The 521,168-nt window shown below is 49.4% G+C and overlaps 6 protein-coding genes and 1 non-coding gene across 23 annotated transcripts; 2 read left to right on the top strand and 5 right to left on the bottom strand.

The window, feature by feature from the left end:
- The first annotated feature begins 9,750 nt into the window (after nucleotides 1–9,750).
- Nucleotides 9,751–10,904, top strand: LOC143372967 (uncharacterized). The gene is made up of 2 exons (XM_076819672.1): nucleotides 9,751–10,012; nucleotides 10,132–10,904. Exons 1-2 carry the CDS (start codon nucleotides 9,751–9,753, stop codon nucleotides 10,902–10,904), a joined length of 1,035 nt encoding a protein of 344 aa, XP_076675787.1.
- A 7,554-nt stretch (nucleotides 10,905–18,458) lies between these two features.
- Nucleotides 18,459–18,530, bottom strand: Trnap-ugg (transfer RNA proline (anticodon UGG)). The gene has a single exon. It is a non-coding gene; the product is annotated as a tRNA-Pro (tRNA).
- Nucleotides 18,531–52,048: 33,518 nt separating this feature from the next.
- Nucleotides 52,049–79,708, bottom strand: LOC143372881 (uncharacterized). 2 transcript variants are annotated; one of them, XR_013086383.1, is made up of 9 exons: nucleotides 79,413–79,708; nucleotides 69,844–70,098; nucleotides 68,143–68,833; nucleotides 66,688–66,839; nucleotides 64,967–65,213; nucleotides 62,819–63,040; nucleotides 60,881–61,079; nucleotides 53,313–59,711; nucleotides 52,049–53,260 (listed from the first exon to the last, which is right to left on the bottom strand). XR_013086383.1 is itself a non-coding variant. In XM_076819496.1 (8 exons), exons 2-8 carry the CDS (start codon nucleotides 70,075–70,077, stop codon nucleotides 59,702–59,704), a joined length of 1,755 nt encoding a protein of 584 aa, XP_076675611.1. In that variant the 5' UTR covers nucleotides 70,078–70,098; nucleotides 79,413–79,708; the 3' UTR covers nucleotides 52,049–59,701. The 2 variants fall into 2 exon arrangements, 1 of the variants encoding a protein (XP_076675611.1); XM_076819496.1 differs by having other exon boundaries at nucleotides 52,049–59,711.
- A 21,053-nt stretch (nucleotides 79,709–100,761) lies between these two features.
- On the bottom strand, nucleotides 100,762–107,647 carry Ctr9 (RNA polymerase-associated protein Ctr9). Its single transcript, XM_076819433.1, has 14 exons — nucleotides 107,492–107,647; nucleotides 106,882–106,980; nucleotides 106,560–106,799; nucleotides 105,190–105,762; nucleotides 105,001–105,120; nucleotides 104,619–104,929; nucleotides 104,018–104,543; nucleotides 103,752–103,946; nucleotides 103,551–103,667; nucleotides 103,158–103,468; nucleotides 102,728–103,065; nucleotides 102,470–102,644; nucleotides 101,741–102,388; nucleotides 100,762–101,516 (listed from the first exon to the last, which is right to left on the bottom strand). The coding sequence occupies exons 1-14, from the start codon at nucleotides 107,531–107,533 to the stop codon at nucleotides 101,420–101,422; spliced, it is 3,792 nt and encodes a 1,263-aa protein (XP_076675548.1). The 5' UTR covers nucleotides 107,534–107,647; the 3' UTR covers nucleotides 100,762–101,419.
- Nucleotides 107,648–107,752: 105 nt separating this feature from the next.
- Nucleotides 107,753–112,011, bottom strand: LOC143372841 (solute carrier family 35 member F2). 3 transcript variants are annotated; one of them, XM_076819435.1, is made up of 8 exons: nucleotides 111,734–112,011; nucleotides 111,091–111,200; nucleotides 110,815–111,008; nucleotides 109,994–110,156; nucleotides 109,746–109,902; nucleotides 109,461–109,671; nucleotides 109,170–109,297; nucleotides 107,753–108,469 (listed from the first exon to the last, which is right to left on the bottom strand). In XM_076819435.1, the coding sequence occupies exons 1-8, from the start codon at nucleotides 111,955–111,957 to the stop codon at nucleotides 108,277–108,279; spliced, it is 1,380 nt and encodes a 459-aa protein (XP_076675550.1). In that variant the 5' UTR covers nucleotides 111,958–112,011; the 3' UTR covers nucleotides 107,753–108,276. The 3 variants fall into 3 exon arrangements, with proteins under 3 accessions (XP_076675550.1, XP_076675549.1, XP_076675551.1); XM_076819434.1 differs by having other exon boundaries at nucleotides 107,755–108,484; XM_076819436.1 differs by lacking the exons at nucleotides 111,091–111,200; nucleotides 111,734–112,011 and having other exon boundaries at nucleotides 107,758–108,484; nucleotides 110,815–111,073.
- Nucleotides 112,012–112,522: 511 nt separating this feature from the next.
- On the bottom strand, nucleotides 112,523–146,733 carry Ryr (Ryanodine receptor). Of its 8 annotated transcripts, XM_076820561.1 has the most exons (60): nucleotides 146,422–146,733; nucleotides 144,116–144,483; nucleotides 138,245–138,349; nucleotides 137,791–137,889; nucleotides 136,877–136,891; nucleotides 136,370–136,447; nucleotides 136,218–136,293; nucleotides 136,034–136,146; nucleotides 135,656–135,855; nucleotides 135,313–135,495; nucleotides 135,053–135,224; nucleotides 134,803–134,972; nucleotides 134,508–134,632; nucleotides 134,052–134,422; nucleotides 133,662–133,993; nucleotides 132,470–133,578; nucleotides 132,196–132,404; nucleotides 131,342–131,441; nucleotides 130,049–130,247; nucleotides 129,584–129,957; nucleotides 129,222–129,453; nucleotides 129,120–129,149; nucleotides 128,848–128,992; nucleotides 128,445–128,740; nucleotides 127,520–128,053; nucleotides 127,187–127,419; nucleotides 127,023–127,125; nucleotides 126,793–126,948; nucleotides 126,498–126,613; nucleotides 125,880–126,425; nucleotides 124,971–125,789; nucleotides 124,733–124,887; nucleotides 124,491–124,659; nucleotides 123,846–124,123; nucleotides 123,544–123,764; nucleotides 123,213–123,303; nucleotides 122,822–123,138; nucleotides 122,440–122,743; nucleotides 122,208–122,361; nucleotides 121,340–122,131; nucleotides 120,245–121,263; nucleotides 119,793–120,164; nucleotides 119,550–119,662; nucleotides 118,948–119,041; nucleotides 118,596–118,841; nucleotides 118,415–118,438; nucleotides 118,071–118,091; nucleotides 117,589–118,000; nucleotides 117,097–117,501; nucleotides 116,801–117,017; nucleotides 115,873–116,731; nucleotides 115,593–115,798; nucleotides 115,278–115,521; nucleotides 114,897–115,184; nucleotides 114,532–114,818; nucleotides 114,403–114,463; nucleotides 114,044–114,322; nucleotides 113,819–113,975; nucleotides 113,571–113,736; nucleotides 112,523–113,499 (listed from the first exon to the last, which is right to left on the bottom strand). In XM_076820561.1, the coding sequence occupies exons 2-60, from the start codon at nucleotides 144,167–144,169 to the stop codon at nucleotides 113,337–113,339; spliced, it is 15,408 nt and encodes a 5,135-aa protein (XP_076676676.1). In that variant the 5' UTR covers nucleotides 144,170–144,483; nucleotides 146,422–146,733; the 3' UTR covers nucleotides 112,523–113,336. The 8 variants fall into 8 exon arrangements, with proteins under 8 accessions (XP_076676676.1, XP_076676682.1, XP_076676677.1 ...); XM_076820567.1 differs by lacking the exons at nucleotides 118,071–118,091; nucleotides 118,415–118,438; nucleotides 131,342–131,441 and adding an exon at nucleotides 131,868–131,967 and having other exon boundaries at nucleotides 146,422–146,732; XM_076820562.1 differs by lacking the exons at nucleotides 118,071–118,091; nucleotides 118,415–118,438 and having other exon boundaries at nucleotides 126,793–126,963; nucleotides 146,422–146,732.
- A 21,270-nt stretch (nucleotides 146,734–168,003) lies between these two features.
- Nucleotides 168,004–520,756, top strand: LOC143373519 (putative receptor-type tyrosine-protein phosphatase mosPTP-1). 7 transcript variants are annotated; one of them, XM_076820871.1, is made up of 21 exons: nucleotides 168,004–168,665; nucleotides 298,458–298,751; nucleotides 442,117–442,240; nucleotides 477,281–477,462; nucleotides 492,433–492,629; nucleotides 492,724–492,838; nucleotides 506,041–506,241; nucleotides 507,164–507,444; nucleotides 507,946–508,202; nucleotides 509,734–510,005; nucleotides 511,569–511,789; nucleotides 511,864–511,989; nucleotides 512,102–512,274; nucleotides 512,346–512,637; nucleotides 512,729–512,900; nucleotides 512,982–513,106; nucleotides 513,217–513,494; nucleotides 513,582–513,717; nucleotides 514,026–514,455; nucleotides 514,514–514,585; nucleotides 515,845–520,756. In XM_076820871.1, exons 1-20 carry the CDS (start codon nucleotides 168,581–168,583, stop codon nucleotides 514,573–514,575), a joined length of 4,023 nt encoding a protein of 1,340 aa, XP_076676986.1. In that variant the 5' UTR covers nucleotides 168,004–168,580; the 3' UTR covers nucleotides 514,576–514,585; nucleotides 515,845–520,756. The 7 variants fall into 7 exon arrangements, 5 of the variants coding, with proteins under 5 accessions (XP_076676986.1, XP_076676983.1, XP_076676985.1 ...); XM_076820868.1 differs by having other exon boundaries at nucleotides 168,005–168,665; nucleotides 509,710–510,005; XM_076820870.1 differs by having other exon boundaries at nucleotides 168,007–168,665; nucleotides 512,099–512,274.
- Nucleotides 520,757–521,168: the final 412 nt, after the last annotated feature.

The following is a 521,168-nucleotide window of genomic DNA, read 5'->3' as shown; positions in this document are numbered from 1 at the left end:
GCCAGTCGCGCGGCGACGGTGGAAGGACGCGGTGTCCTTCCAGCCGATAAACTTCGTCCCGCGTCTCTGGGCTGAGATCGACGATTGTTCTCGGGTGTAGCAATCAATTACGCGGGGTCGGCACCGTAAAGATCGAGCGTGCCCGCCCGATTGGACAGCACCAATTCCTCCCATTGATCGCGTAACCTCGTTTGTTAAGTTCGCCCGGCGGAGTTGTAATTCGCTCGGCGATGTCGCGTTCCGCGGCACGTCCCTGGCGTTTCGAAAAAAGCGCGCCCCGCGCACGGCTTTGTGCGCTCGGCTCCGCGTGCACGAGCCGGCGACCTTGCTGGCAGCCGCGATAATAGGATTAATCATGGGGCCGGCGCGGGGCGACAATACGCCCGTTAGCGCGACGACGTAGCCTTCATCAGGAGGTGTCTTCACCGATGATTATACCGGCACGCGTTTATTATGCGACACGTGATCGGAGCCGGGCACCCGCGGCCACCCGGCCAAACGAAGTTACAGGCGCAATCTATCGTTTATTGTGCCCCGTTCAAAGTCACCGAACGAACTTTCGCGGATCGCTCTTCGGACTTCGATGCTTTCGCTATTCCCATTCGAAGCGCCACGGTTCGTCGACTGCGCGTGGAACACTGCCTGGTCTTGGCTTTCACGATTACGGACCCCGCGGGCCACGGACTATCGTTCGTTATCATTGTTCCGTTCGTTAACCTTGTCATTTCGCTTCTGGTAGATCAAGCTAATTGAACACACGCGCGGTGGCAGTCAGCAGCCCGTTGTCAGTGGAGGTTTTCCGCGTTTAATGAACTTGTACTTTGTTTTTACTAGCCTTCAGTGTCCCGGTGGTACATGTCTGCGAGCCAGAGTGTCCGGAGTAGGCAGCGTCATGTGAAAACTGTCTGCATCGATCAGGCGTAACGAGGGCAGATATTCGATCACCCTTTCCCCGTGGCACCCCTGATGAATTTATAAAATGGTAGACGCCGAGGGGCAGGGGGCGAAGGCTGGAAGAATAGTTCTCGTATCGCCGTGTCATCGAAAATTCATTTTTCGAGTTGTGTTAGTTAAGGGCCGGGGGAAACGGCGAACTTTCAGGGAGCCAGGTCGTGATACATTGAATAAAATAGGAGCCCTTTTCTTCTCGAACCTTCCTTCTCAATCTTGCATTGTCCCGCAAACTTTGCCGCCGCTGTCTACAGTTATCGTATCACTCCCGACAAACTACTTCGGTTCTACTTCCTTAACAGGCTGCTTACGATTCAGAGGAACCAGCTTGCCTTTAACTTAATCGGCAATGGGATTGTCCCGAGGAACGCTGCTGCTCGGCGCAAATGTTTCGCGGGGGAGTAGGGTAGGTGGGGGTATTGCTGCGGATGCCCCGATTACTGCGGATATTCTAAAACAGATCATATTTAATGTTGGAAAGTATATAACCTCTTGAAAATTTTTGATAAAATTATTTTAAACTCTATTACAGATAGTTATTAATAAATATGTACAGCAAAGTTATTATTAATTCTTTTATCGTAGTTTGAAATTCGTCAAGGCGAAACTTCGGTCGATTCCCGATATGGCGGTCATGAACACCTACTTGAAACACATTTATATTTTTGTTATTAAGAGTAATACACGTAATGCAGCGTTATTACTCGATAGAGTAAGAGTTATTTTTTCAGAAAAAAACAGTAAATCAGTCACCTGCATTTTAGTTTTAATTTTTATTTCTCAACGCAGTATTAGGTGCAGTACTTTACACCATGTGCATGTATTACTGCGGACCTACGACAGCGCAATCTAACCTTTCTTCCGAACCGTATTTACTGACGTGATATTTGTACTAAAGTAATGTTTCGCCTGACGACGGACCGCAGTAATACACGCGCAGTAACTGGTATTTCGTTAGTAATTAACACGCAGTAATGCATGCGTGTCCGCAGTAACTCCTGCAGTGACATTGATCGACAAATCTCTGTGTTTTAATTAACTGTGCTCATCACCCTGCCCTCGTATTTTTTTATGGAATTATTAATGCTCCACCTTTCTTTTAAAAAAAGAAGGAGGAACTTTCATTCATTCGAACGCCGTATCGAGGCTTTTAAAGTTAACCTACCTTAAAAGTCCGCAGTAATACCCCCACCTACCCTATGTGCCGAGACTTTGCGACAAAAACAGGGGCTGCGTTTTACCGTTGCCGCGGCAACTTTTGGCAAAAACGAGAGCCTGCACATTTTAATCCGCAATTCGCCCGAGCGTAAACGTAGATTTACAGGGGAATATCAAAGTCCCATATAACGCGTCCGCAGTTCGCAGGAATATCACATTATTCAAAACAAAATCCTCGAGATACATTTTCCCCGTTTGTAATCCGCTGTTTCGCTTCGGTCGTTCAAAAAACGTCCACGAGATATTAAAGCACCACGTCTATCATTCACTTGCGATCCAAGTTGCTCCGTCTTCTTTCCACCCTCCGTCGTCAATTCCAATTCATTACCGATATCCCCCGAGAATCCCATTCTCCGGACAATCCTTTCCCCTCGTCCGCCCATTCGCGTCGCGAAAAACTGAGAGACCGTGGAGTTTTCGGATGAAATTACATTTTAAGAATGCAGCGTCCCTCTGGCGAATACGAATGCAAAGGCACGGGTAGCTCGGCCGTGGCGGTGATTTATATTGACGCGCTGGGTATACACGTCCGCGTAAACGTGATCCTCCGCTGAATTTTTCGCTGCCTGGCTGGAAGGGAAGATGCGCTTAGCGGGTCTTTTATCCGTGGCTAAAAGGAAACAGAGTCTCTTAACCTCTGGTGCACCCAAGCCTCGCGATACTCTCACGGCCGTTGAGAAATTATGAAGCGCACAAGAAGATCGTGCCCGATTCAGGGTGCCCAGCGAACCGCGCGGTATCCATCGGCCGTTCGACAAATCCGAATCTGACTGCTCTCTGCTCGTGAAGGCTCCTTGGCGCGTGTCAAAACACTGGTACCAAGGCGGAAACGGCGAGAGGATCATAGCAGAGCAGGAGGCGAGCCGACAGGCCGACGGAAAGAGGATAGAGGACGCGTAACCTAGCGAAATTATCGAATAACCCACGCTAGAGTGATCATCGCGATTCGGGAACGGTCATTGTTGCCGACAATGGACCACGAAACAATACGCTGCGCCGCCGACAAAAAGGTCATCGATGCACGCTTATGACGGATTCACGTCGGACTCGTCGCTGCCCGGGCTTCGGCTCCCCCCATCCACCGCTAATTTATGGAGCACATTATGGCAGCGAAACCCTTTCAGACCCTCCTACGTAGCTGTTCTTTGCGCAACGTTCCTAACTTCGCGGTAAAACGCGATCTACGATAGCTCCGGTAGAGTTGGAGCATTAACCTTTTTGCCCCCTTCCTTCGAAGGGAGTAATCCCCGCTCGATGCTGCCCCGCGAACTACATTACCGAGTTTCGAGGCTCACGAATTCGACGAAAGTTCGGGATCGTTAAGTAAGTAACACACTCGTGGCTAGGCGGATAACAAACGGGCTCCGCGGTCTATTGGATAAGCTTCTTTCCACGGTGCGCAAAAGGGAAGACAAACCCGTGTCCTCTCTTTACAAGAATTATTAACCACGATCCAGTGGGCGCGTTTCTGGCATTTCACGCGAAACGCAAACGATTGATAAATAATATAATAGAATCGATAAACGCAGCTCGTTGGAGCTCGTCCAGCGTTCAATCTCAGTCGATCGACGGTCTGCGCTCGAACCCTTTGGCGTTTGTCTCGGAGAAGGGTCTCGAACGCGAGGCTGGCTATCGGACGGCGAGGAAAAAAGACAAATTGTTGCGAGCGATGGCTCGTACAGATATCTTTCCGGTGTTTGACGGCGAAGGGGGTGAGGAGGGCGAAAGACGAATAAAAGGATTTCCGCAAAAGTTCGCCCTCTCGACTATGGCCGAATCATTTGGTCCGCGGGGCAGCAAAGGGAGAGATTCGAAATCGTATTTGCCATTCCCATGATTATTTGGTCGAGCCCGGCACCGTTTCTTTCTTCTTTCCCTCCTTTGGTCCTTTTTTTTTTCCTTCTCGTGGCCCTTTTATAGATGACCAATAGCGTGGGTTGTGTCTGGGCTGCTTCTGAATGGGATGCTCCTTTGGGACCGAGCATCCTGGCCTAAGAATGTACTTTTCTGCCGGGTGAAATGAGCCGAGCTAATTCCAGATCCTTGCCTCGAGAATCGGGCGCAGACGGCGGAACGAAACGGCCAGGATAATGGCCGAGGAGAAAGGAGTAAGTTTACCGAAGACGACATCGATCTCGCAATTCTCTTTCATCGCGTAGCAATCGTGCAAGCCGATTGATCCACGGTTCGATCTTCGCGGGGCCAACTCGAACGACGCTCCTCTTCTTCCTCTTCATGTATCCATGTGCGTTGAACGAATGCATCGAAGGCCTCGTCGAGCATGATCGAGGGTTGCTCGCAGTTTTTTCTTATGAAATCCCGAGGGTCATTGTCTCCCTGTGTCGTCGCGTTACGCTTTATCGCGTCCATCTCCAAGGGTTTTCGGGTTCGACGTGCGCTCCCGATCCAGGCACCAACCTTGTTGCTTGGCGGAACCGTGGCTCGCGGCGATTTTGCTCCTCTCGCTGGGCTCGTTTCTCCTCGTTCCGAAGTTCAGGCTAAACTGAATTCTCGAGTCGACGATCCGGCGAAAGGGACGCGGGATGGAGAATGCAAAGTTGTGCGGGAGGAAGACGCATCGATCGGGAGTTCCAATGCACGGCTGCGGGGGCGAAGAAGTTGAAATGAAATCTATCTCCGATGTCCGTGGCGGAGAACCCTGGCATCCATCCAGCCACTATCGTATTTGATTACCGCAGCAAGAAAGGAGAGGGTCGACATTTTATTCGAACCACTTGGCGCGACCAAGGTGCACCCTAAGTTCTGCAGACTGAGGAGCAACTTCCCTTATATCGTATCGTAGTGAAGTGTGCATAACAAGTCCTGCGGAACAGTTGGACCAAGAGTCCTGGTAATTTCATACCGAAACCGCGGTGAAATGGAAAACAATACACGAACTTGTTAAATCGTGGGTGAAGCTTCGTCGCTTCTGGGGTACTGAGAGTTGGCCTCTCTCAATTCATTACACTGCTCCGAATAGTGTTTAACTTTGTCGATGGTGAAAGAGCGTCGTGAAATACGTCAGTGTCCCCTTCGATTCCATCTTTCCCAGTCTGGGTGTTTGCCTTAAACTTTCGTATTTCGGGGCCAAGTATGCGGATCATCAAATATTTGGTTCGTCGCCCGCCCGCTCGAAGCACTTTCGTTTACGCGTCAAGAAACTTGGACCTGGTAGCTCCTGATAACGACGAAGGGCACCCATTAGCTTCTGGCTCGTGCATTTTTTAACCAGCATTTTAACAAGCGCATCGTGAAACTATTCTACGAGTATTTAATCAGTCTTTGGGCGCACGTTCTGCCGACTGCGGGGGTTGAAAACTGTATCTCCAGTGTTTCAGCAGAACACGCTTTGGAAGTGTAGTTGAAGTTCGCGACACACTTTGCCAGCTGCGCGTTTAGTTGCTGGGTATCGATCAACGTGTTGCAAGTAAGGAGCGGAAGGATTATCTATAAGTAACGTGGATGGTTTGTCAGTGTTGCCTCGATAGCGGCGGTGTCGCGTATCAACAGTGTCGCTTTGTACGAAACTTGGAAGCTGCGCGGAACTATGCGGACAGCTTTGAAAGACGACGATGCCGCGCGGCCTGATCGAGCCGAGAAAATTGAAAAGCACGCCACCTATATCGGGCATTTTGAAAATAGACATGCCCGGGAACGTCGATGGGCGAGATCGAACGTGAGAGACGAGAAAATTGAAACAGGGCTCGGCGCGGCATAGAGAATGCTCCTGCAAAGTAGAAACAGCATAAAGCGCCAAGTAGTTCCTTCGCTTTGAAGTAACTTTTCCAATTATATTGGCGCTGAGTTTCTTCGCCGTTCGCGCTTTATCCATTGTGCGTTCTTTTCTTGTTTCCCCGCGACGCCCTCCCCTGCGAATTTTAAGCGCGGCTTCGATATTACTTTCTCCGTTGGAAATTGAAGATTTCGACTCCGGGGGTTGCAAGCTACATACGCGGTATTCACAGTCCTCCCGGCGAGTTCCCTTTGACTGGATAGGAAGCCGAGTCCCGTTGTCCCTGAATTTCTTTCAGCAGGGCCGGGCACGCCCCGTTCGGAAAGGGCAGCCAATGGGGTGGCGCGAGGAGGGGTTGCGCCGCGAAATTAAAATATCCTTCGCTCGTAATCACTCGAGATATACGCTGGTAACGATGCACGTGAACGGTACGGTGCCAGCGTAACTTTGTTTGCGATATTCTGCTCGCGTACGAGGGGTGGCGCGGGGACCAACCCCTCGCGAAGGGGCTCGCCCGGCGACCCTTCGAATCAGCCAGATACACCGGACATATGCTGGAAGAGAGAGAGACGCGCGTTGTATTATTCACGGGGCTAGCTCGTGAGATAACGTTACCCCGATTTTTAATAGGAGAGCCGAGGGGTTGGGCCACGCTCCTCCTTGCCCGCTGCCTTGGTAACATTGTAATGGGATTAGTCGCGTTATTAGGGGTTTAAAATCACGGCCGTGTTTTCTCTGATCTCTCGCGTGCCCCGACAACATTATGAGCCATTTAATGCGCGACTATCGTGTCCAGGCTTGCTTGTTTCCGCGTACAAGTGCCGGCTACCTTTGCGGCAGCGATTAGGCCGCCGTGGATTTACCGAGCGGAGGAACGCGCGCGTGCCGGAACGCAGATAAGCAAATAGCTCCGTGATCCATCATCCACGCGCAGCTTTCAACTTCTTCGCGTTCAAGGATACGAACGCGTCCTCCCGTTAGGTAACACGCTCGCGCGGATACCGTGATATAATCATTTGTCACGCGCAGATGAATAGCGCGATGTTCTTACAGGGCCGAAGAATTCGTAAACGCCCGCGGCTGGCCGCGTCGGATGTGCAGCAGGTGCAAAGGGGCGAGCCCGTTCGCACGAGAATGTGGCACGAATGACGAAGTGGAAACGGCGGAGACGACGGGCAACGACGATACGTCCGACCGAAAGGACGCCTCGCTCTAAATATTAATTTTCCGCTTTGTGAGCAACGTGGGTGCCGTGCAGGACACGCTCGATAAAGCAGCTACAAATGATCGAGAAATTAGTACGCGGCTTTGCTGCAACGTTGCGTCCGAATAGCCGTATTTTCGGCTGCGCACTGGACACCAGGCCGCACCGTTTCATTACCCGAAGCACTGCAGTTCGTCCGCGTAGCGGGCTGCCTTGGGCATTCATTAGCTGCCGATTAAAAGCACCGCGGGCGCGAAGACCCTGAATTACACTCGCAATTCCTGAATCGCCGGTACATAATATATTTTCGCCAACTACGCCGGCTGGGGGTGAAATTCGACAGGGCCAGTTTCAGCAACTACGTAATCGAGGAATTGTTCGAGCTGCGAAGTCCGCGTTTCTCACGGTGACGGTAATAATTGAACGCGGGCTCCTCGTCGAGGCGGGGGCGCGGTCGAGGGAGTCTATAACCATCGACGTGGTTGAAATTTTTTGTCGCGCGAGCATCGATTGCGCGAAAGTGCCGCGGTTCGAGCGGCGGTCTCGTGGCGCTCGGCGAAACACGCTTTGAACTTTGCAGCGCTGGGTTTCGTTAAAATAAGCCTCGCTGATTGTCAGCAAACATTTGCCCGTGATTATGAACGGCGGGGGACTACGAACGGAGGTGTGCGCGTACCGGAATCATGCATCGACGAATCTCGGAGCGTTTAATATTCGATGGAACCAAAGTTCATTCGTCGAACTTCGCTCGCAGGACTTTCGCATATATAACGTATCGTTGCAGAATGATTCGTCGGTTCCTTACGCTCGGGAATTTCATTAGGAGCGTACACAGCCAGTAAACGGAGGGGTATTTCCCCGGGATGCAAATCGTCGGGGGAAAAGGGAAGGAAAGTGGCGCTGCGCCTCAGGTAGACGCGAGATTTGATTTGGATCTCCTTAGCTGCTGAATATCGATGCGCGGGAGGAGGGGACGAAATTACCGTTCAAAAGACTTCAATATGCTTTATAAAAACGACGTCGACGTGCCCCGACAAACGGGCACAAACTTTGAACGCTCCAGGGAGAGATTGATTCTGTTTGATGATAGAATTTCCATAACGAAGTCATTCCCTGGATCTTTCTATCTCCACTTTGGAGGAGTGCATGTTTGAAAACGTTCTTTCCAAGGGAAGCAGGTCCATTATTCGACGCTTCCAGCCACGGGTGCTCACTCGATCATTACAGCAAATAAATGAAAATTCATTTAGCAATGAGATCTATAAATCGTTTACCGAGATTGCGCTGTAAATGCGCAACTTCCCCCCGAATTTACATTCGGTTACACTCTAAGAATATTCGCAGCATCCATCTAACTTCGCGCCTGCAGGGACTAGGTACTAACGACACTTTTCCTAAGCACCAGCTTAACTTGATCTTGGTAGCGTCTCGACGCCAAGTACAGGAAAGAAAGTACAGGAAAGACACCCTGTATATGTCGACTGTCGCTATTGCATAATTAATGCAATTTATACATATTTATTCAGTTTAGCGGCACCAATTCGGGACGCAGCGCCAAGTATTTTGAATAAAATGTTTATTCGTATTAAAATATTTATTTGTATTTATCATTACCTTTATGCACGTGCGGCTTATTTTGATTTCACACCTTTTTTTATTTTATAATTATTATTATCTTCTATTTTTGTGATTTATTTGATTTCATGTACTTGGCGTAATTTTTTTACTTTTCAGAATTTGTCTTTCGTTCCCGATCTTCTCGAAGATCGCGGTTCGAGGATTCAGACTGTTATCCGCGGAATAAAAATCGCTGTCGAGTGTTTCTCGTTAGGACGATAAAAATGTCGGCAGAGTAAGAATGATTGCTGCATGATTCACAAAGGGAAGTTATATCGCGACGAGCAGAAGCGGCACGAGTGACGGTGAGAAGCTACTGTTAAGAGACAACAGGAAAAAGTACTCACGGCTTTTGCGCGACGCCGCACCCCGGATCGAAAGATCACTTCCGTCGATTTAAAGCCGCACTTGAGAATCATCGCGAGGAACGAATGCCCCGGGAAATAATGAGGATACGCAGCCAGGGGTTGCGGGCCAATAATAGTGGAAAGATGGGTAGTATAAAGTTTCCGGACATATTAGCCACCCGTCGAATTAGCGTTGCGAGAAAATGCCCTACTCAGTGTCGATCCCAGGGGAAGCGAGCCGCTTGGTCCCTGGCCGCGTTGGGGTGAACTGAAAGGGGGCACCCTTCGAGAAAGGGCGGGGCCCCGTACAAAAGGGGCCCCAAAGGAAACCAACCCCTGGGTGGAGTTAGCACCCCGTATATATTCTTGTGCGGTGGTCCTGCAGGATGCAGAGCACGGTATAGCATCGTGCCGTGAACATCTCGGGAGCCTGTACACTGCTTTGCGGATCGAAAAAGATCCCTTGCATCACTCGAGAACCTCGCAGAGCTTCAACTATCCGGTGGTAGTCGTCTAAGCAAAACTTTCCAGCAGCAAGGTGACATCGGACCCCAGTGTATCGATGGGAACTCGCGCACCAAGGAGTTACAGTGCCCACAGGATTATTTAGTGTTCCGATGCCAGTGTGAATCTAACGGAGGACAGTATAAATCCATCGTGTCAGAAGATAAACCGCCGACATGTCGCGAAGCTTCCTGGTGGACTCGCTGATTGGCAACAACTCGCCACCTGTGTACCCGTTGCCCTATTACGGGAATCAAATGCCGAACTACATGTTCAACTTCTTCAACTTGGGGCTGGGTTATCAGCCGATCCGACCGGTGCCCAGGCCGCCGACCATGCCTGTTCCCGTTCCAATTAGTCCGCCGGCTTTGGGAGGCTTGCCTGCGCCTGGCCAGAGTCCGCCGTCGCCTTTAAACACCTCCGCGAGCAGACTCTCAGGTAAATATTTCAGTACCGCTTACGTAGACACCATAGGCCAGCACTGAGCGGTGCGGTTGAAGAAACACTTCTCTTCAGCCCCTCAAACGACGCGTACTAATGGTAAAACCGTCCCTTAGATATATCAGCGCCAAGCGAGTCACCGTCGCGGAACAGCACCCCGACACCACCACCGAAGTCCCCGAATTCCATGAGCAACAGCTCCAAGAGGATTCGCACCGCGTTCACTAGCACCCAGCTGTTGGAGTTGGAGCGGGAGTTCTCGTCGAATATGTATCTGTCGCGTCTCAGGCGGATAGAGATCGCTACGAACTTGAGGCTGTCCGAGAAGCAGGTGAAGATCTGGTTCCAGAACCGCAGGGTGAAGTACAAGAAGGAGGACCTGCCCTCCGGGCAGAGCCAGAAGTGCTGCTGCCTGAGAACGTGCGGCAAGAAGAGGGATGGCTGCACCGACGACTCGCCCAGCCGGAAATGTGATCAGGAGGAGGAGGCCGGGAAATCGTTGAAAAACGAGAAGATCGAGGTGTCCGACAAGCACGTCGATACGGCCGGCAACGAGGATCCGTCGAATCTCGGGGCGGATCGCTTCGAGCGATCGATCTCGTTGCCAGCGGCCGACAACTCGCCGTCTCATCAGGCCACGGAGGAGAAATTAAATCTACCGAGGGCGAGCCCGATGCCCGATCGTCCTGGTTACGAGAGGGATGCGCACAATTTGTCCAGGGGCTCGAAGAGGACCGTCGACGGCCCGCGAGAGGAAACGGACGAGAAAAAGAGACGGGTCGACGGGTCTTCCGTTTACCAGAGCACGATCCAGGACAATATCGTTAGTCCCCTGTTCAGGAGCGTAGGGTGCACCAAGCACACCGTGGACAGGATCGTCAACTCTTAGGAAATAAAAATCTGCAGCTAAATCGCTCACCGAACGATCCGAGATCGCTCTTTCTATCCCTCCATTTGGCCAAAAAGCGTGGCGAGCCTCGTTGTAAATACTTGCGTTCACGCGAACTTTGTAAATATTGTGGATATATTTTTGTACGATTCAGGGAGAGTTGGAATGCTGTATATTTTTAATATAACTGTAAAGAGAATAAAATGATTCGTCTATGTATATTTATCACTGTAGTCCTTGTACTTTGAATACATCCTTCTGTGAATTCCATTTACATTTTTTTTTTTGTAAAGTGTCTACTGGTAGGTACATGCTACATATTCATTTATCGGATTGTTAAATAATGGACAAACGACCGTACAGAGTTACACAAAAACTTCGTTCCCCAGAAATAACAATTTTGCGATCCAATGACAGAACGACGGCCACTTTCTGGATGTATTTCTGTGAAGTATGAATTACTGTCGGCGCTGGTGGATGCGCTACGAATATTTCTCTCTCTCCCAAAATACGAGGATCCGAATTTCGACGTGCGTTCGGAAGAGCGTCCGCCGGTATTCGTAGCAGACTGGCACAGCTTACATAATTATTAATTTCCACGGATATTTACGAGGCTTATAAAAATTGTACACATTACGCGATTCGGATTACTCGAAAGCTTGGCAATAAAGCGAGGGCTGTTTTATCTACGTCGACAGGTATCGGTGAAATTTATTGCTCGCAAATCTCCACGGGAAAATACGTTTCCCCGTCGAAACACGACATCCCAGAGATACGGACGAAACGTCACGAAGGGCAGAATTCGTGCAGCTTTTTACACGTCGTTCTCGCAAGCGCAAGCTGGATCTAGTGAACCGTAGCCCGGACCGATCGTTTCAGAAAGATTTTCCACAGATTTTCGAAAATAAGAAGCTCCCTAGCCTCCGCCTACGTATTAGCCAGAAGTTCTTGCAATTTGTTTGCAAACGCAAATCAGGGTTGGTGTGAGAGGGAGGTAAAGGACAAGGCCGACAGGAGGGTAGAGGTGGAAGGAGAGCGAAAGGGAAGCCGAAGGATGTGGAGAACCTGAAGTGGCGGCGGCAGGAGAGAAGTCATTGTGAACGGGAAATCGGCCGTGATGCCGTAAATCCTGGAAATTTGTCAAGAGGCCCCCACTTTGGGTTAAATTTAAGGTAAAACGTAGTTAATGGTGTTAAGGAGCGAGGCGACAATGCCAGGAGGCACTCTCGCATCCTTGCGAATCGACAATGGGACACTTGTGTCGCCTTCGTTCGCGCAGCGGGTGAGCGAACGTGAAAACCGGCTGCCTTTTTTTCGGTCCCCGGAGTTGTCGGGGCCCATTCACGACGCCCCGAAGTCCGTTCCTTCTGGCCTCATTCATCCCACCGAGGAGCTAGAGCGAGAGGTGTATGAATGAGCGGGTCTGGGAAAAGTCCCGGAATCAAAAAATTGTCATCCCCCGCGCGACAGCTCGCTTTCTTTCCTTCCCTCCATCTTTCTTCCGGAGGTTGAACGGCAGGGCGGTCGGTACTTTTCACTATCGCCCCTGTTCACGGGTTTAAAGGACGTTCAGTGGGTGCTGCAGCGGCAAGTTACTGCGAATTTCGCGGTCCTTCAGCCAGCACGGGTACCCCAGCCTGAATTTGTTGGGTTGTTAGCCATCGAGGGGGCCAATCGAATACGCCTCAAAGTATCGTTGCCGTTCGGCGGGAAGCATCCTCAACGACCGAGAAATTTCGTCCACCCAGCCGGAGAATATAGAGGCGCTCCATATTTACAAGTCTCCGTGCACTTCGCCCTACGGCTTTCGTGGTTTTCAGGACACGGAGGATGTTGTCTGACACCGCGCGACACGAGCTAATGAAAGAGCGCGCCGCGACGCCGCTCTAATTCAATTATCAGCCTCGGCGTGCGGCGAATCTTCAGCTGCGACCTTCGCTCGTTTCGCAAATACAATTTTCTCGGGCGGCTAAACAACTTACGTAATGCATCTCTCCCGTCGTTCCCGAATATGGATCGCGGGAATCTGACTTTCAAATGGAATCGTCGCGGCCGGTCGAAAACAACTTCCGCGAGGCTCGCAGAGGGAGGGCGGAAATACCCTGTCAGGGGTTGACCTCGCGGCTCGCCCCGGGCTTCGATCGTGTCTCCCGATCATCGAAAACCGCGGTTCTGGCCTGGCTGTCGCGCCGCCCAATTGCGACCCGTAAATTCTGTATCGACCTAAATGATTCCGCAACTGCATCGTCGCCGCTGGTCGAGCTGCGATTCAATTTTCCGGGCCCTCGCGTGCTCACCCTCGTCACGCCACGGATTCAATCCTGTCCCGGGCAATGCCGGCGACATGCGGATACCGGGAGCTGGCTCCTTTGCGAATCTATTAACATTTGAAGCGTTTGAAGGGCCAGGGAGTAGCGGCGGAGAAAGAGAGCGCTCGGCTAGCAGGGAGGCCGCGCGTCCGTCGAGTATTCCGGCTAACGAGGAGTCAGATAATTAGGCACGTTTCGGCTTTGCGTCGGTGGAACTTTAGTTAAAGCAAATTAAACTGGCCGTCGGGACGGCTGGCCGACTCGCCCGGCGGCATACTAATGTTATTAGACACGCGTGCAGTCTTCGCAGCTTCCTCGCGCGACCTGCAGCGGATTAAATCCAAGGAGCCGGCGTCGCGACGTTTCGCCGGCAACTTTGCGAACGAGCATCCGGCGGCTGATAGTTTAATTGTTTCGCGGTCGATCGAACGGTTATTGTATGGAACCGCATCGGCGATTATGTCCCCGCAATTGCTATTGGAATTCTAATTACGCGGCGATACGGTGATTACCATTAACCCCGCGGCACCGGCCGATTCGCGGAGCGCATTCGGGGATTGATTCGAATAAATCTGCGCGATCGAATGGAGATCCCGCGGCGGCGTTTGATTGTTTCGGTTGCTTTAATTGGATCCATACGAACGGACACATCGAAATCTGATTTTACAAACGGTACGCCGACCAGAACTTGCGAGCCGATCGAGCGCGACGCGATTGTAAATGCACTTTGATCGGAGCAGAATTTCAGCGACAAATGGGAGGTCGACGAGTCGTGTGATTCCTGAAATGGAGTTCGTTTGGCCGTGTCTGGATCGGTCGCACGGCCCAGTGGAACGACGACGAAGCGTCTGGGCAAACTCATCGGCAATTTCACACGAGGTTGTCGGTCGAACTGCTTCCACCCGAGATTCCCTTGGAACGGCGTAGCCGCTCGCCGTCGGGGGGCTGGTGGAGTGGTATTAATGAGTCGGAGCGACTCGCGACACTCGAGAAAAACTGTGGTCACACAAAGCCTTCGGGGAGGGGAAACCGCAACGGTTGTCGCGTCGGGAAACAAACGGGAGGAAAGGGCGAGGAAAGGAATCGGCCGAAGGGTAGACGGGACGGAGGAGCAGCGCGAGGGACAGGGGCGATGTAGAGGGAAGGATAGAGAAGGAGAATCGAGGTTTCCGGTTCCGGGCCGCTAATTCATTTCATCTTATGCGCACTGTAGTGGCGCTCGATCAAAGTTGAAAAGAGTCAGCGCGACAGCACTCGAGCCTCTCGCCGAATGGCGGGGGTTGCTTCGGCCACTCGTGGCTGTCGAAGGGGACACGGTGACGAGGCGACAGAGAACGACACGGCGCGGTGCGGGCACTCGAAAGTTGAAACCGTTTTTCGCCTCGCCGTGGAAGAGGGACAATGGCGAGGCGCGGTTTTGCACGTCAACGCTGAGGATCCCTTTTGCAGCGCAACACGCACGAGTGCCGTAACGAATTTCTCTGCACAATAGGATGCTCCTTTGCCTGATACGGGAGGATTTATTCGAAAAAAAATGGCACCGCGAGTCAGATTTTGTATTCCATCGCGTTGCGATTCGCGGGATGGAAACCGAGTCGCTGTTCAAGCATGTAACCCGGGGCCATCTTTTCGTAGCTCCGAGCTCGTTCCTTATTCCGATTGACGCGCTGATCTGTTGTACCTAGCTGTACACTCGATTCGCGATACGAGATCGTGACTTCGCAGACGGAATAAGAAGCCGGTGCCTTTCATTGGTATTCAGGAAACAGTCTCGACGTACGTATAATGTCGCCCGCCATAAAGAACGAATTATTACGGGTCGGTGGCGATCGTGCCCGCGCTCTTGCTCCATTTTCCCGTCTCCTTTGGCGCCCGAACGCCCGCCGCCTCCCAATGACGGCGCACAAAACCTACCGCTGTACTTTTTGGAAACGTGAAAGTCCACGGCGTAGCAGCTCGTTCATTGTGAGGCGGTCGCATTGTGCAAGGAAGCTCGCATCGCGTGCATTCCCGGTCCCAGTTAGCCACCAGGTCTACGCGCACTGTGCCCGACCAATGACGTGGGAATAATTCCGCTGTGCCGCCCACAAACACGGGTGTCTTTTACCTGAATTCGATTTAAAGGGCAAGCACAGGCACGCACCGCTGACGAGCGAATTCGTGGGCGTCGCGTGGTGACATTTCGATAGTCATTGGCGACTTGTCATCGTCCGGGGCTAATTTATGAATCGCGCGGGCCTTTTATCGTCAACGAAAACACCGATATATGCCAGCACTGTAGTTACACGATTGTTGACCCTCCAGCGCAGCATCAGTTTATGTTTCGAAGCTCCGCATCGAAGTACACCAGGTCCAGTAGCGACTGGCTTTGCAATTTGCATACATCACGGGGCATGTTTGATCATTCCCATGGGAGCGGCGCGGAAAGTGCATAGGGTATCCTTCCTAGGATTTCAAATTTAATACACCCTCGTGTTTCCTTCGAAAACAGCCAGCGGAAGAATGCAAATCCTTGTATTAATTCGGGAATGCGTGTATTTAGACGAGGAGCGCGTCCAATTAAAATTCAAAGGGAAGTTTTCAAACACCGTTTACACAACTGCTCTGCGAGCGGCTCCGATTTATTCGAAAACTTATGAAGTCAATTACCGTGGAATAAAGAGCACCCTGCCGCGAGGAGACTTCCTAAACTCTAAACTCTACACGGATACCACCGGCCTGCAATTAAAAAGAAGCGGCTGCTTCCTCCGCGGAGTGACTGAATTTCCCCGAGCTCCCGCAGGAGACAATAAAGCCCGGGGTTTCGACGAGTCATTAGGCGATCGTTACGCGCGGCAGGTGCATGGCCCGCGTACGCGTGATCCGTTTGATTTTCACGTGTAACCGTGAGGCACGCATGTCCCACGCATCTGCAGCCCGCCCGTCCAATCCTGGCTTTCAACTTTCAGGAAATTGCCGAGGGTCCATCGATTTGGTTTAACCGAAAGCTCGGCCGACCGTGACGATCGGGTGCTTGAACGGGCGCCCCGAAGGGTTAATAATCGAAGGAAGGAGGAAGCCGGTTGTAATAACGCCAGGTTGGATTCCACGTTACAATTTCACCTACTTTTCCGCGCATGAAATCGATACTTCGTCCAATTCCGCTTTATTACACGCTTCTTGTGCGTGAATACGTTCCACTTTAGTGGATGCTTAAACGATTGGAAATACGCCGCTCGGAATAATTAGAGGATCAGCTACTCGAACGACTCTTTGGTACACGCGGTGCACTCCTCGGTACCAGAGCTCAACTACCCTAACCCAGTTAAAGGATCAGTAAAGGCATTATTACGCTAAGTGCGCGATATTTATCCCAACCCTAATCCTCTGTTTCATTGCTCCACATCGTCCAGAAACATCCTGCAGAAATGATTCCGAGCAGCGTGTTTTAATCGCGGTAAGTGGAATTTGTGGGGGTAATAACGAGCGTAAATGCGGCACGGCGCATACGAAAGATGCATTTAGCTTGATACCGCGCGAGTCGTGCTCCCGATAGCGGCAGGATAAACATCTCTGAGCATTGTAAACGTCGTATGAAACAGTGCATTGAATTCTGCTCGCTCGCTGTAACAGTGAAGCGGCGGGATGCAAATGAGCATCTGCCGCATCTGCAGAGGAGATTGATTTACGAGCTTGACACTGGGGCCCAGCAGCCATAGGTGCACGATGATACGCGGAAACTTTGATGCGGGGCATATTTGCAAACGCTACGTGCACCGAATATTTACGTCCATTAAATTCATCGTACCCTGAACCAGATGCTTCTACTGTCATCGTATTTTCGTTCACGACTTCGTTTCTCGCATACGTGGGTATCCACATAAAAGCAAACGAGGGGAATGATTACGATGAAGTTGACACTTCAACTCTGCGCGCGCTGGTTTTACATTTGGAAACTGTATCGTCTCAAAGGTAAGGTGAATGTCCCAATTTCTGCTCATTTAAGGGGTCATGCTCAGTTAAGCGGCGGAAAAAAGGGTGGTGTTTGGAAATTTTTTTCTCAAAAGCTGTACCACATTTCTCAAAAAATCTTTTTTCCTTTTAAGGATTACGTCTAGTACCGTGCATCGTAATTTTTTTATTTAAAAATATTTAGCAATAACTAAGTTATTGTCCATCTCTCGAAGGTTCTCTAAAAATAAAGGCTTCTGCGGTGACCACTGCTGCTCGAAAGTCGATCATCTAAAATAAAAAATTCAAAAGAATTTACTTATTATATTATATTCTCTAGTATTTGAACGATGGATTTTTTTATCCGATGCTTAGTTTTCTTTTAATTGACGAAAATCAGGCACGATTTACGATAAAAATTGAAACTTTCACTTTAAACATCAGCCATTTTTTCCCAAATCAATATTTCGAAAAATCCTTCGTTAAAGTACTAGATAATATAATATACTAAGTAAATTCTTTTGAATTTTTTATTTTATATGATCGACTTTCGAGCAGCAGTGGTCACCGCAGAAGCCTTTTTTTTGAGAGAACCTTCGAGTGATGGACAATAACTTAGTTATTGATAAATATTTTTAAATAAAAAAAATTACGATGCACGGTACTAGATGTAATCCTTAAAAGGAAAAAAGATTTTTTGAGAAATGTGTTATAGGTTTTGAGTAAAAAATTACCAAAGACCACCCTTTTTTCAGCCTCCTGACTGAGCATGACCCCTTAATAGGTAACTCGTCATAAAGAAGGTGTAAAAAATTTGTTTGTGATGAAAATTTGCAGAGTAATTGATTAATTCTTTAATAATAAATCAACCAATTCAAAAACTATTTAGGAAAGATATTTCAAGATGTTTAAATATTAGTAATTTGTAATTAAACATATAATGCTCTAAATGTCCATATTTCTGCTCATGAAAAAGAGCGACGTATGTATTGACCCAAGCTCGTGCAACACTCGCGTAAATGTTTAAATAATTTAGAATTATTTTCTTGCAAGTATAGTACAAACGTAACGTATATAATAATAAGAAAAATACGAACTGACCAGAAATGAGGACCTGAGCAGAAATTGGGACATGCACCTTAGGCACGTGTTAAATCAGAGCACCCATTAGGGGTATAGAAACCCGTATCAAATTGTAAACACGTTTCGCAGTCGTAAAAAATTAAGTTGAAATGAAACATATGCCTGCGTATGGTCAAAGAAAGACTTGGCACGTTCGTTAGCAGAGTTTACTGTTTGTGAGAGTAAAAAAGTCGGGCTCAGCCGGGATTTGAACCCGGGATCTCTCGCACCCAAAGCGAGAATCATACCCCTAGACCACTGAGCCTCTTGTGAAAAGTTTCGCTTATTACGGAACGTCACGGCTTACTGTAACATACTTTTTGTAATTACGTTTAAAGTCCATTCCCTCGCTCCCGCGTCACTTGCTGCCGTAAAGTACATATCCTGCGAGATGTAGGTGGAGAACTTTATAAATGAAACTGTACGCTTGACGTGGAATTCACTTTTTACTAAGCCAAGTGTTAATAATCCTACAATCATCGGTAATCAGTTGCAGTAACAGTTTGTTGAATTCGAAGAGAGAATTATTTCGATCTTCCTTTACTCCCTGGCGAATATTCTAGTGGTTCGAATCCATGATGAGATTTTCCACGAAACCTTTCTATCGCGAGAGAATAATTTCAGCAACAAGTAAATGTGAATAATGGAAATAGCCGCGAAATTTGTGAAAATATATCGCGAAACTTTTCTCACGAGAGTCTAACTTCAGGAAACTAATGAGAAAATAATTAAAAAAAATAATTAAATAATTGTCTCATGCGAGACACGACCATTTTTGTCTCATCGTGGGTTTGCACCTTAACGATCCTGTTCGTGCGAGATGAGTAGACGCGGGAGATGTGGTAGTGAGTGAAAGTAGCCAGGCAGGCATTAAAACACGGACGAGTAACGTTTGAGAACGTTTGCCTTCGCATTGGCTTGGCATTCTTAAGCGCCAGCTAACGAGACGTGTAACGACCTCTCGAGTAAAAGGTAAAAATATTCGCGAGCTCTTACCCCGTGCGTCGAAATTAAGTTCCTGATACAATCCGAGCGTGCATATCAGCCCTCTCCTCAGCGCGATCCTCGAGCGTTAATTAGTCCCAACTTGGGATCCCCAGCGATTCGTTAATACCGCTGATAAAAGCCTGGGTCTTGCGCTCCCTAAATGTACGTATGGAATTTAAATCTCTCGTGGAATGAAATTCTCGTTTCCCTGGAATCCCTGCCAGGCAGTGTGTGCAGCCGCGTAGGCGATGCGAAAGGAAATATTTGTTCTGTACTCGGCAGTGTTTCTAAGTATGCAGCTCCGTTGCGCAGGTTCCGGACCTATGGCCAGCGAGCTCGCACAGGTCTCCGCAAATATATATCTGACGCATTCTCAAGCCCGAATACGTACGCCGCTCTTCAGGGTACGTGAAACGCTGCCCATCGAAACTCTAAACGAAAGCGCGGTGAAACTGCCTGCCACGCGCTAAGGTACGTGCCATGATCCGCAACATGCAGCCGAGTAACTTGATTACAAAGTGCAGGCCGGCTATCTTTGACCTCTGGTTACGCCGCGATCACGGTGTTTCGCGGCTAATTAGATAAGTGAATCGAACGATTCCGTGAGCCGTTTCAATTTCTTAAGGAAGTAGGCCACCGCTTTCGAACCCCGGCGAAAGAAACGCTGGGAAGGTGCACGCGAGATGAGAAACAGAAACGCGTCCGGATTGACGGGGATAGCGCCATTAAGCCGATGATTCGTCGTATTTGTCACAATTAGCACCATGAAATAGCCACTTAATTTCGACCTCCCCTCGTGAAGGAAACTCCTGGTCGCGTCGTTCGCGGTGATGTCGCAAAAAAAAGAAAGAACAGACCCGCTCATTGTGCGTCCTCGCCACGATGAAGAGGCGCGGTGGCACGATGTCACCCTTCCGGAGCAGTCACGAGACCCAATCGCAGGGCAGGCTTCAGCTGGCCACGGAGGGTTGGGAGATTTGTAGCCGTTCCGCGATTACACGCCAGCCTGGCGGAGGCAAAACCTAGCCCACTATCGACGTGCCGGACTTGGTCTCCGGATCCCAGCTACACCGAGGCAATCAAGAGAATTGGACATAACGGGGCACAGCCGATAGCGAAGTTTGAGCGACGTTACCAATGTTCCTCCCTCGCCCAAGGCGATCCGCCGTGGTCCTTCGTGACGTTTCCGTGATCGAGGATCTAGTTACTTCGTTTGCGGCCCGTTGTTCACGGGGCAGCTCCGCAATAATAGATCGTTCCGACCAAGTTCCGCGAGTATCGATCTCTCCTCAGTGCCACGAGCCTCGAAGCACGGGTGAAGTAGAGGACGGCGACGGTGCCCCGACTTTACGCGCGTCGTTTTTAGCCTGACGCTCGGACACGGCAGGCTTAGAACTAGGGGAGAGTCGGGGACGTTCCAGCTCGATCATCTTCCAGCCACTTCGTGACGAAGTTCGCCTTTTAACGTCACTTTAACGGGCGCAGATACCGATCTACCGATGCTCCCTCGGTCAGCGGAGACTTTTTCACGGCGATTTCAGGCTCGCCTAGTGGAAGTCCGATTGGACCGCGATTGGCTGGCTCTCCGGCGAAGGAACAGCGGCTCGATCGGCTCCGTTCTCGGCGATCGACTGGGCCCGTCTTTAAATCTGGCCGAGTCACCGCGCTAATCCTTATTTAACCCGAAGTCTATCGGCAGGATCGAGCGGGCGGGATTAACTTAACCGTTCGGCAACAATGGGGCACAGGAGAAGACACCACTTAGCGGGAGGGTACGGCCACGGTATCTTGATCGGTTTGGCAGCGGGATCGCGTGGAAAGTTGTCAGTCCCCGTTGAGATGCGCGTCAGCGTGGGCCGTTCTGTAATGGAAATTGAGTGTGGAATGCAATTAGCAGGGGCACTGGGTCCACGAAAGCGACAATTAGTGGCGACACGCTTGACAAGCCGCCGGTACTTAGACAATGCGATGGTAATGACCGTTATCATCGGAGATATCCAGCCGGTAGATAGCTTGGGCATGTCGCGGCGTGTTAATTAATTATCGCCCTTTTTACGAGCCGCTGCGAGCAAGTGGAATGGCTGGCGGCGATGAAAGTGGCGGGCTCGCGGAAAGTGAATACCTACGCCAGGCGGGACGACGGAGATGGAGGATTGGCGCAACGGTTTTAAGAATAATCCGTTAAATACGCTGGACGTACTTCTCGGATATTGCCTCCCGCTTAAAACGGACCTGCGCTATCTGCGAGTTAATTAATTCCCATAATTGCAGCGATATTCGCTGAGTGACGCTCGAACGGACACGCGACGGCTAACGAAGGGCGACGGGCGTCACAATTATTCGCGGGCGGCGAAAATTCTTGGTGTTTCCAAGATTAATTGAACGGATCGCGAGACACGCCGAAGAAAATCGACCGACGAGCGAACGGGCTCGGTACACGCGACTACGCGGCCGTTTCAAGTGCAGGGCCGCCGCTAATGAGGAATTTGCATAACACTGGCCGCCCTTCGACGCCGAATTAATGTCCCTCCCCGCGGCCGATATAATAGAGGGACAATGAGCACCGGTCGGGGGACGAGCAGTTAACCGGCTATAAAAAATCGTGCCCACTTATGTCTATGCTAATTTTATCTTCTGGCGAGACCAATCGCGCCGATAAATCGGCCTCACGCGAGCGAGCGCGCGCGATCCGTGCGACGGGAGTTAATTAGCCCCCTCGCGCCGCCAGATTTAACGTACAAGCCTGCAGAAAAGGCTGCGGCTTTCTTCTGTACCCTCGACACGGAGGATACAATGCTGGCATATAAACGAACCTTAATGGAAATGCAATTTACAATGGAGGATCGACTGCGTAGGAACTGTTCAATGTTCTGTTCCTCGATTACAAGGTTTCGTTGAAAGCGACGGTTTTAACTCGGTCTGTATTGGACATTCTCTTACCCCGGTTGACATTTATTCGGAATGGCAGCAAGCACAGCCCTCCTGACGTTTATTTCGTCGCGTTTCTTTCTCTCGGACGGAGGGGCGGGGGGTAATTTAATTAGCTCGGGATTTTCTGCTGAATTCATCTTCTCGAAAATAAAACGGGCTTCCTTTAGCGTAACGACGTCTATGCAATTACGGCCCTCCTTGAATCCCCCTTGCTCCGTCCGTACCGTTGATAAATTCAAGATAACGAACCCCTTTTTTGGTTACCCGCCGCTCGGCCTCCTCCCTTTCTTCTCGGCCGGACGGATCTTCGAATCTCGCCGCTTCGACGGCTGGTAATTTCCACCTGACGAACGCGGCCCGTGGAAAAATATGTTTTCCACCCTGGCGGAATAAAATTACACTGCGAATTCGACGAACCGGACGGGAAACGAATTTTGTCACGAAACCCGTCCTCCGAGTTTAATTAAACTTTAAATTGAAAATTCCGCATTTCGAATGGGTTTCTGCGCCGTTCACGCGCAGTTCATTTCGCTCGGAGTTACGCACGTCCTGTGCCACGTGCAAGGCGTCACTCAGGAGTTTCCCGGGATACGGAGAAACTTGAAAGCGCCCCGGCTTACTTTCGGCAAATACGTGTCACGTGTCAGGGAATCGTTGATCCTTTTTACCTCCATCGGACAAAGTGTTTCGACTTTTAATTCCGACATGTTGCGATCGCGCCAAATGAGCCTCGCCGGGGACGGTAAGCGCGTTTATTAATTACCGTCGACAGTGTTAAACCGCCGGCTATTCATTGATCAGAGGGGTGAGTGTTTCACCGAAACTCGCCATCCCTCGTGATTTATCGCCCGGCGCAGCTTCCGCGCGATTGTTTTGGCCAAAGGGCCGACGATAATGATTAATAGCTCCGCGATCAGTCGATGCTGGACCTCCGGAAGCTGCTACTTATACACGCGTTGCCAGAAACTGTGAAACTCGACGATTCGCCCGACGAAGGGGCGCGTGACTTCTCAATGGAAACCGCCGAGGCTGCGCCAGCGGAGCTCTCTAGAATCTGAAGAGCAACTGAACGAAAGCCACGACTTACTTCGTTAGCGGCACAGGTACGTGCCCTCTGACCGACTTATTAGTTCGTTGTTCCAGAGGATTGACAAATGATGCTCGTAAATTTTCAAACAGAATCGTCCAACTTCGTCACGATTCACAACAAGAGGTTAAAATTTTATCAGCCTCCCCAGCAGGTACAGTGACTCGCATTAATATTCGGACACTTTAAAATCGCATAACTTTTTTAGAATTAGTCCAAACGACTTGAGTTTTTTTGAGAAGCTAGAAGGATTAGTTTGCTAACTGACACTTTTCGCCGCTTTGAAAAAAAATGTATTTGGTTGGAATAGCGAAAAGAATAGTAAAGGTCGATTTTTAAACTTTTTTTTGTGAGCTTGTAATGAAAATTAAAAAAAAAAACCGTTTGTAGATTGCAAAATAAGGTCGAGTATCGCGAAAATTCCTGAAATCAGCGATTTTCGCACGTATACAACTGACTGCAATCTACAAACGTTTTTTTTTTAATTTTCATTACAAGCTCACAAAAGAAAAGTTTAAAAATCGATCTTTACTATTCTTTTCGCTATTCCAACCAAATACATTTGTTTTCAAAACAACGAAACGCGTCAGTTAGCAAACTAATCCTTCTAGCTTCTAAAAAAAACTCAAGTCGTTTGGACCGATTCTAAAAAAGTTATGCGATTTTAAAAAGTGTCCGAATATTAATGCGAGTCACTGTAAGAGCTGGCTGGATCCCCGCGGGAACGGGAGTGCGGCGATTAAAATGACCTCTGTAATTACGGCGGAGCAGCAGTTTGCATCCCCAAGAGTTGCCGGTGGCCTCGGGAACTTCTAAATAGCCGATGGTTTTTAAATGAGAATACTTTCTTGGCGCGCGGCTAATAGCCGCCTCTGATCGACGACCCGACATTCTTCATTTCCCGCGCGGAACTTTTAATTTCGCTTCCTATCTGGCAACCCGATATATCCCTGGGCCGGGAGGCCTGTCACCCTTCTCGCGGAGATTTAACGATTTCCCTTGCGAAATCGCTGCTTTTATTGCTGATAAGGGGACACTTGGCGCGCGTCCGTGTACGCTTCCCCGGCTGGCTGGCTGTCTACGTAGAGATTGCATGGCCTGTGATAGCTTATCACATAGCTAAGGCGGGACCCGCGCGCAGACGACCTATTTCCCTCGGTTAGAGGGTCGAAAGGTTGCCTGGCAAGGACGCGTGGTTCAACGTCAGCTGGCTTTGTTGGCGAAATTATGTATTCAGCTTCCTTGGGAAGGCAAGGTTCGTTGCGCGGATTCGATGCTACGAGTACCGTAGATTTCAGAAACACTAATTGCGATACGAGAGACTGCAGGGTGGGGTACCGCAGAAAATCTCATAAGATAAGACAGAAGCTTCTTGGGGTCGAGGAGGCAAATATGATTTACGAAGCGGTTCTTTCAAAGCGTCCATCATACTTTCCGACTACAAAGGAGAGTCGGGGATGCTTTTGGCGAGAGCTATGTCATAATTTATATAACTAGACGTTGATCGTAAATAGTGGATGGAAAGGAATTAATGTCGCGCGAAGGGATGCTAGAAATCGTACGGTTACCTTCAGCTCCGACTTAAATTTAGGTCATAGGAGAGAGCTTGTATTTCCGTGTGAATTATTTTGAAGAATTCTGCTGCCAATGGCTCGATTAATTCCACTCATATCGAGCTCCGTCCAAGGAATACCTACCCACGGCAGCCCAGGTGGAATTCGTTGCGTCGATACCGAAATCCACGCCGCGAATTCTTCCGCATCGCGTGAGAGAGGCACTCGTAAATCATCGTAAATACCGACGGAATGAATTAGCGCCAGTCGGGCTCCTCTGGGAAAGAGAGTGGCTGGGCTTAGTCGGCCTTCTTTTCACTTCGATGTGCTCGAGCAAAGGAGTGCGCTTAATTAAATGGTCGGCCTGCCTTCGGCTCGATAGCATTGTTACCGTCGCATGTGTTTACGAATTGGGCACACCGTCGATTGTTCCACTGGGCCTGGCAAGTGAACCGTTAAAGCCACGCAAAGTGCTTCCTTTCCTCTCGTTATACGTATCGAGCAAGCCGAATATGCATCCAGGAGCTCTGCACAAAGCGTGCTCGAGTGTCCTCGACAATATCCTACGGAATGTTTCCCAAGAACGTAACATCAACGAATTATTCAGATCGTTTGAATCCACTTAGCCGTGGTCCACCTACTTCCCCGACTCGTTTCCCTTAATTTCATCGAATACACGCGAAGGGGGCGCGTACTTTGTTTTATTGCTCCGCTGTAAAAGTTTCAACGAAGTTTTGACGCTTTAATCCTGGAAAAGGAGCTCGCAGAAGTATAAAAAAAGCTCCGCAAGGACCGAGTGAGAAAGTGTGTAGGTGCGGGAAAGGAAAGGCGGAGAGAACAGAGCAACGAAGGCATCGAACAACAGTACCTGCTAAAGTAACACAAGTAGTCCGAGAAACGGTTAATTCCTTAATTCCCTGCTTGTTGCGTCTTCCAGAGCCTGGCGGCACAAATCGATGCAGCAGAGCCACCGAAACACGCGTCTTAAATGTGTCCAGTAAATCAAGGGGACAGGAAAGTTTGTTCGATAGGGAACGAGAAGTTTCGCTTAAAGGGATGACGGGGATCGAAGGAGGAAATTTATTGGCGAATTAATTTCGCGCTAAGAAGTTTCTCGAAGGTCTTTGGAAGACGGATCCTCTCCTTTCCTTGATGGATCAACGTCATCGCGTTAACAGCGGAGCGTGCGAGCGTCACTGCTGACCCAATAAATTCCTAGACGAGGGTGAACGATTCCTATTCCCTCTGAAAGGGGCACATGCATTCTCCTCAGGCTCGCGCCCCGTAGTTATTTGACATTGGCTCGAGAGATCCTTCTTCTTGCAGCTTGTATTTACCTAGCCATGTGTACCAGGCCGTGTTCGATTGGCCGCGTTAAACGGATTAGGAAGAGGGTGTACAGCCACGAACCTTTTCACGTTTTGACTCGTCGATTACGACGTTACAAACCGCGGTCGGTTGCGTGCAGGAGTTGTGTACCCATCGGTTTCCCTTGTCGCAGCGCTCAGCCGCAGCTCCTCGGGCTGCGATGAATCTTTCAGCGTTCCGTGGCGAAGCCGGCAGCTTCCACCGGCGAAGAAAGCAACTGAATCGAAGGTAGCGTTCCCTGAGTGGCATTAGGAGTGCCTAGGAAGCATTAAAACGTAAGCGAGATTTAAAGCCAGGTCGTCTGGGACTCGGCTCTCTTATAATCTTCCTTCGTGCATCGGTTCTCTAGAGAGACGCGGAAATTGTTTATTAAACGCGCTGTGCATTTGACAAATTGGCCTGCAGTGACCTGCGCGTTACGTAACACCACTTCGACACTCCGCGCGATGCTTTTACCCAGGGTGGATGCGGCGGATTGAAACGACGGGGCGATTTCTATGTGCACGCAGGGCAGGCCACCTTTTCTCGTGGAAAGGGACAGGGGGATTGGCAGTTGGGAAAATTGCACGCCCATGGGCAGATCTCGGAAAGATTTACTCCGCTCGGGGAGGGGGATCGCGTGGCTTTCGTTTCTAAACAGGGACGTCTTCCTCGCAAAGGATCGCCCAGATATATTTAATATCTCAGCTTGGATTACAAATGCCTGCGTCTTCTTCCATCGCGAGGATCAAAGGGAGAGACCCGGGATGAAAGATCGCCCTTTCACGAGAGTTTAAAAGCGGCTAATGCCCTCGCTCGTTACCCCAGAGCTACAAATATCGTGCCAGCGTCAAATTGACATAGTACGCGTCGCGGGGGTGGTACAACTGTCGGCTGGGAAAAATCGCGAAGGAACACGCGAGGATTGTTCCGTAACACGGCACGCAGATACGCGTAACTATGCGTGTCCTCAATCGGATGCAGGAACGAGGGCCCCGTGGGAAGTCCTCCTCGAATTTGCATTTACCCATGTCTCATAAATTCCCGTCGACCGCGCTCGGAATAAATCGGATATAAAAATAGCCGCGGACCAGAGGGAAGCGCGGTGAATTCGAGAGAACCAAGCCCCGCGGACCTTCTGACATTTCGCGACCGTTCTGTGGAAGCCGCTCGCCGAGGAGCGTTGTGTGCCTTCCCAGAAGCCTGAAACGATCCTTTAATGGCTCGTTAAACGTGCGAGCGTTATGCGAACGGCTCATTCGCTGGGCAAACAGGGATCAAAGTTATGACGGCCATCGCTCCAGGCGGTTGGTTATAATTTTTCCTCGGCCATAAGGAGCGGAACGATCCTAAGTGCTCCGAACCGGCCTAAGTAAACGGTTCCACCGACGATACCCTGCAACGTTCCAGCGTGCCGGTCAGGTTTTATTAGAGAAAGAGGCTCCAACTTGTTCAACTTTAATGCCAAATACAGCAACTTTCCCAATCTTCTGTAACGTCCCCGGCGAGTCTTTTGATCGCGGGCAAGTAGCCTCCCGATGCCCCTGTTTAATTCGTCCCAAGGTGGGGCTCGAGGAAATTCAAGCCCGGCGATTACAGAATCAAGGTCTGCGGATTAGAAACGGCGCGACGTGCCACGTTCCATTTCGGGGTAGACTAGGCTCTAGTCACTGGAGAGCGAGAAACTTGCGGCGGTGCACAAAGTTCCGAGCGGCGGCGCTCATTAAAACTGAAACAGGGTGTTCCACTGGGTAGGCCGCGGCACATACGGCATATCAAGAAAGATACATGGCGCTCGTATTAGGAGCGGTACATATTTAAATCTGTCCTGTGCGTGGGCTTTCATCAAAGCATCGCAAACCGACTCTCTGGGGCTTCCAACGTGACCTACAGCTTGGAGACGCAGCGCGACATTGCTCTCCAGGTCTCTCACGTTTCATTCGTTCCGGTGGATCGATTTTTTTCCACAGCAATCGGTGCACCGTGGGCCGAGGATCGTCTAACGGCTTTTACAGTTTCATCTAATATTCGCCCGGGCCCCTTAGGGTAGCAGTTATAATAATTCTCCGTTCTCTGGGCACACAAATAACGCGGATGATCCGCGATACCATAAAGGGACTTGTGCAAACGCGATGCGATCGTGGAGCTGTCGGTCGTGAAAAGTAGCCGAGTGGATTCGGTTACGCGTGTATCGTTGGCGAGAATGCTCGGTGCGCGTTTGATCGAGGCAGGGCCTATTGTACGTCGATAATACGCGGCAGGACGGTCGAACGGGCCGAATCCATGGGGCCCGTGGGTGCCCCCCCCTCATTGTTGCCATCCGACGATGCTACCCTTGGCTGTGTACACAAGTGCTTAATGCAATAATGCACTATAAAGATACCATCGGGAGCTCGATGGCCCGTGTTCTTTGCTCGGCACACAGCCTGACCCCGTCCCGAACGAGATCTCCTTCCGACGGGAACGTAAATTAATAAGCTCCGAGCAACAGCACCCTCCGACTCGCCCCGCGCTACCGATTCCTGATCCCGTAATTGCCTTAATTAAGGCGTGACTCGGCCTGTTGACAGTCGCTTCGTTCGCGATGCTTGCCCGTGGCAAGAAGCTACGTAGTGGCGGAAAGCTCTTCAGTTACACTGGAAGGGAGGCCACTGGTCTCGCTGACCATCGAGATCGCGGTTCGAGAGTCGGTTTCGCGAAGGACGACCTGGTACGCGAGATATTCGCACGCATCTCGTCTGGGATCATGACGCTCCGGGCATGCGAATAATTAACTAGGCCAGGTCAGCTGGCACATCGGCTACGAGGCTCGTAAACCGAAGAAACCAGGGTGAACGTAATTCCCGGTTTATGGGCCTGCACAGGTGCAGCAGCGTCCAGTCGGATTAAATTTAGTCAGGCACAGATTTATCGCGCGGCAGCCAGCTGATGGTGTTTATGGCGAGTTGTTTGCCCGGGATCACGGCATGCTAATGTAATTGCGCAAGGAGGATCGGGATGTAGATCCATCCGGGTCATAAGTCGCTGACCTCGTTTCTGCTAGTTCGACGCAGCTTGTAATTGTTTCTGTACGTACTTACCCAGTGCTCGTTGCAGGTCCTCTGAAAGAGGTGAGGATCAACGGGGTTGGTTGTCCGTAACCGGTGACCAGGTAAATTACGTCACACCCCGCGGTGCCCAGGTATCCACCAGGTGTCAGCAGACCCCGACCTGCGGAACCATTAACCGAGGAATTCGTCTGGTCCTCGAAAGCTTCCTCTCCTCCAGGCGCCCTCTCCTTCTGCGTCGGAGTTCCAGGGCTATGTTATGCCACAGTGTAAGAGCGAAGTTGCTCGTTCCTAACAGCTCAGCATTGTCGGTGACACGGTGTCTCGTTGGTTTCCTGACAAATTGGGGGGAGACGAGGGTAGCCTACACGAGAGTGAAAACAAATTTGTCCGCTGGCCCATTGACGGATCGTGCTCTCTATGGTCATTCCGATTCGCCACTGGAAACGCGTAACAAAGTTCGTCGATTAATCACACCGACAGCCTTCGATACCCACCCAAACGTCCTCTCTAACTTGTTCACCGAGTTGCGTGAATCAACGCGATAGGTACTTGGAAACCTTGTTCTTTCTCGCGACATCCCTCATTGCCTGAGCCCTGAGTAAAAGATCTGTTTAAAAGGCGACGTGCATGTTATCCAAGACGGCGCGGGCGACTGTAAAGATTGATTACCGGCAAACTACACCAGCCACGTCTCCGAGAACCCAGGAATCTTGTATTTACACGGCGACGCTGTCCCAGCGTGAAAGAAGACTCTCGAGGACCGCTCGGTCAAAGAGACTTGCGGCAGCTGCGGGACCTCGAGACTCATTGCACACCGATTTCCCGCGTCAGGGCCGAGCGATTTGTCGAGAGCACAGTGGGTCCCTATTTAGATTTGATACGCCGGATCTCGGAAAGATCCGAAGGATTTCACGCCTCTCGAGGAGCGCGCTGCCGCCTGGATGCCGCCTCTTCTTGGTTAGATCATCTACGCGGCATCAAGGGAGAAGAAAGCGGGAAACACGCGTGCTCACACGCGCACGCCTGTCCGTGTGAAAGGGACAAGTCAGCGAAGGGTCGAAAACCGTGAACGCACTTAAGAATCCCGCGACACTCCATCGATTCTGCGGAGAGCCCGTGAAACCGTGGAAAATTCGCGGCAAACTGCAGATGCAACTCATACGTCCTTTTAGGTCCTCTTCTTCTTCCGTGCTACGGAACTACGTATACCTCCATCCAGCTGCTTCTGTATCGAACTCTAATCTCATTTCTCTGGTACGCTTTTAAATCGCGCATCGATCACAACACTTTCCAGGTACCAGCGGATACTTTGATCCTCGAAATCGTGATAAAGCGTCGATGTCTTCTCACGGGAGCAACGTGGTAACATTCTCTGATACCCTCTTGGAAGAATATACGTAACATCGCCACTCGTTCCGCTGGTCGTCGTTTTATTCCATGAACCGAGGAATCCAACGATCCCGGATTTCCTCTCGAGAGACGTCTACGTCTTCTTTCTTTTTTCTCGTTCACCGCAGATTTCCCAGAATTTCGTGGCATAATCCTATCCGTAACAGAAGTAGCGGTTACTCGAATTTTTCGAACGTCCCGATACCTCCCCGCTGTTTCGGCGCATTACAGCCGGGCTTCCACCATGGAGGGCCATTATCGGCTTAATACAGGCCCTTAATTCGCTGTTGGATCAGCGATCGCATACCAGTGAGAACTCCGCTTCGAGGGCGGACAATTAGCGCGTAGGTAGCCGCGAAACGTTTGCGGGTAACTATGGCCGTTTCGAAATGTTTGCGAATTCGAAGCGAGCTCGGCATAATTGCAGCCCGTGCACCGAAACGCCAGCCAGCTCGGGAAAAGGTTAAAGGCGCGTTAAAGCGGACAGAACGGGTTGGCTGGTTCCATTTCCTCGGCCTCCGTCGACAATTTCCGCTTTATCGCGACGGCCAGGAACTTCTTATCAAAACGCTGCCATTCTGTTTGCCAGCGATGCGGCCGCAGATTCAAAGCATGCCCTACCGAAATGGATCCGTTAAACCCGCTGGAACAGCGCTTCGTCGCGGCTAATTTAGGAAATGGAATTTTGTTTCCTCTCCTGCGAGATATCTGACTCCATAACGATCCGCGGTTCTCGATGGAAATTCGAGGAACCGACGAAATTGCATTCTGCTGTTCAACTGCGCCAGGCTATTAATTACCCCGAATTCTTTAGAATTTCGGCCCCTCTCACTTTTTGTTACCTTCGTAGTGGCGGGCACGATTACCATCTTTTTCGGAGCGCCTCAACTATTTCCCACCTTTTTTTCCGCGCACCGCGAACACGGCGACATGTTACAGCCTCTAATGGAAACTAAGAAAGGTCCCCTTTTAGCGAATACTTCTACCGAACAATGGTAGAGTCCAACTCTGTCGAAGCGATCACGGTTATTCCGCGTAATGCAACCGGGTATACCTCGAAGATAGGTCAGCGTTAAAAGGAGGGCAGGGAATCGTAATTTCACAAGGAATCAGCCGATGCACAAAGGATGGAAATTGCGGAAGCTTCCAGCAGCATTTATTTCCTCTAGCCACGAGAAACCGATACATTTTCCTGGACGGGTTTGCGAGCTGAATGAAATCCGGCTGGTGACAAAGGGATTTCGTTTCTTCTTATTCGATGCTTCAAGATGCCGCCGAAGTAAAGTGATTCGCGAATCCTCATGGGAAACGGCAGCTTGGGACCTTGTCTGGCGGAGCGAGAGAGGGTAGGAGACGAGCGCCCCGTTGCTTGGGTGGTTTACCGTTCAAAGTGCATATGATAGAGTCCGCAACTTAAAATCTATAAGAGGGACTACGATCTGGAATATCTGGATGATCCGCGGGGATCGAAGGGGCTCTGAAACCTACGGCGGAACACTTAGCCGCGTCCTTTACTGTTAAAGGAACGACCCCGGACGTCCCCACTCTCGCGAATCTTTGCGAACTTGATGGAAACTTATCGCCATTAATATTCGTAACGTTTGTCAGTGATTTAAAATCCGATTACGATTTTCCAGGCAGCCGGTTCCTTCGCTCGTGCCACGTCGCGATATAAGTATGAATTATTCCGCGCCTTGGAAGTTTCAATTTCTCCCGCTATCATTTTTCGAAGTTCAAATCGGTCGTAAAGGTTGCCTGGGAGCAACGGCTCGTAAATCATGCCCCCTTCTATCCGGGGGGGGGGTAGCACTCGATATTTCAGACACGATAAATTCAACTTATTCCCGATCCGCCCATTAATTCCGTTTCACGATCCCAATGATCGCGGTCGTGTATCCTCCGGAAATTGTAATCGAGTATCGTTAACGGGAGGATTAACCGTGCCGCCGATCGATCAAAGCGCCTCTATTCGGGAACTGGATCAATGACCGCCCTCGGTGAATTTGTCCTCTTGGAGGCTCCACCGCGAAGGACGTGGCTGTAGGAGCCCGATCGATGATGGAGCTCGGCGAAAAGCAAGCAAATTGAGGGCACGGAGTAGTGGCTGCTCGAGACCGGTGAACGGAATTTTTCAGCGCGCATCAAAATATTCCCCGGATCGATGACCCCCTGCCACTATTTCGCGATGCCACGCACAGAGGGGAACGAGAGCATTGTGAAGGGCCGCGGGGCGAGATAAAGCTTTATCCCAGGTCTGATAAGCCCCTCCATTGACACGCTTTCACGGCAATGATGGAAAGCGGACTGGAAGAGAAAGATATCCGCACGTATAGGTATCTGTATCGCTGAGAAATTCTCACCTGTTCCTGGCCGCTAATACGAAATCGATAGCGCGACGTGTCCAAGTAGGAGAGAGCAGAGGGAAGGTAGAAGGTTAAGAGGAAGGCGTTACAGATCCTCTGGACGTAGTAGACCCGATTTCCCATTGAACGTCGGAACACGTGTCCTTACCATGGTCCTTCGGGCCAGGTCAGTCGATACGGGGATCTTTCGCAGGGTGCCATAAACCACCATAAAGGAGAAGCTAGCGATGCTCGTCCGAGGTCTTCCAGGCTCAATGATCCCCGAGTGGCCATTATTATCCTCTCGTAGTAAGTCGAGCTGACCAGATGTTAAGGCTCCTCCGTTCTCCTCGACTTCTCCGCTAGTATGGATTTCATTCACAAGATCTTCGGTGGCTTCTCCAGCCCATCCATTGTGACTTTCGAGTACCTGTAACCTAGAAGACCCGGAGGACCCTCTGCCGCGTCCCCGCCTGGTTTGTACACCAGGGAAACGTAGAATTCAAATTTCTTGCACGGGAGGAGGCACCTCCAAAGGAGCCAGGACTCTCATTGAGAAGCGCAGAGTGCAGCGTACAATGATAAAACGGCTTGGAGGCGATCCTGCACGTAGCGAAGGGAGACGGAAGGAAGGACTGAATGGAAGGAAGAGGAAGAGCGAGAGAGACGGGGCCAAGGGATATCCTTACACCGGCCATTCAGGAAAAACGCGATGGAAGCCTCTCTCTCTCTCTCTCTCTCTCTCGAGGGTGTTTTCTTCTACGCGATCCTCGCGCAAAAGCCAAGTGCCTCTTCCAGGTTCATTCAGGCCTCGCGACGATGAATGGTGCACCGAACGGTCCACTCGTGGGCGTTAGATGGAGTAATGTCATTCGTGAAGTGCTGCGCACGGCGGGGTGCCGTCGCGGCTGCCAAAAGCCTCGATCCTCCGACGAACGAGTGGAGCCGGCGTGGAAGGATGCCCTCGAGTTCGCAACGATTACCTCCTCGAGGAAATTGGATTGCTCTCGTGGATTTTTATTTATATTAATTACGACGAGCATTCGAGGAAAGACTTCAAACGTTCACTGATGGAGGCAACCCCGAGGCTCGGGGGGTGGCATCAAGCACGGGATACTTTATAAAGTTTGCTGAAAGATAAGCTAATATTCCCTAAATGAAGGACGTCGCAGAGCGCGAAGACAGCGGAAATAAGGGGGGAAAATGGGTTTCACAGTAATTAATAAGCCTCCCTTTGGAAAGGTCGATTCGTAGGTGCGAGAGCGGCTGTGGAAAAAGGTGACGCGGAGGAAATGAATGGAGGAAATGGGCGAGGGAAAGGCGAGCGCGATCGTCGCGGGTTGCAGTGCCTATCCTGATCTGCGGGGAAGTCGATTCGCCTCTGGATGATTTGAAGAAGGAAAGGGGTGGTCGGGAAAGTCGTGCCGCGAAGGACAAGCTGTGTCGCGGGAAAATCAAAGAAAAGGCAAGGCTGCGCGATAACCTACATAGGGGAGCTCGTCCCGTTTCGCATCTGCAAAGTGAACCGCCCGTTTTCTTTCACGTACGGCTTCCTTTTGTGCGCTCGCAAGCGAGTGGCTGCGTCCGGGGCTTCCCTGTGTAGATCGTCTCCGCGATGCGGAAAAGGAGCGCGACGATAACGACGTATAATCACTTAGCGCCGCGGACACATAGGTAGCACCTATTAGGTGCATCGTTATTTTGCACCTGCGACACGCTGTGCGCGCCGTGAAAGCTGAGCGGCAGCGCTTTTTCACTTTCCTCCTCGTGCCTCCAGATCTATAGCCCGCGACGTTCAAAAGGGACGGGATTTATTTTCGTTGCGAAGGGAAAAACGAGCTGCTAGCGAAACACTTTGATGGAAGTATTTCGCTGATGGAAAGTACGCGTCACGTCCAAGCGTCATAGATATTGGCTTCCGTGCCGTTCGCGTCCGGGCGCGAAATTGAGGGTCGTTAACGACTACTTGCGTAACGAGACCCTCCCGTTCACCGAATCGCGTTGCAGCGTTAAGTGGATTAAGTCGAAACACAGCCCCCGAATCCGCGAATTCCATCGACACGCGTTAGGATCACTCTCCCACTTTGCAGGCCAGCCGATCGCAATTGAGATACCTCGGTAGCGTGGTGTTGCGTGCTTCTGACCCCGTTCTCGGTAACGTCGACCCCACGGTTCGTGGTGAAATTCTATCTGCGCTATCTCATTCTGACGCACGTTCGACGCGGAAAGAAATCGCGATATGATTGCGAGGAGAGAAGATAGTGGCCTGCGGGGTCGTTAAATACGAATCTGAGGTGAGCGGTTTACGATTCTTTAATTTTATTAACAATGGAACTCCAGGGATCTCCCGTTCGGCTAGAGAACCGGCACGCTTTCTCAGTCGTAAATTTTTATTTGTCAGGCTTTCTTAAACCCTGCAGGCGGGACCACCCCTTACGCGCAGGGTTTCCTTCCATTCTGCAGGCAAAACGGACTGCTAGTTCCTCGTCGCAGCGGATCTCGAAAACCGCCTTTAAACGCAGGCATTCGCGTAGGAGCCGTTTGTCAATTGCGAAGAAACTCGCGTTTTCTGTAATTTTATAAGTGCTGTGAAAATAGAGGTCGAAGTTGCGGATGGTAGGAGAGATGTAGTTTTAAAGATCAACAGAGTCTTTCACTTCTCGAGGATTTGGCTTCGAAAGCCTATCCTCAGCGTCCATTTTTCAAGGAAGCTGGGGTTTCCAGAGGCTCCGGAGGAGTAAGTGAAAAATCCAGCATCGAATGTCAAGGCGGCCATCACCCGAGCTTTTCGAAATGTGCCACTTAGAACTTTGATTCCTGTGTATGTGTCGCATGGCACCCCATTACACCGCGTCGTTCCCAGTGACGTCATTGCTCTTGCTCTTAAATCTCTCCACCTTTCGCCCCGCGAAGTCGGGTCAGACCTTTCCCTCGCCAGCTGGAATGCTGTGAAATATCCCGGCGGATTTCCTCGGTCATAAATTTTTATTTATCAAAGTTCCGGAAGCCCGCCGGGTGTTCTTAGATCGCAACGATGAAACTTCGCAATGCCTGGCGGAAATTCGAGTCCGAAGGCTCGCGGGGAGCTGTGATCTCGGAGCTCGACTTGCACGATGCTCGATGCTTCATGTTTTATGTAGCGGCGCTTCTGTTGATTTTCTGCCTGACGTTCAGGTAGTTCACAGGCTCCGTTGCTTCCTGACTCCTCTTAATGATCAATCAGCATCCACCGTTAGCTCGTGTTTCGCGTTTCGTTCTGCGAACGCTTTTGAGCGATGCTCCCTAAACGATTTTTCACTCAAATATCTGTCTGCAAATATTCAGGAATGCGGGAAACGAGAATACCTGCTGCGAGCCATTTATTAAATTTCTATTCGACTGCAATAAAGTCGGCGCAATTTATACACGCTCCGTGGGCGGAAGGTCGGGTAAACAAGCCCTGTAACGATCCGACAAAGCTATTTACGAGAAAGTTTTTTTCCACCGTTCATCGAAAGCGAATTAATCGCAGCGAACAGAGCGGCGCGGGGCTGGTCGCGAGAGAATTGATTCGCTTTGACATACGCGTAAGTGGTGAAAATGCTTCCCACCCCGCGGATCCCCGGGCCCTTTCAGGGGCGCACCGCAACCCCAGCCTCGCTTCCTTTCACGGGACGACGTTTTATTAAATTAGAACCGAAGGGAGCAATACGGTGGATGCAACTAGCCCGGGTACAGCTGGGTCCAGAAGCATCTGGAATACGTGGCGTGGAATCTTTGCGCCGTGTTTCGTTAAAGGGAAGCCCTCGCGGGTACGCGCGGAATTCAATGTGTCGCGGAGCTACCACTCTATCGATCGGCACACCAAACGAAGCTTCACGGACACGCTGAAATTATTTTCCATCGCTGGCAAGTAGCCGCATCACGGATACCGCGCTGGTAGCTATGACAGAATCGAATTATTCCGCGATATTCTTGGTCTCCGCCGCGCGATCCTCGGAGCAGGTTTCCAATTGTTGTACCGCGATCTCGATTAAATCCACGGCGACGCTCTACCGAGTTCAGCTGGAGCTGAGTCACTTAAAACGCTATTTAGAGCGGATTCGACGGGTCCGAACGGAACCAGTTGTGCCCGTTGCTGAACCGAGGAATTAATATCGCATCATCGCGGATTCATTACACTAAGAACCGGCGGATTCAACGGGCGACACCGGTCCGCTACATATTCATCGTGCCTCGAAAACTAATAATTTCACGATCGTTAGACAGCGACGTAGCCGGCGGCCCCGGCTGGCGGGCGCATTAATCTTCCAGCAGAAGTTCGTGGCCTTTAATAAACGCGTGATATGACAGTTTCGGCGTTACGGGGCAGATCCATTGTGAGGCTTCCTTCCTTAGTGGAGCACCTCGTTACATTTAGCACGCTGCGCCGCTGTTCGTGCAGCGCTAGCTTCTGACTGCCGCGATCACAGAACCCGCCGGCCAAGCCATGCCATTCCGAACGCTTCGATTCGGTAGGATCGCTTAATTATTCACTCGACCTCGAAACGCCATGATTTCGATTTCTCCGCCGCCGTTGGACTTCCCAAGTTCTCATCGCGGCGGGCTCTTCGATCCGCGGAACGTGCGGAACGTTCCAGCCTCGGATTCCTCGGGTTTCCTCGCCCGGCGTTTAGAAGCTGCCTCGACATCGCAGTCTCGGACGTAATCGTTCACTGTCAACGATCTCGCACGGTCGTGCTTTCATAGGTAAACAGAACAGGGCAGAGGGAGGGGCCGAGATCGTGTAATTTCGTTGTAGCTGCAGCGTGCAGCTGAAGGTGATCGGTCGTCCACGAAATCGCGCGTTTTTAAGTAGCTGCACCCGCGGCCTGTTCCCGTGACGTGCGATATATCATAATTTCGTAACTGGTCCGCAAAAAAGAAGAAGCGGCGAGAGCCGAGAGGGGGAGCGAGCTCGGGGGGAGGCAATATTGAATATGTTTCGTGTATTCATAACCCGACAATGGACACTTGAACCTGCCTCGTTAGATGGGAGCAGTGAAGCGAGAAACTGGGTGGAGTCGGCACCTATAGGTCGTTTCAGGACCCGTTGGATGTTATTGATGGTCCTGCGAGTCTGAACGACGTAGGTCCGCGTTCCACGATGCAATTCGGTGACGGATATGTCTCGATAATAAGGCCCGCCGGAGGGTGGAAAGATTAGACGGCACTTGGACTATCGAGGGATCGATAAGAGCGTGGTCTGCGTTTCTTTGATTCCAAAAGCGCCAGCAATTCCACGACCTTGAACAGACCTGCTGGAAATAACAGTAGCGAATATTGCCATTTTAATCACCCTTGTTATCCTAGAATGGGGGTAAAATGTTCCGGAGGGTCGTTTAATTTAACGATATTCGAAACTGGTTGCCCCATATAATTCGGCGATGTGTTTACTCGTTCCCGTCCGCGGTAATTGAATATTCTCGGCTCGATATGAAACGCAATCGTCACGATAGCCGGTAACGTTCGATGGATGCGCGAGTGATTGAAGCGATCGTGGTCGTAATTGTATGAAATAATAATAATTGGACGCGTAACGTACGCGTATAAATTTAACGCGCCGCTGTTAAACACTGTATAAAACATCGAGTAATGAGCAATATCGTTAGCGGAACATCATCACTTGAGGAGACTCGAGCACGATGTTTATCGCTCGCTTCTCAGCGTCCGCTTTTTGTCCGTGTGAATTCGATACTCCGTCCTGTACAGGGAAAGGCGGAAAATAAAATTAGTCGCTCGCCGGCGAATCTGGGCGGGGCTCGTCGGATAGGATGGCCCGGGCAAATTCGTTCTGTCGTTTGCCAGCAGCATAGAAGAAATTAAACGCGGCGACTGGTGTCAGCTAGCGGGCACGGTGGAAAAGCGGGCCCGCTGCCGAATTTAATTCTTAATTAAACTACGAAACGAAAGTTCGATTCGTTACGCGCCGTCGCCGTCCGGCCACCCTTCACGCTTCCCGGGCGCACCTGCACGTCCGCGCCATTCTACCACGCCACGTGGAATCCGTAGAACATTAAGCGCATAGCGAGCGAAAACAAATACACGTCACCCACCGAACAAGTCCTCGAACCGTAGGCAATATGTGTCCTCGACCCTAAACTGTCGAGCTGAAAAAGATGAGGCGACGCGTCCAATCTATGTATACCTCCTCAATGATGCACTGGCGTAGCACCCGCGATATTTCTTTCAACCCCCACGCTCAACCTCTAAGAAATTCGAGGCGGGACTTTTCGATCGGCTAAACGGATAATTTTATAGAAAATAGAAAGTGCTCAATTGTATATTAGGTGCACCGATTCGATTAAATTTAATTCTTCAGCCGGGAAACCCGCTGTAATTCTCATTGAACTTGTACAAGATCGTCGATGACACCTCGATCCCCGCGCACCGCTGCAAGTTTGCTCGAAACCAACGCACGCTATTTGCGTTAAGATTCAACCTGAACAACTGTTTGGGTAGCGAGCGGCGGTAAATAATTGGCAGCGGGCACAGGCGGATGACAACTGGCAGGATCCTTTCGTAGCCGCGCCATTGGAACTGGAACATCGAAACGCGGGGTTGTCCCGTCGCACCCTCTCAGCGCGACACAGGGCGCACGTGTGCGATCCTAGAAATTCGTCATGGTTCTGGTTTCCAATGCGTGCTGCAATAGCGCGCGTTAATATCTGTTAATGCGCGTTATATGTAGGCGCGGTGTTTATGCCGGGCACCAGTTAGTGGATACTGCCAAACAGGCGCGAACAGCGCGACAATTTATAGCGTCACGTGGGTTTTCGAGCTTGACTTTAAAGTGCAGGTCACGCGCGATCAGTGAATATTCATAGTGCGCGCGAAACCCGATGGATATGGGTCAGGGGACGAAGCGCAAGCAGAAAAAATACGGATCGCCCTCGGAGGGATGAAAAAACTGGAGGAGCGACGCCGGTCGTTTTAAACGATTCCATGTTTGTGTATCGTAGCGAAGCAACATCAAAAAAAAAATATGTGGCTGGATATAGAAGCGAAGGGAATAAAAAATTAATGATCCTTCGTTGTCGGCTGCCGATGACCGCGTGTGCCTCTGTCGCGACGCGCATCGACGGAAATGGAGTCGTCATCGATTCCGCTCGCAATAGCCGGTACGACAAATTCGTATTAATGACCAGGCAGCTTTCCTTTCGACGACTTTTTGCATACTCATCCGTGGCACAATGTGACGTAACAGTTGGGCCCGAGCGCAGTCGGCGAGCGATCCCGAGTTTCTCTCATTGTCGGGCCTCGAATTGGTCGGCGATCATATGTCGGAGGAGCGAAAGAGGAACCGTCTGTCATGCATATTTCGTGCATGTCCCCATTGGCAGACGGCTCGATAGGCGGCATGAGCGGCGGTCGGCCAGGTATAATTAACTTACCTACGAGATTATTGCCCGACGGCTGTGTCATTACCACCGAAATCCCCGCGAATTTCCATAACGTTCCCCAGCGGCGAAGCAAACCGCGCCGCGCTTGGGCAGCATCCGTGCTGAAATAATCGCGGCTCCTTTTCGCCAGGCTGATACTTATAATTGCCTTTAGAAAATCATTACGGAGCTCGTCAAAGTCCGATATACTGTTCAGTGTTTGTCCAATAGATTGGTCGATTCTGAATGTTACCACCGCAATGCAAACACCGCGCGTAGCTATTTGAACAATAGTGGGTAAATACGCTCGTCGGGGGTTGATGCGCCGAATTGTTTTTCTGCTCTTCTGGAAATTCCTGAACTAAGTAGACGCAACGGATCGCACAGCGACCTGTTAACTGTGTAGGAAAAAATTGGCTCTTCCTCACCTAGTTTTAAACACACGTACAGGGGATGTTTCTGGCGGGGAAACGACCTAATTAGCGGGTTAAATGAAACTCCTTTCGCCGTGTTTGAGTTCTGGGTTCACATCGAAAGTGGGCTCCACCACCGGAGGGAACACCCTTTCCCCTCGAAATCGGGTTAGCCAATCATCCCCTGAAAACGGTCCCACCTTTCGCCTCTGTTTGCTACTCGTTATCTCGCTGGCTTATGATATTCAGGGACACGCGGTCCCGCGATCGCGCGCATCGTCAAACAGCCACGATTTTTTTGCCCGCCGTTTCCCGTGGGAGGGTATCCAAACACGCACACGTCTACGGACAATCGAGCGCGACGAGGGAGCGGGCAGGGAGCGCGGCCGGTGCACGCGTCTTCGGCTTTGCTGCACAATCAAGTGTCCCTCATTATTGTCGGCGGTTATTTGCCTGGCGAAGTAGTCAATGAGTAGTGATTTAGTAAACAAGTAGCATATTGTCGATGGCCGCTCGCTCAGCCGTGTGATTTAATGTTTCGTGAAACACGCCGCCGAGCGGGGATCGATCCCGTCGACAGGCGATTATTGGTGGGAAAGGGGAGCCGTGCCCGCGCCACTCGGCATCTCTGATTTAAGTGCGCGAACGGCCGATTCATTAAACTTCCCAACCTCCGACGGGCACGCGTATCGGCGAAGCTTGCCGATTTCGAAACGCGTGATCGTCCTGTTTCCGCGCAGCCGTATAATTAAAACCGGGCGGAGAATTAACTGGCCGATCGATGCGTGCACCGTCGATCGGTGTTTACGTTCCTAGAGACGCGGTAGCGTCTCGACGCCAAGTACAGGGAAGAAAGTACAGGAAAGACACCCTGTATATGTCGACTGTCGCTACCGCTATCAATTACTCGTCGCCGGGCTATTCCAACCTAACCTGAAACTTATTTCATTAATATCTCATCACGCCTGCGATATTTCCTAAATTTAAAGGCATTTTTCTCATGTAAACCGCATATAAGCTTTCGAATAAGACAAATTTCAATAAAATCGGTCCTCGCATAACAGTATACTATACAAATTATTTTTGTAAAAAGAAGTGAGATTTCCATAAAAAAAACTAGCGGCACCAATTCGGGACGCAGCGCCAAGTATTTTGAATAAAATGTTTATTCGTATTAAAATATTTATTTGTATTTATCATTACCTTTATGTACTTACGTGCAGCTCATTTTGATTTCACATCTTTTTTTATTTTATAATTATTATTATCTCCTATTTTTTGTGATTTATTTGATTTCATGTACTTGGCGTAATTTTTTTACTTTTCTCAAGCCTTTTATCTCTATAATTTACGCGGCGCGGTCCGCAGCAGCTACTTGTTGATTAACTCGCCCGGCCCGGGCCAAATTAATAACGCGACAGATTACAATCGGCGACGGACGGCTGGAAACTTTCCTGTATTAGAAACCGACGCTCCCAGTATTCCGTCGCCTAGTGACGTTCCCCGACAATCACGCCGAGCAAGCCACCGGCATCTCGCCTTTAGCGGGGCCTCGCTTTTGTCCCGAACAATACTGTCTCCCGTGTAACTCCGGCCGTAAACGAACAAAAACCCTAGCGCGGTGCATGCACGCTCGTTGCAAAAAGCTGACAACCTGGATCGCGTGTTCGGGAAGTTAATGGGCCGACTTATAGCCGAGACTTTGACCAAGGAGCAAGGGAGAGGCCATTAAGGAGGTCAAAGCAGGACGACGGAGTTTCGAGGAGGAAGGCCGGCTGAAGCATGCACATCCCCCGAGCTCGCTACGTCGCCGGTAATGTAAGTAATCTGGCAATTTTCCGGGACATTGGGCCCCTACAACGCGAGCTTCGCAGAAGTCGTAGGAAGTCGGGTTAGTTTAACACCTATTTGCGAGGCCGGCCAACCCCGAGGCCCTCTATTCTCCAGCGTTACGGAATATTTTCGTTCGGTCCTCGATCGGCGGGCACCCTCTCCAGTAGCACGCTTCAAAAACATATGTCCCTCCTTTGTGCTGGATCCTGGAGATCTCCTTTCCTCTGTCCTCCCCCTCTTCGCCCCACCTTGATGATCCTTTTTTCCGTACCGTTCCTTCTGCACGGACACCCTCGAGGGCCTTTTTGTCGCGATCATCGGCGCGTGGTCGATCCCCTTAATGACCAACGCCGGTGCCAAAGCTCCGCTTTTTTGCCTACTCGCTGCTGGAAAGGTGTTCCCTTCGCGCGTTTCCTTCGGGAAGCGCAGTTGACCTTTTCGGAGGGTGGATTAAATCGAAACGCTGGGTCGATATTAAATAATTCGCGTCTCGCGTTGCAGCGTAACGCTGGTAGGCAGCCGTCGTTGAATTTTCGGAGCATCCCTCCACGAAAATAGAAGGCACACCTGGGACAGTAATGAAGTTGATTACTCGGGGCGCGCGAGTGTCTGGGAATCGCCAGTTCGGTGGATAAGACCGCAAGAAAGGGCCGCGATAGGGTACGTTACGAGGGTAGGAAACTCTTCCAACGGTCGTTCCATCTTCAGTGCGATCTTTACCTTCCACGCGAACCTGAAGAAAAACCACGATATCTTTTCGGCGTTCAAGCTCCAAGATATCAGACCTGAAACTCTTCTCGCCCCGCAGAGTTTTACGCGTCCACTTTTCCGTCGACCAAGCCGAATTCGGTGTTAGTAATCCTGGAGTGGTGGTCTAGCGAATGGCGGAGATGTTATGCACGCGATGCTTCTGCCCTCTTCCGTGTTATCATCCCCACGGTTTCGCAGCTTTCGTGCTTTTTCACGTCACGTCGAATCGATCGTGACCCCGTTCATCGAAACGATATCCGAGGTGAGCGTCGATTGTTTGCACTTTCCTCTTGCCTCTCGAACCGCCGCGCTTCGCTCGCAAACATTTGTTCCTCCTCATCCCCCTCTTCCTTGTCGGCGCCTCGTGACGAGAATTTCCACGCCGACAGCTTCAAATCCGTTTAAATCACTGGCGACATATTGAATATACAGCGGATAGGTGAGGATATTCGCGTCCTTCGGGGACTACGCGTCGTTTCTACGCTTTGTTTGAAGAGCTTCCTGTCGTCGGTCGCGGAAAAAACGGAGGAACCCTACGTTCAAGTTCCATCCAATTCCGAGCGTCCCTCGATCCAGCCTTACGTTCTGTAGAAGGTTACTGCCGTTGTTTATAGCCCGCGCTATCTACTTACACGCCCCGCGTCGATAACTGTAATTCACCCTAAAAACCAGCCCCGAAGCAGAAACGTTGAAGCCAGAAATGAGGTACAGCCGGTTCGTTCCGTTTAATCCAAGTCCTCGTTAATCGAGTCCGCTTCCACCCCATTCACCTCGAATTATCGGCCCTCCGCTGCAACGTATAATCCTCTGGACGCTGGAGCCGCCGTAAAAACTAATTAACCTTTGACTAAACACTACCAGGACCGGCCAATCAGAGCGGAGCAAGCTTTTTGCTCGCTGAAGGTAATTCGGGGGCTAGAAACTTCGCGAGCGAGCCGACCGTTAATGGGCTGACCACGGAAACTGATCCGAATTGTATGATCCCGTAAGCCTCGCACGAGCAATCGCTAAAGTTCTGTCCAAGCGGAATGGCGTCGTACGATTTCCACAATCGGCTCGACCGGCTCCTCGCAAATGGTGGAAGACTGACAAGTGCGGGACTGTACGAGATTCGACGTCCACGCGTGACAAGGCTTCCGCAATCGGTAAACGTTAATTGGGCAAATAACCTCGCCCCTTGTGTTACGCGTCTTCTACCTTTGAAGGATTAATCCGAACATCCCACGAACCGGCTCTCCTTTCTGTCTCGCGAATAATCTGCTTTGCCCGAGACAGAATTGCACCCGCAACGCCCTCGTCGTTCCAAACGCGTTCTTCAGTCTTGCCAAGACGAAACCTCGCGATATTCTCATCCACCACGAGACCCACCTGTAGGAAAGCTCGAACGTGCGCTGCACGGACGAATTACGTTCATCTGGTTCTGGATTCAATGTTTCATCGAAAGTTGGCTGGTCCTGCGAGTGGGCTCGTTGGAAATTCATGCACGAATCGGAGTGAAGGGGAAATTATGTCCCCGCGTAATCAAGCTGGGCATTCGTTTCGGTGGGGGGTTGCGAAACTTCTTTTAATTAGACCCGTTTGAATCTGAAACTCTCAACTCGGTTCGCATATTTGTTGGAAAAAAAAGTATCGGAAATGCTGTGAACGCTGGACGAATCTGTGCGTTGCGTGGGATTTGCGTGGCGTAGTTTCGTTGGAAAAGTTTCACGCGCAAAAGTGGCCCGCTCGTTACATCGGGGGACAGAACTCGCGTATGAATTCGATCATATCGCGCTATGTTCTCGGTAGCGCGCGCTGTGAACATTTTGAACCACGTTGATACCCTTCAACGAAACAATCACTTATTTCTGCTGTCGACTGGAGCGTGGAAATAGATCTAAGGAGCCTTCCGTGCCCCGAAATAGTGGAGCAGCCGCGTGAAAATATATCTGAACCTTGCCGTCGCTCCCAGGAAATTCAGCAGCACCTCTCTTTCCCCACGGAGAAACCTCGCGAATATCGTAAAAATGGAGTACATCGTTTCCCAGGAAGAGGTTGAAAAATATGCAAATACCTGGAGCCGAGGAAAGCTGGTTCAACACCTCCCCCTCCCGCCTACACATCGACAATTTGTAGGAAAGGTAAATTCCCCGGCGCGCGTTCCCTTCATTATGCAGCATCATCGTTCCTCCAGCAAAAAGCTACGCTCGATTCTCTTTTCGGTAGCCAGGAACACTCCGGTCTAATTTATTCCATCTGGAATATTCCATAGTCGATTACCTGTTACCGCGCGGCGCGAAGCCTAAAGCGTAGCAGGCTTCCTCTTCGGAATCGCGATGGGGGTGGTTTCTGTTTGCGCGAGCCCCATCTTCCAGGGGAGCGATTTGCACGGGAGGCTTGCTTTTACGATTTCCCTCCGCGAGGGACGATAATTTCCTGCGCGTTTTAGACGCGATTTAAACGACCGCGACCTCGAGACGATCCGCGCGGTCAAGGGGGTGGGACGGGCACGCAAACAGCCACGTGATACCCTTAGGAAACCTTGCGAGGGTGGATCTGCCCGGGAGGCGATTCAAGTAGCTGGTACGCGTGAGAAATTGCGGCTCTCGCCCGTGGAAGCGAGATATCAGAAGCCTCCTGGTCCTGGCAATCATCTTTGCCTCTGCCCCTCGCTACCCCTTGTCCGGCGATAGTGTGCTGTATATACCGTGGCGTAGAACGCTAGCCAAGAAAGGGAGCGTAATGCCCAATGATAGCCACCCTCCGGCGGGGGAGCGAAATCAATAAACCTGGGGCAAGTTTTCCTCCCTCTTTCCGCTCTTCTTCGGTCGCCTCTCCGTCTATCTATTTCCCTTCTCACCCCTGCCGTCCGCGTTATTTATCATTCATTAATTTGCGTCGAGCATAGAAAGACTTCCTCTTGATTCCACCCGTTTAGAAGCAACGGTGCTTCGTCATAACGTTCTATCGATTGCGCATAGAAACGTCAAAGCTACGCACGGCTGTCCACCGTATAATTCAATTAAACGTTAAACCGAATCTTTGCCGCGGCGACAACAGATCTCTCCGGGATAATTCAGAGGAGCATGAACCGCGTTCCCGAGCGTGCACGGGTGCACGCGAAATTGCATCGTCCCTGATGCGCGTGCAATCGCGAATATTGTGCTGCGTTATTTGTTTGCGACATTTCGAGCCTCGATACGCTGGAATTAATACCTCGATGATCCTGGGAGAGAACCGCGTGCATGAATTTCGAGCATGCACTTTAACGTCATTGAAAATATTTCGAACATCCGATGCGTGACACGTCTACAGTACTTATTCTTTTATACAGTCGTCTACGTGCACATGAATTGCCCGAAGCTACCCCGAAAGATCGCAATCAATGGTATAATTTTATTTCTATTTTAATCAGACAGTATGGCGCGCCCTGTTGAAAGCACTCCAAGGGAATCTCTCACGTGTCCCATGGCTGACCGTCGACGTCAACCGAGATGACGATTCCGCTGGTAAACGGGGTGTGACAATAGAGTAGGGGCTTGTTGCGGTCTGAAGGCAAACCCCACGTGAAAAGTTCCGGTGGTGGCAGCGGGATCCGGTTCTCCGGTTGCGTCGCGAATCGTCCGCATGCGAGGTCTGTTCACGGTAGGCGTGCCACGCTCGGCAAATCGTCTTCCGATGTATGCCTGAGTGAATTCGAATAGAAGAATCTGCGACGGGGATAGAGCGCCGTAGAAACAAGGGGTTGGGACCATAAATATCGTTCTTTCTTCTCCGCCGTACGTTGGGTACACATCGCCCCCATGGATGCTCTCGTCGCCTTCGCACACAACAGGTTTCCTAAGCGCACGATAGACTCCGCTCGAGTAAAACTATGGCCCAAAGAAGCGATCATTAGAGTTCACTCCGCAGCGAGGATGCACCGGAGCAGTCATTCAGGGAAGAGCGGTGAAGCAGTTACGCGTCGCCTCAGACGCGACACTGCGCAGCTTATCCAACCGAACCCGACTGTTTCGCTGTGACCTGCCATCGGGGGTTGGGGGTGAAAAAGTTGGTCAGAGGTATGAAACATCTATCTCGGAATTAATTACCGAGTTTGCAGCCGCTTCAACTCGCAGCCTCCAATATCCGCGAGCAGAGAACTACGGCATTCAGCCAGGCGAGAAACTTTCCACTAGATGATAGCGAATATTCAAGGCGAACGATGCGGCCATCCGTCGCGCGTATGCAGCAGGTTCGCCAGCGACGCGTCCGCCTTGCGAATTCACATACCAATTCCCCTTGAACTCTGAACTATCAACCTGACGACCGTGATAATTGGAAGGCGACGTCTTCGAGAGTTGCGCGTCAACTTCGAGAGCGCGCGAGCTTTCAGGAGGCGACGCACGCCGCCCGTAAATCTCCGTTTCCGTCGGTACCCGAACCGCCGCGGGGGTCGAAATTCTCCCAGGCAGCGCTCCATCGACTCGCTTAATCCAGCGTGGCGTTTCGCGCGAGCGCGTGCCCGATGGGAAAAAACCGAAGGACACCGCCAATCGAATTGCTCGCTAACGAACGTTAACGCGGCTGTTAACGAGCGCCCGGTTCGGCGTAAGCTGCGAACGACACGAGCCGTTTTAGGCAAACAGTGCGTCTACTGCGCTGTCGGGGCCTATCAATCTCAATAGCCTGGCCTGTCACGCACCGAAGACGCGTCAATTCATCCGCGCGAACAATGAGCGATTCGATGGAACTCAGTCATGGCCACAATATCAGAACACTGCGCGGGCATTGTCGATACCTTCGCCCGGGTTTACCTGTTCCACACAATGTGCCCCTTTCAGGGTAGATCCGTCGACGGCTCCTTTGAGGGGCCACGCACACGAGTGGGGGTTTTATCGATGTATCGGGAAGAGGTTGGACGTTGGACCAGCAAAGCAATCGCGGGGCCCCATCTGCAGGAAGGTTTCCTCGGTTTCGGATGAAAGTGTCGGCGCCCGACGTCGGTAGATCCTGCCCCGAGAGGCTTGATTCGTTTCGACAACTACGGAGCCTGCTCGTGTCTCTGCCATTTAGTAACCGAATTAGAGCGCTGCGCACTTCGGCAGATGCCAGATTCAGCGATAAAGCCCCGGGACCGGATCCCCGCCTCGTACTACAAACGGAGAAACAATCCAGCACGCTGACTACGAATTAAACCCGTTTATTCGACGGATGCTCGAGCACTCCTGACTGTTATCTTTCCTCCCTTTCAGCGGCGACGAGCCACGGCGCACAGTGGTTCCAACCTGGGAAAAACCCTACATTATGAAAGTCCGGTTTTTAGGTATCGATTATTATTTTCTGGAAGACAACGAACCAATCTATCTTGCTACGAAAAGGGATATATGTTTTTCTCTTTAATACGGAAGTGAAATGCATCTGAAGTAGACCTTCCATATGCTAGCGAGATTCTAACAGCTTTCTAACCAAAGTTTCGACATTTTCCTTTTACTTTTGGGGACATTTATAATCAAACGAATTATGTATTATAAACGGGTATAGTCTCGGCTTATGTATGACGTAAATAGTTTTCAAAATACATAACCGAAATCATGTTTTCGTGCCTTAACGAATAATAATATGAAAAAAAAATAATTAAAAAATATTGAGAAATGCCGAAGTTATTGAGTTTCTTCCACTTTCTCCTCTATGCATCGGACCACTGTGCGGCGGCTTGCACGTGACTCCTCAATGGGAAAGAGTCGCGGAACCTTTGAATTTCCCCGCGAGGAGTTTGCCCTTGCAATTTGCAAGGCTTTCGAGTCGGACGATAACAGATTCGAGCAGGCTGGAGGCGAGGGTGGCTTGAAACTGTCGTAAATCCAACGTCCCTCGAACAGAATCCTCTACGTAGGGTTCTATTAATCGTTCGGGACGCTTGAAGCTCGAACAGGTGTCCTGCGTGATTTAAGATCTCCAGCCTGCTTCGTAATCGATCGACGCGCCGCCCCGATCTACTCGTACAATTACGGGCTAACGAGAGAAAGCTTTTTCATCCGGGACGAGAAAATGCGCCGTCGCAATCTCTGCCTGCAATAAAGCGCCTGTTATAGCTGGTTAATGGCCCATTAACTGACCTGTAATAGAAAAACTTTCTATACGATACAGCTTTATCTAGCGGCCCGGCACCGAGATCGCGACTGTTCTTGCCGGCCAGGCAATATGGCGGTAACGCGACACCAGGCTGCGTTACCTCTTTAATCATGAACCCTGGCGTATGTAATCCCCGTGCCGAGGAGGATATTAACTTTTCCGCGATAACATCACCACTCCCCCCTTGGCGGGCGTAAATTCTACCCGCTGCGGACGGAAACCATTCGATACTGATTACACCCTTGCGCAACCGACGACCAGCGCTTACGTTCTGAAACTTCACCCCCGATTGGCTCCCCTCTAAACATCAGCGAGAAGAACTGTGACACCGTTGCTCGCCTCCGAGCCTCGTCGATCCAACTCGTCGCGGACGAGGGCCAATCGTTTCATCGCCGTGTTACAACCCGCTTTCAGAGAAATAGAAATGCGGGAGAATTCATAATTTACTCGCAGGCTGGTGAGCGAAGTTACGTGCAGCAGAGGCGAGATTGCACGGTGGGATAGAGGGATCGATGCAATCTCTCGCCTTTCTGGCAACAAAACGCCACAATATCAACAGTGCCTACCGCGCGCAGGTCTGTCGTAAGATTTTCGCGATAATATCCGAGCGACGCGAACATCAATCACGCGTCGGAATTGCCTGGCGCCGATTCGGTTCGTTCCCACAGCTTTAATTGGCCGGCCGCAATGACATTTGGCGCAACGATTAAACGGCTGTCGCGTACCCACGGCGACGACAATTAATACCGCCTCTTTCAGGCGCTCGTCTCCCAGGCTTCCATTGTCAGGCTGTTTTTTTTTTTAGTAGGTCACGCGAGGAGAGTAGAATTGCCGCGGGTCGAGCGAAATCGCCGCGTCGTCGAATGTCAACCCTCAAAACGCAGCCGCTCGGGTTTACTCGCAAGGGGAACGCGAGGCTGCAGGAGCAGTCTGCCCGGACTTCTCTGGCTTTGTCGGTTGCCCGCGACGATGAAAGTTTAAGTAAACTGCGGAGACGCGATTTAAGCTTCCACTTAAATCCCGCGAAAATGTTCGGTAGTCCAGCTTAATGCCACCGCCGTCGCCTGGAGAGATTTCTTAAGAGGAAATTCCCAGGATTTTTCACAGAGATTCCCGCTACTTTGCCGTGAATCGTGTTCGTCACCTCGAGGACCAGGATATGCGCGGCAGTCGTGGTGGCTTCGACCGTGAGCCGATATTCATATGGAACGCTGCGACGGAGGGGCAGAGAAATAGAGTTGAGCTTGAAGAATAAATTCGGAATTGAGACTCGATAACGCAGATCCCGCGGATTAATTTCTAGCAGAGCGATGCGCTTGCGACGCGTCGGGCAAGTCGATTTATTGGAGAGCCAGGAGAATATGTCGCGTATGATCAGCGCTTTCAAGAAGTTCGTCCTTAACCGCGATAATGACGCGTCGTTTGCGACTGGCGAAGTTTCCAGCCTCCGCTCCGGTGAGCGTCCATTAGCATCCATGTTGGTAATCCTCTTACTTGCCATGGTAAAACGCTGCGACGAGCTTTCGTTACGCTGCCTGAGGAATTTAAGCGTCTTACGATAGGTCTACAGGAATTCGCAAACGCCGTTGAAGAAGCTCCTCCTCGGAAGGATGAACATACACAGCGCGGCACCCGAGAGGAATTACTTCTTTTCAGGATTCCGCCTGCACCCACATGTCGCCATCGACTCCTCTTTTATCGATCACCCCTTTCTGGAAATGATAGAACGGTGTCGTGGACATTTAGCGTTTCTCCAGGGCGGTATCGGGGGATCAGCCGCACGGAAAGTTCACGGAAAGTTCACGGAAACTTCCGGAATAGTAGATTCCAGAAAGTTCACCCCCGCCACCCCCCTCCCCCTCCCGCCCCTATTGTTTGTGCTTTTTCCTCCTCCCGTGCGACTACTTTCGGAATATGTCCCGGCGCGTATTTACATTTAGATTGAATTCCGTATTTGCCAGGACAACTACGTACCACTCCGCTAGACTAACCTGATCTCTGGCTCGACGAAAAGCAGCCACTTTCTTCATCCCTGAAATTCGTCCCCTCCCTCCCGTCGTTACGAAATCAACGAATGCACGAGGAAATTCGGGACAGCGGATTGTATCCGGAGTGATCTCGAAACTCCAAACGTTTCCTATGAGAAGGAGAAGGGAAACGAAAGCTGGTTCGCCCGTTTTATTATTCGGTCGAGATTTCCCTAGCTCGAGTCGGACGAATTCCATCAGGGGGTGATTATAGTCATCTGATAGGCGTATCAGATAGCCCGTTCCAATCGACAGGCTTCGCGTGTCTGATTAGCTTCCCCGTGAATGGAACAATGCAGCGTCGTTCATTAACGAAGTGTGACAGCGTTGGGGAATCCGAGCCGGCTTCGGTAACGAACCGAAACGCGGTCGCTCCACTGCAGGACTCTTCCATCCCGCGTGATTGACAAGTGCTTCCTCGGACTATGTTCTATCCGGAGACTCGATAATTTCGAAGTCTCAAGGAGCATCAAAGATGGTAGAAGAGGCGCATAAATGGACAAAGCTTCTGTTGGAGGGTGGTTTTTTTGGAGAGGGTGGTTAGAGTTCCGGGGGGTTGAAATCCAGAAACATTCAGCATGTACCACGTAGACACTTTTATTCTCAGTACTCGGCGGTTACGATATAAATGGGTCACAAAATGAATCCACCATACAGTCCCGTTTTACAATCGTATCTCCTCCTCTCCCTCTCTGTTACAGTGGAGTGTAATACCGTAGGCACGTATGCGCAGAGTTACCCAATCTCTCCCCTGCGGGTCTTCCGCGTAATTCTACGACGGTAGACTGGCTGCACGCGTATTGTTCTGCAGACCTCAGATGCGTGTACTGCTCGATCGTTTAGTTGCACAGAGCGCATCCCGACATTCATCCCTCTCCTCGGTTTTCCTCCACACGCTTTCGTAGACGCGAGATGCACGCTCGACGCGTAAATTAAATGCGCACAAAAGATCCTATCGCGTTGACCTTTGGCGGTGGCTGTTGCGTAGGCCATGTCAGGGGAGACTGGCAGGTTCATCGGTTCGAGGGTAATTTAATTTAACAAAACATGTCGCTCGATAAGCCAGCGCGCGGGGCGTTGCTCAGACCCCGGTCGCCTGCTACGTGCAGATAATTCGTTGCAATTCGCTGGCGAATTTATTTTAAACCACCTGCGACCGCGGCACGTTTGCCGAGGATGCCAGCGAAGCCTGACCTTTCGCCGAATCGTTATTACACCCAATTCTCAACATTCCTCCACAACAATTTAATAATCCTCCGCTCGGCCTTTGGGACACCACTGGAAATCGATAGCCATTCATTCGGGATGGTGTGTCTGCCAATTAATTAAAAAATTTCGAAACATTTGTCGCGATATTAAAGCATCCAGAAATAAACAGTTACCATTAAAATAGGGCATTTTCCAGTGGTACCAGTCTTCGCCGATTTCGTAACCATCAGCGCACTGCTGCTCCCCTTTCAGCGTGCTACGCTGGTAATAACTGCAGCGAAATAAAATCAGAAAAGTTTACACGATCCTCTCATGACAGGCTGCACTTAAAATTGCTGCGAGTTTCGTGACTGGCAACTGGGAAGCCTATTTACGGGCTAAATGGCAAAGCAATCGCGATGCCGGGTCGTGGTATTAAAATTACACAATGAGGGGCGGAGGGCAAGGAATACCCATGGCGATTGATCGGTGAATTTAAAAGCGCGCTGGTCGACGCGAGAGGGAAGAATTGTGCGCATCCACGGAGCGTGTTGCATGGGCAACGTGTAGCTTCCCGACGCACGTTCCAGGGACCGTGTTACACGCTCGTATCGTGGCACGTTGCCGCGATATCACCCCTCGGTGTAAGCGCGTCACAATGGGCTGTAACACGCGCGGAGCTGTTATCGATATACATCTACCATTAAAGCGACATGCTAACATTACACGAGGTGTTGCTGGCCCAGACGGCTGAAAAAGAGTGGCGAGCGTTTCCGTCGTTCGAAGTACGAGTCCCGACACTGACCGCGGATGGTGTCGTCGCTTCGACGGTGTTGCTCGAAGTGCAAGCTTCTGGGAGCGATGCGGGTGTCTTAATCGATCGTGGTGTAGAAAGTTTCCACGCGCGTCTCGTAGCTTCTAGAAAAATAATTTTTGACCAGCTCCCAGCGTTGTGGTCGTCTCACGGAAATCTCACCCCCGAAGCGACGTCTCGTATCGGTCGTTCGCTAATTTCACCATCGAACGCGAAGAGAAGAGCGCCGTGTCGGTGCGTCGATGGTAATTCGAAAGCGGTGATTGGACCCTCGAACAAGCTCTCCCCGTAGATGCAAGGCGAATGCGTTTCGACTCGATCGTCTCGCGAGGTTCCCGGACGAAGTGAAAACTCTTCGCTGCTATTCTTCTCTTCGCAGGTCTCGGTGCCTTCCGCCGGTCGGGGAGACGAGGGGTGCTTACCAGGGAGCACGGGATCGATGCGCGGACATCCTTTTCTCCCGCGGATCGAGCGTACGCGTTAATTTAGCGATTAAACGAGGCCACGTTGAAATGGCGATGTTAACGAGGTGGAGACTGAAGAAATAAACGCGTGCCGAGTTCGAGTGAATGGCCTCGCGAGGAATGCTAGGGCGAAGTTTTCGCGACAAAGCGGCGGGTGCTCGCGTCGCGCGTTCATCGTTTCAAGTCGAGCCTCGAATACAAATTTCGTCCGTATCAGACTTTACCCTCGCCTAACGTTCGCGTCGAAGCCATTCGTCACGCGTAGAGCTGGTCTTACATGACCGATCGCGCTGTTAACGGAAGGGAAAAGGATAGATAGTTCTCCTGTTATCTTCCGCAGATCGAGGAAAATCAATAGCTTTTGTGGTACTGTCTGGTAATCGCAGAGTACTTTCGCGGGCACGATTTGACGCGCACCGCTTCTGGGACACATCTGTCTCGTTTCTTTTCCATTTTTTTTTTATTTTATTTTATTTTTTATTACACGCTCGTATTAATCGGATGGCCCAATTAATGCCTGCGTCCAAACGATGTTGGATGGGAATACGTGCTACGCGAGCGGGTCACGTCGTGGCGACGCTCGTTCTAAAAGGTACCCTTTTCGATATCGATTTCGCGCACGATGTACTACCTCTTCCTTCCCTCTACACACGGACGATCGTGAGGTATACACTGAAACGACCGCGGTTCGCAGTAGTTCGTAGGAATAGTGCAAATGGCGTAGAAAAATGTAATCGATGTCTGCGACAGGTCGATCGGCTCCGCAAATAGCGCTGGGAATCTTTACGTTCCCAACATGTGATTACAGACGTAGCAAAGGCAGGGCAGGGAATTAGAAATTAGTTTGTACTACATCGGGAATGCCTTCGAACTTGGAGATCGGCGTGTCGAGCTTTACGGTATCGAATCTTCTGGCAGAAATTATGATACGAGCTCCGCGATAGCGGCTTTAAGTCGAGAATGATTTTTCATCGGGCAAGTCTGCATGATTTCCACCGCTATTTCTGGGTCGAGGGAAGGAAGCGTTAGAATGTGTTGCGACGATATGAGCTCTACTTTAAAGCCTGGACCACAATTCGCGATTTAGCGCGTGCAAATAATCCTAAATCACTACTAAATAGATACGACACCACTAAACGCACTTCACGCATCTCTAACGTCTGACCGAGAAACGTTACGCCGATACATATGAGACCACACGCGCATAATTATAGATCACTACCTGTACGTACATATACGTGTACTTAATTAGCCACGGTCAGCGAACATCGGTGAAATGAATGGCAACTGATCGAGTGAGTCGCGCATCGAAATATACAAAGGAAACGAAGGAACCACGCAGCGCCAGTAAACAGCCCCTTTTCCACCGTTGTACGTTGTTGAATTAAATATATCGGACGCTATCAAACCACTCAGTATAAAAATAAATAAGCTCTCTATTCTATATAAATCCAACGACACCGTAACATTTGATATATCAACACAATTGTTAATCCTTACGCGCTACGGGTGAGACGAATCGCGGGAGGGAAGCTCTGCCACATCGTAGCTTCGTCGCGCAGAGAATCAAACCGACGAAAGAACGTAGGCGCAGGACTTCCTGCTCGCGACTCGCGTCGATACATACGTGTAAATGTATATTACATTCACTTTCGGCCACCGGTGCTGGTGGAAACGCTAAATCAAATCTGCAATAGAGTTGGTCGGTTAATTTGATATTTGTCGTCGCGCAGCGTTTTAATTAAAATTTCAAACGCCCCCGCATCGCTCCAACCCCCCCGATACCTCGCATCCCGTTTCACGTCTGCGAGAAATATTTGCCCGAATATTGTCACCCTGGGAGGATATCGGGTTGCCGGATTTATCTGCGCCTGTCGATTCCACGTGGGTAGCGAATTGCTGAAGCTTCGGACCAAATAAAGTATCTGCCATGTCTGGTTCGAAGCTTTCGCTCGATTCCACTGTAATCACGGGACATCCCTGCTACTGGGTCCTTTCTTTTCTCATGCTCTCCAAGATTGCTTCGTCAAATCCTCCTCCCTCGCCTCGGCTAAGTATTAGTTCCACATGAACTCGAATAAAGAAAGAAAGCAGCAGAGTAGGAAGAATGAAGAAGAAGGGGGGGGGGGTGCAGACGATAACGGGGGCTGCAATCGATCCGCAATGAATTTTGAGCAAACAACGTTTCCCCGATTTCTCGATGTCGTACCCCGTGAAACTGGCGTGCAGCCCGCGGGAATCTTATCGCGCGTTACAATTACAACACGCTCACGTGCATCGTTCATCCGTCCATGCATCCGTGTGCGTCGCACGCGTTCCACCCAGGTTACACCACTAAACAGCCTACCGCTAAGGACCGATATGCGCGCGGTTCATACCGAATAACTCACCTCGTTGACTCTTCGACACAATTATCGGCTAAAGGTGGATTACACCGTTGCGAGCTGGCGCACGTGAACACCGAATCTCGCCGTTAACACCGTGACACCGTATGCGACCGTGAGAACGAAACGACGGAGAAGATTTCCGCGCCCAGCAAATTGATCGCGAGAAACTTGAGCGTTTGATAGATTTGCAATGATCCTCTACCATGAACAAGCGTGAACTTAGGTTCAATGGAAATACCTTACGTTACTCCCCTCTCAGCAACTCACCGTTTCGGATCACGCGGCGTCCTCTCGACAAGTCGCTGCGCGAGATTTCGATGAGATCTACGGATCGCCGGGAACGTAACTGCATTTTTCAGGTCCCTTTTCTCGCTCGCGACCCCCTAATTTCCGGCGACTCCCAGTTCGCACTCCCTTCTCTCCTAACACGCGCACGATATGTGTGTCTCTTCAATGCTCCACGCGTTTCCTTATTTCCTGCTGCCGTCCTATTATTTGTACTTGGTTGCGTACACGCGTGACGCTCGCGCCCGAATATTCGCCAGCATGCGACTCGTCGAACTTCGCTGTTACGGCGTTGTTCGCTTACCGCTCGATATAATTCACGTTTCGTGGGAACCGCTTCGTTCGTAGGATTCGCCAATTGGCCGCGACTTTTTCAGATCTCTCCCGGAGAGATTTCGCACCGCGAACGAAGGAGAGTACCGGTGACGCGGTGTAAATTGAGAATTTAGAAAGAACTGGTTGGTTCTCTTTTTGGTGGAGACAGTGAACTTCGTTTTATACGCACGATTATCAGGGACAGCGGTCTAACGATAACGGTTCATACACGTTTACATAGACTTTGTGTACACAGTAGAGATTAGTAACATTTATTTGTACGGATGATTAAGTATGGACCCGTGATCGAATCATCGCGCAATCATGGATATCTAACGTACATAAATAATGAGCCTCTCTATACGAACGCGAACCAATTCGATCCGATTTCTAATATACCTACCGATTCCTTCCTCTTTGGTCAATTCTTTGATAACGATTACATATATAACATACAAGTGTACATATATTTATACATTTACATATATAGAATATATATATATGTGTGTTTGTGTGTTCGTGTTTATGTTTGTATGTGTGTACATCAAATTGTCATCGGTCGTTCGCATTCTACTGCATGGAATATAATCTCTGTGCTGATTTAATTGACACTTATTGTTTTGCTTCATCGGTTTTCTTTTCAATAACATCGTTAGTCGTTGGCTTGTCACCCTACGTAAATGGGGGGGCTCGAGTTCTTGACTCTGGAAGAGTACTTTGAACGGACAGGTTACATCCCATGCGGTCACATGGTCTCTTCTCGAGAGGAACGACGAAACGCTACATTGTTCTTAAAGTAGTTTACAGACAACACTTCCCTAGTTAGGCTTTGTAATAGTATCATGTTTGATTACCATCCATGGGATCTCCACGGATAGCATCATGACAAACAAACACCAACGAGATGCATCTTTGTCGACATTGCCACCACGAGGTGACGTCCAGTCACCCCTATTTAAAGATGGTGCACGGATGAAGAAAGCAGTCAAGCACCGTGCTTCGTTTCTCGTTACGAATGATTGTTGATTAACTGTTAACTGAGTGCCCGTGCTCACTGTTGGGACGACTGATGGGTACATTGGACCCCTTCTTTTTTCACGGAAACGCTTTGCACGATCGCTTTAATACGGGAACGCAATTAATCGCGCGAACATCGTCGAGTCTAACACCGCGGTGAATCGAAATAAATTGTATAAAAAACTGGGAAGTATCGCGTCGACGGGGATTGCATGTTGCACTGTTAGTTAACAGTTAAAAGGATTCAGCGTTCCAGCGTTGGCAATGCTATACGCGTGTGTATACCGTTGCTGCGCCCCATTTAACACATAGTATGAATGGAACCCCATAACCGCCGGTAAAAACATTTATAAAAAGTAGTATATAGTACAACAAAATTCCATACTACGGATGTTCTCGTTACAATTAAACATTGGCTGGTCACATGCACGAAAAGCTCGTCAATGCATTTGGACAAAAGTACAGGCAAGAATACACACTCGTTCGAGGATCGAATGCCGATCGTGCCAAGTCGACCCAAGGTTCGTCGAGTGCAAGTTTTCGAAGATTTCGAAAGCAGATAAAGGAACAATGAAAGCGTGCCTCTTACCTCCGGACCTCCCCGACAAATTGCAGCTTCCGCTCAGTGATTAAACCCTTAACTCTTCCTTACTGCGATGTTCATTCCGCTTCGGGGACATTCTTGCTCCACGCTCGCCCGACACGAGGGCGGTGAATTCGCAGTTCCGAGATTCTTAATATCTGCTTTTTCCTCTTAGAAACCCCTTGCACGTTTCTCCTTCTCGCGATGCTTACCTTGAAACTCTTAACACAATAGGAAGCAAAAACAATGGCTGCAGCCTGGTCAAATGTGTCCCAATTCGCTCGGTTCTTCAGCCGCCTGTGTGTCCATTATTTCCACTGCGTTTCGTACGTCAGATCTGATTCGGGCGTTCTATCGAGCGGCGGATTCTTACACACGTATACACATCCCACGACAATAAAGGCCCGGTATGCTTTTTCATCCGTTCGTTCTCTTCGTTCCCCTGAAATCGATCTAACTCTCCCGGCCTCCGTTCGCAATGGTTGCCTTCCTCGCGGAAAGCATCCTCCTTTCCTCCGCTTCTGCACATATGTCTCCAACGTGGCCTAGCAGACATTTCGCGCGGTTCAGGATTCGTTCGTCTTTACGAGGCTCCCACCTGCCGCGGTTTCCCTCGATCGTTTCCAGCAACGCGTGGATCCAGCGCTCACGATCGAGCACTCGATGGCTGTAACGATCTACGCGATTATCTCCATTGGTCTCGTCGACAGAGTTTCTGTCGTTTCCTCAGAAACGGGTCGTCGAAGCTGGCCTGGCTTCTCGCCTCTCCAGCATCAATTCAACCTTCGACAACGCGATTTCTATCAAGAAAGACGGGGCGCTCTCCTCGCCACGCTTTGGTACAATGTAGATCGCAGTGTCGCGCCATGGGAATCTTTAATTTTATTTGTCATCTCGTCAAAGAAGAATCGTCGTCCAGGAGCTTCGATCTGCGCGATCGCGCGTCTTAATTTGTCATGCAAGTGAAACAACAAGTTACTAGATCTTCCCGCAACCCCTCTTCCGATTCAAAGCTGTGGTCCACTTTCAGCGACAACCCTGCCGTTGCTACTCAAAGTCCCAAAATAGAATTTCGTCGGAGTAGCTACAAGAAGCTTGAGAAGACTTCGCCCTTTGTTCTTCGCGTTGATCGTCCACTCGCTTTCGGATGCGTCTACGGGCAGGCGCGTGGATCGCAGCGGTTATTTGTATCTGCAAGAAACGGAAGAAAACGGACCGACGGTGAGCCGCGAGTTTACGCCCTGCTGTCTCTCCGGGAATCGACCGTTTCATCCATTACGCGACAATCCGCACGGCGGAGTTTATTCTCGCAGCGGCGACGCCCTGAACGCGAGCCGCGCAAGTAGTGCAAGTCAACGATAAGAGTCTCGCCGAGGCACTTTCCCCTCGAGCCGCGCTGGAAGCCTGCCCTTTCGCGGGCTAGTTTTCCACAGTTACGGGGAGCTTTGAGATGAAGCGTGTTAAGTGTTGCACGGGACAGCAGCAGGCGCAAGGGAAAATGGCCACAGCGCGATTGATCGCGGTCGATTCCGAAGCGACTCGGTCAGAGCGACGAGCAATGCTCGCGATCAGCCCGGGTGTCGCGTGATTATTCTCTCTCTTAGCTGGATTAACTGGAAGATAGAAGGGGACCAGAGTAGCGTGGAAATCCACTGTGAGCTGCTGACACGCGAAACGGGAAACGGTGTTTCGTTGATCGTCGCGGACGGCGATACGCGCCCGCTTCGCTTCGCGGTATTTATGAGCTGTTCGCGCCGGCACGCGACCAAATTCGTTGACCTACTATTTTGCGCGTGTAGGTACCCGTAGACTCGGTTAACGCTGGCCGAGTATGCGCGTGCACGTTCATATGTCGGCTGATTGCTTTCCGAGCGCGGAATATTCGGCATCGACGTTGCATGCGGAATACTCGCGGCGATGTACGCTGACCTAATGCCCTCGCGAGCTTTGGCACGGTGTTCCCGAAAGCTTCGTTCAAATAGGTGAAAAAATTCGCTGAATTTGTATACCGAAGCTCGATCTGAACTTTCCATCTACGACCGTTTGCCTTGCTTCGGCAAGTGTGAGCCGCGCGGGAAGCTTTCGGCCGTGCCGCTTAAAGGCACCGTGCATCTGCAGCCGCGTGCCCGCGGTCGGCGATCGCGGGGAGCCGTTTATCGCGTCGTTAACCACGAATCCTATCGGCGGGATCCCGCAATTTCGCGATACCGCGATTCCGGCAACGCTATTCGCGAGGCACATCGCGACACACGCTGGTGGGAAGAACGAACGAACGCGATACCTCGTCGAATCCCGCATCGCGTGATACGGCTGACCGGTGACGGTGATTTACTACTCGTGGCGGAGAACGAATCGCTTACCTTTCGGGGAACGGGCAGGCTAAAATCCGGAACGACGCCAGCACCATCACCACAAACACTGTGATGGCGAACATCACGTAAACCACGCCTAGGTGCACCATGGCGAACGTGTAGAGTATCTTGTTGCAATACTTGTTCGGCTCGTAAAAATTCGGGACTTCGAACGGTGGCCACTTGATGTGGAGTATCCAGTAATTCCCTGCGGCAGAAAGTTTACAGTTGGAGATTAGGGAAGAAAGGATTCGCTGTGTGGGCAGACCGTTTGAATATTCAAGGGAGTCTGACTTTGGAATGTCGATGCGACCAGGGGCGAATTTATACTTTTGGAGGCCCTAGGCGCAATATCATTACGAGGCCTCTGAAAATTCTCAGCTGCCTCTGGTATTTATATTATAAATTTTTTGCAACTATAACTAGGCAGTTTTTTATATTGCTGTTTGCGAGGAGCAAGGTTTTAACCCTTTCGACCTGATTTTTTTCTACCTGGATTTTATTATATTTTCTTGCAGAAATCGTCTGTACTAAGTGGCGGATAGGTACAATAGGTTCAAAATTGCCACACATGTGTCCCAGCAGTTTTTTTGACTGGGACATATGTGACCCGGAAAAGTTAAACACGGTTAAACACTCTCGATCTTCTGTAGGTACGTTATATAATATATTTTTATTATATATAAATATATTCTACATACATATTACGAACGTATTTATAACATTATTATATGACACTGCTTGTGATAAAGAAACAAGAAGAAAGTATGAAAATACCTAGTGAGACATACGCGTCCCGCAAACTCATAGCCACTACTTTATGCTCAATAAGATAAGTAAAAATATAATAATGTAAAAGCTTTTAAGCAAAACAGTTATATCTTACTATAAATTGAAATGCTAGGATAAAACATATCAGAAAATTGTTCAATTACGCGTGTAAAACACGAGATTTCTATAATTGCGACTCTGTAGCTAGACACCCTGTCAAAATAAAACTTATCCATCACGTTACTACGTTGCTTATTCTTATGATTGCCAATCAAAGATAGTAGTATGTAGTCAGATTAACTAAAAAACAATAAAACATCGCACATATGTGGCACGTTTTGTTCCACAGCCGATCACAATCATTCACTGGGACATATGTGTCCCGAGAGGGCCGAAAGGGTTAAAATGTGACCCTACAGAGAGTGAGGCACCAGCTTGCGCCTAGCGCGGTTTATGGCAAAGCAGCCCTGGATGCGACTCTTCCACATCAAAGCGAATAGTCTCGCGGTAGTCATCGCCGAAATCTCACGCGTCGATTTCGAATCGAACGATGAAATTAACGGGCCGCTTATGTCGTAACCTAGGTAAGGCTCGCCCTTTACCGGGGGCTAGAAAGAAAGGGTAAAAGTCGAAGTTGGCGGCTGGTTACTCTGAGAACCGCCACAATTACGTCTGCGAATATACACGGCGAGTGGCTCATAACTGGGCGCGATCACGAACGAAAATTAGGTTGCGCCGATACAGCTTGCCACCCACGATGAACGATTGCACTCGCCAGGGAAACGATCGATAGCTTTCGAACATTTAATTCGCGGCAGTCGGCGTTACTCGAATATTTTCGCTCGATGATTTAAGAAGTTTGTTCTCCATCCTCTAATCGCAGGAATTTTACTCTCCTCACCACCGTCCTCGTGCCAGTGGGTGCTCGTAAATGCGCGAGCGTAACAGCTGTTGCGGCGCATAAGTCGGCGCCGGCGATAAAAGCATTAAAGTACGAGGGCGGTCAGAGCGAAGCACTCCTCGCTTCCGCTACGTGTGCTGGTGATCGATCTGCTCCTCGCGAGGAAGCAGCGAGCGCGAGATAAAACCTAGCGGGGCACCGGGGGGAGACATAAAAGGACCTTGGAATTTCACCCCTGTGTCGCATCGTTCCTCGAATTACCGTTTTTTACTTACCTATCGCGAACCAGCCCACTAGGAAGCACGATAAGGCGATTATGATAAGTGTCGTAAGGGAGACGTGAGGTCTTGGCGGTGGTACTGTGAGCACCTCGGGCCTCCTCGAGCGTATCTGCGCGTAAATGCTTACGAGCATGAAGATACTGCCGAACGTCCCGCCTATGATCATGTAGGTCGGTATGCTCGTCTCCAAAGGGCAGTTGTCGTAGAAGTTCCAGCCTGCAACGAAGGTAGGCGATCACGCGAATTCTCGCAGACGGTCTCGATCTCGTTATCGCCGTTGCGTCGGACGGAACGTTTCGGTCGACATGAAACCGTCGTCGCGCCAACTCCGTTGAATAATGTAAACGCTAATGGCGTTGCCTGACTTCCACTCACTGTGTCGCGGCCTATTTCGATACTTAACTAAGGGTAACGCGGCATGCGAACACTCGCGGGAATCGGGAGGGGGCGGTCCTCCTTTCTGCCTCCACGGCGCACGATAATTTGTTAACGACCGCCGGGTCATTTTTCAAAGTAATCGCCGACCGACATTTCACGATTGACCCCTTTCCGAAGCGACTGGATTTCACCAATTAACTACGCCGATTCACTTGCGCGAAACGCTACGGAGGACAAGCGTGGACCGAGTCTCGCGCCGCGGGGGGTTAACGCAAAGTTCCGTCGAGATGAGGAAACATCGCGAGTCCCAGTTGAGCCCCGGCTGCGATCAATTTTACAGCGGGCGTGCGATAGTTCGCTGTATGTAATTCCCGTTTCTACGAACGGACCGGATGCTCTTTATCGATTCGAGGAACCGTTCTGTACGCGGCACGGGCTGGAGGTGAATGCGCCCTCCTGCCGATTCAGCCCGCGAGAAGTCGCGTCCCGCCGGGGCGAGCGGACTGCACCCGGCGAGGAATCAGGCGCGCTTGCATGTCGTAAGTAGCGCAAGTCGACGGCTCGCGTGTAAACCCGACAGGGTCAATTAGCTGGGGAACGATCTAGCGAAACGGGGATACGAAATGCGTCTTCGTGGCGCTGCGACCCTCTCCTGGGTCAAACTCCCCGTTAAAATTTCAACCGACCGCTGGAGCTTGTATTATTTCTGTTCCCGTCGCTCGGCCAAATTCCGGGCTGAGTTGACCCAATATTCCATTACTCTACGCGACATCTGCAGTCGATTAGTTTGGTGACACGATCCTGGAGTTTGTTCGGGAGACAGTGCGATATAGGAACCGGAGATAATTGTTCGCCTGATCGCGTATTCTGATAACGGTGTCGATGCGGCCGAAATTAGAGCCGAGGGTGAGTCGGTTTAAGGGTGGGAATTAAGGGAGATGAATGAAATATTTTTCGCCCAGATAAACGATAAAAGGTAAGCGCATAACCTATGGAGCGGGATTAATGCGAATAAGGTTAATAAGCTGCCTCGATATCGTAGGAACACTTCCGCCGCGTTAACGTGGAAGCGTATGCAAATTACGGCTCTGAGCGTTTCATACGTTACCATATACCTGCCCGCGAGAGCAAATGGGGCAATCGTAAAGCGAAATATGCCTCGCGGTGAGAAAGGGATCGTGGCCATTTATTTCCGTCGCTGTCCTTTTTCATTGGCAAGGAATGATTCAGGGTGCGCTCTCGCGACACTGATAGAGGGGAACGTTCTCCGCCGCTTTAATTTGGGACAGCTCCACCGAGACTCGAGGTACTTGAGCAAAAATTAGCTGTACTTACTAATTGCGAAAGCCCGAGGTAGACGGAGAGTACTCTATGCTCCCGCGAAGAAATCCTCGCAGGATTTGCACGCCATTACGGCCACGCTCGCCCTTTCAGGGCTAACAGACGTAAAAGTCGGAACGATAGCTCACCGCGGCTCGAATGATTATTGACAATTAGTTCTGCGGAAAGTATCGATTCCGCGTATATTTAGAACGCCGCACGAATATTTTCTTCGAACTGGGTGAACGCGTTTTACTAATTACAGAGATATATCTGGCTCTATTTTGCAACGAACTCTCTTCCCAATTAGAGCTTTCCGAAGTTGCGGGTCAAGTTGAATCAATTAAAATAATTGCTCGGCGAGAGTCGTTACGCTTTAAATTTCAACGGCCCAGCCGCTCAAGGGTGTTCTCTAAGGAAGCTTAATAAAGGAACCTTACTCACCGAAGATTAACATCAGGACTGGCACAGATGTTAAGCAGATCAGACACACGCTGACCACTCTGGTCTTGGTGACGACTCGCATTGCGCGAAAGACGAAGTCGCAAGTGTTACTTGCTTCCAGATTGGCGTCCTTCAGTTGGAACACCACGGACCCGTAAGTTATCACGCGTAGATTTCCATTATCTATGGTGCTTTTCGGTGCGTTCGCGCTGCTGGTGAATAGTTGACGCGACTCGTCGCCTGAAACCTGAAAATTCATTAAAACATCGTTCCCTTTCAGCTCGAATTACCAATGATATTCTAGTGTTCTCGAGGATACGAAAGACCGAGCGAGAACAACTTTCGACAGCTGGAGTATCCAAATGGAGAACCGAAATTTATGGTTCCGAGCTAAAAAAAAAAGGGACGCGCTTCTGGTGTTACACGGCAGAAAGTCCGCAAGTTTGCCTGTTGGTTACTAGGAAACCCGCAAGTTCGAGCATTAGACATCGGGAAACTCGTAAACTCGGGTGTTGGGCATTAAGGAACCGAAGTTTGCGGTCGTGGAATGGAAGCCCCGCATTCTCAGGCGTTATAAACTACGAGGGGCAAAAACTGTGGCCCCTGACGCGAGGCTCGCAAACTCAGATTAACGTCTGAAACTATGGGATCCGTAGAGTGATCCTCTATTTCGGTATCACAGGTCGGAATTCGGCAGTAATCGCGCGCATATTCGCGGTCGCGAGGCACCGTCTAGATTCGAACGCGGTTCATCGCACCTTGGAAATTTTCACGAGCTTGCAATTTCTGCGCACCTCCAGGGTGTCTTTCGCTTGTGTTTCATCCACGATGTTCTCGGATAGTTCGTTATATCCTTCGTAAATTTGCCGCGGAACGAGCGAACCTCGTCGTGACACTCCGAGTGAGCTAAGGACTGCGCTGTTTTCGCATGTGATTAGCAAACTTCGGTAACGTACCAGGTGCCGCCTGAGAAAACGACTTTAAACGCTCGTAAATTATCTTCCCGCGGAGAATATGCTAGTGAAATATAGCGGCAGTTGAAATACTGCGGAGTACTAAAAGACTTGTCACTTTCATGGGACGATCATTTCTTGAAGCTGGAAGATCTTACACTAAAGAACGATAAATTTTACGTATTTTATGCTCTTGCTACGGTGCTCGTCAAACGCCGGACAGGTTCGAGCGCGTGGTCTGTGTAACAGACGCTGAATCTACTGTTTCTCTGCGATGAGACGTACGACGGAAGACAGAGAGAAGAAGCAGCTGTATAGGCATCATTTATTTGTAGAGAGCCGCACGAGACGGATGCTCCTCGCGTACTAATCATTCAGGTATGCATTTAACAAATTGCGAGGCCAGCAATTGCAGCTGTACTCTGCCTAACGAAATTGAGGAACTTGCAGCAAGAGAGGTGCAACTCCATCTTTACCAACTTGGAGTAAATTAGAAAGAACTGTTTATAAAATTATTGCTTTGACTTAACATTGAAAAGAGAACACTGTGTGAAGAATATATATATATTTCCACATAATAAGTAGTAATTATTCAGTCGATTAGGTTTATATTACACGTCATAACTCAGACACTGCCAGAAATGGAGTTGCACGCCGCTTGCTGCAAGGTCCTCAATTTCTCGAGGAGAATTTCAATATTTTTGGAACCCTTTTCATTAGAACTGGGTCGACGAAAATTTCGCGCATTACAGCTGGAAAACTTCGTACCTGGGACACGGAACTGCTGGCTCTCCTGCAGTCGTCAAAAGTGTTCGGTCCGTATCCTAGGTTCACCTGGACCACGCTTCCACTTGTCTTAACGCTTCCCACGTTCCCATCTTTCTGACGATACGGAGATGAATTTCGACTGCCAGTGAATCCTGCGCAAACACCAAGGACACTCGGATGATTTAATCGCGACGGTAGTAAGATTTGCACGGGACTGAACAAGATTGAAGCTCTCCGGCACAAAAGTGGTCGCATTGTACAAAGCTCTGTGGGAGTATCGCTCGTGGACTATCGATTTCGACTACTGCTTTCGGTGTTAGACAATGTTTCGTTGAATGGTGCGTGCATGCCTGCCAGATTGGCTTAGTCAGCTTAATGGAGTTGCATCCGAACCAACGCAGCTTTGCGATGCTAGCCTGGCCCTATCCGCGATATATTCGGCGATAATAACTTCGGTGACCGGACAGTATTATTAGCTTTGCAGAAATCCTGCTTCGAGCCATAGATTACGTTCCGTTTACCGTTGCAAACAGTCCGGTTACTCCAGAAAATCGATGCCTGCCAAATTTAGAAATCTAGAGTTGCCGCGTCAAAGACACTTTCTACGAAAATCAGATACGGAGCTGTGGCAATCGACGGGTTATCAGGTTCAATTCCCCGCGCTTGTCGCGCCTGATATGTGGAATTCGTAGGTGAAACGATCGTAATTCACGGCTCCCTCGAGGCGCAGCGTCAAGTTGGACGGTAATGAGCATCGAATTGCCATTAGGCTGCCCGATACGAGGTGACGCGATTAAACCGCGATGGACTCGCTCGCGATCGCGAGCGCGCCGGAAGCAATGCGCCTTATTAGAAAGAGAGCGGTCCCGGGGAATTAGTATAATTAGCAATTTCATCGGACACGGTTCTGAATCGGCGAGGGCCTCGGGAACGCGTTGCGGCGACGGGTGGTTTTAATTTTCACGGGGCGTCGCGCGTTTCAGATGAAACCCAAACCTCGTTCCTCTGTTTGCCTGTGCATGCAAATACGCGCACGCATTCACCGCGATAATTTCGTTCCGGCGATGGCTGGGTGCGGTTTTAATACATCCTAAAACCGTAAACTGCGACGCGAACGTGGTCCAAATCCTGGATGGGCCATTACGAAAATTACATACGAATCCGCGTCGCCCCCCGTTCGTCGTTCCGCAGACTGCTGCCTATTGAATTTTACTTTGCTCGTTACACGGCGTTACACTTGGAAATTTAATCCACCAGCTGTAACTCCTTCCAAATGCCACGATTTTCGGAGAAGGAACTCAGTATGCAAGGGGCAGTAATCCCTGGGATCCCTATCAGGCCCCTGCTATCGTCCCTCGTGATTCGAAATTCACTGGCGACACTCCTTGGAGCACGTTCAGCAGTCGGATTAGAAGGGTCCGACCTTCGCGTTGGCGAAGACAAACGAACTCTTACCTTGATCAGCGGAAGCCCTCCTCGGATCCTGCGCCATGAGGCTCGCCTTTGTGGCTCTTTTCTCTTGCAGGCCAGACAGGCTTCCCCTCGGTGTTCTGTCGATAATATCTGGATCGATGCTCCGCCGTGGACTTCTTATCTCGTCCTCGTTAGCCCCGATGGATCCTCTGGGGCAGTCGCTCATGGTGATGCTTCCGCGGGACGGTCTGCTGGCTTGCTCGTAAGGGGCGATCGAGTTCCTCGGGCTCTGGTTCAGGCATTCTGTGGCGATCGACCCACGCGGGCTCCGCTGAGGGCTGCGATCTACCATCTCCATGTTGGTGATGCTTCCGCGAGGACTCCTCGACGAGTTCGGGACCAACGAGTGCCTGGGGCTGCGACTGGGCGTAGGATTCCCGTTCTCGGACATCAGAGACGTCCTGGAGCCGTTCAGGGGGACCAGGCTGTTCCTCGGGCTTCTACTCATCGTGCAACCGGGCACCAATGAATTCCTCGGACTCAGAGCAGACTCCGGGACCAATGAATGCCGAGAGCCGTGCAGCATATCCATCGGTAAACCACTGTCCAGGATCAAGCTGTTACGAGGGCTGCGCCCCCCATTTCGTGGACTTCCGTAGGGCTCGTTCGGTACCAGGGTGTTCACTGGACTCCGACTCTTCTGGGCGAGCATGTTCCGCGATCCGACGTACCTCTGAAAAGTCAAGGGTGATCGAAGTTAAGCCAGCAAAGGGGGGGCACTTCGAACGCTTCGAGTAGGAAATTTCTGTAGGGAACTTTCAGCAATTAGACGGAGAGAAGTCTCGGGATATTCGGTACGAAGTTGCTTCGCTCGGTACGATGTACTTATCCTCTGCTGTAAGACCTCGGAATTCAACTTTCAGCCAATTGTTTTGGAAACTGCGACTGCTTACGAAACAGTGAAGATCTTGTTTGAGCGTTACTCTGCTATACAGGCCCGCTTTGAATAATTTTTCGTCTCTGCGGGACAACTGTGCTCCGCCCTCGAAAGCTCCCATGCCGAGTTTTGCCCAGGGGTCGAGCCCGAGCAATGCGTTTTACGATACTGCCCGTATACGCCGCGGAAATTGACGTCGGAATGTCGATACATGCTATTCGGCAGGAACCGCTATCAGTACTTGTTTTCTACCTTCCAACATCGCGTCCGTCATAACGGGTTAACGAGACGGGAGCGAAACTTTGGCTGTGACGATTCGAGGGATCGAGGCTATTCAAGTATGCGTTCTTGTACCTTTTATTATCCAATAGTTATTCATCCCCGGATCATATATGCAGAAGCGCTTATCGATTCCCAAGAAATTTCACCGGAGAACCTTCGAGGTGCACGAGAACCAATCACTGTTTCAACTTTTAAGCTGCGCATCCACGATGAGATTTTACACGAGACTTTTCTATCGCGAGACAAAAATCTCAGCAACAACCAAGCGTGAATAACGGAAATAGTCGCGAGAGATGAGATTTTTGACAGTGTATCATGAAACCTGTCTGATGAGGATCTAATTTCACGAAACTATAGAAAAATAATTAAAAAATACTAAATTAATGAAATACTTATCTCGTGGGATTAAAGACACGATATTTTTGTCTCATAATGGATTTGCACCTTTGAGGTATTTGGAAACCACGAATGTTAGTGCAAGAAAGAATGTCGAGGGAAGCAAATATCGTTATATATAATATCACCTCTTCGGGTGAGTCTGTTTCTGTGCCGTATGCGATGTTGGGCACGAAGCTGCCTCGGGGCGATCGCTGCCGGTCCATGGATCCTCTAGGACTCGTCTGAGGCATCTCTATCGGTTTGTCGGTGGCGACGCTGGCGCGTCGTCCCGTAGGCCCTGCGATCGTCGTTGTGTATCCGAGGTTCGTCATATTCCGCGATGGCCTACAGCGTCGCGATGATGTGCTCCGATGCAACATCACAGGGGCATATTCTCATCCCTGAAACACGAAAGTGAGTTGTTCTGAAATTACGCGTGGATCCCTTGGTAAATAATTCCTCCCGTTCCCATCGCTGCACCACCGTTACACAGATGAAGCATCGGCTATCTGCTACCCTTTGCGCGATTCAGTCCGCCGTACATATTAAATCCATCAGCGGACCATCAAAGCTAACCGCCGCTGCTCCGCCCTGTTGCAACGGCAGGCACGAGAAGAAACCAGCAGCGGTTAACGAAACGTTTCGCCGAGGCTGCACACGGAAATCTATTTAATCAACGTGTTCGTTCCTTTTACAGAATACACTCACTGCAGAGGCATGCAAAGTGGCACGAACGCTAGCCCCGAAAGAGGTAATCAACTCTATAGAACGAACTTCCTGCGAGGCACGGGACACGCCAGGTACGTAATCAACTACCTTCTATAAAGATCGCCCAACTAGTTACGCATCAATCAGCGCACGTTACTTGACCCCTGAATTCCGGCGAGAATTACGTAAACCGCTTTCGATGTCGACGGCTGGGAGAATAAGTCGCAGCGCGAGGCGCGTCGCTCGGAAACTGATTAATATTAATCAGCATTACGGCCGGATGGTACGGAACGGATTCATTAATTAATAAAGCTTGTCGTCTAACGAGCAACAGTCTCCTAATTTAATTTTAAAAGCCCGGCATTATCGTGTCTCCATTCTCGGCGAGCATCCATCATGCAGTTTACGGGCGGAGTTACATATTCAGCGTCGCACGCGCCACCGCGAACTCTGAGAAACTGTCAGCGAGAGATGTTATTCTCGGCGGAATGGATTATAAAATTCGCGGAGTTTGCCGCGGAGGGACGCTAGAACGATCTCGAGGGCCCGGCCGGCGCTGGATTGGAGAGCTGTGAAGATTGCCGGAATTCTCTACAAATTTGTCCGCAAACACGCCGGAGTCTCGTGCCGGGGCGAATTTTCCGGGCAAACACGGCAGTGTTTTCAAAACGCGGTGCCGCGCTCTCGTTTCCCGGCTGGCCCGCGGCGAAATAAACCGAGGCGGATTCTGTCGGGGTGGTCGTTCGCGGAGGACACGCGCGGCCACGCCGAGCGCAGCTTTCTTTTTCGCCGGGAAATTGCATTCCGCCGTGGCCATCGGATTTTTAATAACTCAGCGCAGCCGGCATTAAGCTTCATAGAGGAGGAGCGCGGTCGGTCGTAATTAATGTCCGTGTACGAACGCCGAGGGAGGAAGCGACGTTATAAGTAAATCGAACGGAAATTGCGCGGCGCCTGTTGCGTAACCGGTAACTCGCGTGCTTGCCCAGGTTTTCCGGCACCCGGAGGAAACTGCCTCGCCCACGACATCGCCGACTCAGGGCAGCGGGGTTCAGCCGCGATTTATTCGTCAGGAACGATTGACTCGTGACGAGCAGCGAGTGAAACCAGTCGAAATTCATTGAGCTTCGAAAGCTGACGAGTATCCAGGGGCAGACAGGGGAGCTACGATACTAAAGCTTTGGAATATTCACCTGCTTATGCAGGGGTGTTCCCGTTTGATGTGTCAGCAAATATATCTGGGAGGATAAGCGGAGCGACGTAGAACCGCACGCGCGGAGATCGAAGGGCAAGTTCAAGAGGTTATTAAGATCCCATATCGAGAGAGATCGGTAGGACGGGGCGCCGAGGATACTCGAGGATCACCTCGAGTTTTCTTTGCCGATAAAAAGTGTAAATAGGTTTCGCACCGCGAGACCAGTTTCCACGGAGCGAAGGTCGAGCAGATGCATCCGCGAAGGTGCGCGGAGAGTACCTTGAGGGGAAAGTTCACCCAGGCCTTAAATCAAAAGTTTCGCGGGGCAAGCTGTTGCCCGAAGGACGATATATAACGCCACCTTGGGTAAACGTTGTTCGCCGAAGAACTGTATTAATAAGTAAATACCACGGCAAGTGCCAATGGATGTCGTCGATTGTCACCGACATGCCGAGGGGAGGGAGAGAGAAACTGTTCGCGCCGATGAAACTTGCAGTTTTATAAAATTCCTGTCGATAAAGCTGTCCAGCTGAAATTAATAAGGCGGCCCGGAGATAAATAACGTAGACGGAACGATCTCCCGATAGATCAATTTATCTCCGCCTCGTGCACACGCGTACTTATGTACGTTCCCTGTTCTCGCGAGCTCGACGATGCGCGAAGGGCACTTTGCTCTAGCGCCCTGACACAGCTCGCTCGTTTCACGAGCTTGTCTTCCACTCTGAGTATAATACCTTCGCGGAGGCGACGATGATTGCAATCAAGGACAACGCTATACCTCTGTCGTCTGTGCTGCAATATCTATTTACATTAACGCAGCTCTGTAGAAGTGGAAAAAATGGGAAGTCGCCGGTGTTCCGCGTCAGTCATTCGAAGAATTATGGGATTGATAGTTGGAGCGGTAAAGTGTGACCCATTAGCAACTAATTGTAATACACCTACGAACGATAACCTCGGTTTTCGTGGCCGGCGCGATGACGTTTTTCCACGCGACAGGGCTCGCTTGGGAATTAATTGACTGTAACCATTACTGCGCTCGAATTATTAATCCCTGCAATAATTCGTTACGCTGTTTCGATAACTCCGATGCGTGTGCCACGAATGGGTGGTTCGCTCGTTAATTTTTAACACCTCACCGTCGTAGCGCCCACGAATCGATATAGTTATGTAAATACGATCTAAGGAGGTCAACGGCTGTACAGCGATCGATTAGTGAGCAGGTAAGGTTCCTCTAATTTCAAGTGGAATAAAACTAATCCTCCCGAGGGAAATGGGACAAGGATTAATTTCTTCCTCTGCCGAAAATCAAGTTCCCCGTATCCCACGAGTATCTTGGAATCAGAAGGGGATTTAATCCAAGGATGATCGTCTCGTTTCTTCGTTACACTTGACGCAAGGGACCAAGGATTCACTTGATTCCTGCGGAAGTAATTAAGAACTTTGCAGAGCCTTTCACGGGCACGGGAACCGAACAGGGATTCGGGACGTGCTGGTTGTCGATAAGTTCTTTCTTCCTCGTCGTGAATGTAATATGAGAAACTGGCGAGCATTTGCATTAATCCGACACTTCTTCGTTTCAATACACAGCCAAAGTGATGGTGATCCGTTGAGATAGCCTCTGCGTAGCTGTTTCAGGAGAGGGATTTGATTAACCGATAGGGGATCAGCGCCTGTCCCTTTTCCATCTTCTCTATCCCCTGCCAACCCACGCATGATTCCTTTTATTATTTCCCCCGAAATCCATTTATTTCCATCCGCGGTGGCTTGACGAGGGAAGCCGCGCGATGAATTTAACGGGGCGGAATTGGAGGCAATTTTGGGAAATAGAGAGGCCGATGGTACGCCTACGCGCGTCACAATTCCTCTTCGTTTCTGTTACGAAATGATTATTTTCGAAGGCGGATCTTTTGGCCTGCCCGGGGATTCTCTGAACCTGACGCCAGTGTCTCATCCGAGGGGGACCGAACAGCCTTAGTGACGAATGCGTGGATCGTCCTCCGAACACTTCGGACCCTCGTTACGAATGGAATCGAAGGAGCGACGTCCCTCGGAAGATCAACGAGCCTCGTTATCGCGAATCCCGGTAATTTGCCATTCCAACGGAGACAAACGTTCGACGCGTGAAATATGGCGACAATTGATTCTCGCAGACCCCGCGCACAAAACGACGAGCGCGGGAAAGGCGCGGATTAGAGGCGAGATGATCATTAGCGAAAGGATTAGCTACTTCACAGTGCGAAGGATACCCTTCGCCAACCGGCCGAAGGAAATTGCTCGAGAAATGGAACTCGAATGCTAAGGATGCTTTTCTAGGAAGCATCGACGGGCCTGCTACTTCTATCGGATAGGAGATTTATTCTGATTGCCCCGTGGAAATGAGCATCTTCAGCTGGAACGTTTCCGCGATCGTTACGCAGCCGATCGACCAGGGCCTTCAATGTAACGGTTAATTCAATTTGAATGTTGGACAGCGGAGGATAATGGGAAATATCGATGTCCATTCTTCCGGCGGAGCTTCCTGAAGATCGCAGAAAACAGCGGGAACAGCGAACGGAATGCAATTTGTTGGATCGTTAATTGCATTAGCGAGTCGTGATTGATCAGCTGGCCGTCAGTTCGACAACAGCGAACAGATTTCTCGTCGAACGGCGATTCAGCTCCGACGTGGCTCTTGCGTCGAGCAGTTGTCAGTCGACAACGGCTCTGTATTTTTAAAAAATGCCCATGGACACAGCAGCAAGAACAAAGGGAGGCAGGGGGAATGAGAATTCAATGTTTGTATCGCGAAAGCTCTCGTTGTTTGATGCTTAGCTCGGTTTCTCTCCCAGGTGTGACATTATTCCGACGTTTGCGTTCGGAGCGATGCATTTCTCATTCCCGACGTTTTCCACGATTTGCCCCGGCGCCTCTGGCAAAATCTGCAGACTTCGAACCGGGTGCGAAATTTCGGCTCTCGAATATCTATCCGGGAGAGCAGGGGAGGATGTCGGTGAAAATCGTGCGAGCCATATCAAAAGCCATGCAGCTGAAGGCCATAGCCAATCGACCGAGCCTTCAAGCGCTTCATCCGTTAAACGTCCAAATACTATTCTCTCTTTTAAATTGGAGGCCGGCGAGGCCGAGCCTCCCTTCTAAAGTCATTCATTCAATTTTACGCCAGGAGTTTTAATCCCCCTTGAAAGGATGAACGATGCCTATCCCGACGGGAACTCCATCTATTCATTCCCATCGACACTCGAAATCTCTATGCCGTGTTCACTGCTTGCTGATCTTAATAGAATGGCGGGCACTGTTATCTTCGAACGTAAAAAGAGGCACTTTGCACGGGGGGGAAAGCGTTCTGCATGAAGGATAAATATGCGAAGATCTCATGGCCAGCATCTTCCTGCGAGTGGAATTGAATCGATCCAGCAGCTATTCAGCGCAGCGGAAAGGAGCGTTGCTAATGTGTTGACAAACACAATTATGTTGATAACATCCCGAATAAACGGGCAATGTAGGTAATCGGATCAGCGGAGACTCGTCCCGCGCACCTTCTTCCACGAAGTTTGCATAATAATGTTGCCAGGATCAGAGAATTTCGGGCGGAGAGCGCGCTGCCTCGGGTACACGGAGGAACGTGAGTTTCTCAACGTTTGGTCGCAGTAGATAATGCAAAGATGCGGGCCGGCATACGGCATCCCGAACCTCCGCGAGATTAGCCCGAGTTCTAGCGAACGTTCGGCACTTGATAAAAGCCGGCTAATAAACCGACAGGGGATATACGGCGATGCGATCTACGAGGTAAACCGCACGCAAGAGCAAGTATTTATCCTTGGAGAAATCGCATTGCATTAGAGAGAATCCTACGTGTCCTTATTCGAAAACAATTACACGGGGGATCTCGTGGATAAGGTTCAGCTTCGGGCTGAACATCACGTTCCTCGCCCTCGCGGCGAATACCGAGGAACTTTGGAGATCCCTGTCCGATTAAAAGACACGTACTGCCTCTATTTTCAATTAATGCCGTCGCAGCTCGTAACCGTAATTCACGAAGGTGTCCGCGGGTAACGGAGGGCATCTGCCACATTTCCACGTGCGGATAGAAATAGAATCTAAACTGCTGCAATATTCCGGGGTGGTGGAACGACGCGTTCCCCAGGGACCTTAAACCGTCGAGTTCTCGAAAGTGTAGACATCGACGTAGGTAGAACAAAAGCTTTCAACCTGTACGTCTCGGGTTTCCGACGAGTGCTTGTTAAGTATTAATTACGCGGGAAATGTGCCTTACATTCGCAGCACGCATGCAAGATTACACCGCTCGAGGGACGCCCGGCCCTTTGAAGGGGAGGATCCAAGTATTAATGATGGTAATTAATTTGATTATTCGACTACTGCAAATTTACGAATCGGATCGCGTCGGCGGGATTCCCTTTGTGTTGCGCAGCGGGCACGGTTACAGAAATAGAGGATCGTTGCTCGATGCAGTACGAATGATTTATTGTGTCGGAATTGTGAGGTTTGATTAGCAGAACAAAATGGGATTACTACGCAGCGGCCATTCAATGCAGCATACATCCCTGCCGGTTTCAAGGGCCAATCGAACGCTCGAAATTTACCACTGATAACTTTAAAATGAGGTAGTTTCGAAAACACGAGAGCAACCCTGTTTGCAATTGCATTTACTGCCCGCAGACGCGATACGTGACTGACGCTGTACGACTTCCCGCTCTGCGATCGATATGTTTCAAACAAAAATAGAATTTAGTGCACTTATTTCATCCGGCCAGGCGGGCGCAACGAGCAGATCCTATAAAGCGCGCTCCCTAAACGGTGTCGGCAGTAGTTAAAGCGTTAAACGTGTCAGCCGGCGAGTTTAGAGGCGCGAACGAAAGGAAGCCGGTTATCATTTGGATTTAGAAGAGTCTCCGAATGGAACTCCTCGCCTTACCGACCTCTAACTTTCAAAATGTGCACGCTATTTTGAATATTACGGAAACCCGTACTTTACCCCGTAACAAGGGAGGGAAAACGTCGTTTAAATGTAAAGTTTCAGTAGTGCAGGTAGTAATAGCATAGGGAGCACAATAAGCTGCAAGTGTAGTTTAATAAATAATTATGCAGAATATAGAAAAGTCTCTAAAATTACACGAGCAAACGTATGAATATATTATGAATGTATTCAGCACAGAAGCGATTGGCATGTTTTCAGGCGAGTGTAATTTCTATGTTGAATACATAATATGTATGTGCGACACCACCTTACATACGATTGCAGTTAAGTTAAGATAAACAACTGTACGGTCAAACAGTCGAAACTGTCGGGATTAATAGAAACTGCAAGCTCGCGGCAGCTAAAACTTTCAGAATTGGACGCGATGCTGGCCCCGGAATTACTCAAACTTTGATAGAATTCATACGGCTGAATTTCTGCGGCATTTGCCCCCTTGCTATCGTTTGTCTAAAACTTGGGGAGCGAGAGCGGGCATTTGGGAAATGCGCTTTCGAAATCACGCTGCAGAATGCAAAGGTCACATTAGGGAGCTTACAAAGCTGTAGGGCACTTATTTTTTAATATAATTTCTCATGGGTCACGGACACACGACTGACGGTATTACATCTCTGTTGGGGATCCTGGAAGCTGATAGGAGATTCACGGGTTTTTTCATTACATTTCCGTGACGAGATTAAAGAGTTACATTAATCGACTCTCTTAAAAATGTCTCGCGGTACGTGCACTGGAAAAGATTAGTACCCTTTCGAGAGTTTAATTTTTTTCTGCAGTGTACTTTATTTTAAAATCGACGGAGTAATTACAGTTCACCTAGAACTGTTGCTATTAAATGGAATGGGCTGATTTTAACTTTCATTTCGTGAAAAATAGAAACGAAACTTAGTTTATAAATAACAAGTGGTCCGATGGAATATTCAATGCATTATTGCGTGTATTGTTGCGTAGAACGTGCAGGACTGCATACTAGAGCGGAGCGGACAATTTAAATTTGAATTTTCAGTTGGCCTGGGTGCGGGATAGTTGTCTTTTGATTAACTAAACATAACTGTAAAAAAAATTTGGAAAAATATTCATGTCTGCAGGTTCCTTTTTCTCCTAAAAATGATTATATGATCAGCTAGTATAGGGTAAAGGATCCAATTACTGACACCTAACCAATTACTGTCACCTTAAGCTATTTTACTTAAAATAACGAATAAATAATCTATAGTATAGATTATAGGTTGAATTACATAATTATTTTTGTGTATGACTTTACAACGTTTATTTATTCTTTATTTTAAGTAAAATAGCTTAAGGTGACAGTAATTGGGTCCTTTACCCTAGGTATAATCATTTTTAGGAGAAAAAGAAACCTGCAGACATGAATATTTTCCCAAATTTTTTTTACAGTTGTGTTTGGTTAATCAAAAGACAACAATCCCGCACCCAGGCCAACTGAAAATTAAAATTTAAATTTTCGCCTATATAGTATGATTGCATAATCATTTTTAGGAGAAAAAGGAACCTGCAGATATGAATATTTTTCCAAATGTTTTTCACAGTTGTGTTTGGTTAATCAAAAGACAACAATCCCACACCCAAGCCAACTGAAAATTCAAATTTAAATCTTCGCCTATATAGTATCGCTCCGCCCTACTGCATACATGTATGTGTATGATAAACGCGAATGGAGAAGTGGTAACATTAAATTCGATCACCCTTCAGCATGTATTGAAATAGCGTACTTTCAACTTTGCAATATAATAGAGCACTTATTCCTAGTTCACTGTCCAGGCTTTTCAAATTTCTTGCGTACATTACTCAACGACTTATTTCAAAGCGCAAAGTACTGTTCTGTTTCCCACCATATTCATCGCATATTTCAAACACATTGATTCCATCTAAAATTCCATTCATATGTGCCGGCGATTTTTCTCGTCACCGCATCCTATTAAAATTTGACTACACAAGGGACAAATTTTGAGCGGACCGAAGGTTTTACAGAGGACTGCAGGGCGTGGAATATTACACGGTCTATTCTATGCCAGCGCATAGCACCGCTCTAAGACCAGGCGAAATATTTACGTTCTTGACCCACTTGTGTTCCAGAGTCTCTTTCTGCCGTAAAAACGGTCTCAGCTTGATACTAAAATTTCATTCGTGACGAAAGCGCTCTACCGATGAAAATTAACACAATTGGGGCAAGGCTTCCGCTAGCGCACCAGGAACAGGGTCAACGCCCAAACAGTCTCTCTGTTTACAAACGTCTTTAAAAAGAAGCCTCTCGTATTCGGGGCATAATTACACAGCAGGTATTTAGCTTCTTCTAGGCAGCCGCTTTAACGTCTCTCCTGTCCCCGGAGCCCTTTCTTGGCCCGCCAGAAAGGGGAGGCTTAATCGCGTCGGAAAGCTCAAGTAGCCCGGGGCTGGTCGACGAGTTCGCCTCAATTATTCACCCCCTCCGTTTCTATTTCTGTACTCATGTCAATAACATCCTCACGGAAAGTCAACACAAACCGTCGCGATAACTGCTACCATAATCGATCGCACAATCTATGCCATACGCTGCTCTATTCTACCGATGTAGAACACCCGGAGACGTTCCCATTCCTACTTTCAAACAACCCCTCTATTCCTCCTACCATTTCATTTAAAACCGACCCCATCTGCCCCACCATCCAAGCACAGCACATAAGAAACTCCTCGGAGAACGCTGACAAGAAGAGTCCGCGAGAATTCATTGGGAGACGAAAAAACCTACCCTTCCACTGTCCCGCTGACAATGAAAGGCATGCGAAAGTGAAGCGACACCACTAGAATGTTTTGGATCAACTTACCTCGACACGCAAAAGCGGCGGTGTCGCGTTCACGTCCACCAAAGAGTAGGATCGTGAAGTTTCCCGCTTTCCCGTAGGTATCATATGTCAAACTGGCGTCCGCTCGTGGCCCAACAAACGGGTGCGAAGTTGGCGCTGCGCGACTGCCCCTCTGGTCAAAGGACAATCGTTGGAACGCTACCGATGCGGCCGCGATAGGTGCTGCGATTCAACTGGTTTCCCGTTCGAGCCTGATAACAGCTTATACCGTGATGCGTTTGTTATCAAGAGGGAGAGAGCGGTCGCGGCGCGAGTGATCACAGTCGCGGCTCGAAGCAGACTGAACGCGCCCCCACCGTTCTGGCCAGCGAATAGCGTGACGCGCAGAACGGAGACGCTTCCTCTCACTGATACGCCTGTGATTGTGGCCTTGTCCGACCTTAAGCGTGATTTCCCGACGATCACAGGGGAACCATATCCGTCGCCCCTCACCTGGTCTCGGTGTCTCCTCTTTGAGGCCTCCGCGGCTCATCCTAGAGCCACTGCTACCCGATGCTTCTTCCCTCTGGAAAAATATCACCCCCGACACCGTCCATTTTGTAGCCACGTTTATTGGCAGCCCAAGCAGACATCGTCCCTTTTAAAGCGTGCTTCAAATCTCCCTTCACCCTCGCTTAGAACGTAACATTATTACTCGATCCAGGGCTATAGGTACTTGGTCCGGCGCTGGATATTTTTTGCTCGAGCGATTACAGCGGTGCACCTGCACGATCAGCCCGATTAAATCATGCCGGTCGTAAGTTAATTGATTCACCTTTGCTCCCTGTTCCTGTGGTTGACACGCGATCCATCTGCTCGGGAGTTTCTCGCGTCCAGGACTCTGGCGGGAACGGAATTCTTCGAGCTGAGTCCTGCAATGCACATGGACGTTGGTTCTTTCTGGTATCGCGTGGATTTTTTGTTTTTCATTCGCCACGAATTCCCCGCGGGATATGTCACTGCGTTCGAATTTTTCATCTGGAGTGGTCTATCGAATTTTTCCCAGAAAAGTGAATGAAAGCCCGCCACGCGTGGGAACACTGACGACGGCATTGTGTTCGATATGTCTGCTCGTTATCGACTCCGTAACGAAGCTATCGAGATCGGGGTTTTATGGATGAATGATAACCGGTGCGAGTACGATGCGCCACAGTTGTGCTTCGTAAAAAGAATATTATATTAAGCTAAACGGCGATTGCTATTAAAACTTTGCTCTGCAAGGAGGGAGCTATTTTTAAGCGACCCGCCAGGCAGTTTTTGCTGCTTCGAAGGAAGCACAGTTCGACAGGGTGGATCGATGGACTTCGGCAAAATATAAGAGAAAATTACCGCGAAGTTCAGTATGCATGGAAAAGGGAAGTGGCGAACCTCGAGCGATCGTTAAAATCCTACCAGAAGTGATTTAAACCGTCTCCTGAAATCTCAACGTGCGCTCATTTTTAGCTTTATTGGCAGACATCTTCGGGCCTCGATAAAATTAGACGCGACGGTGTTCTTTATCTGAACTGCTATTATATTCTGATGCGGTGAAAACACGACACGTTCATCAGTCGTATGGCTGGGCGCTGCAGCGTAAGGGGTAGTTACTCGTTGCTTTATGGTGACTTTACCAACCGCGTTTTCGTCGCAGCCACCTCGGAACCTTACAAAATTTATCGCCACAACTTGGTCGTAAAAGGGGCACTCAAAATTTCTCATTGCCAGCAGTATTTTTACATCTTTATGCTCTTTGTGCACCGGGACCGCGACCTCAGCAAGCAAAACGGTACGCAATTCTCCGTTTTTGCAAATCTTAGCTGCATTCCTCTCGACTTCTAGCGCAGGGGAATGATTCCACGTTTGCCTCTATGCACAGACGTCTTCATCGTTTAGCTCGTCTCACGGACTATGTTAAATTCGAAGAAAACCGTGCCTAGATTCAGCCGGTCGCGTATTTCAAAGTCCTGTCACGTTGGAACATCCAACTTTTACATTTTTCTTCCAAAGTGAGGTAGTAAATTTTCGACCAAAGTATCTTTACATCCCCGTAATCTCTGCGAGTGCCCCGAACTCCTTGGCAAAACCAGAGAAACATCCCTCGCGAGTAACGTTCCCCGAACCATCCAATTTCACAGTTATCGACACGGGAGGATTAGAATTTCACCGACGTACTTTTAATATTAATTAAAGTTTCTTTAAAACATTCTCCGGCAAGTGTTCATTTTACCGGCAGATTTCTGCGCGCCGGTGCACGAGTTTCGCGAACGTTTAATAATTTCGACGTACCCAGCGGTTGTCTGACGACTTGCTTGACAGAAATTTCGAATGCAAGGGCATGGCCCGTAGCATTTCTCTACGTGTGCACGCAGCCACGCATTACACGCGACGTTCTTGAAATATCCAATAAGACGAAGGGATATTTGTTTCTGTGATATTGCATAAATATCCCATACTTGCCAACAACCGTAGGATTCCTCTGATTGAAGGCTGCAATAAGTTGCGTGGCTGAAGAACGTGGCGAACAAGCTGAATTCGCGGAGGCACTGAATATTCAAATTCTTTTGCTGCATCGCGGCGTATAAATATACATTTTACGAGGCTCGGAATCCACTTTTATTAAATACATTACGCATCGATTCGCTTCTTCTTGTTTTTCGCTGTGCAGATCCTTGAAAGTAGATTCGATCAGTTCTCCGAACGCAACACCTTCCCGATTTGCATCTCTGAAACGAATTTATCGCTTCTCCAACGGCGAGGCGTGTAGAAATAAAGGATTTCAAAAGATGAAACAATTTTTCTGGCGACCTCCGCAGAAAAGCCTCTCCTTTCCACGGTTTTACCTTCGTAACGAGGTAGATGCGCGTGGTATCATTAAAACGCGGCTCAATTCTCGGCGTCGCAGCAAGCCTGAAACGTTCTTTCGCCTTCGTGGACGGTGCCCGATGCGTGTGGTTAACTTACGTACGTTCGAGAGCGTTCTGAAGTTTCTAAATTTCAATGCTAAACGGGGAACGTTTCGTATTCAATGCTTTCAATTATTATTCACGTTGGTGTCAGCTGATTTTAGCATATACAGTGTCTAATAGGTACTTAGGGTAAACTGCACTAATGCTGGCACTGTACTAATCGATCATTGGCGCTGTTGATTGAAAAGCCAAATATTAAGAGGTACAAGCTTAGAAAGTACTTTTTTACAATTTCTTATTCTTCTTTCACTGCAACACAGCAAAGTCCAGTAGTTGAACTATACATTTTACATCTGGCAACCCCACGAAGTGGGACAAAGGGCTGGGTTTTAGACGTTTTCTTAAACTTTGGTAAGGAGCAGGTAAATACATATTTGGTCACTTTATAACTAAATAATCGATTGAAATACAGATTCACTAAGTGTTGTAGGTAGTTAATAGCGAATGAAATAGTCTGTTTAAACACTTTAAACTTCGTTTTTAACTACATACATATGTTTTTCTATATAAACTCGAATTTTAGGGTGCCAATGATTGTACTTTTATGCCTATTTATGTTTTTCATTGAATATTTTTAAAATAAAAGACTTAATATGCACCATTTGTGGCCACTTTAAGGTACTGTACCAGTTTTGGCCACTTCTTAAAAAATATGATATTTTTTCGTGTAAGCAATAAATATAACCCTATATTTCTGGCGGTATACTAAACAAAATATTTATGATGTGAAATTCTCCACATAGTAATGATCTGCAAGCAGTTTAAAATCAAGATAATTATGCACATGGCCGAAAACAGTACACCTAGGTACCCTAGGTACTCAAGATGTTATATTTGAATGAGAAATCCACAATCATTGATAATAACTGAAAATCAAGACCATACAGAAACTGCGCAAAGAAATATAGATATTCCAATTGGGATTTCCGCGTAGGGTGCCAATCACCGTGCAGTTTACCCTACACGGAATTAAACTGATCGCTGAACAAAGATGAAGCTTCCTAGAAAGAGGATCCATTCCGAGTACTACCCTGTGCCATTCTCAATCCGGGCTTAATTCGAAGTTAGCTGGTCGGTAACAATAGTTCATCGTCGATCCAACTGTTGTGATTGAATTCCACGAAACCGCCTTGACCGTGCCGTCGACTATTCGCAGTCCGCGAGGGCTGTGCTCCGAGCAGTTTAACATAGCTCACCTGCTGCGAACAGCGACGCGCAGCTGAACCTTTATGCTCCATTAATAGTTCGGCGATGAGATAACCGAAACAGACGTATGACACGAGCAGGGATTATTATCTCGCGAGCCTACCCGCGTACACCTGACCAGACGCCAGCACGTTGAAACGTTCGATAATTTCTCCAACCAGCAGGGATTCGTTGTGCCTGGACTAAGGCAGCGATTTTCAACGATACGTTAATGGAATAAAACGCGCTCGGCTGCGTGCAATTCACGACGTCGATATCGCGAACCTAAAGGGCAAAGGACTAAATAGGTGATAAAAAGAAATAAAAAAAAAAAAAAACGAGCGCCCTTTGGTAACGTCACAAGTGCGCCACGGTCATTCTCGATAATGAACCCGTTAATAAAGCGCGCTTTTAGCAGGATCAGTTCTGTCTCTGATACGCGGTTGCAATTTAAAGTTGTTAAAAAATCGATGATCTCCGCTGGAAAGCCGCGGCGCGCGATGTCGAGTGAAACGCGGAGCCCTGGTGGAAATATCGAGCACGACACAACGAAATTATTTACAAAGTGCCTTTTAACCGCCGGCAGGTATTCTCGGTAGCAACGCAAAGTGATGGACAGTTAGTTATTCTTTTTCAAACATAGTTGCGGTAATTTCCAGGTTATCCAACTATGCGAGTGTCGGAATTACATGTCCCGCAGCATTTCTTCTTGCGACACATAGAATATTCCATTTCGCAGCCGCGCGGAACGCGCTGCATGCCATTCTGACGGGCAAACGTCCACTGTCCGGGCTGCACAAACGGACCACGCCGCGTCGCCCCCGACCACGTGCAGAATCTAACGATTATTTCGCTTCTCGCTAATTAAAGGCGTCCTTAAGCCGTGGCGACCGAGAAATTCCGGCGCGACACGAAATTCGGCGGTGCCGAACGCGACGTGACGGAGCGACTGCGAATTTCATGGAATAACGAGTACCGGGGGGTTGAAGTTACTTTTCTCCTTGTTATATGCAAATGGTACAGCATACGAGAGCACGCCACCTACGCGAAAATATCAACCGTTCGTCACCAGCGCATCTGCGAACAGCCGATTCCCGATGGAATTTTGTATTCTCGCCCGCTTCGTTTCAATTAAAATGACACTTGCCATTTCGTTGGCGTGGAGCGTGGCACCGAAACGCACCACCGTTCGTCTGATCGATGACGATAAAATTTAAAAGTCGCGTGAAAATGGGACGCTTTGAACTGGCATACGTAGCCACCGTGACGAAACAAAACACGGAGTACACATCGCGAAATTGTTTCGGTATACGCGAACTTTTGCCTGCTGTTGTTTCAACCCTCCCCGTGTTAATTGGATTCCGTTTAATCGTTGCAGTTTCCGGGTGTGAAGCGTGTTTCAAAGGCTCCCCGGGGAATAGACAGGGGAATAGAGGCTTTCCTTTCGACAGGAAGAAACGTGGAAACACCATTCAATTACCCGCTTGCCAATCGATGTGGTCAATTTATAAAGTCGCCCCTTCGCCTTTCTCTGCGGCCGTACGAAAGAGCCTTCGGGCGGTTTGCGGGGGAGTTTCATTTTTCAAAGGCGCTGCTTCGCTTAATTTAATTTGCGAGGCAGTTTCAGGAGGACCCCCTGGATTCCCTATGCCGCCGACGATCCGCAGAAACGGGCGTCGAAGCGTGTGTCCACCCTCCTCGGATTGTTGTGTTAAGAACACGACGAGGGTGAAGGAGCACGCCGGTGAAACTCTTCTACGGCGCTCGGCGTGCCGCCACCGTGCTAGCCGTTGTAATGAAATTAATTAAAACTACCTTCGCGCATAGTTGCTTGCTCCTGACGTTTATTGTCACGGCAAGGAGCCAGCCTTGGTTGCCGCGCAATATTTCAATGTACCTCTTCACCGTCTCCAGGCGACCTGGTTTAAATTTTAAAACAAAGCCAGCGCGTTCAATTGTCTCGAACGCCGAAATTCCTCCTGGCACAGTGCTTCTAGTATCGCGAACTCGCCGGTAATCCCGCGTAATACGCTCTTCCGTTCCACGAACGCATCGCGAGGATTTGCAGGCGAGGGTGCAAAATCCACGGGCATCGTAAAGTTTTTCTTCGTCGAATTCAAGCGGGTCCATCCTCGCGTTATTTTCACATAAGGAGCGCAGGGGACGGGGCGGACAACAGAGATATTGCTTTTTTTTCGCGCTATCGTACATCGGATGGTAGCGAACCCCCGCGTTGAACGAACTCGCGAGATTACTTCAAAGAATCTACCGTCCTCTTTGTCGCCTCTTCCTTTATTCGGGGGACGAGTGCGGAGCTCTAGGACGGATTGAACGGTTTCTCGTGTCGACCGAACCGATCGAAACCCTCCTTGCGATGCCCAATACCGCGGCTTTAATCCGCAGCGTCTCCCCCGGAATCGTCCGAGGTGCAACGGACCTCTCTTTCAGACTCGAATTACCATACACATTTCAGCTAATGGAATCCTAAGCGCGAAGAACGAGAATCTTTTCGTTGCACTTGCTAAACAACTCCCGTTCTTGCCGGAATCGAGTTCCGATTTCAATCAAAACCGAGGCACCGCTTCGAGGAACGATATTCGCCCATGAAAATGAGCACCGAAATTAAATTCCGCCCGATACGAACGCGCAATCAATTTACGTGTACAAACTGTATTAACGAGCTTCTTCGAAGAATCGATTTAATGACGTTCGATGAGTACCGGCATTTCCCCTGATAAATTGCTCGCTACCCCCGACGAATACCTAAATGTCACCTCTCCAGGTGGTGGAGGACGAATCAGTTTCCCCGCCAGCTGTTTTTTTTGCTGTATAATGGTTTTATGTTCACTTTAAAGCTGCCTCGACTCGCCGGACGGATATCACTTGGAATTATATTCTCTCGAAACGCGAGTTTCCCCATTGAAGTTGAATCGGGGACATATCAGCGTCGTCTTTTCCTTGTTACTCTTAAAGTGTCCTTCTTCGATCTCGATCCCTTTGGCGCAGTTCCCGTTGAATTCTGTCGTAAAGTCTTCTTCTGTTCATCGTTGCTCGCTCGGGCTCCTTCTTTCTTTAAAGACACTTGAGTCAGCTTCCGGAGCCTTGGAAAATGAACGACGGCTTTCCTCCAGAAACTCGCGGACCGTGATAAAACGACTGGCTTCGAAAATATCCCCAGGCGGGTTTTTGATTGATTTTAAATAACAATGAATCCTCTGCAGCGCTGCCTCGGCGCGTCGCCATCATGAATGCATGGGGTGTATAAAAATAAATATGCACCTATGTTCTCGAGCTTGACATCAGGATTATTTGTAAATAATGTTTCGTAACGCGGTTGTTATTCTCTTCCTCGCATTCATCCACCGGGGCGGTCGTCTTTTTTTCTGTCGGTGTGAGAAGGGTTCGACCTTCCTTTCGGCGAGGAGAAAATAATAACACCAGCTCGAAATTGGTTTCCTTTATGATAAACGAGCATGAGGCCCCGCACGTTAGGGTAGCCTGAAATGTCAAGGACGAGCCGAGTGATCTCGAAATGTCGCGAACTGTTGGGAAGAAGGTGGCTGACTTGCGAACTCCTGTAACGAGCATCTTATCTCTGGGCCAACACACTCGATATTCCTCAGAGGGCGAGGCATCTCTCCGACCCATTTCTAATGCATCTCTTCGATCAGCTTCGAAACAGATCCTGCTGACCTCGCGCGGAGGATCCCTTTCCTTTTCGATGCAAATATCATTTGGTGCCTTTATTCAACGGTTCCAAGATGCAGCCGAAGTGTCGGGAAATTGGACGCAAAGCAGACGCTTCCCTTCGGCTCGCGGATCAGGGAAATGTTAACTGGCGCTACGCGAGATCGTATCACTAATACGTTACGCTGTCTTCCACAAAGAAAATTTTATACCCCAGCGTTCTCTTCAAATTTAAACGACCGAGCCTTGCCGAAACTGCATAGAACCGTCTACGAATTCCAGGGGGGGATGTTGTGATTTAAAAAGCTTGCTTCGCGGCACAACAGCCAGTCAATATTACGGCTGAATTTTCTCATTCGTCGAACACCGATGTGCTCCACGAAAATTGTGGAAATATTTGTCTCGCGCTACAAAAGCTGGGTCGCAACTGTTCTCTCTGGGATCCCATTCTCGTATGTACAGTCAATAAGACCGGGAACGTGACTGCGGCGGGCATTAAAGAGGAGATGATACGAAGGAAAAGCTGGCCGCTTCGATTCTCCGGCCTGTAATCGTTATCCAGGATTCTGTTTTCGGGCTTGATGACTGCTTTAACCACGAACGCGCGTGTAGCTTACCGATACGCTCGTCGAAGGCAGGCGGACACGAAATACCATTTCCGTAACGTCGTTCATATTTCCCCGCTGCCTCTGATGAAGTATATCATAGAAAATATTCAAAGGCGTCCCACGTAAAAGGTATTCCCGACTTTCATCGGCCAAATAAAACGTAAAACATCAGTGAAACGAAGTTATGGGTTCCTGATTGCGACAGCAATGAGCCTCGATACTCGCGTCCTGCCAAGGACGAATTTAGCCGCGTAAGGATCCTTACTCCGCAACGTTTAAAGTATTCATTAATACTGGGAATACCGAGGACCGAAAGAAAGCCGTGGAAAATGGACTGTTCTTGCGTAAAGATGGATTTCTTCCTTTATTTTTTGCGGCAAGTTTTGCGCGGCAGGCCGTTCGGGGTCAGTGTCTACCACCCTTCGGAACTTGAAGGTCAGAATCCTGATCGATCGTGAGCTAGACGACCTAAGGGCCGAGGTGTCCGTTCCTTTCATTATTCTTGGAGAAGCGAAGGTGACTGCGGGTGGCGCACCCACCCCAATTCGTCCCTTGGAAACGTATTATCCCGGGGTAAATCGAATTCGAGCCTACTAGTGTGTACACGCGCGGAATATTCATCTCCTGGTCGTTTCCCAAATAAAACGATTCCTCGCGCTCGCCTGGGAATGTAATTGCGAAAGAATGTTTCCGCGCGAGAAACATGGTCGCTGGTTCCGCTGGATTGCCTGTAAATTAAGCTGCGCCCCGAACAACGGGCAAGTTACACTGACACTGCGTCGTTGTGGTGTAAGTCCGGATTAATTTAAATTTACGGGCCAGCAATTTCTCCTAGGCCGTACTGAGTGCTAATTAACGTGCTCCACATTACATTCTGTTCTTTTCTACTGCGCGTTCCCCGAGCCATAATTTGCAGGCAATAAAAAGTCCGCGTAGCCCCGAATGGAAATATCAAAGCTAGCGATTCTGAGATTTGTTTGCGATGCGCGCGGAGCTCCCGTTTGTTTGTGTCTGATTGGAAGCGTTGGTACCGAGTGCCGCGAAGGTTGTTTCAGTAATGTTAATCCATCGTTAATGGTTTCCGTGTAAATGGTCATTGGAAGCAGGATTTTCCCAGCAGTTCGTGGAACATTCGGGTTCTGAGCTAGATACAGCTCAAAGGGCGTAGGGGAGACCGGGGCAAAGTGACGCGAAAAAAGTTTGAAGTCGAATAAAATTTTTCCCTTTCAATAAGAACGTGTGGAAATAGATGTGTAATATAATTTGAACATTAATATTTATAAATGACGAATAGCAATACTTAAAATAAACTTAAAGTATATTAAAATTCAACTTGAAAAGAAAATGCCAAAACGACCACTTTACCCCATATGTGGGGTAAAGTGAGCTGCTATCTGAGGTAAAGTGAGCTGAAATAAAATACGAGTTTTAATTAAGGATATAGGTAATTTTTACCCCTTGCGCTGGGATGACGTGTGTAGCACGTCAGTTTCTGGGTTTTTTTTAACCGTGTTTGTCAAAAACTGTAGCAGATTTTTTATTTTTTTGAGATTAGATTCTGTTTCATCACGCCGCGTGGTTTCCCAGCTAGCTGATTGGTTAGGTTATTGCGCACATCACTCGCGCATATTTTTTTGCAGCTCAGTTTACCCCGGGCACTTTGCCCCGAATGTGTACTCAGTGGACAATTAATTATTTAATAATGTTAGGATTAATGTTTTCTCAAACGCGTGTACAAGTATGTTTATAAGCTTGTTATAGGCACGCAGAAAAAAATTGTAGTTAAGGTAACACATTTAAGACTCATTTATCCAAAAGCTAAATTGAAAAGAAAACCAATTGGAAGTCTCTAAAACTTAATTTTTTAAATGAATTTCCATTTTTCGATATATGAATGTGCATAATTATCATTGTGGTATTACACACAGTTTATTACGCCACCAAAGTTTGTAAATATATTCTATTGTTAAAGAATAAATTAAGAAAGCTCGTTTTACCCCGAGTTTCACTTTGCCCCGGTCTCCCCTCCTACCCGTAAGTGGGATCAAAGTCGTCAAAACTTTGACTTTCAGTGAAATCAAGGTACGTACTGCGAAGAGGACTGATGGATTATTCTTCTACATTAATCTCCTGTGTACCGATGAATATAGTCCTAGATAGCTCTCGCCAGAGTTAATCTACAGATTCTTTTGATTATGCAACAGCAGAAGTGTCGACCATGTTATAAATATTAATGAACGTCGTACACACGCATTGCTTTCAAGCGTACAGACCTCCCATTGCTATCGGATATGTTCCCGTATGTAAATCACGGGGTAAACAATTCCGCCGCTTGCATGAATATTCAGGCCGTTTAAGAAATTGATAACAATCCCACCAAGTCTTGCGTATTAAGGGAAGCAAAGTGTTATCTGCTTCTTACGTTGCCGGCAAACTGCTGCGCGTTAAAATCAGAGTGCGAAGTGCAATTCGATTGCCTTGAACAGAGAAACCGTGGACTTCCGACGTGCGCGGGTAGAATGACAAATTTTCCATTCGATAAAACTGTTGGACGATTAAACGCGAAACAGACAAGGGGCTGTATGCGGTGCGTTCGACCATTCGTTAGCACTGTCATTCGTATTTCTGTAATCCGATTTCCCCCCTCGTTCAAGGGACCGCGGTCAAACGCGGAGGATGAAAAATGTCTGTTTAATTCGTCCACGGCAGGTTGGAGGTGCAGCAAACACGAGGGTGTGTATATTCCGGCGAACTTTTTCAGGAAGAGTTTAGCATGTAAATTTCAGCTTTACGTCAGGCGGGCTCGGCTGGCCGTAGGAAAATTTTAATAAAGTGACTTACATGCGAGGGCGATATTAAGATAATCCTTCTTCGCGCGAAAACATTTTTCCACGACAATTTTAATGAAACCCTCCTGACCAAACGACGCCCCTCCTCGCGAGTATAATCGCCGCGGGGTCGCGGTGGCTGACAGCTGGAAATAAACAAACTCGAGGGAAGAGTCATCGTTAACCCGAGTGTTTTATGAAGAGACAGGGATCCTTCAAAGGCGCTACGGTGTTATTTATGCTCGCCGTTAGATTCCCGATCAAGCCACAGTATCGGGCGAAATTGTGACTGGAATAACCGCCTTTTAGCTTTCCGGCTTGGGAGACGATAAGATGAGAATCGAATTGGGTCACGACAGTAGCCGGATACGTTTGCAGACGCGAGGCAGGGAAGAAATGGCAGGTTCCCGTGATCACGCGTTTCAAAATCGAAGACCGGTGTTTGCCGTAACCTTAAACCTTTTGCTGCGCACACAAAACGGTCACTGACCCTCGAAAGCTTTGGATCGACCATACAGCACTCTGGCCATTAGCTTGCACTAGAATTTCCGGCCTGCGACCATTCGTTGTTAATAACGAATTCTTGTCACCGAGCTCGCTACATGCGGGTCTGAGGATTCGACACGGCAATTAATCTCGCAGATAACTGTGTGAAAAAGTTCTAGAAACTGTTACAGCAAACTTCCAAATGGCACGGGGAAGTTTGCTTCCACTGTAAAGTGGCAGTCCTTTAAGGGGGTATTCTCGTGTAGAGGAACGAGATCCTCTATGAACTTTAGGGACGACCCAGAAAAATAAACTACGCAATTTTTACCGATAAGCATTATCTACACGTATTTACTAACAGTTCGGTAAGTTGTAAAAAAAGGTTCAGTTATATACATATAATAATCATTAAGGGAGATATGGGTTTTCCTCAAAACGTTGTTTTTCGTGATAACTTCTAGTGGGCCAATCTCGTCCATCTTTTTCGTACACCTTCAGAAAACATATAATTCTAACTGGTAGCAGAATCAAGATGACATATTTTTTTTTCAAAAGTTTAAGGCCGTTTAAAGACGAAAACAAACACGGAGAAGATGAATTTAAATTCAAAGTCCCGCCATTTTGTGAATTTTTAATTTTTTTCCATAAATCTGCTACCGCCTATAGCCACACTCTTGCTGATTAAGAATCTCTTTGGTTTTTTGGTTTTGGATCAGCGGAACAGCCGGAATCGTGTGTACCGTGAGGCAACTTTTTTGCACACGCTTTACGAGATGACCCATATCTCCATTAATTATTATTATATTATACATTCTTTTACAACTAAGTGAAATGTTAATAAATACGTGTGGATAACGCTTGTCGGTGAAAACTGTGCAATTTTTTTGTGCATCGTCCCTAAGGAAAGGCAAAAAATTGGCCTTCTAGACGAGAATACCCGCTTAACGCAGAGTCACTTAACGAACATTTATTCTATGCAAAACTCGATAACGCTTCAGGATTCGCATCCACTGCGTATTCATGGAGAAACGCAAGATAGATCGTGTACATGTACATAGGAACATCGATTCCAGAGATTGATCCAGCCACCCAATAGTAGGTACATATTTCGTAGGCGGTGTAATAGGACAGGTTGCGTTGTCTGACGAATAATGGCCGCTACTACTGCGACCAATCGCACATGGGACGTTCTGTCGTTCCCGCACTCCAGCACATCTGTGCTGCTGCTAGCTGTGCTCAGCACGATATCAGTATCGATACCTAAGCAAGTCTGCGCGGCTTATAGTTTATGTCCGCGCAATTTTTACCCACGACCGAATGCTCCGCATCTGATATACCGCGGCTGTTTCCACTGCGCTGAAATTGCGTAGCGTGGACAGCTGGGCAGAGTAATTTTGTATGGAATACGAACTTTACTGCTTAGAAATTCGATCTCTTCGGGCGCAAAAGATTACGCCACTGATGGGCGACAGAAATATTTTTTCCTGGAATATTGTAGCTCCCACGATTTTTTATTCCACTCGAGTACAACGTTACTGTCTTCACTCGTCATTATAGCAGAGACTCGATTGATTGAGCCTGTAATACTGTACTTTTACCTGGCTTTGGCGGAATACCAGCGGTGTAAAACATTCAAATCGAATTAAACGATCGCGCAACTACTATTCGCCGCTGGCTGATCAATAACGGGCTGTACTACTGCGAGTAGGGTCTCGATGAAAGCTCGCGCGAGGCTTTCAACGCGCGACTTCACGTATCGTTGCCGCTACAAAACCGTGCTTCCGAATATTGCGGCTGAATTTGGCAAAGCGTGGCCCATCCTTTTCAGCAGAATCCTCTCTCAAAGGGCTGTATATCATCGAGGGTACTCCATCATTTATACGTCGGCCAGAGACGCGCCTCGTAGGTGGCTCCGTCCTTTCTGGCGAAGCGAAACGTTATGAACAAGAGGGGTATCAAGTTTTCAGGCGAATGGACAGCCACGTAACTCGAATTGCTTACGGATAAACGGTATCGGTTTCACGGAGCTCGCATTGCCGCGGCAGTGTCTGGATCCATGAACGTTTCCGTTGGGCATGCACACCGCTACACAGGGTAGCGAGAAAGAGGCTGTTTTGTATACAAACTTGCAATTCCATCAGTGTACACCACGGTGAATGGAAGGCACCGTCTTGCGGCTGCCACGTAACACTAGTTTGCCCTTTCCTCGAGCGGATTACGGTAACCCTTTCGTGGGCGAGCCGTGTACATATGCCACCTACGGGCGGCTGAAGAGAAAAGGATAATCGTGCATGCGTCGGCAGCGCATAAATCCATCCTTTGATACGATACAGTGGTTTCATGGTTTTTCAAGCGCGGCGGATGAAACGCATGAGTTTCGCGTCCGGTCGGATTTATCCTCTACAGAAAGTTCGAGTTACGGCGATAGAATGTATTGCTTTAACTCGTGCGGTTTTCCAGGTAGAAGCATAATCTGGTTAGGCGATTCGTTTAGTGGATTCAGAGACCTGGCTTCGAATGAGACCTTCGCTTAGGCGGCAATTAAATGTTTCGAGGGGCGCAGTTTGTTGAAGGGTGCATAAATAAATTTAATATTATAATAACGATTATACACACAGACACTCGGCAGGCAACTCGTGCCGGGAGGAGGATTAGCCCTGAGGTCGCCGTCGAAGCGGAATAATATAATTAATATTAAGCTGCCGTGGCAGGGCAGCAAGGAGTCCGCTACTCGAAGGAAACGTCGCAATAATGCATAATTCCTGACCTTCGAGACAAACAGAAGGATTGTTCTTGCCGGCGGCCCCTCCCGCAGTTTCAATTTAAGTCTCGTTACTTCCGCGCTCCCATCTCCGGTTTTATGTATGTTTGATTCCCGTATAATTAAAACCATACTCCTCGCTCGGCGCGCTTCCAACTTCTACGAGCAAAGAGAGGATCGCGAGAGGTACTTTTAATCTTCAAGCCCCCGCCAGCCTTTTCGGGATCCAACGAAATCTCTTTCCGTAAGCGACGAAGTGTCTCCTCTCCCTTTCAGGGTAAGATGCCGATATCATTTTGCTCTATGACCCTTGCCCTCCCTTTGTACATTGTTGCTCCGTGACGCGAGAGTTGCTCGCTTCTTCGCGGTCGTATTTTCATATTTTTCGCCCACGCACAGTCTGTTACGTCAATTTCGCTTGAAACCCTTATCCTTTGTCGCAAGGGTGATTGGATATTAGCGCCATGCATTAGGCCGCGCACCAAGGCCATAAAATCGATGGTGAAATCTACGCTATACCCCGTTGTACAGCATCGTTTATTTGTCCTTCAGCTTCCGAAACAGTGAAACACGAACGGGGGTGTTTCTGACGCACCTGTCTACATTCCGTTGCGACGGCGTTAGTTTATGAGGCTCACTAAACTCCGGACTGGAGAAACTTCGGGGGCCCGGCTGTTTCGGCGAACGTTATCGCGAAGTCTCTGGAACACTTGCCGTGTAATCTAGGCGGCGTACTTAAGCGTTATTCCCGAATCGATAACGGCGTGGAAACTCCATGGAATTTCAGCCAGGGCGACGGAAAAAGCTCGCGGGGGTCAGGAAGCGCGCACATACGTGTTCACCTGGGAGACGGTGAGTAATGTCGATTCCAAGGGATCGTTCAGGGAGAAGCGCACCTTTCAAGTCCCTTCGTTTTATAAGTGGGTCACTGGCGTCTGCATAACATAGCTCGATTCCTACCGTGTGCAGAAGAAATATTGCATTCCGCATCTTTTTAAAACGGGGTCGAACGTAAGCTCGGAAGTTGTAGGTGGTGTACGGGACTCCTTGGACTTCACGAGCTCATTGTTATCCTACGGTTATGTATTGGAGCACCTATGCAACGTGAATAATAGACAGTGCTCCTTCATCTTCTTCTTATTCTGATGGGAGCATTCTACCCCTGCACTTGACGCAGTCCCCGGAAATCAGAGAGCCGAACGAAAGAAATTCAATTACATTTTCCAGGAAGACGGGGGTTGCGTGTCACAGTGACGGCTCGTTCAGGATTATCGACAAGCCCCGTGCAAGTATTTGCGAAATTATCACCGTCTGATTGACAGAAAAGATTTCTGTCATCCGGATTAAAGAGGAACTTTAACGCGGGAATACGTTGTTGCTGGCGCGAACGATTATCACCTGTGTCGCTGGCACGGGAAAGAAGAACCGTGGAAGTGAAACTTACTGGTCATCAGTGATTAATTTTCATTTTAAATAAAATTGAACGTCAGTGACCGATATTGGGTTGTTATCTTTGACGTTGGCCAGTTGACATACCTTTAGCATCAACATGTTTTTAGGTCGCTCCGGGAGAAAATAAAAACTGCTTTCGCGTGGCCACGTACACTCGGTTTGTGTAACTTGCGGACACGGTAAATAGCGGTAATTGCCGTTTCCTCTTTCTCCAATAAAAACAAAAGTAGAAAGGGTGGCTGGCGTGTAACAATGAATTCGATTAGCAGTTAGTTTTACAGAGACGGAGATTAAATTGTACGGGCGAAGGTTTTTTACGCTTTCCGCCCTTCATTCGTAGCGGCCTTTTTATGGAAACGTAAATGGAGATTTGAATATGTAAATGTGCATGGAAAATCAACACTTGCAGTCGCCGGAGTATTCTGTTAGCTAGTTTCAAGGTACCCGACATGGTAAATAATTCCCTTCCGAAAGTTCCAGCATCACCGAAGAAGCTAATAACTTTATTCCCGAATGTCCGCTATAAGTTGTCGCGCGAAAATTCACGAAGCCTGATTAAAACTGCTGTTCCTCTCGATATATTCTGAACAGCTCTACCGAACGGAGACTGCGGAGCGTCAAAGTCGTAGCGAATCAAAGTGTAAACTCACGTAAAAGGATTAAAAAAATCATTTACAAAACTGTTCGCCTCATCGGTGTTGTCCTTCGTCGCAATAACTTTGCCGATGCGGAGTTAATTAAAAAAGATGAGAGCTAGTTGACGAATAACGTAAAACACAGTTAGAAAGGAAAGTAAAATAACGAAGGCCCTGATTGAGCTTTGTAAAAATTGTCGTGCAAAGGAGAGACGGGTCGTGGGTGGTGGGAGCAGTGGATTAAGTTAATTGAGTGATGCGATGACGCGAAGGTGCATAAAACTGAGAAACAGTGGGAACCAGAGCCCTGTTTTACGAGAAACGACGGGGATCAAGGTGCAGTAGTCGAGTGGGAAGTACGGGTAAATGAATCCACACTCTTCGCAGTGGAATCGAAAGGGTAAACATTTGAAGCCTGCAGAATCCCCGTAGTTTGTATAAAGCTGGTGTACCTTTCTTCCCTTTACTGTATTTTCCTACTCTTCTCATCGTTGATTTCACTGTCTGCGAGTAGGGGAGGCCGGGGCTAAAAGTTCCGATTTCGATAAACCATAAAAATGACTGGAAAATAATGTAGTTATTCTCTTCACTATGGACTAATTTCTTGTTAAATTTATTATATCTTCTGATTTTAAGCTTGTGTTTAATATATTGTAATAGGTTTCCCATAGAAAGTAATTTATTTGTGGCTGATCGAAGCGGAACTTCTTACCCCTATATGGGGCAAGTTGTTATCGCATTGGGGTAAGTTGTTACTATGATATAAGAATTGCCTTTTAATGAAATATTTCATTTTCTAATGAAATAAAGCAGAATTTTATTAATAATGGTTATTTATGAAGGTTCGGACCAACAAAAATGTAATATCTTTAAAAGAAAACCAAAAGCGACAGTTTTTATTTATCTTTACGCATAACTTCGATCGAAGTCGTGTCCCTTTCCGCCTTTCATTCATATGTTCGCATCTTAAAGCACAGCGGAAACAATTTATACATTTGCGGTAGGTCTGTGACGATAGCACCCCCAAATTCGAATTTTTGGAAAAACTCAACGGCATTCGTTTGTCCATCGTTTGCCCATAAAAAATTTTTTTTTGCCCACCCTCCAAAAAAAAGTTATGAATAAAATAAAAAATTTGTCTTCATCACCCATCATGAATGCATTTCAATTTTTTAATAGAAGGATACGAATGTACCCGACTTGGTCACGTTTGCCCACTCTCAGATTTCATTTGACCACCCTCCAGAATTTAAATAAAAAATAAAAACCGCGAAAACATGGGTATAGATGAAGCGATCGCGTTAAAGTTCGATTATTCTCGAAAATATTATCAAAATCTTTCTTTCAACGGTGCAGTTCGTTAGTTTAGATGTAGAAGAGATTTGCCCATGCATTAATTTCGTATGCCCACCCTCAGAATCGAATTATTAATGAAGATAGCCAAGAAGTGCGGTACCCGTTAAAGCGATCGCGTTAAAGTTCGATTTTCCTGGAAAATATTATCAAAATCGTTCTTTCAACGATGCATATCGTTTGTCCAGATGTAGAAGAGATTTGCCCATCCATTAATTTCGTATGCCCACCCTCCAGAATCGAATTATTAATAAAGATAGCCAAGAAGTGCGGTACCCGTTGAACCGAATACCTTTCCGTTCGTTTTTTCCCGAATGAATTTTCAAAATCAATTGTACTTACCGTAAAGGTTGAAGGTGTTTGGTGACATGTTATCCAAAACATGTTGCACACACTTCTTTCTCACTTTATTGGACACTTAAATTTGTATCGCTCATCGAACACTTCACACTTTTCACACATCTGCAGCATGTGCAGAATAACACCAGAGTGGTTTTCTAGTCATTTTTCACTAATTACCGCAATGATATCGCACAACGGAAAATAATATAATCTCACAGTTACTTCACAAACCGTAAATGAATGCACGGTCTTGCAAGAGTTGCGTCCGAACTCTGTAGACCGACTGACTTTCGTGCGTCGTTGGAAGGAATTCGAGGGTATCGCAGACATCTGTTTACGTTTCGGCACGTTCGATGACGACACGCAGCGTTGATACCCTAAAGGGTAGCAGCGCCGAGTGCCACTGCCGAAACGTAAACAGATGTCTGCGATAGTCTCGAATTCTTTCCAACGACGCACTTCTTGGCTATCTTTATTAATAATTCGATTCTGGAGGGTGGGCATACGAAATTAATGCATGGGCAAATCTCTTTTACATCTAAACTAATGAACTGCATCGTTGAAAGAACGATTTCGATAATATTTTCCAGAAAAATCGAACTTTAACGCGATCGCTTCAACGGGTACCGCACTTCTTGGCTATCTTTATTAATAATTCGATTCTGGAGGGTGGGCATACGAAATTAATGCATGGGCAAATCTCTTCTACATCTAAACTAACGGACTGCATCGTTGAAAGACCGATTTTGATAATATTTTCTAGAAAAATCGAACTTTAACGCGATCGCTTCACCTGTACCCTTCTTTTCGAGGTTTTTATTTTTTATTTAAATTCTGGAGGGTGGGCAAATGAAATCTGAGAGTGGGCAAACGTGGCCAGGTCGGGTATATTCGTATCCTTCTTTTAAAAAATTGAAATGCATTCATGATGGGTGATGAAGACAAATTTTTTATTTTGTTCATAACTTTTTTTGGAGGGTGGGCAAAAAAAAAATTTTTATGGGCAAACGTGGGCAAACGAAGGACAATCATTTCCCACCGACAAATCATTAAAATGTTTTCATGGGGGTGCTGATGCAAATTTTTTTTTGCCATAATTTTTTTTTGAAGGGTGGGCAAACGAATTTTTTTTATGAGCAAACATGGGCATACGATGAACAAACGAATGCCGTTGAGTTTTTTTTAAAAAATCGAATTTGGGGGTGCTATCTTCACAGACCTATTTGCGGCGGGACAAGTTTTTACGGTAACAACGTGCCCCAAGTCACGGTAACAACTAGCCCCTACCGACACATGTAGCAATTTCAAAGACTATTCTGCTTATACATGTATTCAAACGATAAACACTATTACACCATGTTCTTAAATGTCATTTGATCGATAAAAACGATTCAATCTATAATATCGACGTTAAATAATTGAAATAGACCAAAAAGTAATGATAGAAAATTTTTTACTTATCTGGTACGCGACTAATAGGTCCTTGCTTACAACCACACAATTCGCTGTCGCGGACGCTATTAAAGTGGGCGACAGAGTGGCGTGATCAACTCACACGGAAAAAATAATTTAAAGTACAACGCTCTTTTTATTTTGAAGATAGAGCCGTCGGAACAACTTACCCCCGGAACTTTTAGCCCCGGTCTCCCCTACCTCTGCCATATGCATAATGTACACTTAAATGTTTAAACGCTTTGATATAACGATAAGTACTATATAGCGACGTCTCGGGCTGTTATCTGTAGCGAGCCGATTTTTCACAGTTACAGTACACTGTATTTTTTACATACAGATCGATGAACGTGGACTAATTACTTAGATCTACATTAATGCGTCCAAAGGGGTAGTTGCATCGTAAGGCAGCTTTAAATTACTCATGGGAAATCCAGGCCTTGGGAATTGACTCCGTCGTCAGCATCGCCTGACAACGTTGTTACGTATTTATAAAGCATAATCCGGTCTGTTATACATCGTTAGATGCGCCGCGGTTTATGCACCAGCCGGGATTAAAGCAGCCGCGCGATGAACTACACTTGTTTCGGGGCGGCAATTTTGCCGGCGAACGAAACACGCCAAGTTTCTGCTCGCTCCGGATGAAACTGTTCAGCAGGAATTCGAACGAGGGGTGAGAAGATTCGTTCTAGTGGAAATGACAGAGGAGCTTCCGCGAGGCGTGCAACCGCGACTGTTTCACACTTTGATGTCCCTCGGGGTTCTCCGAAACAATTTCGCGTTCAAAAGGATTTTTCAACGGAATATCATGCTCGCTCTCTTCTCCGCGGCACACGTTCTTGCAGCAATCTTTCCCCTCCCATTGCCGTAGCTAGCTACTGCAGATCGATAAGCTAAAATATACATAGAGTGATAATGTGCAGCTGGCAATGATAAACATTTTGAGTGTACGAAGTTTAAAATTGCCTTCGCTTCTATTCTCAATGGAAGAGGAGAGGACTAGAAGGCAAAGAAACTTTCTGGCCTCTGCGAAGTCCGTAGGCAAAATAACAGGGCGCACTAAACTTTGGTGTATAATATGTTGGTACATGAAATTGAGTTCAAGGCGATAGCTGTGTAATTTTATAGACGGCGGTGTCTGAAATGAACCATAGTGCGGAAATACTGGGGTGGTAAGGGCATCCCTTGTGTGCTGTGAATACGTAAATGCACATGTGCAGTTTACTCCGTTGTTAATTGACGATTGCACCCGGCGATTAGAAACGGGGAATATAAACAATCGAATGATTCATGTTTTCGTGTCGAGGGCCATTACAGCAGGTGATAGCACAAATGCGTCGCATTGCCAGGTACAACAGCTATAGAAGACAAGGTGAGAGGCCATTACGTGTATAGACGCTGGGAAACTGTAGCTTAAAACGATAGATACTGTAGGTGTGTCACTCACCTCGAGTAAACGCGAATAATTCACTTTACGCGACTGTCGCGATCGATACGCGGAGGACACATGTCGCGCGGGCATCTTTGCCACGCGAAACTGTGATATTTTAATCAATTTTAAATGCACGCAAGTGGACTCGATAGAAACACAACGGTAGAAGCGATTTCAATATATTTTTATTGATGGTTTTTAATATAAAACGATTCGTTCGTTGTTAACAGAAAATTACATTTCGCTCGCATTACAATGGCTAACGTAATTAAGAGGATAGTTTACTAAGTTCTCTGCTATTCGTTTAATAATCAACATCTCCTGTGAATAATATCGATTAGAGCTATTCGTTTATTGTACAAAGTATCAACAGACTGATAATTAGGAAGAGTAACGTCTGTTTGCAAGTCGAACTAATTTACATATGAAATTGTGGTAATTTTTCATAAAATTACAAGTTACCTTTTACGTCAGGAAGTAATACTTTGCTCGTTTATTGTTATTATAATTAATGGTAGAAACTGAAACTGAACAGTACCGAGAAAAATCGTGCGTAAAGAAGACTCGTCGCTTCGTTACATACTCGCTCCTTGAGTTACGCGCATTCGAGTTTTCGCGTAGTTGGAGCGCGCGCTTCGATGATCGAAAGCGCCGTTTCCGAAACGGTTTCCCTCCGTGGCGCTTGAATGTGTTCTGAGGGATATATTGGGGAATTAGTATATTTCATATGTAAATTTCACTCGTGAGGGAAGTGTACGCGTAATTCTCCGTTAGTGTGAAGTTTTCGCGTGTGCAGTTGGTTGTGTTCACTCGAAAATCGGGTTTAGTCGCTGTCGCTTCCACCGGCCCTGTCCGAGCTTGAATGCCGCGAACCCACATCACTGCCAGATACCGACTTTCTGGATTCCGGAGTAGCAGATCTGCAACAAAAACGTCGCGAGGAGAGAATTAGCCAGTTCGTCGATGCTGCATTCAACGAGATAGTAGATTAACGTATTATAGTATATGGTACAACCGCCGCGAATTCGTTTCCACACACAGATCGGAAATTTTAAGTAAAAAATGTTGTTCTATCGAGCTTCCTTATCAATAAAATCAACTTTCAGGCGATCCTCTATAATTAAATAGACATTTTAGAACAGACCTTGATTTCGATCGGCTTTTGCTTCTTGATTTCCGCTCTTCCCCGCCCGATCGCGAACCACTTCTTGACCTCGATCTTGACCTTGATCTTGACCTGGACCTCGACCGTGACATAGCTTTCCTGGAGCCGCTGGGCGACCTCGATCTCGATCCACTACCTCTGGATCCTGATCTCGATCTTGGCTGCGATCCACTTTTCCTCGAGCCACTGGCCGATCTTGAACGCGACTTACTCTTCCTCGAGCCTGACCTTGATCTAGACCTTGATCTAGATTCTGATCTCGATCGCGATCCGCTCTTCGCCGAGCCAGACCTTGATCGGGATGGTCTACGCGAAGGGCTTCTCGATTTTGAACCAGATCGAGACCTGGATCGCGAGCGGGACTGCGATCGGGACTGCGATCGTGATCGTGATCTTGATCGTGATCTTGATCGTGATCGTGATCTTGATCGTGATCGTGATCTTGATCTTGATCGTGAACCTGATCGTGATCGAGATCCCGATCGTGATCGCGATCGCGAGCTACTTCTAGAACGGCTCCTGGACTTCGATCTGGAAGCGGATCTAGAGCGCGAGGCGCGGGAACCTTCAGAGTCGGAGGCGATTCTTCTGCTTCCTCGTGGGTGCCCATCGTTGCCGCTTTCGCCCCTAAAAATGAAATTATCGACGTGATATTAATCCATTCGGTATATTCTTCAGCATGCATCCGGTCCTTAGAATCATTCTTACCCGCTGGCAATCTTAAGTCCTGAATCACTATCGGATTCACTGGTCGATATAGTTTCCTTCGACAAGGGCATTTTACCCTTTGAAGTTTCAGATGTGCCTTTACGAGATCCCTTATCCTTTCTAGTAACTCCAGTCTTCCTTCCACGTTTTGGCTTGGGTCGGTCGCTGTCTGAACCTGAATATTGAATTGCAAAATAGTATTAATGGTCCTTTCAGCCATTGATGATTGCATGGGGAAAAGTAAAGTGGTAAACTCACCACTATCTCCACTTCCAGCATCTTTCTTACGCCTAGCTTTGCCTTTACTCTTTCTGTCTTTGCGGTCGCCACTCGCTTTCCTCTTGCGTTTTCTTTCTCTCGGAGCTTCCTCCCTTCCTTCATCCCTTCCAGAACCACCACTGTCACTGATGTACTGGTCGGTGCGTATCTTCTTTCCTTTCCTTCCAGGCTTCTCTGAAGGCATGTCCCCGAATACCACGGCATTCTTGGTCTTTTCAACGTACTCTTGTCGTTTCTGTAACATCTCCTCTTCTTTCTGGCGCCGCATTTCCTCGAGCTTGCGTTGTTCCTCAGTTTGGCGCATTTTAAACGCTTGCCTGTAAAATATTTCAAGAGTATAATGTAGGTCAACATTCAGCTTGCTATGAAACACATTTTCCACGCTATTTGGTTACACTCGTCGCGTTACCTTTCTTCTTCTTGCTTCCTCCTCAGCATCTTTTCCTCCTCGTCCAATCTTCTAGCCCGAGCGACATGATACTGCGCTTGCGATAGTAAATCTTGGCACCTTCTGGCCTCTGCCTCCGCAAGCTGCTCCATTCTGTCTCCGTGCGTTGACAAATATTGGAAGTATTTATGCGACAGTCCTAATTCATGGACTGCCTGCAGTACAGTCGTCAGAGTGGATTTTTCGTCTTTTAAAATTTGCGTTGCCAAGCGTTGCAGCACAAGCGCAATGTTGTACAGCAAAACGGTATCTTGCGGGGCTACCCTTCGCGCCTATCAGTAATTCAAATAATTTGTTACTTCACTTCTTTAAGAAATCCAACTGCCAATGGAGTAAATAATTATTCTTCTTTACCTTCAACAACGTCAATTTTGCTTCTTTCAATTTGCCAGCTTTAAAGTAAGCTCTCCCGAGGTATTGGAGGACTTCAACGTGATGATATTTATAGAATTTGCGGAGGCAATTTTCGTACTGCAACATAGCATACATTTACAAAGTAGCATCGGTATCACTGCGTATTCGGGTCGCGATATTGAACATGGGGCGAATAGTTACCATTTGAATAGCGCTAACAAATTGTTTCTGTTCCACATAAATGTGCGCAATGTTTAGCCAGACGTCACAAAATTCTGCTGTCGCTTCTCGAACCTGGGCGAAAATATCTCTGGCTTCATTCACGCAGCCTTTATGCGCTAATACAGCCCCAATTCCGTTCGCTGCCCATATATTTTTAGGATCATTTCGCAAAACCTACAAATTTCATATACACAATAGCATAAGAACATTCGAAGATGAATTTTTTCCATTTCTTCTTGTAATACCTGCTTATACATGGCTAACGCTCTATCTTGATGACGCTTTTCTCGATCCTTGTCTTTTCCACTTTGATGTAATGTCTGCAACCAAATGTTTCCCAAAGCGATCAAAGAATAAGCATCCGTGCTTGATGTTGGATTTTTTAGAATTCTCTCGAATTTCTTCTGCCCAGGCCCCCACTCCATTTTGGCCAAGTGCAAATTGCCCAAAAGGGACCACGCGTCTGGATGTTCATTGTTAATTCTCAGAGCATCTTTAAACCAATCAGAGGCCTCGTAAATTTGCCCTTTGTCACGAGCCATACAGCCGAGTCGTAAATAACAGTCTACGTAATTCGGGTGCTCTTTCAAAATGTCTTTGTACAGCTTTTCCGCTTTATCAAAGATACATAAAGCTTCGTTCAGTCGTGCTAAATTATACGTAGTCGTAACACCGATCGAATTATAGTACACAGAGTCATGTAAGGCATCGGCTTTGGAACGCGCCAGAGATTCCTCCAAGTTTTTTCTAGCTTCTTCTAAATTTCCAAGCCTTCAGCACGACGGTAAATGTTAAATTTAAGTGGAAAATGAGAGACGGATTGAGAAGATACGACAAGATACAAACCTATAATGTAAAGCTCCAACGTTATTTAGAATTTCGGGTGGTATGTCCGCTTCAACTTTCTCTTTTAAGATTCTGGTAGCAGTACCGTACGCATTTAAGGCTGCATTAAGGTCACTTTGTTCCAATATTTGAGCCAACTCGATCCACGCTTCAACATCGTCAGGAAACTGTTCCGTTACTTTCCGAAGATGATTTTTGGCAATGTCGCGCTTCGATTGAGAACTCGAATTCGCGTACAGGGACCCAAGAATTTTCATTGTTTCGTAATTGCCTGGTTGTGCTTTTAATACTTTTTCGAAACATTGTGCTGCCTGTAAGAGAGCAGCAACTTAGTAAAGTTCGTTGCACTGTCTCCACATCGTGCGCACAAAGTTACACTTACGTTTTCTGCGTCACCGCGATAAACGTACATCTGACCTAAACCAAAGTGCGGTAACACGAAAACCGGAGGGGCAAACTGAGTTGCTTGATAATAATATTGAAACGCTTGATCATAGTCGCCCTGAAATAAATCAATTAATTATCAAGGCCTTAGAAAGTATTCAAAATAATCTGTTAGCAGGGGATTCACCTGAACATGGAATGCTCTGGCTAATTGGTAGCAACTTTCCGCTCGCATAGCTTCGTTCTCGGTATTGTGAAAGGCGTGAAGTGCCAAGTGCTGCACCTTGTTATAATCTTTTTTAAAGAAGAAGTGGTTTGCCAAGTGGTTCAACACCATAGGATTCGTCGAATCGATCGTGTAAGCTTTAGACAACATTTGCACTCCGGTTCTAATACTATCGGGCTGTTGCTGGTTGAGTTTCAGTACCGAAAGTCCGACCAACGCTCCAACACATTGGCCATCTAGTTGCAAAGCTCTCTCAAATGCTAGACGCGCTTTTTCTTGGTTATTCAATTTCATAAAACAGTGTCCCATTCCCAGCCTTACAGCAGCTGGGCAGTTTGGATTCGTTCTCAAAGCTTTCTTGTAAAAGGCAAGCGCGCCCCTGTAATCCTTCTTGTTGAATGCTATACACGCTTTACCGAGTAGGGATGGGATGTTATTAGGAGATTGGTTCAACACAAAATTGAACTGGGCATCGGCTTGATCCATCTTATCGCCTTCCAAGAGGCAAAAGTAAGCTCGGCCGAGTAAATGATTCTTGAAAATTAATCATCGTTCATGTAGGAAACATAAATAGCCTTAAGGGGTCATTCTGGTAATCGCGCCGCAAAATTCGTCAACATTCAGGCTTTTTTTTCTTAGTGAATACAATGAATAACAATAACAAACTTTTTTTCATTTATGAAGCTATTTGTAATGTATACAGAACAATTTTTTACATACACTTTTAATTGTGTTTTTTCAACGTTATCTAGATTTAAAAATCGCGCCTTTGAAAAGACGGCGGGAGTGATATCAGCTCACAGACTCATCTGAGACAAAAAAACCAATCTGATTCGTAATCATCACGAGTACCGCTATCGCTGGTGCCAGAATTAGCCACGTAAGTGAAAATTTAATAAAATTGCGCGCATTGAAACTTCAAGAATGGAAGATTTTGAAACTTGAAGTTTGAAGGCGTGCAATTTTGTTAAATTTTGACTTACATAGCTAATTCTGGCACCTGCGATAGCGGTACTCATAATGATTAAGAATCAGCTTGGTTTTTTTGTTTCAGATGAGTCTGTGAGCTGAAATCACTCCCGCCAGGGAGGTATTTCTTTTCAAAGGCGCGATTTTGAACTCCAGATAACATTGAAAAAACACAATTAAAAGTGTATTTAAAAAATTGTTCCGCGTACATTACAAGTAGCTTAATAACTGAAAAAAAAAGTTTGACATTGTTATTCATTGTATTCACTCAGAAGAAAAAGCCTAAATGTTGTTGAATTTTGCGGCGTGATTACCAGAATGATCCCTTAAACATTCATCGAACGAATACGAGCGGAACATACCTGGTCATACATAATGATCTTATCAGCAGTTGTATACAATAGCGTAGCTTTTGTGAACAGGTCTCTCTTCTTGTCCTTATTCTTCTCCCTGTTGGCTTCCTGGACATAGTACGCAGCCAGCATGTCCAACGCACGCATTTGATCTTTCTCATAGTCACGGTAATCAATATTCGCATCGATCCGAGAAGATTCAAGTATTTTAATAAAATCTTCGATCTTATGCTGCTTATAGTATTCCAGCTGCAATGAAAAGCCATATGTTTCACACGTTGCTTCTTCCTAGTCGTACCTATCGGAACTTTTAAAAACTTTAGATACATACGGCCAAATTGACCCAGATATTAAGTTGCGCATGTTCTTGGCGTAAGATCCCAAGAACTTCATCTCCTTCTGGTAACTGGTCGAGGTAGAGTTCTATTACCTGATAGAATGCAACGGGCAAATTAACAAGGGCGTGGAACGAATTAATGCAACGGCATGGTAGGCATTTAATTAGACAAACGGTGGATGAATAATTCGATTTATTGAATCAGTTTAATTGACAAGTAGCCTAGCGAGCGACATTTTAGTGAACGTATTACAAAGTCAGGCATACAGTGGAGAAACATGAAGAAAATAAAGCCAACGGGCAGAGCGAAAACAATTCGATCGAAGCAAGTGAGAAAGTGACAGGCACTCGTGTATTGGTATTGTAGATTAAATTCTAGTGTGCTCGAGTAACATTGTACATAGAACTGCAGCACTCTGTGTACTGTGTACGCTTTATTGCACAAGCATTCCTTGGAGAGGTTAGATTGACGATTAGGTCCTCTTATCAAGACTGTCGGCAAGAATTTCAAGTTGCACTTAACGGACGTACGACAGGGCTCGTCTAGCTTGCTCCCAACGGCTTAGAAATAAGAAACCGAGGGATTAGAAACGATAATATTCACCTCGTCTGTGTCGCGAAGCGGAATCTCTATGGAACTCGCCATTGCGGCATCGTCACTGATTTTCACGTAGCGTGGCCAACAGATGTCCCATTAAATGGATGGTAAACACGAGAAAGGACGCGGCTCTTTGAATAGTACGAAAGTGGCAATTCACCGGACGGTGCGGCGCGTGGTTCCTTGCTGCCATGGAGTAAGTAAACAATCGGGGAAAGAAATACAATAATGGGGTTCGCCTTGATTCATTACTTTATTTGAAAAAAATATACAGAATACATGAAACAACTTTTTGACACGTGTATGGACGATGGAGCATGTTAAGCGTAACTCGCCAACGAAAACAGCATGGAGGATGGTAGAAAATAATTACCATAGATCCGTATTCATCACTTTACAACGGGAAATTAGTTAACGTCTGTTCGTACTCGAACCTAGTAACAATTAGTCGTATTACCTCTATAATTTACAAACTATCTTGAGCAACAAGAATGTATATAATACTTGTGTATCCATAAATATCTAAACGAAGATCGTGTTTATATTATTGATCGATATTAAAATTGGTTAGATTGTTAGAAAAACGTTTTGATTAATCGGAACGTCGTAACGCGTATTACAAACTTAATCGATGAAGATATTCCTAATTATCCGTGTTGTCGGGGTGTCGCGTAAACGGGAGGAGCGATCTCGCGATCGTCGATTTAAAATCTCGCGTGAAACATTAACAGGAGCGAAACCGTGGACGGTTTACGTTTCCTGGATCGCCGTGCGATATTTCTCACGACGCTTTAGTCGTAATAGCTGCCGTAGAAGGAGGTGAAGGCTGTGTCAGAGCTAACGCTCGGTGGCAAGCTCGTCGCTTCCATCGTTTCCCTTTCGCTACCGAGGGTAGACGCCCTCATATCTAACGTGCCACTCACCCCAGACATCCTTGAGCTTGTCGCCATTTCCACCTCCCCGACATCGGGATGAGACATGTGTCTTAAAATGACGTCACTTTAATTCACGTTCGATTCTTTGTTAATTTCTTATCAGTCACAGGGTAACGTTATACATATATATAGTAAGGGTTGGAGCTTGTTAGAGGACAACACAGGGGAGATTACAAGTCTCTGGGGCTATAAGAGGGAATTCTTATTCTGTTCTTATCCTAGTAGCAAAGTTATATAGGTTCATCTGTTTTCTCTCTATAAATGGAAATTTAAATCGAAAACATCGAGAACATTCAAATAACGTCCTCGACTATATCAACGTGCTTTTCTACTCTCTTCAGAAAGCTACCAACCCCTAATGATCTGAAACTGAGTTTCAGTTTAAAGCTTTTAATTGTTAAAAAAAGTAGCTTTATTCCTATAGGGTATATTTTATTTCTTCTTATTATTCCACAATGTTTTTTAATACTTTATTTAATAGCGAGTAGTAATATTATTTTAAATTCTCTGCAATTTTTGTCCTTTGAGCCTAAAAGTGAACTACAGCTTGGAGGTTTTAATGATTTGGTATAATGTCAGGGTTGTTCTATGAATTGGTAATTTTTTGCAGAATAAAGATCACAAGATTTGAAAGATCACAAATTTAATTAATCTTCGTCATTTTGGGGGTTGGTAGCTTCCTGTATAACTAAGCCGAATTATACACGAGTCTAACTGATTCATACTGTAGATGAAATCGTAAACGTTACCTGTAATCTGGAACAGGGGGTTCAATGTGTTGCCTCCGCGAGTTCGACGACATCGGCGTTCTCTTTATCGCGTATATGTATATGCCAGCCATTGTTAGCGTGTACGAGACGAAATACAATGCGTGAAACTGGAACAGGTGGAATGAGTCCGTTAATGCGCGAACACGTGTATTCCGCGTCGTTCGTATCGCCAGTACGGGCGCGCCTTGTCACTTAATTCGAATATATGGGAGAACCTAAGAGTTCGCGTAACAAAACTCCACGGAGGGTGTCTTAAATTAAGAAGAATACCTTATAATGATGGACCAACATCCCGGACAGAACGTTGAACGAGTCCGCAGTGAGCAACGCCAGTTGCAACGCGGTCGCACCCGACTCGAACAATATAACAGGCACCAGAGAGAAAAACACGAACTGCGTGATGCAGTAAACCACCAGGAACGTGATCACTGGTGCGTTGTTCCACTGAAACGATTCTAACTTGAGGCTCTCCAGCACGGCCCTGAAACAACCCCGAGAACAATGATACACGCTCGGTCACGTCGGCGGATGGATCTCATCTCGTGATAGACTTACGTCTGCGCGCAGCACAATAGCGTACCGAAGAAACCGATCATACCGAGATACTCGATAATATCGACCGTCTTAACGGCCAGCTCCTGCAGCACCGTAGTCACCGAGAAGAGTACCGCGCCGCCGAGGCACAGCATGTCCCCGACAAGCTGATTCTTCCCTTCGCAGAGCAAGTACCGATATCGAAAGTTTGAGTGATTGGCGACGGGACGACGGCCTTCGAAGCATGCAAACGTCGATCGTATAATCACCTGTAGAGGCGGGGTCCTTATTGTCGTCGATCCCTGCCCAAACCAGGCATCCCACCCCCATCAAGCAAACGGAAACGCCGACGATGTGTACCATTCGATACCTCACACCGAGAACCAAACACGACAACGCCAGTGCAACTGGTATAGCTACACAGTCGAGCAACTGAAACAGATTTCCCCGGCATTACCCGCGTATCAACAGCCCTCCGCATCATTAATTCTCGAATGCCGTGCGGATGACAATGACGAAGACTACGGATGCTCGCGTCCCGTTCGCTTCAGAGCAGCCGCCGAGGGGGTGAGCGTGTCGGGTCGAAGCCCCGGCGTCCTCCTTTCATCGGCGGTAGTATATTCGATACGGTGGATGTTCCGTGCCATTCACCCGAGCCACGAACGCTACGCTCCTTTAATTGACGGGCAAACCGCGAAAGTTCGCCGCAACGTTCGCGCCTAGATTACCGGGCACAGTGTTTCGCATATTTATTATGCGGAGCCGGGACTCGCGTATTTACTGGCAAAGAATCAGCCGTTTCTCCTTTCAACGGAGTTTGTAAATGAACACCACCCGCGAAGGGACGCTCTGAAATTCTACCGAGGCGATGAGATTCGCGAAGGGTGCTTTAGAATTAATCTGAACGCTCAGCGTTACGAAGCCGCGCGCGGCGCGCGTGCACGGTAATTATGAAATATAAAGGGACGGGCCTGACTTTTGCCTGCAAACTTGAGGTGAAAGGGGTAAAGTGTCAGGCTCGAGAACTTCGTTATCGTTGTTTGGAGGGATGCAACGTTCGTGTCCCTTGCGTGGGATCGTTAGCGCATACCTGTATACTAACTAGGCTGGTGAATTGATGCGAGGATGTTATAAGTGTGCACGCTTCAACATCAATGAGTGCCAACAACAAGTACCTCCATCCGCGGGCTCTTATCACTGAAATTAGGCCGTTGCCAACCCCTCTGCAGGACATCCAGGTTGTGTATACAAGGCACATCATAATGTAATGCGGCAGGTTCTGTCCTATCTCGCAGAAAGCAATCCCCAGCTGATGATAGATGCCTGGCCAATGATTCATGCAGGCGAGCGCACGCTAATGACTCACCGGTCGGCAGCGAGAGTTGATACGTGGTGTTGATGTGGTGATTCGCGAGGGTCATGAAGCACAACACCAGGGACAAGAATTGCCCCATTATTATCGCCCTCCATACTGCCCTGTTAGTAAACAGAGGAGAAAACACTGAAACAACCGAGTTCGTTTGCCCCTACATCTACGCTATCGGAAACGCGGACTTTTTTTTGTTGCGATCAAACATTTGCTGCTCGGTAAATACAGCACGATTAAAGTCAGCAAATTTAATGAACGTACGGGAGCTTAGCAAACAGCAGGAAGAGCAATTTACTCTTGGAATCGATGTGTCTGCGCGCAAATTCTCCGAACTGAATAACCGTAACTTTCTCAGAACGTATCTAAGCTAATTTCAATCGGGAGGGTTGTGGCGAAATGCATTTGAATGGAAGTAGGGAGTCACAATCCTAGAGCACTGTCCTCGACTAACGAATCACAAGCATCGTTTCTGTACGCGGAAGAGATACACGAGAGAATTCGTTGCGAACACCCGCCACTTTTATCTTCGGAACCCTCCCACACCCCCTCACTCTTGCCGCCTCGTAGCCGGTACGAGGGTGGACCGACAGTTTGCCTCGAGAAGTCCTTCGCGCCGGCTAATCCTCCCTTATTTACGTACCACTGTCCCAGCTCGGATATGTAATTTTCGATTTTGTCGCAGACCCCGTTCCTGGGCTGCATCGCCATATTTTGGACGCAGCGACGATCGCCCGCTGACACTCCCATGCCATGGTGCATTTTCGCCCTCGGGCTGTTAACCACCGGTGGTGGAGGAGGGGCGCTTGCGCGACCTCTTTCCCTCCGTCGGCCCTCTCTGCAAGGAGGGACCTCGATCTTTTCCATTTCTTTTTTATCCAGACGAGAGTGATGAACAGCGAACGCGTTGCTCCGACACTGGTACATCACCGTGTTGCTCCGACATATCATTCGTTGCCCTAGTGTTCGCATCGATCGTGCCTCGCCAGCAGGGACGCGGAAGATCGATTTAGAGTTCTTCTTTCGCACCCTGCGAACTCTGATGCTCTCTGTAGATCGATCGATCGACGATCTGGGATCAACTTCTTTCGAGGTGTTCGTTAAAATTACAGGCGAAAGATTAGTTTTCGAAATAGTTTTCTTGATCGAGTTTTTAGAAAGGGTAGATGGGATGTTTTCCTGGGGAATGGGGTGGAGGAAGGATTTCTAGAATGGATCGATTACTAGATCAATTTGAAGAGTGATCTCGTTGAGGTCTAATCAAGCTTAATTCTTCTAATTGATATACGATTAGCACGATTAGCCCCCCCCCCGCACGTTTACCGCGAATAGTAATCGTGTAATAGGGGATGATACCAGTGGATGATAAGGGTGGCGACACTCTGATTTCGCTGATCGATCGTAGGTCAGGGTGGAGGTAAAGAAGGCAAAGTAAAGAAGTATGTCTTTCTTTATTCTCAGGTAATCCTGGCGTAGATTGTTATTTACAACGTATTGACGTCCTTTTGATTATATCGCGGGATTTCAGTCATCAGTGATCATTCAAAAAGTACCCACGTAGCCGCAGAGACTTGCGCATTTTTATATAAACTTTAAACATCTTCAACTTACGTAATATCTTATACATATAATATATCTCAAACATTACGCGTAATGAGCTAAATTATTATGCACAAGTATGGTCGCCCGACGTATGAAAAGAAGGCAATCGTAACGTTTAATGATAATGTAGATTTGTGCAGTCGGTTTCCCGTGTCAATGATTAACAACGCATATTTTGCAATTACCTATCTAACGAGGAAACTGTTGGTTATGTGATCCAGCCGCCGTTACAAAGTTGGAAAAATAGGTTGGAAAAATATTTCACCAGTCCCGTAGCTTGTTCGCTTGGTTCGCGCGCAACGCGGATGCGGATCCCGGTCTCGAGCGCGTGCAGCACGCGCGATCCCTTGACGCAGCGCGGTCCGTTCGAGTCGTAAAAACTTTATGCAAGACTTGGAATAACGATAAATGTCGAATGTAAAATGTAGACACGCGTTCGACGTTCTAACTCTATCTACCAATGTACGAACGAGAATCCTAAAATTTCATCTTGGGTTATCGTCGAATGTTATCAATGCGTCCTTTCGCGTGTAGAAATTAGAGGCTACGATTATTATCGAAGATGTTTTATGAGAGGAAATCTTTATCGTGTAACGATCGAGTTGGTCGTTCAGGTGCGTGTACAATTACGCGAGTAAAAGATTCTACTTCTTCTTGGCCTCCTCCTCTACCGCCTCGTTCTGCTTGCGGAAACAATCACCGACAGGGAAAAAGTCCCAACACCTCTGCTGGTACATGTTCCACACGTACGTTTCTTGACCTGTGTACTCGGTGTCTGGCTTGTTGATTAAGTGCATGAGGAAGAACCTGCGAATGTAAACCACAGTAGTCAGTCGGCCAATGTTATCGCAGATATAATTACAGTGTCCTTCGCTTACATATAATTAGCTAAGTTATGCTCTTGTTGAACGTGCGTATCGAATCCGTGGGGAACCGTGTCGAAGTACTCTTTTCCTAAGCCGCAGATGAAGCAGTTGCTCTCCATGTTCGTTTTCACATTCTCGAGCTGGTCTCGAAGTTCACCGAACGCGTCGATGATCAAACCTGTATAGAAATAGAAGGGGTAATCTCGATGCGACCGAACTGAAACAAGAGACAAAAGGACCTGGAACCTGTTTCGTCTTACCCTGAATGATAGCCAGCAGAATGACAATAACGAAGAAGAAGAAAGTGATGTCAAACATGATACGATAGACTTCGTAGTCATCGCCGTCAGGCTCGCCAATCTCGTCACCGATGCCACCGCCGGCCCTGACACCTTTGTACAGGTGGAACACGAAGCACTGTAACACAGACGTTATCGAAATTGTACCATTCATGAGATACGGAGGCATTCAAATATTCTTCCTACCGTTAACATGTCGTGGCACTTCTTGTCCACCTCATCGTCCTCCTCTTGAATGTAAAATTTCCTGAAGAAGTTGAACGCTATCACCGTGTATATGTAGACAACAATCGTCAGCAGCATCACCGTCAGCACCAATTGTTTGCCATTGTGTGTCACGGACTGCAAGATCGTCCTCAACGTTTTAAAGCCAACGGCGACGTCCAGCAGATGGGCAGCGAAGAAAAAGTTGTTGTAATTCCCGAGGATCGAGAATGTGAAGTACCACAAACTGTACAAAAATGCCTGTAGAAAAGACGCGTTACGATTTAGCGGAGTAACTTCAGTCGCAGCCTTCCTTCTGTTCCTACTTTGATACTACTCACGTTGTCCGTGATGGTGACGCCAGCTTTCCAAACTTGGTACCTCCAGTCGATATTTACAATGCTGAAAGGATGAAGAGTTCGTAGAAACCGAGATCAGTGGTTGAAAGTTAATTCCGCAAGTGCACTTACAAATGTACCAGACCAGAACCCTCCTCTTCCTGCTTGCTGAACGAGGTCTTCTCCATACCGAGCAGATTGCTGATGTAATCGAAGTCGTAGGTCTCGCTGTACTTCTGTCGAACCTTCTTCTTCACGAACTTGTCCCAGTAGTTGACGGGGAAGGTTTTCGCCGATATCACCATCTTGTCCCAGTGTGCCTTGATGTCGTCCTCTTCAGGCGTCTCTGCTATGTACAAACCATCGAACTCCACTCTGCGTGCGATTTCCTTCTCTCGTTTGAAGATAGCCAGGGGTACCTAAATCGTAGCGTCCGCGTCTCCATGAGAACGTGTTCAGGGATCTCATAGCCGAGGGTGGGAATTCGGATGTGGTACCTTCAAATGGTAGTAAGCGACCAGCATGGCGAGAGAGACCATAGCATGAAGCATAGCCATTAGTCTGAGAACGTGTGCCATGTAATAAAAGTCCTCGTCCACTTGCACGTACTCCAGAGCGTACACGTCTACCTCTTCTTCAGACTCGTTCTCCCCGCTACCGCTGCCCATTTCCACCCCACTGCCCGCCTCAGAACCAGATGGACCCTCGCCAGACATCTCCGCCAATATGCTCTCCATTACTTGACCACTGCCTTCCTCCTCCGTGTCGCCTGCCAACGATGTCACCTGCAAAACAGCGTTTCGCATTTCGTAGCGCCGGACACGAAAATTCGTTTCGGTAGCGCTGTGCCAGTTTTCGTGCTACAGAATTATCCTCACCTTGTAGAACAGCAGCATGAAATTGATGCAGAATGCGAGAACCAGAGCGACGTATTTCAAGTTGTAGAAATTCCTGGCCAGGAAGGATACGATGCGATGGGTGTACTCTGAGAAATCGATGCTGGTCCCGGATGGTTCAGCCGTTGTTTCTTGCTTCGCTTCAGCTTCGACTGCAGCCATCGCTGCCTGTTGGGCAGCGGCTGCTTCAGCTGCGGCTGCGGCCTGCGCTCTAGCCTGCTCGCCACTGTTTAGGAACAAGGGATTTTAGGTACAGGTACATGAACGATATCCATGGCAAATAATGGTTTCCTGTACCCTAATAAGTCAGCCAAGGAAACGGGCGACTCGCCATCTCCACCTCCGCCGTCAGCCCTCGCGCTTTCCTCACCAGTAGCTTCCTCGGGTGTGCTTTCACCCGTTTCTTCGATGCTCGATTGAGGTGTCGAGGTAGCCGACTCGTGGGGTGCTATCTTTATCTGCCCTCCTTCTTCCTTGGTTATGTCCATTCCGAAGGCTTGCACCTGAACAAGGATTAACGTTTCATTGGTCCCTTCAGATTCATTGCAATCCCCGGTCGTCAAGTCGATTGTCTTACCTGTAAATTGGATTCATCCGGTGTTGGGGGTAGCGCAGGCAGATGCCTCAACGGTTTCTCTTCTTCCTCCTTCACCTCGACGACAGGCTCCTCCGTGGTCGGTCCCCTCATTAGACACAGAAGTAACCTCATGAAATACCTGATCACGCAGCCGACGCCGAATCCAGAGTAGTAGAACGCGTAGAATATCATCTTGAAGAAGCCAACGAAGAGTTCCAGTATCGTCATCTGTTGCATCTCGGCGATCTTGGTCTTGATGTTGCTGGGCGAGAATATGGAGAAGAAGAAGTAGATACTGTCCTTGAACGTCTGAATGCTCCTCCTGATGGGATCCTTGTTCCTTTCCTCTTCGTCCTCCGTCATGTACGTATAAGAGGATTCCCTCGCCTTTCCGATGCCTCCACTTTCTTCCACCGCCATCAACGCACTTGCGTGTTGCATTTCAAAGATGGCATCCTCGCAGAAGTTGATGAACGTCTCCAGCTTCTCCTTCTCGCCAGCTTCCACGACGGTGTTGTAGAAGTACGTCCTCTTCGACTCTTTGATCTGTGGTTTCTCCCACTGCTCGATGTTCGACTCCTTGATCTCGAAGTACACCCGCTCGATCTTCTTGTTCCCACCGAGGATCTCGATCCTGCCGAGGAACGGTTCGAAGTAGTTCAGCACAGAGCCTGCTGTCTCGAGGAATCTCGCCAGCCTCGGCTCGCTCGGCATGTGTTCGGACAAGTTGGTCAGCAGAACGGCAAGATTGAAGCCGATCTCCTTCGCTGGCTCGTGGAAACGGTCCATGAAGGCCACATAATCGATCTTGCCGTCGTGATTCGTCTCGCAACAGGCCAGCAGGAACTCGATCTCCTCGCTGAAAGAGTTTCCATTTCAATTCCAATTTCCTCGATTCCCGAATACTGGAAATGCTTGGAGAGCTTACTTGGTGTAACTCTTCTGCTGCTCCATCTTCTCCTTGAAATCCTTAGGGTACACCCAGCCATCGCTATTGAGGTCCACTTCCAAGAAGCTTGGCGACGATACGAGGTCTTTCAGCTTCAAGAACATGTCGAAGTACTTGAGGATCAACTCAACGTTGCCGGCTGACTCTACCAGCGTGTCCACCATCTGCTTTCCGATCGTTCCATTTACAACGTTACCTGCAATCGCAAAGCTCGTACAGTAGCAATTCAAACCACACCGTACGGGGTGCAAATATGAACGTAGGAAGAATGATACCTTCCAGCATAGACAGCATCATTGTGATCATGTCCTTCTGCAAATTCAGCAACTCCTTCAGCAGATCCACTTGGCTCGAATGCTTCGATAATTTATCTTGCATGTGGGAGAACAAAAAGAGGAAACCACCGACAGCATCCCACAATCGGGAGTGTGCCAGTGCCTGTTGATTTTGGGCGCAAGGTCCCTGAATGACTTCAGTCAGGGTGTTGAAGACTTGACTGGCAACGCCAATGGCTTTGAAGAAATTGGCCTTGCCAGCAGGATCGATGAGCTCCTTGCTAGAGTAGTGCCAGTAAAAGTCCATGATAGATTCTTGGAGTCGTAAGAGGTAGTCGACGGTACAGATGACCACGTTCACCGTCGTCGTGTTGCCTGCCTGGGTCCTCAGATAGTTCTGCCAGTCTGTCCACATCGATTAGATTCGATCACTTTACCCCATTCTTATCATCGCGCAGAATTGTAATCGACAGTTTAGAACATTGAACGTACCAAGATTGTGGCCTTCGCAAGTCAGTTGAATGAATCTAAAAAGGGCACACGTGAACTCGGCGTCGTGCATGTTCTTCTCCCCAGCTGCACCCTCAGAACCAACTCCCAGACCCTCTGCTTTCGTGTTCCTCTCAAATGCATCCAAGTCCAACACGCTGCAGGAGTTCATTAGACCAGCGATCGAGGTGAAGAATCCCACGTCCTTCTTCTCCTTCAGGTGGTTCAGCATTCCCCTCTGGATCTCTATGTTGCCTCCACGAAGGATAGAGATGCCCAGTTCCAAGGTCTTCATGACCATCTCGCTGGGAAGACCCTTGCAGGCCGATATATGGAGCAGTACCATTTCCGCTACGCCACGATTCGCAAGGCGCGCTTGGTGGAACAGAAGCTTTTGCTTCTCCATCTCTTGTTCCTGCAAGAACGATGGAGATCGAACGATTGCAACCACGCCCTCGCGTTACGCACGCATGCACGTGTCTTACCATGAGTTTATGCATCGGTCTCTTCAGGGGAGCATTAGAAAAAGCACGAGAGAAGTCGTTAAAGTTTAGCCACGATCATGGGTCAAATGAAATGAAGATCGTTAGTGAGAGGGGTGTAAGGGGGTAGTGTGTGGAGTTGTTACTGATTTTATAAAGCCATCAAGGGACTCAGGGCTACCTTCGATGCAAGCAAATTTACAAATCTGTGTGTTTAATCGGGGCGGACTATACAGTGGGGTCTGATTGGTGCTTAGCAAATGATTAACATCGGATATTCAGGGTCTGAGTTGACGGGCGTACAACGTATGGAAGCATGAGTTTCCGCAACGACTACTTATGCTTACCATAAGTAGCTTATGCGCCTGCTTCTGCAGGGTTAGTACGCGAGAAAAAGACACGAACGTGTTAATTAATAGTACACATTGGAAAATCTTCGGTAGTTCCATTTTCTTTAAGTATTATACTAATAGTAGCTTGAAGAGTTTCATTTGCACAGGTCGCGACGAATATATTCGAAATACTTACGTGGATCGAGGCACCCCCTTCTTCTTCGCCTCCTCCCTCCTCGTCTTCGCCCTCTTCTTCCTCCTCGCCGCATGATTTCGATATAATTCGCGCGTAACTCATGTACAGAGGGTCTTCCTGAAGAGCACCGGACCGCTCTGTCATCGCTCCGCGACAGAACGTTGTTACCAATTGCGTGAGTGGATCTGGCTTTCCCTCGTCCTCGTCTTTGTCCATCTTCTTCAGTTCTGCGTCCTCGAATGATTGCTTCGGGAAGTAAAAAAAAAAACAACGTCAGTTAACTCAGCGATCGTTCAAGGATCAATGAACGTCCAGTCGTCGTTTAATTCTCCGAAGAAATTGGAATTATTACCGTAAGGTCTTCAATCATCACTTCTTGACCGACATTCTCGTCCTGCAACCAGAGCTCGTAGTACGTTCGCGCGAAAATGTTTATAGCCCGATGCCTGAGAAAGAAACAGATGTAGCGATCACTATTTAATTAAAAGCTACGCTGGCAGGGTTGAGTGATCACATTACCTTCGCAACTTATAAAGTGGCTCGCTACGTAGACATGCAATTGCTGCCCTCTTTCTGGCCGCGCACAACACACGCTTCCAGCCATCTCGAGATGGTGGAGGTTTCATTGCCTTTTAGCAGCATGCACACACAACTATAGTTGTTAGATCACTAAGAAATCATTACCAACCGTGTGGTCGCCGATTAACATTAATCGTCGCTACGTTTACACAAGCTTTCATGGGTGAACACCAAAACAACTGTGACACTGTTTACTGGTTCACACTACGGCCATGTAACGGGAACACAATCAAACGTTAAAGAAAGTGAATTAGAATTCTGGCAGAAGAAAGCGTAATGGAGCAAACGGGGCCTCGTCCCTCGTTCGACCACGGCCAGAACAAAACGCAATTATCGTGGAACACCATCGAACGCGACCAAACGAAAAGAGGATACCTGGGCAAGGAATGTAGGGAAGTTTGGCGGAAACAAGCGATCACGGCTCGTTTACGTTGTATCGACACCACGGATCGATATTGGCCCTTGCTCTGCTGTTGCGGATGATCTATCTACTCGAGAACACAAAATTACTAAATGAATCGATCGAATCTTCCAGCGAAGGTTGCGCCGACTATCTGAGAATCAATGGTCGGAGAGTACATTCAACGACTACGGCTCAAGTAACGACACTCCGCTTACCATGTGTAAACCGTAAAGAACTTTGGCCATGTCTGTGATCCTGGCAACCACGTCCTCCAACTGTTGCGCCTTCACCGGCTCCATAGAGTCCTTCTTCTGGCCCAACTTGGAGTACAGATAATGCTGCCAGGACATTTCGTCCGCTGGGTCGATCTTGTCTGGTAATGTCAGCTGGGTCTTCGCGAATTCCGCGATTTCGTACTCTGGCATCTTCTTCAGGAACCTGTCCTTGCAGTGTTGCACCAGTTCCTGTTCACGCCCAGCGAATAAATTCAGACCGACTGGTAGCAGTCTCTTCAAGCAAGCGACCATCAAGGACGCTTGCACCTCTTTGTCTTTGTCTCTCTTCTTGTCACGATGTTTCTTCTTTTTCTGTCAGATAAAACATAGTACACTTAATAAACGAATTTCCTTCCTCTAAATTGCTATCAGGTTACCATTATTCTGCTAACCTTGCCTCCACCGGAAGGAGCTGTTCCATCGGAGATAGTGGTAGACCTCCTAGTAGCTGTTGGCATAATCAGCACCATGTTATCGATCTCGTTCGCGGATATAAAGTTCTGCTCCTCCCGTAGAAAGTATTGCGACTTGGACCAAATGTTGAAGATCGCTGCCACGTGATTGTAAAGGTCTTCAGCTTCGGGGATGTTGTTCCTCAGCCAGTGATTCCTCTGCAGATCAACGTACTTGATCAACAGAGGATAGAACGAGTAGATGTCGCGAACTAGAAGCTGCCAGTCCTCCTGAATCTGCGCCTCGACCTGGGACGTGTCGTCGGTGGACGATTTAATGAAACCTCGAAGGGATTCCTCCTTGTGGAACATATTATCCGTACGCTTCCTGACGCGCTCGGCCAATGGTAGGAAGGGGTCCTTCAGCAGCTCCTCGGACGAATTGATGATGATTTGCTGCGTGTACGCGGCGATTCGAGTCATCCAGGGGGCATTCTCGTTACCGATGTTCTTCTTGATCAACTTCAGAACGTTCTTCAGAAGTTGATTCATGTGATCACTCGTAACCATGCTGACATAGGTGCCCTCTGTCGGATTCACGTTGTCTGGGCCCTGGGCCCACCAGAACGGCAAGTAAGAGCAGAGCAGAGGCAGTATAACGTCAACGACGTGCGGAACATCGTTATACGTTTTATCAGACTCGACGAACTGATCGACCTCCGTCAGGATCGTCTCTAGAGTGGGCATGCTCGACTCCATTTTTGTCATTATGTCCTGCGCTTCCAAGGAATGGTCTGCGATACGATTGAGTAGGGAGAACTGGTTGTGTTTGTTCAAATGGGGCTCCAGGAAAGCCACTGGGAAGCAACTCGAAAAGGCACCCAGGCAGGAACCTATATTAGGCTTGTGCCGTTCGATCTCCGTCTTCAAGTACTTCCTGTCGTGCGTCAGCGAGGAATCCACGCCGAGGGTGTAAAGAGACGCTAGCATCTTGTACGATGCCACTTGGATTTCGTCCACTGCCAGACAGGAAGCAGAATTGAATTTCATAATCCTAATACATACCTTGCTACGATTTAACAATTATCTACTTACGCAACAAGTCGCTGCCATACTCGCAAGCAGCCAGATGGTCGAACATGGCTGTGAGTACGGGCAACACGATGCTGTTGATGTACGACAATGAAGTGGAAGTCTTCAAATGGGTTCCCCTGAGGTGGCTGTATTTACCTTCCTGGAGATTGAGGATCGTGTGCCCCAGATCGTCAGCTGTATTGTTGAAGAAGGTCAACATGGACGTTCTGATGAATTCAGGGCAGTTCTTCACCAAGCTCTTCGCGTCTATGCCTTTAACCAGCACTTGAAGGCAACGAACAGTGATCCTGACGTCTGGCCCGAAGGCAGCTAGTCTGGATCTCAGCAGACTCGCCAGTTTGCAGAATAGGGCTGCCACCATTTCCTTCTCCTTCAAGGAGGCAGCTCCCACGTTGTTCGTTGCCGTAGCCACAGCGATGAAGTAGTTCCTGTGCGTGCTGAAGTATTTCTCCATCAATGGCAGGACGACTTTGCTGAAGAACTTGATGTCCCTGGTGGAGGTTTTGAAGCTGTTCCGTCGGCTGTACGTGTCGGATGGTTTCAGCAGTTTCATGTTGATGGTGGCCTTGTCCAAGTAAGCTATCAGCTTCTCCAGCAAGGAGTAAGCGAATCGAAGCTCCACGGAGGCCCCAGCCGTTGCAACCTCGGCTTCTCCGCCTCGATTCGGCTTGTGAAGCTTGTAACCCTGGTACTGCAAGTATTTTAGGAATTCCTGGGAACGTTCGCGGTCCTTTCGCTTCTCCTTGTCGGTCAGTAGATCGTAGGGTACCAACTGAGGGTGGATACCCCCTCCTGCAAAACAAAATTCTTTGATCAATCTCACTACCCCAGTTTTCGAAGCTTCGTTGAGTGTTGCGTCCATACGAACCGCAAGTGATGAGCTCCTCCTTCTTCTTCTTGGCCCATATGTCGTGTGCATTGTCTGCGAGACGTTCTGCCATGTTCTGCATTTCCCTGCTGAGTGTCAAGTTCGTCATGTCGACTGGATGGGGGTTGTAGTTAAACGGGTTCGCTGAATCACCCTGAAACATTATTACAATGTAGTACGGAGATTAATTTGTTGGCTGAGATATGTACTCGTCAACGGAGCGTTATTTTACTTGACTTTTCGATGATCTCCTCATGGAACTACGGTTGGTGGAAGGCACATCGACCTCAGCGTGCTCGACGCTCCATCCTATAGCTAGCAAAGCTTTCAAGCTTTCCCTCACTGGCTCCTTGTAGCGTTCCCTCTCGTAATCGTTCAACATGTTGTAAGGCTTCAGCCTGGGATGAGTTTTGTTCGCATCTGACCACTGCTCACCGTAGGTCCAGCCGTTTTCTAGTTTGCGGCTGGCCCAGGCGTCGTGATAGTGCTCGGAGAACTTTTGCACTATCTGATTGAGGTCGTTGTTCAGCACCACGCTATCAAGTATTAAACAAATAAGTGTGCTTAAACTGCACCACTGTCTTCTCAGGTCTTAGCAAACGAAAGTGAAATACCTGGAGGTGTTAATTGGCTGTGGATTGTAGGGTCCATCAGGCGACTGTGTGGACGCTGACTTGCTTCCATACCATTCATCGTCGTAATTCTTAGACAACGAGTAATCGGGTGGCAAGGCGCAACCAATAGCTGTGAGACAAGGCAGAGCCTTTCCAAAGAGCTCTGGATCGTAATCCATCTTGGAGAGAGAATCGAATATGTTGCTGAAGAGAACCATAGTCAAACGTTTCTCTTCATCGCTCGATGCACCGTATGCACCTTGTCCACCGGTTGATCCGTAATATTTCGCGCAACGGTCGTAGTGCAGAGTCAACAGCTGTTGGATAAAATCACGCACCGATCAAGGCATGAAATAGGTACAATTTGAACCTTCTGCGAGTAGTCACTCACCCTTAAAGCGACGGTGGTATATTCCGACAGCTTGGACACGTCTACTGTCAGCTTCCGAAGTAGCTTCAACAGCATACTGGGTTGCATTTGGCTGTGGAGATAAGGTAACGAGAAATAGATTATTGTGAGAGTACATTGATAATGTCAGGTACGGTAAGCGCGGTCGTCCTGATAATCACATTACTGTAAATCTTATCGCAGGCGAGAGTAAGCGGGTTTAAGGTAATATTGATAGAACTTACGAGACATTTAACTCGTGGACGCGTCTTGTTAAGCAACAAAATGATTCTGTTAATTAGTTTAATTGCGTTTCTGATAAGATCTTCTTTACCTGGTCAATGCCACGAGGAAGTCCGACACAGCTTCGCGTTGGCCCTTCGTCAGCATTCGATTCTTACTCAAACGATAGACAGTGTGCAGCGTGGCGTCGAGTAGACTGGCATAATTGTCAGCCTCGTTGTAGAACTTGGAATGCTTGATCAGCAGAGGCAGAATGCTGTTCCCTATGTAACGATTCATCGCCAGTGCCATGTCAGACTCGTAGCCATCGTTCTGAAACAGTAATAGAACGTCCAAGCCACGGTAAATCGTTGTAATTTTCACGTTTCTCCGACGAAACTGAGTTCTACGTACTCTGTCGAGCATAGTGGCGGCTCTAAGGTCAGGCAAGAAGGCTTCCTCGAGGATCTTGAAGAACAATTCCCTAGTTTCGATCCCGTATACGCGCTCCAGAAACAGAACGATGCTTTGCTTGTGCCCTGGTATTAATCCAGACGGCATATCGCTCTTCGGTTTCTCCTCGCCAGCAGCGGGGTTCAGGAGGGTGAATCTCAGAGACAGTACACCCTGCAGATCGTCGAGGGGCACCAGTGATCGTAGAATAGCCCTCGCTCGTAGCGACTCGTTCTTCCCTGGAAAATACACTCGCTCTCAGTGGTGCTCCAAAAAGTGTGGTTCGAAGGGGAAGAAAACTTTTATTTCGTATATATTACCGACGGATTCTTCAGAAGCCTCTGTAGCTCATCAAAAAAGTAAACACTCTTATTAGATAAATCATTCTTTCCTATTAAGATTTTCAGTGAAATTATGATTGGAATCATGATGATTTGGATCCTACTACGGAAATGAAAGTAATCGCGTTTGCTGGCTCTAATCCTTTGAATTTGTTTCCAATGGTGAAGGCTACCATTAAGCGATGATACTTACGCGGCGAGGTACTTTGGTTTTAACACCCTGATCCCATGGCAGAGGGGGCATAGTAGTTTCAATTTCGCTTACCTTGTTCAATCACAGAAGAATCTGGAGCACAGCGACCTAACAGGTCCACGAGAGTGCAGTAGAAGTTTAAGATAGCTGCACCCGTGTCTATGTAGTCCTCATCTTCGTCCGATTCTGGGAGAGGGTGTTCGAATTGCATTATTGCTGTGCCCTCTGCCTCATCGTGTACCTGTTTAAAAGTTAGCGCAGCGTTGATGCAGTGGTTGCAATCTGGTATCATCTAAACTCGCCCCAAGACTCACTTTTCGCCGATCAGCGATGCGCTCAGACATTTTATTGGCATCTATGATGGCTCTTAACAAGCCCTCGCCCTCTCCTCGAAGTGCTGGGCCCAGACATTCTGGTCTTCTGATCAGCAAACGTATCACCAAGTTTGCGTTCTCCTCGACACTCTCACCTGAGAAAGACGAGCAAGTCGTTTACATACGAATACTTGAAGTTCCAGTCTGATTGGCAATTCAAAATAAGTTCGAAACTCACCGTTCACCCAAACGCAGAATCTCAAGAAGTCCAGGTATCGTTCACCTTCCACTGGATCCCATCCCAGATCAGGGTAGCCTTTCTCCACCAACTCTGAGTTCGATTGCAAACCGCAGCGAGACAAGTAGATGGCAATCTTTTCGAGATAGTGCTCCCTGAGAGCTAAGGCCAGCTCAGTGTTCTCCATGAGGGATGAGTAAGCCACGTCCAAGGGCGTCGATCCTCTCAACGATGGCCTCGACAGCAAGATATTACTGTTCTCCAGTAGAAAATCAAAGTGATCGAACATTGCCTTTTGGTTCTGCCTGGACGTGCGGCAGAAGTAGCAAAGGAATCTGCAGCATGCTACCACCATCTCGTGGGAAGTATCCTTCTCCTTGGAAGCTGGTTCGCCTTCCGTCGGCTGAGGCTGAGTTTGAGCGTCGGACTGCGCCTGTGCACGTCTGCCAAGTGTGTTCATCATGATCGCCATCACGTTCTCGTGGATTCTCAGAACTCTGATCAAATCTGGGTGCTGGAAGAAGGTGTGGTTGTTCACTAGCTTCCAGAGCCTCTCTCTGACGAGCTCTTCCTCCTCCTGAGACATCTGCACAGGCAGCAGGGCACGGATCTGGCTGAGACCGACCCACATCAGGGCAGCGTCGTCCCTTGTCTTGCTGTTGATCACGTAGGTCTTCTCCAGAGCCCTGATCAGTTCGCCCACGGTGTCGTACTGACGAACCAGTAGGCTGAACATCTCGCGAACCAACTTCGGAGTCTCGATTTGGGATTCCTCGGCCCAGCTGACGATGGTCGATATGAGGACTTTGCGGAACACCTCTGTAAGAAAGGAGAAGAGTAGCTCTTATCTCTCTACGACTTATATCCATCGATGCAGTACAATGCAAATCTACCGTGTCGCAAGTTTACCTTCTGGAGTCTTCCTCTCTGGCTCTGGTTCCGGTTTAGGCTCGTCCTCCAGCTCCTTCACAGCGTTGATAAAATTGAACAGTCTCTTCATGGCTCCAGGCTTCTGGATCTCTTCGGCTGGCTCGTTCGCAGCGTCTGCAGCTTCCTGAAGAGCGTGCAGAGACACGTAGGACATGAGATTGTTGTGGAAATCGTTCATCCTGCTTATCAGATCCTCTCCGCAGGGAATATTGTCAGGATCGTCCTCGAAATCCGTGTTCTTGAAGCTTAAAATCGCGTTCATCTGCTCGCGGGGCGGGCACCTGAACTCCTTGGTCTTCTTCGCCGCCACCGCTGACGGCAAGTCAGACTGCTTGATTTCGATGTAACGGCGCAGCTGATCGGACTGCAAATCGCCGACAAAGTCGTGGCTGAATCCGATGATGGACTCGACGCGATGTCGGAGCTGGATGTCGTTCAAATGGTGAAGCAGATAGCACATCTGCAGTTTCGCCCCCTCCGCCATCTTCATGTGGAGCAACCCCTTCTTGTGCTCGTCTTTCCCTTCTGCAAAACCATCGTCAACGCTATCCTCTGGGCACGAGAGGTTACAAGGAGTTCGTTAGAAGTGAGGCTCACCTTTGTCGAACGTCGAATCCCAGGTCTCGGGGTGAATCATGATGAGAAGCTTCATCACGTCCTCGTTTCTAAGCATCCCCACCAGGAGCAGCCTATCGACGAGCTTCAGCAGCGGCCTGTAATAAGCGAAAGTCACGTGAGCGAGGAGAATGCGAATGGAACGGAACCAGCAGCATTAAGCGGCGCGAATTGTCCTGAAAGCATCTTCTCCCTTGCACGGAATCGTCGACGAAGCCTTTAAGTTATGCAGAAAATAGGCCAGGCGTGCGTGTATGTATTCGCAACTTTTACATACAGGAAGAGATTCTCATTGCTGCCGCCGATCGGGTCTCGATTGTGAACTTGATTCACCTCGACGGCCTCGTTCAGAGCCTCCATCACGTAATCCCGTACCACGTCGAGGGGGAAGTACGGGCTGTAGAGGCTCCTTATGTTCTCGATCGTTTGGTCGCTGGAAGGAATATCCCTTCATGTCGACAGGATTAGTCAGGGGGTCACATCTAGCTTTGGATTAAAACTACTTACCTGATATCCGTCATTTTCATTTGCGGCCGAACCGACTCGGTTTCCAGGTACCTAAGGCTGTGCTTCATCTCCTCGTTCTCGTACAATTCCTTCAATTCTTGGCCTGAGAACAGCGAATGGACTCGGTTAGAACTGTTCCACATTTTGAAGGTGAATCTACGTACCTAGAGGAATGATGTACTCGTTCTTGCAGACTTCCATCGTCGTCGCGTGGGACTCGAGGTGCAGAGCGATTAGCAAGTCGTAGAATCCTTGTCGTAGGGGCCCGGACATGTACTCCGCTCGAATGGCGTATAGTAGTTGTTTCTGGTCGACGTGTTGGCACAGTGCGTGGGCTGCTCTGTAGTTCGATTGGTAGCACAGGGCTGCGTACAGCGTCAGGGTATGCGCGTGGAAACTATAGCAATTGAAACGATTAAAGGATCAGATCAGCTTTGAAGCAGATTCAGATATTGTATACAGAAAGAGGAATTCTTTGATCCTCTTCCAAATTGTACCTGAGGAGTTTGTCCATTTCGATGAGCTCCAAGATATCGATGCACCTGCCCTCCTCGGGAATGTGCAGAGCCAGCATAGATATCGCGTCCTCGCATAACATAGACCAACCCCGGATGTCGGACAGCTTCAGTGCGTGCACCTGAAGCGACTGATTGGGCACTCTCGCCCATTGATGAGGCTTCAAGCATTGCACCTTCAACCTGGGTGGGAATTGGGGTATAACGTGACGTTCCGAGTTTTGTAGCACGGCAGTGGATAAAGGCAAAGTCGTGGAGGTTCTTCCCAGCTCGATCTGAAGGATTTCCTTGCTGGTGGCCTCCACGAATATCGCGGGGAACAGCTTGGTGTCCGGCTCCATTTTGAACTTGTGGCTCGTCTCCTTGCCCTCGCAGGTGAACGACACCCAACCAGTCGCCGTGTCCACGAAGCAACCAACGAACATTCCCTGTGATGCACCCTTGCCGGACGCATCTTGTGTGACTTCGTTGTAGAGCTCGTCCGCTCTCACCATGTAACAGCTCTGCCTGTCGACTCTGCAACGCAATCGCGTGCTCCTCGTTTAAGGGGTTATACCTAGTCAGGAGGCCAAAAAGAGGCGAATGTTTGTGAAGTTTGTGAACAAAAAAATTACTAAATGTTCTTTAAATGTTGCTCTATTAAGTGTAAAAAGTTCTGTAAAAATATATGCCACCGCTTTTTTAAAAAAAATTCACAAACATTCGCCTCTTTTCGGCCTCCTTAACTTTCTAGCTTGTGAATGGTTGCAGTATGAAGCATTATAAACTCGCAGAACAGGACCAAGCATTCAGAAGAAGCACACTGTACTCGTCTAGAATTTCAAATACTCGAGTACAGCTGATATTGTTCTGCCAGTCAAGCTAGCTCTTTCACTCGGATAGGCGATAGAAGATGATTTACACGTACTGATCTACAGGGCGCTCGTAGTCATCGGTGATAACCACCGAGGACTTCCTCACGCGCGATAGATTGAAGTCCTTCGTGTGCAGATGGTACTGGGAGGTGACCCAGCCGACGTAAACGTGAGTTGGATCCTGTCCAGGGAATATTCGCACCCCGTAGAAGTATTCATTCATCAGCTTCAAACACTCCGCGTCGTATATCTCGTTTCCAATTGCCTCGACACCGGACCCACTCAGGACAGACATCGCTTTTGGCGCGTTGCGCTCTGGGATCTGGGGTGGCACCACCTTCAAGTCCACCTGCAGAAAGTATTTTTAATTCGTATGCCAGAACGAGCATCCACATCAAGGAATGGGACGGTTGGATCGAGGCGAGCAAATAAATAAATAAAAAAAAGTGTTTTTACATTCGATATGCGAACTTGAGGAGGCCGGCTACTTGCTTTGTTCATCGATAGAGTCTTGGTGCTCTTGTCAGACACGTCTGAGCGGACAGGTGGTTCGGGCGTTTTCGATTTCGCATCCGGAGACTTCGCTTTCCGCGAGAAGAACCTAAAAAATGGTTGCGATAATAATTCTCTGTGTAAGGATAGAGAGCAAGACAATTAAACTCGAGAGTAATGGAGTGACAGGATGGCAACTTGAATTCTAATGAGCGAGGGTCTTTGAATCAACTTACGAGGCATCCTCCGTCTCTTTGCTAAGATTGGTAGGAAGTTTAAAGTATCAGATTCACTGCACCCAAAGAGTTCACTAGGATAATTGAATCAGGATTACTAACCGGAACGGTGAACGCCCACGTTTCTTCTTGTCGTCCTTGACATCGCCGTTCATGTCGCTGTACCCGTTCATTTCAACCTCGCTGATCGCGTTCTCCATGTTCCCAGCCCGAGACCCATAAAGGGAGCCTTTCCTAGGTGGTCTGGCGGGTTTGTTCCTTTGCATGGGAAGTGGAGACTCCTTCATCATTTCGTCTGCCTCCACAGCATCCTCCGAGTAGTTCCTCTGTAACCCTAGAGCCAGCGAAATTCCATCAATTCTGAAATTAAATTCTACTACCCCAGCAGACCATGACCCACAAACTGCAAAAGTAGGTGATCGAGAATTAAACAAGTTTCCTGAGAAGACAATCCAGTTCTGTACCTTTGATGTCGCTCATGCTGAAGCCAGACTTCATGATCTGCTCCATCTGAGCGGATGGCGCGGCTTGCTGCGCTTGTTCCACTTGCTCCGACAGCAGTCTGTTCTGGCGCATCTTGATCTCTTGCCACCTTCGTAACTTCTCGCTCTCCGAGACGAAAGCCGACTGGCAGATCACTGGCAACGACAGTCGAAGGAATTCCCAGTTGGCTTTCTCCATGGTCTCGAAGGTGTTGTGGGAGATCTTCAGGCAGGGCGGGGTGTCAGAGCCTGCTGGAATTCTGGCCACGTCTATCCTCGTGTCAGCCATGTCGTCTGTGTTCTCGAAGATCGGCTGATCCTTCGTGTACCAGTAGGTGACTGGACGATTCATGTTCCTGAAAGGGCAAGGATAGTACCATGCATTCGTATTATTCAATTCACGGGGAAATGATATCAATGTACTCCAAGAAAGAACTGGTTGCTTACACGCAGAACGGTTCGTATCCTTCTTGCAAACCACACGTCGTGAAGAATTTCAGGGTGTTCACGTCCTGCCCGAACGTCAGTCGTGCCTTTTGCCCGACCCCAAGGGTGAAGGCTGGCACGAAACAGTCCCCTTGCACATCGGCGAAAGATGTCTCCCCGCCTAGTGCGTCCATCAGCAACTCTCCGTTCAGCGAGAAGCCTAGATAATCGTTACATCACGTTGACACTATTGTCCATCGACTATGCAAGCCTATATACAATCGCTACCACCAAGAACATGTATCAATTAACAGTTATTTCGTTTAGCGATTTAACAATTCAGCCGCACAGTACCTGAAGCATTGCGTGTCAAATTAATGGCAATTATTATCGAGCAACAGTTTGTTAAGACATATAACACAACTACACAGAACTATGCAAAGCGAGTGCAAAAGTTGTTTCAGTAGAATGTTAAGCATGCAGATAGATAGGGGTAGAGACTGATAAAAAAATATGAAAACAAGGTGATTAGGACGCGTAGTTAAACAAAAAAAATACGTAAATAAAATCTCTGAGAAGGGGTAGAATCAAGAGACAGAGGGGGCATTTAACAGTGGTTGAATCTGGGAAGATTTTCCGAAAATCGACGCGTTTGAAGCCTTCGAAATGAACGCGATGACGATGTTAATTATTCCATTAAAATTGTTTTCGTGTGGAACAGAGAGCGCTTGGTAATTATTGTATAGTAGTATGGGGTCACCCTTTTGGTTAGTATTATATGAGATTGCATGAGTTATGAAAGCATTGTTGTAGCTGTCAGTACAACGCCGAGTAGAATACTGGATACCAAAAAAAGACAAGAGCTGACGTGACGCTAATCGAGTATGAGTTTATTAACAATAAGAAACACCAGGTGTGAATACATTGTGCAGTGAAGTTCCAACATGTAAGAAAGCGTTGCTGCGATTACAGTGTGACAGGGTGCCAAGAAACATGGGGGTGGTCTTTCCTTCGTGGTTTAGCCGCGAAGTTTGGGGTGGCCAAGCGAACAACACTCATCCCGACTGCACAAAACACGGCGATCAGTTTTAGTACGTATGGCAATTTGTCTTGGCAAGGACAGTTGGTAGAGAGAAATATGCAGTCGATTTCGAGTATCCAATTGTGCGTCGATCATGGTCCCGTCTGGCTTTCTCGGCGATCCCGTATCAATTGTATTGTCTGTATCCAGTAGTCTATCTCTTCGATCAAATTATATGTATGTATGTAGCTTAAAATGGCAGCTGAAGCGTTCGCTTAAAGATTCCGTCTTACTAATCGTTCGGTCAATTAGATCCAGGAATACCCCGACAACGTCTCCAACCTGCCATTGTTTGCCAAATGTTTCGGCCGTGCCCGAGTATACTTTTTCCTCCTTTAAAATAAAACGTCACCAATTCAACACCGCCGTTCCAGCTGACGAGCGATAAGCTACTCGTTCAACATCGATATCGTGTGTGCGTGGGCGAGGATCGAGACTCGAAGAAAACAAGGGGCGGGGTGGGGTGGGCGGGGATGGGGGACAGAACAGTTGGCACGATACACTGAAATATTTGTACAAATAGCGCTGAGACACGATCTCCGTGGAGCCCGTGGACGTCGATAGAAGTTAAGCCACACTCGCGAATGAAATTCCCATCGATCTCATTCGGCCTTGGGACAAGGATGCAGAAAAAAGAACAACCAAGTCAACATGAAAGAAACATATAGAGACAAAGACAACAGTAGTGACGAGAAAACTCAAAAAAAAAAGAAACGGCGGACCTCTAGATCGGCTATTGGGAAAGTTTTGAACTCTTACTGATCGTTCTGTCCGCGACGTCAATGAAACATCCAACTATGTCGCCCACTTGATATCTGTGACCAAACGACTCGTGGGTACCGGCGTGTACTTTGGTCACCTGACATTCACGATTGGTATCAATTATTCATGACCGTTCACGCAATCGACGCGTAAGAGATTCATTTATTGTTCAATCATATCTTACCGTCGACGCTGCTGTTCGTAAAAGTATTCGCTAAGGCATTCATTCTTTTCGCGGCAGCTTCTAAATGTTCGGTGTTTCGGAATGCCTCGATCGAGGCTCAAAGTGCCGTGTTGAAAACAAAAATCATGGTAGAACACTTACGTTGTAACCGTCGAAGGCCCAAGTGTTCTCGTCGCTGCCGAGCATGCTGCCCGGCATGCAGTCCGCTTTTGCCCAACCGACTCGCATGGGACCGGCAGTCAGCACCTCGAACTCGAAGTACCACTTCCCGCTGCTGACTGCGTAGTGCTTTTCCACTCGATAGGTCCTGAAGGTTAGCTGTCGCAGTTTGCTGGCCTCCAGAAGTAGCGCTGCACAGAAATGGACTCGTGAAGCATTATATCGGATAGGCTGCTACACTCCCACGAGTGTTCACCTTCGTGCTGTTCCCCAGTAGGTGGTTCAAGCATGTATCCATAAACCAATAGCGTCCTGACTGTCTCGCTAGCTGTATCCCGATTTGCTTTCTTGATGGCTTCGTCCACTTTTGGGTAGGGCACCAGATGAGGGCTCCTCCTCATCTCGGAGTCCTCGTTCAAGCCGTAGGTCCAGCCCTGGCTGATCCTCTCCTTCGCCCACAAGTTGTGAGTGTTCTCCGCAAGTTGGTCCACGAGTTCCTCCATCTTTGGGGTGAGTGTGATGGCAGTGAGATCTAAAGGAGCTGGCTTGTATCCGCTGCTCTGTAGGAACGGTTCATTCGGAAGCCTGAGGGTCTTTATCCTCGATGGAGGCTTGTCCATGGTGATGTAATATCCCAGGGCCAAGACAGTCTTCAACGTCTGCACAGCCAGCTGGGTGTCGTAGCGCTTCTCCGCGGCTGGCAGCCTCTCGAACTGCACGATGCAAGGATGGATCTTCCTCATATCGTCCCTGTGCTCTCCGTAGATCCAGCCAGCCTCGATCTTGTTCATGGCCCACATTTCGTGGATGTTCTCCGCCAGTTTGTCTCTGATCTGTTCGACGTAGGACGGTAGATTGACCATGGACGTGTCGACTGGACCTGGGACGAAGGCTGTGTCGTCTTCGACTAGCCACGGGCCAGCGAGGACCACTTTGTTCATGTTTCCGAAGTAGAAGCACGGGTCCAGCGATAGGATCTGTTGGGGCAACAGGCTTTCCACCAAGGGTGAGAATTCATCCGGCGGCTGGAACTTGAGTCGGCCATGGTCGCCACCCAGAAGAAATCTGCAGGACAGCTTGGACGAGCAGCTGATCGAGGGGAAGAACATGCCGTCTAGGTTGAAATTCCTGAAGGAGCCCAGGATAGGTGCCCCGTTGAAGGTGAACGTTATCACGGGCACCGTCAGGTCCAAAGCGCAACCGATCACGTCGCTCTTCCTGATGTACGGCTCCGTGGCGGTGTTCACTACTGGGGTTTTTCTGCCACCGGTCCACAAGTGCGCACCGTCGAAGCCGAACGAGTAGAGGTCGTCCCCAACACCGTTCCCTCCCCATTTTTCGCCACCACCGGGATACGGCATGTACCTTTTCGGGGATGACGAGAGGAATTGTTAAGCGGCGAAGTCTCTTCGTCAGAGAAACGTATAAAGATCGAAGGTTGAACGTACCCAGCAGTGTTGGCCCAGCCGATCCTCAGGTGAGGCATCATGTGCGTCGTCTGCTCGATGTGATCGACGGTGACTTCGAAGTACCACTTCTGATAAAGCGCTGAACCTTCGACTCTACCGACGAATATGTTTGGCCTGATGCTGGCAACGTGGTCGACTAATTGCGTTTGAAGGAGGAGATTCTTCCCTGGCAGCAGGAAGTCGCAGATATTGTTCTGCGAGGAGCGGACCGCCACACCATTACCCACGCAAAGCGAGCAAAGAACGTCCAAGACCTTCGGATCTCGCCCGTGCTTCTCGAGCAGGGATATGATGACTTTAATGTGCTCGTCCTAAGGGGATAGGAAGGTTTAAACCGGGAGTTGGGCGTTGAATCAGTTTTATGCTTACTCTCATCATGTTCAAAGCCTCCGGCGAGTCGATGAGGACGCAGTGAAGTACGTCTAACATTCCAGTGCCCTCGCTGGAAGCTTGCGAGCCCAAGCGGCTGAACAACCAATTCAACCGGTTGCTGTTGGCGAATTGCGCGCAATTCGTGTGGTTCCCTTTGATAATGGCAGCCAGTAATTGGTAGAGGTAGCCAGATATTTGATCCCAGGCTTGGCCACTCTCGTCCCCCGAAAGCGCCACGAGGAAACCTTGCGACGTGATCACGTTGATCTTATCGATGGCCTCCAAAATCAGATTCAGAATGCCTTCCTCTTGGAACAGGTCTTGACGATTCCTCAGAGCTCGGAACCTATTTTGCTTCTCCTCGTGCTCTGCGAACAAACGTTTTATTATTTTATGATTGAGCGAGCTTAGGCTAGTCTTCGGATTCTTCTATCGCGATTGTGATTTCCTTACCCATGTCGTCCTCGGGCTGGGCAAAGTAATTAATCAAGTCTTCCAGACACATCACCATTTCGTTCAGATTCACATTTTGGAAGAACATAGACGCTCTTCTATCTACTTGCAGCGTCTCTAGGCCTCTAAAACATATTCGGTCCTTTTAGCGATCTGCCTGTCCATGTTATATTTATCATTCGGTTTTGTAACTTTTCTGTACGGCTCTGTACGGTTCCATCCAAGCCTCTACTAGTTTTAATTGTTCATGTTTGAATGCGAACGAATCCTTCACTGCTAATCGATAGGTACTCACGTGATGAACTGGGTGAACAAGCTGCTGCACTTTCTGATAACCCGAGCTGTGCGAGATTCCTCTTCCTGAGACCGGGAGAAGTCTAACCCGTCGTCCATCTTTCCTTCTTCGTGAAGGACTGCTTGCTTCTCCTCCACTTTACCCACGCCCTTCTTCTTCGTCTCGTACGACTATATCCCGTCGAAGACAGACCCAGACATGTTCACTTCGTCGCAGAACAGTCCACAAGAACAAGAACTCCAATATCTACCTTATACGAGACCCAGAGGCAGCTAGTAGCGTGCTGCATGATAACAGTCGAGTCACCATACTTGATAATCGGCATGCCGATCACCTCCAGATCCTTGTCCTCGAGAATGATCTTCTGATCGTCCTTCTCTTGTCGCAGCCAAAACGTCGACGTCTCAATAGTCCCCTCGTTCCTTCAACCGTAACATCAATTTGTTTACTATGAGTTAGTGACGTGACATTTCACTTGAACCTTGAGCTTCTCTAAGGCTACGCGTTTACCTATCGACCAGGTACAGTTCATTGTTTTCCTTCACGCCAAGATAACGTCCAGTGGTCAGGTGCCTGATCCTCATCGGGTGCAGCCAATTGATGAAGCCTCCCGCCCATTTTGTTCTCGCTAATTCGAGCCGCCACAAAGATCGCGCTTGGCTCATTACACTGCCCCCTTCGTAGATCACTATACTGTAAGCAGTAGACATTAAGTAGCGGAAGCCCCGCGGTCGTAGAGCCACGCTAATCGAATCATCCTTAAAAACGATTATCCTAACGTTTGAACAGGCGACTATTTACAAGACTCCTGAATAGAAAGTGGTAATGTCATGGTTAAGGGGGTGAAATTTACTTCTGGCTCGGTGATGTGCTCCATGACGATGGTATAGTGAGGCATTCGTCACCACCGTGGAAGAATCGCAGCACATCGCCGCCGAACACGTAACCAACGTACTTCATTCGACTGATTCCAGTACCGTACGGTTGCACCGACCAATGGGTCACGTGGAACGAGGCGTTCACCACCGACAGATCGTTCTCTTTCGTGGTGTGCTGAAAGAAAACAGGTGAGACGGTTGGTGGGCGCGGAGTTTTTGGCACGGCTGAAGCTTTGATGGATCATCGGCGAAGTGGTTACGGCCGGGCAGCGGGCCAATAAAACGCAACGACTTTTTTTTCGTCGCAACAAAGTGGTAGGTATCGTCGATGAACGTTGTAGAGGATTGCTCACCAAGTATCTCTCGGTGGCCACGGATACCAGAATCAGGTCGTCACCTACTCGGACCTTCTCTCCCTCGGACCTTTGTTTCGACGCTGGATGCACTGTCCACCAGCAGGCCTCCCCTAAAGAGCGTTATTATGGTTAGCGCGATGGCGGGAATTGATTAGAAATTAATAATACTTCTGTAGCCAACCTTGAGAATGTTGTTGTAAACCGACGTCGAATGCCAACTTGTCGTTGGACGAGCTGGTCGACAGACACGCCAAGTACTGCAAGGGAAGTAGCAACGAGTTACTCGAGCTTCTTAGGGAGAAAGAAGATTACCGAACGCATTGAAATATTTACCATGTCGCTGTTCTGGTGTCTTAACAAAATAGCGTTACCGTACAACAACGTTCTGTGGCCGGACCCGGTGCCCTTTCCCTAGAAATTCAAGAACACGTTGCAGAGAAGGGAACTCGCGCACGGGGTGGCCTGAGATACTCGAAGGTCGAAAATCGATTAAAGAAAAGTGAGGAGAAAAGAGTGAAATAAAGGTGAAACAAGCGTACTGATAAGAGGAGGCCATAAATAACGATCGCTAACGAGTAAACGTTCATGCGAAGCGCGTCGAAGCTGTACACGTTAATCGAACTGGCGTAAACAGAAGCGCAGTCGTAAATGCATGTGGTCGCAGAGTGCGGCGCGTCAGCGTTAACATAAAAAGCAGGCGGGCACAATCAGGAACAGAAACGTATCGGAAGCCCGAGCGAAAGAAAACGACAGAGCTTAGAACAGAATCGAAAGCGAATGATGTTACCAAAGCATGAACAATAAACCGACGCCCTGGGGCGGTACGAAAGGTATACTTACTAAACTTTCTTGCTGCTGCAAAGAGAAACATAAGAGTTGTAAATCTCGTTTATCGCCAATCGTTCGTTTTGTTGTGGAGTGAAATGATTAAAGTGATGATCAACACGCCTACGATGTCGTTCGATAGGTAGAGAATGATCCCGCGACACGGTTTTTGCGGATGATTCTCGTATTGCGAGTGCGAGGGTGCGACGCTTCGGTGAACGCAACAAAAAAAAGATTGGACAACAGTGGCGGGGGGGACAAAGACAATACGTATAATGAAAGACAATTTGCGATTGTTACGCGGCTACATGGACGCATGCCACAATTAGTGGACAAAAGGTTCGTGCGGATGCATTCAGAAAATCGCTCTCGGTGTACGTAGCTGCCGAAAAATCCCCGGCGAGCGGTGCTCGCCAGGCGAAAAAATACACGCGGCCAGGCCATCGAGCCCGCGACTGTCTACTTTCTAAGTGCATCGTTCGGTTTAGTGGGCGCATTTGTACAAAAAAAGTGATGGGGGCAGCGGTTTTGTTGATTAATCCTTCTCCTGCGTACGATGCGAAATCAAACAGACTTTATGGCCCACTCCTATGCAGGTGATCTACCTACGGTGGCTCTTTAAACGTCACCCGCACGACGCAGAGGAGAGTCTCGCTCGTCGTGCGATTACGAAACTTTTCCCGCGCGAATCTTCTGGAACTATGCCCTGTGCCGTGTCGGCGAGCGAACAATAAAAAAAGAAAAGAAAGGAAATTACAGTAAAAATAGAACACGAACGTCTGCGCTGGGAAAAGAGCGCAGTGCCGGTGTATTCCTGTGGAATTATACATAGAGAATCGCAGAATCGTTGCTGCGGACTTCCCTTGGTAACGTTCGCGATGTATGAGAATCTTCGTAGGGTGTAAGGTGATAATGAAGTGGTACGTTACCGTCTCGGAACCGGCGGCAGTGACCAATTCCTGCAGGGCCCTCACCGAGAGAGCCTGTTCTATTACGAATACGCATTGCGACAGGTCCGGCGGTATGTTCTACAACCACAGAATGCTCGATATTAACACTATTCACTGGTATCGTAGTGTCGCGATCAATAATGCTCGTCTCGTTGATCGTTACGCTCGTTTTCACTGACTGCGCAACACGAAATGATTCCAAACTCTGCCGAAAGCAACGCGTTAAAGCCTCCCGAGCTTCTCTATCAATCTCTCCTCGTATAATTACAGAGACTCGTGCCAGTTCTACTTTGTTAGAGATTGTAGCATAAATTCAATAAATTACTGCGAGAAGTTTGAAACATTTCTGCCATTCCGCAGTCTAACGTTCCTCCCGTTTGCACGATTCAATTGTCGAGCTAATGGGCCGTCAGCGACGATCAGAAGAGATTACCTTGTCTGCGATGTTCTCGAGGAAACAGTGTCTGTTACCGAAACCCTCGGCCGCGAGGCAGACTCTTTCGCCAGTCGCGGTGCAGGACAGGCACACCATGTCCTCCTAAAAATTTCATTTCAGCATTCAGTCCCCGTTCGCTCTGCCAAGCGTCGATACAATCTCGCGGAACTGTTTATCGGCAGGCACTGATCTGTATGCAAAATTCGATTCGGCTGAAATTTCTATGCACAGCTGGAACCCTCTTCCGGAAATATATTTCTCTGCGATTCCGCCGGTTAAGTTTCAGCGTATCGTTCCGCGCGACGCGTACGTGCAGCCGGATCTTAACGCAGCCTTTAGAATTCTCCGCGGAGGGTAGTTCTTTCGGTGCAGGCTGGAGATTGCGGGAGGGGGTAGTGGAGTGCCAGGGGGTTGACGGGATTAAGCGTTGAAAAAACGATTCATTGATGCGTTGGAAGCACGAGGAGGAGCATCACGATGACCTTTGCGAAACGCTGAAATATGATGTGAGCCAAACGGCAGATGTTACGCACGGTGCCAGAACCAATTTGGACCGCTTGAGGAATGCGTGAACGGGTTTACGCGGGCATACTGGGAAATGCTTCTCGAGATTTTCGGCGCAGCCTGTCTCGGGGAAACGATGCCCACTGTTTTTACTACGCAGACGGGTTCCTTGAGCGGCAGCGATTGCATCCTTGCGGATAAACGATGGCTGGGGATGAGTCAGACCGCGCTTGGACCAGCCATCGCGTGATCCGACGTTAAAATAAAACGTCAATCCTTCGCAATAAATGAACAACGCTGTTTGAAGAAATTTTAGAGGAATGAACTTTACTTTACCCAGCATCAGGATTACGGTTAAAGGGGCGGTAGAAGCAGAGCTAATGCGAGCTTCAATGTAGCCCAAGTATTTTTAAACGACGATATTTAGCATCGCCGACGAATATAGAATTTCAATCCGTCTCGGATGTACGACACGTGTTTCCATGTGCGCTCGAAATTAGCGCGTAACAGCGTAATTACACGATCGCGAATATAATTGCGATCGGCTGCGAGCACCGTAACAAGGTTATTTCTACCATCCGTAGGGGGAAAGAAAAGGGCGGCGATGCTGAAGTATCGTGCCTTGCATCGTTGGAAATTCCGTGTCGTTTCTCGATTTACAATTCGCACCGACGAGGAACACCGGTTCCGCCCACTTACTTTGCATACTTTCACGCGGATAAACGCGTCACGCGTGTGTCCGTTCCTAAACGCACTGTAGGGAACTAGTACGTCGCTGCTCGTTGCATAAATAAGACCCGTTAGCGGGCTAATTAACATAATGTGTTGCCGAGTTATACGAAAAGGCACGCGACTACATTCGCGTTTCCGCCATGCGACGCGCCAAAATACCCCGGAAATTCGATCCAAGAGATCCCTGATCGGTTTCTTCGACTGCCTCCTCTCGTTTGTTCATCCAAGAAGGGTGGATGTAACAGTAAATTAACGTTTTTTTACTAATACGAGTAAAATAAGTTATTAAAACAAGCAACTAATTAAATACAGACTCCTTTTAATTTCTTGCTTCGCATCCAAACAATTTTTGCAGCGCGTGGAATGAATCGCGCTGCAAACATAATTTTATAATAGCGTCCATTCGGTACCCTTAAGTGATCATTTATTGGCGCGTTTACCTTACAGCGTAATTTCAACCGAGCTATCATAAAATCCGCATGGTGCATGTCTGTGATTTAATGATCGTCGCGGTGGTTTACCGTCACGTTTGGTCGCGTGGACATCATGGAACGGTTGTAGACACTGCACGGCAAAAGAAACGGGTAACGGCGTGCGTGCACAATGAATCAAACAAACCGATTATTCTCATCGTACGGCGGGATCGGCCGCGATCGAAGCTGCAACGTGTTGCGGTATAGGTCAAGGGTGCGTCTATATCTACCATGGGATATTCCGGTGCAAATTTCTCCCCGCTAGGAGTAAGTGTAAATATCACTTGGATGGACTTCTGCCTACGCGTCCAAGAGCCAGTAGTTTCATCTGTCTCGTTCCCGCCGAAATTCCGCTGAGAACAGACGTGGATGCGTCGCAGGTTGAATGAAAGGGACAATTGTTGCTTTGGGTTTGCGATCGTTCGTTTTAACGATACCCGAGGGGTATTGCGTTACGTCGGGGGGGAATTTATAGAAATACGATGGCTGGACAATGAGACGAGGAAATATTTCTACACAGATAGAATTACTTTGTCGATAGGTTCCATTGTCCGGCTTCAGAGAAAACGAGCAGTACATTCCTCGATTCGAATCCATCGTCGACGCTAATTAACGATCGATGCCTCTATTATCTTAGCGAGCTTTTAGTGCTTTCCAAAGCAATTGCGTCGTCCGCTTCTTCCGTAACGGCTACGTCCAGGCCCCCGCAATCGCTTTTGCAGCGTTAATGGCGCCTTCCTTGGCGATCGCGTACGCGTAGGTACTTACGCTCGCGAGCTCGACCCGTTATTAACTCACACCGCCGCTTTTCGACGTGGAATCTTTGACGAAGGGGTACCTACACACTACCGCGTATTGATCATACGGAACAATGCAGCGTCGATTGCTAAAATTAACCACTGCCACGCTTTTAAAGACGAACGGTCTAGTGGTGTCTCGCGAAGGTGGACGATGCTGGCAGGTTCGGGCAGTAGTTAATAATTATTTTTAATTACGACCGGCCCGTTCGTTTCCGCCCGGCCTAGGAGCAAGCGCGGCTGACGTTAGAAAGGGGACGGTAATTTTGAGTGGCACGTAGGAAACCTACGGTTGTTGACTTAATTAATGATCATTACGAAGCAGCGAACCGCTCTCGGCGACACAATTTCCTACGCAACGTTATTCCGCTCCAGCCACTTTGCATATACCCGTCCTCAAACAATTTAACCTCCACCAGCGATTATATTCAAAATAGTTACGCTCGTTTCTGCGCTGAACGCCGCCTCCCCTGTAAATCGATCTTTCCTGTCTCGACGCGAACGAGAGTTCTTGAACGCGAAGCTCGCAGGATTGACAGCTCGGTAATAATTGATACGTTAATGCTCCGTTTGGTTGGCGCAATCGAGCCTTATCGATACGAGTGCAAAGCGAAACTAGCCACTGAAAACTTCAAATGTTTTCGGTTATTTGGACATTTTGGATCTCCGGCACATATATCAAAATTTTCAAGTGATAGGTAACATTGAATCGCAGTAACAGGACATGGAGCGGATATACGAGCACGAGAGCGACACGAAGGACAGGTGAGACTGTTCTCCAGGAACGAGCTTATATATATATGATCTACGGATCGACCTTGTAAAACGAGAGTTTTACCCCTTTTCCGGCAGTTAGATCGCTTCGAATCGAACTTTATCGGGTCGCGAATCAAATACAAGCGTATCCCTCACGCGAGCCTATAAACGTAGCGATTCGACCGTTGATTCTCTGTTTGTCGCGGGGTTAACCCCATGTACGTATAGAGGGTCAACGAAATAGCCGCGTGCCGATACCGTGGAGCGATCGATTCGCGTTTACCGTCGCGAACTTGAGAGCGCTCGTCGGGGGAAAATGTGTGCACGCTCGTAAATTTCTTTCCTGCAGATAGGGGTCAATTCGCGACGAGTACACGTTTTGTATGACGTTCGAGGGGTAGCGCGAAATTTGGACGGGGATCGATAGCACTATTTTTCCACCCCGGCTCGGGGAAACACGCCTGGGTTATATTTCCGAGTCACGAACGTCGGTGTACTGTCGCTTAACACTTTGTAAGTAAAAGGAACAGAGATGCACGATATCGCGTAATTTGATTAGCGCGCGATACTGTCTCGGTTACTTTCTTCGGCCAACCGAATCAATCGTATTAACGTGTGTACTCGAGACGAGGGGAACAATGGGGGAGTAACTGTCGGTTATTAAGGGGCACGATCGCCGGAGACCGTCGGTTTGTGGTATTTCTTCGTGGCATGGTAATTTCCTCGGAGACCTTGGAACTCCCGCGACTCCTTTCTGGTATGGAGGAACCGCGGTCTTTGAAAGACATCACCGCGCAAGTGCTGGGGTCCGCGGGTAGTATTCGTTCACTCTAACTGGACCACTTTGCCCAAAAGTTATTTTACGAATTCAGCAACGACCCGCGAGGAAATTCCTGGCCCCGGTCTGCCTCGAAGCGATAACGTACTTGGGCATTCACTAGAATGCTACTAAGTAACGATTTCAAAATTAATGGATATCAATGCTCCGATAGAAAAGAGGCGCAACAGGATGTTGATCAAGAGACACCGAATGTTCCGAGCGACCAGCTGGTCGAGACGGGGTCGAGGGGATGCCGTAGACCTTCGCGTAGACGTTCACGCAGGCATTCACGAAGGCGTTCACGCAGGCGTTCACGCAGACGTTCGCGCAGGGGTTCTAAAAAGAATGACAGATGTATCTGCAAGTCTCGCAGAAGAAGGAGGCGCAGGAGACAGATCCTGTCGAACAATCCTTTTCTTATCTTCTACCTGGAGATGTACTTTAAGAAACCTTCGAGACGCGTGACGGAGGTGGCCCGCGAGGCTGGCAAGAAATGGGGCTCCATGTCCGAAAAGGCTAGGCAGAAATACATACGACTGGCGGCGAAGATGAGGTGTAGATGCCCAACGAAGAGAAAGTAAAAGTTGGAAAACAACAGTGCTCGGTGGCATATTCGAATGAACCTGGGGACTCGAAACCGGAAGGGAAGCTGGGTCGGAAGGGGCAAAGCGTTCTCGCGTGACGAAGCAGACCACGCAGCCACGATTGGAAGGTGAAACGAAGAGAACTCCCGACGAGAATACCGCGTACACCCAGAGATAAACGCTCGGACGTCATTTTATCGTGAAGTCGAGCACATCCCCAACCCCATCGGCGAATCAAATCGAGAATCTTCATCCGACACGGTCGCCTGGTGTGTACCCGTCGCGCGATAAAATGCTTGTACATTATATATGGAAGAAATATGCATGTTTTTGTTGGCAAAGGGAAAGGAAAGGAGCGGAAAATCGATAGACACGCGTGTCGCCGGTTGGTAAACGGGCTCGTGATAACGGAACCGCGTGCATCGCGGGGATGTTATTTTTATTTAGGGGAGGCTTATTAAAGAGTCGAGCATGAAGCGTGTGCAGCTTACGGAAGCTCAAGGCTGCGTCTACCCTCTCGGTCACTATGCTATCGCTTGATCCTTACGGGGCTGAACGAGGTCAAGGTCGTTCAGCGGGAGAACTTTAAGTGCTTCCACGATTCATTGAATCCCTGCCTGCCACCGGTGTGTACAAACACTTGGCTTTTGCGCGAGGAAAATCCGCGATTTTATGCAAGACTACGGTTCCAGCGAGGCGATCACGGGAACACCGTAAATACCGTGCCCCGCGAATTTAACTTTAACGCCGCCTAAGAGGATTCGCCCCTCGGTGTCGCGCATTTTCCGTCGGAACGCGCTTGAGCTCGAGCGCTGACGTGGCCTTCTAGTTGGCCACGTTCTTTCATCAAGGGACCGTTATCCTTTGATAATGTCGCGCGCTTTTCGACGTTCCCACGTGATCCCTGACACGGCGACTCGACCGAACACGGAGCAGCGCGCGACGTTTACCTAGATATATCTCACGCGATTCGCCTGTAAACTGCTGTGAAATTCTTTGCTCGTCGACAAATCAGTGCCTGCACGAACTTTGCGGTGGAAAAGCATATCGCTCTTCCTAGAAAGCTTCTTCTCCGAGTCTCTCCAGACTCCAAGTTCTTGTTTCGGAGTAGAATGTAAACCATTCGGGAGGAGATTCTATGCCATCTTTAGTCAGAAAGGCTGTATAGGTTTCGGTTGGAATAAATAGATGGAAAGACTCACCGTGCGGAGGAAGGATACGTCATCCTGCTCGGAGCCACCCTCGCTGTCAGCCATCCCGTCGGTACGTTTTCACGTAACGTGGATGAGCTCCTTCGCTCTCTCGTTCGCTTCTTTCCCCTTCGTTCCCGTCCGCTCCCTCCTCTTGCGTCGCTAGTCGACCGAGCCAGCCAAGGGGATGGTCACGCGGAGTCACGGTTCGACATGGTTCACCCCTCGCCTGCTCTCCGTTTACTCTCTCCGCCCGGTGCAGAACGTTTCGCCCCGTCAACGACGGCGACCACGGTGCCGACGACGTCCTAACCTCCGATGCTGCACCAATGATCAGCCACTACTGGCCCGAGGGTGTCTCGCGCGAACCTCGACCGCCCCTGCGCAAGCGCCCGTTCACTTCAATCAAATTCCGCATGCTCGAAATTCCGTCGTTACGGCCACGATGCCGTTGCTCGCCGATCCGACCACCGCTACGCGTGCCAACCCTTCGTTACACTTTCTTTACGACTGCCACCCCTTGTTGGACAAATAGCCACGGAGGCCAGCGTCTCCAAGGATTTCTTCTTCGAGTCTATCCTCGGTGAAATTCTTAAGAGACGTTCTCTTAGAAGACATGCAAACGAGAACACTATGCACAAATACAGAGAAATGTTTGGAAATACTGTGACATTCGCGGGCTTCTAAACGATGTTGTTTAAGGTTCTGCAAAATCTCAAGTACTGCACGGTATTTCCTTGTTATTCTAGGCAATTAAGAAATTATCTCCGAAGCATCGATTGCCAACAGTCGCGGAGTAAAAGGAAGTTTGTCCAACGAGCGGGAAAGGTCTGATCTTGCGCTCATTCGGATGTAGCATAGAGGCAAGTAATTATGGTGACCTAGAATCGGGGACTGCTGCTCGCGCGTTTCGAAACCTGAAATACGTGTATTTATACGCCACTCGATGGAAACGTCGCCGCGGTATTTTTGTGGGAAGTCGAGCGCAAAAGGAGCGTGTTATTGATCTATGAAACTGGCAGTGTCACTGCGATCACTGAAGATTTTCATCCCGTTAATACTCCGCACCTAGCCCCGCGTATTTACGTTAGATATAAATCCAGCGCGCTCGATGGCTTTAAGTAAAAATAGTTTGGAGCGGCCAGCCGACCCCCGCGTTACTTCCGGCGTAATTTAAGGCACTACGACGTGACTCACTGAACGTGTGGCCTTCCTATTGCACCATAGATCTCGGGAGCTGCGTAAAGCGCGTGCGGCGGAATGAGCACCAGGGCGGATCATCCAATCGCGTGGATCCACGCGAATTCCACACCCCCGTCGAGGTGTAAACGATTCGAATTGGCGCGAACGTTTCAATTACCCGCGATGCATCGGGATCGATATATCCGAGAGTGGCCGTCGTCGGAGCGTGTGGTCGGCTAATTAAATAGTACGATCGAGGATGACAACGTGGCAGCGATCAGCGACGCGGACAGACACACCAAGCTGTGCCTATTTCATTCTAGCGTCTATTTCCAGCAACGGAGCAGAAATAGATGCATTTACCAGCACTCGCTTGAAATCGCCGTACGTGCTGTGCTTGGCCGTGTTTCCGCTCGAATTAGAAACGGTAACGCGTTAATCGAAGGTTAAGGATAGCCAGCGATCGTCCCGGATACGCGGCATCCCAGGATCTAGCGATCGCCTTCTCCCCCGCCCGCGGTTCACACGGCTATATAAATCATCGACGCCGAAGCGACTGGCAACGGATCAAGGGAGGAAACCATCGTTCGCCCGTCTAAATATCTCCTCGGACAATTCCCGCTGCTCGCCGCGAGAAAATACACTGTGCCGTCGGAGTAAAGCCGCCGTCAATGCGTTCGGTCCCCACTCGCCGAACCCGTGGTTTCGTAATATCGCCGATTCCCGTGCCAAAACGCGCGTTATTAAGCGCTATAACCGAGGATCGTTACCTGTTGTCGCGTTCGGTTACCTGACCAGGCCTCCAGGTCGGGAAAGATTACTCGGCCCTGTCCGCAATTAAATCGCCACAAGCTTTCGAGAGAGCTCTCCCTGCGGCACGGTGTCCCGCCCAGCCGTACGCACGCACGCACCCACGAACGCGCACACTCTCGGGATACGTATCATATGCAAATGCATCGAGGTCGATCGGTCTCGCGACCGTCCGCAACGCAACCGGTGTTGCACCGCCGCGTTACCCTCGAACTTCACGATTCTCAACCACTGCGAATATTCACTGTCCCGCTCGGCAGGCGATTTCGGGGCGGGCGGGAGTGGAAAAGAAGATACGGAAAGAAACACCTCGCTGGGAGATTCACCTTGCAGAATGGAACTTCTTCACTGCGTGTGTCGGTGCGCGCACTTTCGAGAGCCGACCTCCGGAGGATGGGCCTCGACCGAGCCAGGTGGTCGTCCTGTCGATCGAAAGGTTCGTTCGGGGTGGATGGGTCCTCGGTTCCTCTGTCGGGGCCCCTCCGACGAAATTCGTATCGAGGCTCGAGCGGTTCTGCCGGAGCGCGGTGCCGAGCAGAATGGAGCGAGCGAGCGGCTCTACCCGGCTATTTTCAGCCTCGAGCCGAGCCCGCGTTGGCTCTCCTCGAGCGACGCGACGCGAAGCGTCGCCGCTCCCCTGCTCGACAGGCGGAACAACCGACGTTACTGTCCATTCGTGACTCCGCAGTCTCGCTCAGGAGTTTCTGCCTCTGCCCATAGTATCGTGGAATTCTAAGGTAACGTCCACAACTGGAGAGGTCTTCCGCAGATCCTGCGAGGACCGTTGAAGTATCACGGAAGCTGGTCTACTTTTAGACTTCAGCGCACCTTGACCAACGTTTCGCAAGTGTTTCAGATGGTCAGGCTCCGCGGAGCAGCCGAAAAGTTAGGAATAAGGAGGAGTACTATGCGGACTATGCGCCTTAGGGTTTCTACTGAATTTTTAGCTAAGACGATTCGAGGAGCTTTCGAAATTTTGTATTTGTCAGACGGGCCACTTTGTATCGGGGAGGAATTTGGATGAAAGTGTTGGAAAAATCCCGGCAGCGGGCACTCGAAGTGTATTCCACGACCGCAACCCCTGCAGCGCACCACCGACAGAGTACAACCCCTTGAAATATTGATCGCCCATGCCTGTTCTCGTCTGTTGGTATACGCTGGGTACGTTCCTGCAGCGAGTAAAGTAGAACTGGGCTCCGTGCCACGGTAGCTTCTCTAATTGATGAGACAATCGCACGAGGATACATTTTTAAATCGAACTGGCGATATTTTTTCCCGCGCTAGATGGCGGGTGAATATTACATTGAGTTTGAGACGTAATTATTCTAACGAGGGAGGGACAAAGTTATGAGGAGTAGAAGTGGTTTTGGTGCTCACCCAAATGGCACAACTGTTTGAATTCATTTGATAGGACAGAGGTGTACTTTGTTCCTTTTTAGTCAGACTTGATAGGTGTTCGCTTGCTACATAGATAAACAGGAGCCAGCGAATGCCAAGCAGAAGTTATCGATTGTGACTCTAAACAATCAGCATTATGTCGAGTGCAGTTTACACGATTGACAGGAATGCTAGGCGATAAATCTTACGCTACCGTGTGTTTTTACACGGCTTCGGCGCGGAGCTACTGGTTGATTGACTTCCCCTGATCGATGGTCATCGCAGATTTATTGCTGAGCAGGAGGGAACTTGTTAAAATGCTCTCTACGCGATAAATCCTTCCTACGTATGAATTCCGTAGGAACGGTAACGAACGATACCGACGCGAGTGCCTGCGGCCGTGGGCCCCGGGGGCGAAATTCATCGGGGTGACACCCTCCGGACACCCGAATTTCAGCCGTAAAGTATTCTTTGACAAATTGGCGGCCCTAAACCTTCGTTCTCGCGATTCTTCTGCGCCTGAAGCAATAAGCCGCCCGTCAAACGCCACGAATTATTGACTTTATCTGTCCCCATCGCGCCTCCGTTTATAGCATGTAGCGCGGTGACTCTTTATCGAAAATGGCAAACCTACCTAGACGATAAATCGTCTTAGCCCGGCCCGGTGTGATCCCTTTATTGCCGAGCCCTTCGAAGCGAGGGAGGGCCTGGGCTCACTCTTTCGTGCTTCTTCGCGCAAATAAATTTGCACGATCGTTCTGTACGCGGTGGATTCTGCCGGGGGAGCATAATTTATTTTCGCCCGTCTGCACCGAAGGCAATTGCATCATTTATATACGAACGCGAGCCGCTAAGGGCTGGAAATTTGAAATTAAAACCCGCGTCCTAGCTGGGTCCCGCTGAAAAGCCCCGTCACGCTGTAGTCACTTCCTTGATTTCAAATTGCCTCGTCGCATGCGTGTGACACGTAAGAAATTGTCGATTACAGTAAGATTAAAGCCAACCGGCCGATCAAGGCGGCTTCTTCTACTTTGAATCAAGCCAGACGCGATTCCTACTTCCATTCCACGTCACCGTTTCCCAATTTCAGCTTTCTGGGAGTGTGAGCTTGATTTTAAAGGACAAAACTGTGGATCCTGTAACAGGTTCCCCGGAAATCGATGCGCAGACGACGTAATGTCCGCTTCAAGTAGTATAAACCCTCTTCCATCGGGCGCAGGTCGAACACCTTTCAGATTTCTCCTTATGAATAAGTATGCATCTCACCCCCGCCGTCGCGGCAACGGCTACTTCCCTCCGCTGCATTTATTAATTCTATTTACCCGCGGAGAACGTGGCCAGTCGCTGCGACCCGATAAAATGGAAGCGAATAAACGAGAAACACGTAAATTGTATATTTCACTACGACGCGGGAACGTGCAAGCTGCACGGAAACTCATATTGTTTCTCCGCTATTTTTCGGAATTCATATTCCGCAAGCACCGGGCCAAGTGTTTACCTGTTTTGAAAGTTAATATTTTAGTTCGTTATTATTGACGAACCCTCCGTTAAATCCACCAACGCAACGGTGATAGATAGAAAAAATAATGAAATTAACAGGCACCGAGAAGATTGATTGCGCCTCGTTGACGTTTAAATGACCGAGAAGGCAGTGCTACTTCCCCGCGCGGTGGAGAGGAATTGAAATTATTTATGAAACAATTCAATATCGCGGTGGTATCGCATCGGGGCCTTTGAACTTCGCGATAAAACAGAACAGCGATTACTCGACGTAAAGAACACGAGAGGTGAAACGAACAGCCTCGAGAACGAGTTCGTAAACAAACAGAAATGTTGATTTTTCCTCGGTTTGTCGACGTATGAGGCGTTTAAAGGATCGTTGAAGGGGATGAAGGAAGGAAAGTGATTTACTGTTTCTGCGGGGTATAATCCAAACAGAGAGTTGCACCTCCTCGGACCCATTCCACTCGCGACAGGAGCACGCTATTTTCGGATGACAATAAAATTTCTATGTGAGCTCGTTTTTACGGGCACATCAATGGCTCGCCGAGCGAGACCACGCTGCTCTCGCCGACCTTAATTTCCCAGGCCCAGAAACTCCTGCGAGCTGGCAGGAATAAGGCGACTACAACACTCGCCCCGACACGAATCCGCAGCCGTGCTACTCCCTCCAAAACGAGGCGCGCTGAAATTTTTTCCACTCGGTCCCGTTCAGTTAAAGTCCGCGTAGAGAGGTCTGCACTTACAGGCTGCTCCTGCAACAGCCGGCCGAATTTTTCCAGCGTTCCCCACTTGCTCTGGGAATGAGAAGAACTTCTGGCGATGTAAACGCGAGAACGTTTCGTCTTCGCGCGTAAGAAAATGGGGAGCGTTCCAACAACATCTTAGCACCTTTGATATTCTACGAAACGTCCAACGATGCAAGAAAAGTTTTCTTTCTTCATCTCAGATACGAGTGCCAGCTAGAATTATAATATTTAACGACACGTAGATTCATGGGTGAGAACCAGCTTCCAGGAATACCTCGTTATGGAAAGCTGCCGCGTTTCCCGATTAGAAACACTGTCACTCGCGGTAGCGTGTGTTCTAACAGATTTCCAGCGAGGGTCGAACTTGTCACGTACCACCTAATCCTACAGTTAGCGTGGATTCGAGAGAAACTTTCCGCTGAAAAATTCCTTCGACGCAGTTGGACAGATCTGAAACTCGCGGTGAGCCAGCGAATCAAATTTGCCCGATTCGCAAATGGACTCCGGGCTCGAACCGAGTAATGCTTCTGTCATTTCGGCGCGGAATAAATGAAGTGACAAGAGACATTGTTGGGGCAACTGCAGAAAATACGGTCGGCCAGGGGAGGCTGGCGACTGGCAACTGGGGGGCCGAAGTTAATCTCAGACTCGTCAACCGCACGGGATTAGCATATAAATTCGTCAAAATGCTCTGTCTATGCTCGCGAGCGGGTTGCCCCGTGTCGCAGCCACTTTACGATGTCGCGCGGGCACTCGATTATTTTCCCTTTGCTGATTCGTTACGTTTGTCAGCCGTGTGCCAGTGCAATCTACGTCTGTGCGGATTGCACGGCACTCTTCGAGGCGTGCACCTCCACGCGCGACGAAAGTTCGCGCATGAATAGAAACAAGCGGGGCAATAACTAATACGGCGCGGATGCCTCGATAAAGTGCAGTTGAGCAAATAGGTTCGCGCGTCCCACTGTAATAACAGGAAATTGCGTATCGCCGGGCACGGCGGATATATCGCGGGGGGTAATTCCCTTCCAGTCGGAATACAACAGTTTGTCTCGAATGAAATGCTAATCGCCGGCTGATTGTTACGCCGAAAGGAAACTCCATCGAACATCAGCGACGCTAACGACGAAACGATCGCCTACAAAGCGACTCGATTATGAACCATCCCCGTGCACCCCCGGTAATGTACGGTCTTACTATTGACAGCGTCGAGTACTTGCGCGCTGTATCGGCTACTTAATACCCCAGTTACCAATACGCCGGGAATTTCGTCGGAGGCTGGCTGGCAGACATCCTGAGACCCCTTGGGCCACACGCAGAGGCGGAGGATTGAATTATTTAACCGCGCATCCCACCGCCGGCCGCAAGCCTAATTACGAATAGAGGCGAGTTTAGAAACTGCCAGACAGCTGCAAGTCCAATTAAATTGTTATTCGTCTCTTGGCTTCCGTTGCTTCCGACCGTGCGAACGAAGATTCCCAGTGACCGTCAACCGTGCCAGTCGCCCGAATCCATTCATCCACTCGATTAATACGAGCTTCCGAATCTGTCAATTTTAATATCCCCACCCGCGTTGCCTCGTGAAAAGAGAGCTGCTTTAAAGCATGCGGCGCTGGTAGGGCCAGGCAGGGAGAAGGGTACGAATTAATGGAAAAAATCTTGGATTCGTGACGGAAAGAAAAACAGGGGATTAGGGCGCGGAGCCAAGAGAAGGAGAGGAGCCGAGGGTGGATGGAATCAGTTTCCTCGCCGGGTCTATTTAGTCTCGCAGGAGGATCTCTAAATCGCCGGTGTTTGTTTCGCAAGCAGGGAAACGCCGCCGCGCATCGAAATGCTCGACGGCGGCCGGTGGACGATGTCTAATATACCGAGGAATCCTCTTTCGAGCCGATCGTGACCCGTCGAGTCGATGTTGATCCATTGCGTTCCAGGCTAAAAGCTTCTCGGCCAATCGCCCGGCGGAGCGAGACAGAAAGGAGAAGCACGGTAGCGGCGTCGAACCGAGCGACCGTGGAAATTCTTTCCACCGGCCGCGGTAAATTTTCTCCCCAGCGCGGGATCTCTGGGGGTTGGAAACGAATGCCCGAGTGCTTTTAAAATTTCCCGGCGAACGGCCTCGCGTACAGTCGCGCAGAAATTGCCGCCATTTCTCGGCGTTGTCAAGATAATCATCGACCCCGCGATCCATGCTGCATTCGATATATATATATATGTATATATCGCGCGCCTCCCGTCGTTTCATTTTATGCGAAAGCTGGTAACAAGCGCCGCGAAACCGCCAAAGAAAGAGGACCGTCAAAGGGATTTTCGCGTGGGATAGAGCTTTAATGGACGAAGTTTCATTTCGAAATCGACGGCGCAGCAAAAACGAACGGGAAAGGGGAATAATCCTCGGCGGATTTCGGAAGTTCAATTTTCCAGAGGGAGCGGCACCTGTAACGGCGGATCCGTATTACCTTTTTGTTTCGAATCGGCAGCGACTTCAATTCCTCCCTCCTCCCGCTTGCTGAATATTCATGCGATTTTATTAACCACGTTTCAAACATCGCTTTCCGTCCCCTCGGAACGCCCTTTATCTCCTTAGATTCTCTCTGGCCCCACCCCGCCGTGACCGTGGAATCCTCTCGCGAAATTAAATTCTCGTTCGATGATGTAGCGCTCCGTGTCTTCGTCAGCCGTCGTTAACGATCGGCCGCCAGCCAAACGCTTCTCCCACGTTTAGCGGAGAGTCTTTCCGGGTCCATTTTTGATCGTAGAATTTCAGTAACGCTCGCCTCGGTGGCATCTACTCCGAACAAGCGAGGGAACTCTGGCGGGGGGGTTGGAATCGCTGGTTGCTCTCGTATCGGTAACATTTCCTGCCGAGAGGTTGACGCGACCGAATCCCCATTTTTGGCCACGGCACCGAGCAAAGTAATTTCAGTCATAATCCAGGGGAAAATCGTCGACCCGCTAGCGAGCGCTTTAAAAGTGGCTGAAGAAATTTATGGCACGGCTACCAAGAAATAGGGGGTACGGATAGAAAGGCTTGAAGGGGGTGGACTGGGGACCTTGGCAGCGACTTGCTCGTTCGACTGTGTAATAAGGATATTCTGCATGGCACGTACATAATGTGTAACAGTGGTCTCTAAGCTCTCGGCGGGTTCAGAAATTACCCCCGGCCGGGTTACGTCCTCGATCGGGCGAAAACTTTTCCCCGGATGGGGCAAAGTGCATCCGCGAAGTGAACGAAGACGGCAACGATACAAAGTCGCTTTGGTGTTTCCATCGACGTCGACAATTTCCAAGCGCTCCACTCGACAGTAGCAAAGCAAGAAAAGGGATCGTAGGTCGAAGGGAAAGTTTACGTAGGGGATGCGAGCAGGAAATGCCGTAGTTTAAAGATTTATCAGTTAAATTAATGGCAGCTGGCGTTGGAGAGGTTAACGAGAGTAAAAGGGCATTCGGAATCTTGTTAGCGTGGCGCGTTTTGTTGCCGACGATATTCTACGCTTTGCGCACAGATATTAGCAAAGTACCTATTTTCAATTTCGGCTGCGATACCATTGCAGACCAGGGAGTAGAGTGTCTACCATTTACAAGTTGTTGTTGCAGGATATAGTTCCGTGGAGTATCGAATATCGACGAAGTTTACGTAATCAGCTCTCTCGCGAAATTAATTAGCTTGATGATAATTAGTCGTACATATTTTAATGATGACGGCTGCGTGCTCACTGCCTACTCTATTTACGGCGTTAATAATTCACAATGGAAGTTCATGCTCGCGTTGTTTGTACACGGTCCGTGTCGCACTGGTCGTGTGCGTTTTTCTAATGCTCCTTCGAAAGGCGGAATAAAAACGAACAGAATTTTTTCGCGTAGTAAGACTGTACACTCGAGCTGTGGTTTCATGCACGTAAAGGTTACGAGTACCCTTATTATCCGCCATTAGTTGTCCGATTATCGTTAATAAGCCCTGTAAGCTCCGAAGAATAATGCATTACCATCAGAACTGTATCCAGCAAGATGAATCGAGCAGAAACGAATTAGCCACAAGACACTGCACGGAGGTTCACGCACGCGACTCCGAACTTTTCCCTCGGCCGAAGTTGGAGGACCGGCAACGAGGCTCGCGGTTATAGTTCATCGGCTCGTCATGGGTGCCTCCTTCGACCCAGGTTCGAATCGTCCAGCTCGCGCAGTTCGGCGGAAATTTTTCCCACCCCGCAGTCGCGCCGGAAACTTTTCCTCGGGGCATTCGCGCATATTAGCGCACATTCATCCTTCGGAATAGCGATAGCCCTCCGAACCGAGAACAATTTATCAGGCCATGAAACGGAGGTACCTTCGCGGGCCCTCGGCATACTTATTTGCACGTTTCCGCAGTTTACATCGCTTTAAAGCCTTCTAACCCCGGGTACGCGGGCGTTTCCATAGCCAGTTCCACGATTCCAGACAAATGAATTGGCAATACGAGCCGGAACGCTTTTACTCTGTTTCGAGAGCTCGCGCCTTGGCAATAACGCTCGCATCAGCTGCGAGCAGAGAGGGAGCAGAGTCACGGGGGGCTGTAAGTGGTCGAGCGAAGGAAAAAATATATCGTAGCTTCTGCCTCCATTTCCCTTTGCGCAGCTTTCGAGGGAGGTATTAACGATTGGGTCATCCATGGGACCCACGGGACCACTTGCTTCCTATAAAAGATTAGCGTTTTATTCAGTCCTGAAATGTTCACTTGGAACCCTTAATGTCCTATGGAATTATTTCGACATTAAGGGGAGAATTCTGCCTAAGTAGTAGGAAATAATAGTATCATTGGAGAATAAGCTTTTGACCTAATTAAATTGACAGTGTTCGAGATGTATATAAAGGGCAAGAGTGCTCGTTTCGTTATTATTACTTCTTGGACTACTAAGGGGCATTAATTTCCCACTTAATGACTCTTTGTTATATTCCCCACTGTTAACTGCCCCCCTTCGTTCTATTCTTCCTACTTTTGTTTCTAATTGGTCTTAATATTTGCTGATTAACATTAACATAAGCATCCATTGATTGCGTGTACATACGATACCTAAATAGAGGGAGCTTGAACCACAATGAATTAACGGAGCGTATTCTGCATTTAATTAATGTTTGTATCTCGTTAATGAGCATTCTGATTGCCGAGCGTACTGTCTTATATACGTGCGATTAACGAACATCGATAACCTCGCCGAGTTCGCGTAGTTTCGAGTGCCTGTTACCATTGCAAGGTGATACGAACATAAAATTTCCTAAAGATCGTTCAAAAGGCCCCTAATATCTGATATGAATTCAAATCTTATAATAAACACGGTCTGACCCGTAATCTACGGTTTCGAGCGACGCGTCTATTCATAAACGTGCCGATTGTATAAACGCCACGAATCATCTCCTTTTCATGCATGACAGGAGTAAAATTATGGATATTTCTGCAGGATGATATATTTAGTAATTGTTATAATTACAGCCCGCCCGTTTCACTTAACTCCGTTGCACATTTCTCGAATCAACAGCAGCTGATTCGAACAGGGAGCGCTCCAAATCGAAATCAGATTTCTCAATTACAATTGTCAGTTATACTATACGTTCCAGCTTTCATGCAAGCGTCTAAAAGTCTTTTTCCTCGCACGACCAGATTCTCTTTCGGTCAGCATTCTTCATAGCTTCCGCATTCTCATTGTCGCGGAATATTTGCCGATATGATGGGTTTGATTGAAATAATGGAAAGTTCTTTCATTCATTTAACAATAATTCCTGGAAGTATGCCGCCGATATTAAGCAACGCCCTTTGGTCTCTTCATACGCGGTATGTATTTGGAAAGCCCGGGAACGATCAATGCTTTCGCTTCAACGAGATTAAAACCATGTGGACATCGAATCCATGAATCGCATTCAGCTACCCTCTTCCCCTGAAAATGTAAACGATATACTGCATTGGAGCTTGTGATCGGCGGTGTGCTCTTTCCTCCTCGAATCGAAGGGAGGAAAGTTACGTGCTCGCAGTAAGGAGATTCGAAATTTTCTTCCCGGGAAATTCGAGCGGTAAGCGTTTATTCGCGTGATTCCGTGGCGAGGGAGAATAGACTAGAACAAAAGGAGGCAAGGTTCGGGAAGTTGCAGCAAGTAGTTTTTCCGGCTGGCCGGTTTGCAATCTAGAGTTTTGAGCCCCGAGTTAACTGCTCTTGTCCGATGCGCGCCGCGATACTTAACCCCGCCGGGTATTGTAGACCGAACGGGATTCCATGTCGACGCCGATTCCTCCTTTTTTATCTCATAACACCGTGCCGCAGGAATGCGGCCGGGGCTCCAGCGAGAATTCTCTGCCTTCCAATATTTGTTGTAATGAACGTTCGTCAGGGAAGAAAGCTCTCTGGCCGAGAATGATTTTATGCCCGGCGAGGAAAGATGGGAAAGGAGGCGGTAGGAGCAGAGGGAAGATCGTCGCGGAATTTCCACGACGTTGTCTCAAAAATGAAATCGTTCGGTTCGCTTAAGTAAAAGGGGCGGGGAGGGACGGTTGTCGGAGAGGCGAAGAGATCGAAAAGTTGGGGAAAGTAGATTTTCTGCTTTCGTCGTTTGCAAAGCGAAGCTTTGAGCGCTGGGTTAACTGCCCGAGTTCTGGAACGACGATGTCCGTTGCGCCCGCGGTACTTAACCCTTGGGGCATTGTAGTCAAAGCGGAATTTCGTGCAGACACCAGTTTCTCCGTTTCCACTGTGCCAAGGCTGATGCTACGGAAACCAACGAGACTCCCTTTCCAATGGGCCATCACACTCTGCCAGACTCGTTTTTGATGAATAATTCTCACGAAATCAGCTCGTCCTAATTCCCAACCCCCTCTGCCTGTCGATATCGCCGACTCTGAAACAGATCTTCCCATTCGCCTAGATAATCGGACGCACAGACTACCGATATACCTCGGAACATCTCGAAAACGTCCACTACGTACCTCTCCTCTTTATTCCAGCCAAAACGAAACCGACCAGAGAATTTCACCACCAAAATATCGTCCCACGCGCAGATAAATGGCAATTATTCGCGAGTTGGTATAATGGTTATTGCAGTTTCTTGTTCGCCGCATTCCACGACACAGAATGAGCGCGACCTTATTGCCGGTATCTCAAGAAACTACGCCTTCTGATTTACATAGGGGCAGCGAGGAACGTCTTCAAACGGGACGAAGGAACGTAAACGAGAATACGATGTTGCAAGAATGGTATAGGTACAGTGAATGTGGGCTGACAGGGGTAAGAATTTTACGGGGTATTATCGATCCACTGGCTTTCGTACGATCCCAGAGAAAGACCGCGAAAATTCTCCGTTATTCCAGCGACTCATACAGTCGAAACGTTCGTTGCCGCGAAGACGATATAAATAATCCTCGGGTACGTCGCGACGGAATTCCCTCGGCACAGTTCCTGGCGGGCAAAATTTTTCCGATCCCCTCGACAATTCGATTTCGGAAGCGACGGGGGAGGCGGAGAGGAGATGTACACTTGAATGCCGGTAAAGTTCCCGGGAAGCACAAGTTCCGACTTGGCCACCGCGAATATATTCCGCGAGGGTTCGCCCGGGTATCGTGTTTGTCTGAAGTTGTAAATCTTCCGTCGAACCAAATATTGTTCTCTTACCGTGGTAGGTTCCACCCCGCCTCCGGTGCGTCGTAATCTTTAAATGAACTTACCGTCGAGTGGCCGGGATCTTATTCTACTCTACGGAGCCACGCAAACGTTTATTGCGTTGCGTGTTCGATCGCCGGCGTTGTTGCAAGGGACGGGAGAAATTCGGAAACACAGCAATCCCTTCGATAGGCGGGCTTCCAGTGGCAGCCGGGAAAATTGGTTATCGATCGCCGTTGGTCAAGGCTCCACGGCACCGAAAACCGTCCGGGGAATTAATAAAACGGTACGATAATGTTAATGAGACCGTTTAGCGACATTTCATTTATTCCCGCCGCTCTGCTCGGCGGTGGGACCGCCTCGTGAAATCCCCCCCGGCTGGGTGGCAATTTCCGAGGCTACTTTATCGGTCGAAAGCTGAGTAGAAGGCTTTTTCCGTCGACGGAGGGGGCCACTCGACTTGTTAATGGAGGTGTAAACTTAGGGATTACGGCACGTTCGAACCGTAAATTCATTTACGATCCGCGTAACCGCGGATATTGAAAAGGGGCTGAGGTAAGGGCGCATTATCCGGCTGCTTTTATGGCAGGACGAACGCCGCGACGCGACGTAGTTGCGCATGGGCTCTTGTTGCGTGATTAAAAAGCTGCCGGAGTCATCCACCGTCGAAGGTGGAGCGAGAGAGAGAGAGAGGGGGCTTTATAGTTTAATGCCGCCACGCGGAACGGTGCCAGTGTGTGTATAACGAACAATAAAGGAAAAGGGGAAATTCCTCGACCAGCCCCCGGGGCCCGCTTTTTACCGTTCGTCTTCGCCAAACACCGTGATCCGCGGCTACCGAACGCGTTACACTCTTCCTGGAAGCCGAGTACATAACGCTCGCAGCCGTTCCGGTTAATTGAAGACGGCTGTAATAACGCGCCCGCGATAATTTCCACCTCCACGGGACGGGGAATTACAAGTGCTGTGTTACGTGATTAATGCACGGTAGCCTGGGAATGAAATAGTACGCCCACGGTTGCTAATGTTTACGCAGTAGGCGAACGAAAGGATGAAAGAAATTCTCTCCAATTCTTGCGGGGAATTATATCGATTTATGAGGTCGCGAGCGTGTAACTTGTATATACATACGCAGAGCAGAGAAGATTAAGTGAGACGTATCTCCTTTGGCTGAGCCGAGGAGGCTTCAGTGTACGCTGCGAAATCCACCTTTCAGAGCTTCATCCCTCTCGCGATACACTCTCGCCGAGGTGCGAGACACTCCGGAGGCGAATATTTTTTCCAGATTTTTCCTCGAGCGCAATTTGACGCGACGGTGTATCTTGCGAAGGGACAATTGACGACGCTGTATTCCCGTCATTGCAGAGCGGCGAAGGTGCGAGGGGCTTTGAAAGGCGAGCGTGTAACTGACCTTTGGCTGACTACTGTTCTCACCGAGCTCCCTTCTACGCGAACTTCTCGTCTGTGCACTTCGAGGGCCTCCTTTATAGCGGAGTGAACACACCGGGCGCTAAACATTATAGGTTCCGAGCGACCCAAGAGGGTGCTCAGTCGCGATTTAACTTCATTTCACATTCACGGGAACCTAAGCCGGTTCTGCGTCGCGGGTGACAATCGTCTTAGTACGTGCACTCCGTCTCAGACCTGCTCCAAAGATCTCGACGTACCTCGAGCCACTGATGCGCGGCGGTTGGGAGCCTGGCTGTTGGTAAATTACACCGCGTTCCAGTCGGAGTTACTCCTAATACTTTCATTTCGCCTCGGCGATAGCGTTATGAGATGTTGCCCACTCGAATCGCAATTAACTTCCGGGGCGAAACCGGGTCACCGTGTTATACGAAAAGACTACAGCTGAAGAGACTTGCCGCGCAGGCTTCGTATTTATGCAAAGTGTTCCTTAGTTTGCCGTGCTTCGCAAACGAAACCGAACTTTTAACGCCTCTCCCCTAACGAGGCAAAAATATCAACTTCACGACAAGATCGTTGTGTCGAGGAAATTCTGATGCTCCGCGGCTCGTTGATGTCCCAGCGACTGGAGTGCGACAGTTTGGCAAACAGAGTTTCGCTGATTGGGAGGCTGCAAGCGCCGTCCAGTTGATGAAATACTTTTTGCATATCCCGCGGTACACCGTGCTGCTAAACGCGAACGCGGAGGAGCTAGGGCGAGACGATTCGCAAAGTACCGCGAGAAAAAGGGAGATCCTGGGAAGATGGCGACGCATAAAACTCCACGGGCTGGCGTCGTTTGGAATGCGAATAAATCAGAAGTAAACCTGTGTAAACACCGTGAATTTAGCTCTCCCGTCTGCTAGCGTACAGACAAGGAAGAGGCTTACATCCTGTCCGAGAAATTATGACATCTTCGCGAGCGCCAGCGTGGTGTAAAAAATTTTCGCAGCTCACCCTGAAACGTTCCGCGAGAAATTGACACCCTATCTGCTAAACGTTATTTTCGTTTAATCCGCGCACCACCATTACCAGCTGTTGAACCACTATTACGGCATTTAACGCGATGCATCGCGGACGAGGCCTGCATCGTGATTTAATTCGTACACCCTGTTAGCTCGTGCCCCGATGCCTCCGTTATCTGGAACGCCAAGTGTTCAAAAGGGTCGGGGACGTTTCTGCGCGCGATCCGCGTGATTTTAAACTAGTTAGTTTCATCTTTGGTCGATTCAGGGAAAGGATTTAACACGCGGGACATGATGGGTAGCTTTTCTCCAGCGATCAGGAAATTCCGAAGGCGGAGTTAAAAATAAGATTACCATTTGTCTTCATCAACTTACAACTTTCTCCTTGTCCGTCGCAGAACTCTTCCTCTTAATCGATAGCAGGGACATCCGTTCCGACCATCCATCTATCCATCCGTCTGTCCGTCCAACCATGAAACTAACGCAGCGTGCAAAGGCTGCTAGCAAGAACCGTCCATTATCACTGTACAGGTTTTTGTGGCTTACGCCGCCGGACTTTTTCAGTAGCTTTAATTCGACGAAATGAAATTCCGCCATCTGCTATTCGCCAAGCATCCACGGCACGCTTCCCCTGCGAATTCCGCGGGGCCCACGACGTCCTGGCCGAGCTTAACGATCCCCCAACGATGAATTAATCGACAGCTCGGAGGAGAAAAAGATGTAGACCCGTTTAAATAGAAATTAGGCAACGGCAAGTGACTATGCGCGTAGTAACGTCGACGACATCTTTTTACGCGATTAGTCTGCCGTTCACGCCGGCTCGCTGTACATACTTGATCGTGCCTCTTCGGGTGACCCATGAATTCGGATCCGTCCTGTCTCTTCGGGCAATAAATTGTCAAGTAGCCCCGTCTGGGAGTATTCTTATCAGAACTCATCGGTTCGACGGAACGCCCGATGCGATAGGGAGATTTGAAAGCTGTTGGAGATAAAAGCGAAATGAGGAGGGCGCGTGGTATCAATAGCCTCGTGTTAGCGGCGCGCTCGAGTTATAGCGATCCGATAGATCGGGAATCAGAAGAGGGTGGAACGGTGGAAATGTGAATGAGGGGATGGACGCGGGCAGGTATGGCGAGGTGGAGATAGGGATAGATTTAAAGGTCTGTTTTCATTGCTATTCCGAATCGTGCGGGCTTCCGCACGGCTTCTGTCGTCCTGTACGAGAAGGCATCGGACTGATTGGTAAATCTACGGCTGCTCAATGATGCGTTTATTTGCCGAAGAATTAGGGCAGGAAGCGAGACAGAACGACGAAGGCCGGGACGAATGTGCGAGAGCGGAGCAGGAGGGGTTGGGGGACGGGAGTTAGGAAACGGAAGAGAACGGCCTCCGGTGAGGGGACCTGGAAGGGTAGATAGGTCCACCCTGCTCTGGAGGGCCGGCGTACTCCACCGCAATCAGTAAACCTGTAAAACATTGGATTAGGTGCCCTAACTCGACCTTACTCCGGCTTCGCTGGACGAGCGAGCTTCCAATTTCCAGCTTACGGCTTGCCTATACACCCTTTTGTTCCAGCCTCGCGATACGTTATCCAATTGCGCCTCGAATTATTCGCCTTTTATTTTCACGATCGGCCACCTCTTTCCCGTCGCGCGCCGCGAGCTTCCTTCCCAGCTGCTTGTTTGTTCGCTTCAGTTTAATTACACGACAGAGGTGCAACCCCAGAATCCCATTAGCGGACGACGGCGACACTCTCTGAGGCAGCGTCGCCAGAATTTTAAACAATAACGGGGTGGGGGGGCGTATTAGAGGAACCCTCAGCTGGGTGTGTGAATTGGAAACGGTGCATCTGCCGAAAACTCGCGATTGAAATGCAGCAACGGAATTTTCGACCGGAACGCTGGATTCGCCCGGACTTACCCAAAGTCCTGATCCAACCGGCGGGCGGCTAGGAATTGTCCAGCGTTCCTTGTATCGGTTTTATCGGCGGATTGACCGAAAGACGTGGACCGGCCCGCGCAGCTATCAGTTGTTATTATTATTCCCTTTTATTACTCGCTGTTTGCGCAGTATTTGTTTGGCGTTGCTCCGGAATTCCAGGGCCGCGCGTTTGTTGCCGACGATTCGTACGCTGGCCCGCGCTTTGCATGCTGTTTGCGTTTAATATTTTCGGAATGCAGCCTGATATTTCCCGGAAAAATAGCGCTTTATTGCGAAACGCTCGAGCGGATAATAGCCCGGGCCAAAAAGATTTACCTCGCGATGAAACGAGGGCTGGATCGGGGACCTAGGATCTACGGCGCGTGTTATTCCTCTCCGTCGGCACGAACGGGGCTCTAAACAATCTGTTTGAAAATTCGATTGTTTACCCGGCGCAATCAAATCACTGCTTGTCCGGCCGCCGTGGAAGAAAAAAAAACCACGCCGAACAATGAGAGAGCCCTTCAGCGCACGGGCGCGTTCTTTGCCGGCCTGAACCACCTTTGTGCCCTGGCGCTGACACGTGTACGGGAACCCTTGTATCCTTCAAAGCGTCGTCGCGTAATTTTTTAACGGCCCGACATTAGCTCGCCGGAGACGGCTCGCAAGGCGCCCTCGTCGTTCGGGACGCGGAGGCGCGTCGCGAATGAATTATTATAATTTAATTGCGCGACGCTCGCGCAAACACGCGAACACCCGACGACCGCCAGACGGCCACGGAATATTTCGCCCGGGAAAGATAACTCGACTGCGCGCGCCCGGCGTCGTGTTGGCATACGCGGAATGATTCGCAATCCCTCCATATAAATCGAGATTGCAGCCCGTATTTGGAAACTTCCGATTCCAATTTCGATCTACAAACAGCCATCGAAACGCCGCCATTCTTTCCGAAACGTTCTCGTATTTTCATTCGCGGGAGAACTCCGCGGATGGGAATACGGGATCCTTCGGCGTGCCGTAAGCAAGCGTTCCTTAATAAACGATGGGACGTCTGGTAATTACCGCGAATTAACGGCGAGAGATTGCAGCCTCCGAAACCCTCCCCCCATCGGTTCGGAAGCGTCGCGGCATTAAATCAGCGAACGAAGAAGAGGCAAATTGACAGGTAGCCGGTGGAAAAGAAAGTCGGCGCGAGGCATAATGTAGGTATCGTAGGCCGGAGCCGGGCTGCGCGAGGATTAGTTAAGGGTACAAAATCGAAGGAAGTTCGCGAGCGAGTTCATTTGGCACGGGAAAACACAGAAGACATTCCGCGTTTAATTTAATCGCGCGCTATACCTTCGTCACGGTCTGTTTAAATAGTAAAGGTGCATTTATATATAGCACGGTAACGAACTACGGCGTTACAGAGAGGGTGGCGAATTAAAAAGTAGCAGCATCCATTGGGAGCGATGCTAATGCTTATTGACAACGACACGTTTCAATTATACTTTATCGAGAGAAAAAAAAACTGACTTTCCACGTACTTTTACACAGTTGACAATTTTATCGGGCAGATCCCGGCGTGAGCAGAGTAGGGGCTTTTTGCGACTCCGTCCAATTTCGTCGAGTCCAATCCTTTGGGTCAGGTGTCAAGCAACGCGGGGCGACAGCGTTTCTATGTGAAAATGACAGCTCCACTTTCGGAATTGAGTGACTAATGAAATAGGGAAATCGAACTCAGACTAAATGGGACTGAATAATCTGCAATTGGAGCTACGTCGAATATCAGATTACGGATTTCTCTCCACACTACTTAGTCGCGCGATATTCCTACGCGCGTAGAAATAAGGGGAGCCCTACTGAAGTAGAATCATCCGGCTCGTTCATCGACTCGTGTCCAACGAGAGACTCATTCGCGGTCGCGATGAAAATCGTTCGAACGAGAAATACTCCTGTCGAGGAACTCGAAAGAAATCGCTCGGTAGGTGGGCCAGTATCGCTCCGCTTTATCCGCTCTTGCACGCGAGGATCCCACGGATTTGTGGCGCGGTCTTCTTCGGGAACACTCACAGGATCCTCGAGACTCGGGGTCTCGAGCAACCACTCGACAATGTTTTCGTCCGAAATCGTCATGCAGCGTGGTGTAATCCGAAGGGGGGGTTGTGTGGGGGTGCGGGCGAAAGGAAACGGTGGACAAAAAAAAAAGGCAGAAAGACGCGAAAGGGTGGAAGGAAGAGGGCGAAGAAAAAGCGTGGAAGGGGGTTTAAAATCGAGAAAGCCGGTGGGGGGTGAGCGGTACCTGGTGCGCTCGCGCACACCGACGACGTGGAGGGCTGATAGCAGCGTGCGCGCAAAGTTGTCCGCTGGAGAACCGAAGGGTGGTTCTAGTGTGAGTGTGGTGTCTGGCACGTATCCTTGCGTCCGTGGTGGTTGATGCTGCTGGTGGTGGTAGTAAACCGTACTGAATGGTGGCGGTGGTGGTGGCGGAGGCGTCGGTGGTGGTAGTGGGAAGGCGGAGGTGGTGGTGGCCGAGATAGTGGGGGTAGGATGTCGGAGGGTTGCTGAAGTTTCCCTAACGCTCGATGGCGTACCAGTGCGGATCGTGATTCTGTGGGACGTGCAGCGTCGCGGCGCTCAGCATTCCCTTTGGCCTCTCTCTCTCTGTCGGACCGATACTGATCGACGGCAGTAGGATAAGGGAGACGCGCGGTGCGATCCTCGCGTAACATCGCGCAGCTTCGCGTTGGCGGCCGGGGAGATCGGTAGCTGGGGGGCACTGATGCCATCCGGGTAGAAACCGCGGCGGGTCATCGTGACGATCGCGACGGGTCATCGACGTCAGGCGTCGTCGGCGTGTCGCGTGAAATTACGTCGACTCCGCAGACGGAGGAAGAGGCGGAAAAAGAACCGTTCGAGGATCTCCCGCGCCTGGCAATCCCTGCGCGCGTGTCTCGTGCTCTTCAACGTCTGTCTGTTCCTTTCGCTCTACTTCACCGTCTTCGCACCGGAACCCGGACGAGGACCGGAAGGTACGAGACCACATCTACCGGGAACAGATTTTTCCAGAGGAGGGACCACGCACGAGCGTCCGCGCACTCGAACGAGCGACCGAATCGTTCTCGCGCGTCCCTCCGCTTCTCCAGCCACCCCCTGGAAAATTCTATCCTCACTTTTAGAATATGCTTCGTATGTTCGCCAGAGAGAGAGAGAAATAGAACGATGGAGAGAGTCAGTCGGAGTCGGGTGGGGAAATTGCACAATGGCAAACGGAGCGAGTCTCTCTTTTTCACTTCTCCACGTTCTTTCTCTTTTTGTCCGATCTCTTCTCTCTTTCTCTCTCTCTCTCTTTTTTTGGATATGTCCCATTGGAAAGTACCGCTCATTTTCTCCTAGCGTAATTTTCTGCCTGCTGAAAGTGTGAACGGCCCGGTGGCATTGTTCGACCTTTCACCCGGTGAATTAATGATTCGAACGTTCCACCGTGCTGCGAGTCGGCACGGTTTAATCGCTCGAAACTGTTGCGTGGCGGATGCGACTCGCGTCGGCCAGCACTCGCGATCGCCGGGACTCGAATCGGATTCGATGATTTTCACTTGACCCGATAAACGTTTGCTCGAGCCGTAGGTGATCGGTTAGCGCGTATCGAGCCGCGCTACTTAGCGTAAATCCGCGCCAATCTAATTGACCGATCTCGTTCGTGTACGAATCCGTGTCCCGCGAATGGACGATGAAAAGAGCGGCGCGATAGAGGGGAAAAAAGGAAATGCACGTCGACCGTCCGCGATGCCTCTTTTTTACGGCCCCGCTCGCGGCTCCGCGGGAATTATTAATCGCGCTGCGGGCCATGTTTATTAATCAGCTGGCAATACTTGCCAGTGGAACATCAATAATACGCACGCTACTTATGCGGCGGTCGTTAATCGCCACCGTACCGCCGGCGCAATATTTCGCAACGAGCGTGTGGTCAACGAGACGAGCACCGTGGGGGGAGGAGAGTGAGAGAGAGAGAGAGGGAGAGAAAAAAAATGCAAAATTTATGCGCCGCCGGTGTCATTTCAAATCGAGAATTGGACAGCGCGGCCGGCAGTTCCCGACTGATCGTTGCAGCGGCGTTCCCTCTCGGGGAAAAATGTAAACGACACGCGTACTTGTGCCGCGAACCTTGTAAAAAATGCATCCCCGTTTCGTTGCCGGTCGAGCCGGCGCGATCGTTCATGCCGATTCCCCTTTCGTTCGTTTTCAACGCGTCGAACGAAAATCCGCCTATCAGGTAAACGGTAATTCTCGTGACCTCGTAAAATTTTTAAAGCCCGCGCGGAACGACCCGCGGGAGGAAAGTTATTAAATCGGGTGGAGGCTCGATATCGCCCCTCGATCTTATCTATCCCCAGCCTTTATCGTTTTTCTTTTTTTTTTTATCAATTTTCATCGGGCCGTCGTTGGAACGTTATCTCTGGATCGTTGGCTCCGTTCGACTCGCGGGCAACGACGTGTCCATGACGGGGCTCGATAGAGCGAAGGAGGTTCGAGCTGGTTCGCCGCGATGCGTCTCTCCATCGTGACCTTGGGGCACTGCTATCGAACGATTACGCGGAGAAGTAGCCGCTCGATCAGCGGGCCGCGATGAAATCCTCGATCGGACGGTTTAGTCGGCGGCGAAACTGCTGGCAGATCGCAGCGAGCGATCGCAGGTTCGTCCGGATCTAGACCGTTGCGGAGCCGTCGATCGTCAGGTGAGCGCCGGGAGATCGTAAAGAGACCGACCGGTGGACTCATTGTCAGTGGTATTTCCAATTGGCCCGTTGCGATCTCTCGCGAGGAAACCGGTTCGACGACCGGCTCTCTGGCTCGATCCTCTCCTCTCTCCTGTCTCCTTTCTCCTCGCGCCTCGCGATTCCAGTCGCGAGTTGCCTTGCCCCTTCCTCCTCGGAGCCGCGCCGCGGATAACCCTTATCCTCTCCCCGCCGCTCGTTGGCGAACGTTCCGCGGTGCCGACCTTCTTCTTCTCGCGCCGGCTACTAGTCTCTGCTCTGCGTTTCAGTGTTTACGCGGCGGACGTGTTGCGGCTCCAATCGAAGGGAGAGTGCGCGCAGGGTCTCGCTGCTGCCGTTCGCCGAACGAGGTCTTGGCTTGAGCGCGAGCAGGTGCAACCGAGGATCGACCTTCCACTCGATCCGCGCCGCCAGCAGATGGAGCGTCGCCCGTAAATGGGACGGCAGGAATCTGGAGAAGACGTTCCGGCGAGCACGTGACGATCTTGTCCCATTTCGGAGGAGACGCGAGACACCGGTGAGCTTCGGTGGATTCCTCAAAGCGTAAAAATTTTTGATTATGTGCCGCCTTTGAAGCGGAACGGAAAGTCGGACCACGAAAGAGCACTTTCTCAACGGCGAAGGATGGGGGGGGGAATGGGAAGTTTCCACGGCGGTCGATGTACAAACTTTTCCACGGGAGCGTGAGGAGTCGTAACGTGTTCCAGCTTCGAAAGCTCGCGGAGAGAACCTTTCCCAGCTCCGGGAGAAGGATGGCGTGAAACCTCGGCGAACAGTCAAGCGAGCGAGTCCTTTCTTGCTTTGTTCCCCTGTGTCTTGCGCCGTCTGTGAAATTCGCTTTGCTCTTATCCCGTCCCTTCTCTGTTAGAACGCGGAGAACCGACACAAGTAACGAGATGGACAGTCCGTTGGACGTTTAAAGAGGGAGGACGCGTGTGCCGTTGAACCAACTGGGCTGAGGACCTTTCTCAGTGTCTCCTGACCCTATTCGCCATTAACGCTTTCCACCCTTCCCCTGTATACGATACGTGCGATCCGAATGTTCCTGTACTCCGGTGTACTCGATTAAGAACGGACAGGCGAAAGTGTAGAATCCAGTGGAGCCGAATCGGTTGATTCACCATCGAGGTACAAAGGAATTCCAAAAGAACCCCTTTCCCTGGATCGGAGCACCGAGGCCGACGCAAGGAACCACGCAGAAGCTTGATTAATTGCTCCGAGAGGTCTCGCGGCGACTGGTGCACGCGAACCATGCATCGCTCGGGTGGCATCGGCCGCCCCGAAAATAGCAGGACGAACATACTTGCCTGGAAAAGAGCCGATTCTGCTCGGAAGCACACTGACTTACCAATAGACGATCAAGGACGCCGGCGTTGAAGCAAGGGAATCGGCGACGCGAAAGCGATACGCGGGAGCCGAGACGAGGGCGAGGGGAGAGGAAAACACGGGGCGTAGCATCGTGGGACGGCTGGAGGGGTGGGGGTTTGATAGGGAGCAAGGACAGAGAGAGGGAATCGTCACTATCTGACCTGGCGTGATTCGGAGAACAGTCGCGCGCGCTCCGCGGCCTCCGAGCGTCATTAGGAGAGGGTAAAACTCGACCTTTCCGCGGCGGGCTTCGCGGTAGCTCCGTAGTCGTGGCTCGAGCCCCCGGAAACACGTATCCCGCCGGGGATTGCGTGCGCGCGTGCTTTCGTGCTTCCGCGCTCTCGTGCCCGATAGTCGTCGTCGTTACACGTTTAACCGCAAGTGTAACAAAACTTCCTGTATACCGCCGCGTATCGGCCCTCGACATCGTGTCACGTTAAAAGCGACGACGATTGTGTTAGGTATCGGTCGGGTCCGTTCGCTCGTCCGTTGATTCGTTCCCCTTGGTCGGCGCGCGCGATGACCGGTCCCGAGGAGGGCGTCGCGAGTGAACGCGATAGAAACAGTGAGTGTTAACGGGCGTGATATCGATGATCTGCCACGGACGGTTCTGCACGAGAGCGAATGGTAGAGAGACGAGACACGATCGGGAGACAGTGTTCTACGCGGAGGAAAGGTACATAGACGTGATTACGCTGGGACAGTGTTGATTACCGAGCAAGAGAGGTGATCGGGCAACGTTAGAGCGAACGACGGGCCGCCCGCGCTAGGGCGGACGAAAGTGGAGAACATCATGGATTGGTGGCTACGGGGACGGATCATCTACGCGTACTTGCTGTGGATCGTCTTTAAGCTAGCTGCCGCCGGCGGATTTTTCGGTAAGTACACGCGACATCATGCTGCTTGCTGCGCTTCAGCTATATTGGTGTTCTCCGGGCCGCTTCCCTTTCTGGGGGCGAGAGGGATTTTCCACGTGCTAATCCTTCATTGCCCTGATGCACCGTCCTCGACGGAGGAGCGCGTTTTGTTTGATGTACTTGGTTCGCTTCACTCAGCACGCTGCACTGTAAACACCGTGTTTTCCCATTCCCGCGGGAGGGCCGCTGTGCTCGCGGTTGAGCGAAGTTTCCGCGCCAACTTGCCTGAATTTTTAATTACTCTTTATGAATTACCCTCCCCGCCCCCCTCGCGGGGCGTGCTTCCTCCGCGAGAAACCAATTTCAATCTGAATCGCAGGGCTAACTTCTGTGTCGCAGTGAATTCTTTTCGCGGGGTAGGTACAGGGCGCGTTTTATTAACTGCCGCGAGCGGCGTACGACGGATGGAAAGCAGCGTGGCGACGAGCGAGCGCGGAGCAACTTTAGCGACGATGATTATTTAGTAAGCAATCGTCGCGGCGTTACGAGTGTAATGTTGGAGCGCTTTATTGTCGCTGCGCGATTGGCAAAAGCTTGAGCCGGTTCGTCGAAGCTTTCCCGATAATTGAAAAGCACGCACGAGACGGAGCGGAATCGGCTCGACTAGAAATTTTCACGGCAACGGGGCCGCGATCTGAAAAGCGAGCGTAAACATGGGCGAACATAAACAAGGGATGTTGCGTAACACGGTGACGCAGGAATTACTTTAACCTTTTCATTGCCGCGCGCTGGCACAAAAGGCCGGTAGGCAATGACACTTGCGACGAATGCACTGCCGCTGTTAAATCGAGCGCGTTGCAAGTTTTTTCTGTTTTATCGATCACTTCCGGGCGCATTCTTCGCGCCGCGAAAGAGAGGAGGGCATCGTATTGCGCGTATAATTCACTGTTAGCGGTGGCGCCGCTGTAAATAAGGGAGAGCGAAGCTGAACGTAAATAAAACCGGCCTTTTGTCGAAACGTGAAAACGTGCTCGAGAACAACCGCTCGCGATATTCAGCGTTATTCTCATCGCGCCATATTTCGCCCGGTTTTCCAAAGATAATGGAGCGAATCGACGCTTGGGGGATTTCTGAAAGCGACTCTTGCTCCAAAATTGATCCATCTGTATCCCTAACTCTGGCTTATATCCTGTATCGAGGAGGTAAAGAGCCATTCGCGCGACAACGCGAACCACATCAAAGATCCGCGGCGCGCAAAAGAGTAAGCTTCGGGCTTTTGCCAGTGATCATTGCGCGGGATGGGAAAATAGGAAATTCCATCGGTCGCGAACGGTGCTGAGCGTTAGAAAATTGTTGGCTGGTATAGTACGCGACACTATTTTTTGCCGAATATATAATTACATGTACATTGATTGAAAAAATTAATGCCCAAGAAATGGCATATACAATCTTCTTAAAAATCATGTGCGAAGTAAATAAGACAGAGAAAACAATTTGAATACACGAAATTTATATAAAATTTTAGAAAACTTATAATGAAGGGTAATTCGTTGCGACACAATTTTTTGACGATAAAGATTTATTAGTTTAATAATTAACTTTGACATTTGTATTATTTTAAGAAGTTGTAAATAGTAATTTAGATTTCGTTTCCTTTATTTTTAAATACTTTTAGTAGACGAGATGGCATATCTAGGGTTAATTTTCTTAAAACTTCCCGTTTCTCGGCCACTAATTTTCTAAAGTTCTTTTTGGTTATGGTTCTCTGGACCCTCATAAACAATTTCGGCGAGCATTTTCCAAACATTTTCCACAGGATTTAAGTCTGGAATTTTGGCAGGCCATTCGAGAATTGCAGAAAAATTTCTTTCGAGGCATTGTTTTGATAATTTGGACACGTGTATCGATGCGTTGTCCTGTTGAAACACGTAATTCCTGATACCTAATTTGTTGCCCAGAAATGGTTTCAATTTTTTCCGCTAAAAAATTAATGTATTTTATAATATCTATTCTTGCCTTTAGCGTTTCCAATAAAATGGTTCCATCGGGCAAAAGTCCTGCCGAACCACGAGTGATCCACCACCCATTTGCCGCCTATTTCTATATAATGTTCTATCTAAACTAAATCTACCCCTGAGGACCAGGAATCTGGGCCATCAAAATTGAATTTTTTTTTCGTCCGAAAAGACTGTAGATTCCCATTTGTGAGATATTTTTAGCCATTACTCTGCTAGTTCCAAACGTTTAGCTTTGTGTTGTTTCGTTAACGAAATTTTCTTTTCTATTTTTTTAAATTCAAACTTTAGAGCTTTTAACATTCGATGTAAAGTTCTGATTGAGCAGTAAAATTTAGATTGCCACGTATCTTTGTGGCAGTTACTCTCTCATTTCTGGAATTTGGTATCCTCACTTCCCGTTTAATTCCTGTTTTTTTCTCGACAAATCAATAAATATTTTCTCCCTCGTTTGGATTTCTCTTATAGTTATTTCGAACCATATATTTGACGGAGGTTACAGGTATTCTTATAAGTTTTGCAAGTTTCTCATAATTTTTATGAATTTCATAAAGTTCGCGTTATTTCACAACTTTCTCTATTATTACGTTCGAATACACCATTATTGCTAAAAGTAAATCATAATACGGTTAATAATATATCGTAATAAAATAATAAGCTATATTGATTCTGAAAACTTACATTCATACTTTGCACTAAGGCGATAAGCTTATCGGCAAAAAAATGTGTCGCTTTGAACAAGCACTTGTTTACTGATTCTTAAACTAGAAACAATATTCTATCTTCTTTTAACTAATAACTGATATTTTACAACAGTGCAATTTATGCGTCAAATGATACACTGTTTACTTTACATGAATTTCTTTTAACTTTTCGTGCGGTCGATCGGCAAAAAATAGTGTCGCGTACTATAACAGCTTGATCGGGTGATAGCCGAACGTAGCTGGATGTCCAGTGTCCAGAGAGGGACGTTTCTCGAATTAGCGAACTGTAATGAAGTTCGCGCCGCCTCGCCACGGCGAAACTATTGAAATTGTTACCGAAGCGAGGGGCGTAGGAGTTCGTCGAATCTCTGGCACGATAATCTATTATCGCGCCCGGCCCTCGATGCATGCTTGTACCCGGTGGCGAGAGAGCAGCTTTTAGCCGGGCAAACTACCGCTTAACTTTTCGCGACCCCGTCACGTTCACCTGATTGCGCATATTTGTCAATCCGTAACCGGTGCCGGTGCACGGCCTACCAGATCATATTACCGCCGAGTTAATCGCTAGCTTACCGCTCGAAATTAATTAGTAACCGCGGTGAGCCGCGTTCCGTATGCTTCTAAATGCCTGTTGCCGGTTTTCGGGGACGATACACCGCAACAACGGCCCTCTATCACCGCGCATCATTGCCGCACCGTAAATTCGAGCGAACGAGCGAAAAAGAATCCCATATTTCGATACAGAGACGTTGTAATCGCCGCACCGTCCTCCCCTGTCTAAATTTTCAATGTCTCTGCCCAGAAATTCCGTTTCCCATCTTAAAGCGAGGGGAATAGAGCACGCTATATACAATTGTCAGTCTTTGAAGTGCTTCTCTCAAATCTTTGCTAATGAATAGCTCAAAAGCTACGGGCAATCTTGAGCTTTGAATCTTAGCAATAAGGATAGCAAGCGCGGGAACTGCGACGGGGCTTCTGCGAGGGGAAAGTTTGAGTGTTGATAGCGTTTTGTAATAAGTCGAAGGAATTTCCATCGCGACGCAGCGCATAAACGTTCCCACCCCCGGGTTTCTAGTTAGGAAGTTCGCTGGAGAGAGATTTAAAAGTATGTTTCGATTAAAATACAATTAAGCGGGGATTCATAGGGCGGGAAATTAAATTAACATAAATTAGCATCGGGAGCGCGCGCCTTTCGCGCGTATTAAATTTTATTTAAGCGAGGGACGCGGAAGTAATGTATACAGAATCTACAATTAATGCACGTTATACTGGTTCCGTTCGTTGCTCTTTTACGACCGCCGAGTCGAAGCGCGTTCTCGTTGTTGCTCCATGGCCAGGTTCGCGCCCGTATTATCATAAATCCCTTTCACGTCGAAAGATTTTCAAGCCCCCCCCCCCCCCGGTTCAATTGAAATACGATTTAGTAGCCCGTTTCTCGCCGCGGCTAGAGAACAGAGTCGATATTAATTCGGAAGATACTCCCCTTCTTTATTAAACGTTTTACTATCCACTTCGGAGGCTGCGGCATCGGAGGGCGGGCCCCTCTTCCTTCCGCTGCGCTATTCTTCTCTGTTTTTTTTCATGAATAAAGAATTTTCAATTTGCACCGGAAGGGAACTGCTGAACTTTGAAGGTGGTCGACGAATTTTTTTGCACGATAATAAAAGTATGAATAGTAACAGGGCAAAGGAAACGAGGCGGGCGAAGTTCGATGACAAAGTCGCGCTGAACAAGGCCCGATCGATAATCATCGAGCGTTCTTCTTTCGGACGCATTAATCTTGGCGACGAGCGGCACGGCCAGGTGAATCGGGTTATTAAAATGCAGTCGCTTTTTGCCCGGCGCCCAGCCGGCGAAACTGTTTGCACAGATAAGCCGTGACCAATCGACGATCGTAACTGTCGATGGTGTAATATTCGCAAATGTACGGAATCATTATTGCATCGTCGCACGATCGCGCATCGCTGACCGCGAATACAGCTTACCGAGTATTCATGGACCAGTTCTTCCTCCATATTCGATTCACCCTCTCCATGCGGGTCGCGTGTCATCCAACACCTGTCGTCCAAATCCCGCAATTATCTCCCCGCGAAACCTGCCGCGTTCTACCTCGCAGAATCCAACTACCTTAATCGCAAATATTGCGCCACTTAGTTCGCGCGTCTTCACGGTCAGAGGCAACGAGAGGATAACGATGCACGTACTTGATTCTCGATGCTCGCGGCGAACTCGCAAATTCGAGGCCACGATCGATGCTCGATGGTCGGCTGAAATATTCTGGATAGCCCGGGCCGTTGTATTTCGGGGAAAGAACACTCGTTTCCGCGAGGCATCGTTTCCACCTAACGGGGAAAAAATGCCTGGGCGTGCTGTAAATACGTCTACGTCGCGGGGAGGTCGCTGCCTGGAATGGAAAATGCACCCCGGAGACGGGGCAGAGTGTACGTTTAAATCCGGCAATCGATGCGAGTGGCATTCGAGGAGCTGCACATCGGTCTGTTTTGTTCTCCGGGCTTACCCGGGCGCATAAAGGAAACTAGGAGGCTGCAACTGTACGCGGGAGTCGTTTTCAAACAGAGCTCCGCTACAGACGCGCAAGGGGTGTCCTAGAATACACGGCGCAGCCCCAAAACTAGCGATTCCTCTTGGAGGCAGTAACGAAAAGTGTGGAACTCATTTCCTCGCGTGAGCCATCAGTTTCGAGGAAGACTAGTCTGTATATCACCCCATTCGGGGCACCCTGTACCTCGTGTTACTCGCGACCGCCATCGCTGGCGACCGAAGCCAGCCACATTTTTCAATTTGTATCTTTCGGCCGATGGTGGCTCGTACCGCCAGCAGCGAGCTATTCTTCCGCAGGAGTTACGGCTCCTTAAGAATTTCTGAAGCGCGAACGTCTACGGGGCGACGTGATTTATCGCGGATTAACGAGAAATTCATAGATCCCTATATTGGTCGTTACACTCTGGTCACATTAGTCTGTCCTCGCTGGAAGGGATATTAATCGTTATTGATTATGTCGTCAGACCGGGTGCAGAAGGACGCCGACTTGCTTGCCTCGCCTCGAGGACGGGTAATTGTTTTGCTTATAGGATGCTGCAGACTCGCGTGCCTAAAACAATGAGGTGCGAGCACTTGATTATCAGTTTTCTAGTTTCCGTTGAAAATCTCAAATCGCACGCGGACACTTAGCCGAAAGAACTATTAAATTCATCTACTGCTTTAAGCATGAGAAGAACATATTTCACGACAACTTTTCCTGAGAAGGAAAGATTAATGTAACCACGACAGAAGTAATTCGAGAGCTGTGTAAAAAGAAAAGAGAACTGGATTTCATTGTACAAATAATTTTTTTATAATCACCTAATGAATTTTATTGAATTTGCATTGAAAATATTTTCCTCCACTTAACTAAGATTCCCCCTACTAAGATTAAATCCCGAATGCGTCACTGCCTTTATCTATCATCTGTTGTTCGTCCAACGAACTCCGAGTGCCCATAACGATAGAGGAATGTCGTTGCTTCAGTCGATCCAGCCTAACTCGTTTCCAATAGATTAACCCGTCTGCGTCTGGACACTGTTTTCCCATTGAAATTACCTCCGGCCTTTACTCGTTGGTGCCTCGTCGATGAGATAACGTCGCCGACAGGTGCCAGACGATAACGAGATCAGCTTGGAACGAGCTCGTTTGCCATAGAGTTTGTTGGTCGTCGGCGTATTGCGGCCGCAGGACGGGAAGATGGAACGCGTGGCCGTTGGGGGAGCGAGCGCGAGGACTCGCGCTCCGGCACGGTGAAAACAGTCCAGGGGGTGGGAAGGCTCGCGTGGCGTGGCATTAATACGCGATACGTCTTTATCGCGGAAATTGTCGAAGCGCCGGGCGTGCATTTAGCGACACGAAGGAGGAGAAAACACCCCCGTCGAACGGCCGGGCTCGTCGTCGCTGCTGGAACGCTCGCGTGTTAATTATCGCAAAGATCCCCGGGCGCATAGAAATATATAACTGGTTCCGCTCGAAAGACACCTCGTTAACGCGCCTCTAATGCCATCGTAATTATTCGTCACCTAGTTCTTTTCTCCGAGCGCTCCGCCGATTGCAGGGCTCGCCAGGTTCGAAGGGAAGGTGGAATTTTAAACCACGTACAAACGTGTTGCAATTAAGACGGGCGGGCTAGATTCACGGAGTATGTATCCGGGGCGTCGTCGAATGTGCCTCGTGTAATTCGAAAGGAGAGCAGAGAATGATGGAATGTGCCTGCGTAGCGAGTCAGGGACGTTGGCGAAAAAATTCTTCGCGTTACAAATCTGCTTGAAGTGGCTCGACTTTAACGACACTGGATACCGATCAGTTGTCCAACTATAGTGAGACCGTGAAGCGTATCCACTTTACTCGCGGCTTGGATCCCGAAAGCAACCACGCTAATACGTGTCCCTTGAAAAATGGTACACCAGACGGTCACCCCCTCGTACCTATCTCGAGCCAACGCCTCCCTTACAGCCCCGTTGCATACGTCTTTCGCTATTATTAACCCTCGCGCAGACAGAGCGCGGGGTTTAATGAACACTTACCGGCGAATATCGCGCTGAATGCAACGCCTCTCGCGATTTGGTACGTACGAACGGGGTAAATGAACCGTGCAGGAAGAAAGGTCGCATTCCGGAGATAGTGGTACGCGCCCTCTGAATTACACCTAAGGTATGCGCGAATAAACGCGTGCAGACGTGTGTCTATCCGCGCGCACGTCTGCGTACCCGTGCAGAGGGTGTACGTACGTACGAAGAATGTGTGTGCCTGGCTGTGTGCGCGGGCGGGGGTGGACGTGTCCGCGCCGAGGCACGACTTCGTACGCGTGTGTACTTAATGATAACGACTTAACATGGGGATACACGTGCGTATACACGTGTATGCAAATAACCGTAATAGTCTGACCATGAGATACCGCGATGCTTGGACGCGTGGCAACTGGTACTACGGCACAGCTGCCAAGTGGAAAGAGGCATATGCTGGATGGACCATGGCTGACTTCTCAATCTCACGAGTGGAATGTACACGAAAGTCCAGATGACACGCACATTTTTATTCCGACCAGCGCGGTCCTCGGGCCTCTACGTCGATACTTAGCAGGCGCTTGTCAAGAGAACGAGCCTAAATCAAAGGTGTCAGGAATCACCGTTGAATAGCCACGCTCGTTCCCAAACGGTACTGACTGAAACGAGCAACGAAGGTGTAATTACGCACGTGCCTACCCGATACTTGGTGCTAATACCCCCTTCGCAGAGGCCTGCACACAGACACACTAAGCCTAACACGAGCTAACAGATCTTCGCAAGCGTCTAACACTAGTAAGTACTTAGCGAGGAAACGGCCCGGCGAGGCAGCCGGAAACGCGCGAGGCCCGTGAAAGATTTCGAGGTCTTGGCGTGCGCATCACTCAGGGCGTATTCAGCATTGACTGATACGATCGCGATTTCGCTCCGCCAGATGCAATTATTGGCAGCTCCCGCGCCGAAACACAGACAGTGTAATCCCGTCTGAGACGGATTCAGCTGCGAGCAGCGGTGTCGCGGCGAATCCACGCCAAATATCGGCAAACCAATTATTATTTTAATTACGGCCTTTCAGGCTGCCTTATAGGTGGCCATTAAATTCATCTGGCGAAGCTGAATAGTCGAGGAGTGTGACGGAACTGTGACAGGCTCGCGGTACTTATTAAACGAAGCATCGAATGATTCAGAGTTTCTCGTAAGCGGAGGTGGTCGAGTGGAATATAGATTACGCCGCGGATCCTTGGCGTTTCCCATTGAAAGTCACCGCGCCGCGAAGTCGAGAAGATTATTTGAGACGTCGGTCGTCAAACATTTGTCGAACCTAAGGGTGTATCAGGAGCGTGCCAGCCAGCCAACCAGCCGAGCCCTCTGAAAATATATGTATATCATACAGCCATAACTCACGCTCGATCACGGGGAAAGAATCCGGATCGAAGTTGTTCAGGATCCTGGCCCGCGTTCGTGGCGAGAGGAGCCTCCTAGGAACGCGGGTACATCGATCCCGGCTGCGGATCCATCCGAGTACTCCGAGGCCGGGAGACAGAGAGGGGATCTCCGGAAGCATGGGAAGGAGGAGGGTGCTGGGTTTCTGGGCCGGATGCCGTTGCGTCTGCAGGGAGAGGGAGAGTTAGGCCAGTCATCAGTATCGTCGAAATTGAATTTCTCGAGGGCGATTAGACGCGGCCGCGTATGTAGGGTAAAATGCGGGGAGAGACGGTTGATGGGCGGAAGGGAGACAGAGGCCACGGAGGGTGCTCGCGATGGGTGAAGGAACTGAAGCGGGAGGACTCGTCGAAGCAAGATGGAGGAGGACAGAGGCGCGGAGGCTGACTTTGGTGCACGAGCAGCTAGACGAGAAAAGTTGGGAAGCGAAAATACGCGGGCAAGGGGGAACAGGGCGGGGGCCGGGCGAGACCGCCGAAACTCCTGGAAATGAGTTGGTAATAGTCGAAATATGTCGGGCTTCGTGACAGTGAAGTATCGATCTGTGGTCACCGTATCGGCGGCACGAATGTAGGTATATTGATCCACAGTCAGGCTCGTGCCGCGCGACGCGGCGCGGGCACGCTCAGCTTTTTACTGGATGGTGCCGTGCGTGCGTTCGATTTCACGGGCCCTCGGACATGTTCGCGTTTACATGGACGCGTGCAGCCTGCGGACGCACCTCTAGAGGCTCCACGGCCTCATTTGCACACAGGGAAATCGAGTCTATGCAGCGCGTAGTATCGGCCGCGGTGCATGTTCCTATTGTGATCCCATTGTGATCCCATTGTGATCATTTGATCAATAGATGCCAACTCCGTTGCATCGTTTTACAAGGCGTCGCTGGTATCGACAGAACGCGATATCGCGCCCGATCTCCAAATCGATCCGACTATTTTTTTTTTCTTCTTTCCTCAGTATGAATAGGCGGGAATTTCGCCTATCGCAATGGAGCGCCTCAACTGCGACGAGGCTTCTAGGGGGGAACAAAAAAAAAACACGCGTCACGTCTGTTCAATTGGAGAGCGATCGGAGATGCTTTCACGGAGTTCGGGAAATACCGCCGATGATAATTCGGGGGATGGAGATCGACACGAGTGGGTGTAAGGGAAGTTTTCAAAGTCTCGCGTCTTTTCCAATTCACCGTCCAAGGAAAGTTTCGCCGCCGCGCATCCAATCCGCTCGATTGGTCGAATCAATCGCTGGTTTGCCCAGCGCTCCTCGTGTTTGTACTCGTCCCCATATCATTTCCCGCGGTCCAGGTTACCGTCCTTATCGTGTTTGCCAAGAACTTTCTTGGCGCCCTTCCCTGCCAATGATTTGCACGGTTTACAAACGTCTGCGAGCGACCCGGCTAATTTACATTCAGCGCGGCGGCGGCCCCGCACTTGTCGAATTCCTATTAACACCGTCGAGCTGCGCGTTTACGCGGCGAAACGTATAGGTGCCTGTTCGAGCTCTCCGTACCTACAAATTACACCAGGATGGTAACTAACAACGCCTCGTACCAAGCGACACTCGCGGTGATCGTTCGATACCCGAAATACTGTTTAATCTCTACTTCGCACGAATCTATTACAAGCTCTCGCCTATCTTCAAGCTACAAGCTTAGGTAGGACCTGAAAGGAAATTTCCAAACTTCTTCTCCTCCTGTTATTGCAATTTAATTATAATAAATACCTACTCGAGCCTCCGTGGCTGTGAATTTTATTAGAAGGTAATCGCGTAATTGTCGCTAACGAGATTCGACGCATCTGAACGGTCCTCGATATCACGCGGTTCTTCGAAGATCTCTCGTCGCCTGTTTCCCTCGTTATTCGTTTAAACGTTTTCGCAACGATTCGCGCGGGCCGCGGTGGTGGTTCGCAGCGACAGGGGGGTGGGTCGCGAAGGGGGTCGAACGGAGCGCGAAATTGATGTACATTCCGTTGCTGACAGTCGTGTTTCTGTAACATTTTATTCGCTGCGACGAGCGCGGAGCGCACAAATCATTTCTGGAACTCGGAACTGGAACGCGTCCCGCCTGATTTACACGCACGACATTTTTTCTACCGCCTCTTGCCTTTTTTTTCGTACACCGTGGAATGATCGTTGATTATTGAAGTTTATTGAAACGCTGCCCCTGTTAGGTAACAACGATCCACCGACGGGTTTTGCGCGCTTCACGCGGCAGATCTTTACGAGCGGACTCGTCTCATATATTACAAAGGGTCGTCCGTTTCAACCTCCCCCCCGTTCACTCGATGGAGCAGCTTGTAACTCTGTAATTATCACGAGGGCCATTGTAGGTTACGCCGTAACGTGAAAGCACCGCGCACTTCTGATGAGGAACAACGATAGCAACTGTATTATTTATGGCGCGAAAGGCCGTGTTTCACCGCGTTTCCCTTTAAAAGCTGTAATTGCGCCAGCCTCGGATACGCGGTTTCTGCTCGGTCTACAAACAGTGTCGGGCTTTTCTAATGAAACTTCATGGAAATCACGTTCACGGAGAGTCGGTTTCAACGCGCGCGTATCAAACGGTCTCGCGAGACGTGGAAGAGGTTCGAAGGTCGGCCTCGACATCCTCGGACACTTCGCCGCCGAGAATAAAAGCGTTCTCGATGAATTTGCGGTTGGAGCGACGTAGCAGACCGGCCGGCGCCATTAGAGATTGGTCGTGAAGCGAAATACATTTTCGTAATAGGATATCCGAGTTCGAATTGTTCGGCCAGAAAAGTTGGCTTAAGACACGAACTCACTCGGCCCGCCGATAACGCGCTAGGAGATCGTAATTTTAGACTCGCCTCCCAGTTTTTGACCCCTTCCCAGCAAGTGTATTTTAAAATTTCGCTGAATTTCTGCACATAGACAAATCCAGACAGTCGGAATGCAATTACCCAATCGACTCCACCGATTTACGAATTTCCTCAAAATGAGGGGCTAAATTGATAAGTTTCGTGTCTGATGAGGTTTTGTGCGCCGAAATCGAATTGGACGAAATGCCCGTTCCTTTCGATGCTGCAAAGAATCGATCAAACTCGGGACGTCTATTTGCGGCTGAACTACAAATAGAATGGAAAGCCCTAATTAAATGGCAGGTTGTTAATAGAATGGAAAATTGAATTCGATTCGGCACCGTCTATTCTGTCGTCGGTATTTAAAACCTTTGATTCTACTACATATTCAATTCGAAAGCTTTTTGCGCTCGATCTGATTTCAAGATGGCGTTGTTGCTGATCATTAAACTCATTTGGCGTAACTCAACTGGATAACCATATTTAATATTTGCTGTTAGATTAGGAGTGATTGTCGGCGCGAGTTCCAAAGTAGAATGCTCTCGAATTAGTCAGACGCCGGCAGAAGTTCTCGCGCAGACAACGGCGCGGCGTTGAACCGTTCCGCTTCCTCTCGTTGTCTAATCTTTCATGCAAAGTGCAGTGCCGGCACGAGCACAAAACGGTGGAAGCTTTCCGCAATCATAATGCCTCGGAATGGTCCTGCAACGCACGACGGCGGATCTGTGACACCGAACAAGCTGGGTGGCCACAATAGGAAACATCGCCTATCGTGCACACGGTATCGAAAGGCGAAAAGCGAACATGAAAAGCCGAGCGGTACGAGCCTTTCTGGAAAATTGCCGGCCCCAGTAGCTTTAAAGGCACTCCGGGAAATCTTCGCTATCTGGTACGGCGTGTGCACAAAGGTTACGACGTAATAGCGTTTACATCCCCCTGCATCCTGAATTCCGCAAACGGTTTCCCCGATATCGATTCGGATAGCTTTTCCAATCAGTTTGTGATTATTTGTTAATCTTCGCCAGTCTTCGCAAGGAAACGAAGTTAGCTTGCCCCGCAATTGGTAACTTCGGACCTCCCAGGGAAGTTTCGCCAGACCTGCAACGAAACTTCCCGCGAGAGAAGCTCCAGCTGAAATGTCTTGGAAAAAAGGCACCGGAGAGTCTAGTTGTCTTGGAGTTTGCCCCCTGTTATTTTTAATATTCATATTTACCGTTTGTTCCTCGCTACGTGAACCGAGGAAGACCAATCGCCAATTATTGTTGATCCCTGAAAAACCGTCGAACACCGCCCTCGCTGTCAACGTACCTTAAGCTTTCCTCGCGGTCGCGACTGTAATTATCGAGCAACCGCCCCGAAGGTGGCTATCAGCTTCCTCTTATCAAGCAATTTTCACGCAGTTTAAATCTCCTCGATAGATCTGACGCTTCTTCGCGATCTCTTAAAACGATCCTTCCGTTCGATCGACAGACATACTAATTGCACCGTTTCTTTTCCGAGTTAAAAAAAGTTAACTCGCAGGTCTGATGAACGGTTTAAAAGGAGGAAAAGATGAACGCTGTCTTTCGCAAGGATATTCGGGCCAAGTGTGTTGATCGGCGTTACAATTTGCTCGGTCGAGCTAACACAGAGCAAGCTTAAATACTAACGAAGCGTTCTAAATTGATTTGATTACTTCCGCTGCCACGGCTGATTTTAATCAGCGTGGGCGAATTTTTATGTACCTGCCTCAGACTATTTGAAGAATCTCAATTAACCGCGGTAGATAACGATTCATTTACCCTGGACGCTGCATCCTCTGTTTCCCCGTGCCACCGAGCCCCTAGAGCTCTCTCCCTCCGCCGGAATATTCCTGCACGATATTGCAATTGTTGCTGTTATTTAAATTACGAATACACCATCCTCTCTCATGACTTTTTCCTCCCCGTATGCGCTATACTTTATTGCGCGCTACCGGCAACCTATTTGTTCGAGCAAAGAATTTAATATTTTTCCGCGATCCCCGTTACAATTTATTGAATTGTTATTTCATTCGGCGGCGCTCGAAAATATTTACCCAGTCTCTAGCGCGCAAGGACTCGTAATCAAGCCGGGCCGGCGCTAATTAATATCGTCGAAACACGCCCGATAATTAAACGTTGCGCGCCGCGTGCACGGCTCCGCTGTCAATCTTTCACATTGTAGGATCTGGATACTCGAACGTATCTGATTCCTCGTTACATCCGCGCGGCCGAGTTCCCCCGGGCACCCTCGGGCGAATTAAAAAATCACGCGGCAGTATTTCAGGCGGCCGCTCGCCTTCGCCGGTAACCAGAGATTTCTCCACTTCCTGCGGCACGTTCAGAAGCGAATCCAAACGTCCACTTGGATCTCGCAATTTCCGCAGGCCACCCGGGCTCGGTCCGTTCGCGACATGTTAGACCGATACGCGGTGCCGTTCTGTTTGTCGATACGCCGAAACGAGTGAAAATGGAGGAGAGCGGCAGAGAGAATGGACCGATACTTGGCTCGAGACAGGAAGAAAAAGCGTAACCACTAATTGGTTTCAAGCCTCTGACACCGCCTCGATCCGCATTCCCTGGCTGTCGAGCCACTCTCCGCCCGCGTGGGAAAAGCTCGAGCGTATTATAACTCGGCCCCGGCCCGTTCGAGATGTTCAGCCGCTGGTAACTCCGCTCCTTCAATTTTATTCTCTATTAGAACGTTCACTGGACGCTGCCACCTTCCCTCGGTCATCCCCCGTTGCTTACCGTCGCGTGATGGCTCGGCGAGGCGCCCCGCAACCACCCCTCGTCGACGCATGGTAAAATTTCGCAAGATACATTTCAGCGTGGTCGCGATGGATCTATCACACGACGGGCACGCGATGTGACGTGACTTTGCGGATGGCCAAGAATTTTCTTGCCCCCTATCGCTTCGCCGGCTTATCTTTTACACCTATCGCGCCTCTCCTGGCGAGAGCATCGCGCCGAAACATCGATGCGAGGGAACGGAAAGTTGCTCGGCACTGGGGAAACGGGATCGAAATGAATACGCCGTTCCCTCGGCTTTAACGTGATCACGGAAAGGGGTAGCTGTCACAAGGGTGCCCGGCGACTATTCTTCGAATTATACCTCCGTCTGCAGGATCCGAGTCCCGTTTGCTGTGTCAACAGTACCATGTTGCATAGACCGGTGGAAATCAATATGGGACAATAGTCCCTGCTATGGCCAACAGGCTGGACGCGAAACGCGCGAAACAATTGGCCACATGCGTCTCACTGAAACTCGGACGATTAATAACGTTCCCCAGGGGCGAGAGCCGGAGAGATTTTCGAAAAGTTCCCAACTGCCCTTATTTTAAAAGCGGCTGTTGCGCTGTAGCTGTCGGCCGGGCCGAGTCGTTGACGGTGAATCTCTCGTAAATGGATCGCGGATAGTGTTCCTGATTTCTCCATAGTTTTTGCTTCTCGAGAAATTAGAAATGAGATCGTATTTCTTGAGAATTCTCGAGAATTCTCGAGAAATTGAATAAAATATCGCAAAAATTATATTGTTGGAATAATGTTGATAATATCTATCAAAAACACAAGAAAACTTTAACTAAACGATTATTCCTCTCTAATTTATACAAAACTTGTGTAAATGAAAAAATGGATATTAAATATAATTGGTAAATTTATTTATTTAATACAAAATTTGTACAAAGCGAAAGCTTACTTTTTGGTATATAGTATTTCTCGAGAAATAAGAAATTAGAAATTATAAAATTTCTCGAGAAATTCTCGAGAAAGCGTTCTCGAGGAGGAACACTAATCGCGGAGAGTTTACGAAGTCTGGCGTGGTCAGTTCGATCGTGGCCGCGCGGCAATAAAATTTCCTTAAACACAGGTATAACGTAATGCTGGCCGCGTAACCGTGGCTCGTTCCACGGTGCCCCGGAGCACCCCGCCACGCAACGCGGCCCCGGCCGCAGGCTTTACGAGACAGTTAAATTTTCAAGACCAGCGATTTGCCGCCTCTCCGCGGAATCGGTGTGTTTCGGTTGGATCGCCAAGGGGAACCGAGATTGAGGCTAGCCGTGCGAGCGAAGGGGGTTGGCGGAAGGGGTGGGGGGGGGGGGGGATGGGGATGCTAGCTAGAGGTGCATCGGCCCGGCCCGGCCGCCAATTGCAACGCGGCCCGGGCTCGTTCAATAAAAGCGGAAAAAAAGCGTTTTGACAGACGTGTTTGCCAAGTTCTCGCGCCGCATATGACTGTAATCCTGACGAATACGAGGTGCACAAAGCCGGCGGGTGCTCCCGTTCGACGATTCACCGCGACGAATCTCTTTTTAATCAAACGGGTCGTTGTGACCCCCCACCGAACAATCGCAACAAAACTTTCGCGCAGACAGGGCCGTTATGGACCAGCAATTTCCCGTCGCTTAAGGAAAAACGCATATCGGTCGACAGGGGGATGTTTAGCCAGCCAGAAAACAGCCGATAACACCGAGGCATCCACCACCTCTCTATGTCTCTCTCTCTCTCTCTCTCTCTCTCTCTCTCGTATTATCTATCTCTGTCTCGAAATCCCGTTGCACGATTTTTTCCATTCTCCTTTAATAACGATTCATATCTCACCCCCGGCCATTCTCCGCCGTGATTTGCATAGACGACGAAGGGAATATCTCACATAGACAAAACGGAGCGGAAGTGGCTTTCCGTCTTGGGAGTCGAGGGAAAGAAATCTCGCGCCGAAATTGCATCTCTCGGCCACGAGATTCGAGGCGAGTAACGGTGGGATCTCTGGCGCGACCAGCCGCTACTTAACGATGTACAAAGGCGGTGGAAGAGAGAGGAAGGCGTCTCATCGACGAATCTTCCCGCGAACGAAGCGACGGGAAGACGTCGATGAGAGCGACCCATCAAAACCGCTTTGTTCCCGCCGAACAATTACGGGAACCCAGAGACGGACGCCCGCTTATCCGGACAATTTATGGTCCAATGTTTTGTATATGTCGCGCTTGTGTGGAAAACAATTAACTACGGGACGTAGTTACTGAAATTTCAAAATGGTCGTCACGTCACCTACACCGATGCCATTTTCATAGAGTAAATTCTGTCGACGTATCAGTATATATCTGCATTAAACCCATCCCATTTCCACTGGGGTTAGGTTGGAATATTATGACAATCATTTCGTTAAATTATTATGTTATTAACGTGCAGCTGCCTCGTATGAATTTAATACTACGGTTAAGGGCTAATATTAAATATGCATTCGCCGTGCGCAAGCGAAACTACGATTTTTTGAACTGCAAACGGACCGGTAGCAACTCGCCCGTGAAATCTAACGCTCGAGCATCAGGCGGCAACCGTTTTTACGCAACGAAAGACGCCCGAACACGACGGACGGGAATGATTAAATCGATTCGTGAGCGCATACATATTTATCATAGCTCAGCGAGATTTCCCGATAATTCGATTACACGAATGATTTGTTCCGGTACACGAATTCGACCGAGAACAAAAAATCGCTCCCGACGGAATAGTTAATTTATACGGCGGGATATTGGTTACCTAGGGCTATTACCCGATATTAAACAGTAACGCTTGCTCTGCCATTTTCAATCTCCCAGCGCTATTCAATTTAAAAATGAACGAAATGAAAAAGTCATGGGAACCGGAGAAACGTTCAGCGGCTGTGTATTGTTGAAAAAAAAAAAAATCACTGTCCATGATGCATTTCATTTTTCGCCAAATGAACGGAGGAACAATGTAAATGGAGGAAATGGAAACGCGCGGGCGCCGAGAGTTGAAACGGCGAATTTCCAACGCAACGTTTCGATGGTTCGTTCGTTCTTCGCGAGAACCGACGCGAGGGTTCCCTCTTCGCAGTAGATTTTTTTTCTACGAAAAGGCAACGAGAAGGAGCTTGGGTTGCGGAGGAGATTTATGGATAATCAAAACGCGCCGTTTGAACTCCGCGAAATTCGCGAAGCTGCGCCGCAAACTTGCCAGGGCCACGCCGGAGGCTTGACGAAATAGCGGGCATCGTTTCTTATGTATTTCCATACCGAAATACTCGCGGCTTCCCGCTCGCTGCTACTTTGCAAACGTAATGGCACTGATAATCTCCAGACACCGAGGAAATCGTCGATCCGTGGACAATAAATCCCAGAAATCTCGCAGGCCTAACTTTCGATTCATCTTGCATCGCTGAATAAACCACTCATGCAATCCCTTAACATTCCTACTTTACAAGTCCGCAGAATTGTATCTGATTTACTTTCTATTCGCAAGATCGTGAATGGTCTAGTTAACTGTCCACAGATATTGTGTTCTATTAATTTTCATATTCCGCCTAGGCAGTTCAGGGTTGCAAGACTGTTTTATACCACTTCTTCTAAGTGGAATTTTGGCTACTCTGATAAAAAAAATCGTATCTGTGAGGTAGCTAATAAGTATACCAGTTCTTTTGATCTTTTCGCCATATCTCATTCTGCACTCAAACGTCATCTGAATATTCTAAATAATGTACTGTGATATGCATCAGCTTTTCTCTATTTTTAGCTCTGCACTTTACTAATGCGATTCCTTCGATTACCGGAGCTTCTCTGTCAAATTATTTTATGTACCCTGCGTCACCTGTCTTAATGTCTTTTTTTGTTTTTTTTTTCTGTTTAAATATGCACCCTCTTACTCCTGTACACTAAAGGGAACCCCTTCCCGTTTACGAACAGTAAATAAATAAATAAATACTTCAGAAATCACGGAATCACGTTGCACTTTTGGTCCAGGGGGTACAGTTCGTCGATGATCTATGGAAGGTACTTCATACCTATTTTCTAGGAATTACGCGGGCGGAAAGGATGGTTCTCTTGAACGAGAGCTCGGCAAGCAAGCGTGTAGTTAGTTCTCTAGAGTCATCGAAACGCTGGAATTCATGATTTCGAACAGTACCCTCGTTATTGCCGGTCATCGCGAGGAATTCAAGGGTAGCTATAATAAACTCGATAATCGCCGCTTCGTAGCAACAATTAACGATCTAACGCCGATCAAGCGTGCGCCCCTGGCTTTTAATCGCGTCACTGCGTGTGCTCGTCGTTTTGCTAAAGTCTATCGAACAGTCTCGCCGTGTAATTCTTCGAGGATAGAGCGGAACAGCGGACGGTGAAAGTGTGAACGATGATCGATCGCAGCCCCGTGATCCACCGCGAACAAGATCCTCGCGATTCTTGTCACGGTGGCTATCTCCAGCGAGATGCTTTGGTCCGTTTTCTCCATGGGAATCGGGTGCAACAGCGGGAATAAAATCGAGTCGAGTTGGCGCGGCTTCGATAAATTCGGTACAAAGTAATCCCCTTTCGGTGGTAGGGAGCGGGGATAAAAATTTCCCCGTGAAATCTTATTATCGCGCAAGCTATCGCGGGCCGCGGGGGTCGCTCAGCGAAATCAGTTTTTCGATGTCCATTAAGTAAATTGAAACGTTCGTTTTCATTCTCTCCCTCCCCTACGTCCCTCGCTCTCTTTGTCTTTTTTTCGTCGACGACGGATTATTACGGGCCTTGTCTCGTTCCCTTTTTCGCTCCGACGTGCGGGATTTTTGTCCGAGCGACCGGGCGAAAATATCCCGGTGGAAAGGGAAGGAGAGAAGAGAGAAGCGGGGGATAGTGCAGGCTATCGGAAAAAGCGCTGCTCCCTTTCTCGAGCGTATGGGCGATGTATCGCGTAATCCTGCGGCTCTCCAGACCTTTTCTCCGGGGCCCCGCCGCTTAACGCTGTCATTAATATTCATACGATTCGAGAAGCATTCGATATCACCGCCGGCGAACGACGCGGCCAATAATTTAATATCCCCCGACGCAATAACGCGACAGGGTCGAGTCACGGAATCATCCGAGCCGAGGGGCGCGCTAGGGGGAGCTGGAGAGGCTCCACCACCCTTGCGGATCCGAGCCGAGGGGCGTTAAGAGATTACTCCTGTCCACTCGTACAATAACTCCGGACAAACACTTCTTAGCGGTGCGTTCGCACGGGCGTTTCATCCGATCCATTCGCAGTCGGCGCTCCAGCCGCGAATATTCGAACTTGCGGGGTTGCCTCCCGCTCCTGTTGGCAGTTACAGATAATTACTCTTGCCGAGGAACCAGACTTGACGAATGCTGAATAATTTCCAACTAGTTCCGAGTTGAGCGCAGCGACGCTTCTTCCCGGGAGAGCGGGGGCGGTTGCTGCTGATCTTTGCTTTCGTATTTCTGGCACAAACTGTCGATAAAGCGATTCCGCGCTCGTGTTTATACAGCGTATCCTCCATTCCCATCAAAGTTTCTCGGGGAGGAAAAAAATTGGAACAAAGACGCGGAGGGACGCGTCGTGTTGTAAGAGAGCGATGAAAGACGGAACGACAAATCGAATCCACGCCCGTCGCCGAAGCGACGAAATAAAATCGGCGAGGGGGCGATAAAAGCGCAAGGAAACCGACGCGCTCGAGTTTGCCGGAGAGGCTAGCTCGGTTGGGCGGGTAAACTGCGCGAGTCCATCTTGGGATCGTGTCGAAGCGCGAACCGTCAGTGTGCATAATTTGTTTCCTTTAACCGCGGTTGCAGTGCACGGATACCACGAGTTTGCCCGTCACGAGTGGTCGGGTGTTATATTTATTCGGGAACTCCGAGAGGCATCGATGGGGGACCGATCGACGAGGGAAGATGGTCGGGACGTTTCGGAAGTCGGCAATTGATTTTCCATGCCATGTACCCTGCTGGCGATCTTCCTTGGTATTTCCGAAACGACCTGCTCTGTCGATAGAAGCGATTTGTTGCAGCTTCCGGCTGATGCTTGCGAAATTGACTTACGCCTCGAACACGCCCGTCTTTTCCATTCCGTTGCTCGTACGCAACTTGGCGCGCCCAGCTGAGATCGTTAGCTCGCGTTAGCTCACGCGCGCTAAGCGATTTCTCCTGAACATTTTTCATCTCCCACGCTTTATTCTGACTCGAAAGTAGCGCAGGGAATTGCCGGGAATATTCGAAGCCGCTGATCGAGATCGTTCACTTATACAGGGTGTTCCACCTAAGACTGGACAGCGCGATATCTCCTAAAGTATTGGAGATAAAAAATTTAAAAAAATATGTGATTGAATGGTTCGAGAGGGGCAATTTATTAGACGAGACGATATTTATTATTATTATTATTTTAAAAGATACGATGGTCAAGTTCGGTTTTTCAAATGGAACTATTTTTTTTTAACACCTGAGTTGATAGTGCGTTTCAAGACAAATTGAATAAGCTTTAATGTATACAGTTTATTTCCACTGGTTTTTAAGATATTGCGCTTGCAAAATTACTGATTTTCACTGGAAGAAAACCCTCTGGAATAGCAAGGACCGGGGTCGGTCTTACTGGTGCCACGGGTGGCATTGCCTGTTGAAACCAAAGGTCTGCGACAGGGTTCGCAGGCCCAAAAGCTGGACAATTCTTTTCCGTCAGAAATGCTACTTAGGTAGATACATCTGCGGCATCGCACCGTTACTTTTATTTCGCAGTTGCATCTATGCTCGGATAGCCGGTTCTTTTGGGAGGGATGTAAGTTGGATTGGTTAGGTTAGGAGGAGTGAAAGTTGCTAGAATAAATTTCAACCATAGGGAGCAGATTGTATCAGAACCAATCGGATTTGCATCCCTCACAAACGGCTGCTCTCTTGAAGAGATTTTTTAAATTTTTTATCTCCAATACTTTTGGAGATATCGCGCTGTCCAGTGTTATGTGGGACACCCTGTAGAATTCTACCGAAATACAAAGTGAAGCTGAATTCTTAAAGCTGCCATTGGAACGGCCACCTTTAGGCTTACACGCGGTGAGAAACTTACAGCCAATGAAAAACATAAACGATCCTGAAATATTCTTAACATCCTCGCCCGCTCGAGGGTTCCTTATCCCCCCGAGCTCCTTCGAGCCGGCATACCGCACCCCTTCCGGGGCGATATTAAATTTCTGCCTAGGAATACAGAATTGTCGAATTTCTGACGTCAGAGAGTACTTTGAGATTCAGCGGGAATCCTCGCAGCGATACTGCTCGCGATTAACTTTCACCGTGCATCGCCCGTTCCTTATTTCGAGAGGAACGCGATATACATACAGCTCTCCCGCGGAGGGACGCGCGTCACACTCGAGAAAATATCGAATATCGATCGTGCCTCACTTCCCCCCGTTGCCGGCGCGCAATTTCGCTCCACGCTAATCGATATCTTATTTCCGATAGCTTGTATCCCGAATTCCCTGGCCCGGCGCGATTCAATTCCACTAGGAGACGAACAAGTTGCCATAACGCGACGACGTCTCGTGATGGCTCCTCGTAACCGTTCGCCTTGTTTCGGCCGCGTGCACCGAAAACGTTCGGGAGCAGTGGAAACGCATAAACCACCCCCGCCCACGCGCACACAGACACACCAGCATCCGTGCTCGGGGTTAAAATTGATTTCGTCAAATCAATGCCAAGCCCAATACGACGGGGTTTACAGGCGAGCTCGGCAGAGGCGAGCCTCGGTTTGCCGTGCACTCTCGTCGGGCCAAGCTTTCCACTGCTGTCTCGTAAAATCTACACAAATCGCGCGCGGCCAGCAGCGTGGATCCGCGCGGGCACGCGCGTTTACAGCCCCGCTATAGAGAGGTCGGAGAGCGTGTGTTCGCGAGAACCGATGCGAAATTGAAGAGCGAACGCTCTCGGCCACGGTGCGCATCTCCAGCGGCGTTACAGCCGAAACGCCGGACTGTTAACATTCGTATTACAGAGCATTCCGTTAATTGCCGCTCGTAACCTCTCTCCTCGAAATAAACAAGCGGGCCCGCGCACTCGGCAAATCCGCTTTAAACAGAAGATACGGCCGGCTGCAGTATTGGCCCAGCGCGATCCGTTCCCATTGACGATTTTTCGCCGCTCCACCGGTGCCACGATTTTTGGCGGAACGACTCTCGTGCCACGTCGTTACTTCGACCCGCCGTGTTTCATGGATTCGACGCAGCGTTGTTGCGCCCTCGAATGAAGCGGAGGAAGAGGCTGCAGGTAAATCTTCGTAGATTGCTTCAGACAGTCGGACTTCGGCATGCCCCCTGATCCGTGGCGTCGCAGGAATTTCAACATCGTCCTGTCCGCGTCGATGCCCGCCCTGTATTCGACGGAAGATTTAATTGCATCAGGGGGAAGCGACTGGTTTCTTTTCCGGGGCAACGAGAAACGAGCCACGTCTCTGACCCCGGCGCCGGGGTGGTTCCTTTAATCAGAACGGTCTGGCCGATTCTTAATTAGTTACCGTCCGGCAGTTACCGCTCGTCCCGCTAATAAAAGTGTTGGAAGTTTCGTCAAATATAATGCAAAATCTCGTTGGGAGCTGCGGGGCTGCCCGGGTGTCGTGGAGCGCGGCGGAAATGCGCGACGAACTTCGACGGTTCAAAGTTGAGGGAACGAGCGGAGATAGTTACAAGGCGCGTAGGGCAGATGAAAGCGGTAGGGGTGGGCGGATGAGAATATACTTCGGATTAAACGATTTCAATTTCCTTAGCGTCCCCGCCCCGAGTTTCCCGAGTCAAATTCGTCTCCCGACTAAAGCCGGCAAGGTAAATTGATCATTAGTGACGGAGATATGGCGGGCCAGGATAAGATTGCCCCGTGCGCCAGTACGTTTTATCGATATAAAGTCGACGATCGGCTGGGAAGCGGCGATCTAAACTCGCTCAACAGCCGCGCGCACAGGAGATTGAGCAACGAGCTTCGCGAATGCGTCGAGCCCGTACAAAGAAAACTGTTGGAGCAATCTGAGGGGTCGCGCAGTCACGTGAACTTGTGAGACGAGAATATTCATAATTGTAATGCAAGTCGGAGAAAGTTCCGGGAGTCTGGAGACAGCCGTTCTCCAGTTTTGCGCGGATAACAAGGAGGAATTCATGAGCGAAGGAAAAACAGACGACTGATTATAGTTTCGTAGGGTTAAACGATCGCCTAGCGAGACGGTTTACCCGCCGAGAATCCTAGGAACAAGCAATCCTTTTAAGGGGCAACACCACTGTGACGGCTGGAAAAGTAAGCCGTTTTTATGATTTTTTTTCAGGATTAATATACAGTTTTCATAGAAAAATTTTATTACCTACCTTTAGTACGCTGTCTAAAGAGACTATACAAAAAAAAATAAATATGAAAACATGCATAAATTTTAATATATTAATTAATCTTCTAGACCCCCCCACGCGAGCTGGTCGAAAGTGTAAATATGGAACAGCAGGTCCGAAATCAAATTTCATTTTTTTGTTACAAACTATATGAGTGTAGTTTCCATTGCACGTACCGATTTCTTGAACAAATTATTTTTGTAAAAATGGTGCGCTTTACAAGAAAAGTTTAAAAAATCCTCGAATAAGATGGACAGTTTTTCGAGCGTATTTCAAAACATTTGCTTTCAATCAAAGAATCCGTACGTACAACGGAAACTACACTAATATAGTTTATAACAAAAAAATGAAATTTGATTTCGGACCTGCTGTTCCATAGTTACACCTTCGACCAGCTCGCGTGTGGTGGTCTAGAAGATTAATTAATATATTAAAACTTATGGATGCTTTTCTATTTATTTATTTTTCTATAGTCTCTTAAGACAGCGTACTAAAGGTAGGTAATACAATTTTTCTATGAAAGCTGTAAATTATTCCTAAAAAAAAATCTTAAAAACGACTTACTTTTCCGGCGGTCACAGTGGTGTTCCCCCTTAAGCGGCGTCCCTTTAGAAAACACTGTCGATCGTTACCAAGATAACCGCGAGATATTATGTGGAAACACGGGAAATTTCGTTAAAAAGTATCTGCGGCACGGGGAGCCCGCGTCACCAATCACATACCAGAAGTATATCAGAAAGCTACCCTCTCGAAACTTCTTTCCGCTATCTCGCTCGAGCTCCAGTTCCAACGGGTAGCAGTATCCGACGGTTTACCTCTCGTGGAAGTATGCTGGCCAGAGGGGAAGCTATAATATTAGTTTCGACCGACGGAGAAGAGTAACGGGGTAGGAAAGAGAGAAATGGGCTGTGGAACGAGAGGCAAAGTCGTGAGGGGGTTGAGAACGGGAGGCTGGATGCGAAAGCCACGAGCGCCGGAGGAAGACGGAGACGGGAGCGAGATGGTTGAAAAGGTAGGAAGCAAAGGAGGTGGAAAGAAAGGGTGGCTGAACGGAAGGGGAGGGAGGGTGGATGGCGAGGAGGGCCAGAAGGAAGCAAAAGAGGAGGTTCCGTACGTGACGACGGTGCTCGCAGTAAGGTGTCTCAGAAGTCGCAGATGTCTCTTGATTTATTGGCGCGACAGCTTCCGGAGACGAGCGGCATTCCGAAAATGGCGCCGTCGGTGCGGCAACCACCCTTCCCTCCCCTTCCGGGTGGCAAACTTCCGCGTTACCTGCACGGGAGGACCCGGTCCGAGGACGCTCCGGTAATTTTCATTTCTGATCGGGCCCGACGTGGGCGGAGCCGCGACGTCGAATTAAATCCTGGATAATTGACGAAGGGGACGACTCGTTAGTTACGGCACGTCAGCTTTGCCTCTCGATTCGTATCCGCCGAACACGCTAATTAAGAATGATTCACGAGGCCCGGCCACCCTTCCGCCGGCACGAATAAATAGATGTCGTTTAGCTAACGGGGTTGGGGGAGGATTATCTCAAGCCTGACAGCGGCTGTCGTCGCAGCTCGTTCCGAGGCAACGGGCGATTTTCTTTCGAAAATTCCCTGCCTCTCCCGGCTGCGACGTCGAAAATACGATTGCGCGGAGCGGTCGCTGCGGGGCGTTTCCTACGGATTGGTGCAAATGCCCCAGGAGGAATAATAAGAGAAGAGACGTACTCGAGGCGATTATATAATTTCTTAATGAAAGAGGTACAGTCAAGTGTACTCTTGCTCGCGATTTTCTGCCTCTCGAAATGGACGACAAGCGTGCAAACGCTCTTCCGAGGGAACGATCCTCGCGTTACACCGCGAGCGTCGCACAGTGGTCTGTATTGATGGTCCAGCGGGACAATAGCCCAAAATCATGAGCATCCAAAATGAATGAATCGTGGTCATACCACAAGCTACTGAGTCAGAGGTATCGGAATCATATGGTATGCAACTTTATACGTATTTCATAAAAGTAACGATCGGTGAAACGTACGTGAATCGGCCGCGTAGTAACCGATTGTTAGAATGCGTCAGTATTCAGCTGTATAGCAGAAGTGCTCAATTGTATCGCGATTTAAATTATTAGTATTTTCAATAATGGATTGCAGAGGTACAAGTAAGCAGTATATCAAGCTTCAACCATGAGTATTTTAATTTCCAACAAGCAGAATTAAAATGTAATGATAAAAATGATAGAATTTTTCAATAGCTTTCGTTGGAAAAGCTCTAGATATCCAGGGACCTCATGCAACCTGAAAATTGTTGTGCTGTTTTGTTATATTTGCTTTATAGAGTGCTTATTCACAAGTTATAGCTGCAAATATTGCAACTCTACATAATTTTTAAACGTAATTAAAATAATTCTATCTTCAAAACTGGTGATGTTAGGAGCTAAAATTTGCAATTCATTCTAAACAATTTTTCTGTAGAAAACACAGTTCATATTCGCTTCCTAAATTTTAAGAAACCCCAGAATACGAATTTTGGTGTTAAAAAACCCTTGGAGGCTGATGTGAAAGTTTTAAGGGTGGTAAAACCACGTGGATGATGTTTCTCAAACAAATAATAAACATATCCGGCTTTCTGCTGATTTACGTACGACCTGCGACTTTCGTCCCGCTAGATTGTTATTGGACAGACCACTGTGCGTCGCGGGGGTGAAAAATGCACGACGCTTCCGCGGGATGCCCGTGAAAGTCGAGCGAATTAATCCTTCCGTAAGTGAAAAATCGAACGTTCCGCTCACGTATCGCTGAATGGAGCGGGAAGGAGGGGGTTGAAAAAAGGTATCGCGAGGGCCGGGAGCGAGTCCCTTAACCACTCTCTCAATAATGTTCGCGCGAGCGTGAAACGAGTTCACTCGCCCCGTTTTGGAGACAGACGCATCTGCACACAGAGATAAACAAACGGAAAGGGCAGGCGCATTATTCGCTCCCGTTTTACGAAACAGAGCGAGAAGGACGTCTGAGGAGAGGGTGGGAGAGGAGGAAGAGGCGAGGGCCCAGCGGGGGGCAAAATTGACTCGGTCGTGAAATCGAAATCGCGGGGAAATGAACAGCTAGCCGCCGTTGGCCGAGATTAGACATTCGAGAGCGGCGTGGAATGCCGCGCGATCGAGCCAATGCGACACGGTGCTCGATTGCCGCCCTCGGATCCACGGGATCGACGGCGGAGGATCCGATGCCACCGAGCGAGGTCGCGGTGGGTGCGGCGACGCTTAATTTATCACGCTCGTTCCGAGATGCCCTTCGCCCCGAGATCAATTTAAATAATTGATTCCCAAGAACAACGCGATCTTGGGAGTTTCGCTCTTTCCGAGGGGCCGCGAGTTCGACGCCGAGGTTCCGTAGTGATTTCCGCAAACATCCGATGGCGCGAACGAACCGCACCCCACGGAATTTCGATGAACCCCGACCCACTCGCAGCTGGTTTGGTTCCGCGACGCGCTCGCCCAGCTATTCGCTGCCCTCGAGCTTAGGTCGGAATTAAAGTTCCCTGAAATCCAGAAGATTCTCGGCGCAGCCAGTATCCAAATTGATTTGTCACGCAGACCTCGGCTTCCCCGAAGGTCAAATTGAAAGAATTAAATTCGGGGCCGTTGAACTCGTGCGCGGGTACCGTGGCGAATGACTGGAAGCTCGCAGGGGTTTGAGTCAAAGACTAGGCGGACGTGTTCGTTCACCATGCCCTGCACACAGCATGCAAAGGGCGTTCTGAGGAGAGGGTCTCGGGTCCTCGGGAAGATCGATCCGAGGCGTTTAGTTAGAGACACACTTGGAAGCCATTACAGTTTATATCGAGAGGCAAGCTAAAATAGGTTGAGCGTCGACGCAGCGACTGGCCGTTCGTCGAAAGGAGCGACGAGCGGGACATCCCGGGACGATAGATTGGCGTGGAATTGCGAGCGATCGGGAACGGTACGTAGGTGGCTGGATGGATGCTGCAGGAACGGGGAAAAAAGAACGGAGCGAGCGGAGGAAGCCGAGGAAGCTTATCAAACGGGTTTTCAAATTACAGAAGTGATCCTCTTCGTAATAGACTCTCCTATTGCGACTTATAGGATCTCGTTCGGCCCGAGTTGCGAGGAAAATTATAAGAGAGAGGGACTAGACGCGAGGTTCGGAGGAAATGAGAATGGAGAACGAAGGGAAGATGGAGAGGTGTAAACGAGGAGGAGAAAAAAGAAGCGGCCGGCGTGAAATAAACGGGTTAAAGGTAGCCGGGGAAAAGGTACGGTCCGAGGGTGGCTGCAGACGCGTTCCTCTCGCTCGTTGACCGATCGTCATCGAATTCTCCTCGTTAGAGAGTTAAATGGGCGGTCTGTTGCTGTGTAATCCGAATCGCGGAGCGCAAATATGTCTCCCGCTGCACGAAATCAGGATTTAACGCGATTATTTCGATCCCGAGCGAAGCGTTAGATAACGCGGTCGGGTAATTGTTTCCATACCGCCCGATGCCTGCCGCGCTTGTAAACTCATCTGCCCCGAAATTGCCATGTTTTTTTATCCGCTCGCTATTGGCCCGCGACGTATCGATCTTCGTGCAAACGCCACGCCGACAATTACGCGCGCAAACTCGCGCCTGGATCGCGCGAGCCCCCCCGACGATGCTCGCGCGCCTGGAAACAGATTTGCCCGCGGATGCGCTGCAACAATAACTCCCCGTCGACGCATTAAAACGACATTAACGCCGCCTACGCCCGCGAATTTGCTCTCGGTCTGGCTGATAACAGCCGCGGCTCAATTTTCCGCGACGCGGAGCCGCGGAAAAGTAAGCCACCATTGCAAGAAGCCTGCCACGCGGAAGGTAATTTCGCGGAGTAATACGACGCGCGGTTACACTTCCGCGCGGAAACTCGAGACGCCAGGCGTCGCGGCAGAAATCCTATTCCCCGGCCAATCATTTCGGCGCCTTTAATGCGCCCCCGAATTCCTTGCGATCGAGTGTTTCGACTGGTTCGAATAAAGCGTACTTCGCGCGGCTAGAGTTTCGAGGAGCCAAATATTTCAACGAGCGTCGACGTAACGCTCGAAGTGAGTGGCGGCGTTCGACGAGCCGCGGTATACCAGCTTTTATCACGGAACCATCGATTAATGGATGCGGGCAATTATCGAAGTATTCTCCGGACAGAATGTCCACCTCGTGGCCCCTCTTTCCCGCTTTTGTTTGCCTTCCGACTACTCTCTGCAGCCTCTGTCCATTGAAGCGTCACTGTAAATTGATTACACAATATTTTACGGCTGCTTCGATGCGACTCTGTCCTCGAAGCGATCCTCCGCGTCGCCGTAATTACGGTAACACGGTTAAGGGAAACAGATTCGCGAGCTTTCGATAAGTTCGTCAAGGCGCGGCTCGCGAGCGTTCGCGGGCGCGACCACCCGCCAAATTCGACGGCACCTCTGGGATCCGTTTCGACTTCATTACACCAACAACGGTATAAAACCGGCACTCCCGAGTCTCGTTCCACTAACGATATCGAGCGGTTTTTTTTTTTTTTAATCGCTGCCGTAGCTGTTAATCGAGAGTCTACGCGTTCGCTGATGACGAACTCGATTAAACGCGCTACGAATCGGAGCAGACCCAATCAGCCGGTGCTCTAACCGAGTTTCGAATAATCGGCGGATTCATATTGCCTGGAATTTCCAGCGCGCTCGCAGGGTTAACCCAGATTCTGCTCTGTTCAACGGCAAAGAAGGAGCTGGGCCCTGCGCTAATCACTCCTAAAGACACGGACGTTTCCCGGTTGAAAGCGAGTGCCCAGCCGCACGGCGGCGCGGTTTAATGCAATTTACGGCCGTTCCTTCATCGAACACCTGCTAAATCGAATGACACAAACGATTGCACTCGCCTGTGCCGCGGTCGCCACGAGCTCGCTCAAGTGACTGCCGGAGGAGGAGAGTGCTTTGCCCGTGCAGCCACCTTCGCGGTCTTAACGTGTCGCAATTAAGCACGCGCCGCTGAACGATGCCATATACGTATTGTGAAACGTCGTTACGAATGTTTGAAGCCTGTGGGCCGCGGCTGTATACTGAAACGGCAGTGACGAAACGCGCGATTTTTCACGGAGCACGGGGAATAGTTGATCTCCAGCGCGTGGCCGTTCTTTGCCACCGCGCTGGGATACTTATAGCGCTCGAGCGTTCCGTGGAAATAATTCTGCAACGTAGTCGTTTGCGTGGCCGCCACGTTTATCGATGAAAAGTTTCACTTTACCGAGGTCGAAGAACGTTCGTTTATTCTTGGCTCGTAGTTTGTTGTCCTCCCGGTAGTTAACTCGCCGAGCACTTCATTTCCCTTGTACTGTATGTAAATAAGCTATAGGCGGACACATCGAGGGTCGATGGACGTAGTGAAAGACGAGATAATTCGAATGTAATGCCTCTCGTAGAAAAGGGGCGAGTGTCGCGGAGGCGACAGAGAAGCGACAAATTGGTCCCGTAATTACATGTAATTACAGGAGCGCGGGGAGTTCGCAAAGTTGCGTGCGGGCGCGTGTAAAAAGCCTGTATTCCGGGAAAGCGTGACGATCATATTTTATCGGTCGCTCGGAAAAGTTCTGTTTGCAACAGAATTTTCCGAACGCGGCTCACAATAAAAATTACCGCAACATAATGGCTCGCGTATAATGGCCCCTGTGTAATGCACGCGCACGATACTGTAACAACAACAAGAGCGTCGATATGAAAAGTCACCGTGGGGTTGCGCGATGCCGGGCCGATGAAACGGGCAAATGGGGGGGAATAAAATTGTAGCCGAGCGTGCATGTCGCGTCCGATAAAACATCATCCTAGACCTTTAATCGTATCGAGAAGCATGCCCCTTTATTTATTCATTCTTCCCTCCCACGGGCATCCGCGCCACGTGTCCTCGGGCGTTCTTCTTTTGTGCATAATTAATCGTAAGTTAGAGCAACGGTACGGGGAACACCGGGGGAGCGAAATTTAAAGTGCTCTTCCGATTCATAAATGATTCACGGGGAGGCTGAGAGAAAGAGAAAGCCGCGAGCCAGAGAGCGTGCACAGAGTTTCCATTCTTCGCTGGAAAACACGTGTCGGTGCGCGTATGTGAATACACTATTTCGTGTTGGCTCGCCCGTGTGCCTCTGTGTTCGTATAATTCGCCGATAGCCGACCGAGCAGCGAGCGGCAGAAAAGTGCGCAGGGATTTAGGAGAAGTAGCTGCTCTGACAAATTAATCGTTTAAGCATACCTACTTATTGGGATGTTTAAAAATTTAGAATCTCATCTTTACGAATCAGCTGCAACATTTGTCGCGCCGTCTCTTTCGTTTGGTAACAGATTCGGCGGCAACAGTCAACCCCCTTTATTACCTACTCTTGCAATTTTCAGTCACGATCCCTTTCTCTTTATTCGATACAAAGGCAACTCACAGGGAAAGTATTTTAGGTGTCCGCCTCCGATCAGTAGGAGGACACCTTACTATAAGTAAACTTCAATAATAATTATATTTGTTAATTTGTAGGAAATACAAATTCTGATTTATTGGTTTTTTTTCGGGTCGGCTGTGAAGTATAAGAAATAAATTTCCATGAAAATAGATGAAGATTTACAAGAATAACAATTTTTCTGTATTATTTAAACAAATGGACTTTTTGAAAATCTGGTGAGTCAGTCATATTTCGCATTCAAAGACACAAAATTCGTCCACTGACATCTCTAATAGTTCTCGAGATATTCTACAAAAATGATTTTTCAACCCTAACTTTGAACGCAGTTTTCACCCCCCAAATATGAAAACAGGGAAAAATAAAAAAACACGTGTTTCTTATTTCTCGGTCCTCTATAACATATCCAAAAATCAAAATGATCGGAGGCGGACACCTAAAATACTCTCCTTGTCAGTCGAACCTCCGCCGTCACGCAAAGTTCTACCGCATAATTACTATAAATACAGCGGATACGTTCCACGGGCGGACAGATAGTTGCGGGGTATCCCCCGAATCGATGAGTCACACGCGTCGTAAGTCATGTAGATCAATCTCGAGGCCGGGGGGTGGTTTCCCGCCGTCTCCGTTTCCCCCCTGCGTACGCGTGTCTCCGTACATGATCACGCTATCGCGGGTTTTTCAATCCCGGGATAAAATATCGTCCCGGCGGCAATATCGGAAGTAAATCACGAAGACCGCAGAGGTTCCTGGGCGACGAGAAAAACCGGGGGGAAAAATCGCTTGCCTCGCGGTTTAATCGAGTTAAGTGAAATTGTGCGACTCATGCAGCGACGGGATAAAAGGGGGCGGGAATGGATGGGCGGCGAAACGATTGCCAGAGGAGAGCATGGTATTTCTCCAGCGCGATCTTCAACCAGCTCACACTCCGTGCGAATTACACCCAATTACACGCGATACCGGCGAGCGTGTCGCGTTGCATGCGGCAGAATGTAACGTGACACGAATGTTGCTTCTCTTCTCTCCTCGCGCGTCAAACTTCTCTGGTACTGCCGTGCCAGCTAACTAATTCCGTAACAGGTTGATTAAGAGATCGATGCGAGCGGTCTCGAGGCGACGAGCACGTCGCGTTGCCCGCGGGACAACCCGCGTTATTTCACCCTGTTCCGCACCCCTTTTCGCGTGCACGCTCCTGCACGTCCAGGGACCCGCGTCGACGCGTCGATCCTGAGTTAGGGTGGACAAGTGGCGCGCGAGATATCTCGAATGTGACAGAAATAATAACGGGGCTGGCTTTTAGCCAAATAGAAGGGGTCACGGGGGCTGGACGTGGACTAGCAGGGGTCAGTGTGCGCGGGCTCCCGTTTCTGACTGATGGATTTGTTTGTCCCTGTCGATTCAGCGCCGCAAGTTTACCAGCAGAGCGGGCCGCGCGTAACGTGCCACGCTTACACACGCGCGGAAGCGCGTCGGGCTACGTGTGCACGCGCGCGACAGCCCGAAATACAGTGTCAATAACCGCGGCTCTAAATGCACAGGACGGGCTGCGGCGATACCCATCCAAGAGGGGTGCCGATGCGGCGTCAGCCCTATTATGTCTACAATAATTCAACGTTGTACGAACGAGCCGGAAACTCTGACCCCACGACGATGCTCATACATACCGGGACTGATATCGACGCGACCGATCATCCACGACGCGTTAGTCATCATCTTTCTTTCATCCCCCCAACGATTGGCCCCCCTCTGTCTCACTGCCTCTCTCTCTCTCGCAATCGTTCGCGGTAGGCAGGTCGCCGTTTTGTCCCCCCTATCAGAAACCGCAATCTACATCAATCTCGGGCGCCGATGGGCCCGGAGTTCCCTTAATTGGATAACTGTCGCGTTTTTCAATTTTATCGCGGCCAAAGCGAAATCCTTTTGACGAGGGTCCGACCTATCTCGGCTAGCGTTCGATGCGATTTCAATCAAACGGCAGATAAAAGCAACACTTTCCCCTTCCATCGCGCGTGTCCTTTGTCCACTCCTCCTTCTGTTTTTTCGTTGTTCCCTGTCCACACCAGGGTAGCGTTTGCCGTTCGCGCTGCTGTCAGCTTTGCCCTCGCCGCGGCCGCGATACAACGTATCAAATATGCAACGCGCCGTGCGTCCAGGAGATCGGTGTAGACTGTAGAACGACGCGTCGCGTGCCGGCAAGGGTTAATTGATGCGTGTTGGCTCGTAAGGGGCGAGTTCAAGCGTTTCCAGTTAGTGGTATTTTATTTACAAGTGATGTACAATTGTCTCGAGTTATTTCTTCTCCAAGGAATCCTGCATCGCGGGGTCCATAGATGTCTTGCTTGGAATTGTAATTTAAGAATATATTTTATGCCGAGGAAAGCTTCTTAATGAGGTCCTCATTCAAACCAGTAATTTGGGCGGTTATTTCAGGATTTTCAAAAGATTTTCAATTCTTCTCCATAGCTTCTGGTTTAGAAATTAATAAACAAAAATTTGGAGAGTTTGCAATGAACTTGGCAAGACAGTAGGGGAGACCGGGGCTAAAAGTTCCGGGGGTAAGTTGTTCCGACGGCTCTATCTTCAAAATAAAAAGAGCGTTGTACTTTAAATTATTTTTTCCGTGTGAGTTGATCACGCCACTCTGTCGCCCACTTTAATAGCGTCCGCGACAGCGAATTATGTGGTTGTAAGCAAGGACCTATTAGTCGCGTACCAGATAAGTAAACAATTTTCTATCATTACTTTTTGGTCTATTTCAATTATTTAACGTCGATATTATAGATTGAATCGTTCTTATGGATCAAATGACATTTAAGAACATGGTGTAATAGTGTTTATCGTTTGAATACATGTATAAGCAGAATAGTCTTTGAAATTGCTACATGTGTCGGTAGGGGCTAGTTGTTACCGTGACTTGGGGCACGTTGTTACCGTAAAAACTTGCCCCGCCGCAAATAGGTCTGTGAAGATAGCACCCCCAAATTCGATTTTTTAAAAAAACTCAACTGCATTCGTTTGTTCATCGTATGCCCATGTTTGCTCATAAAAAATTTCGTTTGCCCACCCTTCAAAAAAAAATTATGGCAAAAAAAAATTTGCATCAGCACCCCCATGAAAACATTTTAATGATTTGTCGGTGGGAAATGATTGTCCTTCGTTTGCCCACGTTTGCCCATAAAAAAATTTTTTTTGCCCACCCTTCAAAAAAAGATGAACAAAATAAAAAATTTGTCTTCATCACCCACGATGAATGCATTTCAATTTTTTAAAAGAAGGATACGATTATACCCGACCTGGCCACGTTTGCCCACTCTCAGATTTCATTTGCCCACCCTCCAGAATTTAAATAAAAAATAAAAGCCTCGAAAAGAAGGGTGCAGGTGAAGCGATCGCGTTAAAGTTCGATTTTTCTAGAAAATATTATCAAAATCGGTCTTTCAACGATGCAGTTCATTAGTTTAGATGTAGAAGAGATTTGCCCATCCATTAATTTCGTATGCCCACCCTCCAGAATCGAATTATTAATAAAGATAGCCAAGAAGTGCGTCGTTGGAAAGAATTCGAGAGTGTCGCAGACATCTGTTTACGTTTCGGCAGTGGCACTCGGCGCTGCTACCCTTTAGGGTATCAACACTGCGTGTCGTCATCGAACGTGCCGAAACGTAAACAGATGTCTGCGATACCCTCGAATTCCTTCCAACGACGCACGAAAGTCAGTCGGTCTACAGAGTTCGGACGCAACTCTTGCAAGACCGTGCATTCATTTACGGTTTGTGAAGTAACTGTGAGATTATATTATTTTCCGTTGTGCGATATCATTGCAGTAATTAGTGAAAAATGACTAGAAAACCACTCTGGTGATATTCTGCACATGCTGCAGATGTGTGAAAAGTGTGAAGTGTTCGATGAGCGATACAAATTTAAGTGTCGTTCCAATAAAGTGAGAAAGAAGTGTGTGCAACATTTTTTGGATAACATGTCACCAAACACCTTCAACCTTTACGGTAAGTACAATTGATTTTGATAATTCATTCGGGAAAAAACGAACGGAAAGGTATTCGGTTCAACGGGTACCGCACTTCTTGGCTATCTTTATTAATAATTCGATTCTGGAGGGTGGGCATACGAAATTAATGGATGGGCAAATCTCTTCTACATCTGGACAAACAATATGCATCGTTGAAAGAACGATTTTGATAATATTTTCTAGAAAAATCGAACTTTAACGCGATCGCTTCAACGGGTACCGCACTTCTTGGCTATCTTTATTAATAATTCGATTCTGGAGGGTGGGCATACGAAATTAATGCATGGGTAAATCTCTTCTACATCTAAACTGACGGACTGCATCGTTGAAAGATCGATTTTGATAATATTTTCTAGAAAAATCGAACTTTAACGCGATCGCTTCAACGGGTACCGCACTTCTTGGCTATCTTTATTAATAATTCGATTCTGGAGGGTGGGCATACGAAATTAATGGATGGGCAAATCTCTTCTACATCTAAACTAATGAACTGCATCGTTGAAAGACCGATTTTGATAATATTTTCTAGAAAAATCGAACTTTAACGCGATCGCTTCACCTGCACCCTTCTTTTCGAGGCTTTTATTTTTTATTTAAATTCTGGAGGGTGGGCAAATGAAATCTGAGAGTGGGCAAACGTGGCCAGGTCGGGTATAATCGTATCCTTCTTTTAAAAAATTGAAATGCATTCATCGTGGGTGATGAAGACAAATTTTTTATTTTGTTCATAACTTTTTTTGAAGGGTGGGCAAAAAAAAATTTTTTATGGGCAAACGTGGGCAAACGAAGGACAATCATTTCCCACCGACAAATCATTAAAATGTTTTCATGGGGGTGCTGATGCAAATTTTTTTTTGCCATAATTTTTTTTTGAAGGGTGGGCAAACGAAATTTTTTTATGAGCAAACATGGGCATACGATGAACAAACGAATGCAGTTGAGTTTTTTTTAAAAATCGAATTTGGGGGTGCTATCGTCACAGACCTACCGCAAATGTATAAATTGTTTCCGCTGTGCTTTAAGATGCGAACATATGAATGAAAGGCGGAAAGGGACACGACTTCGATCGCAGTTATGCGTAAAGATAAATAAAAACTGTCGCTTTTGGTTTTCTTTTAAAGATATTACATTTTTGTTGGTCCGAACCTTCATAAATAACCATTATTAATAAAATTCTGCTTTATTTCATTAGAAAATGAAATATTTCATTAAAAGGCAACTCTTATATCATAGTAACAACTTACCCCAATGCGATAACAACTTGCCCCATATAGGGGTAAGAAGTTCCGCTTCGATCAGCCACAAATAAATTACTTTCTATGGGAAACCTATTACAATATATTAAACACAAGCGTAAAATCAGAAGATATAATAAATTTAACAAGAAATTAGTCAATAGTGAAGAGAATAACTACATTATTTTCCAGTCATTTTTTATGTTTTATCGAAATCGGAACTTTTAGCCCCGGCCTCCCCTACGTTGAATTGTATGGATGGTATTACATGCCTCCAACTGTACATAAATTATTAATTCATGGCCAAGCCATTATCGCACATGCCATTTTACCAATCGGGCAATTAACCGCGAATTACACGCAAGAAAAAGCAGCCGAAAAATGACAAACCAGGATGTTTTAAACAATTTACTAATAAGCTCCGATCCATATATATCAACATCAAGACTTCTATTGATAAGAACAGAGCGGAGAAAACAAATGTGGGTAGAAACATTATCTTTGCTTGATGATTCAGATACATAATCAAGTTCTGTATTTTATTTAAGTTTCTTATTAGAGATTTAAATGATTTTTGTATATACTGTACAATATATTATCTATAATCTTAGATTATAATCATTAAATGATGAAATATGTAAGAAATGAACTGAATGCCCACCTAAACGTCGATCCGTCCCACTGTGCGTCGGATTGGTCGCAGCTTCTGCTCTAGCTTCTCACGAGGCTAACATTCTCGCTGGGCCGTTGCTTCCAAACGCTCGCCGTTCCGGCTCTGTTTGCATCGTTCCGCTGCAAACTTTACCCGCGCGTCCGCACGTTCGATCTTCCTTTACTCCGTATGAGCACGCGTAGTACACACCGTGTACGAGGGTTCCTTCCGTGGAAGGAGAAGCGTGGAACGCGAGACGACGTCCCTTACACCAGGTCAGGGATGCTCGGCTGGCTTCGGTGTCAGCACTTTTCTCCCCTGTTTACTATCTGCGTAACGCGTAGCCCTCCGTTCCAAAGAAACCCCGCATTATGGACTGCTCATTCATAAATCTCGTGTGCTTCCACGGGATTCGAAGGCGCGTGCCTGTATTCAATGAATCACATCGAAGATCGAACCTAATCGAACATAAATTTTCGCCAAGGTGAATATCGCGGTACCGCAAGGTCTCTCTACGCGTCGAAATTATTGGCACAGTAGAAGTCATCGTTACAAACCGGCATCCCTCGCGTTAAACGTCCCTCGTGCAATATTTCACCACGATTCAATTCGCCCATTCACCCATTCGACACGACTGGACACGCGACGCTTGTTTTCATTTCAATTTCACAGCTGTCGTTTTCCACACCCGCCGAAACATTTCATATGCGTGGCCGTATCCACTCGCAGTTGAAACCGTTGCGTTCGAAGATGGTCGAGGATCGAGCTTGCCACCATAGAACTTTATTTTATTCATCGCGGGTAGGAGAACGCTTCTGTTTCAGCGTCATTAACGTCGCGACTCGTTTCACCGTGCACAATTTCCGAGTATAAACGCGTCGCCCGTGTCGGGACGCATCGCAAATAATCCTCAATTGATACGCATTAATGCTATTCCATACCGCCGGTTATTTTGAAGCAATATTAATATGCGACAGCAATCTGCGCGATTTAATCGCACTTCGTTCGTTTTTCGGGACCTAGGTACTCGAATCCAGCCGGAACTCAGCTCGCCCCCTCGATCCGTCACGGATTCGAAACATCCCCGTGCCCCGGTGCATTCATCGTGGAAGGGTGGGTCTCCGGGTGACGCCCCTCTATTCCTGGGATTTCGACACGCGTGTGTGGCCGCATCAACTCTCGAGATTCCTGCCCTGTACGGCGAGAATGCCCCTCTCGATAGCTGACGTCGCCACGCGACATCGTCACGGAAATTTGTCACAGGCCGGTGTCCCGGTGCCCCTCGAAACGATTCGTCTCGCGGAGAAAGAGCGCAGGGGATAGGGACGGAGGATTTTCCGGGCGGCGTGCACGCGCTCTCCGCCGGGGAATTCGTGATCGTCGGTCGCAATTGTCCTTTTCGAATGGAATTCACGCTCCCGCAGGCAAAGGTTAGCGGGCTATGTGTGTTCCAACGTGATTGGGAGGGTGGAGTCGATAAGCTTCTTCGATGATGCGACACACGTTCGGATATAGGCGTAGTATCGCGGAACACCGATTCCTTCTCAAACACGATACCTTCCAAGAGGAATATACCGTCGCCACTTAATTCGCCCGCGAATTTCCTCTCTACCTGTCGAGAATAACCGCGAATCCCGAAACGCACCGGCGAGATAAATCGCTGGGTCTTTTTTTTTTTTTTCTCCTCCGCTTTGTTTATAACCGGGCTCGTTTTTGCCGTGAAGTCGCCATTTATAAATGGAGATTTTATGCGCATAAATTTAGCGAACAGAACAGAAGGACCTGTATATTTCGAGAGACGAGCCGGGCCGTCGAGTGGCGAGACGCTCTCTATTATTTTCGCCGGTACGGAACAGGGGCGAGTGTTTTCCAGCTGGGCGCGAATTATTCCGCGCCTCTGATGATACCTGGATAATCGAAGGGGAACGAGAAACATCCCCGTGAAGTTTCTTTTTAACGAGCGGCCCCGATCGCACTTCGCCATGATTAATACCCATTGTTCGCGCCGGGGAGACTGCCGCTCCAAGCTGAGCCGGCCGGGGGAGAAAAAGTTCCGGTCACGATGCAAATACGACGATCCTAAACGATCCAAGTTCCCGCCGGCTCGGCCGGCACAATCCCTGTAAATGACTCCATTGCGTGTGCCACGCAGAAATTCCGCGGGACCGTTGTCTTCGGAAGCGAGCTCGGTTACCGGCGACTCTCGCCCGGCCCCGCGAGCCGCCGAACTTTCTTTACCCGCCATCAGCGGTTGCGATACGTAATTACTGTATCGCGTGATCGATCGATCAGCCCACGAAGAGTATAATCGTTGGCGAGAATAAAGGGGGCGCTTTGTGGTCAGGCGCGCGAGAGACGAGCCTCGTTTATGACACGATTAATGACGAAGTTATCGATCATCGAGCGACGTGACCCGTCGCGATAACCCGCTGTAACGCGAAACAATCGAAAGGGCCCGGCCATTGTTGCCCCCGACGTATCGAGGAACACTCGCAGCCCTTGCCCCCGGGCCCGAGATGGATCATTTACTGGACGCCGCGGCGCGTTTTATTAACAATGAGTAATGCTCGGCGAAAGCAATCGCGAGGCGAAAGTTCGCGACCGCACACCGCGGCGAAACGCCATCGCGAGCGTTCGAGCCGCGTATTCTATGCATTCGCGGCAACTTCCCAACGGCGGTTAATTCCGCATCAATCAAACGGCTGCTCGGCCGTGATAAAAAGAGAAGCGCGAGCCTACCCACGCGAGACGAACTTTTCCCCGGGCTCTCAAAGTCCCGCGAGAACCGAGGCTGGGGCACCTCTGTGTCGGGGTCACACGTGAGTCATCGATACCCCGCAGAAGTGAAAGTTCAACGTTCCCATCGGCGTCGATTCATAATTCACGAGTCGTTAACGAGCTCTCGGTACGCCCGCTCCTCCTGGCGCAGCGTCCAAGGGATTAGCCCCGAGGATCGCTGTGGAACATCGGCGAACGACGTAACTTTTGCCTCGCTCCTCGGCCCCGTCCGATCCCAGGGACGTCCAACTTTCTTTTCAAGATTACGGTCCGCCTTGCGCGCCACGGCCCCATAGGAAATACAAATTCCTGATTGGCCAAGTCCAGTTGTCGTTCCCCAGGTAATTGCCTTAAATTGGACGGCGTACTGTCTCGAAAGTCGGCAGGGCGCAATCGCTCTCTCTCTCTCTCGCTTGCACCCCGGGACATGCAGTTAGGGAACTGGTGGAATTAGAACAAATCAAGTTAGACCGTTAACTCGCGGAGGACCTAAACGGGGCGGGTGTGCGTGCGCGCACGTTTATGCAACAGTTATGCATTTCGTTTCGGTAGGGCGCAGCTTCTGGAACTTGTAATTTTCGTCGCTCGCCGCCTCGACCAGCCCTTTGAGGGTCACCGGAGAGCGGGGAAGATTGCTGCATCGTAATTATTGATTAGAGTGGAGTGGATTCAGCCCGGAGTCGCGCAGAGAGGAATTCTTTTTAAATACACCATCTCCTCGACCTCGACGAGCTTCCTTCCTACTTGACCCCAGGTTACACTCGTCCGTCCATGCTCACTCTCTTACCCGTCAGCATAATTTAATGTATAACTCCCCGGTTAAATGACGCGGTCTGCACTCGAGATACGACTATGCCCAAAGTGTCCGAATTCTTAATTAAACGATTCGAGCTCGACCAGCTCTATCTTCGGAGCGGGTCGATGGAAATCGAGCGACGATTGGGAGGGGGGGGTTGCTCGAATTTTCCATTTGGAATCAATCGACACCGAGGCACGGCTCCTGTTCGTCGAGTCGCTGATTTATTAGGAGAGAGTGCAACCTGACGCCCAGTGATCGAAAAAGGTATCGTGTGCGCGAGCAAATATCGCGAGACGCCGTGAGAAAAGCTAGGTGGGTGGGGCGAGTGTGTGTACAGAGCTGTGCGCACGCGGAATTCCAATCTCGAATTATCCGCGGACTTATCGCGTTCCATCAAGTCGCGCGAGCTTCAAGACTGCTCCGGGAATATTTTCGTTCGCTGTGAAATCAGAGGCGCGAGATAGCCGAGCCAACGGTGCGAGCTGTCGGCCCCAGCAGTCGAGGGTGGCGTGTAAAATTCCGCGAAAGAATTCGAATTAAAACGGCAAATCGGATCCCCGATGTGCACGTGGGTGTGCGACTGCGACCGTGTGTTCTCGCGTGATCGCGTGATCGCCAAGGGCGTGCGCCCTTCCTTCCGGCTGGCTCTGTTTCGAAAGGAAATGGAAAATCGAGCGCGTTTTTCGCGAGAGCGGAGCCGCGTCCCTGTCCACGGTCACTTTCGCAGTTTCATTCTACTTTGTTTCTGCGCGAGTGTATGGTCGAGCACGGCGGCTCCGTTGTCACAAACGGAACGGGATATATGCTGGCCGATCGACGGCCACCGCTGTTTCCCTTGTTTCCTTCGATCGGTGTCCTATAACATCTCTCTTGCGGGGAAAAACCAGAAGCTTCGCCAGTTCGCTTGTTTCTTACGGTTGAAATTATTGGGGGATTTCTGTGGGATTATTTTCGTGGATCGAAATAAGTAGTCGTGTAATGTAACTTGTTGGTTGTCGCGTTAGCATCATTGGTTTTCTAGTTAAGCGGCCTTTCAGCTTGCAACTTTCCACTGGGTTTTAAACATGTCTGTTCGTCTCGTTGCCCGTGTTTCTGGATTTTTCCGTTAATTGCTATTATGAATGCCACTGCCTCGTGACGCGATGAAATCGGAATGGGTACGTTTATGGAAATGAACGCGAGGAATGTCCTGAATCCTCAAAAGTGATGCAGAATTTCTGATTGGCAAGTCAAATGAGTTCGGTTTAATTTCCTCCGTGCAGCATATATTCTATTATACAATGAATGTCTGTCTAGATGGCTGCATTAACAAAGAATTTGCAATCCATCCGATTGAAATACCGCGCGCTGGAACCGAGCGCAGAGCCGCTGCTTCCGAAACGACTCGGTGCCTCTTACGGCCGTGTCGATTGCAACAGTTCGATAATCGCCGACGGATAATTAACCGAGTTTTCGCGATACTCCCGAACTAATTGTATGAATCGTTGGACTCTGGCAACGGGTCTCGGGGAAAAAGGAAGCCGCTATCGACGGAGCCGAGCGAGTAGATTATTGCTGGAATACGTAATCAAGCATCGCGGTACAGATCGAGGCACGAACGGAACAGGTACGTACCGGGGCCGTTTCCGTCGTCTCGTTTCCAAATTTCCAGCGGTGATATTTGCATTCGCGGTTTAACGGTGATTTAATAAGCCACGGATGCAGGAATTACCATTAACGCAACGCGCCGCTCGCAACTTTCGCCCGGGCTGGGAGAATTTAAAACGCAGCAAAACCGTAATTAGCCGCATCGCCTGCTGGCAGCGCCGGGCGCGGCACGGAATCCATTACGAGAAACTGCGAGAAGCGATCCGCGATCGAAGCGCATCCCGAGGAGAGAAAATCTCCCGGCGCAACGCTCGCATCCTCCGCGCCTGCATCGGAAATGATTTTACAGTAAATGGACCTTTAAGCGACTATCGTTTCGCCGGCGATTATCCGGTCTCGCGTTATGGAAGTTCATTGAAAATTTCCACTCGGAATGGCTGCGCGCCCCCGACTAAGGCAGCCCCGGTCTCGAATAAGCATTGGATACACGGAGCTTCCCTCTCGCGGCCCCTTTCCCTCCGCCGCGCTTCCTCTAAACGCTTTTCGCTGTAAACAGGCGAGAGAAATGACTCCTTCCCGTACTTGGAATATATAATTCCGAGCGTGGAGGCTTCGCGGACGCGTTTCCTCATTTACGTCCATTCCGCGCGATTGAAAGAACCGCTCGGAGGGATCGATCGTAATGCCCCGCCGAGCGAGCGGAAATAAACGAGCGGGTTTTATCGAAACTTTCCGCCCGGCGGGAAGATTAATAACCCTTCCTTCTGAGCGCGGGAATATTTAGCCGCGGCAACCGCCGCCGTTGTAAATAAGACGTTCGAAATGTCACGGGGGACTCTTTAAAAGGGAAACCGAGATTATGCGTAGGCTGGTACGAAAGTATTATTCTCTCGCGCCAGCGCCCAGCGTCTGGGAACCTCCGGCGCCGCGGCCGAGCGAGAAATTTATTCCAACTGTCCTTTATTTATCGCTGCCACGGCCGAGCGAAGAAAAAAAAACCGCCGGCCCAGCCGCTTTCTTCGTGGCCCTATCGTGCACGGCGAAATTAATGGAGTCTGCTCACCTTAAATTGCAATTACCCTTCGTTTAGCTGGTGCCCGACGGAGACAATCGCGCTGGATGCCCGCCCGGCTTCCCCCAGGACGTCCGTAAAACGGCAGAGATCGAAACACCGGGCGTGTTCCGCACGGTCGTTAGAAATGCACTGTTAGAGAACATAATCTACGAGCTGGCTCAGCTATGCGGAACTAAGAATTTCGCCGGCGTGGCTGGCTGACAGAGAAACTCAAGCTGAACGTAATATCTGTATAAATGGTTCGTACATAAGGAATCTCGAATGGAATGCCAGTCTCGCGTTTCACATCGGACGGAATAGCGAAGGTGGAAAGTTGCCGCTCCCCCCCGGGGGCGTTCTGCTCGTTCAGGTGTATCGTATTGTTCAAACGGCATAATTATTTTCTTACGCCTCGAGCGGAAATGGGAGCCTGCTCCCTTGATAGTGTTGGCTTAATGCGCTTCCCAGAGGACAGTCGTTTATCTCGCAAGACGGGGCTATTAATGGCACGCATCCTGTTCGCATTTCAATGCGCGAGCAAACTCCAATTCAATGACGGCGGTATCGATTTTACAGAGTCGGTCGAATTTAACAGGCGAGACTGCGCTCGGCGCTGCTCGACGATCATTCGTTACGGAAGTAGAAAGTTCAAAGCGCTAACGTTCCATCGAGTAACGCAATCAGTCAATCGCGACATCGGAGATCCACGCTTGTCGCTTATCAAGGGAAAACCATGGCAAACAAGGGAAGTCATTAGACAGATGCGTTGATCCGTAGGTCCCTGGTAATTCCTTAACTAATAGAATTAGCTGTATCGATCAGCAATCAGCCTTCTACATGGATGGATAACCGCGGGAGCCGCAGATGCCGCAAACGCATCAAATAGGCATATAGGTATTAATCGAAGTGATACAGCCACCGATACGCGTGCACAACAGGCTGGAATATTTCCGTCAAACTAGCTGCTAATTCGGACAATTATCCGTCTATCCGCCGCGCTGTAGCTCCCATCGCGAGAAATTCATTTCCCTGACTCCTTTTCCCCGTGCAAAGTCCTCGGAGACCGCGATTCCTTTTATCGCGAGACCGGCAGCTTTCAATTTTTCTTCGATACCGCGGCCGCGTGGTTTCGCGAGCGTTTCACGAAATGCCCCTCGATGGAGGCGAAAGCCTTTTAGCCGGCTAACGATTATCGGTCAATTTCAATCTCATCACGGCGAAGGCTGAATCAGGGGGACGGAGGTTTTCAAACACTCGCTTTGTCGTAGAAATATTCTACACAGGCTCGGCTTACTGTCTAACGATTTCTCATTGAATTTCTCCGCGGAATCTCTGTCCGTCGCTCTTCCATTTGCTCTCTCCTCTTAAGGAGGATTCCAATCCTTTTCCCTGTTAACACTCCGCTGATAGTAGAACGCCCGTGTGGTTAGCAACGACAGCGGCGAGTCCCGCGCGTTTTTTTTCTCCACTCGGTGTGACGACGACGTCGCGAAGTTTGCCGGAACACAGGAGTCGCCTAATTTAATTCGTCGGTGCACGCGCGACGGACCATCCTTCTTCAGTTACTTCAGCACCTAATCGATCTTATCTCGCCGGGAACACCTGTACGGGGGGAACTTTCCGTCGTCGTTATTGTAGACTGAACTCATAAGCCACGTTAACGAACCACCGCGACGTTTCACAGTTGTTCGCGTCATAAGTTAGCCAATTAGCCCCCGACAAGATTACGGGGCGATGTATAAACGTCTCATTTCTATTTACATACGGGGTCAGTGCTTGGCGCATCCAGCTACGTCTGGCCTACGTCGGTTGGGCGCGCGCGGACATTCCAGGGGGTGGTACGTGCCCGTACACTTTAATCACGGGCGATGGCTACGTGTGCCACTCGAAGGATAATAAAAATTGCAAAACTAATGCAAGCCCGGGCTGGACGTGAATAATGCACCAGGCGTATTCGGAAACGCGTCGCGGCCGTGATTAACTTTTTATCGAAATAAGTTTGAACAATGATAATCCCGATTTGCATTCGCCTACCCTCGGCGTTGGGACATTTCTATTAGAGGCAGAACTTGACAGCTTCACTCGCGAATTCTGCGTGAAAGATAAGTTGCTTGCGATCTATCTCTCGAGATTTTCTGGTCCTGATTGTCCACTCGTGTGTCTTCCGGACGCCACGTCGCAGGTTAAGTGTTAAGGGGAGCTTCTCGTGTAGCAGCCCCCGAAATTTATGATTTTTGTTTTAAAAAACTGGTGCTAATATTGCATTTAACACTTTTGGGATATAAGAAGGCACCTTTAAACTTGTAAAAAAATTTGTGTCGACCCTTTTCATTATTTATTAATTATTATGGAATCCTGTTAACCTCTCGACACAGTCATCTGATTGCAAAAAGAAGACAATTTTCTTAAAGTTAAATAATTTACGCTTGGACTGGACCTACAATTTTAATTTTAGTTTTTATTTATAATACTTTGTTCGTCGATGTAAAGAGTAATATGAAAAATATGTCGAAGGAAACAACTTACTTTTTCTTTCAAACGCTATAACTCCTTTAATTTTTCAATATTTTTCTTTAAAGTGGACCAATCCCAGTGTAAACTAACTTCAAGAAACTTCTCCCTTTTTTTTTGCAATCAGATGACTGTGATAGGTGCTTACATTCCGTCAACAGGAGTTACATCGTCGAAGAGGAGGACAATTTTCCACAATAATTAATAAATAATAAGAAGGATCGACAAAAAAAAAAATATTTTCTGCAATTTTAAAGATGCCTCATTATATCCCAAAAGAGTTTAATCCAATATGACCACAGTTTTTTCCATAAAAATGCTTAAATATCAGTTATTGTTGGGGCTGTTAGACGAGAATCCCCCGTTAAGCAATCGACAAGGAATCTGGTTCACACTAGCAGACGCGTTCCGCCTGGGAAAAGGGACGAGATCCCTGCAAGTTTCGATGTCTCTGTGCATTGACGTACAGAGACAGGGGACATACGCGTGGCTCAGTGCATATTGGCGCGTACACGTTTATACACGCGGATGGATTGGCACACAGGCACGTGCTCGGCTATACATTACGTTTCATTATCTCCGGCCGCTGGCTGCTGGGTGTTGCTTTATGCAATACGTTATGCTCCCGTATCGCGTGTTTGCGTATTCTTCGCCGGGGTGAGAGGGAGCCGCGCGAATCTGCTACGTAAATGTTGTGAATTATATTGGGCGTTCGAGTCTACGTGTAAACACCGCCACGCTAATCTGCTTTGGTCCATCCGGGGCCACGCCTGGTAAACTCTGTTTTATCGGTTCTTCGGCGATCGGAAGTGAACAAATCCTCGACTGCTCTCGATGCTAATGGACGTGACACTGGGATTAACTGTGCCCGTAGTTTAATCGCGTTTTGACAGTGGAAGCCAGTGATATATTCCGCAGGAAGGAAACGAATCGGTCATAGTCCATTAGACTGGGATTCGATTTCAGCCCCCCCCTCCGTTTATTGATCCAATAGATGCTCGGTTTAAGATCGATACCCCTCGAAACTTAACTAATCGCGCTGTATTGAAATATATTCCTTCCCCCGCGCCTCTATTCCCATTACCCCCGTCGTTACCCGTTCCTCCACTCCGCTAATTGGTCCCGGGCTCGAACACATCGCGTGCAGAGGGAAAAAGGAAACGATCGACGGTACACACGGTTTAACGTAGCAAGAGTCGAACTCGGACCTTCCGTTTACCGAGCCATTGCTCCGAACAATCGACCCAGGCCAGACTGTCCCCAGATTCTTTCATCCAATTCCACGGAAAAGCTGGGACAAGACCTACCAGTATCCGATCCCACGTTGTCCCTCTGTTAGACGCTGTACGGCGTGCCTTGCGCTCGAGAAGGAAGCAAAATACTCGGCTCCGATAGACGGAGGTAAAGAATAGGGTGATCGAGGGACTGTAACGAAACGCTGGCGAAACCGGTCGGGGGATGAAAGTGACTGCAAGGTGGAGGGATGAGGGGAAGAAGAATGCGCAGAATCTGGGAAGAGTATCCCGGAAAGGTGGAGCCTAATAATTTCTGCGGCCTCAATCGCGGGGGAAACAGAACGTTCCCAGGGGGTGGTTGGAAAGAAATATGTATCGGTGTATCCGGAGCGGCTCGCCCTTGCCGTGTACCGGAATTACAGCGGCGATACAGTTTGGGAGGGGGTGCCCGTGCCCCCGGTGCAGCCCCGGGCGCATAAGTTACCCGCGAGCAGAGTTACGCGCCCCCGTCGACACACTCGCCGCGCGTAAAGCACTCGAGAAAGTCTGAGTTGATAATTTCCCGTCCCCATTCACCGCGGAGCGTAATTACGCCGGGAACAGCGCGAAACCGCGTGCGTTACGCGCGAGACCGCCACTCGGTGGAACAGCTTTTTTAATTTCGCCCGCTCCCACCGGCAGACCGATACGTTTCAACCGAGAGGAAACGCCACGCGACGGTATGTTCCGTATGAAAATTACCTTCCAACAGTTTTCCACGTCGACGCGAACCTCGAACGTTCGACGCTTTTCCCACCCTACCGCAGCGATTTCGTTGCCAGCAAATTTAAACGACGCGGCGCTCGACGTTCGCGCCGGGAAACGAGTCCGCGATCGGTACACAGTAGGAAATTTTCGGACCCCCCACCGATCGATCGACACAGGGATTTCCTTTTAGGGGTTACGCGTCACCGATTCCTGGAGTCGTAACCGCTGCATTCTGGGAATCGATTGCCGCTATCCAGGTTAGGAGTGTGTACTTCGGTGCTTCTGTGACTGTAATTATGCACAGCTTATTAATGAACAATGATCGGTATTGTATTCGTATCGTGACACATGGGACTGCTGGAGGCACCGTCCAGCCACGCCGTACAGTGACTCGCATTAATATTCGGATACTTTTTGAAATCGTATAACTTTTTTAGAATTAGTCCAAACGACTTGAGTTTTTTTGAGAAGCTAGAAGGATTAGTTTGCTAACCGACGCGTTTCGTCGTTTTGAAAAGAAAATGTAATTGGTTGGAATAGCGAAAAGAATAGTAAAGGTCGATTTTTAAACTTTTTTTTGCGAGCTTGTAATGAAAATTCAAAAAAACCCGTTTGTAGATTGCAGTCAGTTGTATACGTGCCTAAAATTTCATCAAAATCGGTTAACGTTGCTCCGAGCTACAAACGTTTAAAGATCGCAGAATAAGGTCGAGAATCGCGAAAATTCCCGAAATCAGCGATTCCGACCAAATACATTTTTTTTCAAAACGATCAAATACGTCATTTAGCAAACTAATCCTTCTAGCTTCTAAAAAAAACTCAAGTCGTTCGGACCAATTCTAAAGAAGTTATGCGATTTTAAAAAGTGTCCGAATATTAATGCGAGTCACTGTAGGTAATTATAAAAGCAATTGAAAACGCAACGCGTTCAGGGCCAAATTTTTAAACGCAGACAGTTTAAACAACCCACGAACGTTTAACAAACACCCTAATCGCAGCAAACATCTGCGCTAAAGGAGCTGGGTGCCTTTAAAAACGCCGGGGATAATGCACGGGTATATTCCGACGAGTACAATTACAGGCCTGCTTTGGTTTGAGAAAGTGCCCATTAATTTACACAAAGTATCCCTTTTTCTCGGGCTTTTCCTCCCCTCTATCTCCCTCTCTCTCTCTCTCGTTCGTGTCATTTGCGGAGATTGTTTGCCGAGACCTTCTCACTTTTGGGCAAGCCCATTTGTGCAGGGGCATGCATGCGTGCGTGCATACGGTTACCTACCAGCGAACAAACAACGTAGTTGTTACGTACCTGGTCGGTATTTGCTCCGCCAAGTAGAACAGTAGCAAGCAACGAGCCTGTTCCTACCCTCGCTTATTTTTCGCGAAACACCGCGGACCACGGTTGTTCGATCGTCGTGAAACGCCGCGGGTACTCTCCGCCCCGAGTCGGAGGACAGAATTATTTATCCCTTTGGCGGGTGTATGAGTAATCAAATGAGACGCGAGTCCAACTCTGATTTCACTGCGAAACATCGCCGCCAATTCTCGTCGATTAAAATGTACGGGTTGCGTTTCGTTTCTTCCCACTTGCTCGGGGGTTGTTTGCCCCCCTGTTTTTTCCACTGCTTGTTCAATTTGCAACGTTCGCTTGACGGACGGTTGCGCACGGGCAAGTTCTCGATGGGCAGCTGATGGAAACGAAGCTTCTGGTAAATGCGTTTCAGTCTTGTCATCGATATTCAGATACCGCGATGGCGAATCGATCGAAGCGACGGCATAAACCGCTGCACGAATGTAAGTTCACGTTCCGCCGCGATACCTCAAGTTAGCATTGCGTGGTTCCGCGAAACGTTGCAGCGCGCTGGTCGATAGCTAAAAGTGCCGTCGTGTAAAACGAAATATTAATCGCACGAGAATACCGCGCCCCCTCCGAATATTCTATTCCCAGGTTTTGTTCGTCTATTTCCGCGGTGGTTCGCATCGTAAGTCGTTTTAGCTGCGGGCTACCGTTTTATTTCGACGAATACTCATTTCGCCGGCGACGCGAGGAGCTGCGGGGTTAGATCGTCTATTTATAAAATTGTTAATCACCCGGGCTAATGAAATCCCAGGCAAATGTACACCGACGCAATAATGGCCCCTGTCGAACTTTCTAGTGGGGCCGTGGAAGGGGATGCCCAACTTTTACAGAGTTCCCAAACGAGAGACATTTACGTTCCGCGACGTGTAATTTGAAAATTAAATTACCTTTCCTGTTAGCTTTTCAGCCAGAGGAAAATGCGGCAGAATTTCGAGCTTTCCCGGATTACCTTTCTTCGCTAATCCTTTGAGACCCCAATGCCCCTGAAAGCGTGGCAATTTTATTTTGAAATACTTAAAACAAACAAAAAAAAAAAAGGAAGGGAAAAACCGAGAAGCTACATCCTTTGCGCGTATCAAGCGAACGCGCCAGAGTCAGAGCCCCCGATATGGAGGGCTGTTTAACGCGAAATTAAAAGCGTCCCGTGTCACTCAAACATTACCTACCTTCTTTTTTTTCTCTCCCCGCGAAACTCGTTATCGTTGGCTTAACCGCGATAACGAGAGGACACGATACAGCCGCGGTCCCGCAAACTGGGCACAGTGACCGTGATTTTTAATTAAATCACCCCGCGGACGTGGTTCGAAAAAAGGGAAAGAATCGCCCGCCGGGGCGATTGCGCGTCGGAAATTAGCGAGCAGATGGCTGCGAGCGACGATGGGACGGCATAGTATAAACGTCGGATATAATTGCGAGCAAATATGGCCGGTATTTCCGGCCGATGATCGATTTCCAATCTTTGATCTGGGATTCGTCTGAGAGTATCTACTGGGAGATTGCTCCGCAGCAAATACTCGATCGCGCGATGTACACATATTGGCGACAGGGTATTGCCTTCGACTGATCGATTACGAATCATCCAGACAATTCATCCAGAGGCGTGCGTTCGCACGCGATTACGTCACGGGTTGTCGCGTCGAAGATGATCTTCTGACTACGTGGAAGCCTCGTGTTCTTCTGAGTGTCGAGTGTGTTTGCCACGGGGGAGTAACAAAGGATGAAAATGTGGTGTTATTAAGTTAATAATTAGCTTGATGGAAAAACGTAAACGGTACCGCTTCTCAACAAGAGTTCGTACAAAGGAGCTTCGTACTTGAACGAAAAGAGCAAAGTGCATAGATTTGTTTTTTTTTCATCGGCTTTTTAAGATATATTGAGGGGCTTGCTGTACTTTCGCAAGTGTTTCGCGAGCGAACGAGAGGCGCAAGTTGCGGCGAACAATTTTAATAAGTTCCGACGGTGAAAGGTTAGTCGAGAGGAGCAATATTTACAACTAGCATCGGGCGTTGTGTGATTAAATTGGACCTTTGCCGCGGAAATTCCTCTGGTACGCTTTGGCGTGCGTTATCTCTTCGCAGAGTTGTGCTGCGCTATTCTGTTTGTTTTTTCATCGAACCTAGAGACTAGAGTTCAGTGAATCGCACGGGCTGCTCAGTTTGTGTTTGCTCTGTTTACAAAGCGACGTACGCACCGTTGCAACTGCGTTCCGCAGCTCTGGCGCCGATACATTTCCCGGCGGGAGGCAGCATTTCGATGAATTAGAGAGCCCTCGGAAAAAAAAGAGTTGTTATCATTTCGTTACGAACTGAATGCTTTGTAGCGAGAAGTGTAAACGATTCGTTCGCGGTACGAATTTCTTCTGTTTTCCGTATCGATCGTAGCGGATTTCTATGATGCGAGCTGATGGTGAACCGGGGGAGAGAAAAGCCCGGTGAAAAAAACTATTCGCCTAGTGAACAGAGATATGACACACCGAAGGGGGCACGGCCACGGGCGGCCTACAAAATATCGATTAGCGTGCTGAAGATGTTACACGGTACAGCGACTTTAACTGGCGGCGAGTAAGCTCCCTTTGAGAGCACGCATAAACGTATCGGCATCTGGAGCAGAAAAATTCTGGCGGATATTTGAATAACCCGATTACACGTACGTGCACGCGCCGCGGCCCTATTCCACGAAAGGGCTTCAGCCGTGTCCACGAATATGTATGTGCCATTTCGTCCAGATGGGCGCGAACGTTTGTTCCCCCTCGGTCTTGTTTCACTGGCTATCCGGATTTCCCGACATCTTGGGAACTCTCCAGCTCCCATTCCCCGCGACCAAATCATTTATATCCCCCGCGAGTTTACGCGTATGAGCTGCAACTTTGACAGCTCCGTTATCCTGACAAAACTATAAAAGCTCCGGGGCATGGCCGATCTGTCATCCGACAGGTCCTACAAGGACGCGTTGCTTCGCCCCGAAACTTATTACTTGCCACTGTGCATTATTCAGTAGATCAGAGGGTCGCATCAGGGCCACTTTAATATCGTCAGGCATAGTTGCATATCATTTCTGACGGAGGGATAACGTCGCTCGTGGTTCTGTTCGCTGGCTCGGTGGACGCTCGGCAAATTGTAAAGTCGATTCTGTCTGCAAACTTGCTGCAATATCGGGACCCAATATCTGCGTCCGATTAAGACACTCCGCTCCGGGCTGCCCAAAAGACAGCACAGCTGCGAGGCAAGTTGTCGCGGAAAGAGGCGAAAGTGCACAATGGAGCGTGCAGAGACGGCAACCAGTAACTGTATCAAACGCCGAACGGAAAATGAACGAAAGCGGAGCGGCTGTCTGGCAATTACGCGGCTCTGTGGGCGAATAACGAAAGAAGATTCCGACGGTGGCCTCAAGGATGGAGAAAGGAGAATCCAAGGCGGATGGCCAGCGGGCGTTCCTGCGATTGAAGGGCGCTGCATTTCACCCGGCGCAAATTACAATTGGGTTCGAACGCGATAGCACGGGATCGAAACAGCTCGCAATACCACGGAACGGGTAATTAATTTCCCTCGTACCGATTGGTGTCCTTTAAAATCCTACCTCAACGGTGAATGCACCGAGAAAATTCGATAAACCTATCGACGAAAAGAGCTAGCTTCTATGCTCGTTTAGCCTGCATAATACGGGGCTTCGATCGCGTGTCCCGGGATTTCAAGACTTCTTTGTTGCTCGCGAAAATCATACTAATCGGGAGCAGCCGAGGGGTGTATCGATCAACTGGAGCGTAAATTGAAACGTCCGGTACGAACTGGCCTGCACGGAGCGTGCAAGTAGCGTTCCCAGCGGGTAGTTTGCAGCCGAGACGTGGATGCCAACTTCCATTTGCGTATTTTTTTGGTAATCTGCCGGGGTAGGCGATTAGAGAGACGTCGGATAGAGGGGTTCGCAGCGTTCCCCGTCGAGCTCGTGGTACCGATCGCGCGACGCTCTCGCAGAACCGTGTCGGGAGCTTCGGAACAAAACCCATTAAAGAGCACGGAAGTGACGGTAATTTCTGCTTTTCCCGTGGCGACGGTAATTTCCTCGGGACAAAACCGTACGTTTGATTGAAATATTAACAGGTCAAGTGCACGCGACCGCAAATTTACCGAGTTTTGCGCGCCCCGCGCCGTCTATTGCTCGCCACGAGCTTGCGCTGGTACAGGGGATGATCATGCCGGTGGTAAAGCGCAACCACCGCCGCACACGCTAGACTGTCTCAAAATTATTCCAACAGTCCGGGCACAAGCGAGCGTTACCGTCGCTCTTTGATTAAAATACGGAATCGACTTGTCGGTGAGCTTCCGTGCCGAACGGATCCGGCCCGTATCTTTCCAACCTACAGACCGGAATATCGCCACCGTCTGTGCAAACACGATTTCCCGCCGAACCGCGCTTCTCAATTCCGCGATCGTGAATGTTTCATCTCGATCGGAGTGCATGTCTACACACCTGGACCGCATTATCAATTATCCGAGAGCTTTTTCCATCGCTTTGACCGTCCTCGCGTGAATGCCGTGAATACATCGACGAACGCTGTCCAGGTACAGGTCAGTGTCGCTGTCTACTCCGTCAAGTGGTACGACGCGAGCGGCGGTCGGGCCCAGTGGTATTTGCCGTAACTGGCCAGACACAGCCCGATGCATTATTCACCGCTGGCGTTTGAACGCTACTAAAAATCTGCGGCTTGTGGACGGACCGGTGTGGAGCACGGTGGCGGGCGAATGGACTTGTGAATCGTTTGTCGCGAATGATAAGCGACTAGGGAAAGAGTGGCTGGTTTGGCGGCGACCAGCTCGGAAACGGAGTTGATTGAGTCGACGTAACGTGTATGGAGGTCCGCCCGGATTAAATGGTTTTCCAGAACATAGTCGTACAGCGAGGCAGATAATCAGAGTCGCGGGGCGTGTCTATCCGCGTGCCATGCTAGTCGCTAATAACTTTGCCGCGATGACCCCGCGGCTGTACAGCCGAATCGAAGTCCATTCTTGCCGCGGCGGACAAAGGGTCCGCGATGGAGCGGAACAAAAGAGCGGACCACTCACGCGAAAGTGGAGGCAGGCTGTTCGTTGAGCTCCGTCGTCGAAAACAATGCGCACGCGATTTAGGGAGATGCGGGGTAATTTGTAGTGATTTTTGAGAGGGTTGTACCGCGCTCTGCGCGTGGCAAAGAGGAAGAGGTCCCTCTGCCGCTGACATTTGGTTAAGACATACGGTCGGCCCGCACAGGTAATGCCAGACAGTCTGTCTAATTTAAATTGCATCCGGCTGGTTGCATACGAGAGCCAGTGCACGCCATTTCTGTGTGCGAGCGCCGGCTCGTCCAGGGAAACCGCCCCTCGGACCACCGGGATGCTTCATTTAATACGCAAGCCATTGCGTTTCCGTGCCGGCGTTCCCAGCTACGTATCGGAAATCGCGATACGCTCGATCGCTGGCCGAACGTTGGCGGTCTGGCCTCGCTTTTCGTGGAATATTTTGCGCGGGAAACTTCGGCAGGGGCAATTAAATCGCTGGTCGGCAGCGATGCTCCCTTTCGCGTCCGAATCGCCGGTGGGACGATTGGCCCGTTCGAATATCGCGTTAAAGTCAATCCAGTTCAATTTTCGCGTTTTCAATCCGCACCAGCCGGCTGGTCAGTTCCTCGGCGAGCTTTTCGGTTGTCGCGCACGAAGGAATCGCCCGCGAAAGCGACGCACCGGCCGCCCTGTCGCCCGTCATCTGGGTTAGGTATTCGTAATTAAATGTAAAACGTAACGCGCGACGCGTCCGCGATAAATTACACGCGTGTACCGTGACTGCTCGGCTCGAATGCAGCGGCGCGTAGTCGCATTAATTAGACCCGTTGAACGAGACTTTACGAGCACGCCTTGTGTTAACGGCACGTCTCAATTCCGTAAGAAAATTGCGTCTGCCGTGATCGCTGGCGGCATGGTCGGCGGCTTGCGGGGCGAGCAAAAAGAAGGGAAAAGCGACATACTAATTACAATTTAAGACGGCGCTCGGTGAGCGGCGACGATCGATATTTCGAGTTCTCTGTCGTTCGTATCGCCCCCGTTACTAGGACCGAACCAGGTAGCTGCTTGTACCTCGAGTAGTTTATCAACAGCGCGTAATTAACGCTCGCCGCGCACGGAGGAGTTACTTACGTGCCGGAGAAAAGTTTCGCCTTCTTGTTGCTCGTCGTTGCTTGTGGTTGCTCGTCGTTCGGCCTCGTTCAAATTAATCGGTTCGCGAGAAACTGCCGGGCCGCGATTTTTCAATGGGAATCTCGACGCTGTTGCCGCCGCGATGAAAATTTATAATGACGAGGTTCGAGGGTCGAGGGATATCGCCGAAGGAGCCATACTCCGCTTTCGAGCCCGAGCGAAATCCTCCCGCGAGCCGGGAGACGCGTTCCGAATTCCGCGGGCGAGCGCTCGTTAATACCATTGGACGGGTAATTAATAATTTATACGCTACGCTATGCATGTTTCATGAAGCCGCTCGCGGCTTGAACATCCGATCACGGCGCCCAGATATATTAAGGATCGAGCTTTAAAAAGCCGCGACGCGTATCATGTCCGACGATGACTGAAATCAGCCATAGTAAACGATATTATATGCACAGGGCTCGGTCCGATGGCGAATTAGACGGAACATTTGCGATCCCGCTGCCGTGTTTGCTGTAGTCGACGCGAATTAACTGCAAACGCGGCAGCGAATAAACACGATTAATGGCGTATTCTAGTTGACGCCGGTGGCTGAATTTTGGCCCACCGCTGCCTCTTCTGCCCCCATGAGGTTCGTAATTCGCCGCGGTATTCCGGCCACGGGCGACCTAAAGAAGCTAGGCGCGCTTATGTCGACCAACGAGCCGGCAAGGAACACGTACGCACCACCTTGAGCATGTCTCCCCGCAGAGACTCGAGCTCGGCGCACTCGAAAACCTGCCTGGTTCCTCGAGGGGTCGCCTTTCGCCCCCGTACGTCGCGGTAAAACTCGCTGAAAAATTGAAGGATCGGTTAAATATGATTCCGCGAGTGAAGTGGATCGAGGTAATATCTTGCTCGCTCAGGCGAACAGATCAAATTCCCAGCGATAAAAAAGTAGGTACTCCCTAATACCGAATCAGTAGCATCGCGGATTATCGATGTTATATCGGATTTATGGATGCATTAGGTGTTGCGATATTTATTCTACCGGGGCAGGTCGTTGCTGAGTCGAGGATTCATTTCCATATAAATTACCGGAGCTGCTTATGCTTGTTTAACCCTTAAAACCGTTCCCACGGTTTCTCCTCCTCTGTTTTCTCTTCTCCTTTACCGTTCCCCCCAATTGATTCCTCTTTAACGCGGATGATGTGAAAAGGTCGAGCTGGAATTCGTAGAAACAGCTGCACGGTTTACGTCGCTCCTCCGCTGGGTCTAAGGTTAATATTGTCATACAGTCCGACGATGTTTAAGTCGAAGCCGCTCGTTTGTTCTCCTCTTGAGACTTAATGCGGCAACTGTTGTCGCCCACGCGCGGAAGAATTGCACGCATCGATACGGACCACCCGAAGGTGTTCCTCCCTGGATTCCCGTGGATCGTGAATTTCATGACATTTGCCTGCGTTAAAGGAGCGGTTTTCGCTCTCCGAGAACGGCGCGGCGGGGGCCCCTCTCCTGTTCTCAGTTTCAATGTATGCACGACGGTGGAGCGAAGTGGTTTCCACTACAGCGTCGTCTTTCATCTCTATCTGTCTCCCTCCTCGCTGCGCCCTTCAGTGTTCTTAACCCGAATAGAGTCGCACACTCGCCTGGTCTATTGTGAAATCTCCCCCTCGTGCGTCCCCCTACGCGGGAAACGATGAAAAACTGTCGCGGTTCTTTGCGTCGACGTTAAACTCGTCGCAAGTGTCCTCGTGGTTTTGTCTCTCGTCGAGTTACGGAGCGCGAGTATTGACTTCGGTGCACAGCGAAAGTCCGGATATGCACTCCAGTTGAACATCGTTACTTTGACAGGGTGCGATTGCCTCGTCAGTCTTTAGACGGTAAAGAAACTAATCGCGTCTACGTAGGTACTCTGAAATCCATGGGATCGTCTGCAACCAAACTCGGAGCCGCTTCCTGCAACGTAGATACACGGCAAGACAAACGAAACACCATCTCGATACCGAACATTACACAACAATGGCATGCAGAGGAACGGTAAACAACGTCTCGATACCGCGACGAGTTAAATAATACCGAGCGGTAGATACGTCCCCGTGGAAGCAGCCAGAGTCGCCCGATTAGGCAGGTGGCACGCAATGCTCTCCCTGCACAGGCGAGAAAAAGGGGTGGTCGGGCTCGTCGGAGCGAACTAGTCGCGATAACCGGCGGCGACGTTCGCCACGTTACAACTCCCCTTCTCGAGATCGGTTCCTCCGGTCGGCGTTGCATTTCAATGTATGCACGAACCCGTAGAGACCCGCTTACAACAATACTCCCTCTCCGCTCTTTCTATTTCTCACCCTACCTCTCGCCATTCCCAACACGAACAGGGTCGCATACCTGTACGGCGAGCACGCGACCAATAAACTCGTGCAAAACATGTACGCACCGGGTAAAAGGAGAGGCCCCGAGAAGAGCGGCAGGGCGGCGGAAGCGAGGGTAGCGAAAGGGACGGAGGAAGGGGCGCTTTGTTCGAGGAAGGAGGAGGTGTCTCACGCGTTAGTGGAATACGTACGTGCATTGCACGTGGGAGCAGTGGGAGCACATCCACATTGAATATAAATAAGCTGAATTTGTTGGATTACAAAGCCGGAGCGGCGTCGGCGTCGTCGTCTTCATCCTCGTCTTCGTCGCTCGCACGCCGGTGCGGGAGGGCACCAGTCGGGCGAACACGGTGCCTACAGAAGAGGAAGAATGTGCCAGAAAAGGGTGTGGAGGGCGGAAGAAAGAGCCCCCGAATGGTTGGCTCGGCGTCGCCCCGAGCCTTCGGGCTTTGTATACTTTCGACGCTTTGTACGTGTCGCGAAGTGGGTGGGACTGATCGCTTTAAACTGAGAAGGGTTCCTCCCGCGAGAAGTGCGACGCGCTCTCTCGCCTCTGTATAGCCTACACGACCCTCCGAGTAGAGGATATTGCGGGGAGAGGCTTGGTTCGCGTGCAATTCACCCTTCCGCGACGGCTTCGTGGCTCCGGCTCCTCGTGCACGCTCCTTCCTGGCCTCCCTCTCGCCCGCCTGCTCGCAATCCACCTTCCTCTCCGTCGCCGCCGCTGTCTGCTGGTTTTATGCACGAAGACAGCCGGCGCGAGCGACTCGGATCCCCTTCTTCATCGAATCGGCCAAATCGGGAGTTCACGGATCCGCTGAGAGGATGGAAAGAAGCTGGTACTTTGGAAAGCTTTCAGGGAAACATAAGGGGATATTCTGGATCCGGCTCGAGTGACACGGCACGCCGTGTTCCGACACGCGTGCCGCGATCGAGACCTTATTCTTAGATCGACGCTTCTCGGCTAATCTACGCGCGATAGGGGACTTTGCCATCTACGTGGGAAGCGACGAAGCAGCAGCGTCCTTCTTCCTCCCCGGAGTTACTCGCTGCAACTTACTACGTTCGAGGCATTGCAATCCCGGGCTCGCGCCCCTCGACAACACTAAGGGTACGTGACAATGGTCTCGTTCGTGCCTGCAGCCCTATTGTCACTGTTTCTCAGTGACTTCGAGGGGAACCTCCCGAGAATTAGCAAGGTCACGTAATCTCCTAAGAATCACCAGCGAAGCTGTTGTTTAAATTCCTTGACACGAGAACGCGAGGCGTAAAGATGCAGCGGGAGCCTCCGCCGTGACGCGGCGTTGAAAAATCGCATCAAAGTCGAACTCGGCGAACTCGAAGAAGTCTTCATCGTACAGCTCCGCCGTGAAAGTCTCGCTGCGGCGTGTCGGAAATTCCAGCGCCGCGCTGTTGATCCGATTAGAGGAGCGTCAGCCGTCCCTGTGACACGCCAAGTGAAAAAATTGTAGCGCGCAGGGGCGTGAAAGGAGGGAACAAATAAAGCCTAACAATCAGCTGGCCCGCTGGAAATGCGAGCATCCGCGTCGAAGGGCCGTAACCGGAGGGCTAAGAGAAATCATATAGAATCGAGGTCTCTGGGGTATCCGGTGATATAAAAGGAGACAAAATACACACAAGCCACGGGCATACGAGATATGGGTCTGGTGGAAGAATGAAAACGAGATTTCCCTCTGCGCCGGGGAATCGCTTGAGCTTTCTCTTATTTTTCTTCCGAATGCTTCAGCTTCCTCTCTCTCCTTCTGTGGTGGTCGCCTGTGTATCCGTGGAATGTGTCCCTCTCCCGGCCAATCGTGTTCTTTCAGCGTCGAACACGCTCCAAATGGCACGAACAATGCCACCCCCGGACTTTTTGCCCTTATTAACGCGGGAGAAAGGGGCAAAAGGATGAAGTAGGGCCACGGTACTCCGCAGACGCTTCGAAAGCACTCGAAAGATTCCGGTATATACTTTGATCCCGGCTCCCCCGTTATCATGGTTGCATATTTCATTTTTCGGGTAATTAAATTGGTTCCGCACGAGCTGGAGCGTCATTAAGCAAATGCAAAATTAATGACGAGGTTAAGTACCTGAGCGCTTTTGTTCGTGGCTGTGTGTATCATGGAGCGGATTTCAGGCGTGTGATCCTTCGTACGAGGGATGAACGAGAGGTTAGATCGGTAGTTACAGGCAGGGCTTGGAACCGTTCCGAAAATAACTGTTTAAAACTGTTGTATAAAGGTTCTGATTAAAACGGTTATGGAGAACTTTTATTCCAAATAACTGTTATGAAGAACCGAAATTTCCAACTATTATCAGTTTCGGTTACGGTTCCTATTTCCCTCATCGTATCAGTTACATAACCGTTATTTTTTCGGTTATATATCGGTTCCGAAACGGTTCCAGGATCAGTTTTTATATCGACTTTTCCCTAATTGATATCATTAATTAACGTAGCTGTAGATTGCTATAGATGTTCATCTTTTTTACATAATCCTTAGAGAAACATGAGAAACTTTTAACTTCCTATTCTGAATGATATAGTGTGTGTGAATGTAAAAAATATCTAGCTGATTTATTTGTTTCAACGCTTTATTATATATGATATGTATAAATGCTTCTTCTTTTTCTATAAGGATTTTGTAAAGAATATGCACATATACAGTAATCTGCAGCTAAAATAATTAGTGTTATCAATTAGGGAAAAGTCGATACAAGAATTGATTCTAGAACCGTGTCGGAACTGATATAGAGCCGAAAAAATAACGGTTATGGAACCGATACGAGGAAGGAAATAGGAACCGTAACTGAAACAGATAATAGTTGGAAATTTCGGTTCTTCGTAACAGTTATTCAGAATAAAGGTTCTTCATAACCGTTTGGAGAACCGAAATCGATATTATAACAGTTTTCAAGCCCTGGTTACAGGTCTTTCGAATTCTGTTCACCATCGTGCTCTTTCGTGATAAATAATTCTATGTTCAAAAATAGCTGGCGGAAATCGCGACTTTGTATTTTCGTTTACAATATTTCAATCGATTTTCCTCGATATTCTGAAATCGTTAGATCGAACCGTTGATTAAATACAAAAACAGACGATCTTTCGATTCGTTGCTTAAATTCTTCTACGTATCTACATAGCCCACGCGACGTGGACTTTCCAGGGAAAGCCAGCGCCCCCTCGTTTCGTCGCGTGTGCCGTGGAATAAAGGGAAAGATCGTCGCGCGACCTAACCCGCCGAGTTACACCGGCAACTTTCCCGATAAAAATTCCATCGAGGGGCTTTACTGGCCGCGCGGGCTTTTAGGGGTTAATTTTACAATGCCCCGTGGAACTGTCGCGAATCAAGGGAGGCATACGCTGTAACCGTTTTACTGTGATTTCATGACTCGACGCGCAACAGCCGGCCAGCCCTCAACCTGTTACAGTTATCGCGATTGAATGCCCTGATTCCCGGGTGCCCTGGCTGGACAGCATCGAGCCAGGAGAATCGATTAAAATTCAAATGAAAAAGAACAGGCTGGAGATAACGAAGCAACTAAGAATACTGAACGGCGTAAAACGAATTGGAAGGGCTGCACAAATTTCGCCAGACACGCCGCGCGATACGTATTCACTGAACTGGAATCATCCGATGAATCCCGATTCTATCTCAAATCCACCAATATTCTCGCTGATACAGGAAGTCGTATCGGTGTAATCGTTACGTAATTTCCCAACAAGAAACTCGGCAGCTCGCTCTCGTGGAAGCACCCGACCCGTTTTGCGACAGAATTCGATAATAAGCGCATCGATATCCAATACGACTGATTACGCGGGTCACTGAACACGGTGACTGACGTCGCTGAGATAATCGAATGCAAAAGGAGTTCGGCGCAAGGAATCGGGATAAAGGACGTCCCCCTCCCTTCAAACAATCCTCCGGCTGGATGCCAACATTTTCCGGGCCGGTACATCCTCGACGAGCTTTACGCGGACTTGTCCCATCGAGTTTCGATGTAATTAGTACGTTTCATTAGCCATCGGATGAACGTGGCTCAGGGGGGGGGGGGGGGGGGGGGAAGCGAGCACGATCAACCGTTATTTGCAAATTCCCATAACAGCAAAATACCCACGCGCAGTTTATGCATTATTGCGAGGCTGCTCGATCGAAGACGCTATTATCCAATGCAAATATTCGTAGATAAGTTTCATCGAAACGATGCGTGAAAACTTGACCGCGCCCTCGGAGCCGTCGATTGAACGGGAGGCGAGCAGCCGCCGGGTTCTTTGCCTGGCGAATAAACCCTGCTACCTCGCGAATCTCTTAAAAAAAGAAGCGAGAACGACGGACAGAGAAAGAGAGGGGGGTGGCGGAAGGTGGATGCAGGTGGGACGATTGAAAGCGACAAAGTCTTTTCAACCCTTGGGGTACTCGAGCGAATGAGTTGGGGATACCTCATCGAGAATGCATCGTGGAGTGCATCGATGACACAGCATGACGTCGGGAGTGCAGGTGTACGTAGGCCGCCGTACGTACCCGGCTTTCGTACACACTCGACGTACACACGGAGCGCGCTCTCGAGCCCACGCGTGTGACGCTGCAGGTCGATCGGGTCTGGGACTGTGTACCTGTGCTCTAGCCTCTCTACGTACACAGAGAGGGAGAGAGGGAGAGAGAGAGAGAGAGGGAGAGAGAGAGGAAGGCCCTAGGACTCTCACAGCTAGCCAAGTATATCGTTTGGGACGTGCCTGGATTAACGAATGAGTAATAACCGGAATGGTTGCTCGGGCTGGTATTCGCATCCACCGGTAAGAGAGAGGACGCGGAGAGAAGCCGAGGCGAGAAGAGAGGCACGGGCCAGTAGACCAGCGGAAACTTTACTAGCAACTCCGTGGGGGGCAGATATCGCCGTCGCAGAAACCTCCGTCGCCATGCTCCTGCAATTAATATGCGGATTATGAGGTATCCTTAAAGCAGCCAGGGCAGAGTCACGCGCGTAAACGGCCAACCTCTGATCTATCTGGATGTCCAACGGAGCAACCTCCGCGAACCAGACAGAACGGCTCCGTCCTATCGCGGCGGTCTGACCATGAACGATCCTCTTCCACTTTGCCTTTCCCGGGCCCGGGCGATCGCTCGCTTCTGGTGACCCGGCGTTGTCGCAGGCCCGTGGATCACGTTCAACCTGAAATTTCCACGCGCCCCGGAATTTACGGGCAGAGTTTACGGCCGTTACGGCCTGCAGCCCCCGTTAACGCGCGGAATGTAACCCCGCGAACGAACTGTTTATAAAATCTGGAACATCTGCGGTGACCCTGCTCGAGGGAAAGATAGAGATTAATGGAGAGAGGAGCTGCGAGCAGATGCTCGAGGAATTTACGCGCTAGTTGCGGTGGAAACGGTTGGCTCGATAGGAAGGAGATATCTGTTGTTAACGATGACTGATTTGAGGTTTCACGTGGCTCGACGCGGCGCTCGTGTCGGAGCTCGGTGGAACGCGAGAACGCCAAGCAGAGTCGTAGAATTCCAGCTGAGGATGCAGAACTGGGTTGTGGAATAATACAAGACCGAGCCACGGATGGCCCACGGCGGGCGCAGGGGCGAGCGGTGCCCCGCGGTGCCCGATAAGCGTGCACGGACACTAAACCAACGGGGAAAAACCCTAGAAACTTGGCTCTGGCGGGATCAAAAGAACACAAAGTTCTGGCCGCTTAATAGTTTCCGGGCGAGATGCTCGATAGCAGATAATAATAAATAGCGGCAGCGGGGGCCGTGGGGGTGGCAGGGTGAGGCGAACGAGAGCGAGGACAATGGGCGGCAGCAAATAATTTCCAAACTCGAGAAGAGCAGCCGGCAGGTCCGGGTTAAGTTCTCTCTCTCGTGAGCCTGGATGAAAGGGAAGAGGCGAGAGAAGATAGGGGTGTGTGGAAGGGAGCCGGTGGCGGCCAGGGGTATAGCTGGAAGGGATGGACATAAATTCCAGCATTTTTCGCGAAGTTTTGGCCCCCGGGACACAGTAATGGCGTGCAGCGAGGCGAGCACGACCGTTTACGTCGGAATATGAGGGAGGGCCGAGGCAGGTAGGGGGCCTCGAATGGAGTACAGTCGGATAGGTGGCCAGAAACGAACGAACGAACGTCTATCTAGGCCGCGGTTGGCTTGGTTCTTTGTCCCTGGCGGTATTACGGAAATCCCTCGCGGCATTGAAATCTAGTCTCACCACCTCCATTGCCCGGTGCACGTAGCGTGGATTGATTTAATTCGTACGCATCGCAATCATTCTTATGACGGATGGAGGCGAAGCGTGAAGAGGGTCGGAGATGATGACGATGGGAGGCTGAACTCTCCCTTTGAACCTAACAGCCCGATCCAGCTCTGTCTCCCAGACCGTGCAGCCATACGTTCACTTTTGCCAATTATGGTAATTAACAGCGCGACGACGAGATTGCGACTCGAAGTGGAAAGTGACGAACCATAATGTCGCTCGTAGCTCGCTTTAAGCTGCCAATGAATAACAGATCCCTAGGAAAAGCATGGACGTCGCGAGAAACGACTGGCCCGATGCGTGGATTTTCGCTCCCGTCTACGTCGACGTGTCGTAAAAGCTGCCCGCAGAAGTTTCGCTTTAGCACCCCGCGGTCGCCATAAATGAGAGGAAACGGTGGCCCATTGCGACGCTGGTATACCGTATTATGGAAAATAATACGTTCGTTCACGGGTGCGCGGGGATCCCCCCGGAAATAGCATCTTGGACGGAAGTAATCTGCGCGCTAAACACTGGGATAAAAGTTGTAATGAGATCGAGTCACTGATTTTTCCCGCGGCTAACGGAGGAGCAAAATGTTATTACGGGAGTTTACGAGCGATACGGAAATCTGCCGCCCCAGACAGCGCACCTACTCGCGCGCTGCGAAAAGCATCGGTACACGAAATAATTTTAAACGAGGCAAGTTTAATGTACCAACTCCCATCGTCTGGTCGGGCATTCTCCCTTAACTATCGGCCAGAGGGACACGTTCGCGGTGCTCATGCAAGCCATTATCTGCGACTGCTCGTGGTAGTAATCAGCTGACATCTTTCAACAGCCTTCTCACTACTTACACACTCGCTTAGCAGCAGAGTGACTGAATTGAAAGAGAGGCCACGCGGCTTGAATTCCCAGGGATTACTTGCGCAGCACATCGATTCCGTTGCTAATGCCGCTGCAGCTTATCTAAGCGCGGGCCACACACGCGTTTTACGATTTTCTCCGGGCCGATAAATACACGGCGCGAAATAAACCTGGCGCCAGCTGTTCGCCCGCGATTATAAAGAATCGGCTGGTGGATTGCACGTGTATCGACTTGCGGCGTGGAAATTGTGGCTGGCTGACATTGCGGTCCTTCCAACTCAGTTAATAAGAGCAATTCGAGGCTCGCGGAAACCCTTAGCGCGACGGAGATCAATAATTAATTTTCTTTCGGCTCCTGTGCATAAAGCATCTCGCCGGCAATTCAGCAGCCTCCGCGACACTGGGAATTATCAAATTATCAGAAGGATCTTGCGGGGCTGGCAGAGGAACGCTCCCCTATCGAGCAGACCGCGGAAGGAGCGGGAACAATAGTGGCGCAAAGTATCCCATTGAAAAATGTCCAGCGCCTCGAGGCGCACAATTTTCCGTTATATACGTACATCTATTACTTTAAATAACGACGCCCATAAAATAGCCTGTCGGCCGAGCCACGAAAATTTCCCTCGGTCGGGGTACCTTCAGCCGCCGGCAAAAAGAGCACGCCCGTGCCTTCTATCCGGGATGTTAATTTAATATTAACCAACTAAGAATTAGACCCGGGACCTGTGCGGGGACGACGATCGCTGGCTGCACCGCTGCGCCACGGACCCCTCTTGTTTCCCGACGAGGGGCAAACGGCTGAAATAGGAGGAGAGCACGAGCCACGGAGCTAAGAAAAACGGCGAGGTAGAAAGGAGGAGGTCGAAATTGGAGGGTTGCAGCGTAAAAAGACCGGCGGCCGCTGCGCCCCGCCTTTGTCTGCGTCGTATTCGGCCTTGCTTCTCGTTCTCCAGCGCACTGATTCCTTCGACCACCAGCCCGTGACGCGAATTCGGGATTACCGGGCAGAGATTCGCGGAAAGAAGAGAGCACAATGCTGGGAGCCAGCGGTGCCGCTCGAAAATGCCGGTTACACAAACGCTTCCGATCAGGGCTGATGCATCTGTAGATTCTGAACAGGCGGCGAACAACAGCGCTCGCTTCGCGACGGTGGATCTTGGTAGTCCATTTCCGCGATTAACGCGCTGCTCGTTGTTTCAAAAAATTGCGTCATACACCCGGCGCAGCGATACCGAAAGAGTTCCCCGTTGAATTTTTGACGATTTTGGCTCGGATGTTTGTCCTCCGGGTTTCGCGAATTCCGATACGAAGTTGGCCAATGTTTTCCCTAAACAAACGCGAGGGAATTAATTGAACGCCTGCCTGGAGATCAGTCACCAGCCGGATGGGTCCTGTTTTCCTTTCGATTTTTACGGAAATGCGCAACATATCGTTGCACGCGCCGAATATTTCCCAACTCCCTTTTTATTTATCGATAGTGCGTTCACCCTCTGCAGGATTTCCACCCGATCATCGTGTTTTTTTTTTTTTAAAAAAAAAAAAGCTTGCTCGCCGAATGAATGAAATACAGTCGGCGCTTGTATAAACACTGGCGCAACGAACAATCTGGGAGTATCGTCGCGCTGTAACTCGATTTTACAATGGTAAACGATGTCGGTGAGATCGATCAATCGAAAGCGCAGCAGAGGAGCAATATTCCAGCTCGTAGGTTTCTTTAATTGCGTCGACTCCGCGCTGCGAGCCTCTGCTTTTCATTCTTCCCAGCCGCGACAATTAAACGAAGCTTTTAATCCGAAGCGTACTCCCGCGGACGGGGACGCGGCTTAACGAGCGGTCGACTTAATGAAAACCGATTTTCGTCGCGCGGATCCTGCCGCCTCCTTTTGTGTTCGCGGGGAAATTTTACACTGCGTGCGTCGGGGCCAGGCCGGGGACAATTAAAAGAGAAACGAACGCTCCGCGGGGAAGCGTGGCGCGAGAAGCTAACTCACGCGAGGATCCGCGAGCGTCGTTCCATCGTCGGGACGTTTCCCTGAGTACATATTACGTAACGAGGATCATCCTCGGCGAGGCAGAGGCTTTCCTCCGGATCGATGAACAGCGGCGCGTTCCGCGCGGAAGACGCGATGGAACGGTGGCCGAGCAGCTGGACGTTTTTATTTACCTTCGAGCCGAGGGAAAGGAATTCAAAGGCACGCGAATAGATTTGTGCGTCCGCATGTTTCCCTTCGGAACGCGGGCTGCAACCAGCTCGGCGCTCCTCCACGCTCCGGAATTTTATGCGAGACTAAAGCTTCGTATCCGCGAGATGTGGATGGTAATCGCCGGGTGGAGGAGGACGAACGGATGTAAAGGGAAGGGCGAGAACGGAGGAGGTCTAGAAGGAATTTAGTTTAGTCTCGGTTAAGTGGCGCCCAAATTCAGTTGTATTTCGCCATCTCTGCGCGCCGTCGAGATGAAAGTCATCCTCACGATCTATCCAAGAGTATCAGCCTCCGCGAGACTCTCAACCGTTGCAAACTGGAGGTATGCACGGTGAATCGCGCCAGATTTGCTCGCATGCTTCGCGATATTAACTAAGAATTACTTTTTCATAGCGTTTCCTTCGTGCTAGAGGAACGAGGTCTTTTCGGGGGGAAGAAAAGCTCGCGACGGAAAGAAACGAGGGAAGATGGCTCGAAGCCCCGCGTCAAGAGGTCGCGAGATCAGGCTCTGAAGTAGAAGTATGTTCTTGTCAGAAGAATTTCCCGGCTACGCATAAGCAAATTACTCAACCGAATGCACCGTGCAGACGTTAAGCCCGCTCGTCACAGTAAGCTACGTCCCTGACACCGATTTTCCTCCCCGTCTTTCCCGCCCAGGCAGCTTCTTGCACGGCGGAGCGCGGACTTACAAAGGACGCCCTTATCCTTCCTACTTTTTCGACTCCTCTCCCTTCGGTTCGAAGTCATTCCTACGGACCTTGCTCTTCTCCCCGGCCTGCGGAGCGATTTTAATTAATTCAGCAGAAGGAAGGAGTTTTTCTAGAAGCACGTTCGTGCCCTCCTCTTCTCGGTGCTCGCAGAATTGTCTTCTCACGTCCGTTTCACATTTTTTAGCCGGTGCTTGCTTCTCTTTTCGCTCGTCAGTAGATCGTGTCTGTTCCTGGATCTTCTGCTACTTACCGTTTCTTTTCTTATTTCCTCCCCCGGAGGAGTTGGCGAATGGGACTTGAAAAGTAGCTTCCTTGATCGTAGTCGCGCAGATGTTTGGAGTTCCCCGATGGAATACCGTCGAATTACATCGGTGTGTATTCTAGTTTCGCGATACCGCTGTTTCTACTTAGGCAAATCGAAAGGCGTCTGGTTCCTTTGTTGCGCGGCAAAATGTGTAATTACTTTGCGGCCTCGCGGGTACAGAGAGCTGCGCGTCTCGCGAATGGCGAAAGGAAACGTCTAAATTATTATTTTCATTCGGTTCGAGAACACTTCTTGTGCGCTGCTGCTTCGAGGAGCCCAGCGGCGGCGAGGTAAAAGAGGTCGGCTGTCTGCCGCCGCGAAATCGCCTGTGACGCTAATTTCACGCGAATACATTAGCTCGCATTACGTATGCGCGTTATAATATGATATGCTTTCCCGGGCCCTCGGAGTTGTTCGAGTTGTTCTCGGGAGAAGTTCCTAATTCCTCGCGATACACAAGCCGCGAGGCTCGCGATAATTGATTTCCGCGCAGCCTTGAAAGCTTATCAATTTTAGCGATCGTGAGAGCATTACTCGTCTTAAGTAGTTGCCACGCGTTCCCTCTGCTGTCTCAATTTCGACGGAATGCCGTCGCGTCGCTGCGCGATTACGAATGCGAAACTTCGCCTCGACGAAGAATACCTGGCAAGTCTAGTCAGAGTTCATACTTCAATCTAACGCTCATCTGGGTCTCTGCTCCCGGAACTCGTACCTATGCTGAAAGCTCTAATTAACTGTTCCTCGATCCGAGTAGAAGCAATAACAGAACTATAATTATGAACCCAGATACTACGGCTTCCTACTGCCGTCACTCTTTACGCATAAAACTCTCAAAGAGTCACCGAATCGTCTCTAAGATAAGTCTTCCTGCAATCTCTCTGAAGTCGAGCCGCAGGCTAGCCAGCCACGAGGAGTAATTTCTATCCCATGACTTTGAGCTGCTCCTACATGGTCAAGCAACGCGTCGGGACGTCGAACCTCAAAGAAATAACATATCGCACGATCGCTGCTGATTACCATTCAAGCTTCCTATCTCCCTGCGGACCATCCCCAGTGAATTCTACCAGCGGCACTCCGTCTCACGCTGGCGGCTTAAAGAGACAACGCGAAACAAGCTTACGGGCACGTTGCTTTGAGCGAATTAAAACGCCGTAGCTCGGGGCAACTGGGTCGTGATTCAGTTAAAAGCGACGCCCTTCGCCGGCACGTCGGCTCCGGCCAACACCTCCGTCGGTTTTCGTCACAGGCTGCGCCGTCCTGCGGTCTCGCCGTGGCTCCTCTTCCTGCTCGCTCAGGCTCGGCTCTGTCGAAAAACAGGAGGAACGGCGAGAGGGTAACGCGGGAAAGAAACGAAACGGACGTGCAAGTGGCACGGAGAAATGGGGCGAACGCGACGGTGTTCCGCGGGCACCCACACGGTCGCGCCATAAACGGTGTTAAAAAGAATTTAGTGCCGCGTGCGAACGGTGCTGCTAACGGCTCACCGAATGGCATATTTCGAGGCGCCCGCTACTTTTTGCCGCGGACCTTTTCTATTTCCCCGCTATTCTCCGCCGCGAATATTCTGGACAGCCGCGGACCGTCTGCCGCCGCGAATTCTCCTCGTCGCCGACGAACCGTCCCCGTCCACCGCGCGCGGGCGGCGGAAAAAGCGCGACCGACCACTTTACACAGCTCTCGGTTATTTGTCAGCAGGATGATTCGAGTTTACCCAGCCAGAGGCTGCAGAGGGGCGAAACTGAAGGCACTCGTGCCGAGGGGAGGGCAGTGTCGCCCGCTGATGGTATTTAAACGCGACGTTCATTTCGCATCCCCCTCGAAAACGCTCCACGACGATTACGTCCGCTTCGTCGCGCCGGGCCGCCTCGGTCGATTCTCCCCCTTCACGCGTGTCGAGACGAATTCTTTCCCGCCGCTGGATTAGCGCTTCTCGTCACGTGGCCCATCACAAAGTTTAGCGATCGAGAGAGCTGTCTATTAATCGGCTCCCAGTCTCTATCCCCGCTCCGCCCTATCCGAGGGCCCCAGAGAATGCTTCTCGCCCTATTTCCGCTATCGTCAGAAGTTCAATATCCTCCGGTGAGTTGTTCCTGACAAAGACCGAATTGACGCGTATATGGCGGGATGCAGGGGCTCGTGACACAGCCTAGAACCTTCCCCACAGTCAACAAACGCGTCCCTCTCGAGCGCCGCCGAACGATCTGTCGTGGATCCTTTGTGCTCGAAGCTATCGCTCCATTATCCCCGTGCCGTTGCGGGCCCGGAAGTAATTGTAGCTCGATAATACTTGGACGTTGGAGTTTTGGAAATTTTCGTCGAGGACGGAGTGGGATCGCGACCTCTGAACCACCCTTGAAAGTCTCCGGCCGTACAATTGCCGCTGAATCTGTCCCAGCATTAGTCTGGAAGCACTCGGCCAACTACCCTTTCCACAGTGGCCGCCATTAGATCGTAAGACCAGATGGTCCCTCGTAATTTTTACGATAAAGCTTCCCGTTTATTTAACTGATGTAAGAGGCGCTGGAGGGGTTCTCAGTTCTCGGCCTCCCCCCGGAGACGCTGCTCGGTGGAAGAGGGATGCTCTGGTGGGTTCGCTCCTCTCGCGGCGTCTCTCCGCTTCCGTCGTCGTTACCGTCGTCGTCGCCTCTTGGCGGACGATGGCGCGGAACGACGACCGAGGAAATAAGAGCATTTTGGCCCGCGAGCCCGGGCCGTAAGTGGGACCAGCGAAACAGTTAGGTCCGAATGGACCATCCGGCCTGACAAGGACACACTCCGAAGGATAAAGCGCGACAGGATGTCGTCGGGAGGGTGCAGGGGTCGACGAAAAAGCCTGGTCGTTCGCACGTTCGAGGTTACTTCCCTCTCTGTATCCTCTGCCCTCACTGCGGCACACTCTATATCGTTCCCGTCCAAGCTCTTCGCATTCTTCCGCTCGGTCTAGTTGAATCCACGTCAAGAGTGAGGCGAACGAGAGACAGGGCAGATCGATGCGTCTTCCCCGACGTAATCGGCGAACGCACCCGCACGCCGAACGGCTACGTGACCAAGTACCTACCTCGACATCGATAGAAACTAATCGAGTTAGCCGTTACTCATACTTTACGAGCCCTTCTGGCAAATTGAAAACGGAGGTCTGACACTTGCGTCGCCGACGGACCAAGCAGACGCAATTTCTCACGAAAAGGTCGAGGCTAATTGAGAGGGGACCTGGTCCGGAGCACGCTGCGTGAATTCGAACGTTAGTTCGTCGCTATTCGATTAGAAGTGGGAAAGGTTTCGCGCAGCTGTTTCGCAGCTGTAGGGTGGGTACTTAGAGGTCCCTATTTCACGTGTATTTACATACACGTGTAGTAAACGTATCCGAACTTCAATCCGTGTAATTTTTAATACACGGATACCCGTGTATTTCTATTACACGTGTGCACTTATATTTAAATTGGTTTGTCACGATTAACTTGCGATTAAATATGAGACACTGCAATCTGGACGCACGCAAATACTTACATACCTGCATCGCATAAGACTGAAATTTTATTTTATTAAAATAATTTAATTTTTTTTACATTATTACCTGATAATGTCGATACTTTAGTTTTCTTGTACCGAAATAGAAAATTAATAGGTTAAATTTTATTATGAAATTTGATTATGCGTTGATTATTGGTACCTGTAACCTGAAGATTAGTTTGTTTTGTCAAAAGCGGGCCAATATATTTAGACACTCAGATATTCACACGTCGAAAATTACACAACTCGAATAATTATTTAAAAATTAATATACGCGTAGGTATAGTTGTGCAGAGAAATAGCATGGTCGCCAAATACCGCCTCGTACAATCGCCTAATTAGAAATATGTACATACCACGACCTCTAAGTGGATACGATACGGAGCTATGCAGAATTCTTCTCTTCTTTCTTCGTCGATGAACTTCCTAAAACCCGACGGACCATTTTCGGAGCCTCTGAAAGGTTCTTTAATTTATCGCGGAGCGCAAATACGAGGCTGGGGGATGCAGGCAATAAGTTGCCATCGGTTGACGCGCCGCCGAGCGTGTGATCGCGGGTCGTTCCCCGAAATTTCCAGCGGGATCGAATCTCGAATGTGGTAATCGGGGCTCATTGATTCGCGAGAGGAGCCGGATTGCCAAACACGTGCAAGCCAGAAGTTTCGTCGGACCGCCACGCACACCTGTAGCTTTTAATCGGTGCGTCAGAAAGGAGGCAGGGAAAATCACGTCCGATCTGCCGCCTTCCCGTTCAATCGACCTTTCCATGCACAATTGCTTCATTTCCTGTCGAGGGAGAAGGTCGAGTTAGACGGTCCCCGGGCGTCGAGCTGGCCGACTTTATTATTCGCCCTTCGTCGCCGATCCTGGCGAACTTGGTCTGTTTTTTAGTAGGCGAAACGGCGCTGACGGCTCGCGCGCGAGGCGTCGCTCCTCGTCCGAGACAATGGGCTTATCGATAGTTATTGGAGTGCACTTTCGAGTCGCAAGCGGGGCGCATCAGCTACGTGGCTGCCATTGCTCACCGTTTCCACAGGCATTCCCGCGGAAGAAGACGGCCATTTGTCAAAGCTCTTCTCAGGAAGCCTCCGGTGTCAAGTAAGCTCGCTTGATTGAGTAAATCAGAACCGTTTCCACCCACTCTTGGGCTCTCCGTTCTCCCTCGCCCCTTGTTTAGAGATCCCTCATCCTCTCGCCTCCCGCTTGGCAGTGGCTCGTGTACACGTCCCTATCGGCAGAATCTCTCTCGTGCCCTTGTTTCGCCTTCGCGTCGGACCGACGTCGTCTTTCCACCCTCGGCGCTCCGCGTCCACCGCCGTGGACTCTGATTGAAATTCAGCATACGCTTTCGCAGGTAACCGGAACGTCGATCGAAATCCTCGCGTCACGGATTCTCGCGGAACTGACCAAATCGCCAGCGTATATTCCGCTGGCCTCACGATTCTCGCACGAACGCCAACTGGAAATAGGCTCCGACGATTTCTTCCAGCGCCGCCTTTCGCCGAGCACGTCACGAGCTATACGTGCACGTTTTCCGAATGAATCCTTGGGAGGGCGAACTGACCGCCCCCGATCCATTGTCTCTCGCGCGAATTCCTCGTAAATCGCTTCACGCCTGGCCACGCGGGAAGATGTGTTCGTCGGGACACGCAAACCTTTCCCTCTCCGGGTCTTATTTACAATTAGCAACGCTGGCGAAATAACGCAACAGTAAATCGCGTGGGAGCAAGCGGGATGATCGGGCGAAATTAACGTGGCGCGTTGTTCGCTTTTTCGGCTCCCTCTCAACAAGTATCGCGTTTGGAGAGCGGCCAACGTTTGATCAAACGAGCGATGTCAGAAAATTCGATAAATGAAGCAACTACGGGAAACAAAGGGATTGTTTGCCCGGGATGGATACCTACGCCGGGAATAACAGCCTCCGATTGATCCGCCGCCGGAAGTACGGTGCCATGATTAATTCCCACGATCGGCCGGATATCAGCCATCTTGTCAGTCGGCGACGGTCTAACGAGGTACATACTTATTCCGGACACCGTGCCCACCGTGTCGCATCTAATATTACTACGTCTTCGATTATTATTCATAAACCCGCCTAGGGTCTCAGCCGTCGCGCTATATTTAAATAACGACGCGCGATTCGGAACGCGGCGGGTATAAATTATTTATTGTGGAAGCCCCGCGACAGGCGGAGTCGATTCGCGTTCGTGATCGCGGATCCGTTATTCCGATCAGCGAGAGAGACGGGGGTGAGGATCGGTGCTGGTAAAACGTATCCACGGATTTCTTTTCGTTGTGGCGCAGCGGATAGAAGTCGCCCGGCGCTGTACCGCCAGGGGATCCGATCCCGAATGACTTTTTACAAATGTAAATTCCTTATCAAACTCCGCGGCGGATTACAAATTCGGAACGAGGGCGAACTTTTCCCGTCGCGGTGTCGTTTCCTCCCCCTTTAAGAGCGACTTGCTTTACGAGTGCTGCAAGAGGAACGAGCCCCTGGGAAAGGGTCAATCGAGAGGGTGCGTTGGAAGGGCAGGGAAGAAGAAGACGGGCCACGGGGCAAGCGAAGAACTTGTGGGAGGAGAATTACTGGCGCAGCTACCCAAATATGCATAATACCACATACCCTTGTTATAACTTCAAACATTGTGACTACAGTAGTATTATTGACTACTTAAATCATATAAGTTGCGATGCTTTGCTCGCAAATACTAACGTTGACGATTCGACGAAACTTTTGTACGACCACCTTTATTTTGCAATCGAAAACTTTATTCCTAAAATGTATTATAACCGTTCGGCTTTTCCTAAATGGTTCTCTCGTACCTTAATTGGACTGGTTCGTAAAAAGAAACAGGCTCATAGAGCCTTTAAAAAGAGCTCTCAACTGTCTGACTACTTGACTTTTGTCAACTTGCGAGCCGAATGTGAGAGAATTGCTAAACATTGTTACTCCTCTTACGTACGCAAAACTGAGCTATGGGTTTAAAATAATAACATTAAACCCTTTTGGAGTTTCATAAATTCTAAGCGCAAAACGTCTGGCTTGCCATGTAACATGTTTTACAAAGAAAAAGTGGCAACAGATGATGATAAAATTGCGAATTTATTTGGCACGTTTTTCGATCAGTCTATCGAAATAGCACTACTAATTACAAAATCCCGGGAAATGGATGTAACCCCTGTTTATCTGACCTGGATATTGACATTAGTGCTGTTTATATCAGATTAAATAAACTTGATGTCAATAAAGGTCCTGGTTTAGATGGTATCCCACTACTGTCTATAATAGTATTGATTTCTTTAATGGATCTGCGCACACCTTTAAAAGACAGTTAGTAGGATTATCGGATAATGTCTTATCCGGTGTACCATGTAATTTAGCATGTCTATCTTTTGTTATATTAGGTAAAGTTCTTTTTCCTTTGTAAACATTTAGGTAAATAGGGCTTCGGTCCGTTTATAAATAAATAAATAAATAATAACGTCCGATTTTGGATATGCATTCCTGCCTGGCTACGGAATCGCGACGCCCCCGAGCAAGTGTGGCGCGCAGGGATGCAGTGGGCGAGCGTCGCCGGCAACTTTGTCCCTGTCGAGCCGCACTTTCACGCACCGCGCGGCTCTAACGAGTTGCGAAAATTGTACAGCTGGAAACAGTGCCGACCGCCGCGCGCTACAAATTGACGGTGTAAACGTGCTGGCTGAGCGAGGAATTAAGTTGACGGATACTGGCTGTATACCGGGATCGTTAGCGGCGACTCGAAAAGGGGAAATGCATCTCTCGAAATAGTCCCGGGGTTCATGGTCCAAAAGATAACTGTGTTTGGCAATTAACTGCGGCGAAGGTTTCACCTTCCACGATAAAAGATTCAGGAATCCGTTAATAGAGCGTCAGCCGGTAGTTCGTTCGATGATTCATTGATAGTCATAACAATAGAAGGATCAGTCATTCACCTGAACACTATCCCATAAACGGTTTAATTGTTTGCAAACTGCCTAGAACTCCTAGGATATCCATCCGTGATATATTTGTGAGTGGATTGGATTTCATTCCAATCGTAATTCGCTTCCAAAAGCGAGCAGCGCCCAAAATAATCTCTGACACTTGGAATATTCGTACCAAACCGCGTTTCCACCGCGATCAGACTTTTACCACGGTTTAAAAGAGATTACTTTCCCTCCGGTGCATTATCAGCGCCGAAATGGACTTGGAAATTATACCGTCGCACCTGCGCACGTGCGCGAGCGTAGCAGATGAATTCGGTACGAAGCTACGGATTTCGTAGCGCCGTGAAACCACGTCGGATGCGCCCTTCCTAATTTTGAATTTCTAGATTGCACACCCCCTCTGCTCATCTCGCGCTCGCTCGCCTAAGTTCCATTTAATAAGGGACAAAGATCGTCGGCCGGGGCGTATGAATTAAACGGGTTACGCGATTCGGCGACGATCCACGCAGCGGCTGGCCATTTCGGCAACTTACCATCGCGCGATGCTGGCCGCACTTTCCACCTTCGCAGACACACGGATGCGCCGGCGGTTCGCTGCAGCAATTATGCAGCGGCTGGATAAAGGGATGCACTCATACCTGGCTATAGAATGAAATGGTGGCGAGTCCAGCGGCGGAGTTTCTGACGCGAATCCCCGTGTCGTTGGCCCTCTTCGCTCTCTCCTGCCTCTACCCTCCGGCTTTACTCCGTGCATACAGGGTGACGTTTGTAAATCCATCAGCACGATTAACTGGCAACAATCAGTCATCTATTCCTGGGTCATTTCGTCGCAATGACGCAAGCTGTGATAGACCTCGTACCATGGGCATTATCTGCTCCGTAAACTCGTGCGTTTCGTTGGAACAACTTTGCCAGCAGTCGAGCGCTCGAAATACCAGCAGCATCGGCACTATCTCTGTCTCGACCGTCACCCTGTACATTCGACTTCGCCTGGGTCCTCGCTTCCGCTATTCCTCGACCACGGTGTGCCCCATCTTCCCCAGAGCGGAGGTGGGCGTTTTGCGGTCGCTGGGACGGTCACACTTTCAGCTGAAGTTGACAACAAGCAGTCGGCCGCCCGACAGTTAAGCCACTTCGTCCGATAACGAAGCGGGGACAGGCTGCCTCGTTATTTATTGAAATGCATGCGTGCGAGCAAAGTGGCGCAATTGCATCCCCGCATAGGGCAGAGGCCGCAGAGTAACCGCCCGCGCGAATGTCGTGTACCGACGGCCACGATTTATTCGAGAGCACCGCCTAATGGCGGCCGCTCGCGTGCTTTTGATCACACGTTAAACCGGCCGCCCGGTAATTGAGATACGCGGACGCTTCGGATAACGAATAAATAAACAAATGGACGTGATCGCGTGGGGTTGCTCCTGTCAAGGTTCACCGTCTCGTTACAGACGCGGAAACCTTCCATTCTCCAGCCTCCCTCCCCGAACTGTACTAGTCGGGAACGATGTTCAAAGCCTCCCGAATAACAAAGTTGAGCGAGCACGGCGCAGAAATTACATTACACCGAATGCAATATATATGTCGGTGACACGTGTCCTTCACGCGGCTCGTAACAAACCTGCGGACGAAATTCTATTAGCAACTACTTGCAAGTGTCACATCGGCCGCGCGAAACAAAATGAACGTCGCACCGGGGGAACAAAGCTTTGGGCGAGGGGTCGTAATTCGCGAAAACTGTGCGTTGGGGAGCACGGGAGGGGGCGGAAAAAGTGCGCTTTGGTTTTGGAGCCATTCACCGGGCAATCCGGAAATTTCCTTTATTCGGCCCCTGTGTCCCGTTCAATTAGTTTTCCTCGGAATCGTGGCTGGGCGTAATAACGCGAGCAGGGGCGGGCTGGCTGTTCGCGGCAATCGAAGCGGCGACGGGAATCGAACCGCGGGTCTTCCCGGGAACCGGCCGGTCATTACGCGGCTATTGTTCCCGGGAATAATTTCTCATATTGAAACCAAGCCGCGTCCCACATGTGACACGGGGGCGGAGGGGGGGCAGTCGATAACCGGCGTCGACGCCGACTTCGTAATTCACCGTGTCATTTCTCGCGGGCAGTAGCGGTTCTGGGAATCGACGTATCGGCTGCGAATGCCGACGTCCGTGGACGCACGCGAAAAGTGGCGAGTTCGCTTGGCGATGTTACGGCTATACAGTTTTAATGGTGTCGAGCCGTTTGATCAGCTACCGCTAAAGCAACGCTGGGCCACACCAGTGGGATCCTCGGTGCGCAGCGACGAAGAGGAGCATCGATTTAGCCCGGCATCGAAACCCGGCACCGTGTATATTTGGAATCACGCCTCGGTTCCAAGAATTTTCAGGTAAATCGTACTTTTGCAGCCTGCAGGCATGCTGAAGTTAATTGTCGTTGGAAAGGTCGATGTGCGCTGGATAGGAAAAACAGTAGTGACTTTTTCATGAATTCTGGAAAGTGACAGACCAAAGGATAGGATAATATAGTCGTAATCGAAGTTGATCGTGATATTATTGATCCAGACCACTCGGAAGCCCGTCAGACGCGACGCGTGTCTGTCGCGACGTTCAGTCCGCCTCTACTTAGTAGAATAGGTCGGCCGCTGGTCAGACGCGAGTTCAACTAGTGCAGCCCCGAGCACGCTACGTGTTTCTTCTGTGTTTGCAGTGTCGTTGGCACCCTCTGTTATTAATCCACGACTGGAATACTGAGAAACGTTAAACATTACACCGCGACGAGCGATGGTGGTTTATAGTTGTCGAAGGATTACTCCGGAACCTTTTAAATACCGTATGCCCCTCCTTTTATGTACCGTAAAGACGCCTCGTAAAGAATGTACTGTTCTTTTTTTTTGTTGCAGGTAAGCACCCCATAAACGAAGCTCACCTTCAAGACAATGATTCAATTTCTCCTAGGGCGCCCGGTAATGTGTAAGTTTAAAAGTGCACGATTACGTAGCTGTATGAAATTGCCACGTTAATATTTCACCGGGGCCTCTACACAGTAGAATTGCAGTAGGCTCGTATAACTTGTAACGTTCCGTCGTAAAGCCCACGGAAGATGGCGATGGGATCGTTGAGTGCCAGGTAGCTTCGCATAATTGGTTGACAACCATTCTTTGCTGGATTCTCAATTATTTTAATGCCAGCCTCGGCGGAATTGGACGAATCGAATGCTCCTATAGCACGGTAGATTCTACTCTCAACAATGCCGGCTTTCCGTAACTATATCAAATTTCTACAGGCTCTGTTTCAACGACTGTACTTAACGGAGCAAAAACACCTGAATCTAATTCGCACCCGACCCGCGATGTTCGCGAAGAAAAACCCCGCCTACGGGGGGGACAACCGTGGGTGGTACGACCCAAAATCGGAAGTTGTTAGAGTACGTTGAAGGGGGCCGCGCTGGGGCTAGCCAATAACTCGGCGAACAATCGCGACTGATTCTGCATCTCGATGAAGTTGGCTGAGACGCCATCCGAGGGTTGCATCCGAAGTCGGCGAGGACAGTAAGGAAGAAAGGAGAAAGAGCCACGTGCGGGAAAGGGAACACGGGAACAGGGATTCGTTTGGGGAGGGTCTGGTGGCAGAAAAGGAGGGAATGTACTTCGGGGACGACCACTGGTTGAGTTTCCTCAGACGGCTCAAACGAAACTTACTTGGCAAGTTTCCACGACGCGGCCCGCGGAATAACAATCAATTAAATTTCCGGAAATTCGCTCGACGCCGCCGCGCCTCTCGACGTGTCCCCGTTAGTTCGGTGGCGTTCGTTCGTTCGTACGCAGAGCTCGGAAGAGATCTGCGTCGACGTATCCTTTGGACTCTTCGTCCATCAGTCCCGTCGCGCCTGTTTCTTCCTCGTGCTCGTTAACTGGCTCTCTCCCCTCGACAGCGCTTTTGTGCTCTCCCGCAGTACGAGGAGGCGCGGATAGGACGCTGTTCAATCTTCTCCCGTGATGTACCCGTCATTTAGGCAGGATGCGCTGTCGCAGCGCGGCCCCGGACTTGCTTAACAAGATCCCTGTATTCGCAAATAACGAGGAGGGGGTTGTGTGCCGCGACTATGCCCCCGTTGTGTTTTCAGCCTGGGCTGGCTGATGACTGGTCCGTGTTCCTTGACGACTGAACGCATTCTTGCAGGCGTACCTCTCGATTCTCTCCGCTACGTGCGAACGAATTCGTAACAATAGCTTTGGTGGTTGAAAGTTTGATCGTCCATCGAGAAAGGGGTAGCTTTCAGATTTGTAGAAGCGTGGCGTTCGATTCCTTGACAGTCTTAAGTTATGGGAGTTCAATATGATCGATCGATGTCCGATATATCCCGGTACTCCTCGACACTCTTTCCCTCCAGGTTTCCCAGCAACTTGTCGCTTTCTCCCCGAATCATCCTCGCAATAACGATTTCCTGTCCAGCGGCACGTTACATGGTTACCGATGTCGTCCGCAATGTTTAGTCAGGCGGGCGCGCGCCGACACCGCTGAAAGAAACAACAAAAGTGGGAAAGGGGGGTGGCTAACGAAAGCCAAGAGCGCCTCGCAGCTATTGATAACACGATGTGGATGGGTAACGAGCGGATGACAGGCGTGCCAAGAAATTGTGGAATCTCCGGGCAAAATGGAACGAGGCGAAAACTTCGGTTGCTCGGTAAACGAAATCGTTTTCTTCCTTTCGATATCGTTAGCTTTTTCGGTCTCTTCGTTTTCTATCCACTTCTCTGCTCTTCCCGGCTCGCGAGACAAACTCGACTAGACCGCCGGGCGATAGGAGCGCCATGCTATCGAGACAAAAACGTATATAAAATTAAACGGTCGGTAATTGAACTCGGTGTGTTTTCATCGAAACTTCGGTCTCCCGTCGAATCCGTTTTATTGTCACCGGGAGTATCGAAGTTCACCGTGAGACGGAGTTCTTTGTGCCGCGAACGCCCGGCACCGTCGGACGCGACTACCAGAAGACAGATGACGAAGGAAAGCTCTCTGGAGAGTAGGCAAGATACAAGACGTGATAGTGCAGAAGTTTTCGCAAGATCGTATAAAAGAGAAACTGGGCGAGGCAGAGGGGAGCCGGCGAGAATTCGGCCCACAGAGAACAGACGGAGGAGGAAGAAAATGGAGCAAAGAAGAGGACGGGACACGGTAAAGGAAACGAGGGCTGCCTGTGAGCTTACATACGTCTCCGTGTGTCGGCGACAGCGCTCGCATGAATAAATTATGATCGCGGGGAATCGTTCCAATTTCTGAGTAATGCGAGTTTAAACTACCCTCAACGGCTTTATCCAGCGCGTAAAATATCCGCCGCCCGTCTCCAGGAAGATTGTCACACGAAGGAACGAAGCTGAGGTATATTCCATCGGTCGTCAATTCACGGATGTGTCTATATCAATTTCGTTGGTGTACTATTGATCTAGTTCAATTAACCGATCGCCGGGGGCAACTATTGACGGTCAAACTGTACGGTACTCGCGCCTCTGCACATCAGAGGAAGCGAGGAGCCACGAAGAAGAGGCTGTGGGGAATTATCTCTGTGATTCACACGGCGAATAATTCGATGAAATCAGTCTGTTCGCCTGAGCATGAAATTGACCTCGGCTACCAGGACTGCATCATTTACGGTTCACCGTGAGCAAGATGCCAGACGTGCCACCTATCCCTCGCTTCGCAATTCCTCCCTGTTCTCTGTCCATCTCTCCAATTCTCTGTCCTCCCTTTCTTTCGAGCTTCTCTCTTATCGCGATTCAACAAACGGCAGAAAATAGTCGATTGAAAGAAGCTAGCAATGATTCTTACTATTTCCAAACGATCTCGGAGCCGACCTGCCGGTACCAGGGATTAATTTTTCGAGAGCAGGGTTATCAGCGCGCCAGGCCGGTTATCGGGTCGCATTCGGAACCCCCGATCTTCCACTTTGCAATGCAAACGATCCGATCGCCGGTCCGCTTTATTTTCCGCCGTCCGGGCAACGTTTATAACTATTATCATCGCGGGGGGACGCGTGTTCCCGGCATCAGCGTCTAAGTACGTTATCGCTGGCGCGCGGGCCAAGTTACGAGCATGCAAATGCGCACCCTCCGGCCCCCGTGCTCGCCGCCCTCGGGGCTCTGGGAGCGGATACACCGCGTACACCGCGAAGAATTACGCGGGAATCTTGCACGTGTAATATCGGCCGATGCCGAGGCTCGGCGATTAACACGCAACTTTTCCAAACAATTAACCGAAAGAAGTACGCCCCGGATAGCGGGGAACGAACGAGACGTCCCCACGCGCAACTTTCCGCCCCGCTCTATGTATATTCCAGCGGGACGGTCCTCCGCCACTTCCACCGGCCACGATGTTTTCCCGTGGCTCGTTTACGGTTTACCAGGCCATTTTCCTGGCCCGGCAACCCCTCGTGGCAGGCTAAATTAAAAATGCATATCAGGCGAATCGGCCATCGACCGTCCCCCGGCTTATCAGCGAACACGCGTTTACTACTCAACGTCTATTTACTCGCGTGACGTTCCATTATTTCTAGCTTTCGTATGAATTTTACGTCCCCCCGCGTCGATAGAGGCTGCCGCGATAACTTTGAGGGTGGATTCGTTTTATTGGGACTCGTTCGGGGGAGCGTATTAGGTACTTCTGATAGGGGTGTTTATGCGCGCTGCTAAGTTTTAGCATATTTTAATGGACAGCGGAACGCTACAGCGGTGTATCTATCCGATGGTGAAAGGACGATGAAGTAGACGGAAGACGGGGCGAGGGTGATCGCTCGTCAATCGAATTAGCCGAGGGTAATCCGTCGGGCTTGGGTTATAGCGAAGATTGTCGGCAACTCGAGGCGGCAAGAATTGAACGAGGCGAAGAAAATTAAGTTCGACGGAGGAGGAACTCTGTCTAACAGATAATTCGGAGCAAAAACAGCTCGTTAACGACAAGAAAGCCAGCCGGCCGCCGAAATAATGCGAAACTTTGGGGAGAAGCGAGCCGGGACTTCTTCTTACTTCGTTCCTGTTAAATCGAGTTCCCGCGGAGGCATCGAGAAAATATTGAATGCCTCCGCCGTCCACTTCGCGCGAGTTTTAATGGATCGAGGGGGAGGAGGGGAAAGCTTCCGAGGAGGGTACGATATCGTGTCGAAGCCAGCGGAGAACATCTGGGGAAAACCGAAACTCGACGACGAATTCACCAAAGACGATGGGAGAGGGTAGCAAAAAGAAAGTCGCTGGGTAGCTGCGAGTCGCGGCGTCTCGGTTTCGACGTGTCGTTATCAATTCTCTCATTAAATCGATCTACTTCCCATTATCTAGCTCTCCCCGCTTTTCCACCCCATACCACTCGGCCGATCGCACTGGTTCCTTCGATGCGAACCATTTCTTTCGTCTACCTCCCGCAGGGAAATACTGCCGGGCGCATAATGTTGCGCGTGAATGACGCGTATCGAGCCTATGCAGTCGCAATCGCAGATGAAAAGGTCAAAATGTAAATAAGAAGATGAACTGCGTCCTAGGATGTACTTGGAGCTGCCAAGAATTTCAATGAAGTACCGCTGAACGTTCGCTCGACTCCTCGAATCAATTCTACAACCTTCCCATTCAGCTTCCTTCCCTGCGAGATATTTCTCAGCGAAGATATTTGTACGTTCTCAGGGCGATACCTTCATCCATCATCTCGCAGCCAGGGTTCCCGCGGAATGAGACTGGTTTCTTCTTTCGAGCCTTCTGCAATTTACGTAATCCGTCCTCCAGCAACGTGTCCTCCTCCACCTTCGTCCCCCCCCTGCCCTCGCACCCTCTTCCGACTGGCCGAGCAACTTCTACCCTGTCGCCGGAGTGGATGAAAAAGTTTCTTTCGTTCTTGGCCGCCATTCGAAATCCCTTCGAGCGATCGTCGTCCCGGAACGCGATCGCGAAACGGCCCCGCCGCCTTTGTTCCGACTTGAAATACACGTTCAACCCCCCCAATCGTATCTGCCTAGCAGAGTAAATGCTACCGTTCGATCGCATTGTTTTACGAGCACGCCTGGCATTAATGAAGCTCCGCTGCCGGGCCGGGGAGTAATTAAGAATTATTCGACGGTTGTTCCGGCCGGTGGCGAAATTCTTTCCTCGGCAACGATGGGAAAGGATTACGGGCTGGATTAACGCGGCAGTTAGATTTAATGAAATTATGGGCTGGGGAGGATCGATGCGCCGTAGAATTCTCGCCCGAGGAATTCTCGCGCGCAGTAAACAGTTCCATCGATTCCAACGACACTATTAAAGCGCGGTGGATGAGAGAGATTCGGACGACGGCGAAGTAGTCCCTGCAACTTTGCGAGATGTCGTCCGACGTTTGATTGGCGTGGAGCTTCGCAGACACAGAATACGACAGTGTACTCGATCGGAGAGGGGAAAAAAACGAATAATAATAGGGAATCCATCGATTGCGCCATCGAAACACGGTCCACTTGGGCCGCGTGTTATTCGGTGCTTTTCGTCGCGTCCACGAAGAGGGACGAGGCGCAAAAGGAAGAATCGAATCGATCGCGCGTCCGCGTGCTTCAACGCGATTAAGTACAGGTGCGTCCAATTAAAGCGGGAACGCGTAACCGGACCGCGGACAACGCGGCTCGAATGTCGTTACAGGTTCAGCGATCAAATGTAAATCGAAACGAATCGACGCGATTCGATTCGGCTGCGCGGGAAAAAATGCTCTCCTTTTTCGTGTATCATTCGAGGGAACGTTATTGGCCGTGTTCTATCGGTTCCCAGCTATCGAGTGCCCCTCCACGCGAATCGTAATTCTTCCTCGCTGGTGAAAAATCATAGTTCCTTGTTTCGCGATCGAAATTCACGAATACGAAGTATCCTGATCGGCAGAGGCGTTCCGAACGTTTCTTCGGGCAACAAAAGGAAGTCGTGTATACGCGTTTCGTAGGTTTCGATAGGTTCGGCAGGATGCTTTAGGCATATTCGAGGAAGCTGCTGCGAAAGGAACACTTGCTGGAAATGAGGCGATCCCGAAGAAGCCTGGACGATTCGGGTCACGAGACTTCGGTGGGGGTTAATGTTATATTACTGAAAGACTTGCCATTCCACGGGTCGGAAACTGGAAAGGGATCGACGAGGGGTGGAAGGAGGATCGTTACGAAAGAGTTCGGTTGAAGTGTAATTCGTAGCTCCACCCTTTTCCCTTACGCGTTCTTATTTCCTTCGCTCCTTTGATATCTTCGGTTATCAAAATACCAAACCCATAAAAATATCCCTTAGAAAGAATATACCTTCGCTTATCTCGTACACCGCGTCTAAATAAACCAAGCTTCGAGCCCTTTACCCTACAAAAACAGCTAAAGCTGACAGTATCGGACACATCGCTTGGCTGTTAAATGCGGATTTTTCACAAAATTGCTCTAATACAATTAGACTTCTCGTTTATCGCGTGTCAAATTAACCGAGCAATGAAACTTAAAAAAAAAAAACACCAGCCGCCCCGAAACGCGAAACCATCAAACATGCATGCTTCAAATCCTCCCCCAGTTTTAAATAATTCTCCCCTGGTATATCGCGGGGCGAATTAACGATCGATAATCCGATGGTACTCTATTACGCCGCACGTACACGTATACGTTCCGCGACACCTGGCGGGATAATTCTTCCGCATGGGGGCGTCGGAAAAAGAGCAGGAGGACGTGTAAACGATTTGCGATGCGCGGCGTTGAGCGCGTGTTGTTGTACATGCGAGCCTCGTGACCGAGTTCCCGTCGCGGTAGGTGCTCCTCGGCGAAGGGCTGCGAGAACCTTCGGCTAGAAATACATAATTAACGCGGAAGTTGGGGGTAACGTTCGTTCCGCGGTGCCCTTGAAAGGGGCCAAAGTGAATTGGGCAGTGCGTTACAGGCGCCGCCTTTACTTGGCGCAGTTTGCATGCAGACCGTACGGAATTCCTCGTTCGCTACGCGGAACGTCCTTGCGCACCGAGGAAAAGATATTAACCAGCGAGGATTTTAAACCTCTCCCGGGCAAATCAAGTCGTCCACGGCGTATTTCGTTCCCACTTATGCTCAGCCGTCGACCAGTCCGTAGGAATTCCAAACTTCTCGCCCAGCGGAACTGTTCCTCGCCAGTTCCACCCTCCACTGTATTGCGAATAGTTTTTGTATCGCTCTAGCTTACGACCTCCTTCCGAAATTACCGAATTTTCCAAACTTCCACCGCGAATGATTCGTTTGGAACGTTCACGTTTGGAGAAGCTTCTGCTCCTCTCTATTCGCACGGTGATAAGTATCGCCGGGATGCTCGAGGAAGTCGGGAAGGACGGAGACCACCAACTAATCGAGCTCAAGATACTGTAGTCAGACGAAATTCGAACGATATCTACAAGTACAATGCACACACGTTAGGTTCATCTCGGATGCAGTTCATCTGTTCCCTGGGCCCACGAAAGGGAAGTTATTACCGAGCTCCGAGGAGGGTGTACGCTGTAACTGGTTCACTGGATAATATCTATGAATCTGATCGATGATCCTACATCGCGTTCGTTACAGCGGAGCAGCGAGAAATTGAATGAATAAAAGAAACGTCGGTTGCATATGGCAGACCGTCGGGATCGAGTATTTTGAAATTCTTGCGGCGGTCTATCTGTATATTACGCGAAACGCCGCTGTACATCTTCCGGCCGGGTAGAGGAAAAAGCGTCAGATACCGGGGAATAAATCTTCCCTCGTTTTATTTTGATTTCTCGATACGCAAATACGCCGCGGCGCGGAGGAGGGGGGGGGGAGGGCGAACGGGTGGCGGTATGGTGGTACATACCTATCATTTCAATATCCCGGCATTATTCTCTTTTAGAGGGCAACGGAGGAGAACGAAGAGAAAGGGGATGTAGTCACGAAAATGGAAAATCAACCTGCCGCGGAGTAATCGGACACTGCCTTTTCACCGCGCTCAAAGCCCGTGACATCGCAATAATGAGAAATTCGCTGTTCCGCGAATACCAAAGGCGACGAAACTGCGCGAACGCGTCAAAGCGGCTACGACGACAGCGGCGACAACGGGAAATTGTTTTATCCGTTTTCTGCTGACGATATTAAAATAAAAATGAGCGCGCCGAGTCATCGCGCTGACGGTTTTCCTCGCGGACGCGATATTAGAGCGCGCAATAACCGCTCGAACAGATGACAGAAAAATATTGTATCCACGTAAAGTCCTCTGGCGCTGCCTTCCGATTTCGGGACGACCGGTAAAAAATAACAGAAGCTGGCAGCTGGCCTCGGCGGAATTTAATCAAAAATATAATTTTCGTTTCCGCTCGCGAACGTTTCGACAGACACAACCTCCTATAACGTCCTGCTGTTATTTCAGAGTTTTTTTTCTGCGCGCTGCTGGATTCCGAAGTGACCTACACGTATAATACCCCGGAGCAAATTCATATTCCCGTCCTTTCGCTCCGTCATTGAGATAGCGGTCGCCTTTCCGTCCGAACCGAGGCACCGCGGATGGGAAATATCAAAGCGGGGATCGCGCGAACGGTGCGCAAGATCGTCGATGAAAAACGGGCTAAGTAGTTATTGCAAATGCTCGGCCCCCGTTGCAGAGACACCGGCGGAAAGAAGTCTTGTTTGACGAGGGGCGCGGGCGGACCGCGAGGATTGCCAAGATTCGACGGAGTGATTCATTTTAAGATACAACGCTGGAATATAACTTGCGAGGTCCGTTTTTACGCCAGCCGCTCGCTCTTTAATGTATCGTTGTTCCCCGAATAAGAACATTTCGTTCGGGAACATTATTTTTACATTACCAGAATTTATGTGCGGGAGGCGTGCGGGCTTAAAAGCGCCTTACTTGGAATTTAACGTGGAAATACTGGACGCTTGTGTACGGCCACGTATAGCGGCGCGGCGGACGTCAGCTGGAAAAAGCTGTCTTGTATCTCAAGGAGAAACACTCGCGGCGATTCGAGCCATGACAAATGTATCTCTATTTTATTCCGTAATCTTTGGGACATTACAAGGAAATCCAGCGATGTCTGGCAGGGACGTGGATACTTCTAGTTCTCGTTCGGGCACCTTTGCGTCCCGCGTTCATGTTCAGCTGATAGCACGTGTACGAAAGCAGCCGAGGAAGATTAACGAAACGCGGGGCGTGAATTCTAGATAGAGGTTGCCTGGAAGGCGCGACATTTACCAGGGGATTCGAGCGACTGCAGCCAAAAAGGGCGACAGGGTGGGTGGTAACGCGGAATAAATTGAAAGTTCACCGGGAATATCAGGCGCGAAGGGCGAAAATGTCGGCGATAACTTTTCCCCGCAATTTTCCCGCGCTGCGCCCTTTGTTCCGCGGTCACCTTCCGGTGTCATTAGTTTCGCAGTTGCGAAATTTCGGCGGACTCGCTTACATCCCCCGCGATTTTAACGATCGTTACATTCGTCACGCGGAGTGCGATGGCGGGCGCATTAAAATGTTTTCCATCTATCCACCGAGCTTCCGCGTACCTACCGCTATCGGGATTTTTCGAAGCTCTGCCGCCGGCTCTGTCGAGATTTTTTCCCGACCCTCCGCGGTGTTTCTCTGTCGGCACAGACGGACCGATAATAATATTGTTGCGCGCACCCTGTGGATGGGAATCATGCTCGCAGCCGCGGAAAGAAGACAAGCGAGGAGATGACGACCCGGTCGATCACTCTCAAACTGACAGTCGAGAGTCAGCCGCCATTGCGAACAGACGTACCGATACTTTCATTGCTGTATTTTAAAAATTATATTCCGTTCTTTCCGTTCTCGTTTACGTTCCGTTTTCTCCGTGTTACATCGAAGTTTCCTTATACCGAGCACAAGACATAACAATATGCATCCTTGCAACAAATTTTCATTGCAAAATTTAGACACGGTGACAATTTTTCGTAAGGTGCGGCAACTGTCCCACAATTACCCTAAGCGAAACGCTTTAATCGCTTCGAATTTTCATCCAATAAATGATTACTTTTCGTCGCCACTGAGCGACGACTGTTACTGCCCCGTGGTAATTCGACACGATTCCTGTGGAGGATGCGATCGAGCCCTTTAAGCGATCCTACTTTGAATCCTCGGTGCGCCTCCTCGTCTCCTTCCACTGATTCCCCACAGCGGCCTCTTATTTTCTCCAGCTACTTTCGCTGCGACACCTCGCAACACCTCCTTCCTCCCGCCCCTCGCATAACTCACAATTAAGAAAGCCTCCGCCGTCCCCCGCTGCATTTCACTGCGCCACCAGCTCCGCAGGATGCAAACGCTGCAGGTGCGGCGAAAGTTTTGAGCGATAGCGTACACGGGACTCGGTTCGCGATTGGCGAGCGCAGGTGACACACAGGATACACCCGAGGTGGGCCACAAATCATCGCGCATTTCAAGTGGCCGTGTAGAGCAGCGAACTTCGTACGTCACGGGAGCGGTGTACACGTAGCCGCGGACGTCAACTGAAATATTATGAGATTACGTATAACGAATACGCTTGGCCTGCAATCCACTCGGGGCTCGCGCTTTCTAGCAGCCGAGCTAGACAGAGGCGGGCGAGCGAGCGCGCGCGTATGATACGCCAGCGATCGTTCGCGGAGCGCGCGCATCGCGGCGGGAGATTTACGAGGGCCGATCTTTCTTTGCCCCCTGGAATTAAAACGACGCCGGGGTTTATGATTTTCAATTTACCGGATGGTGGACACGCTTTTAAACTGCCACTGGGAAATTGAATACCGGCGCTGTTTTTTTTTCCCCACCCCTTACAGCTTACGAGTATACTGGACACTTTAAAAACGACGGACCAAGTAGGTCCAACAAGGTCGCGAGAATACGTGGAGCCTTTAATTTTGATTAATTTAATAGCATTAAGAGCTCCTTGATTTCTCGTCAATTTAACTCTCTAGTGCATACGCCTGCCTTAAGGCGGGCATCTGTTTAACACAGGAGTTGGTCGCCTATAATTTTTTTCAGAATTCTCAGTTTTCGCAGAACAAGAGTGAATCAGAAGTGGTGGAGATAGCGCCAAGCTCCTGACGTGTAGGACACACCGAGTTCTTAGCGTAGAAATAAATACATCAGAATAGGTGTGCGTAAGCTCTGAAAAAATTCAGGAGTTTTATTGGTCAGCGGATTGATTCATTCTCGACATTTTCTCTCGTATTGGTTTACGCATACCTTCGTAAAGCACGCAACTATTACGCTTAGAATAAATAACAGCCCCGTTAAACAGTTCCCGTTACTTCACCATACCCTTCGGGAACCACGCAACTCTAATTGACAAAACTCGCGATGGCTTCTCGCGCTTCTTCTGAGCTTTGTTAAATTTCACAATGCTCAATAAAATAATTCTCTATTAGGTATATCATAAATTTATATTTTTTTTACAGTTTTTAGTATTTATTTTATAAAAAAACACCCACTACATTTTTTGTACCTGCTACATGATCCCGCCTTAAGGCGGTGACCCAGAAGGCTGCCCTGGGGAGCACAGAAGTCCTCCAAATTGAAAACAGACGTCGGATTCGGTCTTTCCATCCCCGAATTAGACTAGTCTAATTTTTTCAACTGAATTAAAAATCTATGCACTAGAGGGTTAATCACACCGCGATTTCGATCAGCACTGTAGGGAGGAAGCTGCAGGCACCGTGGCTTTTGGAGTGCCGCGTCGAGCTTCTCGAGGGGCACGCGCGATTTGTCAGCCAAGCGCATTGGCAAGTTGACCATTTTTCATCTGGCTGGGCGTGGAGGGGTAAGCGGACTTTTTCCCGTGGAAAAGGTGACTTTTGTACGGTAAAGTATTTACGTCGCCGCGGCGGGAAGGAAACGCCGCCGTCGCGGAGTCAATTCGAGTGGGCGACAACGTAAATTCACCGAAATTTATTCCACGCTGACGCACTACATTTTTCATGGTCCCGGGGAATAAATTCACGAGTTAGCCCCGTGCCGGCACCCCGATCAGTTTAGATTTCGCATTGGCGCGCGGGCGTGCAAGACCACGGGAGACCAACGAGCAGCGAGGCAACGAAGCGTGATGGGAACGCTCCAAGAGGCGATAAGGGAATAAGGGGTCCTCCGCCCCCTCTTTAATTCATTCCTTTCCGAACAAGCGGCGAACTACGCACGAGTAAACATCGCGACGAGTGGTCCCGCGGGTGAAAAAGGAATTCTAACCGGCGCTATGCATTTCCCCGCTGTTTTCCGCCCGCTCCTAAACGGCTTTCCAGGCCGGCCGGAAGATATTTTCCCGGCCGCCGCGCGGTTCCCACCCCCGTCCCGTAAAAACCTATTTTTATGAATCAAACGCCGCCACGTTTGTTTATCCAACGAATTACCTCTACGCCAGTGAAGCCCCGGACTCTGTAATTACACTCGTAATCAACCCTTTCTGCGTTACAATCTGTTACTCCTTACGTGCCCGGCTGTAAATTGAGTTAACGTCCGAGCTAATGCGCCGGCCTTGGGGGCGTTTCTATTTATGCGTTGCTAATTAAGAGTTCGAGGCGCGAGATGGAACGTGGGGCTCAGACGCGTGGTATTACGAAGTCGCGAGCCGAAAACGAGAGCCGGGGAATGCTAGTCACGCAGCCGCAGCGATTGTCTCGTCCGAGGAGACCTTTAGATACCAGCGAACGCAGACGTCGCCGCGATTCTCATTCGGCATCTGTCAATGGAAAAAAGAAGGGAGTGGGGCGAGTGGTGTAAGCACGAGGGCGCGAGAGGCCGAGAGGGCCAGAAGTGAGACGAATGCGAGATAGCCCGGGGAATGATTTATACAGGGTCATGATAATCCATCATGGCCTCTCGCCGGTGACCACCCTTCTTCGGCAACCGGGGTAGAAATCATCCCTGCGATTTAGCAAACTGCGAGGCGATACCTTTGCTCCTTTATGGGTAATATTGCGGGTCTGGCAGGGGGTGAATCGATGTCAAGGAACCTGCGTAAATTTCGCGCGAACACGCTGCTCCGCGCCGTTTCACGGGGGGCTCGCTGCCGCAGATTTATTTGTACATAAATCCCACGGAGACCCGAAAAGAAGGACGACCCTATCTGTGCAGGAAGACGCGTCAGGGCTGAGAATAAAAGATGAAATTTGATAAACGATGGATGTGAAGGTGGGCGATGGACGCGTAACGGACGGGATGCGTGCTCCCAGATTTTCCAGGGTGAAGCATACGTAACATTTCGGACAGCTCGATGCAAAATGTTTACACGGGACTGCTGCAGCTGAACGCTGCAACAACAATGTTCCAAAGTTAGCGTTCTCGGTGTTCGCGAGCTGGCTAACAAAGTTTCGCTTCTGAATGTTACCTAAAATATACGGTGAATCGCTATTAGTAGTTTAGAGACCTTCTGAGTGTTTCGGAGTGGATCTTCTTGTATTTAATGGAGCAGGTGCAGTAATTGGGATGGATTCGTCGAGTCTCATAAAGACTTCAAGGTGATATTGAATTTTTCTGGCATTCCTGCGGGCAGAATACATTCCCCTTGAAACACTTTCTAGTAAAGTCAAGGATACGAATAAACTCCTCCCCCTCGCCACGATTTCGGCTATACGTTTGCTTCTTTATGGGTAATAAACTTAGAAGGAGCAAAAAATGTTGATGCAAAACTTTTTATACCAAGGCCAATAGTATTGGAGGAAAAATTGGGGTAGCATTTGGTAAAGTGTACGACGATAGCCTTCCCTTGTCTATTGAGCGATACGCTTGCTCCCTTACGGGTAATAACTTCGAAAGGGAGAGAAAAGAGTTAACGCAAGATCTCGTGGCTGGAGCAGAAAAGTGGTCGTAAAGGGAATTAATGCGCGTGCGAATCCTGAAAAAGCAGTACCAATAACCCTTATGAAACACGGGATACAAGAATCCTCGTAACCTCCAGTCCAAACAAACAAACAAACACGACCGCCATTCTTGGTCAGTCCGCAAGCACGCGTTTTCAAAACAATAGCCTAGCGTAGAAAAGTATTTATATACGATGGGTTGAAACAAATTTTTCTTTCAGAATTTTCGAAATTTTAACATTAAATATTTCAAAACTATTTGACATAGGTCGTTGAAATTTAGTATGCTTTGTTTTTGCAAGGTTATCGACAAATGCTGTAATTTTAAAGAGAATCGGTGAAACTAAATTTTTCACCTGTCCGTTTTGACGTGAAATAGCTCAGACGCAGGTATCGAGTGGATGAAACACTTCGAAGCTCGAAATAAACAGTTAATACTTATTAATGCGCCTTGGGGTTCCCAGGCGCGAGACGCTGCGAGGTCGAGGCGCAAGTAGTATAGATAGACGGTTCGCGCGACATCCAGGCTGACCAAGAGGCAACTGGGACTAATCTCCTGAAAACTGGGGCTGCTCGTGGCAGCGAATGTTGCTCGCGTTCGAGAATGGGTCTCCAGCGTTCGAACGTGTCAGCCAAGTGGAGCACTGGGGCCACCCAGCTCCGAGCAGAAGAAAAGGACCGATATGTCTCAGGACATGTTCCGTGGCCCCTGCATCTTTTACGCGACCGCGATAATATTAAAGAGATCACGTAGCACCGAGGATCGACGTACTTACATTTCATTACAGCGGCTGTCCGGCCCTCCCTCTTTTATTCCCGCCTGGAATACTTCAGGGTACTGTTAGAGCCTCGCGGATGAAGGGATAGGAACGTTTCGGTAACATTACGAGTATCCCGCTCGAATTTATTCTAACTAGCCGCGTTTCTATGCACATACGTTCACATAAATATCGCGAGATACGCGGGTGTTTCGTTCGAGAGAGTAAACCGAACGGAGGATATGTTTTTGTCGGTTGGATTCCAAGGATATCGGAGAAAGCCCTGTCCGTCGCAGCTCCGCCGAGGGTGCCGTAATTAAGTAATAAGAATATCATTCAACAAGCAAGTTTGTTGCTACGATGTGGAAGCAACGTTCGCTACTACTTAGGGTGGATGAAAATATTGAAGGATACAGGATGTCCCAGGAAGCAAAATCGATACACACGTACCGCGACTTGTCGCTCAAGTGGATCCTAGTGCCATTCGCTAGGCCCCAGCTTTCCGCGTCTACATTTTGCTGTGGAGGTGCTCCTATGGAAAAATCGATAAGGTTTCACCCGGCACGAATTTTACTCGGCAATCAGGCCAACCCTTATTGCGGCAGGGAAAAGCTTTCTCCCTGAAAGGAGAGGCGAGCTTCCTCCCGGCATCCCGTTGCGAAATTAAATATTCTCGAAGCTATTTGCGGTGGTGTGCTCGGTAATCGAGGACGGCACTTAGTGCCTTTTATCGATACATAGGAGAAATTAGGGTGGAAATAGCCTCTTTATATTCGTATTACCCCCGCCAGCGGCAGCCAAAGGGATCGGGTGCCAGTAAGTACATTCAATTTGACTGATCGCATCTACGGAGCGGCCGAGAGGGTGGAAGACGACCCAGAGGGTGTTTATTCGAGGCTTCGGAGGGACGGGACCTCTCGATACTCGTAATTAAAAAGATATCTCGGCTGCGCCCGCCAGGGGGAGGAAGGAGAGCGTCTCTGCGGGCGAGGAAAAGAAATTTGCATTCTCACGAGAGACCAAGGGAAGCCTGAACTTTTACTCTTCCCGAGGGTATTAACAAACGATCCGCAGAGGAATCGAATGCTCCCCGTAGAAGTTTTCGAGTTGGCCTTCCAGTTAAACGACTTGGTCGTTATTAAAGTGCCCCTTTGTATCGAGACAAAGGAACAGCAGCAAAAGCTGACCCCGCCTCGAACGATAATACGAGTAAGGAGGTACCGATTACGGGCAACGTAAGATTTCAATCGAAACTTCTGGACTGGATTCACGGTGATTTGCCGTGACAAACCCAGGATCATTTGGACGGAGGGTTTCAGCGCCGATAAGCGACACGTCGTCGCGAATAATTTAACAAATCAGCGTAACGAGGCCTCCCTCGTCTGGCCTCCGTCGAGATAGCGTTAAAGCCGTCACAAATGAAGGGGAACGCCGCGAGGCGACGCCGGCAAGAAAAGAAGTCACTTGGACGCCGGAGCTAGACTTGAAAAATTCTCCACCTTAGCCGTGGAAAGGAAAGACCTTTGAAAATGAGCCTCATTAGCGACGCTGTTCCGCGCTTCTGTTCCGTCCTTTATCCCTTTTCTTAACGCTTCGATTCGGATAGGCCAATTAACTGTGCTGCGCATGGTCCCTATCGGAGGTCAAAGGTCGTTGACAAGAGCGGCTCCTGTAATACGTTAAATATCGGAAAGGGTGGTGAAGAATTTCCGCGGAAGCGCACCGCAGGTACTCGTCTGTAGCGAAGCTTTCCCGGTGCGTGCTTCGATCGATCATAATCCTGTGATAGAGAGAAACGGGAACATTATTCAGAGATTCATTCGGGGAAAGGAGAATCCTGATTCCAGCAGCCTTTCAATTTAGCCAGCCTTTTCAAATCATTTCAGCAAGCACGCGCCGTTAAACTTTTTCCGCGAACCTTTCTCTGTAATTTCCTGCGTATAAATATCGCCGGAAGCCAGCCACGCACGGCACAGATTACGCAGCTGGAAAATAAAGTGCACGGAGATGTTTCAGGGTCTCGTTTAAACTGCCGCGAACTCGAGGCTGAAGTGGATATACTCGGCAATCCCCCGCTCCCTCCCACTTCTCGGTATCATCTTCTTTGCCTTTTCCCCCCTCCTGTTTCTTTTCTTCTTTCACCTCCGAAACACTCACGGCAGCCTGGCCAATTACCGAGGCACCGGAACAACCAGACAGTGCAAATTGTGATTAATTGCAACAGCGGCGCGCGAGTCCCCGTAATTAATAAAGGCTGCTAATGCCGAGTCACGTTCACTGAAACGGTGCGCTTTCTACGCCGTGGGCGATCGCTCGATCCCCGTTCAGAGGGTTCGATCGTTCGATAAGGCGACAGCAGGAAGCACTGACAAAGGCTGGTACGTCCCATCGCTCGAACTTCATCGGTGGAACGGCAACGAAGGCTCGAAAAGTTGCCCTAGATCTAGAAGAGTGGCAAGAACGTCGAGATCCGAGAGCTTTCAACGGTCGCGGCAGCAAGCTGTTTCTTCTTTTCCTGAAGGGAGAGACCGGTGTCGCTTAATGGTACGCGAGACTTCGATGCGCCGCGGATACTTTGGACATTCCAGGGCAAAGAGTGTCAGACGTAGATAATCAATGGCTGTGATTCCGAACGTCGACCGGTTATCGGATGCGCCGAACTGTCCCCCGTCGAAAAGGGCGGCGTAATGACACCCTTTGTTACCATTGACAATTTTTATCGGCACAGAATGGAAACTGTCACGCGTCCGCCCTCCCGCGCCCCGCGACGTGAAGAATTTATTGAAATAACATTCTGCAGGCCTCTCTCCCGATGAAAAGGCCAGGCCAGGCGAGAGAGCGCTTTGTAAGTGACGTGACTTTGCAATCGGCCGCTGACGTCAGTATTAAATGGAACCACAGGGCCCGGGCGAAAGGACAGGTCAATTAGTGATGGAGGAGAGAGGGGTGCGAAACACCGGGAGCCTCAACTTCATTTTTCCCCCAGAGGGGCTCGATCGGTACCGTCGCTCGACTTCGTTTACGATATCATAAAATATTAATACCCCCAGGGGAGAGGGCTGGCCTCGAAAGACCTCAAAGGGCCGCTGGCTCAAAGGTCGCGCCGCGAAAAATCGCTCGCGATATATGAGACGGGTCCCTTTGAACGGGGCATTATTTCGCTGGAACTTTCCAGGCGGAAAAAAGTCTGGACACGGTCCATACGCGCGATAGGCGTCAGCCTGAGGTCTCTTCGTCCTCCACCGGCGGCGTTCGAGCGCTGACATTTTGGATAAAAGATTTAATTACGAATTGATTGATGCGTCACGGGGCGGCGATAATAACCGACGTGACGTGGACGTCGAATTTTCCATTTTTCTCTGCACACTTTTAACGCACATACGAAGAGAAATTTGACGAACGAGTGCAGAGAATGGTCCCCACGATCGTTGCCGACGATTTGACGAAAGGAATCGCGAGCCCTGGGATCTGTTACGATGCGAGGGGGTGCGACGGTGTCTCTAGCTAGGGGAAAAATTTTTGAGACCACCGTTATGTAAATCGATGCTGATTCGACTCCCCGGAGAGAAGCGAAACGTCCACGAGCGAGATGACAGGGCGCGCCACGGAGAAAGGGCGTTTCGCTAGTGCGAGTTTTTCTGGCCGAGGCGCTGGAGAAGCTGGAGACCCGCGACGAAGATTCGATCGAAGGATATCGTCGAGTGCGAGGCAAAAAGATGGCAGTCAAAGACGCAGAACGAGCAGGAAGCGTCGGGAAGCAAGGAAAAAGTGACTCCCGGTGTATCCGGTTTTTCATATAGAAACTTTCGAACTGAGCGCCAGCTTAGTTGTCTGTTACGATCCCAGCGGGTTCGAGGGAATCGGGGAGATGGTTACAATCTTAAGTTACTTCAGAATCACCGACTTGGGGCTCGTGTCGAACCTGGCTGGCCAATATTCGTACGTAACGAGGACATACTTCCAGAAGAAGATCCACGTTATTTCACTCACTGTAAGTCATCTCGACTGCACGTCGAAGCCAATGGATTTATGTGGAGTTATCAGGGAACTGGATTCCCAGCACTCCCATTGGCCCAGTTCCACCGGTGCCACTGGTACAGTCTATTGAGAATTATCCCTCGGAATCGAGGGGAACACCTAATATTGAAATTCCTCGATGCACCTTGACTCGTTCAACTGTTAAAGCCGGATACCTCGTCGATTCTCGAGCACGCGCGATAACTAATGGCGTAATAGAGAGCGGCGGAGGGGGCTTACGTTTGGTTAATTTACAGTGAAAGTCACGGGCCCCGGGCCGCTGATCTATGGGAAAAGTTCTGCTCGCGAAATTTCTACGCGCGGAAGCAACAGCCGTCGCGAGGGGCGAGAGGCAAGACGCGCTAAATCAGCCCGCGAAAATTATTGCCGAAAAAAGGCTCGCCGGACGCGCGGGCATTTCTCATTAACGCGTCATTAACGTTGAAAGGGTGGCGGGCCGAGAAATAAAGAGAGAAACGGCGCGGGCGTGGAAACCGCTGTGGATTATCGTAAATTGGCGAAGACGCGGGTAATCGCGCGACTGAATCCGTAAATTCGCGAGTTGCAATCTGCGTTTCACTGTGACAGAATAATCTGCGTAACCTTTCTCACCGAATTCGAATTGTCGTCATCTGTTTTCCAAATCGTCTGTCTATTCCTGGTCGATTAAGGTTATTGCTTCCTAATGCTAGTATGTGTATAGTTTGCCTAATCTAACGCGCTGTAATCTCTTGACACGCGAGTTTCTGTACTGACAGGATCAGGTACACCCATAAGAAGACTGCAGGGAAGCTGGACCGTCCTTCGTCAGACAACCGCTCCGTCAAGCGAGCTGTCCGTAGTGTCCGTACCATACAGACCCTTTCCCCTTAAACTTATTATTCACAAGTAGATACAGTCTACGACACTCCGGCGAAACGGTCCCCCGTCGTTCCATAGACAAAACCAACGCCCACTGGAACTCGGTCTCTCGATTTAATTATTCCATTTCCTCGCCGTTTGAAATTATCCATGAGAGTCTATTAAATCCGCCGTTCATTCTGGTCAACGCCGCATCGTACGGTCTACCTTCGCGTGATGGTACGCTTCGACAGCCCGTTTCACCATTCAGTGGCAACACAAAAACGATCCAGCCGTTCGAGAAGGTGGACAATTCGATCGCTGCAGTTCTTCGGGAAACGAAGCGATAAATGTCGGGTTATGCAGATATCCGGCAGCGTATTAATTCATTTGTCATTCCCCCCGGTGAGGCAATTGTATGCCCGGGATTATGAAGACAACTTAATTAGTAGAGAATTAATTAGCTTCCATACGCCCGGACGGGATAATGCGCGTTTCATATGCCGAGCAATGGTTCTGCGTAAATTTTGCGCGGTTCTTTGGCTACCTATACATATTAATCGCATCCACATAGACTGGGACACGACAAGCGAGTGGCGTGGAGTATCGCGAACGACGGGGAAGATGAGAAGGCAGCAATTTCGACGCGCGTTTATTAACCGTCAGCCGTATTATTAGAAACACATCCTGGCTAATTAATTCTCGCGCGTTCAGAACGGCGCACTGTGATCTTTGAATAATAGAGCGCGATCTACAACGCCGAACGATCGAATCACGTTGACCGATCGCTGGTGTGCAAAGGTGCCGTGGTTTCGCGCCCGAAGGTTTCGCGAGGTTCTTCAATGGAAAGCTTCCCTCGCCTCGCGAATATTATTTCTAAGATCGGATCGCGCGAGGTATCGCTGCGAGACAGGTAATTGTTCCTCAAGTTCTCGTCTCGCCTGGGAACGGCCTACGTAGGTATTCCATTGATCGCGCTTACATGCAAACGCGAGCACTTCATTCGCCGCGTACCTCATCGCAAATTCATTCGCATTCCACCACGTAGGAGATGGCACCTTTGGCCGGGGCACTGCATCTCCGATCGAGGGGCAAGAACAGAGCTTTGCGGTTGAATTTCGAACGGCACGGGCACCTGTGATCGAGAAATTACCAGAATCAGAGTTCCACACAAAGTAACACTTTTCACCCTGCGTTTACTAATTTCCTTTACTGTCCACGATCAGTAGAGTAATTAATTCCGCACGTTCCTCAAAAGGAGTCGCAGAACACGACGGTGAAAAATCAAGTGCACAGCGGATCTCTGGACCGCAATATTTCAAACTCCTTTGTTCCGATCTCGGTCAAATTATGCGATAACGAGAGAGGGTCGTGTGACGCACAGTGCCCGCGTGTAGGGTAATTGCGGGAGAGATGCCGCACTGAGAGAGGCGCCGCATCTTCGGTATTTCAGGGTTATTGGTAATAGAATACAACACTGTAGATTTTATTTGCTTTAGGCTGTTCGTTTGGGGTAGCTTAATAAGCGAGAACGTGTTTCCATTATTACTTTTAAAGATTTTGCTATTTTTCGAGGTAAGCCTACCGCACTTTCTCTCTATAGTTATACGTCGAGTTTATTTTTGAAATCGTAGTAGTTCAAAATTCATAGTTTTTCGTGATATAACTTTTGTAATACGTTAAAGGGACTCTGTAGAATATTTCTCGGCCAGAATAAGTCATATTCGGCATAGCACTTGGAAATACGAAAGTGCGGCGTCTCTTCCGGGGATTTGGGATATATGCCGCACTTTTATTGAATCGGAAGGTACCTAAGTCGACTAAATGATGCTTTTAATGTTGAAAATACAAAAAAAGTGTCTTAAAGTGGCTTTTTTTACACTTTTTCGCGTTTTATTTTTATTTTATGTGTAAAAAGACAATTAAATTTAGAAAGGCAGAAATAATATCTGCACCTATTTATTTTTCCAATTTTATTGTATTTTATAACTGTATAAATTAAAAAGTTGTTTCATTTTACTTTGCTTTTACCATTTTTTTTTAAATAAAAAGTTAAAATTAACAAGTTTATTTAAAGTTAAAAATTTTTCGAAATGCGGCAGCACTCACGCACGTGCAGCGTCTCTCCTAAAAAATGGATGTTTTTAGCTTCAATTTTTTAAGCGTGCCAAATATTAAAATTTTGATTTTCTTTAATGCTAGTAGGGTGAACCAACCAGTGTCAGAGAATAAATGTCAATTATAAATTTAAACATTATTATATGTTTGTAAATGGGGTGTAGTTGCACTTTTAATATCCTATATTTTTAGTTACGCGTATGAAGCAAACATTAATAAGTACAATTCTTATTAAAAGTATGCGGTCATTTACTGGGCTTCTACACGTTTTGCATTTTATAATTATTTTTTTTTTAAATTACGATATGAATAAGTAATTATTTTTACAGAAATTTCAAGAAAAATAAATTTAAATGCAACTTCAACAGCTGCTTTGTCGTTATACATAAATATATTCAAGTATTAATCTCAAAGAGTCCATAGATTCAAAAATTCAGTCATTCACTGGTTGGTTTACCCTAGTAGGAAAAGCTGTTCAACTAATAATATGTATCCTTGGAACAAATTTTCATTGCAAAATTTAGACACGGTGAAAATTTTGCGTAAGTTGCGGCTACTGCCCCACAATTACCCTGAGTGGCGAAAAAAGCAAGGAAAAACAAGCGGCACGAGAGTGCGTCGCGGAAATAGTCGTATTTCTGTAGCGACGGAACCTTCTCTGTTCTTCCTCGTTAACGAACCCGTTCGAGCAACAGAACGTCCTTTATCGCGGCTTTGATCTCGTACGATATTCGCGAATAATATCGCCAGCCTTTCCCCGGCGCTGGCAAGAAAATTCTATTCTTTGTCCCTCCGCCTTTCGTTGCACTTTGTACGCGCGCGTGTGTACGCCTCTGCGGCATGGTCGACGTGAACCTCGAGGAGGAAAGGCAGTCCTCTTCGTGGCTCGATTTTATGGGACGAAGGAGACTGCGGTCTGCGTGGATTTCTCCGTTCGAGAAGACTTGGACTTCGAAATTTCTAGCGTCTGAGGATATTTTTTGCGCCAATGGTTTTCTTCCGTGAAAGTGCTCGCCCGGGTTCTGATCTCTTGTAAGCTTCCTCTTACACGTACCACTCTATTACCAAGATATAAACCCAGAACAATCCTCCCTCTTCCCCGTCCGCCTGGCTGAGAAACTTTCGACAGACCGTCTTTCCCGTTGCTTTCTGAATCTGTAAACAGCCGTGCAAGCTCTTCAACTTCGGCCATCGATTGCGCCCCCTCGTAAAGCGCGTGCAGAGCGAGGCAGCGCGCAGGCCATTTGCGTTCCGAGGGAGCCCTGGCAGCTTTTTATTCCTCGTCCGCGACGGGCTCCACTTCCTCGCCGAGATATATCTACGGGGCGTGCTTTAATAACGCAGATGAAGCGGCTTATTATGTAACCCGGCGCCGTTAAGTTTTAGTGTTTCGCGTCTTTATCCGGCATCAAACGTTCCCCGCCTCCCAGCAAGGAACTTCTTCTTCCTTTCCCCCGAAGGTCGTTAACGTTCGAACGGGTGCAAGGCTACGCCCGTCTATTACTCCCGCGGTTTCACACCTCCCCGCCCGTGTCCAGCCGATGTTCAGCGTTTCAGCGGCTATCGACGTACATTCTGTCAAAAAAGTACCGGGAATTGGTCAACGAGACACAAAGTATTTATTGTATCGCCTTCAAAGTAGGCCCCCAATGGAAAATTTCACACAGATTCTTTGTTCGATATTTTTATCCATTGTAAAAATCGCAAAACACACTTGAGATGAACTGACGCAATGGCGCACCGTAAACAAACTAAATGACAAGTGACGCTCAGACTCCGCGCGAGTATGGAGGACAGTTGTGCCAACTTAGCGGCAAAAAGAATTTCAACAGTCCCTTTAAGCGAGCTTTTTAAATGATCGATTCCCGGTACTTTTTTGACAGAATGTAGGTATCTACGCAGAGGATGGGAAAGTTGAACGGGCACGCGTGCAGGCGTAATTGGGTTGAAGGATTGGCCGCGGTGTGCAGCGAGATAACGTAATCGAGTTCCCCAGGAACCCGATTTAAACTTATTTCGCGGGCATGAAATTTTGAGGTAAACGCTGGCTCGCCGGAGAGCGGCAAGATTTACGAGGACGATGCCGAGGAAGATTCCAGTTGCTCGCCTCAAGTCCCAGGAGCCTGAAGACGCTGCCGCGCGAAAGAAACCGCGCGACAATAGGGTTACGCCTCTAATTTAGACGCTCCTCCAACGCTCGCAACTTGTCGCACTTTCTCACGCGGAACGATGACTACTTAGGAAGTCATTCAGAACTACGATGCGAACTTCGATCGGTTATTCGAATCCTCAGCGGTTCCGAACTATCCAACGTTTCTGAGAATCATTCCAAGGACTATCCTAGAGTCGCTCGGTATACTAAACCACTGCGAGCCACTTTACATTACTACTCTGCGCGTTATTCCTCTTTCGCGAGCCCCAAACCCGCCGAGTGTTTGAAATCTAGGAAATATCGAGTTCATCCGGCTCTCTGCCTTGAAGCCGAAGCTCATAAAACGCGGCCAAGTTCCCCGGGGTTATAGGTAGCGAGAATTCGGCGACCTGGAGTTCAAGAGCAGCGGCGGCGGGTGCGTGGCTGGAGAGAGGGCGAATTATAGAGCCGATTTTCTTGCGGAGTTGCACGCGGTTGGCGGAACGGGCAGATAAAACGCCGACATATCTCGTCTTCTTTTCTGGGCGGGCACGCGTTAAGTTCGCCTTTTTCGCAGCCATTTTCCTCCTGCCTCCCCGCGCCCTACCCCTCGCAAACCCCCTCGTCCATCTTCCGCTTCCATTCCGTTCGCTTAGCTTTCTTTCCACCCCCTTTGCTCCACCGCAGACGCTGCATCGAGTGCCGATCCAACTAGCTTCCCCGCGAAAACGCTCGCTTTATCCCGGCGAAGTGGCCGCCATTTCGGGACCCTGTTCTCCCCCTGTTTCCCAAAACGTTGACGACACTTACGACCTCTTCCTCCCTCGAATCCGTCTTTCTTTTCACGCGGTGAGGGGTCCCGACTATTGCCAGCGCCCACCCTCAGCGCCGTTTCAACTTCGTTGCTGAGCTTGTAAGAACCCTTTCAGACGGGACACTTTCGTGGCTCGCGGCTGATATCCCGGGCGCATTCATACATTTTTCATCCCGCGCCACCTCTTCGTCGGCTATCGCTGTCTCTGACGGGTAAACATGCGTCGAGCACCGGTAGCCGGCCGCCGAGTGTCTCGTTCGGAATACAAGCAGCAGCGTTGGAGAGGAAACGAGAGGACGGCGCGTGGCTCGCGAAAATTGCATCGATTAGCCGCCAGCAGCGGGGAGGTTTCGAGGCGAGTCGCGTTTAAGGAGGAAGGATCCAGCAGGCACCCTCCTTTGGAGATGCCAGCGGCGATCGGTCGGGTTAGCCGCGCGACTTAATAGACTGACGGGGGTAAAAATAAATTGCCCCTCTAGTGGAAAAAGATTTCCCCCGCGGCGAGACGCGTTCCGCAGACCGGGCGCAGACAGGGGTCGAAGGGACGAATGGGAGCCCCTCTCGCCGCGAGCAGGCCAGAGAAAGGGAAATTGTTTGCGCTTCTAAGAGGCCGCGATGTTTCAGCCACGCCGCGTGTATCGTTTGAACAGAATTTCAGACGGAGGCGGCTCCCTATCGATCTAACTTCTTCAGCCCTCGCCTCCAGTCGGCGTTCGGTTCTCTCGAGGGAGCCGAACGCGCGATACGGAAGAAGATATCCGACTGCAGTCGAATTTCGCACCCAGAGACGGCCAGAACTTCGGCGTGGAACAAACAGGGTGGATCAAGGAAGCTCGAGTCTCGAGAAAACGAGACGGCGGAGGGAGTCGAGCCTTTGAACGACGGAAATACTTCTTGCGACGACGAGGAAGCACTCGTGTCGTCTTTGAGTCGCATTGTTTCCTCGGCGAATTCGGGATTAAAAGTCGAGCAGCATCGATTACGTAACTTTTTATCGCCCCTTTGTTGGCCCAACGAAATCAGCTTTCGCTGACCCGTTCCTTTGCACATTTCCTACGTAACGCTGGCACCTAGGCGTATGTACTGTACATCGGAACACTGGGAAGATTAACGCGGCCCGCTTGTCATTCGCAGAGCCTCCTCTCGGTCGTCTTTCGCAATCTCTTCCCTCGCCGGGCTCCACACTCTAAAGAGTCAGCTCGGTGAGCACCGAGGCTCTATCTTCTCTGTAATTACTTTCTGACTCGTTCGCGCTTTTCACGAGCCAACACTCCTGCCGCCTTTTTTTTCTCTCTCTCCTAGAATGATCATTCTGTGCCCGCGCCCGCGTCCGGGTCGAACAAAGCTGCGGACCCGCCACCGGGGAGCACACCGCAGACTCAATTCCGGTTTTCCTCGCGACGGCGAATTTAGTATCCAGCTTGCCCTTTGACGCGTTGCTTTCGCCCTCGATTACAATTAACCCTCCGCCCGGTGTACTTCGCCTGTCGTTTTGTCCGCTTTAATTGGATTGTTCTATGATTAAGGCAGCCGACGGCTTGAACGCCGCTCGGGGATGGATATCGTCGGTTTCCGAGGTATTCACGCATTGTTCCATCCAGAATTACAGAGGGTAGTTCAATAGAACGGTTTCGTCTTCTACTTAAATTCTACTACACGTCGGAATTTCAGGCGCTTGTTTTGAAATTTTCCCCGGTAACTTTCCTTTCCGTGGAGCGGCGTCTGTCTCGCTGCATCTCATTCCACTGCTGGTGGTGTTTTAGGTCCGTTCAACGCGTGATCAATCAGAGGTCAGCTATCTGCGTTCTTTAGAAATAGGAGCACCCCTCCGCAGCCTCCGCTCGCATTATTTCGACCCGCGAAATTGATTGGCAATTCCAGCACGACGTTCGACAAAGCTTGGCCGTTTGTCAGTCCGCCGCTAATAGACCGGGTGGTCCGTAACTTTGAATTCTTAATAAGTAGCTGTCTTATATCGTTTAAATATACAGAAGAAAGCTGGAACCAACGCGGCCGCTAATGGCCCTCATTACACCGTTAACAAAGGCGCACGTTCGTTTTCATTAAACGCGCGGCTTTCGCGGTCCTCGCAGCAGCGGGTTGCTCCGCTTTCCTCTTCCCCCTTTGTTTCGACATATTTATTTGTTTGTGGAAACGGCCGGCTAGTTCCGGCGCTGATGCGCCGTTTTGATAATTGAGTCGCAAGCCGACCCGAAACGTCCGCTGGTATCCGGTTTCCCCGGCTCCAGCAAGAACGGGCGCGGCGATTTTCCAGGTGGAACGCGAAATTATTGAGTCGCGCGGCAGAGGGAACGCAAAGAGCGTTTCCTGGCTCGCGGAGCGGTGAAAAGGGCACGCGGCGGCTGGGTAATGCCACACAAGCTTTTAATTGCTGGTGAAATTGCTTTCTCTGTCCGCATGAGGTGGTCGTCCGCGCTCGAAAATTCTATCGGACAATTATGCCCGATTTTAGGGATCAACGGACGTTATCCGAGTGTCCCCGTAATCGCTGACCATTTCCACTGGAAAGCATATTAAAATCGCAATGGAAGACTGGCAACAGCCTTCGCGATCGATCGTTCACTTCCTCCTGTCAAAACTCGTGAAACTTGAAAATCGCCCCGGTTACATCGTATCTACTTTAATTAAATCAATAGGTTAAAGATAGTCGTTCTATCGCGCAGGACGACGACAGGTCGAATATTATGAATTAATATTATGATACCTATTTCCAGCGTCGCAGACTTTCCTCCCTTTTTTCCGATGCAGATTTTAATTATTTCCTGATTTAATCGCATTGGCGTGGTGCATAAATAGAGAATTCGTCGTAAATATCAGACGAATTCGCCATCAACGTCAAACCTCGGTAACAGGTAATCAAAACTCGATATTCCAGTTGCCGCGAGAGATCGATCGGATTAATATCGAATCACAACTGGAGCGACGCTTACGGGAGGTTTACAATGGTTGAGAAATCGCTGAGGATTCTTGAACGTATAGTTGGAAGATCGACGGGTATCGATTTCATCGCGCGCCAGGCAGCAAGGACTCCGATATCCTCCAGGAGAAGCTTGAAGCGATAGGCGCGGATATGGTAACAAGCCTCGCGCGCTCTCAAGAATCCGTGAGGCTCGGGGTTGCTCGGCGAAAAATCTGATTCCCAGTGGTGAACGCCGACGGAAGGTCGGCCCAAGGAGCCGTAATAACGTTCGGTATCCTTGGGATGCCGCTAAGGATCGATAATCCTGCTCGCAAGGCGATTGTCTTAAGTGAGCCGGAGCCTTGTACGTGGAATGCGCGTATAGTGCGTGGCGGCTGTATGGAGTGGATACGGGTAATCTCGGTAGACCAGTTACGCCCGGGGGCATCGACACGGGAGAAGATACTCCGGAGTATCTAAATAGAGCCATCAAATATAGATCACGAACGCGATACGTGCGAAAGCATTATCTATATGGCGATATCCTCGCTTCGGTCCTCAGCCTGCCGCCCTTCCATATTGCGAGCCGCAAAATTATGGCTAGATCCAGGGTATTCGTGTTTCCCGGTTACTGCTCGACGTCTCTGCGCTTCTCCTCCTAGCCACCTTGGCCTCTCCGCCCCGGGGCACGCGAGATCTCGTTTGAGAGTCGGTAAACGTTTGCTAGTGTTGCTACCGTGCGAGTTAACAGCGACCTCCTAGCATGGGATATTACTTCGTTTCACGGTATTGTTGTACGCCGGGTTTCTTCTCTCGCCTGCACTCTGACTTCGTGGAACCCGGGGACCGTTTCGAGGGGGGAATTAAAGCTCGCGATCGATACAGACGATGTTGATCAACCGTGGATCATCGTCGAACTAAATAGGAGCAGAGTAACCCAGTCGAGCTTCCATATCCCAACCGCTATTGTACCTAGCAATCCTATTGTGCGCCCACCGTCTTGGATATCGCTGCGACGTCCCGCACCAGGTCTCTCGCACAGGAGCATCTGCCGGTAGCGCGGCAGACTCGCGTCGATAGTGGCCAATAAAACGCAGGAGCTTGTGGAACGACGCGGAATACATTCGAGCCGTTCCGGGGGACAATCTTATCGCGGGGTTGCAATTGAAAACGGCTCGGAAGCTCGGGGCGAGGCCAAGCTCCCGTGGCGCGGCAATTTTCATACGTTCCGCGGAATTTTGCGAGCGACCCTCGAACAAGAACGGAGACGAGACTCCCGTTCCCTTGGTCGAAATTTCCCTCTTGGTGGCACGGTACGCGGATCTGGATCTCCTTCGCTAAATTTATCCCTCCCAGAATCTCCTGGAATGCTACCGGCGATTCTTATTCCCCGAATTGTCTTTCCACCCTCTCGAGGAGCGACGATACGCGCGTCGTTCCCCCGGATAAATCCCAGTAATAATGGGTGATTCGGAACTTCTGTTACGGTCCGTTCTCGCCAGTGAAGAGAGAGAGAGGGAGAGAGAGAGGCGAGGGTGATTTTTCGTTCAAGTTCTCTCGCAGCCCGTGGCCGGGGGAGGCTTCGAAAGCGAGGCACGACGAAGCCTCGCGTTGGGATGTCGTTCAAGGCCACTCTAAAACCCGGCGACGATGAAAAAGAACCTCTTTCGTTATGCATTCGTTATGAGTGTGCCGGCTTTATTCGCTTCACGGGGTAGTGGCACGATGAAACAAGCACTCCATCGCAAATGAAGTGGATTCTGCACGCGAATAAGACCGGATGTGTTTATAGAATTCATTCCTGCGCCCGTGAGCGCTCCAGACGTAAAGTGGGGTACTTTAGATACGAGTCATTCGCAAACGTTACACGTACCGTGTAATTTTCTTTTTTTCTTCTCCTCCTCCCCTGCCCCCCTTTTTTTTTTATTCGAGCCGCCACTCTTAAGCGGTGTATCGCTGCGCCTTTTTACTCTCCACCCGGCCTCGCAGCCCGCGAGGCTGGAATAAGCGAGTCGAATATCATGTTCCGCGAGGCAACTCGATGTTCATCCTTTATGATACCAAAATCAAATGCCGCGGGAAACGCGAGGCACCACTTGGTGGACCGCCTCCTCAACCCCTTCGCGCGGGGGAATCTAGTTCTCGGTAATTAAAAATCGAGCAATGATTGGTTGTGTTATCGACAAATCGAGAGGTCGCGAAAGAAATCGTTATAATTCGACGATAACGTCGGCTAGGTTGCACGTGTGCGAGACCGTCGATTGTTTTTAACGCCGAATCCACCTCCTAAAGTGGACTCGATTGAGAAACGCGACGTACAAACAGAGAAAAGGAATCCCCCGCGGAGCGGAAACTAAACATAAAACGTTCGAAACGATCGTTGCGGAACGAAGACAACGGGTTTTCGCCGGCGTTATTGGAAAAAGTGGATTTTCGAGAGGTCGCGTCTGCGAATCGTATTTCACGTCGACTAAGCGGGCCGCGCGCACAACAGATAAATTCGTAGAACACCACCGACTCGATGGGGGTAGAATAAATGGCCGCTAGGCTCGAATAAACAACGACACGTGGGAGGCTTATTTACATTCTAGATGAGCTACGGGATAATCGATATTCCCAGCCAAGTGGCGCCGCGGTAATTCAAACGGATGGTATTTCGATAATCTCAGCCCCCGTGTGTAATTGACGTTTCAATCTTTCGCCGAGGTTATCGATAATAATTCCCGTTTACATCAACGGTTCCGATCCCTCGTTGGATCCAAGCCATTTACGAGCAGTCGATTAAATTTCGGGGCTGGAAACTCTAACTCGTCGGAGCACGTTCGTCGCGCGAAAATTTGCTCAGACGAAACGAAGATCGGGAAGTAAAAAAGGGTAGGAATAAGCAGCGAAAGAGGCGAGGGGTAAGGGAGAACGCGAGTTGGCCCGGCTAGACGGTATCTGAATCTCGTAAAAGAAATCGGAGAATTTGCATCACGATCTTAATCTCTTCAAAGGCTTCGACGAGTTCCCGGGGAAACGTAATTTCGCGGAGTCGCGCGGCTATCGGTCGAATCCTGCGAGCGAAGACGGCTAGCCGGAGTCCGGGCTCTGCTGGTTGGAGCAAGGCCGGGGCAAAGTTTTAAAATCAAAAGTCGACGCAGCCGACACGGCTTTCCTGCCTGTAGATGAAGTTGTTTTTAGCAAAGCCTCCGACGGACACCGGCGCCGAGGTTAATAATTTGCGGGAGCACGGATGTACGGAAGCAGCAATGATAAGTATAACACCGGGGCGAGCGATCTGGCACGTACAGGCTTCGCGTGAGGCGCCTTAGAAATGAATTAAGTTCCGAACTTTGCATATCTTCCGCCCTACTCCCGCCTACATATACCTCATCAACCTGCCTCTCTGACTCTGTCGTCTTTCCACGAGCGTCTCCTGTTTCCTCTTCTGATCTTTGTTTCCGCATCTCTATCTGCGCTCCCGTCCTCCCTTCGGCGTCTCCTTGCTCTACCTATTTATACTTCCACTCCCGCTCGCTTCCCGGATCCTCCTTCATTTCCCTGCACTCCTCTCTCTCTATCAGCCTCCCCATTGTCTTCCTCTCTGTTTTCATAGCACGCCGTCCTCTCTCCTCCCGGTTTCATACTCTTTCTTCGGGCGAAGCGAGACAGCCTCGGACGCTTCGCCCAGCCTCATTCGGGCGACCTTATCTCTAAAATATTCCAACCACGGGCCCAACCCAGCCCGAGCATTGTCCTCTGGCAGGCATACAGCCAGCCAAAGAACGTCAACGCTCGTTCCGCCCTGACACGTTATTAAAACGGACGTTACGTCGCCATCCCCCGTGCCTGTCGCGGGAAGCCAGCCTAGCTGAAGACCTTCGACCCGCGCGCTCGCCCGCTATGCTCCTGGTGGTTACTCTCCCTTATTCGAAGGACATCGCGGCCCATCGTCCTCCGAGAACCCCCTGAAACGTTACTTTTCGACCGGTTTATTCGCAGCTGTCCGCGAAACTCCACGCTCTCGCCAGCTCTCTCGCTTTGCGCGTCGCTCAGCGGGGGCTTCGCACAAGACAGCAGCGATCCCGCGGAAACATTTCGGGATAACAGTCCCCGCCGAGCAAGAGATTTGATGGACGTGAATTCACTGGCTGGGGCGCTTCGACGTGGGACTGCGAATCGCAGAGTCGTTGCTTTTTGCGGGATGAGAAAAACGCGGGGGTTTGGGAAGTGTGATTGGTGGAATAGTCGAATCGTTGGCGTGGAATGTTGACTGAGGAGTAGGGGAGACCGGGGGAAAAGTTCCGGGGGTAAGTTGTTCCGACGGCTCTATCTTCAAAATAAAAAGAGCGTTGTACTTTAAATTATTTTTCCCGCGTGAGTTTATCTCGCCACTCTATCGCCCACTTTAATAGCGTCCGCGACAGCGAATCGTGAGGTTGTAAGCAAGGACCTATTAGTCGCGTACCAGATAAGTAGAAAAATTTCTATTATTATTTTTTGGTCTATTTCAATTATTTAACGTCGATATTATAGATTTATTATTATAAGCAGAATAGTCTTTGAAATTGCTACATGTGTCGGTAGGGGCTAGTTGTTACCGTGACTTGGGGCACGTTGTTACCGTAACAACTTGCCCCATCGCAAATGTATGAGGTGAATGTCCCAATTTCTGCTCATTTAAGAGGTAACTCGTCATAAAGAAGGTGTAAAAAAATTGTTTGTGATCGAAATTTGCAGAGTAATTGATTGATTCTTTAATAATAAATCAACCTGCGTTTGTGGCACGGCAGCGAGAGACCGTGGGGTTCTTCGAGGATCAAAAATAGAGTTGTCAAATATTCTACTCCTTCACCCGTGGGAATACACTTTTAATAACGACGAGTTAATGGATTTTCTACGCAACGCAGACGCGGTGCGCGCATAAACCCCCTTTTGTAATTCTCCTGTCGTGACTAGATCGTCGGGTCTCTTGAAATAAACCGGGAGGACGGTTAAACGCGACTGTGGGCGCGTTAAAAAGCGAGCCGCTGTACACCGATACTAAAATACCATCGATTTTTCGACCTCCCCCGCTGTCAAAGCGCATTTTAGCGCGCTGTCCCGGCCAGAACAGTTTCGCGAAGCTTTTCGAGTATTTTCCATAATATTATCGCGAAATCGCGGGCCGGTTTACGGCGCTGCCGCAAAAACTCATTAAACGAGTCAACGAGTGACGCGTGAAATGCCTTCGAAGCTTGGAAGTGTTACTGTTTCCTGTGCCAGTCAATCGTTCCGTGATCGGTGTCGAAACATTAATTCCGTCGGCCCTGCGAACTTCAAATTTCCCGACAGAACGGCGTGCTCCAAAGGTGAAAACGGCGGCGCGCGAGTACGAAACGGTTGGTCCTGGGAAACGTGTAAGGCACGGGAAATAAAATCGCCCTTAATCGGCTTAAATTAAATCCTGCGAGTTATAAAAGGTACAAAGCCGCGGGCGCGCGCTCATGATTCCGCGAATTATTGTGGCTATCGTGCTCGATTAATCGCGGCTGTCGAATATTCCGATTGAATCGTTAGCGTAGTAATCCAAAAGAAGGGGATGTAAGAAGCATGGAAAGGCACAGCTCCGTTTGCTTAAAATATCTTCCGCGATGGGAGCGGTAAATCAGCTCTATCGATGCAAAACAGTATTCGCCTGATCGATCGAATTCTAAAATTCTAGAATTGCCCTTTCGCGATAACATCCCCAATCGCGAGAGGGGAGGGAGAAAGAAAAACGATGACAGATATTTCATTATCTTCTTCGATTTCGCCTGTCCTCCGAGGATGCTCTGTATCAGCCCTAACCACGATCCATCCCTAACCACCTCTGCTGGTTAAGACGCCGATAAGCCGTTCAGCTTCTCCCTCAAAGGTCAATCGTTCGTTAAAGAGATGGAGAACGAACGGCGTCGCTTCCCTGCGGATCGTTCTCGATCACCAAAGGCGGATTTACTGGCGAACGGAGACGGGAAAGGGAGGCTCCTCGGGGGGGGAGCGTCGAGTGAATAACTAAAAACGTTTAACATAATATCTGATCTCGCGTAAAGGACCCCCGGGGGCGCCCTTTCGCGCAGTACCGTATCTTATTCGTGAGCCGAGAGGCTGGCGGGGACAAATGCAATTTTTCCAGGAGCGTGGAATCAAATGAAAGATCCGACCGCCATCGGTAACTACCCTCATTTTTATTCCACTTCCTACTCCCCCTCCGCCCTTATCGAGAAGAAGGTGTTCCACCATCCCTGCCTGTCCCTCCCTGGCCACTTCCATCCCCCCATTCTTCTCGCTTCTCTTCCTCCCTCTCAGGGGCTCTGTTTTCTTTGGTAACTCGCTCCCGACGATCCTTCGCACTCGTTATCGCAGCCGGCGGTCCCTGCGACGTATCAGTGCTCGTTATTTAAGCCAGTGAAGTCGCACGTGACACACTGCAGATTGCCTGGCCGCGCTAGGACCCCGGCGAGGAATCCGGCCGCGCCACAGGTCGCCGCCCTGCGGTTCTCGGCCACCTGCCCCGATTCCCTTAAGCTCCGGACACATTTCTCTAGAACTGACCCGCATGACCGCGCGGTCGTCAGAAGTGGATGAAAGCATGGTGCTCTAAGGCGCTGGGAATCGTTTGGTTCCTCCCGAGCCTGCGACTATTCCCATCGTCGCGTACGAATGCAGCGGGAGGCGCGTAATTAACGAGTCGCACCGGGTCTCATCAAAGCCGTCGCGTAAAAGGCGCGCGCGGCTTCCTTGGGGTCGGGGCGCATTTTGTGCAAACGTGAAAGGGGAGAAAATGTCGCGTCTGCATTTTCGCGGCGATTCAGGCACGGCCGATGCATTTCTGGGGCGGGCGCGATTTAAACGCCGAATCCGAAGGTACACGGAGGGACGTGTCGGATGCATTTACGACACGGCACGTGTATTTGTCTCTCCGGGGCGTTCACGTGGCCGTGAGATTTGTTTGTTCCACTTTACTGATACTTCCTGCCGGATCAGCTGTCCTGGAAATGCGCCGGATTTATAGCCTTCCGCGTGATTTAACGCTGCCTGGCGTAAAGTGCGAGAAAATAAAGGAAGCGGAGGGAAACGGAGAAGGCACAGAAAAGCTTCCGGTCGAGCGGCGAACGAAAAAGGAAAGTTGGTTCGCGCCCCGGGAACAATGGAAATAAAAGTCATCGATACCGTGAATGCCGGTACCTGATCTTTTAACCCTTGAATTCGTCTCGTGGCGCACTGCTGCGAAGCGAGATAAAAGTCTAGGGTAAATGGAGGAGAGGAGAAAGAGGAGGAGAATGCGAGGGAACTGCGAGAGATGGAAGGGAAATCAGAGACGGAAGGGGAACGTGGGCGAAGATACGTGTGAGAAGTCGGAATGGAGGAATTCCCATGACAAACCGATATCGAGCGTCCGATGAAACGAGGACGAACAGGGAGAAGAAAGTGTTCGGCTTCGGAACTTTATTTAAGGGGGTTTACGGCTACTGGAATCTTGAAAAATCGATTTTTTCTATTATTATTAATTCCGAAAGCTTTGCGAACATTTACAACAATGTTTCGCGAAGAAATTCGAATAATTACGGAAATTATAGCGCTGAACGTAATTGAGTGCATCGTCGAGTAACGGCCTCGCAGAGCGGTATTGGCGTAGGAGACTACACTTTGAAGCTGTTTATCTCGAAACTACATTTCCAAACACGGTGTACATCATAACTTTTAAACGAATGAATATTTTCACTTAAAATTTTAACCGAAGCTGTAGAATTCCATTCTCTATCGCGTGGAATTTCCGCATCAACATTGGATGTTTGTAAAACATTTTATAACTAATTAAAGACGATATTTCCCATAACAATGTGGGGAAAAAATTGATTGGTGTGTAACTTTTACAATGTTTGTTTAAATTCGCCCAGAAAAATTTCACGCGATAACTATTAGTGTAGAAATTACTCACCCCAAAGCATTTTGCTTTTCGCTGATTGGTTCGCCTGAGACTATGTACACCAATTACAGCTGCGCGTTACACGAAACCATCTTTAGCTTCGAATAACTTGAATAATTTTCAACATTCTGACAATTTTTTTACTTTACACCGGCTAGAAATCGTCGATTTCAGTCGTTCCGTAGTTCTATACCCCCTTAAATATAGTTCTTTCGGTACACGGAGGTGTCAGCGCGGGGCCTGCTCGCAAACCGGCGAAAGCGTCGCGGGCAAAGTCCGAAGGATTAAGCAGGATACGGATCCAGGTTGTAGCAATGACAGTCGGGGAGCTCGGGCTCGTGTACGTTACTGTGAAACCTATGCAAATTGCCTCTACGGTGCCGCATTAACGGATTTAAAAGCGATATACGCCTAGCGTTCGGCTCCCGACCTACGACATTGCATTAGGCGGGCTCCCATCGTTCAACTTACGACGCAGGATTTACCAATGAAAGGATTTACCATTGACGGAAAGTCGGCCGGACGGCTGGTGGAACAGGCCTGCGGGATATTTCGCCGTTGTTGTCGCCAGGTCAAACCCGTGCTGGCTGTTTAACGAGCCCGATCAGTGAAACGTAGCTAGCTCGCAACATTTTCGATTACAATACCCCCGCGCAGCGTGTAAACAGCGTAGAACAACAATCATCTTGATTAATTACCAAGCCTGATGTAATATCGAATTAATTTGTCGAACATAGTCCGAGCATAACGGAACAATGAAACGGGAAACCGGCGGAGTGCTAACCTACATTGCCGATTTCGAGAGGAAAACATTTCGCGTGCTAATAAGCATTCGGGGGAGCGATGCATGCGGCTATGCACCGTTACGGGCTCCGCTGGTATTAGGGGAATGGCCTGTATCAAGATTTTCCGAGGCCGAGGCCTACTTCGTCGCGTTAATTACGATCTAATAATAGCTAATCGCGTCGAACTCCTTGATATCTTCGATGGAACCGACCCGCAGATCCTCTGGGGAGATACACCAGCGGTTTCAGGCTCTGCTATCGAGTTCTACTATCTTGTCGCTTAAAAACGCGCAATTTTACGAGCCCATTATCCACGGCGCGTCGTAAACTAGGATCAAGCCTATCGAAACAGCCGCGGCGACTATGATCGAGTGTCTCAACACCTTCATCCCCCCCCGCAACCAGGTGCGCCGCGAATTTACAATCTCCCAAAGCGTGAGCGTTAACAAACGAGTCCCGTGTCTCGTAGCAGCACGCTCGGGACCGTAAGTTTTCATTAACGCGATAAATCGGCAACAAGGCCAACCGGGGACGTTGCTGAGCGGAATAATTAAGGACGCGCGATCGGGGGCGGAAGGGGTGGGCGTTTAAATGGCGGCCACGCACCGCCGGCGCGACTGGGCCGCTTGTGTGTTTTAAGGTGAACGGAATTAGGAAGCCACAATGACGCGCCCGAAATTCTGTTGACCTCGTGCCGCTCGACGCAGAAATTGGATTAGCCGTGTTTACCTGCGGACCCTTAACTGGCTCGACCACTTAACCTCCCCTCGTCGAACGTCTTCGGTTATTCCGGGATCAGGTGTTCGATGGAGATCGGTCAGGGCTCGCAGAGAAGAGGTAGAGGGAGAGATGTATAGAGAGAGAGAGAGAGCGGGAGAGGGAGAGGAGATCCCACTGTAATTTGATTAATTCGACCCGGACCGAATTAGGATTCGTCCGACGGTGTGCTCGGGGTAAACGTCAAGGTGCTCGAGACCCGACAATGGACTGTAGAGGGGTTCGCCTTTTGTTCGTTACGCGAAACGCACGAGACCGCCCTGCAGCTTGCTCCTCTGCTGGATGAACTGCTTCCTCGGACGATACTTTCGGCGGCTGCCGGTGATAAATGCACCGCTCGCCGTTTCCACGAAGCGAACGAGGAGGCCACTCTTAAAGCACGAGGATTGAAGCCCGGCTTATTGTTCGTTTTAATTACATCGCGGTAACGTGGCTCGTTCCGTGCAGTTCCCAGCGATAGCCAGGGATATATCGGGGCCAGAAGCGTTCCCCGGCACGGAACCGGTGCGTCGTGTTCGCCGGTCCTTAATCCGCTCGCGCGTTAATTCGTTTTAAATTAACGAGCCGCGCTCAATTTATTAATAACGGAAATCTGGATGAGTTCGCGTTTTTGATCGCTTACACAGATGTCGCAATAACTGGGGCTGCGGTCGCGGTGTCCATAAATCGTAATGGATTCAATAAAATCGCCGGAGTTTAACAATTCGATAAATCGCGCTAACCGAATCAAACGGCGAACGGTAATAGGATTGCAAATAACATTTTAGTGCGATTCAACGACACTTCTTGAATTATATCCCAGTGCTCGTTCGCCCGTTCGTTCGTTCGTTCGGTTCGTTCGCTCGCCCGCTAGATGAAGCATTAATTCGCTCAACTCCCCTCGTATTTTCAAAAAATCGATCATCGAGGCAGAGGCGGCGGCAACGCGGTGCAATCGATGCCGTTTCGACGCTGTAATTGCCCTGTAAGCGATATTCGCTGCGTGGAAGTCGGGGGCCACCGCTACAATTCCAGGGTTAATTTTCCATCGATAAGCGACCCGGCGACGAAACACGGAAATTTGACTTCAGAACGCGTTATCCGGTCGCGGGATTAATGGTATCGATAAATTTGTAAATTATATTTGCTACACCAGCGGTGGAAGGGGGCTGGGCGTTTCCTTTCGCCTAGATACCCCTGCGACGCTTAATTAACTGGTCTTACAAGTCGCGCAAATTGAGAACGAACAGTTTCCTGATTGCTCATCTTCTTTCACTGCACACATAAACAGAGAAATCAGTTTATTAAGCCATCGGGAACCATATACTCTTGTACAACCTATTAATCCAACGTGTAGTGGAAGAAAGTCGAGCAGCATTAGGGGAGAGTAGTGCAGTACCGAGCAAAGCTAGTTCTCGCTTCTTCGACCAGATATTAGCACTCTATTTGTATTAACAAATGAAAATCACAATTCTCTATAATCTATTTCGGGGTCATGTTGTTATTTACTACATTGCTCTCGATGTTCTGAGGCATCAAACGTGTACGTTGATATCAAAACGTGAATATTCAGTGGGTTAAAAGTTATTTTTTAAAACGAATCTTTTGTTTCTCATGTGAGTAAATTATTTCGTTCTGTTATGTATACTATCTCTAGTCTATTAAGTTTACTAAAACGCCCAGTTTTGCAATATTTTTTTATACATAATATATCATGATCTAAAATGCTTCCCCGTGTTTATCGTACAGTACCTACCATCCAACTGTCGTGCAGTACCAATCAATAGACTGTCAACCAGTAGAAACCAAATTTTTCTTATCTGTAAGTTCTATCTGTTAGCAGCTCAGATTAATTTATAAGATGTTCATTTAGCTTTCCTTCTACCTTGTCCCGCAGAAAAATAATGTAAATAAGGATAAGTATGATTTGTGCAAGTAAAATTTGAAAAGAATCTTGTATTGTACCAATTAAATGCCTTTTTATTAACATTGTTAATCATTTAGCCCTAAAAGTCTACTAATTTAATAGTTGATCGGTAATGGACGACAATTTTTCGTTTCCTAGAAATTACAACATTTTTACTTTTGCGAATTATCAATTCTTATTATTAAATTTCCCAAAAATAATTTCCCTCCTCTGATTAAGTTCCACCTATACTACAAACACGTTTTTGAATTTCTAATTTTTATCGACTCCACCCCAAGGTATAACGAAAAAAACTTAGAGCGGTCGGTACTGCACGACTCTCCCCTGCTCCCCCGGATCGTTATTAAAATCACTTGGCGCGCGAACACTGCTCGATGGCTCTCTAATGTCTCTCCGATAATAGCCCTCTCCGCGTAACAAATTGGAAGCGACGTACGACAAAAATGACCGTATATTAAGCGGCACTTGAAACTCTGTGGAAAATTTCATTGACTCCCGTGTAACTCGATCGAACCGGCGAACGATAGTGTCCCAACTAGCGGCCTCTCGTCCGGAAAATTCCCGCGTCGCTCCTATTAAAACCGTTAATTTTCCTCATCGACACGTAATATCCGGGGCGGTGTTATCGACAGGGTATCGATCCAGCCGACGTGCGTCCCCATGTTCGTCGCGATCCATCACATCGAGCTGACAACGTCACGCTGCTGCCTCGGCCGCGGCGCGCGCCGCGCCGATGGGAAAGCATCCAGCCTCTGTCAGCTGCGAGCCGTAAGAAGTTTGCGAATCCTTGCCGAAGTTTAACCTCGATCACTTATGTAACAGAGTTACCGCCGGTACATACGTTCGCCTATCCGGACAAGCTTTGATTCTCCACCCCTTCTAACCCCGACGTCTGTGTCCCCTTGTCCCCGTTTCATCCCCGTCCGGCCCCCTCCCTCCCGCCGCCGTTCTCGCGCACACCCTCCGGCGGTGTCTTCCTCTATCGTACAAGTTCTTCGGTACCATAAAGCGACGGGATTGCCGCGTTTCCAACTCACAGGCCAGATCGACTCTCGTCTGCCGCTCGCGTCTATCCGTCTCATCACGGTTTATAGTTAACAATTCCGGATCCGAGCGGTATTTACATGCAAACTTATACGCGCCACGGAAACTCCATCTCGTTCGCGTCCCCCCCTCGTGCCGCTCCCGCACGGTTGCTCCGACTGGACCGCGTCGAAATGAGATTTCGACATGCCCCGGCTGCTGCAGGACAACGGAACGGACGCGGGAATACCTACGCGTCGGAAGTCGCCCGAAGGACAAAGTTTGAAGGCGCGATGCGGCGTCCAGCGAGAAAATGGATGGCCGACCAGTTTTCGCGACTACGAAATTGCATTATCGCCGCGACTCGTGACTGGAGGATGTTTTGATACCTTTGTGAGACAGCTGCGTAGCGATGCGTTCAAGTGTTCAACGTTTCAGCTGGAAATTTTATTCTCACCGACAGTGTCTAAGGAGACGAAAAGGGTTCGGCGTTAAGTAGGACGCGTTCAGGACTCTCGAATCGATGTTTACGTTCACGAAACTTCTCCGGCCGCGGTGGACTTTGTGCAGAAGCACGGGAAAACAGATCTGGCAGCTGGATACATGGAAAAAAGACACAATTAGTTTTGAGTGGTTGCGCTGGTCGAACGGGGCCAGCCCCTGCTCCGCATGCATACATATCGAATTATCCCTGTACTCGATCCACTGTTATCATTGTCGTTGACTATCGAATGAAGAATGCGCAGATGACACTTGACCGACACTCTCGTTTCGTTGCCTCCTGTGTACTTAATTCTTGACTCGTATCGGAAGCATCCCCTCCGATCGATATTCCATCGTCGAGTGGAGTGGGGCATTGTCTCCTTCCAAAACGTGTTCCCCATTTTAACGAACGTAAACCGGTAGTACGCAGTCGAGTAACCAAGCACGGCTTCAAAGGATCGTTCCTCTTTCAAAGTCGTTCCATCGAACCCCATCGATCTTTCAATTGAAAACACAGAGGTAACCACCAGGACTCTTCTGTGTCTCCTCTGCATCCCTGAAAGTAACGAAAACACAATCACACTGTGTACAACCGATGCTTCAGCCTCGGAGCTCGCGTATAAATCCATTAGAGCGGCCGCGTGTCGTCGTAGGGGGATGAGGGTGAAAAAGCGGGAGCACGCGTGTCCCGCCGTGTGTATCGTTTTTCAGGCAGCTACGAGCGGAATTCCAGCAATCGTCAGCCGCGCGAGCCCGTCATCAGGGGGCGACGGAAATCTCGATAAACGACGGGGCTTCCTGGATGATTCGTTTTGACACAATCGAGAACGGGATCAGCGAGCCGTTATCGGGGCGGCGTTGCAACGACGCTCTCGTACCCCCAGCGCGCTCCTTCCTCGTCGCTGGGGGAACGATCGCCGATGGCGGCCAGGTGTGTGGACACGAGATTCGGCGCGCTCGTAACGTCCCAGGCAAATAATTACAGGCCTGTCCGTGGCTGGCCACCGGCCAGGGATAGGAAAAATGGGAGTGCCGTGTGTGTACACATCGCGAGGCACGCGAGCCCTAATTATCGTAGCTGCTTCGCGAGCGGGTTTGATTTATACTGCCTTCGTAACGGGTCGCGACGAGTCGCTGCAATTTTAAACCTATACCACTTGGTCGCTTTCACCGTCCCAGGTTTCAAGGGGAAACAACAGAAATATCATCTTCCTCGGATTTTTCTTTCACCACCTAACATTTTGTGAATATATTGTAACCGACGAAGTGACGATTGTACGTCCAGAAAGGGGGGTAGGAAAGACTGGGGCAGATTGTAACACGGGGTAAATTGTAACATTAGTAAAATGTTTTGAACGACAAATGTGGTAACCCACAGCATCCGAGAGCTGCTTGACGATATCAGCACCGTCGGTTTTAGTGACACAAACAAGCTTTGTGTATTCAATTTGTGGTTATAGCCCAGAATTTTAGTATTTGGAGCACGTAAGTAAATGTTGTCTCAGCACTTTTATTTCAATTAACCGTCATTAGAAAACGAATCAGTACACATTGGTTTATTGTAATGTGTACGCATTTTAATAATTTGATATTTAGTTTCTCGTTTGCTGAGATAAAACGCAAAAATTCAATTGGGGTAAATTGTAACATGCTACTAGTTACTCCGCTCTAAATGGTGATAAAGCAAGCTATTTGCTAACACACCAGAAAGAAAAAGATGCTCCAGACGCACAAGAGAACAATCGAGAATCCAAAAAGTATAAAAAAGTATAAAGACAAAAGTAAAGAAAGCGAAAAAGAAGATTTTGATAGAATCAGATGAATAAGCAATTATTGTTTAACTCACGTATATCAAATGTTTGATAATGATATGTGTTTTCATTTGTATTTTTTATAAATGTTTATTTGTGTTCATATTTGTATTTAAATAAGTAAAATAGATGTGTTACAATTTACCCCGGACTGGGGCACATTGTAACAAAGGTTCAGATTTGTTTAAGATGAAGCTAGATATCTAAGTGTTAAAGATTTTGTCACGTACTTTCACGCAATTAGTTCACCACATATGTAAGTAGTAAATCGCGCAAATTATTTCCTAATTGAGGAAAACACTTTCGAGAAAAAACTGTGAAAACTTTTTTTGTTACAATCTGCCCCGGTCTCCCCTATCATTTTATGGAGCAGCGTTCGCGGAAACTCGAACGAACTAATTGCTCGAGGTATGTGAAATTTTTGCGCCGTTGCGCGAGCATGCTTTGCAGAAATTTCCCCGAATTGCTGTTAATGAAGTATTATGAACCTTCGGTAAAAATGGCGGGCGGGTATAAAACGAGGGCGGAGAAAGCCCGCTGGGTATAGAACATTTTATGACGGAAAATGGGCAAAAACTATATTGGCGACCACTTTGGCTATTTACGGGCGTGATTCATGCGGCAGTTCCCTAAGTCGGGGGTAGTAGTTGCGCGTAAAATTGCTCGGCGAAAGCAGCGTGCGCCGGGTTCCCAAGACAAATCTAGGAGATGGTTAGACACGAAGGCATCGCCCCGAACGAAGGCAACCTCCATTTGTAGGGAACGAAGTGGGTGGTTTCATTTGTTTTGTCTCTACCGAATGATCCATTAGCGAGAACGCTGGCTATCGGAACCTCGCGAACTGTACTCGCGATACCTGTTCCTTTTTTCACGGGAACCATCGAAACGAAAACGAATACCATGAAGACTATTCCAGTTGGAACTTGATTCGTCAAAGGGTAGTGTCTTTTTAATCATCGCTGAATGATATTTATTACTTGTCTTCCTCTGACATAGACGAAGACGTGAATTGATCCTCGATATCGTATGTGTTCGGCATTTAAGAACAGGCCCATAGTGCGAGTGAGGCCCATAGGTGGCGTTCAGTAATTTCGGAAATCAGCGATTTTCGACCTTATTCTGCGGTCTTTAAACGTGTGTAGCTGAGAGCAACGTCAACCGATTTAGATGAAATTTTCAGCATGTATACAACTCACTTCAATCTACAAACGGGTTTTTTGAATTTTTATTACAGGCTCAGGAAAAAATTTGAAAAAAACGACCTTCACTATTTTCATCGCTATTCCGACCAGTTGCATTGTTTTACAAAACGACGAAACACGTCACCTAGAAAACTAATTCCGTTAGCTTCTAAAAAAAAATTCAAGTCGTTTGGACCAATTTTAAAAAAGTTATGCGATTTTGAAGAGTATCAACTTACTTTCCGATGCGACTGTACGGTCTTCTTCCCTTAAGACAGCTGACATCGTTTTCAACGAATCTAAAGATCGTGAGTTTGAGTCCCATCGCCGGAGGTTCTTTTTTTCCGTCTCCTACAATATCTTGGTTGAAAATTCAAATTGCAACTGCATACATATACTTCTATCTAACGAATCGTCTATAACCAACAAGCAAGTAGAACGAAATCCCTAAATCTGTCTCCTCACGAGAAGCACTCGCAGACTAAATAGTTCTCGCGCGGTAAAACCCACTTACACGGGCCAGAGCAACGTACTAATCGACTCCCCGCGAAGTCTCGTCTCGTTCCTCCGGCGAGGAGGCACGAGAGGAAGGCGTATCGAATCGCTGGAGCATCCAAAGTCAGTGATTTACACCGTGCGCGCGTCGGTGGCCCCCGCTTCTAAGAGGGTAAGCGCTAATTAAATGGGAGGTAATTAACGAGGCAGCCTGGTCGAGCGGCCAATTAAACCGGTGGAAGTTTACGTACTGCTGGGACGGCTGATTCGGAAATCGCTCATACGTCCAAGGTGGGCTGAGCTCGGCCGGGTCGTGGAAATATCTGCAACTTCCGCGCAGCCACCGATACGAATCTGTCGGTGATCGATGGGTAGGGGGAGGGGGGGGCGGTTTGTTTGCCAACGGCCATCTGTCGCCAGCGATCGACGGGCGGTTCTTATTAGCGGTCAAGATCGTCCGCTCGATGGAAACGTTATTCAGCGATGGGCAAGATTGCGCGGAAACGCTTTGTCCGCGAAACAGGGGAAACGATTGGGATCGGTGTGTTGATTTCGTCCTGTTTTTGTCGCTGGCGCGCTGGCCGCCCAGGCGATGGTAAATTGCGAAGGTGCACGAACACGGCCGCCGGGGAAAAAGTGGAGAAGCAGGTCCGATTCGAGGGCAGAAGCAGAACGAGGGGAGAGTGCTGGAGAAGGGCCTGTCCAATTTTGCGGTCTCGCTGCTGGAGATACCAACTCGGGACACGGCGCTGCGTATAACGAGGAAAAGCGGGATGCGAAGGAGGGAAAAGGAACAGGGGGAACGTAGGAAACCCCTCCTCCGGGTATCCACACTCGCGGCAACTTTAACGAATTCCCGTGCCGCGGTCGGGGAATTTTTAAAAAATCATTCCTTCGGAACGGCGCGGCGGCAGTCGGATACCCTCGTTCCCGGAGCGAGTCTCGAGTAAACACTTCGGCGTGAAGGAGTGACGTGGCCTCGAGTCGCTAGTAACAAACGCTTTCGCTGAAATAATCATATTCTGGAAACTGCCGCGCGAGAGCGAGGCACACTCGGCTGGAGTCACGAGATCGCTTTAGGCGCAGCCAGACCGTCGAACGCGACCGAAACAGTGGGGTGAGAAGGGAGGAGGGTGGAAATCTTGTTTGTTGCTCTTTTTTCTATCGCGCCGTGAATTCTCCTTCCTCTTCTCCCCGTGCCGAGAGATTTGTTTACGGAATTAAGCCCCGTCGCTCGTTGGCCGTTAAGGGGGTATAGGACTATTGAACGACTGAAATCGACGGTTTCTAGCCGAGTGCATTGCTTAGATACCAAATACTCACCATACCGGCATTTTTCACAGTTCTTTATGTACGCTTTTACAAGTAATGTAAAGTAAAAAAATTGTCTGAATGTTGAAAATTATTCAAGTTATTTGAAGCTAAAGATGTGAAATTTAGCTGGGCGAATTTAAACAAAAATTGTAAAAGTTACACACGAATCAATTTTTCCCCACATTTTTTGGAGAAGAATCGTCTTTAATTAGTTATAAAATGTTTTACAAACATCCAATGTTGATGCGGAAATTCCACGCGATAGAGAATGGAATTCTACAGCTTCGGTTAAAATTTTAAGTGAAAATATTCATTCGTTTAAGAGTTATGATGTACACCGTGTTTGAAAATGTAGTTTCGAGATAAACAGCTTCAAAGTGTAGTCTCCTACGCCAATTACGTTCAGCGGTATAATTTCCGTAATTATTCGAATTTCTTCGCGAAACATTGTTGTAAATGTTCACAAAGCACGGCACTGTCAGAATTAATAATAATAAAAAAAATTGATTTTTCAAAATTTTAATATACCCTCTTAATTGCTCTCTGGCTCCCTGAGCTCTGTTCGGTACGTGGTCAGTATCTGGGCGTCAAAAGGCTTCTAGACTGACTCTGCTCATCCAGCAACACGTCAGGGCCCGTGCACGTCGACTGGAGGCTCATTAGAGCTCGGTGCTCGAAGAAATCAGAACTCCAAGGAGCCCAGACGAACACGAGAACCCACTGACTTAACAACCGTACTCTCCTCATTTTCGATTTTCCACCGACACAGAGCGCATTATCGTGACATCCTTCCGTGATGAACAGCACCAGGCTTCGGGAATTATCGGCCCTGTTAGCCCCACCTCCGCCCCGCGGCGCTGTCCCATTCACCGGAATTTTCTAAGCGGAATAACGAGGAACAGGGCAGCGCAGTGGCGGCTAACAGCGTGAAAATTGGCGGAACGGCTATCGTTCCGTTCGAAATTCCCTCGGGAGGACTGTCACGCAGCCGCGTCGCACGAGCGATCCGGCATTATCGCGGCCGTGCAGAGACAACGAGCGAGAAACCGTGACGGTGAAACGAGGCACGTGGAAATGGTGGGCCGCGGAAGGGAGAGGAGCGAAGCCGAAGGAGGGGGCAGGAGCGGGGGAGGCGCTAGAAAAAATCGCGGCCGAGCGAGTTTAAACGAAGGCATGACCCGCGAAAGGGATGAACGACGATAGCTGGGGAAAATGGGGAACGTAAGGGACACAAAACACGGTGGATTCGAAGCGGAGGAGTGGCCCGCGAGCAAGCGGAGAGGGCTGGCACCGTATCCAGCGCCAGAAAAGCGAAAGCAATTAAGATAGTTACTTGGTTATGAGACAAAAAGGCCGAGCAGAACGAAGGTAGGAAGGTAATTACCGTGGTAACGGCTTGCCACGGCCCTGCGACTGTATCCCGTGGAGCGTGCTGGCTTCTGGGGAAATTAGTGCTGGAAAAATTCATGCCCGCAGAAGATTTGCGTAAATTAATTTACGGCGCCAAGCCGGTCGCCTACACGGGGAAAGAGGATGAAATTCAATTTCTAGATGGGGATGGACTCGTCTCGGCCTACGGGTAGCCCGGCGAGCAGCTCCGGGCGGGAGGGAAGCAGGCGGGAGCAGCCTAGGAATCGCACAAAGTATCGCGAGAGTGTCTCGCAACGACGTTAATCCGCCGTGGAAAAAATAAAATCTGTCAAGAGTTCTCGACGATTCCTCGGCGACTCCCCCCGGCGAGATCCTCCGTGAAATCGAGCGAATAATCGTCGAGAGGAACTTCGATACCGCGGCACGTTATAGATTCCTGTTCGCCGATGTAATTACAGGGAAACTGGATTAATCCTAATGACAGCAGCGAGGGAAAACACGAAGCTCTTTTTCCTCCTGCTCCTCTCGGTCTCCTCCATTTCTCTTACTTCCCTCCCTCCGTTGTTTCACCTTCCCGGAATTTTTCCGTTTATTCGCAGGGTCTAGGTAATTGGTTGAATAACTGGAGATGTTTAAAAACTGGCCTAAACGCGGGATAGTCGAACGTGGAAGGCACGTTATCGACTGTCCTCGGCCAATCCAGTGGTACAGGTAAACAATATCTCTGGCATCGACAAGTAGTATGGCACGATCGAACAAACGTTCAAACTTTCACGCAGAACGTCGAACTTTCGTCCCCCATTTTGGAAACACCTCACGCGCCCCCACCACACAGCAGAATACCGTGGCTCACTAGTGAGAAACGAAGGGAGAAGGAACACGCGTTTGAAACGCTCGAGGGTTCATTACCTGGGATATGCAAACGAAGCGGAACACCATTTTCTATCGCGCTTATTACACCGAACGCGTAGTTCGCGGCCCCGTGAACGAAGGGTTACATCGGAACCGCGGAAATCTTTCAAATAACAGTTTTAATTGCGTGCAATTAGGACGAGCACCTCCGGCCCCGTATTCGTAAAAGTGCGATTCTCTCGCTTAGACCCCCTCTACTCGCCGTTAAATCTCAATCCGAAGAGCGAGCTGGTGCCCTAAAAATGCCAGTTTCAACCATTCAATTAAACCAGCTACCCTGCTAAAGATCTGGCGTTTCCTTGGCGCGCATTTGCATATCCCCCTATCCATCCACCTTCGTCCAAATCCCTTTCCCTCCGGGATTCTACGAATCACCGTGGTCAGATGGTGCCCGTTTCACAGGCTCGGTCTAATTATTCGGCATAGACCGCGGCGAGACAATGAAGCAGGCATCAACGAAGTCTCTCGTTCCAGAAAGAAAGGGGAGAAAAAGAGAAATCTCGAGGCACTTCATCCAACACCTCCCACGACTCCGTTTCTCCGCGAGTCTCCCCCCTCGCCCCCTCGCCCGGTTTCCTCCTTTTTTCCATCGTTTCGCCGATATCTGCCGCGATTCTCCGACGTCCCGCTTCAAGAACAGAAGCCAAGATAATGGCGGCTGCCTTGGCCGAGTCGCTGAAAGGGGCGACTCGTTGGAAGTTTCTGTTTCCGCGGCTTTAAGCCCCGGTAATGTTCCAACGGCGGCTTGGCTGATTTCGAGAGGGGCCTCGGCCGATTCCACTGCCACCTCCTCCACTTTTCCTTGCTTCTGAGAAACGGGGAGCGCGGCGGACGCCACTTCGCGGCGAATAATTGACACAGATTCCGGCTGCGGTCCGGGGGAAACGAAGTACGGTGAACGCCACGAACGCTGAAACCGAACCGACGCGGCTCATTAGCTGTTGAAATCGCGAGCACCGAAACTGGGAACGATTATTCTCAGTGGAGCCGAAAATTTTAGAAATTCTAGAGCCTCTTGCTTAGGCACATTTCTTTGCAAGAAATCAGCGGATTGAATTCTTCAGTCTTCTAAAGAGTGACCCAAGAAATAGCCTCCTTTTGGTCCCACGATTTTGGAACTGAATTTTATGCCACACGATACCTTACATATCATTAATGAATTTTCACTTCTTTTACCTCGCATATCTCAGAAACTAATTATCGCCTCAACTTGATAATTTGTTGCGATTGATGTCTCACCATAAGGTATCATTTGACACAAAATTCAGTTCCAAAATCGTGGGACCAAAGAGAGGCTAAAACAGACCTCATTTTTGGGTCACTCTTCCCGATTCTTTGATTCCGCCAGCGTTCACGTGTTCCCTCTTCGCCTGCCTTATAGTCAAAGCTGGGGAATAAATAACATGGAATAGATGCGTTCGTGTGGCATCATCTGCAGACGATCCCTCGCAACGAGCTACGGGGCACAAAGAAACGTATTAAACGGTCCAAGCGGATCAGGACTGCGCCTCTATTACCAGAAAGCTCGGCTACCTTATTCCCCGAGACATATTTCAGCGAAGAGGCAAGGAGGAGCCGGGAATAAACAAGGAGCAGCTTCCTTCGAAGGATCACGTCTGCCGAACGTGGGCGGGGCGTGCAAAGTTTCTGTCAACCTCGTGCTCATCTACTTCACGGCCCGCGGAAGGCCATTTCGCGCGCAAGTTAACATAATGTAAAAACTTTTCGCCCGGCAGTTGATAACAGGCGCTACCGTGGCTCTCCAGACCCTGCTGCCCCTGCCGACAGAGAAACGCTACGCGTGGGTGTCTGTCCGCGTGATCTTCGACCGTTCGGTCGAAATGGGATTCCGCACGCGATACCCGCCGCGTCAAAGGAACGCCAGCGTTTTATGAACTTCCCGTGTAACCGGGGCATCGAACGTTAACGCCACTCGTTACTCTTTGAACTTCGCCAGAAGTGCGCCGTAAAGCTACTTTCGTCCACCGCGCCGTTATTAAGCGCCATCCTCTTCGGCTATGGAAAAATCCGCGGAGAGCTTGCCTGAAACGTCAACGTTTTTTACGCGGTGCCGATCAACCCCTGTGCTCGTCGCTTCTCTCCTTTCCCTCGTGGTTCACTTGCAAGGATAAGGGATCGTAAATGGGAGTGGTAGAATGAGTCATCGATGAATTAATTCGTTGGACTTCTGTCTGTTGCAATTTTCCAATTTACAATCAACTCTCCGGATGATTCGTGGCTAGCTTGCGGCTGGACACCCGTTCATTCCGCTCGTTTTACGACGGGTAGAACTAGGAAGCTGATGGGTGTACCGAAGTTATAATGCAGGCGATGGAATTATAGCTGGGTTTCCATGAAATTTCCATCGTAACTTCCGACCCTGGGCTGCGGAATCGGCTCAGAATGTCGGATGATCAAAGTTGAACGCCGCAGAAGCGTGGACGGCCGCTGATCGACTAGCTGCGCCTGGCGAAAATCGCTTCGCGCCGCTGGGAAGGAGGATTGGCCGGATAGGTGGGCCACGGCGAGAGAGGATGGGATAGAATAGACAGCTGGGAACTTGCACGTTATGCGCGTATGAATAGGTACGCGTGAACCGAATGCTCTATACAGCATACTGGCGACGGAGTTTACGCGGAGGATTGGAGATAGAATCACTCCGTGAATCACGTCGCAACGACCTTTCGTTTTGAAGAATGCGATTCCACGCCGCGATCGAACCAATCGCAGCTGCACGGGCAATCCGATGTCCCTCTGTGACGCCAGCCCTTCTTTTTTCATGGGAAACCGCCGCCTGGTTCAATGGAGCCGGCTCCACGCGCCCGGAGCCTCGAAAACGTGCGAAAACCGCGGGGGAATATTCTGTCCAGGGGTGTGCACCATCGAAATCACGAAAGGATCAGGGACGTTCGAGTGGCGCGACGCGATTTACGAGAGAAGAATGCAGGGGACGGAACTTTAATAGCGGATTAATTAAATCTTTGACGTCTGTTATTCCGTGATTGGTGGCTTGGAAAAGTTTGCAACGGATAATTGAGGTACTTATGCATACGTGGCCTGGAGTAAGCAGTGCTCAGGTGGATGAGTATCGAGAAGGAGGTACAAGGGTGGAAAGGACTAATTTAACAGACAAGTATCAGGCGAGGTAGTTCCGTGATCGACGTACCTCTCAGTCGAGTCAATGATAGAATTTGATTCGCACTTCGTTTTGTCGTGGACGTTGAAAAATAAAGGGCGTCGACGTCAGCCACGGTAAAGTCGAAGCGCGATCGATCCTAGCTGTAACACCGCGACACGGTACTTCCCAGGTCGATCGTAGGACGCGATAGGGACTCGTACCCTTTTATAGTCCCTGAGAAACGAAACTGCTCGAGGTTTCATTGGTGTCGCGATGACGATCGGCGGTTGTTGATCGACAAAGAACGCTGATACCAACGGAGGGTTAACCCAGCGGTTGATAGCATCCACTATTTCTGTTGGCAACAGTCACCGTGGCCTTGCACGCGCGGAACCCTTTGCAAATTAAAATGCTAGCCCTGCTACGTCAACACCGTAGCTCGAGTTCGTCCGACGATTGGACCCTTTTCTCGACAGCTCCACTCGAAATCACCCCCTAACGCGAGACTCGGAACGGAGGTGCACTCCACCCTGCTCCCACTTCAAGAAACTGCAGTCGCCGTTCGATCCGTCCCATTGCGTTTAATCACCCGGAGTGCCCCCAATTACGCAGTCAGTGTCCCTGCGAAAAGGGAGCAGCGAATCGTGCGACCCCCTCCTCGGAATTCCGGCAGAGGTCGAATAAAACGCGACCCTGCTTCTCCTGTGTCACGTACGGCCACATGTCGCGCGTGCAATAATCTTAATCAATAAGCTGCCGATTCCGCCGGATCGCGAGGTGTGCAGGGGATCGGGAGCGTGTAACGTGCCCGGCTGGCACGGAGGAAGGGCGGATTGGAAAGCGTGGAGCTCGTTTTATCTGGCCTGCAACGAAATGGTCCTGACGCAGGCAGATCGTGCAGATCCCCGCGTGTCCACGGAGAGAGAGGCACCTGGGTCGGTCGGTTTTTTATTCGAGCGATAACGGCCAGGACGTGACGAATGTAACGATCCTCTCTGCTTCCAGATTCCGCGGTTGGAGAGATGGTGGTCGAGGCCGGCAAGAACGTGACGCTGAATTGCCCCGGCGTGACGGAGGACTCGCTGATACTGATGCTCGAGTGGCGGGCCGACGGCAGGCAGCTGCTCGAGTACAGCAGCAGCACCACCACCGTCTGGAACCACCAGAACAGAATCTCCCTATCGCCGAAAAACTACGCCCTGCAGTTTCACCCCGTCACCGCCGAGGACACCGCCGACTACGCCTGTCTGGTGAACGTGCGCAGCACTCCGGAGGCTATCATCAAGCTGATGGTGCAAGGTGAGTGTTCTCGATACCCTTTGCCCCGAATTTCACTTGTGCACCTGCAGGAATCAGTTTCATGAAAGGAACCGCGCGGAGGAAATAAGAAGTAGACATCTATCAGCCTCGCGAAAAGACGATCGCGGGCTACTTTTACGACTGAATCGTAAAAATAATTACGGCAAACCAGGCCGAGCTCCGCGATTCTTTCCAGCGCGTCGAGATTGTCCAGCTTAGAGACGCTATAATTAGAGTCTGGCCACGAGCCACTGACCGCCATGTTTGGGCTAAATCCTACGAGAGGGAAAGAGATATACACCATTTCACTCTTAACCACCCCTAACAACTCTTACCTTCATGGCGGTGTTTTACTTCTGTTTACTTTACGTAAACAGGTATATACGTAGGTATATCAAGAACTTCTAATTGCGATTGATTCATACAAATTGGGTGGATGTACAGCACCCTTTTGCAAAAATTTATTACAACTAAGATTGGTATAATTGACAGATTTAAAAATCAGCGGGAATAGACGAAAATTGGCGGACAAGTCAAAAGTGGCCAAAAAAGGTTATGTTATGAAAGTGGTTATGAATAAAAATAATGTATATATATATACATTATTTTTTACTACCGAAATGCACATTTTCATATAAATAGATATTACAAACAATTAGAATAGTATGGCAAAAAAACATTTTTATTAACTTTCAAACATATAGTTTTTTAAAAAATGTGTTACAATTAAGATTAGTATAATTGATAGATTTAAAAATCAACGGGAATAGACCAAAAATGGTGGACCAATCAAAAGTGGCCTTCTTCTCGTGGCCGGACTCTGATTATAGTGTCTCTATTCCAACTCGAACGAGGGTGAATTAAAAATTAACCCCGACCCCGCTTGGCACAGATCCAGCGAACCAAAGGGGTCAGGTGTATTTGCGTTTTAACCTTGGCGACTCATAATTCTTCGAGTTCGCTCGGGTCCTAATCTACCCTCTGATGAAGACAGAATCAATTTCCTGTCACGGGGGGGACCCGTCGTTTTTACACCGCCCCTCGCGCGAATGTAAAACGCGTCGTAAAACGTCACTCGGAAAATGAACGTGGCTTGTGCATTATGTAAGGGGGGCGCTCGCGACGTGCCGTGCGCCGCGGAAGATTTTGCAAGTCTTATTATTTTAGAGGAGAGCAGCAATGAGTACCTTCGTGGCTAACGAAGGCAATTCTCGCGTCACCGTAAGCACAGCTTAAACCACGCGGTAACCGAGCTCCCGGCAACTTCGATCCCTCGTTGCTGCCACGATATTGGGTAAACTTGCGACCCGCTGGGCTCCAAATTTCCACCCTAATGTCAAAGCAACTCCCCCAGCGGCGTATCGATGAACGAAAGTTGGTTAAATCCGAGGAGCACGCGCCTAGATTCCTCCCCAGGATCGTTAGGTGTCCAACGTGGACGTCTTCCCACGATCGACGACAGACGTTCAGTCCCTCTGTTTGTTGGAAGACCCAACTTCGCGGCAAGATCCTTCCTTTTTTTTTCTCCGCCAGCCAGATGGGAATCGTGGGCTAGCACCGCTGAACTTCGAATGCGTTTCTTCTGTTCGTCGCGTTGTTAAAAATGAAGAAAACTTTGCCGGCGCACTTACGTCGCTTTTGGCCCGCGGCTGGGCAGAGGTGTCTCGGGACCCCTGGGAATTCCACGCAACTTGCACATCGATCCGCTTTGAACCCTGGGAACGAAAAATCCTCGTGGTTAGGTGTCTTCTAAGCCCGATGAAATATTTCGCCCGCGGCCTCAGCGGGGAGGAACACAAGGGCGGAGATCCCTGGTACGTCTGTTCGTGGTTCACCATGTTGTCGAGAACGTCGGGGGCTTGAGGGTCTTGAAACGACAGTTTCCACTGTTCCATCTGTCCTCTATCGTTGATCCTCGAATCAGGACACCCTCCGTTAAACGGAGGAGGAATTAATCGATTCGTTTGCTCGAGCTAGCGCGAAATGGCCATTCTTTTTTTCCACCCCCATCTCTGGCTGGGGCTGCTGCAATTTACGTCCATTGAACCGGTTCGCCACAAAAGTTGGCGAGCTTACGCAAAGTTCGCGGCGAAGTTCGCGACGCCGACAAAGGAGGGAGCTAGGGAGCCAGAAAGGGATAGCTCCGCCTAACTACCTCGTTGTCCGCCGTCGTTCTAATGCTTTATTTTACAGTCGAGTTTCACCGCTCGTCGGAGTGTTTGCCCTAAGTATTTACGGCTGATTTGAATTCGTCACGTGCAACCCGCCGCGTCAAAAGCTAACTTTTCCGAGCGTCCCATAGGCGCCGGAATCCTGGGGGGTTCTCGTTAAAACTTCCCCTCGCATAACTTGCGGCCCCGAAGTTTCACACGCGCGCACACCCAGCGCGGAAGAAGAAGAGGAGAGAAAACGGGAAACCGAACCCCCTATCGCGCGTTATGCCGCGGTCATTTGCATTCAATGCACGATCCGCGACTCGATTTGAATAAGAAGTTTCTCCCCGCGGCTGGGAACGAACTGTCTCGAAAAAAATAAATTCCATATTTTCCCCGAGATTTCCCTCTTTCGTTTCTCGCCGGCGGGAAACAAACGACGGCTTCGTGGACGATTAAGAGAGGCCGGTCGCGCGGAAATAAATTGCCTTTCCCGCCGACTTACTTATGAATTCCCTTAAAAACGTTAACTGCGGGGGGGACGAGTCGACTCGTCAGTTGGAAGTGCCTCTCCATCGGGCTAAACGAGGTGGCGCCTCGCGAAACTTTAATAATAACGCTCGTGCCAGGTGGAGGGAATCGCATTATTTACTCCGCTATGATCATTGTTTCATGTGTAGCATTTTCTGCGGGCGAAACGAGTGGTAACTTTTAAGCACACTTTTTTTTAAACGTACTAGGGATGTTCCTAACCAACAAATAACCCAGTCACATAATTACTCAGCTCCCATTGAGCCTGACGAATAAAGTGTAAGCAATCGCTTTTTCTTAATATTTCACTAGGAATTGCTTAAATTCCTGCGAATAAAAACACAAGCATTTGCTTTATCTTGTAGGAATACCTAAACTGCCTAGGAATTGCTTGAAGGAATCGCTTTTCCTTAATTTTTTAAGGAATTGCTTAGAATCGAATGAATAAAAGAAGCAATTGCTTTTCCTAAATAAACAATTGCTTAAGAATTTTTAAGACTGCTGTACCTCATGCTAACATTTTCTTAAAAGACCAATTTACTTCATCAGTATGTATTAGAGAGAAAGCGTATGAATAAATGGTACATGAAGCTCTTTAAACGATTTAAATTCATATATGTATATATATATTATACAGGGTGTAACAAAAATGATTCCGTTCTTTAAAAGGTAAGGTATTTGGGTAACTTCTCGATGGTCGGCGTTTCTCGAAGTTTCCTTTTCTGCATGCTGCAGTCGTAATTTTGTTTACGCTGCAATAACGTGTGGAAATGGTGCACTTCTTAAACATCCGGAAAGAAAAATTTTCTAATGTGCGAAAAAAATGCAAAAATGAAGATTTTCGAAAATTATATCTGCAAAGGCGGGCGCGAGTCAGGAGCACTGAACGCGAGCGAGCCGGGGTAGCTCGAGAGAGAGTGAGAACGTTACCGGCAGTCACAGCTACCTTTTACTTATACGGTCTAGCAAAGCCAGCAATTCCTTACGATTTTTATTCATATGAAAATAAGAAATTCCTTTTTTGTTTAAGTAATTGCTTTTTAAGCAATTGATTTGGCTAATAAGGAATTGCTTGTAGGAATTGCTTAGATTTTATTCATCAGGCCCATTGACTCGCTAAACTTATGCTGCACTGTTTACCTTGCTTTCATCCCCGGAATATTCATTATCCTCTTACAGAATACCATCCAAGCTGTTGAATATCTGAGTAATTCGTTTAAGAACAAATAACCGGAGCCTCCCGCTAAGAAAACTTTGATGTAAGTCGAAGCAGGGTAGACCCGTAGCTCGGTACACATTCGAGATGTTATAAAAGCAGCTGAGCCACGTAACGGAGGGTTCGGTAAAGGGTCAAGGAAGCTCACGTCGAGGGGCTTAATCGCCCCCGCGGTTCATACTTCAATCCTCGAATGGCAACGTATCCAGCGAACAGTCGGAGAGATCCTTCGCGTTCACGCGGTCCCGCTTTCGAATACCGAAACTCCGCCCGCCTCTCTTATATTGTATATTCCGCGTAGCGCGTGATAGCGTCGGGGATTCAGGACACGTACCGTTTCACCGGTAACCAATATCCGCGTTATATCAACCATTAAAATGAATATTTCTGCAGTCCGCGGCCGCCGTGCTTTTTCAACGAGAACATCCTCCCCGCGCTCGATATCTGCTTGAACGTTCCCGCGATGTGCGTTTCAGCTCCACTTTTCCATCGTTAAAAGTATCGATGGCAGGTCCGCGGATTCCAGGGACAGATCTTCAAACCGATTTTCATTTTCGTTCCCTTTCATTTAGACGGGGGATTATTTGCACCGCGCGCGCAGTCGGCTTTCTACGTGTCCTGTGACTTTCCAAGCAGATTTTTGCCCTTAAGTTAAATTAGATTCGCGGGAGCAGGGTTGCGCGAAGCGTGGGTGCCCCCCCGAGCTTTGAATCTTCCGCGCGTCAAACGTGCCGCTTCGTCTTGTCCCCGTTTTTCAGTCCTGCTCAAAGAGAACGTCCTCCAGCATCCCTTCGACCATGCTTCGAATATCCAGCGCAATAATGAAACGTTTTGAATCGTAAACGTTCCTTCGAAACGATATTTGACGCACGCCTCATAAATCGAAGGGATAAAACGATACAGTTACGCGGAAAGAAAACGCTGGCCGAATTTATGGCCCCCTTCGTTCGTAAATGTCAGCGATAGTTCACTCGCGTTTTTCCCCTGCGTTGTTCCTCTTTAAACGGGGGAGCGGCAAGCTCGTAAAATCGTTTCGTAATATAATAACGGCAACTCCTTCACTGATTAAATCTCATTTATATTTCAATCGCGCGGCCTCGTTCCGCGTAAAAACTTGGCAATATTCCGCGACACTTTAACACCGCCAACTCCTCGGCTCCTTAAAGCCGACGGGACTCTAAACTACGCGTAGGGCGCTGTAAAGTAGCACGCTACTTCCGAAGCTGTACTCTGGGAACAAAGACACTAAAAAAAGGATCGAGCGACTGTATATCGTGTTTGATTGCCTTTCTGAGTTACAGACACCCCCGTGTCCCAGGAACTGTGTTCGTCCATTCCCAACGAAAACGCTCGGAAGAGTGTGTTACCGTGTCGCGGACTTGCCCATACGCTCGATCAGTTCGAAGTACGGAAGAAGCTACAATTCGAAAACAAGATCGGCCGGAACGCGAGCCCGCGCGAACTTTCGTTGCTGGCCCCGTGCTTCTAACTTCTGCTCCCAAAGCAAACATCGCTCCCCACGTGAGAAGGAGCAAAAGCACTCTGTGTTTCTATCGATTCTCGAGGTTCGTTACCCGCGAAAATTAACGAATAGGGACAGACCTGGCAAAGAGGAAAGGACGGAAGTGTACGGAAAAGGGAACCAGAAGAAAGCGAACCAACCGAAGAAGGGGGGAGTCCCTCGATAACGATCGCCGCTTTGTTTCCCCCTCGTTCTCTACCCCCCTCTTTTTATTTCTTTGAATAGCGCGCGCTCCCCTTCGCCGACGCGCGAAACCCGTCGCAGATAACCACGTTTTCCGGGGAAATGGTTCGAATTCTGTCGGATGTGGTCTCGGGGCGCGAATGTCGATGGGAGAGAAAGGAGTCCGATTGAATATGGAAGGGGCTTCTAGGCTGCGCTCTCGTTAATCTTCAAAGGGCCAGGCCTCCGCGCGAGGCAACGTCGAAATTGAATAAATGTTTTGGCCTCTCGTCGTAGGGCCGCGGGACGCGTGTGGTGGAAGCTGCTGACGAAGGATCCTTCGGGGCACGGGCCACGAAAGCTCGCCATCCTGCTGCTGGAGCAGGCGAAACAGTCCTTCGCTCTGCTGGCCCTCGACATCAACGTTCAACCCGGCGGCGAAGAATGAGAAAAGCAAAAGGTCGCTTATCAAAGGTGTCTCGAAAGCATCGTTAACCCCGCCGGAAGTCGCTCCACTTGTCCTCCTATTTATCGCTTTTTACGACACCGCGTGTGCGCGACCTCGTTTCGATGCACACACACCGCACACTGTTTCAACGTTTACGGCGCCCAGCAGCGGCAGCGGGGGATGCTGCGACAATGGGGCGAAAAACGGAGCATTGTTGGCCGCGCCGTGTACCGTCGCGGTTTGGAATTCGACCTCTCTATTCTGCCCCGGTAGCGTTCGCCCCCTTTTTTTTCGATCGCCGCGACGATGAGAATTCCATTAAATCAACCGGAACGACGGTATCGATGCGCGTCGCTCGTAAATCACGTCCCCGACCTCCCGAGGATCGCGCTCGTGATTGAGAGTTTGATAAAGGAGCGAGGCTTCGCGGGAATATCGAATTTGACGGCTCGGAACGTCACCGTAACGAAGTTGCCCCGGAAGCTCCTTTTATTTGCGAAGCGTGATTCCGCTGCCTGGTTGGGAAACAGAAGAAGTAGCCCGCGCTTGTAAATCTCCGTTAGACAGAAGTCTCTTGGCAGAATCCAGCCGCCTAAGTAGTATAATTGGGCGGCACTTCGGCTTTTAGGAGTGGACCCGCGTAATTAATCGTGTCCGGGCGGCGCAAGCCCGTTCCAGAGGCTGTAACCTAGCTCACGTTTCCACGGCAGAACGTTCGGCCCCAATGAACGGTTCTGGAACTTCGAAAACAAAGTCCGCGCTCTTGTCTAAGCCCCCCTTGATCCTCATTTCTAAACCCCCGGCCATCGACTCGTTAAACAGTCCCTCGGTGTCGTTCGCTCCCTTTGACACGTTAATACAACGAGCACCGGTGATTGGAAAGGCGTTCCGCGCCAGGGGAGGGAAAAAGATACGAGGCGGGTACGCGAGGAAGGTGAGACACTCGCGGAACCCATTCTACTCGGGATCTTGTAGCGGATGCATAAAGCAAACGCCCGGCGCGAATTATCATGCCGCGGCGGGCTTGCCGCATCAGAATCCGGGGCCATGAATAAGCGGGGGAGTCGTTTAACAGTGCGCCGGTTTTTTCGACTCGGCGGCGAAATCATTTCATTCATATGCATGACAGAATCTGCAAGGAGCGCGGGAGTAGAGAGAAGCAGAGAGACGGGCGGCCGCGCGAGCCGAGCTGGAACGCGGGACAAAAGGAAGGCGGCGAGGGACGTAGAAAGAAACACCGCGAAATCTCGGTGCCGCCTAACGAGCCGCGATTATTCCGCGGATAACGACCACCTGCAGACGCGCGGCTACGATCTTTGCATCCCGAACGTGCCTACGGTATTGTTTGCGTCAATTCGCTTCAATCCTCTCGAACGGAGGCCAGGGAAATTCGACCAAGACGTGAATATGAATCTGACGAGTGTTAATTCTGTGCGAACGAAAGAAGTCGACTGGTTGATCCCGTTGAAGGGACGTTAGAATCCTCTGATTGTGAGCACGAAGAACACCTCGATGTATTCGTCAGTCACCCTGGTTTAATTCAAGCTTGAGGAAAACACGTGGAAAGAGGCTTCCCGGGAAAGGAGCAATGCGTCAAAGAGTAACGGCTCGTTGCTAACGTTGCATCAAAGAATGTGCGTTCATTGATACGGTAACGCAGGGAGGAAGGATGCTGAGACTGCGGTGGCAGCTTGAAGGTAGCGCCGAAGCTGCGCGGTAGCCAGCCATTTCGCGAGTAATCGTTTTCTGCATCGTGCCTACCCTTTCAGCATCGCCGGAGCAGGACTTGCGAGGCCTGTAATTAGAGCAAATGAAAAAGTCTGTGAGGAATATCCCCGGGTGCAGTGGCGTTCCGTAAGAGAAGGATACTCGCAGCTGCGAACCGAGATGGAAAGGGTCGAGACGGATCCTGCGCGACCGTTGCGAAGTGGAATATGGTCGTCGTCGAGGAGGAAACGGTGGGAAAAGCCACCGATGGAACGAGCGCAGTGGCGAGGGATCGCAGACAAATATTATAAAATGTCCCGTTCTATCTTGCCAGAAAAGCCTTTCAATCGTCCCCTACTTCTTCTTTTCTTCGCTCTGGCCGACTTCGCGGTCGTAGTCAGCGAATCGAGTTGCACTTGACACGATTCCCAGTCATGTCAGGCGGAAATTGCACGGTGACACTGTAATCAAAGCGACCGACTTAGCGATCGAGTTAATGACGTATGTGCCACGCGTGTAAGTGGTTCACCGCCTGACTTATCGTCGGCTTCATCTACTGTCGCGTATCGAAACAGATTTTAATCAATCCGTAGATGTTGGTACGAGCAAAATTTCCACCGCTGTCGATACTCTTCGCTTTACTTCGCCCGTTTCGACGTCTCGACGTCTTCGTAAATGTTCGACTTCGACATGATTTTTTAATTTGGATTAATCAATTCCGCTGAGCTATATCTGCTGACCCGCGATTGTCTATTTACGTAAGATTCGACCATCGATTTCGGTCGTTTGAAGGAGCAGAAATTATTGTGTCAGCTGGACCAGTCACTGGAATGGTTAAGATCACGGCGATACTGCCGTTTTAAATTAGATTCGCTCGCTGGGATTTTCAGAAATTACCGTCGCCTTTCCGCTCAACTGTGCTTCCACGGAAAAGTCTGGAAATTGGAGAAACACCCGGCAGAACGACGCGCTGTCTACTTTCGAGTAACGTATTACCCTTCAAACACAATCTATCACGTCTCTGCCCTGCGCAGGGCGAATACTAAAACGTACGCGAGCAACTAGGTCGATCAGGTGACTCAGGCGACGAGTTCGAAACAGATAAAGCCGGAAGAGGAGAGACACTTCCGGCGGAGGAAATAAAATTTCTCTTCCTCAAGATTACTCCACTACTTGTCTTCCGTGCGTTATTGTCTGCCCGAAGGAATGCCGAGTCTCCTCTCCCGCCTGCTTCCTCTTACTTCTCTCCATTCCTCCAAACGCTACCTTCGATATTCGGGTAACGGTTCAGGCTAATGTTGTCGACATCAAGCCACCGAAATCGTCGCTTCTAGCGCCAACCCCCCTGTGACGAAAGAGATGCATCCAATCCGTTGCATCGCAGCTGCTCGCAATGGCAACAAATCCCGTGGCCGCAGGATTGCGGCTATCGAATTCCGGTAATTCGAGCCGCGCGAGAATTTCCACCGCAGGTCGTAAAGATCGACGGAGCTGCTTGTAAATTTCCCTGGAGCTAATTCGATATCGCGCGAGTAGGCCCGTGGTATCGCAAATTCGGAGACCGTCCCCTACTTCGAGTCTCAGCATCGAACAACTCCGTAACTCTGAGGTGTTAGAAAAAAAAGAGGAGCGTTGACGGTGGTGGGAAATTTCGAGGGTGGTAGCCGGTTAACAGGATCGGCGTTTAATTAGTCCGGTGGAAATTCAGGGCTGTTCGCGGTTCATTCGGCTGGCGGAAGTGACGGACCGTTTGTCAATCGATTAAAAGGACGCGCGATTCGAAACTGTGCCGTGCGTCGTGCTTTCGCGGGCGTTGGCCGGTGCCGGCGGATTCGTGCACGCGGATCATGGCCAGCGCATGTGTGTGCGTTCGCGTCTGATCCCCGGGGACCAATTGAATTCAACCCTGAAAGGGATGTTACTGCCAGTATGACGACAGATGCCAGGATGTGTGTATAACGCGAAGACTTGCCTTCTCGCGTCCATGTGTTGCACCCTATTCGGCGTACAGTCACGAATCCACGCACACAGGCACTCTGCGAGGCTGAAGGGCGCGCAGAATTCGTCTGGCCGTTGGTAGAACGAAGAAAACGGCATCACGGATGGGGAGCCCCGTGGCACGGTGAAATTTTCAGTGTTGGTAAAGAGGGCGCCAGCCGAGAATCCCATCTTCGCTGTATAACTGTCGTCTACACGCTCGCAGCCGAATAAACTCCTGGTTCAGCGAAAATGAAGCTGCTCAGACTTCCATCTTGCTTATTTAGCTGATACGAGTAATAACAGTGCCGGCTATATCAAACGATACTTCACTTTCCCTCGTCTCGAATCACTTAAGAGTGTTTTCCTTCGCCAATCGCGCGGAGTGTGGGCTCTCGCATCGTGCGTTTCCAAGTGCAATTGAAACTGGAAGAATCACGAGACAGGCCTGGTACGGCGTTAGAGAACCTTAATATTACCCGAAGCACACCGCTGAGACACGTCACTCCGCGTTGTTCTTCTGGAGCGCGGCCAAACCGTCCTCCCCGTATCTCGACTTTCGCATTATTACATCTAGGAAACGGACTGGCGGTTCCGCGTTTTGTAGCCGCACAGAATGGGGACAAGGGAATTCTGTTCCTTCGCGTAAGAGAATCTTCCCCAGTTGTCTCCGTCGGGACGGTTCGTTTCAGTCGGCCGCAGCCTTTCACGGGAATTGAAGATTGTTACAGCCCGCGAATCTTTGGACGGGCTCTTTAACTTATAAAGGCTCTGTTTGATCTACTGCGAGTGCAACGGCGAAATTACTTCGCGAATAAATCATCTTCGAATGCGGGATGGGTATGCCAGTAACGCTTGGGACACTCGAAACGTCAGAGTCGTGAGCTGGACATTCCTACAATCGAGACAGGGATATGTATTGCTCTCGGTAGCTCGGGCTGACTAGTCCGGGTAATACTACTTGAAACTTGGAGCAGTGTCTCAACTAATCGGTCTAAACTCACGAGCACGAAGCGCCCAAAGTTTATCCAAGTATTTTTTTTTTACTTTTCATTCGAATCATCCACCTACGGTGTGAATTTCTCAATCTCTTTTCAAGAAGACCGCATCATCACCTCTTGTATCCAGCACGAGTATGTCGCACGAAAGACCACGCTCCTATTTAAAAAGTTTCCACGAACTCCCAAAAGTAACATGCCAGAACAGTCTCGGATTAGCATACCGTTCGTTACTCACTGAACCAGGGAATAATCTAAAGCCAGCCACGCTGCGAATTCTTTCCCAGCACGTGTCTCGTGACACGGGGCCGTTTGTCGCGTTCTGGCCCTCTTTTCTGCCCGCGAGAGCCAGACAAAACTGTTTTTCCTGGAAAACCAATTACCAGACCTACCTTCCTCTCTCTCTCTCTCTCTTTCTCTCTTCCTCCACTCTGTATGCATAGGGCGTGCTCGCGATATCACGATAATACACGCGTATCGAGGCCGTAGAATCTTTCTTCGTTTCGTTATCCCCCGTGGTTCGGGGCCCAGTTCCGACTGTCTGGTCCAGGAACCGCCGGCAAATATTCAATGCGGCCACGGTGATCGAATTAACTGTGATTTTTTCCCGTGTCTCGATATTTGACTAAGTCCCCGTGCAAGCTGGCTCCGCGTAATTGCCAGGTCCGTTTCGCGTTTCGTGGTACCCCTTCGATACGGCAGCGTCAGCGCGGCGTAAAAACATCGGAGCTTCGTGGAAAGCATCGCAGAACGAAATTATCGAAGGGAACGAGGACCCGGCCAGCGGGGGCCGAGAGGAGTGTGGCCTGGATAGTTGGTCGAGCATGATTTCGTCCGGCAACGAGGACGCGAAATTAAAAGGGTCGCGAGTGTTCGTCGGTGACATACAGCGAGAAAATCGGCTGATCAGCCTGTAGGTGATACTATCGACCGGAGAGGGGGGCCGACACATGCAAATGAGAAACGGGTTGGCTTCGTAGGAAGAGCGGAATAGAACCGGCGGTGGATTAATGGCTGGGTGTTAGACCGTGCGAATAAGAAATAAATGCTCGGTGGACGTTGATTCTCCGACTAATCGAACGGTGTTGTGCAGAAGGAGCTAGGGGCACACGCGAGTAGCTGGACGTCACGTGCACTGGGGAAAGTCGATAGAAACGGCTGCAGCCTCGCTTCTTTTTCCCCTGTCTCTCTCCGCTTTTGCCAGGCGTGGCGGCGTTACCCCTTTTAATTGAGGCATTAACCAGCCAGCGGCAATTTATTCCAATCGATCAGCAATTAACTACCGTCCCAGAAGCAGAGAGACCCGACGTACAAATGCCCGGCGGGCACCGCTCCTGCCCACCTTACTTTACGTCCAACGTGACGCTGCAAACAAACTAATCCGCCGGTTCCGTAGCTTCGCGAACGAGCGTTCATGCTCGTCATTAGCCGGGCTTGATCGACGTTCACCTGTTACTCCCGCTCGACCACGCAACTTCCACGGCCAGATGGTAATAAGTCATCGGTTGCGCCGCGGCTTCAGGCTAATTTCTGAACTTCCCCTTGTAATTTATACCGACGTACGCGCACGTACCGCCGGAATCATTATTTTCTCGACTATGCCCATTACGCGTCACCGGCCCCGCGCGACCCTGTAATTTAGTTTCGATTCCGCGAACAGGTAGGAATATCTCGGGAAGCTACGCTCGGAGCCGACGCGCTGCTTGGATTCTCCGCGCTCGGTCTCCTCCAGACGATTTCGTGCAAAGTGCGCGTGACACCTGCTGTTCCCCGACTCTCCATCCCCCGCTCGCTCAGAAATCAACAGGGTGTCAAGAATCGCGCCGAGGAAAAGCGGCGGCTTTTATTTTCAACGTTCAACTGGCCGGGTTGCGCCGGGCGCGTACCAAACGAAAGTGTATCAAAAGCACGATCGTTGAAAGTAAAGCGCGATTAGCCGAGTAATCGTCTTACCGTCGGGCAGACGCGGCCTGGATTCCGCGCGTGGCCGCTCGATTTCACGTAGACAAACTACGGCGACTCACGTGCCCGGCCGGTTGAATAAAAGGAGCGATTTAACGTGCGAGGGGCGAGCATGCCACGATATAAATGCGCCCACCCTGCTACGCCGGAAAGTGCTCCGGTTACCGAGATAATGAATCGCGCGCTGAAAAATAGCGACTTTCCTCAAATAACCCGCTAAACCGCACGCTCCTTCGCGGTCCCCCTGTTAAATTTTCGGCATTATGCGGTAATGCTTCCGTTCCGTCTTTCAACGAGCATGCAACCTCTTCGGACCTCCGCTGTGCCGTAGAAATAGAGCGAACGCTGATAGGTGCTTCGCCATGATTCGTTAGCGCTCCACCGCGAAACGAACTTAACGAGAATTTTGATAATCCTGACGATTCGGAGTCAATCTGGATTTATTAATTCGGTGGAGAGATATCGGTTCAACCGTGGATCCGAGGAAATGTGGAAATTCCTGTAACACAATCGACTTAACAATGATTGGCGAAAATCAGAGATGGAGGTGAGGTTCCAAGGAGCTGGAGGAATCATAGCGTTTCCGTGTTCCGTTGGGGTGGAATTTGCAAGTGAACGCTCGTCGCGCTCTTAAGGATTCGCTCGGTAGCAATAGCTGAGAGACAGTTTCCGTTGGCGAACTTCACGGCTCCTCGGTGAGCTGCGCTTCTCGACACTTTAGGAATAATTCTCCTCTCGTCACCGTCGTTTCGCTATTGATGAACTATTCTTCGCAAGTTGCAGTATCAAAAATTGATCGTTTTTAGCCCGCCGTGGGTCCCGCCATCCTCGGACTGGAACACCGCCAGTGTAGCGTTTACCCGCGCGGTGAAAGTGGCTTACAAGCCACGGGACCCTGTAAAATATGAAGGAGAATTCCTTTTCCAAGCTTGCACGGCGATCCATTATTAACGCGCTCTTTGCGGGTTTACCGTAGACATCCGACTGCAACCGCTTCTGGCACTCTCGGTGCTAAATATTCATGAACGAGTACGCCCGCGTAAACGATATACGACCCGTTCTTGTTAACATTGAATATAATTACGTCCAGGGGTAAGAATAACAGAGAATTAAATTCGGAACAGTTGGCAAAGTATTTGGTCGATCCTGCGAAAGGAGAAGTGGCGCAGCCGTTGCCGGCGCCCGGTACGCTTAATACTTGGCGGAAAGTCCGGGGCTTTTCGGAGCAGCTCGAGGTACAGCGGGGAATTTTAATAGCAGATAACCACTATCGGCGAAGGCTCTGCCGTGGCTGGCTTTTCCACGTCTGGGATAATGAAACGGGCGTTTCGAAGGCGTCGCTCTGGCCAGCGGTGACGCGCAGCAACTCGGTCGAACTCCCCGGTTGGATTTTCTTCCCATTCAGCCGAGAACCTGGCATAAACTGCTCCCTCTTCCTCCCCCAGCGAATTAATTTCCATTCGACTGCCGTCGGCCCGAGCCGGACGACTCGCCACTTTCCTCGCGCCCGACGTTGCGACTTTTATTATCATCGACAAGACATTCCGGCCGATGCAGCGTCCTCGGTGACCGTTTCAAGTGTTTAAAAGTCCATTAAAAATCGCTGTCCGCGAAACAGACGGGCGAGTCCCCGTGGTTCCACTCGTTTGAATTTCGAAGACCAAACAGCCGAGCAACTTCTCCAAGTGTCCTCTAATTGGACACTCTTTTCCTGTGTCTCTGCTCGGAAATTGGTCCCCCGGGGAACTCTCGAGCACGGCGAAACGAAAGTTAGCGTGCTGCGTACGGCTCGCTTTGGAAGATCCTCGAAATCGTGGTGCGGAAGGGTTTCCAGCTCGATGCAGGGAACGCGAGAAGCCGCGGGGTTCGAAGGGAGAGGGAAAGAAAACCCGGCCCTCGAAAATTTCGATGCAAATTCGACCGGGTATCCCGATCCCGTGTACTGGCGCCTATCTGGAACCGATGCAAGTTTACGGTTCCTCGCCCCAACGAGGAGATCGGTTGAATTGGATGATACTGCGAGAGCCGAGGACCTCCCATTGACACGCGTGTTCCATTTCGGAGCGACCAGCAACGGTGTACGACCTTCCAGGCTGGCTACGAATCGGCCATACGATTGTACAGCAATTGGGGCCTGCATAGAAAATTTATGGGTATCTGGTGTTGAAACAGCCGGAGCTGTGGCTCGTTAGAATCGAGAGTGATCTCCTGGGTGGAAGGGTTATTGGAAGGCTCGGGGCGGTCGTGATTACCAGGACCGTTATTGTTCTTTGCCCGCGGAGCTGGGAAGACCGGGGAATATTTTGAAAAGCGCCGAGCATCTGTAGCCTGCTCCCTCGTAGACAATTCAGAGGCACGTAAGAAGCATTGCTGATAATACGATCGTCGCGCGCTCCAGAATTCACGTGCAGAAACGATTTCTCTGGACACGTGGGACACGAGGCGAATGGGTCTCGTCGCTGTAAGCAAAGCCGCTTATCCGTTGGAGAATTCTTGAACCGGCGGGAGCCAAGGAAGATCGAGGATGATGCCCTGTGCGTCGATGTGCAAGGGCGGCGGCTCAAAGAAGCCAGAACGGGCTGATAGTAAATGATATATCCTCGCCGGTATCACTCGCAACGGGAATGTTATTTTTACCCAGCAGCTCGTTGAAAATTTATGAACATCCAGTTCGCCCGGGGTCCGCGTCATCTGCGATAACCCCGGGAGCTCATTTAATCTTAAACGTTGCTGGATAACAACAGTGCAAATCTGGGAAATAACGTTCGCCCGGTTGGCTAGCGGGGGGTCATTCCACGCGAAGTCGGACACTTTTTGGAGCAACATTTCGGATTTTGGTGCAACTTGGATATTTTGTAGTCTTTAGGGGTATATAAACATATCTCGAAGGATTCTTCGAAATGTCAAAAATTGTGGATGTTACAGCTCTTTGAAGTATAGTGTTTACTATTTTTCCAAAAATTATAACTGTTGGCCGCTGCGAGTAACGCACGGCCCGAGCGACCAGTCGAGCCGGTGTGATTTGACGCAGCGTTACATTCAATTAATTTTCATTTGGCCAATTTTAAAACGTCCACGTTTTTCAAAATATGTCCATAAAGAGGAAAAACAGGGCTTTCTCCTCCTATTTTTTTCAAGTTTGTAATAAGGTGTCTTCAACTATAAAATTGCATTTGTTTAGAACAATTACTAAATAAATGGTCAAATATTCGTTATTATTAAGTGAAATAATTTTTGTTAGGTACTCTTATATCTGCACTGTAAGCACCCAAAAGGTCGTTTTTATCAGTTTATTAGTTCAACAGTTATAATTTTTGGAAAAATAGTAAACACTATATTTCAAAGAGCTGTTAAAGATATGTTTATATACCCCTAAAGACTACAACACATCCAAGTTGCACCAAAATCCGAAATGTTACTCCGAAAAGTGTCCGACTTCGCGTGGAATGACCCGGGGGAGATATTGAATCCTCGAAATAATTCTTTAATCATCCCTGACCATCCCTTTGCCGCGGTGATAGATGGGCCGAGATAGAGCAAGGGCGAAGGAAAGGAGGCGCGGGCTTAAACGGTGGGATGCGTTACTCGCCAAACCGCCGGAAGCCTTTTTGCATCGTTTTCGTAATTACCGCCCCGGTTTCAACGGAACAACGATTAGTCTGCATTAACGCCTGATATTACGGCCGGGTCTCATGCGATGTCTGCGCCGGCATAATTAAAAGAGCGTTCGCGCGATGACCTTTCCGTTGCGCGCCATGTTCCGAAGGAAGCTGGAGCGATCGAGGAGTAGGCTTGGGTTAACGTTTTCCTGGTCACCCACGCACTTTTACATTTCACGAGGAAACTGGAGCGTTCCCGGGGCCCGCGTAATATCCAAGCGGTCTCGAATGTACACGGGTATCCCTCTTTCGTGAACCACGGGTCTCGATGTTTTGATGAAACCGCTGCTCGACAAAGGGGGACTTTCATTTCCTTTGTGTGCCGAACGCCGGCCACGCCCACGCACAGAGGCCTCGCTGAGAGCAGGCCATGATGACGGTCGAGTCTCCCTGTTTTCGCGCTGGGGCTAATTGCATATCGGCTATCGATCTAGGGCCATCGAGATTCGCATTCATTTTACGGGTGGCGGCCCTGGAGGGATCGCTTACCGCCGATCGACCGCCACCCAAAATTCAGGGGCCCTCGAACCGGTGCGAAATTGTGTCGACGGTGCGCGCGACGGCTCACAGATCGGTGGCATCCGGTGGCCGGGCCTATCCTCTTTGCGATCGCGTTGTCATCGGCGGAATCACCGCGAAACAGAGTCGATGACTCCCGTTTCCTTTGTGGGTGGAAAGTCACCGCCACGCCTCCCGTCTGTGCCGAGCTTTATACAGATGAAAGAGGAGTTCACGTGTCCTCTTGATGAACAGTGCAACGACCATTGATCACGGTGCGTCTGTTATATTCGATCCTCGTGTGGTCCAGGTTGTTTGCCACCTGGCCACTGAGCCGCACCGATTTAAACTTCATCCACGCCAGCCACACAGGCTTGGTTCCCGGAATGCGACGATATATGCGACGGCTATCCGTGAATCGGAGGATTTATGTGTAAAAGACAGAACTTTTGCTGTACGTGCTCGAAATTGGATTCATCGATTTGCTCCTCTCCTCGAGGAGCCACTAGCTGGTAGATCCCGCCGCGATAATTCACCCCCGGTAAATTACTACGATTTTGAAGACTTTCGGTCGCGTCTGCCCGTCTAGAACGCGGTTACTTCCATTCCCGTTCAGGGAGGACTAATTGCATCTGACACATGACCAACGAGGGAACCGGGATAGACGTTGTCCAGGATGGCTTCGCGGTATCGAAACCGATCGGCTCCAAAACCTCTCGCAGTCGGATCGAGGGCTGCGGAACAGCGTTGCGGAGAGGCATGGCTTAGGCGGTTGCCCGTTACCGGGCCAGGAATGAATAATGCAACGCATCACGTCACCCGAACCGCTGCACAACGCTGCAAATCTCATCCTCCCAGCGATACTAGCCGGAGTAGCTTCGTGGACCAGCCTAGAACTCATCCCTTGTCCTCCTCTCGTCTCCTCCGTCTGCTCATTTTCCGCCCTCTTTTCTTGCCTTTTCGCCGTTTCCGGCCGCCCCAGTCGTCGCTTCGTTCCCGCCACTTTCTCTCGCTCTCTCTTCCTATATCTTCTTGCACTATCTTCTTCAGAGCTTCCTTTATTTCCGATCTCTCGCTACTGCTACCATTCATACCGCGTTTCTTTCCGCCCCTCGCCGCCCGCTTTTTCTTTCCTCGTTCTTGCCCTCCCCGCCGGAAGCTCGACTCCCGTTTTTCTTGCTGCCCCAATGCCATTATCCTTCCAGCTGCGCGTACCCCTCGCCCCCTTGATTCCGTGCCTTCGGACACGAGATTCGTTAATTGGTTTACGATCGCCCGACTATTAACGGGCGGCTCGTTATACACCTGGCTGTCTGAGGATAGAAGTGGATGACGTATAATGGGATGATGTTCGAAGTTTAATAAGCGGTAAGTAGAGTGTCGGGGAATTCGTGGAGAGGTTCCAAATATAAGCGGAACGGAGTATTTTTTCTCGGTGCTCTCGAAGTGTATTAGACATCAGTGGAAGCTTAAAATTGACACGGATAATTTTAGTTCACCGTTACCAAAGGACCATTAACGTGGAGACATATATTCCGGCGCTCTTGATCATTAACGGAAATGCAACTAGGTCTACAAGTCTATTTGTCCACGAGTTCTACGTATGCTACCGCATCACACGAGCAATGTGTAAAGGGTAGAACTTATTTGTCCACGATCAGTCCATTTACATGGCTATTCCATGTCGAGGCTTAACAACGCCACATCGAGATGCGCAGCATGTTGGTTTACTGTAGCAGCAATGAGAAATGCTAACACAACGTCACATCACTCCTCATCTCCAGCTGGCATCGCATCTGATTTTGAATCCAATTAATTCCCCTTGACAATGAGTCGGCGAGGGGGGGGGGGGGCAACTGTTGGCTCTCCGTCGTGGAAATTTCTCGACAGCCCTCCAATTTCATCATTCCCCCTCCCCCGGTACCGCCTCAGGAAAGAAAACCGCATTCCCTAAATACACCTGTTGGACAGGTTTCCAATCCAAATTCGATAAAAGTATTATACCAACTGCTGCACAGTCTGGGACGTAAATTGAGCGACTCCGCATTCGTACGAGAGGCTAGATATAGACATTTCACTCAATTTCAACGATTCCCTTGTTAGCAACTGCGAAAACATCCTAAGGAATCGTTCAAACTAAATGAACTTGCCGATTTAAAATCCCAAGGAAGGTTCCATTCAGAAACAGCTCATTTTCTTGTTAAATCACTAACGAACTGTCATTGCTTTCCTAGAAAATATTTCCTTGATACGTAGCTCCGTAAATGCCCCTACTGTGCCCCTTCGTTGGATAATTTACTTTACCATATTCATTTGCGCGTGAAAGATGTTTGACAATCTACGAGGCGAGGTTCTTCTCTCTTCCTAAGCAATTCAGCGCAGCAGATGGTCGTCTAAAAGAGATGTTTACGGAAACGATCCCCCGTACAGGTAGTTCAGCACCTTTTGCTCCTTTTGCCTCGCTTCTGTCACCCTTTTGGCTCCGCTCTGCTTTGACACGGGCTCGTAAACGCCCCTGCACACTGTCAATAGGGGCGATTCTCCTTGACACATTTCCACTTGCCAGCAGCGAGTACTTTTCGACTCGATGACGAGAGGGTGGCAGTGGGCCGCGGCAAGGTATTATACTTTCGAACGACTCGCGTGTCAACGAGACCTCAGGACTGTACTCGCGCAATTTCTCTAAATTGCGACGCATTCACGTGCGAAGAAAGCGCCGCCTAATGAGGATGGAATGCTTCCGGTCGGGGGCGAAGATTGTTTTTCAACGAGATTTTTCAACGGCTCCTTAATTATCGCGGAACTACCTTCTTACGTCCTTTCACTCGCCAGAACGAAAAAGATTTCCTGCGAATAAATTGCACGACGACGGGAACGTAATGGCGCACCGGCGGCGAAATTAACGTCCCCGCGGAGTCGCGTCCCTTTCGTGTGACACGTAACGCTTCGGTTTACAATTTTTAACGTGACACGTCCTCGCTGCCCGCGCGATATTCCATCGAGACGGAGGGGAGGGCACTCGAGACAGGGCGAATGGAAACTTTGGAGGGGACTGTAAATGAAAGCCAGGAGGAAGGAAAGCCTCGCGGTAACATCAAGTGCTCCTGGAGAGCATATAATTTCTTAAAAAGCCGAAGGCGAACCTCGCTCGAGGGGGTGGGCCATGGAGTAGCGCGGAAGACGTACCTACCTTTTCCATTATCAAATTACTTCTCCATGAAAAAACAGTCTTGCCCCTTTGTCCTCCAATCTGAACCACGAAACGCGTTCTTAACAGGCCATTCGATTTATCTTACCTCCCCATGCTGTGTCTGTGTACTTTAATGCAGACACGCTTCCCTCGTCGATGCTTGCCAATGTCAAAACCATATTTTGCAAATTGAAATCGTTCCTGCGTCGTTGCTACAGCGTCTGCAAGAGGTTTACTTCGCGCTCGCTGTACGCGGGCGTGAAAAGATTCCCGCCGGAACTGAGCATCGGCGATAAACTGTTTAACAAAAGTGTCCAAGTTCCACCGGAGGGCGGCGATACCGTTTAAAAATATAATTACACCGACCACCGACCGCCTTATCGCGATAACGAAGTAAATGACCATCGTGTTAATGTTCGGCCCGGGCGAGAGTTTGTAGTAGAACGAGAGTGGCGCGAGGGGCGACAGGGGGTGGGTTAATTTCACAGGCAGGAGACAAAAGTTCCTGGCGATGGTGAACTTTTAAAGCATTCGACATAAAGGGAGGAGAGACGACGGTGCTACTTTACTTTTGACGGAGCTCGAAGGAGAGAAGGACAGGCGTATAGGGGCGGCTAGATTGCCCCGGGGGTAGTTCGGAACTTCTAAAAGAAAAATTGTACGAAGGGCCACCGCGGGAAAAAGGAAATTTCCATATAATAATTAGATCCCCAAATTACTGTAATAAAAGAGTATGATTAACTCGGGATATCTGGCCGCCCTTCCCCGCTTTCCGTCTTGTACCACCCTTCGCTTTACATCTCGGCGCGGTTCCGCTGCCCCGTTGGAACCGACAGAGATAAAAAACCGTGGCGCGGGTTTCGTGGTATTTTTTATGGCGCCCGTAATATCCTACAGTCCTGTTCAGCGCGTAATTCTCCGACATTAACGTCCGTTCCCCCGGCGATGAATTGTCGCCCGCTACCAGAACATCGTGCTCGAGGCTGGCATTATTTCGCCGAGGGGCACGGAACAGAGATTCAATCGTGCCGCGTGACAGAGTCGATTCGACGATCATCGACGTGGCATCGCTCGCCGCGTTTCGAATCGTTCGGCGCGCGACGATCAAGGAAAACGGCGGGGACACGTGTCGTTCGTAATTTATTTAACAGGGCTAGGGGAAGGCTAATGATACGCGATAAAAGGGACGTTGCCATTACCCCGGAGATCGTCAACATAATTCACCGTTGCGCGGGGCTGGCCAACAACAAAAGAGAAATGGGGAAAAAACGCTGGCTGAAATTGTTCGACGCTGATCGAGCGCGGAATGCTGGCCACGTTTTCGTGTTTAATTGACATCCATCAGGGGAATAATCGCCCCGACGAGCATAATATACTCGACGCTTTATGCACAGCCCTTCCGTGCCCCACGAACGCGCAAATGAGCGGCGAGCGCGAAGACCGTGCAGCGAAATTTCCCTCGGAAACGAGAACTAAGTTTTCGGGGAAAAATTCGCGCCGTTGTAATTACAGATATGAGAAAATCACGAGACCAGCGTGGGTGGTCGTTAACGAACGCTGCACTGTAATGTAAATTATCTCGAATTCTTCCACGAAACACCCTTCACGTCGCGATGCAACCGAATATGCCGCTGCCATATCCCGCGAGTTGCATCGTAACTCAGTTCACGTTAATTGATTAAAAACATTCGACCTTCTATCGACGCTCAAGCGCCCCAAAGCAAGAGCAGTAGCATTCCAGGAGGATGTCGAAAAGAAGCGGGGAAAGGTTCTTAGTAAAAGGAGAAACTGAAATAATGCAACTGCACGAAAGAAGTTACATCTCATACCACGCTGTTCTTGCCTCAAACGTTCCATCATGTTTGCTCCGAAAGAAACCGACGTACTTTGTGTCTCTATAAAATTACAAGCCCTTCTGAAAGCAACAGTTCATTATTCTCCTTGATCTCGAATTGGACAAGACGTAAAAGAATACGAGGCGAGTTCGATGGGCAAAGAAAAGGTTAACAGCACCGGTGGTTACCGGAATCTCGGTTGGAACGCCGATTCGAAAGGGATGGCGATATTTGCCCCGGAGTTCCCAAGAAAACGTCGCGCGTAATGGAGTCGAATGGGAGCAGACGTTTTTTCCACCGTTCCCGCGATTCGAAACTTTGCCGGTGCACGCCACCGCGCTCCTACGATTTTCACCGTGAAGTCGCGACGTTTCTTCTCGATTTACGATCAATGGGTTACGCTGAGATATGAAGGGAATTATTCTCCGCGCTATCTTGATAGGAGATTCCACTGGGGCCAGTATTTTCGGGAAAGAGCTCTACCTCCCTCGCTTTACCGCCATTACACGAAAAGAGACGGAAGTAAGATCGACCGTGCCCTCGTATCGAAATTAATCTCCTTTCAACAATTACGAATACACTCTCCAGCGAACGTGACAAATCGGATTCACGAATACCACTGTACACGCCTTTCACTCTCCGAATTCTCAAGTCAATTTCCACCCCTTCCCCGTTCGCAAGTTTCTCCGAACGACCGCAAGCATTTTCTCCAACTGCGAAGCATTTAATAATACCGAGCAAGCTAGCGCACCGAGTTAAAGACAGTCCGGGCTAACCAGGGAGCTTTAAATTCCTCCCCTTCTTGGATCGCCGGACAAGAAATTCCAAACCGAAGCGGGACTGGCGCGGCAGTTTCGCGCGGACGTTCGCCTTCGCGTAATCAAAATTGGCCTCGGTTCGCACGTTCGCTGATAGCCGAGCGCCGGGGCATTTTCCTGTTTCGTCTACCGGCCGGAGGTCCGAGGCTTAAACCACCCGCGGTATCGCAGCCCGATCGAAGATTCGAGGCCGGTATCGTTCCTCGAGCGAAAGTCACTCGCCGATAAGACAGCCTCGCCGCTTAAACTCCCGTGCAATTGCTGTGAGCATTGATCCGAAGTTTAAGCCGAGTTGCTCGCGAACAGAGGAACCCGAGAGTTCACGCTAGCTTTACCCTAGTTCGAACGGAAGGGGTCTCGAGCATCCCTAGAAGCGGAGAGGAGCGTGTAGCCTCCGCCGCTCCTCCCTTTTCCTTCTCCCCTCGCTCTTTCTGCCCGGGCCGTTGCAAAACGATCGCGTGCGAATATCTGGACCGTTCCTGTCGGTTGGCCCTGGCAATTCTCCAGGAGCCTCTCTTTGCTCGCTGCACGCCCGTCCCTCCGCCGATCGAAAATTCCAGCCAACTTGGAGCTTCTTCCAGATTGTGTTCATTCACCTCAAAAATGCCCGTCGTGCCGCGGCGCAAATAATCGGTCTATCGCCCCTGGCATTGATTGCCCCCTCGCGTTTCCCGTCCGCCGGAAGTTTTCCACCCGGCCCTTTCCGGCCACTCTGTCCCCCGAGCTCGTCGAGCTCCATCAAGGATTTTCCTTACCCACGCGATGTACTTATTAGCGAGTCACAATACACTGGCACCGCGTTCAAGTTGCACGAAGTACGCTCGGAGCCGGCGAACGGGCGAATAAAGGGCTCCTCCCCTGCCCGAAAAATATCATTTGCAAGGCAGAAGCTGCTTGCGTTCGAGGGCCGGGCCGTAACTGCCAAACTCAATTTGCGAGCGTCTTTTAAACTGCCACTGGCTGCGGAGAGGTAATGGACGGGCCCGGGAAGTAGAGAACCGTGTAAGCAGTACTATTTCGTTATTTAAATCTATTCTTCTAATAGCCTGGCGATAATGCGCTGAATTAATCATAAGGACTTGGCTGCTTGCATCTCATTCGGGGTTCCCTCGGAAGAAACGAGGCAGCGATTAAAGTTTCGCAGCCGCCTCGGAGGACCTCGACGAAGATGGCCCCTCGGGAGTAGAACTTGGCCCCTTCTCTTTGACCAAACATCTTCGCCCGAGCACTGCGATAGAACGTTGCGTCGCGACGCGAAAGAATTCTGCCAGCGGTTCGAAGTCAAAGTCTTCATCCAATACTAGAACTCCGAGGTCAAACAGCCGATCCTTTTAAAGTCCAGCGACTCTGATTGATTTCTACAAGACGATCCATCGCGAGGACCGATTCTCTTATCCTTCGTTCACCTAGCTCATCCGCTGCCGCTCGATGACACCTGGAAATCCCCGTGAAGCGAGCATGGGCTCCAATGATAATACCGGCGATCAAGTTCACGAACAGATTTCACCTGATCCGATATCCTCCGCCGTCTAAGCGGAAGTTTTCCTGACTTCGTAAAGCTCCGCATGAATATTGCATCAGGAGAAAAATCGCTCGGGGGTGTTGTTCTTGTTTCATCTGCTACCTAGGGCGGCTGCGGGCCGATTACCGCGGCGTAATCGATAAAAATGGACAGAGTAATTGACGAGCGAGGACTTTCCTGTTCACGGCAGACTGAGTGGATTTCCGAGGGTATTCGGTGTATCCGTTTATTACGCGGCACCGAACCCCCTGTATTCCCAGTATCCACGTACCAGCTCCTGTATATATACTTTACAGTCCTATTACTCGGCTGCCTCAGAAATATTCCGCGTTCCCCTTATTTCCATGTTCTCAAACATTCTATGCTCCCATTTCTATAATATTATTCCAGCGGGCTCCATGTTTCTCAAATATTCCACGGCGCGTGTTCCCCCGACCATTTATCCAACGGCTCCGTTTCCCGGCACCTACCGGCGGATATCAAATAGTTGCTTAACAAACGTCCGCGTAGTTACATCCACCATTACGAAATAATATCTTTCTTCGCCCGCATTTTCTGTTCCAGGTACGTGAACGTGTACACCGCTCCCGTTCCATAGCCGCGGTAATCGGGACCTAATCGAGGCTATTATCGTCGATTACTAGTACAACCCGATTATAGCTTACCAGGTCAGTCTGAAATATTCCAATTTAGAAGCGGTTCGGTTACGCTCGGCCCGATTAAAATTTTAATCCGGCCCGTTTTAATATTTCCGCGGACCGAAGATATCGTAACGGCCACTCGTTCGACTGGCTCCCGCGAGGAGCTGAAAGAGGGGGTGGATCCTGCTCCATTCTGGCCAAGGAACTCGTGTAATGATCGAACGAGGAATTGCGTTAACTGTTGCCGTAAAACGTATGCGTTTGGGAGTCGTCTCGCTCGTCGAGGGCGCTCGATCCCTCAGCGGAATGAAAATCAACCGGTGTCCCGTCGGCACGGGCACCCTCTATGAATATCGATTTTCTATCTTTCGTGAGTACATAACCCGGATCGCGTTCTTGCTCCACGGCTGTCGTCCGATGTCGGGACGAACGTAAATTCGTACGGATTACCAGAGCCACTCGTTCCTCGAATGTTCTCTAATCTTCGGGTAACGCTGCTCCACGGCTCGCAAAACCGTCCAGATAAGTCGGAGCTCCAGTGGAACAGGGCGTCGTTCCGCGCGATGTTTATACCGTCCATTTCCGCGCACCGTAAATAGATTTCCTACCCCTCATTTTCCTTCTGCCAGCTCTTTCCCAGCTCTGCAGCGCAATTTCTACGACCCTGCCGATTTGTCGCGCGAATTTGATCGAGGAGGTATATGGCTGTTCCGGGGGATAATGGCTGATGATTTTCTTCTTCGAGTTTTACTACAGCCACTGTGAAACTGGATACTCTGTTCTTAGTAGAAGCCGTTAAAATTGCTCCTCCAAACTCAGTGATCGCGTTGAAAAGAATATCCGAGTATTTTACTAATCGCAAGCGACGGTGTGAGTCGAGTAACGAATTCTGTATTTCGAGCGCCGACCAATACAGCTGACACGTACACTGATCGATCCTCATTACGTCACTGTCAGCTTAATTACATTACTGTTCTATTCCCATTTTAACGAGAGGGGATTCAATCACTTCTTTTTTTATGGCATTAATTTGACTCAGTGTCGATGAAGAATGCAGTTGCCGGCGCGTCCCCGCTGATTAACTGTGACCGATTTTCGATTGGCGTAATTTAATGTCCAATTAAGTGAGCCCCGCGGTCGGAGACCACAGGCATCCCTGGCTTGTTGCGCCCACGAAAATCGAACGCGAGTACACGACGGTATTAAGTTATAGCGAACTTGCGGCGTTCGAAAATCGCCGTTGCTAATTTAATACCCCCAAAGAGCGGAGCCATATAAATGAACGTTGAACATTCTCCATGAGCGTAGAAGTAAAAGCAATCTGGATTTCCTTCGATCGCGAATGGCGACCGCGTGTGCCCGTTGCCATTCGTTACATCCACCCGCGATATCGATGGTATTCGCGCGGAAGAACGTTAGTTACTTCTCCGACCGACGTTCCATCGGCGTGCGCGAAATTTCTCGCCGCGAACACGATGAATATTGTATGAATTAGAAAATCAAACGGTGAATTCGCAGGAATTATTCCCGACCTCGGTTGCTTTCACGGTAATTACATCATAAAATCAACGACCTGCGTAATGGCCCCGGATTAGACATTTCGGAAACGCACTTCGGTGTAATTGAATTCGAGGAAATCATTTATAACAGGCGAGAGGGAGCAGGCGCAGCTTATAGATCAGAATAGTGAACATGTCACGAGTTTCTTCACCTTCGTGCAGACTGTAGACTTTTTCCAGATGATTCTACCTTGGGGCAATTGTGGGGCAAGTGCCGCACCTTACGCAAATTTGTCACCGTGTCTAAATTTTGCAATGAAAATTTGTTCCAAGGATACGTATTATCAGTTGAACATCTTGTCCTACTACTAGCATTAAAGAGAATCAAAATTTTAATATTTGTCACCCTTAAAGAGTTGAAACGAAAAACATCCATTTGTTTAGGAGAGACGCCGCACGTGCGGGAGTGGTGCCGCATTTCGAAAAACGTTCAACTTTCTATTTAAACTTGTTAATTTTAACTTTTTATTTAAAATATTAGTAAAAGCAAAGTAAAATGAAACCTAAAAAAATAGCAAAATCTTTAAAAGTAATAATAAAAACACGTTCTCGCTTATTAATCTAACCTAAACGAACAGCCCAAAGCAAATAAAATCGACAGTGTTGTATTTTATTACCGATAACCCTGAAATACCGAAGGTGCGGCGTCCCTCCCAGTGCGGCATCTCTCCCGCAATTACCCTACTGGAGAACTATCCGACCCGGTGGTCGCTTGGCATTCACCTACGGCTGGTCCAAGGATTAAACAGGCAGCCTCGTCAAAATTCACAGCTCTGCCCTTCTAATTGTGAGCTCACCGACGAGCTTTTATAGGCCATCCTAGTATAACGATGATGGACGTCGCGATCCTGCGGAACAGCGGGCCCCCGAAGGTGTCCTTTATGCCTGGAAAGCCCCTCTTTGTCGTCATCCCGCGGTCTACGAGGCGCGGATATCAGAAGCTTTTCCGTCCATTGTTCCGCCATGGCCGCACAAAAGCGTAGTCGCGTGTGCTCGCTCGCGTGCACGCACCTTCCGCGCGAATACATTATCTAGAACGTCCGTTTCCATCTCGAGCGATCGCGGGGAGAGCCGCCGTTCCTCGCGAGAAATTGCTTCGTAACGTGGCCGCGATTCGTTACGTGAGATTTACGTGTGACGGAGGGCCCGTCGAAATTTCACTGACACAAGGTCTGCCCCGGAGCCCCGCAGAGGCTCTGAACGTCGCGCGTAATTGTCTGTAAACAGTTCGGATCGATCCAGCGCGGCTTGTCCCAAGAATTTCAATGCGCGCGTTAATTCAGGTGTTCGTCGTCGCTGGTGTAAATCGGCTCGAGGTATATCGAATCTTTCCAGATTTACAAAGCGCTGCCGCTACATCCAGGGCGTAGAAAATACAGAGCCCAGGGGGATTAGTGGTAGAATTAGACAAACACGGAGGATGGAAAGGAAGCACCGTGTATTTTATTCCCTAATGGCTCGCCTCGCTCGTAAAAAAGTTCCAATTTGAGCGGTGTTTTCTGAAGAAACATGGAGCAATGCGGAGCTGGGAAATCCTAGCGCCGGGAAGAATCTCATATTTGAAACCGTGTTTTTGCAATGTAACGATATTTGCATCGAGTAGATTGTCTCCAAACGATCCTGCGCGTATCAGGGATTGCAGAGGAATGCGTTTAAACGGTGTAACTGAACGTGAAATTACGAGCAGCCCGATGAAAATGTCGCTGCGATCAAGATCGTGATACCGGGGTTGCACGATTTTTCTGTTAATTATAATTCACCCTGAAAGCAGTCGGTTTACCGTGCGTGCACAGCAATCGCCGTCTCCCTCCGATACGATTAACACATCAGCCTGGGGCTGAAAACTTCTATTAACTTCTTCGTGATTGCAAGTACACGCGAATCGGGCCCTGTAAAAATCTACTGGATCGCAACTACCGCCGGGACAAACCCATTCGATCTCTGAAGCGTTCTACAGAGAGAGCTGGCTACCACGATATCTGGCTAACCGCTTCGTTATCTTTCCGAGAATAAAGAAGAATGGTGCTTGCTTCGATTCATAGTCAAGGAACCAGCTTGGAACGACCACTTGATTTTATGTCCCCTGTATTTTCACAGAATTCTTCCGTTTATCGCCGCAGCCAGCGGGCAGTCTTGCGTTATGTCCGAGAGTAATAGGCGTTTCTTGCGTTATAAGTGGGTTTAACGCGGGATCCGAGTAAATTGCCGCGATCAATCGCGGCCAACTAAATTGCGGCTAATTAATTGGCCCGCGCATGGGACACTTCGCGGCGAATCGATACGTTCGCTGGCGTTTAACGGGTCTAACGAACGACGCGCGAATAATTTGCGTTCTTCTAACATCATTAGAACGCCCCGGTGGATAACGTTATTACCTGAGTAGATGAACGCCGTTCGTCCACGTGTTGCTTCCTCGGCGTATAAAACAGAGGAATTTCGTTGATGAGAGCCTGTTAAGAGAGTGGTTCGGTTGGTCTGCTCGTATGAAGGCCCTGTCAGTGGGGCGGATGAGTTAACACATCGCGAACGAGGTGCTCCGTGTTCCTGTCTTCCATCTGAGAATATCTCTCACCGTTCCTTCTTCAAACATTCCACTGATAATATAATTGCACGGGACGATTATACCAGTTTTCGTGAAATTATAGATTCATACACTGGCTGAGACCTTATTCGACTAGCAGACGGTTTACTTAAGGGATTAAGGAAGTCCTCGCTGAATTTATTACCGAGTTTCAAAATTATATATTGAGAATTACAGCAGGCTCGTAAATCAGATCGCTAGAATTTACCAAAACCATAACAGGACCTATCCGTTTATATTTTCGAGATAAATTCTTATTCGAGATCATTCGCATAAAAATTTATTCTTTATCCTTGGATAACTTCATTTTATTCGAAATTTGTATTCGAAGATAAATTTTTATTCGCATTGCCATTAACACCGTTGGCCTGACGCGTCGCGTTTAACAAGTGTGGCGCTTTCGTTTCGAAACGGGTATATATGGAGTGATAGCTCGATCGCGAGTCGTGTCCAACGCGGTCGCAGTAGATGCACTGTGGACTTTATCGGGCAGTGCATTCAGTTTGCAGTCAATTTAGTCGGTGATATTGGGATATGTTTTGCGAACTTTGACGGCATCGAGGGACAGCTGTTGCGGAGTCTCGAGGGTTGGGGGTGAGCTGGTGCTAGCCACCGTCCTCAGCAACAATACAACGCTCCATTCCTATTTGATCTCAGGATATTTTTAATATTGATTATCCACTGCGATATTATTAACGATATTCATTATTGACCATAGCAATTGTAATGGAAAATTAAGCGCATTCTCCACTCATGCGTTTACCATGCGATTACCTACGGGCAAAGGAATGTCCTTTCATTTCAATACTCGAAAATTAATCACTGATATTGCAGTTCAAACACAAAGTTAAGCAAGCAGCTGCAATAAAAATTCTTCGCGTCATTCTTATCGACTCGAAGTAAATTACTATTTTAATTCAGTGAATAGATACTTCTAGGGTGCGTCGCGTGAGGCACAGTAAGCCATCTAATGTAAAGGAAATCTGCTCGTTTCCATCCAACTTCATATTTGGCCTGGAGGTTTACGATTCCCTGGAATTTTTTTCGTTTCCATTCATACGGCTTTATTACCGCCCCTGTACACGCGTGCTGGTCAACAATTGCCTGGTACAGCCGGGAGTCGCGACGCTCGGCACGTTTCGCCCCGTTGCAACTTCGTTACATTCGGTTCATATTGCGGCTTTTCCGCAGCACGACCGCAAGCGCACAGGCCCGTCCGCGTCTCCACCCCTTGGATCTTTTGCGATCTGTGAACGTCTCCCGCGGAACGTTGCCGTCCGCATCGTCGAATTGAAAGCTGGAAAAGGGCACAAAGTGGCCGGTAATAACACGCCTCGCTGGCGAAACATCAATACCGTTACTAGTTTATCTGACCCTTTGATGTCTGCCAATTTGCGCGAACTGAATTTGTCACGAACGGCGTTTGTTGCGCGCCGCTGGAAAAGGCATTTCGCCAGCACCAAGCTGTTTCCGCGGCCCGCGGGAGGCCCTTGTTCCCGGGCAACAAACGCATCCACCATCGTTCAACAGATTTGTCGTGCATCGTCGGTGCCCGCCGTCCATATTTCGGCCTCCGGGAAGCCGTAAACGATTTTTCGAGGGTCAAGAGCGATTTTTCATGGCTCTCGAGAGGGCGTGATTCGCGAAACGGTCGCCGAGTCAACGGCAATAAATCATGAATATTAAAGGGACGAAGCTCGAACGGTTTCTCGAGTTCGTCCCGATGATAAGATTACATTCAAAGGGAGAGAAGCTGGGGCTCTTGGGGGGGGGATCGAGGGTACAGATAAATTAAAACCCGTCTGCATAGGTAGACGTTCCCATAATTTAAATGCAAATCAGTTTTTAGTCAATCGGCGAAGTGCCGTTCGTTTAGCGCAGGCTACGTCGCAGACGCGGCCATTCTTTCGTCGCGAAGACGTTTCCGCGACTCCGTCTTCCCTGCCTTATTGAAACGAACGTAATCCTCCCCTCCGACTATCATGGATTTGCATACTAGAGTTTCAATCGTGGTCGCCCGGTGAAAAATTGCAATTAAGATTGCTTGAGGAATCCTGGCGCCGAATAGAGCCTCTGATATTTCGTTACGTCCAATTACACAGGGATGGAACGCTTCGAATGTTAGTCTTGATTCGAGCTAGTGTGTTTTTCAAAATTTACCGCGATTAAAAACATTCTTCTACATCTCATCCACGAAGTTTACAAAATTCAACCCTCTCGGATCGATCCCATCCGAATTCTTCCGAGCTCGCAAAAATCTATACAAGTAGGCGGTGTATCAAAAGACTATCGACCAAAAGCAGGGCCATCCTTCGACTAGCTGAAGACTCCTGCCCCCAATCTCGCCCTCTCACGCAGAACCGCTTACTTCACCCGAATCCCCGTCCACGGGTCATTTAATCCGCTAAGAAAGCTCCTGGACGCGCGCCTCGTTGAGATTCCGGGAATCGATAAAGAGAGGGTCGCGAAAGGGACGTAACCGGAGGAGAAACTCAGCCACCGTATCCCCAAGCAGCTCGCAATCTCGCGAGATACAGACACAGAGGGCAGAGAATCAAAACGAGTCGCAGGAAAGCGGTTCGCCCGTCCCCCGTGATGGCTCCACGGAAATTCTGACGAGACGAGAAAAGGGTGGACGGGGCCGGTGGAGAAATGGGTGCCGCTGGAAAATTGGAATGGAAAATCGAATTGATTGCAGGGCGTGCTGCAACCTGTCGCGCTCTTCCTCTTTCTCCCACCCACATGCGCCCTGTTTTTCTTCTCCCTGTTTTCCTGTACGTTTCCACCCCGCACCCCCTCCGTGTCCCCTCTGTCCGTTTGCAAACAGTGCAATTCAGTCGGTGGAAATAGGCACGATTAAGCAAAACGGCGGGCGTACACGCGCGTAATAATTAAGTGACACAGGGTGGCCCCGGCCGGCCGATGCCACTGTTTATCTCCAGATGCAAAACGAGGCGGTTTGCTCTGCAGAGACGCACCACCGGCTCTAACCTCGAGGCGGTTGCCGTGTCGCTTTTGAACGCGACACCCACCCCTGACCCCGACCATCTCCATTGCAAGTGTTTCTGCTTAATTAAATCCCACCCCCAAGGTTCGCCGAGAAAATCGACTGGGACCCCGATCGTTTCCGCTGGCTACCCACCCGCGCGAGACTCCACGGTCTCCCCGCAACCTTCTCCACCGTGTTTTTAAAACGGAAAAAGCGATGGAGGATGATCGACGACGGATTTACGGCACCGTGGCTCCGCGACTTCGAATTACATTTCGAGGATTGAAATACGCTTGTCCCCTATAGAGAATACAGGAGCGGGACAAAAGCGTGGGAACATAACGGTGCAAAAAGTTTAATAATCCCGACGAAACAAAAGCGCGCACCGTTATAAAGGATAGTAAACACTGATGGCCAGCGTTCTATCGCGAAATAATGGCGATCCGAACGTCACCGGGTTTCTGCTATTTGCTGTTTCCTTCTGTGAGATCGCACCGGCTCGGTGGAATTCGCTTTTTGAAATAACACGACGTGTTATGAAATTGGGGGCGGGAGAAGCGGGTTGTTCCTCGAAATCACCGTCCGAAAATTCCGTCCGACCGGGTCGCGGCCGCTTCGCACAATGGGGGACGTTAAAATTGATCGACAGAGCAAACGTCTGATCGGATACGCGTCGATTATTAAGCTCGGGCCGCGCCGCGACAATTTTCAAGCGTTTCGAGCGCGCGCATTAGTTGAGGGCGATCTTGAATGTTTCGCGGTCAGCTGTCCGCGTGCCCATTCAAGGGATCTCGAGTGCGCCAGGGTGATTGTGCAAATGGCGATTGTGTTTTTTGGAAAAACACGTCGAAATTTTGGAGGGACCTCCTTTGAATGCGGGTTACTGTTAGTGACAGTAGAGAATAATGTATGTCAACGTGGTTTCTCTACATTGAACATTTTCGAGCGCCCGATAATGGAATAAAATTTCGCTCATTGTTTTACGTATCAACAAATCGAGATCCTGCCAGAGCAGGTACGCCAGAAATTCGACTGCTCCTCTCGCTCGAACAAAAGCGAGCTCGCGCGACCGAAGAGGGATATCTCATCGACAGAATTTGCCCCTCGCGAGCCTTTCAATTTCACGTTCATAAGTGATTCCGAGGGAAGCGGAACTCTGATACTTAAATTTAATTCCTTCCACATAATAACCCTGTTTACACGCAACCTCCTACTTTCTGCAAGTTTTTCAATTGCACTTTCGCGGGAACGGTGCGGTTTCGAGGGAAGAACGGGAAAAGGGAGAACACAACGAGTAGAACTTTGGTTCCCGCCGGATACTTAACTTTAATTCCTTCGACTCGCGGCTTCTAAACGCGTTCCTCTTGCTGTAAAGCGCGAACCTTTTGATTCCTGAATAGTGTCCTGCTTCTAACACCAAGATCTTGGGGGGATGTCCGCGAAATTCAAGTGAATCTCGTCAGACATGTTCCATCGACTGTCGGTAATGGAATATTACCAGAGTTAGGCACGAGTCTAGTTTCGCGTGCATTTTTCGTTTCCCTGCCCTGTTCGGTTCCCTCGCGGCGCAGAAGACCGAAGCCGCGGAGCGAATTCGATCGGGAGCTAATGCTATCCCATCGCAGAACTTGCTCGACGGAGAAGGAAAGAATTGCCTCGGAACGGTTACACGGGGAAAGCAGTTTTACGGAAAGTTTTAATAACAGCGCGGCCCGTTGGAAGACGAGCGATGGAAGTTTGAATTGTACCCGTGGCCCTTTTGATCTGCCGCGAAATTACGCGCACTATTTCTGAAATACCATTCTGCTGTTCGGCCGAGCATAGTTTTAACGAGCTTTTAATTCACGGCGAATATTAAAAGCTCGTGTCGCCCTCGAGGAGGAACCGTCTGAACGACAGAGAGCCGCGAGAACTTTTGCCGGCGTAAGTTCTCGCTGGAGCCTCGGAGTGGTTCCTTATTCGTTGCGAGAAGTACGATCTCCTCTTTGCCTCTCCGTCGGTCTGGGCGTAGCAGTCGAATACGGCGAAAATATGGGTGGATGAGCTATTATTGCCTCTCAGCGATAAGTTTCTTTCCCCTGCCATCGCGCGGAGCGAAGCAACGTCATATTGCTCCACCTGAATCGCGCCGCGGGATCCTCCCCGCGAAAATGTGCCCTGCGACGGGCGTTTGAGACCGCGGTCTCGTCGACTTGACGGACGATAACAGGGGCCGGGGGAGCATCCTGTGGGACACCGAGCAGCTATTTCGAGAGTGCAAAACTTTGTAGAGTTCGCGTTCCGTTTTCCCGTCCAGCTCGTCCCCTTTTTCGCTCCCCCTTTGTCCATCGGCCGCGAGACACGTTCCCTCCTCGAAGGGACGCGGAAAGAAGGGTGGGAGCAACTTCGTGGTCCTAATTCCGCAGCGAATGTTTAACGCCCACCGTACTTCTCACTCCGCCGTTTGTACTTCCCGTAGAGCGCTTCGGATCCCAGCATTCGTTATCCGCAGAATCGAGCGTTAATAAGGAGCATCAGGCATTTATGAATTCCTCGGACTGACAAGGAGAGTGTTTTAGGTGTCCGCTTCCGATCATTTTGATTTTTGGATATTTTTGTTCACGCTAGAAGTAATATTTAGTATACAAAGACACAAAATTCGTCCATTGACATCTCTAATAGTTCTCGAGATATTCCACAAAAATGATTTTTCAACCCTAACTTTGAACGCAGTTTTCACCCCCCAAATATGAAAACGGGGAAAAATAAAAAAACACGTACCTATTTCTTATTTTTCGGTCCTCTATAACATATCCAAAAATCAAAATGATCGGAGGCGGACACCTAAAATACTCTCCTTGTGAGAAGAACCCACGGGGGTGGTATGGTCTCTAGTTTGCGCGGCGGTGTTACCTAAAACAAGGGAGAATTGCTGCAAGAGCATCAGATAGAACATCAAAGGAAAGAGCCGGTGTATACAACGGCTGGCACGTTTCCCTTTTGCCTCAAGTATCTCGCATTTTCAAAATCGTGTAACTGTAATTCTGCTTTTGCTGAAATTACATCTCGTTTTTATCTTCTCTCGCCGTAACTGAATCTAATCTGAGTGCAAGCCCCAAGAATGGAGTTAACCGCTTGCATAGTAACCGCAGCACTTACATCGCGAGTTTACTGAATTTTTAATGTTAAGGAGTTACTGTCGCCACCAGTTGCATTGCTAACGAACCTATTACGTAATCAAGCCACCGAGCAATACGCGGGTATAATTGTTGCTGAAATAATCTTTCAATCCTTTCACTTCCTTTGACGGATCCAAGTTTTTCAAGCGACTCCTGCCGAGACTGAAAGAGAGAGGGTGCTTGTGGTTGACTCGTACTACTGAACGCGCTGGAGACCACCTGCTTCTTCTTCAACGTCCCTACTTTCTGTCGTATCACTGCGACGAAGTCGTTCCCATCGTGAAAAGCATCAAGGAGGTTATGTCACAATCCCTCTGACATTTAACATAGGCGTTCTTCATCTGACAAGCGTGGCGGCACACAAATTTCTGTGGCATGGTTCTCCTTTGACGCGAGAGGCTGCCTCAATGCCTGGAGCCAACCAAAGAACGCAGGAGATCGGTCGACAGGCTCGCTGGCTATTCGTTAAACTCGAATGATCTCGAGCTGGAGAAGTGCCGGGGAAGTTAAAACTGAGACCTGACTGCGAAAGGAATCGTACCATAAAACCTTAAACTTATCGCCGGATGGTCAATTACAAGCTGACCCGGTTTTCAATGAGAACAAATTGCTACCGCTCGCCCTGATTACTCTGAGACGTTACCCCCGCGACAGGGTAACTTTAAGAGGCTATCAGTGTCTTCCACGAGCTTCACCCCCCATCCCATCGTCGTCAACTTTCAACTACTCCCCGTCCAACTTAATTTTCACCCACGTGGACAAATGGACGCGGCGTCTATCAAAAGTAGCTGGAATAGATCCTCCTAAAGAGAAGATTATGTGTACCTTAGTTACATTGTCAGATGACGATGGCCCTTTTAGACGCGAGCTCTTCCCCGTGAAGCGGGGACGAGGGACGATCCTCGAGGAGGCAATCGACCGAGCCGTGCAATTTTTCCCCGGGGCTGTGCCGTGAACGCTTCTCAATCTTCGTCGACGGCCACGAGCGACACCGGTCGGCTCCTTGCGACGAGTGGGGTGATTTACGAGCGGGTATTTAAATAAATTAATACGTAGCGGGGCGCGTGAATGGTTTATCAACGTTATCGCGACGGGGACTCGCATGCATGGGGAATCAGCCCGCGTAGGGAGCCGCGCGTCGCGGCTCCTGACCCAGTTGCGACGAACGCGGCCCGGCGTAGGGGCGCGTAGCCGTGCTACGCGCGTCCCAGGTGGACGTAAGTGGCAGCCGGGCGTCCCGGAGTTAGTTTTCTAACTGGTCTGGAGCGTGCTCGCGCGACGTTAATTCTCTCCGTGGAAAAGTATGTTGCGACAAAGTGGAGAGCGAGCCTGGCCGCGCGCGCAAGAAAGGAAATATGAAGCGTACACAGCGTGTCCCAGCCATGAAATTGATGAAGCGGAGGGTGAAAAAGATACCCAGCCGCGAGCGAGCACCTAAGCCTTGTTCTCCTCTTTGTCCACCGTCGGATCACTTATCTCTCCACCCTGCTACCGTAACCAATGAAAACGTCGTTTCAATCTACCGCGAGGAAGAAGAATTACGTTGCTCCGAGGAACGTATTTCTATTATCTCACGGCTGGCTCCCTTTATAACGCATCAGGATGAGAGCAGCGGGGTGAAGGAGTGGCATATTATCGTGCGGGCGGCAGTGTTCGAGTGAACGTTTCGAAAACTTTTAAAAATCTTCCCTGGCGTGCTATCGATCAAGGTGGCTGCTTCGGTTCAACTTAATCAAAGTTTTCTGCGCAGCTCTGAAGCGGGGGATACGTACTGTAGACGGTCGGTTATACCTTGCGTCAGACTAATAGTATAAAAATCCCACGAGTGTGCAAAGCTCGCGTAAAACTGCTCTTTGATATAAACATCGTTGTCAGTGCACAATGAGAATGTTGATTATCGAGAGGATCGAAGCACGTCGTTTGCGCGCGGCTCGCAGTATCCGTTACGCGTCTGGTTGCACGCCCAGTTAATCAGGTTCTCCTTATCGCGGGGCTGTATTAATGATCCCGCGAGGATGTGCATACGTTACCCTCTCTCACGACACCCTGTCACGTACTTTAAATGCAGGGCGGTTTGTTAGTCGCGACACGCGGCGAAACGGGACCGGCGCACAGTTAAGCCGCGACTCGTATAATTCCGTCACGTTTCCAGTGGAAGCTGGAATCTGATTTTCTTGATATTTCATAAGGCGGTGGCGAGTCACCGCTCGCGACCTTCTAACTGGATTAAAAAGCGAACCGTGGCAAAGGGTGCCTTCCCGGTGCTCGCGGGGGGTGGGGTGGGGGTGGAGATTGAATTGCATAACGTGTTAATTCGAAATGGAAAGCTGAAAGTACAGGTTGGGAGGGATCGAGCTATTTAATTAGCGAAGTTAAGGCGGCCCCGGATCCCTTTGTCGCCGCGAATGCACGGTTACGCTGCCGATGAACGGCCTCCCACCTGTCAAAGAGTTATCAGCACGCCGTGAAGCAACCAGGGAAACATTTTAACCCTCTGCTCAGAGACGCTGAGAATCGAGGCGGGCTCAAAGGGAGCCTTCAGAGATCTGTCTTTCGTCTTTTCGCCGCGGGCAACGACCCCTCGAGATTGACACGCGGGATAATTATGTAATTAAGGTCCGAGGGTCGGGAAAGAACTGCTCCGCGTAGAAACTGCACGAAACGGCGTAATTGATCGTCGCTGGATTATGGAGGCGCTCGACAGCGGGAGGATCCGTTCCACTTGCCCGAATGCAAAATTTACTTGCTTGAAGATTCAATTAGTGCCCCAATTAAACAGTTAGCGACTGACGGCCTGTGTGCATTACGTAGTTACGTTTAAGCGTAAGAGGAAGGAGGAAGATCATAGAATACCTTCAGAATCTTCGACGTACTTCCGCGCAGCTGAATGACCCACCGTCATCCGGATTTTTATCCATGAAATCGCGGGCAGTGTCATTCGATTAATAAATAATCGAGATTCCGACGACGGCAATATTTTACGCGAATAATGCGACGTATTGTGGAGCCGTGCAAAAATTCAGAACCCTTCCGAGACTTCTATTTCGTTCTATTCTACCGACCGCCCCTGCGCATTGTGTCGCGGGTCCCTTTTGTGCCTCCAGGAACGCGTATATTAAAATCAGGACAGGATTCGTACCAACACCGAGTAATCCTTCGTGTCCGGACGCGATTGTCGTGGAAAATATATGGAATTTCGAGGCTCCATCGAGTTCCTTACAATTAGTCACGTATCGTCTTCCCTCCCCTTGGCATTTCGAAATGGCAGGCGAATCGAATCTTGATTAACTCGATTGGGCAATACTCTTCTGCAGTCAGCCCTCCTGAATCTACCGAGCACAATGCCTAGCTGGTGAAAAATCCGAAAATCGGGTTAATCATTGCCCGTCTGCGTTTAAATTTCCCTTGGTTCCCCTCTGGCGCGGCCCTATTTATCGCTCACCGCCTATTGAGTCCGTGTCCCGTTTAATTCCGATCGAACGGTTGGCTCGATTGTCAGGCCATCTCCACCGGGCGTATTATGCAACGGCTGAGAAGAGTCTTCAAAGGAATTACGAAGATCAGCCAGACGACCGCATATTATTTCGTGCCGCGGCATCCTCTCGCTCAACTAATTTAATTACCGTTCGCGCGTGCGAAAGGGGAACGAGGTGCGGGGACAGAGAGGGAAAGAGGGAGAGAGAAGAACGGGGAAAGGAGGAGGCTTGGAAATAGGCCACGAGGAGGTGCACGATCCTTTTAATCGATCCTCTGCCTTATACTTCTCTCGAGCCAGCCCTGTGAACTTTTGTCGTGGCTGCCCACGGAATATTCAAGGCGAGGAGAGAAAAAAAGCACGTCTAATTGGCTCTCGTTTATCGAGAGATTGTTCTAAGCGACTGCCATACCGATGTTCCACGCAGGGTGTCGTTTTACCAGTCTCCTACGCGTACGAAAAGCTACAAGCGAACCTGTTCAGCCTGGCGTACATGGCGGAACAGAGGAACCGAGGAAACGAAGCGAAAATATACCTACTTCATTCTCAAATGCCTATCGGCGAAGTTCAGCTTTCCCCATTCAAAGACTCCCGCGGCATTCGTGATTGCTTCAATTACAAACCTTAATTACGAGCTCCCGTTACTTTTAATTACGCGGACCACTCGGTTACCGGAGCTTTCCGATTCGGTCGAGGGTTCGGAGTTGGGAAATGCCTCGAGTAACGCAGCTTTCTAAAACGACCTCCCAGATTACTTTCATTCGTTTCAGTCATTTCCATCGTCTTTGTTGAGAGTATAAAGAAGGCCGCAGCCTCCAATCTTCTGTCTTACGTGATACTGACCTGTAGCTCTCGGTTAGTGGGCCACTTGATACGTACTTTACTACACGTGTCCTGTAATATGACCGAGCCCAAGCACATACTATCCAGTACACGGGGTGGCCTCAATGAAATACGTAGATAAATAAAGAAAAGTTCGCTGGCCAAAGTAGACGATGGTTCCCCGGGCCAAAAGGAAGCTTCCGGTGGGTCGTAACTTTCGTCCACCGTGAAATTGGGTCAACGAGAGAGGAGCAGAGCGGACGACCGTGGCCAGTTTCCCGTTCCGCTTCTCGTTTTTCTTCGCTCGCGAATTCCCGCGGCGTTTCGATCCCTTCGCGGCTCGGGCCCGTTATTGCGTTCATTAGCAGGCCTGCGGAGTTTCGAATCGCACGTAATTAACCGTATTACCGTGTAATTAATAGCGACGACCATGCTCCGCTCGGCCCGGGCGCGCGCCAGTAGCGCGCACGTCTGTAACGACGGATTCTGAATCGTGTAACGAAATTGCGTTGTCAGGCAGGGTGGCTGAAATCCCCAGATTTTCGAGCAATTAAAACTGGTGGCAACGACTCTCCGGGTTCAATGGTGGTCGGGAATAGAAACCGAAACGTGCGAGCGGGAAAACTGACGCGACCAATTTGGATAGTAGATCCAGATCTTACGAATATGAAGCAGTCGACTGAATATAAGTCCTGATCGAGAATAGAAATCAGAAGCATGGGCCTCTATTATCATTCAAACGGTAGAACCTTAATATCTTACTTGATCGTTAAAAGTATGTGCATATCGTTCGATATGGCAGTGGTATGGTAAAAGTGGGACCGTCACAGTGGTAGATCGATGGGTGGGGAACGAAGACGAGATGGACTGGGTTGCTGGGCGAAAAACGGGCGCGGGGGATGAAGATGCGGTTGGAACAACGAGACAGGGGTGAAACGCGAGCGAGGAGACGGGCGGGGAAGAAGACATTACGAGGCTGGCGGCAAAAAGGCGAATCAAACAGGCCGTGATGATAGCAGGGGTGCTCTAATCGCATTAAATGGACCCCAACGATTCTCGATGCCGGCAGAGAGCCCCTTTTTCCGCGCCCCTGCCCCCACCCACTGCCCTCTCGAAATGTCTGTAAACGAGCGGGGTAGCTGGCAAAATTGTGGGAAACTCGACAGGTGCGTGGAAACCCGCCCCCCCTATAGCCAACAAACCTCCGTAAGCGCTATCTTCATCGGAGCATCAAGCCGGCAGTTAACGTTACCAAAAGTAATTTAACCTGGCCGGGCTTTCATAATCACCTTTGCGAGGTGGTCGAGGAAAAAGAATAGGAAAGGAGAATAAAAGGGCCAGGGGAGGAGCGTTACACAACGCTTCGAATTACGCGTGGATGTCGGCGCGAGGGTTTCGATCAAGAGGGTTGATTCGACGTCAATCGACATCCTAAAGGCGAGTCACGTGTCCTCCTTCCTGGCATCGGTTATTCAAACAAGAGGTGTTTGGGCCAGGAAGGATCTCGAATCGAATATAGAAAACTCTCATCCAATCAAGCTAAACAGGTGGACTCTTTGAGGAAATGAAGTAGGATAAAGTCAATCCACTTGTGGGAAGCGTTCACCTCTTTCGGATCGATATGGGACCATATGGTAGCGAGACAGTTGGCAGGAAAATCGTATCCAGGAGTCAGTAAGGGGCCTGACAGGAGGCGCCCATTAATCCGCGTGGTTCCATTAGCGACCGATCGGTGATGAGCCGTGGTCGATGTTGATTGCAATGATTTGCCATGGAAGCTTTAATTTACAAAGAAGCAAAGCGGCGAGTGAATTCGAAGCCTCATAATTGCAGTGCTCGTTCGGGACCCCCTCTTTTCTATCGTTGGTAACATTTATATGGCCGATAAATTAGCCGTAAATCGTTAATGCGAAACGATCGGATTCAAATTGGCCATTTTACGGGAACGACTGTATCGTTTCCGATGGTATACCACAGTACCAGCTATTAGTTAAAAACAATTAATGCGTCCCATGAGTATTTTTATAGCAACTGCTCGCCGGCCATTAGAACGTCCGTGTTTCCGATACACGAGCGTGGAAAAGCTGGCAATTCCCATAGCGATCGAGCGCTGTGTCGCAAAGTGGGGTGAAAGACCCTAAAAGTTGGCATCAATTCCTAGGCGTCATGAGAAATTGTGTTAATTAAATAACTTAATCAAAAACGATTATTTTAAAGTAAACGAAACAAAAGATTCCTCTTTTAAACTTATTTAATACATTTTTGTATATATTTAATAACACAATCTGTGAAACCTTTTTATTTTTTTTTGATACGGCAATGCTGTCAATGATACTGTCAATGATCATGTGAACAAGTATCACTGTCTTCATAGTCATGCTCAGACTGCAACGGTGTAGTATGATCATCGCAAATTATAACTGGAGGCAATAATAAGTTTAAAGCTTCTTTGGGCAGAGATTGGCGATTTTTTTCGGGATAATCGTCTCTTGCTGGTTATTACGGGATCTGAACTTAATAAAAAGTGATTTAAAATAGTCTGATTGCAAAACAACATTATTTTCATGAACTCGGAACCTTTTTGAGTAACTTGAAATTTTAGGGATTCGAACAAAAACGAGCAGAATCTGAAAGTTAATCTCAGTTCTTTGATAATCACTTTGTGTCTGGGCGAAAGGAATCGGGCTGTGAAAATCGCGGGAAATTGCGTTAACACGAATATCTGGTTACAGTCTGGACGCAGCAGCTATAGACGATTGATTTCTCTGTACCGATCAAGTATTCAGTAGTAGACATTATCAACGAAAAGGTGAAAACACTAGACAAGATTTTTCACACGTAATATTCCTCTCGAAGAGCTCGCCGACCCATGTCAGTGTCTCTATCAGCGATTTCCAAAAAGGAACCCATCGTGGAGTGTGGTAGTCGCTCGATTACCAGTAATAAACGTCAAGAGACGACAGTGGTTAATTTTAAATCGACGCGGAGCTATTTTAACCGAGACTCGAATAAACAATGGCTCATCAATGCGAGAACGAAATCGTTCCTCGTGCTTTCATTTCGATAAGCGTCGCCCCCCCCCATCCCCTTCGATACTTGGACAACGTTATCGCTTCGCAATTACCAGCGAACTAATCAGAAATTAGCACCATTGAACCGCTCTCCCCACTGTAACTATTTCACCCCGTATTATTTCATCGTCGCTATTGCCTTCAAAGCTATAATGGAATCACGTTCCGCGTTAATTCAACGTTTCAGACAATTAGTTATTCTCTATAACTTAATTCGCCGAGATAATAGTAATTCACGCGACCGATACGATCGCTGTTATCGGTCTCCAGCGTGCCTGCAAACAATCTGACGCGTTTACGCGACGATCATGCTAGACTACACATTGTTTCAGCGGAGGGGGTGAAAAAATTGTTGTTTACGAATATTCCCTCGAAACCGCGACTTTACGGGCCACTGTGCTTCGCTTCTCCTCAAATATTGAGAAATATTTGGTCAAGCGACGGTCCGATGTACAGAGTGTTCCACGAATTGCACGCGTTTTAAATTACTCGCGAACGTATTCAAAACTCCCTCTCGTGACTTTCATCTGAAAGTACACCCTGCGAACGAAACTCCCGCGTGTTCGTAAAGTGGGAAACTTAAGTGAGTTAGAAATTTTATATAGAACAATTGACGAACCACACGCCTGGCAAGGTGCAGGGAAATGTGACTTTTTAAACACGGTATAACTTTATCCCACTCATTCCTTTGACATTTTACCTGCCATCACTGAAAAAAAGCTTAATGAGTTTATTTAGCAGTTCCACTTTACTCCCTCGCAGGGAAAGGAGGGTTGCAAATATTGCTCCTCCCTTTTCAAGCTTCTCGATAGAGTTTTTGAAGTACGTTGATATCGGATACACGTTTTCGGAGAGTTTTCAGCGGTATGGTAACTGGGACACCCTGTATACAGTCACGCGGAGCGTCCTCGAGTAACTCGGACTCGCGGCGAACTTTGAAATGGCAAGTGAATTGCCGTCCCTTTTTATCAAACCGGCCCCGGGGTTCCCTCAATGCACCGGCGAACCGAAGTGCGCGATAAGAAAAGTCTTGCCACAATATGGCGCGGCACATTCCACTTAATACTCGCGATTCTTGGTGGCCGCTTTCGCTCGCCCGTTCCCCGGCTCCGGGGGTCGCATGAATTCTTTGTCGAAGCCTTTGATCCCCGTTGGCTTATTTATTCGCAGCTATTTACGAGGCAAGTTTCTTTGCCGGGGCTTTCTTTCCCTAAACCGCGCGGCTGCGATTCAAAATTCGACGCAAGCCGCGATGCCTTTCTTATTCGCCGATACTTGGGGCCACTTTGCTGCCGCAGCGAACTTTAAATCACAAGAGAAAATCTTATTGCGCTGGCTAATCGACATTTACGGGTAACCCCGAGGCGAGTCCTTTGCTGGTCGGACTTGCGGGGCGGTTAGTCACTCGAGGCACAGAGGCCCACCGCTGGTCCCCTTTCTCCCTTTCAGGCTTCACGTTTCAATCGAACTACCGTGTAAGCGGCCGAAGATTCCATTGTCCAAACTCGGGGCAGAATTACAAAACGTCTTGCCGAAAGTTACACAGTAACGGACTGGTCGAAGACAGTGGAGCGCGTGGAATTACTCTAAAGCAAGCCGGTACGTCGTGCAGGTTCCAATAAACGCGCGCCTGGTCGGCGAATTAACTCGTTTCTCTGGAGAATCGATTGCCTTCGACCGGCAGTTGCGGTTTCCAGGCGCTTTGTACGCAGTCAGTAACCGTGTTCGACTACTCCCCCGTGTCTGGCGGAGGTTCGTCGTCATTACATCAGGGCGTCCCCTTCTTCGGGGGCGTCTTCAGTCACGGCGCGGGACGTTCTCTCGCAACTCGAGGCAACTCGAGGCTGATTTACAAAACAGACGGCTTCTCCGGGCGAAGTCGAGACGGGGGCGGGTGGAACCAGCGAGCAGGAGGGCAGCAGAGGCGCAGGGGGGCCGTGTTGAAAAAGAGAGTCCAGGCTGAGTGGCGAGAAAGAAGATACAAACGTGCACGCTCCGTAGACACACATTGTTCGTCGTCGTCGAGACGCTGGTGGTGTGTACAGCGATAGTCGCAGGGACGTCGTCAGTGCCGACGCTTCCTCGCCTCGGCTTGGCGCCTCCTTTCTCTCCTCTGTTCATCTTTTAGTTACGGAAAGAGCCACCAGACACTTTTGTGCGGCCCGCACAAAAGGACACACCGGGACGGCGTTGCACGGCGCCGCGTGTCGCGAAATTGCGATGATTAGCGTGGCGTCGCGTCGCCGGGACCCTCCAAATTTCGCTTAAACGACTGGGTCCTCCGTGAGGCGACGTCTTCTCCCTGACGCGAACGCGTCGTCTGGACGGGGGGACACGACTCGTCTCCCTTACTCCAGGGGTTGTAGCTTTTATTGTATTAATTATTTTATTTCGCTGGATAATCGCTTTAAGGAGGTATTCTAGTCTAGACAGTCGTTTTTGAAGGTGATATTTGGAAATTAATTCTGGAAAACCTATCGCACCTACAGGGCACGGGTTTTGCACACATATTTAGTAGTGCTTGAACTATCAACACAAATTTTTGGAATGCGTTATATTGAAATTTGTACAAGTTACCGTAGAAGAGACCTTCCTCAGCTTGACGAAACCAAATGGTCAACTACCTAAATTAACGATTACAGAAAATAATGTGTAATCAACTACGCAATTACATTTTAATCCTAATTTGTAAGTTGTAATTAGATTACATTTTGCCCAACTCTGGGTCGAGGGAACGACTGCCGGCCACGCTGCGGCTTTAAGCCCCTATAACTCTGGGAGTTTTTCGAATTTCACCTTAATATTTTAGAGACATACTTTCGAAACCCTAAAATATTTAAAAATCAAACAAAAAAAATAGAATTTTTGGGTAGAATACCCCCTTAAGCACAAGAATATTTAAAAGCTTAAGAGTCTGAACCCACTTAATAACCCTACGTTAGGAATATTATTTGTATGTAACACTTAACGCGGAGGAAACACAGGGAGCTTGAGAGTGTATACGATCCCGAAAGTTCCCTCAAAACGACGATCCAGACCGTCGTTTGATAGAGGGTCGGATAAGAGCTCGTGGGAAGGATCTCGCAGATATCCGAGAACCCGATCCCCGAGCAGTCGAGGAGTCACGAGAGCGTAGAAGAGTGGCGTTCCCAGGTACGCGGTCTTCGCGTGTGCACGCTTCGAACCGATTGGCCGGATCGGTCACGATAGACAAAACTTTAAAAGAACTTTCCGGAGACGGGGATTCCAGCGATATTCTTGAGTCGAGTTTCGAAAGTGTGCAGCCAGCAAGAATCGGAGCCATCCTGTTCCGTGAGCGCGACGCAATGAAAACTGCTCGCCCGGGTCTTCGGCGATCGAGGAGGGGAACGCCAGTGAACGAGTGAAAGGTGTATTTGCTCGTCCAGCACCGTCGAACCGCGTCCTTCCTCATCTTTATTACCATACGAATTTCACTTTGGAAGTTGGACTGGTAACGTTCGGCGGACGAATCGCCGGCCGGGAAATCTGCATCTCTATGCGCGACTCGCAGCGGATCCCGCAACTTGGAAGGGAAATTCAAATCAGGCCGGGCGCGATTTGCCTCCGTTTAATTGGTGTAACGAGCTCCGCGATCTCGGCGGTCTTATCGAAGAATCGGAAGAATAGAAGGCGCCCGGAAATTTCGCTGAAAACCCGATAACGATCGTGCCTTTCACCGTAACGACCTATTAATCGAGTAATCTCTTTCAATCGGGACGTCTGTCACGCGCATCCCCCGCTCCGTGCCCAACAGAGGTCGCCGGACTCGCTGCCAGAATTCGTCAGCGTGTCCATTTCCATCGGCTCGCTTGATTACGTCCGCGTTCGATTCATCCGCGTGCACGCACATCGAACGTCATCAGTAGTTACGCGAGACTTGGCACATGAATGGAGTCGTGGCCGAGAGCGTCCTGGACACCGGGAAGCTCTATCGGGGTCCGGCCAATCCTCGTGAACGCGTCCTCTGTCCGCGAGGTCGGAATTACCTAAAGGCGTCAGAGTCACAATTGCCTCATTGTCCGCGCCCCTGTGCGTTTGATTGATTCGCGATACTCGATCGAGGCGGTAGGGACGCAAGCTCCCTGCACCCGTAGCCGGCGGTTTGCTCAATTATTAATTCGATATTAAACGCGGACGGGACGATCGAAGCTCGAATCGCGATAACGGAACGGCTGGCCCCCGTCTCTCATCCGACTTTCCAGTGAATTACTACCTGAAGGAATGGCTAAGTATCCGGGTCAACGCGATAAACTGATTTACTGCGAAACCGGAACATTATCTCCGCGGAAGTTGAAGCCGTGTCTCTTGTTCAATGAGCTATGGGGGTATTCCTCGCGAAAAAGGAGGATCTCCGCCTATCGCGAGAAGTTGCAGGATCGCCCGCGCCGGGGAGCTGCGCCGGTGGTGCAGCTATCGCTCTGCCAGGGATTTAAAATTATTCAGAACGGAACGGAAAACACCTTGGCGTCCGAGTCCCGCGTCGTATGTTTTTGACTCGGCAGAAGAAAGAGGCCAGCCGGGATGCGGCGAAGCTGCTGACATTTTTATAGGATCGAGCTTCGGGGATCGCGTCGACATGCAGCGTCGATCCATTATGCATGCCCTCCCCGAATTCGCCTTTGCTCTTTCGTACCCGGGTTTCTACGTCCCCGTGGCCCGTGCAGGCACCCCTCGCTGTTCTCCACTCGGTCTAACCCGAAATCGAAGGAGAAGTGTGCGCCTCCGGGGGAAAAAGGGGTGCGCATAAAATTCTGAACGGTACGACTGATTATATGGGGCTGCATCGTAACACGCGAATGCCACTTCAGCGGTGGATAGATGATAGAGGAATATTCTGGCTCGCGGGAGTGATGACAGGGCGTTACGCTACTTTGACTACTTAAGCGATACACAGTGCGTGTATATGTTTAGCAACTTCATCATACTTACAGTAGAACGTTGATGGTTCCTGTAAACGAGTGAACTAGGAACATTAGCCGAGCGACGTATCCCACTAATTCAGAGTGAGCCAAACAACATTTATGTAATCCACATCAAGATAACTAGCGTTTCCCTCAGTTTCCCGGTGAAAGATACGCGAAGGAAGGCAGCCTTCTTCCTCGGCTCCTTTCCATCTCCTGCTCGGTAAAGTAACCCAGCCACACGAACTTCCCAAACTTACTACCCAATTTACTTGCTCGACCCCTCCTTTTCGGAACAGAATTAAACATACCTTTCTTCGCTCGATATTTCCGCAACCCTTTCCCCCGAATTTCCCACCCCAACTTCCCTCGCGCCCTATTTCATAATACGCGTAATTGTATCGTTGCCAATCGGCTGGCTGCCGATTCGACCGTCTCTTTCCACCAGCCCCTCCCACACACCCCCAATTGGATCCCCACGGGGATCACGGCTAATTCCCAATTATTTCGCGAGTGTAAAGCGCAAGCCGGGCCTGTGTGTTCGATCGGTTGCAGGGGAGGTTTACGACGGAGATAAGCCGAAGTGCGCGCCGTCGCTGATCTTTCGCCCGCGTCCCGAAGCCTGTCGTGACTTTAACGCTATCGTAAAAGCTCGAGGTGGATGTGTCGGGGATGGCTCTCGATACAGGCGGAAGCGTCGTTCCCAAATGGTCGGCCGTTGCGCGCTGGACCGCCTGATAGCGTTCCCATCCCGTAAAGGATGATTTTTTTGCTCGAGGCGGTTCGCCGGGTCCACGCAACTCCGCCGGGAACTGGGCCAGCCGGGCGACATATTAAATACCGGGCCAGCGAAATGAAACATTCATTCCCAGCCTCCGCGCGCGGCGATATATTTGACTTTCGACGCGGCGCACTTTGATGTCGACCGCAATGAGGCGAGATTGATTCCCGCGCGCGGTTTTAAAATTAATGGTCGGCCCGGGCAGCGCGCGAAACTTTGCCGATGCGCCGGCGAAATATGACCGACGAGGGGAGAGGGACCCTTGCCCACGTCGGATCACTGTGTAATAGCGGTTGCGGCGAGGCAGCGGGATCGGTTTTTCGTCGGCAGGGGCCGGAAGTGGCTGGGAATTCAGCGAACGACCCCCGTTACGCTCGCGCGCTCGAATAAAAAGGAATTCCCTCCGTCGAACCGGGGGAATAAAGAGTTACGAGGTTTTAAGGGAAATCTTCCGGAAATCGGTCGTTGGAGGAACAGTCCTCGCACGGGTATAAATTCGAAGATAGGGAGATTCGTTTTCGATTGGCTGAAAATTTAGCCTGCACTCGGTCGGAGGGAAAATTGGGGGAGTCGTGGGTTCCCAAGAATCTTGCTGTGCTCCGTTCACACGGAACGAATAGGTGCGCGAGTGGCAGTCAGTCGTCTTCCCTGAGTCGTTCTGTTGTAGCTCGTCCACCACCGAACTTTTCATTCGAGAAACAATTTGACCCCATAAAAAACTTCAAAAAAGTACAAAAAATTACGCCAAGTACATGAAATCAAATAAATCACAAAAGAATAGAAGATAATAGTTTCTGTTGGCTGAAGGTGTGCGTGTAACGCGTATACGTATTATGTTGACGAAAAAATTTCTTGGAGAAGACGAAGAAAAATCTTAAAATTTCGGACTGATCCCTGAGACGATATTACGATATCTCTGTTATGCGCGGACCGATTTTATTGAAATTGGTCTTATTCGAAAGCTTATATGCGGTTTACATGAGAAAAATGCCTTTAAATTTAGGAAATATTGCAGGCGTGATGAGATATTAATGAAATAAGTTTCAGGTTAGGTTGGAATAGCCCGGCGACGAGTAAATGATAGCGGTAGCGACAGTCGACATATACACGGTGTCTTTCCTGTACTTTCTTCCCTGTACTTGGCGTCGAGACGCTACCGCGTCTCTAAATATCTATTCCTCTCTGTTCGTCTACCACTTCCATCGTTTCCCAACCCCACGCGTGTGTACTCTAAGAAGAGAGATCGAGGCCTCTTTCGTCCCTGAGAAAGATGAAGAGTTATGCGACCTTAAGCAGCTTCGGCCCAATCTCCAGCCGCCACTAAATTAGGAATTATGATGTTAAGCGATCCTATCGTCCGAAAAGGCTCGCGCGCATCCGAAGGTCGAATAACAAATGCGAGGCACATCGATCCACTGGGATCGCGAATACGCGGGCGTGTGTGTATGTAAATGGAAACGGTGTTGGAAAAGTTGTTGAGTTTGCGGAGGCCGAAGGGGGCTCGGACTCCGGGGTGGTCGGGGGATGATGCATGGGACTGGTACGTGAGGATTCACGTGAGAGATCGCCGGTATTTCTTCTATCTCATATATTATGAGTTTTATGTTCGCCCGTCGGAACATTTATTTGTTTGACTTCCTTGCAAGAAAGCCAACCCTCTCTTGCCCCCGTTCAACCTCCGGCCGGCCGCTATGCTCGCCACCCTCGACCGTTGGAACTTCACAATTATCGCGGATTTCGGTATCACGGCGCTTGTCCAGCAGATAAGCGGTCGCGAGGCGGCACTGCAGGGGAATAAATAATAACACAGCTTGGCCGGGGAGATTCCGATCATCACGCGATGCAATTAATTCACTCGGGCTCGGTACACGACCGCGACAGAGCATGACGCGTAATTCGTGGCACCATTCTGCCCCGAGGTACTCGCGGCACCGCCTCGAACACCGTTGTCCTCGGATTCTGCGTGAGGAAGCAGGTGCCGGCAGTTTCTTTCTCGGCAACAGAAGGGAACCTGGGCGACCGATCAGGGAGGTCGAAGAACGACAGCGAGTCGAGAGAGAAACGAGCTCGAAGGGGCCGTGAACAACAATATCGTAGTGGAAGAATGGCGGCGGGAATGGTGGAAGAGGGTTGATGGTGGTGTCGAGGTTTTAGGTCGGTAATAAGGGAGGTCAGAGTGGCCACTATCGCGGATGCCTGGTCTATATCGCAGTCGTGCCGTGTGCTCCGAGTAATTTATTAAACGAACCGTGTCAGCGAGTTCTTTCTTCGGAGGATTGGCTACTTTCGCCGGCGGTTTAGCGGCTGGAACGACAGGTCCCAGAGGAACGCGTGCCGCGTCGTTCGAACGATATCCGCCTCGTCGAATTAAATATCGCAATTAAAACAACGAGTCCCTTCAGTTTCTGCCTCCATTCCATCTCGGATCGTAGCAGCCTGGCTCTTATTTAAATTCGCCATAAAACTCGGCCTCGATGCACTCGCACAAGTTTCTCCTTTCTGCAATCAACGTCCACCCGGCTTTCATCCGTTGCGGCCTCTCGGCGAAACGCGTTCCGCGGGGGTTAATGAAATCGCGTCGGAAATGAAAAGCGACGCGCAGACGATAAAAGGATGGGTGGACGTGTATGGGCTGCTTCGACATCGAGCCTGCAACGGAGAGCGACGGGGTGGAAAATGTTTGGACAAAGGGGGGCTGGTTGACGCGTTCCCAGCCCCTTGCAGGGCACATCTCGCAGAGGCTCGAGATTTATCTTTAAGTCGTAACTTAGAGCCTCCGTGACCCCGATATGTCCCCTTTTCTTCGCGTATAATCACCCACCCTCGCTCACCTGTTCCTGCATATTCATTCGAGATTCATGGGCTCGATGAATATTAAATATTATTCAATGATTCGCGTGGCTGCATTTAAAATCTCGCCACTCTTACGGACGGGAATTCAGAGGGAAATAATTATCGCCAGAGCGAGCCAGGAAAAATCACAGCCACTCGGGTTGTCACTCGTGTCTCGAGTCCTTGCTTTGTCGAATGGATAGGCCACGTTTAAGCATCTAGAGATATCTGGTGGGATAAGGAAAGGTGAAAATGTATCAGTCAGTGTCAATGACTGCGTGTGTGGTCTATCACGTTTGGGGGGGCGAACACCCCTGTTACCGGCACGATGTAAATAACTGATACCCGGGGCTTGGTGAAAGGGTCCAGGAACCTCGTCGTCCTTAGTCTGCTTTTGGGTAAACACTACGACCCCGTCCGATAACATCTTAAGCCATCGAGGCTACGCGAAGAGCTCCGGGCCCCTGCTTCTTTTCAGACCCTATGGAAAGCTCTAGATAGAGGACGATAACAAAGGATCACCTTAGCAGGGCCAACAAAGTCCTGAGCAACAACTCGCAAGTGGTGTATGCTCATCGGTAGCGAGATCTTCACTTTCATCTAGCTAGAATCTCAACCTCTATCACCTCGTTACAGGGTCATTCCACGCGAAGTCGGACACTTTTCGCAGTAACATTTCGGATTTTGGTGCAACTTGGATATGTTGTAGTCTTTAGGGGTATATAAACATATCTCGAAGGATTTTTCGAAATGTCAAAAATTGTGGATGTTACAGCTCTTTGAAATATAGTGTTTAAGACTACAACATATCCAAGTTGCACGAAAATCCGAAATGTTACTCCGAAAAGTGTCCGACTTCGCGTGGAATGACCCTATATTAATTGAACGTTGTGTCGAGTCGTGTGCAAGGTGATGCAAAGGGCTTAACGATATGATGTTTCTTCCGAAGCAGCTGATAAAGCACGTCTTTACTCGTGTGCAATTTAAATAATGGAAATCCGTTGATGCGTGCTATCAAACACTAGCGACGCCTCATTAGAACATTTCACAAGGTGGCGCGGATTGCTTGCGCGTGCGTTTCAGTCGGAAAGCGCGCATTTGATTCTTGAAACCCCCCCAGCGTCATCGTCTTTACTCCTCTAATTCGAGCTCGCGCTTAATCCGTCGCCACCGCCGTCGCTGCTGGTGCTGGGCACGCTCATATTTCGCGGATCCCATGGAACGGAAGCAGCCGTGAAAGGCTTATCGCCGGCTCGAATGCGCTCGCTGCTCGCCCGCGTTACGAGTTAAGACGAGGAACGGGGTTGCATAAAGCAGTTTTACCCCGAAAACGGCGCGGGTGCAGTCGGTACACGCGGGCGCAGCCGAGGTGGTAGGTGTTAGGATGGCGACAGGGCCGGGCCCGGGTAAAGTGTGCCAAGGAGAAGGATGAAATAAAGGCGAGAAGCTTTAGGGAGAAATAGATTAAAGAGAAGGAAGAGGAGGCTCCGACGCGGGGAAAGTTCTAGACGGAGACGGCGGTGTAGGGGTAGAGGAGCATGAAAAAGATAAGGAGAAGAGAAACTTGAAAACTCCCGGGTCTCAACAGCAATTAAAGTAAAATTATACAAAAGTGCATCCAGAGTGGCGCGTCAGGCAGCCGAGAAACAACTGCAAGAGTCCCGCTCTCCGCCCGACCCTGTCCGCTTGTGTTGCGCGCCCTCTCTCCCCTGCCCTCCCTCCGTTTCCTTCTTCTTTTTCCCCCTACGCGTGTAGCAGAGCTCCGCGAGACTCTCTGCAACGAGATCTCTCATATTTAATGACCCAGTTGGGCCGCCTCGGGCGGCAAGCTGAACGCGCTGAATTTTAACACCGTCGCGACTGCCACGGCGGAAAACGGACTCCGGCAGCCTCGTGGAAAGCCCGCGTAACGAACTCGTCGACTTTGAACTTGATTCTCGCCACCTTTCACGCCTGGTCCCGCCGCGCTTCCCGATAGAAGTGCGGTAAGGCAAGAACCAGTCTGCGTCTGACCACTGGTGGGCCAATTCTACTTAGACACTCAGTTTGCCCCACGTTGGGTTGAATATTTCAGTGATGTTTGGACGTTGAACATTCGCGAGGATCATTTTAGCTCTGCTTGCCTTGTGATTGCTGCTCCCCTGTAGTAGTTATCGGTTCGACAAAGTGAAAAGGTCGACCATAAAGGAGACCCAAGAAAGGATAGCTAGCTCTTTCGAGGTTCTTCCAAACTAATTGGCGTTTCCGAACGCTGGCTTGCAGTGGCGTTCGTGAAAACGTAGTTAAACGTTGTCAGAAGGATCCTGCTGGACGTTGAACGATTCTATGAAGCTCCACGCCCGGTGAACCGTGCCCAATGATTCTCAACACTTTGTGACGACACTAATGGACGAAACCCTTTCAGCATCCTCCTATGCTCTCTCCCTCTCTCTCTCTCTTTCTCTCTCTCTCTCTCTCTCTCTCTCTCTATTGACGACTCGTCTGTTTCCATAAACTGCAATGGCATTTGGATCGGGTTACAAGGTCGATGGCAGCACGAACTTGAAAGGACACGTAGTGTATTTCTATTCGAATCGCGACTCCTTTCACGCTGTCTTCATCGTCTGTAGCGCGTAAAAATCCGTTAAGTGGATGCAACTTGGGTTTACTCGCGGCCCCGAGGAGTTACGACAGCCTCCCCGATTTTATTCGCACCCCTATGGTGGCGGAAGGGGAGGATGGCTTTACTCCAGGGGAAAATTGTGCGGCGTGCCGCCGAGGGAGGGCGAGTTCGCGCGCAGACAGGGCGTCGCACGAATAAAAATTCTATTAGCGCGGACGTAATCAATTTCCGGCTTTATGGATAGCGGATGCGCTAAATCTCGCGGAATTGGCAAAGATTTTAGACCACGTCGGCCCCCTGTATATTTCACCGTCGGCTGACGGGAATGAAAAAGTGGAGCTACCGTCGAACGATTGTCGCTCGTGTCGCTTCCCTGGATTTTCCACCCCCTTCTTGCTCGGTGGATTTTTATCGCGGGACAGTGCTGATTAGGTGAAACGATGGCAGTCGAGGTTCCTTCTGTTTCTCTAAACGTTTGCGCAGCATTCTGCGTTCTGCATTGATTGCGGAACCTTTGAACTCGTAGAACTAAATTAAAGAAGATACAATGGAAATTCCCCTTTCATCGTTTCACCCAGCAATCGCCCCTCAAAATCCAGTTGGTAGTCGAAGGGACGAGTCCCAGCTTCCAGAGGCCAGCTTGCAATAAATTCTACGTATTTGTAAAGCAATTATCGTCGAGCGAAGGGTGCACTTACTCTCAGGGATTGCTGGGGTTTGGCTGCCACCGGGCGAAGGCACCCGCAGATTTCATCCCTCGTCGGGCCGCAATTCCTATAACAAATAAGGCGCATTATTTATTTGGACACTCGAGGTGTCAGCGGTACAGTCTCGCCTCGTCGGTTGTCCTCCGACGCTGGGCCGCTGCTGGCTCTCCTCTACGCCAGCTCGGCTCGCGTTGGGGCTGAAACGCGAAATAAGGGGGTGGAAACGTCCCTCCCGGATAATATATCTCAAGGGCTTCCACGGGTATCCTCTGTCGCGAATGTACACCGTGTCCCCGCGAAAGAGACGGCGCGCGGCACGGATGCTGCTCACGTTTCGGAGGTAAATTTCCCGCTCGGCATAAAAAAATGCAGCCATTTAATCCCGCGACAGGCTTCTTGAAAAATGGACGGTCCTCGAATCTCGCGCGGGATCTATATCGGAGGGTACCCTCCGACCGTAAGAATTCTCGCGCAGATTGGATCTCGAACGCAGTCCTTTTTCATCGATTCGCTTAAACAGGGAATTACGCTTCAGAGATTGCTGTGTACACTGGGTGTCGTTGAGGGACGTCCCACTTGAACGTGTGTCTGTTGTACACGTGCTTCCTAGCGTCTGACTCGCGTATACTTCTTCCCGTTCTGTTCCTTGCCAGGATTCCCGGAACATAGCTGCCAGTGATGTAGACCCGTTCATGGTCGGACAACGACAACTGCAGCGTGTAAGTCGCCTAAGTATTCCACTTTATAATATTTTGTAATTTAGCCGGAACCCTTGCATAATTTTAATTCTAATTTTAATTTTATTAGTTCATTAGTCCTATTATTTTCGTGTATTATTGTTTGTTTATTTATGCACTGGCTTTTCTTCTCCTTTCTTTTCTTTCGCATTGTCTCTTTGTTAATTTTATAATGTGTTCACTGTAAACTAAAGGGTCCTTATACGTGAATAAATAATAATAATAATAATAATTTAGAGTAATTTAGCCCTGTAAAATATTTACGAATCTTTCCATGGCGTTATCGTGCCGTTACTCGCAACAGGCGGATCCGAATTTAATAATTTTCCAGTGGCATAAAATCCTGCCGCGCGCTCAAACTTCCACCGCGTTCCGCCCTCCTGCCTTTCCCCGTCCGCATTGTACGCGTCTGCTCTTTCGCGAATATTTCTCATCGGACTAGGCAGCTACTCGATTTCACGGGAAATAAAAAGTATCTCCACCGCCTCGCTGTTTCAATGGAAAGCGCACGCTCTCGAATTCACCTCCTCTCTGGAGTTCTGGTGGTCGCGGCTGACATACTGCGAAAATAAGATACACCAACGAGATACTGCTTCAATGAAGCTTTTTTGCAAGCTTGTTCGACGGTCTATAGTCTACGCGATGCCATTCTATTATACGAAAGAGCGATCGATTATGCTACTACGAAGTAATGTCTTGAATTATTCGCCTTGTATCTATAGAATGCAATACCACGTCCGCTCGGATACAGGTATACTGTGAGTCGTTAATATCCTAGCCTCCCGCAAAGGGAAATTGTAAGACTCTGTAAGAGCGCGAAGCCACAGAGCCGCGATCATCTTTCGTAACTTACATTAAAAATTCAAGCCCTACTAATGCCTAATATATCATTCCATGGAAGCTTTAAAGAGCCGCGGAGTTATGAAAGTTCTACTACGCAAGTGGTCGCAACTTTGACGTCACGGACAAAGAAACCTCAGCCGCGTCCCCGTGATTGACCTATACCACTTAAGTTCCCACGCCCCCCCCCCTCCCCCGTCATCGCCCGCGATCGATATAATTACAAACTGCCGGGGCGTCGACGTTCGGTCGTTGAAAAACAATATAATTAATCGACGATTGTTCGAGCCGCGCAAAACGTGGCCGAACAACGGACACCCTCATCAACGTGGCACAACAGCCGCGCGATTCGCAAAACGGGGCGAGAGGGCGTGTGGATTCAGCAAAACTCGCGGTGAGTTATTATCTCTCGTCGCAAGTAAAGCCGGTGAAGCGTTCCTGTTGGCTGGCGGGCCGCTGACAAAACAGATTAAATTACCTCGTTAAGTTGCCGACTTTTTTCCCCTCGCCGCGGCCGTACGCATTCGCACGCTCGTTTCCCTTCTTCCCTATGCGCCTCTTCCGCCATAACCGCGTTACATTTGTTACGGCCAACGACGTGTGCCGGCCAATTTCTCGCGGCGAAAGCGGTACGAAGTTAACTCTACGGAATTACCTTACGCGCGGACTCCTTAAACGTTCTCGTTTATGGACACGATGCAGTTACATACATATTTTCAAAACGCTCTGAACCCACGCGGTGTTTAATTCCACATTAATTTCCTTTCATCTCGATCGAGGATACACCCCCAGGAACGTGCTATCGCGTACATCGGCAGCGTTCCTCGTGGCTTCGGTTTTTACCAGCATCCTCGATAGATTCGTCCACGACAACTCCGAGCGGCGTCACGGTTCTCCCCGCGTCTCGAGCAGAGGCAGCGTAGCAAAGCGCACGACGAAGCATCGTTTCGCGTAAAAGCACCGCCGAACGTTCTCTTTTATCACGGAGCTGTCTCGGCGGGCGGAGGCTGCTCGGGAAGGCAAACGGCGATGAAAGGAGTTTCGCGAGCGTCCTCGATGAAAAATCGTCGGCTCCACGTGCCTGGAGAGGCGCTCGCTCCTCCTGGATAGAGCTGGATTCGTCGGCGATACTCGGAGGATGATCGATTTAATAAACACCGAGATCGTTACGCTCGTTAAAACTCTCTCTTGCAGAATATCTGCCGTAATGCGAGCCCCGAGGAGGAGAGGTTTTTTTCCTCTCCTGTTGTCGTCGCCAGTCCCAGTCAATATCCCTCGTTTCCCTTTTCGCCAGCAACTTTCATTGAGATCTATACCCTTCCCATCCTTGCTCGTCCAGGGATTATTAATTTCTACCTTTCTTCCGGCGACTGCACCTGCAGCGTAAATATTTATGAAAGGACCCCGTATATTCATTCGCCTTTTTTTGACACTGTCCCCCGGAACTGCAACAAGTTCACGGAACCCCGCATCGGGAGTATCTACAATTAAGTCGCCTAGTCAGCTGGAACACACGACAGCGACGGTATTCGTGTCTTCCTAAAGGGATTCTGTATGCTATCGACAGTCAACGGAGCGTCGTGACGTCGCGAATACCACTCCCGGGGAACGGTACTATCGAACATCGGTCCGCAGTCCGCAAAGGCGCCTTCTTGTTCGAAGGGAAAAAGTACGAGCACTGGTTCGAACGGAACGAACACGGTAGTAGGACACCGGGCGAGACTGTGCGCCAGTGATTGAGATACGACCTGAAATGGAAAAAAAGGGGCTGGTTTTCGAGCGTGTTTTCGGTGACAGCGCGATAGGATGATCTGATCCGCGTGGCCGAAAGTTACGGGGAATAAAAACCCTCCCCGCCCTTCAATTCGGAAAATTCTGTCTACCGCCGACCGTTCTCCGCGCTGTCCCTCTCAATTTTCCGGCCATGCAAAATCCTAACCCGTGGCATTACGGGTCTCCAATTTCCCTCTGTGTTCTAGCTTCCGCCGGCGTTCAACCAGGAATAATCTGATCGCCCCTAATTCCCCTAATTCCCCCTCCGCGGTGTCCATTAAAAATAATTCCAGCCGGAGTATCTCGGCGAGCGTATCAAGCGCGCCGAAAATTCCCAGCGAGCTTCTCGTCGGCGACCCGCCTCGCGCGGATTTCTTTCTCTCCCTGGATCTGCCCGCCCTGCGCCAGCCCTCGCAGCCACTTGCGCCGCGCCACCCTCCCGTAGTCGCGTTCCGAACTTATGAACGCGCGATTATCCGTCAGCCGTGTAATTTACGATACGTGGATACACGGCGTTACAGGCAGCGTGGGTTTCGGTGGTTACAGGTGGAAGGGCACGGGGGGTGTAGAGACAGAGAGAGGACTAGACAACTCATTACCGGGGCTGGCAAACAGAAAACTAGGTTATGCAAGCTCATACGTCATCGGAATTAGAACCGTAGTCCGCCCGCTGTATCTCAAATGTACACTATCGCTGGAAACATGTTCCACGCGTCCCCTACCCCCGCCCTGTTTCAACCCCCCCGTATCCTCTCTGTCTCTCTCCTTTACCCTCGTTGTCCTCTCCTCTCCTTCCCTTCGTCCGAGTGTATGAATTTATGTAATGCGCGCGGCGCTAGATTGCGAGGGAAATACGTCGGTCGCATGTGTGCGTGTGTTGTTCGTGCAACTACGCCCCCCTCTTGTGTACACACATGGGAGACGCGCGAAGATAATGCAAGGCACCCGGCCACAATCGATATGTTGCAGAAATTTCGCGCGCTGTCCTTGCCAGACCCGACCCTCCCCGTCGCGACACAGTTCAGTCCCAGGGTGCAGCCGGGGGCGACGGTTGCAGCTGGACTTTGCCGGGCTCGCTCCTTGGAAGGCCTCCGGTCCGGGCGCGCAGAGGATTCGGGACAGTTTAACGGCCACGCCAACGCCACGAGGATTCCACCCTTAAAGGCAATTACGCTCCACGCTCGAGTCCGCGTCCTCCTAGCTCCTACTATCCATTCTACCCCCTACGTTCGATTCTCAAGGAATATCGCGCCGAGCTTCGGGTAGAATCGAGTCAAAGTTATTCTGAAGTAGAATTGCTTTGCAGGGTAGTTTGTTTCCGCACGTTTACGCCGAGCCTCGCGGTACTCGCGAAGATCCTTCCGACACCATATTTGCTCGTCCAGAATTATACGCCAGAGGAGTTCTACGACCTGCCTGCGAAATTCCATCCACGCGTAAACGTGCCGGGGACGTGGCCTGTAGAAGCATAGACGTGGATCCCGCCTCGCTGTGAAATTAAGTCCAAGGACGGTGTACAGGAGCGTGACGAGTGGCGTTTACGTTGGACTCTTTCGCGACGTTTCGTCGGGAACGACGGAACACGGCCAAACAGAACGATTCATGCTCTAGACGTGCTCTAGAGGAATCATTCGACGTCTAAAATTTATTCGACGAAACTGCAGCGGTCTGATTATAGCGTGACACGTTCCACTGAACTGCGCGAGGAGCTCTCCAAGGACCCCTGCCATGCGACATGGCGATCCCTTTGTTTGCGCTTCATGCATCATGCGATAACGAGATAGATTTCACGGTAGTAAAAGGCTATTGTCGCGTCACAGAGCGCAGAGAGCGGAATTGTCACGCTGCGTTTCGCTCTTTGCCTCGGAGACGAAAGCCTTCGACGTTCTGGCGCGATAATGGAGCAAGACGTCCTTCGTTACTCCGCATAAATATGCGAGTTTCTTGGGGACGTTCGGTGGAACGGGTAAACAAGCGAAAAGTCAGAGTGAATCGTTCGAAAACAGAGGAGGAAAGGTAGAAGAGGCGCACTGGCAAGAGAGGCTTTCTGGGATGCTCGTTGAGTTAAAAGTTCCCATTGAGGTAGACTTGGATAGATGATTGCCAATGTTCAGGGACTTTGAGAGTCCCTCAGACAATTCTTGGTCACTGAATTATTACGGAGTACGTACGGAGATACTGCTTCTTAAGTAATCGTCCTCGCGCGCAGAATATCTCAGCCGTCGCCGTCCGATCCACGGTGTCTTTACTCCGCGGAGAAGGACAAAATGTTGGAGGGTGGAAAGTCGATCGCAGACGACCCACCCTCGGATCGCGAGGAGAAACGATTCGTACAAAGAAAAGGCATTTCTCACGAACGCGCGTCTCTCGCTAGGGCGATAACGGCGCGATCGAAAGGTTTCTTAAAAGTTTCCAAGCCCGAATCTATCAAGACAACACCGCGGCGCAAGGCTAATTCACCCCCGAGTCTCCCGCTGCCTCTCCATTTCCGCGCGAGGGCGCGTCGAAAATTGAAAATCAATGGATCGGTCGTTAGGTATGCTTTATACCCGTCCACGATTTTCTTCTCGGCTGCGCGTCAGCCTGCCGGCGCTGACTTTCCTCTCAGCCTCATGAAAGTCCGCTTTAACATTCTTCCAGGGACGATCGAATTCCCGCGCTCAGCCCAGATGGAAGGCTCGTTTCTTTCTACCCCAGATCTCGTCGAGAGGTCGATCCGCGCGTTACACGGCGCCGAGCAGAAAAGATAAACGAGCGTCGCCGTTGAAAATTTATTCCGCAACCGAGCGACCTGCTGCCTCATTGTTCTCCCCTGGACGACCAAATTGGCAGCCAACGATGAGAAGCTGTGGACCAAGCAATGCTATCGGAGACAGTCTGGGTACCAGTTCGTCGATGGAGACTATGAATAGCGAGATTCCTGGAACAAGGACCAATGGGAGCAGGATTTCTGGAGGGTTGTTTCGATGCGTGGCTTCGCCGGCGAACGCTTCCTCTGGGGGTTCCTCCCGAGGATTCGATTTGTCCTCCGCTCTAACTTAACACTTTATCGGCGGCACACGGAATGTTCCGTGTTCCTGGCTCTGCTGATTATCCGCGGGTCACGGACTATTCCGTGCTCCCAGCTCCGCTGGATATATTCAAATTAGATACACACTTATCCGCCGCGTGGCGCCGCAGAGAACTCCATCAAACGAATTACAAAATTATTACCGCAAGTTAGTTTCTGCGCGAGGGAGTTTTAAGTGATTTTTCTTGGAAGCCCGGCCCGCGATAAATGCAAGGATAATTTGTCGCTTACGAACGGGTTGCGTTTGTAGAAACTGCAAACTACGAAATAATTTCGCAGAGTTCGGAGGATTTCTCGCGTTCGCGCGATAAAACGTATCGGTCCGACCGACGACGAATAGTCGATTAAATTATAATTATCGGCGGAAACTTTGCAGGTCTCCTTGGTCGAAGCGTTCGATAGAGAACCTCGATAACGATCCCAGCCGGATCCAGCTGTCTCTGTTCGCCTCGCGATTCAAAGCGTCTAATTACAGAGGCAGAGGCAGCTCTCTCAGCTGCAGGAAATAATTTCGCAAATATGCTGCCGCGACCAGCGTTTACCTGGAATGTTTGCCCCTTTCCACCAAGTTGCCCTGAAAATGCATCGCGCAAAATGCCGCCGGGGGGCTTTTGGTAAAAATACCTTCCCGGTTCTCCGCGGGTGCACTCGTGTAAAAAAAAAAAAAAAAAAAAGATACGCTTCGAACTCGCAGCTGCAATATTTTCATTCGTAAGCGCGGAGCGCTACTTCGGTTCGTTGGAAAAACGGTAGCCGATGAAAAGCAGCGCCCCGCTCGGAACATCGACGCGCGTAATTGTTAAATCGCCCGGGCTGGGGCAAATATTTGCCCCCCGCTCTGCTTTCGCGTGTCGCGGGCGACGACACGCGTCAAACATGGCCCGGCGCAATGAAACGCGAAGGGAGCTCGCGATTGTTGTCGCTACCGTGGCATTAATATTGACGTGGCTCCGTCGCTAGTTACGCGAGGCGGGCGAAATCGTAAAGGCTGCCGGTTGCGGTCCAATAAATCACAGCTGCCACGGTCACTGTTCACCGAAGGATGTTATTGCCTTTGTTACTGCTTCTTTATCGGCGAACGTTACTGTACGCGGTTTCGCGTTCACAGGATCGCGACATTTATCCCAGTCGGCCCGCCGAATGCTGCGGCTAAACGGACCACGGGATTGGCCGGCGCGTGATTCACCTGCCCCCGTAGCATTGAAAGGGAGCCTGCTGTCAACCGGCGCGATCGCGTTTCTTAAGATTCCGTGTCCCTGTACTGGCGAGCAAAATCGCGAAATTCTCGCGCGCAGAAAGTCGGCGAGGGGTGCACGGAAGCGGCCATTAAAAAGCTATCTATAACCTTGGCAATTTTCCTCGGCGTGTCGAGGTCGCAGCGTTTAATGGGTATAATGTCTGAGCGAGCGAGCGCGCGCACGCTATCGGGCCAATATATCAGAGCCGTGAGCCGTGGCTGTCTCCTGACGAACGAGCGGGCGAACGGGCCAGAAGAAAACCGAATTTCGTGAAAAAGCACCCCGGGGAAAGTTTCGTCGAATCGACAAAATCATTGGACCGAGACGTTCGCCCCATCGAAAAGACATTCCTGCCTCCCTCGCAGAGACGGCGGAGGATCAGCCGCTTTTTTTTCCGCCCCCTGGATAAGTGGATCGCAGTTTATTTTAAGCCGGAGTTTAACTCATGCCAGGACGGAGGAACGAACCGATTGGTCGTGGGGACCCGTATCTCCGTGAAAACAGGAGTCGTCGAACGTTGGAAGGGAAAGTTCTCCTCGCCGCACAGACGCTGGCTTCTCGTCCGAGTTTCCGGGGGGGGGGGGAGTAGCGATTTTTCGGGGGTGCAGCCGACGGAAGGGGGCATTAATACACGTCGCGGCGAACAGAGGGAGTCGGACGAATTGTTTGATCGCGCGGAATCGAGTCGCGAACGCGATTCCCATCGGCCCCGGCTAGCGTAGGCTTACCAGCACGCTTCCGCTTGAAAAGTTAGCCAAGTTTCGGGGCTCGAACGTCTAATTGCGCAAGTTGGCCGCCGCGGAGCAGCGAAATATGCGACCAGAAGTTTTGCGAGGAAATTAAGTACCCCGCTCTCGGGGCTCGCTTAACGCTTGAATGACGTGCGGCCGCGTTTCTCAGCCAAGAACGCGATGCTCGTAAACAGCCGCTCCGTCCCTTACAAAAGCGTGGGAAACTTTTACGCCGAAATTCGTCGGGATGTCGGGGACGCGGCAACGTTTTTTTTTTTCCCGGGACGAACGGATCGGCTTACGAAGTATTAAGATCGTAGAGGAGACTAAAGGCGGAGGCGGGGAGCGGCGAGCGAAAGAAAATCTCGAGGGAAATTTCGCAGGCGTCGAAGTTCCGGGGAGAGGGCAGAAGTTACAGCCGGATTATTATGACATTTTAATCTGTTCCGTCGCCGGGCGTCCTCGATTTTTCCAAGCGGCGGCGCAAGTTCCGCGGGGCCGAAATTTCGAGCAGACGACGCGCGACAGCTGGCGGGACAAACTAAACTGGCCGACGGGGGACTTTGAACTTTTGCGCGGTGCCAGGCGTCCCCCGCGGCCAACCTAACGCCCGTCTAATTAAGACTAAATACATAATTAGAGTGTTGGTCACGTGCGGGTACGGTGTAATTGAACGGTCAGCTCCCTGTGTCGCTGCCGCGCGGCAAACACGTACCGTGCAGTCAGCACGTTTAGATTTTAAGTTTCGACGATCACGTCGCGCCCCCGGCCGTTTCCTCTTTTATTTTCGGCCGCGCGCCGCTCCAACTTTAATCTCGCAAATTTTCAGATATCCGCAGAGATTAAAACCGCTTGATCAAAGTGAAAAGGCCGCGCAGCGCCGTTGGGACCGGTCTCGCGCCGCGAATCAATTATCCCCCCGGCGTTAGCTCCGACCTGGCTGTCGCTGTATTTCAATTCTTCTCCATTCAAGTTCCTTCCCGGATCGCGATTTTCATAGCGGCAGAGCTGCAGCTACGAGCAACGGCAATTTCGCCGGACATTTCGCTAGGAAGGAAGGGGCGAAGATAATCTTGCGGTGTCAGTAACAAGGAAGGAAAGCTTTCACTAGGCCGAAGTCACGAAGTCACCATTGTTCCCCAACTTTCCCAATGAAATCTGGTCTGAATAGTCTCGAGTGAAGAACAAACGGAACTTTCGTTCCGCCGCGATAACAACACCGACCATTATTACTACATTATATCGCGCGAGGAGGTGTAAAATCGCGCACAGTTGGCGGCGAGCTTGCTAAATCGATGGGAACCGACCGCGAGCCCACGAGGAAATGGAAAGGTAAATTACGCCCATGTGTGACCCAGATCGTTTCCAGGCGACGCGCGACCCTTCGACGACGGATTTCTCGGTTAAACATCAGCAGGTCAGGCTCGAACTGAAATTACATCGCTGTATTTCAGCTGCAAGCGGCATTGAATTCGCGCGGGCGATCAGTTCCGAGGAGGAGCCGTGGGAACTGGTTGCTCGGCGCGAAGACACCGTGGAATTCGCTTAACAGCCGCCCTGGTGGCTGCATTCACTCGCTATATATATTCGAAACTATCCTACCGTTCGTGCACCGAGAACCGCGTTTATCTTCCCGGAGTTATGCGGTTCGCATGGCCCGTTTCAGTCTAATTTGTGTTTCCACGAATTCCCCGAATACTTTGTCAGCGGAGCGCAGCGTGAATTCTTTGATTAAGCCTTCACCCACCGCGTACGTTTCCCGTTCACGTTTATTTAACGACCACGTGATGATAGCACAAACTTGACGACGCTAACGGGCGCATAATTGTGGGGAGACCCGTGTAACTCCTGCACGCGGGCGTATATGCGAGGCAAATGTGGATCCGGAGGTGGCGGAGACTTGGTATTTAGTATTTACTGTGATGAAGTATGTTTTGGAGAAGCTGATCCGACTGCTAAGATTCCAAGAGCACAGTAATCCTCAGTGAAGATTCCGCGCTCGATAGGCGAAATTTTAGATAAATCAATGTTGAGCATCTTATCGATAGCACTTGTCTTGCAACGATGGGAGCCACTGCCTAAGGCCTGTTTCACAGATTCGCGGCACGGCACGACACCGTTTATACGGTAAAAGGAACGAAGATCATATAGAGACCTTTTACACGTGCCGTCGCCGCATAGACGACGCACGGCCGCCGTGACGTGTGTAAGGTCTCTAAATGATCTTCGTTCCCTTTACCGTATAAGGCCAGATCCACACTATCGGTTCGGTCCCGGTCCGGTCCCGATCAAAATCACATCCCTGAGCGTCCACACCCGTCCGACTTGTTAGTGTAAAAAATAGTAGGAATATCAGCTCACCATGTAAAAGATTAGGAATAGTAGGTAGCAGATATTCCTACAATTTTCTCGAGAATACCGACAACACTGAAAGAAAAATTTGTTTTAACCAATCGTATGTAACTACTTTCCTACGCTAGGCTATTGCTTTGAAAACGCGTGCGTGCGGACTGACCATGAGATAGGTCTGTGAAGATAGCACGCCCAAATTCGATTTTTTAAAAAAACTCAACGGCATTCGTTTGTTCATCGTATGCCCAAGAAGTGCGGTGCCCGTTGAACCGAATACCTTTCTGTTCGTTTTTTTCCGAATGAATTATCAAAATCGATTGTTCTTACCGTAAAGGTTAAAGGTGTTTGGTGACATGTTGTCCAAAAAATGTTGCGCACACTTCTTTCTCACTTTATTCGAACGACACTTCAAAAATTATTCACAGAAAAAGATACAACCTCACTTGTATATATGGTATGAGGTACTATCCACCATTTTGAATTATCTTTTGCCCACGAGTGACGTCACGTTTGACCGTTATTTTTGCTTCACTATGACTCGTGGCTTCATGTAGAGCAGGCCGTGTCTATAGGTATATATGGTCTAAGTGCATTTTTCACTAATTACCGCAATGATATCGCACAACGGAAAATAATATAATCTCACAGTTACTTCACGAACCGTAAATGAACGCACTCTGTAGACCGACTGACTTCCGTGCGTCGTTGGAAGGACTTCGAGAGTATCGCAGACATCTGTTTACGTTTCGGCACGTTCGATAACGACACGCAGCGTCGAGTGCCACTGTCGAAACGTAAACAGATATCTGCGATAGTCTCGAAGTCCTTCCAACGACGCACGGAAGTCAGTCGGTCTACAGAGTGCGTTCATTTACGGTTCGTGAAGTAACTGTGAGATTATATTATTTTCCGTTGTGCGATATCATTGCGGTAATTAGTGAAAAATGCACTTAGACCATATATACCTATAGACACGGCCTGCTCTATATGAAGCCACGAGTCATAGTGAAGCAAAAATAACGGTCAAACGTGACGTCACTCGTGGGCAAAAGATAATTCAAAATGGTGGATAGTACCTCATACCATACATACAAGTGAGGTTGTATCTTTTTCTGTGAATAATTTTTGAAGTGTCGTTCGAATAAAGTGAGAAAGAAGTGTGTGCAACATTTTTTGGACAACACGTCACCAAACACCTTTAACCTTTAAGGTAAGAACAATCGATTTTGATAATTCATTCGGAAAAAAACGAACAGAAAGGTATTCGGTTCAACGGGCACCGCACTTCTTGGCCATCTTTATTAATAATTCAATTCTGGAGGGTGGACATACGAAATTAATGCATGGGCAAATCTCTTCTATATCTAAACTAACGGACTGCATCGTTGAAAGAACGATTTCGATAATATTTTCCAGAAAAATCGAACTTTAACGCGATCGCTTCAACGAGTAACGCACTTCTTGACTATCTTTATTAATAATTCGATTCTGGAGGGTGGGCATACGAAATTAATGCATGGGCAAATCTCTTCTACATCTGGACAAACGATATGCATTGTTAAACAAACGATTTCATCGTTTAATTAATTAAAAATCGAACTTATACTTGGTCGTCTCAACGGGTACCGCACTTCTCGACTATCTTTATTAATAATTCGATTCTGGAGGGTGGGCATACAAAATTAATGCATGGGCAAATCTCTTCTACATCTAAACTAACGAACTGCACCGTTGAAAGAAAGATTTTGATAATATTTTCGAGAATAATCGAACTTTAACGCGATCGCTTCAACGGGTACCGCACTTCTTGGCTATCTTCATTAATAATTCGATTCTGAAGGGTGGGCATACGAAATTAATACATGGGCAAATCTCTTCTACATCTAAACTAACGGACTGCATCGTTGAAAGAACGAGTTTGCTAATATTTTCCAGAAAAATCGAACTTTAACGCGATCGCGTTATGGTATTTTTTCAAGCCGGGCCGTCGGTGGGAACGACATCAAATCGTGATTTAAAACTTTGACATCGATTACGGTGAAGTTTATTAACAATAAGCAAAATATTCTATACACGTTTCGAGAAAGCATTCCTTCAGCTTTAAAGTGAACCCAAGACGGTGGCATTATCTTTAAAAATGACCGAGATATTACAGTTTAAGTGATGACGCGTCAGCCGATTTTGTTTGAATTGTCGAAACTTTAACATTAAATATTTCGAAAACTATTTGACATAGGCCGTTGAAATTCAGTATACATTGTTTTTGCAAGGTTATAGACAAATGCTGTAATTTTTAAGAGAATGGGTGAAACTAAATTTTTCATCTATTCGTTTTGACGAGGAATGGCTCGTGCCGTGAATATGTTAAACAGGCCTAACTCGGTTAACTGTGCTTAATTAACCGATATGGGATCGATCTGGCCAGGTATTCGGGAATATAACGTCTTATCAACGTTCTACTTTCGAGTTAATCGTTAATAATTCACCGACGTTCCTTCTTTACTACGAGTCCGTTTTATCTTCAATAGTCACTGCATGCATGGATAAAATTACCACAGTGGTAAGGGTTGCTAAATAGTAGACCTCATTTCTCAGAACTTCTCATGTCAGAGGGAAAATATAGGAATACAATTCCTCATTTAAATCCAGCAAAATATAGACGATCCATGAATATCGTGTCGCCACTTTGTGCCACGGTGGACATCGAGCCGAATTTCGTCCTACATTAAATCGCCAATACTCTCGATCCCGCCAGCAACTAATTTGCCCGACAACGAACGTCTCAAACCAGTGCCACGTCTCGAAGCGGACTCCGAGCGTCGCAGCAAGCCGCGCTCAGGCACGAACTTAATTAGTATAATTACCGTTATTGGTCATCGGTCGCGGGGACACGTGTGCACGCGTCGCGACCGCAAATTAATTACCGCCTATCCGGGGAGAAGGACGGCCCGAGCCCCCGCGATTAAGCGGACTTTTCCCCGAGAAACGTTAACGATATTCCAGCAGCCACTCCATCCGTTCCCACCCCGGATCGATCGATCTCACTCTGCGCTCTTGTCGCGAACTTCGGCTACATCCATCGCGATAGCCTTTTCAATGCGCGATCCATGTCGACGTCGGGCACACCGACGTGAGTGCTCGAGCGCGTTATTAGCGCAGGAAAGAGGCGCGCGATCCATATTTGTTGGCCGACCGGGGGGCAATATCGTCGCGTTAAGCTGCAGCCACGTGGCAAGCCGCGAAACACCGCGAGTCAGCACCGTAAATCACGGTTTTTCGACCGACCGATACAGCGCGGCGGCTGAGGGCGTTCAGGGAGGGTGGATGGAGAAAGAGAGTGGGAGCGAGTAGAGGATCGGTCGGCGGTGGCAAGTTCCGTGACCAGGGCAACGGCAAAAGTCATAACCAGAGAGACGTGGCAGCCAAAGGGAAGTTTCCGCGCCACTAAATAACGATAATGTTACTTCGCCAACAGTTTATAACCAGTTCAGACGCGGAGATCGCGGCGGCGTCGTGTCACACAGGTGGTAGGGGAAAAAATATAACCCGCGGGGGTGGACCCGCTGGCCTGGAGCGCGCTAGTCACGATAAGCGTAACATCTACCTGAATATATATCACCCGGGCTGTAATGAGGTGTATTGTTAAGTGTGTTTAAGGGGAATCTCGCCGGGAGTTTAGCAACAACTGTTGCGTAACAGCCGTGGCCCTCGATACCATCGGCGCACGTACGCTACGTACGAGTTCCACCCTCCCCCGTTGGAAAAGTTGCTCCTCGGCCGCGTGCCTCCGCGAGGGAAAGTCGAGAGGAGTTATCGCTGAAATTTACAGTCGGCTGCAACGATACCGCGAAATTTCGAACAGAAAAAAGCCGGGAGGACAGAAATGAATTATCGATACGAGAACGCGTACGGAGATTGCTGGGTGGTTTACGAGGCATTCCGCTTCTAGTCGTTCCTAACTCCGATGCATACCGCGATTCCTTCGATGAACGATAGCTGCGATTTCGAAGGCTCCTTCCCTGAAAAGCCGAGCGGTAGACGCGACAAAGTGGCAACGTGATTTCGCCGCGCAGCGGTCAAGATTCTTAATGAAGCGAGGCACAATTAGGAAAGCCTGGAGGTGGCAACATCTCGTCGGCATGAGAAGGCAATTACTTAAGGGGTTAGGCCACCTTGGACGGAGCAAAATTGCAGTCATTTTCGGAATTTTCTTTTAGGAAGATAATGAAATAAACAAAAATTTAAGATGAAGCCTGTTATTGTACAACTCTCACCTGGAAGAATCATTTTTTTTCCCCAAAAATGGCGGCGATAGAGCCGTGATACGCGAGATCTTGAGGAGCGACGTTTTCCACGGTGTTCAATCTCACAGCTATACCGATCGACCCCGAACAAAAAACCAAAAAGTTTTATTTTCTACATGACTAAATCTAAAGAAGTACGTAGCGAGTTTGCGATATCTTGAATATATTCTTTGCAATTGACACTTTTATAAAAAAAAATATGCACTTTTTCTCCCCATGGTCACCATTTCGAGACGGATTAATGTTTCTGGATTTCCCTACGTACTTCTCTAGTTTTAGGCATGCAGAAAATAGAACTTTTTGGTTTTCTTATTCCAGGTCAAACGGTATAGCCGTGAGATTGAACACGTAAAAAACGTCGCTCTTCAAGATCTTGCTTATCACGGCTCTACCGCCGCCCTTTTGTAGGGAAAAAAATACGATTTTTTCCGGCCAGAGTTGTACAATAACAGGCTTCATATTAAACTTTCTGCTTATTTCATTATCTTCCTAAAAAAAAAATGCCGAAAATGACTGCAATTTTGCTCCGTCCAAGGTGGCCCAACCCCTTAACTGGATTAAACTGTGGAGACGTTTTCCATATCGAGGTTCGACTCGCAACGTATCTGAAGCACTGTTGAACACGGTGCCACTCGTTTCGCACGGGGTAATCATTATTTACGAATACCTCGAGAGCGGGCGCCGGATGCGGCTGCAATCGATTGGAAATTTTAAATCGAGGCACAGTCGGATCAGCCTGATCGAACTCGGCCCGAAGAGGAGCGGACGGATGTAAAGAGGCCATCGCAGTAGCTTTCTATAGAACGGAGAGCGTCGGGCAATCAAATTGCTCGCAGAATCGCCAGTCGCCCGCATATTGCCGCTAAGCCTGCACGACGTACTTATCCGCGAGCGTAGACCACCGCGATATCTCGTTGGGCATCCCGGCAAAAACTCGTCCACCACCTCCCTGCGTATATAACCGACGGGCGGCTCGTTGTTTTTCACGATTCACCGGCCACCCCTACTCTCTCGGCCTTTGTTCCCCGTCGATGATTCTCCTTTTTCCGCTGGACCTCGTCCCCCCGATAGATTTTAAATTCTCGCTCACCGGAGTCCTTCGATTCCCCTTTCCCCTTCGATTTCACCGGCGGCGTTCGACCAGCTAATCCGATTACCGTCTTTTAAAGCGCGCGCGCGGTCAAATTGCCCGCGAGAACTTGGGCGAGCGGCGACATCCCCGCGGCCGGATCGCCTCGGCCAACTTTCCTCGTCACGCTACTCGCGTTTCGTCGGATGATTAACACGCGGTGATAAGCTCCGCGGGAGTCCGGGCTTATCGGGACCTCGTAATGGCGAGTACACCCGTCTGTCGTTCCACCGGCGAACAAATAGGTTATTAGCTTTCGGCGAGCTAACGTCGCCTCTGATACACCCTTTCCTCTGTAGCCTGATGAATGAGCGAGCACACGAGGTGCTGTATCCTGACGACAATATTAATCCTGTTGCCTTGTTGGAAGATGTGTAGTAGGGATAATCTGAAGAAATGGTAGCCTCGATCGAGGCTAGAAAATAAGCGAGCTCCCTCTATGGGAGGTGTACAAGTCAATCTACTCTGTCTTCGCTACACTCGACACGTAGTCGACCTCCGTTACGTACACGCCCTGGAGTCATCCGCGGTTGCGGTCGTGGAAATTCGAGCGAAGCACAGTGTCAGGTTTGCGTAAGGTTCAATCTTGCGAATAAATAGCCCGGCCAGCCCGCTCGAAACTTTCATTCCGTGGAAACGAGTGGAAAGTCGGGGCGGCGTGTATCGAAACACCGAAGCATCGATAGCGGGTCGTTTAATTCCCGTTCAAAGCCGTCGCTATGCCCGACACTTGGTATCCTTTCAGCCGTTTCCTCGTTGGCCGCGGTCGCACTGTCCAATTGCGTTTCGCCTGATTGCAGGGCGTGCACGAGACGGAATAAAACGAGCGACGTGTGCCCAGTGGATCCGCTTTTCGGATGGCCGATGTTTCCGTTGAACTTTCACACCGCAAGCTTAAATATCCTCGGTGCCGAAAGGCACGCTGGAACGCAATCAAGCCTTCCCCGACGCCAATCGGCACCGGTGAGCTATAAGTGCGACGCGGTCTGCCCGATATCGCTGGTTTTGCGGCTTGATTGAAGGCTCGGCGTCGCGGCGAGAAACCAGAAGAGCGTCGATATCGAGGCGGTTTATTGTGACGATGCAGAAAAGCCTCTCGGCTGGCTTTGAATATCGACGCTCTATCAACGGTGGCTCCCGATGTTTCAGGAGCCACTGATCTCTGGAAGATGACGGGCCACTTCGATTTTGCAATTAGTCGGGCGGAGATGGCTTAACGAAGGGCCTGTATACTTTAATGTGGAGCTGGATATTCTCTGAGGGAAATTACAAGAGAAAGTTGCTGACACTTGTGTCGCGTCTTCTAAGCTTCCACTTCTGCATTCTGAAAATTTCGCGGCTCGCTGCAGCTAGCAAATCCTCCGCTGCGTGTATAATTTTATATCAGCAGTGGTGCTCGATGGCCGCGCAGATAATCAGTCCGCGTCGAGTCACCTCCGGCTGCTCTCTGATAACGACTACACGGAGAGGTAGATGTCTGCACCGTTGGGAACGGTGCTCGAAAATATCGGTGCTGAGCACCGATCACAACGGTGACCTTGATGAACGCGCACTGAAATCATCGATGCATTGTTATCTTACATCTTTGTTTTCCATGTTTGCCATTCGTCGTTGTTTTTGATGCGTGCATGGTACATACACGGAAACAAGGTCTGCACCGTTGAGTTCGTGTATGAAAATTAATGGATCTATCTGGTTAGCTTATTAGTTCATAATTCAATTAATAAGCTAAGAATGAGCCACATTATAATTTGGATAAAAAAACAGTTCAGAATATGCTTTTAACAAATGTGAATTTCGAATGCAAATCTAACTTATATTCATGTCATTTTATTTGAATTTTTAATGTTATAATTATTTATGAGGTCTATGCATATATGTATATGCACACATAGGGCGGTATTCTCAGTCGCTATTTATTTTTAAGCAAATGATTAAGCATGTGGCATCCCCTACTAACCTAGTAGCTAGTAAAGGATGCCGAATGCTTAAGCATTTGCTTAAGAATAAGTAGCGACTGAGAATACAGCCCAATACACTTTCCTGAATATCCAGTATACCACGATGCGTATCTAAGTATATTTATTAATCTTTATTAATCAAGTTACTATATTAGTAATATAGATATTTAATGATATTTAATTTGAGTGATAAGGTTTAATAACATAGATATTTTAATTTTATCTACTTGTTAGATAAATATTAGTTTATCTAAGGCCGGTATTCATAGTCGCTACTTATTCTTAAGCAATTGCTTAAGCATGCGGCATCCTCTACTAACCTAGTAGCTAATAAAGCATGCCGAATGCTTAAGCATTTGCTTAAGAATAAATAGTGACTACGAATACCGGCCTAAAATCTATTTAGGTTTCGACAAATTGATATTGCCAAATGTATAGCAATAGCAAACATGGAAAACAAAGATGTAAGATAGCAATGTATCGATGATTTCATTGCGCGTTCATCAAGACCACCGTTGCGAACGGTGCTCAGCACCGATATCTTCGGTGCTGGACACCATTGTGAATGCTTTTGGTGCTGAACAGCGCCGTGAATGGGCCCAGCACTGGTTTTTACGGTGCTGGCACCGTCACCGACGGTGCTCACTTTTCGAGCACCGTTCCGAACGGTGCAGACATCTCTCCGTGTACCAGCAGCATCGCCTCCCCTTAACGCCTCGAACGGACGTGCCTCGCTCATTAGCAGTGTCGCACGCGGACCGCTCGATCGGCTACGATGCGTGTAAATATTTCTTCCGGGAAGCTGACGGTACCTCCCGCTGGATTTTTCCGCTGCAACGATCTTACACTTTCGCTGTCTGGGCGCGGAACAGCCGCCTTTTTTCCTCCCCGGTGATATAATTAAGCACGACGTCAGGCAGATATGAAATACGCTCGAACGAGCACGCTCCGTCATTAGCCTCTCTGCGTCCTCCACTCGACAGAGTCGCCAGTCTCCCTCTCCGCCTCTCGCTCTCCCTATTTTCGTATGGAAGAAAGAGATATAACGGATCAAATGGAATTGGAATTATACCCGAAGCGTGCAGCTACGCATCAGAAAGAGATCTCGAATTACCGGGTCCATCTGCTAGGTATCTAAAAATTCGTCAGCGAAGCCTTTAGCGCGATGGAAAATTTAATTGCAGATTTTCCGTTGTACCAGAGAAACCTGCGTTATCTATTTTCATAAAGTAAACTCGCGGTATCCGCCGAAAAGTGTATCGGGCATCCGCCTGAAATGGGATCGAAAGCTTTCCGGGTTCTTCTGCTAGACTTGAGCTTAAAAACGTCCACGAGGGTAACGCCGGCTGGACAGGTTGAGCCTGATAAAACGATCGTAAATGCGTCCACGTGTACCGGGCGAACGTGAAACATTCCCCGCCACATTTCTCGATACGTCGACGAGCAGAGGGCGGGGCGAGGGGGTTGTTAAGGGTAGCGTGGCTTCACGAGGAGATATTTGCCGCGGCGGGCCGAGTGCGGTGCAATTTTTCACTTAACCATCGCCGCCGCTTTAACGCCCCCGAGCGACTATTTTTCTTGTCATCGAGGCGAGGCTGGTTATTAGGCTCGATACGCGCGGGACGGCGGCGAGGCAGGTTTATACACGCGTTTCTTGCGCCTGCTGGAAGGTCGTTACTGAAAGCCCTCGGCACTTTGCTCTTTAAATACCCGTGGTGATATATACCGCCTATCAAGTGCCTCTGCGCTCGAGTAACTCGTTTAAAAATGTCACGACGCCCAGATGTTCGAGGAAATCTGGCGACGGGCCCTTTGATCGCTCGGTTTCGCAAATGATCAAAAATTCTCGAACCCATCGGTGTGTTTTGACAAAGGGAGTCACACGCTCCGCTCGTGTCCCGCGTTAAGGAACGTAGACGCGAGCGAGGGGACGTCAGACGTATTTTTTCCACCGGCTCGTTCCCCGTTCACCCTTCGCCGTTCTGTCGGGCGTCGAGCGTTCCCCGGCGATATTCGTCGACAGCCTTCAATGGCACGCGACGCGAAGAATGAAAGAGGCAAAATCGGGACATGAGGTAAATGAAATGCAGCGGGACGAAGGAGCGGAGGTGAAAGAGGGTGGCGGGCGAGGTTGTCGAGATAAGAATTTTTACGTCAGTCGCGATGGGGACGCGTGAACAACGTAAATGCAGGCGAGTCGTGCGAATGGCACCTCGCCCAATGATTTTCATCTTTTCGCCGGAATGGAAAGGTTCCCGCGGGGGCGCGGGGTACATCCGAGGAGTAGCGAGCGAGATCGTGGATAGCTGAACGGGGTGAACACGTTCGAGGCGGAATTAAAAATATTTCAAGATCGACAGGGCTAGGTTCCACGTCCGGGAGCTTCGGCGATGTCGGGTGACGCGCAGCTTCGCGAATTAATAAGCTCGGCCGCGCATCGAGACGTCGCGAGGGCGGGATGATTCAGAGACCTTGCCGAATAGGGAAACCCGAACGAAGTGCCCTGGAGTGTATTCGCGTCCGGGATGAATCCAGGCTCGGATCTCAATAAGGATGCAACAACCGCGCGCACGAAACGCGTGCACAAGAGCGGGCAGATTGAGGGGGATGGTCGGGGGTGGGAAAGAGAAGGCGAAACACGGATGCAGCCGGAGAGAGGGAGAGGAGGAGCTCCGGCGAATATTCTCCGTTTCCTCGTAAATTGCGAAGCATAAATAGAGAAATACGCGAGGTATCGTTATACTCGTAGTAAAGAGGATGGTTGGCACAGGGAGTCGAGGGGGGATGGAGGGAAGCGGGGTGGAAAGTAAAACTCTATACGCCTCACGGTATTCTTCGGGAAAGTTTTTAAGGAGAAACTACGTCCCGATAGAAATGTCAGTTTCGCGAAAATGGATGGAGCTCTGGCAGAGGGCTCAGTCTTTCCTCGTTGCTCCTACCGTTCTGTGTTGTATCCGTGGCGTGAAGTAGAGAAGTGGGTTACTGGCGCGTCGATCACACGGTCTCTCTTCCCCCATGGGATTTTCGTCCCTCTGGAAACGATGCACTGCTGGGACAGAGCGTCATAACGTGCCGCGACAGGTGGCGATTGATTATTTTCATCGGGCAATTTGGCCGGCAGAGCCAGCTCCTCCTCCGCCGGAGATCTTCTCTCATCCGAGATCAAAGGATGATCAAAGGGAGCTGTGGAAAACACAGCGTCGTTTTGCAGGAGGTTGTATATCTCCTCGACACAATGTCACTATCTCTTGCGCCGTCTTACGGAGACAAAAGCTCACTGGATGGTAATTACCAAAAGGTGTGCCGTTCAATAAATGTAGACACCCGTTTAAAAGTGTAACAATGGATATAGATTGCTCTATGAGAAAGCCCTGTTTAATACACTTGTACAAGAAATTAACAGTGCGAATGCGTTCGAGTTCTTTTGGCTTCTGATGCGTAGGAGCCTGGCTTCACACAGGAAGACTCTGGAACCTCCTTTCGAGGGTGTGTCTTGGGGAAAAGGGTGGTCGAAAATCTAGCTATAGGTGACGCTATATGGAAATGGTTCGTGGAAAATGCAGCGGATTGCCTGAATTTTCGTGACAAGTACGGTGTTTACGATCCTCGTATCAGATTTTCGGGCGCGGACCGACAGGCCGAATGTCTAACAGACGTGGCGTCGAAAAAGGACAAGACACCTTTGTGCGTTCGTGGTGGTCCGGCAAGCTAACGCTCAACAGGAGCGTTTCGTCCCGCGAGTCTTCTCGATAATTGCCACGTTATCGCCCGGCGCCAACGGCAGCCGGTTGAGGGACATCGCTGAAGAGGATCGCCGGCACCTGAAGGAGAAGTCCAGACACGTTCCCGGTGAAAATTCGGTAGCTACCTTTATAGCCGCGTACCCGTAAAATTCCCCGAGGACGATTATACGGCGATCGACCATAACGCGAGCGTATTTCTCCCCATCGAGCTTCATCACCTCGTGGAAAGATATAATCTTGATATCCAACCGACGTCTCGGGGACCAGGAATGCGAGCAGAGGGAGCAGTCGGAAGTTGGAGAGAGGCTCGAAACGAGACAGAATTACGGGCACCCCAGTGGAAACGCTCGCCGTGAACCGAGCGCAGGCGGGAGCGTCTTGGAGACAGACTATTCAGGGCATCTAAAAAATTTAGTCTAATTTGGAGCGCCGTCGCCTGTACACTCTCGGAATTCCCAACGGTCGTGAGAGCCAGGATCGAGTGCAGTACGGCTATATCACCGCGGCGGACGTGCACTTCGTCGAAGAAGAGATATAATCCGATACGTAACTGCGCGAGGAGGAGAAGGACGATAGGCGCAGAGGCGGAGGGGAGGGATGGGTAACGGGGAACCGTGGATGTTGCTACAAGGGAAGCGCATCCCTTGGACAGGTTAGCATCCCCTAGAGTGGACCCGCCGATAGATCTAAAGCTTCTAACGCCGGCTACACTCGGCTACTATTGCTCGTGGCGAGCACCCGCTCCGCGAGCTACGAAATGGACCCAGGAGTAACGCGACCAATAAATTTACTGGCCGTCGGGCTCGAAGGTGCGGCCTTATTCCGCCAGCCGAAAAAAGAATAACGACCTTCTCCACTGGTCACCGGTGGCCGAACTAGGGCTGTACAAATTTCGGTGGGCGTTGGTGGTGTAGCTAGATAGCTACTCCATGGATGTTCCATCAGTCTTAAGTACTAGACTTAAAGACAGGACACCAAAACGTACAGTTACCATTGGAATATTCTATCCAGAGAACGCGCCAGAGAAGGATCGAAGATGAGATCCAACGAACCAGGCAGAATCCACGAAAATCGACGCGGCAAAAACCCAGTTTCCGCTTCAACGACGACCAGGGCAATCCGTCACAGGACGATGGATGCTCAAGCCCGAGCAGTGTATACGCAGCTATGCACATTTCCAGGCACCTCCACCCACCTTTCACGGGCATAAATTCAATAACTCCGGTGACGTAACTCGAACCGTTGCGTCCCTGCTAATTGACGATTCTGATGAAGAGCGTGGCCAACGGCTGTCCCGCGGTGGACCATTCGTTACCCGCGATACTCGCGATACACGCCCTCCTCGTGATATTTTGTCCAGTTCGCGTGACCCGGGGGATAGTTCGCTGGGATAACGGAGAATATGTTGGAGACGGTGAGGTCGGCCAGCGAGGTTAGTTCTTTGGGTAAAAGCGGAGGGGAACGAGCGTCTGAACAATGGGAAGGTACCTTCCCGTGGCGATATTTTCCTTCGAGCTGGCCTGTCGCGCTATATTCCCCACCGGCGGGCAAAGCGCTCGCACTAATCTCAGCTTTAATTGCAGTCGGCCAGCCCCGTTTTCGGTCTTGGACCAGGGTGCCATTAATTAACCAAGGCGAACGCTCTTAATAACTCAGAACAGCGACTCCGTTTCCACGAGTTAAATCTCCCCGCGAAGTCGATAACCACGAGGGGTGCAACGGAATTCTCCTCCTCCCAGGATTCTCACCCCATGGGATTCTATTACGATCCCCCGTGCTTCCGAACAGAGTATAGCCGGGAATTGAAAAGAAACAAATGGTAAATTTACTCAGCATAAATGGCCGTGAGGCCTGGAAATGGCGGGAAATTTACTTAGCTCCTGCTTGCCAGCCGATCCAATTGCATAATTCTTGCGAACGAGCCGGAACGGTCCCCTCTATATCAGGAGTACGAGCAAGTGTGTATACCCTTCTCCACCGTTTTCGATTGTCCTTTCCCGTCGACTTTCCACCACCCTTTTTGTTTCCCTCTCCATTTCATCCCCCTGGACCGTCATGTTTGACCGTTGGTTGTGGACTTTAAAATCTGCGAGGGAATTTTCAAGACGAGCCTGTGCAAGAATACTCGGCAAGTCTTCCAATCACTTTCGGTACTCAACAGATTGGACTTGAAGAATTCGAACTCGTCGATGGAGGGCCATGGAATTCCGTGTACTCGATAATGGAATGGAGGCCGAATGATATCTGTTAAGGGGGAGCAGTGAAATTTCAGTAACGGTGCGTTCTCATTAATCCATCTGTAATTAATGGAGCGTTTCTACATGAGGCGCGGCCCATTAATTGGTGATTGTTAGTACAGGAATTACCGTGGCCCTGTGAGCGATGCAGCGTGGCCAGCAAAGTTAACGAGCATCAATTTTCCGCAAGTTTTCTTGCCCGAACGGCTTGTTAAATCGGCCATTAATTAGAGATCGAGTTTTGTCGGAAACACAGTGCTCGGCGATGAAGCGCGAGCAACGTATTAATAATGCTTCGTCCCATGGGGAGAACTTTTAATCGCGCCTTCTTCGCCGGATAAGCAGACGCCGCTCAATTATCGCGCTCTGCCGCTGGCCAGCGGGTCGATCCGACGCACCGGCGGTATCGATTAAGTATCACGATGGTTCTCGAGGCTCCCGCGTCTGATGGATAGCGATCGGCTGAGAACAGATGCAGTGAGCGACGTATGGCCGAAATCTTCGCGAATGATTGTGTGTAATATAGGTGACAGATTCTGAGAGGGTTCCACCGCTCGCAGGAAGACGAATGTCCTCGAATCCAAGAAATATTTCACCTTCTTCGGCACGTGCCAATCGACTGGCATCCCTCGGAACCCTGGCTGAAGCAGCCAACGAATCTTATGGTTATACTGTTTCGGAAATGGAATCAAATATTCGAAACAGTGCACATGGAAAGCGAATCGACGAACGTTCCTTCGTACCGTATAGCTTGATCTAAATATCCATTCATTGGAGAGTGTCACCAGGAGTGATCGTCAGAAACCGGAGGGAGATTGGACAGACGGAAACCAGATGATTTGTCATCGTACAAACTACCTTCGTGCTTCCTTCTCCTACGTCGCCCCCCATTATTATAATTCTCTTCCTTCTGAAATCCGCGCACTTCCTGCTCTCTCCTCTTTCAGCTGTTCTTGTAAATCCTTTCTGCTTCTTCAACCGTTGTAATGTTATTTAACCCACTCTACGGTCTGGTCAGTATGTTATGCCTTCTTTTCTTTTATCCAATTTCTTGTATTAATTTAAGCCTAGGTTAAGGGGACTAGGCAGTCGAAAAATCGATTTTTTATTGCATTTTCCGAATGTACTATCTTTTCTCAATAAAATGCCGCTTGATTTATAGTAAAATTCGCAAAATTGTAGATTTGACAGCTAAAAACGTGAAGCGGCAACACAAACAATGATGGTGCGCTACCAAAATCCGGTGACTTTTTAATTTTTTTATGAAAATCTCGAATTTTTACAGATCATATCAGAGGTTTGCGTCGAAGTGACACATGTTCTACACAAATCTGTAGTATTCTAAAAAAATATTCGAGAAAAACACATTTAAAGTTTCTGGGCAAAGGTGACGCTATAGGTTGCCGCTTGACGTTTTTAGCTGCCAAATCTACAATTTTGCAAATTTTAGTATAAACCAAGCGGCATTTTATTGAGAAAAGATAGTACTTTCGGAACATGCAATAAAAAGTCTTAGGTTAGGTTGAAAAACAGTTCCTGAATGAACTTCGCCTTTGCATTTGCCTTTGTTTTCTTTCTTTTAGTTGTTCCTCTGCTGTGTTAGGCAATAAAGACGTTTAATAATAATAAAAATAATAATTTATTAAAATTCACTTGACTGTAACCTAACGCGTCTCCGCGAAAAACGAAACCCCTAAAGCCCACCGCGAGCAAGTTAATCGGCGACAAACAGTCCTCCAGGACCTCGTGGAATCTGAATTCGAGGTGCGTCAGATCGAGCCTGATGCAGCCGCAGTTTCGCATTAGAATGTAAGAAGTACATTCAGCGACCCAGTTGCCCCTGGGTAAGATTGCTGCTAGTGGAATTTGGTCACTGGCCACGGGAAGCATAGCTCGGCAGCGACACTCCATCGACATGCAATACTGGAAGAATGAATACCGTCTGTCCCGGCAGATGTTCCAGATATCGAAGTTATTTGAGGCACCGTCTCTTCTACAGAAGCCATGCATATTTCCTTCTCGAAATATCATGGAATATACTTCTCGAACGGAAAAAAGGTGAGAGCCATGGGAATCACCTCTGGCGGGAACCTTTGCTGGGGAACCGGGATAATCGAAACACCCCCATCAGCGTGGAAATCACGGCCTGGTCGAGCGTCCGGGCACAGCAGTCGGGCAATCCAGCACAGAGGAGGACACTGGCAAGTGTGTCCCCGCAAGACTATCACGATTGGACAGGGAGATTTGTCACAAACGCGTGCACGCACGGAGCTGCGGGAAACACAGCCGAGGGGTTCAGATACGCTGGAATCGAGCGAGCAGACTCGCACGTCCGAGCGGGACTTATCGATGGGGAAACGTCGATGACAGGCCGCGAGGGCGCAAAGAACCCACACCTGTCCGTTTGCCAAGATCTCCGCGACACCTGTTCGTGTGCATCTGATCCACGGCGATCTCTGAATGCGAGGCACTCTGTGGCGGATGCGTTCCATCCGGGACGCCGCAGATCGTATCGTAAAGGATCGCCGCTGACGATTTGGTCATCCGAGTAATTATGCTGGTCTAAGCTGACGCGCGTGTCCGTGCTCCGCAGATTGATACACGCTGGAGCCCGCGATTTCGAAGCTGCACGCATTTCCAGCGATCATCTAACGGATTAATGAATCTGGGCTCGGGACAGAACACATCTCGCCTCGGACAGGTTATTATTGCTAGGGTGGCGATGGTCCAATTCCAACCGGTTAGCATACCGCTGGGGTTGTGATTGAAAGATCACTGATGCAACTCCAAGCTGCTTGCGTCTCGCGATAAGTGGTGTCGAAGAGGATTATACCGTGGTAGGTAGGACACGTGCTTCCCTTGAGTTGAAAGGGTGTATTGGGACTCGATCTCATTGAGACCTCGTGAAAGGTTCTCCTTTCGCCTGCTGATTAATGTATTAACATGTTTGCGGATGGAGGATGAAGTCCCTAGCGCGTTCCCGGTCCGGTGAAGGACAATTAGATTTATCACGAAACGTCGTTGCTTGGCGCTATCCTAGATCAGCTCTGGACGATAGATAAACTTAGATACGCGAGGTTACAGTGAACATGGAGTGACCAGAATTATTCCCGGAATATTTGTCGCGCCACTCACATCCCTCAGCCACGAAGCCAGAGACCGTGGAGCAAGAAAACTGTCCGATAGCGTACATTTCGCGGCAGGTGGAAACACAAACCGTCAACCGGGTGACGTGGAGAGCATTAAGCGGCCCCGAAACGCCGTCAAATGAAATTTCGCGCGTGGCTCGCCGCGTATCGCGCTGGCGAACGTAATCGGGTTACCGGGAGAGCACGTCCACGGGGGCACCAGCCATTTTCGAGTACGCGATGAAAACACGCCAGCCGCCGCTATCGTCTTGGAAGTTGAGTAAGCACGGGTCGGGACAGTGGGCCGGTCCGAGGAGGCTCCAGCAGCCGAAGTGAAATATTGAAATGCGTGGAGTGGCTCTCGGTGACACGGCGCGATGGTAAAGGGGGCTGGCAGGGCACGGCATAAAAATAATTACGCTGATAGAACGGTGGCCGGTTGCCAGCCGCAGTATCGCGAGTCTTGCCAAAATCAGATAGCCCGTTGTTGCGTTCGGATGCATTATTCGACGAAAGGGACCCGAATTGTTATTCCTCTGTTGGGCGGGACGCGCGGTTTACCCAAGACGGATGCCCGGGGATATGACGAATCATCGTTTTTACCGCCGCTGGTAATCCGTGTCCTCCGGTTTTATCCGCGGCCAGGATCTTGTCGGGTCGCTGCTCCGTTCCTTTCGCGGGGTATAATGAAACGAGCCACGAGACGTCTCTGTTTCTTTTTAAACCATCGTGGCCGCGCGTTATCCCCGACATCGTGAAATATCGCTCGAGCTTTGTACCGCGGGACGGGGCAGATTTATTATATAAACGGGAAGAAGTCGGTTTCTCCAGGCGCGGCACGTCTGGCGCGTGAACCCGCGGTTTTTCTCGTCTTATCGAGAGCCCCCGAACGGGTGAATACTTAAATCGAGGTGAAATCTTTTCATTACACGCCTCTGTTGCCAGTGAATATGAAATTAGGGCGAAACACCGTGCTTACGCGCTAATACAGAATTGTAGTAAAGTTACTCGGGAATGGTCCGACAAGTGGCGGGGCTATACTACTGGCAATCGCCATTCACGCTTAAAACGCAAATACACCGCCGCAGGAGATAGTCCAAAGATAGACAAACCGCAAGCAGACCTCATAGCGAACGACGAGGCAGTTAAACGGTGCTCAAACATCGGCGAGCCGCTTTCTTGGGGCTGAAATCCCGCGTCAAAGAAAACTTGAAAGAAAGCGACGATCACGGTTCTAATTGCGGCTGTGTATTTTATTCGATCTCTGTTCATTATAGCTCAGTAGTAGAAAACCCTTTTACGGTCCTTTTTCATCTCTATGGTAATACTTCGCCCCTTGCCATTTTCCACAAAGCCAGAGAAGTCAACGAGCGACGTCGATAATGACTCTGCTTTCAGCAGCGACTGTAAATTCCCCTAGCGAAGGAGGCTACCTTCCCAGTGGGGAGATATAGTGACATTTTCCGCGAATGATGCTTAGAGTACAACTTCATCGATTCAGACGCGGCATGTAGAGACGGGGCAGGAAATTGTTCCCCTCGCGATTTTAGCAGCAACCGGAGGTGTTACCCTCGCGAAAAGTTCCGAGAGCTTTTCGTCGCCTTTCGTCCTCGAGGAGTATTAAAAGAGCCGAGCGCCGTCGGGAAGCGGCTCGATAGATCGTCCCGAATGCTCGGGCCTCGGGGGAACGCGCGAGGTCGTGCTCGAGCCGCGATAAGCGGTCGTTCGACCGACGCCAGGCGTCGATTCCGCGAGTGTCGCGTGACGTTGGACGAGGGATGGGCCAGGAAATGATCCAAGAGGGCGGCAGTGTTTGGAGATGATTGCCACGATACCGTGGCCAGCATCGCGTTATGAAGAAATCATATAAAGTGCTGTCGATAAGAAGGGAGCTGCCCCACCTCGACGGAAACACGAACGATGTCCCGCAGCTTTTGATGCCCGACTCTCTCTCCCGCTCGTGGTTGCACGAAAGCGAGGCTTTCACTAGGGTTGGGCAGCTGGAGGAACGTTATCCAGCCTTTTTCGCAGAAATACTCGCAGCTGAATGGAGTGAAGGCCGCGAGATTGTAAACGCGATTCCGTTGCAGTTCTTTCGTAACGGTTCCATCGGGGATCATCGCTCTCTTCCATTTCGAAATCTTTCCCTGGAATCATTACTCGGGAAGATAGCGATAGGGTTGTCGGAGTATGCTGGTGAGTTTGCATTGGGAACATTTGCGGCTGTAAGTGCTTTTAAGTGAGGAACGAACGAATTCGCGCATTCATTGCGAATAGTTGCGGGTTTAGCCCCCAAGGGCCTCGGGCATGTTCCGGAAGCGTGTTTCCCGAGGTACCAGAACTGGCTCCTCAGTTTTCAGACTGAGTTCTCGACTCTCTGTCGCCTTAGATTCCTGAAAACATGCTGGTAGAATTGACTGACCTCGTGTCTGACTATGAAAGGGACATTCCACTTGCTCGGCGGGCGTAAAACCGACGAGAAGGTTGGAAACGTTATTCCAATAAATTTCAGCGTGACGTTAGAGCGTTATATCGGGTCCACCATCCCGTGCCCCATAATTACCCGGCGTATAAAAATTAATCGACAATGCGACGATGCAGAATGACGGTGTTTCGCTGAGGGGAAGAAGGAGCAATCGAATCGCGTACCTCTCGACCCATCAATGGGCAGCTGCCAATGATTAATTGCTCGTAATTAGCCGGTTCGGGCGTCGATAAGCGTCGACGTGGCACGGTCGACGTCGGCCGAGCCCAGGGCTACTTCCACCCCAGTGGCAATTTATCAACGATTTATCCTATTTTCAGCGCTGGTCCCAGCCGATGCCTTGGAATATGAGCCGTAAGAAAGATACACGGGCGGGAATATCGCGTGCGTAACACCCCGGAATATAAATTACGGATAATTGCGAACGGCGTCTAGTCGCTAACGCGGGTGGGAGGGGGAGGATGGCACGAGATCGCGCCCCGTGAAGTGAATAGTTTCGTTAGGGATCACAATAAATCGTTAGCTGGGGCTGTCCTGTGGCGGAGCGCCGCGTCGCTTCTTCGTCTATCACGTTAATCTCGCGGCCCAGAGACTAGGCTGGAAATTGTCGTGGGAAAGGGATGGAAATCGGCAGGGAAAGCAGAGAGGCACGGTCTAGTTTTCTTAGCGACTAGTTCCATCCGTTCCAAACGAAATTCTTCGAGGAACGGACGGTGACAAGATGAGACGAGGCGGGGACGAGAAGTAAGCGATTCCCTGCAGAAAATTGGACGGGATAGCGTTATGAATACGGGATTATGCGATGCGACTGACGCATGGCAGAGTGAACCGGCGTGGAGGGAAACGATACAGTGGTAATAAGGGAACGACGGGGACAGGTTCACGTACATGTATGTTTCGGGAGCCGTATAGGAATAGAAATGCAAGCTTGGTAGGGTAAGGTAGCCGAATATGACGACCTCTCCTAATATGAGACCACAGCTTATCTCCGCTACAAAACATGCCGACTTTAAAAAAAGAAAGAAAAAATAAGTTTCAGGATAGAACAAATTGGGTCTCATATTAGGAACCCATTTTTTTTATCTGCGTATTTGAACGACTTTCGTTTTTATTTTATTATGAAGAAACCGAATTTTTGTTATAGTACTTTCCAGTAGGTTGCTAAAGAATACACATTCTACTTTTAAAACGCGTATCGGATTTTAATAAAAGTGTTCTCAGTCAAGAGTTTTGATGTTTTTAAGAAATGGGCCTCATATGCGGCTACTTTACCCTACGAAGCGATCTGCCAAAGTTTTCTTACCCTGAAACTCCCTGTACATTCGAATCGAAAGGATAAAAAGTATAAAGTACGTCGGTTCTGTGTTCACCCATTTGCTATCCAAACTTCTGCCGCACCTTTTTGCTGCGATGAAACAGAGCTCCGTGCCCAAAGTTTCGACCACCCCTCTGGAAACAGCCTATACTTTTTACATGCGAACGCGTTACCGATAAATTCCCCTGCTCAATTAGCTAACACGATATTCAGGGCGATCCGCCGGTTAATGAATATTAAATTAGCGCCGGGGCGCGTTGAAGCCTCGCAAAACGAACGTTGAACGCGGCCCTCAACGACACGGCGCAAGAGATACGTGGAGAAGTTTTTGGTGGGCGGTCGACGTGGCCGCCCGACGGCGGACGTGGACAAATTTCCTGGAGTCAGGCGAGTTGAAAGCGACGGGTAGCTTAATAGAGAAACTTCGGGCCCTGGGAAGCGGGTCGCCGAGCGCTTTGATCTAGGCGGCGAGGGGCAGAATATAATGTATCAGGATCAGCAATTGGATTTTCTGATCAATTAGCAGTTAAAGCCAAACTAAGTGTCTGTCGCGGCGGGTTAAAGTTTCCACTGGCGAAGTTACGTCGATCGCGATTGGTTAAGCCGCGCCATCGATATCCTATCGACTGCCACCACCACCCCCTTCCGCCCGTCGTCCCTGGATCCTGTATCATTCTCGAGTTCGCTCCCTCGACTCGGAGCCCACGGATCATCCCCGTTCTTGGCCGTATTATCGACTGTTCATTCGGCCCCGTCTCGTATTCCAGCGGCGATAAACATCGTTCCCCAGGGCTGGCGGGCGATTTAAATTGAAAATCATACACGAAACGTCTGGCTGTTTTATTTACCCGCTCGTCGCCGGCGCTGGGAAACGTGCTCGTCGTGAATCGTCGAGTTGACCCGACACGCCGATGGAATATCGAGGAGGTCAGCCTGACACCGGGGACTTTTGTTTCGCGCCCACACCCCTTTGCCTTTCGATATCACCTCTTTTTTTTCTCCCCCTCCCCGACTTTCGTCGTTTCGTCGCGTCTGTCAAACGCGGCTCATAACTTGGCGTTCGTATCGATACACGCGCATTATTTACGATTTTGTTGACACGGAAACGCGTGGCGATGACGAGCCGCCCGGGAAATCGCGTTTCAGCTCTATAATGCGACGGACAATGGCGCGTTCTGTGCGGTCCACTGGACTTGGCCCCGCGTATTGCGGCCGTAACGCTTCGACCAGGCTTGCCGGACCGTGCTTTCATTGCGTGCTCCGTAGAAAACGCGCGGAGCTGCCCGATTGATCCCTTGGCGTGGTCCCCGGCCTGGAATACAATATTATTTTATTTCGCCCCGCCCTTGCATTATGAATAATTCACGTTCCGTCAATTGCGCTGGATAAAGTAGAAGCAGACAATACCGCATCGTCGTTGAGGAGGATGCAACTGCTCCTTTAAATTCTCTCCAGCGTCAGGCACGCTGCGATGCCTGGCTACCGTCGACCTATACTACTCAGCGCTGCTCTAGCGGCGCAGCGGTATTGAAATTAGGATACAGCGGGATCGTGAGAGCTGTAAAGGGCCAAGATAGTAGCATTAAGATCGTAAGCATAGCAAAGTGGACAAGCATTCGGGATCTGCGGAGTGTACGAGTGATTGAAAACGATTCCCCTCGAGGGTATCGTTTCGCACGCCACTTGCGCCCCGAGTACCTCGCCATATTCTACCCTCCACAGCTCATAACGACTTTCGCAAATCAATCTCCAGGAATAACGAGAGCACCCGTATAAAATTGAGAATTTAAGCGTAATATCGAACGAATGTAGATCCACCTCTCCTCGGTTCTCGATTTCCATCTGGTCGAGCAGGCAAAACCGCGGGATGAAATCGAATCAAGAAGTTCCCTGGTTTGTTGCTCTTCCATTTGGAATTTTAATAATGACCGGTGTTCGGGGCGGGATCGGGGGCCGGAATTAGCAAGCGCAAACTATCGATTCCAGCCGGGCGGGAGGGTGGCGAGGTTACAAAAATAGCGGAACGGAGGCCGAGGGAAATTGAAAGCCGCGTTTCTGCATACGCCGCACTCCGCGGGCACTCTTGATTTACTTTGCAGGGGAAAATATTTGAAAATTTACGATCCCACCCCCGACGCCCTTACTACGCAGATGGCCCGCTCGGCCCTTCCCTTTTCCTTCCTTTCGGTCCACGCCTCCAATCGGCCTTCTCCTTTTCCCCTACCGCCTGTCTGTCGTCCCGTGCTGAGTCGACTAGAACAACGCGGCAATTACTCTCAGAGGATCGTTACACCCCCGGAAACAATCCTTGCAGCTTGTACGACAGTAGCTTCGCCGTCGGTTAGGAAGCGTGATCTCGGACGTGAATCGAATCGAGCCGGAACCGATTCCCCAGCCGCCTTCCCACTTTTCCACGAAGCATGCACTCGTTACGTCGGACACATGCAGTTGCTTTTAGCGGCCAGAGTCCGCCGCGTATGCCGCGGAAAATTAACAAGTCACGACCTTCTCCATTTTCAATTCAATAGTCGCCTCTGCTCCGGCAACCGCGGGAGAAGTATCTTGTGGAGAGAAGCTACGTTATTCCGTGTTATTTCCGTCCTCGCCCATAAACTCGGGACTTTTATTAAAACTCAATTGTAAAGCCTACTGAGCGTGGCTATTAGCGCAGCCAATTTGGAAAGTTCAGAGGGATTAGGACAGCAAACAAATGCGCATATACCTGTTGTTTTTCACCGGTCCCCGACACGTAGGAGGGACTTAGATTTTCTCCCCCTATTTTCACCCTCACCACTGTTCTTCACGATGCGCGTGTGCCAATCAGTCGTTTTCAACCCTCCTCCTGAAACCACCACTATTTCGCCGAATTCCTTGGAGAGGGAAATTTTAATTTCCCTGCGAGCGACCGCGACACCAGAATGTCAGAATTCAATATCACTTAATCAGAGTCACACAATTCGAGAACTCAATCACGCGTAAGCAGAATCACACGATTCAAGAACTCAGCAAAACCTTAAGAATTGCACGCTTCAATAGTATTCACAGTACATTTGTAACTATTGACGATAAATTTATTACGCGTCAATTACAATAAAAATTCAGTGAGTGAAAAAAAATTCATAAGAGTGTGGCAAATTCAGACTGGTCGTTGATCATATACGACTTGATCTTCCACGCCACAACATATCTCGTGTGCTCAACCTTGGGCGCGGATCAATTAAGATGCACCGTCGGGGAGGGTCGCGCGTCGAAACTCCGGCGAAATGGAGTCACACGCTAGGCTGACAGGCGGCTACCTTTGAAGCCGTCCTCGGCGCTACGTCCTTAAGTAAATCGTGCTCGCCCGAGCCGCTCGGTTATTGATATTCCCCGGATCGTGCCGGCTCGAATATCAAATTTGCTTTTTAAGTGGGGAACGTGTAATATATTTTCTCCGAGGTGGCCGTCATGCTCTCTCGCGGCGGTGCTCTCCGAGTCTCCGAGTTATCCGGCATACTGCGGGAGATACGTGACGGCGCAGAAAACGTCTCCCGGCGATATTTGAAAGGCGAGCGGGGTATCACACCGGGATTCAAGGGGCGGGTGGATCTCTATTGAACCGTGCATCGAGCATGATCTCCGAATTTTGACGCACACGTGACTCCTGAATGGAATTTGAATTCCCGCTATCGACCCACCACCTCGGTCTGGACCGTGCCCCGCGAAGGGAATTCGGGGGATTTCGGTGGAATATAGGCGAACGTTTTCTCGACGGCGGCGAGCTTAAAGCTTAAAGCGTAAGAATCGTCTAGCGGGTAATGCTAGCTGGATTCTACTCGCTAATTGGTAAGAGTGACCCATTTCGAACGTTTAATTTCGAAGTTAAACACGGTATCGAGTTCTCGTAATCGTCTGCGTCGATGGAACGCGAGCCCGCGGATGGAGCATGGAAAAAGTGGCGGAGCAGGCCGAATCTAGCCAAGGATCGAGTTACAAGCCCCGTTGATTACAGCACAACCGAATATGCATATGCACTCGGAAACGTCTACGCATCCGCATCGCGGCACGAAATCCAATATCGGCCAGCGCCCGTTATAATCGAGTAGTAACCGATAGCAGTGGAGGGGTTGGGCCAATAACGAGCCAATAACCCTTGCTGCTTACCATCCGCGAAATGCTATGAAATTAGCATAGATTCTCGTGAGCGCGAAGATCAGCCGCGTGTGCACGACGTGTTTCTGCTAATGCGGCCAAGGAAAATCCGACACACGGTGTTTGGCGACGCGTGAACGCGCGTTCGCACCCCTGTAACAACCATTCGCGTATTCATGGGATTTACAGAGGCAATCATCAACGACACGTAACGCCTCCACCTGCAGTCGAACCCTCCCCGCAATTCGAAACGCAGAAACGCGTTCGAACGCTCGCTACACCACCAGGATCCCCACTTCCGTTCCACGTCACATCATTCGCTCCTCCATTCGTCTAGATGAGGAAGCTTTTTATACCAAGTCAACCAGAGTGGTTGCTTTGTACGTCTTCCATTGGCCTCCCCCGCTATTCGATTGAATTAATTAAAGTATTTCATGCGCTTCCGCCCAGAAGACCGTGAAACGCTGGCTAAAGGACGTTCCTAGAGTCCTTGGCACGTCCCACAGTGGTTCCAAATCGCTAAAAAGCGGCAAACCCCTCAAAACGTACTTCAATTTAGTCAATTTAGTACTTCAAATTTTTTAAAACAAAATAGCGAATCCAACATAGCGGACGAGTATATTAAAAAATTGATAGATCTGCACGAAAATTGGTATCCTATTGTTCTTCAGGTGGCTGATTACGAATATCTTGTCCGAAATGCAAATTTAAATATATCGAAATTGTGATAATTTTCCGATGTTCGCCTAAAATTATATAATCAAAATGTCGAATTTAGTATAGCGATCTTAATTTTAAAACATTTTTTAAATTAATTACTGTGAAAAATTTTATTTTTTTCGATTTTCATGAAAAATGCGGCATTCCTACGTTTATAGAAGATTATATAGTTCAAATATGTTGTTGAAAATAATAATAGACAAAGTCAGGGTTATAAATGCTGTTTGAAATGAGAATATGCTATTTTATTCGTATAATAAATATTATTGCCTATATCTAGGTACATTTATTTAGATTCTGATAAATCGGATATCGTACTTGTACTCTCTGTGCTTTCATTTACATTTTCTTTGTGACATACCATTTCGAGAACCTTCAGAGAAATTGTTTTCTCGTGTGTTTCGGAATGGCATCAGAAAGCATGATATATAGGTCAGAGTGGAGCAATAATCTTTGGAAAATATCCTGATGCGTTCTTTTTCGTGATGTCTTAAGACTGTAACCCTTCCTGTACAGTTTACACAGTTTGTGGCATGATTCCAGGACCTCTTCTGTAAAATACCCTATTGGGAGAACGCAGTTTTTGACAACAGAAGGACCTATATCTCATTAACCGACCACTATATTTTAAAATTTCAAGCGGCATTTGTTGCACTGATACATATATATTAAATATGCCATACTACCAACAAGCTGCTATTCACTTCAGAAATTAACTTTTGGCCAGCTTTTCGGGAAAAGGCACCACTGTGCGTCCGCCCTTAGCAACTCGATATGAAAAATGTCGAGTAGTTCGAGGGGGAAGAAAATAACGCCGGACATCGCGTCCCTCCGGGCAATTTGTTTAAGCCACCTTATTATTGCAAGGGACATGGTACTTGGGGATCGTTTTCCCGAAACTTGGGAGTGCTCGATACCCTGGAGTTGGGTGAGCCTGAAAGATTGAACGTACGAAGGGCCGGAGCGATTGTGGGGAAGGTTGAGATCTCTGTAAGTGAAGTCGGTATATTTCACATATTGATTCCCCTCAGTTTTCGAGCCCATTCAAGATTCACATCACAGACGACCAGCTTGAGAATCAGTGCCTAGTAGCCGGAGGGTTGTGACGCTCAGGAACAGCGGGAGGGTGGTGAACAATCGGCGTGACGAACGCTTCTAATTCGGGATTCATAGCGAACGGGTGATTAAATTCAGAGCCGGGCGCACGTGACGCGTTCTTTCGCCGGCGTACTCTCGTCGTTTAACGCGGGAAGTTGCAGGCAGCATTCGGTGCCCGTATAACGTCTAACGGGACTAATATTCGCGTTTCGAATTTATCGGCCGGCGGGTCCGTCGGGATTCACGGGCGTTTCGCGACAACTTTACCAGCGTCGTTTGTGAGTTTGCCTTTTCGTATCTATTACGCCGGTGGCCAGCACCGGCCACGACGAAAATGACCGCTCCAGAGGAGCAACTTCCGCACGAGCGAGCGTCCCAGGGGGTGGCAGGACACGGGCGACCGAGGGAAACCTCGATTAACGTTACAGCCCTCCTGGACGGTGGAACTTCTGACGAATTCACCACGCCACACGGCGGGACCTGGTGCATCGACGTCGCGTCGCGTCGCCGGCGCATTACCGCGACGACACCTGCACCGACGCGTACGAGACAGGCCGTCTGACGTTTCTGGCTGTTCGACGAACGCGCTTCCGCAGCACACCGTCGCAGGGGACCGTTTGAACGTTGCTGATTGGCGTTGCCGGGGCTAGTCGGCGATTAAATACACATCGACGCACGTAATTGATAGGGGAATGCAGTGCTCCAGCTGGAGACTCTTCTGATGGTCGCTCGACAGCCGAGAATTCTTCAACGGAGCACTCCGGAATTTAAACGAAAAGCTCAAATGCTCCAATTATAGAATGGTGCCCGTACGAGAATCGCGTGTTCAATTGGCATCATCGAAACGTCGACGCGTAAGCTAGTGGGTCCCAGTAGGTATTTCTAATTAGCCTGGAACTCGAAGAAGCTTAAGTCTCTCGCAGAAGTTCCCGGGAGATCCTTAATGCGAGGGCTCGGCGAGCTCGGCTTGAATTTTCGAGCGCTCCGTCGCCAAGGCGGATCGACCGCGTCGGCCCGGAATATGCTAATGGTTTCATTTCGTTATTGGTCGCTCGATAAGCTCCGCAATTAAAATGCGGGACAATCGGGGCGTCAGCGGCGGGGACAGCGGCGCGGAAGAGGGGCCAGGTAAAGGGAGACGAAACGATTGTAGCCAGCCAGATAGAGAGGTGAACGATTGTCCAGATGCATTGATGCGGCGCACGCAATAGAACAGATAGAATGCAGCTCATTAATGTTGCGCCGCGATAGCACCTGCTCGCAGCTGATAAGTTCGCATGTGCGCGACCGCGGTCTGTACACGCTCCACCCCGCTCGCTCGCCGGCTATTACCCCTTTCGCCGCCCGTCGCTTTAATCTTGTCTTCTGTGATTGCCGGTCTTGTTTCCATGTGCTCCCGGTCTGCCCGCGCTTCAACCTTCCATTCCGACTCATAATATTCTATATACGCCCTGCTCCGTTATTATTCAATCCCACCACTTCACTCGCACAATTCGCCGATTTGTCAGCCACTTCGGCGATCTCCACTGATCAACTGCTTTCACTGCGGTCAATCGAGGGAGGGTGGACTGCGACCTTCCGCGAAACGAGTCTTTGCTCGTCCAATGAAATAGTCAAATAATCGGATTAACAGCTGTCTATCCAGACGATCGTTGCGCGAAACTATGCGATCGATGCGATCTGACGAACGTTCAAGGCATCCGCGATAATGATGGCGATACCTCGACCGCGTGGCGATTCTACAATTAGCCAATCTGCCTCTGGCTGCCTCCTAATCTAAACATCAAAACCCACGGTCCACCAGTCAACGTGAACCGGAGCTCGTTGTCAGCCGTCCACGTCGTATCCTCCCCCGTGGTGTACGTGGCATTTGCGCGGTATGCATAATGCACACGCACCGATCCGGCCATATTATTAATTCGCAGTTATCGACTGGGATCAGGCCCGGGATGGTCATTGTCGTTGGCGTCGATTACATCGTGATCGCTAAATGACCGTGGCCCGGAGGAACCGATCGAATCTGCCGAAATTGGAGGAGTTACTCCTTGTCACCCGATAAGAGGCCCGAAAATAGATAATTAAACGGGTTAAGTGGACCGGGTTCGACAAGAGTTCGCGCAGCGTGTGCACGCGGCCGGATCGCGCACCGGCTAATGAATTAATTAAGCCGATTAAAACCGGACAATAATCGCTCAAATTCGGAAGTGTCGCGCGCCCTCCGGGCCGTTATCGGTAACGAATATTATGACGTTAATTAGAACGACAACGGCTGCACAATGATTCACCCGATTACCAGCGAAACAGCCGTCAAGCTTCGATCGGTCGTTCGTTCTTCTGCTGGTGTGGTCGGAGCGCAGATTGATCGGGTGGCATCGGATTGTAGGTCAGGGGAGACGAGGAAGCTTGACGCAGTTGAAGCTTGAAACATCGTCGAAATCTCGAACTCTGGATCTCGGGGATGTTGGGACCCAGATATTTTGTAATTCTGGGACTTCGACGCTCTGGGAGTCGGCAACTCTGGAAGTTCGGATCCTGGGGCCCTGGGACCATGGAGCTTTCGAATTCTCGAAATACCTTCTGCCAAATACATTTATCATCGATAGGGGAATTCTCGATTGATCGCTTGATCGGAGATCACGGAGCATCATAAACTAGTTCACCGCGAGATCTGACCGCCATGATGCTCGGCAATCTCTCCGTACCGTACCCCGGCCGCCTCGAGTCTCTAATTATCACGATCGCGGCGGCTGCGGAAGGTGTCGAATCCTGTACAAAGCAGCCCCGTAATCAGAGTTGTAGCGCGCGACATCGAATCTCTTAACGACGGGTTAGACGAACGGAATGAACGCACAAAGGGAAAGGAGTCGCGCGTCCGGCCAGCTCGGGAATCCCCGGGATCGGTAGCAATGCGGACCGCGGCACCCATTCAATTAAGCTGGCGCAAAGCGGCTGCTAGAATCTCCCCAGTTGGTGCCCCGTTGAAATATTCCCGGCTTCTTTGCCTCGCCACATATCACACGCCCCCTCCCGCGTTGCACGTTACACGGCGTAACACATATTACGCTGCCGCGAGTTATAAATTGGTTCGCGGCGTTGCATTATTCATGGTTCCGAAGGGCGTCAAAGCTCTTTGATTCATTTCGTATCCAGCGAGTAGACAGGTGAACGACTAGCAACGCCTTCCAAGACTCGCGGCTGACAGACGTGTCGGCTTCATCCACGTGTATCCTGCCCGCCCCCGCGTCGTTTCCTCCTTTCGATTACCTCGCGCCGGTAATACCCTGGCCCCGTCCCCGCTCCGCGAACGACCCGTCGCTATCGAGCGCGGAAAAACCGCCGGGACGCTCCATCTGCTCCTCAAATATCGTTACGATGACACAGTTAGAGGAAAGATTGGCGCGCTCGCGGTGCACTCGGTGATGCCTTCGATTATTCCAGGGAAATCTGGCTCGCTGCGCGAGTCGACGGTCTGGCCAATCGAGGAGTGTTTCATCACCGAGGAGCGCCCCGCGAGCGATCATCCGCGAAGAAACGAAACGCAAAACAAAAAAGCGCGCGCTGCTGAAGCGGACGATGAGTGGTCGGGTAAAGAGACACCGTGCGCGGAGGATTACGAAGTTATAATTGAAACCATTCTTTCAGTCGGGATTACCACATGAAGCGACGCCAAGCTGTCTGGAGCTGATTCTCTCTGCTTAACCGATTCTACATCGGGGTCGATTTAAGCTCTCATCTTTCTCAAATTGATTCTTCTCCACTGGATTCACCGGCACCAGCGCGGTCGGCTCATTAAAATATTACACGAATTTCGCGCGGGGCTCCGACTATCTTGCCTAGGAACGCGGACACAGGGGGTGATCGCAATTTGCCCGCGACACCGTCGATCGAGCGAAAATCTCTGCAACGAGCCGCGCGTCGAAATAACTCGCCGAAATTGCCTCGTCGCGCCTCCTTGCCGCGAGCGAGGGCTATTTTTCGGCTCCTCTGTTCCGCAGGGAAGTTTAACATTTTCATTATTCCGGCGACGGGATGGACAAAGTTTCGAGATTAATTTCGGCCCTTTTCCGCGGACGAAAAACGGCGGGTCGTCCGACATCGTCGGGCGAAGGTAACGACCGGGCGACGATTTTATTCGACGCCCTTGCGCCCCTCCTCCCTTTCCCGCCAGGCAAGGAGACGGAGACTCGCGAATTTATTGCCCCGGCGAAATTGAGCACGCTATATAGACACGCACGTACACTCTTTTAATCCGGGGGCGCAATTATGCTGGCATTTTCTATATTCCCTTTTTGAATGTAGATTTACAGCGGCGCGGCGCCCGGGCACAATGTGCTTCAGCCTCGCTGCCGGGGGAAGTTTCGAGGTGGCTCGCGGAGCACACGCCGCCGCCCTATTTTCAAACGAGAGAATTATGAGCATCCTTTCCCGCACCCTCTCCCACTCGCGGAAGCACCGCTGTTTACACCGAATGTAGATTTTAGGCGGCCGCACGGTCATTTATCTAAAGACGCTTTATCCGAGCCGTATTCTATCTCTTAGAGGCGGAGAAAAGCTCTAGGCGTGCGTTGGAACAGGGTCGCGAGTCTCTTGAGCGACGGAAATTGTATGGAGCCCAGCTTTAGTTTAATATCTCGGGGCCAATTGTACAGAGTCCTCTGTAAATCATGATGCAAGTAAGCTGCGGATAAATCCACGCGAATTCTTGACAAACAATAGTATATACTACGTTCCTTTAAGTCGTCAAACCCCAATTCGTGGTATTATCGTTTCACGTTCGAATTCGTTAGGGGAGACCGGGGCAGATTGTAACAAAAATAGTTTTCACAGCTTTTTCTCGAAAGTGTTTTCCTCAATCAGGAAATAATTCGTGTGATTTACTACTTACATATGTGGTGAACTAATTGCGTGAAAGTACGTGACAAAATCTTGGACACTTAGACATCTAGCTTCATCTTAAACAAATCTGAACCTTTGTTACAATGTGCCCCAGTCCCGGGGTAAATTGTAACACATCTATTTTACTTATTTAAATACAAATATGAACAAAAATAAACATTTCTAAAAAAATATAAATGAAAACGCATATCATTATTAAACATTTCATATACATGAGTTAAACAATAATTGCTTATTCATCTGATTCTATCAAAATCTTCTTTTTCGCTTTCTTTACTTTTGTCCAGATTTGTCGTTCAAAAGATTTTACTTATGTTACAATTTACCCCGCGTTACAATCCGCCCCGGTCTCCCCTATTCTCGCAAACTATGCAGCTAATTGAAAAGGTTTATTCCGTATGTTTTCCTCGATTTTTCACGAGGAATTAAGAACAGAGCGCCTCGAAGTGTCTTCCGAAATTAACAAGCTTGAATGAGTCGCGACGTTGCTCAGGGAGCCGCGACTCGTTTCGTTTATTTCTCGCCTGGCTAAAAATCGCGACAGACGGTGGATGGCCTCTTAAAGCCACGCCGAAGAATAGACAGATCGAGGTGGGGCCGGCTGACAGGAAAATTGTCTGCGGGACAGCAATCGGTGCTGGATAAAAGTTGGAAATCCCGGACGATTCGCCGTACGGGACCGGGAACTTTTCGACGTCCGCTCGCTCGGCTGGCTGACGCTGGAAAACTCATCCTTGTTTCCAACTATAAGCTTACGCATTCCTGGAATTCAATCTCGAAGACGTTATCGATATCGTACCTCCGCGAGAATTCGGATTGCATCGACGGCGGGGCCGGCTTCCAGCAAGAAAATTCGTTTCTATGTTTCGGCGGAGACTTGGACGAGCATCTCCGCGTTAAGCGCTAATGTTTCATTGACCTAGCGTTGAAAAACAACAGCGATGAAATGGGCAGTGTAGTTTCAGGGAAATATTCAAAAGACTGAACGTCCTCGAAAGTTCGTCTCACTCTTCGCTCTGCAGTTCCTTCTAAAATTATAAATAAAAAGATGAGCCAGTGGACCGTAGATCGCGTGGATTCCATAGATGCTTCGGAACCCGAGCTGAATCTCCTCTAAACGGAGAGGTTGCGCAGCAGTAACTCATGCAAAATATAACCCGGAGCGTTTCAACAACGCGTTGTTATAGCTTAATAAGCATCGTCCGTGCCCGGCGAACAGATTAACGAACGAAATTTATTTCACGCCCCTTTACGGAAGAAAATGCTTGCCATTTATTCCGTTCAGCGGCGTGAAAGCTTAATGAACAGAGTAGCCATCCGGTTATCGTTACGTGCGGGGAACAGCTTCGGAAATACGAGCTTCTGGCTGAGTCTTTGGAATTTACGATTCCGTTCGAACGTCCGCCGTCTCTTTTCCCCTACCAGCAACCGCGGGCCAACGTTAATTCGCATTAATTATATTCCAGTGTTGCGCCCCTAACGAAGGCTTTGCGTGCGCCGCAGCTCGCTTCCAAGATCCTGCGGCCCTCTCCTCCCGCGCTTCTTCCCCCGCGTTTTGCCCGATGTTTTGCTAATTTCCAGCCTGTCAGCAAATCACGGATGCGGCGCGGAGCGTGGCCAGGCGAAGCGGAGCATCTCGATTCGCAATTTATTTAATATCTCCGGCGGCACGGATTACGCGTGCAACTAATTGCAATTAAATGGACGGTTTTTGAAACGAGCCGCTCGCGAATCGTAATGAGAGGAGGAAATAATTGCGTCGTTAATGTCGTTATGTCCGTTCTTTGGGCTCGTTGTGGAAACCCCGATGGATTATTACCGCTGATACTTCGATGTTCCGTGTTGCACAGTTCGTTACGATCGTCGATAAGTGGGCCCATCGAAACAGTTATTTGGTGGGGACTTCGCTCCAGGCACCGGTCCAATCGACAAACGTGGTTCGCTCGAAACTTGGACTCCGGTTTCCGTCCGTGCCGCGCCAGGGCCATTAAACACGCTTTCCGCATCGCCAGTGGAGGACGTTCGATCGAAATCAGCCGAAAACGGCAGCAATTTGCGACGGGGCAGCGCGCCCCTGTTCGCGAACGTTGAAATAAAAGCGGCGACAAATAATTTTTGCGTTTGCCGCGGCACGTTCAATTACGGGGAATGCCGTTCCGTCGTTCGAAAGCGGAGCTGCGCCCGCGTCGAATTGTCCCGGTAACGCGAAACGCTCCGGCTCGTTGAAACGGCAGAATTACACTCGAACTAAATCAGCGTCATCCGTCGGTGACTGTGAAAAATCCATTTGTGGGACAAACTCCAGCCGGAAAGCTCGCGGGACGGGGCTCTAGAACGACCGGGGGCATCGCGGGACGATATCCCTTTACGGCGACACCGAGCATCGGGCTTGTTTCGACACTCGGCGCGAACTATGAAACGGACCGTGTTCACGACCGAGTTACAAGCGCGCGAGTTGCATCGAGATGTGCATGGACTATGAGGTCGATAACTGGCGCGTTAAACGGCGACGTGTCAAGTCTACATCCCTGGCTCCGAGTGGCTTATGGAAATCGGTGAGCTCGAGCGTTAGGACCGTTCCAGGGATGGGCTTTATGACGCAGACGTCTGAAGCGCGTTATTTCGCGGACAGATTTCGACGGGGAAGATAGTGAATCGATCGATTGATTATTCAGAGCGCTGGAGCTCAGAAACTACTGCATTGGTACAGAATTTATATTTCTAAAGCGGCGACGCACGAGTGGGTGTATAAGTGACATGGAGCACTATGAATGAAACGCGCTAACACGAGTCTGTAGCCTGGGAATCGTCGAGCAACCACTTTCGCTGGCGCGGCGACGGAGCCCTGAATCCGGGAAGCTTTAAAGTGTCTAATCTAATTCTATCCCGTGAACAGGAATCCACGTCGGTGTCCCTGACGTCGTTACCCGACGTCCTTTTCGCCACCGCGCCACGGCCGCGAGCGCGAGCAATCGCGACAGAAATCGCGGTAATTTCGTTAAAAGCGAAGCGTTTCTCCCGGGCTTCGCCCAGCGACGACGATTAATCGTTCGTACCGGCGCTGCCGTTCACCGAGCCGACGCTCTCTGATACCATAAATCGTGGTTTGAAACGACGTGACCGGTGAATCCTCGTCGCGTAAGTAGATTATTCGATATGAAACAGATTATGAAAGTCTGCGCGAAGGTCGGTAGAACTACTTTCCCCCGGCGAGCTAATCCACGGTGATCGATGTTGCGTTTTGTTGCTCAGCTTGCGCGTCAGTGCATCTGAAACGAAGTTTCACTCTCTGTCTGGTTTATCCGTTTCTTAAGGGGGTGGACCGCTGTAAAAAATCGGAAAAATCGATTTTTCCTTTTCCATATTTTCTGAAAGACGTATGTTTCAAGAATGCTCTCCCCAAATTTTATGAAGAAATTTACCCCGAAGACATGATTTATTTTTCAGTGGTTCGTCATTTTGTAATATTTTGCGATTTTTACTTTTTTTTATCGTCACGTAATAGACGTAGGCTTCTAGTTTCTAAAGATTTTTGTCTTTTTGGAAACGGATTTATGAATTTGATTGAAAAAAATATTTCTTACCCTTCGACATGTACATTATTAACTATAATAATAATAATAATAATAAATGACTTTATTGCACCATTACAATTAAAATTACAATGGCGAGTAGGCGAGGTTCAGCATTAACTGCTGCTCTACAACCCAACCTAAAAAGTTGTTGGGAGATAAAAGAAAAGGAAAGAAAACAAATAGACTAACATTAAATACAATAAAATAAAATAACTAGGAACAAGATAAGAATAAGAAAAAGCCATTTACATAGGGAATCGTGAGAGGATGAAAGAACGAGCACTCAGCTTAAATGAAGCAAACGATGACAGAGAACGTATATTAGACGGGATGAGGATATAATAATAGGAAGATATGTAGAAGAAGGACGCAGTGAATTTACTATACTAAGCAATACATTGATTTACTTGCGTTGTTTGGTGGAAATAAATTCCCGAAAACACCCTTACATTTCGGACCGTTACAGTGGTGTGCCTCGTTAAAGAGGGAACACAGTGAAGGCACTGATGGGTTTCGGCGTGGGTGGTCTGTCGCAAATTGCGAAGTGTCCAGGATACTACAAAGAATAACAGTTGCCTCAGTATCGTCGAATTTGTTTGGACTTTGAGGAAAAGCTCTGTCGCGAGTCTTTCCACCGTGCAGGAGCAGCGCAAAGGACGTTCGCTCGCTACTGACAAGATCTAGTTTCAGCCAGTTCATCGGGCGCAACGTAGCCTGGAAATTGTTGAAATCTTTCAACCGTTTCCGCGGAAATGCAGTCGCCATTGTTCCCTTGGCTGGCGCCTTAATAAGATCAATTCAGAAGCGAGGGAATCAAATTCGAGGGGCTGCGCTCGTTCTCCGTCTGCGACCAATTTCATTCGCGCCCCGCTTAGGGAGAAAATTGAAACAGAGAGCTGGTTGCCGGTCCGGGGGCGGGTGGGTGGGTCGGTGGAGGGCTAAAAGTGTCACCGGCGACCGCCCTTCCGCTTTCCAAGTAAAAATGTGTCCCTTTCCCGCGGAGCAACTGAAAGCCTTAGATTATCTTCGCGGTGACGATTCTGTCGCCTGTGCCGCGTCGCGGGCATCGGGGGCGCTGGGGAGATGGTCGGGATGCTTGCTCGCTATTACTTTTCATCGTCGTCGTTTAAGACACAGCCGCACGGGAGTGCATATTTATGCGCAAACGGGGAGGGGTGAACTGGCTGCCTTCTCTGCGATGCTCTTATTCCGTCTCTATTAGATTATCGTGTCTCCTCCTCAGAGATCAGAGAGCCGAGGACCTGAAAGCTCTTTGTCCCCTGAAGGGAAGGGAATGCAATTCTGCCGAGGCGTTTTTACTTCTGGCCCGTTTGACGCGCACCGAAGAGCTTCGCGCCGCCAGCCTCCCCGCTAACCTACATTCCACCTTCGATCTTCCTGCATTATTGAATTTCGAAGCGCAATCGAATTCTCGCGCAGCGGGCGATATTTACATTTAATTCCGCGCCGCATAAAGCAGACAAATGAATAAATAACTGAGGTCGCGGCCGGAGCATCGATGGCCCCGCGCCTCCCGCCTTCGTTCAGCAGCTCCTTTCTTCTCCCCCGGGAGGTGTGTTTAGGCTTCCTCTATTATATATCTCGAGCACGCCTTTGGAGCCTCTTAGATCCATATCCCTATACAATTCCTCGCTCTAAACAGCTACCAGACGAATCCGTAGATCTCGCGAATCTCACAATGCATCCGATGATCTATTGGACGGTTTCTGGGTCGAAAGGGGACCAGCCGAGGGAAGAGCACCGGCGTGAGCCATCATTGATCCATCGAATAAACTCCGGCTGGGCAGAACTCGCTGGTGATTCGAGTTGAAACCGTCGCGTCGCCCCGGCGATTCTCTCGAATGGACGCTCTTCCACCCCGTCGAATTCAATACGGCCACGTGGATCCCGCGCGCATGCATATATTCATGGACGTGGCCGGTACGCGGGAGCACGGCTCGTATACATAAGTGTCCGCGTGCACGCGTGCAGATACAGCTCGCGCGATGCGACGCGAATTTATGGTCGCGTGTCAAAATACACGGTCTTAGGGTGAACGGTCGCACACGCCCGCGCCGCGGAGCGTGTGAGCGCGTTTAGCGCGCTTCTCGCGACGCTTGCAGCCTCGCGTCCGATCGATCAACCCTCTATCTCTCTCTCTCCTGCAGCCCCTGTCTCTCGTGGGATACGCGTGCACGTATATACCTGCCGGGACTGCCTTCGCGGCTAAGCCTCTGTTCCACAGCGTTCCACTTCTCTGTCCTACTCCAAGCCACCGGAATAAAGAAGAATCCTTTCTCGATACGTCCACTGTGTCCTGGATCCTCTGTGCCAGTTGTAGTCGGCTCTGCAATGTCTTACATGGTCGCGCTGTTTCTCTTTGCATCTCTCGCGTCGTGTTGCGATCCCATATTATCAGCACTCCATTTACTGACCACCAACTTACCTAATCGGATGCCCCGGTGTAACGAGGGTTCAGGGAAATCTGTGCGGTATTTAGTCGGTAAATTCGTACGAATCCACGTAATATAAGCTCGGCTGAACAGCTAGTAGCGAAATATGCGGTAAGTGGAATCCGAAAGACCAGGGAGATCTAGAATGTACTCAGCAGAGTAGAAGCTGCAGTGGAAAGAGCTTAAGCTCCCGTGGGAATGGTGTAACAACAGCCACGAGCGTATCGCGAGCGTTTAACCCCCGTATTTACCGTGCACGACGCGTAGGTGAAAGAACGAAGTCGCTGCACCGTAAATACAAATGTCCGTGATCTGTCTGTTGTGCGGCAGCGTCGTTGCTTCTTCCCTTCTAGTGTCCAGGCTCTCTCGCGGCTTTTAAAGGACGGGCTGGATTGCATTCCGGGCAATAGGAGGGACGTAAAGCCGTTCGCTGTAGCGCCCCCCCCCCCCGTGTAATAGCAGATGGCTTTGGCGCGCCCACGGTGTGTATCGCCCTGCGGAGGCCAGAGGGATATATCATTTATTGCCTCTCCGTATCGTCGATAACTCAGACGGCTGCTGCCCTGTTCCATTCGGAACGTCCGGTGGCACGGACAACCCATCTCCCACCCAAGTTTGTTAATTCAATCGTGGTCCATCTCCTTGTTCGCCTCGAATGCTCCGCTCCGGCGAACCTTGCGCCTCCCGTAACATTTATTTCGCACAGCCTGCTGTTTCACACCCCTCCCTCTCCCCCGCGCCCCTCCGTTCCCCGCGAGTACATGCGGGGATTTCATTAGGCTCGAGATTGGGACATGGATTTCCGATTATGTCCAACCAAATTGCTACCGATTCCGTCGTAATGGGACACTGGGATCTGAGCGATCTTCGATCAGGCACCTGCCGCTAGGATTGTGTCCAGATTTACGAATTCCGGGCGCGGGGAGATCGGCGCGACGTGCTAATGGATCAAGACAGACGTACCCGGGCGCTATCGCCGAGCTGAGTAAAAATCGAGGGAGGCGTGAATCTAAGCTCGATAGCGAATAAATTCGGACGTGGTTACGAGCCGGCCGATCGTTTCCTGGCGGCGGGACGAGTGTTGCGGGGCCTGCACGCGAATCGCCGTGATCCCGTTTCGACGCGCATGAACGTCTTACGATGATTTAATGGCGCGAGGCACGATTCCTGGCTGCGCGTACGAATGCTCGCCGGGGGTGAATTATACACGCGACACGGCGGACCTGACGCGAAGGACGGGCTCCGATGGCAGCGACGACTGGGCCGTTAAATATTCCTGGAGGGTGGTTGCCGCTCGATTGTTTTCGGCTTCGGAACGGGGCGGGTCCACCCGCCTCTACTGTCGCTGCGTAATTTCGGGGAAACCGTGGATCCAGAGTGAAACAAGGGCTCGAGATGAAATTGAATGCCTTTTGATACACCGATATTGCGGCTGTTGGTGAGTAACGTTTAAAGCGTTTTGCCGACGGGGTGACTAGATGCAAGGGAACAGGGTTCGAGAGGGTGCAGATTGAATGAGAGGCACTCGGGTGCGTGAAATTGATCGTCCTGAAAGGGGTGACTGTGTTTCCCACGCCTAACGACCACGCTCCTTCGGAGGAAAAACTGGATCGTTTGGCCTCTAAGGATCCGTGCCCACGACCCTCGAGGCCTTTGTGAATTTTTCAACGCTCGGCGAGCGAAACAACAGGACAATCTTCAGCCTCCTTTGGATCGGATAAATTGGATGCTGAGCGGGTTCGGGACACGTTAATTATCTTGCCTTTCGGTGAGCACGTACGACGGTGGAGACAGACGTACGTTACGACCGCGGATGCAATCCCGCGTTCATTATCCCCGTTGCCGCGCGATCTGACAGACAATAAGCCTAATGAATAAAGTGTAGGCAATTGCTTTTTCTTAATATTTTACTAGAAATTGCTTAAATTCATGCGAATAAAAACACAAGCATTTGCTTTATCTTTTAGGAATACCTAAACTGCCTAGGAATTGCTTGAAGGAATCGCTTTTCCTTAATTTTTTAAGGAATTGCTTACAATCGAATGAATAAAAGAAGCAATTGCTTTTGCTAAATAAGCAATTCCTTAAGAATTTTGAAGACTGCTGTGCCCCATGCTTGTAGGAATTGCTTAGTTTTTATTCATCAGGCCCAATATAACCATGCGAGGCAACAATGGATGCGGGAACACTGAGATCTCGGGCTGCTCGGAATTGTAACGAACAAGGAGCCCGAGTGTCTTCGATGGATTTGCTCGTTTTTACGCGACAGAGAAGCCTCGGAGAAAGTTTCCAAATGCGAGGCCCGCGATAGCATTCCGCGGGATCGTTGCTGTAACCGCGACGCAGCTTCCGACAGAATCTAGGCACGACTGTCGCAGTTGCTTTTGTACAGGGCGGAGTAAATAGGTCGGCTCGAATGTTGGAGCGACGCGGAAGGGAAATGCTATGGGAAATTGTCCTCTATTAACGCGGAGCGATTTAATGCTCGCATCTCCACTTCGATGCTCCCTTCGTTTATTTCTTGCTCCCGGCTCCCTGCTCTTTAAATGGAGAATTTTTAATGGAATTCCGCGTAATGCGCCGATCGAAGCGAAATCTCCATGCCGGCAGGCAAACGGGGGTGGTCTCCAGCGAAATGACAGATTTAATGCCGCGATCACGGTTTGATAGTGGTCCGGTCGCGATTTTTCACCGTTGAATATTATTCCCCTCTTGTTTTATTCTGAATTTTACACGATCGCCGCGTGAAACATTCATCCGCACACGCGTTGCAAATTAAACAAAAGGATCCATTTACGGATTCCCGTGGCAAATCGCAGATAAAACTGTCACAGCGAGAGGGCGGTTCGTGCATTTTATTTAGACCGTCGAATTAACGGTTTCCAGAGCGGCGATAGAAAAATTAACGACCTACATGCCTCCATTTGTGCCGTGGAATAACCACGAGAGGAATATACTGCCAGGCAAGGGGTGCTCGAACTGAAAATATTGTTTCGCTCGCCTGCAAGTTTTACCCCTAACCGATGCAGATTTTATCGGACCAAACACCGCGACCGGTTACGCGCATTCTCATGGCCGTGTCGAGGTTCGAAAATTCCAGCTCGATATGTCCACACCGTTTCGGTGACGATATCCAGTGAAAACAATGGCCGATCGATGCCGATTAACCTAGATGTTTTTATTCGCGCGAAAAACCGCTCAAAGATTATTAAGCAAGGTGTAATTTTGATGGGCGATAAATCGCACGTCCCGCAACCCCACTTGCTCGATCCGTGATTGCTCGTGTCTCCCCGGTGTTCCGTGCGATCGAAACGGTCGACGAGGCTTCCAAGAATCCAAAAGCATTCGTGGCAAACAAACAACCCCCCTGCCCGGCTGACCCCTTTTATCAGATCACCCCTAATTACCATACGTGCCTCTATGGTCTGTCATTTAGCTTTACACGAGGCTGTTCTTCAATAGTTTATGCTGTTCGCGGAAGGGAGGTTCGTTTGTGTTACAGCTGCTTTTTCGGGATAACTTCTTTTATTCCGAGAATACCTTTTGAACAGGGGAGCTACTCCGAATTGAAGCAGTATCTGAAATTCTCAGCTCCTCAATTTCCCATCCTCCCATCCGCGCCGGGGCAAGAGGGGGGCGAGAAAGCGTTTAACCTGCTCGGGAAAGAAGGATCGTCTTGGAACGTGCCGACAGCTCTGGGCCCATCGATCGACCCGTCTTTATTTCGTCGTAACTGCAAGATATCGTTTCGGTCGCTCATTACCGGTAATTAACTTGTCCAATGCAATTACGAACTTTCGTGGTCAAAATGCGCTCGGCCCGTTTTAACCGCGTCCGCCGCCCGTTACACGCGTCAACGGCCTGGAATTCCATCAATTTACGGTAATTAACGTCAGGATGCGGCAATAATTTCATTTGTACGCGATTATTGTAACCGCCGTGACGCCTGGTACACCGAGGCAGGATAATAAATTACGTTTCAACTCTTTGCTCTCTCCTAAGGTGATCATAAATCCAGCGAAACCTGATCAATTCTAAACGAATCAATTTCAATCTCCCCAAGCCTCATCCACCCTTAACCCTCTAGTGCATACGCCTGCCTTAAGGCGAGCACCTGTTTAATCCAGGAATTGGGCGCCTATAACTTTTTTTCAGAATTCTCAGTTGCCAGCCTTAAAAGTATTGCCACACCGTACATATTAGCCTAAGAAACATATCAATCTGACGTTTCGATTTGACAGAAATCTAGTTTGAAGTCCATTCTTGAGCTAAGCATGCTGCGAAAATTATTTGTGAAAGTAAAAAAATCAAATAAAATACTTCCCGACACCGTACAGCTAACAGAAAATTATTGGAAAGTAGTTTGTGTAGTGATCTATCGAATGGAATAAAGATTTGAAAGCAAAAAATAATTTACACCTGTGAAGTGAGGCTTGGCCGGTAGCCACCTTAAGGCGGTATCATGTTAGTGGATCATCCTTTATAGTTAGGGTGTTACTTTATCACCCTAATAATTGATGCGTGAAAAATTTACTTGTGCACCTTTTAGCTCTTTGTTCATGAAATTTGGTATCTATATACATACATATATCATATCATACTATTATAATAAAGCCATTACATTTGTTTGTATGCTCATAAAAATCTTAAAAAGTACTGAACAAATTATTACGAAATTTGAACTACAGTATCCCTGAACAACAAGAAGTGATATACCCAAATTGAAAACAGACATCGGATTCGGTCTTTTCATCCCCGAATTAGACTAGTCTAATTTTTCCAACTGAATGAAAAATCTATGCACTAGAGGGTTAAAACATCAAATTTGGGCCGTCGAAACTTTTTCAAAGAGTTGACAGGGCAGAAACAGACTGGACACTCGGGCAATTAGTCCTCCGCCCACATGTTAACATAATAATCCAGATTCGCGGAGCGCGCTCGATCCATTTAATCCGTTCATAAATTCTGCCCCCATTCGACCGGCTTTTCGCCCGTAACGAGCCTCGCGCGTCCGTTTAATGGAAGAATCACGTCTACAAAGGTCCAATAGCAATCGTGCTCGAAGACGTTCACGAATCCCCAGTAAACGGACGCCGCGACTCGTTTAATTAAGTCCCCGGAAGCTTAGACGGTCGAAGGTTAAGCAAGAGGGACGATGCGTCGTTAAGTACCGAGTCAGAGTGGGGGGCGAGCGCGAGTTTCCTTTCTTATGGGGGGGTATTAAGAGCGAACACCATTCACGGCGAATCCACGATTACCATTTAGGAATGGGAAGTTAGACGCTTCAACCTTTGCCGGCGGACATGGAGGGACTCGACGGTGTCCGAGAGGCGGAATTACTAGCCCTCTCCCTGAAAGGGGGTGGTTCCACGCCTCCCCATGAAAATTGGATCGCAACGGGGTGAAATTTAACGAGCCATCCCGGGACGTATCGGCGGAATTGCAGTCGGAAATTTCCAAATCCACCATATTGTCCGGGAACAAAGATCGATCCACCCCCTGAAGCCCAGCACGCCTGGACTCCGCCGCGGGAAAGTGAAACGTCCGGGGGTGGAAAAAGATTCTTGACGATTGGGTGCCCCGAGTGTCTAAAGAACCCTTAATTGAACCGTTCGACGTGGCATAACTGCGAACGATAAAGAAAGGGGAGAAGGAGGGACGAATCAGAGGTCGCGGGTTTGAAAAATCGAAATAGGATCGCATTAATTTCCTCGGCCCGACGTGCCGGGCTCCCCGCGAATCGTCTTTTTCGCTCGCCTCGGCCCGCCTGGAAAATAGATTAGACGCTCGGTGGACTGGCTGGGTGTATTAAGCGGCGGGAAGTTGGGGAAATTCGGTTAAACTCGATACCCGATACTCCCTATAAAAGGAAGATTAACGACGCGAACGGAGGGCAGAAAACCTCGCCCGGCCTGCGTGTATTCGTTAACGTTTCCGACGTCTAAAACACGTTAATAAGAAATTCAGGATCGGGGGACTTGGCTGGCTTGCGAGGTCCAGCTGCGCTTGTCCTTAACTTCCAGAGCGTAGGGGACACGCGCGCGGAACTTTTCGCCCGGCTCGCGAGGGCTGAACTTTCGACACGCTTTAGGAGAGATCGCCGCTGCTCTCGAAAACCCGCTCCCACGGAACTTTCTCATTTGTCGATGGCTGTCCCTCGTCCTTTCTGTGCACGGTGCACGAAACACCGGTAATTTGTCGTTAATGTTGCAGACGTTGCTCGGCCCGGGGCCGCGTCGCTGCCAGAGATTGATAGCGGTGCTGGGAAAGAAATTGGAGGGATTAGGTGCAACTGCATGCGCATAGGTTGCAAGAGGCGCGCGGGTGATCTCGATGCAGTGTCGCTTCGTGCTGGATGGACGGGGATATACATAGAGTCTTTGAAGCGGTGAACCAGTCCACATCGATCGCGATAGATTAAATAATTTCACCCCATTTTTAAACCGTCGACTATTTAATCCAGGGTATTTCGGGTTAAAGGTGCTTGGGAAAACAGTATCGCGGAATGGCTGAACTGTAACTAAGTACCTATTTCTGGCGTAGCCACGTGGAGCGTAATCGGGGGGTTTAATTGCACGGTTGGTAGAATAGTAAAGTTCATTTATAAATTACACGGTGTCGGTGAATAGGTAGATGGTGGAACAAGGACGATGGTAGCACAGTTTATTATTACTCTGATGTTAAGTCCATTTTATCCAGGATTACTTTGCGGATTGTGCTCAGAGATTATCGCACAGATCTACGCCCCTTTATCGCGCACGTCGATTCAAAGGGATCTCGAATTGTTGACGATCGACGGGTTAAAACCCGCCGGCGTAAAACAATAGAGAGCGCTGGAACTTGGTTGCCAGGTTGATAAAGGGTGACAGCACATTTTTACCCCCTGCGGTCGATGGGGACCGGGCGAGTGTCGGACGTCGGAGCCAGCCGCCATTGAATATCAAGATCGCTAGATAGCGGAACGTGGCAAGGATGGCAGACGTAGCCGCGAAGGGAAACAGATCGTTAGGGCCGTCACAAGGCGTCGTGCGTGAATAATTTGCTGACTCGATTCCGTCGTCGTAATGACAGTCGGACAGGCACGATTCGCGTCAGCGTGGATTATCGCCGCGCGATTGCTGGTCTCTGGAGGAAAAACTGGTCTCGGCGCAGACAAATTGGTCGGAGTGCTCGCTCGAATGCGGGGCAACTGTTAATAATGGGCCTCCCAAGTCCCGTTTCACACCTCTACCGTCCCCGAATAGAGGAATTCGAAGCGGGTGGCGTTGAATTTTTTAAAATCCCGCGAACAAGGATCGCGCGATATTCCTCGAACCAGCGACGAGACTAACCTTCCACGGACCACGAACTTTTTATAGAGGAGTCCAGACAAAGGTCTTAATGAAGATTCCCTCGAAGGCGTTCCGTCCCCGGGAAAATTCTTTTGTCATCTCGCGTGCGGTGGGAAGTTCCCCTGTAATTAATCCCGAGGCTCGACATCGCGGCGGACCCGGAGAACGAATCGATGAATCCATTAGGGCTGATTTGAAATTAGTCGGAAATTATGTGGCACAGGAGATACCGTGAATTATGGTATCGCGTGGACAAGCGGGCGGCGGCGAGCGCAAGCACACGGGATAATCGGCAAATCAAATGGTAAAGTAACGTTCGCAGCCTGATCAACCAGTGCCAGCGGCCTGGCAAACAGCGTTGTTGTCGAAAAGCGCAAACGTTTTGTAAATTCACGCCGTGGACCCGAAAGGGCAAAGTAATATTTGCTCCGCCCGGGCTGTATGCATTTGGACAAAGCTGCACTGAAATTGTCGCGCAGCTTTTCTAGACCAAGCATCCCCCGAACACACACGCATCCTCGTTTCCCTGAAGACGTGCTCTCTGAAGCCTGAGGCACTCTCCCTTTCGTAGTTCGTTCGCTGAATCAAAGGGCGGATTGCAGCGCGTAAATTTAAAACAACAACCCCGTGTATCGGCCTCGAATAAATTAACGTGGTTGCTCGAAAATCCCCTGGAGCAGGGGCAGAAGGTCGGCCGAGGCGGGGGGCAGACAAACGAGAGCGCAGTAATGCGAGCCCTGGCCGCGATTTATGGGTTCGCCGAGGTGGATCGCGAAACACTTGGGGGATCCAAGTTCTAAACCGACTTCGTAGTTGTTTCAGCCGGGGTGCAGCAACAACGGCTCCCAAATGGCATAGGTAACCGACCTGCCGGCCTCGAACGTCCCTTGCCGCGAAGCAGCGCGCTTAAATCGCGTGCACGGACCCAGGCCAAGATAAGTCGACGATCCGACAGCGTTGTTGAGGACAGATACGGAGGATCTTCCTAATAGCGTCAACAAATTTCACGTATTCCACTTGGTCTCGAAGACCCTTTTCCTCTGTTGGATGAACACACTTCACCCCCAGATTTTACGTGTACCTGGGATTACAGTAGAGATTTAGACAGCAGGACTGCATGCACGTCGTCCCACGTTGAAGAATTCAGGAGATCACTTAAAATCCCAGTTGGCTATTCGATGTTCCCATCCTACGTTCAGGATTCTCGGAGGATGACTCCGAGGGGGGAATTTAGCTTCCCTCGGGGGATCAGGACAACCTGCGAGTCCGGAAAGGAACAGTTCAGGGCGCGCTAGAGCCCGATAATCGAACTTATCAGAATAAGGAGAGTAAGACACTGTAATTGAGTTATACAATCCTCAGCGTTTATTCAGCGCTAATTCTTCTATATTACACTGTGCTCTGGTTATTCGTTAATCAGGAGGCTAAGGCCAGCGACATTTGCACTTTATATCCGCCGACAGTGAGTCCCCAAAGCTGCGTATTGCCTTATCGATTGGCATGCACGTTCGTCGTCTGTCGTTTCTGTTTTACGACGCCCCCGCTGTGTTCCGTTTCAATCTCTGCCCGTTATTGTACCTCGCTCTGTAATATGCCATTGCTGTTTTCAGCTGCTAGCATTATTCCCAGTTCTAAGCTTTACGATCGACCGTAACAAGCTCCCAGTAATTCAGGAATCCACCGTCACGCTCAGACGACCCGGAGCACGTGGATTATTCGTTCGTCGTATTTTCACAGAAGAAACACTTCCTTCCTTCATTTCTTTACACTGTACACGTCACAGAGAGTCCAAGCTTGCGCTTGATATAGCATGCACGTGTGTATAGGTGAGTTAGATCCAGAGGGGTATAAGTGACTTCGACTTTGATAATCTGTCACTCCCCCAAGGCCTGTGGTTCATCAACAGTCGGGCTTAGCGACCCCGGGGAGCCTGAGCTAGCTGATCCGTGCTGAGGCTGTGCTAGAGACTCGGCCGAGAGGAATTCTGCGAGTTACAGAGTGTCCACTCGTGGTCAAAATATACTTAGAGCACTGGGTTAACCAATGATTGGCAGGAGTTTATTCTCAGCCTTCTTAAAGAGCTTTAACCTTGCCGTAGAATTACATACATCGATACTAGCTCGAGCTAAAGAAACAGAAGCTAAATCGCGAGGAGTGCACTTAATTGAATCCCCATCGCGATGTTTATAGAGTGGGCGGGGGCGAGGATATCGGAAACGACCCGAGGGTATAATAGACAGCGAGTTTGACACATAATTGGGTTAATCGATAGCAATCGCGGCTAAGCGACGTACACCTTGCAGACACATATACCCTTTCCAATTCCTCGCGCATCGAAAATCCGTATGTACGCCCCACTGATCCGCGAGTAGATACAGTTTCACACTATTTCCCTTGTACATTGCTCGACGATCGGAATAATTCGACGGCCCTCATCCTCGCCTACTTATCGTAAAGTTATCTCCAAACGATTCTTGAACCGCGATGATCCGAACGCCGGCGGTTAAGCGACTCCACCGAAATCGCGAATTCATTTTCGACCCCCGGCACTTACCCCCTAATGAAGCTTCAGAAGCACATGTTTTATTATTAGAGGAGAACCGATTCTCTGGGAACGGAGGCTCCTAAAATTTACTGTCGCCGCGAACGACGCTTTTATCGCGGTCTTGTCTCTCATTATCGACGCCCGCTCGTCGCCCCGGCAGGAAGAAAGTGGCTTCGTCAGGAGTTCCAGCCCCGATCCTGGTCCGAGGATCGTTCTCATCAGTCGAACGTGTCGATGATCGCTGAAGCGAGAAAATAAATGGACCAGGAGCCGCGTTAACTGCCCGCCGTCTGCGATAGCGGTAAACGAACAAGATCCGCGAGAGATACCTGTCCAGCGGCTCTGGTAGAAGAACTCCGGTGGAAGCGTAAAATAAAAGCGCGACTAGATACCCTGTACAAAAGGCGCGCCAACGTTGCTAGTGGTATCAAACTACCCTCGAAGGAACGATAGCGAGCCTCGAAGCTAGGCACGTATTGTTTCACAGTATTTTTAAACTCGCTGGATGGTGGAGCACGCGTCTTTCCAACGTGGCTTTCGAACAATAAGGTCCTACGGGGCCACCCTTTGCCAGGTGAATCGCAAAGATACAAGGTAATCGTCCCTTTCGCTCTTATACCGAAAAATTCCCGCGGCGATAACAAGACGAAGCGCTATTTGGAATGGGTTCAGCGAATGGAATAATTTTGCCAGCGAGGGTGCGGTCATTCGTGATTTCAGTGAAGTGGTTGCAGATGGAAGGAGCCAGTTTAAATCAAGTTGAATCAGCCGTCAGGAAGTTTGTTTTAAAAATCGCAACGTCAACGGTGGCGCGAGAGCACGGATTACGCGGAAACCGGAGAGCCGACTTTTTCCAGGCGGAAATGAGCGGCTTCATTTTGCAGCATTCCGATCGTAATCATGCTCGGCACGACGAAATTACATCCCCCTCGTTCGCTACATTCTCGTCGTTCATCGGTCGTCAGCGGTGATATTTTCAGCCTGGCATTCCTTCTTCCGTCGTCGGTTCGCTGGAAACGCAGATAAAATTCACGGCGCACCAAGCGCCCGGGGAGCAACATCAACGGCGCATCATTGTCGCCGCGGCCCTTTGGGGGTTACCTTTAGCGTTTTCTATCTTTGAACTTCGGGTGGATTGGACTGTGCTCGTCGGCCTCCTTTCACCGGTTGCCACTGGATTCTCATCGTAATCGTGGGATTTCTGCTTCTGCCGCGTTCTACATTGCTATCCTTGGATTGTTCCAAGTCTGTGTATGACCTATGTAATTTCAGTTATTTACAATTTCTCGTTAAAAAGTATTACAAACATGTATTACGCATTGAGCTATAAAAATACCTGGATAGTGAACAGAGCAAAGGCGGCCGGTCCGAGAAAGAGGGAAGATTACAGGTGAACCAATCTGTGTCTTACAGCAGGCTATGGATGTATACTGCACGTGAGTGAAGTTACCCGCGCAGAATATACATACATAACGCAGATAGTACAGATAGAGAGGGATAATAGGAAAAGTATCTCATCTTAATTTATCTTTGTTATTTTATTTTATATTATATTATTTTATTTTATTTTATGTTATTATTTTATATATATATATTTTATTTCTTTCTCTTATTTTTATCTTTCTATGTAATAATGGTAATAATTTTGTATCTCTGTACACTAAAGAGTTTCCCGTTAATAATAATAATAATGATAATAATAATAATATTAATAATAAAAAGGAAGGATAGATTCACCCGTTATCGGCTATTTTCCTCGGACCGCTGTCGCCTCAACTTCTTCCCACTGCTGTTCACTCTCCAGGTATTTTCATAGCTCAATGTTATTCCGTCTTCGTCGCTCACCTCACTTCAAGCCAATATACTGACCCGCATAATTCTTATTCTACGTGATTTTCGGGAACTAGAATCCGGCAGGATTTACCTTCCGCATAGACGAATCGATTGTCCTGGAACACTTCTCCAAGAAACATGGAACCCATGCTCGAACCTCCTTTCAACGAACCAATTGACCGAGTCTCGATTTCTCCTGAAACTCACCGTGCGTCAAACATTCCCCTCCGTGCATTTGCCGCCATTTCCGTGGTCGGCGCTTCGCTCGAGGTCATCGCGGTAGTTCGCAGAGGAAGATGAAACGAAAATGAGCGGCCGGATTGCGATTGCCGCGGGTTGGCGAGCGTGCCTGCGCTCCGAACCGCGGAAGTGCGCGCCCGACGAGCGTCATACTTCCAAGAGGGAGAATTTGTCGGCAGGATAAAGGCTGGTGACGGATCGTAACGCGAGCTACGGGGGCTCGAAATTCCTTTTCGCGGTACCGGCGTAGATTTCTTTCGGGAAACTTTCCCCCGTTCCGCTGCTTCGCCGGCGAGTATGTGACTGGCTTCGAGAACAGGGCTGCAATGATCGTAAAGACGTCGTCGCGGAGACACGCCGAGGATTTGTTGCCTTCAAACGTTCCCCGATTTGCGTAACAATCATCGAGCTCTCGAGTGGGAGCCTGCCCCTCTGCTTCCCCTGTATCCGAGGGGAGAGAATCGACGGTACGGTTCATTGGACCGGAATTGGAGCCCGGGACGTGTTTCTTTCGACGAACCACCGCTCTCGCCGATTTCGGTCGCCATTGGCGGCGATTTATAGAAGTGTGAAAGGACTCGATGACCGTCCACTAACGTTCAAGTGCTCGGGGCTGAATGGGCGACGGGATGTGCGTGAAATTTGAAAGAAAACACAGAAGGGCCTAAGAATGGAGGCTGGCGTTCCGCAGGAACCTCCTTGGATCGAAAACCCGCCGGATTTTCGTCTGCCAAGGTTTGTCTTGGCAAGTAGCGGCACGATAACTTCATAGTTTCGCCAGTAATGGATTTCGAGGTGGCCAAATGGTTATGTCGACGAGCTCCTCCCTTTCCCACCCTCGGCTCGCTCGGTACCTTCGATTCCCCGCCACGTCTACCGAATAAATAGCAATTTCACGGTTCGAAATGCCCGCGAAGACTGCCGCATGACATATTATACGTGGAATTCCATCTTGGCGACAATGGAGAAGCAGGAGGAACGCCGTGCATTCATCGCGCTTCTGTTCGGCAGATAATATTCAATATTTTCTATGTATTTCCTTTCACTAGTGAAAGCTTTTCAAATTTCCTCTCTCCCCGATTCCCTCCCATGGAAATCCGCGGCAGAGGAGCGCTGTCTTCCTCGAAACTACATTGGAATCATCGTATTTCGAGGAATATCGTGAAAAAAATTTTCCCGCATGCGAGCTCGCGGAACGTTGGTTTCAACGGCGCTACGATTCACTGAAAATCGAAGCAAGATCGATAGAAATTTTCTAACCAGATCGAGCGGACCGAAAGGTATGCGCGGCAGAGCAAAATTTCGGCCGAAGGGTGCTATCGGATTCATTCGTCGACGAGGGATACCCAACGAACGAACTCGTCCAGCGACTACTTTTACAACTGGGAGTCCATTGTTGGAAGCCACAGCAAACGTCGCAGCTGTCCGTGGCTGTCTATAAAGATCGAATCGACGTTCAAAGGAAAAAGAAAATGAACCCGGTGCGGGAGTATAGAGGCTGATCGACACCGTCGTCTCTATTAAATCGAGAAAGCGTTTCACGTTGTCTCGACCGAAGCGGGAGCCTTGAACTAGGGCTTCGCCTAGTTTAACTGCCACTAGGCGACGCATAAAGTGGATGGAGCGTAGGAAATATGGGAGCTCTTAAGGAATACGCGTCGTTATATGAACACCGCTCCATAAAACGGCCTGCCAACCGAGTCGATTTTAAGATATCACCCAGACCCAGCGATATATATTCGTGAACGCTTCTGAAACTAATATTTCGCAGCGGCTATCATCGCTAATTGTTTCCAAAGCTTCCTCGCGGCGTTAGCGTGGCTCCCGCGGCCGTTGAAAATTCCGAGGATTCCTTTGAACCGAGGCATTAATTTTATTCACTTTCCTTCGGACCAGCGAAGCATACTTATACGAATGCACCGTGCCTCGCGCTGCTCGTTCACCCCCGAGACCAGTGACGAAAAAAGAACTCCCCTCTGGAAGAACTGAAAGAGCTCCCGCGCGTGTTCCTCGATTTTGTTTATCCACGCGGAAACCACCGTTCCCTTCTTTCACCTGGAATTCTTTGATTCAGAAGCAAAAAGGGGGCAGGAATTTGCAAAGCAAGCTGAAAAGCGAGGAAAAATTCAGTAATCACTCCGAAAATAATCGCTGATAATCCTGTGGTGCTGGTAGAAGTGTAGCAATGCGAAAACCTGGGTCGAAAGCTCTGTCTATCCGAGCGAATCCGAATTCCCTGCCCCTGTGTATTGACACGTACCAACTGACATGTCTCGCCAGACAGGGTGGCCCGTGTTTGCTCGCGTTTGCTCGTGCTTCCGTGGTGTTTTCGAGCATTTCCAGGCCGCTTGGAGGTACGCGGATCAAAAAGCAGCGCAGACACCCGGAAGGCTCCTAAAGTCCCGTCAAGCCTGGGGTGAAACCGATCGCGTCAACAATGATAGCCCGAATCCGATTACCTGATGGACAACGGACCGCAACGAGCTGGGCTCCGGCCGAACAATGTCCAGCGAAAAAACGCTTTCGAGATCGCGAACCGAGGAGCGGCCGTCGATATTTTCCCAAACTTCTGCTCTGTATCCAGGTATCAGGTTCACGAATTTCGGATTCCCCGTGGTGCTCCAGCTTTTTTGCGGTTTATCGATTTCACCGGTGGAGTTCGGTGAAGCGGAGAAACCCGCCGGCTTTGGGGAGCCCTTCGAAATGGCCAGGGCCTGCTGGGACGGGTGAAGGGATTCAGCGAATTTGCCCGATTACCGGATAAAGTTCAAAAACGCGGCAGAAAGTGATATTCGAGCGGGAGTTATTCGGTTTCGATTAAAGGGCTGAGTGTAAAAGAGCACTTGGCACGCTGGTACGTGGATGTTGCTTCGCTGCTGGATCGCAGACACCTTCGGGAGGAAGAAGAAGTGGAGAGTCTCGAAGAGTGGCAACTAAATTCCCAGTTAGACGAGCGAAGGATCTTCCACCGATGATAAAGCACGCACAGTTGCACGGATGGGGTCGAGAGCCATTGGGGGCTACTGTTGTTCGAGATTACCCGACGACTAATGAGAGTAATGAGAATCTAGAGTGGTCACTCATTCGAACTGCGAGAACGGCGTCGCGCGATCCTGGCGGAGAAGGAAAAAGGGAAGAGGACGACGGTGAAGGGAGAGAAATCGAACGGCCACCGGGGAGAATCCTGTACAGCGATTTAAATTGCACCAGATGGGTACCTGCAGGATTTCATTGCTGGCCGGCCCTTTTTCTTGCGACAATTGCGATTGGAAATTGCGCGCCCGGTAGATAAACCGGGCTCCCATCGTCCTTCGCCTGCCCCCTACCACTCGCGCGTGTTCCTTCGCTCTTTTTTTCCTTCTGTTTTCAAGGAAATCGCCGCGACTACTAATTGTGCTCTTAACAATAAAGCCGTTATCGAGGCGGCTGATTGGAACGGTGAAAAGCGGGCAAACCGCCGCGAAGGTTCGTTTAAGCGTAATGAAACTTTTACCGGATACACCCTAGAGCTTCCCCGGTGCAACGACGCGTAATGCTCCGGACAGATACCACTGAACTTTCTGCGCGTAGCTTACACTCCAAACGAATATTACGAGAGTAGCGAGATAAAAGTTAACCGTACTTGCCGGGCAAACGAACTTTATTTAAAACGGGGACAACGAACGGGGGAATTTGAAGGGTTGTTTGGCGCGGCTCACGTGCGCTCCACGTCCCTGCATATTGCCAGGAAAAATTCACGGCAAAGAACATCCGCGGTTACTTCTGAGAGGTCTGACTAATTATAGGAGTCTCTACTTGCAGCCTTTTAACCGTCAAGGTAGCACACTGTTCGCTTCACTCGAATGGTGCCGTACTTTCAAGCGCGAATCACGATCTCCTGCACGATCGATTGGACGTGTCCGTGGCTGAGATTGCCAGGACACGAGGGTTCGTTGAACACCTGGTGAAAGGGCCATACGTCGCGAATTCCACAGGTCTAAGTGGATTAGACCCGATCTCCCCGAGTATTCCGTAAATCGTTGTTAAACTTGATTACCGCGGTAGGTTAATGGCGGAATATAATTATCCTATGAGGGCCCAGGGTTTAATGCGAGTTTAAAATTTCCGTTCCCCGCCGAGGTCGTCGCGGTTCATCGGGGAGGCCGCCCCGGCATCCGTTCAAACTTAATTTCGCTGGCGCTAAAACTTCTGCAACCGGCATTCGGTAACAGGGTATTGAGTTTGCTGGCCACGGTCACTATCGTATTACACCCTCGCGTCAGAAACAATCAGATTATCACGCTAATGCTGGCCGTCACCGTCCGAGCGACGTAGAAGTGCCACGGTTGCCGACCGCTCGACTCAGAACTTGCACCTGCCCGAGAACTTCCAGGCGACTCCCGGTCACCCAAAAAGCTTTCCTGCGAAATTCAAGCGCTCCCCACATCGATCGTTCCGTCCCCTCGTGGACCTCGATGAAGCGAGAGTCCGTGGCTGAGGGAAGCTTCGTGTCGGATATTCCGGGGTTATTGTAGCAGAGTGATAGGGGAGGCGATAAAGACACTTCGTCAGGTTCATGAATTTAAGGTTCTCCATTGATTTGGTACGATTTTTACGCGACACACGTGAGACGCTCGAAATCTGCACGCGCTTCTTGCTCCTTAGGATTCATGCGGCGTACCACGGTGAATAATCGATTCTCAGGGAAGAAGCACAATGTTATAAACGTGCTCTGACGCGATGGAAGCAGGTGGAGGCGTGCCCGCCTCCGTTTCCGGTTCCAAGCAGTGCACAGGACGTGGGCCAAGTTCCAGCCAAGTTTCAGTTGTCCGGTCTTGATCTGTTGCGATCGACTTGGGGGCGACCGTGCACCACCGGGAGGGCGAGGGTGCAACGAAACTCGAACGTCAGGAGCATTCCACCGCGTCTTTTTGGCAACTTAGCCACGAGACTCGAAAGAGGCGAGCCCCGTGGACCCCGGAATATGGTGGAGCGCCCGGGAGAGATCCTCGACGCCCCGAATCGACGCTTTACGTCGCCCGACACCGCCCACGGAGGGGTATATAAATGGACGTGGAGCGCGGCGTCGCGGGGCGGACTTGAGACGTCTCCGTGGAACGTGTTATTATCGTGTCGCTCGCAAAAGGACGCTGTCCTGTTTTTCGCGCGACTCTTCCGGCCGTTCTTCCGCATTCCTCTCGACTGTCGCGATGCACCAGCCCCGGGGCCGCGCGCAAGAACAGCCCGGCTAGCGATACCGGTAACAAATAGCCGTTGCAGCGAAGCGACAGCCCCGAAGATTTTTATGACGTTTGTAATTTCACTGGGGAGCCGTTCCTGCGAGCGATCTCTCCGGGAAACGACGCTCGCGGCCACCGAGCATCGTTTCATTTGCATCCACGAAAATATATCCCTCGCAGGGTGTTCGGAGAATTTCTCCAGCCACCTCTGGACAAATAAGTCACGCGGACGGTAAACGCTCGTAAAGCTTCGCCTCTAATCGTTCGCGAGACCTCGACGATACTGGCCGCCTCGGCGCCCTTATCGTTCGGGGGTGGGTTGTCCCAGGGAAGAGGGAGAAACAGTAAGGCGGATAACACGATGTCTTTTTACGTCTTGGCGGGACGGGAGGGGGGTGGGTGGGGTGCCAGCCATAAATTATTCTAATGTACTCCCAGGGCAGGTCACCGATTACACTGATTTACAGGTGCCGCCCTCCTTTTTTGACGATACCTCATCCGCGGCCCAGGGGATGCATACAAGACGTGGCCTGACGCTTTAATGCCTGCCTTTTCACTAACCCCGCCGCCAACTTAAACTGCCGCCTCTTCATCTCCCTCTCGCCCAGCAGCCCTTCTTTCTTCCTTGCCAGCCACCCTCTGTTCACCATATTTCTATCTTCCTCCCTCTGTCACACATTTCCTTTTATCTCACTCCGACGACTCCTTCTTTCTTCCACCTCGTCGATTCTTCTGCTTTCCCATTACCATCCACCCGCTCCCTTCTTCTCCTTCTCCTCCCCCCATTTTTCTCTCCTCCGCACAGACACACGCGGCACGTACACTCCCGGACTGTTTCCTACCCCCCGAACTACGCCCAGCGACGCTCCTGCGGGAAAAGTTACGTTCGGCTGAGTTATAACGGACAATTAAAGCGAGCTCGTATCTGCCCGGAGCATTAATGGACCACCTAGCCGCTGGTTGTAACGAGCATGGTACGCGTGAAAGATCAACGACGGTCGGGAACAAAGGAAACCCCCTTCTTCCGCCGGGCGGTTTAAAAAGACGGCGAACGGCTGGTCCGATGATGTACTTGGGAATTATACATCGTGCTGTTACTCCGCGTGGATAGACGAGGAGCTACGTCCACGAGCGATAGTCTTCATTAGGCGGATCCCGGCCGCATTGCAAGCCTTTGTGCCACTGACCATGGAGGATAATTTAAGTCTTGCAAGTGCAATGGTGTGGAAGGTAGGATTCGTACGATTGGAGACTCTTAGATCAGCAAGTAATATATTTAGAAGTAAGATTGGGAACAGAACTCCTGTATGCAGGAATTGAAAATCGTCTGAAAGGTTAACTAACGTGAATCGTCTTTGGTGGACGAGTCGAACCGACTCAGAAGTCCTCGATTCATCTCTGAGCTGTACTACAGCGTCTTCTCGATCTTCCTCACACCGGAGTCTAGCAAGACGGTTTCGAAATCAAATTTGGGTTTTGAGGGAGGAAAATCCAAAATTGATTTAGTAGTAGCATAGCAAGGCGGTTTCTAAATCAAATTTGAATTTTGAGGGAGGGAAAATCCAAATTTGATTTAGTAGTAGTATAGCAAGACGGTTTCTAAATCAAATTTGAGTTTTGAGGAAATTGGAACCCGGAATTTAATTTAGAAACCGCCTTGCTATACTACTCCGCACTTTATATTGACTCATACTACTGGTTCCGTGCGTTCTACTTCAGCATACCGTTCAAGCATTCAAATTGCGGATGTTTAGTGGTCCATTTGATCCCGTGGAAAGTATAAATTCATGAATTTTCCCGGTCGATTGCTCATCGCGCAACATGTTGAAATTTCCATTTGATAGAATCGCGGAGCATGATCAGAAAATCAGTGATGCTTAGTCGTTCAGCCGGGCTCGGTTAAACGGTATCCAGGCCAATTAATCGGGAATCATTTTTCCACTGATTTTTGCACCGCCCAGTCGGACATTATGCGGCTCGTCGGGATTAAAATTGCGCTCGTCCCGAAAATCCAGCTGGATCTGTCGGCGAGCTCACCCTTCTCGTTTCTCCCCCCCGATGCCTCACCCACGCCGGTGGTATCGTGGTATCGCGATGCATTTCGGGCGTATCGCTCGATTGACCATCGAGAAATAAAATTAAACTGTTCGACGGTCGATCGTGTAACAAAGCTAATGCGAAAATGATACCCGTCGATGTTTCCTACTAAATTACTGTACGCCGGTTCCAATAAAAACGTTGAAAATCGCTCGATCTTCGTCGACCAGGGGTGGAAAGGGGCGGCGGCTGTGTGTCCATCGTGTCGCTTCGTCGAAACAACGAGCGAGTTTCGCGCGCACAGGAATTAATGAACGATCGAACCAATTACGGCATTAACGCGGACGCTATTTGCACGCTAGGAGTCGCGTCAGAAAACCCGGGATCCCCTCGATCCTCTACCCCCCTCTCGCCCCTATCACCCACACCGTTTTTGTCGACCAAGGATCGTTCACAGCGAGGTGGACGCGCGAAACGCGTTGCATATTCGCCCGGAATTATCGCCGTCCATCGCGTTGCAAGCGTACGCACGTTGGGAGAAAAATTCGTGGATAGGTAAAACTGGGCGAGAAAGAGCCGGCTTTTCCATTTAAATCTCGGAAACAGCCGGTTAAATCGTGGCGGAATTAGATCGACCACTTTGAAGCGAAGGAAACGTTGCGGGGAAACGAAAATATCCCACAGTGAGAATAAATTCCGGGTGGAAAAACGAGCGCAAGGGAAACACGTGGGATAGAATAAATACAAGAGGGAGAAGGGCGAAGTAGCGTTTAATTATTACGCGATCGGTGTGGATACTGATGCTACTTCGATTCCCAGATTGGACACCCCTGTAACTTTCTAACTTCCTCTCTTCGGCTTCTTCTTCTTTAGATATCGGTGTTGCCCCCGTCTTCATCTTGCCACACATCCTTCAATTTCTACGCAATTTCCTACAAACGTTGGCGAGGCGACCGGATCATTAGACCTCGAGCTATTTCCAGACGTTCTGCCCTTCTCCGTCCCGACAGTACCATTCCCTTCGCCTAAACCGGGGTGTTAATGAGAAAAAGATAATGAACCGCGTATGAAATATCCACGGGCTGCTTGATCGCCGAGAAGTAATTCGGTTCCGTTCGTGCGGAAATTATGAAGGAATAAACAGTTCGCTCGGTGTCGCGCGATAAGCTTTCTGGACCACGAGGCATGACAGTTTTTCGTTGAACCTCGATCTAGGTTTCCCAGTTTTCCACTTTGAAGTCGATCGATCCATTGCTTGAAGTCACCTTCCGCTGCGGGGTCATTGAAGTCGCCAACTTTCTTCGAAAGCTCTGGGACTTTTCCAATTTCTGAGTCTTGCGTCACAGAGGACACTCTTTAAAATGGGCACAGCCATCCTTTCGCTGTAACACTCTTATCTCGTACTTGGCGGTTTTATGAGACAAAGTTACATTTAGACGGTGTGATTTCATCGACTGAAATTTGCCGAAACCTTATCAGAAACGAAGCTCTACGCCTGTCATAATTACGAAACGCGTTCAGCCGGTGGACACGCAAGGAATTTTATCCACCGTGAAATTGGATGATCCCGTTGCCGCACCCTCGGCTCCTCCGAAAACGCGGCAACCTCTCCGTGACCATCGACGCTCGCACCATATAAATTACAGTCCGATAAATCAGCTACGCCAGCGCGTCCCAAGTTCCCTATTCAGTCTCCAGCCTTTTCTTCGCGGCCGACTGTGGCTTTTACGCCTTCTTACCGCGGATTTCGGCGTCAAAACTCAATTTGGTACCGCCGCGAAAGTCTCGCCTTTGATACGGCAAGAGACGCGCGACGCGTACGCCGAGATGAACTCGCGGGGCGATAAAACGCGTGCATGACTCTTATTTGATCGCCAGGCGGATATGGGAAGCGTGTGACGCGTTTAGGCGACGCTCGTATCGTCGGCCACGTGTCACACGGGGTGAAATAAGAGATGCACGATTCGTGGAAGGCTATGACGTCGTCGGAGCGCGGAAGATATAACGTTAAAGCCCGCGTCTGGCTATTTTCCCTGTTCTCTACTGGATAATTGAAAGCTCTGCATTGGGCGCAGATAGTGTTCCTTCTCGAGAATGCTTTCTCGAGAATTTCTCGAGAAATTTTATAATTGCTTATTTCTTATTTCTCGAGAAACACTATAATTATTCCAAAAATATAATTTTTCCAATATTTTTTTCAATTTCTCGAGAATTCTCGAGAATTCTCAAGAAATATGATCTCATTTCTGATTTCTCGAGAAACAAAAAATATCGAGAAATCAGGAACACTAGGTGCAGAGTTATTCGCGCGCGCTGACTGTTTCTCCCACACTTTGATGTAAAACGATGAACCAACCACCTCGCAAGATTTTGACGAGTTATAAAAAATATTTTCGCAATAAAGTATTCGAAATACAGTGATCCCGATCGCGCTGAACTTTCGAGGGAAGCCGAGGGCTAACGTTCCCCTGCCAAGAAGTTCCGTCCAAGTCAGATTGCTCATCGCGGGTAACTGTTACGATTTATGAAAGCCCAGGTCTGAACAAATATTGAACCGACTTTCCCCCGCATTCAATAGCGCAAGTACGCTTTCCTTGTAGAAGCGCGCCGGAAGTTATTTGGAGGTGAGCCCGCCGTGCAGCGAAATTCGGTTCCTTTCCCGTACACACTATAAAGCCGAGGATTTAAGTCTCCCCGATAAAATCGTGTCTCGAGGAACAAGCCCCTCCCGAAGTTCCGTGGCAATGTTTCGCGTAACTCAGCGGTCCGCCCGGACTTTTCTCGCACCCGCCATTATTACCTCCCCGGCCGATTCCCGATTTCCTTCGTCGATTCTCGGCCAGACAGGGGAAACGCGCGCGGGCATTTCGCCGCGAAGATACGAGGCACTTATTATCAAAATTAAATTTTCCGCGGCCCGAAGGGGTCTTATGTGGCCGCAGCGCGCAGGTGTTGGTACGTGTGTGCATGTGGCCGCGGGTATGTACCGAGAGAGGGAGGAGAAGCGAACGGTACCTTCCTCTATGTATACATACGCGGAGGACACGTATGTAATTCCTACAAGGGCAAAAGGTTCAGAACGATAACAAGCTCGGATAAAGGAGGGTGAGCACTGTTCATGGCGATCCAAGCTGTGACCCCGCCATAAATTTCCCGAGGAAGCCTGACGCCTGAAAATTCCCGCCCGTAAGAACGAGCCGCTGCGCTCGCGAGGCTTTAGGTCCTCCGACGTCGTTCGCCATTCTCTACGGGCTGTAATCCCGCCCCGAGGACTATCATCGATCCGAAAAAAGGGCTCATTTGCTCCCGGTGACGTTATCCCGTCACCGCTGACAGCCCCGCCGCAATATCCCAGCCGGCTTAATAGTCACGTACCTACCTCCGACCCGACAAATTTTTACTCGATGACTGGAGAACCTTCGCGAGCACCGCCGTCTATCGTACTACCCTTCTCGTTCCACCCGCCCCCTTGTCTCTGCAGCGACTCTATTAAAGTCGTTCCGACTGAAAATTGATAGTCACGATCCGCAGACGGAAAATCGACGACCGTTCCCCGGCAGCCTGCTTGGAGTCGCGCCTTGAACGGCACACGTGCCGACACACACCGATAGAACCCCAAATATTTCCCCGGAATTCCGATTTTCCAGATGTTCCTCGGTATTCGAATTTCGCCAGCAGCGGACGCCTTCGTTTATTCCTCCTTTCGTAAATATAGGTACTTTGGAGCTGCTTGAGGTTTGATTGTGGATCGCGACTAACTATCTACATTACCGAAAGTCTTTGAAGAGCTGGTTACTGATATGTTGTCTTCCCAGCTCTCTAGCCACATGTGCGACGAGCAGCATGGTTTCGTGCCGAATCGTTCTACGTTCACTAACCTTGCGGTGTATCGAAGCTTTGTTTCCAGGGCTCTTGACAACGGCTTACAGGTAGACACTGTCTATACGGATATTCAAAAAGCTTTTGATACAGTCGACCATTCTTTGTTACTACGCAAGCTTAACTTCTGGGTTTTTTCTGAGCCCCTCTTATCCTGGTTTAAGAGCTATCTCTCGAAGCGTGAGCAAATTGTATTGATTGAGAATTGTCGGTCTTTCCCGATTAGCGTTACCTCTGGCGTTCCTCAGGGGTCGCACCTTGGTCCCCTGCTCTTTAATATTTTTATTAATGATATTGTTGACATATTCTCAAATACCGGTGTCTTGCTGTATGCTGACGATCTTGAGGTGTTCAGGACTATCCAGTGTGACCAGGATGCAGTCAGTATGCAGGAGGATTTATCTAGGTTTGAGCAATGGTGTACCGGGAACAGAATGCGGCTTCATACGGGGAAGTGTGTGGTGGTCAGTGCCTCTCGCGCTAGGTCTTGTGTTGTATACCCTTACAAGTTAAATAATGTAACGCTTAATGAGGTCTCTGAAGTTACTGATCTTGGGGTGTGTATTGCACCGTGTTTAGACTTTAGGCCTCGTTATGCGCGCTGTACAAATAAGGCTATGAGAACTCTGGGTTTTATCTGCAGATTTGCAAAGCAGTTTCGAGATAGGCAGTCATTGAAACTTTTACACGTTGCCCTTGTTAGACCTCACTTAGAATATGCCTCGATTATTTGGAGCCCAAGGCACGCGAAATACATCAAATCAATTGAAGAGGTGCAACATAAATTTTTTAGGTTCGCTTTACGTGTCCTATAGGTAGGGACGATTATGACTACCGCCCTGCGTTGACTTACTTTAATATTACTACTCTTGAGGACCGTAAACGTAGTGCTGACATGATCTTCCTATACAAGGCTATAAATTGTCATATAAATTGCTCTGATTTGCTGGCCTTGGTTACTTTCAATTCTCCGCAGAGACTTATGCGTTCTAGGCCCCTTTTTGTTTCGAGGGTCCCCCAGTACCAGTATTACTCGGTAAACTCGCTTGATCGAGCTATGTATGCGGCGAACCAATACTTTAGCGACATTGACCCGTTTACTGGCTCCCTAAGTTCGTTTCTGTGTTGCTAAATAGGCATGTTACTCACTTTTCAGCAGACAATTAGTGTATAGTTTATAGTTTATAGTATTTACTCAGTTACGTGTTACCTGCAGAATCTTAACTGATCAGACTCTGTCATTCCTACTGATTATGCATAGATTGTATGCTATGGGTATTCCCGCTTATTAATAAATAATCAGTAATAAATAAATAATATGTCTCAAAAATTCTGGGTTCCCTCGGAAGCACCTTTCGAGAGCTACACAAAATTCCCGAGGGGAGTATGAGAAACCCTTGGAGGCGATTTTCAGCGCGCCACGGCTGCCCGATGGGTCATTTCGTGCGGCTAATTAAATCCAACGGCTGAAAAGACCGTGCTGGGTGGACGTTGGGTTGCCAGAAACGGGTCTGCAGTTACGCGTTTAATCACAAATCGTTGATTGCAGCGGACACGCTCCCGGAACGTGCCGCGTCGATCTGCTCCGCTTTTTCTGACACTGCGTCAGCCCCTCAAAGATTGTCGTTTGACTCCGACGCTGTTGATCATGATCAGGAAGAAGTAGAACATTTCGCAGTCCTTTCGAGACTCCTGAAACGTTTCTTCCGGGCGACCAAGAAGATCGAAGGACTCGTTGAATATTTATTAATTCTCCCCTTTGATCTAGTCAGGAAACAGTAATCGGATGGTCCGTGATAGGTTGTCTCCCCCAGTCCACGGGCAATTCCGCGCGCCAAATCCTCTCCGGAGAGCATTTCGCGGGCAATTTCGATTCGCTCTAAGCGTCCATCTCCGCCATTTGCCGAATAATTGCGGGATACGGTAGGGTTCGTTACTTCCTTGACGGTATGTGCACGGACTTGGCGCGTTCATTAGTTGGCTGTGCCTGCAACACGGACACGCGTGACGGCGTTTCGCATGGAGGGAATCGACTGGCCGGCCGGCTCTTGTAATTGGCAAAGTAGTTGTGTTTCCGCGACGAAACGGTTTATTGGGAGGGCCTGATTACCTGCGGCCCGAAATACGTTGCTATAGAACCAAGTTACGATCCTCCAGTTATTGGTTCGTCGAGTAAAGTAACAAGACAATCGGTGTCCGGTTACTAGATTTAGAATTTAATCACGCGAACCTGATATCAAGGAGCTCCAGTGAAGGAGCCTCAAAATTATCGTTGCTCGACGCTTTAAATCTATCCGAAAGGGACGCGGGCTCAATGACCACCAGACATTTCGACCTTGGCGCCGTTTCTTCCAGAAAGAAGAGCGACCTTCCTGAGGCAGCGTGGCTATTTCCTTGCGGGCGACGTGCGCAGGAAAACTGCCTGATTGCGGCCACGAAAATTCGATAATAAAACGAGGGCTGGGTCGAGGACGGTCGGCCGATACTGTGCTAAGACGCGGACAGGCCACGAAGGGACATCCAATTTTGAGAGGAAGCGAGTCGGACGTAGCAAGAATTGTCCGAGAATAATGGTTTCCCGGCATCGGGTTTCTTTTGTGACATAGCAGAGCGACATTTTTCTGGCGGCATGGATATTGAGTTTCCCTACTCCCTCCCCTGCCGAACCGGTGACGCGGGGGCCTTTGTGCCGTCACGCGAGAATCGATCGTTACGGCGCGATGTATCACGCCCGTTGACACGTTGATTTTCGGCAATAATTTATGGCCCCGGGAGGTGAAAACCTCCTTAAGGAGAAGCTTCCTCGTCTGAGTGACGCGGTTGACACCGAAGCTGCTGCATTTTCGAATCATTCATGTTGGGGTGAGCGGGGCAGGCAGTGTTTCCATCAGGATTTGATGGCTATGTCCGTGGCTGTCGCCAAGGGGCGAGGAGACAAGCAGGCATCTTTCTTGGAGTCGTATTCGACCAGAAGGAAAGCGTGCACGTTCCCTTCTGCATCCCCCGAAGAAGGGAGCGCCTCTGACGGGCGCAGGAAATATACGGAAGAATGAAATTCCCCCATAAATCGCGACGAAGGTGGGCCCGTCAAGAGGGATTCGCGCGTTCGCGCCGAAAGTATCCACGTAGAACGCGGCTGGAACAATCGCGCGCGCGGCAGAAGAGATGTTTGTGTATCCGCAACTTCCGTGGCCGGGTATAAATCAAACGCGGGACATTCTTTAGCCGAGGCCGAGCCCCGACACCAGAAATAAGCCACTTCTGTCTGCGTGGGCGAGCCACCGCGAAACGTTTCGATATATATTATCTTTCGTATAAATTCCACGCACCACCCCCCCGGTCTCGTCCCTTCTGCTGCTGCTCAGGAACCTCTTACGGGGCTTCCCGTCCCATACAGGGACGAGTTCCTTTCGGTTACACTCAAACGGGCTGCTTCCACTGCGGGGAATCGAAGGCGCCTCGCGTTCCTCGTCCACGTCCGCCCGGAAGAACGCAAAGTGCTCTCGTGCGAACGCAGCCAGTCCGTTGCACACCGCAGTATCTTCTGTCAAAGCGACCTGATCCGTAACGCAGATCCGACTGGAACGCAGCTCCGTCGAACCTGCCAGTAACGATTGCAATTTGTGTTAATGGTTCGGTTGGCTGTTCCTTTGTGGTCCAATGATTTTATTAATACTTTGCGATGTTACTTCTGCTCACTGGCATGTAGGGAATGGGCGGTGTGCAGAGATTCGATCCAAGATGTAAGCTGCTGTTCTCAAGGTAGAACAAGAAATTATGTAAGATGAAAATTATATAAGAAAATTAAATTCATTGATCTTTGTTTCTGTACTGATGGACTAAAGTCGCTACCAAAGTAGGTACTAAAACTTAATTTTCTCACTAAAGCTGTTTTGTGACATTCCCTGTTTCTCCCGTTACCAATTTGATCGCGCTATTTAAGTCGTCGACAGATTTCTTCCCCATGAATCTGATATTTGGAAATAGTCGCCATTCGCACTCGTTCGCCAGTGGAGGCGCGGGAACACGGGCTTTAAAAGTGCCCTGGACCGACGCGGGAATTATTAGCCCGCTAGAGCGCCGTAAAAGGTTTATGGATCGTTAATGACTCCAACTTTTCGCGGGTAATGGAAATTGTATAACTGTCGCGCTCGCGGCGAGTTAAATGGTAATGCGTTACATTATCATGAATGAGTATTGTTCGTTAGTTATTTTTTTCCCCACTCTCTTTTTTCCCCCCCATTCGCGGTGCCTTTTATTATTTCATTACACCGCGCTGCCAGTGGCTGGAAATTGAAGTCTCCATAGGCCACCGCGACATTCGTTTCGAAATTTCGGGCGAAATCACGCGTCAGATTACTTGGCGCGCATGATATTACGTCGCGACGCGGGGCACAAATCAAAATTGATTGCGCTGTTATCGCTGCTGCGTGTCGGCGACACATCGAGCCCCTGCGCGAACAGAGAAAGATGTCGCGATTATTGTTGGGATATTATTGGTACCGCTATAGCGAATGGATCGTGTGGATTTCAACGAAAACATCGATCATTACGGTGAGCTAATTACTTTCTACAGGTACTACGAACATCGAAATCTCCCAACGGTGTGATCCCTGATTTTTAACTCTTCCAATACGATCGAAGTATCAAGATAATTAACCTCTCGTCCCCTACCCTCCAAATTCTAAATTCTGTAAAGAGCACTGGGCGCAATAACACCAAGTCGAGCAGCAATCCACTTGCAAGCATACGTCCCAAACGACAAGCACGATGCCGGGCTAAAAGTTAGCTACATGAAATTGACTCCGGCAGGAACCACCTCATGCTCAGTTTCCCGTCAAATAAACGCAGCCGATAACGGGCGTGAGGAGTAGTTTTGCGGGGCGAAAAGTTTGCCGCGACAAGAGGCGATGCCTCCCCCGTTCTTCGCGAGTGTATTAGACGGTAAACGGAGGGAGGGAATGGCACCCCGATGGGCCACGAAGGAGCATCGTGGCTGCGCAAGCAGACTTGACACTTTTGGCAAATTTCCACGGCCGGGCTACGCGTTATCTTTTGTCCCGGAGTAATTGTTTCCCCGCTGCCGGGGGTGCGCCAGCAACGGCAACGATGACGACGGCTACGTCGACTACGACCACGACCACGGCGGCGGGAAACACGGCGCAGGACTATCTCAGATATGGACGCGGACATTTATGTCGTAATGAAACGTCAGCCAGTTCCGCCCAACCGAATTTTGGGAACTCTCTGTCCCCGCTTGTAGATGCTAATTCGTATCCGCTCGTATTTCCAGCTGGAAATCTCGGCCGGCCCGTATCTCCTGGCAAATTTCTGCGCCCCCACGCTTCGCTATCGCTCGTTTGCTTAACAGACGATTTCTCTGGCATTGATTCCCACCGGTCGTCGCTGTTTCGCGTTACCCAAATCGGGGATCGCGTTCAGATCGACCACGCCACCGACATATACGCGGATGGGTGTCCTGGTTCCGAGTCCCGCGAAATGAATCTGAAATAATAAGCAAAGCAGAGGATCTCTCGCCGCGACGAGCATAAATCTTTCCTACTGCTTCATCCGTTATAATTTTTCTACAATTATATTCCTATTTTGCGATCTGGTCGGTTCGTCTTCTCGTCGTTTCTACTCTTTTCTATTCTTTACTTTTCTTGTATTAATTTTAAGCCTAGATTAATTAATTGGTTTAAGGTTGGGTTGAAAAACAGTCCTGACTGAACCCCGCCTATGCATTTGTCGCGTTTCTCTCTGTTTTCTACCTGCTGTGTCTTGTTTGTTTGCAATAAAGACGTTTAATAATAATAATCATAATAATAAATCGCAGTGGGTCACCGAGCTCGAATGAAGCCAGGTCTCGGCGACAGCAGCGAGACGATTTATACGAAAGTTATTATCTCCGTTTAATAATAAATCTCGTGACGGGGTATAAAAAGCCGCGTGGCGGTAACATATTTTAAGCAGCAGTTCGCGCGAAAATAACGGAAGCACGCGTAATAATTCACGGACCCCTGAATTTATGAGTATCGGTACGAGTTGAATGCTAATTACCTCGATAAAGATTACAGAGAAACGCTCGCTGGAGGGGGGGGGGGGGCGATCCTCGCGGCTTTCAGCGGCACTTGTCACCAGGGGCGGGCGGGGGAAAATATGAATGGAAACGAATAAAACCGTCCGACGGTCGTTCGCCCAGCCTGCCGTGAAAAATAAATACGAAACCGCGACGCAACCGTTGGGGCATCGATCCTGCTCCTTCGAAATTCGCCGCGAGTACCCGCGGCGTTTTTCCGTCGACGCGCTCGCGCGCGCGCGAGGGTGTGGGTATGGAGGGTAAACAAATTGAACGACGCGCGGGATAACTATCGCTCGGTACGCTGCGGACGGCGGTCAGGCATCGCGCGGGCGTAACATCGATTTCGGGTTTGTTAGCACGCAGTATTTAAAACCGCGGAAAATCGAGCGCCAAACGTTTCGACGGGCCGTCAACCGGCGATGCGCGAAAAAAAACCGCGACGTGTGACTGTGACAGAGAGGGCCAGGGTGGTCCAGGGAGCACGTGGAATATCAAGGGGCTGGAAAACTCGAAATCAAAGAGTCGCGGCGATGGCAACCGTTTCGCGGTAATGCCGACAATTACCGCGTCACAATTAAAATCCCTCAGTTGTTTCCACGCGCGACTCTCTCCCACCCTCGTTCGTTCTTGGTGAAACGCTAATTAAACCTCATCCTCGGGACGTTTTTATTCGGCCGGTCCCTTTGTCAGCTCGCGTTCCGTTCCGCCTGTATCGCGTTTCAGTTAGCGAGCACGGATCCCATCCGCCACCACCGACAAACAGTAACCGAGTATGTTTTTCTAACAATCTCGACAAATGTTTGTTGCGCCCGGTGCATCCGAATGTTTTTCCAGGAATGTCTCCGCTATCTCGCGCACCGTATCCGACGGAGTAACTGCAGCTGTTACCCGAATTCTCTGTTTTACAAGACGCCTCGGAATGGGAGAGTACTTCTTGCAACGAAACAAGTTCGAACCGCGCCCCGTTGCATAAAATCGAGTGTAATCTTGCGTGCCTTCCAGTCGAATCGCGAACCCTGCTACTGACTGTCCCTTCGGGTTCCTTCAGGTTCGTTTGAAAGCATGATTCCTGGAAAGATCTGCCGGGAAACTGTATCCCGATATCTTCCCTCCGCGGACAGTCGGATGGAAAAAGGTTAATGGCATGTATCGCGATGCTCGTCGCGGCGTTTCGCTCTGTAACGCGTGTAAAAACCTCGACCGTCGCGGAATCACATTAGAGGAGGAACGACGAGAGTGCAGGCTGCAGGGAAGCCCGTCGGGTCCAGGAAAATTTCGCCGTTCGTGCGCGGTTTTTGTGAGCGTCGCCGCGGAGGAATCGAGGTTCAGCGTAAGCTTCATTTACGGGGACGACGGAGCGGATACGGACGGCGCTGTTTGCCGAGCGGATCCGAGAATAAATAGCGGGCCACGGGCTTTCTTTCTCGGTTGGAATCAGCGCGGATGGAAAGAGCGTTACGGGGGACGCTCGAACGAATCTTTAATCGCGTGTGGTGAGAAATCGCGTTGCCTCGCTGTCGTGAGCCGGGCTTGGCTTTCTAGTGGTGGTACTAGTTACCCTTTCTGTCGCTGTCAGAAACCAGAAATAGCAATTATTTTTTTAATTTTTTCGAAAAAGGTAATTTTTATTTAAATGGAAGTTAGTCTTCATTAAATGCTGCATAAATTTTCCGAATAATCAAGTGATTAAAAAATATTAAGATTTATCTGTTTTGGTTACTGATAACCATTATTGTCAACGGAAATATTTTTTGGTCACTAATAATCATTATTGTCAACGGAAATATTTTTTGGTCACTAATAACTGTTATAGGTAGACGACGGAAATTGTTTTCAGTTACGAATAACCATTATGACCAGAATTCTTTTTGGTTACGAATAACCATTATGACCAGAATTTTTTTTGGTTACAAATAACCATTATCGATGACCAGATTTTTTTTTTGGTCACGAATAACCATTATCGTTGACGAGAATTTTTTTGGGTTACGGTATAAGCAATATCTATTGCGAAAATTTTCTTTTGGTTACGGCGTAAACAATTTATATTGCGGGATTTTTTTTGGTTACGGTATAACCAATATATATTGCGGGAATTTTTTTTTTGGTTACGATATAATCAATATCTATTGCGGGAATTGTTGTTTCGTTACGGTGTAACTATTGAACTGTAGAATATCTGGAATGTGAACTGAGGGTATTAGAAGCCGCGGCGCGCTGTAATTCATCAGAAGAGAATTTACACAAATTATTATTTGTAAAACTCAACACTGATTTTATGCCGTAAGTTGTTAATAAAATATATACTTATTACATATGTATTTTTATTGATTAAAACATATAAATTGTGTAATTCATTGTATATCGTTCATAAATACAAATTATTCGTAATAATATCAATAAAAATTGATGATGGCCTAGAGTGACCAAAATAAAACTCCCGCAATATATATTATATATTGGTTCCGTAACCAAAAAAAAATCTCGTCAACGATAATGGTTATTCGTAACCAAAAAAAAATTCTGGTCATCGATAATGGTTATTCGTAACCAAAAAAAATTCTTGTCATCGATAATGGTTATTCGTAACCAAAATCATTGAAACAAAAATATTAATTCTTATGCCATAACTTTTAAAATTTAGGTTATAACAGTTAGGGTCTCTGGTCGTTGCGGCTTCACAACTTTGGCCCAGTTTCCAGTATAATCGAGAGCTCGTAATATTGTTTATCAGGCCGAAATTTCCCTCAAAGCAAAATGGCACTCTGATATTCGCAACAAGCTTGCGCCGTTCCCCAGACTTTCGCCGAAGCCACGGCACAGCCTCGATTTCGAGGGTAAACGCTCGCTACTTATTTGCCAGCGTTCTTCCCCGTCGTTGGCCGCGTCGTCGCGGCGCGCCATTATTTCGTCGAAACTTTTTCGCCTCACCCTCTGGCCGCAAGTATTACGTCGCTCTAAACAAATGGCTTATTCGGCCCGACATTTGTCTTTGTACTTCAGCCGGGCGTACTTAAAGCATCCGAGACGCAAGTAAAATATTTGCCCGCGCGGTACCCCCGCGATTCCTCTTTTTCTCGGCCACCCTCCGGACCGTCGTTGACTGTTCCCGTCGTCTTACTCCACCCACGGCCACGGTAAACCCTCCAGCATGTATTCTCCACAGGGGGAGCGTAAATCCTATCGGTAATTCTGTCTAAACTATTTACAGGGGCGATGTGTCTCGCGGCGCGGGCGCAAACAAACAATTGGCGAAAACGAACGACCCTTAATTCTCTCCCCCATTTCCTTCTCCTTTTCCCGCGGTGGAATTAATTCAACGCGGTGGAATTAAAAATGCCGGGCGAGATAATTCATGGGTACACTGACTGGCTCGCCCGTGAAGTCCGTCGCGTCGAGAAGAGTCCCACATCACGCGAGCCACCCCCTCTGGTCGGATCAGAGCAAGTCGACAGCGCAGCGTTGAAAATTAATCGCCGTCAGCAAGGTCAACGTTCCAAAATTCATTCGCCATCTCGAACAATGAAATATTCAGTATCGATCCTCGCCGGGGGTTCGAGTTTCGCCCTCTTCTAATACGCTGTTTTATATTCGATTAATTCCGACCGGTTTCACGCCAGATCCCCTCGAGGGCAGCAAAGGGCGCCGATCCAAAAATTTCGAATTCAGATGGAGTCGAATATCCCGCCGCACCTGCCGGTACAACCTCTACCTACCCCATACGTATCGCCGTCTGCAGGTAGGGAACCACCCACCCCACGGCTCTCGCAGAATGGGGGTACGATTTCTCGGCGCGACAGCCCCGACCCATGCCAGTCCCGCGCGTATACGTGTAAATGGAACATCAACACGGATAGGCAATGTCAAACACGCGCACGATCGAGCCGGGGCAACATCGTAAATAGACCGACAAAATCATATACGCGCAAACATGCGAGCGGGGTCGCGACATTGCAAACAGCTCGCGACGTTACGAACAGACTCACGGGCAGGTGAACAAATATTACGCACGTACGCGAGTGTCAATACGGCGCGGAATGGAGGAGCAGGAACAGTGGGAGCACCTTTAAGGGATTTGCTGCACAGGGGTGAATTTCAACGTCCCCCCGGCAAAGGGCGAACGGCGAAGTGGGGCTTCCTTTGCTTCAGAACGGTGAGCCTAGATTCCATTCTCTTGGCAGTGCTATTTCCTCTGAACGTCTATATGTACAAGGCGGTAGGGATATATATTTAGGACTGTGTTAGAATATATTGGAGACGGGGAAAAGTACGGTGTATGAAAGTTGGCTGGCTTCGAAGTGAATTGTGTAATACGTAACGATTACATTTATCTTATTCCATGTGTTTTATTCTGCATTCCGATTGTTCTGTGCGTCGCGTTTGAGTCCGCGCATCTGTGTACAATCTCTTCTTGGAGATCCTCGAACGATCCGGGGCTTTTACAGTCGCCGATCGACCGATCTTGCTCGTCCTGTGTCACCTCGTGCTATCACTGCATCAATATTATATCTCTTTATATCTCTCTTCACGTAGAGCGGATATTTGCCCACCGCTACGCAGATATTGCATTCTTCACGAGACCCTCGAACCTTCTTTCGCAATTCTCGCCCTCTACCACTCGCCGCCACCGCTCGAAACGAAATACAGCCTGTCCCATAATGGAATCAGGGAGATGGCAATTCCGTGTGAAAAAATAAATGGAAAGTGCGGAATGAAATCTTTTCCTACGGGATCTCGTTCCCGAGGAAGTCGATTTTGAAAAGTCGTGGGATATTGGCGCGCGCGCGACTACGCTTCTGCTTCGCGGACCTTCTCCGCAGTCTTCTGTTCCCTTCTACGAGAATCGTGCCACGATCGAGCGTACAGATATTCTCAGCGAAAACATAAGTCTACCGTGTAAAACAAGCTTTACCCGATCGAAGCTTTGATTTCCCGAAGAGGTGATCCTCTGATCCCGTACGCTTTTCATAAGGCAAATGTCCTCTCAGCGTTTACTCGGCAGTAGCGTCCACATTCCCTCTGAAAACAGCGGTAATCTATAAATTCCGGTGCGCGCGAAATCCAGCGAATACTCGGATCCTAATTATCCCGTAAGCTGATTACCGGGTAGAGCGAGCTTTTCCCATTCATTATTCCATACAGAATCGGCCCTTTGACTTCTGCGCGTCCCCTGTATCGGGACTTGGCAGAAACCGCCCCGAAAAAATAAGGCCACGCAGGCATATAGAAATGCCGCGACCGGTTGCGCCAGAAAAGGGTCGTCGGCATAAAGGTACGCGACGCGCTAATTTCGCGACGGTGTTTTTGATGGGACGTATTCCGTGTCCCTAGCCGGAGCCAGTGGAGCTGGACAACCGAGAGCCAGCCTTTTCCGTTTTATTTTTTATCCGGTTGCACGACTCGCGCGTCCGTGGAGCTCGGAAGCTTCCGTGGGTGGGCAGTTAGGAAAAGCCACGAATAGAAAGAGGGAGAGAGAGAGAGAGAGAGGGAGAGAGAGAGAGAGAGAGGGAGGGAGAGAGAGAGAGAGATCGTATTTCCGCGTTGCGCGATCCGCTCGCCGCAAAAATTCGAACAGAGGGCTCTCTGCCGGTTTCCTCTCCTCATCCCGGGAGACCGACGACCCTCTTCCGCGCGCCTTTTCGAGGGATTTCTAGTGTAAAATACAACGGCCCCCGGGCGAGGCGAATTTGAGGGAAATTTCAGTAATATCGCGGTCACTTGCTATGCGCGCGAGAAACGTCGGAACTGAAGGGCGTTCTACCCAGGGAACCTTCTGTAATCTTAATATTAAATCGTTCCCATAGATCCTCTTCAGGGGTAGACAATTATCGAGGATCATCGGGCTTTAGCGCGTGCAACGTTCATAACGAAAGGATTGCATAACCGGAGTGTTTCCCAGTGAAATCCGCTGGTGGCTCGTGTTTCCCACGCAATTATCCGCCGATTGTTTGTTTTCAATGAACGTAATTAAGGTATCGCGGGACTTTTCGGCCGATCAGACTGTGTGCACTTAATTCGCCGAGCGGCAAAATCGTGCGCGCCGCTGATCGCGTAAACCTCTGGACACAGCGCGTTGTGATTTTGCGACCGCCTCCGAGCGTCAGGCTCGCGCGTGCAAATACGCGAGTCGAAATGTTGCTCGGCGTTCGCGTATTATGCTCCAACGACGGGCAAATATGAAAATATTTTCGTTGTTGTAACGGTTAACGAGGCGGAATCGATGCGCGCCGAGGGAGTTATCGGGAGGAAAATAATGCGGGAAATTCCGGTTGGGGATGTACAGCGCCGGCTGCTTTAGCAGAGTATTGAAATTATGATTGCGAAGCTGCTAACCGCGTTTCCATGATAAATGGGCCAACGCCTCGCCTGGCATCGCGATCGGGAGCGTTCGGACGGTTACGTTTAAGGATGCAGGTCGTCGCGGAGAAGAGAACGTAAGACAGGACAGGATGGAGGGGAGGAACAAAAAAGAAACGACGGCGGAATGAATGAGAAATGGGTAGGAGAGGGGCGAAGGGTAGGAACCCTTTCACCTTCGAAGTGTTTCTGAACGCACTTGGCGGAAACTGCCTTCTATTACCGGCGCTCGCTCGACACCTGGGGTACCGGCTCCTCCCAGGACGTGGATCCACGCAAATCCTGGAAGAATCGAATCGATATTCCGGCGGAAACAACGGCCAAGAATGGACCACGGGCCAATCTCCTCGGGACACTTTGCGATTTTTCACTTTGCACGTCGACCAGCGTAATCCCGTTCCCTACCCTCCCATTCGAACGATAGCCGTAGGGCCGCGCAAAGGGGAAAATGTCAGCTTATATCCCGACAGAAGGAAAATACCGTGGCACGTCCGGCTACGTTCTCCGAGGAACGACGCAAACGCGACGGGAAGCATGGCTGTATTTATCAATTGGAAATATTGCCGGATGGACGAACGTTATCGTTTGTACATCCAGCTTGTCGCGTTTATTCGATACGTGTACTTGTGCCGGTTCAGCTAGCACGCCAGACGTTTTCGAGTTTTCTTTCCTGATTTTAAGATTCGACTTCTTATGTAGGGCTCTCGGCCAATAAATTTGTGATTTTACTCAAGGCTTCTGATAATCTGCTGTTTACGAATAATATTTAGCAAGCCTCTTACCCGACGCGAGTGTTTGTGCTTCCAATATATCCAACCTCAGCGTCGAATGGATGGAACCATGGGAGGCAGTTCATCCCTTAAACTTTATCCTCCGCGAGTCTTCCAATAGGAGATGATACTTCTCCTTCAATTTTTCTTCGAGAGCTCTGAATCGATTCGGAACACTGCATCCCGGTGCCAAGGTAGTTTCTGTGGTGATTTCGCCCTCACCCTCGCGATCTCGTGGTCTTATTTAAGTCAGCGTTACGGCGAAGATAAATTTCACGAGCTGGACGTCGCCGGCGAAATTGGAGAGGCGATCTTGCGGGAATTCTGCATAATTTTCCAACTATCGCACTAAAAGACGTTGTAGTTGGACTTTCAGCGAAGTCATTGTGCGTATGTTGACAGAAGTGCACCTGCTAATGCTGCGCGTTGTCGCGCTCAGATAAATGTAAACATTAAGGGGAACGGTGCGGGACGCCGGGGGTGGCACGTGCAAACAATTTCCCGGGAATATGTCATGCGGAAACGGGGAATGTAACGGGGGAGGACTCAGATGGTACGGTAACGTTTTCAATAAGGCTCGATTGAACGCTCGAGATGCACGTTACTTTATCCGATCAAGTATTTGCTTGAGGAGACGTCCGTCGCGTGTGTTGGAGGGAAAGGAAAACTAACGCTAAGGGACGCAGCACAGAGGCAGGAATACCTGCAGCGGGGTTAGGATCGATGCTCCTAAGATCCAATATCGAATAAGATACTCCTGCACGGGCGTGTACATATCGACGTGTTTACATTGTAATCAGAGATTCCTTGGGAAACGTGAAGCACACCGCCGATGGGCGCCGAACTTCCCTAATTAGCTCGCTTAATTACCTAATTGTCATCGAGGTATCGCGTAACTGGCGGGAAAAGCGACGTGAATGACTGCGCGAGAGACGACAGGCGAGGATATACGAGGATGTTCCGGGGATGCGGGGGAGAAGGGCGAAGAAGCAGCTACCTACGGTTAATGGTTAAACGCTGAGCTTTAACGACAAAGCGTAGTGAGAGATATTTACGTGGGAGCCATATGGTTGAGCAAGGCAGAACAGTTCTTAAAATGACGCTCATAAATTTCGGTAAACGGCCCCGCTGGAATTTATATTCCGCGTACAGTAAAGGACGGCGCGCGGGCTTCGTCCCTTCGCGTGCAGTTTACGTCAGCGTGCAGCGTAACCTATACAACTTCCGGTATCAAGCATCCGCGGATGCTCATTACCCGTGCAGAGGACACATCTCGGCCCGTGTTACCGGTAACCGTAGTTCCCTCTCTAATTGAGAAAAATTCTTGCAAAATTGAGCGGACAAAGATCTCGACGAGCTCCGCTCACAAGCTCCGCAAACAATGCACACTTGCAATTACACGAGCTTCAATCTGAATTAATTCCGCCTTGGGTTCGCCGGGTTTTCCTTCATTTTACAAAGCTTAATTCAATCCACCCCTCGCTTGATATTTATGAATCGCGTTGCTTCGCCAAAGACGTGCATTGTCTCGTCAATTTAACGATCTATCGTGCAAGCTGCTTCATCCAGTAAAGGATCAGTTGACAATACGAGCGACCCAGATCCCCCAACGTAGATGTTGAAAATTCATCCGGGCCCTTCAGAAATTCTTCATGGAAACGTTACGCTCGCGTTCAGCTGAGAGATCCGTTTAAACACGATTGGCCGGGGTCGCAAGACTAAGCAATAAGTCTCGGGGGATTCGATCACGCCCCTGCTCGATAAGATTGCGCAAACGAGCCCGCATCGTTTCTTTTTTTCGATCCCCGTCGTCCGTCTCCCAACGGCGACAGACGATTACTCTGCCGTCAAGGGAGATTCGTTAAACGACGACGACACGCTTTATTTCGACTTTCTTCTCGCCGTTTCGCGTCCGTCTTGGCAGCGCGGGCCGAAGAAACGCCAGCTGTTGACCCTTTAAAGCGGACCGGACATGAATTATTAATGAGAGATGGAAATCCCGGGCGGCGCGGCGATGTAAGGCTGCGTTTAACCAGCCTGCGAAATTAATGGCGGGAACGAGGCGTAAACCCGACCGCTTTTTCGGCGAAAGTCACCCATTCCCTCTCGGCCGATTCGATCTAATTGTTCCAGAGGCCGGCGTGTACACGCCGCCGCAGAAATCAATGGACGGGCAAAAACTTGGGGACGTTAACTGCTTCGTAAATAAACCTCGGTGTTTATCTGGCTGGCCGCCTACGCTCCGCCGTGCACCGCCCCCGATTATTGCAAGAAAGCGTCAAGTGGCTGGGGTATCGTCTCCGAGTAGATAGGGGCGAGGGGTGCGGGCCGTGATCAAGAAAGAAAGTCTAGCCCCGGTGTCGGCCGGATAATTTAATGGCATTTTTATTGATTTCCCGCGGGCCAGCGAGAAGAAGAGCAACGACGAGCCGCGTGCCCAACTTTCCTTCTCCGATTCACGATATTCTGGTGTCTCTGGGGTGCCGATACACACCAGGGGCTCGAATTAGGGTGGATATCCACTGCCAGCGATTCACTTCGCGCCTCCCTCGATGACTTAACAAAATCTCACAGTCGGTCGAGTGACGAGGTAGACCGAAAAGTTGCTCTTAAGGGGTTAGGACACAGTAACGGGCCAAGAATGCAGACGATTTTTAGACGACGATAATAAGAAAAGTAAACAATCGATTAATATAAGGTTTTGTATTTTAGTTCACTATGTTATGAACTATAAGAAAAGCGTATAAATATTTACAAAATAGCATTTGTACGCCGTGCAATGTCTCCATTTAAAATGTCCTTTTTTCGGGGTGGTCAACTGGTGGACCGGATTCTGGGAAATCGGATGAACTGTATCAAAAACCTTAAAAATGTTATAAACTATAATATATTTCCTAGGCATTGACGATCCAACATTTAAATTTTTGCGAAAATTGACAAAATGGCAGATGTTTTAAAAATAGTGGTCAAATTTCGACAAAAGTGTGTGACCTTTTTGTTTATATTTTGTATAATAATCGAAAATTTTAAAATGTTGGATCGTCAATGCCCAATAAGCGTTATAACAAAGATAGCTATAAAGTTTCAAAGCGATTGGTAAAGTAGAACTTGAGAAATCTCGCCCACCGTTTTAAGAAATGCGGTTTTGAGATAAACGCGTCTAATGTTTTGAAACGTAAATATTTTATTATATCATGCATTTTCATTGACTTACCGTTAATCAGCCATTCCTGCTTCGTACATGAGACCTTCAGCTTCAAGTGCAGCTTCTTCCAAGGCCGATCTGGAAGTTCTACGAGCAATTCAGCCTTCTTTCGACGAATCAAACGTTCGTTTTTCGGCGATTCTTATTCGCTTCTCGTCGAGCATTTTGCAAGTCGTAACTGCTGTTGAGCCTATTATTATATTTATTGCAGCCATCATTGATAGGATACTCGAATAGCCATTATTAAAAATGCATATGGCAATATTATCAGCTATTTTCACTGTCGTAATTCCACTAAATGTTTTTTTCTGCATGCAGAAGTGAAACGCGTCCGTGCTATGGCTGACCTATACTACTGGCGCGAGGCACCGAGTGCCTACGTCCATCGTGTTGCGCTAAATAATTACCGAAGCATTTTAATCGGTGCGCGGGCTTAAATGTGGGAGGGAATATGTTATACGCGGATAGGAAATAGTGAATGCGGCAACAGGCTGCGTCTGCGATGGACGATTAATTGCTGGGTGCTAACTGCGACCAGCTTCTCCTCGCGTCGTGAGAGCTTTGTGGAAAATGTTACGACGCCGATAGGGTGGTGTACAAGAGGAACAACTGAAGGCGACGGGGGTCAGAGAAGGATGGCGACTCCATCCAGGAGGGTTGGAGGTCCCTGTTCTCATTTATGATCTTATGCAACGTGCGCGAAATGCTATATCTCTCTGGTCGTATGGCGGTGCATATTAAACGGTCGACTCTTATCCGATGTAGCCAAGCTAGAGGGCGTGATCGGTGTTACTGTCTGCCACTGCTTCGAAGCTCGTCCTCTTTGAGCTTCACTATGAAATGCATTAATTGGTGAGGAGGGTTAAAGAGGGAAGATCGATGATGTCCCTCGCCAATTATCTTTGAACTTTGAACTGACACTTTAAAATGCTGTTTCAACTTGCTACCGTATTTGATTGAGAGATTAATAGAAATGGTGCAGGCAAAAAGTGAATTTTGGCATGAAATGTAGGCAGCTGTGGATATATATATATATATATAGGTATATATATATACATATAAGTAAGTACCTAGCAACTACTATGCCAGGCGAACTATCGACCTACCTGTTTCAAAGCACCAATCAATTTCCTGGCCTAGTACATCCGGAGGCTCTCCGTGTAACTCGCGCAATATCGTTACGTTTATTGAAAAGCGTGTCCAATTTCGAGTTTGACTGCCACCTACTCTATTTGAACAAGCTTTAATTAACTTCCACTTGTAATTTTTAAAAGCCACAGTGAAACTGTAATAACCTAAATAACAGTAGAAGACCATCGAAATAGAAAAACCCTTTTAAACGTATTCGTCTGGAAAGAGGTACAATTACCTGAACGTAATCCCGATATGTTTTATAGGTCGTTCGAACTATTCCTTTTCAGAAAGTGCACTACGTTCTGGTTTCCAAACACCGTTGATTACGTGCGGTTATACGATTTTGGAACGCTTAATCGAACGGCGATGCTTTGGGGACGTCCCATGTGAATCGTTCACGGTTCTCATTAAAAACAAACGAGCAGGAGTTTCGGGACCCTTTTAGACACCGTCCTGAAACTTGGATAATTTGCTTTCAGATGTGCCCGATCCGCCGGATCGTCCTCTGGTAACAAGCTTCACATCGAAATCTGTGAATCTGTCCTGGGCGCCGAGCGCAAATTCTCATAACAACCCGATCTCGCATTACGTCATCGAAACTCGGTAAGTCCTTTAAATATTGATTTTACCCTTTCCGCTCGATGTAAGCCCGGTTTCCAATTACAGTCGCTTTTTGTGATGAAAATTCGACTCCCGGGGGCTGAGGATCGAAACCCGCCTACCACCCTCCGCCCCTAACGAGAATCAATCTAGCGCGATCGGGGAGGATTAAAACGACCGACGCGCGGTCCACGGCTCCTCGAGCGCAAATTCCCTGGGATTCGTCGGATAACTTTTAGATGAAAAATCGGGACGCGGGGCGCGGCCCCCCAAAATAGCCGTCCGCGTTCGAGTGCGCCTCGGTCTGATTATCTTTCAGATACAAGGTACGAGTCGGAGGCTTTAGCCACCGAAGACCGTGGAACGGAACCGGGTAAAATAAAAGGAGTTACTAGGGATAAGAACTGCGGTGTCGATAAGCACCCTTTGTTCTCCCTCGCTTCGCCGGTGCCTGTTATCTTCCGCCGTCCTTCCTTCGTTTCTGCACCCCTCCTTTTCCCTCCCCGCGCTTTCCTTCGGCCCGTACGAAAGCGAGCCTCGCTTGTGCTCGCGCGCGCCAGCCAGCCAGCCAGCCAGCCAGGCGAGCTTGCACTTATCCCTGGTTCACCTCGTTCCTCCGAATTTCCACGGGCGAAATTCGCTATCGACATTTCCGAGTGGCACGTATATCGAATGACCACTCGCAGAGGTTGCAGGGATGCAGGAAAATGTGCAGAAGGAAGTTGGACCCAGTGGCGGAGCACTGCGGCGAGCTGGTAGGAAAAGGCGTGGAAAAGTCTCCCTCCCGCAAACCCTCTCACGCGTAGTCTGTCCCTCTCCACTAACTCATTCGGTTTTGTCGATAGCTTTTGTCGTGCCAACTGTTAGAAGGGAATTTCGGTCGTTACCATAACTTTTATCGCGTCGCGCGTAAATCGAGGCGACTCGGGGAGCGCAGTGTAAATAACATCGGTTTAATTCAATTTGCTGCACGCGTCTGAGCTCCGCTCTGCACGCGGCGCTCCGATTACCAGCGCGGCAGCTTTCGTCGCGGAAAAAAATTACGATCAACGCGTACACTATCGAGACGATCGATCAAGCTTCTTCCCGCCAACAAGGTAATCGTCGCTCTATTACGACTGCTCCTCGTGTGACGTTCAGCCACCCCCGCATTATTGAGGCTCGTTTGGACTAGAGTCCAGAGCGTGCTTGACAATCGCGTTTTTTTATTGCGCACCGTAGCGCCAAATGAAGGACGGGGGAGGACCAGCGGCAGGGGACAACGAACTACAGAAGCTCGGCGGGTGGGACGAGGGGAAAGAAAATTAGTTTGAGTCTTTGGGGCGGCGAGACAATGGAAGCTCCCTGGCTAGAGCGGAAAGTAGATCTTCAATTTTCATTTCTGGCTATTTTACGAGCCCCGCTGTCGATGTAATGCCCGTCGGTATCGCGGTAACGCTTCATAAATAGTTTTAAATTACACCGGCTCGTAAATCAGACTTCTAATAAGATTCTCCACCCCGCCGCCTCCCCCACGGTTAAATCCTCTTTTCGTGCAGTTTTCGCCGCTCCCCGTTCCGCGGAGACGCCACCAATGGCCCCGCCATTTTTTCCCCTTTTTACCTTTTCCTCCGTGATCGATGCTATTAATAATATCGTTCGATTCTGCCCGGAATCGATTCCGCGAAATTCCCGATGTCATGAGGCCGGGCGACGTTCCCCGGGCCAACGGCGATTTAATTATTAAGCCGGGAATCAAGGGATCCCCGGCTTCGCACGTACAACGACGATTCGTTCCGCCAAGAAAGTGAACGACAGTCCCGAGGAAGAAAAGAGTCGCGTGGGGAGGGAGGCAGAGGGTGGAACCGGAATTCTTAATCAAGTTTCTTTTCCGATCTTCTTACTCCCGTACCGAGAGGCCAGACAAAGCCGTAAGGAACGAAGAAGGTTATAGGAAATAATATATCAGCCGGTGTCGTTATGGTCGCCGAATATTGAAGTTTCGCCCCGCGAACCATTCCGCCTTGCCGCTCGGCTGGCAGGCCCTTTCAGAAAACTATCGTAATACCTCATAGAACTTGGAAAATATTAGTTTTATAATAAAGTTCGGACAAACTTCCTTTTCCAGCCACCCCGGCCGCCTCGCCCGCTTCCACGAAGGGCTTCGGCAGTCATTCCGCTCGTGGATTATTAATCTTCGTGGAAATCAAGCGGCGTTTTGACGAGGAACTCCTCACAATGCCGTCTACCAGACGATCCGCCGACCGAGCGGCCAGCAACGTCGAAACTTTCCGCCGCGAGAACGATAAACGACTCGTTCCTGGCAACTTCCTCTGGGTCGAATTAAAAATTCAATGTCCCCGCGGATGATTACGGGCGTCCCTCTTCTTCTCCGGTGCTCTTGGAAATATTCTAACCGATGAAGAGCATCGGGTCTCGCTCGCCCAGAGGCAATTTTTAATCCAGCGAACAGATCTTCCCTCGCGGACTTTGAAATTCGAGCGGAGCTCGAATTCAATTTCCATGACCCACTTACGCGGAATTAGTATCGGTATTTATCACGCTGGCTGGTCCGTCAGGAATAGAATAGAATAGAACGGAGCGTGATGTTTAATTGATGTAATTTCATGGAGCACGAGAAGAGTAGTCCCTGCTTTAACCCTTCATGGTCACACGAGGTACATCTGTGCCAATATTTCTGTGAATTTTTAGACCTCAATAATAAAATTTAAAAATGTTGGAGAACTTTGACAACCAAAGAAATCGCTCTTATCTACAACTATTTTTTCAAACACAAATTTCAACATATCGAAATTTACGTTTCTAGAAAAAGACTATTAGGCTATGATTGTATGAGTATTAAGAATGTACAATTATCGTTCAAAAGTTAAAAAAAATTCGACAAGTTTAAAGATGCCTCGTTATATCTCAAAAGAGTTCAATGCAATATAAACAATAGTTTTAAAAAAAAAAATCATAAATTTCATCGGCTGTTCCACGGAAATCCCCCCCTTCAGAGGAAGAAATCGTTTTATTCAGGCTTTCTTCACAATTCATGCTCGTACGTGGTTTCTCGCGAAGTTGCGAATTTTGCGTTCGCAGGGGTAATGAAGTCACGGAGCAGGTCTGTCTCCGATTGAAGCGAAGAAGCGATCCCGATGGAAGACATCGATTAGACTTAAGTTGGTTTTGGGTCGAGCTCTATCCCCGTGGTATTCGATTACGGGGTACATGTGCGCAGCGTCCTTTGTGCTCGCAATCGAAGGATTCCCCGGGTTTGTTTTCACTCGCTGCACACAGCATTTAAGCTCGATCGAATTGTCTCGAGGAATGGGTCGTGTTATCAGACTGCTTCCTCCCCGTTCCCGCAAAAAGAGGTACCTGAGAACGATAAACACCTTGCTCCACGGGGAGACGAGTGGATACACTGGCTCTGTCATCCTGTTGTTCGACAATCGTTAGCACTCGCAGTAACCCTGGCAGTAAGAATCCCTTCTACTTGCGCCGTTTACACCTGCAGCTGAAGCACAGGCGACATTTCTTACGCCGTTTCACCCGCGACATGTACAGGATCCGACATGTTCGTTCATCCAGATTACTCGCGTAGTTTCGGGGTTTTGTAGCGGAGTTGAAGGAATTACATAGGTGGACAGGAAAAGTGGATCTGCCGGGGAGAAGAGGGCAAAAAGCAGCACGGCACTGTCCAGCATTAGTTAGTCTTTTGAATTTACGAGGTCCGTCGCTTGTCCCAGGCGAAGCAGGTGTGACGATCCGCGAGGCCAATTAAGCCTAACGCGAACGGAGCCTGACGTAATCCTTTAACTCAACCCCTTTAGCTCCAAGAACGTAAACACTTCTTCGACGTAGCGTACAGTAGCCCGGCGCCGTTGGTCACACTTGAAGCATCACGGATCCTCCTTCTCGCCCTCCGCGTTTCTTTCGGCCGGCGTTTGAATCAGTTTCGCTGCTGGCGCTCGGGTTAAGGGCCGCATGAAAAATTCCTCGGACTGGGCGTAATTCCAGGCCGTCCAGCCAGCCACGTTCTCCGTGATCCCCGTTTGAATAATGAATTAATTTCCCGTTGGTTCTTTGCCGCCGAGGGGACAAAGGAGGCCGGGGCTCTGAATTTCGCGCGACACATAATTCAATCACGGCGCGAAAGACCGATTTGAATCCCGTTGCCGCTTATTAAGTGGCCACGCAGCGGATCGCTCGCCTCGAAAGCATCCCGCTAATTTCATTCCGTCGGGGCCAACGCGATTCGAGAGTTTGCACGAAAAACCATTGACCCGTTTCATGCGGAGCCATCTATTATTTATCGAACAATGCATCAAGTGGGGGGTTGAAACAAAGCGGGGGGGCCCTGGATGTCGCTCGTGAGTGTAACATCGAGGATTTGCACCGGCAACGGGCCTCCTATCGGCACGAATCGCGTCGAGTGGCCCTCCTCGCTCGTCGAAAACATTTGGAAGCCCTGTTATTGATATCGGAGCGCTGTAATATCGCGTTCTACGGTATTATTTCCGAATCGGGGACAGTGAGCTCCTTGGAGACCGACGATGAGAAGGTGCCGGCGCCAGCATCCGCGGTACCGTCGAAGCTGCGCTGAACGACGTCCGAGGAGGATGGATGATCGCCGTTGCTATTACCGCAAACTTCGTCAGCCGGCTCTACCGGCGTAATTCCGGGTATAAAGGAAGGATGATTCGAAGTTGCGGAAACAGGTGAGGCAGAAGTAATTCCGTGGGACGACACCGATCTCGAAGGACGGAAGGGGCCGGCGCGATTATCGAAAATACCCCCTCGGCGCTTCCCAGAGGACGGATTCCCTCTCGAAAAACGAAGACGTATCGGAACGGGGGAGCGGCGGACACGCGGATAAAGGCCGAATGCAAAGAAAAGGAAACGTCGGATGGAAGAACAGGGAAACAGGCGAGCGGTCCCTGATCCTTGTCGGAAATCCCTGGGAGATTTGCTGGTTCCATCAGCGTTGCCTCGCCTCCTGCGCGGCGCCTCGGTCAGCCGGGCTTAATTCCAGAAATTGTACTATTGCCATGTTTATGGGCGCGGCGCGTTCCGGGCGTTCCACGCGATGCCCGGTTAATCGGCCATCGCGAAGATTAGACGGAAAACTTAATTATAAAGATCCTGATTGGCTGGATCCTCTGGAGGCCCACTGCCAGCGGAAAGACAGAGCCATTCCGCCTGGCGATCTTCGCGCTAACAAGTTCTGGAATTGCATACGGGACGGCACCATGAATCTTTCTGTCTTCCGCTGGCCAGTTCCAGGGTGCGGGGGTGCGCGCCGAGCCTCCGTCGGCCCTCGTCTTCCCGCTGGAAGCGGTCGACAAGCATTCGACAGGCTTCCCTAATTGCCAACTGTGGCTGAAGTGTAATTGAAGTGTCTGAACGGCGCTCGAAGGAAGTAAGTCGTACGGGTCACCAAGAGCCGGCGACTGGTCTCGCGTTTCCGACGTTTCTCGCGAAGTAAACAGCCGCGCGCATCTCGATAATTTCCACCCCGTAAGTCCACAATTTAAAACACCGTAATTGAATCCCCGACAGCCGGGAACGCTGCTCGCGGCCGCGGCGCCGAGCCAGCCGAGAAATTTAAATAAGAAGCCGTCCCATTGTGCCGCCGGAACTTCGAGAGTCGCACAAATCATCGCGACCTCTCATAAATTTATTAATACGAAATTTATATTCCGGCCCTCCCCCCACGGACGGCAACCTGCCTCTCTAGCGAGTCTCCGCGAGCTGTTGAGTAAACGAGAACTTTTAATTACGCGCCCTGTCCCCGGCTCTCTTGCGCGCGTCTCGGCTTCGGGGATGATTTAAAAGACCGGCGGCAACGCGAAGAAAAGGGGGCCGGCGAAAGGCCGCGAGAGGGGCGCGCTGGAGAGCGGTGTAGGACAAGCAATTTCACGGTCGACGGGAATAAGAGAAAAAAGAATGGGTGGGAAGGAGGCCGAGGAACAGAATATATTCGCGGGATGTGGGAAAAGGTAGCGGCCGGTCTTGGCGGTGAGACAGGAGGGGTGAACGCGGTAGTTGAGGAGGGGGGCAGGAGAGGGTGTGATCGACCAGGCTGACGTCCCGAAGATTTATCGGCCCGGGCACGATTTATTCGACGCGTTTAAATGCCTTCTTTATCGACACGCCTAGCACAGGCCACTCTGTTTAAAGCGGCCACCCCATCTCTGCCCTTCGCCCAAATCAATTTTCCACGGCGGTGAAAATGTAATCTTACGAGCTGCTTGAAAAATTCGTCGGTAGGATATAAATTCGGCGATTTAATAAATTCCTCTGGCCGGCGGAATCGAACGATGCATGAAATACGACGCGTCGTCCCGCCCGGCAGCAATTGTTTGGCGATTTTTATTGGCAAGACAGCGTCGCGGTTCCGCCCAAGGAAAAGGATCAAACGTCGCGTCGCTGTCATTGATATCGGACGGGATCTTGACGGCCTCGATAGCCTCTGTGAACTTTGCGAGCGTGTGACACTTGTCGAAGGGAACGGAGGACGCTGCCAGGGACTGTTTTTTATCGTGGACGTTGAAAGTGGAGAATTCATTTCGTTGCGATGCTAAAACGGATATTACGCTTTGTTACTACCATCGATAAGTAAGCAGGCAGTCACGCATCATTTTGATTGCACGGAGGTTTCACTGTAAGTGCAGTATTCGGAGCCGGGTAACGTCGCGTGTAGTGTTCAACATTTTATTGTTCAGTGCGGCTACATCTGTGCTAATATTCTTGTAGCGCGGTGTTGCGTCTGGCCTATTTAGCCCGATTCTGCGAAATTTCTAATTGCAAAGGTTAGGATATATTTGGGTGTTGTTACGGTGCGTGTAATCATAAGGCCATTGACATTCTTGCGTAGGCATATTTATTACCCAAACTTTGTGGAAGATGCCGCCAAAGTCTGTATGTTCTGGCTGTGGGAGTCTAGTCGTGCATCCACTGACTTGCCCTGGGTGTGATATCATCTCTCATCCAAGCAAAACCTGTCTCGCTCGATCTAAGCATCCTTGGTGCCTTGGTAAATTGCTAGATTGCTGTTCTGATTTCTTGGGTTTGTCAGAAGGGAACTTCGCGAGTTCACTATCCGATGCTTTCATAAACTCGCCAACGGACGCTACTCAACATATGGCAATTCAGAAAATTGTTTCTGACGCGATCGAAGTCGAATTCACAAAACTTAGCGAAATTCTGCTTGGTAAGCTTTCGTCGGAATTGCAGCAAGTCAAAAATGCAGCCAGTAAGCTGGATGATCGAGTCAGGTTATTAGAAAACAATACGCAGTCAACTAACGCTGGGAGCGTGAGCACCCAGCTCTATGACATAATCAATGAGACTGAAGAATTGAAGAAAAGGGCCAAAAACAATCGTTTAAAATGGTACGAATCGATTCGTGAGACACAGAAAATTCGGTGGCTATCTCTCTCAGACTTAAACGACGATTTCCAGCCACAATTTCCTTTACTTTAGCGATGCGAAGTTCAGTTGAAGACGTTGGTGGCCGACCAGAGCGAGGCAAATCTTCCATCACATCTCGACCGCTTTTAAATGCACTGCACCACTCATACGCGCGTGTTTTTGATAAAGTCGATTCACCGTAAGCCTTACGTAACTAGCCTTTATCCATTGTAAACATAGCAAAACACACTTGAGACGAACTGACGCAATGGCGCACTGTAAACAAACTAAATGACAAGTGACGCTCAAACTCCGCGCGAGTATAGAGGAGAGTTGTGCCAACTTAGCGACAAAAAGAATTTCAACAATCCCTTTAAGCGAGCTTTTTAAATGATCGATTCCCGGTACTTTTTTGACAGAATGTAGACATCGCGGAAGCTCGTCGGATCTGATATTCTGAAACGAAGGCGGGGTAACGCGATCCCCATAATCAGCTGCTTATCGATACTTCTCAATGCCGGGTCTCGACCCGTCTGCCTGTGCCCGCGCAAAATAAAAATTTAATTCGATCCCCGGTAATTAGTTATACGGCGTTTCAAAGGGCCACTAATAACTGGATCTCGGATTGAGAGCCGCCGCTGCGAATTACCGATTCATCGAGAAGCCGTAATTACCGTCGACGATAATGCCGGCGGAAAGCAGGATTTCAAATACGCCCCATGGCTACAAATCTGTAAATTACAGTGCGAACGCCCTGTCCACTCCGCCCCCTCGCAGCCTGCCGCTTGCCGACGTGTCAAAATTTCGCGTGTTAGAAGGATGATCCGACGCAGCGCGCCACGTTTCCCATAACTTTCAGCGCAGGCGACATTTTAAAGCGTAAAGCTCCCTCGACAGTGGCTGGAGGGGGAGGGCGGCCGAGGACGAGGGAGGGTGGACGAGGAGGGCGAGAAGGAAACCGGGGGGTCGTAGATTTAAAAGCTGAAATCTGGGAAAGTGTCGTTAAGCCGAGGATTAATCTATCCATAAAGGCTCGGGCCGCGAGCGGACGCGTTACCGTGCCGTAATGCAGATATGCAAACGAGCCCGCGGCCCGCTTATCACCGTGCTTATCGATTTTCGGCACGTGTTTAGCGGTACCGGTTGTCGGTAATAAAGTCGGTAGATCGACGGGGGGAAAAGCGACTCTCGGCCACCGTCACCGTGTTCATTCTAATAAATATGATTTTCCCGCGCCAGCTGTGGTCTGGAATAACCGCGGAACGAATTCACCGTTCGTGTAACGGGACGAATCTGTGCGATGCTTTTAGCCGGTTCTCGCAAACTGGGCAGGTAATGATTTTATTTATGCAACACTCTATTTCCTTCGTTCTTGACATTCAGCTGCATTGGTCAGACTAGTTTCAAGCGTAGATCAATCTCATCTAGCTTCTTCATACGGAATGCACATCTACGGACTACGTTCTCCTTTCCTCGCGCAAGAAAAATGGTCCCACTTCGATCGTCGCACCGGTGTGACTTGAATTTTCGAGGCCACGAGACCACAGAGAAATTTCCCCCCCGCTCGGTCCGCGGATTCTAATCTCTCGCCGGGGCTGAAGAGGAAACGGAAACGGAGGGAGGAAAAAGGGAAAAGCCGGTGAACTCGCTCTCATCGAGGACTCCCGGGTAAGCGTCTGACGAATCTTTATTGCGGCCTCGTTGAAATTCGAGACGATCGTCGACGTCGATACCGTTTTACGTGGATATAGAGGTGCCTTACGGTGATTATCCCTGACTGGTTAAGCTTCGTGGCAGGAACCTCTCCGGGGGATTATCTCTCTGTCCCGACCTCTATACACCCTTCAGCCGCGCTGTCGATATTTCAAAGGTCTTATCTTCTCCTTCGGGATATATCCATTGGAATCGTGCGCGCGCGTTCTCCACCCCCCGGCCCCGGTTCGGTTATCTATTGTTGGCTTAATTAGGTTACATTACACCGGGTGGACGGAGTCGATGCCTCTGCACATTGTCTGCGAAGTGTTTAATGAAAAGGGGCCACGCGATCCGGCCACATAATTGTTTGCCGTAATCGCTGGCCAGATACACTCTCGGCGAAATATTCGCCGCCGCGAAAGCTCTCATAAACGGGGTGGAATTCTGCTCTTTTCGAAATTAGATCTCGCTGGAGATTGGCCCCTCGTACTTGTTGACAATTTCACGGCGATGAAGTTTCCATGGTATCCAGAAACGACGGGTTCCTTTAGCAGGGTGTTGATTGACTTCTAAGAGGAGAGTACAGTCTTTACACATTAGTTCACGCCAAATTAAGTCTCGCGTAGTTCGTGGAAGTACGTAGAACGCGAGAGAAGTTACGGCACAGAATCTGAAAGTCAGTTCCATTCATCTCGAGCAGTCGAGGCGCAGCGAGCTTCCTTTCCACTCGATAAAAGCGTTGACCAACGAGATTTCACACGTCGGGGATTATCTTCCATCGTGGCGGGGAAACGGTTAAACAACGATGGTTTCGCGCGATACCCGCGTGAATTAAGCAAACAGCCGCCCCAGAATCGGGTAATGTTATTTCATCTCACGGCTGGCCAGGAAAGAATAATAAATCAGTAGCTCATGACTAAAATTTCGACCGTCCTCCCTCGAAAACTGTTCGTTTCAAAAGCCATCGAACGACCTTTGTACAATCGCGAACGTTCCGCGTGATTTCGACGAGAAAGCTGGCGTTTTCTGAAACGAGGGACCTCGGTCGAGCTGGCCTCGCCCCCGTGCCCCAGAACCATATAAATAATGCAATTATCTGGGAGGACTGCGGCGGCCAGACAGCGGCTCGTGTCCAGCCCGGATAATAATTGTCATTAACTTGAAAATATGTGCTGGAAGTAACCCGTGGAATTGCGGCCGACCAAATTCTCCCTTTCTCTCTCCCTTCTGCTCCCCAGTCTCTACGTCTACCTCTACTTCTCCACGGTCCGCGGCTTCCGGCTCGCTTTTTTCGCCCGCCGTTTCCTCGCAGCCTCGCCTATCTCCCTTCCCCGGTCGCCTACGAAATTCACGCCCCCTTGGCTTCCTCTCCCGCGGAGTTATGCGTTTTTAACGAGGCTCCGTCGACCCGCGATTCGCCCCCCCCCCCCCTTTGATCTACCACGTCGATCGACGTTCGCGCCGCAGCCCGTGAAAAGATCACACGCTCGCAGCGGTCGGTGGCCGCGAACGGGAATAACGCGATAGTCGGGATTATTGCTGGCAGTAATCTCGATGGTTATTCTCAGTATCGCCGCGCTAATTGTGGCGCCAACCTCCAGGAAGATACAATTAGAAACTATCAAGGGAGGCTTCCACAGATCCCACGAAAGGATACGAGTTCTTCTGTGCAACTTCCCCTGACAACCTCGGGGTGAGACACCAGAGAATTACAATCTGAGAAACGGGAAAGGATTCGTACCCCTATCGCGAGCCCAGCTGCTGAAACACTATATTCCACCCCGTCGTCGTCACCGAAAAAAGTAACCACAGATTTACAGAGGACAGCCAGGCTGAAAGGTCAGGCTGCGAGGTTTTTGAGGGACCACTGGCAGATATCGTGAACGCCGGTACCACGTCACCAGGATATTCATTCTTCAGGTTTTTCTCGCGTTAGGAATGGGGGTGATCGATTGAGGCCAACCGGGGGCCTCGGCAAAAACGCGCCGCCGGGAAACACGTGGAGGAACGTTTAATCACCAGGGACAAGTCAGAAGTGCCGTTCAGATTAGCCGGCTTAGAATTAGAGGAGAAACCCCTTAGACGTCCACCAGGCCGAGCCAGGGTGCTACGGCGTTCACGAGACCGGTCTCCAAGTTGTCGCCTAGCAACCGGAAGCGGATCCAGCGGCTGCCTGTCCCCCCGCACACACCCCCTCTCCCTCCCGATTAATTCATTCGCGGCGCAGATTAAACCGTCGGGTTACTTTCCATTGTTCGAGGCTCGCGATTAATTGTCAACGTCGCGGTGTCCTTCCGAGGCGAAGATAAACCGCGCGGAGTCTCCCCATTGAGGCAGCGATCAGGATGCAACCGGGATATCTGGCTGTGCCGGACAGATCCTTGCGAAATTAATCTCGCTGCCTCTCGAGTCGCTTCGGGATCGACTTCGGGGAAGATCTTGGGCGACCCTAGCCTCGAGAAGTTACGATATTTGCTACGCTCGCTTAGGGAACGTAGAGCGGTGATTGTAGTTCCATAGTATGGTAGTAGATTGTTCGTTTGATACGAATCTGCCGCTGTTCTTTGTGCTGGCTTTGTGTCTATCGGGGAATTCAGTGCTTCTTTATTTGATTCGTGTTTGGAGGTATTGGTGCACTAGAAAGTATTGTTCTGATATTAACGCTATGGTATAGAGAGCCTGGGATAGCTGTGGAGAAGGGATTAAAGGGTATAGCCCGCTAAGCACTCCCTATAAATCTATCATGTGCGCTGGAACCCCGAAGTTTGTGTATGGTCTTGATACTAAACCCAGCTTTGCTTGGTTATTTATATCCTTCCGAAATTTTACTTCGGAACAGTCGTCAATATCACGCCGCCCTACAGAGGTAAAGGTGAGGCTCTCGGAGGGCTCCCTCAAGGAGCCGATCAAAACGCCAGGATACGACTGACTACTTTGGACAGATTCAGGGAAAATTAATCTCCGCCCCTGGCCGAAGTCGGTTCCAGAGCGGTGCGCGGTGAGAATTTTCGCGGTTTCTTCAAGGTTCTGCAATATTCCAGGATGCGGCTGCTGGGAGGCGATCGATGAAACGCCGGCTGGCTCGGCTGCTGCGGTGCATCAGCCGTAATTAAAAAATACCGTGCACTGTTTAAGTATTCCTAGCGTAATCAGCGCTAGAATTAAAAATAATGAAACGGTGCGCGGGCGAATATGTCAACCGGACGGTAATACCTCTGCACTTGAAAAACATCTCACCCTCGGGGGCGGTATTATTCGGCGCCGAAAATCCTCGAGCTCCTCCTCATCACTGTGAAAACCTTGGAACATCAAGACTCTTTCTCTCACCAGTTGCAGGAGAAGTAGGTACGTCTGGCATCTTTCGTGTTATTTCTTTCAAGGAGAGAGAAGCTGAGATAAATTTTGGGAAACACAGGAGTGAAGTTTGATACGAAGCTCGACGAGCAAGAAGCTCTTCTTTCCTTACATTAATCGAGCCAAGAATAGTTTTAATCGAAATCACCGCATTCATTCGATCTGCCTCGGTGAACGCACGCGGTTTGTTTCGAGAGCTCGAATTAAGTGTATCTCTTTTCACCTTCTATCTATCGAGCAAAGAATCAATAAACGAGAGAAGAGGGGCCACGCTGAATGCCGATTGCAATTTTTAATCGCGCTAAATGCAACTCGATGCAACGTTTCCTTTTTTCTCTCTCTGGGACCCTTTTTTCCGATCTCCTGACGGGCGAACACGCCGATTGCCGCTTGGCTGGCGACCATCGAAATATATATATATATATATATATGTATCGATTATAGGCTGGGAGGTCCGAGCAGCGCGGGTATTCCTCGCTCGAATTTGAATTTCAAGCTCCGCCGCGCAAATAGATTCAATTTTTAACGAGCCGCGTTGTCCGTCCCGCGCGCTCGCTCCGGCCTTCCCCAGGCTGAATAATGTTACGGCTCGCCATCCGTATCCCCCATAAATATAAATGGCCGCTGTCCGGGATTTATCGATCGCGGTGGCGGATTAGAGCGGAAGATCCTCCGAAAACGATCGTCCTCCGACGGGGGAGGGGCAGGGAAAAAAGGCGGCCGGAAATCGAATGGCAAATCGCGCGGGGAAATTGCCGCGAATTGGCGAGAAGGTACCCAGGCGGCCTGGGGCCGCGGATCGCACAATGTATGCGTGATTTTCGATCGGTTCAGAGAAAAATTCTCGCGGCTCGCGGATTTCGTTTCGCGGGGGCTGAAATCGCCGAGCGAATCCAATCGTCGCGGTTCGATTCCTGCGCGCCGCCCTGTTCCCTGTGCTCTCGCCGCGAGCACGTATAGCGTCGGGCGAGATACAGAGCATTCCTGGGAATCCATAATACAGATTACTCAGCGCGTTCGCGGAACAGTGAGCGCCGGGAGTCACCGAGACCCGCCCGCTGCCACTCCTTCGCGAGAATCACGGGGAAAGATCTCCGCGAAATGCGACACGGAGGAGGAAGAAGCGGAAAGATTGAAGAGGGAAAGGATGGCAATATGGCGATGGCCAGTGGCAAGCAGCAGGGACCGTGGCTGGAAAGAATGGACAGGATCTGGGAGACGAGATACATGCCGAGATAGAAGAACGTTAAGATGGTGGGATTGTCGAGATATACGGGGATGCAGGGCTGAAATAACGACAAGGTTTAGACGCGGAAGTAAATAATAAAGAACGCGGAGGAAGGAGATATGCCTAGGGTGGAAGGACAGGGGAAAATTGGGGGAAAGGAAGCCCAAGTAGTCGGCGTTTCGCCCAGGACCTCGATGCAACTGTACTCGAGTTATTATTCAAGATCGATAATGGTGGTCAGGTTAAATTCTATTGTTCGTCGGCGGGGGGACTTAATGCGAAACGGAAATGAAAAAGGGCGGCGTGGCTGGAGGGTCGGGACGAGTGGGAAATGGAAAAATGCCGTTGGCATTCGCGGCGGAACGGAATGAGCGGCTGTGGGTTAGAATTAAGGTAAAAGGAAGGCGGGAACATTATCGGGCAGGTCCATAAATTCAAGAAGATTAGTCCATAGCGAATCTTCCTGGTCGAGGCGGCTTCGACCGGGTATTATAAGCCTTTGGATACTTAAAACCTTTTAAACCACCGTCCCAGGGTATAATGGCCTGGCCTGGGACCACCGTCGATTTAGATTTTATTTTCCCCTACGTGTGGCGGACAAATTTCGTTTTTTTTTCTCTCTGCCCCCTTCATTCTTTACCCTTTTGTTTCGTCTCCGTTTTACACGCCGTGATCGCGAGCGGCGCGCTCAAGGGAACCGACGTAAGTTAATTAAAACGAAGCTCCCTGGAAATTGTTCGCCCGGCACGTTCGCAAGGGGTGCGCGAACGCGTGTATCCCGGCTGGAAATTAATTAGCAATTAATTCGACGTAAATATCGTTCTCTCATTATAACGGGGTTTCGAGCTGGTTCACTGAAGAAAACCATGATTGGACGATCCGTGGGAGGCATTATCGAAGTGGGTTAATTTTTTAATCAGCCCCCTCCCCATGAACGATAATAGGATCCAGCGTAATAGAAGAATCCCACCCTTTCGTCTTGCTAATCCCGACCGCATTCTTATTAATTATTATTAACGCCCATAATCGCGCCGGCGATTGGGTAATTTCGAGTGCCATTTACGCGGCTTGTAATCTGCTCGGTTCTTTCCTGTACGTGCTTGCGGGATATTTACGCGATAAACATCGTTGCGGTAAAGAATTAGGTATTCACTAACGAGCAATATGGAGAAAGAAGTTGTTTAGGATTCGCCTAGCAGACAGCTTGCTCAATCTTTAAGGCATAGTGATAATAAGCAGGCGAAGCGATAGTAATAAATTAGAAATATTCTTGGTACAAGGTGAACGCTTGCTAGAGGGGAATAAAATATCGAGGCTGAAAGTTCGACGGAAAATCTCCGTGAAAGCTCGCGCCACTACGTCGAGCAGCGTAAGCCATTAAGCGTCAAGTGTGAGAGAGACGGAAAGGAAAATCAGGGACAGGGACACGGGGAAAGAGAGGGGCCAGTCGCTCGAGTAGATATCCAGATAATCCACCGAATCAGCAATTAGTACACATTGGAATAATTAACGCCGATCTCCCTATAAACCTCGGGCAAGACACCTCCGCAACGCTTCTCAATTACGCGGAGCAATTGTTTGCTCGCCCCGACAGCCGCTGGTCCCTCCTTAAGAATAAAACGGTCCTGGGGATTACATGCAACGAGCTACGTAATTGGGTTACCTGGGAACTTTCTTATAACAGCGTCAAAGTCACGCGATTAAGTGAACGTTTAAATCAAACGGCATTTCGCCAATAGAAGCTCCAGCCTGGATTCTAGAACCTCTATTTCGAGAAGACTCCTCTCACGAACCTTGAACTACTTGCACGAAGGAGCATTTAGTAATCAGCTGAGAAGTGCGACTGCAGAGCTGAAGAAATGCCAGAGGTCCACGGGAACACTGGCGAAACCGCGACTGGGGGTTTTACGTTTGTTCAAATCGGGGGAGTGGCTTTATCACGAGTATTCTTTACGAGTGTCGGGCAAAGGGTTTCGAAAGCTTCTGGTGGAGTACGTGGGCGACACTCGTCGTCGGGAGACCATTCTTTCTGTCACGGCTCATTCGCCCGTCGATAGCCCGACACGTCGCGGCGCATTGTTTGGCGAACAGCTATTTATTAGGAAATGGCCGGCGTACATAGACGAACGAGGGTGTGTAGGACCCACGATTGAATCGGCCGTAACCCGCTCGAGGACCGTTCCTTTCCCCCCCGTTGAATTTTCGCGTTATAGAAGTTGGGGCGCAACTTCACGCCGCTGCGCGCTTTTCAAACACAACGGGTCGTGTTTAACGTTCCGTCGAGCACACTTGACACATCCCCGAATGCCCTCAGAACTAGAGCAGCAGTGGAAAAGTCTTGGAGCGATGGTTTTTTTTTTAATTTATTCCATGTCGAAAATAACGACAGTTTCAAGGAACATTCATGTGAAATCGGATGGAGAAGCTGGTGTTTATAAAGAGTTTCATAATGCGTGTGATATAATTTTGGTGAAGATAGAAATTCTTATGTACATATGTTGAAGTAAAGAGGCTCACTTCAGTCGGAATGTATTTAGAATGCATAGGCAAGCAAATGGAGTAGGACTGCGACTAGTCAGACAAGTGACATACGGCGGTGCGTGTTTAGACGAGTAGAGTAGATCAGTATCTTGGCAGACAAACCAAACCGGGATGCTGCCTAGCTGAACGCGCAGCGGCCCGTGACGTTTAAGTAGAACAGGTCGGCGCCTAGTCAGACAAGTAGAACTGTACGTCCGCGCGCGCTATGGTTCAGCAGCCAGTTAAACGTGTGGAATAGCTCGGTGCATGGCGCGAACGCAAAGTAGAATGGAGTGTACATAGTCAGTCTCTGGGAACCGCGTCTGTTCAGACAAGTAGAACAAACTGCCCGGTAAACGAAGTACATACATACTGTAGAGTGGCACAGAGACTACGCGAGTAGAAGAAGATCGTGCCTACTCAGGCAACTAAACCAGCACGAGGATCGCTCGATCCAATTGTCTTAATTCACAATTAACCAGATTCGGTCGAGAAGTCCGGGCAGCATCAAACATTCATTCCGTCCTCTATAAAAAATTAATTTCATCCCGATGAAAGTTCTCTAAATACCCTAGTTGTCCTCGGTATCGGAAACAGGTTAATTCTTACGACAAGTAACCGCTCGCGAACCCAGTTAATAATTCAATTACATCGCATCTCTATCCCGCCCCGCCATTCGTCTCAGCTTCCACCACTGTTTTTGCGTGTTAATACGCATTAGCTTATACGACCGCGCCTCGTAATTTTCAACTTACTGCCGCCGGAACTCTTTCAACGTTTCTTCTACTTGGACGGTCGCCAGGTCTACTTCTAGGTAGTTGCTGGCACCGCGAGACACAGCGAGTTTCCTTAATTACGGTGAAATTAGCCGGGGCCAATTAATGCGAATACATCATCCGGTTGAATTAACGCTAATGTCCGGCGACTTTCTTGCCAGCGATAACGCCAATCCGTGGGGCTGGATTCCCGTGAAACGCGGAGAAAATTTCCTAGACAAGGGGAACCCGATACGAACCAGGCTCGCGTGTCACAGAGAGAGAGAGAGAGAGAGAAAGAGAAATGTTCGATGTTTAATCGATCGCCTCACCACAACCGAGCATCAAACGAATATTGCGTTTCGCTGACGTGATTTTTCCAATATGCCACGGTCCTCATGCACCAGTTAATATCCGTTAATGCAATTATTCCAAGCGTTCCCAGCGTCGAATGCAAACAGCGTGCTCGGATCGATTGATACTTACCGGTGTATTTTATTCTTCTATCGGGAGCAACGCGGTTCCCGAGCAAGCTCGTCGATCATGCGCAATGTCGCGCGGGTGTCTGTCTGCAACAGATTGATAATCGTAATATACACGAAACGGGGAAGAATTATGCTATTATTCCACGTTAATCGCGCGAGTATTCCACGGCAAAATATCCATCGAGGGATTTTGTCAGTGGGAAGCGGTAATTTGCTCGATTATTATTATTATTATTATTATTATTAATGACTTTATTGCACCATTAAAATTAATATTAAAATTAATATTAAAATTTAAATTTAAACTAAAAATAAAAATATAATTACAATGGTGAGTAGGCGAGATTCAGCATTAACTGCTCTACAACCTAACCTAAAGAGCCGTTGGGAGATAGGAAAAGAGAGGAAATCACGATAAAAGGACTGCAGAGAAAACCGTGAGAGAATGAAAGGGTCTGGGTAGGATTCGTGCCTCAAGTCGCTTCTAAATGTAAAACAGCTGTCTGTAAGAAAATACGCCTTGTTTTAGCAGCGTCGGATTATACGCGATTCGTTCGCGAGTATGTAACCTTTGGCAAAAGCTTCCCCCGAAAATTATACGCCGCTGGAAAACGGGTCAGCTGACACGCGTCACCGCCGTCAAATTAATACACGGCAAACTATTCGCATGGATAACAAATGGTCCCGGATGATATCTGCTCCCTCGTTTCCATCTCGAAAGGAGCCAGTCGTGGAAGTTCGTCGGCCGAGAAGGAAAAAGGGGAGGAACGCGAAGAACAGTTGCGCTACCTCCGACGATGTGTTTCTTGAAAGGAAATTCAATTGGGAGCCCGCCTATAAGTCGAGATCAAGCTGGATACGAACTCCAAATGTTTCCCTACCGCTCCTCCCCTTGTATACTTTTGCATTAGTTTAATTAACCTCTTCTCCGCGAGCTTTTTCCTCGGTTAGCGACCGAAAAGTTAGACGACCTCTCCCGAGGGGAGCTGAGCGCGATTCCCCGCCTGATGATCTCCTTAATGAAATGAGTTTGAAATTGATCGAGCTCGATCTCCGTAAATGGGGGGGGCCTTCCACGAGGAGTCCAACCGGCTGGACTCCTGCAACCTTGATGTTTCCACGGGCTTGGATTCACGGCTGTTTAGTGCGCCGTCACGGTGGCACGCGTTAAAAGTTCCTCTTTAAAGAGCTGTCTCGCTGTTTCTCCCGTTCCTTTTCCAGCCGCCGAGCCCTTTCCACCTTCCTCCCCGACTCTCCCCACTCGCTTCTCGAGCCACCTTCTGTGGCACGACCTCATTTTCAAATTCCGCATCATCGTGTAACAACGTGTAGTGGGTTCTTTAGAGGACGGGGCCGTCTGTGCAGTCGGATTCCTTTCAGCGCGAACAATTGCATCTGCTCACGCGCCGCTCAGAAATTTTTCCATTCTCGTGAACCGCGTCAAACGCGATTAGTCCACCGGCAATTTCGAGCTTGGAAGTCTTGCCAGCCTCAATCGGGAGCTCTGCTGCCTACCACGTGAGCACCGGCGACATTTTTTCTAAGCAAAAAGACTGCACTCCTCTCTGCTCCAAATTGGGGACATTTCGGGATCAAGTGACCTTCCTTTCACGATGGGAGGATATATGTAGCATAGTGAAATCATCAGATCGATTCTAAGGTAGTCTGCTTATTGATAGTACACCTTTCCTTCGATTTAAAGCGATATTACACTCGGAAGCGCACCACTGCAATCCTGTACGTCTGACCACATATAGAGCGCTACTACTTGGCCGTCTACACTGTACAGTGTTTAAACGGAGAACTTTCCGTAGCTACGACTTCTTCATTACTCCTTCACAATTTAAATGCAGTAATATTTCCCCAATCTGACCCACATATCTTTACCGAGAGAAAGATTAACAATATCGTATAACTTTCCCTGGAAGTGAAACAGTCTGTAAACAAAAAGCTTTCAGGTTTCCCTAAATTCCAGATATAGGGGCCAGTAAATGTCTTTATTTTACGTTATTCCAAGCACGATGTTCGTGACCACTCTTGCCAGCCCTCTCGTGCACGAGGAGTCGCGGCGGCCGGCGATGGTGCATTATCATAAATCAATCACGCCCCGGCGTCACTCGACACCGCGACTCCCTACGGACGAAATGCTAATTGCCAAGGCCCGCCACGGAAGTATCAAGAGCGAGCGCGCGCCCCGGCCCCGTTTAAATCGGCGATTTTTCCGTTTCGACGTTAATTTTGCACGCGTCACCGCGGCCCGCTGCAAAAGCATTAACATATGAAAGGGACGGTCGGCGTGACGCGCATTAACGCGCAATATTCATATGGAGATTCCCACGCCTTGAAGAGTATTCTGTGTCTAACAAGCCGTGGAGAAGCCATTTACATAAATGCCGGCGTCCGTTCGATTTCGTTCGTCCCCTATTTCCGCCAACGGCGCGCTGTACACGCTAAAACGTTTCCAATGCCTATCAGATCCTCGTCATTTCCCTCTCGCCGTGCTTCCTATACCATTTCGTTCCTCCTTCCTTTTTAATTCCTCTTCTCCTCGCTTACTCGCTTCCTCCGTCCCGCGTCCCAGATTACAGATTACACCCGAGGACGTGACCGAATTCGTCGCTTATGCAGAAACGCGCCGCTTTCGGGGCGATTATCCTTTGATGTCGTTGTCACTAATGCAGTAGAGGGATCTCCAGCAAGTAGGTCGTCCAAAAAGCGCCAGCCCCGTATCCAAGCCAGTCCGTTGTCCAATCGAGGGAACCGTCAGCTGTCGATTCCCCAGAGCTCTGGCGTCTAGCTACGCTAAATGACCGTTCGATTATCACCGGAGTCGCGAAGAAGAAGCGTTCCGCGTTTGTATCCACCTTGCCGCCCGTAACACTTCTCGCTTCATTTCCCTCGCAGCTTCCGCCTTCCGAGGCGCGAAAATCCCGAGGAACGGCTCCCGCAGCGACCCTGCACTCTCAGCTCCCAGTCATCAGGGAGTAATTGTACCGCCGACACCCTCCACCCCCGTTCCCCTCGCTGTTAAATAATGCCGCCGAGGGTCTGCCAAGTGCCTCCGACGCCGATATCAAACCGATCTCACGACGATCGATTTCCCTGCCGCTCGCTTCCCCTCCCCCCGAGCGGCGAGGGTGCTCGAGGATTAATCCGTGGACAAAGTTTTCGCACTTAGAGGCCTTGAATGTGTTACTCGACTACAGCGGGACCGTTCGAGTCGGTTTCTAAAGACACACATCGGGTATTTCAATCTCACGGCAATCGAGTGCTTTTATCACGGATCTGGTTAAGAGCCGCTCGTTGTTTTAGCCGCCGAGTGGGCGTAATGCAGTCACATTTGAAAGCTATGCGAAATGCGCAAAAAATGTGGAGCTCTGCTTTTGACGGAGGACATGGCGTCAGGGGTAACGGAACGCCCGATAACTCGTCGGCGGCTAACAAACCGACGCGAAACAATTAAATAACGAGGTATTGCGGCCGGCGGCGGTGTTTATTTTCCGCGAGCCGACCGCTCGGCCGGCCTGTCGAAACGCCAATAATATTTTTCAGCAGCGCCACCCGTAAAGCGTCAAAATCGTCGCCCGTGTGACAGCAATTACGCCAATTAACTTTCGCGGCACGGTGAAACGTGAAATCGAGGCGTAACACGCTCGCGGCCGACCCCCCTAAAGCCCCGATCACCCTTTGTAATTCTATTATTCTTCGTTCAAGTTTGACAGCGTTTCGGATAACGGAGTTGCATAGGTTTCGCGCGTTGCAGGCGGCAAATAGAACCGAGCGAAATTGAAATTGGAAAAAAAAAGACAAAGAGAAAGGCGGGAGGACGCGAGGATCATTGATCTCGTGGATCAATTTCCACTGTCGCGGGATTGCGTTCCATCATTGCCAAATCGAAGACGAAACCCTTCCTTGACCCTCGCGCTGCGGCCATAGAACCTTCGCCCTTTTCGGAGAAGGAATTTTTCATTCGCCAGCCACCCTTCTCGCGACAGTGGCCCTTTTCTGGTGGCTGTAACAATATCACGGAATGGCCTGGGTGTTATTAAGAGCCGAGGCCCGTTTATCGACGCGGCAAAAATGAAGTCGTAAAAAGTTTTCGGGATCGGGAAACTTTTATTCGTTTTCCAGCCGCGAGCCCCAAACCGCGTCTCCCTGTCGACTCTTCGCTCTCCGAATTACAGCCAGCCTCGTCGACGAACGAACGGAAGGACGAAAGACTATCCTCCCCTCCCTCGCCGATCTTCACTGATCTCGATTTCGATTCGCCGGAATATCATACCTGATACTGGCAAATTGGGAATCATCCTCTGCTCTTAAACGCGAACGAGCCGCGCGCTTCGTCCCTTTTTTTTTCTAAACCACAAAATGGAAAGGGGGAGTCGTGGATGCCTTTACTTTTACACCCCTGGCTCGTCGGAATTTCCTTTCGCGTAGGAAGCCGTTGATTCTCTCCGTTTAATAAAAGGGAAACGGGTCGTGTCCTCTTTAATTCGACAACTCGGCACGCGGATCCTCGCGTCTGCGGCAGCGAGGAAAGTCGCGGGCCAATTTCTCCCCTTTGATCCTCGTCGCCGCCGAGGTGAGCGCTCCGGGCTTTGACTTTCTCACGGATCATTTTCGACAGCCGGAGGAAGAGGTTCGATCAACTTCCTCGAAGGTCCTTAATATATCTCGGGGAGCTACTTCCACTCTCGGAAGCCACTTGGAATTGAATCGGCTGCATTCTGCAGTTGGGGCGCGCGCTAGGTGGCATGGGAAATGGGGGCGAGAAAGGGCAGGGCCGTGAAATGGGAAGAAAGAAAGATATAGGGTCGGCGATTCGCGGGGAAACGACGCCGATTTATTCAGGCACGGGCAATGGGATTGAATAAGAGCCGAATAATAGGCTCGTGACCAAATTGTCCGACGGGACACACCTGACACCTCTTCCACGCCCTCCGAGCGAAGGAATTGGAAGTGGGCGCCGCTTGTAATAACGTAGTATTTCTTTGTGACGTTGTTGGCTGCCTCCGAGGAACCGTGGCTGAAATTTATGGAACGAAAGTGTGCAGGATTCCGAGAGTATGGAATGCACGCAGACCCGTGAACGGCTTTTTCAATCGACAAGCATGTTATTCCAGGAAATTCCCGTGATATTCAGAATTTTGCTTACAATTTCCCTCGGCCCAGAGGTCCGATAGAACACGGGGCTGTGTGATCGATCGGCCGGACAGTTAAACAACGAATAAAAATATAGACAAAATTTGTTTATGTTAAACGATTTTAGTAAAAATATAGTAAAAACTAAATTAAAATGCACTAGAAACTAAAAAGTAATTCTTTTCTTGCACTACAATTTCGATGGCGATATACTACGAATGCCTGCAAACTTTTAGTTTTACTATTCGTACATACGTGACGGATTATTTCTCGATAAATTCTGTATTTTCGGTAATCGCGATGCGAGTAGCGTCCCGAACGCATCGGCTGTTTGTCGCTTTCGTAAAGAACGCGAGTGGCTCGTTTCAAGTCGTTCGAATTTGTGGTTATGGGTTAATTTTTTTTTTTTTAAATATTGTATTGTCATCCAAACTACTCACGCCTGCAATGTTTCAAGACAGTTGGATAGTTGGAAGTGGGTTAAATTCGAGTTGCCGGATTTGAGCCGTACATAAAAACGTACAAACAAGCAGAGGATCGAAGCTGAATAAAATCGTTTCAAAATGAAAACCTCCTCTGAAGGCAAATGTAATTATGCTTTTGTTCCCGATACCTTTGAGCCGGCGCGTCAACGTACGATAAACAGGCAGGGGGAAATGTTGCGCGAGAAATTAAAAATTCAAGCGGTGCGACCTGCTGGCAACAGACGCTTACGCGCGTTCCGCCGGGACACGTTGAATATTAAATAATTATTTCCACTTCGAACGTAACGCTTCTGTATTTAACAGAACGGATATTTCCAGGCTGCGCCGGACGCGATTCGGGTTACGTTCCATTTTCATTCCATTTTCATTCCATAATGTCGCCCTGGTAACGCTTTGTTAACCGCTGCCCGCTCTGCAAAAAGGAAAGACGTGTTTTCGACACGCCCGCGATACTTCCAATCATTTAGAAGTTACAGGCAGTCGACGATTTTCACAATATAGACCCTCGCTCCCCTACACGTGCCATCCATGTACCAGCAATTTCTCCTCGCCCAGCAATCGCATTAAACGAGCAAATGAAACGCCCCGAAAAACGAACTCGCCTGCCCAGCCGTGCGTCACACGCTCCGCTGTGCATCGTCTGTCGTTCTTCCGTGTCAGCCATCGATATGACAGGAAAAATGTGTGGCCCGTTGCATCGTCGCTGCCATTCCCTGACGTATTGCCACGGGGAGGGCGTAAATCATGGCGCGGACGAGCACGCGGCCGCGTAAATGCGCGCGAACGGAAGACGACGTGGCTGTGTGCACAGTAGGGTGCAGCTGCACACGGGCGGAGCACTTGGCCGGTGCGTTATTAGAGCAGATGCGAAACGGCGGTCCCGATAGCAGCGACCTAACCGAGATCCCCGTGTTTCGAGTAGTTACACAGGCCAGTCGCAGATCCGATATGGCGCCGCGCTGGTTTCCGTGTGGGGCCAAGAACAACGAGGGACGCGTAGCGTCGCGACGCGCACACCAGCGGCGTAACGAGGCGTGCGTAATCGCTGCCCGGCGTCCCTCCAGAGATTTTACACGGCGGATTCGAATTGGATCGCTCGTGTCGGCCGTTTTAGGGTGGCTCCGGGTGGACGGGAAAAAGAGGACACCGCGCTGGTAGCAACTTCCACCGGACGACGGACGAATTTGTTCCGCGCGAATTCATAGCTTTCCATTATCTTTACCGAGCTCGCTGGTATTTATTAACGGTGCATGGGAACAAATTTCTGCGGGTATTTCCGAGCTCCGGTACGGGACCGGTGCGCCCGGGGAACGCGGGAGCAGCCTCTGTTCATTTTAATCGCGGAATGTAATTCATTGTTCAACTGTAAATATTGTAAAACGCCGGTCCCTCTTGAATCGCGATAAGTCTCGGGAGCTGAGCTCCGCGCGTGGTAATAATGCAGCGGGCGCGCTGGTTATTCGAGTTATGCAGAGCTGAGTAATTCGACGCCCTACCCCCGTCGCGGGGTGGATCTCGTCAAAGTTTCGCTGATAGAATTCGATACCGTTTCAGGGAGCAAGCCGTCTGTTATTGACTGCGGTAATCCCGCGTTCTCTCGGCCACCGTATTTACGTTTCACGATGCCTATAGGGTAATTGTGGGAGAGATGCCGCACTGAGAGAGACGTCGCACCTTCGGTATTTTCAGGGTTATCGGTAATAAAATACAACACTGTCGATTTTATTTGCTTTAGGCGGTTCGTTTGGGTTAGATTAATAAGCGAGAACGTGGTTCGATTATTACTTTTAAGGATATTGCTATTTTTCGAGGTAAGCCTACCGCACTTTGCCTCAATAGTTACATTTCGAATTTATTTTTGATATCGTAGTGGTTCAAAATTCATAGTTTTTCGTGATATAACTTTTACAATACGTTAAAGGAACTCTGTGGAATATTTCTCGGCCAGAATAGGTCATATTCGACATAGCACTTGGAAATACGAAAGTGCGGCGTCTCTTCCCGGCATTTGGGGTAGATGCTGCACTTTTATTGTATCGGAAGGTACCTAAGTCGACTAGACGATGCTTTTAATGTTAAAAATACAAAGAAGTGTCTCAAAATAGATACCGTGATATCTCAAGGCAAATTATTTATTTTTCAATGACAAATCTGATAATCCAAACATATTTGTGGGCTTCTTACTCTTTTTTCACATTTTATTTTTATTTTATGTGTATTCCAAATATACTGCACTTCCTCTAGTGGGACAAGATGTTCAACTGATAATATGTATCCTTGGAACAAATTTTCATTGCAAAATTTAGACACAGTGACAATTTTGCGTAAGGTGCGGCAACTGCCCCACAATTACCCTACAGCCGCTCCGCTTCTGCCAGCCGAAACGACCGGGTCGCGGTATTCCCGTGGAACTTTCAGCGCGGTATTGCCACACGTACGAGCGTGGCGCGAGTGTTAGAAAAACTGCCGTAGGAACCGAGAAGGATGCGCGGCAGAATTATTTCGACGGGGATGCAACAACCAGCGGAACAACTTCGGGGAACGCTGGAGGGCAGCCTTGGCCGTAGAAGTGACGGTCGAAACGAAGGCATCGGTTATCCGCAACGATCCTCGTTAACGAATTCCACGTCGGCCGGGAACGGAGCGCAGTTTGCTTAACGGGAAACACCACAGGCGTGCTCGATATATTCCCCTGTCTCGATTGGATTTCCCTGCCGATTTTTCGTCCGTCCCTCCCTCCCTGCTCCGTCTCCACCCCCTCGGACTTGTGTATCGCAGAGGAGAGGTTCGTTTCGCGGGCGTGAATGGTTTCGAGCGGGCCGGCAGCCAGAAGCGAAACACGTTCGGTTCAACAACTCGACGCGTCCATGGACACGGACAATTATCGCGTCCGCGGTGGCCCGTGAAAAGAATCAATCGCCAACAGTGCGGTGGGAAGGGGCTCGTGGAAAGGGGTTAGAAAATGGGAAAAAAACACAGACGATGTACGGGACGTTCGCATCGATGATTCTCCTTTTTAAGCCGGCTGAATAAGCGCGCGAGACTCGCACCGCGTCTACAAAAGCGACAGACTCCCGTCCCGTCCTGGACAGCGCCAAACGAGGGGAAAAGAGGGATAGTGGGGCCGAAGTACTAGGAAACCCGCAACGTTATTTCCCGCGGTGCAGCGGTCTTTTTCCTCGACGAGCAAACGAGTCATAGTTGCACGCAACGCACTGCAGAATTTACTCCGCGACTGCCACCACCACTCCGCCTCCTACCCTTCTAGGAAGCTCCGCTGGGAAACGGGAGAGGAGCTCCGAACCAGCGATCGGGCATGAAAGTTTCCACTCGGAGCGCAGGAGGTGTTCCGCACGAAATTTTCAAGTTCGCGTACGCTTTCCGCTCCTTCTATCCATCATCTCTGGTAACGCGTCCGGACCGATTTCACCGGCGGGCGCATCGACGAGCAGGGTTTATCGAGGACGTCCCTCCCTCGACACGTTTGATTTACACGACCCGCTGTCGTCCATCGTAGCAACGAGCAACATTATTTTTAATTCGAGCCGAGCGACGGGGGGTTGTCGGCGCGCGTATGATTCGTAGCCGCGCGCCGGATCCACCGGTGGAAATTTATGCTGATGGCCAGGCGCGGGGGCGGAAAAAATGGGACATAAATTCGCGACCCTTCGGCATTTGCGCGCCGCTGGATTCGTCGAACAAATCTTTCGCGATAAAGCCCCTGGCGTAACGTCTTCCCGAATCCCACCGGTGGTCGCTTTTTCATCCCGTCGCGGGGAGATTCGTCCTCGTGCTGGACGAGACACTCGTTCGAACACGTTCCGACAACAACGGCTGGGGGAGCTTTTCTAGGGTGGGGGGGTGCAGATCGCAAACTCGGCCAGCAGGTTCGGTGGCAGGTAGACAGGTATAAACGTGGTCGGGTGTTCATCACTCAAAATTAGAACGAGCCGCAGGATTATCATTGACGTTCCGGCGATTCGTTCGGAGCGGAGGAGCTGCGCGCGATACGCGGCCCGAGCAGATAATACGGTCCAATTTACCATTCCGACCCCGGCATAAACAGCGTGTCCGTGCTCGAGCGTCGGATACAAGCTATCTCTCGCGCGCGCCGCCGGCCCGACAAGATCCACAAATCCCTGACGGGCATCGCGAGCGACCCCGGATCGAGAGCTGTGCCCGAGGATTCCAGCGGCGCCACCCCCGCGCCCCGTCCACCCGGACGCGGATAATTCTTGCGTCAACAAGGACGGACGCGCGGAGGCGTCGACGGCCGTTGTCGTTGTTGGAACAACGCTGGGAAAACGCCCCTTGTTACCGGGGTATTAAGGTGAAACGTATTTAATTAGAGGAGAGGGACGAGAGTGGCAGCCGCTAGTGAAAAACCGTGAGCCGAAAGAGGGCAACCGTGGGGCCACCGGTCTCTATGGAGAAGGGAAAAAACCGCGCGCAACTCTCCGCCCTGATATTTCCCTCCACTTTCTGTTGTTCGCCTGACGCCTGGCAATTTTAATACAACGCGTTACGTACGCTGTAATTAATGAGATGTCACCCGTTTTTAAATGGTTTTGCCCGCGCGAGCCCGCGCCCCCTTCCTATCCCGCCCCTTCTCTGGAAATAATTATTCGACGTGGCTGTTGCTCAGTCGTCGCCGTAAAATCGCGCGGGAAAAAAGAAACGCGAGCTAGGCAGCAAACGGCTCTTCTCCGCGTTTCGCTGCGCCCTGTACGGTTTAATAAAGCGTTAAGAAACCAACAGCCGCGACGCGATGAATGTATTTTTGATCAAAGTCGTAGAAGAACAAAGCTTCACGCACACGTGTCAGTTCCGTAAAGGTTGAGTGCTGTCAGCGTTAACGTCTCTTTGTTACGGTGCCAGTAACTAACACGGATAAGTGCGAACTGCTCCAACACAGGGAGAGGATACTTTTTACTAGCCACACTGACGTCACCGTAACGTCACGTGACTGACGTGTATACGTAAATCGTTAAGGAGTGGTCGAAGATTAAGCGGCTGTGGATCGATGGAGAAGCGTTGCTCTCGATAACAAAGGATCCTGCCTCCGCGAGGACTGCCGTGAGAAACGCACCCCCGAAGTACAGCCGGAAGTACAGCCGGCGGCCCGCTCGGAAGCTCGTTCCCCCGGTTAACTAAGAATATAATTGAGATCATTTAGGGTGCTCTCTATCTCACGGGCGACCCAGTTTCCCGGTGCGGTCTCTTTGTTTCACGGAGTCGCTGGATACCGAGGCGGGAAGGTGGATCGAGCGGTAGAAGCCGGAAATAAGTGCGGGGGAGAGGAATTCGGCGCAGCCAGGAGCAGCGGGCCAATCAAAGAGATAACTAGATCCCCATTAAACCGCTTGTAACTTAATTAATTGCGGGACGCGGGCTAATGTAGCACGGCTAACGCCGTAGATAGTGTTCTCAGAACGCGATATCACGTGTAACGTGATTTGCTCGTTAACTAAAGTTCGGCAAGTGGAATACGTTCACCACGGCGGTTGGTCCGCTCCGGCGTCGGTAGCTTCGAATTTTAAACGTCCTTCGAGGCTTATCGCTTCTTCTGCTCCCGACCATCTTCTCCCTCACTGTCCACGGTTCGGCGGATAAATTAACGTCGCGAGGGGTGGTTTCATTTCGGAAGCGTAAAAACTGATGCTCCACGAAGCAAGGAGCCCGCGAGCCACTTGGCAATCAAGTATCCCGCGGACTCGGTTCGAAGCAGGATAATACGATACAGTGGGTAGTTCGAAGTAGGTAAGGGGTCATGCTCAGTCAGGAGGGCGAAAAAGGGTGGTCTTTGGAAATTTTTTACTCAAAAGCTATGACACATTTCTCAAAAAATCTTTTTTCCTTTTAAGGATTGCATCTAGTACCGTGCATCGTATTTTTTTTATTTAAAAATATTTATCAATAACTGAGTTATTGTCTATCACTCGAAGGTTCTCTCAAAAAAAGGCTTCTGCGGTGACCAACTGCTGCTCGAAAGTCGATCATCTAAAATAAAAAATTCAAAAGAATTTTCTTATTATATTGTATTGTCTAGTATTTGAACGAAGGTTTTTTCGAAATATTGACTTGGGAAAAAATGGCTGATGTTTAAAGTAAAAGTTTCAATTTTTATCATAAATCTTGCCTGATTTTCGTCAATTAAAAAAAAAAACTAAGCATCGGATAAAAAAAATCCTTCGTTCAAATACTAGATAATATAATATAATAAGTAAATTCTTTTGAATTTTTTATTTTAGATGGTCGACTTTCGAGCAGCAGTGGTCACTGCAGAAGCCTTTATTTTTAGAGAACCTTCGAGTAATGGACAATAACTTAGTTATTGCTAAATATTTTTAAATAAAAAAAATACGATGCACGGTACTAGATGCAGTCCTTAAAAGGCAAAAAGATTTTTTGAGAAATGTGTTATAGCTTTTGAGTAAAAAATTTCCAAAGACCACCCCTTTTTTCGTCCTCCTGACTGAGCATGACCCCTTAAGCTCGAAACGCCCAGCCGCGCGCGGAATTGATGAGAGGACAGACGGCCGGCGTCAACGCGTCACCCCGATGAATTACGCGCCGCAGCTCGCGTGGGACAGTTTATTTTTACAAGACGGTTGTCAATGATGATGCAGTGCTCGTAACCGTGCCCCCGTTGTATCTGGATGTATCGACTTTTATTTTTATGGATCGTTTCGCTCGTGGAATGATTTAATAACGGCGGGTATTACGCTGGCCCTCCGCGCGAGGGTAGGCTGGCCGAGTAGGTGGGGATCGATCGATGATTTGGATATAACCTGCGGAGATGGACGAGGGTTTGAATTGCGGGAGAGAGAAATTGTGAATCTTCTTTTTCATTATTCCCTGTCCCTTCGTTCCCTTTGTGTTCGGGCGCGAGTTAGAGGCTCGTCCCACGGGGATGAAGAGAACGATCCACTTTATCCAATATTATAACGACTCGAACCCATCGTGAAGTTTTATCGAACGGCAAACACTGGTCGCGCTCAACATCGACCTCCGACCACTGAAAGGTTTCCCCGCAGTCGATCGCGCCCAACGAGCCGATACGATCTCGCCAAGCAACGGGGGAAAAACACCCCTGTACGATGGAATCAAACAGGTTGCAGGGGCTGTCGTTATGATAATCATGGTCAAAGCCTGGTCGCTGCGTTATTTTCGCCGTTCCGGGGAACGAACCACGTTGCACGGAAGTGCTGCACACGCAACGAGCCGCTGGTAAGACCCCTGAAGAGAGGGTGCTCGATAGCACGGCTGGTTACGCGGGATGAGACAGCCACGGAGGTTGATATCGAGGGGGTGGAAGCGTATTAAATTACGTGGCGTGGTGAAATAACGCAGTAGTAGAAGACCGAGGCTAGTTCAGACGTTATTCAGTTCTCAATTTTTTTTCATTTTTGTTTTAATTAATTATTTAATAACAAACATGCTAAGATATACTCTGGTCCTTCCTCTTTAATATATAGCAAGCGAAAACTTGAGAAAATACATTCAAAACGAATGAAAACATGTTATTCGGACGAAGGCGAAATGTATCAATTTACCCCACAAGAAGTCATTATACACAAACATGTCCATAAAAAAATGCAGAGAATATAAACAAAATAACAAACCGTAATTTAACGTTATCAAAACTCTCTATACCGTCTCAAAACGGATTGGAAAGTGACCACAGCAATTTACTTTTTCTCTATATAAACGAAAACAGTTAAAAAAAAATGAATGCTAACGTCAACGTACACATACGCACGCTGGATCGTAGTAAAGAATCGAACAACAAACTTCACATATCTCGCTCAGGTGGAGCTACATATATACGGTGTCGAGATAATTCGTCTGTATCAACCTGCCTCTGTATCAACTAGCCCCGGTCTCCCCTATCGATTCCCCGGTATGGCGACGGGAAACGTGGCTCTCTACGGGTAATTAAAACGAAACGGTTCTCTGTGTCATGATGTGATATCGACCAGCTGATTCCCCGATCCGGATCAAAGCACTGAAAGCGAGCGGGGAAAAATCTGTCGACGAAACCAGTGCGGGGATGATTTTCGGAGGAGGTGCGAGTATTTTGTGACAATCGGAATTTAACGAGAGTCAGCGATGTCGGTGACGTTTAAATCGACTCGGATCAGTATATAGTACGTACTCGGAGCTTAATTCGCCTGGCCACGGTCGAACGGAAACGGAGCTGTCTCCTTCTCGAAGACGAATGCCCCTCTGTTTCCTTCGGCGACGGTTTCCTTACGGGCGACGCCGGTTGATCGAAAAGTTAGAGACGACGATTTATCTCGACGGAGTTTGGGAAACATTGCGAATCAAAATTTCTGATACGCCGCCCGGCTCCTTGGACCCGGCGCTCCCATTGCAAACTTCTCCTCGGACGACGGAGTTCCAAACACCTGCGTGATTGACTACCGTACGCTGAATGCGAAACGAGCAACCACCAGCCGTTCCCAGGCCGACACTTTTATGGTTTCTGGGAATAATCAAATCAGAGGGTGCGCCTCGATGCGCGTGTCCTTTGTAATACAACGAACTGCGTGCTGTTCCGCAGAAAACAATGCCGCAACTTTCAAGCCCGAGTGCTCGAAACGCGGCACCCTTTGAAGGCTCGCGTCCGCGTCCGATTTCGAACATTCTCCAAGACGGAACAGCCCCGATTCCCCCGGTTCGATTCTTCGTCCGCGGCGGAAGGAGGCGACGATAGATCCGGAGGATCGATAGAGTTAAGCCCTGTAACAGGGGCGTAATAACGACGGTGTCACGTGAACGGAGTCGAAGGGAAAAATGGTCCCGTTGAATTCAGAACGACCGGGAGCAGCGGCGATATCGATTTCGTTACGCGAGGGAGAAAGCCAGCGAATGACCGTGTAGCCGGGCGTGACCGAACTTGAAATGATCTGCTTGTACGAACGATAAGCAAATCGAAGCTGCCGCGCAAACGGCGGCCGAGTATCGTTAATTGGAAACGAGTTATCGGCTTTATATTTCCCTCGGCTCCCACGAGGGTGGGGGGGGGGGGGGGGGCCGAATATCGTGAGCGCGCGGCGTCGAGAATCATTTTCGATGCGCGATTTTTTTCGCCCGTCCTCGGGCGTTGCGTCGATCCGACTCTGCCGGTGGCTCGAGTGCCGCGAGGGGTGGGTGGGAATTAAAAAAATACTCGACTAGTATAATCCTATCCCCTCGGCGGGTACCCATTGTTTCGTGGAAACAAGTTTGCTGCGTAACAGATAGTTGAGCGCATTGTTATTAAATCTGCTGTGAAAACAGTTGGCCGCCGCGAGCCGTTTAAACAATTTGTCCCGGAGGCCCGACCGGAAAAATCGTCGGGTATTTTTCTTGGCAACAATGATAGATTCGCCGCGCAAATTTGCAGGATTTAGAAGCTGCGCAAACGGTCGGAACGATTCGCCAAACAGGCCGTGATCTATGCGCCGCGTTTTATCGTTTTTTAATTCTTCCACCACCCCCTCCCAGTTTTCCGTTTGCCTCGCGCGACTTTTAATCGATACGAGTGCCACGTGCTTCCGTTTCGATCCCGGCCGTGTAATCCTCCCCCGATGGACCGAGCCAGGGATCATAATATCCGTCAACGCGGAACGGCGCCAGTGTGTTTTCATTTATACGGAATCGAAGGCTCGTGTTTCCGAATTGAGCGGAGGTTCCAATTACCATTATTACGGTCTAAGTTGCAACGATATATCGCGTTACACGCGCAGTGAAAACGAGCCTGTTAAATTCTGCGGGTGGAGGGTAATTTCCCGCCGCGGCAGGCCTCGGCGTCGCGAACGCGATACGCGGCGTGGGAGAGCAGGTGAACAATGAAATGTTTTTCGGCGCCTTCAAAATCCCCGTTCGACATCGTAGAACGAGGGCGGGTATGAATTCCCGAGCGGGGGCCCTCGCCTTTAAAATTTCTCGGAACTCCGTGCGCGATGTGCGCTGCAACATTTGCTGGAAATAAACGAAACGCCGGCGAGTGTTTGAAAATTCTGTAATTTCCAACGTTCCGGTCGAACCGGCTGCCAGTTCGGGAGGGATGGAAGAAACAGAGGTGGTGAAATACGAGGCTTGCAATGAAATTTTGCGGGGCGAAGGAGAGTTCTGTTTCGCGGGCGGAACTTAGCGTTTGCAGATTGTTAAGAATTCACGCGTGACCATGCGCTGCTGCAAGTGAAGGAAAACGGAGAGAGATTCATTCCCGATCTATATATGCCTACCAAGCAGTGGTGCATCCAGAGGGGAGAGGGGTAAGGGTACCTGGCACCACTCAGAGAAATAGCTTTATAAAAAGAAAACTGGATTTTATTCTTTAAATAATTTTTTTTAATCACCTAATGAAATCTATTGAATTTGCAATAAATGAAATTGCATTATATAAATTTCTCTTAAAAATACTTTTATCCGTTCAACTCGGATCAACTAGGTGCAGATATTATTTCTGCCTTTCTAAATTTAATTGTCTTTTCTTCCTTCCACATTCATTACACATAACATAAAAATAAAATGTGAAAAATAGTAAGAAACCCACAAATATGTTTGGATTATCAGGTTTGTCATTAAAAAATAAATAATTTGCCTTGAGATATCACGGTATCTATTTTGAGACACACAAAAAGAGTGATTTTAATGCTAAAAATACAAAAAGAATTTTTAGCATTAAAATCATCATTTAGTCGACTTAGGTACCTTCCGATACAATAAAAATGCGGCATATATCCCAAATGCCCGGAAGAGACGCTGCACTTTCGTATTTCGAAGTGCGATGTCGAATATGACCTATTCTGGCCGTGAAATATTCCACATAGTTCCTTTAACGTATTACAAAAGTTATATCACGAAAAACTATGAATTTTGAACTACTACGATATCAAAAATAAATTCGAAATGTAACTATTGAGGCAAAGTGCGGTAGGCTTACCTCGAAAAATAGCAAAATCTTTCAAAGTTATTACTGTTTCCATTATTATGGAAACGCGTTCTCGCTTATTAATCTAACCTAAACGAACAGCCTAAAGAAAAATAAAATCGACAGTGTTGTATTTTATTACCGATAACCCTGAACTACCGAAGGTGCGGCGCCTCTCCCAGTGCGACATCCCTCTAGATACCATCACAGGCTGAGTTACAATAAAGTTAGAAATCATGCTATTCGTGAAACCTCAATGTGGTTTCGACAGATTCGCAAAGTAGCACTTCCCGCGTACTGCTCCTATCTGAAGGATCTATACAAACACTAAATACACGTGCACACGCGTAAACATCCGCGCATAGCGCAGGGTAAATCAACCGAGCGCAAACTATAGCGATTATCCGAACCGCAGCTGCGCAAGAACTTTCCGTAACGGCTCGCCCGGCGATTAATAACCCTGCATTAATTAGGGCGAAACGGGGTCCCTTATAATTTGCAAGACGGTAAAACCTTCCTCCCTCCCGAGTAGACCGATGTCTTCTACCACTCATTATTCCACGTCGCGCGACGAGAACGTCGCCGGAGCTTAGACAGCGCTGGCGGTAAAACGCTGTTGTTTACCAGGTCGATGGCAGTCAGGAGTTTAATTAATCGCGCGTGCCGAGCACGGCGCACCGGAGTCGTCAATGATCTGTCGCTGGCATTAATGTCTAAACACAGTCGTCGATCGCTTATTGACGAGCCATTGTTTCCTACACCAGTCAACCGCGGGACACGAGTCGCGAGCAGACGTGTTGCATTATTTCCTCGACGACGCGGCCGCGATGTGCATGTGTCTCGGTAATCAACTTGTCGATAGAACGCGCCCCCCGCTCATTCGTCAAGCCGTAGCTCGAGAATACCGCGGGCGTTAATAAAACCTCTCCGTGCAGCAGCTATTTTTGCACGGCCCGGAGGTGCCAGCGCAAATAACTTTCAAGCTGAAAGGTTCTTTAGCGAATCAACGTTCCCCCTCGCCGGATCCGTACTAACGGCTACCCTATTGGCTTTTCAGGATCCAGGAAAACGGGCCATGGAACGCGACAAAGGAAATCGTGACTCCGAACAACGATACCAACTACACCATCGAGAACCTGCGGCCGTTCACCGTCTACAGCTTCCGTGTGTCGGCCGTGAACGCGATGGGACGCAGCAGACCCAGCCCCGAGTCCTACTACATCGTCACGCTCCGGGAAAGTATGTTTCTCCGATTGTGATTACGCCGTTATTGCTTCCATCGAGCGCCCCGCGTCGGATCGCGAATCGGTTACGAGGCAGCTCAACTACCGCAACGCGCCCCTCGAACGCGTCCGCTCTAACTTCCCTTAACCGTATCCAGGACCTTTCCGAAGGATTTTCCTGAAACTGCTATCCGTTCAAATGCCCTTCGAACATCTAATCGAGAATCCAGCGAAAACGCTACCGACGTCTCGACCCTCGTTCCCGAATCGCGTGCGCTTATCCTCGACACGTACTACTAAAAATTCTCACTCATCGGCACCCGCACTACACAGCTTTCTGTACTTCGATTAACCCCGTGAAAATTGCCCGCGCCGGGGTCCCATAACTCGCCAAGGTACAACCCCCGCGTGCGCATCGAGCGCCAGTGAATGAAGCCACCGTGGGGGATGATAATCGACGCGGAATCGGGTCAGAGGTGTCCAACGAGTCCCTTCGGGGCGATATCCTCGGTCCCGCGGAAACAAACGCTTTGGAATCGGCGAGGAGAGCCGGAAGCACCCGGCGATGGAAGATTGCGCGGGAGCGAGGAGGGGTTAGGTCGAAAAGAATGGCTGGCACGGCCGGTTTCTCCGCGGCCGGGGTGCCTCGCGAGAGGGTGCAGGCAACTAAAGAGGCGCTAATTGCAGCGCAGGAAGGAGCAATGTACAGGCCACGCTTAACTCGAGCGGTCCGGCTGGCTTTCACCCTCCGGTTTGTCTTTCTCGCTCGGCCAGCCTGAAAATAGGTTGAGCAGGCCGGGCTCTATAAATTCTGTCAACGTCGCCGGGATTGGCCGACGCCCCGTGTATACCTTAGGCGCTCGGCAAACTTTGCGCCGCGACGTCCACGGCGACGACAAAGACGCCGATGGTTACCTGCGAGGAACTCGCTCGACCTGGATTCCCACGCGTATCGCGCAAACAATTAACACGTCGCTACGTGGATAGCCCTCCGGATAGGATTACCCGCTGCGAATTCTCGCGAGTGAATGTTTAATCACGGGGTAGTAAGGAGGCCAGTTCGGCTTACTGCACGAGGGATTCGTTAGTCAGGGGTATCCGGTCAGTGAAAAGTAGGGCTGGGACTGTTTGTCGAATTTTTCGGTATTCGAATATTCGAATACTTCAGTTGCTCAATTATTTGGCGAATATAATTTGAATATTCAAGAATTCGAATACTATTCGAATATTTAAGTATTCGAATACTATTCGAATATTTAAGTATTCGAATAGTATTCGAATATGTAAGTATTCGAATACTATTCGAATATTTAGGTATTCGAATACTATTCTAATATTTAAGTATTCGAATACTATTCGAATATTTAGGTATTCGAATACTATTCTAATATTTAAGTATTCGTATACTATTCGAATATATAAGTATTCGTATACTATTCGAATATATAAGTATTCGAATACTGATTTATTCGAATAGTATGGTGTGAATTATAAATCAAGTTCTTTGGATTCATTTGTCAGGGAAAAATCTTTGAAGCTAATTTTGACTCACTTCACACCATACTATTCGAATACACCAGTATTCGAATACATCAGTATTCGAATAGAATTCGAATATAAACATTCAAATACTCAAATATTCGAATACATCAGTATTCGAATAGAATTCGAATATAAACATTCGAATACTCAAATATTCGAAGTTTATTCGTAGCATTCAAATACTTGTAAAATATTCGAATATTAAATTATTCGAATAGTCCCAGCCCTAGTGAAAAGCCAGACCTGCTCCAGTTGAGCGTGCGTGTCGGTAGGGTTGCAGTCGCGGAACGAGCCCAGATCGCGCTGCGGATTCAAGCGTAATTGTGGAGCAGAGAAAGAGGAACAATTAAGCCAGGACCTTGCGAGGGTAGTGACGACGTATCGACTGTGTCAACCCTCCGAGGGAACTGTCAACCCCTAGTTGCACCGTCGCCCTGCAGCGCTTTTGTAATTGAGGATGAGGAGGGGATAGTTTGCTCGATCGATGTCTGAAAAATTGTAATTGCGAGGGGTATGTACAATCCTATCGCAAACATTTGCCGGAGAAATCAAAACCGGGGGGCCTCTGAATAACAGTGGCTACAACGCGAGTCGGGGGCGTGCACTTGTTTTGTTTTTTGGGGGAATTAAAATCGCTGGTGCGGATTTATACGCGTAATCGGCGTTTCATCGATATTTATTCTGCGCGAGCGAAATAAATTTCTTGTAAATATTATGTTTCCGCGATCCATTGTCCACCGTTTGCTTTTGTCCGCTGGAAAACGAAATATGTATTCATAATAATCCCCGATAATTAATGCGGGAAATGAATTTAACGCATCGCCGAGAACCGCGCGCGGGGAAAAATCGCCGAATCCTTGCTCTCGCGGCTGGCGGGAAATCTCGTTTAACTACGTCAATATTACGTTAATCATTGATATTGCATTTCTCCGCTAACAATCGCCTAAACATGGAAATTCACGGAACCGCAACCGTGGCGGGTGGAAAATTTAATGCGTGAAAACCGATGTATTTAAACAACGCCCCCGCCCTCTGCAAATATCCTGTTACATCGCCGCTACCGAATCAATGATTGATATCGTATTACTCGATTAATTCGTCCGCCGGGACACGAATAATCCCGATAGAATCAAGAAAAAAGTATCATTGAAACAGCATCGAGATACACGACGACGCGAAACGCCGAAATTTGCATTCCCGACACTGTTTTTCTCCCATCTCGCAGCCGTATCGATTTATCCGTTATTATTTTCCCAAAAATACGAACCGTTGAAAAACAAGATCCCAGATTCCCGCGGCGCCCAATGTATATCGCTGAAGTGTAAAAATATGGAATAGATAACCACGCCGGGCTTTTCAACAGCTTAAGCGACTTGCTGCGCATTCCCTACGCACAGTCCCGTATTTATACGCGAACCGCGCATCCCCCCATTTCCATATTAGAATGATAATAAGCTAGCGTTGATAATAAACTCGCGGCCCAAGCTCTGTAATTAGCGACCCGACGATTGCATTTATTAAGCCCGCAACGAATGACTATCGCGGGCTGAAACGCATAATCGTCTCTGCGCATCGCTGGCTTCAAGGTACACTCCCAAACGTTACACTATTCATGGTGAAACAATATCTGTAAATTTCTAAATTATGCACAAAAACAAGCTCCTTATTTCCAACCCCTATTCCCCCACATTCACAGAGGATCACAAAAGAAGAAAGGAAACACGACGCTTTATTCGTTTTTACGTCACTCTTCTATGAACACCCCCATGAATTACTGTAAATTACTCCATAACCCGCGTTAAATCCAATCCGCCGAAGTTCAGCTAGACGAGCGAAATTAATTGAACGCCGGCCGCAAAACAAGCGTTCAATTCGAGGGGGAAAAATCGGGGCGCGTTTGACACGCCGCCAAATGCGGGCGCGAATGGCCACGGCTCGAAATCTCCTCCCGTATTTTGGGAGGAGGGCGGAGGGTGAATAGGGGGCCCCGTGGAATCGGCACAAGCTGATCGCAGGGGATCGTTGTCGTAGGGAACCGTGTGGAATTAGCGCTATTAAATACATAAACTCGGACGCTGGCAGGTTCATTATGGTAGCACGTGAGATAGGAGTAATTATCTAGTTATCAAGACTGGCCCGCATGAGGGGCGGTAGGCGATTGGCCCCTCGCGAGCCCGTGTCAATAACTAATTTAAATACCACCGAACGTCGGCCGCCGCGATCCGCGCCGGCCACTGTCCGAGCGGAGGAAAAAACGGGGCGGGAAACGTTACGAGTTGTTAAACCGAACGCGATTATATTCGTTCCGCTGATATTGCTACCGCGCGACTCGCTTTTTTTTCACACTACAGCCCCCTTCGCGCAATCGTATTTTCCGATACTCGCGATCGGAAGCGACGTTTAAACGCCGTTTTTAGCGGGCAACCGTCAACAATAACGTCGCGCCGTCCAGCAAAACATCGACGCGATGGCAATTCGGTTGTTAAAAACTATCGCCGGGAATATGGGGGCTTCGGTGGAACGCGCGTGTGTCCAGGAACCCTCACACTCTTCCGGAACATCGGGGACAATGTATTTAGAATCTAGAGTGAGTAGATTCTAGAGGGAAGGAAAGCCAGGTACTGATGAATCAGGTCCAGACTACTGGAAAATTCTTTTGGTCTTTCTATAATTTATTGTACTCCATGATGTATTTTATTACGATCAATCCGGGGTCGCGATTAGCATCAGGCGCAAAATGGGATCTCACTCTCTGTATGGCTGCATTTTCAAACCCTACTCTTCATAAACAACGATATAAAAACAGCCTAAGTAGTTAAAGTTGAAAAATAAAATTCCTCTTTTAAATATTAAATTCATAATATCAAATCTAGAGGCAAAAGTATAATTGCGGCCCTGGATTAATCTACCCCTGACTTAACCCTGGTCGCGTTTAGCATCAGGCGCAAACTGGAACCTCATTCTCTATAGAGCCACATTTTCAAACCTTACTCTTCATAAACAACGATATAAAAACAGCCTAAGTGGTTAAAATTGAAAAATAAAATACTTCTTTTAAATATGAAATTCATAATATCAAATCTAGAGGCAAAAGTATAATTGCGGCCCTGGATTAATCTACCCCTGACTTAACCCTGGTCGTAGGTAAGTATTCCAACTGTTAGTGCACATACAATTGAGCGGTTCCTGATCTTATAGCTACGATCAATGAGTTCTTCCCTTTCACATTTCATGTCGAAACGCCCACCGTCTACGGCAGTAGCATAATTGTAATTCAATGGCCCGCATCGTGGGCTTGAATCGTCGCGACAGCTATGACATCCCCATCCAGAGATCGATGAAGTCTTTCTCGGGCGCATTAAACCAGCACTTGAAGCGGGATGACAAACCTCCGCCCGGCAGCAGGCGACTAGTAATACGTCAACGGTGACAGGGCGCGTTCCAAGCGACACGGTCGAATGAATTTTTCAAAAACGAGCCGCTGCGACAAAAATCCGTGGCATCCCGCTTTCAGCCGCGGGAGGGGGCGCGAACAACGCGGCGCAACGGCATTCATGGCCCACTGCCGATTGAGTGATAAATAAGTAAACAAATGGAATACCGCGCGACGTTCCACGTCAGAGGTATTTTATTACTGGCTGTAGTTTTGCATCGATAAAATGGTGTTAATGGAATATTCGTGCGCACAGCAACCCTGTGAGATTATTTACGCGAGGTGACGCAGATAATTAGCGATTATTCTTCGGATATTAATTATTCAAATCGTCGACGGTTCTCCTCCTCCCTGAGCGAAAGATTCAAATCGATACATGCCTCGGATAGGGGTTGACAAGATAATGCAACAGGCTGACGAAAAACAACCCCTCCTCGAGGAGGATGAATATTTTATTTACTAAGCAACGATTAAGAGAATCTTGGTTGACAAGAGGGGATAGGGGACCAAAACCGGGGGCCGACGACGATAATTCTGCCCTAATAACGAGATAATGGCAGCTATCAGGGTAATAAACAGGCAATTAATAGACGAACGCGTGTGGGTGTGTGTTTAATATTGTCAATACGAGCCGGTCCCGTCCGTCGACGAGCGCTAAAAGGTAAATACAGAGGGAGAGACGGCGACATAGAGAGTGAACGATTTAATAGAAACACGGAACAGGACACGCGGAACAACGAAGTTAATATGATCCTTGTTGAGGTTCGTTATTTCGCCCGGCTTTTTTTTGTAATGGCCCCCAGACAAATGTATTTTTTATACGTTCCCTTTTTCTTTCCAATAACATTTCTGCGAGCTTGCTCGTAGACTCTTTGATCTCCGCCAGCGGGGGGATCTTCAATCTCTCCGCGCAAATAGATACACCTTTAGAGAATAATTAATTTTGCAGCCGGTAAACGTTCCATCCCTTTGCAGTCGTTAATGAGATGCTGCGAAACCTTTTTTCCCCCCCGCCGCTTAACTTAGCGCACAACAGCGTCGCGGGGGTACTTTTAATCGGCTCAGAGGCTCCCGTAGCTTTCATCGTCCAACAACAAACAACCCTGAATCAAAGAACTTCGGTACGCCTATCGAGACTCCTGTTTACAGTCGCAGTTGCAAATAATAATGCATCCCAAATCTGCAGCTCTGGTTCACCTTTGGAACTCTGAATTGGACTCTAAGCCTCTTAAGTTAGTAATAAAAGGACTAATTCGTCGCTATTATCCCTGTAGCGTTTGAAACAGTCACGCGGGAAGGAGATGGACTCGACTGGGGCAATAGTAACTTGGTAACGAGGCTCAGAAATGGAAGCAGTGGAAGGCGGATAGATCCCCTGCCCCTGGTTTGCCCGATTTATCGCCGCTATATTTCGACTCGTGTCGCTGATTCTCCGATGTCCCTACGACTACTCATATCATGGAAAGTGGCCGTAGGCGCACGTTAAGTGCCAGCTTGCTGTGCAGGAATTCACGGTGGCTTAAATGAAACGCTGCCTCTTCTGTCTTCCTGCCTGTTCCCCGCTTCTCTTTTCTCTGTCTCCGCCAGATCAATAGGGCACCAACGAAACATCTCCTACCACTTTAGCCCAGACCAATACGTACCACGGCTCTAGTTCCTGTTTCCGGAGGTCGTTCGCCTGTCCCCCCATAAATATATGGCGTAACAGAGCCACCAATTAGCCATCGGGGCAGCCGTGTCGGCGTATACTATAGTGAGCAGAACTGACGGTGGTGGGCGATAGGAAAGTGGGAAAGCGAGTGGAATTAAGTAAGCTGCGACAGTCGATTTCGATTTAGTTTATTGTTTTATCACGCAGATTACAAGTGACAAATAAGGAGCACATAAATTACGTGCAAGTATGTTTCATTGTTAATTTACATCGCGTATCCAAATTGTGTCACGCACTATACAGTTTCACACATCCCATGTTTCTATGCATCCTAACATTACCTGTAGGTATTCTACATTACCTACAAATTTTTTTCGTTTAACATACTTTCAAGGTTTCCTATTTCTCACACTTTCGCACGATTCCCACCGTTCCAGTACATGATAATTATTTTCGCAACAACGTGAAGAATTAGAGCTGATAATTTATCGATCTTCAAATGATGTAATCGCACTTACCGACGCAGGAGGAGTACCACCATCTTACGGTATGACCAGAGAACTAAACTGCCCCTAGGGCATGGCACCTAGAGGTGTCTGGTTCGTCGGTCGTAAAGTGGGTTGTATACATCCGGGGGCAACCCAGCTTCGCATACCCTACATTATCCACACATATTAGTAATTTTTCACACCCCCACACATCACACTACTCTATTTATGTCTACATTGAGAGCAAGCAAAAACTCATTTTGATCAGTTTGTTAGTTCAACGGTTATAATTTTTTTAAAAAATGTTAAGACTATATTTCAAAGCGCTGTAAGATCCACAATTTTTGACATTTTGCAAAATCCTTCGAGATATGTTTATATATCCCTAAAGTCTACAACATATCCAAGTTTCACCTAAATCTGAAATGTTACTCCGAAAGGTGTCCGATTTCACATGGAATGACCCATATGCGTGTTGTGTGAGGGGGATGCGTGTGTGGTGTGCGATGTGTCGTGTTGTGTGTCATAGCACTATAGCTGTGGCCAGCTTTTATTTCCTTTCAGAACTGATAAGTGATAGCAGAAATTCTTACCTCTCGTTCTTCTTCTTCTTCCTCAACTTCCACTCCTTCCTTTCACATCAGGAGCGGTCGCGGAAAGCGTAATTCCTAAAGTGGCGGCGTTTTTATCGGGAGGATACACTGCGTCTATTTAGTTTATAGCATTCCTGGAAAGCACGCAATGGTTTTTACAGTTCAGAGTGTATTAAATTAGTTTATTTCCTTCTCACCGAACCGTGTACATTGAATTGATTTTTTCCCAGTATGAAAGAGACGGCCTCTTACTATCAGACCTCCCGATCGAATTCCATCGTGCTGAAACCCGTACGCAGTGATTACCAAAAGAAATCGGTGCTGGCGTAATTTAACCCCGCGACAGTAAAACCCAGAACCGGTGGCCATCATAAACGCGCCCCGCCAGGATCTTAATAACTTAACGCAGATTTAGCGTCGGTAAAAAAGCACCGGCTCGCATTTATTACGGCGCTAAATTGCCGGGCGGAGTAGCCGGCCGGAAGCGCGTGAAAGACTTATCGCAGCCCGCGTATCCTCGTAATGCCTGACCCGCCGCAATGTCTCCAGCCGCGTGTTAATAATTCCAGTTGTTTCGTTAATTGGCTGTCGCCGCGGGGAAGTAACGACTTTAGGAGAGCGATGAAAACCGGTGGAGGATCGAGTGATAAACGAAGCCAATTTCCATTTAACCTACAACCTTTGTCAGACCTTACAGCAGCTGTTACACTACCTGTTGGTTTTTATGTTTCCTTTTCTCGATTACAATGTACGATTCTCTAGCGGACCAGTTGAGTTCTCCCTTTATTAAGAATAACAATCGTGCCCGTTGTTTCTATTAAACCGCTGAACCCGCTTGTTGCAAACGACCAAGCTAGCAAGCAAATAACGCCACGACACAATTCGAACGCGGTTGATACATTACATACCGCGATATTAATATCTACCGAGCCTCTTGGAAGCGACGCGATGAACGGAAGTATAACGGCGGGCGTAATTAATATCCGTCGCGAGGCTCTGAAACGGAACATTGTCCAGAGGCTTATGAATAATTGCGCGACAGAGGGACATCGCAATGAAACCGGACAGCGGCGGAGTAGCCGGAAAAATTACTTGTGCTTTGCGCACAGCTCGCGTGTAAATAGAAGGGAAGCCGGCCGCGCTTTAGAAGGTTTGCTCGCCGACCAAATTAAGGGGGTGGACACGGGTAATGCAGCGCGCTGTATACCGACACAATCTGGCCCGAAACGTGGGTTCGGAATTTTTTGTTTTTCGTCCTTATATGAGCAGATTTGCGGCTGGGCGAGGTCTCATTCGAAAGAGGTAGGTTCAATGCGGAGCGCTCTGCTCATGGTTCAACGTGATTGTGTGGATATGTAATAATATCAGTGTTCAAAGTAAAGCAAAAGTAAGAGCAAATCAAAGAGCGAGAAGTGGCGCAGATGTTTCGAGACAGTGACTGTTTAACTAAGAGACGCAGAATTTTGGAGCGCCTCTTATTTGCAACTTTAAGGCCATGCCTCTGAAGCTGAAATTTAGTATACCTCTTTCCACTTCATGTTCGCCTGATACCTGGGCCAAAATCTGGCAAAAATTTTCAGAATGCACAAAATTGGGCTTTGTAACAGGAGAACATGATGTCGAAGGAGGTGGCACTAAGTAACGTCTTCGGAGAGAGAATCGAGGATGCCTTCGAAGCTGAAATTCAGAATACCTCTTTTCGCTTCATGTTCTCCTGATACCTGGGCCAAAATCTGGCAAAAATTTTCAGAATGCACAAAATTGGGCTTTGTAACAGGAGAACATGATGACGAAGGAGGTGGCACTAAGTAACGTCTTCGGAGAGAGAATCGAGGATGCCTTCGAAGCTGAAATTCAGAATACCTCTTTTCGCTTCATGTTCTCCTGATACCTGGGCCAAAATCTGGCAAAAATTTTCAGAATGCACAAAATTGGGCTTTGTAACAGGAGAACATGATGTCGAAGGAGGTGGCACTAAGTAACGTCTTCGGAGAGAGAATCGAGGATGCCTTCGAAGCTGAAATTCAGAATACCTCTTTTCGCTTCATGTTCTCCTGATACCTGGGCCAAAATCTGGCAAAAATTTTCAGAATGCACAAAATTGGGCTTTGTAACAGGAGAACATGATGACGAAGGAGGTGGCACTAAGTAACGTCTTCGGAGAGAGAATCGAGGATGCCTTCGAAGCTGAAATTCAGAATACCTCTTTTCGCTTCATGTTCTCCTGATACCTGGGCCAAAATCTGGCAAAAATTTTCAGAATGCACAAAATTGGGCTTTGTAACAGGAGAACATGATGTCGGAGGAGGTGGCACTAAGTAACGTCTTCGGAGAGAGAATCGAGGATGCCTTCGAAGCTGAAATTCAGAATACCTCTTTTCGCTTCATGTTCTCCTGATACCTGGGCCAAAATCTGGCAAAAATTTTCAGAATGCACAAAATTGGGCTTTGTAACAGGAGAACATGATGTCGAAGGAGGTGGCACTAAGTAACGTCTCCGGAGAGCAAATCAAAAGAGCGAGAAGTGGCGCAGATGTTTCGAGACAGTGACTGTTTAACGAAGAGACGCAGAATTTTCGAACGCCTCTTGAAAGGCCTGCGCCTCTTATTTGCAACTTTAAGGCAAATGATTAGGTTTTTTCAGTTTCTTTAATTCCTATGATGTTTTGCTGTACGTATAAACATTGAAGATCGCATAAAACACTTATTTCATGAAGCAATTCGACGTATAAGTTACTCTGACACGGAAAAAACGACGAAAAAATCGGTTTTTAATTTTTTTAACTGCGGCGCCCCGAATTGAAAAATCTGAAAAAAATTCAGGACAATAGTAACAATCATACGTACTTACAGTAAAAATATAATTATAGTGCCAAGCCTGCTTCGATACACAATCAGCATTTTTCAGCATTTTTTGGCGTTTTTTATTTTTTACAGCTTGGTTTTTCAATTTAAAAATCTGAAAAAAATTCAGGACAATAGTAACAATGATACGTACTTACAGTAAAAATATAATTATAGTGCCAAGCCTGATTCGATACACAATCGGCATTTTTCACCATTATTTGGCGTTTTTTATTTTTCACAGCTTGGTTTTTCAATTTAAAAATCTGAAAAAAATTCAGGACAATAGTAACAATGATACGTACTTACAGTAAAAATATAATTATAGTGCCAAGCCTGCTTCGATACACAATCGGCATTTTTCACCATTATTTGGCGTTTTTTATTTTTCACAGCTTGGTTTTTCAATTTAAAAATCTGAAAAAAATTCAGGACAATAGTAACAATGATACGTACTTACAGTAAAAATATAATTATAGTGCCAAGCCTGCTTCGATACACAATCGGCATTTTTCACCATTATTTGGCGTTTTTTATTTTTCACAGCTTGGTTTTTCAATTTAAAAATCTGAAAAAAATTCAGGACAATAGTAACAATGATACGTACTTACAGTAAAAATATAATTATAGTGCCAAGCCTGCTTCGATACACAATCGGCATTTTTCAGCATTATTTGGCGTTTTTTATTTTTCACAGCTTGGTTTTTCAATTTAAAAATCTGAAAAAAATTCGGGACAATAGTAACAATGATACGTACTTACAGTAAAAATATAATTATAGTGCCAAGCCTGCTTCGATACACAATCGGCATTTTTCAGCATTATTTGGCGTTTTTTATTTTTCACAGCTTGGTTTTTCAATTTAAAAATCTGAAAAAAATTCAGGACAATAGTAACAATGATACGTACTTACAGTAAAAATATAATTATAGTGCCAAGCCTGCTTCGATACACAATCGGCATTTTTCAGCATTATTTGGCGTTTTTTATTTTTCACAGCTTGGTTTTTCAATTTAAAAATCTGAAAAAAATTCGGGACAATAGTAACAATGATACGTACTTACAGTAAAAATATAATTATAGTGCCAAGCCTGCTTCGATACACAATCGGCATTTTTCAGCATTATTTGGCGTTTTATATTTTTCACAGCTTGGTTTTTCAATTTAAAAATCTGAAACAATTCTCTAATATGTGCCCTGATAACAGAAATGCCTCTGATTTTTTTCAAAATTTTTCATCCCCTAGTATAGGAGAAATTCGGCAAAAACCTGATTTCCTATTTTGGCCCTTTACTACCCTCCGGGTGGGGATACGAAGTTGAAAATTCAAGGTTCAAGGGCACATTTGACCATCTGAACCGGCTATACCCTTTAGTATACCTCTTTCCACTTCATGTTCTCCTGATACCTGGGCCAAAATCTCGCAAAAATTTTCAGAATGCACAAAATTGGACTTTGTAACAGGAGAACATGATGTCGAAAGAGGTGGCACTAAGTAATGTCTTCGCAGAGACAATCGAGGATGCCTTCGAAGCTGAAATTCAGAATACCTCTTTTCGCTTCATGTTCTCCTGATACCTGGGCCAAAATCTGGCAAAAATTTTCAGAATGCACAAAATTGGACTTTGTAACAGGAGAACATGATGTCGAAAGAGATGGCACAAAGTAACGTCTCCGGAGAGCAAATCAAAGAGCGAGAAGTGGTGCAGATATTTCGAGACAGTGACTGTTCTGAAATTTAGTATACCTCTTTCCACTTCATGTTCTCCTGATATATTGGCCAAAATCTGGCGAAAATTTTCAGAATACGAGATGGCGCCTACTCGGGAGGACTGTCAACGTGGATTCAGGTTATATTTTCTGTCACTTCGAGGAGCCGACCACATAATAATCACGTGCATCCAGTCTGTGCATTTTCACTAGCCCAATTCAACATTCAATACAATTTTGTATATATAATGTTTGTTGATAACTGCTTTCTGCAGAGGACGTGTAATAAGTGTATTTCAAGTTCTGTTTTGGTGCTTTGCTAGTAAAAAAATGTCTAACCTAACAAATTTCATTTTCTGGGGACATTCCCTCATCTACTTTCCCTTTTCACTTAGAATTCCTTACTGCTAACGTAGAATATTGTAGCATAAGCACATTTCAAGTAATTAAAATGTACAATGAATTTTCTACGTTTACAGTACCAGCCGACTTACCGTTTAAATTTTTATAAGTATAACGGAAAAGCTGAGAATTTCTTTCCTTATTCAGAATAGAATACAGAAATAGCAAACAGCTCCCTCTCGCGTTCACCGGGTAATCGTCGATCTATCGGTATTACCATTTCTGTGCAGAAAAAAATGCTGTAATACCGACCTGCCGAATCCGCCTGGTCACGTGACGTGTCTACCCCCTTAAGTGGCGGAAAATAATCGTAAACTCCGTGCCTTTCGTGCCAATTAATGCCCCCGCGAAGGCGAGCTTTCCTGCTATAGCCGCCCAATATAAAAAATTAAAATCGCTGGCCACCGCACCTTTTGCTGTTGAAACTCGCTATAAATTCTCAGAGCAGGCTATAATAATAGACCTTCGATCTATCCAATCGATCTTACGAAAGATGTTCCACGATCTCGTCAGCCGCACTCAGCAATTCCTCCTCTTCCCTCGCTGTCACCAGCCATTATTGGCGCTTACGCCTCGTTCAGATTTTCACTCGCGGAGCCCCGTACATTAATTACCCCCGTCGACTTTCATTTCGCGACACTGTCCACGCTTACTGGCGAATTTTCACGACGGTCATGGTCGCTCCTCGATGAAAACACTTCGCGGGGCCATTAACGAGCGGCCGAAAATTTCCGTCGACTCTACCGTCGCGCGTGACACGCAATAAACGTCTTGAAATTATTTCCAAGACGATCCCCCGTTCCCATTACTCTGCCGGGAGTTTGCCAAGTTTCCGCGGGAATATCGGCGCGCGATAACGCGGAGTTTCGCGGACGCTAATTATTTGGGACAGAAGTCGAGCCCTTCGTCTTCGTTGGCCGCGATAAGGGAGCGTGAGACAGACCCCTGGGGGACGAAGTTGAGGGTCTGAGTAACCTCTGCAGAGTGTAAATAAATTGCAGATACAAATATTAAAAGGGGCGGTGGGGGAGGATGAGAAATGATTGTTGGGAGACAAAGAATCGCAAGGGGAATTAAAGATTGAACTCATATAAACAGGTGAACGCCAATTGTTCTTATAAATGATTCCAGCGTATTTTACAAGCACGACCACGCTTCTTCGCAGCGATTGTTATCACCTATCGGTGAATTCACAGTGCCGTCTATAGCTCGGATGCCGATTCATTTGCGCGATGGGGAAAAAATAGAATTGAATTACCGGGCGTGCGCGCTTGAAACGGTTCGAGAGCTATCAATTGTCGAAAATATTGCGCTGGGGGGTCTACTGGAACGCGTATAGCCTGGATCGGTGATGGGAACAATGGGAACGCGATTAAGCATGCTCGTTTGATCCGTGAATTTTATTCGCCGATCTCCACCCTGGGCCGGTGAAAAACAAATGCGATCAAGACGATATTTATTGCCAGCGGATCGTCAAACAATCCTCACAAATATGTTTTTCGCTCCCCAAGGGGTGGAAATGAAACTTCAATAGCACTCGTGTTAATCCGCTCGTTTCGACTGTTTCCCGCGTTGGTATTAATTCGTAGCCAGCTACGTACCCGTAGCTTCCAGAATCGATAATCGCTTACCCTTCGAGCAGATCCGACCGGCCCTTTCAAGACTCCGATTGTCCCTTGGCGTCGATCTTTAATCCATAGCGACAAGTCATTTCTTCGAATTAATACCTTTCTCGTCGACAACTGACTAGAAAAAAGCGCAGCAGGGCGTGAAAGAGGGGAAAAGTACTCGATGCTGTTTATTCATCCCGAGGGCACGGTGCTCGGGCGCTCCTTGACGCGAAAGGGAAGATTGAATCGATGAAAGATCGCTTAAAAGGAAGCAATTAAGCAATTATCAAACCCTTATACAATTTCGATGCGACGTATCACTAACGTTACCACAAATTTAATATGACACGGGGGATGATAAAACAAACATTTCTCCCCTCAAACATTTTCCCGTACGACGTCATTTAACAAAGTTACAGGCCACTGAAAGTTGTTAACGGCGAGCGCCTGGCAGTAGGCAATTCGCCAAGCAGCGCCGCCTAGGCTCGCGGATTCAAAGGCCTGTAACTTTGTCGAATGACGTCGTATGGGAAAATGGTACTAAGAAAAAAATGTTCGTTTTGTCGTTCTCTATAGCCCCGTAAAGTTTCATCGCGATATTTCTGTGCGTGAGAAGAGCTGCCACGGATTGCCACGAATTTAATACGCCGGTAGAATCTAAAAAGCTCTCAGAGCGTGCCGACGTGTTTACATCGCACATTTTTTGTTGCCAGTTCCGGAGGGGAAGCCCATAATTACCAGCGCCTACAACACATCGGCCACGTCGATATTTCTAGCATGGAAGGCACCGAGCAGGGACACTATACACGGTGAATTTCTGGGATATCGAATCGGATATAGACCGAGGGACAAAACACACATGGAAGTAAAAACCATATATATACGTGACTCGGCCGTTGACGTAAGTTACGTAAGAATGCGTTTCAATCTTACTTTTCTGTGTCGTATTCGGTGTTCCGCCTCCGTTTCCCCTTTGTAATATCGCCTATTCCCTTACATTGCAGAATCACAGTATCCACAATCTGGTGGCGTACACCCAGTACCTGGTGTCCCTGCAAGTGTTCAATCCGGCTGGCCACGGACCAGCAACAACTGTCTCAGTAATGACTGACGAAGGAGGTGAGTCGTTTGCTCGTAAGTCTTTCACGAAGAACGACTTGAAACTTGATTACGCGCCGAGTCTGTCTACTCTCTCATCGTACGTTCGTAATTTGGCGCGACGGCCCTCAAGCTATCGATAAAGCAGGGAATCTTATACGTATTCGCTATATCCGCGGTCGATAAGCGATATTTGCAGGGCGCCTGCTTTAACCGAGTTAGGAATAGAATGTTCCTACACCGTTGTACGCTTACCCATGGTCGTTACAAGAGCAAGAAAAAGGGCCGAAGACGATTATAGACTATCTTAAAATAGTTACCCAAGGAACCTTGAAGTTCGCCAATTTTATAGTTGCAGGGAAAAATGAAGCTAGTTAAGGAACAACCAGCAAGGAGTATAAAATAGTAAGCAGCGCGCAAACGAGATGGTCGTTAAATTTGATTGGTTACTCTCGCTAGATGTCACCCAGTTCTTGCTTTATAGTCGAGTGATAAGGGTTTATCAACTCCACTGCACGTGGTTTTGCGGAACTCGTATCGAGATCACGACTGTTTTTATCCTCGACGTGTAAAAAGTTACGTTACACGGAACGAGGAGAATCTGGCCCATCGTAAATCACTTTACGACGCCCTTGAACCGTCACGCGAAGGTCTGAATAATTTAATTATCCCACTTGAATCAGCGCGTTACTCTGAATCGCCGGTGCGGGGCAAATTCGACGATTACGCGAGCAGATAGAGCCGAGTAACGTCCATGAGACCACCATACGATCTTTCCATAACCGGCGCAGTGAACGATATCATTTAAATTCGCCGTACGTCAGCGGCGGTGCTCCATTCGCGGAGGACAATAAAACGAGCGCTACACTTCCCAGACTTTACGCAAACCGTCGTTATTTCGGTCACGATCTCGCCTCTTTTCGCCTTTCCCGACGGTTCGCGAATCTCAGTGTCCCTGATTCGACTTCAACTTCGCCCCTCTACCCAGCGGTAGACATACAGTAGGCTACATTTAACCTCAATGATATTCAAGCTCCCGCGGTATTCCTAATCCATTACGACCAACAGTTGCGACGACGAGTCTTATCAATTCCCGACCGCTATCGCATCCACTGATACACGTAAAATTATCGGGCGCCGTATCGCGATCCCGCTGACTCGCAGTTTCGCTTTGTACATCGCTGGTCCCCCCATTGTTCGCGCGATCGACGTGAGAACATGGAACAAAGACTGGGCAAGGCACATACCGTTCTCTGATAAGCCCCTAAAATTCGATCGCTCCAGACTTAGTGGATGCAAAAATCGTTGAGGCATCTCGCTGTCAGCCCATTTGAGAGAGCAGGGTCGAGCTCACAGTAGTGTACTCTGTGCAGACAGGAGCGACATCTGCGCAGAAATCGAGGTGGTCGATCGCAGCGCCAATGACGCTCTAATGACATCGTTCCACGGTAGATTCTTATCAGCCGCTGTGCAATATCGCAATGAAGATACTCTACACTCGAATCACGTTTCTGGGCGATGACAGCTAGGGCCACGTGGTACGGAGATGGACTCCTACGTCCCTGAAAGCCTCGCTCGCAGGTATCCAGGTGCCACTACTCCGTCGTCCATGAGCGGCCGCCCGTAATTGTGTGTCATCGTAGGTTTCGCTGCAGGGGCTCGCCACGGTCGGGATTTTCATGGCCGTGGGCGCGTTTTTCAGCCGCCAGTCCGTTACCGTTCCGTGACTCACGGGCGAGCCACGTCGCCGTCGATTCTCCTCTGACGAATCGGCCACGCCGAATTTCCCTTCCCAGGTAGCCGGTTGAAAATCCATACGTTGGCACAGGGCAGGGACCGTGGCGAACGCAGACAGCGAACGCGGAACCGGGTGAGCGACGAGGATCGCGTAGACAGCTGTGTGAGAGAGGCGGGGTGAATCTGCTTGGCGGGAGAAAGAAAGAAAAAGGGGGAAAAATAAAGAGCGAGGGAGCGACAGGCGGATACGGTGGGTAGATAAACAGAGAGATGGAGGCAGAAGGATATAGAGATAAAGGAGAAGAAAGGGGGACGAAGATAGGGTCGACCAGGTCGTCGCGTCTGCGAGGGACCGAGACAGACGAGCACGGCGGGGACAGCCGCGCCATTTCGGTCGTCGCCACCGGCGCGCCTCTTCCTTCTCCCGATCGATTTTCCGCGATTTTTCACTCCGCCGTGGCGGTGTGCCTCCTCGAGAGAAGAGAGTGTCGCGGTACGTGGTGAACGCGACACGACAAAAGTCTCTCGCCTCTCGTCCCGGCGTGAAGAAGACGCGATAAGCGGGGGAACCGCCGAGGGAAACGCGTTACGAGCGCGTGCACACAACAACGGCAAACATGAACACACGCACGCACGTCATTGTGTGCAATGTGCTTTTCCCCTCTAGCCAGTCACCCCTCCCTCCTTCCGCCTTTCTTTCTCTCACGCACATTTCCTAGCGCACGTGTATACGCCGCCGGCTTGTCAGGAGTGTCTATGCGCGTATGTATGCACTCGTTGCGCGCGCGCCCGTACTCCAATGCACTCTCTGACTCTCTCTCTCTCTCTCTCTCTCGCTCCATCACTCTCTTACACATAGGTTACAACTCACGCACACAAACCCATGCGCCCACGACACGCAGAGAAGCAGCCGGTGCTCGAGCGTGTGCACAGCGTGAGTTTCTCTCCCTCTCTCTCCCCCTCTCTCCCTCTCTCTCTTTCTCTCTCTCTCTCTCTCTCTCTCTCTCTCTCTCTCTCTCTCTCCGTGTCCGTCCGTCCGTCCGTCCGTCTGCCTGCCGGTTCTCTGTTCCCTAGTGGAAGCAAGCCGGAGTAGCGAGCGTGCAGAGGCAGCCGCCGCGCCGGAGTCACGGTTTGCCGTACGTTCGGGAACGTTGTTTGTCGGTGTGCGTGGCGGTCGTGGGAGCGGATCGTGTGCGTGCCAGTGTATCCGTGTCCCTCGCGGCGGGCAGTGCGTTGTGTCACTTTCGCGGGATCGCAACGCTCCTCCGTTGCTCCATTACTCTGTGTCTCCGCTGACGATCGAGTTGCCTCGGTCGGCCCGATTCGTTATTCCAAGGGGGCCCCCTGTCACGGTGCCCTCCGCGGTGTCCGGTTCGAAATGGCGTTTGATCCGTCTCGCGAACGACGCCTCTCCTCTCCCAGCACCAGTGACGCCTAGTGTGAGAAAGTTTGCCAGTGATTCGCGGTACTCCGCTATCAGGCCGGATCGCTTTTCCTCGCTCGCGGTGCACGCAGAGGGAATCGCGTGGGTAATGATCGCGCCGGCATACGCGGCTCCCGGTGCACGGAGTCGGACGTGGGCGGAATCCTGGCTCGAGGTTCAAGGGTCGATATGGCGCGAAGGGTTCGCCGCACGGTGCCGAAATCACGCCGAGTACGGTGCATTTAATCGGCCTCCGCCGAACGTGTCCTCCGGGGGGGATCGAATAATCGTGGCCCCGGACCTTCCATCGCACGCTCCTCTTCATTCTCGTCGCTCCTCGAACTTGGCCTTTTTCGCTAGTAGCCGTTGCGGGGTTGCTTTCGTAAAGTGCATCGACACGCCGGGTTACCGAGGACGTTCACCGTGCTTTCGCTTTCGTGGGATACACGCGCGGTGGGCGCTTTTCGACGAATACGGTTAACGAATAGGACCGGAGGGTATACACGCTAAGGGTTTCAATCTCGGCGTCTGTTCAGGGGTTACGAACTATGTCCTCGGTTCTTTCTCGCAAAGAAATCCGACGCAAGGCGAGACACCGTGCACCCAGGTTGCAGCGAGAGAGAAGGACCGACGACAAAGGGCAACACCCCTTTGCCGTCGAATCTGTCGGCGGAACGAGCGACGGTCTCCCAGAAGGAATCGATTAGGCTTCTGCCGGTGGATCGGTGCGATCCCACGCGACACGGTGTCAACCGATGCGAGCGACCTATGCAAATTCACCGGTGCATAGTACGAGTCGAATCGAGTTCAGGCCAAGCTTTTGCCGACTGCTCGTCGCGGAACTGGATATTTCTCGCCGCGAGGGATATTGGAATCGGAAGCAGCCGTCGTCTATCTTTCTCTCTCTCTCTCTCCATCTCCCTCTGTCCCTGTCTCGCCCTGTCCAACGTCCTTGTCGTGAAACGGAAGTCGCCAGGAAATCGTCGATAGATAGTCGGTCGTCGGGCGAGAAACGCAACATTTACGAGCAACGTGCTTTTAATGGATACGCGTACAGGGTGTGCCGTAGAGACTCTGCCTAATGGTCAACTAACTTATCTAAATTACTTTCCCTTCCACGACCATTTGATAATGACACTCGGTGATTCACTGTACCCATCAGTATCTGATTGTGAGTGAAACGGAACATTAGTCTACGCGGACCTTGCCCCTCGAAACAGTGCCCGCGTATCGCGGTACACCCTGTATAGATGCACTCGCCGAGGCATCGCGCGCTAGTGAGTCATCCTTTATTGCGGAACTCGAATTTTCATCTCGTTATCGACGGAAGCGTTTTTCCGCGTTCGTCCTCGCAGTCTGCGTGTCGAAAGGCGGCGGTCTACGTCTCGCCGTGCAACTAGGATGCACACAGCTAGCCCAAGAGTTTCTCCGTGACGTATAAATGTCAAGGCTCGCGGTGAGCTCGTGCACGCGTGCAGCGCCGTTGCGGCCGGTTCTCGGTTAACTTGCAATTAATATCGCAATCGTTGAGTCATAATCGCGAGTCCTCCGTCCGTTTGCTCCAACTGTATGCCGATCCCGAGGTAAACAATCGGCCTTTGTTCCGTTCGGCGTGGTTTTTCCCGGTCGGTGAAAATTCAGGTATCCAACCGGTCCTTTCGTGCGAGACGTCGTCGCTCAACGTTCGCGCGTTGACTCTCGATCGTTACGCGAGAATGGCTACGATTGGTTCCGAGCCAAGCAAAGGGTTCCTCAAATCCCTGCTGAAGGTGAATGTCCCAATTTCTACACATTTAAGAGGTTACGAGTCATAAACAAAGTGTAAAAAAATTGTTTATGAATTACGAAAGATATTTCAAGATGTTTAACTATTGGTAATTTGTAATTAAATGCAACGCTCTAAATGTTCGTATTTCTGCTCATTTGTACCAATTTCTGCTCACATAATATGTTTCTTTCTCGGGTTAAAATAAATCACATCTTTTATGGGGAGATTTTATAACAGAATAGTAAAGTGTAAAGTAATGATAAATAAAAAATAAAATGCCTTCAAATAGAAGTAGAGTACTTTACAGCACAAATTGAATTCTGAAGTTATGTTACTAAAATTGTGGTGAGTAGAAACACGGACATGACGTTGATTCACTTGACCCTAAACCAGCTCACCTGCTTTCTACTTAAAAAAATTCAAAATAGTAAAAAATCTAAATCCAGAGCGCAATACACTATCTGTTTTTGTTATTAAGTAAGAACTTTCATTCCCAAAACTTTCTGCCCAATTGAGGGCTCGGATGCAATAAGGGTAGACTAGCGCTTGAAAATGCGAAAAAGTATTGTCCCAACGCTAAGAAAAATTGGAAAATTAAATTTCATTAAAATGAAATTATAAATAAAAAAAATTTCTTCGATCAAAATCATTATTTCTTTAAACATACATTGCGATAACTTGAGTAAATATTAAGGGATCGTTATGAGACTTGAAATATAAAACTCAGAAAACTCTAGCGAAGCCATAAAATGTATGCACAAAACCCTTATGTTAAAAAATGTAATAATATTTAATTAATACTGGAAATAACCCATGTTTTTCAACGTTCGCCGTTGAAAAGTATCGAGGTAATTTTGAGGTACATATAACTTGCAGCGACAAAGTTTTTCCTTAACATACAAGGAAGATTTTCAACAATTTTCACACTGATTAATAAATAATTGTAGAAGAAGACATGACGATATATATAAATCTCCAATATTTTCAATATTTCTTAGCGTTTGGACAATAATTTTTCCCATTTTCGAGCGCTAGTCCCCTTATTGCATCCGAGCCCTCAATTATCGAATACCAATAGCGTCGTTGTTCCTTAGCAGAAACAACTAGATTACGATCGAAAAATCGCGAGTCTCTCGTGTTAAAATTTGTTCGTTGCTTATGCTGCACTTTGTTTAGCCGCAAGCTCGTGCGACACTCTCGTAAACGTTCAAATAACTTAGAATTATTTAGTAGAAACGGGGACATTTACCTTACCCGCGCTCCAAAATTTCACTCGACTCCTCTACCTCTCGCTGCACCGAAACAAGGTTGAAAGAGGCTCCTAACACAATGAACCGTCGAGAGAAAATCGATTGACCGGCTGACAGTAACTAGCAGACGAATTAAACACCATCTGCCCTGAAATTCCTGCAGCGTGGGTCAGCGAAATTTTCGACAGCTCTTCCCGTGGAAGCGCGAAAGGAGCGTCGCTCGATCCCCGCCCCGCCGATGTCGGGGTACGCCCGCGCGTCCCCTCGGTCCTGGCGTACTAAAAATATAAGGGGAAGCCGCTTTAAAACGTTCCAGAGGGGCCGTGTAATTATTGCTGGCCCGGCGAACGGCGAACCCGACGCGCTGGTGGCCGCTGCCAGCCGTCACCGTTGTTGCTACCGGCGCTGTTGCTGGCCCAGTGTATGCATGCCCGGCGAGAAACAATCGGGGGCATAATTCCGACTAATTGAGGCGCTCGACGAGACGCAATTAGCGCAACGCGGGCGACAACTGCCCTCCGTCGAGCCTGGAGCCCGCTCCTCCACCCCGTCGCTTCCGTTCCGCGGTTTCGGAAACAAAGAATAATCAACGTTAGCCCGCGGGGCGGTGCGCGGGGACGGGGGGCGGCGAGGCTGTCGCTATAGATCCGTCGGGAGGAGACCAAATTGGGCTTCGATCTCGAGCCACGTTTAATATTCCGGCCGCGTCGCGCGGACGTGTTCCGAGGAATACGCGCGTGTGCAGTGTGCACCGGGCGGCTAGGATGCAGCGCGAATGCAATCGCCCGCCGTTCGTTAGGCTTCGATCCTCGCCGCCCGATACGTTGCTCAATTCTCTATTCCCCTTCAGGCGACCAAGGGACGCACGGCGACAGGGCCCCGGTAAATCGATTACCCGCTGGATCGGCGGTACCCGTGGCCGCTGTGGCGCAACGATGATCGTTCGTCGGTGAGAAAGGCTCCCCTTCGATCTGCGATCGCGCACCTGCCGGACGACTCGAGGTACAGCGCGGTTAAGGGACTTTTAGCGAGTGCGCGATGAGACGACGAAAACTGTTGTGCCCCGTGGTGCGCGGGGCCGCGATGTAACACGCGGGGGAACGCGTGGCGGTTACGGACGTTCGCGGATCCTCGTGTCGCGCGTTCGCTGCGAGAGCAAGGGAGCGAAAGTAGCGAGCGCGATGAGAACAGCTGCGGGGGTAACGAGGATGGACGAATTCGTGAAATAGCCCGGTGGAGAGCCCAGACAGCCGAGCCGCGCAGCTTCGCACAGCTGCAGCCTGCGAAAACGAAAATGTCGTGGGCCAGGATAGCCAGTGCTGCTCAACTGGCGGCCGCGGTGGCTATCATCCTGAGGATCCTGTTCGCCTCCGCGGACCCGATCACGGAGACCGACGAGCAGACGTACGAACAGACCACCTACACAGTGCCAATCTCCTCCACGGAGAACGACAGCGACGTGTGTCGAGGTAAATCCAATTCATTAGCGGCTCCCTGATCGTTACGGGATTCTCCCGCGAACGCGAGCGCACAAAGGTAAGTACCGTCGGCCCAATTCCGCGGCTCGTTTGTCGTCGCCCATCCCTGGAGGGAATTTCGGTTAAGACCCTTGTGCATCGGAGGTGGTAACAACCACGAGCGGTCGTTACTTCCCTTTACCTGCGTTTCTGTAGGTTCGCGGAGCTTTACGAGTTTGTAACTCGAGGTGGGTTCTGTACCTGAGAGCGACCCCGAGGAAACAGTGCCCTGTTAATTTAAGCTTTAGGCGTCGATTCTCGGGAATGTCCCTTTGCAAATGAACAAACTCCCCGCCATCTTCGGAGCGCAATGTTCCATTTCCCGCCTACCTTTCGAGGGAGAAAAGGTGCAGTTTAGAGCTGTTCGAGTACTCGGGAAAAGCGAGCCGAGCTCGACTCGGCTCGAGGAACCGAACCGAGCCGAGCACTCGAAAAAAGCGAGCAGCTCGAAAGAACCGAGTAGCTCGAAGAAAGGCGAGAACTCGAATTTTTTCGAGCCGCTCGCTTTTTTCGAGTACTCGGCTCGGGCTCGATCCGAATTTCAAGCTACTCGAATATTCAAGCTGCTCGAATATTCGAGCACTCGAACAGCCCCAGTGCAGTTACGGGTGTACGGGTTAACACAAAGCCGCGGAGACGCCGCGCTACGCGTCTTCCACTCCGGTCCAGTTCCAAAGCGTGGCCACGGAACTAGTTGCCGAGAGGAAACAAACGTCTCTCTCGGGCGTTACTCGATCCTCCGCCATGTACAGGAAGGGAATCCCGTTCCTGGCCGAAGAAATGTCACTCGCCCAGGCGTGGTCGCGGCGCTTTTCTTCGTTCCGTTTTGGGTCCAGTTTCGCAATGGTCCCCCGGACCAGCCTCGCGACACGCGCGGCACGCCGCCTGCGAAACGCTTCCTTCCCACCCTGCACCGTTGCAACAGCCACGCACTGGATGACCTTACGACGCGTTCTGTTCGCCAGGTATAGAATTATGGAAATACGGCCGTGTCGAGCTTAGACTCGTTTCTCCTCTTTTCTCTCTCTCTCTCTCCCCTCTCCCTTGGAAGTCAAAGCACGTTATACTCTTTCACGGTGACATCCAGACGTTCTATTTTTACGGTATGAGGGAGTAGTGCGCCAAGGTCGCGACTCTAATTCGCATGCTCGAATATGTCTAGCCGCCTTTTTGTCCGTTTGCTAATGTCCCCGCGCGGAGGACGAGCATCTCGAGTGAGTGGCGAAACACGGGCCCGCGATGTCGAGACCGCTGGAGTGTGCTCCCAGCCTTTGTAATGGAACACTGGGGGGGTATCGCTGGCAGTGGCGTGACTCGATCATCGTTACAATGAAATTGATCGATTCGGAGTATATGCTCCGCCGCGGAACTGTCAGCGCTAAGTTGCACGTATCTCTAGCGTTCAGTTTCCTGCGGCCTTCGTTTCCTCGTTCGCCTAATCACTCTCGCGCCTAACCACGGCTCGGATAGATACCTGCGCAGGAGAGATTTGTCGGTGTCCGCGATGAAGTCGCAATCGCGCGCGGCCGGGTTAAATAACACAGCCGAGCGACGGTCCGTCGACTGTAAAATGCAGCGAGTGCGTTTCAAGTTCATAAACTTGCCGTCCAGGAAACGAGAGCCGCGCGGAGCAGGTAGCCGGCGGTCGTTTTCTTATCAACGGGTTCCTTTCACTCGCGCGCCGTTACTCATTCCGCGCCGATCCTAATAAAGCCACTTTCGCCGGTTTCTCGTGTCCCTCGGTGCACGCCTCTTTTATCCGCCGCACAGCCAGACGAAACTCTGGCATTCACGGTGAGACATATACTCCCCGCTTCTGGTTATCACGCGTAACTCACGAGTGCCAGCGAGGAGATCGGGGATGTATCGGGGATTTGCCAACGCAGTTATCGCTGCAAAAAAAAAAGAAGGGGTGAAGAAACCGAGGGGAGGGCATTCGCGTTTTCCCTCAACCCGGAAAAGTCGAAGGCGAAAAAAGCCGCGAGTCCTCGACGTAATCGTTCTCTCCTTTCCCTTCCCTTTTTTCCCCCGTCTCTCGGCCAGCACTTTGCCGCCACGTCGAGAGCGAAGTTGCACACGCTCGACCTTGCCTCTATTCACCGCGGTAATCGTATTCATTTTTCAGCCGGTGCGTGCACGTACGTGCCCGACGTGTGTGTAATATGCGCATACAGCCATCATCCGGCCGCGAATTCTAAAAGGTTGCGCCCGATTGTCGCGACTCGCCTCTTCGCTTTCATCGCGCCACGACGTGAATACCAAGCGGAACCAGACCGTTCCTCCTCTTCAGCTGCGATTTTTCGCGGCGGAGAGAGGCAATCTATGTACCTCGCCGCGTACAGGGCGTTCCATTTCAGCCGACCCACGTAGACGCTTGGAGGAAAGGTTGAACGGCTTCGACAACGCGCGTGACCGATTATCCCGTGCAATTAAAGAGCACACAGTGTCGAGGTACACCTTCTCCATATCTCGACACTTTGTCGTTCACCTGGCGCCTGTTACCGATCTTTTTTCAAACTTCAGATTGAAATCCTTCAACCGCGCATTTTCGCCGGTGGTAAACTTTAATTTAGATCGAATGCCTAGGCTAGCGATGATGTATAGAAGTCTCCAAGTTAAGAAGTTCAACCGTTCCGCAGATATAGAGGAAGTGCAGTATATTTGGAATACCAGCTTGTTTAAGACGAATAAAATATTCCGGAAGCGGGTGGGAACAAATAAAACTGCGTAATATCATAGGGAAACAAATAAACTTTTGCATTTTAAATTCTCAGTAATAATAAAAAATAAAAAGTAACTGAAACTTTGGTTTGAATGAGAGATGACAAGAAGTATCGATTTCGTTAAGGTGCAGGTAATTTGGAATACCGGTACTACAATTTACCTTCACTTTATAAACTTAAAAAACCATGTAGATAATAAAATTATTCGCTTTTATGATTTAATCGGGCTCAAAAATCACAATACAGGAACAATCTTAGGTAAATACCTATAAATGGATAGCTCTGACCGAAACCTACGCGGCGATAGCTGTTACGCGTGAAACGAAAGCATCGCCAAGCTGTGGAATATTCCAAATTACCTTCACCTTCGGTATTCCGAATTAGCAACGAAATTATCGCAAAACTGAAACGGAACCGTAGAAGGAACATGCAAACGAGTAGATTAAGTGTTTACCACTAAAGTTTTGACATCTTTTAACCACGAGTGGAACGATTCAATACTTGCTGAAAATGTTTTGCAGAATGACGTTTCCTTACTCTGCAGATTAAGTCGAAAATGTCGAAATGACAGTTCATCCGCAAATGTCATTCGTTAACAGGTCATTAGCTTCTATTATCTACGGTGTTACAAATTAAATAGCGTTAGTAGTATATTAGAGGCTTCGGTATTCGAAATATGCAGCACTTCCTCTATACAAGAAAAGCTACACTCCTTTGAAGTGTAATACATCAAGCTCGGAATTACGATTGTACCTTTTGCTCTCTACCATACGGAAGCCGTAAATTCGGTGGTTAAATGGCAGCGAGGATTGAAAGAGAAACGCCTGAGCTCGCATATATCGCTGTCTCGTTGGATTCCGTGCATCCTTCAATGAGTATGACGAGAAACTGAATGACAGTCGAGACTCCTTGTTTTCACGCGTCGTCTTTTTTTCGCAAGGTCGTTGTGCCGGCGCTCGAAACATGTTTACTTTAACACTTGAATGACTTGACCCACTCCCCTATTTCTCCTCCACTTGCGGTACACCCGTGGTGACTCGTGGTCAGCGAAATAGGAGCTGGCGAAATCAGCCAGACGTTAGCGGAAACAAGCCTCGAGCGCCGGCCTCGAACAAAAAATGTGGGAAAGTAAACACGCGAGCACGCTTAGGATGTTAACGAGTATGTGTCTCTCACTTCTCGCACCTCTCACTCGCTTCCCGTTGATCCCATAGGCGAATTCACGGGGAGTTAAAGCAGCCTCATTGCCTCGATCAAACTACAGAGTCTACGACTTTAAGCTCTGCGTCATGGGGGTAGGAATATGGCTACCGTCTTGCGCCAACTGAACGCTGCACTATTTGCTTTCAAAGTATAGCAGATAAAGGTAGAATCGACGAGATTACCTAATTATTTCGCGTCGCAAAGCGTTATCGGCGAAGATTTTAACGCGTACAGTTGGAAACTCCACTGTGTCGCATGCTAGGGGTCGATCGATTCAACTAGCAAGCTTCCAGAACATCTAATTGATCCCGAAACCCTTTCCAGCCTCTTCTGCCATCGTCACAAATTAATTTCTACTATTGAATCACGATTTCACCCCCGACCCTCGCGCTCAAGCTTCGTTTCCGCGGACGTTATGCGATATCAAAGTGACGCGTTGTCGCAAGGGTACCAGCAAAGGGCGCTGCAGGATCAAACAAAATGAACTGTCTGCCCGTCCACCCCTCGTAGCTTATCACCCTCGCATGTCCACCCGACCGTTCGGATCTTTACCAGTGCTCAAACGCGCGGCAAACAGATGCACGAGCTCGAACGCTGGCGCACCTGGAGCCTAAAGTTTCATTCCCGTTCAAAGCATAGGAGTATTGCGTTACACAGGAGCGCGCCTAGGGTCTGGCATGCACTATCCAAGTCCGTTTGGCGCGCGGCCGGGTGTCGGTTTGCCTGGCAGCGTACCGTTTGAAATCGGAAACACGGTCCATCGGCGCTCGGTCCAGCGTTCCGATAAACAGACTTATCATAGCTTTATCGCAGCAGTTTCGAGTTCGACGATAACGGAAAGCCCAGCGCGAAGACCCTGAGCACCAGCTACGACGCCCCGTTGCCAAAACGGCAGGAAATTCAATCGCGAAGCCCCACAGGGGGATGATGGAACGTTTCGCGCGTGTCGCTTCGTATCTCCCCTCTGTGGATGCATAGTCGGCAAGGGACACGACGATCGACGCGGTGAGAGGTTGATGGGATCGATTTCTTTTCAATTATTCCCAGCGACTCGATTTTCCCAAAGGAAGCTGGCTCCGCTCGCCGAAGGGCGCGCGCAGTCCTCGGCGTTTGGCGGGAGGGGCGAAAGGGACGAAAAAGCGAGTAGCGGTGTCTATAGGAGTTGCTCGTCGTCGCGAGGGGTCTGAGAAGACACTCGAGGCGAAATTAATTATTCAGACATCGGCCGTCGCGGCCTCGCTCTCGTCTTTGTGCGCGGGAAATTGGAAAGCCGCCTTGGAAGGCGGATGATGAGCGGAAAAAAAAAAGAAGGAAAAGGGGGCGCGGCCGCGCCAAGTGCATCGACCGAAAAATAGTTTACGGAGAGACGGATATCGAGCCGTTCCGTCAGCGCTAAACACGGAAAATTGCCGTCTCGCGACACACCTCGCGTGGTGCCAGCCTCTTCTGTAACGAAGGCTCTCGAAAATGTGAAAATCAGCGCTAACCGAAAGCGCTGGCCAATAGTTTCGCCCTACAATTTCTCCCCGTGTATAGGATGTTGGTGCTCGATCCTCGAGTCGTTTATCAAACCGCTCAATTGCGATTTTCTTTTCTTTTCAGTGCCAACGAAACCTTTGAACCTCACGTCCCACGGCATCACCTCCGCCACCGTCGAACTGTCGTGGGCCGAACCTGACTGCGCCAATGGGATCATTGCCGGTTACCGTATCTATTACATGTACTCGAACTGCACCGACGTGCAGATGTACAGGACCGACGACTATGATGGGCCAGTCATCGAATTCGTATTGAAGGAACTGAGTGAGTAGCCTCGAGGAAAGTGGAGCAATTTCACGCGGGACGAGTACCCTCTCGCTCCGTTTTCTCCTTCATTCGCGACTGCCGGCGGTTTGGCTAAGATCAGCAAATCCTAATATCCATTTCGAGAATCGCCGCTCGGGTAAACGAACTAAAGACGTCAGCTCCGTTAGCTCGCCGATAAGCTTGCCACTCTTATCGACAGAATGGCAGTATTGCGTATGCACTCGAGCTCGATGACTGCGGATGAATCCACTGGCAGATAACTCGCTAGAGTCGAGCTTTCTGATTCCCACGTAGTCGCACCTTCTTATAATCGCAAATTTGTCACACGCAGCTCACTGCACCCCGTCAGTTTTGAGTTACCATTTTCATATTTTGGAATCTATTAACTTTTGAGCGATAATTGTAGATTCGTAATGCTCATACAATCGTGCTGTAATAGTTTTTTTTTCTAGAAATGTAAATTTTGATATGATAAAATTTGTAGTTCAAGATGAGCGAATTTCCACGCTTGTAGAAAAAAAGCGATATTTTTATCTTCTTTTCGCGATAAATCTCCTTCGGAAGCCATAAAGGCGCGACAGTTGAACTCGAAAATTGCTCTTGTGGTTAACTAAGCGGGAGACAGGGCTGTCGTTTCGTTTGGAATTGAAATCTGGGTATCGATTTGCGACCGACTCCCCGCGTAGTAGGTAAATTGCGATTAACTATCGCGAGTCGTTGATATGCAAGGAATTGGGCTGTGCTTACCACAGTTGAAGCTTAGACGAGTGCCTTTCTGGGAACCGTAGGCTAAGCCCAAAAGTCCAAAGGATCATCACAGGCCGACGTCGACTAAATTTCCCCGAGCGAACGGAGGGGAAAAAGTAGATACGGCACGTGGAATGCTCTCCGCGAGGATCAAACGACCTTTTCGTTCCAGAGCCGTATATCGAGTACAAGATATGGGTGAAGGCGTACACGTGGAAGAACGAGGGCGAGCCGTCGGACCACATCATCCGTCGCACGGACATCTCGGGACCGAGTGCGCCGTTGATCTTGAACGTCACTTGCCAGACCCACGACTCCGTCTACATCCAATGGGCCAGACCGAACCTCTTCTGGGGCTCGATCGACTACTACTTCATCAACTACAGGATCGAGAACGGGACGCGTTACGAGGAGATCGAAGTGATCGCCGAGAAGAATCATCTCGAGAGCGCCGTACGTTCCGCTTCCCTCCCCGGTGCTCCGTCGTTCTCCTCCGACGCTCCCGTTACGGTGGCTAAGCGTTGATCACCGCCGTCGTCGAGGCGTTCCTGCGACAGTCGTTTCCACTTTCTCGGTGTTTTCCTCGGGAACGGCCGAGTGCTCGTAGAGAGGAATCGACTGTCGGGATTACTAGACCGGAACTCGAGCCCGCAACCTTTCGTTCTCTCGGCAGATCGAGCTTCGCCGATCGTGGGCGGTTTCTTTCTCTCGAATTTAATAGCTAGACAGCCGCTGCCTACACCGTGCCGGCGGATAAAACGATTCCATATTCCAGCGAACGTCTCGGCAAGGCGGGGAGTTGCATTCGCGGCAACCGGTGATAAAAATTGGATGCAAATTATCGATGACTAAGCGCGCACCACCGCCGGTGTGAATCTACAGCCGCGTAGAGTCGGCTGATGATTCTTTGAAATTTCTAAATGACTCACGGCAGGAAATATCGTTGGTTCGCAGACGATCATACCCAACTTGACGATGAACACCGTGTACGAGATCGTGGTGCGCGGAGGCACGCGAAGCGCTATCGATAATCGGCTGATCATACACGGGGAAGGATCGATCCCGCGGAAGGTGCGCGTCACGCGCGATTGCGACAAGATCCCGCTGTTGCCGCCGCACAGCGCCAGGGAGTTCAGCAGCGGAGTGATCGCAGGGATGATCTGCGCCTGTCTGGCTGTCATGCTGATGATTACGTCCTTCGCCTTGTGGAAGTGAGGATCCCATCTGTCCGTTTTTCACCTTCGCTTGCTTCCTCCGTGGATCCTCTTCCCTTCATCCGCCCGGCCTTGTTCACAATTTCGCGCGATCCTGATAACGAATCTGTACACATAGTAATAATTCGAGGTGTGAACGATGATCGGTACCGAAATGATGATGGTCCCAAGACTGGATTAAGACGTTTAGGGACTCTGAGCTCTTAAAAGATTTGAGGCCTCCTTATGCAGGGTGATCGCTTAAACGCAATGATTCCTTAGACATTTCCGATAGTTGGACTGAAAAATGTTTCTATCAAAAGTTAGATTTTAAAATTCCCCACTGCTCCTGATGCCCCAAGCGCGTGCTTATTTTGCTAACTGGTTAATCCAGCACTGGATGCTTCCTAATTTCGCTAGATCTCAAAGCAGAGGTACCTAATAGAGCCTCCGCTCGTCTACTCATTCAGCTTCGAGGATCAAAGCTTCCTCTGCCACCGCACGGTAACAGACATTCGGTCGTCGTCGCGTCAATTACAAACGATCCACGTTACAGTCACGAACGAGGCATTAAAAGGCACTCGACCGGTGGATCATTCGCGATAAATCCTCTGGGAAGCCTGCGCGTCAACCGACGGCTATCTCGTTCTATCTTGTTTCGTGGTATTTAGACGGGCTGGCGGCCGCTAATGGGTCGAGGAAACAATACCGCGAACGGTAAACGTTCGTTCTGGGTGCTTCTTGGATCCTCTTTCCCTCCGTGCCTCCCCACGTCGCTGCCCGCGATCTTCCTCCTCCTCTATCGCTGGCTGACCCCTTATCGGCCGCGATAACGGCCAGCGGCGACGGTGAAGTAAGGCTTCCCAGTTGAGGAGCGGCGCTTCGTGAACGAGATCTACTTCGTCGTCGCTGCAAGTAGCCGCGAGTGCCGCGTCTATCCGCCCTGTCCTCCCTAATCCATCAGCGGAACGAAGATCCTGGAGGACGTCGATTCGACCGCGCGGCACCGTCCGACTGGCGAACGAAACGAATCGCGAAGAAAGATTTCTGTGTCACGGACGGTGACTCGGTGTCTTTGTTGGCGCGAGCGCGAAACGTTCCGCTCGATTCTTCGTAGCGACCATTCGGAAATACTCCGTGCATGTGATGGATAGTGGTAGAAGCTCGGCAACGCGATGAAGAAGTACCTCGAATTGTGAGTTGAGGGCGACGGTGTTTGTCATTGATTAGAAAATCGGAATTGCAAGGACACGCTCAGGTTTCGTTGCCACGCGATTGGTTTGCTCGCGGACTGTACGCACGGTAGACACGAGCACCCTGGAATTTGTTTATTGCGTTGCGTTCGCCGCGCCGCAGGCACCGGGACGGCGAGGCGGTGATAAGCACATTCGGTGACGAGCGCGTATAGTTTCTACTCTGTGATAAGCCTCTTCTCCCCCTCTCCCTTCCGGCCTCCCCTGTTGATTGCGTTGTCTCGTTCTTACGTTTACGTTCCTGGATGCACGCTTACGCTGACACTGATCAGGCCTTGCCTGAGGCCAATTTTCAGAAAGTGCTTCCACACCGCGTACTACTTCCTGGACTACCCGCCACGCAACGTGCCCTCGCTCCAGGAATGGGAGAACACCGAGCAGGACGGGGAACGGACGGCCGTCGCGATCCAGAAGTTCGTGCAGCACGTCACGAGTCTGCACACGGACGGCGACATCGGATTCAGCAAGGAGTACGAGTTCATTCAGTCAGAGACTGGCAAATTCACCGCGGAAAACTCTCAGTACGTCGAGAACAAAGCGAAGAACCGATACCTCAACATACTGGCATGTGAGTAGCCGCCGCGAGCCGGCTGACTAAACAACGCCGTTCCGCTGCTCCGCTCCGACTGTTAAAGCAGCTTCGCGGAAAGATGCGTGCCTCGACGGGTCCGCGTGCATGATTCCACGCAAGCCTCTGTTTCCCTTTGCGCCACGCAGGCGGGGGGGCTTTCTATTTTAGACGCCGCGGGCTTCCCTTTCATCCTCGCGATACATAAGTTTAATTTTACCCTGCCGACTCTCGCGGGTGCCTGGCGTTATCTTCCGTGCACTCGGGATTGCGACCGCCCGGATAAAAGGGATCGTGCTACAGTTTATTCCGTTGCATTGGGCTTCGGTTGTTTCGTCATCGACCGCTCGAGTCGATGGACGGTTCACCTTCGTCGCCGACGGAGACGCAAGCCCGGCACAATGGGACAATTGTAATCGCCGCGTATCGGAAGTCTGCAATCGTCGCAACGTCGGCCGACCTCCCGTGGAAACGGCCCTCCAATAGAGCTGAAATTGTGCTCGCGCTCGCTTTCTATCCCGAACGGAACGGCTTTCGTTTCATTCATAAATCTCACCGGCTCCGAGTGACCCCTGCCCCGTGTCTCGACGCCTCGTTAGACGTAAGTAGGTTCAGATGCACTCGCGGCTCCGTCAATTGGATCGATGGATCGGAATATAAAGTGAGTAGAGACGAAGGTGCGCGGGTTAAGAATTAGATCGCTGTTGCCTTCTGAATTACGTTGCTAATTGTAAGATATCTGGGCAGTAGAACGTGAGATCTCTGGGGCACTCGATCGAGATATGGGTACTTAGAAACCACTTTGGCACCAAGAAACTTAAGCTGCTTAGACTTTAAATACTTAGGTACCTGGAAACTCAGGCCTCTGGATATTTAGATACCCATGTGCTTAGATATTCGCGTACTCGGGTAACTAACTACCTACAAAGACACTCTATACAAATTCCTAAGCACTCGGGTATACGAATCAGTTCTAATTAAAGTTCGTTCACGCGGAAAATGCACTGTCCAAGTGTCAGCTAAAAACATTTCTCCGCGCACGCTACGTACGCAATGCAATTTATCAGCGAGCTCGCGCAGAAAGGCCAGAAAAGAAAATCCCCCGCGATCTTAAACCGATAAGGTATCGCGAGCCGTTCTGATAAGACGAATCTCTGGCTGACTTGAAATTCGCGATGCTGCGGGCACTCGGGTCTCGACCATTCGCGATGTTGCGGGATTAACGAGCGGCTCTCGCTCGCTTTTAATGTGAGTGACCGGCAGCGCCGGACAACGGGGTCACACATGCTCCGAGGCACTGCTCGTTAATGCTTGTCAGCGAAGAAATGAGAAGCAGGAGAAGGAAAGACGCGCGGTCACCTGGGCGGTGGAAATCTCTAACGCGGATCTATGGATTCCGACGATTTAACTGAATCCCCTAACACGGAAGTAGAGTAGTGACTTATGGGATCCCTGACCCAAGCATTTACGACCAATACAGAAGGAACTGAGTACCTAATTCCTTTCAAAAGAGAAGATGAATCTTGCAACTGAACATAACTGAACGCTTACCTTCGTTTACAGACGACCATACAAGGGTGCAGTTGCTATCGTGTGGCGGGGGTCCGCCTAAGAAGGGCCACGACTACGTAAACGCGAACTACATCGACGGCTGGCAGCGTACGCGCGCCTATATCGGAACGCAGGGTCCACTGCCTCCGACTTTCGATGGATTCTGGCGCATGGTGTGGGAGCAGAGAGTGTCGATCGTCGTGATGATCACCAATCTCGTCGAACGTGGACGCGTAAGTATCAGCAGCGGCTGGCTGCTAATCGAGAACAGGCGATCAACTTCAACCAACGGTCTTCTCATTTACAGAAGAAATGTGATATGTACTGGCCTAAGAAGGGATCCGAGACCTACGGTTGCATTCAGGTGACTCTGCTCAGGGAGGATGTCATGGCGACGTACACCATCCGAACCCTTCAAGTTCGTCATCTAAAGGTTGGTGTAGTTCTAGTGACCACTGAGACATCGAGGCAGTGAGGATCTTTAACGTCGATTTGAGAAAATTCGCGAGCGATACTAAGGGAAGATCTCCTCTGGATACAAGCAGGTAAAGAAGAGGAAGAATGGAGTCGACATGGGAGAGCGAATCGTTTGGCAGTACCACTACACTGGATGGCCAGATCATGGAGTCCCTGAGCACCCTTTGCCAGTCCTCAGCTTCATCCGGAAATCTTCCAATGCCAATCCACCGGATGCAGGACCAATAGTCGTCCATTGCAGGTTAATAAAGGCAACAGATGCCACAGGTGTAGGTCGAGACAGATTCACCGAGGTCGCGTTTCATCTTTCAGCGCTGGAGTCGGACGCACCGGCACCTACATCGTCATCGACGCCATGCTGAAACAGGCCAAATGCAAGAACGAGGTAAACGTGTTCGGCTTCCTGAAACACATCCGCACCCAGCGGAATTTATTGGTCCAGACCGAGGAGCAGTACGTGTTTATCCATCATGCTTTGCAAGAGGCTATCGAGAGTGGCGAGACCAACATCGACGCGAACAACCTGCTGGAATATGTTCAAGGCATGCTGAATCCTAACAATACTAACACCGATGCCTGGAACAATATTGAGGCACAGTACAAGGTACTATACAACATGGAGTCTGTGTTTAGAAGTAGATTACAGTTGGATGATGGGACGATGGGATTTAATTTATAAAATTGCCGCTTCACAGCTGGTGACTTCCTGGAAACCGAAAGAGTTCAACCTGGTGTCGGCGATCAAGCCCTGCAACCTCCACAAGAACCGAAACCAAGATGTCATCTCGATCGAGACTGCCCGCGTCCATTTAACGCCGAAGGCTGGCATTGATGGCACTGATTATATCAATGCCACGTGGATCGCTGGTGAGTGATGGTTTCCTGTCACTTTCGAAAGGCAATGGGATTAGAAAGCGCAGGAGAGAGATGCACTGCTTCTGGTTTCAGGCTTCCACCGCAACCGTGAGTTCATCACCACCCAGCACCCAATGGAGAATACGATCATGGAGTTCTGGCAGATGATGTGGGATTACAATGCCCAGACTGTGGTCATGCTAACCGAATGCGACGAAGTAAGTGAAGAGTGCGAGCTGCAGTGTCTTCTGAGTTCAGAGTTATAGGACTCCAGCTGAGAAGATTAGGAAGATGGGATTCTAAGTATCGATCGGTTCTCTGCTCTTAGGAATACCCTGAATTTTGGCCAACCGAGGGAAAGGACCTGGAGTCGGAGACCTTCCGCGTGCGATCCTGCGGAATCAAAGAAACCGCGAGCGGAATGGTGCTTCGCGAGGTCGCCGTCCGATCACTGCAGGACGATTACGAACTGAGTGCCAAAATCGTCCAAGGACCGCGAGCCCAACCTGGCTTCTGGCCACACAACGCTAACCCGCGACCCCTCGTTACTCTCATTCACGACTTGCACCGGGACTATCAGAATGGCCCCATCGTGGTGATGGACAGGTAATTTAAGCGTTCGATTTTAAGGGATATACAGGCATCGTTGAACGTTTTGCGACTAGACGCAACGTAAATGGTTGCTGGTTTCAGGTACGGCGGTGTGGAGGCTGCAGTTTTCATCCTCCTCACGACTTTGAACAAGCAAATGGATTTCGAGAAGGTTGCCGACATCTACATGTTCGCCAAACTGTTGTACATGAAGCGACCTGGAGTGTTTCGATCGAAGGTACGATACCATTTCTGTAGATGTGTAGGGTAGATGTACCGTTTGTGGTCATTGCACTGTTTTTGGCCATGTGCTTAATTATCTCATTTTTAAATTGCTCGCGGATCATTATTATGTGGAGAATTTCAGAAATATAAGTTTATATTTATGGCTTACACAGAAAAATATTATATTTTTTAAGAAGTGGCCAAAACTGGTACAATATCTTAAAGTGGCAAGAAATGGTGCATCCACCCTGACATTCATAAATATTATTATTACTAATTTCCAAGCGCGTACGTTTAAACGGTATCTCGCATCGTTCACAGGAGGATTACGTGCTGCTGTACCAATCCGTGGAAGCTATGCTATCGTCGAAAGGCCAAGACGAGCCGGATCTGTACTCCATGGCCAACGGCCACGTGTCCACCATGTCGGACACGGCGGAGGTGCCCACCTCGTCGATGCAGCACATGCAAATCGACTACTCCCCGAAGCCCATGGTCCGCGAGTACGCGACCGTGGAGGTGAACTCCATGTCCGACTATTCGATCCCGATTCGAGTGGACCACTCGATGGAGCCGTGCAGCAGCAGAAGCAGCGACAGCTGCCTGTCCACCCACGCGGGCAACGAGCAAGAGAAAAGCATCGTGATGACCCATCGGAACGTCAGCTACCACAATCACCCGGCCAGCGTCTCCGTGATCGTTGACGCGAACGGATACGTGACGAACGGCAGCATGCGCGTGCCACCCGAAGGTATGGAGACCAGCTGCAAGATGTTGCCTCAATGATGCCTGCCGATCTTCGGTTGCAGTGTCTCCTCGAGCCGGTCCGAGCCGCTGTAACCGATCGAGCTCCACACTGCCCGAAGTGTAATCCTGATTCTGTGAGTATCTCCGTTGCATTCGAGTCTCTCATCGTTGACAGAACCCGGATCGACGAAGTCTTAAGGGGAGGTTCCGGTTTAAAAGTGTTTTTTTTTTATTTCATCTTTCGAATGTTTAATCCTTTAGGAATACGTGTTTAAAAGGAATTGTTGAAATTCGTAAAATTCCCGAAGTTATAGGAATTTGAATAGCGGCAAATGCATGGGTAACAACCGGCCACTCGGCGCTCGCGTAAAACTTTAAACGCATTTTTATCGAAACAGTGTTATCAAAGTCGATGGGACCTGTATCACCAAAAGTTATTATCCGATTCGACTGAAACATTTTTTATTTTGAAGAATATACTTCTGGCTAGGGGGAAACCAGAAAAATCACAAAAAATTGAAAATTGATAATTTTGTAAGTCCTTGAAAGGACGAAAAATATAGGGAAAAAGTGTTTTCAAACTTCAAGTATCGTTATTTTCTAAAAAAAATGTAATTTTTGTAATTTTTCTGGTTTCCCCCTAGCCAGAAGTATATTCTTCAAAATAAAAAAGTTTCAGTCGAATCGGATAATTACTTTTGGAGAGACAGGTCCCACCGATTTGGATGAATTTTTTGACGTCTCGACTTTAACAACTACCCAGTGCCGTCTGCAATGATTAATTATAAAACAAAAAATATATTTCTATAACTTAAGACATCTTTAATACGATGTAAAAAGTCTCATTAAATTATATATAGTAGTTTTCCTTTAATTAATTCCTAAAGATCACCTATTTTTATGGGCTCTAGACCGGAACATCCCCTTAACCCACACCTTCATACACACCCAAGTAGACCAAGCGCCCTTATACATACGTTCTCAAAGTTTCACTGCACACCCAGGACTGTTCCAAGTGTACTACGTGGAAGAAATCTAGCGATATTGCGAAAGTACTAAAGCCGGAGACCAGAATAGCGGCACGGTAGAGTGTCGACGGTGAAGAGTCGACATACAAACTTGAACTTGCCTGAAAAAGCTCACTGTGTTTCTTCCACTCTGTATACACCCAATCTGACCACCCTATCAGTGACTCCACGAGACTCGCCCTGCACACACACGAGAGACAAACACTCCACCCTAAGTACGCGGATACAAGGAGTTCGAGGGCCTCCACCTGCAGGACACTAGCTCCCGGGAGATTTGTATTTAAACGCATGGTCGAGTGGTGGGACGCGGGCGGTTGCAAGAGTGTTTACAAACGTGCGTTTTTTTCTCTGTACCCCCTGTGCAGGCCGCAGCAGGCAAGGAGATCCAGATTGGACGCGTCTTCGCACAAACGGAAGGACGGCGACTCGGCTCTAAGATCAGCCCGGGAGAGAGAAGTAAAGGATTCCCCTCCCCGAGCACGTTTAAGTGTAAATATTAGCCAGCCGCGTTAGCTGTGTATACGTGCACGCGTACGCTCGCGGTGGGACGCGCGACGAGGGTACGAGTGCACATTTTAGGCAAACGGAGTGGGGGCCCCACTCGCGGTGCCGCCGGGTGCCAAAAAACCACTTGCTGTGGCGCGTCGCCCTTGGGTGCCCCCGTTTTACATTCTATCATCGCGTAAGTGTACACACCACGTTTCTGTATATACACGCGCAACACACACGTACACGAACGTATCACACACCCGCGCACGGCCATGCATGCATATATAAATGTACGTGTAGTACGTTCACGTAAGTCGGATCATTCGACCACTCCTTTACCAAAGAATCGCTTGTGTTCGCTCTCGGTTCGTTGTAAGTCCCTCTCTTTGGTTCTCATCGAAAGCCGAGGATCGATCTATCGAATTCGCAACTGTAGGGCGCTGCCCGTCGTCCGTGGGCATGGACAGTAGCTTGAATCGGAACTCCTCGAAGAGACAGGGCACATCCAGCTCGAAGTGGGCTTCGCCTCGATACTCGTGTACCCCTTTTGTCACTCATCTTTCCCTCCCGCCGTTGTTACTATGCGATGTCACAAGGAATTGAGGATCAAAAAAGAAAAAAAGACGGTCGAATCGGTCTCAACACGGCTTCGAGGGACGGAGAACGAAATCAGGGATGGACGCGCTTCGGAGCCGTGTAGACGTAATGCTTCAAAGTCGTAACTAACCGTAACGAATCGTAACCGAATGGCTATAAATTAACTCTGCGGGAAATACTAGCCGGTGTGAGCGTAACGCGTCTGCCTGTCCTTTACGGAAACAGCCGCGAGAAAGGCAGAGAGCATGAGTGAGAGTGAGTGAGACCTGATCGCCTACACTGCCCTTTTCCACAGCTCTAAATAATCAATAATATCGTAATCGTTTTAAATACATTGTAAGGTCTAATTAAGGGACCCATCGACGTCCTGGTCGCGCGCAACGCGGCCTCTCCGACGTTTCTCACCGGCGACGCGAATTTCGGCCCGTCGATCGACAGCATCGAGACCCGAGGAGAGCAAACGGCGACGACAATCTTAAGCGTTCGATAATTACTCGCCATCGGTCCAAGTGCTCAAGGGCAACGCTGTCCGGGATCGTACTGACCCAGCGGGACGTTTCATCATTGTGATAAATCGAACGGCAGGCAAGCTTGAAGGGGCGCGCTCGGTGTCGCGTCGATTTTTCTAGCCACGAGTTCCTTTGCCCGCGTGATCGTTTTCTATCGAGACCCATGAAGACTGTTCTCAATCTAGGATTCTTATATACATACATGTATAAGTATATACGTACGCTAAGTCACAAATTCGCGTGATAACGTAAACGAAAACTGCCTACGAACCTGCACCGCGACACTTTTGTCCCAGCCACCGTACCCCCTCCCACCCGTGTTTTCTACAGAATATCGTGATTCAATCGACTTTACTGCCACTTACAATCGTCGACGTCGAGAGAAAAAGCTATCCAAAAATGACAAAAAAAAAAAAATAATAATATATGTGTGTGCATGTACGTTAACAGTATCTGTGTCGATAAGGTGATTTTAACTTCGTGTCAGTTTTTAACTTCATATCGGTGTAAATCTCTTAAAGTAATCGCGCATCTTCCCGCGGTTTGATCGGTGCCGAGGTGTAAACGGCGAGACGCTGCGTGTCCTGTCACCGTGAAGGGTACCGCGTGTGCCCATACAGCGCACCCTCGCCGTGAGACCCGGGTCGATCGATATTTTGCTAGAGCCCTGCGAAATACCCGAGGGAAGACGGGCTTAGAGCTTAAGACCTAAGACGTACATAAGTATGGTTCGCGTGTCGAAAAGATAGAAGGCAAACACCCTGGAGAAATTCGTTGGTCGCGGTTTGATGGGGAACGCGTTACTTGGGGGGAAGATCGTATTTCTTGCTAACTTTTAGACACGTCGACGAAGCTAAGAAACATTGACAACTGGCGCTAGAGGGAGGAATAGGGTGGAAAGGGGTGAGACGATCGAAATGAAGCAACTAGAAGCCACGGAGTGTCTGGATGGTTACAGATCGTACGCCACGGATGAAATTTGATCCATCGATCTTTGACTTCCCTTCCTTTATATTCCAGCGAGCTCATCAACGAAACAGGATATCATCCTGCATACCGATTTCACCCCACCTCGGATAGATGTTGCCCCCGAAACCTACGTTCGCGTTTTCCATCGGCATAGTCACCAGTTCGATCCATTGTTTCGATGTACGAGTTGATGTCCGATTCGATAACCAAGCGAACGAAACCGCCTGGGACCGTCTCTGACGAGTTCCAGGCGAATCAGAGAAACCGAGCCGACGTCCAGGGTCGAGCGAAGCGTCCTCTAAGAGCGGTGGACGCGATCGACGATCATTCTCGACGCTTCCCGTCTCCGATCGCCGTCGGGCCTAGGCTCGCGGTGAAGAGGCGACGACGGCAGAATCGATCTGATCGCGGCCACTAAGCGAAGTCTCGCGGGATGCTGGAGAGCTCGAACTGGACAGAAACGAGACGAAGCTTCTCTTCTCGTAGCCACGAGAGAGAGGGGCGTCTCGAAAGTAGATAATTTCCGCTGAACCGATTAAAGCCAGCGAGTCCCTCCCTGCAATGAGATGTTTTCGTGTCGAACGTGTTTCTGTGTACCATAATATACAATTATCGTGCGTGTACTGTATCAGTTCCGCTGTAATTAGGGATAATTAGTCGCGACTCGATGACTCGCGCTAGAGGACGTGCAAAGACGTGTCACATTACACACACACACACCCCCAGATCCATACACAATACACACACCCTTCGCGCGCATCTACACCGTCACAAACGCCACGAAGAAACGACTACTGCGAGCGTCTAGGCTCTAGGATAATTCTAGTACACCGTGAACAGACTGTTGTTATTGCTTAAGGGAAAACGAAAGGTACGAAAAGAAACGAACGGATAGGGTCAGACGACGAAATGCGCATCGTATATATAAAGAAAGAAATGGAAAATTATATATATATATATATATATAAATATGAATATAAATATGAATATAAATATATAAATATATAAATATGAATATAAATGCAAATATAAATATATTATATTCAGATATTTATGATATGAACGGTCGGGGAGTAACTATACACTGCGAGAACTGTAATCCGCGTTTCGACAAAAGCCACGCGAGACATCGTGATCAGGCATGCATTCTGTACGCGCACATACTCGGTTAAGCTTGTGGGCGTTTGTGTGATAGTTTGGTGGACACCACCATTCCAGTAGTCCCTCCTTTCGCGTCGCTTTTTCGAGCGAAACTTTAATGAAACGTTAGATGACGGGGAGTAGAAGACGAGGGCGAGGAGGAACGGATAGAAAAAAGGAAAGACTTTTATCTGTTGCGTGCCCACGGTACCTCGTCGCGCATGAACGCGAGCTGTACTGTATTTTACCGTAAGGATACACCGTAAACTCTGAATGTACCTACACGAATATATGAGAATGGGAGTAGAGGGAAGAGTTAAAACATAGATGCGCTCGCGTATCGGAGGCTGGCTCTCGTCGCGCGAGGCCGGCCCTAAACGTATTGTTTATACATAATATAAATATTATACATAATTAACTCGAAAGGATAAAAAACGATAGGTGTGTATAGAATGATAATTTAGAGTCTAGTCAGCATAAGATAATCGTAATCGACGACGCACACGTTTTCTCTCGTTTCGTTCCTCTTTTTCTTTAAATTCACCACGTCAAAACGGAGGCACGGTCCTCGGTCGTTCATCTCGCTGTTTCTCTGTACTCGACGCGTTCGTGGTTTTCCACGAGCACGGAACGGATCGACTCGTGGCTGCGTTTACGGCGGTTCGATTGCGTGCGAACGGGGATGTGTGTGGTGATAACGCTCGGACTGGCTCTTGCGTCGTTTTCTCGCGATTGCCGGTCACTTTTGGAGAGTTAGCTCGAACAGCAGATGGGAACACCATAGCAAAATGGAGAAAACTGTAGGTAACTCTACAGAAGTGTCTAGGAATCGCTGCACAATTCCTTCGGTCCCATTTAACATTGCATTTGTCGAGGACCTTTAAACACTCTTTCGTTGCTCGTTCTGTATCCAATAGTTTGACGGCGAAGATCGCGAGGCAGAGCTTGCGATGAGATCTCTGGAGTTGTGCGATGAACGGTGCGTAAACGCAGCTACCGACAGTGCGACGGATAAATTCGATAATGTGAAGCAGCACGCGTATCGAAGGCCTATACGAATCGCTGGTCCGACGATCATTGAGATCGGGGACCATTCAAGGAGCCTCGAGATTCGATACGAAACGACGAAAGGAGAAAGGAAAAACATCGAACGCCTGATCGTACAGCCGACCAAAAAAGTCATTAGAGGATTAGTGGGACGAAATATCATCGGGGAATCGGTTAATAGCGTTAGCGGCGATAGAGTAAAATTTCCTCGGGGAACCTTGCACAACGCCGCGCCATTGTTAAGACTGTAAGAGAACAAACGAGCGAGTTAGAAGGACAAGCCCCCCTAAGAAAAGTAGAAAGAGACTAACGCGACGAAACGATGTTTTTTACGATTATTAAATCCTACGATGAATTAGTTTCGTTCACATGGTTTTCCGTGTCTGGCGTGTCGAGTGCAATCGAGCGCGACATTTAAGGGAAGGAAAACGCAAATATTCGCACAGGCCTACGATAAGAGAGAACTGTTTATATACGTATCCATGTTTTACGTGTACGCTAAAAAATAAACGCTAAAAAATTTCGACTCCGCCGTCGAGCTAAATCGAAACCAGCCGACCGCGTAGCGCTTTAGAAGACGACAGACCCTCGCGGTGAATATTATCGAGATGCTAATCCCCACCCCGAACCCCCGTGAACGGCGAAACCATCTGATTCCGATGCGTTTCGCTCCTTCAATTGGCCTAATCGACGGATCCTGCGGCGTCTCTGAATTATTACGGACTTGCACGCTAACTTTCCGTCGCAATGGACACTGCCGGATGTCACGCGCGAAGAGAACGCACTGGAAGACAGAAGAGAATGCGAATGGAAAAAGGTCGTTCATCATTCTCGAAGATCTACGCACGCCACTTTCCTCTCTCGGCCGCTTACACACGCGATCGTTTGTCTCGAGATCATTCTACCCCTGCGTGTACAACTAATTTTAAGCGCATCGA

This window comes from Andrena cerasifolii, chromosome 9, assembly GCF_050908995.1.
Source record: "Andrena cerasifolii isolate SP2316 chromosome 9, iyAndCera1_principal, whole genome shotgun sequence".
NCBI classification, from domain to species: Eukaryota; Metazoa; Arthropoda; class Insecta; order Hymenoptera; family Andrenidae; genus Andrena; species Andrena cerasifolii.
This window is presented reverse-complemented; position numbering and strand designations above follow the sequence as displayed.

Excerpts from the sequence above, each read along its gene's own strand:
- LOC143372967 (XM_076819672.1), top strand. The coding sequence starts at position 9,751 with ATGTCGCGAAGCTTCCTGGTGGACTCGCTGATTGGCAACAACTCGCCA. Across the intron at positions 10,013-10,131 it reads CTCCGCGAGCAGACTCTCAG|ATATATCAGCGCCAAGCGAG; the intron begins GTAAATATTTCA and ends ACCGTCCCTTAG.
- LOC143372881 (XM_076819496.1), bottom strand. The coding sequence starts at position 70,077 with ATGTTGCATCGGAGCACATCATCGCGACGCTGTAGGCCATCGCGGAAT. Across the intron at positions 68,834-69,843 it reads AAACAGACTCACCCGAAGAG|AGGTACGTCGGATCGCGGAA; the intron begins GTGATATTATAT and ends TTGACTTTTCAG. Across the intron at positions 61,080-62,818 it reads AGTGGGCTGGTTCGCGATAG|GGAATTACTGGATACTCCAC; the intron begins GTAAGTAAAAAA and ends TTTCTGCCGCAG.
- Ctr9 (XM_076819433.1), bottom strand. The coding sequence starts at position 107,533 with ATGGCGAGTTCCATAGAGATTCCGCTTCGCGACACAGACGAG. Across the intron at positions 104,544-104,618 it reads GTTGGAGCTTTACATTATAG|GCTTGGAAATTTAGAAGAAG; the intron begins GTTTGTATCTTG and ends GTCGTGCTGAAG. Across the intron at positions 103,947-104,017 it reads CGTTAGCCATGTATAAGCAG|GTTTTGCGAAATGATCCTAA; the intron begins GTATTACAAGAA and ends TGAAATTTGTAG.
- LOC143372841 (XM_076819434.1), bottom strand. The coding sequence starts at position 111,957 with ATGGAAAAGATCGAGGTCCCTCCTTGCAGAGAGGGCCGACGGAGGGAA. Across the intron at positions 111,201-111,733 it reads ATATCCGAGCTGGGACAGTG|GGCAGTATGGAGGGCGATAA; the intron begins GTACGTAAATAA and ends GTTTACTAACAG. Across the intron at positions 110,157-110,814 it reads CCAGCCTAGTTAGTATACAG|TTGCTCGACTGTGTAGCTAT; the intron begins GTATGCGCTAAC and ends AATCTGTTTCAG.
- Ryr (XM_076820561.1), bottom strand. The coding sequence starts at position 144,169 with ATGGCTGACAGCGAGGGTGGCTCCGAGCAGGATGACGTATCCTTCCTC. Across the intron at positions 132,405-132,469 it reads TACTGGGGAACAGCACGAAG|CGCTACTTCTGGAGGCCAGC; the intron begins GTGAACACTCGT and ends ATTTCTGTGCAG. Across the intron at positions 114,819-114,896 it reads TCGCTTACTACCATTTGAAG|GTACCCCTGGCTATCTTCAA; the intron begins GTACCACATCCG and ends GCTACGATTTAG.
- LOC143373519 (XM_076820867.1), top strand. The coding sequence starts at position 168,581 with ATGGATTGGTGGCTACGGGGACGGATCATCTACGCGTACTTGCTGTGG. Across the intron at positions 477,463-492,432 it reads CATCGTCACGCTCCGGGAAA|TTCCGGAGGGGAAGCCCATA; the intron begins GTATGTTTCTCC and ends TTTTGTTGCCAG. Across the intron at positions 513,718-514,025 it reads CTGGAGTGTTTCGATCGAAG|GAGGATTACGTGCTGCTGTA; the intron begins GTACGATACCAT and ends CATCGTTCACAG.